The sequence below is a fragment of the Nasonia vitripennis genome, chromosome 4 (assembly GCF_009193385.2).
Source record: "Nasonia vitripennis strain AsymCx chromosome 4, Nvit_psr_1.1, whole genome shotgun sequence".
In the NCBI taxonomy this organism is placed as follows: Eukaryota; Metazoa; Arthropoda; class Insecta; order Hymenoptera; family Pteromalidae; genus Nasonia; species Nasonia vitripennis.
This window is the reverse complement of record NC_045760.1, coordinates 8,006,522-8,478,683: the sequence shown is the minus strand read 5'-3', so window position 1 is coordinate 8,478,683 and position 472,162 is coordinate 8,006,522. Positions and strand designations below refer to the sequence as shown.

General features: G+C 41.6%; 35 protein-coding genes, 4 long non-coding RNA genes and 1 pseudogene across 110 annotated transcripts; 18 read left to right on the top strand and 22 right to left on the bottom strand.

The window, feature by feature from the left end:
- Positions 1–22,829: 22,829 nt before the first annotated feature.
- Positions 22,830–24,287, bottom strand: LOC103316179 (speckle-type POZ protein B). Its single transcript, XM_031929899.1, has 2 exons — positions 24,201–24,287; positions 22,830–24,116 (listed from the first exon to the last, which is right to left on the bottom strand). The coding sequence occupies exon 2, from the start codon at positions 23,436–23,438 to the stop codon at positions 22,938–22,940; it is 501 nt and encodes a 166-aa protein (XP_031785759.1). The 5' UTR covers positions 23,439–24,116; positions 24,201–24,287; the 3' UTR covers positions 22,830–22,937.
- LOC103316180 lies at positions 24,101–73,561 on the top strand. Of its 3 annotated transcripts, XR_004227589.1 has the most exons (6): positions 24,101–24,176; positions 24,291–24,326; positions 24,423–24,643; positions 39,334–39,439; positions 53,469–53,637; positions 73,452–73,561. It is a non-coding gene; the product is annotated as an uncharacterized LOC103316180 (long non-coding RNA). The 3 variants fall into 3 exon arrangements; XR_004227588.1 differs by lacking the exon at positions 24,101–24,176 and having other exon boundaries at positions 24,189–24,326; XR_004227590.1 differs by lacking the exons at positions 24,101–24,176; positions 53,469–53,637 and having other exon boundaries at positions 24,189–24,326.
- On the bottom strand, positions 41,850–130,321 carry LOC100117840 (neuropeptide F receptor). Of its 9 annotated transcripts, none has more exons than XM_031929897.1 (4): positions 124,848–125,544; positions 118,559–119,547; positions 55,077–55,112; positions 41,850–42,722 (listed from the first exon to the last, which is right to left on the bottom strand). In XM_031929897.1, the coding sequence occupies exons 2-4, from the start codon at positions 119,504–119,506 to the stop codon at positions 42,615–42,617; spliced, it is 1,092 nt and encodes a 363-aa protein (XP_031785757.1). In that variant the 5' UTR covers positions 119,507–119,547; positions 124,848–125,544; the 3' UTR covers positions 41,850–42,614. The 9 variants fall into 9 exon arrangements, with proteins under 9 accessions (XP_031785757.1, XP_032455004.1, XP_032455005.1 ...); XM_032599113.1 differs by having other exon boundaries at positions 125,207–125,542; XM_016985086.3 differs by lacking the exons at positions 41,850–42,722; positions 55,077–55,112 and adding exons at positions 113,778–115,557; positions 124,387–124,533 and having other exon boundaries at positions 125,207–125,542.
- LOC100679059 (ankyrin-3) lies at positions 104,759–109,027 on the top strand. Of its 3 annotated transcripts, none has more exons than XM_008208474.4 (2): positions 104,759–105,080; positions 105,728–109,027. In XM_008208474.4, the coding sequence occupies exon 2, from the start codon at positions 105,745–105,747 to the stop codon at positions 108,085–108,087; it is 2,343 nt and encodes a 780-aa protein (XP_008206696.1). In that variant the 5' UTR covers positions 104,759–105,080; positions 105,728–105,744; the 3' UTR covers positions 108,088–109,027. The 3 variants fall into 3 exon arrangements, with proteins under 3 accessions (XP_008206696.1, XP_003426422.1, XP_032455002.1); XM_003426374.4 differs by lacking the exon at positions 104,759–105,080 and adding an exon at positions 105,361–105,491; XM_032599111.1 differs by lacking the exon at positions 104,759–105,080 and adding an exon at positions 105,386–105,500.
- Positions 130,322–132,346: 2,025 nt separating the features above from the next.
- On the bottom strand, positions 132,347–136,142 carry LOC100115670 (autophagy-related protein 101). Of its 5 annotated transcripts, none has more exons than XM_031929660.2 (3): positions 135,754–136,142; positions 135,450–135,609; positions 132,347–134,778 (listed from the first exon to the last, which is right to left on the bottom strand). In XM_031929660.2, exon 3 carries the CDS (start codon positions 134,764–134,766, stop codon positions 134,110–134,112), a length of 657 nt encoding a protein of 218 aa, XP_031785520.1. In that variant the 5' UTR covers positions 134,767–134,778; positions 135,450–135,609; positions 135,754–136,142; the 3' UTR covers positions 132,347–134,109. The 5 variants fall into 5 exon arrangements, with proteins under 5 accessions (XP_031785520.1, XP_031785519.1, XP_031785521.1 ...); XM_031929659.2 differs by having other exon boundaries at positions 135,445–135,609; positions 135,754–136,141; XM_031929661.2 differs by having other exon boundaries at positions 132,347–134,775; positions 135,445–135,609; positions 135,754–135,924.
- Positions 136,143–136,990: 848 nt separating this feature from the next.
- LOC100117806 (kinesin 6) lies at positions 136,991–141,499 on the top strand. Its single transcript, XM_001601895.6, has 11 exons — positions 136,991–137,486; positions 137,792–138,367; positions 138,445–138,621; positions 138,698–138,896; positions 139,001–139,339; positions 139,422–139,526; positions 139,597–139,682; positions 139,762–139,892; positions 139,980–140,188; positions 140,271–140,816; positions 140,946–141,499. Exons 1-11 carry the CDS (start codon positions 137,476–137,478, stop codon positions 141,141–141,143), a joined length of 2,577 nt encoding a protein of 858 aa, XP_001601945.2. The 5' UTR covers positions 136,991–137,475; the 3' UTR covers positions 141,144–141,499.
- A 1,016-nt stretch (positions 141,500–142,515) lies between these two features.
- LOC107981043 lies at positions 142,516–143,352 on the top strand. The gene is made up of 2 exons (XR_001729128.3): positions 142,516–143,118; positions 143,258–143,352. It is a non-coding gene; the product is annotated as an uncharacterized LOC107981043 (long non-coding RNA).
- Positions 143,353–144,793: 1,441 nt separating this feature from the next.
- Positions 144,794–147,282, bottom strand: LOC100117765 (aldose 1-epimerase-like). 3 transcript variants are annotated; one of them, XM_031929657.2, is made up of 8 exons: positions 147,112–147,282; positions 146,812–147,045; positions 146,441–146,736; positions 145,748–145,978; positions 145,509–145,673; positions 145,339–145,439; positions 144,995–145,265; positions 144,794–144,930 (listed from the first exon to the last, which is right to left on the bottom strand). In XM_031929657.2, the coding sequence occupies exons 1-8, from the start codon at positions 147,182–147,184 to the stop codon at positions 144,838–144,840; spliced, it is 1,464 nt and encodes a 487-aa protein (XP_031785517.1). In that variant the 5' UTR covers positions 147,185–147,282; the 3' UTR covers positions 144,794–144,837. The 3 variants fall into 3 exon arrangements, with proteins under 3 accessions (XP_031785517.1, XP_016840574.1, XP_032455001.1); XM_016985085.3 differs by having other exon boundaries at positions 146,591–146,736; XM_032599110.1 differs by having other exon boundaries at positions 147,152–147,251.
- A 349-nt stretch (positions 147,283–147,631) lies between these two features.
- LOC100117604 (mitogen-activated protein kinase kinase kinase 11) lies at positions 147,632–182,114 on the bottom strand. 10 transcript variants are annotated; one of them, XM_032599108.1, is made up of 19 exons: positions 181,836–182,114; positions 181,608–181,669; positions 180,756–180,921; positions 180,464–180,648; positions 179,862–180,090; positions 179,565–179,782; positions 179,143–179,483; positions 178,888–179,068; positions 178,662–178,810; positions 178,432–178,604; positions 178,253–178,273; positions 177,515–177,758; positions 177,273–177,392; positions 175,696–175,989; positions 168,822–169,329; positions 153,963–154,298; positions 153,568–153,790; positions 153,109–153,361; positions 147,632–152,935 (listed from the first exon to the last, which is right to left on the bottom strand). In XM_032599108.1, exons 4-19 carry the CDS (start codon positions 180,613–180,615, stop codon positions 152,694–152,696), a joined length of 3,684 nt encoding a protein of 1,227 aa, XP_032454999.1. In that variant the 5' UTR covers positions 180,616–180,648; positions 180,756–180,921; positions 181,608–181,669; positions 181,836–182,114; the 3' UTR covers positions 147,632–152,693. The 10 variants fall into 10 exon arrangements, with proteins under 10 accessions (XP_032454999.1, XP_031785508.1, XP_031785513.1 ...); XM_031929648.2 differs by having other exon boundaries at positions 180,425–180,648; positions 181,836–182,113; XM_031929653.2 differs by having other exon boundaries at positions 181,608–182,114.
- On the top strand, positions 155,181–158,352 carry CYP4AB9 (cytochrome P450 4AB9). The gene is made up of 12 exons (NM_001172464.1): positions 155,181–155,529; positions 155,659–155,768; positions 155,919–156,009; positions 156,181–156,366; positions 156,442–156,538; positions 156,633–156,735; positions 156,825–156,915; positions 156,990–157,096; positions 157,178–157,246; positions 157,319–157,487; positions 157,565–157,744; positions 157,827–158,352. Exons 1-12 carry the CDS (start codon positions 155,373–155,375, stop codon positions 157,994–157,996), a joined length of 1,530 nt encoding a protein of 509 aa, NP_001165935.1. The 5' UTR covers positions 155,181–155,372; the 3' UTR covers positions 157,997–158,352.
- On the top strand, positions 161,306–162,600 carry LOC100678933 (probable cytochrome P450 4ac1). Its single transcript, XM_031929656.1, has 5 exons — positions 161,306–161,475; positions 161,547–161,615; positions 161,691–161,859; positions 161,941–162,120; positions 162,187–162,600. The coding sequence occupies exons 1-5, from the start codon at positions 161,389–161,391 to the stop codon at positions 162,348–162,350; spliced, it is 669 nt and encodes a 222-aa protein (XP_031785516.1). The 5' UTR covers positions 161,306–161,388; the 3' UTR covers positions 162,351–162,600.
- LOC100117647 (cytochrome P450 4C1) lies at positions 166,075–168,730 on the top strand. The gene is made up of 11 exons (XM_001601772.5): positions 166,075–166,458; positions 166,560–166,669; positions 166,758–167,034; positions 167,106–167,202; positions 167,327–167,429; positions 167,491–167,584; positions 167,681–167,787; positions 167,866–167,934; positions 168,018–168,186; positions 168,259–168,438; positions 168,506–168,730. Exons 1-11 carry the CDS (start codon positions 166,305–166,307, stop codon positions 168,670–168,672), a joined length of 1,527 nt encoding a protein of 508 aa, XP_001601822.2. The 5' UTR covers positions 166,075–166,304; the 3' UTR covers positions 168,673–168,730.
- Positions 182,115–182,709: 595 nt separating the features above from the next.
- On the top strand, positions 182,710–186,786 carry LOC103316178 (ankyrin-1). Of its 2 annotated transcripts, none has more exons than XM_008208463.4 (3): positions 182,710–183,174; positions 183,260–184,373; positions 184,443–186,786. In XM_008208463.4, exons 2-3 carry the CDS (start codon positions 183,260–183,262, stop codon positions 186,404–186,406), a joined length of 3,078 nt encoding a protein of 1,025 aa, XP_008206685.1. In that variant the 5' UTR covers positions 182,710–183,174; the 3' UTR covers positions 186,407–186,786. The 2 variants fall into 2 exon arrangements, with proteins under 2 accessions (XP_008206685.1, XP_008206684.1); XM_008208462.4 differs by having other exon boundaries at positions 183,250–184,373.
- A 1,090-nt stretch (positions 186,787–187,876) lies between these two features.
- LOC100117526 (pecanex-like protein 3) lies at positions 187,877–199,418 on the top strand. Of its 5 annotated transcripts, none has more exons than XM_008208461.4 (26): positions 187,877–187,993; positions 188,262–188,524; positions 189,044–189,290; positions 189,357–189,563; positions 189,858–190,135; positions 190,209–190,352; positions 190,439–190,632; positions 190,714–190,976; positions 191,169–191,240; positions 191,744–192,128; positions 192,215–192,518; positions 192,594–192,957; positions 193,233–193,651; positions 193,731–194,140; positions 194,215–194,637; positions 194,724–195,286; positions 195,371–195,938; positions 196,025–196,411; positions 196,507–196,870; positions 196,944–197,088; positions 197,166–197,424; positions 197,526–197,655; positions 197,727–197,950; positions 198,022–198,134; positions 198,220–198,497; positions 198,660–199,418. In XM_008208461.4, exons 2-26 carry the CDS (start codon positions 188,372–188,374, stop codon positions 198,939–198,941), a joined length of 7,176 nt encoding a protein of 2,391 aa, XP_008206683.1. In that variant the 5' UTR covers positions 187,877–187,993; positions 188,262–188,371; the 3' UTR covers positions 198,942–199,418. The 5 variants fall into 5 exon arrangements, with proteins under 5 accessions (XP_008206683.1, XP_008206682.1, XP_031785684.1 ...); XM_008208460.4 differs by having other exon boundaries at positions 189,819–190,135; XM_031929824.2 differs by having other exon boundaries at positions 189,357–189,635.
- Positions 199,419–203,156: 3,738 nt separating this feature from the next.
- On the bottom strand, positions 203,157–205,463 carry LOC103316177 (thioredoxin, mitochondrial). Its single transcript, XM_008208457.4, has 3 exons — positions 205,330–205,463; positions 204,833–205,037; positions 203,157–204,437 (listed from the first exon to the last, which is right to left on the bottom strand). The coding sequence occupies exon 3, from the start codon at positions 204,177–204,179 to the stop codon at positions 203,751–203,753; it is 429 nt and encodes a 142-aa protein (XP_008206679.1). The 5' UTR covers positions 204,180–204,437; positions 204,833–205,037; positions 205,330–205,463; the 3' UTR covers positions 203,157–203,750.
- Positions 205,464–211,060: 5,597 nt separating this feature from the next.
- On the top strand, positions 211,061–223,736 carry LOC103316175. Its single transcript, XM_031929822.1, has 6 exons — positions 211,061–211,262; positions 215,610–215,727; positions 215,849–215,934; positions 216,010–216,114; positions 219,445–219,934; positions 220,008–223,736. Exons 1-6 carry the CDS (start codon positions 211,238–211,240, stop codon positions 223,573–223,575), a joined length of 4,392 nt encoding a protein of 1,463 aa, XP_031785682.1. The 5' UTR covers positions 211,061–211,237; the 3' UTR covers positions 223,576–223,736.
- Positions 223,737–223,890: 154 nt separating this feature from the next.
- Positions 223,891–246,897, top strand: LOC100117374 (dynein heavy chain 10, axonemal). 2 transcript variants are annotated; one of them, XM_031929821.1, is made up of 60 exons: positions 223,891–224,187; positions 224,340–224,418; positions 224,493–224,640; positions 225,065–225,352; positions 225,430–225,488; positions 225,564–225,941; positions 226,011–226,234; positions 226,306–226,462; positions 226,537–226,800; positions 226,905–227,095; positions 227,173–227,341; positions 227,414–227,840; positions 227,908–228,201; positions 228,263–228,415; positions 228,524–228,780; positions 228,859–229,008; positions 229,099–229,362; positions 229,438–229,625; positions 229,699–229,978; positions 230,043–230,287; positions 230,346–230,592; positions 230,687–230,959; positions 231,038–231,468; positions 232,211–232,424; positions 232,506–232,803; positions 232,868–233,259; positions 233,333–233,470; positions 233,543–233,733; positions 233,807–233,982; positions 234,056–234,309; positions 234,388–235,335; positions 235,399–235,653; positions 235,732–236,292; positions 238,746–239,010; positions 239,079–239,293; positions 239,365–239,553; positions 239,630–239,821; positions 239,884–240,129; positions 240,197–240,402; positions 240,483–240,678; positions 240,862–241,059; positions 241,144–241,475; positions 241,547–241,841; positions 241,911–242,125; positions 242,209–242,454; positions 242,524–242,804; positions 242,880–243,034; positions 243,107–243,490; positions 243,551–243,922; positions 243,990–244,328; positions 244,391–244,592; positions 244,656–244,798; positions 244,871–245,032; positions 245,099–245,402; positions 245,510–245,527; positions 245,664–245,875; positions 245,942–246,109; positions 246,195–246,374; positions 246,437–246,583; positions 246,664–246,897. In XM_031929821.1, exons 1-60 carry the CDS (start codon positions 224,069–224,071, stop codon positions 246,808–246,810), a joined length of 14,721 nt encoding a protein of 4,906 aa, XP_031785681.1. In that variant the 5' UTR covers positions 223,891–224,068; the 3' UTR covers positions 246,811–246,897. The 2 variants fall into 2 exon arrangements, with proteins under 2 accessions (XP_031785681.1, XP_008206677.1); XM_008208455.3 differs by lacking the exon at positions 245,510–245,527 and having other exon boundaries at positions 223,892–224,187.
- On the bottom strand, positions 236,809–238,345 carry Or47 (odorant receptor 47). Its single transcript, NM_001190565.1, has 6 exons — positions 238,034–238,345; positions 237,547–237,950; positions 237,372–237,471; positions 237,195–237,299; positions 236,949–237,107; positions 236,809–236,871 (listed from the first exon to the last, which is right to left on the bottom strand). Exons 1-6 carry the CDS (start codon positions 238,343–238,345, stop codon positions 236,809–236,811), a joined length of 1,143 nt encoding a protein of 380 aa, NP_001177494.1.
- Positions 246,898–246,904: 7 nt separating the features above from the next.
- On the bottom strand, positions 246,905–247,575 carry LOC107981063. The gene is made up of 3 exons (XM_016985280.2): positions 247,369–247,575; positions 247,111–247,302; positions 246,905–247,036 (listed from the first exon to the last, which is right to left on the bottom strand). Exons 1-3 carry the CDS (start codon positions 247,447–247,449, stop codon positions 247,007–247,009), a joined length of 303 nt encoding a protein of 100 aa, XP_016840769.1. The 5' UTR covers positions 247,450–247,575; the 3' UTR covers positions 246,905–247,006.
- Positions 247,576–248,148: 573 nt separating this feature from the next.
- LOC107981032 lies at positions 248,149–248,803 on the bottom strand. Its single transcript, XR_001729113.2, has 3 exons — positions 248,379–248,803; positions 248,250–248,315; positions 248,149–248,165 (listed from the first exon to the last, which is right to left on the bottom strand). It is a non-coding gene; the product is annotated as an uncharacterized LOC107981032 (long non-coding RNA).
- A 195-nt stretch (positions 248,804–248,998) lies between these two features.
- LOC100301999 (venom protein H) lies at positions 248,999–249,744 on the bottom strand. Of its 2 annotated transcripts, XM_008208391.3 has the most exons (3): positions 249,615–249,744; positions 249,227–249,427; positions 248,999–249,121 (listed from the first exon to the last, which is right to left on the bottom strand). In XM_008208391.3, the coding sequence occupies exons 1-3, from the start codon at positions 249,687–249,689 to the stop codon at positions 249,092–249,094; spliced, it is 306 nt and encodes a 101-aa protein (XP_008206613.1). In that variant the 5' UTR covers positions 249,690–249,744; the 3' UTR covers positions 248,999–249,091.
- Positions 249,745–250,542: 798 nt separating this feature from the next.
- On the bottom strand, positions 250,543–252,386 carry LOC100679170. Its single transcript, XM_003426416.3, has 5 exons — positions 252,357–252,386; positions 251,224–251,340; positions 251,104–251,142; positions 250,837–251,016; positions 250,543–250,749 (listed from the first exon to the last, which is right to left on the bottom strand). Exons 1-5 carry the CDS (start codon positions 252,369–252,371, stop codon positions 250,648–250,650), a joined length of 453 nt encoding a protein of 150 aa, XP_003426464.3. The 5' UTR covers positions 252,372–252,386; the 3' UTR covers positions 250,543–250,647.
- On the top strand, positions 251,282–252,725 carry LOC116417182. Its single transcript, XR_004227477.1, has 2 exons — positions 251,282–251,394; positions 252,425–252,725. It is a non-coding gene; the product is annotated as an uncharacterized LOC116417182 (long non-coding RNA).
- A 91-nt stretch (positions 252,726–252,816) lies between these two features.
- On the top strand, positions 252,817–253,647 carry LOC107981045 (annotated as a pseudogene).
- Positions 253,648–254,431: 784 nt separating this feature from the next.
- Positions 254,432–261,658, top strand: LOC100117258 (E3 ubiquitin-protein ligase ZNRF1). 4 transcript variants are annotated; one of them, XM_032599106.1, is made up of 6 exons: positions 255,581–256,273; positions 256,340–256,409; positions 256,563–256,973; positions 258,246–258,341; positions 259,390–259,495; positions 260,158–261,658. In XM_032599106.1, the coding sequence occupies exons 3-6, from the start codon at positions 256,598–256,600 to the stop codon at positions 260,213–260,215; spliced, it is 636 nt and encodes a 211-aa protein (XP_032454997.1). In that variant the 5' UTR covers positions 255,581–256,273; positions 256,340–256,409; positions 256,563–256,597; the 3' UTR covers positions 260,216–261,658. The 4 variants fall into 4 exon arrangements, with proteins under 4 accessions (XP_001601552.2, XP_032454997.1, XP_016840592.1 ...); XM_008208451.3 differs by lacking the exon at positions 256,340–256,409 and having other exon boundaries at positions 255,583–256,037; positions 256,164–256,273; XM_001601502.6 differs by lacking the exons at positions 255,581–256,273; positions 256,340–256,409 and adding an exon at positions 254,432–255,348.
- Positions 261,659–265,981: 4,323 nt separating this feature from the next.
- Positions 265,982–267,638, top strand: LOC100115583 (diphosphoinositol polyphosphate phosphohydrolase 1). Of its 3 annotated transcripts, none has more exons than XM_008208450.3 (3): positions 265,982–266,815; positions 266,906–267,061; positions 267,150–267,638. In XM_008208450.3, the coding sequence occupies exons 1-3, from the start codon at positions 266,717–266,719 to the stop codon at positions 267,447–267,449; spliced, it is 555 nt and encodes a 184-aa protein (XP_008206672.1). In that variant the 5' UTR covers positions 265,982–266,716; the 3' UTR covers positions 267,450–267,638. The 3 variants fall into 3 exon arrangements, with proteins under 3 accessions (XP_008206672.1, XP_008206671.1, XP_008206670.1); XM_008208449.3 differs by having other exon boundaries at positions 267,147–267,638; XM_008208448.3 differs by having other exon boundaries at positions 267,132–267,638.
- A 535-nt stretch (positions 267,639–268,173) lies between these two features.
- On the top strand, positions 268,174–270,386 carry LOC100117224 (glutamate-rich WD repeat-containing protein 1). 2 transcript variants are annotated; one of them, XM_031929200.2, is made up of 4 exons: positions 268,174–268,410; positions 268,678–269,174; positions 269,249–269,656; positions 269,771–270,386. In XM_031929200.2, the coding sequence occupies exons 2-4, from the start codon at positions 268,681–268,683 to the stop codon at positions 270,258–270,260; spliced, it is 1,392 nt and encodes a 463-aa protein (XP_031785060.1). In that variant the 5' UTR covers positions 268,174–268,410; positions 268,678–268,680; the 3' UTR covers positions 270,261–270,386. The 2 variants fall into 2 exon arrangements, with proteins under 2 accessions (XP_031785060.1, XP_001601526.1); XM_001601476.5 differs by having other exon boundaries at positions 268,179–268,353.
- Positions 269,698–273,717, bottom strand: LOC100286828 (PMS2 postmeiotic segregation increased 2). 2 transcript variants are annotated; one of them, XM_008208446.3, is made up of 6 exons: positions 273,596–273,717; positions 273,184–273,508; positions 272,941–273,100; positions 271,307–272,877; positions 270,981–271,230; positions 269,698–270,916 (listed from the first exon to the last, which is right to left on the bottom strand). In XM_008208446.3, the coding sequence occupies exons 2-6, from the start codon at positions 273,268–273,270 to the stop codon at positions 270,591–270,593; spliced, it is 2,394 nt and encodes a 797-aa protein (XP_008206668.1). In that variant the 5' UTR covers positions 273,271–273,508; positions 273,596–273,717; the 3' UTR covers positions 269,698–270,590. The 2 variants fall into 2 exon arrangements, with proteins under 2 accessions (XP_008206668.1, XP_008206669.1); XM_008208447.4 differs by having other exon boundaries at positions 273,643–273,666.
- Positions 273,718–273,879: 162 nt separating this feature from the next.
- LOC103316174 (ankyrin repeat, SAM and basic leucine zipper domain-containing protein 1) lies at positions 273,880–275,936 on the bottom strand. Its single transcript, XM_016985101.3, has one exon. The coding sequence runs from the start codon at positions 275,716–275,718 to the stop codon at positions 274,171–274,173; it is 1,548 nt and encodes a 515-aa protein (XP_016840590.1). The 5' UTR covers positions 275,719–275,936; the 3' UTR covers positions 273,880–274,170.
- Positions 275,937–275,965: 29 nt separating this feature from the next.
- On the top strand, positions 275,966–278,708 carry LOC100117147 (solute carrier family 25 member 45). Of its 7 annotated transcripts, none has more exons than XM_001601419.6 (7): positions 275,966–276,108; positions 276,184–276,255; positions 276,329–276,444; positions 276,633–276,879; positions 276,965–277,082; positions 277,161–277,279; positions 277,361–278,146. In XM_001601419.6, the coding sequence occupies exons 2-7, from the start codon at positions 276,216–276,218 to the stop codon at positions 277,624–277,626; spliced, it is 906 nt and encodes a 301-aa protein (XP_001601469.2). In that variant the 5' UTR covers positions 275,966–276,108; positions 276,184–276,215; the 3' UTR covers positions 277,627–278,146. The 7 variants fall into 7 exon arrangements, with proteins under 7 accessions (XP_001601469.2, XP_008206665.1, XP_008206663.1 ...); XM_008208443.4 differs by having other exon boundaries at positions 275,976–276,108; positions 276,633–276,900; positions 277,342–278,708; XM_008208441.4 differs by having other exon boundaries at positions 275,976–276,108; positions 276,633–276,900; positions 277,019–277,082; positions 277,361–278,208.
- Positions 277,761–327,163, bottom strand: LOC100117108 (serine/threonine-protein phosphatase 2A 56 kDa regulatory subunit epsilon isoform). 10 transcript variants are annotated; one of them, XM_032599101.1, is made up of 11 exons: positions 325,819–327,163; positions 325,048–325,368; positions 290,003–290,479; positions 284,254–284,450; positions 282,937–283,131; positions 282,734–282,864; positions 282,528–282,645; positions 282,094–282,369; positions 281,786–282,015; positions 281,553–281,701; positions 278,712–279,763 (listed from the first exon to the last, which is right to left on the bottom strand). In XM_032599101.1, the coding sequence occupies exons 3-10, from the start codon at positions 290,022–290,024 to the stop codon at positions 281,557–281,559; spliced, it is 1,314 nt and encodes a 437-aa protein (XP_032454992.1). In that variant the 5' UTR covers positions 290,025–290,479; positions 325,048–325,368; positions 325,819–327,163; the 3' UTR covers positions 278,712–279,763; positions 281,553–281,556. The 10 variants fall into 10 exon arrangements, with proteins under 10 accessions (XP_031785055.1, XP_031785057.1, XP_032454992.1 ...); XM_031929197.2 differs by lacking the exons at positions 325,048–325,368; positions 325,819–327,163 and adding an exon at positions 313,865–314,279 and having other exon boundaries at positions 278,549–279,763; XM_032599099.1 differs by having other exon boundaries at positions 325,048–327,163.
- Positions 327,164–328,751: 1,588 nt separating this feature from the next.
- LOC100117073 (integrin alpha-PS2) lies at positions 328,752–335,879 on the bottom strand. 2 transcript variants are annotated; one of them, XM_031929194.1, is made up of 2 exons: positions 335,579–335,879; positions 328,752–333,812 (listed from the first exon to the last, which is right to left on the bottom strand). In XM_031929194.1, the coding sequence occupies exon 2, from the start codon at positions 333,474–333,476 to the stop codon at positions 330,156–330,158; it is 3,321 nt and encodes a 1,106-aa protein (XP_031785054.1). In that variant the 5' UTR covers positions 333,477–333,812; positions 335,579–335,879; the 3' UTR covers positions 328,752–330,155. The 2 variants fall into 2 exon arrangements, with proteins under 2 accessions (XP_031785054.1, XP_008206653.1); XM_008208431.3 differs by having other exon boundaries at positions 335,584–335,879.
- A 77-nt stretch (positions 335,880–335,956) lies between these two features.
- LOC100117028 (JNK1/MAPK8-associated membrane protein) lies at positions 335,957–338,143 on the top strand. 2 transcript variants are annotated; one of them, XM_016985305.2, is made up of 6 exons: positions 336,051–336,298; positions 336,430–336,750; positions 336,853–337,373; positions 337,449–337,618; positions 337,690–337,766; positions 337,849–338,143. In XM_016985305.2, exons 3-6 carry the CDS (start codon positions 336,928–336,930, stop codon positions 338,062–338,064), a joined length of 909 nt encoding a protein of 302 aa, XP_016840794.1. In that variant the 5' UTR covers positions 336,051–336,298; positions 336,430–336,750; positions 336,853–336,927; the 3' UTR covers positions 338,065–338,143. The 2 variants fall into 2 exon arrangements, with proteins under 2 accessions (XP_008206649.1, XP_016840794.1); XM_008208427.4 differs by having other exon boundaries at positions 335,957–336,750.
- A 50-nt stretch (positions 338,144–338,193) lies between these two features.
- LOC100116993 (alpha-glucosidase) lies at positions 338,194–342,214 on the bottom strand. 2 transcript variants are annotated; one of them, XM_003426409.5, is made up of 11 exons: positions 342,008–342,214; positions 341,373–341,737; positions 340,574–340,952; positions 340,123–340,370; positions 339,921–340,046; positions 339,602–339,831; positions 339,343–339,526; positions 339,039–339,268; positions 338,740–338,745; positions 338,489–338,638; positions 338,214–338,409 (listed from the first exon to the last, which is right to left on the bottom strand). In XM_003426409.5, exons 2-11 carry the CDS (start codon positions 341,667–341,669, stop codon positions 338,334–338,336), a joined length of 1,926 nt encoding a protein of 641 aa, XP_003426457.1. In that variant the 5' UTR covers positions 341,670–341,737; positions 342,008–342,214; the 3' UTR covers positions 338,214–338,333. The 2 variants fall into 2 exon arrangements, with proteins under 2 accessions (XP_001601349.2, XP_003426457.1); XM_001601299.6 differs by lacking the exon at positions 338,740–338,745 and having other exon boundaries at positions 338,194–338,409.
- Positions 342,215–343,493: 1,279 nt separating this feature from the next.
- LOC100116917 (alpha-glucosidase) lies at positions 343,494–349,911 on the bottom strand. 8 transcript variants are annotated; one of them, XR_004344861.1, is made up of 13 exons: positions 349,781–349,891; positions 348,905–349,395; positions 348,236–348,447; positions 347,949–348,128; positions 347,719–347,873; positions 347,498–347,632; positions 347,167–347,420; positions 346,896–347,091; positions 346,366–346,820; positions 346,143–346,280; positions 345,907–346,067; positions 344,447–345,828; positions 343,494–344,286 (listed from the first exon to the last, which is right to left on the bottom strand). XR_004344861.1 is itself a non-coding variant. In XM_032599096.1 (11 exons), the coding sequence occupies exons 2-11, from the start codon at positions 349,221–349,223 to the stop codon at positions 345,626–345,628; spliced, it is 2,196 nt and encodes a 731-aa protein (XP_032454987.1). In that variant the 5' UTR covers positions 349,224–349,275; positions 349,781–349,911; the 3' UTR covers positions 343,494–345,625. The 8 variants fall into 8 exon arrangements, 2 of the variants coding, with proteins under 2 accessions (XP_032454987.1, XP_031784367.1); XR_004344862.1 differs by having other exon boundaries at positions 348,905–349,275; positions 349,781–349,883; XR_004227400.2 differs by lacking the exon at positions 348,236–348,447 and having other exon boundaries at positions 348,905–349,275; positions 349,781–349,911.
- A 12,439-nt stretch (positions 349,912–362,350) lies between these two features.
- Positions 362,351–458,451, bottom strand: LOC100115543 (sodium/calcium exchanger 2). Of its 6 annotated transcripts, none has more exons than XM_016985245.2 (9): positions 456,392–458,451; positions 455,134–455,406; positions 424,488–424,579; positions 393,785–394,003; positions 389,868–390,080; positions 374,740–374,898; positions 367,690–367,861; positions 363,885–364,356; positions 362,351–363,521 (listed from the first exon to the last, which is right to left on the bottom strand). In XM_016985245.2, exons 1-8 carry the CDS (start codon positions 457,741–457,743, stop codon positions 364,152–364,154), a joined length of 2,685 nt encoding a protein of 894 aa, XP_016840734.1. In that variant the 5' UTR covers positions 457,744–458,451; the 3' UTR covers positions 362,351–363,521; positions 363,885–364,151. The 6 variants fall into 6 exon arrangements, with proteins under 6 accessions (XP_016840734.1, XP_016840735.1, XP_016840736.1 ...); XM_016985246.2 differs by having other exon boundaries at positions 389,868–390,053; XM_016985247.2 differs by having other exon boundaries at positions 393,785–393,976.
- Positions 458,452–459,658: 1,207 nt separating this feature from the next.
- On the bottom strand, positions 459,659–461,783 carry LOC107981059 (protein artichoke-like). The gene has a single exon (XM_016985250.3). It carries the CDS (start codon positions 461,712–461,714, stop codon positions 460,338–460,340), a length of 1,377 nt encoding a protein of 458 aa, XP_016840739.1. The 5' UTR covers positions 461,715–461,783; the 3' UTR covers positions 459,659–460,337.
- Positions 461,703–463,849, bottom strand: LOC100678642 (insulin-like growth factor-binding protein complex acid labile subunit). The gene is made up of 2 exons (XM_016985249.3): positions 463,740–463,849; positions 461,703–463,646 (listed from the first exon to the last, which is right to left on the bottom strand). Exon 2 carries the CDS (start codon positions 463,633–463,635, stop codon positions 462,094–462,096), a length of 1,542 nt encoding a protein of 513 aa, XP_016840738.1. The 5' UTR covers positions 463,636–463,646; positions 463,740–463,849; the 3' UTR covers positions 461,703–462,093.
- Positions 463,740–467,322, bottom strand: LOC116417292 (leucine-rich repeats and immunoglobulin-like domains protein 3). Its single transcript, XM_031929905.2, has 2 exons — positions 466,906–467,322; positions 463,740–466,736 (listed from the first exon to the last, which is right to left on the bottom strand). Exon 2 carries the CDS (start codon positions 466,723–466,725, stop codon positions 465,247–465,249), a length of 1,479 nt encoding a protein of 492 aa, XP_031785765.1. The 5' UTR covers positions 466,726–466,736; positions 466,906–467,322; the 3' UTR covers positions 463,740–465,246.
- Positions 467,323–467,469: 147 nt separating this feature from the next.
- Positions 467,470–471,474, bottom strand: LOC100678536 (protein artichoke). Its single transcript, XM_003426405.4, has 3 exons — positions 471,342–471,474; positions 469,770–471,203; positions 467,470–469,183 (listed from the first exon to the last, which is right to left on the bottom strand). Exons 2-3 carry the CDS (start codon positions 471,187–471,189, stop codon positions 467,727–467,729), a joined length of 2,877 nt encoding a protein of 958 aa, XP_003426453.2. The 5' UTR covers positions 471,190–471,203; positions 471,342–471,474; the 3' UTR covers positions 467,470–467,726.
- Between the last annotated feature and the right edge of the window lie 688 nt (positions 471,475–472,162).

The window sequence follows — 472,162 nt, the reverse complement described above, 5'->3', positions numbered from 1 at the left end:
TGTGTACACCTTACGCGCTCGTCCTCGTAAAATGAAAATCAGCAGAGGTCCTCGAAGCTGCCGATCGATTTCGCGACATGGTATGGGAGGTGTATGTGTAATTGATCCGCGAGACGACCCGATGTTGTGCCGTAACGTGGAAAAAAGTCGCGTTTCGTATAGTTATCGCGTGTTTACCACATGCCGCGGTGCTTGTAGTTATCGGCTGCTTTTGACGGGTTGGAATAATAGAATTTTGATTCGAATTCAGAGCTTGAATATCGTGTTCTGTACGGAGATGAATTGTGTAATAGTCACGTTGTTGGAAACTAAATAAATTGATGTAATGTTGTCAGCAGAACTTTGAGAGAGACTATAACCAGAAATTTCCAAAATTGCAGTTGCTGTTTTTACTGTTAAAATCTTTAAAAAAATATCGTTCAACGAATCGCGCGCAATCTTTCGAAAACTTCGCTATGAAAACAGAAGCGAATAGAAAAACTTCAATGTTCGCTCTCGACAGGAAAAAAAAGTATAATCATCGCCCTTAAAACGAGTAAAATAGCGCGCTGCGTATATATACTTCATAAAAAGTTGCGAGCGCGTGCGCGAACAAGCGTTAAAGTGGTTTAAGAGTGCTCCACACTTATGCTAGAAGTTCGAATTTTTAGCAGCGCCCCCACGTTACGTCTGAATAACCATTAATAATTTAAACAAACTTAAAGGTTGAAAAGTGGGTATTAGTGATTTTCAGCAAGTGTAGTGTGTATCAAGGAATATTACAAAATTAAGTTTATTAGGTAAAAGTTTAAATTCACATTTTATTCCGTCGGACAAATTTTAAGAAGCAGTGGCCATTTTGCTAACTACAATTTGACTTTTTCCGACGATATAAGCCGTTATTATTTAAATTTAATTGCTTAATTTTTTTTTCAAACATTCCTTAATACTTATTGCAAGTGCTGAAACTCGATTTATGATGATAAAGTTAGTCAATTAATTATAATAAACAAAAAACGTTTTCTTCGCTAGGTGGCGGGTCACTCAAGGTGTGGAGCACTCTTAAGGCTCGAAAACAGCGGGAGCACTATGCGCAGCTGTGGAAATAATCAGTTTTAGAAACTTCTGGTAGCGTAATCTTGGACGAGAATGGCTGGCTTTATGATTGACATAATTTTACGAACTATTATTTCGCCGGCCGAGAATCTTCCGGTGCTTTGAATATTTTACGGTTTTATGCCGTTTCGGGCTCATCGCGCGTAAGTACGCACTTTTGCGCGCAAAAATTTTCACTGCTTTCAGCAGACACTCGCGCACGGATATGGCCGAGGGCAACGCAATTTTCATTTTTTTTTGTCGAGATGAAATATACTTTCCTGAAAAATAGCATTATTTGGTTATCTTTGTATGTAAATTACAATAGATTTACATGATTAATAGAATTCAAGTAGTTGTGCAAAAAGGATGGGAGAAATTTTACGCATTCCCGACAATCTATATTTTTGCAGAATATTTTAAGCATCTTTTTTATTTCATATTTGAGTATATCCAAAAAATTGAATTCAAATACTCGAAGCACCGGTCCACTCAATCTATTAATGTGTACAACCGTCAGCTCGATCTTTGTTTTCTCGCGCGAATTTTATCCTCTTATGCTCGTCGAGCTTCAGTGGGACGATTCGTTTAATGAAATTTAACGAATCTTATAAACGATCGATTAATTTCTAAATCCAAGCAAGAGTCTCGAGAATTTTTATGACACAGCAGACTCAAGCGCCGAAGTGTTTCGAGCTTGTATGCACTTAGGGACTATCGAGATACCCTCGAGGATTATAAACGTCTGTCTAATCCAAAGCTCGGCGCTGTAGGACAAGCCGAGCTTGAGCTTCGAATTTCCAAAAATACAATAGTTCAAACCTTCTGTCGATCTTGCTGCTCGCGCACAAACAAAGCCTCGTCGCTTTGATAAACACTGTCCCGCAGGTGTAGCGATATATAGATATAAATGGACAGAACAGGGTGTCCGGATTGTTGTCGACTGATATTTGCACTGGTTCGGTTCGACCATTGTTTGACTCGATTGACAGGGATCGTTACTGTACGTTTCCGCGAATTTTTCGCGCTGTTTATTGTTCGCAAAAGAGCTGCTATTTCAAGAAAACTTACGGAGTTTCGTATTTTGCGGCTTTAGGCGAGTGACTACGTAGAAGCTGCAGAGCTTTATCCTGGATTTTATTACATTCCCCGTTAAATCCGACGCACGAGCTTGATAATACAAAAATTAATGAGGTTTTTCGGTTTTACATATTGATCCAAAGCTTTTCTAATGGCAGATCTAAGAAATAAAACGAACGCGCCAATTGGTTCCGAGCTATTTAACTGAAAAAGTTTCTCCTTTCGTTTGCAAGTTCTGATGGACGCGAGAGTCGAACTTTGAAGAGAATTCTTTGGAAAAAATGGGTATACCTCCTCGCTTTTCAAAAATCTGTCATGCACATAAATTTTTCGAAAAAATATTCCAAGCACCTTCATTATCGCAGCGCGAAATAAAAGACTCGCGGCGAGGTATACGCGTATAACAAGTCATCCCCTTTAAACTGGGCTAAAACAACTCACTCACTCTCTCTCTCTCTCTCTCTCTCTCTCTCTCTCTCTCTCTCTCTCTCTCTCTCTCTCTCCTAAACAGCCTCGAAAAGCTCTGCCTGGAAGGCTGCACCCATACACGGCTACTTACGCAAACATACATGTATGTATGTGCGTATTATACAGAAAGGAAAGAGTGTGCAGCCTCGCTGTATACACTTCGTATAGTCGAAGCTGTCGATTCCGCATACAGAAGCTTGGATAAAATTAATGTCCGGGATATTTCACAGAAAACTGCGAAATTCCTGAAGAGGGAGTGCATAGAGGAAAGGTGTCGGAATCCTCGATTTTTCTCGCGCGAGCGAGCGAGAGAGAGAGAGAGAGAGAGAGAGAGAGAGAGAGAGAGAGAGAGTTTATTTGCTCCTGACGGGAAGAGGCTGCCTATATATACCGTAGCCGATAATTCCGGCGGACGTGCATAAAAGTGACGCGCGGTGAGCTGGTCTTATATTGGCAGCGGGAATATCGTCTCGTTTTCTGCGGGATTATTGCATTTCGCGAGGGTCGATGCGCGATATTTGATTATTGGCCGGCTAGTTCACCTCGTTCTCTTCTCGACGAGTCAACAAGTATCGAAGAGAAAATTTTTCTTCTATATTTTCCTCATATAATTCAGTATAAATTAACGTAGTCGAAACTCCGAAGAAAATAACGTCAAAACTCCATCGTACATCGCTTAGCACAAGGATACCTCAACAGCTTCCCGCAGCGTTCGAAGCTGAGAGATTAAATAAGCCATCTCCCAAAACGCTTCTTGCTATCTCCCGAGCACCGCAGTCGCAATGCGGTCTTGAAGCGACGCTCCGATCTCTCGAGCGTTTGTAATGCATACCTACTGGCGGAAACCGAGCGGCGATACGATCTGCGGCCCGCATTTCTCTGCCTATAGTATGCACACCGGTGTGTGCATATCGCCTGAGAGTTGCGGCTTTGTACAGTACGCGCGCGGGATGAAAAATGATGTTTTCTTTGTTTGTGTGGACGTGAACTGGATAGATGGGACCGATCAATTTTACGATTTTGATGACTTTAAGTCGCATCTATAGCTACCAGTATAACGTTTGGCTATTAAAGTGGGCGATCACTGCGTTATATAGTATATCCTACATGGAAACTTATCGCACTGATGATAAATTATGTTCCGATCGCGGCATCATATCTCTGGGGTAATTATTCATTCGGAATAAAGTCCAAATATCATGGAGATTACAATTGGAAATTTTCAAATTTCAGTCTAATCCAAAAGATAACACTGACGCTCCAATTTACATGCAATCGAAAGGTCTCGTCTCGAGTCTCGACTTTTTCCCTCTATTTGCGATGCTAACGACCGAATTAGTCGTGTATTATTATTCCTGCACTTAATTATTCCTGCACTTCATGTGGCAGAGAGAACGACGTCGAGGACCATTAACGAACTCTCCTAACTGACTACATTATGTCGCTTAAGCTTAATTATTCGACTACTCAATGCGACAAGGTTACTCCCGATCAAATAATATTTGCAAAGTGTGCAACGTCAAGCATTAAAACTAGAACTTTATAGTAAAGATCCTGGCGCCACCTTAGACCATCTTCCCTGAAAAAGCTCTTCCATGATTAATCAAACGCGCGTCATCTACTATATATGACCAACCTATTCTCGAGCCGGACACACTGTGGCGCATATAACACGCAAGCGTACGTCGGGAGTGTACTATACAAGCTTCCGTACGTACTATAGCCGGAGCCGCAATCGAATCACGCTCGAATAGCGTCAGCGTCGCCTCGGTTCGCTCCAATTGCGACCTAGAGCGCTCTGTCTTTAATAAAGGTCTCGGGCGCGTTTGCTCTTTGCTCGCTCGGCGTTTGGCGAGTGAGCAAGCGATCGCCTCTAAACCGAGGACCACTCGACTGGATTATGAAGCCGAGACGGAGATATTCGGGATACAGACTCGGAGAGAAGAAGCTTTTGCTGTTGAAATGGCGTATACTGTGATTGTGTAAGAATTTTATATAAATTAAAAAACTTTTACATTAAGGAACAAGTTTTTAATTAGAATAATTGCTCCTGGCACCACAGCCTCAGGGTAAAAGAAAATCGACTGTCCATTCACACGCGCGGTGAGCTACTGACTCGCAAGCTCTAAGACGCTGTCGCGCACAGATTTCATTCAGCGAAGCGCTGCTTCATGTACATCCGCGTGTGCATCGCCCCGACAATGTTGACTTCCACGTCGTCATCCGTCTCGACTCCAGTAGAGACCTGATTCCGAAAGACGTTGCCGGTGTGTGTAAGCGGATGATCCTCGGCACCCACGAGATAGCTAGGCCGGGGGTTACACGTGCAAGCTCGCGAGAAAACTAATTTCGCTGATTAAAATTCAGATTGAGCCGCCGTCGGATACATTCACGCTCGATCGAGTATATGCCGCGCGACGGCTGTGAATGCCGGCTTGATTGCCGCGTGTGTGCGTCTGAGGATTCAAAAGTGTCCTTTGTCGGTTTTTCACCTATTCGTTTTTCCTGGGATTTGAATTTTTGGTTTTGGTTTAGGTGTGTACATTAGTTTAGATCATACAGTTTTATAGGTGCGTAATGAGACAAAACGATTTAGCGTTAAACGCGCGAATTAATTAAGTTCACACATCGCGCAGCGTCTCGTCGTTATATGGAACTTCTCAAACGCGATTCACGACGATACGTGTACTCGTGGCAAACGAAGTTGCTCGCGATTCTATAAACGAGCTTGAATTTATACCAGCCGACACAGTTTATTTAATTAAACTTATAATCAGCTTAGCCCTCGCTAAGCTCCACCGCTATTGCGTCCGAAATTCTCAAATCGTTATACTCGGTTAAAAAGTTATTCGCGCATATTTGGCGCCGAGAATGAGTTATGCTGACTTTGTGTTTCGTTAACGCGCGGGAAAAATTGAATTTCCCGCCGATGTATCGAGTATCAAACGCTGGCGAGATTCGATTTTGGACAGTTGTTATGTACGATCCGAGTCTGATGTCATACTCGTCGTGAATTTTCCGCCCTTAGGAGGCGTCGCGATATAAGGTGTGACGCCGCAGTGCGGATGACACAAAGGGCTTTGATTTGGATACGTAGTACAATGGAATTTTGTACATCCCAATTTTATATCTTTCTTGGGAAAATCAACGGATAGGAATTACTCGATCCTCCTCTCTGATCTTGGAAAAAAATATCGACAACTCATCATGCAAAATTCATGCCCTATACACAGGTTCGTTATTTCACCGAGATTGACGTCGGAACTGCTTTAAAAAACGACGAGCAGAAATGGAAACGTCCATCACGGAGCGAATTATTCTGTCGAGAGAAGACATACATATTTTTCTCTCTCGAAAATACCCTTTGTCGCGATGAAACCGTATAATAATAGGCCGCGTATTTTGAAAATGCAACTCTCCCGCGTGTCCTTTGTGTAAACAAGCTTGTGAAAATCATAAAATATAATATGTAATCACATTACCGCGCGAATTTTCGTACAACAGCTGGTCTATCGACAGGGAAAATTCGCTTCCCAACAGAAGCTTCGCATAGTGGATGCGATTAATCGCGCTAACTAAGGGTATAGCTCGCAGCGATGGAGGAGTTTCAAAATGTTGCGTTCGGGAGCACCGTGATGTACGCACTCGGTGATTTTCGGTAATAATTATTTTTCGGAAACAGCTGTGCGCGCAGTGTAGCGCGTAATTTGAAGCGAAATTTCGCTAAAAGACCGCGGACACGTGTGCAACCTTCGGGTAGTTTTATAAATATGCTGATGAGGAGAAGCTGGGATGGGTATTGTAATACATTGTAATTAGTCGCTATGGTCTGTCATTTTTACCCCTTTGATCCTCGAGCGTTCGAGCTTTGTTGTCTCCCCGCGCGTTGCCGTCGACCCTCGAAGCAAGTACTTTGAGGCGCACCTTCTCGTTCCGCCGACTGTAAACGCTTGTATATGCAGTGTATAATAGGTACGAGTCTCGTTAGCAGCCGTGTGTACGCCGTGTTCTTTTATAATTGCAAGCTCTCGGCTCTTTGATATACTAGCGGGGAGAGTCGAGTTTTCGAGAAACTTATTATTGCGAGAATAAAGAGTCATATTTTATACCCCTTTCTTTCGCAATTATACTTTTGTCGCACAGACAGCGCCGATTCGATTCCGCAGTGAGCCACTTCCTGTTGCAGCCGCACATCCTCTCTCTCTCTCTCTCTCTCTTTCTCTCTCTCTCTCTCTCTCTCTCTCTCTCTCCCAGTCTCTCTGCTATACTCCATACCTATAATATACAACCAAGTGCGCGCACAAAGTCAATTTCCGCCCGATGGTCGTCGCCGCGTGAGAAACACAGCAGCGCAGCTCTTCCATCCTCGGGACGACTATTCTCGGATACACGCGAGGAGTTGGATTTATCTTATGTGCAACACGAGATTCTTCTCTCGTGTTTTCTTTTCCGAAGATATATTATAGGCGATGTAAATTGCGCGCGTGTCTCTGAAAGTAGAGCCCTGAGTCTTATTGTTGCTCCGTGCAGACGATGTTTAAAGGGGCATATGCAATTTTGACGGGGAGTAAGTGGAGGTACGTTTGCAACTATTTTGATACCAAACGATCCCTTTGCTTCCGATAAGTGCGACGCGTCGTGTAATCAATAGTTGGATATAACTTTCCTTAAAAAGAGCAGATGTTGATAAAATTTTCCCACACAGACTCTGATAAATAAATCGTTCGGGAAAATTAAGGGAACTATTCAAAAAGAGTTGCCGAGCCAGATGGATTCCACATAGGCACATGACGGAGCGGCAAAGGTCGCGAGTAGCACCTTGAAACGAGGATTTCATACGGAATCAGCGATTTCCAAGGGAAGCCGAGCGAAATAAATAGAGAGACGGAGGCTTGATGCGTCAATAAGAGGGTCGGCCATTTCAAGGGAAGAAGCTAGTACAGCAGACGAGCCGCGCGAAATTGAAAAAACGCCGGCTATTTGCTTGATTGAAATCCGCGGAGTGTTCGCCAGGTTTAACCCCTATTCCGAGGAGAGGTTATTTTTTTTGTTCTGTTGCGGCACGATCGACGCGAATCGTTTTGATTTTAATTTGCGAAAAGCGAGCGCGTGCGACTGATATGGATTCAGGAAAATTGATAGTTTTGATACGATTGGGATCGAAGTGTTTCATACCGTGTAAATGAATGACGAAAAAGGATATGTATTTATAGCGACGGCTGTTTTTCTGGACTTGATGTATAATTCATCTTACCATCAGAACTTGATACATATTACGCCTCCTCGCGGTTCTCGCATGAAAATAGAAAATAAAGAAATCACCCGATAGCCGTATAGCTAATGGAATGTAAAGTTCAAACCGAGGAGCTGAGAATCAACCCACGCCGGCGTTATTCAATTTAATGTATAAACGCATTTTTTGCCGCTCTCGGATATGCACAGGAATAATGTCATTTTTAATTTTTTTTCCAGAAATATCAGGGCGGAACGTTCTCGAGATCGCAAGCTTTTTTATTACGCGAGGGTTTCCAATGATGAGAGTATCGCATTGAAACTGATATACACAGACGGAAAATTATTCCGAGTATATGGATGATTGAAATTTCTATTTCGATCGCGAATGCCTTTTACTTTTACAATCATATTATACCGAAACGAGATATAGTTCTCGCATAATAGAAAAATAATCCCCACAACATCACCTATAACGCTCCCATCGCAGTTGTAAAACTTTTGACGACGTAGCCCTGTACAACATACCCTTGCCGCACTCGAACTTCGATTGCTCAAACTTTTACGAAGCAGCTCAACCTGGAGAGAGTCTATTTACCTACTCGTGTGTAATAATAATTCGTCTTTGTATATCATGATCACAAATGTACACACATATGACCGAGTCGCGAAGCGAACGATACGCACGAGGACCCCAAAACTGCGAAACCGATGGTAATCAGCGAATTTATACGCGACCGCGCGTCAATTTGACTAAGCGCCGCCGCACGCGTTTAACCCAGAATTTGCATGTTTCCAAGCGAGTCCCATCAGCGAGCGAGAATCGTTAATCTTCGCCGGCTTTTTATCGCCGCTCCTAGACGCGCGCCGAGAGGGCTCTAATTAGCTAATAGCCCGGGAATCTTCGCTGCGCAAAAAAGTCTCGCTTCGAGAAACAATACACACGCGCATATACATGTAGCTATATATATATAAGTTGAATTAACCTTCTTTAAAATCACCGCTGCGTCGCAGATGTATTTGCATATACCTGCATTATAGAGGCGAGGGCGAGGAGGAAGCTGTTTATACCGGATGATTTATGTCGCGTCGTTAGCAGCGCGCATAGACGTCGTCCCGTTCGTCCGGAATTGTCCTTGCACTTCGCTCTCCCTCCGCATTAATACGCGAAGATCTATGTGTATGTGGGTTCGTATAGAGGAGTGTCGCAATGCATACATGGGTCGATCCGTGTCAAGCGCGGAGAGAAGAGAACGTATGAAGGGTCGAATCTCGAAAGTTTGTAAACAGCGGTTGTTCGGGAGGCGGACGTTTTTTTCTGTCGATGCGGGTCAAGATGACGACGCGCGAGGATTTCGAGGTGAAGGTGTTATTTTTTTCTTCATTGTTGTCGCTCGAGAGGTTTAGAATGTGTGGAAAATCGATCTTGAATATTCGGCACTGTACAAGCTGCGACTTCGCGTAGGTATACTTTTTCGATAAGCGTCGGTGCGCCGTCCGACCGTACTCGGGCATTTCCACTGAAAACATACTGGAACCTAAACAAACGCTGCTATTAAAAACGTCGAGTCGCCGTTTTTAAATTTCTATCTCATGAAAAATTCACAACTCATCCACTGACATATTCTACGCTTCCAGCATAAAACTTTTCGACATCGGCTTCCGCGACGTCCGGCGAAATCAAAGGTCTGTCTTCCTCTACACTCGTGCACATCTAAAAACCAAGAATTCTACTTATTCCATTCATTTTCCTTGTTATTAGCCGAACTTCACGTGCGATTTCCGATCTTTCATGCTGAGTGCAAGGACAAGCTGGCAAGTTAAAAAGCGAAATCGAACGAGGAACCGTAACGATTCGTTTCATTGAGGTGTACGAGTGACTCTTGTTGTTAACCATTGATTTATACGCGTGGGTATGCGTTTTTATCGTTACGATCGCGCGGGAATAAATCGACGCGAGAGTAGGGGAGGCGCGTTCTTGTGTGCGGAGTGTGACTGCGGTTTAATTTACGCGGCGTGAATTTTTCCTCTGCGACTGTAGGAGTTCCTGTATGTGCACAAAAACCGCTATAAATAATTTCTGCGGCCCTGGCTCGAGGTGAAAATTGATAGCGGCTGTGTGCGCTGCATGTGTGTGCGAATGCCGGCGGCCGAACAAACCCGAGCTTTATCTACTTGCGTTTGTGGTCTAGCTCTCATTTTAAAAATTGAAATATGGCGCGAATTTTATTTATTCTATGAAAGCTGCGATCGATCGATTAAAAAAATATCACGTAACTTCATCTCAGGCGTAAAATCGGCTCTCGAACGACGAGCCCATGAAAAGTCCTCCGCACGTGGTCAATATTCGGAGGCGCGCCTCCTCTATGTTCGATGTATAAGCCGTGAGCAATTTTCGGAACTAGACGCGGTGGGCACCGTGCTTTTCCTTAATTAAAAATATATAGCCGGCGGCCCTTCCTTTTAACGCCGGAGCCTTATTCACGAGCGCGTCGTACATTTTGCTGCGTGAAAAGTTCGCCGAGAGTGGAGTAAGAGCAGAGATGCGGGAATGAAGATTCCAAGAGGTCGGATTATTGGCCTGGCAAGAAGTTTCATTTTATTTATGGCCGAGGGGATTAGTGCCCTTCGCTTTTTGAGTGCCGCTTCATTTGGCGAATTGGTCTTTATTGATCGTGCGTAAAGTTGAAGCTTTACAGTTTTTCTCGAGTAATTGGAAGCTGTTCGGCGCTACTTTTCTTTTATTTACGCTTATAAAATCGATAACATAAATCACATTACAACTAGTTAAACAAACAACCCTATAAAAGCGATATTTCGAATTTTCACCGTTGATTTATGTTTCAAAACGGGTACATGCCGGCTACGCGGATGCATTGAAGCGTATCCGGATTAAATTACTCCCCTTCCGTCGTAAAACTTTACAGCCTTTTTCGACGTTTCGTCTGGTTTTACACACATTTCTCGTCGCCAATAAACCCCCGCCTTCGCGGCATTAATTCGAATATGACCGTATAAGTTCCAATGTGTCGGGGGCTGCCTTCAACGGAAGTAATAGTTTTTCCGGCTCGTATAAGCGCAGTTCGATAAATTCCCATATAGACACATTCGCCTACTCCCTAAGTGGATTCTATTCGTCGCCTCGTATACATAGCTATACAAGTATAGATGATGAGGCAGTCGGCGAATTTACACCTCCTTTGCGATGCGAAATTAAAAGAAAAAGTCGATTTCGGCAAGTCCTAAATTCATTTCTGAAACGAGAAGGGGATCTCATCCCCGCCTCTTTTTCATCAATTTCGCTAGCGAATTTCCTTTTTACGCGACGAGCTTTTAAGCAGCCGGAGAATTTTCCGCCAAAATTTAAAATTCAAATGGCCCGCGCTAATGAAGTGCTGTATGTGTGCGCAGCGGCGGAATACACGTTGTCGCGAGCTCAAAGGATTATTTGCGGTGGCGCAATATATTGAAAAAAGAAGTTATTTAAATTTGAAAAGTTCCTGTTCTCGGAGCTTCTGCGACTGGAAAGAGTAATTCAAATCCCTAACATTTTTCAATGGAAAGTATCCTATGTCGGATTTTCTTTTTAGAACGCGATCGATGATACTCGATTGCGAGCGACGAAGCGCGGAATGAAACGCTCGAGAGCGAAGCTTTTTGCATAATTGTGAATCTTTTTCCAGTGAAATCGAGAAAATTATACTCGGCAATTTCAATAGGACACTAGTGCGTGTTTTTCAAATGAATTACCAGTGAAGTTATGCGAAGAATCATTGCGTAACTTTCGAAACCGGTCGAAGAGCTTATTTTAACCGATTGAATTTTCGAGACTCTCATAAAATGATTTTTTACGAAAATTTAAAAATACACTTCAATTGCTACATCAAAGTGACCTTCTAATTCCTCACCGATCGTAAATTCTCGTCATTCACGCCTGCACCAAGCAAAATACGAACTTTTCAAAAATTCATATTTTTCACGCGCGTCGAACCTATATCCCTTTGACGAAATATTCGACATCGCGGCAAATTCAGCGTCAAAACATCGCCGAGCGCGTTCGGCCATAAAGCTATTGCCTTAAAATTCCAGCAACGCGCGTCCAGGGGCCGTTTACAAAACTCTCTCTCTCTCTCTCTCTCTCTCTCTCTCTCTCTCTCTCTCTCTCTCTTTCTCTCTCTCTCTCGTTCATTATAAACGCCATATATACACGAGCGTGCGGCGACGACGCAGCGCGACAGTCGAGGAATAATTTTCGCCTCGAGAAAATTACGAGGTGACGTGACTGCAGAAAAAGGGGAGCCGTCTATAAGGCAGCTGCGACGCAGGACTGCGCTCGGGGGACTAATTTTTCCGAGTATACACGCGGTGCACCTTTTCTCTCCAAAGGCGTCCGGAACGTGAGTTGTGGAAATGTATCTGTCAGAGCGGTAGATACTGTGAAGCTCGTCAAGCTAATGTCCGTATAGCAAATGGTAAAAATGCGTGGGAGTATACGCGGGGAATGAGTTTCTGGGGATATAGAGTATACGTATCGCCGGGGGAATAGTAGTGTGCGTGTATACCTAATAGTGTACGATTTCAGCGGAAACAGGAACAACGAGGATTAAGCAGAAGTGCTGCTTTGAAAAGAAGCTGCTCTTTGAATTCGAATTCAGCCGTCTTTCAATTTTTAATTCGTTCGTTGGACTATAAGTACTCGACGTCAACGAGAAATAATCCTGATGGGAGATACGCTGTAGTCGCAAGAAAGCGTATATGCGCGATCGATCAAAAGCTGCGCCGGACTTTTTGTATTTTTTATCGTGACTGAACGCAAGCCCTCGTGACTTTGTACGTTGCTGACTCGCTAATGCGGCGAGTCCATATTATGCTAATGCTGACTCAAAAATGCTACTGCCAATTAATTCCTCCCGGTTATTTCTCTCTTTAACTGTGCAGCTGCTTTCTTACACGCTTTAAGTAAACATCGTTAAACGAATATCGTAATTTTTTTTCGTGCAAATCGTAAGGCGAAAAGTATACGAAAACTCATTCGAATTCTTAAAGTTTAAGAAGCGAACGCAAACAACGAGTCCGAAGTTTATTCAGAAATGTCGACCGAACCTTATTACGAGTTTGCCGGAAAAGCGCTAAAACTCGCCAAGTCTTAGCAACGCTGCTTTTCTCGCTATTAATCAAGTACCAGAAGCGCTGCGCTTCTGAGAATTTTCCGCGCTAATTGCCGGTTGCACTTTATATATATTTACTGCGACGGTTTGTATAATGCTTGGATATTGATTCTTTTTATCGTCGTCCTTCTCGTAGTGGATTACTTTTTTTTTTGCCTTTTTAATCGAAGAGTCTCGATATCGGGACGAGGTCAAATCCTTTCATTCCTGCTGTTGAGACTCGATGTCAAACACTTTCAGATCTCGATTTCTTTTTCATTTGTGTTTGTATTATTGTTAAAGTACGTCTACGCGCACTTTTGGTACGATATCATTTTGTATAGATATATTAAACGATCTATTCCATTAAAAAGATAACATATCATAAGGAGAACATCTCGAGTCACTACCGCAACAAAAATCCACTTTACATTATTCGCGTGTATAAACAATTCAAAACGAATTGCTTCACTCGGAGTTATCTACGTTTTTTGGCTGCACCGCCAGCAGATCCGTAAATTCGCCATAAAACTCCTGCTACTGTCCCAGCTCCGTATCGTTTTTAACGTACTTTGTTCAAAATCTGACTTTACGAGCACGCCTCTTTCTCTCTTGATTTTTAGCCCGATTTTCACCGTCGTCATTTGCTCCAGACGTTGATTCTCGTTTTGCGCAAATTTTCGCTTGCCGATCGCCCGCTGCGATTCAGCCGCTTTTATGGGGGGAGGATCGATTTTGCACTGGAGCTTTAACGGCGGAGCTTAAATTCGATGTTGATAGCACATTCTTTTGTTCGACCGGATGCGATACACACTTTTATGGCCACTTTTCGTTTGTTTTCATCGAAATTGAGCCAAACGTTCGTATGCGAAAGTTTATGTGAGAATATAATTATTAACATAAATACAAAATGAGCGCAAGCACATCACTATATGATGCATGACGGCAATAATAGCTCCATTAAAAATAACAGTCACCTATTATCCACACGACATCTCGACGCGCGCGAAACCATAAATCAAATCGCGAAATCCGAACAGCCCGAGAGAATGTAAACAGCATCGCTCTGTCTCTGCGTTATCCGCTCCAGAAAATCTCCCGATTAACGAACTTGAGAGAGAGAGAGAGAGAGAGAGAGAGAGAGAGAGAGAGAGAGAGAGAGAGAGAGAGAGAGAGAGAAGCACCGCGGGGGGCGAAAAAAGGCGACGAGAAAACAGCGGAGATGCATCGACTCTGCGTTTGCGCCAATGGTCGGGAAGAAACGCCACGTCTTTATACTGCAAGTCAATCAAAACAATTTTACAAGTACGCAGTTGTTCTGGTAATTGATCGTTAGCGAAATCGTTCAGTCATTTTTCAACAACAGCCTTGCTTACTTTGGAAAATATAAAATGGATTATATACTACTTTTAATTGCTCCAAAACTGTAAATCTCGATTTTCACTTATATAAGCATATTATATTTTATGCAAAAGCATGTGTTGAAAAAAGCTCTATAGCCACATTGCGTGGGAACAAGAAGCGCGAAAGTCTAATCCTCGAGTATTGTTCCGGACGTAACCGAGGACTACTAGGGATAAGAGTAAGTGCGGCGTATTTATTCTTTATTAATAATATATTCTACCTATTAGTAGTTTTAGCGAATGTTTTTCCGTCATTTGGCTCTCATATGCGCGAATCGACAAGGCGATTCGTGGCTTCAAGCCAATACGGTTAGGAGTGATTTTATAATCATTCTTAGACTGCCACGACCCCCTCTAGGAGTTTTACTCCGCGGATTTTAAGGGTCACTTTCAGTGCAGAGAGGCTAAAAGGGCCGATCTGTGACTGCCAGGCCAGAGAGTCGAGTGGCGGGAGGCGTTCGCGTGAACACATGACTGCGTGTGTATAGCTATAGATATAGAGGAGTGCGCGCACTGCTTCGAGTCCCTTCGGTAGTCCTCGGGAAAGCGGGTTGTTTTATTGTTTTAGCGGGCCCGAGTTTTCGGCGGCATTTAATGAGTAGAGCGTCAGTTCTTGGCGACAACTTGTGAGAGAAGGTCACACCAGGACCTGATCGTTAGGAGATTTCAATAAAGTCATAATATCTGATCAACAATGATTTCACAGTTTATTTTTGAACCTTAATGTAGTCTTGTCCCATACAAGTATTCTAGACAGCACTCAGCGTGAGAGAAGCCCTGCATTTTTAATTTAGTCCCGTACCGAGCTTTGCGCGGGGGCTCTAAAGAGCCACGAGGTTATCCGAGCACGGATAAACAAGCGCCGGTTTATACGCGAGACATAATGAAAACACGGCCGTGGGCAAAAATTTACATAGGGATTTCAGGGAGATAGCTTGATGGAAATCTGATATGAGATTAGATTCACAGGAGCTTATTGTTTTAAATATAAGGATACTCTTCGTATTCATGGCTTTTATTTATTTCAGGATATCAACAAATTATTAACTTTGCGTCTGGAGGACTAGACTTGCGACGTAAGTTAATTTTTTCAAATTCAAACCTTCGAATAACAAATGAATTTCCCGCCTTTACGACTTTTTCGCGGCATATCGTCGAGCCGCCTTTGTTCCCGCAAGGACAATCTCTCGTCTCTACGACTGTTTTACTGCTGTCGACTCGCGCGGGCGGTGGCATCAGAACTCGCGCGCATACAATTACATGCGGCGGAAATTAATTACGAGACATTACGCGCGCGCTCTTAATTGCGCAGGAAGTACGAATTTTAGATTTCGCGCCAGACGTGTAAACCTCCCTGCACCGGCGCGTTTATTGCGCTGGCACACACAGAGGCGCAGATTTCGAGTTCCGCGTTGTTTGTATACACAACGGGGTAGCTATCGCAGGACTGTTTTAACTGTGCGCCGACGACGTTAACCCCTCCCCCCCCCCCCGTAGTTTGCGTACAGACACCGCAGTCACAGCATTACCCAATTCAAACCCTATTTATTATTTTCCAGAGCGAAGGGGGCTCGTGAAATTTTTCCTCGTGCTACACACGTAGAGGACAAAGCGGAAAATTCTAAGGGTCCATGAATCGCCCCGGGAGTAAGACTGCGCAGTATATACATCCACGGGAAAATCGTTCTTTACAGTTAAGTGCAACGCGAGAAATCCCTACGCTTCGGGGGTGTGCGTATAAACCTGAGTTATATCGCGAAGTGAAATATAAATAGGAAAGAGGTGGCAATACAAAAGCTCGCGCGCGGTAATGCACAGGATAAATAAAGGCGAAAGCACCGGGGACAAGGAGAGAACGTATGTACAGCGAGCCGCGAGCAATGAGCTGCGGTGGTGTATAGGAAAAAGAGCTGCGCCGTACAAGTGCCGCGATATAGTAGGGAACGAAATAATAAATTAAACGGCTGTTTGGGTACGGCTATACGGTGGACTTGGGATTAAACGCATTCAAGCTACCACTACCGCGGCTGGATTCTTTGTTCCTCGTTTGCTTACATTGAAGTTACCCGAGTAGAGCTTTTGAAAAATCTCGTTTTCTAAGCACTCGCGTTCAAACGAAAAACTAACGCTCGGTATTCTCGAAAAGGCGCATCGTTAGCAATTCAAAGATATACGGATCTCAATTGATATACTCACGCGAGGCATTGAAAGCTCCGACAAGCCTGCCGCAAGCTCAATCCGAAGATCGCGTGCATATTGCAGAGCCTCATATACTCAAGAACAATCGACGTTATAGCGCTGCTGCGGAAAACCACCGCGGGCGCAAAGCTCTGCCATTGCACCAGCCCGACCTCGAGATTAAACGCTTCTGGGATAGCAGCGGTGGCATGAAGCTAGAATTTTTAATTTTCTTTGTCTTTGCCATTGTGTCTCTTTGAGCGAGCTCTTTGTTCGCGCGAGCGTGAATATCAAGGGTGGTCAGATACTGGAATTGATGAGTTTGACAAGGGTTTGCAGCGGAGAGAGCTTTCGATCGCGCCTGACCGATCTCGTCTTTTACTACTGCTGAATACGCAGCGCGGACGGTTTTAATGAATCCAATAAGTTTATGAAGGTGTACGCGTTGGTGAGCCTTTGATCGCGCCTGACCGAAATGGACTTTTACTACTGCGTTCGAACGATTTCTCCGTCGGTGAACCCAATAACGATCTACGGTTTAATATGTTTCTGTTTACAATCAAGCGATACAGCTTTATTCGACTCTCTATTATACTTGTCGAATCGAGATCTCGCGAAATTAATCCCCGGCCTTTCTTCCGCCTATTTATTCGCGTTTTCTGCAAGAGTCAAAAGCTCAAGCACATTCCTGCGAAAATTCAGTACAAACTGGAACGAAACGCAGCGTTTGCTCGACTATAAGTTGGCGCGATATAACGCACTTGTTTCGGGAAGGATCGCGACTTTTTGGACTCGCAGCAAGTGCAAAGCTGCTGCTGCTGCGACGGAATCTCGCGCTGGATTTCCAGTTGCGCCAACTTGTTCGTCAGCTCGGGCGCTTGATTGCGAAAAGTTGCGCGCGAAACACCGCCGGATTGAGCGGAGCGCATTGTTAACGAGGAGATTCTCTCTCGAGTGACGGTATTTAGGGGCGCAAGCTGCCGCGACGAAGAAGATGTTGTTGAATTCCGCCAGTTGTGTTTTGACGCGTAAGCGTATTGGTTAATGGATTTTTCGATCTCAAGGTGTGACGTCTTTGCGGGAAGCTGGAATTCAACGGAATTTAGGCTTTTTTGGGTGGAGCTTTGGTGTACAAACACGTGAAAAGTTCATAAATTACGCGACGTAATTCGAAAGTAAATCCGCCCGGTATGTTAATCACCGTAGGGGGAAACGTATACATATATAGGTCCACCTTCAAGAGGCGTGAAACAAATAAGACAGAGAGACAGAATGCGTGCCTCGCCCCCTCTAGGCTCGTAAAATAGAAAAGCGAGGAAAATAATTCCGGAGGAGGAGGCGGCTATATCTCCACCTCGTCTCGAGTGCCCCTAACCACATCCCAGGGATACCGTATTTTCTTTTAGGTCTCTGCTCATTCTTGCTTGTTAATGAACGACGATGTAGTGCGACCACACTGGTTCGATATTTGCTTTTGTGTTTTGTTTTACTTACTGCGCCTTCTTTTCGAAAACTTTCAGTTAAAACGTTGCCAGCGCCGAAGTAATCGATCGATTATGTACAGACAGCTCTGATTTATGTCCGATCCATTTTGTCGATATCGGCTTCTTGAAACTATCGCCGCGCGAGCGGTAAACCTTTCAATTCTCTCGACCAATCAATTATCACACCCTACGGCAAACTCATCCACATAGCCTGCGCAGAGAAGAACACATTCATTTCTAATGAGCCAAGACAAACGACTGCATCAGGATCCATTAAATCTTCAGGTCGCTCCTCTAAACACCGAAAATCGAGTCCAGCTCAGCAAAACAGTTCTCGTGTCTCCCCATTAATCCTTATCACGATCCATAAAAGCTCCACTATACTTTTGTCGCAGCCTCTGTACGAGGTCATTCCGCGACTCTACATATAGATACATCCCCAGCCTACGCTCGTTCTTTATCAAGATTAGCTCGTCGTCGGCTGGTATCTACGGGATTTCGGTCAGCGAGTCTCGCGACGATCGTTGCACGACGTCGCGGTCATCTGGAGGCTGTTGCGCTCTCGTCGATCTCGGGGCGATCCTATACTATGTAGCCGAAGCATAAAGTTCGGGGACCGGTTTTATTTTTTCGAGATCACTGAGGCTCGATGGCACAGATCAGTTTGGCTCTCGTTCATCGTTACAGTTTGCATTATTAAGAGTATAGGATCTGTTTCTCTTTTATTGCAGCTTATGGATGATAAGATTCTGGACTTTTTTAGGAGAGTAAATTCGAGTTGAGTAGATTAGACGGATACGTTCCAGTTGCCTGCAATTCCAAACAACCCTCGCTTTGTGATCGCATTGTATCGGATGACGGTGTGGTGTCACACATACTTGTGTTTCAAACTAAATTGAATTATTTAGAGAGTATTGGCGTTGAGAAGAATTTAATCTATTTTACACGTGTTAAAAGTTGAAGTACAACATGCAGAGCATTAATCCAATCACGAAGAAAAATAACGGCTTAATCCCTGTTCGCAGATAAGCCTCTATGTTTGACTTTCCTTTTATGGGGCAAAATTGACACTCCCCTATTCGCATTCGTCGATGCGCTCGCGTTTTAAGCCGTTTTTACACAACACGCGCTTCGAAACACACTATAACACGGCGGGTTTTAACGCCGCTCGCGCATGAGGCTTATTTTCGAAATAAACTCGCATTACATATAAATTGAGGCTGATGCGCGGCACGTATACCCAGAACGGGTAATACCCGCATTAAATTCGCGTATAGGTGTATATACGTACACGCGCGTCGAACCAGTTCCTCTCGTGATAAAAATTTATGAAATCGAGCTTTGAGACATTTTAATATCGAAAATGCGCTGATATTTGCCGCTTCGAGATAGGAAATGGTAAATGCGACGTTATGCGGTCTGTAGGTATAACGGCAATGATGATTTGTCGTTAAATATGTCAGGAGTTCGGGTATAGGGTTGAGGAAAAAGGTTGATGCTTTGCCTATAATCACCTTGAGCTTCAAATATCCCTGAAAGCATAAATCAAAGTCCCCAGATGACCTAACGCGTGACATAAGATCTCGCCAATTCAGCAGAGCCACACACGTGGAGAAGTGAACTATATGGCGCACGACTCACCCCTCCCAAAAATCCCGAACAAAAAGCAAACCATCTATAATAATAGTCTTCATCTCCCGCGTAAGAGTATGTATATATATACCTTCTACTCCCAGCGTACACGTGTAGACCGAGTGAAAGCGAAGCAGAACCGGTCAGACGGAATGTTTAACTCAACGGAACAATGGCCAGTCGGCGAACAAAAGAAGAAGGTGAAGAAGAAGAAGAAGTAGTAATAGTAGTCGTCGACGAGCCAGGCTGTAACACGACCCCGGTATAATATCAATTTTTCAGACTTCCGCACAGCCTAATGCGAAGGCGACGCGCCGATGTCGATGCCGTGCGCGCATTATGAAATATATCGCGGCGACGACGCGTAAAAGCTTCCCCCCCCCCCCCTCTATACCTCTTTATACGCTGCGTGGGGGTATGGCTTTATTATATTATTATTGAGGGAGCTGCGGAAAATTACGCGCTGGATTTCCTCGAGTCTAGTGTTATGGTGCAATAGGAGAGAGGAGAGCTTTCGGCGCTGCTCTAATGAAAGGGAAAAGCTGCCGAGCTGCGAGAAAATGTGTAAAAATGCTTTCTTTACGCACGCGCGCTGCGGCTTTGCGAATTTATCGTTCGGCTGCGGAGAAAGTTAGTTTCATGCTCGATATATAGTGCTGATGAACGTTTGAGGATATGCATGAGACTGCGATTAAGCGCAAAACTATATGCCTTCAATTGAAATAAAGCACAATTTTTTTTACTCGAAGGCATTCGCGTCATCAGAGCGGTATCGGCACATTGTCATTCTGGCCAAGTGCGTCGTAACACGCAGCACGTCTAATTTTTCGTAATAAAACTTTATTTTCTCAGAAAAATACCAACCGCGCGCCACACCTTATTACATCGTAAAATATTTTTCCTGTCCGGCTCGTATCCACCGCGAATATTCCGTATATCTGCTCACACGCGCGTCTGCTTCTTATAATACAGAACGGCAGCGATGGACGCGCGGGGAGGACGTATAGATCGATAGCGGCGATATACGGCTTTTCGTGCCCATACGCACACACACACATACACACACGACCAGTCTGCGTGCGATGTATCGGTTTTACTGGCTTTCCTTCGGATTCTTGATCCCTCGTATATAGCTGGAATTTGTTCCAGTACCTGCGGACTGTTGAAGAAGTGCGATTATTCTGCTAAATAACATCGGTAACGAAAGTCAAGTATTATCGAGAGAGCTTTGTTCCGCGATATTTCTTTTGTTATACAGAAGCGAAAAATCGGTTTTTAGCCTTAATCAAGTTTGGACAAACAGTCGTCGGAATGAAAAATAAATAATTCCGCACGAGTTTGCTCTGATGTGTGTTTGAATTAAATCGACGTGACTCGCGATTCGACTGAGACAAGCAATCGAAGGTAGTTGTTTGAAATATAAACGTGATTTAAAATTAATACACAATATCGAAAATCAAAGCGTACACGAACCATTCGTCGAAAACATTTTCGAACTCAGTTAACACGGTCTCGCGCCTCGGAACTAATGAAAATCCACTCAGCAATCAGTTATCCCCAACTGCAGTCCGCGAAACACGAATCGGATTCGGCCGGAGCGAATCGGTCGCGAAATCAGCACTCGTCGAGCCGCTTATGCTCGTCGACGAGTTTGACTTATAAATTATATCCTCGCGAGCGTATATACATGTATATATAGGGGCTTCCAATCAACGTGCAAATGCAAAGAATCAAAGATTCATTAGGGAGAAGCTCTGCTGCGGGATATTTTATTCAACGAGTCGCGGGGACTTCGGATTTTCGAGAGTCGAGGGAAGAATTCGCGGAGACTGGTCGCTCTGTGGTTTTATCGACGGGATTGGGAAATTCTAAAACAAAGTGGAACGAGAGTTGATCGATTTTCGGAATTTCAATTGCTTTGATACGTTTGTTAAAAGATTTTATCGAAAAGCTGGACTAACGTAAACCCGTTTAATTCTGAAACTTGTTTCCACGGGACTACGCAATGTCATGAACGATGAAATTTTGTCCAACGGTGATCTTCTCACTCGTTAATAACGTCTTAGAATCGCAAGCTCTCTGTGAAACTACAAGTATAACTTCGAATTATGAACGTAATTTTCTATGAAACTGATAATGCCTTTTCTGGACATTCTCTCTTTTACCAGGAATGATTGAAGCGTCATATTCGCGCGTTGCTCCTACGAAATTTTCCCAAACTAAATTGCAACAGCTTTAATGATTTTTCAGGAACAGCGAAAATAACTATCGTACCTATAGAATTCCAAATAATAGCCCTTACCTACACTTATACCGTGCGTACAGCGCATTACCATACGAAATTTCACAAAGGCTCAGTCGAGCGTTGATTATGATTGCAGTTGCAATAATATACCCTCCCGCGGAAATTCGAGCATTTCCTCTCATCGCCAGTAGCGTCGATCCCAAAACTCGACAGATTTCCATCAAGCTATTACATACAGTTCAAGCTCTCGTCCGAGACTTTGAAGAAAAATACCTGCACGTCTCGTGCGAACATTTCGCTATGTTTCAGCGAAGAGTCTCTTGAATTAATCATTCTCTCTCTACTCTCTCTCATAAACAGTCATAAAGTACAGCTCTAGAAATTCCGCAAACGAATTTCCCATTGTGTCCGCGCACGGGATATCGACGGCTCGCTAGGAACTTGGTATAACTTGGATTTTTCCCATGAATAGCAATGAAACCTGAAAGTTTTCGCGCGTGCGAAAATTCAGCGCACGGACGATTTGGCGAGCGCGTTATTTGTTGCTTATCGGAAGGACTGTGATTCATCTCGTTTCGGAAGAGAAATAGAGATAAATCTTTCCTTGAGTCTCGAGAGCGCCTGTGTGCGTGTGCTCGCGTGCGGTCTTGCATACTTACACGGCGTGCTTCTCGTGTGCGCGTTGACTTCGAGAGATATCGCGATGCTTTCCTTGCCGATGAGATACCGGTGTGTCGAGTTACTTTTTAGATTGCTTCGCTCAGCTGTGCGATGGCTTTTTTCGTTACACAACGTAGCGTCGTGGAGAACGTGATGTATTGCGAATTATGAAGGAGATGAAAATTGGTTACACACTGCGAAAGACGAAAAAAAATTGATTAGTGCATTTAAGTTTCAATTAATTTTATTATTAATTTTTTTTAAGAACGAACAATCGCACTGTTTGTGACATACTTTTACGAATCTATACATGAATTTTACAAGTACGCAAGACCTACTTTTTCATGCCAACGGCTAGACAAACCTCGTACAGAACGTGCGGTATAGCTGTAAGCAATTTGAAACTAGGTGTTACTACGATACCAGCCGAGTGAGAAGTAATGAACTGTATTACTGTCGCTTTGAATAGGTTCATGTTATATCGATCAGTGATCACAAGACTTTCCACGGCGCTGTCGATGCTCAAATTATCGATCAGCGATTGTCCGCACTTGAGCTTCAGTTCGTCTATCGCGTATTTATCCGCAGCTACTAGAAGTTCGACGGCGATTGCCTGGATATCTTCGACCTCGCCAACGTACATATAACGGAGCAATTTTTCGAAAATATCAGGACGAATATCTTCGATGATCACTTCGTTCAGCAGTTTCTCCTTCATGTCAATCTTGAACATAGCGTCGAACACCGGGCTCTCTTTGGCGAGTATACATTTATGTGCTTTGAACGTTTTGCCGTCGACGAGAAACGACATATCGCAGTATTCCTTGTCGTTCATCAGATTCTCGAGCTTTCTAATTTTCAATAATTGTTGTGTCACAGATGCACACGCAAATTTACATCGGTTTGGTCCGACTTTCTCTTCATATTCTGATTTGTCTCACGTTTAGGCGAGTCCATATCTACTTTGAATTTAATTATCAATTGGTCATTAGTTAAAATTTTGTTAGCCTCATCCATGATGATGCTTTGTTTTACAAATTTTTTGCAAACATGATGGTGAGAAGGATAATTGCGATACCAAAATTCATTTTCTATAACAAATGAACATTGGGCGATTTTTTCATCGTTCTGGTTTATAATACTAACATAAGACTAACACTTGCAGTAGCTGCCCTTGCCCTTCTCATTATATCGCAATTATAAATGCCAATAGAATAATAATCCCTGCTCATTTCATTATATCCTTCAGGGTACAAACAAATTTTTCACTTGTAATTTTTACTGTTTGTTGAAAATTCAACTGATTCCAAATAGTTGCCAACACTCATGTTCATAAGAAAAGATCTTGAAATCTCCCACTTGTAGGTTTGTTTTATGATCTTAACTCTACCAACATCGGGCGTTACGGCCATTTTGAAAAATTACACGTGTTCGAATATCGCTCGAAACCGCACTGACTGTTTCCGAATAGTATATACAAGTACTTATACACAACGAAGAAGTATAGGCATATCTGTAAAAAAAAAACAAACGAAGACGATTAGATTTGTTCTACACGATACGTTTCGTTGTCGTAAGTATTTTATTCAAGTTTTACCTTATTGCCTACTAATCCGACAGGGCAACTATGACACACTGCTTAGATCGCCTTTGTTCCCGAAGTAAATGTATAGGTATATCTTTCTAGCAAACAACGGTGCAACACTCCAAGGCTGAATGGATCGTATGTTTGTGCAGGCTGCAGATGCCTTTGTTTATCGTCGCAGCGAGATCTTCGCAACTTATGGTCGAACTAATCTTGTGCTCGAACTTATTGCAGTGGATAATCAGACACTTTTCAAGAAAAGATTATGATCCGGCTTTGACAGCTCGATTTATACTGTGGCACGTTTTAACCTGCAGCGCTGTAAGCTTCTATATCTGCGCACGAGACGATGTAACTGTCAAACGTGTATAAACAAGCCGACCTAACCTAACATGACGCGGCCGCCAATCGCCATGGCCGACTATGATGGCCATTCTGCGCACGAATTACGAAAGGTAAAGGATAAAACTGCTCTTTTTATAAATATACATAATTCTTATTTTACGTTTCATATTTTCACCACCTATTCTTTTCATTACGATTTCAATGAAGCGTAATCGTTCGTGCAATAGCTTCGATATCACATATCCTCGAAGGGTTTCGACAAATCACCAAGATCAATGAAACACATACGCACCAAACCAATGAAATTCCCATCAATCCTTAATACAACAAATCCTTTTTCACAAAACCAATAAAATTCCCATCACCGGCGCAGCACAGAAGCAGCGAATCCTTTTCCATCGCTTCAAAAACTCATCGATTCCCCAAAACGTATATATATATATATATATATATATACACACACACACACACACACACACACACACACACACACACACACACACACACACACACGGCAAAGCTTATCTCACCGAGAAAATCTCGCGTCGCGCAGTTCCGATTCAATTGCAATGACTTCTGGAATTACGATCGGGGTGGGTGTAAAAAGGCCAAGGAGATAAGAGGCCAATCGTAAAAGGATAATCTCCGGCGCAGCTCTCAGCTCTTCCCCCGCTAATTTTGCATAATGGAGAGAGAGGGAGAGGCCGAAGCTATACTCGCGTCGCTTCGTTATTTTCCCGGCGCGAGCTGTGCCGACGACGTATTTATCGAGGGCCGAGAGTTAGCTTTTGTGAAGATGGCGAGAGGAAAGCTTTTCGGGCTATATACAGTGTATAGGTGTCCTTTGTGAGATGGGATTATTTATGTCGTTGTGAGTTGAGAGGAGGACGCGCGGAACGCTGGGATTCGAATATGGAGAGGGCCACCTTTTCGATGCGACGATGATATAGAATTTGGATACGGTATATGACGGTTGGAATTCACGCGTGATGCGAGGTATATAAATCTCGCTTTAATGCGTCGATGATGTGCGGGATATCCTTTATCGAAAGGAAGTGTGTGTGTGTGTAGATCATTCGAGATGTTTTTCTTAATATTCGTGCAGCCCTTGAATCCTTCGCGTTCATTAGGTATCGTACTCTCGAGCAATCATCGAACTAAGTGCCCTTAGCCTGAAGTAGGAAATCTCTTTCGGGCATCGTTAATGAGCTCCTTCAGGTATGTCTGCCGTTTGATATAGACCGACGGTCCTTTCGCTTGTTTGAAATTGTACTGTTCGTAAATTTATAAATCCGTGTATTATAGCTCCATAAATTTTTAATTCATCCCAAAATATTATTCTCTGCTCGTTCGCATATTAAACCTGTATCGTTTCATAACGCACTCGCAGTTATACTATCGTCCGCCCTGCTTTAATATCCACATCATTAACATTTTGATCATCAGCTTTTATTGCGCTACACTAAAATTCAGACCAAATGTCAGCCGCACTCGTTGCGCGCTCTCGTCATCGGCTATTGAATCTCGGCTTAAAAATAAACCAGCACGAGCCTTTCTCTTTTTCCCCCCGCAGCTCTCTCACCCAGCTCAGGTTAGAAATGACTCCCTTTCCTCTTTCTCTCTCTCTCTCTCTCTCTCTCTCTCTCTCTCTCTCTATCTCCTCTGAGGCAACAATAGCCCCGGACAATGCAATGTCTTTGAAAAAAGGCGCAGCCCCACTTGGCCGGCATCAAAGGCCAAATAAAACGAAGGTAGTGCGCGGGGTAGGTACGGTACACGTGTTCGGCGAGAAGCCGGACGAGTGCGCGCAATACATACAGAGAGAGCACTTCTCCCTCTTTCTCCTTCTCTGGGTGTAAGGGAGGAACGTCGATGCTGTGGCCGATTTGCCACGCGGCGCAACACTGGCTTTACGACGTCCCTAAGTGCAGCGTAGCCTCGACGTTCGTTGCAGAGACTCGAACTCTACTGTGCGGGGCTGATGTATGTATTCGTGGGTCAGAGAGTAGCTTGGCTAGAGATGCCTGTGTGTATAGATATACGAATCGCGAGTTTGAACGTGAGCTGCGCCGGGGAGGTATATATACTGTAGATATTCCGGCGGTGTAGGTGGCCAGGAGAGCGTGACTATTGTTGCTACGTGGTTCCCGGCATTATGGTTATTACAGGGCGGAAGGACGTATACGACGAGGGATTTTTCGAGGGGCTGAGAGGGGGTAATGAGGCTGGATCAGAGCTTTTGACTGGCTTTCTGTAGATGAGAGCGACGCAGCTATTATTGTATTCAGTGGATAATGTACGACTGTATTATGTTATTAATATTGAACCACGATTCGGATACATTCAAATTTATTGCATAGGACGTAAAATTGTATAAATTCTCGATGCACGCAAGTAGTACAAGTGTAGGTGTGTAGCACCTGATGTAGCGCAGTAACTCCAAAACATGCAAATTTCATGCTAATCCTTATGCACTCGTGTGTATAATAGAGAATTATATTATCGCGAACGAAATTAGCTGAACCGGAGCTAAATCCGATAAATGGACTCTTGAACTCGTATGTGTATACACAGCATGTAAATAACATAAATTCGGCTGATCTGGAGGAACGAGAACGAAGTTGAAATTTATACAATGCATTTGAAGGTGCGCTAAATTTTAATCCAGCCTTAAAAGCTCCGTGCTTGCAAATTCTCGTTCCAAAATCAGCTCTTAAAATATATCATCGAGAGAGTATCATAAATAAAGGAAAAAACTTCCCAGCACTGCAGACACCTCCACTTCAAAAACGTTATCCTACACGACTTGACAGTTGAAGCGCGCATCTCTATACCTATACATACATATCGCCACAGATCATCGTCGTCAACCGCATACACTCGTCTCTTGCCAACAGCACGAGCGACGTCACGTCCATAGCCGACACGTAGCGGCTAATGGAAGTCGGACACTGTATATAACCCAGAGGGGCGATTGTGAGCCCGAGACTCTCTATTTGCGCGCGCCAGCTCGCGTCCTCGAGAGCGACAGAGAGAAAGTGGACCAAGTCCGCGCAGAACTGGGGATTTTCTTCGCCCTATACTGTTTTCCGGGATCGTCGTCGTCGTCCCGCTCGTGTCGAGAGGGTTATTGTGTAATGTGGAATTTGTCATGATGATCATTTCCGGGATTGCCGTGAGCCATGAGGTTTCGAGTTGGCGAATGAGCGCCCGAGTGGTGCAATTATGGGAGATAAGAGCGGTGAGCTTTCTTTTTAATGGAGAAAAAATGTATGTATAGTTGGTCCTACACAGGTACCTACTGTACAGGTAACCATTCGGCTATTCATTCGACCGTCTGCCGAGCTCGAGACAAGTCTAGTCTCTCTCGCCCTCTCAACTCCAGTTATTAAATAAAGCTAGATTCTAAGTTATTCGCTACGAGTTATTTTATTCGCTACCTTGGGTTACTACACAAAATATATATGTATATATTTTTTGTAACTATTACATCAATAACGCAGCTGTCGCTATAAACGGGGGCGAAATATGATTTCGCCTATGGCTTTATCGTACGACAATGATGACGTCGATGATAACGTCGAAGCCGATGACAACGACGACGGGAATATATAATGATAATGACCGAACTTAATGAAGGCGTTAACGACTATGTCGCGGATGCCATAGTAACTATCAATAATCAACCACTTTGGCTATATTATTTAACATCGCTCTATACACGTGCGTGTTTTGAAAATTCATTTTTGATTTGAATAACTGATGCGTGTGCAGCGCGTAGAGTCGAGCGGCAGGAAATTCAAATTATTTTAGGGCAGCGAATTTGAAATTCAATTTTCCCTCTCTCTCTCTCTCTCTCTCTCTCTCTCTCTCTCTCTCTCTCTCATCTACTCGACGAGGCGAGCTCTCTGGGCTCGAAATAAGCCAGAGATCCATCTCTTAAGTCACGAAAACGCGAGGCAATAAATAAAGGACCGAGAGCGAGTGAAAAAATCCCGCCGTTAAAAGCTTTGAATATAAACAAATCTGGCATTCGATAATCGCTTCACTTCGGGCTACGTCTACAATGAAATTCCATCCCCTAAATAGCTCAGCCCAATACAGCTCGTACATCTTCATTTTCAGGCTACACTGATGAGCTTTCGTATAAATTGCTCGTTATTTATTTTCCTTCTCTGCAATCAAGGATCTCTCGATAATATAGTTTCTTCTGTTCTTCTTTTTCAACGCAAGAATATTCAATTCATCAAACTCACATTATCGAACGCTGATCGCGCGTATATATTTATGCATATTTTAATAAACTAAAGTCCGAATGAAAATAAATTATTCAACAAATGTAGGTCAGTAACGGAAGAGCTAGTACGCCTAGGGAAACAGGCCAAAGAAACGCACTGTAGACACATAAAGCTCGACCCACCCACCCCCCGGCTCTGCCGAGAGTACACACACACACACACACACACGCATATATATATATATATATATATATATATATATATATATATATATATATATACTACGGTGCACACGTCCTCGTCGTAAAAAACGACGAATGTCGATAAAAGCCGCCCGAGGCGAGGATCTTCGCGCAGCTGCAGTAGCGGGACACTTCTCGCCGCAAGATAAACGCAATCAGCGATCAGCCGAAGAGAGAGAAAAAAGTATATATAGCTACTAGCCTCTAAACGAGCCTTTAACGAGGTCGCGCGGGTTAATGAGATTCGTGCGTCGATGCGCAAGGTTACTCGTAACGAGGATTCGTTGAGCGAGAACCGAGCTATACTGTTTAATTTCGCGAATATATGCAAATTTCTGTTTTCTTTTCGTTGCGCGCTCGCATATGGTTGCAGTATAGGCGAGTCGAAATCAACAGACTGAATTTTCCCCGCGAGTGTTTATTCATAAACCTCGGTAGGGATGAGCCGGGCCGGAGAAATGAAATGTTTTATTAAAATTTTTTCCTGATATGCGCTGAATCTCTCTGCACAGCGCGCCAGTATAGTGCGGGACGTGTCTCTGATGCAAGTCTCATCAACATTGATGGTACATCGTCATACACGTAACGAAGCATAACTCGAACACAAAATTTATAGGTCCTCTGACGGAACTTTTTGTTCGGCTTCCATAATTAATCCCAACAGAGTCACCCGCAAGTATCCAGTGCATTAATCACATTAGCCTCGCGTCCCCTTCGTCGAAATTTCAATGTGCACTATCCTTAAAAGCCCACGCATATCTCCCGTCACCGCGCCAAAAACTTGCTTAGAAACTTCGAAACAGCCGGGATAAGTTTCGCTTGAAAAATTCACGCGAAATCGTCAACCGAATCGACTGTTTCTTGGAATAATCAAAGCGCTCGCGTGCCAGCCGAAATCTTCCGGAATCGTCAGCACGGACTATAAACAGTGCGAAAATCAAGTCTCTACTCGGAGGAAGAAAAAAAAAGCACGTATAGAAGTTGCGCAGTACACCCACGTCAACGTCTCTGTCCTTACGTCTCGCGGGGAGTGCGCGGCGGGAAACTCGCAAGCTCCGCGGAAACAAAAAGTCCCGTCGCTCCCCCGCCCTTCTCGGACGCCTGCTGAAATCTAATTTATACGGAGAGCTGCTGGTGCTCGTGTATAGCTATATAGGTATAGAAGTATGGGTTGAGAAAATGGCGATGGCGTCAGCTGTGCGTAGGCTCGTCACTTTCTTCGATGTTGAAGTAATTTCTCTGCCTGCGCGCAACTCCGTCTATAGATATGTCAACGTAAGTATAGGTGTAAAGTGTATAAGGCTATGTACGTCGGGATTAATTTTGAAAAGACGTCAAACGGAGGCACTTTTATTTACGGCGTGTACGTCGGGGCTGATTCAGTTCTCTCGTCAATCGCAGTCTTACCTACATTTTTTTAGAACCTGATGCTTATAAAAGAATTTTAAATTGTCAGCGAAAATTATCCTTTTCACAACTTGAAGATCACAATTCCAAGCTAACATTCCCGATGTCAAGCGAGCCCCAAGATAAACGCAGAACGAAATCCTCTCTCATCGCGCCGAGTTTAAAGGGGATAAACTCCTAAGTCCTAGTGCAGCGGCGATCGACTATATATAGCACTATAGTATAGCGCCATATAGCTTCGAGCTAATGAGCGTTAAATAGCTCGATCGACGCGCTAACTTCGTATTTCCCGCTCGCCTACCTAAAAGGATTACAATTTATACTCGCCCCCCCCCCCCCGTCGATTCTTTCATCCCGTGTACGTCTTTTTTCTTCGCGCTCTTCCATACGCCCTTCGTCACGATCGTCTCTTTTTATTCGCCCGACGCTAAAAGCCGCGTGATCTTATTTACCTGGAAATTTAATCCTCTCCGCAAATGCGCTTCTTTGACAGAGGCTACAGAGAGACGAGTGGAATCGTCGAGTCGAGTCTGCGACGTCGGGATTTCGACAGGCGACGTGTCTTACAGTTGAGATCGATCGGGTAATCTTGCGGATTGCCGGTTCGTGTTATGATGAATAAAGAATTAGAATATTTTTATGTTATAAATAAGACATTTTTGAGACACTTAGTGCGAATACATCACACCCACTGCATTTGCTAAACAGCTTCTTGTTTTCGAGTTTGTATTTTATGCGCTGCGCAAAAAGTTTTCCAGGCTCCTCTGAAATTTACACTTAGAAAGCTTGCTATCTAGCGCGAAATTTATTAGCCTCATTGTACACAGGGTTGTTGAGATTACGCGGGGTAGTTTTATCTATTACGCCGTAATTAAAATTCGCTTTAATTATGCGACACTGCTTATATTTGTGATTTTCGCTTTGAAAACGTGAAAGGGCGCGCTTTCTTCTTTGAAACGCGAAGATGTTTCTCGAGCTCTTTATGCCTTCGTGTGCTTCCAAGTGTGCAGTGCTTTGCAGCCTCTGAGGAGTAAAACGTCTGAAGATTATTTTCCTCTCTGGTTTTTTTTTATGCAATTAAAAATGTACGATCTTTATCTCGAATTTATTTTTCTTAACTATTAATCTCTTTGTTTATGCACGAACTGGCCGACACTTACGAGGTGATTGATTTGCGTATCAATAATTCCGGATGCAAATGCGCATTTATTAATCAACATTCATCAGGCTGGATCTGATTAAAACTGCAAACCGCACATCTATTACCCTAAATCGTGCGCCCATATTAATTATAGGTTTACCGAGTCGCATCGACATTGGTGGCGAATTAGTCTGCTTTAAAACGTCGGAGCGAATCAATAATTCAGCGACAGCCCTTCAAATCAATCGATTCGCGTCAAAGCTGACCCCCCCGGCGCTCTAGTAACTTTCTAGTATTGAATCAGCGTGAATTAGTTAATAAATTTCGAGTGTCGCGGACAAACTTTGCGACTCTTCGCCGCGTCATCAATTTCGGATTCGATTGGCTGTAAATAATTCCTGTCTGGTTCTCGTGGAGTTAAATCAATTGACGATTAATTGTAGCGCTTAATTGATTTCGGGGCGATCTTTTGTGCAAATTTTGACGCATGTCGATCACCGATAAATACTTGGAAAAAAACCTCATCCTTCTTACACAGTTATGCCCACATTTCAAAATGACGAGCAGAGTTCTGAAGGCGTTAAACTTCAAAAATTTAATATCGTTTGTCCGTGTCGTGTTACCCTAAGCCGGGGAAGTTTCCTTTTCGCTTTAAACTCGGCAAGTAGCATCTTTCATGTTCTCAAGGATTTGCGTGGCATTTAACCAAATACACTTTTCGCGAGGGTGCACGAGGAGACGACGTGAAAACTTCGTCTCCACGATTCTCGAGAGGCGTGTACAAGTAAGAAAGGTGTTGATTTCAAAGTTGCTCTAGAAAACGGATGTTATTAAATTCTCATCTTATATCTGCGATGTGAAGTATTCGTTTATTGCTATATTGTGTGGACATAGTGATTGCAATAGGTAACACGCAATGATTATCTCTCGCTATTTATCGAATGATTTTCGTCAATGATCTACTTTCGATTGCAATCAAAATTTAATGTAATTGTATAAAATATTGAAATTCTTTCATTAACGTTAATTATAAAAAGAATGTTATAATTGTTCAGCGTTAATATACTTTGTGAAAAATCCAATCAAACCTTTATAAAGAATTTCGCGGTAAAAAATAAAGTATTAAAATATGAATTTCATCATCGAGTACATTTTTCGCGTGCAGCACGTATTAAACAACAAATTAACGTTTCTCGAAAAAATAACGCACCTCACGCCGAAATTCCAAAGCCACTCACGTACATAGCTTGAAAGGCAACAATTCGAAAACTCTCGCGCTAAAAATGCTCGGCATCGTCTAGCTGCTGGCTCTGGAGAAAAAGCAGCGGAACTTAAATTACAGCCAAAATTTGATTATTTCTTGTGCCACGGCGGAGAAGGAGGAAAATAAAAAGAAACACATCGGGCGTCATGCGGAAAAGCATATCAGCTATGAAGACATCCGAGAGCGGCGCAATGTAACTGGGCAAGAGCCACCGCAGGATAAGTCAGGGCTGATGCCGCATCAGGGCTAGATTTTGGCGGGTGAGCAGAGGAAGATGGAGAAATGGACGGAATTTCGAGACGGATGACTGCTGTTGCGTCACATTAGGCGATGATTGATTTATGGCTTTTTATTGTTATGCTATATCTATAGGTTTCCGCATCAATTGCGTTTTTACTGTGCGTTTGTAGGAGAAACATAGATAAGATAATCATCATTTTTCTTACAACAGATCATCAATGAATCAGAATTGTACTTTACATATACTTATGTTAATATAGTGCACTAGTTATTTTATATTTTTTTAATTAATGGACAAAAAGAAAAGTTTAACATGTTCCGTGAGCTGTTCTTTAAATTGTTGAGAAAAATGCAAGAATCTTAAAAATGTACTTTCTTGAAAAACTCGGTTACACAGAGAATATTCCCAGAACTATTTAAATGGGTGACATTACCTTAGGACTGCCGGAGACGGACTTTCTTTGACTCTTCAATTGTGCTCGACGTTTTTGAGAAAGTTATGGAAGCATTCCTGATGTGAACAAAGCAAATACTTTTTGCTTTAAGTTTATTTACGTATACTAATAAATTAATAGGTTTAATCATGATTACGCTTTTAAAATTTGAATTAAAAATCATACAATATAGTTTTCGCATAAAAACAAGTTGTAGTATTATACTTAATACAACATGTATACAGTCCGTACCATGCGATACATCGGATTAAGTTAATTATAGAAGTGCTTGCACATAGTATGTGTAAAGTCCATTAGCCCTTATCCTTGCAATACGCTATATAATATTGAGTATAGATTAAGTGATGCCCGCCAACACGTTGAGGCTTTCGATAATTCGCAAGCATTCTCAAACAACCGAAAGGACATCGTTATATGTATAGGCTCCGAAATAATCATAATAATAAACAACAATTATTCTCATATCTTGTTTCCGTTTTAATGGACGTCTTGCGCGTACATTCCGTTTATTCGTCACATCAATTTGATGTTTGGTGGGCCATGGAAAATAACGTTTAGTTTGTACAGGTGAATTAACGCTCATAAATATCGGAGAGGGAGGAAACAAAGACAAGGAAAAGGGAGATCGTCGAGGAAGTGAAAAGTAGAGCGATGGAAACGGTTTGGTTAACGAGGCCAAAATAGGCGCTGTTTTACGGTAATGGTGCGGCCGGAAATTTCCCCCGGTTAGGCGTGTATCGGTCTATAAAGGGAAAATTAACTTTCCCATTGTTGCACACTTGGCTTTCATTAACGAAATCGCGAACACTGAGAATTCTATAAGTAAAGAGGAAAATAACGCAACATAAGCGTTGCGTTAAAAGGAATTGATCGAGTTGGAATTAACGTTTATACCAACAGCACTTCATTCCAGCGCGCGCGAAGCTCTTTTTTTTATTTAAAAGCGAATTCTTACAGCTAAAGCTATCAATCAAGCCTCCAGTGCGACGCACGTTTTTATTTCGCTATGTCGCAGGTTGATTGCCCGCTTCTCTAGTGAATGAAAGACGGACGACGAATGAGATAAGAGAGACTTAAATTATTCAATTAATTTGCCCTGGACGCGCTATCGAGGTATCAATGAGTTTGAACATTTTAGTTAAATCTTTGTCTTGTTTAGGAATCGTTATTATTTTTAGAATAAATTTTATCAAATTAAGTATCAATTTTTAAAAAGCCAGTCGTATATTTTGTATTTAATATTTACGCCTGAAAGTTTTTATGTACGCGTGCATTATATTTAAATTCAAATCATTAAAATATTTCAAAATGTCAGTTTGAACCATTAGCCTCCAAGTACACCATTATTTTTTCTCGCTGTTTCATTCTCTTTAGCATAAAAAGGATGATTGCACAATATATATATATATATATATATATATATATATATATATATATATATATATATATATATATATATATAAATTTCGTAGGATTTTTTTGTGAAACTCCATGAGGGTTGAATGTATTAGCATAAGACGAACATAAATTAAATTTAAAATAAAAGAATTTTCGCGCTGACTTGCTAAAGGTATGGAAATGTTTTGACGGATTATTCGCTACTTCTGGGGTGAAAAGTAGAACAGTGCATTTGTAACGTTCATTAACAGCTTTACAGCTTGATCCGTCAGTATACTTATGCAGGTATACGTGTGTTTGGAAAAAAGCAACGACTCATCCGTACGGCGAAAGCCCATCCGCGCACGCGCTTTGTATCATATCGTGTTCTCACTTGAAGAGGGATCGTCGAGAAAGCCCGCGACGAAGGTAGAGGATTTAGACAATAGCCGCACTCTAGCCAGTAGCGTAAGTGTCAGCTTCGTGAATTTCATTGCAAAGTTCATTCCAAAGTTCAGGCTAGCTCGTGGCAGTCTTCCGCCTTGCTTGACAGTAGATTTTCCAGTGGGACGTTTGTATGTTTACGCACATATTGCATAAACCGTCCACTTCTGTTTATAATATATATTGGAAAACCTTCGGAAAACGAACCGACGAGATCTCAATATTCAGAGAATCCTTCGATCAAGGCTCTCTGTTCTAACTAGTTGAAAAAAGAAAAATATTCTTAGTACTTTTGCAACTCGAGTACACTCCAGACCATTTCATTCATTAAAGAAACGAAAATGAACCACGCACAGTTTTTGCAAAAAGACCTATGTGCTTCACCTACGTAAAAGCGCATCATTCAAATGATCCGCCGCATAATTCTCGAAAATCCGTCGCATTACTTAAGCAGTTCACGCGTAGCCGCTTTTCCCTCCTCCAAACGATTCTCCCTCGTCTCGAGATGGAAACTCGGTAATACCTGTCCGAGCTTCGACGGTGACAATAAAAGCCGCACCTAATGAAATAATAAAGAGTAGCATCAATCAGAGGAATCCGAGAGCAAGCGCGTATGCCCAGAACAACAAAAACAAAAAGAAAATAAAGTTGGGGGAAGAGAGAGCTTCAAGTTAACTCAGAGACCGGGACAATGTCGGCTCCCTTTATTAAGAGGGGACGAAGGTTCGGGCCTTCGTTATACTGTAACGCGTATACACACATATACAGGTATACCTATATATACGTGCTTTCGGCAAACTAATTGCGGGAGATAAAATAAATGGGAGACGTGTGTTCGGGTAATCGCAATGTATCGAGCAGCAGCTGTCGATTTCACGCCCTTGACTTCGACCAACGGACTTTTTTGCGGAGGGTGTGTGTGTGTTTGTGTGAGAGAGATTTGCCTCGGGGGTGATCGAGGTCTGGAACTTCGAGACTTGGACGACAACGGTGGTGGAAAGCCTGTTGGCTTTTGCACACCTTTTCGTAGATTTTTCCTCGAGTATGAAGTATAGGTAAAAATGTGCTTTTAAAATTTGACGAAAAATTCCAAAAGCAATAGTTTACCGCGTTCGAACGTCCGCGGGCAAGCAAAAACTCGCCTCTGATGCAGGGACCAGAAAAAAGCTCCTAACTCGCCGGCGAAAAACCGCAGACTCTCGGCGCGGAAACACCTCATTATGATCCAGCCAACCAAATCCTTCACATCCTCTCCGCCTGAAATCTCGACTGCATCGCCAGCACCTCCTCCTCCTTCTCTCTCGGAGAGTCTAAAAAAGACAGAATATTTGAATTCCTCGAGGTCCGAGTCAGCAGAGAAACAGAGAAGCGGATTAAAGCTAGACGACTATGACTCTGTCCAGTTTTCGGCCGATTATTCGCGTCATTTGGCCGGAATTTACTCGTATGCGTGGCCTTTTATACTTCCTGCCGCAAGAATACAGCTTATTCTTGGGGTGTATTAAGTATATCAACACATAGATTTCTAAAAGCTGCGCGTAACTAACATCGATACTCTCGATCTTCTCTGCGAACGATCTGCGACTCTGATTCTGTTTTCCAACTTTTATTGCTACCGCCGCTCTCAATACACGCGCGTGGAGAGTTGTTCGTTCGAGTGGAAGGAGCTTTTTAAACTACTCTTTTTTTCTAATTTAGCCTACGCGTAATTTTTTTTTCCGATTTATCGAGGATCCGGATCGACGAATCAATAAGCAGTTTTTATACAGCGCGTGCGCAATGTTACAAGCGCTGAATATCTCCCGCAAGTAGCGCTTCTCGTACGATCCGAGTAAACAAACGCGTAAAAGCATCGAGATTGCGAAAGCGCAGGTACGCGTAACAGTGAAAATTCGTGTAAAAGTTCGCCCGGCGAATACGACATTTTCATAACGCACTCACGCCCCTGCGCGCAATGAAAATTCTTTTACGCTGCCTTAAGTGCCTAAAGAAGATTTTTCCTCGGGGCGTTTCGCTTCTTATTTCACACACACACACCCACACACACACACACACACACGCACACGAAGAGCGAAAGGTTAATAAAAATTACGCGAGAGCTTAAAATTGCAAAGCAGGAAGTTTTCCGGTGGTGCGTATATGAATAAAGATATGTAATGTAGTCGAGCGAGAGAGAGATTATACGGCTATAATCAAACCGCATCGTGAGTCAGCGTTGAAACTTTTGTTTCGCTTCGCCTGCAACATAGTAATCAATTTATTTGCTGAGCATTTAAAGTTAATGTACTGATTTCATACGTAAACGAACACCCAACTAGTATAGAAAGGTTGCAATAGATATACTGCATTTAAGCGCTGTTTAAGAACATTAAGTAGAAAAGGTCGCGATACTGCCAAGCGTATTTACAGAGTAACGATTTCTCACCGCTGAGACTTGTTTATCGACACTCGCGAATAGCAAAACTTTCAAGTATTCCATACATCGTCTTTGCTTTTTCCAACAGATAAGATCTTTTTCTACTAGTTCAAAGAAAGTTATTATATCGCCGCAGTTGCAATAAGCTCGAGTAGTGAATGATATTTACGCGTGTCATTTTCCGATTGATTTCATCGGTGCAAGCTCGCTCTTCCAGAAAAAGTTAATCTCGAGTTGGATGAGAATACCGGCAAGGATTGCGCAATTCTCGCGACGCAAGAAGTAAGTAACTACGATTATTCATTGCATATAGTTACAAAGTATCCATTACACGTGGAATAATATCGACGAGTGTTACGGTCTCGAGCATTGCCAAAAAGATGCTTGTTCGGTTACTGGGTTTAGCCTAAAATAAAAAGAAAAATGAATCGTATGCATTCACGTTGTTTTGGAATGCGAATTTGGCTGCGTGCACGACAATCATGGATAGTTCGGGGCCGCTTTTCCACTTCCTCGATCAAAGATCGGAAATAGAAGGGCACGTGGCGAGGAAACAAAAGGTTTTCTCGCGGACGGAAAGCCGCGATTCAATTGTCAAGGGAGCGAACTACGGTTGCCAGGCAAGCGGATGCACAAAAACAAAATTGTTTAGAAAAAAAAAGACAGGGTTGCTGGACAGCGGCGGGATGGCTCGAGTCAGTCGAGTGCCAAGCTTGAGCGAAAAAGCACTTACTTGTATAACATTCATTATTATTGATCTTCCTCAATAAAGTTGTATTTCCTTATCAGTCTCGATTAATTATCTCGTGCGCATTGCTCGATTTGTGAGCTACAACGAGGAAGAAGTTAAATAAGAAATTGTATAATAAAAAAATTACGTCGACGGTATATCATAGCTCCAACCCCTGAATAATCAATCGTTTGAATCTTGCGGCCAAGCGTCGGCAGTACACCGCGCCGATAAATAAATCCCTCAAAAATCCAAACAGCACGCAGCCACTGAACCCTTTATGGAGACGCATGGACCGCATGAATCTCTCCGACTCCTTTATTTTTGCCCTCACGCACTTTAGCCCGCACACATATATTCCGTGCCTAATCTGCCTAATTCATCCTGATCTCGGCGCTTCTCGTAGAAGGGCGATAACGCGAGGGACAGCTCGGATAATAAATCGTTCGAGCTACGTGAATGGGACAAGAGGCTTTAAAGTGATCTCTATGTCTGTACAGGGTGGGATTAAAAATGAAAGTTTGAGCGATCGGAGGATGAGCTCGTAGAGATGCCGCGTATAACACGTGTCGATATTTCGCGTGCATACTGTAAGTCCCATGGCAGTGGCTCCGACCATTTTGTGACGCGGGAACGAATTCCAAGAAGCATATTGCATTGGCTATTACGTTTCCGATGAAATATTGAAATTCCACAAATTGTTCAAACCTATACCAAGTGCTATTGTCGCGTGTATACCTGGAATTCGAAATTGCGTCAATCGGATTAATCTCAACAATCCGCAAATTATTCTCTGGCGAACTAATATCGCGTATCTCGCTAATATTGCGACATTCATTTTCACAGAAACGAAATCAAAATAACTTCCTACATGCAACAGCGCACTTGACGTACATCATTTCCGCATAAACGGCTCTTCGACCTTCGCAGAAAAGGCCAGTCGGAAATATAAGTGAGTATATATAGCTGTATAGATATATAGATAAATATATCGCGCGCGAGACCGGCGTGTGATAAATTCGACGCGAGGGTATAATTCTTCTCGTAGTTTGTCCCGCTCAAACATTCAATAAAAATGCAAATGCACGAGGGAAAGAGAAGCTTTTATGAATTCCAGTCAATAATCCCTCTCGTTCCGCGCCTTTTTCGCCTCTGCGTGCCTGTAAATCAATAATCATTCTCGAGCCACTTCAATTCTTCATCCCCTTCGCGGTTGAGCTGCTAATCGAGGATCTGCCTGTAGTAACGGACTTTGAGGTATTTATCGAAAATGTAGTTTCGCTGCGATTTTTCAAAATTACACCCACCCTCGGAGGTCGGAGGAAAAAAGTCTCTCGCGTACATAATTCGACGTCGTAAATCACTCGTCAATTCCGCTGCAGCGTGAAAAAGGAAAGCAGTAGAGATGTGAGGTCGAGTGAAAAATTACCGGCTCTTTATTGCGTCGCCGCGGGCTGACAAGTCGGCTGTATATAGCGCAGGGCCTGCTCTGGTTCGCCTGGCTAGCGTCATAAGACACGACACTCGGAGAGGAGAGAGCTCGCGCATAGCAATGCGACGAGGCTGTCCGTCTACGCGGACGTGTGTATCGCTGCTCTCTGCGACGGTCGATGGATGTTCTTGAGATTGTGTTGTTGCAGGTATTGTTGTTACCGGAGCAAAGAAGGGTTGTGTATACATGGGGGAAGAATGGGTTTAAAAATTTCGATCTTATTTTGAAAACAGTTTTTACGTTCTCTGTACGCAATGCCAGCTGAAAATTAAAAAAAAAAAAAAACAATAGAACCATGCGTTCTACGAAATAACAAGGCTGGATTCGACAAACTGTCGAACTCGAAACTCAAAAGCAAACTGCAACTTTCGCGCACGCTCACGACTCAGCCTTCGCCAGAAACTACCTACTGCAGCGATAAAATCCTCCGAAAAAAAAGAAAAAAATAGAGAATATCACCAGCTTCGTCAATTCCAGTCGACGCTAACACACACATAATCAGCGGGTGCATCGCAGAACATAGGGTCGCTTGGCTGCGAGATGTCAAGCCCAGCGCGTCGAGCAGTCGATCAGGCGAGGCTTGTGCAACGTTATCGCGTCAAATCCCAAATCCCCGAACGTGTGGCCTGCTTTACTCTCGCGGCACAGGATCCTGCACGCCAAGGTGAATATACGCACGAAGCTTGCCGCGCGCGAGCGTGAATTGAATTCAATTTGCCGGTTTGCGCGAGTCGAATTTTCACGGATGGACTGGGAATATCGCTGGGCGTGATGAGGATTCGGGGCAGCTAGGGCTCATTTTCGCTGATGTGATTATTATCGCTCGAGGTAATAGCTCTGGCGTTGAAATTTAACTATGGATGATTATTATTATCAATTATTAAAGTAGTACCTTGAGTTTGCTTGAAAAAAGTCTGATGGTTTCTTAAAATGCTGGAAAGCTGCGTGTACAGCGACAGTCGAGAGAGGCCGACGGGAAATCGCAGAACGAGGAAACGAAGCGTCGATGGTAGAGAGCGATGTACCCGTGTACGTCTATACACGCGCACGAGGGTTGACAGAAGAATCGCGCGCACGGCACTGTGCTCGTCATCGAGAGCCAGCTGGAGTTACACCCGAGCTTGGCGACCGGCGTATTTTTTCCCGAAAACGTTTGCGAGAAGTTTTTCCGCTTCTGGAATGCTACCTTACACAGTTTTTTCCGTAAAGTATCATTTCCGCACCGGGGCCATTAGGTTCAGATCTAAAGAAACGAAAAGGAACTCGTGTATACGACAGCGAAACATCAGCTCCGAGTACAAGCTTTGTCCCCGTGAACTCCTTCGACGGCTCGATAGCGGCTAAATTTCCAGCACGCACGAGCATCACATATCGTCGAGCACTACTACTCTGATACCCGCAGGCGACTCTCCTCCGCGTCTCGAAAGCACAGAGAGACACATGTACGTTACAGGGGACAAACGCGAGAACCCAGTGCTCAAAAGCTGGGAATGGCAATAAGACATCCCGTCGCTCTCGACTCCCTGTACGATTTTGGAATTTAGAGAAGAGGCATCAGCAGAAGCGTTACGTTACCGAAAGATTAATGGACTGGAGCCGCGTCGGGATGATTATTGCCGGTTCGCTGGGCTTTGCGGTGAGTCGGCTGCGCGGAGTATTTAATTGTCAAGAATAGCTGTGCGTTTTTTGAGTTATGCAAGTGTTTTTGAATCAACGATGTATTTCGGCTTGAACATTTTTTTACGTACTTTTGATGCAGTCGACTCGGCGAACTAATGATGGACTGTTCTGCTGAAAAGTGAAATCTTTAGTCTACGTTGGGACGTGTCTGAATATTGAATGCGAAGTGGAAATGAATGAAAACGTGGCATTATTAGACAACAATATAGTGTTTATTTCTTTACATGTAAACGAGTAGCTGTATAATAGTCTCTTATCCTAAAACATTCACAGTGAATTTCCCGTTGTAAAATTCATTGTTATACGTATTAGAAGTCACGTCATGTAATCAAGTGGACAGTTCAAACGATCATCGAATTGGTAAATCATCAAGATACATACACAATCTGTCATTGTCCCGATAATCTTCAGAAGTATATACTTTCTCGTAAAAAATAGTACCTCGAAGTTCTACAACTGCGCAGTGTCAAAACGTACTACATATTTACACGTATCCAACACCTTATCTAAATCTAAAAAGTCCTTCATCAACACTTGATCCTCAGTTAAAAATTGTTACATTAATCGAACCTCGATAATCAATTTCGAGAAGCCATAAACCTTATACGAATACGAATCACCGAAGTCCCGATAAAAAAATGACACACAATGCAGTCCCGCCCCCCGCGTAATTTGCACCTAACGTAAGACTTACGCAACACGAAGTATTGTGCCTCTTCGCCAATCACCCGTTACGATTCTGCGGATAAAAAAAGCCTTGATAAAAATCATACTCACGCCTAGTATGGTCTCACTCTGAATATAACTACCGCGTACGTATTATATGAAAAAGTGTCCTCGAAGTCTTCTTATTCTCGACAAAAGAAAATCCACACCTGTCACTTCTTACGTATATCTTAAGTATAGAGTATTAGGTTTACAGCAGAGCACCCCGAGGCGTGAGCCTATCGGTCGCTCAATGCTCGGTACAGCACACGTTGCCCCCGACAACCTCGTGCTCCCCTCGACTCGACGAGGCGCGGGGTAGTAGTCTGCGCAGAGGAGATGCCACCAGAAGGTTCACCTGCAACAGCGAGAATGGAGAATCGGATTAGAGACTCGAGAAATTCATTACGCCTTGTTACATTGTATAATTAACTCCTTCATATTCGGTAAACTAAATGGACTATAGTACAACGTTATAACGTAGACGCCCAGTATATAAATATTCTCTAACGCAACAATGTATTCTGTTATACGACTCCATAACGGTTTTATGTGCATCGCGTCGCATCAAGTAAACCTGCGCAGTACTATAACTTCCGTACTTTGTCATATGCGCCCAACAGCATCGCTTGGGTACTCCATAACAACGTCTAATATCATTTACTATGGACTAATCGCTCAACGCGCTCAGAATCGCGGTTGAAAATAAGAATTTTCCTTATTCGCGTAACATCTCGTGAAAACGTTCAAGCTCCTTCAAAATACTAAAACCAGCCGTCACTCGAGCACATCGCATCGATAGCCACGGCCGTCGGTGAAGGAAAAAGAAAAAAAATTCTGATGGATAGACAGAAAAAGGAAAACGCACAGAAGTCTGCGGGCTCGACTCCATAAATAAATCATCCGGCAGCATCAAGCCTGAGGAAAAGGGCCGGCGAAGCGGTAAATATATTCATGAGTCGAGTGGCTCTCTGGCGGTCAAAGGCTCTGCTTGTGGGGGGTCTGGTAAAAAAAAATCGCGGATCAAGCAATAAATGAACGGCGGAAGGATAAAACGCTCGCGGGTGTCCAAGCTGAATAAAGATCGCGGGCAAGCATTGTCAGGGGCCCATTATTGGTGCGTTATTTATGACGCGGATTTGATGGACAGGTTTTTTGAAGCTTTGAAGTTTGCAAGTTTCAGAAACGAAATTGTTAGTGTTTGATTGGACGAAGAATCTAATAATATATTTATTAAGGATTATAAGACGGGCTGATACGGGGTAAAAGCTCGACTCGAGCGCCGGCTAGTTTCTTACTATCGCTTTAGGTCAGCGACAGGTTCCGGCTGCGCTCTCGCCTTTACGACATCGTCCGGCGCTTCTTTACGCGCCATAAACGCAACTCAAACTCACTCGCTGTTAACCCGGTTTACGGATATGGCGTAAACAAAATTAGTTAATTCAAAACAGCCGCGCGCGCGTCATATGCGATAAAACAAAATTGGGCCGTTATGCCTCTCGAGTGGCCGGTGCTTCTCTCGTCTAGAGGATACAACATTCGATGCATAAATGAAAAATATAATTTTCTGCGGAAAAAGTTCCAACCTCGGACTTGGGAATTCAATTAATCGAAAACTTTCCGTCGGGTCATCAGCAAACAGAGAGCCTCATTTCTACGGCGAGGTATCTCTCGTATCGAGGAGAAAGAAAATTGGATCCCACGGCAGAATACTCAGTGCACAATCGTCTTTGAGACTGCGTCCCGAAATCGATCGATCTCCAAGCACCCCACACAGCCTATCCTACGCCTATATATACATTATATCCCCTCCCAGCTTCGATCCGCGCGCGTCTCCGCGTGAATTCCGCGACAGGCGCGGCATGTCCCACTGAATAGCTAATCAAGGAAGCGTTTGCCAACCGGAAGCTCTTCCGCTCGCATCGATCCTCAGAGCCTCTCTTTTCTACTACGTATAGACGTATATATATATAAACGTCGGCGTGAAACGGAATGGAAATTATGCGGTCGCGATACTTCGAGGGGACAAAGAGCGCGTGCCGGAGCTGCGCTCGAGCGCAAAAGTACCGCCGGCTTTTGCGGGAGAACTCGACAGTCCTCTCTGTACTGTACATATACATACAGCAAGCCGCGAACATCTTCGGCCCGATTCGACACTGCTGCTGCGGTCGGAAGGTATAGAGGCTGCGGTGAGACTCCGTCGTTGATGGAAAGAAGCTCGTGGAAGGGATGTAGACCCGATTTTAGGGATGCTTAGGCTTCCAGAGACTGTGTAATCTCAGGTGTTCCGCCGTCTCGAAGGAGTTGATTAACGAAGTGGATTCCATTTGGACTTTTTGTAAAATATATACGGTTTCGATTATTTTACAGCCGAAACAGTACCAATACTTCGCAAACTCCGATAACAGCCAATTTGCGCAAGGTCTCTCGGAAACGCATCGATCGTTCGAAGATGAGAATTTCTAAAAAATAGTTCTCAGCGTTATATACAGCGCGCGTTAAAAGTAGGTTTTATGGGCCATTCCATTTAGATGAGATTTTAAAAAATATTTTTCGATCATTTTATACGACGGGGTGTCCGCTCGTAAAACTAAATCAATCACGAAGTACTTCAAAAGTTTATTCCCAGGCCACTAGTCGTCGTGTGTATGAGACTGAAATTAACAATTTTCTCGCCGGGCGATCTCTGAGATAAAAATTAGTTCCCCCGAGTTTCGCGTGCGCGGAACTTCGATATAGTGAACGCACGGCGGACCTTTGTATCGACTCTTTCCAAGGAGAGCTGCGCTCGGGCGCAAGAGTATTATTGCGTATAATTAAATAAGTTACAGCCGAAGCAAACTTTGGCCTATATACTTGACGAAACTTTGAGATTTGATCTCGTTAATTTTTGCACGCGTCGCTTTGATCGCATCAGGATCGTTCATTCGTTGCGCTTATTATTCTTGGTTATAATCGCTCGATCGTTAGGATAACATCGTGATCCCTTCCTTCAATTACAATCCCATCTCCGCCGGTATCTCAGCTCTATTCCATCCGCGATTATAGCAGCGTCATTTATTCTTCGCGGGAAAAACAAAAGTCAGCTCTGAGCGAGAGATCGAGCCAAAAAGAAGCGAGATCGACGGTGAAAGAAAAGGAAAAGAAAAAGAAAAATTTCCGCACAAAGAGCAGGGAAAGCCATTTTCTTATAAAAGGTCGAAAAAGACGGAGGGATAGCTTCTATGTACTCCCCGTCGTTTTTAGGCTCGACTAGCTTCTTCTTCTTCTTCTTCCGTCGCCTTCTGTCAATGCTCTTCCCTTTCGGGCGAGGAGAGAAGATTGTTTTCGGAGGCCAGATTCCTCGATACGTTTTATTAGCTCGGCGGCGATCGTATTGACTCTCGGAAAGGTTACTTTTTTTCGACTACTGCGATTTTCCAACAATAATGATGTAGATGTATCTATCCTATCTTTATAGTTTTTAGCAATAACGATTACTCTTCGATGTGTATGTATTTCAGTCTAAAACCGATAAAACAATCTTCGGGCGTAGGGTATAAATCACGCCGAAAGCTTCCGGAAAATCAATGCCATTATCGTGATACCATCCGCCGCATAGCGCACGAGAAATAGACAATACACCTACAGTGTTTTGTGCGCGACACTGCGCTGTCGCACGGAAACGCAATCGGTCTTCCTGTGTCTTTTGCTCCGTGGCCTTCGCTCGTACTGTATATGATGTGGTCTTATTCGAGCTACGTCTGTCCTTGCGGTCTATCTTATGAGGGCGTAGTATAAATAGATAGAAGATTCAATATCTATTATATAGTTTAATTAAAAGTATACTGGCGCAACACTGTTCCTTCTACAGAATTAGTTCTGACATAATTTCAGTAGACAATGTCCGAGTCGAGTCAGACGCGGACAATTGAACGTAGAATTGAAATTGGACGGTCTGCGTCTCGGCTCATTTATATGCGATAATGAAGTTTCGGAATATCTGAATGGAAATCTCATCTATGCCGAGCGACAAGCCATTGGATAATGTGCTCAAGGGTTAATCTCTGCTACTACCCGAAACACTGGTTCTATATGCCTGATTCGCCATTGACTCGACGGTCAATACAGTCTTTGAAAGCATTATGCGCGAGTTATAATGCCGTCGAATCGAGTTTATGTTTAATTAATCGCTTACACTATAATACAGTGAATATGATAATCATCGATAAAAGTCTGCAATCGAGATTCGTTCTTCGAAATCACTGAGCACCAAAGGAATCATCAACGGGAGAAAAAGTCATCCATTATGCGTTCCTACTCTCGTTCGCTATTATGCACATGTGCACAAAGCCAATCACAGGGAAATAATCGCTCTCGAACCAACTGTATGCCTTCACATTTGATCGACGCTTCGCATAATAAATACATCACGCAAATTGCACGCGCCGATGCATCAAAAGCGCATTTAATTAAAAGCTCGAAGCTGCGGTGTATACGTGTACACAAAAGAATTTAATTAGAAGCTATCGCGTTCGCGCGATATTCCACGGCTTCTCGCTTCGAATTCAAAGAAGGGCTGCGTGTAACATTCGCGAAGTTCACCTCGGAACGGATTTCTGCGTGTGATACGCCGGAATTTTTTCTCTCGAAATAGAAGAACAATCAGCTCATACGCCACGAGCTACACTCCGCATCCGATTCTCTCAGTTTTTCTCTATATCTCCAAACTCCCACGACTCGCCCGCGCGACTTTTTCCGCGCGCGCGATAATTTGGTTTTCTTCCTTTTCCTCGCCGGTTCACATGTGCGTCTATCGCAACTCCAACGCGTTCTCTCGTGACAATATACACAGAGAAGGCAGCTTTTCTCGTTTTCGAACAGCGCGAGTCCCGGAATTTCCTTTCGAGCGTTGTACAATATATAATTGAACCGAAAGTACAACAAAGACTCTCGTCCGTCTCTTCGTTCATTCGAGAGCTTTGTCCTCGCGTGGATTATTGAAAAACACCGGAGCGAGATGCGCGAGGAATTCGAGGACCTTTCTTTTAGTTCGCACGCGCTTCTCTCTTGAAAAATACACTCGGAGTTGCTTTGCGCGCGTGGTAGCGGCACACGGTGAAGCCATGCGTGATTCTGTTTGAAAATAAAACGTTGTCCGACTGCAGCGCTTTAATATCGGGTATATTTTTGACAAATATTTTCTGCAAGGTCATCGTTATTACATTCCCGGTGCATGTTTGTAAGCCGAGTTTTTCGCGCTGCGGGGGTTTTTCGATCGCAGCGGGAAAAACAATGAGCCGCAGGTATATTGTTTTCAACGAATCGCTTGAGTTTCGAGGCGAATTTTGCGCTCAATAGATTGCCTGTTTGATAGCGGCAGAAAAGTTTTGGAAATTCCGAAAACCCAGTATACGATGCATATTAGGGTTTCAGCCTCTGCCGACTGAAAAAAACGCCAACGCGATATATTTTTTGCGGGAATCCGAGACGAAAAACGCTTTTAGCGCGGAGAACAATCGAACGGCGATGGAAAAACAATCGCGAATGAAAATCCAAGGATCGGGTATCTCCCAATTCAGAATCATCTCCTTTCTGTCTCTGAGGCAGCGATTTATCAATCGGCATACACCGAGTCACGCGGTACATCCTCCCGCGGAGAAAAAAAGGGAAAGCCGAGTCCTCCGCGTCCCAGAACAATACATCCTCTTCGCTCTCGGAGTGTCGACATGTAAAACACGCCGAGATCGCTATACACTGTAATAAACACACACACACACACACACGCACACACACAGAGACGCTGAAGAGGGAGGAAGAAAAAAGCCATCGGTATCCGAGCCACGTGCCCGCAGAAACGCTTGGCCATTCATCATTTAACCTTGGACTTCTCTCTTTCTCGAGGGCCTTGATTTATGCCGCGCGGTGTACACGCCCGAATTAGCTCCGGCGCCGCTGTAAACGCTCGCTTATTCGCGGGGGTGGATGTGCCGCCCAATTACGGCGTCGTTTTGATTTATCTCGATGAGCCGGGTGTAGCTACGGGAGTTGAAATTGTTATGGATTATCGATGGGGTATAGCGGACGAACGATTCATTTATAGGAGATGAAAGGCATTTTCGCGCCCGGTGAGAAGTATTTAACAGGGTATTGCCATTGATTTGGCGTGAAATTAATTTCGCAGAGTTAATAGCGTACTTGCACCACGAGGGTGTAATATATGTAAATTTTAAAAAGTATATATACGTTATTTCGAAAATACACAGATGAATTCTTTTATCGATTTGACGAATGCACGTGTCGAGTTCCCATACGAAAAGAAATCTCTTATTAACCGTGTATTTATTAACGCATATTTTACCAAAGGGAATCGCAACAACTTTCTTTAATCACTTCAGGAAAAAACGTATCCAAACACGATCAGATCTACGAAGGAGTATCGAACATAAGTATTGCAATGTTGGCATATCTGAACTGTGAGCTTCGTTTCCTGGAAGTGAAGTCAGAGCCTTCAAAGCCAGTTTAAAGAGAATATTGTTGATTTTGGCCGGCGCGCTATAGAGAAACATTTCAAGCAAGAATCGATTTCTACGGGCAAACACCTATATTGATGAACTGTTAACGCTCTACGGAACCGAAAAAATTGCTGCGCGCTCGTTTCTTATAACTTTGCTCAATACTGCTCCGCCACTGTTCGACGCGGAAAAAGTACACGAAGGAAAAATTCATAACTCCTCTGATTATCCTAGTCGCGCTTTCTATAAATACATCGACGACTTCCTCGACGAAAGAGCGAGAAATAGGATCGCGCATTTAAAAGTTTGGATTGTTCGCTTTCATACCCGCATCCTACGCTTCGTCACGAGCTCCGACATAGCTTATTAACTTCGGAAACAGAATTTCCAATTCCAAATACGGGCAATCCACCTATCGAACCTTTGTCAAATCATCCCGACGATAAGGTCTGAAAATAGCGAAGCTGCGCTCCCTTTCCGAGAACCGATGCAAATCCGGTCTGTGCACGGAGGAATGAAGGTCCGGATGATGCATCGGCTTGATATTGCGCGGCGCGCGCGACCTCGGACTTTGGCACATATCCCTCGGGAATCGAGGCTTCGATCGCGCGTCAAAAATGTTCAGCGAGATATTGCCGACTGTCGCTGCTCCTGAATTAACGCGATTCCCATATTCGGGGGAAAATTGTGACGGAGATTTGCCAACGAGAGCCGAGTCCAATATCTTTCGGGATTGATGCGATTTTCGTCATGTGGAAATGCTTTTTATTGAATTTTTTCTTTCTGGGATGCCGATGGATTATTCGATAGATGCGGCAAATTGTAACTTTTTTACTAATTCATTCTTCTCAATAAACCACGTCGATTGAAAATTCAAGAGATATCTTTTCATATGCCATTATTATACAGCATCAAGATTACCAAGACTCGAGCAATTCTTTCTTCTTCAGCATTTTCAGATCTCCCGCGATGCATAAATTACGTATATAGCTATATAAGCGACGGTCAGTAGGCCACTTAAAAATCCCGCTGCTCCACGAGAGCCGCCGCGAGGCGAATGCAGAAGTCCTTGGACTGCGATAAAAAGTCAATAGTATAGAAAGGACCGTATCTCTCCGATGCCGACTGGCCATCGATTTCAACATCTCTCCGGGATCAAACGATACTATATTGCGTCGCAGGATTAAAGGGAACGGGACGATAGTCGTACGAAAAAATATCAAATCTTCCCTTCAAAATTTAATAACCCTCAGTATTGCGAAAAGATCGGCCGCAATGCATCCAATATCAGTCGGAATCCACTAATAATTAGTTCGCGTAAGTCGGATTCCGGAAGACGCCTACAGCATGTAATGCGCGTTCGTGCATCAAGCTCAGCCGAGATATCCCCTCAGACAGGCATTCAATTAGTGGATTTCCAAGTTTAATGAGCTGCCTTTAATACATATACATATACTAAAGATTTTAATGGGTGTCGACATATTTTTGAATCTCATTATGGTCCGGGTATAACAGAGACAGAGACGCCGGCTGGAGTTAACTTGTTGCCGCTTCGTGATAGTACATATACCGTTACCAGTATAGTTCGATGCGTAAGTTGGGAGAAGAGCCATTTTAGCAGAAAACTTGGAAATTGGCTTAGACGGGGCGAAGCTTTGCGGAAAAATCAAGTTTGGAACTTTGCTCGCGACTAGTTTTTCTCAAGTGCGTTCACTTTGCGTCTGGCTCATTATGTAGATTATCTTGCGGAGGATCGAGAGGGGATGTATCGGCATAGGCGAGAGTAAAGATTTTCATACCAGCATTTAGTGCGCAAAAAGAAGAATATCTTCGATTCAAAAAACCTTATCTCGCACTCCATTATCATATACGAAAGTCCACGAATCGCGCGCGGGAGCGACAATGGTGATAATGGAAAGGACGCGTATATCCTTTTTAAACTCGCTCTCAAATAGACGGAAGAAGAAGAAGAAGAAGAAAAAAAGCTCTCGTCCTTGAGAACCAATAAAGATACTCGCCGCGACGCTCACGGTCTGTGTGGTCGCGCACAATGACGTCGTTTCCGCAGCCGCGACGTGTCGAGTTATGCGCGTCGAGGTCGCCTATGTGGATAAAGAAGTCGGTTATGGCGCTTCTGCGTCTTTTTTTCGTTTCACTCGCGGTTATAATGCGACGCTGTCGCGAGTTTCCGTTTGGTTTAAAAGTCGTTTCTCGATTATCCGTCGGTTGATTGAATGTTGGAACGTAATGATTTCGATGTGCGAAAGTTCGCTTCTTACGGAGTTTTTTCCGTAAACTTTCGAGACCAACGAGTTCGAGGAAAAGTTTAATTTCCAAGAGATCTCGATAGAACGATTTATTCAAGCTTCTCTCTCTCTCTCTCTCTCTCTCTCTCTCTCTCTCTCTCTCTCTCTCTAGCAGTAAGTTATAATGGGATAGCCAGTTCTCTCATTGCGAAAACGCTCGTTATAAAGTGTACGTAACACGCTAAGAATTTTAATCATGACAAATCTTTCGATCCCACAATGAATTTCCAAACTCGACGTTCATCCTCTGCATCCATACTTCGTCGAGTTCCATCTTCGAACCGACAACTATATCTGTAAGTACGTGTATGCGAGACTGTTTTAATCAAATCTCGAAGGCAATACAGCCTGGAACACGGGGCGAAATAGACACGCGGCCAATTTTACCTTGCAATTCAAGCGCGTAATAGTCGCATGTAAATCGCGACGCAGAGTAAATTCTGAACTATAGGACAGAGGCCTTAGTCTAACGTTCTCGTCTCTCTCTCTCTCTCTCTCTCTCTCTCTCTCTCTCTCTCTCTCTCTCTCTCTCCTCTCCTCTCTCTCTCCTCCTCTCTCTCTCTCTCTCTCCTCTCTCTCTCTCTCTCCTCTCTTCTCTCTCTCTCTTCTCTCTCTCTTCTCTCTCTCTCTCTCTCTCCTCTCTCTCTCTCTCTCTCTCTCTCCTCTCTTCTCTCTCTCTTCTCTCTCTCTTCTCTCTCTCTTTCTCTTTTTTTTCTCTCTCTCTCTCTCTCTCTCTCTCTCTCTCTCTCTCTCTCTCTCTCTCTCTCTCTCTAGCGTTGAAGGGAGATGAAGTTTTGGCAATGTTACGCTGACGCGGCGTTCGAACTGCGGCGCGAAATTGAGTGAAGCAAGACGCGTCGATGCGCGAAAGATGACGACTGGAAATAGGTTGCAGTGTCTAATTTTAAGCTGGCAGTAAATGTATTTTCGCTGCTTAGGAGGCCAGAATTATACTGACTTGAATGTTTGCTGTCTTGCTGCTGTGCCAGATAAAAAAACGTATAGGTATCGCGCGTTGCGATAAAGTCATATCTGGAAAAATGTATATTCATCCGAAGTATCTTCAGATAAGTCGTTTCGTTAAAATGCATCCCAATCCTAGAAAACCACCCTCTCAAAGCTCGAACGATTTGAATGCGCGACAATTTCAAAAGAGCCTCTCTCCACATTGTTCTCATTATATATGGCTACTAATTTTTCATCTGAAATCCTCGATTGTTTCCCGAGCCTCCTCGTCGATTCAATAAAGCTCCTTTCACGTGAAACTTCGACTCTCCCTCTGGCGTCGGAATAATTTTGGAAACGAGCGTACAGCCTCGCGACGACGAATGCACGCAACTATTCTCGGAAGTTCGTTCGACCACGCGATTCCGGCTCGGATTCTTTGAATAGTTGAGCGGCGCGCGTGTTGACGAGTAGTTGATGCTTCGTTGAAAAGCCGACGATTGGATATGGAAAGAGGTTTTGAAGTACGTGATTTAGGTGCCGAGATGAAACTCGACGATTACTCGCAGCAGCGCTTAAAAGAGAGGGTGTACATAGCGTATATATTTTCGTTGCATCACGCGTTCGAGAATTCAATGATTCATTTGTATAGCTTCGGAGAAATTCAAGCGCATGATCAATGGAATTTCCAGCAGTTGTTAATTATGTCATGCCAATTATCAGGGATTACTCGCAGCGGCGATGAATTTGCTCAGATCAAACACAAAGGGATTTAATGAGAGAGAAATTCAGTAAAATCAACGGTCATTTCCAGTGTACTTTACACTCGTTATTACGATAAATCCTCTGGATTATATTTTACGCTAAAAAAATTCAAATATACAATCAGGCCCTCTGTTCAAAAACAAACTATCTCATCCCACGGCTAATGAATCCAAAGCTCACTATAACTAAATCTCAACCTCGATCCTCCTCTCCCCTCTGAAAATCCATTACTCTCGAGCGTAGATCCCCGAAGGAAGAAAATCACAAGCGCGCGACAGGCGCATGCAGTCGTCCAAGATTAAAGAGTCTTCGGCAGCAGCAGCGGCGCAATTAATATCAATCGAACGACTATTACGCTCGAGCGTATATATACCGATCATTAAGACGCTCCCATTTTGCATTTCCATCGGAGGTTATCGGATGCTCGACTCCCGCGTGTGCGAGAAGGCCATCCGTCTCTATACGCGTGTGCCTATATATACACACAAACACACACACACACATATATATATATATATATATATATATATATATATATATATATATATATATATATATATATATATATATATAGCCATTCGCACACGAGTATAGGAGGCGCAGTTACGTATCCGGAGAATCATGCACGTGGCTAATGCATCGGAATCTCCGCGTGTGGCAAATTGACTGCGCTAATTCGATGGTTTTCGAACACGTTGTCGCCTGCTACGTACAGACCGGCTGTTTGTTCCTGTCTCCGTCGCGCTGACGCAAGGGATACCAGGTAATTAATGAACTTCTCTACTACTGCAAGCTTTCATTTCATTGAGAGTTATTATATTGGTTTAAGCGCAGTATATAGCTGCTGCTTTTTTTGCAAAATCGCATGCACGTATTTTTAACTCGGTACATTTCAAATGAATTTCGTATCCGAAGCTGGCTTGCGGATGGAAACTGTCCAGCATCAGCGGCGGTAGAAAAAGTATTAGTGGCAGATTTCACAGAATTTTCTCAGTTATCAAACTAACATTTTTCATTAAGCTCCAGCGCATCGAGCGGCGGTTATAACCGCTCACATATAATGTACTAGAACGTCAATTTTTTTTCTCTACATACATACATTCGAACGAAAACTGAACACAGGGAACGAGGATTACGGCCTCGAAGTTAAACTGACATTCCGGCTCGCGACTCTGCGGATGAAACTGTCACGACACCTTTATTGCCGTTATCAGAGGGGGGAATCCCCCGCATGTGTGTGTGTGTGTGTGTGTATAATGTATATACATATAGGCGTAGTGCGTGGGAGTGAATTTCGGGGCGCAACATTGAGTATTGCGCGAATTAGACGTTATTGAATTTCCACGGCGCCGCTGCTAATTTCGTTGCTATAATTTTGGGGACGATGCGGCTGCTGCTGCTCGTCTGGCTGTTATCGGGCGTCAGATTTAAAGTGGCCGAGCTCTCAATATGGCGCACGGGACAGGATTGCCGGTTATCGGGTTTCCGGCCAATGCAGTTGAGTTTAGCTCGATGATTTTGGGCTTGCTAGAGAGGCTCTCAGTCGAATTATAAATGTTTGGTCAATGCCTGATGCTCATCATAGTTGAGCGAATACATTCTTTTTTCTCAGGTACTTAAAGTAAGCGAAACGGCTTAAGTAACTCCAAGTTAACAAGTTAATAAGTAAAACTGTGAAATGAGCAAAACGAGTAGCAAGAACGTCATGTATAAGTTTCCACCGCAGTAGCCACTGAATACGTATGGTCAGACGTAGCATGACGTTGCATAATTACAATCAGTATACCCGCTGGATTTTACGTCGTTTTAACCGTCGCACGAGTATACTCATTACGCAATGAAGACTATTAGAACATTCAAAGTGCGTAAACGCGAAATCCCTAAATCAGCTCTCTGTTTGAATACACACACACACACAAAGCTTTATAATTAGTATGATTTGCAGTGAGGGATTCATATAGGTGGGTGTAATTGCGCCTGAATCACTGAACAAATGGATAAGCGCGCGCATTTTGAATGGATTAATGAAGCAGTATAAGTACGGCAATTTAGCTGTACGCGAGCTAATTCAATACTCGCAATCCGCGAGTTTAACTAAACGCTAGGGAAGGGGCCGAATCGCAAAATACGACCATTTATTAAGCGTGATTTATTAGCTAAGCGTTTTGAAGCGAAAATTTCAGCTGTAGTTGTTGTACCCACCAAAAAGCGAAGTCGATTACGGAAACTTGAATGCATCTGCAAAAAAAAAGTAAATAGTCCATCGTTTATACTTTATTCCAATGAGATGATAAACAGATACGTTTTACATATTTATCGACGGTATAATGTAAACATTCACGGAAAATCGTTCTTTGATCTGCTGCAGACTCGTTTCGCTCGGATTTAATCCAGGTTTGATATACGAGAAGAAGATCATTATGTGCAATTTGAGGATCTTCAATTCATACGTTGATACGGAGGTAATGCGATGGGACATCAAAGCGATGAAGAAAAGGACGCTCACTGTAACTCCTCTACTTTCTTCCTCTTTGTTTAGCGCTTCCATTATGACTTTCCCTCTCGGCTCCGGCTACATCAATAATACATGAGTTTGGTTGAAAGACATGTTTCGCTCTGTATATTAAATTTGAAGAACAAAGATTTGCGGATTTTTCTCACGCTTCGTGTGCATTGGATTCAGCGCTTTCTGATCTCCGCTTTCTCGTATATGGAAAAGTATAATTTTTGTATAAAATGTTTCTACTAAATTTTCAACATTGAGCCAGCTCAACGAAAGCTATTAATCTCTCCAAACTCAAACCCCCTGTTACAATGCCGCTACCCTAAGCGGGTCTTGGGCGTTGTCGTCCAGATCGGACGGGTGGGTGCCTATCACCACTACACAGCGCGTCCTTAGGTTGCGGATAGAGGAACAGCCCCTGAGAAAGAGGTTAGCTGCGAATAAATTGAATAAGCAGTCGCGGACAGCCGATAGGATCAGGCGTGGGTGTGATGAGCCCACACTGTCGAACGCATTCATCTAGAAACACTACGAAGCACCACAACAACAAAAACACTTCACATTATCTCTTATCTCTCAATCTATCTCTTTCATCATACATTACAAAAATGGGCAAAAATCCTGCTGCCGAGGAGGATGCGGGAGCGATGACAACTGCCCCGAAAGGGGATGTGTAGAATGATTCGTCACCTGGTCTTACGCGGTAACGATGCCAGCGAAGGCGCGCTGCCTTGCAGGGGGGCGTTAGGATGCGAGAATGAAACCGTAGTGTGTCTGACGACGAATTGACACTGTCCTCGTCAAAGTCGGAAAGCTCTCATACTTAGTTCTAGAGAGGTATGGGGGTTATCACCTCTAGAACGGTGGACTCACCTGCGATCGGAACAGGATCCGAAGCGCGCGGGTTTAACATAACATCATGGCTCAAAAAAATCAAATCCGAACCAAAAGGGACTTAAGGGTCGGAACTTGGAATGTTCGCAGTCTATACAGAGCAGGTGCGTTTAAAGAACTCGTAAAGGAAGCTGATAGGTACAATCTAGATTTGGTAGCAATACGGGAATCGCGGTGGCAAGATAGTGGAGTACTAGCATCGGGTAACTTCACGTACCTGTATGGGGCCGGGAGTGGGGGATCTCTAGGCACCGGATTTCTCGTAAGCAAAAGCATCATACATTCGGTTAAAAGTTTCAAATCCGTCAATGATAGGCTCTCGTACATCATTATCGAAGGTGAATGGTATAGATATGTATTTATTAATGTACACTGTCCTACGGAGGACAAAGAAGAAGAAGCTAAGGATCTCTATTACGAAACTTTAGAGCAGGTAATCGACCAGTTCGCGTCTTACGACACAAGAATAGTATTAGGCGATTTCAATGCTAAAATAGGTAGGGAGGAAATGTTTAGGCCTACTATAGGGAAGGAAAGCCTGCACGAAGCCAGCAATGATAACGGCATTAGGGTCATAAATTTCGCGGCGAGAAAAGATCTTATAATCAAAACTACGTGTTTTAAGCACAAGAACATACACAAGGCAACGTGGACATCGCCGGACGGGGCCACACAGAACCAAATTGATCATTTCCTCATTGAAAAAAGACGTCATACTAATGTTCTTGACATAAGGGCTTACAGAGGGGCAGATAGCGACTCGGACCACTTCCTAGTAGTAGCCAAATTAAGAGCTAGACTAGTAACGAATCAAAATAGTAAACGAGCAAACAAGGTAGAAAGCTTCGATATTGAGAAACTACGAGATAGAACAGAGCGAATTAGGTACCAGATAGAAATTAATAACAGGTTTCAGGCACTTGAAGAAGCAAACACATCGCCGGAGGGGAATGACGAACCGAATAGCTTATGGGGGGACATAGAAAAAACGGTAAAAGAGGCCGCGGACAAAGTACTGGGTAAAAAGAAAAAGCCAAAGAGCAAACCATGGTTTGACGAAGAGTGCGAACTCTGGTTTGAAAGGCGCAAAAAGGCTAAATTAGATAGCTTACAAAATAGAAGCGATAGGACCGTCGAAGAGTATTCTAACGTAAGGAAACAGACGAGCGCGATCTACAGAAATAAGAAGCGGGAGTATCAAAAGAATCTTATTAGGAGAATAGAAACTAACAGTAAGGAAAATAACCCCCGCGAAATGTACAGAGGGATTAACGCCATCAGAAAGGGTTTTAGGAGTAGAGCGCAATTGATGAAGGACGAAAACGGGGACCTCGTAACAAATGACAACGAATTACTGTCGCTGTGGAAAAATGATTTCGATAAATTATTAAACGTGCACGAAAATAGCGAAGAATTAGGGGACGAAATTCACACTGCTGAACCCCACGTGGAGGAACCGAGCTACCAAGAAGTAGAGGCCGCGATTAAAAGACTAAAAAACAACAAAGCCGCGGGAAATGACTCTATACCAGCTGAGTTACAAAAATATGGGGGCGTCGAGCTCACTTTCAAAATCTATAAACTAGTATGTGCCATCTGGAAAAATGAAACAATACCCGAAAATTGGAAGGAATCTATCATTATGCCGATTTTTAAAAAGGGGGATAAGACAGACTGCAATAACTATAGGGGTATCTCACTTTTAGCAACGTGCTATAAAGTTCTGTCAAACGTAATACAAGCTAGACTCACTCCATTCGCGGAAGATATAGTAGGAGATTATCAGTGCGGATTTCGGCGCAACAGATCGACGAGCGATCAAATGTTTACCATAAGACAGTTGTTAGAGAAAAAGTGGGAATTTTGCGAAACCATACACCAACTATTTATAGATTTTAAAAAGCGTACGACTCTATTAAGCGAAGCAAAATGTATCAAATTCTAGTACTTCTCGGTGTACCGAAAAAACTCGTGAGATTAATTCAAATATGTCTGAACGGAAGCACGGGAAAGGTCCGAGTAGGCAGTAATGTATGAGAACCCTTCATGATACGCGATGGTTTAAAACAAGGGGATGGGCTCTCTACGGTGCTGTTCAGCTTAACGTTAGAGTATGCCGTTAGAAAAATGCAGGTTAGCCAGCTGGGCGCAACGCTTAATGGAACAACGCAGATACTAGGCTACGCAGATGATTTGGATATACTGGGGGATTGTAGGGAAACGGTAGCAAGAAACGCGGAAATCCTCATAAAAGCGGTGGAGTATACAGGATTAGAAGTGAGTGAATCAAAAACAAAGTACATGATTGTGGATAAGCTAGGCATCTGCAGAGGGGAGGAAGATCTCAGAGTTGAGAATTTTACTTTTGAAAAGGTTAGCGAATTCAGGTATCTGGGTACGACCATAAATGATAGAAACGAGATTAATGTCGAAATAAATAAGAGACTTCATTCGGGTAATGCTTGCTTCTACGCCGTAAGTAATTTACTTAAGTCGAGGCTGTTGTCTAAAAACGTTAAAATAAGAATATACAGGACAATAATATTGCCGGTGGTTCTGTACGGGTGCGAAACGTGGGCTCTCACTAAGCAGGCGGACAACCGTTTTAGGGTATTTGAAAATAAAGTCTTGCGAAAAATATACGGGCCGAAGAAAGATGAGGAAACCGAGGAATGGAGGAGACTACATAATGATGAGTTACAGAATCTGTACGCGTCACCAAATATTAACAGAATAATAAAATCGCGCAGATTGGGATGGGCAGGACACGTAGCGAGAATGGGAGACGACCGTACGGCAGCGCGTGTCATGAAGGGCAGGCCGATGGTAACGCGACCTCTAGGTAGACCTAGACGTAGATGGGAGGACAACGTAAAAGCGGATCTAGTAGAAATAGAACGGGTGGGTGTCGATCGGAGAGGTGCGTCTTGGGTGGGGTTGACACAAGATAGGGCAGCGTGGAAGGCTTGCGTAGATGTGGCAATGAACTTTCGAGTTCCAAATGCCACGTAAAAAAAAAAATTCAAACCCCAATGACGAAAGAATGTAAGAATTAATGAAAAGGATTCTCCGTACATAATTACTCGCAGGATAACCGGAAAAAAGAATCTCATCATCTGATCAAAGTCCCTGGTAGAAATTGGCCGATTTAAAATGGTGAAAAAGCTAAGAACTTGGTAGTTTTCTTTGTCAATTCTTGTTACAAAATGTAACGCTTTTTATCCTAGTTCTTTGGCAGTTCTTAGATCGAGCTATTTTTGAAAAGTAATGCCCAAGATAGTTGGTCAAATGACAACGTTTACTTGGCTCGGTTGGCTAAGGCGCGCGGCTATCCTTGTGCAGAGCTCGGGTTCGAGTCCCCGGTCGCACGAAATTTTTCGGATGATTTTTCGCATGCAAATCATTATTCTATATACTTTCATTAAAAAAAAAAGCTCAAATACAAGCATGCTAGTAATGATTTTCCAATTTTAACCTCGAATCGACATTAACCACGTGCACCTGAGTCGTATTATTTCACCAACTTTCTTCGGAAGAAAATATTTAAGAATACTCAATCTAAAAACTGCCAAAGAACTAGGATAAAAAGCGTTACATCTTGTAACAAAAACTGACAAAGAAAACTACCAAGTTCTGAGATTGACAACCTCAGAACTTCCAAATAACTTGGATACCGTTTCTACCAGGGGTGCAATCGTCATGCCAACGAAAATCCCGCGAGCCTAAGAAAAATTAATCAATCCTCGCCAATTAACCTCGCGAAAAGAGCTCCCATCACGCGCGATTCGTCTCTTTCTCCCACAAAACGACGACAAGATCAGCTCGCGGGGACAACAAACCCTCGGTCTATTCTTTGCTCGTCAGCCTTCCCTATACAGCATATACCCCCATGCATAACCGACTCATTAATCACTCTACCTTCCTCGCTCGCATTCATAATCATATTTCCGGCGGCGATTCAATGGCCTCTCTCTCCCCCCCTCTCTCTCTCTCTCTCTTCCCCGCCCTCCGCGCGCGATTATTATATACCGCGTGCACGAGCGGCACTTTATGTAATTGCGCAAACTGCCATACACAGGAGAATTTCCATATCGGTCGCATTCTTTACACGCAAACCGTACACACGCGTGAATTCTCACGAGTCAGAGCGAGAGTCATTTTATTTCCACCCAACGCTGCATCCATTTTTAAATGTGTAATATCGAACCGTAAAACTTTTTCACGCCGCTGCTGCTGGTGCACCCGCGTAAATATCGATCAAGGGCTGGTGAGAGTGCAGTACCAACGAGTATGCTCGTGTGGTACACACACACAGCTGTAATTGCGTTTCGGAGATCGGCGACGATTGCGACTCGCGCGCGAGGAAAAAGGCTGTCACGAAAGCCGCGTCAACCTTGAGATTGACCTTTGAGGGGGTTATAAGAAACGAGGTGAAAGTAATTCGAAAGTGGACGCCGAGGGCTCTGAACATTGATTTCGGACAGAAGCGAAATAGATTAACGCTTAATCTCGATCGACTGCTGCTGCTGCCGATGCTCAATATAGATCGAGAGGAGTCGGGTATTTATAGCCCGAGCACAGTTGATGAGATTAGCCCATTTAATTAGCAGCCTCTCTGCAGATGCACTTTTTTCCTGGCTTTGCGAAACAAGATTGCATTTGTTCTATAGGTATACAGTCCTCTTCATTTGTTCGAACGTGGAGTTTATTGGAGCTTTCGATTCTTCTTCTTCCAACTGATTTATGAGAAAATCCAAAAAGTCGCAAATTTTCTCAACTAACAGAAGATTTCGAAGAATTTGCACGTTTCACCATCAACAAAGCGAGTCTCCAGCGAGATGGGAGAACAATTTTTTCATTGTTTCCACGCGAACGACGCATGCATGTGTCACACGCGCAATTGCCCTGCAGTCGAAAAATACATCCCCCGTAATGCGGGCAGCGTGTCAATCCACTCAACCCCATCAATCCTTGATCCCGTAGCGCGTCAGCGAAAGACCTCCCGAGAGAAATCGCGTCGGACCTTTCCTCGATCAGTTTTACACGTCAGCTCGGTATAGGCATTGCCTGATATGTGCGCGAACAGAAGTCATTAAGTGCACGCGCGCGAGCTTTTATAAGAGTGCATAAAAAAGCGCACAATTTTCGGCGGCGCGGACTGGCTAATGCGGATACAGATTGGAGTTGGATCGTTGCCGGTTATGTAAAAGGGGGGGAGACGTATCTCAGACTGAGATACGTAATTGACGCGCTTACAGGGCTATCTGGATCGAGCTTAGATCCGGTTAGATATGCGCGCGGCTGTGACTATGTAATTGTGTGGGACTGGGATGGAGTTGAGAGACTTTCTCCTTGACCCAATAAGAATCGCTGATATTTCTTCTTTTTGGTTTAATATTTTAACGAAACATTCGATTAATTGTCACAAGTATTACTAATTTTTTTAATGTGGCTTTCAAATCAAATTAATGTTTGATTCTGAACCCAAAGCGACTTTCAGCGTGATTAGATTTCTACGACAATTTATTTTCATGAAAGAATGAGAGACGCGTGAGTCTCTTCTTTCTCGAGATTGCTATGAACTCCGAGACGCGTATTCGAATGCATTCATATACGATTCAAGTTTGTTATACGAGCTTTCGAGAGTCGTAAGCCTTCGATAATGCGAATCGCTCGTGTGCGATTGTATATTTTGCAAATTGGATTGTTATTCTTTTTTTTTTAATTCTCTGCGTCGCAAGGTTACAAGGAAAAGCGGTTTTCCGATGTATTCCTGGCACGCATAGGTATGATATGCAACCGACGAGGATTATAGCCTATTATTCTGTTGCGACAATCTTTCGGCTTTGCAGATGTTTCTATTATAAAATTATGTTATACACGCGCTGATGATTTACTGTGCAATTGTAGCTGATAACGTTGAAGTATTGAGAGTATTAGTTCTCTGAATTTATTAAATCCGTAAAAAACTTTCATATGCTGAAATGCGAGGTATGTCGAGTAGCGCTTAACCTATCTAATACTTCAAAGAGATATTATCGATGCGAATAAACAGAATATTACGTAATGATACGAGAAAAGTTCGTCATCATAGCCACTTTCCTACAGCTAAATTATCCCTTTACGATTTCCCTCGATCTACCAGCGTACGAAGATTCCGTGCACGAGTACGAAGCTCTAAAATAAAGAACCGGGACTTTACATTTACAAACGAGCATCAGCCGCGCAATTTAATCGACCAGTATGTCGCACGAAAGTTCATTTGCTCGCCAGGGAAAAAAAGCTGTCGCGACGATAAAAATCGGTTATATCCACGGGTATATAGCATATACTTATTTAGCGCCGCAATACCGCGTTATGTTTCGAGGAGTTTATCTATCCAGGACGCGCTGGCCTATCGGCTGGAAAATAGAATTACTATAGCTGAAGAGATCGTGAGCCGACAAGTGCGCTGTTAAATTCGTTTGAGAAACGATGCTCGGTTGAAGTCGGAGATAAGCTTTGAAACTTGAATTTTTCTCGACGATTGGCTGGCTCTTTTCACAAAGTATTTTCGAACGTTCTTTCTTTCAGGAGACGACGGACGGGTGAAATATGAGTTGTCCACTGAGAAATAGTCGGAGTCATGATTATATGAGAGTATTCGGCTGTTCAGAGAGAGAGAGAGAGAGAGAGAGAGAGAGAGAGAGAGAGAGAGAGAGAGAGAGAGAGAGAGAGAGAGAGAGAGAGAGAGAGAGAGAGAGAGAGAGAGAGAGAGAGAGAGAGAGAGAGAGAGAGAGAGAGAGAGAGAGAGAGAGAGAGAGAGAGAGAGAGAGAGAGAGAGAGGGGAGTGTAAGGTATAACGAGGTGTTGTATTTCGAGATGATTATAATCGTGACTGTTATTAAGTTCTTCATCGCTTTAATTCGACTATTTCTGGACTTCGAGAAATAAGTTGACAAAACAAGCTGAATATATTCAATTCAGGTGAATAGACCTCGCTGTTAGAAGTTATACACAAAATGTAATCGATATGGTTCGAAATTACCGATCGCAGTTGTACTTCAATTAAATATCGTTAAAGAAATAGCGAAGCCGTGCATAGGAAAACGTATTTGTAGCTGCTAATTGTGAGTTACTGCAGCGATTCGCGAGGAAAACGTAAAATACTCCCATTAGTTTCTAATTAAACTGTCGACTACTATAAGTTAATGTATTAACAATCGAAACTTCAAATTTCCGTTTGAAGCGGAATGCTTTCACGCTAACGAACTATCACTGAGAGAAAAGAATCCTTGTCGCAAAGGATTCGCGACTTAACCACAGCTTATTTTTCATGTATTTGTTGCAAACGAAAATTTCTTCATAGTAAGAGAAGAATTCTTAACTATTAAGGATTTAGGAATTTAATTAGTAAAAACTTATCGACCGAGTGCAGCAACAGCGCGACTCGTCGGCACGCGAGTACGCAAGGCGTCGAAACGTGTCGGCTGCAATCGGAGACCCGTACATGCGTTTATACTATTTCACGCGTGATATGCTTTTTTTACGTACCTGGAAGAAAGCATATTGATGCACAACATTTAAAATATCGTAGGGCTTGTTCGATGAAGTCGAAGATTCTGTATGCATAAATACTTTTGTGATAGTTTCATGCACACAGAAAAGCGGGGTTATGTGTAAGGTTATATTCGTATGATACCTATCGTGCTATCATTCGAATATATTTTGCAACAGCAAATAATCTTTCAACATCGAATAGTCTTAGAGCGATACTAAATGATAATAAGAAGTGAAAACAAATAATTATAAAGTGCTAGTGATTTTACGTCGATGGAAAGCAAGTTACGAAAATTCAAAAATCTGAAAACCTAACTGTTAAGACGCTTGGATTTCTCCATATTTTAATCCAATTTTCTTAACAGTTAAGAATTCTTCTTTGCGCCAAGGATTCTTTTCTCTCAGTGTATAGTTTTGCCAAAATTCAAAATGACCTGTGTCAGAGTCCTCCGGAAATTCTCCTCAACATTAACAATACACGAAATTGTTTCACATTAGATCTCTCATGTTCATAGCAAAAAGAAAAAAATTGAAAATCATCATCATTTTCATACACTACAGCCTACAATCGCCAACTTTCTAACAAGCCACAATTAAAAACGCTGCAGCCACACAACAATCAACGTCCCTTTCAATCTCGTCCATTATCAAGTCCTCCCATCCCCATAGCAAAGTCGACCGCAATCTTCCAGAGCGAAGATCGTCGATGCTTCTCTGCATCAGCATCAATAAGCCGATCTGACAACATACACCGGTGCACCGCGCGCGAGCATCCCTCCCATCTCATCTCTCCCGGACCACTTTGCATCTAGCGATAAGTTATTCCGCGAAGTGCGCGCTACTAGCACGTGATAGGAAAAGCGAGAGCCATGCGCGAATCGCGTCTGTTTATCAAGCGAGCGGGCCCTGCTGGCGCAACGCTACACACTCTCTGTCCGTTACAATGCGCTACTCTCTCTCTCTCTCTCTCTCTCTCTCTCTCTCTCTCTCTCTCTCTCTCTCTCGCTCTCCCCGTATACATGTATAGCATCGAGGGCCTGCATATAATGCGATTATGCTGCTGCTTGCGGAACATGACGAGCTATCGGTATACGTGTTACGGTTATGAGCTAGAAACGGATTCGAGGATTCAATGCCGCTGGGGAAGCTTTATTGAGTGTGTATTGCATCCATGTGAATGGTTCGTTATGAAAGTTTGCCCGGGCAAGCGCTGAATAAAGCTCAGGCGAGAGTTTCCGTTGCTTTTGTTTCTCATTTCTCGTTCTTTTTTTTACAGCGGAAATGTTAATGACGTATTAAGTATCTATTCAACTTTATTTTACAGAGAGTTGAATAACATTCAAAGCAATGTAAACGTCAAAACATCCACCCCCATCGGCATCATTACAGACAGCCCTAACGAGCTGTGCCACGCAATAAGACAAGCAGCTGTTTTCTCTCAGGTGCGCTGCATTTCTCAGCTCCCGAAAATGAGACCTTAATTAATAACAGCCTTGCGAAAAACTCAGCTCGCTGCAGCTCCAAATCAACGCTTTGAAATACTGGCTCTCCACGTCGCGCGCTTAATTCCTGGCTTTTAATCCTCGACGCTAGTAAAATTTCCCGCGAGAATTCGTGGCCAGTGCAGACTAAGTAATTGCCCGAAATTCCCTGTGAGTTCTTTTTCCGAAGTTCGCCGTCTAGTCGCGAGAGCTTTGCCGTCTGATGCGAAGTGTTGAGAAAATAACGGGGCCGAGCTTGCTCGTTGCAGTGCTGCGCTTGAAAGTTCGCGCGGCTCTGTATTTTTCTTCTCGTCTGTCGTTGAGTTTGATGCTTTGACGTAGTTTCACATCGGTCGATATATATTAGCTCTGATTTTTGCTAGATTAATGTTTGAAATAAAGCAAACGATTATCGGTATTATCGCATAATTATTTTTGTGGTGAGTCAGTATATCCAAGCAGCAAATATAATGTTCCATCCCAAGTTGCTCACTCGGTTTTCAGTTTACAACCGCAGACTCACTTGACGGTCCAGTAAAGCGTGAGTTTATTCCAGACTCGATTCTCCGACGCCGTTAGACCGCGAAATTAACTGCGCACATTCCAAGAACGTGATTCACGAGATCCGCGCTAAAAAGCTGCGGTCGTTTCTTTATTTATATGCATCTTCGTAAAGAGACGTAAAGAGGCTGGACTGCTTTTCGTAGCTAATGCTGTATCAAAGCTTAAACAAATACACCTGACAAATTATTACATCTAAAATTCCATAATAACTATAGAAACGATCAAATTCCACCTGGAGCAAAGCAATTATATTCGTCGATCCAGAAAACGACTGCTAGACCATTTTACGATTGGATTATATGCAAGCTCTTCTAAGTTTAATCGTACCCCGTATTAAAATAAATTATTCTACGACTGTCACCTGCAATCGTAATAACAAGCGTAATAGCGCCCGGGTACATATCTAAGACATTCGTCATTTTGGAACCTACCAACGTTTACACTCACGCAAATTCCTGTCTTACTCTAGTATGGTTCCTAGAATTCCATAGCTAATCGAATAAAGGAAGTACATGATTGTGGATAAGCTAGGCATCTGCAGAGGGGAGGAAGATCTCAGAGTTGGGAATTTTACTTTTGAAAAGGTTAGCGAATTCAGGTATCTGGGTACGACCATAAATGATAGAAACGAGATTAATGTCGAAATAAATAAGAGACTCCATTCGGGTAATGCTTGCTTCTACGCCGTGAGTAATTTACTTAAGTCAAGGCTGTTGTCTAAAAACGTTAAAATAAGAATATACAGGACAATAATACTGCCGGTGGTTCTGTACGGGTGCGAAACGTAGGCTCTCACTAAGCAGGCGGACAACCGTTTTAGGGTATTTGAAAATAAAGTCTTGCGAAAAATATACGGGCCGAAGAAAGATGAGAAAACCGGGGAATGGAGGAGACTACACAATAATGAGTTACACAATCTGTACGCGTCACCAAATATTAACAGAATAATAAAATCGCGCAGATTGGGATGGGCAGGGCACGTAGCGAGAATGGGAGACGACCGTACGGCAGCGCGTGTCATGAAGGGCAGGCCGATGGTAACGCGACCTCTAGGTAGACCTAGACGTAGATGGGAGGACAACGTAAAAGCGGATCTAGTAGAAATAGGACGGGTGGGTGTCGATCGGAGAGGTGCATCTTGGGTGGGGTTGACACAAGATAGGGCAGCGTGGAAGGCTTGCGTAGATGAGGCGATGAACTTTCGAGTTCCAAATGCCATGTAAAAAAAAATCGAATAAAGGAACGAAGGAAAAATTCGTTTCGCGTTTTAAAGCAGAAAGTTTCATCAGATATTGGACGAACGCTAGGAATACCTGATGTTAATTTGAGGAATTGAGCTTTTCAAAATGCAAAGCTGGCTTTGTCAAAGGCTGCGTTACGATGTAAACTTATACTCGAATAGTATTGACATGTAAAGCACCGAGTGGATTCATTTCAGGGAAATTCTTCGAATACCTATGCCGATTCGTTGCCAGTTCTGAAGCATACCTCGTATTTTCTCACGAAATTCGTAATATTTTACGAAATCAAAGATATCTTCGCAACGAAAGATTTAGTTCTAGATACTCAAAAAACTGTCCCTATTATTAGCGAATGCAACGCCAAGTAGCCCATATAGATAGTCCAACAGTAGCAAAACCAATCGGATCTTAGCGCGCGTTGGATAGGAATTAGCTATCGCATGCCAGTTTTATATTAGATTCTGCCGCCGCGCGGGTGCTATAAAGTCCATTACGAGAGAGAGCTACAGCCCGACGATTAGCGCATGTTACATGTTAGCCATTGGCGATAATGCGATCGATCGTGGTCACGTGTACCCTTGAGCTCTCAAACCGCGATCGGCAAGGTGCACCCGAGAAATCGGTAATCGAGGTACTGCTGATGGGCTTCTGGTGCTTGGACATAATATATAGAAGCGACTGCGACTGGAGATTAGTAATTCGCTGTTCCATCAGACTCGCGAAGCGTAGGACGTTTAAATTATTCAAACTAAGGTTACGATTGACGAGGCGAATAGGAGAAACTACTGTTCATCGATAGCGCGAAAATTAAACTTGGAATCTTCATGGATTATATAGGTTTGGTTAAATTCTGTTCTACGAGGTGAGATAATTAGAGACGACCGCGGAGTTTGTGGTAGATGTTTCCGTTGATAAATCGCTTACAGCGAATTATTCGTAATTCGGAGATAGCGCATACATGGTAATATCAAGAAATTTATCGAGCCCTTGTATGGACATCGTCTGCATTACCATATAAAGTCAATTCTCATAATTTCATCTACTTTCACCATCATCATTCACCTCAACGTTAAGCTTATCTAACGGTCGAGCACAAACTTCCAAACAAGCCCGCATTTGATCCGATAGCGATAAAGTGTCTCGAATTAACGATAGAAATTAACATCTCTTAGCACATTCCTCTCAGCAAAGCGTCCCCCTTTTGAGCACACAGAAGCCCAATTAATTTAATCTTGATCTCAGTTGCACGCAAGCCGTCACACAACACATGTTTCCGCACAGTCCCCCCACGTGTTTTTTATTCGACGCTTAGTCACGTGACATAGCCACAATTTCGTGTGACTATAGCCTCTCTTGCATACCTCCTCCGCGTCTCCGGTTCTTCTTCTGCAAGTGCCAAGAACAGGAAGCGCTCGTACAAGGTACACGCGACGATGCTGTCGCTTTCCTGTGGGACGTGTAGAATAGCTGGGCGAATGTAGAGGTTAGGATTCGCCAAGTTCACAGCGACCAACTTGCTGCGTGGTGGTGTAGTTCGGGGATTTGGCCTCTAGTTCTCTCTCTCTCTCTCTCTCTCTCTCTCTCTCTCTCTCTCTCTCTCTCGCTGTACTGGCGAACAGCGGAGAAAGAGGAAGAGGCGCGATGTAGTAGAATGATGAGACAGTAGCACAGGAGTATAGCGTGCATTGCAAATATTTTACGAGCATGTGTTGTGTGTGCGCACCGGAGTGCAATCACAGCTGCGGTGCGCCGGCTGTATGGTTCATGGCTTTTACGGTGCTTTCTTTTGCAAACGCTTTCGTAGCTATAGTATTTAGACGTAATAATATGACTTATTTGGAAGAGGTTGAGTTCCTTTCTTGTCAGACTTGTCGTAATTGAAGAGTGTTGAAAAGCATAAAAAAATCAAGCACCAATAGCTCCTGACAGATTTGTCGATTTCTGCCATCGACTATCAATCAAGACTGACCTTAATCACTGTAATACCAAGGCAAAGGAGCTTTCATTACAGATAATCTTCTTCGCGTTGGTTGAGATAACGATTCCTATCATACGATCTATGAACTCTATAGAACCCTCTGCGGACGGCCCATTCTTATACGCGATAAAATTTAACAACGAACAACCGTCAACAAAAAAAATGCCTCCCGTAAAATCGTGTCGAGATAACGACCTAGCGCCCAAACAAACAAACCCAACTGGATATACACAAGGTGCTCCCAATCTCCGAGCGGATCAAGCGAGGTAACGGCGACATAAACGCGCTCGATAAATTTTTGCTACCCACGCACGTAATTCAACCTCTCGGCTCTCAATTAGATACTATACCGCAGCACCAACTACTCTAATCGCTTTCCGTCTTTGCGAGGTAAGCAACAGCATTGGCAGCGGGTGTGTGTGTGCGTGTATATATATATATATATATAATATAAGCCCGTCGTGAAGGGGTCGAAGGTAACGAGCCGGAAGTCCCCTTTAATTAATAAGAATGAACCGTGAGTCTCTCTCTCTCTCTCTCTCTCTCTCTCTCTCTCTCTCTCTCTCTCTCTCTCGTCCTTTGAGCTGCTGCGTCGAGCGGATAAGTAGAAAGATATCAGCCGCAAGATCCAAAACCGACGAAGGCAGGTATATACTACTGGTTGACTGAAGCGATGTGGGAATACGACGACCGCAGTAAGACGCAGCTTTGGGGGCTGTGCAGCTGCTGCAGTTCAGATAGAATTCTCGCAGTCGACCTACTGGGACTTGAAGTGTATACGACAAGGACTTACGACGACGCTGTGTGTGCACGTCCTGTTCAATTGCGACGATTTTGTGTAGCGTGTGTGCAGTATCCTACCTTTCGTATAGTACGAAGTATCATGTCGCTGAATTCATAATCGCAAGCATCCCACTTACCATAAAATACCTCTACATCCTAGTAGCATAAAGTATTCCGTCAAGGAATAAAAATCGCGCTAATCCGCGCGCAAGCGAGCATTTTCTTCAGCTCTTTCGCTGAGAAAAGTCAGAAACAAGAAACCTCGGCTAAGTCGCAGCCGGCGCGCGCGATATTTATGACCCGCGAAATTAACAAACAGGAATTAAGTGTCCCTCGTCCCGCTCATCCTGTCCTTCTCTCGCTTATACCGGCCGAGCCCCTCATAAATATGATCGCGCAAAAAGCTCCCGGCCGTAGTCGCGGGAGGACAAACGAGCGTAAAAACTCGCGACTGCGAAATCAGCGCGGAAGAGAAAAATGAAGGCGACGAGTAAGGTCTCCGCACAGACGGAGAACGAGCTAAGCCAGGAGGGGATGCCGGGAAAAAGGCGCTTGTGTGCTAAAGACGGGGAGTTACGGCCGGAGATTAAGAGAAAGGATCTCGAGGAGAGAAAAGAAGTTGTTATTGTTGTTATTGTGGCTGGTAACAAATTCGCCGCAATTCCCTCTCTGGGAGCCGCACAAGGGGCCGATTTGGGAAGCGATTATCGTTTTGACGCGCTAGCATCATTCGCTCGTCTTTCGTGGAAAGTTTTTTGTATGGAGAATGCGACAATTTTGTTTTTAATTCTTTGAAGGGGAGCTTCGTGGCAGATAGAGAAGATCCGTTCGGATGTTTATCCGACATTCGTAGGCAACGGAAAAAAGCGGAGCTTTCCGCTTCAATGCTCTTCAAAGGACGATAACGACGAAAACTATGAGTCCCCGTCGTGGGAAAAAAACGAAAGCCGAAGAAATAGTGGAAAATGGAGAAAAAAGTAAAGGGCACCGCAATAAAGCTCCTCGGGAGCTTGCGCTGACTGTCCCACTCGACTTGCGCCATAGGGTGTCTCTATATGCATATGTTAAGGATTATAGGAGCAGAGTAAAATGTAAAATAGACGCAGTGTAGTTATAATAGAGTTTATTGTAGTTACAAGAGAGATGACCTCAACAAAGCACTCTCCACCTCTTAGTCTAACATACTCGAGGGCTTCCGAAAATATCACCCATATATATCGAGGGCCAGACTAGAACTGCCTATCGTGTCGCTTGATGCTCGCGCCGAGCCTATCGTCCAAAAAAACATTCATGTTTACATATCTATACACACCTTCATATATACATTATACATACTCGCTTAAGCGCTTGCGCCAGTCGTCGAATATTCTAGATACAATGTCGAGGAATTTTCCTTAACAGCATACAGTGTATATATAGCTATGACATCACGCGAAGTGCCTGAACAATGCCGACGTTTTTATCCCCTGGCGTTTCATTATGTATCTCTCCTTTTTCCTTTTCCGAGGGAACAATTAAAAATACGATGGTCGCGCGATCTTCGAGAGAAGAGATTATTCCTCGGAGTAAAGCCGATCCTATTGCAGCGAGGTATGGATTCAATAGATGTTTTTTTCTCTTCATGGGCGAGAGCTCTGTTTTTCTTGCGTCTGAAGGACGGTGCAATGTATACTCAGTTAAATGACGCGTCGTTATCAAGCGCCGAGGAATTGTTAAACTTTTGATTGGGTATTGATTTTTATATTAGAGAACGATTGTGCTCCTTGTAAGGTGTTTCATTAATACAATAAATAAACAAAAAAAAAACACCTTTTGTTTTCTATACTCAGGGTTTTATTTTGTTTTTCGCAACAAAATAAACCCCTAAGAGCCCCGACAATAACATCCCCCTGATAAAAATGAACAGCCTCGGCTCTCTGCGTGCCGGTCGTCGTAAAATTTTCATCGAAGTCTTTTCGAGCTTTCAGAAATATGAAAGCACACGTCTGGACACGTCGAGTCATTCGCATTCCACGAATTCTTTTCGTCTCGTAAATATCGGTGTATACGTCGACGCGAATGGGAAGACCTCTTCCAACGAATCATTTAGTTGTATGAATTTCGAGGGTGAACGGCCTACGTCCTCTATACTGATGTGTCTTTCTCATTTTTGCGAGAAATGGAATGTGCTTATTATATTGCGTCATATACAGCGCTCAAGAAAGTTGCTTCGAATGCAATTTCCTAAAGTTATAGCTACGAGACTTTTATGGAAGAGTATTCAGCTCGTCGAGTTTTCAAAATTTTTTACCTACTCGTTGACGGCAGATTTCTACTTGCATTCTCTTGACCAAATTACTTTAAATTTTCTCATCGACCTATATATAAAAATAGTGGTATAGACTTATTTTTCGGAAACGTCGACACTGCTAAAATACCGGACAAGTATTATCCTCAAAGCAAACAAAATCTCGACAGCTCGAAATTTCGAAAGCTTCGGCGAAGCTCTCACACGAAAAAACATGCATAATGCATATGCTTCGGCGTGGAAAACAGAAAAATTTGCATGTCCTCCATTTTGCACTCTTTTAACGCGCACTTTATTAACACGAACATCCCGAGAGTAAAGTCATCGCGACATTGCCGTCGTCAGCCTCGCGACAAATGAGACTTGCTCCGTTGACAGAGATTTTTTGCCCTCTCCTGCGAACTTCCGCGATTTTATTTGGCCTTTGCCTTGATTCTTTGCGCTTTCGCTCGTGTAAATTGTTGAGCAGAGGGTTTACTCCGCAAAGGGATGTTGTTAGGTCGTCCGACTGAGCAAATATTCTGTCAACGTTCTTTTCTACATCTTATTTTATTCCTTTGACGTTTCAATCGCATAGTTTCGCTCGCAAGCTCTGTTTTCAGCAGCAGCGTCGTGAACCATCAATACTAAAGCGAAAAATTACGCTACAAAACCGAGAGCAAAAAAGAGCAGCGAACATCGAGCCGCGATTAAGCATCGCAATGAAAGGAAATCAACGGCGACTTTTCTGCCTCCATTATACACGAGGCCTTGCGCATCCCCGGTAAAAAAACGGGCTAATTATCGCGTACCTCCGAGAGAGCCACGCCGGTATTAAAATGTCAAATGTAATTAGCGCGGAGGGATAGCGCGAGCGGGCAAAAAACCGACCTGCGACTTTTATGCTTCGTTGTGTTTTGTCTCTCTTTCTCGACCCGAGTTTCTCCGTACGTGTTTTTGCCGAGGGAAAAGTTTGCCCTGTGTTACAAGTCGGACGACGATGAGGAGAGATTGTTTGGGAATGGGTTCATTGGGATTTGCTCGTGATTTGCTGTTGTGTTTTGGCTTGGACGAAGTTTATATTGATACCTCTGCCGTATACCCGTGGGACTGGAAGGGTTTGTCGTGGCGCTTATACGCCGTATCGTGAAACGTCGTCGCACGAGAGACAAGATAAATGTATATAACTTGTTTGGTGCTGGTGGAAAGGTTTTTTGATTATAATGAAGCGATTGACAGAAATTTCCTTTTTCTTTGCAAATTTCATCGCTTTTCACGATATAACGTTCACACGAAATTTTTATAGTAGCACATGTTTCGTTTTTCAGCTATAAGCCGTATCCCGATACGCAGAAAAGCGACACCGGGAATCAGAGCCAGGTGCCCGGCTGCTCCGAATCGTCGCAGTAAAAAGAGAGGAGAAAAGCGTCGCTGCCAATTTTACCTGGCCTCGAAAAGCAAATCTCCTTCACCCGGCGTTGAAACGGCTTATAAGCGAATTTCGCGCGACTCTAGACAGCTGTATCGCATAGTGAATCGAATCGGTGCAAAAAAGACCGACTAGAAGAGAGATGAAAAATTTCCGTTAATTTTTGTTGCCGACGAGAGTATTCGCTCTATACGGCCGACTCCCGTATAGCTGAAAGCCGGTATACATATAGAGCTTTTACAAGTACTTTTTCGTAAGCACCTACACATGAAAGTAAAAAGTTCATTTGAATCGTTTTGCAAATTCTTCGTTAGCCGTATTATACGATTTCAGGAAGACAGAGCAGAGAGTTCATATGGGTTAGTAAGTTATATTTAAAACGACAGAGCGACGCTACACTGCGCTTGTTTGTGCTGAGCAAGAGAAAAACGCGCGGCTCAAGTTTTCGCGTAGATTTCATTTGGCCGTTTACACGACGCGGAACACGACGTGTAAACGCTTACAGGAGACACACTGCTGGAAGCTAACTGAGAAAAACGAGGAATTTAGTTTCTCGTAAAAAAGTTTATAAAATATTGAATTTTCGGGCGTTAAATCGCGATAAAGAAAAATAAGACAAACTGGTGAATTAACCCTTTTTTTGATCGTGTACCTCGATTGAAAAGCGCACACGCTGCGGGAAAAATAGAGAAAATGCCCCGGGGCGGGGTAAGCGCAGTCTAGTCGAAACGAGTTTTTGGCATATACCAATACACGAGCTAGGATGATTGATTTCTATGGGCTCGATTTGTTTGGACATCGAAACGACTCTCGGGGCACTCTTTATTGCGCTTTGCTTCGCGGCTCTCGTTCGGGAATCACGCCGCGCTAAAAAACGCTTCGACGAGCCGATAAACGATATATCCGTACACGTATACCTGGTATATTGTTATAATTTTCAAATTTTCATTTGCTTTGACGCACGAGATAAATATACTCATCAGACGAACAAGAGAGAGCTTTACACGAGAAAAATTTTCCCGAGTTTAACGACGAGAATTTTTCCGAACAGTTTATATACGAGGCGACACATACTGGAGATGTGAAAAAAGTCCGCCATTATCGCGCGGTCGTAAACTTTTAAATTAGAGCTTGCACAACTGTAATGCCCCACACACACTATCCATTAAAAACGCGGCCCTGCTACATTGTCCTGCTTTGTTATTATGAACCTGACGTATTGCCGCGCTAAATATACAGGCGTGCGCGTGTTTTTATTTATTTTTTGCGACACGAGCGTTCAAAATTTATCGCGTACAGCGCATGCGAGCGGATATGGTGTTATTCGACAAATCGTATTTTTTTTTTAAAGTGGCATTTGGAACTCGAAAGTTCATCGCCTCATCCACGCAAGCCTTCCACGCTGTCCTGTCTTGTGTCAACCCCACCCAAGATGCACCCCTCCGATCGACACCCATCCGTCCTATTTCTAATAGATCCGCTTTTACGTTGTCCTCCCATCTGCGCCTAGGTCTACCTAGAGGTCGCGTTACCATCGGCCTGCCCTTCATGTCACGCGCTGCCGTACGGTCGTCTCCCATTCTCGCTACGTGCCCTGCCCACCCCAATCTGCGTGATTTTATTATTCTGTTAATATTTGGTGACGAGTACAGATTCTGTAACTCATCATTGTGTAGTCTCCTCCATTCCCCGGTTTCCTCATCTTTCTTCGGCCCGTATATTTTTGGCAAGACTTTATTTTCAAATATCCTATAACGGTTGTCCGCCTGCTTAGTGAGAGCCTGTAGTTTCCCGCCCAGAGATGTATATTCTTATTTTAACGTTTATAAACAACAGCCTCGAATTAAATAAATTACTCACGGCGTAGAAGCAAGCATACCCGAATGTAGTCTCTTGTTTATTTCGACATTAATCACGTTTCTATCATTTATGGTCGTACCCAGATACCTGAATTCGCTAACCTTTTCAAAAGTGAAATTCCCAACTCTGAGATCTCCCTCCCCTCTGCAGATGCCTAGTTTATCCACAATCATGTACTTTGTTTTTGATTCACTCACTTCTAACCCTGTATACTCCGCCGCTTTTATGGGGATTGCCGCGTTTCTTGCTACCGTTTCCCTACAATCCCCCAGTATATCCAAATCATCTGTGTAGCCTAGTATCTACGTTGTTCCATTAAGCGTGCGCCCAGCTGGCTAACCTGCATTTTTCTAAAGACATACTCTAACGTTAAGTTGAACAGCACCGTAGAGAGCCCATCCCCTTGTTTTAAACCATCGCGTATCGTGAAGGGTTCTGATACATTACCGCCTACTCGGACCTTTCCCGTGCTTCCGTTCAGACATATTTGAATCAATCTCACGAGTTTTTTTGGAAAACTTACACCGATAAGTACGAGAATTTGATACATTTTGCTACGCTTAATAGAATCGTACGCTTTTCTAAAATCTATAAATAGTTGGTGTATGGTTTCGCAAAATTCCCACCTTTTCTCTAACTGTCTTATGGTAAACATTTGATCGCTCGTCGATCTGTTGTACCGAAATCCGCACTGATAATCTCCTACTATATCTTTCGGAAATGGAGTGAGTCTAGCTTGTATTACGTGTGACAGAACTTTTGCAAGCACGTTGCTAAAAGTGAGATACCCCTATAATTATTGCAGCAGTCTGTGTTATCCCCCTTTTTAAAAATCGGTATAATGATAGATTTCTTCCAATTTTCGGATATTGTTTCATTTTTCCAGATTTAGTTTTATTATATTATTTTATTTTCCTAGTTTATAGATTTTAAAAGTAAGCTCGACGCCCCCATATTTGAGTAACTCAGCTGGTATAGAGTCATTTCCCGCTGCTTTGTTGTTTTTTAGTTTTTTAATCGCGGCTTCCACTTCTTGGTATCTCGGTTCCTCCACGTGGAGTTCAGCAGTGTGAATTTCGTCACCAAATTCTTCGCTATTTTCGTGCACGTTTAATAATTTATCGAAATAGTTTTTCCACAGCGACAGTAATTCGTTGTCATTTGTTACGAGGTCCCCGTTTTCGTCCTTCATCAATTGCGCTCTACTCTTAAAACCCTTTCTGATGGCGTTAATCCCTCTGTACATTTCGCGGGGGTTATTTTCCTTGACTGTTTGTTTCTATTCTCCTAATAAGATTCTTTTGATACTCCCGCTTCTTATTTCTGTATATCGCACCCGCCTGTTTCCTTACGTTCCCTGTTGAAAATATATACCTGGATATCCAGGTGGATTTTCGATATGGATAATCTATATGGATTCATGTGGATTCCATGTGGATATTCCATATGGATATCCACATGGATATCCGTCTAGTTTTTTAAAAAGTCAAGACATTTAAAAAATGTGTATGCGCTTGTTATGTATAGTTCATCTAATCATTAGATGGAAGTACGATCCGGATGATAACACCTAATCTGGGGTTGTGAGATCCAAAATATTCACTTTTTAATTATTTTATAGAAATTAAAATTTTTGTAATGCTGAAAAAATTAAGAGCTTTTTCCTTTAAATTATAATGAAGAGTAGAACACGCGTGTAAACTATTATAACAGGGCTAATTATTTTCAAAAAGCTGTAAAACCGCGCAAAATTCTTCCAAAGTCAGCGTCTTTGTCGCCTCTGCGTTCGACGTAAACTGCAGCGCAAGAGAGTATAACGTACGAGAGAAAACCTCAAAAGCGGCAAGTCGCTGAAAGAAGTGAAGTGGTATACCTGCTCGCATATGCACCAGGCTGAAAAGCGTAAAGCGATCGCATATAGGGTCCAGTAGCAAACAGCTGACGATGACTCAGGCTGTTTACGCTTTCGTGGGCGGCTTTCTCTGCGTTGGTATGTCCAGGCTGTATAAGGATAACGCTTACCTTACTTTAATACGTTTTAGGGGATTGGAAGGAAAATGTTTGAACGGCCGTTGATTTACTCCGTTGTAAAGGTATTAGGAAACTGGTTGGTTCAACAATTTATCCACTTAGTTTTGTTAATTTGTATTTTTTAGACGTTACAGAAATAGCTTATTAAATTGTAAGCTACGTGTTTGCCGTAGAAAGTATTTCAAAATAAATTGCGAAGTCCGAGGGAGCTGTAACCGCTTCGGGCGCATCTTAAACCGTGGACACGCAAGCAATAAACGTAGCACAGATGGCCGCGAAAACAACAGCGATGTGCCACAAACTGACGTGAGAAAATAAAATCATAGATCCACCTGCGGTAATACCGGAGAAGTTAAGCCGAAAGTTATTGCGACTGTTGGACGATTGATGAAATTGCAAGGCTTTACGCTTCATTTTTCCAGTGATTCGTTAAATATTTTCAAAATTAAAAATACTGACCTCAGATACTAAACTTAATGATAATTCAAGTTTAATAAATCTCACACGAAATAAGAAATACGAAGCTCCAATATGTCAAGGAAAGCCCGGAAAAATTTGTTAATACTTTTGGAGGAAGCAGCCGCGAAACTTTTCTCTTCGAGCTTAACGAGCACGTAATTAAAAAGATGAAAGTCACCGCGCATACCAATGAGCGCACAAACAAGATTAGCCTGGCGTTGACAGTTTGAAAATTTCGCTGATTATTATTATATCCGTTTGCGTCGAGTTTAATAAAGTTTTCGAGTCAACTGCGTGACAACTCGTATAACTACGTTGATTCCATAAATAAGTGTTCCAAAAAAAAGGTCGAATGTTTCATGGATTCGGTTTATCGAATGGTAGATGACGGCCGAGCGATGTCATCTTTTTTTTTCATTCGTATTCCCTGGCAAAAATGACGCGAGTATACGCGCGAGTGATAAATATGAAAGATAATCTTGATGGATATCATTGTTGAAGAAGGTATGTTATTTATGGGGAAATGTAAATCTCAGCGAGCAGTAAGGCTTGAGTTACGTTTGCGAAGATTTAATGCATTCGCGCGTGCGTAAGAGATACGTGTGTGTGTGTGTGTGTGTGTGTGTGTGTGTGCCGCGGAGAGAAAAAATTACGACCTCCGCCGGTGGAAAGAAAGCTCAAGGATCGGATCTTTTCCCAAGACGCGCAGCTCTTATTTATAATTGAAAAATGAAAAGCATATAACGCTGAAGAGTTATAATCTTTCAGCAACGAAACCACTGTTTCTATTTGCTTTCGCTAGTGTCATATCGTAATTTTATCGACCGGCAAAAAATAAGCGGCAGCTTCCCCGAGAAAAAAGGACAGAGCCAAGCTGCTCGGAAAAAAGGCGCATCGGGGAAGCTTCGAGGAGTCTCAGAGATAAGGGTCGACTGTTGCGAAAGTTCGCGCGCGGCGTATAACGAAGGCCGCGAGACACTCGACTCTGCAAGCTCTAGAGCTTTTCCCGCTCGGACCCACCTCGAAGACCTGAGTAAACGAGAAGCTTGCGGAGCTGCGGCTAAATTATTTTTCTGTTTTTTACATCGTCTAATCTCTCGACTAGTGTGGGATTTTTCGAAAATTTGACAGTTATAACGGAATTGATCATTCATAAATTCTATTATAAAAAGATTATTCTTAAAAGTTATGAATTTTTCTGAAGAACTTGCAATCGTGAAAACGAGATTCAGCTCACACCGCGGCAGCGCAATAATTCGAGAAACGAGTGCTGACTTTAATCTCCGTAAAAAGTGCGCTGGCGAGCGAGAACCAGTCAAGTTGTTTGCCAAATGTCTCGCCGCGAAACGTCGCGTTGCATGACAAAGCGAGTGCGCTTTCGCTTACTTAGGCGAACTTGTCGAGGACGTGATTTTTCGCTGATTAGAGTCGCGACTCCTTTTACCTTGAATTATTTTCCTGTAGTTAGCTCTGATCTCTAATTTTCACATTTTTCGCGTACATTTTTGAAATTCACTCTGCACTCGTGCTTTGTATAATTAAATTCTGACTGGATCGCAATTTAATAAACTGCTTTCTGCAGTTGAAACTCAATAAGCTTTATCGACACAGCATACAAATTTCTAGTACACAACGCGTACTTATAGGTGGCAATCGATGAATTCATTGGATATTTTAAAAGTGCACGCAATACACAAGGAAGGGCAAATAATTCCGTGATAAACTCGTAGCACGTTCTCGAGCGACTTTTTCTTTTATTTTTAGACCGCGCGCGCACGACAGAATTCTCTCGCGTCGAAAATAAGAAGTTTAACGAATTCCGCTGATAGATTGTGAAATCAATCTTAGTCAGGTCAGACCGCCGCGTATAGAAAGTGATACGGGAAAGCTTCTCCTCGTGTGTACGTGTATAGGTACATCGTCGAAAAGATAAACTCGAAAAAGAGACGCGAGTAAGTTGGCTCAGCGTAAAAGCGAAAGAAATTTATTCAGTCGTGCGATCAGCGGCTTATTGCATAAAATGTATAAGCGCACTCGTGCGATACGATGAAAAGTGAGAAAATGAACGTATTTACTTTGCATCAGAAGCTCGCCGAGCGAATAAAATCCCTTTGGCCCGAGCTTTTTTCGTTTCGATACATATAGGTACGAAATAATAGGTTTATGCGGTTGTACGTCCCCGGAGGATTCTATTGACGGATGAAATTTAATTTGGTAAGGTATAAATAAAGTAGGAGATCCCTGGACGGCAATAATTTCTCGAATTGATGTATAGGTATGCGCTTACTCGAATTTGGCGAAAGGCTGCGCACGAGATATTACAATTGTCCTTACTACGGTGAAATTGAATATGGAAACGAAAATGTCTCGATTTCGTCCGCAGCGACTCGATTCGTGAAAAATATGATTTCAATATAACGACATTCGTTATTAAAATTAATTAAACTCGACTCGCGTTCATCAATTTAACGAACCTGAAACGAATACAAATCGCCTTCGATTTAATTTCACCACCACCGAGTACAGCGTCATATACAAAAAAGTATTAACCGAATATAATATTATACGCGCGAACGATAAAATTAAAACGATCAGTCTATATCCTCCAAAATTTTTATCTCCAGCCTCCCGAAACGACGTCTCATCTAGTTTCCATCCTATAACGACGGTATTCGGCACCTCGACCGAAAAAATAATATCTCGAGCCTCTAAAGCATCCTTTCCTCTCGGCCAAACTTTTATCACGCTCCATAAAGCCAGAAACGAGCGCCGGCGGGGCGCTGCAGAGAAGAAAAAAAACCGAGTGCAAAATAAAAACCGGCGCTGTTATCCGCAGGCTGTCTATGGGTACACACCTACGAGCCTCCGCGAAATCGAATACACGTGATTTATACGTCGGTCGCGGCGTGAAAAAAGCTGTGCTTTTGTTGTTACTTCAGCTCTTTGCTGATGGAAAATTTTGCGTTTCGCGTTTAGATTAGGCTCGCTCGATAAGCGCGAATTCAATTTCTTTATTTTAATGAAAATTATGAAATACGACGACGTGTCTCTTTCACAGGCTGCAAAGGAGTCCTCGTCGGGGAATATTTAGGAGGCGGTATATTTTTTTTAAATTGGAACTTCTTACGGTGCCAAGCACGAGGTTGTAAGCGGTTTCAACCTAGTCGTATACTTACGTGCCATGAAATCGCGGAGCCGGGGATGACTATTAATCGAGCTCTTACCTGAAACAAAAAGATCGTTACGAAATTTAGATATATGCGCCGGCTAAAACTCGTGAATAATCACCTGGCGAATTCATCAGGTTCGCATAAATCCTAATAAAGCCCGACAAGAGGCTATTATTTACGCTCTCCTCTCTGAATCGCTGCGAAAACTAAGTGCGCTGAAGTTCGGCGTAATAACTTCAAGTTTGAGCTAATTATTGTGTCTATATAGCCACGGAGAAAGGCAATGCATTAGCCACGAGTTTATAATTAAAATAAATCCATCGTTCACGTGTATTTCGCAACCCTCGCGATCATTTCTCGAGAAATCCCCGAGCATTTTTGCATCGTGATCGCTCCTTGCTCCAAAATCGAATTCGTCGCGCAACTTTCTCGCCAATGCTTTCATACATATATCCAGGCGTCCGTCGAAAGGTCGGAAATAGCCGTCGGCTCTGTTATTTGGAAAATTTCGTTCTATCTCTCTCTCCGCACACGACGATCCCCTATACTTTTTTTGTCACCGAAAGTCGCTTCGAGTGAATTACGAAGGTTTCGGAGCTTCAGGGCTGAGATTTCCTCCCACCGCAGGTGCAGCTGATGGGGAGCCGTTGTGGGATCGAAGTGCCAAGTTCGCTCTGAATGGCGATTGCGTAATATGTTCGGGAGATTTGTCGTGAAGTATGCATAAATTCTGAGTACTCAAGTTATTGAAAGCTGTTTTTTATAAATAATAATAATATACTTTAATATATTTTCTTCTATTAATTAATAAAACTTCATATATAGGAACTCGGCAAATATTCAAATAGAACAAGCTCTGCGTTGGACCGGAGCCGAAGTCATAAATTACGAGCACAATTTCCAGATTGTTTACCCATCTGCACGCGCTGACCTATTTACTCGTGGTAAAGAATCACTGATTTTTTTTTCGAGCGGTGTATACAGTAGCTGATATACTTACGTTGCGAAAATTTAAGCGCACAACAGCAATTAGAGCTCAATTAAAATTAATTGCAACTGCCATTGAAGAACGTTTAACATAATTTCTTCAAAGTGGGTATACACCTCAAACTTGTAAAATATGTTTAAACCGAAAATTTCATCCACGAAAACAGAATAACATCACGCAGAATTATACATCTAATCTACTTTCCATCGTACATCCCTCCATCAGCGTTCGGAGCTTAAGCACTCTCCACGCGAAAAATCAGTCCATGTTCACGCTCCGTATGCGTACGCGCTGCTGGCGCGTAGCTTTCTCTCTCTCTCTCTCTCTCTCTCTCTCTCTCTCTCTCTCTCTCTCTCTCTCTATCTCTCTCTCTCTCGCTCTCGAAAACTCCGTTCCGTAAAATCGATGTAATGAAAGGCCCTCGAAAAACGTCCTTTACGTTCTCTCGTTTCTTCCGCTGTAGCAGTCGATAAATTTCATCTTTCGCGCCGATGGCCGACGAGATGTGCGCCGTGTGGATGAAAGTGAACGACGGCCGATCGATTTTGAGCTTTTTTTCAAACGTAGAAACGAATTCCAAAATTGCAGCTGCGGGTTTAATTGCGGGATAATTGGGTCTTTACGCGGCTCATTGTTGCTGATGCCGACTCGAGAGCAACAAGTTGCCGGGGAGAGAGAACAATAAATAGAGTTCATGTAATTGATGCGGAAATTAAAAGAGAGAAAAATATAACGACTGCGTTTTGTTTCGCGAAATAATGTGCTTTGTCACAGTGCTGCGGGTGACGGAGTGTGCGTTTCAACGGTTGCTTCACATTCATTATCTCTGTTAATTATGGCTCGGTCGTAATTACACCTGCGCCAAGTTGAAATAATCGACGTGGAAAGAGTATTTTCAAACGTGTACAATTATACTAGCGTTGTATCAAACGACTCTAATCATATTGACCGCGATAAATAAAGATGATAATAATCCCCGCTGATCGAAAACTCATCTCAAAATAATGAGTATAGTCACATTACGTTGCCCGTAGTTATCATAATCCCTCTCATATAATCGATACATACTCCACGAGTGCGTATCCGAATCCGATCGATACAGCAATGCACAATAATAATACACCAACGAGAATTTCATCTCTCGACAGCTAGCATATATCCGTATGAACTTTGATTAAAACTTTTCCCGCGCGATAAGGATAAGTCTAAGTATACACGTATACTCGTGCGCTCTATAGCTCACTTTCAATTTCCATCTCTTCATCCCTGTGCAGCATCGGGGGCTCCCCCCCCCCCCCCCCGGCCTACGGCCTTATCTCTTTTTACTTTTCCATTCTATTTGCCGGCTTCCTCCGATAAAACTTTCCGTCTGTGTAACGAACGCCGAAGAAAAAGTCCGCGGGGATATCGACGCTTCAGCTGAAAAGAAAGCCTGGAGGATAATCGGCGAAACCGGATCAAAAGAGGGCCGGGGATATATCCTCCTCGGGTTTTAAACTTTTTCGCTACATACACATCGGAAGCAGATAGAACTATGCTCCGGAGCGTATACAGCGCGTAAACAATGGCAGTTCAACAAACTAGTAAGTGTTATGGGTGAGCTTCCGACTGCGTACGTAAGAGCTTATACGAGCTCGTACAAGCAAAACGGGACGAGGAGATTCAAGCAAAACAGCTGCCGGACACGCCATCAAGTCTATTTTTTTTATGGTGCAAGCCGATACGGGTGAGCTTGTAAAGCTCTGTTGTTTACGAAAGCTCGTGTTGTTAACGACGAAGAAGCTTATTATTGCCAGAGTTGAAACAAGTGTGCGTGTGTGTGAGGGAAATAATGGGCATTATATTCTATTTTTGAACGTAAACTGATCGACGGAGATCTTTTCGGAAAGACAAAGGAGAAGGCTTTTGTGTAAGAGGCTTGTGTTATTCGGGGAAAGAAATGCAATATTCCCCGTCGCGATAACGAACGAAACGCGACTCCGTTAGAAAATATCAATGTCGCATTCTTCTATACGACGTTTGACAAATTTTGAAGCGGCTCGTACTCTTTAACATCGCGAAATGAGAAAAGAACAATTCCTCCTTTATCTTTCCGACATAAAATTCCAAAGGCAAAGCTGGTCTCTCAAATTGACCTCCTGCATAAGGATATGAAAGCATCTTTTGAGACGGTCATCTAGCAAGAGCTCGGAGCTGGCAAGCTTTCCGCCCCTTTATTTTTCGCAAATGATCGAAACGCAAAACATTTCCATGCGCATACGTATCCTCGCACGGCCGAATGAATACGGGCGAAGATACTTACGCAAGCTCATATCGAGCGTTTATATTTATGCAGCTGAAATACACTGGCGCGCGGCAATAGATAACTCAAACGGCTCGTCTTTATACGCGAGGCAAAGTTTTTGAGCGAGAGCTTGCAAGTGAACCGGATAAATACTCGGGGTGTATAGCAGAAGCGCTTTGTGAGTGTGGGAGTTCGGCGTATGTAAAATCGCGCGTCTGTGAGCTTTGCTTTCGTGAAGTTTGCAATTTGCCCTGCAAGCTCTCGCCTCGTATGGCTGTTGCTAAAGGTGATGCGTATAGCTTTTCGAAGAATTCCTTTATCAGTGATCGGGAATGATTTATGATCGCGTGTAGGCGATGTTGAATATTTTTAATTTTCCGTCAAACGTGCTTGCGTCATTTTACGTGCATTTCAGATTTTTCAAAGCGGAATTTCAATTCGATGCAATTAACGAGCGAAGCTATACACTTCCACATAAAATTTTTAACGAAGAGTAATCAACGCCTCCGTCCATGCTTGATCATCGGGATTCGTCCCCTTGAAAATCACAATACACCCAAAGTAACTTTCATCAGTCTTCCCCGGTAAATAAACTCGAGAAGGCTCCAGTCGTAAGCCCTTACCCCGAACAGCGAATCATAATTACCGCGGGACACGTATCCCGCATAAATAATTGCGATAAAGCTCGACTATTCGACTCTCTACTCAGCTCGGAATTAAACTTTTTAATTATACCGCTCGCGCACACGCGGCGTATATATAAATGCGTAATCATCACTCGCAGGGGAGAATCTTCGCACGAGAAGAGATCCCCACAATCATTCCAATCGCGGGAGCTCAGTGTCTCTGCTCGTCTACTAACACTTTTAACGAGGCGGCCTCGAGGCGGGCGAGCCTTTGAGAATGCGCCGATTCGACCCCCCGCGTGGCCTTATCGAAGCTCTTTTTTTTTGCTCAGGGTTTCATTTGGATGGATCTCATCAGGATGAGAATCGCTGTGGGTACCGAATTCGTATGCAAATTGACATCGGATCTGATTGAAGCTGATGGAAAATTAGCGCATCTAAAATCGGAACGCGTTAATAATTTTGTGATTTTTTTCTCTCGTGTAATATAATTATCTGCCATATAGCACCCCCAGGAACACAGCAACGTCCTGAAACATCAGTTTTTCCAGAAGAGAAAAAAACGATCAAATAAACCAGCGATAAACTCCGAGAGGCAGTTAATTCTGGAAACACTCGAATGCCGCATTGACATATCGTGAGAGCTCTTTTTGAACTTAATCACGTGAATCATAAAGCCCGGCTATATAACACTCTGACAGCCTGATTCCAGCAATAAACTACTTTTTATACGAAACTATACATAATATACACATACGCGCGCAGTCATAATCTTCCGAGAAGCAATTTTTATTTTCCTACCGGTCGATTTGACCGCGGGAATGTCGACGTGTATATGAATACACACACACACGCGCAGATATATAGCTATATATAAATGTATATAAGGCCGCGTTCATTCTCTCCCCCCTCGACTTCGCACAAGAGGGAGGAGATTATACGGGTCACGCGCTTGCTATTATCGCCAAACTTTGGATTTCCCGCCCTTTTTCATCCGAGTGTTTTTAATTTAGCTGCGATCCGTTGTGGCAAGAAGTTTTTGCTGCGCGTTATCTCAAAATGTATACGAATAAGATAACACTACGCGACAGTATAACGTTTGTCTTCGTTGAACTCGCTTCGTTTCATTGCTAATTTTGAGTTTTATTTCTTTACGGGGTGAGAGCTTTACGATGGGGGACTTGTTACTACTTTGACTGAGGTTTGATCGAGTTTCGCGCGGTTTAAGGTTGATAACTGCCCGTGGGGTGTTTAATGTAGTTCTTCAATTCGAAACTTTTTGAGCACGTGTGATAAAGGATCTAATGAAGCTTTGTTGTATAAAGCTCTGAAAACTGGTCGACGAACTGCTTATCCAAACAGAATTACGTCGATTGTCCCGACAACAATAACGCGAAGTATACTCATCAAACTTGGCTGTAGATCCCTTTGCATTTGAATCCCGTCGGGAACCATTTAACTTGAACTGTGACATCATATGGTATTCAAGAGCATATAGAGAGACGCAATAACATCACCAAAACAACTTGGACCACACTCGGACCTCGTTTGATCATCCCCGGAACGAGAATAGGCGTGAACTTTTGCATTTATATGGATTATGCGATATCCTTGATTACGCCGAGACGGAGCTTTTTAGATGGGCTTATATGAGAAATATAAATTCTCGATGGTCGTCGGGTTCGAGTCGATTGGAAGCTGCTGATTGCGAGGGGCGAAATCGAGAAGGCGCTGATTCCAAATTCGAGTGTGTTTGAGCAGGAGCTGTGGAATCTGTCCCAGTGATTTCACTGCGCGTTTGCAGTTATGGATCCGATGTTTTTACGACTTGGAAATGCACAGAACGCGTTTGTTATAATCAATATACCAATGCGCAATTACCGAATCACGACAAAAAAATACCGTATGTATATAATAGAACCACGTGCCCTGAAAAACAACTCCAGAAGTAAACAATCAACAGGCCAACAGAGCCGACTCATTACCCTCCCACGCGCGAGCTCGGGAAACTGATAAAATTCTCTGGGGTCTTTCCAAAAGTCGTTTATTTACTCGCGGGGAATCAAAAGATACAGAGAAATGGAAGAAAGAGAGGAAGCAAAGGACGCGAGAGTAGAATGATAAGGCGAAAAATATATAGGCAAAGAGGCGAGAGCGTCGTCGAGGACAAAGACAAAGGTATTGAGAGTAAACTCAATTCCGACGCGCCGAGGACAATCTGGCCCCCGCCGACGTGTCCGCCGCCGCCTTCGACGATCCGCAAAAGTGGCTCTCCCGATCTCTGCCTCCGGCTTTTCAAACGACGCTCACCTTTTCTATCGACAAAGTTCGAGCCGGCAAGAGAACCGAGACAGGAACACACGTGGGATGTCTTCAGGTTGGAGCAAATGTAGTCCTTTTGTCGGGCACTTCAACCACCAAATGACTGCTTCGATGAAAATATCTCCGTTGGATCTAGATTTTATAAAAAAAAAAGTTTGCATACGAGTAATGAAATTTTTACGAGTAGTTTTACACACATCTCTGAGCCCTTCACACTGTAATTACGAGCTTTTGTGCAAAGCTTAGAAAAACGAGATATAATAATAAGCGATATTCCAGGAATATAATTATACGCAAGACCAGAAGCAGCGCTGCGGAGCGAAGGCGAAAAACAAAAAACTTCCTTTATCATGGCCGCTCTATTATCATGCGCACTTCTCGTTATTTCCCATTATTATTTATACAAAGGCATTTTTGCTGCACGTGAGATTTCTATTCTGGCGAGAACAAGCCCTAATGAAGCGTTGGAAGTGAAAATTACTAATTTACCGGGGACTGCAATTTCTTTGCCTTTTTAATTAAAATCCGTAAGTCTATTTTCGCTACAATTTAAATCAATTTAAATCTCCCCCTCTCCCTCGACACTGTATATACGTTCGACAGCTTCGTTTAATCAGAACTCAATTAAGAAACAAATTACTTTATCTGTGGATTAATTTCATGCACACAACTCATCGATGAAGTTTGCTTCATTATCGAATTTCGAGGTGCAAATACATGCGAAATTTTCATTGTATTTATCTTTCATTTGCAGCGAGCTTTGTAGATTATATTCAAATTTAACACCGAACTGAGATAAGAATTCGGAAGAGAAATAAACAGACTACTTCTCGTAGCTGATGTAAATCCTAAAAAAGCAGCATCCCATAATGAACCGAAACTTCCAATTCCTCAATTAAAACTTTCCCCACTCGACGACGCATCTATATAAGCTGGATGAAAAAAAAAAAACGATTTCCGCTCATAAAAGTGAACGTATTCACGGAAGATTTTTTTTACGACGTCCACTCCGAGTAAAGCATGTTCTCCAGTGAGGATTTTTCTAAACCGCGCATCGTCGCCCGCAAAAAAAGTAGAGGAGTCCCAAATAAGTTAAAAATTCAATGAGAAAACGTCATACCGTACTCGCCAATTCCTTCAGTAGTCCTCCTCGTCGGCAAGAGTAACTCGGACTCTTTTTCAAAGCTTTTTTTCTCTGTACTTGCACACAGACTCGACTCGCCAATTGTCCATGTCACCACTATACCTCCGGATATAATTAAAGGAGAAGACGTGCGCTATACTCAGAGAAGCGTATATTTTTACGCCTCGCGGATGTATACTTTCTATATAGGCCGAGAATTTATTACATTAGAATATATAGAATGTATAACGCGAGCTCTCTCTCTCTCTCTCTCTCTCTCTCTCTCTCTCTCTCTCTCTCTCTCTCTCTCTCTCTTGCTATATAAGTTTTACGCAGCGATCGCAGCGATATAGACTGCCGGCGCTGCGCCGCCGCCACGGGGAAGACGATAAAGTTTTAGCACGCGTCTGCACTTGCCGAGCGGATTTAGAGCTTATTATTGGGGTCTTAGAGGCTCTCGAGGAATAACTCGCGCTAGAGCGTTTTCCCTCTTATGTATTTTCATCGATTTTTCTCGCCCTTATATACCGTAGCTGCGATTAACTCGGCCGAGCTTCGGCAACGAGATCTGCAGCGGCGAGAAGGAGAGAGAGAGAGAGAGGCTTTACAATGTCGTTTAGGGAGATCTGTGGATGGACGGCCGAGTGTATCGAAATTTGATTGAGCGCCCCTTATACGCGCCGTATCTTTTAGTCGACTTTATGAGACGTAAAGCGAGCGAACGGAGCTGAGGAGAGCCATCGCGAAGCGATCGGCAGTTTTATATTGGAATTTTTATTGAAATCATCGTCGTTTGTTACGATAGCATTTTGATTTGCTTGCTGTATTTCGCGATTTGAGAATCTCACGATCAAACACTAACAGTATAGTCGCCGCAAAATTAGTTTGCCCTGCGACGTCACTTCTCTCTCGATACGAAAAAAGGAACAATACCTCCCTCGAGTCCTCTTCCTTTCAGTGAGCGAACGGGTTGAAACGTCGCGGAGCACATTTTCCGAAAGGAGAGAGGAAAAAAAGAAGAATCCGCAGTCAGGGGTATAAGCATTTCTTTGGCTTTCCGACTTCGCGTCGCAGCGAAGCGAAATAACGTTTCACGACGACGCCGCGACGACGAAGACCGAAAAAAAGGCGAGTGCAAGGAAATAATAGAGAGGGAAAAACAATTTCCGTCCTCGTGGCCGGAAAAATACGTGTATATTTGATGGGTTTACAACGGGATATTCGAAGAAATCACGAAACAATTGCAAAACCATCAAAACAAAGTACGCAAAGTAGAAGAGGGTATAGCGCGAAAAGGCGCAAGCTCACTCGAATAAGAAAGCATAAAGAAGCAGCAAGGTTGAGTCCGCAAAGAAGGACGTTTTTCCTACTTGTGCATCTCTTAAACGCTATGCATATATAACGAAGTTACAAAGCTTTTTCTCTCCCGCTCAGCTGGCGCGGAATGATCCGCGCACAAGAGTGTCTCATTATGGCTTTTGTGAAATCAGTATACGCAAGCAGCAAAGTGTCTCCTACAGTTGTGAATCCAAAAAAATACTCGTGGCTTTTTTCCTCGGATCTCCCTTTAACGATTCCGCGACAGGGAGTCTACCTTCAGAGGTCAGCAGCAGCAGAAGCTGTGTATACCTTTGTATGTCGCATTCGTTTCAGTTCCAAGTCCTGTAACGACGATCATTCCCTTTGAAGTTGGCTTCCTTCCCGGCAAAAGTCGCTCTTGTACGCGGTAGCTGTGTTACTATTATCGTGTGCTGGGCCCAGACGTTTCCATTATTTTATAGCAGACGCCGGGGAAAGAGAGAAGGTGGACTACGTGAGATAGAGAAAGAGATTGTTAATTGAAGTTCGGGGGGAAGGGGAGATTATGAGCTGCTATACGGGAGAGAAAAAGCCTTGGAGAGAAATACGCGAGGGAATCAATGCACTCGTTGGGGGGTTTGGACGTTTGCAAGTAGGTGCTGGATTCGGTTATTGTGAGCTAGCTGTGGTATCGATTGGTTTTCGTGGCGAGAGAAGTGCATAATATACGGTTGTTTGAAAACATCGGAAGCTTTCTAGTTCGACGCACTCGACGCTTGGCTTTATTTATGGGACTGATGGAGTGGCGGAACGAAACCTGATGTTACTACTGAATTTTGAAAGAGAAACGGACTTTATGCTTTTGACGACTCGCTCGATTTTACGTATACATTACTGACTCTTGGTGTTTTACATTGATTGTAGATTGGGTCCAATCTATTGTCATGGTACACACTACGAGTAAAGCCTTGATGCATTTCACTTGCACTCATGTTCCACCTTCTGATCCAGTTGATCAAAGCTCAAAAGCCAGAGTACAACGAAGAGTATCCTCTGAACTGTCAGCTCGATCCTCTTATTTTAATCTCTCACCTCGCTCACGTCCTCTCCCATTTCTCTGTACACCTCTCTATACACACACACACACACACACACACACACACGCCAGCAAATTTTTATCCCATACAAGCAAGGGTATATATTGCGTATGAATGCACGTGCACATACCCCTACCTGAACATACATCGCATCGAAATCATCGTAATTGTTATTTGCACAATTGGGGGATCCCACAGTGTGTCGTAGTAGCGATTGAATGTGGCGTAAATTCGGGTGCTAACTGCGCCGTGTAAAAAAGAACCATTTAAGTCACACGTATCGTAATGTACTATTTTAGCAGTTATTCTCAGACGTTTCATTTGCCTCGTACAAATACGAGCCTTTTTTTATTCGACTTTTGCTTTTCCGAGTAGCGGATGTAAGTCACGGTGTTGCTTTAATGAAAAGGGATCGTTACATTTCTTGTCGTATACATTTTTTGATCCGCCGTACATTCATTACGGAAATTCGATGCGCAACGAAATATATACACGAGTGATACTGAAAAATACTGAAAAAATATTACAATGTTTTTTCTTTCTTTTTATAATTAAAATACTTCACGAATTTGAGGAAAAATGTTGAATTCTGAAATGTAATCACGTTCCCGTCATAATTTGCAATCGCGGGCAATATTGTGTTATACGACCGAAATCACGTCTATGGTTTCAATTTAATTTGTATTTCGTCTTTCACGAAGTGCGCGTTGAAAGACGCTTCGAAATTGAAAAGCGTCGTTTGATTACACCCGAGTCAATCAACCCTCGACGATGAGTTCATAATCTGATACAGGCATTCTCATTTTCAAAGTGATTCAAAGTCACCATTTATCGGCTGATATAATAAAATTAATTTACGGCCCTCTTTTAATGAAGCACCTCGAAAGCCGAGCAACCAATTAATGCCTCCGCTCACAAACACTCTTTCTGCGATGTGATTTCTATACTAAAAGCCTTTCAGAGTACAAACATGATTGCGCTTTGAGATGTAACAAGTTCTCCACGCAGCTTTGAAACAAACAATTGAAAAAAAAAGTTATGAAGCCGCACCGTTTGTTTGACCTTCTAATAAACTATACACTTTATCAGAAAACAATGACGATGTATTGAGAAACTTCGCCTTCAGACATAAAGTAGTTCAATACAAAACCATACTATTTTGAGTCGCTCTGCTTTGAACCCAGTTCCATAATCAGTCAAGATTACAGCCAGCAGATAAAAAAAATCCAAACACAGATAGGCACAATTCGAACCCTGCGAACCGCGAACACGGGATCGCATCTTTTTCCCTCTAATCGATCGGCAAACCCGCATCGATGCAAAGCGAGCGTATAGCATCGGCTTCATTCGACGATTTTCGCGATTACGCTTTCATTTCCGCGGAGGAGTCGTCGCCAGATGGACACACAGAGGCATTAAAGCCATCGGGTCGAGATATAGTAGTCGAGAGTACGTAGCCGCTGTAGAATCGCGTGTATATAACCGACGGGAGAGTCAAAGGCCGAGCTCCGGAACGAAATGACGCGTGGCCGTCCGAGCGGATTAAGACTGGGCTTTATAGGACCGAAGAGCCTCGAGTGTGTACACGTCCTGTTTTGCCTAACGGATGAACTGCTGCTGCTTCGCTACGGTAACTGAAAATGACACTAGTGCGTATGAGGGTCAAGGTGTGAGACTGAGGTTTGTTTTAGGGGTTTGAATTTGCGGTCGGCTTTGTTTGCGAGTATAATTGTTCTACGAGGGTCATTAAGTTATTTCGTTCTGATCTTTTAAAGGTAGTTTCCCAGAATTCATTAGAATACAAACGCAAAACCAATTTTGTAAACGTCATATTTCCCGTTGAGCACGTTAAGAAGATGATAGCGGTGTAGAAAATATTATTCTGAAAACGTGTATTCATTTCATGCAAAAAATTCTTTTCATATTGCGAACGTCGAGGCTCCCCGGATTTTTCAATTAGAAATTAATTGAAAACTACGTGAAAATTCAACAAACGCTCTAAAACCATAAGAAGGAAAGAGATAAGCCCATATAAAGCACCGGCAAATCCGTCTTGATTATCCAAAAGGATCCTCTATATAAAAACGCTCGGAATAATAATCGTAATAATTCAAAGCCCTGATTGATGCACCCCTCCGAGAGCCCCTTGCATTTCAAAACTCCAGCGACTAACCCCAGCAGATCAAGGCGACAGCCCTTCGAGTGCGATAACATTAGAAATTACATTCATAATATAATAGAGCGCGAAAAACAGGGACTTTCTTCTATAATGCAGCAGCGAATTAAGAGCTCGTATTTCTGCTCTCGAAAATTCTTCTCCTCAACCTGTCTCTCTCGAGGGGGCGCATAATAAATGAATCCAAATCTCTGTCTCTTGATCCGACGCCTTTGTCTCTGGGTAATCGGAGGAGTTTTCTCTTAATCTCGAGCTAATCTCGATTCGCGCGCGCGTCCGTCTTCGGAGTGAATAAGTCTCGAGAGTAGTTTAAGGTTTCGCTCTGGCTTGTGTAAAAGTATCAGTGATATTTTTCTTCGGTTGGAAACAGATAACAATCCAGTTTTTTTTCCGTTGTATAAACGAGTTTTCTTTCGAAAGAGCTACTGCAAGAAGACGCGTAGAACGTCCTATTCAAAGCAGGATTATTAAGAAAGTTCCGTGATTCAGGAGACGTTGTTTTATGCAATTTCATTAAAGTTTTTACATCGAAAAAATAAAAGATCGTTATTTCGTTCTCCGAATCAATCATCGCGTTATTGTCCGTAACAATTTATTCGCATTGGGAGTCGTTGAAGGCATCGTCCTACACACGAGGAAATCGATTTTATCGAACGCGCCCGAGAAGTTGGCCTGAGACGCGCGTGTTGTTGAATTTTACGACGCGTAAACTTTTCTTGTTTATCACACGCCCTTGTCGCGGGGGGGGGGGGGGGGTTAATGCTCGACAGCTGCCGCACGACGCGGTACGACGGTTAATTTGGCCCCAACTTTCGCAGCTCTCCCGCTTCTCTCAATTATACTTTTTTCTTTTCTGTTGTGCCGCTGTGTTGCTGCTTTGGCTTCGGGAGTAGAAACATTTTTTTAAGTGTATTCTTTTGTAAAGCCCGTCTCTTTCTGAGCTACACTGAGAGAAATAGTGCGTAAATTTTACTATATGTTCATGATAATTTACTGGAAAGTTTGGTAATCTCGTCACAGACTGACAAAACTGACCTTTTTACTAGATTTATATCAATTTTTACTAAACTTCCATATAAAATTTACCATACTCAATAGGAAAAATTAACAGAAACTATAGTGAAAATCGCCAATGTATGAATTTTTACCTGACAGTATAGTAATTTTTAATAGAACGTATAGTACTTTTCATCTGAAAATCGGAACTGATGCGTATTGACGCGTTATGCACATGCGCGTTTAGCAAACATGGCTGTTTTGTGTGCTGCCGCTAGGGGGTGCACGGAAAATAAAACCCGCAAGCGGTAAGAAGTTAGCTCAGTTAGTATATAAGTCCGTTTAGCAACCCTGTTGTAACAATTGCGAGCGTATAAGCATATGTACTGCGAATTGCGAATATGTATAATAATTAAGCGTTTAGTTGTAGGAAATTTATCTAGGTTAGTTTAATGTCTCTAAAAATCAACTGCGGCGAGTGAATCGATAATGTTCTCTAAAATGAAGTGCGTTAGAAGAAGTAACCTTCCATAACCATAAAAATTTAGAGCCATATAATAATTGAAAATAATTTTTCCACTATGTGCATTTTTATATTTAATTTAGTCAGGGTAAAAATTACTACTCAGTATAGTAAAATTTATAGTTTTATAAAATTTACTATACAGTTTAGTAAAAATTACTAGACTGTCAGTCTGTGAGTGGATTACCAAACTTTTTATTAAAATTTCCTATCCAGTATAGTAAAATTTACTATAAATTTCTCTCAGTGTATGTATAGAATTTCCGGCGAGAAGTTTTTTATTCGATATGCCCCCGACGCGTGTTTCTACTTTGCTGATGCAATTTTTGCGCGATATGTTTGTGTATAATATACCGAGAATATTAATTTGTTCAGCATAAGAAAAAGATGCATAAAATATTCTCGTTATTTTCTTACGTTCCAATAAAAAAGTATGTTTATGAAACATCCTTTTACCCCTTCATACCGACTATATTTAAACGCATCAATGAAAAAGGTCGGGCAATTTATCGAACTACAGCTACAGGAAGAGAATAGAGTCAATTGGCATCGCTGTACTCGATAGTCCAATTGTTGAATTACTTTAGCGAACATGCAGTATAAATGGCGTTACAGCGAGATTACCTTTCAGGACATATAATGAAACCTAATCAATCTACCATTCAATTTTCTTCTTTATACGCGCTTCCACGCGCTTCTATATTGGTTCGTCCTGACTTTTTTCCCATCTCTTTTATACATTCTAACTGGATTCCGCAAATACTCCTTATTCGTTCTCATCCCGCACTATTTTATTTAATTTTTTTCGCGGAGCAGATGCGGATGGGCTTATTTGCGTATAAATAGAAACGTCGACAAAAATACGCGAAACTTTCCGCCCAGTTTCTCGCGGAATTGCCATATTGAATTATTGCTCCGATGATTTATTCTTCTAATTACACTGTTGTCAGTGCAGACAGATGACTGATTTGTTCAAAATTAACACCTGTCATTGCTCGTAAATTCGATCGAGTCAAAACGGACGAGCATACGTAATTATACCGTCGCAGCGCTGAATGACCTACTTATACTTTTCATACCGTCCAAACTCTGCAGTCTGGTACGATGTACGAAAAATTCATCAAGATGTTACCTAAGACACGTACGGTGTGTCTCCGTAAGACTTTCAATTTCTCACTCTTTCGCCCGCGCACATCCTTTAATCCTGTCGTCGCCGACTATACACAAGCCCGCAGCCAACTCGTCCGTATTATTGTCTTTACGAGAGGGAGAGAGAGAGAGAGAGAGCTCGTTAACGTTATCGGCCGTACGGCTGGCCTAAGTGTAATCTTCTCGTAAATGACCAGTCGTTTGCCCTCGACACTCGCTACGGAAGATTATACCGCGAGGAAGTGTGTCAGTTGACCGATCTCGCGAGATCGGCTAACTTCGGGGACACACATTCCACTAAGTCTCGCACTTCGTGTTTGCTTTGCCCGAGTGTGAGCAGATTTCCATTGGGGGCTTGAATCCTGGAGTATCGAGTTCGTATGAATATCGGAACGTTTGCTTGAAGTTTTAGCTTTCGAAATGTGCAGCAATGTTAGTTTATGCGATGTATAGATATGCAATGTTAAAGTGACCCTCTCGCCCTCTCGTTAAATGCCCTTTGGAGAGATGTGAAAGAACGAGAGGTACACTGAATTGCGGCAGTTCACTTTTATCTCGAGATGAAAGTACGGATAATTTTCTACTCTTGCGAATTGGGTATTTGTGTTTGGGTGTAGCGGTCGGCAGAGACAATTAGGGAAATGTACCTTGTTAAAAGATAGGATCGTGTAAGTGGCATACCGGTTAAGTTTTATTGTGCTAGGGAGAACGAAAAATCTTGCTGTTTTATTTTCCATTCACTGCAGTTTGTTTGAGCTAAGTGGAATTTCACGATTATGCATAATAAGAGAAGGAATTACAATTACCGTCGCGAAAGGCGATTCTGTTCCCGCAATAGTTCATCCAAATACTTCGAAAAAATGTTATCCTCCCCATTGAATATCCCAAGACATGCATACCGGTATCCCGTACGGCATGTAGCAACATGTATACCTCCTGCATAACCATCCTCCCACCTTTTGTCGGTCCGATAAGGGCCGCGGCGCAAAGTTGTAAATACCGCGGAACGACGACGAGCGCAACGCTTCTTTATGCCCTCGTCGTTTCCTCCCTTTATACTTCCTTGCGCCGGCGTCGCATCGCGCACGTATTTATATGCAGGCGACTGTCGATTTTACGAGCTCGCGTACATACCGATTTTTTCCTTTTCGTCTCTCTTTCCCTTTCCCTCGCAAGCGCGCGCGGTAATGCTCGCTTTTATTTTACGAGCCTTTATATGGAGGGGTTGATGAAAAATTGATTGGCCGCGAGCGCGAGGGAGGTAATGGATTTGTATTAATTTTATCGTCGGGCTGATATTAAGAGATTATTCATTGGGAGTGTGTGTGTGTGTGTGTGTGTGTGTGTGTCGTAAGGTGATTTTTATGGCAAAGGTCGTTGCGCAAGAAACTTTGGCTTTTGTCGACGATGTGATCGACTTGGTGAATTAAATCTAGGTAAATTTTCGAGAGTTGAAAGTAGAGCGAAGTGTTTTAAAGATTCTTGTGTTTTAGAAATTTAGTGCAGTCGATGTGAAGGTATCGTGTACCAGGAATATTTATTTTGGAACTTATTGCGAGACTCGAAGAAAGTTTTACAAATGAAGTAGAGTGGGAAACTTTTTTTTGGTTTGTTAATGAAAATGTACGAGGAACTTTCATCGTGAAATTTAATTTTTTTCTAGTGCTATTATTACGTCTTCGAAAGATTTAAAAAGTAGCTTCGCTTGTCTTCTTTTCCAAGCTCATGTTTTGAAGATTACAAAATTTTGTATGGTATTATAATACATCAAGGACATTTTGAAACGGCAAACGTCAACGAAAATACGATTAATAACTTGAATGCCGTATCGTATACAAAAAAAAAACCCGATGTACTCCTTCATTAGCTTTAAGGAAATCAATCACAATACTAAAGATTAGTTGTGCCAATAAACATTTCATACGTCGCAGTCAATCATCCGGATTACTTCAGCCAACACAAAACAAATGAACCATCCTTAAAAGAGCACGAGAGAGCCACAAATATTAGAAAACCAAATAGCCATCAATATATATATTCACTGGTGGCTTTCAACAAACATTTGCTCTGAAAATTGCAGCGGAGCAAGACGTGCTAGCAATAATATTTACGTACATACGGACAGAACTCACGACAGGCAAAGTAAACGCACGTCTTCTTCTTCTTCTTCTTTTTCTTCTTCTTCTTCTCCAATATAGCTATTACGATCGACGGCCAAATGCAACACCCGCGCTCGACAAGTAATGAGGCATACAGGCCATTATGTAAGCGGCTTCTCCCTCGAGGTGTACTGGAAAAGCTGTGGTCTTGTAAGCGATTAGCCACGCCAGAGCTCGCGAAAGGTCGAGACATTGGCTTGTACGTCGTCGAATAAGTTGTATTGCTTGCGGCAGACATGGAAAAGATAGCTGTATAATATGGGTTATTTTTAAGCTCTGGCGATTGATGCTATTCACCGGAATAATATCTTTATCGAAGAAGAAACAATGATTACATAATTGAAATTATTTTATAAATTTAGATCAATTAGTAGTACACCAGAAAAAATTAAAAGTAATCAAGGCAATTCTTTCTCTCTGAGCACCTCACATCCCGAAACATCGAAGTATAGAGATGACCAGACTCATCTTTCCGGAAACAATGCGTTATCACCTTATTTATCAAACCAACCCAACGCACAAAAGCTCCTCCGAATCCATCTAAGCACTTTCCAGGTTATCGCGGCTTTCCTCGTCATCCCCTCGTCCTTTATCGTTCGTTCCTCGAAAAAAATAAAAAGAGTGTATACGCGTCGAATAAAATAAGCACAGAGTGTTATCGTCACCCCGATCCGCGTGTGCCCTATCTAATCTCTCTCTCTCTCTCTCTCTCTCTCTCTCTCTTTCTCTCTCTCTCTCTCTCTCCCTCTCTCTCTCTCTCTCTCTCTCTCTCTCTCTCGAATGAGAAAGGGGCCAGCTTATATTCCGGTAGCGAAATGCATTTGCTGTCTTATCTCGAGATACACCGAGTGCGCGACGTTGCTGATATTCGCTTGTTTTACATATTTCAAGCTTTGGGCTATTGCAAAGTCTCACCTCTGGAAAATTCGAAATGGTATTGCATTCTTGAATATCCTACGGCAACACACTCTGTCAGACTCTAACGGAACATTAATAAATCTCGAGAACTTCAAGCACCAGAATTGTACAGGGCAATTAAAACTTACAAAACTGAGAGATTCGAGTGGCAATTCTTAACGAACCAGCATAAATCACTTCTCGCTTTCTTTAAACACACAGCACGAACTTTCACGCAGCGATAAAATAAAGGGACGCATGTCCCGCATATCTGAAAATTCGTATCTCATTCGGAAATGTCCAAGTCAAACAGAAGAAAGTAATTATAGCTGAGAAAGCCAAACCAGCTAATAGTCCTGTCTCGCGAATTCAATCCAAGTTAAGGACAATCGGAAAATCCAATTTTTCTAATTTCATAGGGTATATCGTTGTAATAATAACCCTCTTGTGGTGACTTTAGTCAAGGAAAGTTGCTGAGCTTTGGTGTATCTTTCGTGATTGGCAGATTCGATGGTCACCGTTGGATATTAGTTTCTCAATTTGGAGAGTTATTAATCGATTATCGATCGAATCGAATCGAGACAGTTTGCAGAACAGTATTGCAGCTTCGACTTTGCATTGAAAAAAATAGTTCTGATATTTTTGCAGCGTATTTTGAAATAGTTTAGTCTAGAAAAAGAAAAATCAAGTGCGGCAAACGTTTAAAATCAATATTGATATAGATGTCGAAAAATTGTTTCGAGCTATAAATACAGAAAGCTACGCTTATTTATTCAAAGAGATAAAAGTGACTGCCGGGAATTTTAAAAACTGAAATAAACAAAAATTTGTACACTTATAAATATTACGAACATATCGATAAACTACTATTTAATTTTTACTTTAAAATACAGAGAATACGTCGATACAATGCAGTTCCTCTCTCGCGAGTGTTTGACTTGGTTGTATCCTCGATATACATATTATAAGACGAGAGTACAAGAACAAGAGCATGAGCCAGGAAGAAGCGCAGATTAGATATATAGCTTCATAAACTCTGCGCCTCGCTGTTTTAGTCCCCAAGATAAACATGTTTGCGCTGCGACTATAATATAGAAGATTCCTTTAGTTCTCGCCCTCTCGCTTTTTGCAATTGAAAACATCACCAATAAAGCGAAACATAATAATAATTATGTGGAGATTTATGATTAAATCACTTTAAAATTCTTTTTGATTATGAATAAAATAAATAAAACCTTTTAATATCAATAAACATTATCAAAATTTACTTCTCGGCTTGAAATTAACTTTGATATTTATAAGCAGCATATAAACCTTATAATAAATGCATATCAATTTACAGGCTACTATTAAAATTATTCAAGCCAACGTTACAAACGTTTAGGAGCTAACTATTATATAAGCTTTGACCATTTTCGTTGAATACTGTGGCTGCTCCGATAAAAACCCTTTCGATTTCCCCCATTAAAGTTTAGGAGAGCCGAATGATTACAAAACTACAGTAAACAAAAATCCGTGCGTCGAAAAAAAAGTTGCACCTGGAACCAAGAGCAATTGATTTGCGAAAATGTCCACTCTATACTCGTGTGACCATTCGTTTAAGGACTTTAATGAGTTCGAGATAGTGTTGTCGGAACAGCGCTTTAAAATCCACTTGCTTTCGTTTGACTTATCTTGTTTTCACATAGCTACAACTTTTTTGAATATTGGTCGCATGAACAATATAATAAAGTCATCATTTTGCAAAGCAACTAATTTTTAGTTTAATTTTTTAAGCGAATTTCGGCGAGCTCAATCGTGCATGCTCTGATGGGTTTTGTAAGCTTCTTATAGTATTATGTAGCTATGTGGTAATTACAAAATCATATAGGTAGAGAATGTGTATAAAATTAATGTAAATTACAAGATTCAATAATATAAGCTATTTTTATGACCGGGTAAGGGCCGTGAATAACAACACGTTATTTATTAAAGCTAAACTCAAACTCTAACCCTCTTTATTGTAATCGTACACGTCTCAGCTTATCAGCTGTCAATATCAAACTGAACATAAACAACATTCGCTCGGTCACAACACTATGTATTAAAATGACAGTTTTAATCTATACATTTAAATTGGTGAACTAATTTGTAACAGAGTCATGAAACATGTTTGGAAATTTCGCGTATGTATAACTTATATCGTATGTCGCAAGACATCAAAGCAGAGCAATTTCCCACACTGAAAAAAAACACAGTCGTTTCTGCTGTAAAGTCCGGTAGTTTTAACCGTTCTGCCACCGTAACGACTGTTCAGTAAGAACAACGGTGTGCCACTGGTAGTTTTGGCGAGTCGCGACTCGTAAAATTGGTCGCTTACGCAGGACACCAGCAAAAACGACCAAACTGATTCTTTAAAACTGCTGAACTCTACGGTAATCTTGGCGAGTCTTCGTACAATGACGGATTACTGGTGCGAGTTAAAATGGTTGTGTTTTTTTTTCAGTGTAAGCTGGCCTATCGTGTGCACACAGTGTGCAAGTCATAAAATGAACAATTTTCGAAATTTCTATCAGCTCTCCCCCCCCCCCCCCCCGCCCCTTCCCCAAAGCCCTCAAAGGGAAGCTTTCCAATAAAAACTACTCGAAAGGGCACTGACGAGTTTGTCCTCTGGCTTATTGCGGACTCATACGAAATGCTCATGTTAATTTCCAATATATAGTACGTACACAGCCTCACTTTGTGAATAGAAAACCAAAGGAACTGTCGTGTTCCTCTCCCGTCGATATTTCAACAATTTTATTTTCCAACAGACCCATCTTTTTCAAAATAAAAATCTCAACTGTACGCTTATAGTCAAAATATTTGTAATTGATATAACATCGTTATAAAAAGTCCTTCGCCGCTTTGGCATTATACGCCTGAAAGACGAAGCATAAAACCCGACTAATCAAGGGTCAACAAAGGCGACGTGGATAAAAAAAGAGAAGAGAGGTGTAGAAGGGTAGAAGAAAAACATCACTTTTGTCGCGTATGCATTGTAGTCGCGGCCATAACCATTACCGGTCTCCCGCGCGCGCGCTTTACATAATCTTTTACCTGAACGACGTTTATCGAGTTCAGCCGAGTGTAAAGGCTATCTTGTTTGTGACGACCGATCGATACCGGCGATTTAAATCGTTGTATACAAGAATACATAAATATACATATTTATGCACTACACGCGCTTATGCACACGTTAATTCTGAAATATGTTTATCTACGAGAGAGCTTCGTTTAAATTTGGCTTGAACTGTATTCAATGTATTATAATATATACAATTGCATTTCCTTTATTATGAAGGAGAGAGACATTTTACCAAAATTAATTTACGTCGTCATCAACGCGAACAATATTTTCATTAATATTGTAGGTACAGGTGCTTCGCTTAAATTGTTCTTCTAAAATGTGCTAATTACTGTCATCGTGGGCAGAGGCAAAATTTCCTTATTAACGCGCTATTTGTTAAACTGCAGACACAACGATGGATTTTAATTGGAAAGTGTTTCTCATCAAATTTAATAATATAGGCTCATTAAATTGTTATCGATAAAAACTTTTTAATCACTTTAACGACAATTAGCAGAGGTACTATGTTCATATTATGTATTAATTATAAAACAACGTATCCCGGTTGAAAATAATTAGGTGAATTTAGTATATGATATTGTTACATAATTTTATTACATGTTTTTATTATATGATTTTTTAGTCCCAAATATTCATGTAATAAAATCATATACTAAAATCATTTATAGTAAAAATATATAACAATATGATTTATGAGGGAAATGTCACATATACATATAGCATTACAAGATAAAAGGTAGACAAAATGAATATTTTATAATGACTATTGTACACATGTTTTTCAAATATTTACAGTTTTAATAGCTATATATCATCTTGAGAAATATTTACAACTCTTTTTAAAGATAAACAATCTATTATCTCATCTGATCTCATCTGACCAAGTGCGTGAATTAACTAAGTTCTGCAGCAGAAAAAATTTTAAGTTTCACGGAAGAAGAAATTCTCAGCATTTACAACATTACATATTACATATTCTTTCGTAGTGATTTCGACAACTATAAATTGTTGTATCCGAATGAAGCGATCGTCGTCAGTTGTTGCGATTGAATTATTCGACCTAAGCCTCGATCTCCTGCTGAGCGTGTAGAGGTATCCTTCTTTAATAATTTTAAAAAATAATAAACTATCAACATATAACTGTAGTTGTTGGATCCACGTGCTTTTTGTTCTTTTATGCCATCGTAAATATCTCGCGTTTGGCAATTTTAACGTTCCTTCAGACTCAACAAAACAACATAATACACACCCTATTGATAAATCTCAGGTAAAATCTCACATGAGATCTCACGTGAAATCTCACCTGAGATCTCATGACAAAATCTCATCTGACCAAGTGCATGAATTATCTAAGTCCCTCAGCTGAAAAAAAGGCTAAGTTCCGTGAAACTTAAAATTTTTTCAGCTGCAGAACTTAGTTAATTCACGCACTTGGTCAGATGAGATCAGATGAGGTAATAGATTGTGTATCTGTAAAAAGAGTTGTAAATATTTCTCAAGATGATACAGCATTAAAACTGATAGAATTAAACAAATATGTATTTCTGTGAATGCAAATAATTGTACATATTTATCAGTTGGGCCTAATTTATATTATTATTAAAATATGGTAAATATTTAAAAAACATGTGTACAATATTCATTATAAAATATTCTATCATATTGTCTATCTTTTATCTTGTAATGCTATATGTATATGTGACATTTCCCTCATAAATCATATTGTTATATATTTCTACTATACATGATTTTAGTATATGATTTTATTACTGTTGAATATTTGCAAGAAATTTTTTAATAGAGGCGTCCAAAATAAAGTGTATATTTATTAAATAAAAATATAAGTTATAAGAACGCGACAGTTGAGAGCATAATAACTGTTCGTGTTCGGTGTCGGAATTAGACTGAAGACTGTCCTCCGCTGAGGGCATTACAATACCTCGGAGACGCGGTTTTTATTATACTTACGGCTGATCGCGGGAGGGACGCTGCTGATATCCGCAGGTATGCGATGCGACGACGCGGTCGAAGCGTAGGCGGACGGCGACGGACTCATCATTAATGGCCCCTGCCGCCTAACTGGACATCATAAAGGGCACGCGCTCAGCGAAGCGCGCGTCCCTTTTTTTAATCCCTAATGACCGTGTTTGTCGCACGTATGTTTCCTAGCTATAAACGCTCCGCGTCTCCGAGAGTCTTGTCATAAAAGAGCAGATGCGCTGCCGAATTCGGCGACGAACTCGGTGCAGCGTCTGCGCTATGGGGTTTTCCCAGCTATAGTAAAATAAAACTATCCTAGAGCTACGCATATTTCTAAATTAAAAGCTATGCCAGATTTTAATAAAAACCCAACAATTACATGAATATTTGGGACTAAAAAATCATATAATAAAAACATGTAATAAAATTATGTAACAATATCATATACTAAATTCACCTAATAATTTTCAACCGGGATAATACTTTTCTAAAATGTTTTCAGGTAAACTACAAAAATTACCGCAAATAATAAATAAATACCGCATTCGTAAATAGCCAAAGAAGTATCCTATAGCAAATTCGTACAACCATTCTACCAACGAATATAGACTTGGTATAGAAGGACGGTCAGTATTGGCGCCGGGGTCCCATTTTGAAATACACGTAGAGCCTATACTACACTATAGCTGTCGCCCACGACTGCATAGGAGAGACCTATAACACACTATACCCGTCCCCCAAGTTTTCGTCCCTTCAATTTAACCTGTGACCGTTTTTCTATACCAAGTCTATATTCGTTGGTTCTACCAACACAAACTATACCTTATCTCTTTCGCTCTCTCTCCCTCTCTCTCTCTCTCTCTCTTTTAACATCGCACCGCTACAAACACCCCTATATATCTGTAGATATATTCAGCCTCGTACAGCGACTCCGAAACGCACCACGCATGCGCGAGTCATCATCGTCGAGTCTCCGCGACAGTCGCGCTAGTCTCTCGACCGCTGCCGGATCTCCATTTTTGTTGTGGAGTCGAGAGACATATACTTCTAATTTCTCCTCGCGAAGAACGATCATTTCACTCGTGTCGCCTTTCGCTACCACACCTGGTTAAGTGCAGTTAACTCGATCAACTGATTATCGGAGCTGCGGTGTGTGTGCGCTTGGAAAAAAACGATGGATCAATGACACGATAGAGATACATGTCAGCCGCGAACTCCTCGTTCTTCGCATCGGTGTAGAGAATTTATTCAAGAGACTCGCGAGGAGATCAGCATCAGAGGTGAGTTTCTTGACATTCGCTGTTAAGTATCGGTTTGACGAATTCGAGTGAGAGTGAACGCGATTCTGTACAGGACATGCACATACATGTGAGCGAGTATAGGTATCTAACTTATCGACCAAGCCGTATTATAACAAAACAAATTTTCGTCTGCATCAGTCGCGAATATCTATCGGATAGCAGTCGTGGGGATGCAAAAATCGATTTTTGTTAATTCGGTGACATAATGTTAAAAATTTAATTTAGCCTTGTTTTGCGTCAGTCGAGATTACGCCAACGCGGTGCCTGTTTTGCTAAGAAGTCGCTCGTAACGATGTTGTCGCTATGTTTGTATTTCTGGGTCGCAGTTTGCTCGCAGTCGTGAATGTATCGTTATTTGTAAATATCGGAAAATTGAATTTCGAAGTTTAAGTGAGTGATGTACGATTTTCGCTGAATACTTTTATTTTTCCCGCGTATTCAAATGATAATTGTATATCGATACACGTGAACTAAACAGCCAATTAGTGCACGTCGTTTTATTACCCTCGCTGCGCTCGGGCGCTAATACACGCCGTACAATAATCGTGTATTTAGGTCACACGTATCGTATACCATTAAAACGAAAAAAAATAATGAAAAAATCTCCAAACCCTTTTCTGTTGCAGCTGCGCAGCTGAAAATAATGCTGTTCCAGTGCAGCAAGAACATCGATGACATCCTAGAAGCGATTCGCAAAGGCGAAAAGAAGACCATACAGGCATGTGTCTCTCTCAATACCCTACCCCCGGAAAGAGAGTGGAAAGGCGGCTACAAGGTCTTGAACGTAGCGCTCGCCTACAAGGAGTACGAGATCGCCTCTATCCTCCTTAACAAGGTGACCAGTGTAAACAATGAGACTGGACGACCGGAGCGTACGCCCCTCCATTACGCGGCTACCGACAACCGTACCGACTTGATTCAACAACTGATCGAGAAGGGGGCCGACGTGAACGCCATCGACGAACACGACATGTCACCTTTACACTACGCTGTCATTCTCGACAATTTTGAAACTGTTGCTCTTCTGATGGACAACGGGGCAAGCGCCGATAACGTTACCGATCTCATGTTCCGCTTCACGCCGTACCAGCACGCCTGCAGGGCCACCAAGTCCCAGATCCTCGAGTGTTTTCTCGACCACGGCAGCAACGTCAACGACGTGTTCGAATTGCCCGACAATCTGATCTGTCCGAAACGTTCGACGCCCCTGCACATGGCGATTACACAGAAGAACCTCGAGACCATTAACCTCTTGCTCGATCGCGACGCCGACGTCAATCACGTGAACGAGAGCAAGGAGAGTTCCTTGCACCTGGCATGTCGCGAGGACAGCGCCGAGGTGGTGAAAATGCTGATCGAGCACAAGGCCAAGATCAACGTCAAGACGAAGGACAACATCACGCCACTGCACATCGCGGTGAGAAACGGTAACATCGAAATAGTCGAGTATCTGTTGATCTGTGGAGCTGCGACGGACTGCCAGAACAAGCAAGGCAAGATCCCGCTGCAGCTGGCGGTGGAGCAGCGTCACGTGCAAATCGTCGACCGTCTTTTGGAACGAGACCCAACCGCGGACTCGGTGAACAACAGGAAGGCCTTCAAGAAAGCCCTGCTGGAATACGGGCTCCGCAGCGACATCTACAAGTGCTTCGTCAGAAGGGGCTTCGTGCCGACGCCGGCGGAGATCAGCGAGGTGGCGTTCGCTGCTGTGACGAAGGGCTACTTCCACATCGTCGAGAGTCTGCTGGAAATGAAATGCGAAGACAATCTGCTACTATTCGCAGCTAGAAATGACATAGGCGACACTCTGTTGCACAGTGCTACGAAGACCCGGCAGCACGACATCGTAAGACTGCTGATAAGCAGAAAGGCTGACGTCCACGCGATCAACAATGAGGGCAACACGCCGATCATCTGCGCGATTGAGAACAACGATGAGCACATCGTCAAGACATTTCTCACCGAAGGTGTCGAGGCAGCACGCAGTTTTCCGCTGCTCTTGCACACTGTCATACAGACCAAGCGGGATAAATCGAGAAGACTTCTGGAACTGATACTGCAGCAGAGCGCTGCTGACGTGGACCAACGCGACGACGAGCTGGAAGGCTCGACCGCTCTTCACCTTGTCTGTAGGGAAGCCATGAAGTGCGACGTCGAGCTGGCTGACCTCTTGCTGCGCAAAGGTGCAAACGTCAACGCGGCAACTAACCAAGGTACCACTGCTCTACACATGGCGGCATCACGCAAGGACGGCGAATCCATGCTTCGGACGCTTCTCCGTTTCGATCCACAGCTCGACCTTCGCGACCACTGCGGCAACACACCTCTTCATCTGGCCTGCAGCAACGCCTGTACGAAGATTGTCGGCGTTCTGCTGGATGCAGGCGCCAGTATCAACGTCAAGGATAATCTAGGGAAGACGCCAGTTGACGTGGCAATCGGCGTCAGCCAAAGTCTGCCGCCAAGACAAGATGCTAACGATGAGGCAGCGAACATGCATGCGGCTGATGTAAACGAATCCGTCAAGTTGCTGCAGGAACACGTTATCAAACTGGACGTGGCAAAGCTTCGACTGAGTCAACAGAATTGGCGTCAGGTAATGGCTCAGTACGAGAACTACAGAATCATGTGCGAAAATGAACTAGTCGAGCTAAAGAACTACGAGATCAACAGCTACGTCAGCCTGCACGACGTCCTCATGGGTAACGCGAAGAAGATCGTTCGGTACACCCGCGAGGAAAATGCCAAGAGTAGCCTCGAACTGATGCTGTACACTCGCAAGTACCCTATCTACGGGAACATGATTGACAATATGAAGAAGGTGGTGATGCGAGAGTACGTGGTGCTCAAGGCCAAGGAAGCTATCAACTCGCTGACGGGATACGGTTTGCCGGACGCCTGCACCGAGAACATATTCGAGTACCTGAGGGTCAAGGATATGAGAAATCTTACCTTGGCCTCGACCATGCACCTCGACAGCGCCTAGGGAATATTCAGTCTGTTCGCGAGAAGATGACAGGACAACAACGGGATCAGAGAGTTCGCAAACGCCGAGGAGTTTATACTGTACTTCCTGCAGAACTGATGACAAGATAGATATTTTGAACAAGGAGTTAATTTTTAACACTGATGACGCGTGTACATAAGGCTGAGCGAGAGGTGTGATTTTCATGTACTTTATCGATCCCCTGGTAGCAGCGTTCCCGAGAAAGTACCTGAAAGCTACCGAGAGTTTTCAAATCTAGCAGGTTTCCAGAGTAGAATCTAGATGAAAACCGCGATAAATCAGAAATGATTTCTGGAAGAAATCTCGGTAGAATTTTTCTCCACTATTATTTGTTCATATAACCTTACTTTTCACACCAATGATCCTGCTCTGCATTATCATTATTTGAAAATATTCATAAATTGATGAATATATATACCCTATAAATTCATCTATAATGTTTTTTGAAGGGGAAACATGATTTTTAAGGTGACATTAATAGTGAAAACCTAACCCTACACATGCATGCTCTCATACATGACGGTGTGTACAGCATTGTGTACTAACTGACTTTGTATTGTACATGGATGACACTTTTTACACAGTAATTGTACTCGAATAATACAAAGTCAGTTAGTACACAATGCTTGTACATACTGTCATATATGGCAGTCATATATGACAGTATGCATGTGTAGGGTTAGATTTTCACTCTTAATGGGCACTTTTTGAAAATCATATTTTCCCTTCAAAATCATTCTAGATGAATTAATAGGCTAAATATTCATCATTCAACATTGACTGAAACTGTGAAAACTGTAGTTCTGTCTGCTATGCTATTCTGCTGTAGAACATAGCAGACAGCCTCTACAATACGCGTCATATCCTTCTAGTATGCCTGTGCCTGGCCTGAACCGTACGCGCATGCGCAAAAAATTAAGAGAACTTCTGCTACTCGTATTTCAGCGTAGAAACTACGCATATTTCTCGACGGATTCTGGGTTGCATTTCTACCGAGTCGCTAGGGAACGGGCCAGAACTTATCGGCCATTTGCTACCAGGGTGACGTAGCGCTGTTATGATCTTTTCCCCTTTTTAAATCATTTTTGAGACTGAATTTACTTTTTCGACAGCTTTTTTGATCTTCATCGGAGCATAATAATTAGGGTATAGTTATAGAATAATGATAATTACTATTGCTATTATAGTTATACAATTCTAGTAGAGAATTACACTGAGACGAAAGTCAACGTCCTTTTAATATCATGCCGCTCTTATTTGCAATAATCAACTGAATTAACTATACTGAATTGTACATTGATGATTCTTATGATACTACTTTACACCTTTGTGTATGATATTATGAATTATGAATATATATTTATATATGATACGAGATACCAAATCTTCACATCACAATAAAAATTTTAATGAAATCTCAGATGTAACAAATTTTACATTATAAACTGCTTATTAAATACATCTTAATAAATATTTAAAGCGAATAATTTATTTTCCCTCGTATACCTATCCAGAATCTCATTACCCATAGTTTGACCTTATTCCTTTTTAAAGTGAAATTCTATCTCTGCTTACGCCGAAGAAAAGAAAAAAAGTCTAAATTTTTCACCGCGTCGCTATATAACTTCATTAATTTATGACGTAAAACGAAAGAAGCTAAGCGAATAATACTGCAAAATTGTTAGGTATTTTTCGCAACCACTTCAGGCTCTAATCTATTAAACGAAGCACAAGCAATTTGAGTCCATTTTTTTCTTCTCTCCCCATCCATCTCTCTTCCGCGTGAATTTTTTAACCAACGAACTTTGAGTTTTACGCGTCGCCGTCGAACAAAGTCATAGGGAACAAAAAAAAAACGCGAAAAAAGCTCTCGGGAGGAATGTCATAAAAGCTGCGGCACTTCCATTCCGAGATATAAGTTACTCTACACAGTGCCGCGAGCTATTCTGGAACTGCCAACGCGCGTACATATGCGTTTCTCTTTTTGCGCATACATGTGTGTAGTTATCGACGCTTTTATGGCTCCGCTTGTATAAGAGACTTTTTGCTCGTCCGTTTCGTTCGACTTTCGGATCCGTACAATTTTTCATTTTTTACTACCCTCCACAACTTGACTCGTCCTTTGTATGGCATAGTTCTTGACTTTTTAGGTTCCAGAGATTTGCTAATACGTATGGATACGAAAAGAAGCAATTTTTTCATGCTTGCGATAGTTGTAAACCGATTTCTTCCCATTTTCTGAATTATCTTATAATGCACGATTTTAATATGTTTTATTTTAATAATAAGCTGTTATCAGTTTATTAATAAAAAAAAAACAGCAAAAAGTTCCAATATCGGATTTTAGTTCCAAAATTTCCCGCCGAGATTAACAACGAAATCCTCCATCAGGTCAGTAGATTAATCAAGCAGTACGAGTTGATGGAGCCCATTCGTATATGTCGAAAAAAAAACACAAAACTGGCATTAGCGTTTTTCGGAGAGATCCGAGTGCATAAAACAAAACGGACGCTTTACTTTCTCAAGCTATCAATCTAGCAGCGTGCATCGTCGCATCGAGTTATTCTTCGGCAGCTCTATGATAAAATAATTCAGTCGGACAAAGTTATAACGATTCATCGTTCGACTCTGTAAGCGTCGCATTTTCACGAGGCCAGAAACTCTACGAAAGAAAGAATAAACGATTCATGTATCCCTATTTCAAAGCTCACGACCCGTGAAATCGGTTGAAACTGGATCGACACTCGGCTCTTTGTTTGGCGATTCGAGCGACACTTTGTTCGCCGTTTAGCAGCTCCTGAATATATCCGAAGCAAAACTTGCCGGCTGAGCTCGACTAACATCATAATTGCATTTCCAGATTCCGGCGAGCTTTTCTGTTGCTTTTTTTCTGAGTAGTATAAGTTTTCCTATTGGCGGAGTTGAATTATGCGGTAATCGAACTTTCGTATACGCTTGATTCTCGCAATGTTCGATCGTGCGCTTTCATTTCGAATTGTCGAGCGTGAAAGAGCTCGAAAGCCTTTAATATTTATGAAATATAATACTTGAGCCCGTACCTCTGGCTGATTTTATGCTATGAAATAATGCGTGATTTTTAATTAAATATTCCAAATATTCGGTTAAATTATGCCCGAATTTTCCAGCAGTCGTATCAATCGCGGAATAACTTCGAAACGGGTTTAATCATGCATTTTATCATTGTATAACGATAAGCAAAAAGCTAATTTTAGACAGAATAAAAATAAACTACTATAATTAGACATCTTACGTTAACAAGCCGCAGTATTCCGTTCAAAGGATCAATAGCAATTAAATGCACCAAAGTCCCGGCTAATGAGGTCAACAGTCTCGAGAAACGTCAGTCGAGAGTCCGGCACCATCGCAAAAAAAAACGAAGTTTCGGGGCGAGAAGAGAAAGAGAAAAAAAGGGACGAAATCGAGGCCAACCCGACAAATACAGCCCCATTCGACAATACTCTTTGTCTCGGATACGGCCCCTTAATTACGCGGCGCGTCAGGTGCACTATAATAGTCTTGATTGCGCTTAATCGAGCCGATCGCCGCTTTCTCGCGCTATATCCCTAGTTTTTCGCGACGGACTGACGCGTTAATTAGGCAAGGTTTTTGTCGAATATAATTGCATCAGAACATTGGAGGACGATATAACTGCGAAGAGTATTTTTAAACGATTTTATCATTCATAACGAGGTGTTTGCGCGAATATATGCGATAAACTTGTTTTGAAAAGAGAACACACAGATAATACTGATATAAGTTTTCCTGGCAGCCACAATCCATATAATTTTCATGGCTTTTCATCCTACGCACAAACGATAATTGCGAAATTTACGACGACACTCCATTCGACTCTTGCTCATCTATATATATATAGAGCTAAGTGTGTGTATTTATTACACTGCATATATACAGGAGGAAATGTATATGATTAAGGGGGGGGGGCAGTCTATAAGCGGAGAATTTACGACTTGCATTGTTTCCTTTGCATTTATAACGTCGCGATGATGATATAACTCCTCAGAATTAATAAGCAATTGTGCCTTTTAATTGAGACACACATTATCCGAATCGAATATACATAATAAATTCAACTATAAAAGAGCACCGAAACAATTCAATTATCCCGTAATCCAGCAATGTACCCCCAGCGGGAGATAAGGCACCTTATATAGACGTTATAACACTATACCGACTCTGCATCGAACTTGATACACGCGGGGAGGAAATCGGGTCATAAACAAATAAAAGCCTGCATCATATCGCGAAGCTGCACGAAATTTGCCGCCTCGCGTTCGCGATACATATCCCCTCGACAATAGGAAAGACACGTGCGCACACTGCCGCACAGCAGCTCCACCGAAGCGTAACGAGACTCGCGGACGGGAAGTAATTCGCGAAAGCTCCTTCCCAGACATGAACCCGCCGACGTACGTATGTGTGTGTGTGTGTGTGTCTATATATATATACTGCAGCCCCGTATCGAGTATGAGACACGCCTCGTTCGCGTATTAGATTTTCTTCGTCGCTCGCGCACGCTATCGAGATCATCTTTTTCTCTGAGCTGTGCGCGCGGAGGACATTCTGCTGATCGTGCGAAGCTTATACATTTTGTACTCGGCGGAGTTTAACTTTGTTTCATAGTTGAGATGATTCTCGGCGGATTATTTTTCGTCTGGACGATAATATTCGAGAGATTTTTCGACGAGTCATTCTTTTTTTTTTTAAATAATTTTCGAAACTAACAACAAAAAATACATAAAAAGCAAACGATAAATCGAACGTTTACAAAAGCGAAGAATAAAGAAAAATCGTGCACGACCTTATGTTGCAGTATTGAAATATTTACCAAACATTTTATATCGACACGGCTATGTACGAACAACACCGATACACCGAATTAATGAAATCGAAATGTTCCATCGCGCTCAGAGTCTTGGCATGTATCTATATATATCTAGACAAACATAAAATTTGAATTCAAAACTACAGACACCGCGCGGAACGAATTCATTCCTGCTCTTCGCTTCTTTTCGCCTTGGCTGCGCGTAATGCTTATATATATATACATATATATATATATACACTTATGAGATTTACAGCGGTAGCTTCTGACGTAGCATAGATTTTCCCGTGTAATAATACACACGAGATAAGCCACTGAGTATGTGATTTTTCTCGAAAATCTACGCACGGATGGAAAATCGGATGCGATAGTACTGAGAAAATGAGTATATGCAACATAAATAAAGATCTACTGTACAAGCTCATGCAGCACTACTATGTATATATATATATATATATATATATATATATATATATATATATATATATATATATATGTGTGTGTGTGTGTGCGTGTGTGTGTATACTTTGCTGTATAGTATAGTGTGATGCACAATAAATACCTTAGTGCGCCGGTGGAATTGAAAAACCCCGTGTATTTGCGATAAGACACGAGGGAGGCTTCTTGCAGACATGGTGCAGTATCATACATCAGCGTTATATAGTTGAGAATGAATAAAGTCATTTTCGCGTTGAGTAAGTTTATAAAATAGTTTTATTGTTATCTTTCGTCTCTTCACCACAAACATACCTCGTCTCATAAAAAACCTTTTTTGTTATTTTTTGATGGAAGTATAAAAAACATGCCTTGTTTATACATTGATATATAGGTGTAGTGTGTGTCTACATCGATTACAATCATGTTTTCTGTTCGGTCCCGCACAACGAAAACGTTCATCTTAATAAAAAAAAGTCAACTTTGTTATAACGTTGCACAAACGCCGATATACAAAGACATCTATTATATTATGTATACGCGTTACATCGCAAGATCTGATCAACGAGTCCTTATTATGGCGTAGACATTTTCTTCACAGCTATACGTCGTTTTTCCATGATAACATATATTATGCACTATACGTCTAACTTACATAACAAGAGGTTATATATTACTTGTATAGACCTTTTCGTTATATCTTGTATCATATATATAAAACCTTTTTTCATAATGCGCGTCGTCGTTTGTAACAAATTTCGTAAATATGCGTGAACAGTTTTCGGCTAGTATATAATTATAATATATGCATCAACGAAAAATGTATATTCGCACTATCTATATAATCCATCACATATTCACATACACTCGCACGTGTGTTCCTTAAAATATAAATGATCCAACAGCCAAGTATATATATTCTTATATCATATATTATTTACTCTATATAATAATAATTAATAATATGCGCGTCTCTACTTCAATAAACGAAGCTTTGTCGTCTCAAAAAATCAGATTCGTTGCACCGTCAAAGTAAACAATACTAAAAATCACTTAACCAAGCCACGAGCAAACGTATATAACTTTGTAAAAAAAGTAAAAAAATCATCTTGAATGCACACTAAGTATAATTAATTATGTTCCTCGGCTGATTTCGACAGGGCTCAGGTTCAAAAATCGCCGAGGGAAATCATCGTCAAGCAAAGCACGAAAGCAACGCTCATCGCCAGCTCGTTAAAAACAACGAAAAGAGACAGGCTTCCCGATATACAAAAGACTGCGATTACGTATATGCGTATAGTGTAGATTTGGCAGAGGCCGATTCTTGACAATTAGTGATCGTGATGCGTCAGTGTCGCAGTAGTGGCCGAGAAAAATTTCGCTGTGTGCATTATACTTATATATACTGATACGTACGGCCAACAAACGCATTTCAGTGGCCCGCACTGACCGACGGTAAACATCACTTATATATTATTTATGCTCTAGCACTATATATCAAGTTATTGTATTTACACTATGAATAGACGGATAAAAAATTTTTACAATATAATAGTAATGAATGTTTAGGTTCTTTGAAACTACTGCATGTTTGGAGAGCGATTGCTCCCAGAAAAAAAAATAACGCGACATATATTTGCCGTCACTCGAGGAGAAAGCTGTGCGCTTAAATGTTCATTGCCGAAAAAAAACTTTTATACATCTATTGTACGCTTTACGATTAACTCACTCACTTCATACTATCTCACAATTTATTGTACGTAAAAAAAGACTATTATAGATAGTTCATAGCATGAGCTCAAAACTGCTTCTCCAATAAAAACAAATAAAAGAAAGTGCACAACCACCTCTCCAAATCATCAAGAGACACTCACCGAGCAACGCAACGACCGTATCGCTCAAAGTTCAGACTGGTCCACCGGTTTACCATCGTCGTTGTCGCTACCGTTGTCTCAGTCGAGGTCCTTGGTGATGTTGGTGGTAGGCTCGAGCGAGATCATCTCGCAGCCGGAATACTGCTTGGCCATCTGGCTGGGCAGTAAGCTCTCCTGGACGGTCTGCTCGTTGCCGTTGCAGGTGCGCAGCTCGCTCCGGCCGCCCAGTCGAGCTGGACCGTCGCACTCGGATCCGCGGCTGAAGCACGGCAGCACCTTTCGACAACACATACAATGCACCATATGCAGCCAACCTTTTTAATTTAGTGGAGACTTTTTTGTTTATCCTATAATTTCGATCATCTTTCAAACGCAGGGGGTATAATGCGTGATTTTGAAAAAGAAAAGGATTATTTCGAGACGGTGTGATCGCGATAACGAGTATTGGACCAAACGCTTTTCACTGTTTTTTCTGTGACGAGTTCACGGCCTTTTGAAGCGAACGTATATCTACGCCAATCATGCTCATGAGTTTTTCACAGCTATTGCGCACTTCTAAAAGCTTTTCAGAACGCATACAAAAACGAGGGTTTTATAAATAGCTTTTGCTGCGATGCAACGTGTCAAAGTTCTTGTACCGAATAGTTATTCCGATTGATCTTGCGCGTTCGTTATATTCTATTCTTTCTCGTGTTAATCGCGCGCCCCTTGACTCTGACTATCCTATATCCATACTTGGAGTTTCAGTATTTTATTTTCGACGTGGCCATATCGATTGTGCGTGTAGTGCATGGAGATATAAATTAACTGGAAAAAATAAGCTACGCCGACATTTATGGTGCATAATTCAAACGTATAATATAAATCAGCGAATCAGCGATAAAAAGAATCACGTATAAATAAATCAGAAATTAATCGGCTTTACGCGAAATCAATAAATACACGATATAGAAGAGTATAGAAAAGAAAAGAATAGAGCTGTTATTAGCATAAAAGCCATAAAATTAGGATTTGAATGTATTTGTTGCGTGAGCGATCCCTATATTATACTACACGACACGAAAACATTTTCAAGTATAATTTTTTTTTCCATGTTAAACAGGGCCAGAATAGGCTTATCCGCACAGTAGGAACGCTTTACTTCCGTCAGCCTCTGTCGCTGTTCTTGAAACGTCTAAAGCTGAGCGAACTTAAATTATTTCTCCTTAAAATATTCTAGACATCAAGATAGCTGTAACAACACATCCATAAGCAGCAGCTATATATACAGCTTGTTCCGTTTCACGTGTTCACCTCACATAAAAAAAGAATATAGTAAAAATAAAAAACACGGCGACCTGTATAGATCGCTTAAATTTTCTCGATTATATTCATAACGCACAGTCAACATTACACTCAGCCATGCACATGAACACCTGTTGCTCTCTCGGCAAATGTTCCATGAAGCTGAAGCTTAAAAATATCTCGCACCGCGAAAGCGTTTAGCTAAACGATAATCGCGGAGAATCTATAATAATATGCACATGTATCTGAAAATAGTTTTCCCATATCCTATCGTTTCCTGCAGCATCGCATCGACTACTCCCCGCGTATACTCGAAATTCGGCGCACACCTGTCGAAGCAGCTCCTCAGCTGTGTTATATCGATCCACTGTAGACGAGCCCCCGGCAGATTGTGTAATTAATCGCGCACACGCTGCCCCCGCAGCTAATCGGCCCATTAACGTTCCCGGAGGCGCTGGCGGGGGAAAAAAATTCGCCCCGATGCCTATCTCTCGAATAATTCAATGAATCGAGTATTGAGTTGGCCGCGAGGGGGGTGAAGAGGATGAAAAAGAAAGGCTGGAGATCGTTACTGGGTCAAGTGCTCATTTCTTATATTCTTGCGAAAATTAAATATTCGTCTGGAAAAAAAAGTATTCCATGAAGAAACTAGAATTTCCATCCATCATTCACAGTCCTCGTCTATACATACGTATAACGAACAGGCATCAGCCTGCACCACCTACGCCAAAAAGTTAAACTAGACGAATAGACCGGTTAATACACCGCATCAACTATGCAAGAGTCCACACCCTTCCGAAAAAGCTACTCGCACACGCCTCTCGCTCTATATCCACACACAGCGATGAGAAAAGAAGCGGCGAACCTATATATATATATATATATATATATATATATATATACACATACCACGCATTCAATCTCTCGCGCGCCGCGCGGGCAAATAAATCAAAATAAAGCACACAAATTAAGCTCGGCGAAGCGCAAGGGAAGCTATACGCGCAGCGTCGAGGGAAAGAAACGAGAGAAAGGGACGAGTATACACACAGAGCAGCAGCTCTCGGAATTGATCGACGATGGACGTGCGCGCGCGACCTGTTTGCGGCCAGCTTATACCTTGGCTGCACCCCCACGTCAATCCCTGGAGAATCGCGCTAACGAACGTTTGATTGTAGCCGGCGTCAGTCGGCCAAAAATTGACCGGAAAATAATTGAAGGGACACGATATTGATGTAATTTTTTCGCCTCCGATCTATGCGTGCGTGGCACAGATTCTTCTTCGCGAGGCTGAAAGAGACCTGCGCGATGATTGCTTCCGAAGATTCGACCTGCATCAGAGGGATGACCCAATTGATGCTTGAAAATAATACAGTCCGGCGGTAGAGATGAAATTCTCATTTGCAATTCGCGCACGTGCGGTTCGCATATATTCCATCTCTGATTTCGTACATATATGACCGACGACGAGCTATCGCGTCCAGCGTTTATCCGGGGTATGCATTTTCGCTTTTCAGCGGAGGAATCGCTCACGAATAATCAGGAATTATTAAAACTTGCTGCAGCAGTCGTTAGTCCGAAGTTTCGAAGCCTATAAGCCGGGTGCGGTGAAAATTTTTTCAATAAACACTCTTTATTATACCCGAAGCTCTCCTCATTACACTTAATAACAAGAGTTTTAATGAAGAGCCGCTTTGCCGAATTAAAAGTACTCCGGAACTTTAAGCGGGGCGTTTTCAATTTCGAAGCCAGCGATGCGATGTATAGCTATGTGGAGCGTATAAATTTGCACACTGTGCACCGAGTTGTTGTAAGGGAAGAGAGAATCTCGATGGGTTTTGATTACCGATCGTTTTGATTAAAAGTCTCATCGCAATTTCGACGCACCGATAGTATCGCACTCGAATCGCAATTAGCTTCGAACCGTCAATCTCGCACAAGCGATTCGATTATCTGTGTATGCGTGCGAGATCGTCGCCGCAGAGTTGTCACGTACCTGTTTGAATTCCTTCCTGAAGTTCTCGTTCAGCCAGGCGTAGAGGAAGGGGTTGTAACAGGTGCTGCTCATGGCCAGGCAGTGGGCCATGAAGAAGAGCACCTTGTAGTAGCTCCAGTCCTGGGCCGGCTGGTAGAAGTCCTCGACCATGTTGACGATGTTGAGCGGCAGCCAGCTGACCCCGAATATCGCGACCATCGCGATCAGCATCCGGTTGGTCCTCTTCTTTCTCTCCCGGTCGGCTTCCTCCCTCCTGCTGGTCTTGCTGCCGGGCTTCATCTTCGCCCGGTCGTTCAGCCTGATGCTCACGCAGATGTAGCAGAAGGCTATGACGATGAACGGCACGACGAACTGCAGTACCGAAGTCAACAGGCTGAAGGTCCTGCGGAACTGCTCGTCTGGCCAGTTTTCCTCGCAGTAGCGGATCTTCCCGGCCGACTGGAACTGCATGTAGAGACCGTAGGGCAGGGTCAGGAGCAACGCCACGATCCAGATGGTCACGATGATGGAGAGGCACACGCCGATCTTCATCCTGGGTCTGAACGGGTAGAGAATCACCAGGAACCGGTCAACCGCGATACCTGTCAGCGTCAACGTGCTGATGTAGATGCTTACGCCCTGAGCGTAAGGGACCAGGTGGCACAGACTATCGCCGAAGACCCACCTCTCCAGGAAGGTGTAGGAGGGCGTGAAGGGAACACCCAGAGCGCAGAGGAGGATGTCGCTGAGGGCCAGGTTGGTAATGAAGAGGTTCGTGACCGTCTGCATCTGGCGATTGCGCGCGACCACGAAGCAGACCAGGGCGTTGCCGAAGAGGCCCAGGAGGAAGATGCTCACGTAGAAGGTGATGATGACCACGCGGACGGCCAGGTTCGAGGTGATGAAGTCGTTGGCCGGCTCCAGCACGCTCGCGTTCTGCGAGTGGTTCAACGCCTGGGAACTCGACATTCTGAGAAGACACTCTGGCCTGCGGACTGTGCGAATCGTTACTGGAACAGAAGAGGTCGTTGATTTCGGTGAGTAAACATCTGTTATGCATCGGAGCTGAACCAATAATTAATTAATTTGTTATTTTTACTATGAGAAGCAAAAAGCAATAACCGGAACGTTCCGGGAATCTATGGTGCAGCGCTCGAAGAATTTCAAATGCTCTGAAAATTCACGCAAACCTTCTGCATGAGCGCAATCGAAAGACGTTCAGAGATTCTCCGAATACCGAGTACCTATTCGCCTGCGAAAGCAAACATCGCACTTTTTCGTGTCTGGGAAAAAAAAAATTCAAAGCGTTTCCTCTCAGTATATCCGCTAAAGAGTGCAATAAGAAGCGCGTGCAATTTTTTCCTGAAAAGATCAAAATTCTCGCAGCTTTCATTTGAATATTTCAACCTTTGAAAAGCTTAACGCTCTGTTTTTCGTTCTTTTCTCTGCTCTGCCATGTTTCGGTACTCGCCGGAAATCATCATGTGTATACATTCTCCTTATACAACGGCTACTATTGTACTTATACAAAAAGCAAGCGCGTATTTTTGGAGGATCCAGGAGGTAACATCAACTAAAACTCGACATCGGTAACGATTTCAACGATCTTTTCCTCTATAATAACCTCCGTATAACGAAAACACGGAATAATCAAGAAACACCGGAAGATTTCGGCTGAACGATCGCGTTCTAATTATACTCGCCTATACTGCTCTGCAGCTGCAGAAACTATGCGTGAAATAACATGAATGTTAACGGGACTATTTACTGTATGCTATCATAACCTTGGCACTTTGTGTTTGAAAAATACTCGGAGAGAGCTGGGAGATCGTCTAAAAATATAAATGATATTAGTTTTATGGATTTTTTTCCGGCCACTTCTGTCAACGCTCGTCGTAACTCTTCTACGCTAACTATATTCGGTCGTTGATTGAATGGATTTTTGGATGCGATAAAATCGTTTTTAGCTTCGTACGAGCTATTGTATTATTTATGATGGCAATAGCTATACTTTGAGGAACAGGATGGCGATTCGTTTATACTTCATCGCGAGCGATAAATTGAACGAACGTGTTCTTATATACATTGCGAGCACCTCAGCGGCGGTATTAAAAAAATTTTGGAAGTCGCATCGGCCTCGCGCGCTGATATCGAAATAAATCCACCGATAATGGCCGCAACTTCGAAAGTCACTTTATCTCGATGTTAAAGCAGTAGTGTCTATAGTTACAAGGAAAGCTCTTTAATTTAACTTTGAAAATGAGCCCATTATTTTAGAAACTTCGGAATCCGATCTCCCGGCGAGCACTAATCCAACTTAATTCTCATTCAAGATAAGAATTGTAAATATTATGCATGGATGTCATTAACCGCGAGAGCGAATTGAGCGTTATGATAACGTTGATTTGATGAACTTTTGCATCGATGATTCGAATCACGAAACTATGCCATCAATTTTATTTCAAAATAAATCAGCAGACTCGGGAAATACAAACATTACAGCATGACAAATACACAATTAATAACCGAGTTTCATTGGGAACCCGCATAATTTCCGAATAAATTCTAAACTCTATCAAAACGGCTCCGCAAGCGCCCACTTAGCATAGAATGATCCGACACGATTTCCCCGGAAACGCAATAAATTCGTGATACAGCAAGCAGCCATCCTCATCAATCATCCCTCTTGTAAACTCGATCGCGCGCAGATGCGAAAAAAAGAGTAATGTCATGTAGGAACACTTTTTTCTCCCTCGGCTCAATAATCAATTTCGCGTTAAATAACGTATTCCGTAATTATACATACCGTGGAAAGAAGAGAAAAAATAACCATTAATGGTCAGAATATACAAAGGCAGCCGCGGATTTACTCCTGAAAGAGACTCCGGATGTGGCTTGCGTCTTTTTTTTCCATCGGGGGACAAACGCACGAGATGATCGACTTTATCCGCGCTGGAGCTCAAAGCTGATAAAAGGTGTTTGCGCGATCGAGTCGGGAAGGGAAATGAAAAACCCGATTAGAAGTTACCCGAAGGGAGGGATGCGTTACACGCCTGTTTGCTTTGTTTTTGTATACTCGATGATCGATCTTTCCCCGATGAGTCTATATTTCTCGAAGCGCGCTTACTTCGTAATCGAGAATCATTGTGTTCGTATAATACACACACGGAAGCCGATGGTATTCGATTAAAAATCAAGTGTTACGACTCGGAATGTAAATCGAAACGACAAATTGAATCGTAAAGCTGAAATCGTTGTTGGCCCGGGTAAATGAAACGCGCGAATAAATGCGCGCAGCCCGTGATAATGTCGAAAAAGACAATGGGCGATATATTTTTTTCGCGGAAAGTCCGGTGTAGCGTGAAATTTAATTGAAAATCGATTTCGCAATCCTATACGCGTTATTGCGCGGCAGTGCCTACGCTACATCATTTCGAAAGGTCAGATGCGCGCGAAGTGTAAATAAACATGTTTTTTTCCAAACGCCGGAGGGAAACTCAATACATCCGAGGATATCGCTTACGGCTTATTGCGAAAAAGAGCCAATGTCAAGGGTATATTTTCTTAATTGCCGCTGGTTTCGCAAAATTGAAAAAAAAAATAATCCTGTTTACCATCTACCTAAAAGACTTTCTCATAGGAAACTTTCAATCGACTTCGATGCATTTCATATTCTAGAATAAGATGCCGAGGCAGAAAAAAAACAAAGATATACCGCGCGGAGACCAAGTCAAACAAGAAGCGATGAAATTTCCAGCGCCGCACTCGTGGAAACGCTCGTCTTCATTTGCGATGCACTTCGCCGTCGCGGGACAATCGCAGCCGCGAAATGAATAAATTACTTTATGGATGGACGAGGGAAAGGAGGTGAGCAAGTTGAAAAGTGCTGATGATGCGACTAGACGGATTGAACTTGCCGCGCTCTGAAAATTTCATCTTGCCTTTATGGGAATTACATATAAAAGCTCTACCTCATCAGTCATCTGTGTATATCGGCGAATGCTCCTTTGCGCTCTTTCTCTCTCACTCGCTCTCCTTTTAGAGAGATGAAAATTTTATCGGCTGTGTCGAGGCGAGAATCTTTTCGAGCGATGAATAATGTGCGGAGCCTTGCTTTGTGCTGCAGTCGAAATATAGGTTTTTATCTCGGGTTCACGGGTCAAAGATATGCAGATTGAAACGGTTTTTTCGTGCTTGACGAGTAAGCCGAGTTGACTCATTGATGATTTCGACGACGATTGATAGTCTAAAACTTGAGCCATAATTTTTATTGCCTCACGATCGCTATTACTTTCCTCATCAAGCTCATCAAGCTGTAAATCTCCAATTCGTAATGCACCGCGATAATTTTATATTTCTCGGGAATCGATGAATTTTTATCGTGTAGTCGCGAATATTTATGGACGAACTTTTACACTCCGCGCTAATTTCCTCTCGTTACAAGCCTATATCGTCGCTTTTTCCAAAGACGAATGCGAAAAACCCGCTCGGAGCGAAATCGCCAGCTCCGACTATGGCAGTGATAGTGGCCACCTGTTGAGAGACGAAGAGCAGCCTGAATTTTGCGCTCGCCCGCAAGAACGTGCTCGGCTTCGGTGACTTTATGTGACTTTATAATGGCTGTTTCGAGAAGAAAAAAAGTCACGACGGCCGCGATAACCTAAGCACACGCGATACTTCTCTGTTCGACGCTTTCAGATGACAGAAGAGACGTTCTTATCTCGCTTCTTCGAATACCATCGGTCCGAGGGGAAAGTCCGATCTTCGATGCGTCCATATGTTTGCGGAATGTTTGTTTCATTAATAAAAAAAGTCACGGAGCCAATGTCGGGCTTTTCCTGGAAGAAGAATCGAGAAACGCAAAAAGGTAAAGTATAGTACAACTATGGACGAATGACCAGAAGATAGTGGTTGTTGGGTTATTATTCTAAGCTGCGTTTGCTTTTACCCCAGATTTCAGAGGACGCGAGAGTGTAATGGACGAGGGTTGTAGAGGCTTATGCGGAGAGAGTGTGTTTCGAAGACTTGGAAAAATTCCGCGGAGCTAAAAGCCTCCGCGTTTTTGTAAGATACACAGAGAGATTTTTGTGTACTCTAGATAAGCCGTTTATTGGCATTGACACGCTGTTATTCTAATCAATACGAATTTTCACGTGAATCATCGGCAGCTCTCCGAACTGAAAATCCATCGTGGTTTATTGTAAAGCGCGCGAAATTCGTTGTTGAAAATCGAACGCAATGCGCGGAAAATTTAGTTAGCTAATTAATATATTTTTTTCATTGATAACCGAATATACATCGACTCTCGTATTATAGGACACTCCTATTCAATTTTCAATCATTATAATCAGGACGTAATTAGATTTCCAGTGACCGAATTACACGATGCATAATATTGTTCATTACAGCAGGTATGCCTATTCATTTTCGTTACAACGACGGTATGCGTATCAACACGATTCGCTAATACATAATCAAACTTCGTTTGTTTCAGGCATCCTTTCGCGCTATCGAAAGAGCTTTTGTTATGCAAGCTCATTACGCGGCAATCATTGCCGCACACATTCCGGGATCAACGGAAACCAATACAGATTCAGCCGCGAGCACTACTATCGCGTCCTCTCAAGTGCAGGATATAGCTATTACACGTATACACAATAGCATAGAGGATGTAACACACACAGCTATCAAAATATTTCCAGTAGTCGGCGAAGAAACTCTTATCCAGAGGCTCACAAATTTTCCCTCGTGCTATAATACTTCGACTGGGAGAAAATTACGAAATGAATATAAAGTGTGCGTTTCCGACGATATAAAGTATTGAAAGCTGTGTATACGTGATAGTATACCTCGTGTAAACTTCTTCCCCACGTACGTCGACGCGTCAAAAGTTTTTCAATGGAGAAGAATTCGAGGCTGTCTGGCATTATTTATCCGAGACGCTGTTCTGGATGTAACTCCGAAAAGTGAAACGTCGAAAGTCGAGACCGACAGCGCTGAAAAAAGACGAACAGAGGGTTTGAAAGTTTCAAATCCGAGTTGTGCGACCGCTCTATATACAGTTCTGAAAACTCGCTCGGTTTTTCGAGGTGAAAATTATATTCGCGAGATATCGTAGTATAGAAAATCCGTCAGCATCCGTAGCGTATAACAGTCGCGCGGAAAATTACGCTAAATCCGGCGTGAAATACGGCGTAAGTACTGGCGTTATTATACCGAGGGAATAACAGATGAGCACGCGAGAGAGATAGTTGGGAAAAAAAGTTTTATGGCGTCGTTGTGCTCGTCGTTCTGTAGGAAGAGAGATTACCTTTATTCAACTATTATCATACATAATATCAGCGTAAATTCAAGACGCGCGTGTTTCATCCTCGAAATGTATGTTGTACGCAGCTTTTCTCGAGCGACGCACACGCTCTGCTGTGCTTTCGAGCTAAAGTTTGACGTACACTTTATTTACAGCCAACTATACGAGTAGCAACGTACGTGGCTGCTCAGACGCGCGAACTTGTATCACTTTTGTTCGATGTATCGACACTTTGACGATCGAGCTGGAAGCTTATAGCTTTTTGGATAAAAATAAATAAATAAATAACCCAGACACACAGCTACACCCCACTGTAAGCTCTAACAGTAACACTTGCACAGTCTTGAGAAAAAGCAACTTACAGGCGCCGCTCGGAGTCTATAAAACGAGTCCTATCCGGCTTCTGCTAGTGCAACTCCTCGGGCGCCGGATCCTGGCATATCACACATTCCTCGCGACGATCAGCCTCGAATCATCGATCGGCGATCGATCGCGCGGCCCCTTCTTCAGTTGCATCTTTGCCAGCTTTGCTTCTTCTTTCCTCCTCCAGCTGATGTACCGTATAATTATGAAATTCTGCTTTTCCTATCGAGGTCTCACGACGTCGTACACGCGGAATCGGAGTAGAGCGAGATCTCGGTCTCGGCTGCGACGCGCCGATCTCTCAGAACGCGACTGAGGCGGCGGAGGACCGCCGCCGGATATATCGCGTGGAAAATCGCGGCTGCGGCGACGGCGGCGGCGAGAAAGCGGCGCACGCGCCATACGCATCGCCGGGTATCGCTGCGATGTTATATAGCTGGAGGTGTGAGCTTTTACCCTGCGAGCTTTTGTTTTCTTATTCTGTGTGTAAGTCTGTATACAGGTATAGGCGTTGGGCTGATTTCCAAGGGCTTTTGGATATAAGTGTATTTTTTGTTTGAAAAATTCGTTGCAATGAAGGGGCGATAAATAACACTGAATTGATTTTACAGTAATAAAATCCGCTAAATATAACTTGATTGACAGAAACGTATAGTTTATCGTTCGACCATCTGGCGGGAGAGATGAAAGGCGTATGATTAACCGAACCCCCCGAGCTCTAAAATCTAATTCCCGAATATCATCGATTTCGGCGTAACGCTGCGATTGACAATTGCAGCTCTCGCGGCGTATGTTTGATGTTATTCCGATAAATTCAATCATAAACTTACACGATCGCGGCTACGCGAAAAGTCGATAATTTAAGTGGTCTCACCGAGCTGGAAAATAGATATATATAGCGGCAATCCAAAATAAAAAGCAACACCTACAACTCTCCCGTTATTTTCGAAGATATGTTGCAATTTACTCGATATAATATTATGTACACACAGATAATAAAACCAACACGGCGCGGAGTAGCCCTTGCGATGAATTAAAAGTTTATTTTTACAACCTTCCTTCGGTATTTCCCAATCGGCCTTTTTTCGATCCGGGCTCCATAAATTTTCGGAAAATTCATCGACGAGCCAATTTTCAAGCCGCTTTTATAACACTTACATACACTCGTTTGCCGGTCTAAAAGTAGCCGCGTCAGTAGCGCGCGAACTTTCGTCGCTGCGAACAAAACCAGAGACACAAGCATCGCAGCGCGGCGGCAGTCAAGCTCGTGCGAGAAGTTGACATTTTTCGTCAAGGTAAACAAAGCCGGTTCCGCTTAAGAGTCACGTCAGTAAAACGAGAGCGTTTCCTTTCAACCCCTTTAAGCAACGTGTTTTTCAAATTCAGGAGTCGGAGAGAGAGCTCGAGAAACGAGTACTTTTTCGCTTATTAAGAATTTACGAAATTCGAAGAGCTAATTTATAAGCTGTATCTTTATCAAATGTGGCTTCTGCGAAAGTATCTTTTAGAGCTTTTCCACACTTTTTCAATGATATTGATGAAAATTGCACAACGTTAATTCTCGATTAAAACGGCCCACACGCGCAGTCTACAATGACAGCCACCCATAAATGCGCGTCAATATGGCACATAAAAAATTCAACAGTTTTCCATCGCCCCATAATACTTCAAGAGCAATACACTTATAAATATAATGTTAGCTTTTCGAATGCGTATATACTTCTTTCTCCGCATGCGTTCGTGTTTAGAAAGGCATCATTGTTATTGCACTCGATGTTTGCATAAAAACGGGGCCGTTCAATAGCACAACCAACACGACCTACTAAAGCGAGCTATACGCGTGTACGTGTAACTGTATATACATAATACATGCATATACATACTACAGCATTTTCTTGTACGCGTTCTCTCCTGTGTATATTTCTAAAAATCAGTAGAGCCCATTAGCGCATTTCTTCGTAACGCATAGTTCGTAGTCAATAGCACACAACAATGAATTTGCGCGAATACACAATTCATCCGAAAAATACGGTGGCTGATAAACCTAAGTGCGCATAAAACACAGGCTGCGTAAGAAATATGCCATTTCCAGAAGAACATTATTGTATTCGAAATGGTATACGAAGTTATATCGCGCGCGACTTTTCTCTCATATTTATCGTTACAATTTGCGCGATTCGTATGGCTTTGCGCTTCGCGCCTGCAGTGTCCGCCTATTTAAATTTCAATATTTCTTTCTGAAGAAACTAGAGAGAAAGCAAGGGGGGCGGAGCTACACGCAGAAGACTTATTCTGAATTATTGCCCTTTTAGCGTTCTTTCGAGCGCAGTTTTTACTTCCATGTTCAAACTGCGCAGGGATGTGCATTGTACTTCTTGAAAATGGCTTTTCTTATTTCTGTATGTGTCTACTCTGCAGCGTCAAAATGGTAGTTGTTCGAATTTCTTGAGAAAAGTTGCGGCTTAAGTATGAACAATTTTCTCAAACTAAAAAGTTTTTTGGATAACGTCGAATTTCAAAACAAAAACAAGGAAAAATGCTCACTCTCTCTCTCTCTCTCCTCCCCCCCCCCTTATATTATAATCCGCGTAAGTGAAAAACGGGGAAATTATGCGCGCTGTGGTAACATTCTAAAGGGTCATCCGCAGATTGATGCTCGAAACATGGAGCCGTAGTGTAGAGGGTTGGTGTCTTTCTTTCTCGACTTTTATTATATATGTATATAGCGCGCGGCATAAGTATGAGAGCTCGTCAAGCATGTGGGACTAATATACGAGCTTGGGAACGTTGAGAATTTTGCATTTAGGGCTGCTCGGACGAGCGCAAAAATGCCCACGACGCAGAGTCCTTTGAACGAACTTTAGTTCAGTCCACAAAATAGTGTGTGTGTGTGTGTGTGTGTGTGTGTGTGTGTGTGTCGTATCCTTTGTGTGGTTGTATACGTATGCTTTGTGCGCGGGATCGCTTTTGCTGTCGCTATCGCGAAGTATCTCGTATATTTTATACAAGAGAAATAATAATATTGAAACCATGAGTCATGAGTACATAAGTGAAGTGAAGTATATAACTCTCGGTTTAATTGAAATTCATTCATACGCTGTACTAAATCATTCAATCGCCATCCCGCGAGCGAGCGAATAATAACATATACAGTTGCGAAACCGGGAGAGCTCGCCCACGCACAATATTACGCCTAAAGCAGCAAACATGACTTTTGTACAAATACACTCCCTTGCAGATCCAACCGGTCGATTGTCTTTCAATCCGCGCGGAAGGAAAAACATTTTCACTCGCTCTCGCGCGCTGTTTACAGTGTTCCGAGAGAGCTACTGTATATATTATACCTCCGGCGAATCGCGGTGAAAACAGACGGACATACTTCGAGATCGGTATATTATAGTGTATAATCGTTGCGTTGCAGAATTCGAAGTTGATATATAATAAATGAACTTCTCTCTACTATCGTTTCATCGCCGCGTAAATTAATTTTTGAAAGTATTAGATATATATAACACGATGATAGCCGACAACCGACGTAAGCCATGACTGGATACTCTGCAAAGCTGCTATTGTTTCGCTCTTCCCCCTACTGCTGTATACTCTCTGTATAAATAGAAATTCCTTTTTCTCTAATGCGGATTCCTACGGCGAGAGAGCAGTACCTACTTCCAATATACGACGCCGCATCGCGCGCGTCATTGTTAAGAATTTTATCAAACCCCGTGAGAGAGCCAAGCGCGCGTGTTTTCATCAGTTTCCTCCTATATACACACTGTATACGTGTGTGTGTGTGTATATATATATATAGCAGTTTGCTCTCGAGGAGCGAGCCTAAAAATAAAAGATTTGAAATGATCGGATTTCTCCCGCGCTGTCACTGAATGACGTGTTCTCTGCTGCTGCGAGAAAATCGAGCCGGAAAGCTCAAAGTATAATGCGTTTTATGTGCGTGTGTGTGCGTGTGTGTGTGTGTGTGTGTGTGTGTTTGTGTTTGTGTACCGGAAGGATTTTACAACTAGAAAATAGGCTTTGTTGTATATATAAGCTTGTTTATAGTACGTTTATTTTTGTAAAACTACTGTAATATTCTCTTTGCGGAAAACTCTCGTCCTCGAGAAGCTTCACCGACGTTATAATCCCCCGATTTTCCTCTATAATATGTAAATAATACCTCCTACATGCATACCTAACATGCTCCTGATAAACACGGACTGTTACAAAGATCATCGCGAATAACACATGTAGCCAACGGATCGTAGCGCCCAGGGACGCAACAGATTATACTTAGGTGCTCTCCTATAATATAACGCAAAATTGTGTGTGCGCCGAGACGCTCATATCAACTATACATATATAGTCACTATACCATATATCGGCTTATAGTAGTACATCCGCGTGTCAATTATTAGAGATGAGCAATGCGCGTAACGCAAAAGTATACGCCGATTCCTTATGCGATTCTCTTTGCTTTGCAGGGAGAGCCTTGTCGAGGCTGAATCACAAAAGGAAGAAGCTGATTGTACGATAGTACGATTGTAGAAAGAGAAAGAAAGGGAAAAAAGTACTGAGAATTCACGGAATCCGATTCTTTTCTATAATTTTCTTCTTTTACCGCCTCCCCCATTACCTTGCAGAGATCGAAGATACAGCGGTCTACTCGCGCGGAATCAAACGTCGTTTAAAACTCGCGCGGACGAGTTTTAAGCTCTTTGTGAGGAAATGCATATCATCGCTTGTTCCGTTATTTATACGTATTTGCAATGAGATTGCTATAATTTGAACTTTGGAATAATACAAATTCGTTTGAATGATTTTACTCACATTACAAATTTATTGCAGATGCTCTTTCCCAATCTCTATCTCCGTACAACGAACTATAATATATAACTAACCGATTGATCACTATCATACAAACGCGCACACACGTCAGAATGTAAATGGGCAAAATCCAAAACAGTCAATAACACTTTGTAGCTCTAAAAGTCTGCGAAAGCTCGCCACTTATCCAGCACAACCATACAACAGTCCAGCACACGTCTGCGCCAGAGCGGATGACGCGGTTCGGGCACAAGGGAGATCGACGGCTTTAAAATTAGAAAACTAAGTCAGTGGCCGTGAGTGTTTTCGTATTCCCTCGACGCGGCGGCGCGCGGTATAGCGGCAACGGCGCAGCTATATGCATAACATACACGCACACACTCACACACGCGATCCGATCTTTGCGCGCACGTGGACTTGAATTATTTCCCCGTATAAATCTATGTTCTACGGATATAATACATCTGTGACGCGATCGCTAGGATTCAATAGAGGCGTTTTGCTATTCGTTGTTGGAGATATTGCGTGGAATGTTTTTAGAAAGTGTGCAGTACACACACACGCCGGAAAGTAAAGCCTGATTTTTCTTCTTTTAATATATATTTGGTTTGTAATTTGTTTGTGGCCGAAATGCTTGACAAATTTAATTTTTTATTCTCAGCGAAGCTAGTTGTAGAAATTATTTCTCAAACGTGACGTTGTTTGATACTTAGTCAATTTTTTTTTAATTAACTGAATTAACTAAGGCAAATTTCCATGATCGTACAGGTTGTAATTATGGCAGGATGAAAATATCGTAATTCTATGTCCACGTGTAAAATGAGTGCGAAGGTACTTTTCAAGGCCGAAGATTGTGTGCAAAGCTAAATCCTTGAATGGTCGCAGAGCGCGAGTGATTGGAAAATTGAGATTCGCGCGCCGTCAAATTTTCATTCGAACAGTCTGCGATGTATTCGTGTTCGCAAATCAGTGGATATAATGTATCTACGGACTGAAATTGCGCAATGACGCAGTAAAATAATCTTGAATTAATGGAATTTTCGTTAATTTACATGAAAAGCTGATTTATAATATGATTCGTTATAAATTATTGTGTACACTTACCTCATTCTCCTCGATCACGTATACATTTATGGATTATTAATCAACCGACGTGCTTTTGGTTATAGGAATCATGCCAAGGATTATTAAAAGAATATATAATAACAAATGGAAGGGGTTACAAATTGTGAAAACTTAATTAGACAACGACAAAATGCACCATTTTATATGTGGTGTTTGGTTAAACATCACGCATTTATTGAATTAAAAATCGTAAAAAAGAAAACAGAACCATGGACAAATAATCTAATAGACTATTAACGAAACAAAAAAAAATACAATTTTAACTAAGAATAGTAGGAAAAACGTATAGTAATAAGTTTAAACATAGGAATATATCTAATTTTTCTCTTTCTGCACTGCGAAAATTTAATATTGTGTATGTGTGTGACTTTAGATCCTTAATATTCGTTTTAAACTTGGAGATTGTTTGAGATCTACTAGTTAAAGTTATTTGTGTCACGTGCGAAAACACGCTTATGGATCGATATTGCAATAAAAACCACAAAAATGGCCCACGATAAAAAAAAATTGACTAATATATAGTAGCTGCAAGGCAAACTTATAGAGTCGCACGCCAACGAAATTTGTTAATCTATTAACAAAAAAGAACATTTGCGCTGCATTCACATTTATAAGAACCTCACCCATTGTTTTTTTTTTTTTTTTATAAAATACAGCAGTTTATTAATAATAGTGAATCATTTATCCATTCGCAGATTCATAATTCTCAGCTTAAATATACATTTATCATATCCTCACTCCATGTCTTACTGTTTATTTATATATATACGACTTCAATCCGAAGTTTTCGCCGAGTTTCCCTTATATCGTAAAGGACATTTGCTTCGTTTATTTCCGCTTGTTTCATAAATTCATATTTATATATATATTTATATCTGTGTGACTTATTTTCAATATATAATATTTAATCTTTTTCACATGATCGTAGATGAATGAAGTCTGTAGCTATATTACAATCTATTTTTCAAACTTTTTACAAATATGTGTCACGTTCATGCTAGTGGTCTTTATTTTGATGGTAAAACGTAACAAAGAATCTAATCGATTGATCCTTTGCCAATTATATATATATATATATATATATATATATATATATATATATATATATATATATATATATATATATATATATATATAATATATATATATATATATATATATATATATATATATATATATATATATATATATATATATATATATATATATCCCTATCGCATCGTTACTAAGAATTCATTACATAGTCGACAAACTGTTTAATTTAACTAATGAAATCTCTCTTTACGTTTAATTGAACTCGTTGAAAAGTAATAGTTTACTGGAAAATCGTATAAACATCGTAAATTGGTGCATGACTCATGTGAGGTGCGCATTGGCATTATTTATGACTTACGTGTACCAAAGAATTATGAACGTTCGAATTTTGCATCTAAACTGTAAGTATCAAGATAAATTCATTTCAACTTTCAACAAATTTTCAACTCTCTACCTACTACGTACAAAATATAATCGTTCTAACTTCATGCAGAAATAAAATAGAATTTTTTACATTATCATAAGTAAGCTAGCATTTTAAGAACATTAAATTATTTGTAAACTTAGCTTTTACCTACTCTAAGTACATAATATCAACTCGAAATCTTCCTAAGGTCTGATTTAGGTTTCATTAGTTAAATTAAACCCTAGCTCAATGTAAAGTGCGAGGGAAGGTTTCTAAAATTGCCACAAGGCACAAGCCTACTTACAAAAAAAAACGATGTTAACTAACAAGAAAAGACTACTCATATACTTTGTGTATCATTGATGCGTCACGATGCACAAAAATCGCTTATCTCTTGTTTAGAAATTATATGTAATAGTGTATATGTAAAAGTCTCGGTATATCTTGATCGACGAGAGTTGCATATCCGCCAAATAAATAATAATTACACTATGGTACTTATATGTGTGTGTGTATGTGTATGTGTATATATATATATATATATATATATATATATATATATATATATATAAACTCTTGTTCATATAGTCTTTTTCGTATATATACCCGTTTGCAAACTGTCACTATGAGAACCGATTACCGCTGCACTCGCGGACGTTTTCTTAGAGCGAATCACACGCGAACACGCCTTCGTTTTTCTTTCTTTGCATCTTGCATTTATATATTGATCCTGCCATGCAATTCTTCATCTTCTCTTACCTCTTCATCGTTTCCTAGGTATAGGAGAACTTAATTTTACCATTTGTACTATACATTCAACGAATATGCATCGGCGAAGAACATTATAGCTGCTACGTAAGAAACTGCCGTTTAATGACTTAATCTCCATTCGAACTTGCTGGAATCGCCGACGTCGGGCTTTAGACCATTTACACGAGCAATTTGATTGCGAGCTCTGATTATGCTAGTTGAAATCGAAACGCTACTTTTTGTTCTTAAGAGGATGTGCAAATATTTGACCGAGCTATTTTAAAATCTTTAAATTTTTTGTACAGACGTGTCTAATTACTACACAGCGAAAGCCTAGTTTTCAATCTTGCCATTAGAATGTTGTAAATATTACACAGGATCAGCAGATTTTTTTAAAACTGTGATATAACGCGCATTTGAATGTCAAGTGGATCTACTTTTCTATGCAACTCGGTCGGTAAAGTGACATTTCCACATCGCCTTAATAGGCTCTTTGAACATCACCGAGTACCTGTATTATTGATATCTCGGTTATTGCAATTACTTAGCAAAAATGACTTTTGCAAAATTATAAGATAAATTTTAAACATTAAGTAGAAATAAAAATCTAACAAAATGCTCGTAGTGTTTCACTTCTAATCATAGCCAGTACAATTTGAGTCAATAAAATTAAAAAAAAAATTGTTTGAGACAATTTTACCTTGTAAAAAATAAAGAGCCGCTCCAAAAAAACTACATAACCAAGAGCCTTGCGGACGTGCATCGCGACTATATGGACAGAGTCTCTTTAATGAGCTTCTTCATAGTGTTGCCCATGGTGGTGACAGATGGCCCAGAGGTTGTAAAGTTCAGCTTGAATAGATACGGCTGAATATCGGGATACGACGTATCGAAGATCAAATCAAGCTCGGCTTGATTCGGCATCTTAGGCAGGTAGTCGTGTCGGTTCATTACCTCCGTGATGTAGAGAATCTTGTCGGTGAGAAGGTCACCGACCTTCTCGCGGCAGATCTGTCTCTCGTGTTCCGTGGCGAGTTTGATGAGCTCGAGCCTGACGGTCCAAACCTCCCAGGGTATGCATTCGGTGGCGAAGGGCCAGCGATTCTTCTTCTTTTGGAAGAACTCGAGGGATATCTGTCCGGAACCGGGGCTGCCGTTCGAGCGCAGCGCCTCTGAGAAGCCCGAGATCTCGCGCTTCAGTGTCTGGTCGAGGTGGGCCGACGAGCAGCAGACATAGGTGAAATCGATGAAGTCGCAGTCGACGTCCTGGTAGCCAACCGTTCCGACTGAATAGCTGCCCTCCTGCTTGTATTTGAACTTGCCAAGACTTCGGTGGAAGAGCACGCTGTGGAAGATGCTCGCCACTGCCTCATCGACTTGGCGACCCTCCATGCTCAGCTCAAACAGCTGCGTGCGTGCGTTCATGATGACGGACTTCTAAAATATGCGAAATGTACATGAGTTCTTTGTATTCCCAGAAGGATAAAGAAATTTTTCGAGATTTACTTTACTCTACTTTGATATGTCTCTTTTTAAAATTAAGATGATTCCTTAATAGCAGTGTTAACAATAAAAATGAATTTGACCACTTGACAGTGTAATCGTTAAAAAACACTGCAGATGTTACAATCTCTTACTATATTCGTATACCCAATGTGCAATAACAATTTCAAGCTCTATTTATTTTTATCACACATTTGTGAAATAAGCCATGACGAAATGTGAACTTGTATGACTTTTAAAAGAGCTTCAAAAGAACCTTTGTCTAGCTAAATTTTAGAACCAGCTTTAAATAATACAAACTACATTATCCACTAGAACTTACAAATTTACAAGTAAAACTTTGACTCTGCACGATTGTCACGTACCTGTGAATATAGTCTGAGATATCTTTCACGTAAATGCAAAACCTATGTACAACAATGAAAGAAATTGCTACAACGGCAACAACGAAAGCACTGTACAGATGAATTTGACTGTCACCTCGAGTGAGCCTGATCGAACAACCTCGATGAAAAGTAAACACAGTTGGACGGTCAGTGCCTTATATGCACTGCATGCACAAGGACAACGACCAACAAGCCTTGACTCATCGCTTCTTACCTAACCTCAAATCAGTGCGTCTCTGGCGAAGAAACAATGCATGCCAAGTCTATCGACGGAAGCACATTAGTCATCCTTGTTCCAGTGCATCAGCTCCAGTGTCGACCTTTGCGCAGGTTCTCTCTCAAAATCAACAACTCCAGTTCGCTCTCCGTCTCTAGACGACTGTGGAAAAAAGCAGACAACCTAGTCAGCATCAAAACACATGCATATTTTACTCTGCACGCTGCTACTATATTGCTGACTATTTACGTAACTATTATAACCCCCAAACGTCAGAAAATTTCTTTCAACTCCCGACGCGCTTACCTCGGAAAAGCGCAGCGTGTATCGATGCGTATATCTATCTTCTCTAAGCCTTGGCGTCTTCCTCGTTGTTTTCCATGGCGGAGTTTAAGAGTATTAAAGGGACGACGCCAACAACTATACTACTCGCACTTCCGTGTCCTCGTTCTGCGCGACGACGCTGCGTTTGTAAATGCACTCTCTTGGCGTTGTTATTATTATGGTCGTGGCGACTGCTGACGAGTGACGAGCTGTCTCGCAGCAGCGCGACGTCGCATTCTCTTTCTCTCTCTTTTTCGAGAAGACTGTCTACTACTGTACACTCTAGTCTGGGGTATATATAGTATTGGTGCTGACGATGCGCTCGGTATAAACAGGAGCAGCTGGTGTGTTCGCCTACAGTCTACACTACTGCTGAGCTGATGCGCATGACGCTGTGAGCACGCGCCGTTTTACCCCCACCCAAGCCACATCGGCGTGACCAATTTTTGCTCTCTATACCTATATACATATAGTTATTATAGGATGACGATGAAGCAGTGCATTCTGCGCATGTGCTTTTCGTTGTTATTATTGCACTATTTCGGTAGGCTACGTAACTACCGCCGACAGCGCCAATTTTTGCGGACAAATTTGGCAAAACTAAAGTCCTAAACAAACTTTTTTTGACAAATACAAAAAAATAATATAACTTTAAAGTAACAAATTATTTGATATGTAACGTAATAACCAAAATAAAGGAGATTCATACAAAATTTTGCTTAAAATCATAGAAATATTAATTGTAGGACCCTTGTTTTGTCACGTCTAGATGGCATTTGCGTTGCGCGCCCAGAGGTAGTTACGTAGCGTATAGTAGGCCCTTTCGCGTGTTTTCTTCTTGTTTCTGTTAATTCCAATGGAGTTTGAGCTGACTGAATTTTATATATAAGTTAAAAAATAAAATGACCAAAAATAACTGGGCATTTTTATTTTAAATTTTGTGATTCAGGCAGCGCATAATGTATAATTTTGAAATAGGTACGTCATTCGCAGTCTGTAAGTCTTTATCGCGTTTTAGAAATAATTGGAGCAACTACGATTGTCGATCGAAAAGTATTCGAAAAACTGGAGCAACAAAAACACATTAATTCTAGAACGTTATACGACGCGCAGACAACTAAAACTAAGAAATAACAAAATGAGTCAAGATAATTCTATCAAATCTCTGTCGCCTCTCTTATCGAGTGTTATATTGAATTCGCTGTTTCAACTTTTTCAGAGGAAATTATATGAATAAATCTACAGTGTTTACGTTAAAAAAAAACAATATCAACTTTATAGCATAAAATTGGTGATGACTTAATGTTTACAATTCCTAAAGCATGGTAAAAGAAATAATCATCGTCTTTTAATAAAATACAACAAAATTACAAAATAACAGTTTAAAATTCGCGGCTAAAGCGCCATCTACAAAAAAAAATGTCGCTTCAATCAACGACGCGATTGGTGATTGGTCGGTCATTCCTATAACGTACGTCTGTAACGTTCAAATTTCGAACAGTCCGCCGGCGTTGTGTCGCGAGTGTCGCGACTGCAGCAGCGTTATGGGATATGTCAACAACTTTCTACACCAGATCGAGGCATGATGGCGAGTGTCCGTTAAAACTGTGCTGAAAAGTCGTGTGTTTTCGGGAACGGATCCTGGAATCAGTGCCGTGAGCAGCATTTTCTGATAGCCGAGAGTTCAGACCAAAATCCAGGAAAATGAAGTCTGCGTAAGTTTCTTTCGCTGGTATAGCGTGATTAACCTACTTGTAATTTTTGGCGCTCAAAAGGAGACGCCTCCACTTGTTGCTAATATTAAAGCTGATCCTTTTTCATGATTTTATCCATTAATGTTCTGGATATTACTACTTTTCGTGTAATTTTATTTTCTAGATATTATTTTAGTTTGGTTATAATGTTTTAGCTCAATTTTTCATTCAATTCCTTAGCTTTTCATAGGCTTAGTTTATTTAGGCTTCTATAAATATTCTTACTATTTTTCTTTTTTTCTGACATGATGAAATTATTTTTAAAGACGCAAGCAAGCACCTTCATCGGCACGCAAGCCGCCTCGACCAAAGCACAGCAACAACATGGCATCAAGAGACCCAGTGCAAGTATTTTGTCGACTGAGGCCCATGCAGTTTCCCAGTGATATATCGTGCATGAAGATCTTGTCGGATACAACCATTGTCATAACACCACCAGAATCTGCTATGAACTTCAGGAATGGAGCTCAGAAGGAAATTCAGACTACCTTCACTCGTGTGTTCACAGAAAATATTTCTCAGAGGGAAGTTTTCCAAGTAGTTTCTTTACCTCTAGTGGAAAATTTGATACATGGGAAGAATGGTTTGTTGTTCACTTATGGTGTGACAGGCAGTGGAAAGACATTTACTATGACAGGAGAGCCAAATGACAGTGGTGTTATGCCAAGATGCTTGGATGTGATTTTCAACAGTATATCTAATTACCAAGCTAAAAAATTTATCTTTAAGCCTGACAAACTTAATGGTTTTGATGTACAAAGTGATACTGATGCTATGCTTGATAGACAGAATGAGCTTCATGCTGGTATCACGACGCCACGTAATCCAAAGACACCTAGGGCGTGAGTATTATAAATTGAATATTTAATCAAGTTCTTAGATAGTACAACTTAAGTTAATGTGAATTATTATTTTCTAGTCGAAAAACAGTAGCAGAAAGCGATAGTGATAGTAACCCAATAATCACCAGAGAAGTAGATGACTCCAGAACAGTTTCTGTTGATCCAGACTATGTGTATGCTGTTTTTGTCACTTATGTGGAAATTTACAATAACAGTGTTTATGATCTTCTTGAAGAAGATGAAGTTAGAGCAAAGTAAGCATCATTGTCTTATTAACTTTGTTTATCAAATAGTTCTTGTCCTTGTAACATATGCTTTTTTTTGTTATAGAACTCTACAAAGTAAGATTATTCGTGAAGACGGAAATAAAAATATGTACGTACATGCCGTCACTGAAATAGAAGTAAAAAGTTCAGATGAAGCTTTTGAAGTTTTTCAACGTGGACAACGCAGACGACGTGTCGCTCACACGGCTCTTAATGCAGAATCTAGTAGATCTCATAGTGTTTTTACTATACGTCTTGTGCAGGTAAAAATCAATATGCTTCAGATAAACAACATGAAACCAATTACTGTTTCATACTTTCGATTTTTTAATGTTATGAATGAAAATTGAAATTCGATTCTTAATAGGCACCACTAGACAGCGAGGGTGAATCCGTGATTCAAGACAAGCGAGTTGTATGCGTGAGCCAGCTATCACTGGTTGACTTGGCAGGCAGTGAGCGCACGAACCGCACGAAGAACACAGGCCAACGTCTGCGTGAGGCAGGCAACATCAACAACTCTCTCATGACACTACGATCCTGTATGGAGACACTCCGGGAGAACCAGAACCAGGGCACAAACAAAATGGTGCCTTACCGGGATTCCAAACTCACGCATTTGTTCAAGAATTATTTTGATGGAGAGGGACAGGTTCGGATGATAGTTTGCGTTAATCCACGAGCTGATGACTACGACGAAACTATTGTAAGTGATGATTCTTTTATATTTTACACTGTATTTTAATAATACTATATGTGGTAACCATTTAAAATTTTTCTGAATACAGCAAGTGATGAAATTCGCCGAGATGACCCAAGAAGTGCAGGTGGCTAGGCCTACTGTGACAAAATTGGATCTTGGTTTCACGCCCGGTAGACGGCAGGCCAACAAGGTAAGCGTCAACGAAACAAAATGATAGAAAAGATAGAATAGAGGAGTTTTGAATTTTCATTTGGTTTCAGATTTTCAAAGAAGCTCGGAGCAGATTGGAAAAAGAAGGCCGTACAGAAGCTGCAGATTTGGAAGTCGATATTGGTTTAGTTTACAGGCAAGTACTTGTAGAGAAATAAGAACATTGTCAAACTATTCTCAGTTGTTTTTACAATAATATAATTTACTTTATTCAGCCTTGGCGGACCATTCCCAGAACTGGAAATCACAAGCCCACACAACGATCAAATAATCGTAACTTTGATGAACTTTTTGGAGCAGAGAATAAATAAAAGGAATTTACTGCGCGCTGATCTAGAACAGAAACGTAAGTTCTTATAACAGTCTTAAATCATCCGATTGAAAGTGCAAATATTTCAATTGCTTTACTTAGAAATTTTTACATCTTTTTCAGAAAACGACTTTAGAAAAATGTTGTTAAACATGGAACAAGAAAATATGAATCTCAAAGTTGAAAACGCAACTTTAAAGGCCTCTGGGGCACAGCAAAAGAAAAAGGTATCTGCATTAGAAGGTCATTTGTGTAAAACAGAAGCTCAAATCGATAGTTTATTACGAAAACTCAACACAGCAAATGATACTATTAGAACTCTTCAACAAGAGGTACTTAAAAAATTAATGTATTATTAAGATGTATTAAATTTACTGGTATCGACACTAGATACTTACTTAAACCAATTTTTAGTTAAAAGATCGAGACTTGGCGTTGAATCAGCGAATGATCGACAAACAGAGAGTGAAACAGAAGTACACATCCAAAATGCAACACGAAACCGATAAAATGAATCGGGAACTTGAAATGAAACTGAAAGCTCAGCGCGAACATCTTCAGAATCAAATGAAGGATAAAGAGGACAAACTTCGTCTTGTCAAACAAATTCTTGTAGACGACAATGGCACTATTCCTGTGCTAAAAGACTCGGACGATGACGCAGGCCAGCAGCAACAGATGGTCACAAAGACACCAGGTCGACCGGATATGCGATCGCGCAGGGATCGTGTAGGAGTCTCAAATCCTCGCTACAGGCGTTCTCAAAGTGCTGACCGATGGGTCGACCATAGACCTGAAAATCTTGCGCCTCTTGGAACAGTTTTACAACCACTTATGAGGCGACGAAGAAGTATCACAAAACTTACAAGCCCTAAGGAGATAACCGATGGAGCTTCGAGATATTGCCTTACGGCGCAGAATCAAGACTCCGAGGGTGAACTTGAAACAAAGCTTTACAAAGTGAGTGTAAATTGCTTCTGAAAATTTATTTGGTTTCATGTTTACTTTGGTTATTTAAAATAAATGACGAAATCAAAGATATATTTTGTTAAATTGTAAGTTTAACGAAATTTTTTTTAATTTCCAAAGGCTGACATACTGCCGACCAGTGGTGGTGGAGCCCAGGTCGTATTTAATGACATTGAGTGTCTCAAGCAGATGTCGCCCACCGGTCAGCGCAAGCGAAGCTGTCCGCCACCTGATAAACCAGATGGTAATCATGTCAGCGCGAATTATATAAATCACTGCGCGAATCAAGAGATGACATCCAAAAGACCTAGAAAATGATCGGTAAATCATCGTAGTATGTACCAAAATGACGCATTTTGAATATTTATTGATTGAAATTGCACTCGAAGGGAGTGAATATTTATATATACTTTTTTCCACCAAGTAATTTTTGAATTACGAAAATTACTCACTTAGGACTGTAGTATTATTTTAATTTATACGATACGTATATAGTTTAATAATGAGGAAGAAGTATGAATTAACAACGTTTGAATTTAATTTTTATCCTCAGGACATATTTTAAATTTGTAATAAAGTATGTATTTACACACGTATTTTATGATCTGAGAAATGTTGAAATATAGTTTTTATACATTATTGAGGTACTTAATTGTTATATATCCTATATGAAATGAAATTAATGGTAAGGTATTATGAAATAATGACTACAGAATTAATACTTGCAATAAACTTTATTCTAAATCGTATGTGAGCTTATGATTTTTACGTCTAAAATAATCCTTATTTATTTGTAGTACGTTATAAAAAAAATTGTATTTTTACATGTGTGCGACTTTCAAATTTAATGTATCAAATTTACAGTTTTTATAATCATTAAGCTTATAACAAATAATTTTAAAGCTACGTCATTAGTTCTTAATTTTTTCGAAGTGCAGCAACATGTGAGTCGTTTTTAATAGATCATATAAAAATATCACAATAGCGACACATGATGTTCAGGTACATCATTGTTTTGAACAGTATTTTAGTTGTCATTTGCTTGAATACTTTGTATATTTTTACAAAATCCATCTAAAATAGTCTAGGCACCATTTTTAACTGCTAACCGTTTGCTTATTCTTCAGTTAATAGTATTTTTCATGAAATATTATGTCATTTGACTGGCAGAGTTTGAATACTATCAAAAACGTCAGTCTTACATTTTGAAAAAAAAAAAAATTAATACATTAACAAGAGGACGTGAAAAATAGCGATAGCATAATCTAGAATATATATATATATATATATATATATAACTGCTTTACTTAACTACTAAGGAAGTTAGATAGACTCTAGAATATATGTTTCAATAGAGTATGCAGCTATATAAACAGTGATGAATTTCTTAAAATGACTTATTACTTATACATACATTTACAAAAGATTAATTTTAATTGATTCAGATCCTCTTTAAAAATTTGCAATATACGGCAGCTTAGTTTTCAGTTCTGGCAAGCAAACAATTTTCAATTTTTTTGAAGTTTTTGAAAATGCCAACGTCTTGCAATATTTCATTCAACAACCGCATTAAAAATAAATTTAAAAAATAAATAAATTTCTAACATTTGACAGTTATTATAAAAAATCGTATATCATGCATAATCAACTGATGTTACTGTCATCTGCAAAGTTAATTTAGAATTGAATCACAACCTCGCGTTAATCCAGTTAAATAACAGTTCTCTCAATCATTCTTTCACACTCAAAATAGTAACACTTAAGATCCTTTAATCAGCAGCAGAAGTGCGGCTTCTCATCAATGCCGTGCGCGATACTCTGGTTTACCAGGACTTCTTCACTCAGCGGCACAGCCGAATGGCTCAGTCCCGAGCTATTGGAATCGTAGACTTTTAAGCTCGTGAGCAGATCCCTATCACCGTTAGAGAGCTTCACTAAGCCAAGTGCCGCTGTAAGAAAGGCTTGGTCTACGCCTTCATCAGTCAGGGCTGAGATCTCGTGATAAGTAGCACCTATAGATTCAGCATATTTTCGACACTCCTCTGAGTCGACCTTGCGCTTCTCGCTAAGATCGACCTTGTTGCCAACGAGAATCAAAACCATGGGCTCCTCGACGTTGCGCTGGAGCTCTGTTACCCACGACTTGATCGCCGTAAAGCTGTTGTACTGCGTTATGTCAAAGACCAGAAATGCTGCATTCGCGTTTCTGTAGTACATCGGCGCCATCGACCGAAATCGCTCTTGACCCGCTGTGTCCCACACCTAAAAGGAAATTGATCTTTTATCGGCATAGGTGTGTGTTGATTCTTTATCATTTTTAAGAATAAGATTTGATGAAATCGATTGCGCCTAATGACGTCAATTCGCACGTCAATGTTTTGATCATGATAAAGAAAATATGTCTCAAGTTATTTTTAACATGTTTTGTGCAGATAAGAATCAATAATGATTTCAACATCAGGTAATGGCTTCATAAACTTTTAAGTATACTGCAATCCATTAGTTGCATCAATGAATTTGTTATTGTGAGTATTGAAATTGATTTACTGAACAAAAGTGAGTGCTCTTACTTGAAATTTGATTCTGACATCTTCCAAATTTATTTTACAGGTAAAAAATGAAGCACCGATTGTTGGATTGTTTTGATGATTGAAGGCATTATTTATATATCTATTAATCAGGCTAGTCTTCCCAACACCTGTAAAAAGAAAATCATTATTATATGACTACATTATGTAAATCACAATTCCAAATATTTATAATAATCCACAAAGTCAAGTATTATTTTTATTACATAAAAGACTTGCTTACTTATGGCCAGCGAATGCGCACTCAATAATCAAATTTCATAAAAAACGAAGGTTGATTAATTAATCAGTCAAGATTACTGTTATATAAATAGTCTTAGTGCATGCATACTCCCAACTCCAAGATAACAGCTTACGAAAGTTAGGAAACTTTCATTTGCATTTAATAACAATTCATTCTCTCTATTACATAAAAGCATCTCTATATATTACAAAGCTAAGGCAATGTTTATCAGTCAGTGATACGAGACTGCGTTCTTCCTTTTGCATCCCTAAGTCCAGTGATTACTCATGAATAATTTAAAAATAGTCAAAGGATTCCCCGACATTCCAACGATATTACATTTGATACATACGAGTCAGCATAGAAGTGATAAGCACATGCATATATGATAACTTTTTGAATTGAAAGGAACCATGTCAACAAAATCATACTAGAAATTAGTAATAAACATCATAATTCAGTGTCAAATACGATCGAAGAAATTTCATTTAACATTTATTACATAATTATTCAAACCAAAACGATTTTCCACTTCAACCCAACAATGCGACCTCTAAGTACTGAAAAGCATGAAGAAGCACATGTCTTTCTGCAATAAACGTATGATCTCATTCTATAGTCACCTCACAAAGCAGCTCGGACTTACAGAAAGTCGTGACTAATAAGTAAATAACGACGATAAAACCAGTGCGAATAACAACAAACGAATTGCGCTTCTGCACGTTACATTCAAAAGTGTACACATAGAGACGTAATCTTACCTTGAGAACCGAGAAGAACGACTTTTCCCTCGACGGTTTTCATCGTCGTCTGTGTTAAACCACATCGAGCGAGAGGATAAACACCGAGTATTATCTGCGACTGTCGCCTCCTGCTTTCTTAGAGAGTATATAAGATAGGCGATTGTTATGTTTGTTCTTTTTTCGAGTTTCGCTTTTCGGATCTCTATTGCTGTGCACGACGAGCTCCAACAATGAGCGGCGACATTGTACTGCGTGTGTTGACTGTTATTATGTTGTATGTTCGCGATTTTTTCTTCGATGATCGCGCGTCGCTCGCTCAATAAGGCAGATTTCGCAGTGTCGATCAGTGATTTTTCGCTTATCGAATTGTGACGATTCGGGAGAGATGGCGTTGCAGTGATTTCGTAGTGGCGGTTGATTTTGAAACGATTACGGTATATTATTTGAAATGGTCGATATTACAAAGAATCGCAGAGCTGGACTCCGAATTTGTAAATCAGATCGTGATAGTAGACTTGACCGGGACGTAGAATGGGACATGGAAACTTTGCCTGTAATGATACATTTTTAGGCAAATTATAAGTTACAAATGATATAACGTGTATATATACTTACGACGTTCACAGCGTTAGGATAATTCTGTGGTTGCAGTCCAAACGCGCAGAATCTCTTGTATTCGGCTCCGGCCTTTCCTGGCAGGAACTGCAGCTTGTTCTTCTCCGAAACGTGACTTTCGGCATTACTACTTTCAGTTTCACAGTCGCAAGGATCAGCACAATCGACGACTTGATCGTCGCAGGGAAAGATAGTGGCCGGAGTGTAAGGTGGCAATCTACTGGCTGTGTAGAATTGTACGCCTGGTTGATCGGAATAGATCTCGAGAAACCTGGATTATAACAGTTTTGGTATAGCATTTAAAAATAATATTTTACTAAAATCGTTTGAGAATGGTTCAATGCCTTCCAGTTTTTGGGTGCAGGGCTCTAGCGACGAAAGAAACTTCCGGTTGCGAGTTTCGAAGAACGCAGAAGTTATGATCGAAGCCTTTGCCCAATGTAGCCTAACATGGAATGAATATTATTGTATCCGTGAATATGACATACACTAATCAAGCAAATTGTTGATTTACCTTGTCTACAGATTCACCTATCGTTTTTGCTATCCTAAGATCCATAGTCGTACCGCCAACACCTCGTATTGCACCCGTTGGAACCGGATCTTCGAATTCGGAGACAGTCCAGCGATCGCAGTTTAACGTGATCTTATGAGACCTCAACTCCTCTTCACCCGCGTCCTTCAAATATTCGACTCAATCTTAATTTTAATGTACTTTAATTAAAATTCTCTAAATATTTAAATGTCGCATACGTGTCCAGCAAGATTGAAGAGAGAACCATGCGACAGGTTGACAAGCGTTGGTTTCGACGTGCTCGCGCGAATACCGATCGTCAACCGATTGTCATCCGTCAGTTTGAACTTGGCCGTGACCAAAACCGCTCCAGGATAACCCTCGTCTCCATCGGCGCTCAAATAGCTCATTATCACAGAACAACCGTCCTCCAGGTGCGATTCCCAGATTCGACGACCAAATCCGTTCGTCTGAGGAAAAGAAATCAGATTGCTTGATTCGATCTTTTAACTCGATGGCTCAAGATGATGGGTCTCTTTAAAAAAAAGCGAAATTTTTGCGATCGAACTTTCCTCGTAATTAGAGCGAATCAGATAGGCTGCATTTTTACACCCCAAGCAGAATAATTAAAGTAGATCATTTCGACGCGTTAAAGAGAGACCACAAACCTCCTTGAACTTTCTTATCTCAATTGGTCGATTCATGCGAAAAAAAACTTGGAAAACGCGTGGAACTCGAGTTTCCTCCTTGTGGTTACTTAACAATCAATCGGATTTCTCGCGCGATCGTGAATTTTTTCGAAACTATATTTGCGTTCTGACACGCACTTTTACAAACATGCTAATAACGTCCCGCACATATTGCGTGTGCGTAGCTTATATAATATACCCAGCTTAAACGATTCCTTACAAGCTCGAGACAAGGAAAATTACTTGGCAGTTAATTAGTTGCTGCTTCGACGAGCTGGACAAAAAATGTTCGTTCTTTTTTGCGGCGAATATAGGCTTGCTATGAAAATTAAGAGCCACCGAGTCAAAGTGCGGATCGATATGCGCGGACGAAATTTCTTTTTGTTCCCTTACTCCGCCATGCAAGTGATGTCTGTCCATCTCGTTTCTCGTCAAGAAATAATCAGTATCCTTTATCTTGAAAGACCCGTCCATAATTCGGTTTGCGCATCGGCCGAGGATACATCCGATGTAAGAATTGAGACTTGGATCTAAGTAACCTAAACAAAAATTAAATGTGCGTTCAGAGAAATATTATTATAAAATCGAATTTTCCGAAGTTAATATCAACTAACTCTCGAGATCGTCGAAGCCAAGAACGACATCGGCTGTATCTCCGTACTTATCAGGACACTTGATTGACACGATCGTCGCCCCCCAGGTTATGACCTTGACCTCCATCCGATTAGCGTTGCACATCGTGTAGGACTTGATCTTGATTGACTCGTTCTCTTTGCCCGTACTATGGTCGCCTTCACCGCAGGACGACAGGACGGATTCGACATTTTCTAACTCGTCGTTGGGATTGTCTTCGAGATCGTATTTCAAAAATGATAATGATTTATAATTTTTAGATGGCCTCGAGATTTTCATACCTGCGCAAACTTCGCCAAAAATGCCTTCGACTATGCTTACGTTGTTGCACTTGCAATTTCGACTAGTCGTCATGTCCTTTACTCTTGACTGTATTTACTTATTATCCGATGACTTGTTGGTTAGATGGTTTTATTTTTATAATTGCAGCATAGGTATAATAAATTGACAGGCGATAGTTGTATGTTTGATCTAAAATTATACCAGTTAATGTGATTATTATAGATGAGCTGTATAGTAATTAATGACCAACGACAGTTTCATGCGTTATTTGAAATTGTTTATTAATAACCGGTAGCCTACAAGTCGCTATGTAATATTACAATTAATTGTTATATATACTATTTATAATTTTTTGTTTTTATAATTATTATTTTTTATTTATACTTTAATGTACAATACTTGGAAAAATACACGAATTTTCAGTGCAGGTCAGACAGCGAATTACACTTTCCGCTTTTTTTTCATATATTTCGCTTTTCTCTAAACGCGTGTACTATATATAATCAAACGTCGATAAAATGTCTATGCTGCTGTCCATGTATAGCTAAACAAGAAACCAAAGACTTGGAGTTATCGTCTTTACAAACATGCATTTCTCTCTCGCGTCTATTTTAGTCGATTGAAAGTTCTGTTTAGTCTCTGTCACACTTTAGTTTTTTCACATACTATTGATATAAGTTCAAAGGTTCGGGAAAACACTTTCTCGTAAATCCTAGTATGGGTGTGAGTTAATATTCATACAAAGACAAGACAAATATACAGATTTTTTGCGTTTTAAAAAATTCCCGTTTGAACTACCAAAAACATAGATTATTATAGCAATGCTTGCATCTCAAATTATAAAAAATTTCACATAATCATATATTTGACACGTTCTCGTATTCGTTATAAATTGAATAATCATGCTTTTTCACCTGACTCGAAGTAAGACACTGACATATTCCTGCATTGTATTCTACATTTTCACTTAACTCATCGTCTTCACTTTTATTAAATCTCTCAAATGTTTCATTAATAAGGCGAACATACCAAAGCAGTCACGTTTTTCCTCAGAGTACACGTATATATGCAGAGAACACATTGCATTATTTTTCTTTTTCAGCAGCTTATACGATATAAATAAATACAACATCCTAAAGCCCTAATGAGTCGTTAAAATTTATTTCCTTTGCCTCTTCTTTTATTATCTTTTTTTTTATTTTTTTCTCTCTCCATTATACTTATACTCGTTTGCTTATACACATTTATACGTCTCTCTTTCTCTTTCTAAAAGGATCATGCTTGGTACGAAAGATCCATTCACATTTATATGCTTGAGGATCCTACGGTTTTACTTGCTATAATATTTATAGAACTATTTTTTCACCATTCATATCATGTATATACTGAGCAGATTTTGTTTTTCTTTTTTTTTTGCGACTGAAGTTCTAAATATGTTGGGTATCGGCACGGAAAATTTTTAGTTTCAATGAAACTATAATATTGTTCTAATCGTATGATCGTTGACTAAAAATTGTAGAAAAAATTGAAAATTACGAAATTTATGGGTAAACTTTCATGTTTATCTTCACATTTTCTTAGTTTCAACTTTACGTTATATTCGGTAGTGTGATAGTAAAGTTTCGTCATTTGTAATTAATATGATTTGCAACTATTAATATTATACAATCGATACGCCCGTCGATGCTTTGTCAATAATTTTTAAATACGTGCATCTCTTTTTAATGTTCAGGAAATTATACTTTACCGATATAATTAATCAATTTGAATTCTAATAAGATGTTTAAAGATAAATTGAGTCTATATTTAGCTTCATAATTGATAAGAAATTATCAACATAAAATTCATCGCTAACGCTTCTTAAATTTGAAAAATCGCATTTATCTAAAAGAAAAACAGCCCGAACTTCCTTACGTACATAGCAGGGCTTATCTCGATTTTTAAAATTTTTTACAATTTAATATTGCCGATAACTTGCTAAGTATGTCATCTTATCCTCTTCATTACTCAATAAACCGCATTTGTATATCGCATTTACAAAAAGAAATCCTTTAACCGTAGCTTAATTATCGAATTTTTTCATCGGGCTCCAATAACGCAATAATTAATCATCTTGGTCGTGTTGTATTGTACGAGATTTACAAATCGTGATTAGCGTATCCAAGGCTGATATGAGTCAGCTTTATTAATTTTTTATTTAATCTTTTTCTCGTCGCCCTGACTATATACGCACAATTGTATAATTCATAATATACTTCGTTACGTATAATGCCAACGTATAAATAATCACCGCATTGATATTTTTTATTTATCTTTTATTTAGAAATATATACGTTAATGTAAACGGTCAAAGTTTGAAATTATATATAATCATATATACTTTATTTTGTAATAAAAACTCCCGATGGTGGTCGATCTCTTTTGCGCATATCATTTGAGTATACCTTTTCCATTAATAATTGTTATATTTAGAGTAAACACTTCATACTAAAACCCGAGTTATATCGTATATGTTGATGATTTAATTAGTTGAACGTATTAAAATGCGAAGTATATAACATGTATATATAATTATACATAATTTTATGTAAAAAATTAAAAGAAATGCATGATGTACGAATTGAAAGACTCGTCGAACTGAATTAATGAAAAGTTACACTTAATCTATTAATCAAACGTATGTTGTTTGCAATGCAATAAAAAAAAATAAATATAGCTTAGACTAGCACTGTTGGCGACTGCGCGCTATATTACACGGAATCAATCGATCAATCAATTAATTACAGCTGCCGAGTATTCACTCGCAAAATTATAATATAATATTATTATCAACAATTCGTTATATAATTGCTAATATATTTATGCATCTAATTTTATTATGCATACCCTACAAATTAAAATGAAAAGTACTTTTCACGAATCGTCTTGGAAGCATTTTTTTTTAAATTATCTTATTTACTCCGCCTCTTTTTCTGCTTTATTTCTCTTATTCTCTCGCGTCACTCAACGTTTTTAAGTACGTGTTTATTAGCACCGCAGTTTCTCTTCCATTTCATCAGGGACCAGGAGAAGCAAGTCTTGTAAAACCTTCCTTACTTTATGCTTTGGAAACGAGTTCGAATGAGTTAGTCGTCGAGACCATTAGTCTCAGACCCGCTTCTCCATCCTGCTCGAACGTTTACAAAATTATTCGCATTACACAATCCTTATGTTATCCGGGAGAAAAGCTATCAAACAAGAAAATACGTCTTTGGCATCGATTGTATTCACATTTGTTGTCGAAAAATAATCTGAAGTTAAATTATAGGCAAGACTTTCAAACAAACAAAGAATTTTTAGTATAACAATTTAGAATTTCATGACAGTATTTTTTATTGAGGATAGCTTTTTTCGCAGTCGCTGGCTTAGAGAGTAAATTACAATTAATCGACTTAATTTCGAATTAAATCATAACAAATAAGCTTTGTCAACTAACCGTACAATTTATTCGCGTATTTCGTACGATCTTTATCACGTATAATAATCAATTACCTAAGCGCAAATGCGATGTATATACGCTCGTCTTAATAATGCGATCGATATATAATCATATAAAATGACAAAAAATTGCATATATGCCAATATAAATTCTATATTTTTCAGAAGTTTCAAACATTTGCTTGATTTGAATATATAATTGTTAATACTTATAGATCATTATAAATTAATTTTTATAATTGTTTTAATTTTTATTGCAATAATAATATTCATCATTGTTTGTATTCTAATATTAATAATTTTTCATTTCATATATTTTTATTGCACTATAATTAATCGAAATAAAAACTAATAATAGTATATTTCTAATTTTAATCATTTAATCGCATCCTATATAATAATTATATTATTGTTTCTCCCCACTGAGTATCTTAAAAATCTTAAATATCATTAAAATTATTGAATATCATTCACAAGTAAACATTCTATAAAGAAAACTGCTTGAAACCTCTGAAAAGACTGACTGGCTTCCAGAATAGTCATAACTTTCATATTATATACACGCGATTTCGCGATGTAGCCTACAATACTGATGATAGCAGAAATCCAGATTTGAATCTGCAAATACATTTCTTTGTCGGTAAGCTATAAGAATTAAATGAAACTCAGGTATATGACACAAATAAAGTGTAATTTATAATGAGCTGAATTTAAAAAGTTGATGAAAACGTTTAACGTTATCAAGACAAACAATTACATGGACGTTCGGCAAAACGTTATACTAGGGAAACATGCTCAACTATACAGTATGAGTAACGGAAACACAGACTAAGGGTCGTGATAAAAGTATAAAACGTATTCAGTAAAAAAAGTTTTTGATTCGTTAAATAATAAAAACAAGTACGCATCGTTGTGCGACTACATTTTGATTGTTTTCTAAATGCACGAAGCAAAATCATAAATATACCTAAGGATTCCGTAAATACGTGTATATGGCAAATTGGAGGAATGTGAGGACTCGACGATATTTCTACGCTTCGATCAAATCGGGATCTTCGCTTTATAACGTGTGTATTTACAAATACCGATTTCTATATGCGTCACTAAAGTGATAACTGTCAAACTGCTCTCAGTACTTAGCTATACTAATAAAACCATGAGCATACACGCAATCCATACTTCAATATTGTATATCAACTTTTCTTCCGGATTGTACTAAATACTGATTGAGAAAGAACTCGCCGTCTTGATGAAAACATGATCGGCGCATGCACGATTCACACAAAAGAACAGTCACCGCGGGACCTGCAAAACAATGTACAAAGTCTCTATCTCTATCATATAGGGTTTTGAAAAACATTTCGCAAATCTGATACTTTTCCACCAAGCCAAAGCGCGCTCGCATTTAAATATTTTAAACTTCGCAGCGTCTTCAATTATTCGCTGTACAATGCACATTTTAAATATATTACAATAAAAAAAAAGTACGCGTTCGCGTTCTGTCCGAATTCGAAGCAATAAAAATTTCTCGACAAGATTCGAGAGCAATTCTTTCCACGGGGGAATGTCGTCTGTTCCTCTCGGGCATAGTGCGCGAGCAAACGTCACCACAAGTCAATTCACTCGATTCGGAATGTAACGGATGCAAAAGGGAGAAAACAGTCCATCGATGCCTAAAGCTCGTAGTCGTCGCTTGGATTGCCAATAAAATTCACTTTGATTACAATGGGAATAATGCGCCTGCCGCGTCGCAATATTCAAAACATTAAGAGCTAGGCAATATGCTCATATAACTTTGTGAACTAAAAATCCTCGCAATAAAGCAAGTTTTTCCGGAGCATATACTAACCATTATATACTGGAATGTTATGAATCGTTGCGTTCCTCGCTAGGATTCGGGTCGTGTGATTAAAATGAGTCTAGTCCGCGATGGCTTAATTCGACGCGTTCAAATCCATCGCAGAAGGCAGTGAGTTTGCAGAGTGCTCGATAGAACGTGAATAGCGCATTAAACTCTCCGCACCTCCACGTCCCCTCGAAGCAAGAAAATCTCGCGACGAATCGCACGTCATCAGCGTATAACATCGTCTTAGATCAGCCAGTGCTATGATAAGAACTCGCGTTCTAGTTCGGTGATGCTGGGTTTACGATTCCGGCTGATACGACGACTGCCCTGAAGCGGGCTCGTGATCTCCGGCGTCTGGGGATGAGGTACGAAGACTTCTCGGTCGAAGGTTACCGGGGAAAAGCGCACTCGGCCCAACGAAATCTGACTGTCCTTTGCTGATACGTAACTCGAATCCTCCGAGGTTAGCGAATCCGGGGGCGTTGGGTTTGTTGGTGTACCTGTGCATAGGAACATTTTGCTTGAGCTTCTGATCGAAACTCGATTTCACCGACTGAGTCGATCACACTATGTATGTTATTTGTATTTTTATAGTAGAAGTATTCGCAAAAACATTCTTTTCTTAAAATACAAAAGTATAATTTTAAACAATATAACCGCTAATATGACTCACCAGAGCCGGAATTGTTTTTACTGGTGCTTTTATTCGGCGAGCTGTAGGCGTAGTTGGATCTCTTAAGACTCGAACGCAGTCTCGAGACGACTTCCAGATTGCTCGGTCGGTCAGCCGAATTTGGATTTGAATCTTGGGAATTTTGGCGCGTCAGATACTGCATGCCGTAATCGTGATTGACCAAACTGCCGCTTCCGTAACTTCCCGTTAAGCCGGGCATCACAGCTGCGTTTGAGTGTGTACGATAATACCCCTGAATAAGCGGAACATTTGCGTTGAGTATATATTTTTTTCCGGTTTGTCTGGCGTATATAAGCTATCAATCACATGGATTTTTATAGACTCGATATCGCTATTTTAGCTTCGACATCGTTTCGCTATTCATCTACGCTGCTTTTACGCTGTGTTGTCATCAAAATAATTAATTGTCAATAAGCAACATAAAATACTACTATTTACCAAGGAATGACCGGGCGAGTAAAGCGACGAATAGTCTCCTTCGTCTTCGAGCCGAAAGGTAGGATTGATATTGCTCTGGGACGAGGTGCTGGTGCTGGAGACGTTCGACGAGGTTCGATGGTGTGTGTACGGTGGAAAACGATTCACCACACGAGCCGGACTATTCACGCTACTTGGATTGTCATAGGCGTGAGGAAACTCCGTACACTCGAGCATTCGATCACTGAAAAAAAAACGTCGAGCTTATACTCGCTAGACTATAATTCAACAAGTAATATTTTTAAAAGATTCACTATATTGTGATTTCTTGACGATAATGTATTTTTTGAAATGATAGCGATTGTATATGTTTGATGAATCCATCAAAATCGAGTATTCATCAAAACTATACTCACTGATAATCGACTGGCGGTAAGTAAGCCGATTCGACAGGCCTAAAGTACTCGTCGGCGGTGAGCATAGAGTAAACAGGTGGTCCAAAATCGGGTAACGGAGCCCTGTAAGCCGGTGGCATTCGCTCGATCCTGGGCATCTCGGGCGAGTAGGCATCCTCGCTGTTGCTTGTCACTGAGTTCTTACGCCTGGGCGAAGGTGTCGGTACGTTGGAACCACCGCCGCCAACGACGGATGCAATGTGTTGCGGTGAATCCGTGAAACGCAAAGGCTTATCCACCAGAAGACCCGAGGCTGGTAACACCGACGGAATGCCGCCCATACTGCTGAGAAACGGCCTATGAGATAAAAGAAAATATTTAAAATCTAGGTCATTTGTTGTTCAAATAATGGTAATCAGTTTTGCTCGTTTTATTTTGTCTCTGAATTTAAATATTATTCTTATGGATTATACACAATAAACTAGCATTTTTATTGCCGCGAATCAATAAATCTTCATGAAATCTATATACTTGGTATGCAAATAATTGACGCCTTGTTATGCAAGCGCACATGATCCACTGAATATTTGAATTCTGTAATATCATTATGCGTGATAGAAAAATACAAACGCATCGAATGTAAAAAACTCCACTTGTTTAAAGTAGAACAAAAAATAACAGATCGACTGTGTGTTTTTTTTTTTTAAAACGCAGCAATTCCGTCTGTTCATTTTATACATGCATTAAGAATAAAATAGAATTTTTTAATGTAATACATGATAATTGAAGAAACAAAAGATTTACACCCAAAGGCAAACATTTAGAAATCATTTTAAGAAGCCACACGTTTCTTAAGGCATTAAGAGGTTATTTTAAAAAAAAGGAGCGGATAATCAGTTAACATGGTATTCGTCATAGTTAACATTTATTATGCAACAAGAAATCTTGACAATGACCTAGAGCTATTACTTACTAGAGCTATAAAATAAATGAAATTGATCGTATTGTTATCGGTCATTTTTAACCAACAAAGAAACGAAGATAAGCAAGTTCTTAATAGTGCAATACAGTACTATCTATAATGAAATTCTGATATAAATCGGTAAAAACGTCCTTCAACTTTTTTACAATTGCGTAACGCTAGCCGATTATTGTGAAAAAAGATATTATCTAAGTTGACTCGTGCAAGAAGGAGCTAGTCACATTTTAACTAAAACAGTTTGAAACAAATTATCTAAGTCAGTTTATCGTTGGATTTTGTTGGGGTATTAACAAACTGTTTATAACGGGATTAAGTGTTTCAATGAGTATTTGATCGAATGCTTCAATTTAATTGCCATATCACATTCTAATGAATCAAAGTGCGTAAACATCGTGGAATCAAACAAATACGAACCCTTACGTAAATTAATAATTTACTCAAGGTACAATATGATACGGATTTTTGTGTTACTATTGCTGTTGACTTTGATTGCTTGTCACATATTCACGCGTTACACCAGAAAAGGGAGGCTTCTAAATATTATACCAGGACCAGCTCCGCTTCCAATTATTGGTAACTTGCTTCAGTTTGCTGTGACATCTGCACGTAAGTTTGTATCACTTTGTATCAACATAGTTTGAAGATTGGTTTAAGAATAGATTAAGTTGATAAGAACAAAAAGATTATTATAATTACAAAATCTATAATCTTTGATATTTGTTTAAACTTGTATAGATGACTTGTGGAAAATTGCGCGTAAATATTCTACTGATTATTATCCAATCACAAGATTTTGGACTACCGGTTTATGTGTAGTGAGCGTTCGTCATCCAGATGATCTAGAGGTGAATAATACAAAACAATGTATAATATGTTTGTAACTATGATTTCACTCTTGCGTGGCCCTTTCGCATTCTCGCCATGTGCGCAAACGTTACAAATGAAAAAGAATTTTCAGAGTACATCAAAATTTAGTAATTTTAATTTTTTATTAGATACTATTAAACAGTCAAAAAACCATAACTAAAGGTTATATTTACAATTATCTCCATTCCTGGTTGAAAAGTGGACTGCTGACAAGTACAGGTTTGTTAAAAATAAATCATTAATATGTTTCCGCATTTAACTGAAACGTAGTGTGTAAATTAAATATGCGCGCATAATCAATTAAATCAATTATATTATAAGATATCAGATTTTTCTCTTAAAAAATAATGCTCATATAAGTAATAGTAAACATAATAATATATCTTTAAGGAGATAAATGGCGTCAAAGAAGAAAATTGTTAACACCAGCTTTTCATTTCAACATTTTAAAAGAGTATTTGGGTCCGATGAACGAAGAAGGGTTAAGATGCGTTGATGATCTTAAAAACGATGGTGAAAGTACAATAAAAGATCTCGTGGAGTTTCTCTCAGAATCTACATTAAATGTTATATGTGGTACAGTCCAATACTTGATTGATTTTCTGTAATTAATATAAGGTATATGATTATACTAGCTAATATTTTTTACAGAATCAACAATGGGAGTTTCATTAAATCGTATTGAAACGGGATTAACAACGAGATATAAGAAAGCAATCCATGAAATGGGATACATTGTTTCTTTCAGGTGATGTTCATGACCTTAAGAAGTTAGATTATAATCATAATTTATTACATAAATGTATACTTTATGTTATTTTTATATTTATTCGAAAAATCAGGCTTTGCCGGCCGTATATATTTGATTGGATTATGAACCTTCCATGGAAATTTGGAAACTTACAACGAAAGTCTCTAAAAATACTTCATCATTTTACTAATAAAGTAAGTTTTTGCAATATTTATTGAATTTGCCACATGGGTTTACATTAATTTACTTTTCAATATAATAATTCTATATATGATGAGTTTAGTTTATTCAAGAAAAGAAGATATTTAATGAAGAATCTAAAGGAAACTATTCAGATGTTACACAACATTCTGAAGACAATGGTGAGCATTCAGGTAAGACATTTGAAACACAACCGAAATAATAATATGGTGTAATAAAATTATATTACATCTAAAAATATTTACAGGATCTAAAAAAAGATTAGCTTTCTTAGATCTTTTATTAACAGCGAAGAAAAACAATATGATTGACGATGAAGGTATTCAAGAAGAGGTTGATACATTTACATTTGAAGTAAATACCCCATATAATATAGTGTTCTGTCTGAATATTTTTTATTTAGTGTAATTAACTAAAACATGATCACTTAAATAGGGGCATGACACTACCGCAATGGCTTTGACTTTTACTTTGATGCTACTTGCTGAAAATAAAGAAGCACAGGTATACTTAAAAGTTTTTTCGAAAGCATTAGTCTTGTGATAAGCCAAAAATTAAAATTAAATTGTATTGCAGGAAAAAGCAAGAGCCGAAGCAAAAGAAGTATTAGACTGCAGTCACGGAAAATTGGATGTGTCAGATGTTCAAAAATTGAATTATTTAGATCGGTGCATTAAAGAATCTTTGAGATTATATCCTCCCGTCTCCACTATTATGCGATACTCAGCAGATGAACTACAATTAAGTAAATAATTCTTCTAAGAAACGATAATAAATTTTGTTGTTAAAAGCATGTATTAAAACTACCTATGATCTTTTTAGAAAACGCATTGGTGCCCGCTGATACACATATAGTAGTGAATTTCTTTGACACACATAGAGATCCAAATTTTTGGCCAGAACCTAATAAATTTGATCCTGACAGATTTCTTCCTGAAAGAAGCGTTGGCCGACATCCATACGCTTTCGTCCCTTTCAGCGCAGGATCTCGGAATTGTATCGGTAAATATAAGTTTTGAAATTCAAATTTGATTCAACATTTGAGTTTACAATGCATGGAGGTCGTAATAATTTATTTCCACAGGTCAGAAATTTGCCATGATGGAAATGAAGATATTAATTGCTCGAATTTTATACGACTTTCGCTTAGAACCAACTGAACATCTTGCTGATGGATACGCGGATATTCCTTTGCTTGCAGATATTGTGATTCGACCACTTAATAAAATCTTCACGCGATTTATCAAATTATAAAAAAAATGTCATCACACATATAGGTTAGGTAGGCCAAATCTGCAAATAGGTAACTTGATACTGTCAAAAGATAGTTTTTCGTCACTTTATGTAATTATTTAATAAATTGTATTAATTATCTATTTAACATTTATACTGCATAATACTGTAATTAGAAAATACTTTGTATTATTATATAATGCGTCAATGACAGTGTAATTATTATATAGTGTATAGTACGAATTTGCTGATGTGGATACCGTAATATTTGCATGAATTGTAATGAATTCAGTAAAATGTGTTCGTGTGTATGTAGTGTGCATACAAATATTGTTATTGTAACCTGATGGAAGATATTAAATTATTTTTAAAAATCTTTTGTGCAAATCATTTGTAATACATTTTTTTATAGCACTGCGTGACATGAATCCGCATTTATGTCACGCCTATCCGTGGCATAAGTAGCGTGCTAACCTCGCGGTGCAAAAAAGGACTGCTAATGCCACGGATAGGCGTGACAGTGAATTTATGCTAATTAGTGTTATAAAATATCATACGATACACGCGTCATAAGTCGATCTTCATGGCAAGGCGTTAACCGCACTCGCTACGCTTAACGCCGCCTTATGCCACTAGTATTGTAATGTACTATCCTATTATTATTTTTTTTTTTTCAATTTTGATAAAATATACAGGTGTTACGCGAGCATAGGCAGCATTCGTGAAAAACTCTTTGGTGGTGAGAAGTTGAAATTAAACTATAAGATTTGAAACACCAATTGTCTTGCTTGTGGACCGTGATAACTTAGACCATGTAATATATGAATTCTTAACGATGTAAATATGCGGATTTAAAAAATAAAAATGTTTGTAAGTTTTATCCAACACTCCAAAGATTCATCAAATTTTAACGGAGCCTTTTTAAAGTAATATATACTGACACAATATTTTAGAAAGTTGATTAAATCTTTACACGATTTATTAAATTATGAAGAAAATAATAGAGAAAATTTTAATTTTGATCTTAACAACTTTTTTATAATGATATTATTATTTCATTAATAATTTTAATGCACAACATGTTTTTAAAATTGAGACATACATTTTTTAGAAAATAATCCAAATGAGTTTTAGACAGTGTGTCTGAACTAGATTACAACTTCTTCAAATCTTCTATAATTATGTTCTTGCTTTCACCTACGTCGAAAAGCATTTTAACGGCCTTGAAATGTTTTCGCTGATTGCTCCTCTCGACTAAGACGACAGTTAAAAAATGTCAAGTTGTCTTTTGTTTTGGTTGTACTAATGCAAATGCTGTTATACAAATATTTTTCTGTAATTCATTTGAATACCAATATTTATAAGAATTATTTAGATACGTAATGTTACACATAAATTGTATAATAAGTTAGTAAATAATTAGTCGCTAAAATTGTTTCTCTGTGGTACCTAAAACTTTATTAGTTAAAATGGTTCTAATAATGAGTTTGACAACGATAGAATTTATTTAACACTATTAACAGAAATGCCATTTGTAAATTTGAGCTTTTTACTATTTATGTAATTCATAAAAATTCGAATGCAAATTAGACTTTCCCAGAGATGAGGCTGAGATGAAGGCTACTATAAAAACAAAGTAGCGGGATTTTGCAGGCTCAGTTGTTTTGTAGTTACTTCGAGGATTACATCAACAAGCTTTTAAGGCCAATACGAAATTGAATTATTTATCAATAATAAAGATTAACGTGTGCCTTACGTTATTCAAATAGTTTTTAAATAAACTATGGTGATGTATTTACTGTTTATACTTTTCTTGGGCCCATTGTTATTTCACATTATAACTAGAACCAATAGAAGAGCCCGAATTTTGAAAAAAATTCCTGGGTTAAAACCTTATCCATTTGTGGGAAATTTGTTAACATTCAACGTTAACTGCCTAAGTAATACATTTGAAATGCACAATCATCAGAAGCTCGTAATAGTAAGATCAATAAAATTATGCCTTATATATTTTTGAATTTTAGATAAATTTTGGGAATTGGGTCGCCAATTTTCAAATGAATACTACCCGATAACACGATTTTGGCTATTTAAAACTGCAGTGATCAGTGTTCGACACCCAGATGATTTAGAGGTAATTATAAAAAGTATACATGCAGTATTACAAACTGTTTTATTGTGCATCAATAAATATAAACTGATCCGAGTATCGTTTGTTAACTTTATATAGATTATTTTCACGAGTCAAAAATTCATTGATAAAGGTTATATATACGATTACCTTCACCCATGGCTTAAAACGGGTTTACTAACTAGTACAAGTAATAAAAAACATGCATTTTTAAAAAAAACGTTTGACTTTTCCGCATGATTTAAATACCTAACGAGATTTTTCATCCAGCTAATAAATGGCGGCAGAGAAGAAAAATTTTGACACCAGCTTTCCACTTTAGTATTTTAAAAAAATATCTTGAAAATATGAATGAAGAAGGTAAAAAAATTGTAAATGAACTCAAAAATGAAGGTCAGATAATTGAAAAAAGTTTAATGCCATTTTGTTCAAGCTGCACCTTGAATATTATTTGCGGTAAATAATTCATTGATTAAAAACTTTAATATCCTTATATTACGATAATGCTACTTTAAATAAAGCTTTATTTTCAGAATCAGCCCTAGGAGTTTCTTTAGATTCCTTAGATGGCAAAATAGTTAACAAGTATAAAAATGCAGTTCACGATATAGGAAATGTTGTTCTTTATAGGCAAATATAATATCACAATATAATTTTTGTTTGCCATAATTTCTATTATAAATTGTGCTATTGTTTTAAAATTTAGAATGCCCAGGCCATTTTTGACCAACTGGATGATGAATTTTGTTTGGAAAATGGGCAGTGTTCAGAGAAATGCTGTTCGAGTTCTTCATAGGTTTACTGATGAGGTATTGTATAATATACGTATGTAGATAATGCTCCAAGGGAGTAAAAGAGGAAGCCAGTCCATAGCATGAGTTTATTGCCACTTCAGCCGAAGGCGAGGGTGTCAAACACGTGATTTGTGGTGGCCTTCTTTTTCCCGTGGCACAGACTCTATTATTTACCACATCAAGCATAGAATGTGCACTTTAGCGCTCGCTAGAATGGGCTAAAGTACGAACTTTATGCGAAAAGAAAATGTATTAAACTTTAATTGTATGTGTGATTCATTTTTAACAGATAATAAAGGAAAGAAAGACCTATCACAAAAGAATGAATAATAAATATTTAAAGGAATACGCGGACAATATTAAACAGAATAGATCTTATGAAAAGGATATAAGTATTAATATGAAACTTTTCCCTTTATTGTCGTTAATCGAGACAACTTTCTTTATTCCTTTTTTTGTGATTTTCAGATCAAAAAAAGAAGTATGCTATGCTTGATTTATTATTAGCCGCTGAGTATAATGGCCTTATAGACTACAATGGCATAAAAGAAGAAGTCGATACATTTACTTTCGAAGTGAGTAAAATGAAATTTAATTTTAATCAAATGAATGTCTGATTCAGATTATTATTAAGGGTTTATTACAGGCCCATGACACAACTGGTATGGCTATGGCATTTGCATTAATGCTACTAGCTGAAAATCATGAAGCGCAAGTAATGTTAAATATATTATATATGTGTAGCAAAAAACTGCTTTTTAAAAATAACTACAAAATTTGTTTTTTTTAGAATAAAGCTAGAGTCGAAATAATTGAAGTACTTGATAGACATAATGGAGAAATGGAATTGACAAATCTTCAAGAAATGAATTATTTGGATAGATGTATAAAAGAGGCCCTTAGACTTTTTCCTCCTGTCGCAACGGTAATGCGATATACTGCAGAAGAAGTACAACTAAGTACAATCAGATTTTATTTAGTATAATATTTATTATAAAATCTTATTGTTATAAATTTCACTAAAATGACTTTTTTTTAAGAAAATGCACTAGTTCCTGCTGATTCACATATCATGATACACCTGTATGATACGCATAGGGATCCTAACTTTTGGGCAGAACCTGAAAAGTTTGATCCTGATAGATTTCTTCCTGAAAGGAGTATTAATCGGCATCCTTTCGCATATTTGCCTTTTAGTGCAGGACCTCGTAATTGTATTGGTAATAAATAGCAAACAATTATTTTGAAATGTATACCTAACCGTATATTAATTTTTATATTTTCAGGACAAAAATTTGCAATGATAGAGCTGAAGTCATTAATTAGTTTGATTCTATATGATTTTTATCTTGAGCCCATCGATCGTCTAGACGATATGAAATTAATTGCAGACATCATTTTACGCCCACTGAATCCAATACGCATTAAATTAATAAGAATAAAAAAGTGAAGAAATTTTGTTTTATCAAAATATTTCGAGAAAAATTTATTATCTGAAAACTTTAGTATTATAAAATCAAAATTGCGATTTACTAATATGAAGTATCTTCTGCTTTTAAAAATAAAATATGTTATATACAGTATGCCCTAAACACTCTGCGTTTATCCCTGGATATGGATATCCTATGAATGATACAAGAAGAGGAGAGTTTACGATATTATGTATAATTTAAAAAATATATAATAAAATTTGTTTCATTTAAATTGTATCACAGAATAATTCATGAAATATTCTGGTACATGTTAACTGTATTAATATTTTTTGCAACACTGCACCTGCACGGAAAGTATACATTCTCTTCAATAGTAATATTAAAACAATCACATTTAAACCGTTTATTGTTTTCAAAGTACATTCACCATGGGCAATATTATTACCTGTCATTCAGATGACTAGTATAATTATATTCAACTTGAAATTGGCGCTTATAAATAACGCTTTCAGATGCGTATCCTTACATTATTCATGTAAGTTATAATGAATAAATCATAAGGTTGCTTACCTTCTATTAAGTCCTAAATACTCAAGTCTACTTAGCTTTTTGCATACAAAAAAATCACCGGCAAAGAAGGAAATAAGTAACCCGATTGCAGCTTTTTATTTTTTTGTAAATTATACTTTAATGTGGCAGGCGAAAAAAGAAGATTATCCATGTTGGATCTTTTGTTAGCCGCTCAACAAAATTGATTAATAGACGATGATGGGATCAAAGAAGAAGTAGATACATTTTTCTTTGAAGTAAGTGTATGGATGATGTTAAAACGATTACTACAGAATAAAAAAGATCATCCCTTATTGTGATATTTTAACAGGGACACGATACAACTGGAATGGCTATGACATATTTATTAATCTTACTCGCGGAAAATAAAGAAGCTCAGGTAAAAAATATTGGAATAACCCGTCTAGATAATATTTACTCTCTAAATCTGAAAGAGTGAAAAATCACTCATTTCGAGTCAAAATTTAGTCACTCTTTGCAAAAGAGCAGGACCTCGAAATTGTATTGGTAATTATGCATTTCGCATACGCATCATCACACTACTTGAAGAAGACACGAGAGCTAATAGGTGACTAATCTTTATCCTCAAAACTTTTTTGAGAGATGTTTTCTTTACAAATCTAAAATATTTTTAAGAGCAATGTTCCATGAGATTCAGTAACCGAGTTGTATATACATATATTACGTTAAGGACGTTTATAGATATACTCTGCATATAACAATAATCAAACAAGGAACCCTGGTAAAAAATTGAGCAGCGAAACTAGTGAGCAGACTAGTGACTGGCCAGTGCTACTGGCCAGTACGAAGTACATGTCACTGGCTAAGAACTACCAAGTATAATTTATACAAATCTATTATACGAATAAACAGGTATAATAAGAGCAATCAAAACATATTTAATAACGATAATTATTTTTAATTAAAAATCTACTTAAATCTACCGTTTACTCAAATAATTGTGATAATTTTTCAAATGTACGTGTTAAAGAGGCAAAAAGTAACAATCTAACCTAGTATGCTACTAGGTACAGGCTGTCTGCTCATATCTTACTTAACTCATATAGCAGCACAATCAGTACCTGACCATACACACATACATATAAGAGTATATACCACATATAGTATTCAGGTTGTATATGTTGTCTGCTATGCTATACAGCAGAATGACAGATAACACCACACACAGTTCTCACATTCTCAGTCAATGTTAAAAATGATATGGTATACACTGACTCAATCATTGTTGATTAAGTGTAAATTATAAAAATGTGTCATCTATGTGCCCAAAGTCACCAATGATGAGGTCTGAAAGTGAATTGCACAGATTTTTATCTCATCAGTATGCGAGCCAGTTACTGTGAATGTCCAAATCTGTCATTATCATGCTAAATTCATGATATTAAAGTTGGATGTCTGTTCTGTTATGTGAAGACTTGTAAATTATTTAAAAACTGACTGCCATGTCAGTTTTTACTTAACCATCTTGGTTCGGCTTTTGATCTTGAACCCTATGGCTTTGGTGGCAAAATATACAGGTGGGTCTATATACATGAAAGACGAATTCATATCAGCTAGAATGAATTTAACTAAATATATTATTTCAACATGCCAATACAAATTAAGATGCAAATTTGTAGTCCTCCAGGTATGATAGTTTACAAATGAGAGCAAAATCAAATTTTTATTGGTTTCGATTACTTGTTTCACAGTTTTAATTTTGCTCTTATTTGAAAACTATCATACCTAGAGCATTGAAATTTTGCAACTTAATTTGTATTGACATGTTCAAACAGTATATTGAGTTGAATTCATTCTAGCTGATATGAATTCGACTTTCATGTATGAGCCCACCTGTATTTTTTGACGCCGAAGCGATAAGATTCAAGGTGAAAAGCCGAACCAAGACTGTTAAGTGAAAACTGAGATGACAGGCTGTTTCTAAATAATTTAACAAGTCTTATTGCAAAAGAACAGACATCGAACTTCAATATCATGGATTTAGCATGATAATGATAGTACTTGGATATTGACAGAAACTGGCTCGTATACTGATGAGGTTGAAATATCTGTTCAAACCTCATCATTGGTGACTGAGCACATCGATGACACTTTTTACACAGTACTTGCACTTACACAACACAAAGTCAGTCAGTACCGCATACTTGTACATTTCCAATGCTAAAAATAGTAAGAAACGCACAATTGTCATTAGTTATAATTTCAAGTCTGATTCCCCAGTCCTTGGCCAGTGACTGTGTCAAAAATCTAACGAAATAGGCACAGCGACTGGCGAGTCACTGCTGAACGCACTGGCCAGTTCAATCTGAACTGGGCAGTGACTGCTAATAAACTGTTGAACATTTCTACCAGGGAAATATGTAAATTATAAAGCTCGCAGTACAGAAATCACAAAGATATCTTAATTCTGTATCAAAAGAAGCTCTCAAAAATGTTGAGGCAGTTTGATGCATAGAGGCGTTGGTGTTCTCTTGTGAGGTAATAAAAATGAATATAAATTCATAGCATTCGCAAAAGTTTGATTGCTCAGCTACTTTATGACTTTTAGTTAGATCCCGTTGATCGATTAGCTGATATGTGAAACATAGCTGATATAGTAATACGCACACTAAAGCCATTTCGCATAAAACTAACTAAAATTAATAAAGATTAGAAATTAAGTTGAAACTAACCAAAGAAGACTAATAAAATAGTTTACGTGACAAACAAACTATTACAGTAAATATTTCTAAGTGTGTTTTATAATAAGAATTAAATGTGATATAATGATATTTCAATATATGCGATATCTGTACAGAGCGGCCTATTAATATAATTATAATAATCTTATAAATCCAAATTTATGAGCTGAAGATTGAGACCTCTTCTTGTAATCATATGCAAGTGGTGCGGCATATCTTATCAATTCATTGATTTACTGTGGAGTTACATCAACATTACACAACTGTTTATAATTAGGAAACTTTAATTCTTTTATTTTAATAATAAGTCCAACAATTAATTTCAATAAAATTATATTTGATTTTAAAAAATCGTATGATTTTAAGAGCCGTTTCTATGTGTAATGTAATCAAATACTCGCATCAATTTAAAACATGAAGCGATAAGCCCTAGATAGTTATAATGCATTCTTGCAAACCGAAAGTGATTAGGCACTTAGCAACTAGTTCGAAGAAAAATTATTATCGGATTTGAGAACAAATGCTAGTACAGTTTGCATTAGATCGCACGCACGTGAACATCTTTCGCATTCTATCATTCTAATGTGTTATTATTATTCAATATTATTAAATTATTATCAATATTATATAACAAATATAGCAAAAGCTTAGTTCAGTTTATTAAAAGTCACAGTGAATTGTATATATTATATTATAATCATGATATTCTATTTATCCTCTTTGCTTTTGGTTTTATGTATCTTTCATATAATTACTCGATATAATCGAAGAGGAAGATTGTTAAGTAAAATACCAGGCCCAACAGCTTATCCCATAGTAGGTAATCTGTTGATGTTTAACATGAGTAGCATGCGTAAGTATTTTTTAAATTTTATATTTCGACTTTGCTCTAAATTGTCCTGGATACAATAACAAACAAAATTTTAGTTAAAATGTTTTTGCTTGTTGTTCCAGATGATTTTTGGCAATTAGGTAGATTAACTATGAAAAAGTATTATCCAATTACAAGATTTTGGGGCCTTCATAGTGCGTTAATCTCCGTTGGTCATCCTGAAGATTTAGAGGTGAGAAATGCGATGGACTGTATTATTACATTATCAGATAAGAACTTATTAAGAAAGCATACAGAATGTATTTTTATTAAGTACATAGATTTTACTGAGCAGCCAAAAAGTCATTGAAAAAGGTTATGTGTATTGGTATCTGCAACCTTGGTTGCGAACTGGATTATTGACAAGCACAGATGACAAATGGCGCCAAAGGCGAAAAATTTTAACACCAGCATTTCATTTTAGTATTCTGCAAAAATACTTTGATATCACGAGTGAACAAGGAGAAAGATTTATCGAAGATTTGAAAGCAGAAGGCGACGAAACCATCAAGAGTTTAATGCCGTTATGTTCAAACTATACTTTAAATATTATCTGCGGTAAATATTAATACAATAATACATTTCATGCAAATTAGACTAATTAGCATTTTTCTAATAACTGTCAACAGAATCAATACTAGGTGTTGTATTGAATAAAATGAATGATCAAGAAGTAAAAAAATATAAGCAAGCTATTCTTGATGTAGGGTCTGTAGTGCTGTACAGGTAAATTAAATTGATTTTAATATATATATATATATATATATATATATATATATATATATATATATATATATATATAAATGAACAATTATAAAAATGAATATGACTAATATTGATTAATCCACAGAACCGTGCGACCATTCATAGCAAATTGGATGTTGCCTTTCGTGTGGAAAATTGGGCATATGCAAAGAAACGCGTTGAAAATTTTGCATGATTTTACTGACAAGGTAATAATAATTTTAAAAGCATAATTTCAAAACAAATTTTAAATTATCTTTGCTATAAAAGGTTTTAAAAGAAAGAAGAAAATACCATGAAAGCACTGGATACAGATACTTGAATGACGAGTACACTGGCGAAGTAAAATATGATTTGGGCATAGGTAAAAATAACTATTTTACCAGTACAGGATCATATACAAATAATGTCCTCCAGCAATCGAATTCGTAACAACTTATTGACAATAAATTAACTGTAGGTCGTAAAAGAAGATTAGCTATGCTAGATCTTCTACTTGCAGCTGAGAAAAATGGTTTAATTCAAGAAGATGGAATAAAAGAGGAAGTTGATACTTTTACTTTTGAGGTAAATATTTAATTATTAAAAGTATTGTATTGAACTATTTTTAAATTTACTATACTGGAATATGTAAAAATAATTTAGGGTCATGATACGTCATCCATGGCAATGACGTTTACACTAATGTTACTTGCCGAGAATAAAGAAGCACAGGTGAATATTTAACTCGCTATTATTTACTACACTCGTGACTTTAGATGCGTTAAGAAATTCACTTTGAAATATAATTTCTTAAGGATCTAGCTAGAGTGGAAGTAATTCGTGTATTAGACAAAAGTGGAGGTAAAATTGGAGTAACGGAGATTCAAGAATTACATTATCTCGAAAGGTGTCTGAAAGAATCGTTTCGCCTTTACCCACCTGTAGCAACCTTGATGAGATATGTTTCAGAGGAACTTGAATTAAGTGAGAGAACCAAAACCGATATTTTGGTTTAGTTCACGTACAAGTACAAAAAAAAATATTTTTTTGTTCCAGAGAATGCAACTGTACCGGCAGATTCACATGTTATGATTCATTTTTGGGACACTCATAGGGATGTCAATTTCTGGCCAGAACCCGACAAATTTGATCCTGACAGATTTCTACCAGAAAATGCAAAAAATCGACATCCTTATGCTTATGTACCCTTTAGTGCAGGACCTCGCAATTGTATCGGTAATTCAAATTACGCTTTTTTTCGCTAATAAATGTAAAATAGGGATTATAATTTTGCTTGTTATAGGTCAAAAATTTGCAATAATGGAGCTCAAGTCATTAATTGCTCGCATTTTGTATGATTTTTACTTAGAACCAGTTGATCGAACAACTGATATGAGATTGATTGCAGACATTATATTGCGACCATTAGATCCAGTTCATTTGAAGTTTATCAAAATAAATAAATGTTAATATTTACTGTAATTTTATACCTGACATATATCAGATTAAAGTTTAATGCTCAACACAATTTTGATATTTAACTATTAATTTATACAAATCAATTCTAAAACGATCAAAACTTATATACAAATAATTTATGTGAAAAAAGTCAAACTGACCTGTAATGCCTCGCCGGTCCGTGATAGGTATTGTGCGCGTAGCCACTGCTAGAGCTAAATTCGTATTCAGGTCCTAGGTATCCCGAATTCCTGTTGGATCCAGAGTCCCCGGTACCACCAGCTCCTTGCATCATCCACCATCTGGTAGGCTCATCCTCATGAAATTGGGCTATTCTAGGCGGTTGAAGTCGTGGATGAATCTGTGAGACATTCGACTGTCGCACATCAAAATCCATTGTTATGCTGGCCAGCATCGCGCCGATGTTGCAGATGACCAGCTCGATTATGCTCAGCTTTGGCTTTTTCACGTCACCGTTGTATAGCGTGGGCATTTGCATTGGCATCTGCATGATGTAGGTCCCTGTCAGGCCCGGCTTAACAGGATAATCCACTTGGGAAGTGAGCGAGGCACTGTTGTTACTTGAAGTTGTGGTTGACGCCCAGTCTGCAATGTTGACGCTGCCACCGCCACCGCCCGTCAATTGGTCACTCGCCAACAACGTGTAATCTGTGTGGATTTGGTTTTCATTCATCAGTTTTTAATTTCTTCGTACAACTATACTGGCTCTTTAGTTCTCCTTTCACAAAAATACATCATAAATGGCATTATTTTTTCTTTGACTATAAAATTCATCGAATCGTGTCATATAGTATATACTTTTTAAAACAAACATTTTTAATCTTTTCATCCATTTTTTATGACATGAAATTTTCAAGTTCTTATAGTGGCTCATAAAAATGAATATTATTTTAAAATGCAAAGAATCACAATTCTGTAATACGATTTCACCGTTTTAAAAACTCTCAAATAAGAGTATAATATTTTATTTTCCATTGTTTAATGTCCGTGCCTAATCTTAGTTTACCTTACCTTTTTTAGCGACAATTTGATGACTCTGGCACTTTGTAATTGTATTCGCAATCACACTATTCGAATAAATACTAAATCTATATCAATTACATGTAATATATGTATGTATGCATATAGACGCATGCGACATTCATCGAAAATGCTCGATATGTAACAAGAGAGACAGGGAAAAGAAATGTTATAAGTAGGGACGTTTTTAACGGCACAATCTCGACATAAGACAAAAGGAAAGAACTAGTTATTATATTTTGGTGGAGACGTTTTTCCGCATTATATGACTCATTTTGAAAAATTGTGTTAATCGTGGTTAAGAAACATATGATTTTTAAAAGCATTAGCTGATGTACCGACTGTGTTTTTCACACGAAAAATATGACAAAAATGCCGTTAATTAAAAAAACTTAAAAAAAAAAACAAATCAAAATTCTATAATTAAATATATTGCTGTTAACTATTGAACTATAAATATTTAACTTATTAAACAAAAATTTATCAAACGTGCGAAGAACACGTGATTAGCTTAATTTCAAATTGCGTGCATTTTTATTGTATACAAGGGTTTCAATATGAAGCATGCAGCATAAATAGTATAATAAAAATATATAAAGCTGTTACAGTAAGCATCATAGCAGATAGATTAGCAACTACAAAATCGTACATATATATATATATATATATATATATATATATATATATATATATATATATATATAATATTTATAACATACTGGAGGTGGGATAAATATAAAGGATTGCGGAACAAAAAAATGGAAACGAATGTTTTTGGATACTACGGATAAAACATGCTGGGAAATTTTTACGCTCAATGCTCATCTCCTTTTATTTCATTCATCATATTAATAAAAGTTTTAGTAATTTACACTGGCTAGTTGTTATCTTTAAATGCCAATGCTAATCAGTCAAATATATTTTTTTTAGTAAAATAAATGTTAGATCACAACAATGAAATAAATTCGATTATTTGCGCGATAAGCCGAGCGTAAAAATGAAAATAAAAGTAATCCAAAAAACAAAAAATAATTCGTATCCAACTCAAAAAATGATTTTTATTGAAAAATTTGTTTACTATTTCTAAATACAGTTGTGTGTGTATGTGCATATAGCAGTGGTGTAAAATAAAAACGATGACTCTACATAATACATAATTACTTTTGCATAAAAAAAAACATAGAGTAAGAAAATCTATTTTTCAGTGCTTGTTTCTTGACTGCACTTGCAGAATGTAATATAATGTAGAATGAGAACACTTCATGTACTATATTTTTTTACGTTTTAACGTTATTTCTTAGTAAGAAAACAATATTTTGGTTTTTAGACTCTTTCAGAGCAATACTTCGCGAATGGAAAAATGCACATTTACATAATATTGTTTGCTTTTTTCCTTGACAAATTTATAAATAATTTTTTATATGGTTTTTTATCAGAACATTTTTTTATATCCGGCGGGTTGAAAATTAGCATTGCTTTTTGTTAGAATGTTATGTATAATTGGACTTTTAACTGGAAAAAATAATAAAAGAACCAACACCAGATAGACCGCACTTGCATTTGACGTTATCATAATTATTATTATATTAATAATATTATTATTATCACTATGATTATAATTATTAATATTATTATGATTATTATAAATATCATTATTGTTACTATAATTATAAATATAATATAATAAATGATGTTATTATAACTGAATTGTTCAATTCTATTTTAGAAAGCATCTCGGTGGATGCAATAAAGATATAACTGATGAGAAAACTATTGATTTTATTTTATCAATTTGCTCGCAGAATCGAAAATAATAGTATAAAAAAGAAAATAAACGGGGCAAGTTTACAAATCTTGGATAATCATTTTTTATATTTTACTCATACTTAAAAAATGGTGATTGAAGACTAATGTATGTATATTCAATATTTAATAAATTAATCATAAAAATATTCTAATAAAATAGGGTATGTAAAAAATTGGAACAAAAAAAATTTATCAAAATTACGATAACATGTATAATATGCATACGTTGAAAAATCATAATATAGAGCTACCTAATTTTAATGCATGCAAACGTTTCAATACTTAAAAAATGATTATTTGACATGTGACTTGTCTATAAAAACCGAAGATATAGGAAAAAGTAGAGACAGAAGGCAGTAGCCGGTTTCCCGCTGTCAGAAATTGCAGCAGCCGTTACGTCCCGTGTGCTTTCCATAATCGTATCAATCGCGACAAAAGAACTTACATAAATCAAAAAGTAGTGTAATGGTCCCTCACCGAAAAATTTGTCTAAGAGCATGGAAAGTCTACATACACAGTAGAGAAAAGGGAGAGAAAACAGATATATAATTTCATGGGCTTTTTATATGTTTAGACGCACTATAGATTATCAAGAATCCTCATTGTAGGCTCGAATTTAACCCGAGGTAAAACGTACACGTATGCAAACGTACGATGACTAAATAAAAGAATCAGATGAACAGCAATACAAATAAAATATTCAACTAGAGCCAGATATTCAACTGGCTATATGCTAAAAACGTGTCCACCTATTGTGCGTTCTTTGAGGGATCGATTTTCATATCGACAACGCAGGTTTTACGTTGATTTAAAAATCTAACATTCACATTAAATGGTAATTTTACATTCCAATATTTTTTTCGAAACATAATGGCTGATTTATTTTAATCATTGATTGTCAATTAGTTAAAAAAAATTATTATTGCCAATTATTCAAGTGGTACGCCTAAAGCGTAAATCACGTATAAAAAAATCAACTTATTTTGATTTAAACTTGTATATATGCGTAAATTTATGAAGATAACGGCAAGGATTTGTAAATTAAAATTTGTCGCAGGACCCGTTGATTCGAATGTGGACTTAGGGAAGATAGGCAAAAATAAATCACACTTTCCTTCCACGTCGAACATGCATTAATACTAATTTAAAGAGCAGAAAAGACACCTCTGATCATATTATTTGTCTATCAGCCGAAATATACAGTAAAAATAGTTTTTATTTTTGTAAAAACATTTGAAATTTGTATTGGATTTAAATTTCATACGAATTTTCATTAATTTCATACGAAGTGGGTAATTTAAATGGGAACGATCCGAGGTATCTCATAATAGTACATTACGATACTAGTGGCATAAGTTGTACTTTACTGCACGGCGTGTATTAAAGCCGTGCCATGAAGATCGACTTATGACGCGTGTATCGAACGATATTCTATAGCACTCACTAGCATAAATCCGCTTTCACGGGTGAACTGTGACATTAGCAGTTCATTTTCGTACCGTGAGGTTAGCAGATATGCAGATATGCACGATGCAATAAAGGACTGCTTATGGCACGGATAGGCGTGACATAAATGCGGATTTTTGCCACCCAGTACTATAAAAAGTATGTACTGCTGAATTTTGAGTTATGATAATAACGAACTAATGCCACTTAAACGTAAAGTATATCTTATGAAACGAACGAAAAGTATGTGCTACTGCTTAATTTTAATTATGACTTACAGGGAACGTGGATGTTCTCCTTGGAAAGGCCTGCGATGAATAAAAAAGCGTTTGCTTACAAAGTAACTTGTAGACACGTTGCAGTCATTTTTTAAACGATTTCGTTCTTACATTCTAAAGGAGTCCGGAGTAATTTATTGCAAGAACATTCTTGGATAGTGCCGTCACAAAATCCTTCATTATGTTTTATAACAAACATAAGAGATATGTGCTTATATGCGTTTATGTTGGAATTTGTATAAAGAACTTACTTTTAGTACATTACGATACTAGTGGAATAAGTCGCACTTTACGGCACGGCGTGTATCTATAAAATATCGTATAGTACGATATTTTATAGAACTGACTAGAATAAATCCTCTGTCACGCTTATCCGTGGAATAAGTAGCCCTTTTTTGCAGCGTGAAGTTAGCGATTATCACGATGCAAAAAAGGGCTACTTATTCCACGGATAAGCGTGACATAAGTGAGGATTTATTCCACGCAGTGCTATACAAATACAGTTATATTAGTACTTTTTAATTTTCTTATCTACGGGTTCATATTATTTTGTGTTACGATCATTTATAACTTTTATTAAATGGCTTTTTGTACTAATTATTTTTTACTTTTTTTTTTATTCGCGTCAATCGCTAATTTAGACACTAACCGACCGATTCGTAAGTACAATTAACTTATGTATGAAACTTTTCATTTAATTACAATATGTATTATACGATGCATACAGAAAAATTTCATTATGCATTTATCTTATAAATCATATAAAAAGAATCTTCCAGAACAAATTATTCCAGCATCCTTGAACTGATAGCCTCGCACGAAAATTGTAATAAGCTTATACACCCAAGTTTTTATGTATCTACCAATCTTATTTAGCCAATCTCTATGAAAGCTTTTATTTTCAATTATTAAAATTACATTTACTTGTAAACCTTTTTATTCGATAACGTATAATTGCACTTGCGAAACATAAAAATCAAGGTTATATAATTAACAAATTTAATATCACATTAGTGTACGAATTATAAAATTTTCATAAAGATAGCTAAAGAAGGTCTTGACTAATCTATGCTAAACAATAAGAAGCAAGACTTTTGGATATAAACTAGTCTAATCGTAGTAGCTTAACCATAAAGCTAATGTTGCAGACTGTTCATTTACATTTGGCAAATTCATGAATTTTCAATTGTAAAAATTATACGAGCGCGATAGAATGATCGATATTTTGTACGCTTCAGCAACTACGCAGCTTAAATATTAATTTGGAATGTGAAATAGAGTAACGTTAAATTTAAGTGAACAGTCTAGCACATCAACAAATATCAGCAGCGTCCAACAGTCACTGTTTTTCCGAAGGCCGTTCAGCGCAGCCATCGTGAAAACAGAGCCAAAGCCTGGAGGCAGCCTCAATTCTTCTTTGCCGTGCCGCTACAGTTTTTACGGAAGAACTTTTTGGCCACGTGAATCTTGGGCTTAGCGAATGAGCATATGGTCGTGAGATTATGATTGTTCGTTCCGTCGGTACTTCGCTTCAACCCGATGATCCTCGTGTCGTCGGCGCTCCGTGTTATTCGCGTGCCGTTCGTGCCGTTTCTCGCGCTGCTATCGTTATCCTCGATCAGGTCCTCGGTTTCGTCGTCGCTCCCGAAACCCGGCTCGTTGTCACTGAAGTTACTACTATTGTTACAGCCCTCGCTGGCCTTGTTGTGAAAGTCTAGCTCCTGAAGCAGCTTCAGGTTGATTCGCGACCTGAGCGAGGTCGAGCTGCTGTCGTCGTTCGACTGCTCGGACTCGAGGTTGCACAACTCGGACTCGAGGTTCTCGAAGTCGATGCCCTCGCGCGAGTTCGCCGCCAGAAAGCTCGGCGTGCTCGACGTCGTGGTCTGTTGCTTGTCGAACCTCGGCAGTGATACGCTGTCCTGGAGCACGCTGTACTCGACTTTGACGCTGCCAGCGCTGCCGCCGCTCTTGTCGTCCAACGCGTCCCTACTACCCCACGCTTTGACCCTACTAAAGACCCTCAGAGGACTCTTGGAGAGCCGCGACTTGTGGGCGACCGAGTTCTCGGGACTGGACTCGAGGCCGTCGGAGTCGTTGATCTTAATCGTGACGTTGGCCGAGTTCTTGCGCTCGTTGTTGAGAGAGCTTTTGCGCGAGCCCGAGGGCGAGCGGAAGAAGTCAGCCAACGAGGTCAACCTCGATTCCGAGCTGTCCCTTCGCTTGCCGCTAGCGCTACTGTTACTGACTACGTAGGACGAGTCCTTGGACTTGCTGCGCTCGCGCCTCTTGGTCTTACGCACGCAGCCGACGACGAAGCTCGACGACGAGGAGTCGTCCTCCTCGTCGTCCCGATTGCAGTAGTCGTCTGCGTGCCTGTCGACCGAGCTTGGCGCGGTAGCCGGTGCGTCAACGAGATCGTTCGCCGAGGAGTAAAGCTTTCTCGCGTCGCTCTTGCGGACGTTACCTATTTCCTGGAGCAGTGGCGTGCAGTGCTGCTGCTGATGATGGTGAGGGTGCTGTCCGGCTGCTGTGCTGGCCGCGGCCGCGACCAGTAGGGCCGTCCGGAGCGGCGCCTTTTCGAGATCGGGCGCGGAGCGCGACCAGCGCTTGCCGTCGACGACGGTGGCGTTGGCGCTACCGATGCCCGGACAAACCGCGGGCGAGCTCGGCGAGCAGGCGGACGAGATAATGGCGCCGCGCTCACGCTGATGGAGTGTCGAGGGGCCCCAGGTCTTACCCTTAACGCCGTCAGCCGGTACTACTCGTTCAGTCAGCAGGCCACACAATTTGTCCCGAGAGCGAGTTGCGAGTTTTGTCGGAGTTTGGGTTGGTGGTGGCAGGTGATAGTAGAAGAGCGAGGAGAGACAGTGTGTGTGTTTGTTGCAACCGGAACAAAAGAGAACAGAAAACAAAACAAAACGACACTGGACTACTGTTTGCTACTTTCTTGGTGCTGCTAATATATAATATGTATAAGTTGAATGATCGTGGGTCATAAGTTAAGTTACGGAAAAAAATATATGATTTCTAGAGAAACAGGTGGAGACTAAGTGGCTTGCTTAGTGATGCGATCGCTTTGTTGGCTTTCTGGTGAATTGCGAATTGTTCTGCAAGTAGTGTTGCGGTCGCGACTAAGTACTGGTTAAAAGATCATTTTGGCCAGGCGTTTTGCTATTTCTTTCGACTCGTACTAATTAATCGGTTCTCTTCAGAGATCGGAACAATATTAAATAAAAGAAAAAGGATTTATCTTTTTCGAAAAAAATAACGTGACAAACTACAAAGTAATCAAAGGATGACAAAAATAAACTATAACTAATATTTATAACACTACAGAAAAAATCACTTTATTGTACACGGACTCTACAAACACAATTAAGATAACTAAACTATTGACGAAATAAATCAAATGGAAAAGACAAATGCTTGTTAAAAAAAAAATAAATAAAAAAATAAAATTAAATTAAAAATAGAATATAATTAAAGTAAAATTATGTATAGTAAAATTTAACATTTTTTTCAAACTGCCATTTTTTATATGCGTGATTAAAAGAACTACTTGCAAAACACTCACATGAAAAATAAAATAAAAAAATTTGATGTATGAAAGAACATTATTCGATAATATATATAACCATATCAAAAAAGACAATAAACAAATATTGAATTTTTCACACCATGCCACTGAAATTATAGCTAATAAACAAAAAATATTTATATAACTGATACGAGTCACTATCAAATTTAATCACATCTACTAAGCACGAACAATACTGCCGTTCAATAATATAATAAAACAATATAACTTGGTAAAACTTTGAAAGATTGCAATCGAAGAGATAGAAAGAATACTTTACTCTGCCCTCATCCGTGATGTAGTCACTAACTGTGACAGCATGGATTTCTTTTCATCTAATAATAATTTTAGCACAGATTGTGACTCTCACTTCATACGGCAAAATAGAATGTCTCGAATCTTCGTGTGGTAATATAATTACGATAGAAAAAAAAGTCAAATTGCATTGTTTTTTGTTTGCTTACAGGCTATCGCTCGCAGACGTGGAATGCTCGGCGAGTTAGGCGGGCTGTTGGACCGCGAGGGATTTCGACTCTTCACTCGATCAGGGGCAGTGTTCTGTACAGTTATCGTATGCCTAAAATCTGGAAAATAAATTTGTCATGCTGTTAATACACGAGTCACTAAATATTTACTTTATAATTTCATTTGCATCTTTTTTATAAAAACCCTTTTAGATTTCTATTTACAATGTGGCATTGCTTACCTGAAGGCGCACTGATTTTATTGCCAAGTTTATTCGACCTAAGTTTTGACTTCTTGAACTTCCCGCGCCTTGCGTTAGGTGTAGGTGTGTTGCTTTGTTGCTGGGTTATCATAACAGCAAGTTCGCGTTCAAGAAGATCTATTTCCCTTGCTGCCAACTCCTTCTCACGTTGCCGCAGACTTTCCTCAACCTGCCTCTGCTGCACTTGGGCCTTCGACAGTTCTTCTTCTCTACAGCGCAGTTCCTGAGAAAGGTTTTTCACTGACTTAAGGTATTCAATACGAACAATACGGATAGCTAATCTACAGTTTGCTCAACCACGTATACTGATATCGGAATTAATTATTGTTTTTATTATTATGCCAACAAATTATTCTCAGAATAATATGAAACTTACTACTTTATAACTAGATCCGATATTTGCTTGCGGCTGTTTTTTTAATGAAAATTAATGTTGCAAATCAATCACTAAAAATTGCAAAAAAAATGATGAAAAATTGGTGACACTTACAAAATTGAGAAAGACTAAATTCTAAAACTATTTAAAACATGTTAACTTATTGTCAAGTACATAACTAATAATATTTCAAAATTACTTCCCATGCAAACTGAATTTGAAAATTGCACAATTAAACGGGTAAAGGATAAAATAAAAATGTGTATTGCAAGTGTTACACTGAAGGAAAAACAAATCTGATACTTTGTCACTCAATACCATGAAATATGCCCATCTCTTACCTCTTCGAGTGATCGGCATGCCTTTGTTTTCGCATTTAAAAAAATGACAATTATTACAATTTGTTCAAATTTTTACATTTTAAAATATATTTTAAGTTTGTACCCCTTTCTAATTTATAGGCAAGGATGTCGAATTAATTTCACCAGTTAACTTTACAATATAACAGAACAACGTATACCTTCTCTTTCATGCGCAATCCGTGAAGTACTTGTTCGATTTCCAGTCTCCAGTCCTCCTGCATCGTGTGAAAAGATTCATGAGGTGTCGCCGCAAATGCGCTTCTCACTTCATCTAAGGCGACGAGAATCTCTGCGAAACCTGGCCTTTGATGACTATCGGAAAGCCAACATGCTGCAAGTTTCAAAATAGTTATAATCGGATAGATATTCATTATTTAGTAAAACTTACCTTCCATGAGGCATCTCCATGGTTGAGGGCAAGTCGATGGAATCGGTAATGTTAATTTGTTTACAGCTACGCCGTACGCTACGGCCAACGCGTCAATCCCCTTGTATGGCGTTTCCCCAGTCAACAGTTCCCACAGGAGAACTCCGTAACTGTTGATAGATTATCGTTTTGAAGAATGTTTACAAGCGCTTTTAACATTTCAGAAAGTAATTATTTTCAAACTCACCTCCAAACGTCACTGGCCTTGCTGAATGTACTCTTTTTAATGACTTCTGGTGCCATCCAGGCGTAGGTTCCGGCGGCTGACATACGAGTCGTTTTGTACACTTCTCTCGCCAGACCAAAGTCCGTGATTTTCAAAGTTTTGTACTGAAAATCGTCGTTTTCGATCGGTTCGCTCAGCAACACTAATCAAACAAAAATTATCGTAAGAAAATTCACACACTTTCACTTCCTAAATAATTCAATTCGTACAACTAACCATTAGAGCTCTTGAGATCCCTATGTATCAAACTGATGGGTGCTTTATTGTGCAGGTAGTCCATGCCACGGGCAATTTGAATGGCCCAATCAACAAGAACATCAGGCCTAATTTTGCGACCACTGAGTACCCTGTTGAGGCTACCACCTCTAGCGTATTCCATTACCAGGCACATGTTCGGCATCTTTAGACAGACACCTTCCAGCTGCACGATATTTTCATGCTTCAACAGCCAGAAGAGCTTTGCCTCCTGGCGCACATTTTGCAGCGTCGCGCTCGGCTCCTCGTCTGGATCCTGTCGCGCCGCCTTCACTGCTACTTCCTTTTTGTTCCAGAAACCTCTGTGAAAGAGTAATTTTTCGTTACTTATGTAATTTCTCTTTTCGGTGATTTGATAAAATAGAGCCATTCATTTTACTCACCGATAGACTTTACCAAATCCACCCACACCAATGACCTCCTCAAGAGTCAGTTCTTCAAAGTCGATCTCGACTGGCTGTACCTGCTCTATCACCGATGATACCCTGTCGATCGTTTCCGCCTCGGCAACGAAATTTGCCGGAAAAATGCCCACTTTACCTCTGATCTTACCCGTCCACCAGCCTTCATCCCCCGATATTTTTGAATCTTTCGACAACACCTATTTTCGAGGAAAATAGATAATTATAATGATGGGCAATAAAAAATAGACAAATATAAAAACAAAGTTGAGTACATACCTCCACAGTTTCTCCTCTCTGCAACGACAGCTCGTCCTCGCCCTGAGCAACATAGTCGTAGAGCGCGGTGAAGAGTGTCGAACTGTCGTGCCTCGACTGTGATGAAAGCGTTCCATGTGAGGGACTAGTCTGCTGCGATAACGTTCGTGCGGTACCGCCACTGTGAGTGTCGGACACGCTGCTGTCCGACATGTTGCTCGACGTTCTCGTGTAGCAGTAGTTTTGTCCACTGAAAGTTTGAGTCAAAGATAGTGTTAATTATTGCAGATGCACTACATAGCACCTTATCCTGCTGAGCAAAAGCTGATTTCTTTAATTTTACGTAACGATGCAAATGCGTGCGTTTTCTCGAATAGCGTGACTTACAGAAATCAAGGGTGACAGAAGCATTACAAGACTGTGCGATATCGTTGTATAAAATTAAAAAATAGTGTCATTGTTTTGCTCATGATGGTGGGAGCTGAAAAATCCTGCTGTTGGATTTTGGTAGTTGTAACTTTGAGAATAAAATAAAAATGCAAACAGCAGAATTTTTAATGAAAAAAAGCATCTAATCTATTCACCCAGTGGACTGATTGTTTGTTCTGCTTGTGTGCTGGTACCTTGGCGAGAAATTGCCTGCATTGGAAGAGTTTGACTGTGTCGAGCCATTCTCTGAATATAATAGTAAGCGCTCGCTCCGAAGACGAGCATCTGGTTGTCCAGGGTCCATCAAGATAGGCAAGCCTCTCGCTGATAGCCCAGCTGGAGGCATATGGCTAACACACGTATTGAACACGTATTGAACCTGATGGTAAAGGAATTTCATTGTTTTGTGTTTTGGCTTTACATACAAGATATGAACACTTTAGCCCAGTTAAGCAGTGTAAAATTTTAGTTTAGTTTGTGACTTACCTGAGAAGACAACCTGTTCAAAACCTCAAAAACACTCCACTTTTGACAACCTTTCGACTAAGAGTCAAAAGAGAATTCATCCTTTGCATGGTCCCTTGATATTTTTAAATTGAAAATCTCTCAGAACATGCTGATTTTCTCTGGTGCTGACATATAAAGCAACCACCTGAAAGTCAGAATTTACAAAATAAAATAGGCATTTATTTGTCATTCCCAGTCTTGTGAAGTGTTCAAAGGTTAGAAAAATTAAATGTATGAAATTTTCACAAAATTTATCAGTTATTGTCACTAATGGATTAACAAATAAGTTATTTTAAAAATAAAGTATGTCCCAAGAACATTGTATGTACATACTTTGAACAGGATTAAACAAATGTACAAGCTGACAAGTAATTACAAAAATAAGACATATTTTTACTTGATAAACTACCTTTTTACAAAATTTTAGCTGAACATACTGAGAATATTATCAAGAGTTTGTAAAATGAATCAATGTATAAACTCTGAGATAAATGTTCTTTAAGCGTGTCAAGTGCATCTACATTATTAATTCATTGAATCAGGTAACAGTGCATTCTCAAAGTTAATGTAGCTGATCATACAAAATCTCCTTTGAATATGATTGATTCAACAACGAACAAGCCTGGGATCATGGCAAAAAGTTCCAGTAACCTGTTTCCGGCAAGTCTGCACTTTGCTTACAGTCCTAAACACCCGCAGTCCATTCACCAGACCCCAGCCTCACTCGTACCAGGCACAACACCAGAGTCCACATCACCACCAAGTGAATACCTTTACCTATAAGTCCTGGCTATAGGTACCACTCTAAGCCCAACCACATCCCAGACTCACCCAGGTACGGCGAGTACTCCCGGGGCGCCGCTGTCTTGCTCCGTGTCGAGCCTCATCCTGGACTATCGGATGGCCATCGGTATAAGTATATTTATTTACTTATTTATTTACACGCTCGCGGGAGAGGCTCTTGCTCTCTTTCTCTCTCTCTTTCTCACTCGCGAAAGACAGAGACGGAAGGTATGTGCAGTGAGAGAGAGAGAGAGAGGAGTCGTGTCGATCACGTACGCATGACGGAGAGAAGACGTCTCGGGCAGCAGGTCTGGTCTCGCTTGAAGATGTCGATTGGGTCGTTCCTGGGCGAAGGTGTTGATGGGCTACACGAGAGACGGCGACGACTACCCAGCGGAGCCGAGATCGAGTTTTTTCGGGTAGTGTGACCCGGGGGCGCAAACACTAGAGCCGAGAGCGACGTGCGCTGGTGTGTGCTACTCTACGCCGAGGAGGGGCGACTGCAGCGCCGAGAGAGAATTGGATTTTCCATTGCAGTGTGGGTGGCGCGAGGCGCGGTTCTTTCGATTATCTCTCTGATGTTTCGTGGAATTTGGCGATTTCGCATAGGAGTTTGAATTCGATGATTTTTTTTTTCTTCAATTTTTCGCATCGGTACGTTCTCTCGAGATCTTATTTTAGCAGTATAATCGAGCGTGTAATCTATAGAAAGTTAGAAGAAATAGATGTATTTGATGGTTCGATATTATTGATCGGTTATCGATTTCTAAAATATAGGTAAAAGTAATTATTGCAAATAAAGACATGTTGTAAGTTATTGAAGCTTCAAACTTTCAATTGAACTTCTTAACTTATTTGTCTTTTCAATATTAAAATTTTTTCGATATTCTCATCAAATGTTTAATATCGAATTTTGTATTTTATATTACAACTATATTAAATCCTATGAGAAGAAGTTGCAAAAATCGTTGCTATAATTTGAAATCTTGTGATCCAAAGTAGATAATACAGTTTACAGCAATAATAACAGAGAGAATTAAGAAAAGCGTGATTGACAACAATCAAATCGATTGTTAATAAACTGTACAATTAAATCAATTGACCAGCAAGTTTTGGTAGCCCTGAACAAACAAGAACTGCTGCCAACGTAACCCCATGCACTACTTCTTGTGAAACCACTATTCCACAGACCATCATGTGAATTGTGAACAGATCAGACCTCGACAGCAGCTGAAGAGAGACAGATCGAAAAATAAACAAAGATGGAGAAGATCAGTTTTTACGTTTGCCTGGAAATAAATGAGAGAAAGTAAATAATGAGTGACATTTCTGCTGGTTTTGCAACATCTTTATCGTAACCACTCGCCCGATTTGGCCTGGAATTCGTTTCTCGAGTATCGTGGTTAAATAATGCGGTCGCGCACACTGTAAACACACGTCTCACGTGAATTATAAACAATGGATTAGATGTGGAAATGCAGAGAAAAATCATGTAAATGGCTTGGCGATTGATACAGATACATTAGCGCCAGGAGCTGTCATTTCGGACATCTTTGTGAAGATGTATCAGCTGGGCTCTTTGGCGAATGAAGTTTCAATTCAAAAGTTATTTTAGGTATGTTCTATATTTATTTCCTGTTTATTTGTAACTGATCAGTGAAGTCAATTTTTTGTTTGATCGATGCATCAGTATTTTTCAGATGAATTTCTTTAGTAATATGGGTCAAGATGAGTCTGTTATTGCAGCACCAAACCAAAATTACACAGATAATATGGAACCTTGGGTGAAATTTTACGAAGATGATGGTGATCTATTACTAGCCCAAGCAGCTTCTTATAGTAGTTATCAAGACTTTGAGAATGCATATTATAAGGAGTACCAGAGTACACCTTTGCATCATGCCATCAAGAGTTCTAAAACTGAGATTGTTAGAAAATTATTGCTCAAAGGTACGGATATCAACAATCTTGACTATATGTCTTATACACCTCTGTATTACTCCATTACTGCGGACAGTGAGGAGATAGTAAAACTGCTATTAGATTATGGTGCTGCTGCTAAAGGCAGCTTTGTGGAAAATGACAACGAAGTGTCATACTTTGAGCGAGTCTGCCAATCGTGCAATTGGAAGATTGTTAAATTATTTCTTAATTATGGTTGCAATGCTAATGAAGTATTCATCAATGATCCTTGGAGCTATCCAAAGTACTGCAGGCCTCTCCACATAGCAGTGATTTTTAAGCGCCTGGAGACAATCAAAATATTGCTCAACTACCATGCAGATGTCAATGATATAAATCATAATGGCGAATCTCCTCTTTACTTAGCATGTGCAAGGAACTATGTAGAAGCAGTTGAGTTGCTCTTGAACAAAAATGCTTTGGTTAATGTATATGCTAAGGACAACACCACTCCACTTTATCAAGGTATCAAATGTGGGAACAACAAGATTGTTGAACTTCTTTTGTCTAATGGAGCTTATATAGAAAACGAAAATATAGATACAGTTATGAATATCTGTGATCCATTGCACGTTGCTATTTCAAGGGGGTACTTGAAAATACTTGAAGATCTCTTGAGCCATGGTCTGAATGTTAATATGAAGTATGGCGTGTCGAAGAACGAAAAGGATCCTGCATTTTTACATACTGCAGTTGAGAATGAACAAATTGAAATTGTTGATTTACTTTTAAAGTACAATGCAGAAGTCAATATCAAAGATGGACTAGGGAGAACACCCTTACATATTGCTGCAGCTAATGAGAGTGAAGTAATGATTGAGTTACTTTTACAGTATGATCCATATCTCAAAGGTACAGTAGAGTTTAAATATAGTTTGATCTCGAAATAATTCAATATTTTATAAACTTCAAAATGTTCAGTTTCACCAGAGTATTCTACACTGAATGCTGTTGACAAGGAAGGCACGACTCCATTTCACATGGCTTGCAAAGGACGAAGCAATGACTGTGTGCAATATCTCCTTGAATGCGGTGCGGACATAAATGCGGAAAACTACAGAGGAGAAACATCGCTGTACTTTGCCTGCGAAGTCGGCGATTTAAGCATAGTACAGTTGCTAATAATGAACAAGGTATCAATTAACGTTTGCACAGAAGACGAGCTCACGCCGTTGCATATAGCCGTCAAAAACGGCCACGACAGGATAGTCGAACTGCTCCTAATCAATGAAGCTGTCACTGTATGCCTTGACAAAAATGGAAAGATTCCACTTGAATTCGCCGTCGACAGCTGGGACATGAAAAACATTGAACTCCTGCTGCAATATAATCCAGATGTCAACAACGAATGCTACAGAAAAGTTTTCCTATCTGTGCTACGTACTCACAAAACATTCGGTTTAGAAACAATTGAGTGCTTCTTTAAATATGGCTACATAATGACTCTGGAGGACAAGGCCAACTACGCGATACTATTTGATTGTGTAGTGAATGGCTACATCAACATTGTTGAAGACTTGCTTAACGAAGGTGCCAACAAGGATGCACATATGAAGGGCGAAACGTTGCTGCACAGCGCGACTAAGCACCGTCACTGTGAAATTATCGAGATGTTGATCAGTAGGAAAGCAAACGTTCACGCAAAAGATGCATTCGGCAAGATCCCAATCTTCTACGCAATTGAAAGCAACGACAAAACCATCGTCGAGTTGTTTCTTAACAACGGCGTCGATGTCAGGGCATACCCAGAGCTGCTGCACTATGTCATCATCAAGTGCAGCAACAACTGTATGGATATGATCGACATTTTGTTAAAACACGGAGCTGATATCAACTATTGCGACAAGCATGGAGTGAATGCATTGCATCTGATAATTCAGTTCCTGTGCAAGGACATCAGGGCTGAGCAGTACAGCTTAACGAAGCTACATGACTACATTGTCACCGATACGATCGTCGAGACAGTAGAATATCTGCTCGAGCGTGGAGTGAACGTGAATGCGATGACTAAATTCGGCTGGACAGCGCTGCATATGGCTATAGTTCTGGACGATAACCTGGAGAAACTCATTGAGACGCTTCTTAAGTACGACGCGGATGTGGACTGTAAAAATGAGTTGGGCAACACACCGCTGCATCTGTCTTGTCAGAAAGGAAACTTCGCGGTCATTGCGATACTTCTTAATTTCGGAGCTGATGTTAATATCGAAGACGCATCCGGTCGAACACCTTTGGATTCTGTGTTCGAAATCAAGTACGATTATCAGAAACAAGCGGAAGAGATATATACGGCAATCTTCATCAATAACTTCGGCGATCTAATCAGTTCGTACTACACGACCAGGACCTACATAAACTTTTGCAACGAGGCCGTCACCATATTCCAAAATCACATTATCAAGATGCGAACTGCCAGGCTGTATCTCAGTCCTAAAAACGTCAAGTATTTGGATGACAAGCAGAAGCTTTTCCAGGAGAAGTGCCAGTCGGAAGTTTGTAGTATCAAGGAGTTAAAGATCAACAACTACGTGACTGTCTACGACGTCTTGGTGAAGGATGTCACCGAAGTTGCAAGGTACACCAAAAACGAAAACATTCAGATGATCTGCGAAATCTTGGATAACCCGTTGAGATTCCCGATCTACGGATCTATGATAGTCAATCGATTGAGGAAGGCTGTGAGGAGAGAGACATTCTTGGATAAAGCCAAGGAATCGCTGAATATTCTGAGCCAATACGGGCTGCCAGACAGTTGCACCGAGAACGTTATTATTTATCTGTCAAACGAAGACTTGAAGAACTTGTGTAATATTCTTGTGAAAAGCGATTCCAAGTCGAATTCTGCTGAGCAGGACGGCTCCGCGAAAGTTTTACTTAATCTCTGAACATATGGCTCTGATGAATTTTTTATCAAATGGTCGTTCAGGCGATTTTCGTTTTAAAATTAGAGTTTATGAAGGTTTAGTAAATCAAGTCAATAATGAGAATGCGATTCGATCCCGATATTAATTGAACTTTGATTTGCTTTATTTTACATAATGTCGATCGTGAAAATCTAATATATAGAGTCGATTTTTGAGTTGTTTGGTTTGTTTTTAATATCGAGAAGTATGGTACTATCGACGAACCCTAATCAACGATATATCATTTGAGATATTTATTTTTACAATATTTGTAAAAAGAATATATGTATAGCGTTGTTAAGAGGAAATTTTGAATACTTACAATTAATAAAGGCACATAGTATTTGTGGTTGCAAATATATTTTATTACATTATTGTTGGCTGTTAAATGATCCACGAATGTCAATGCTAAATTCGACATTGCTATATTCTATACTTAGAGGATAGTTCAACAAAGTAATTTTAGTATAGTTTACCTATATTGTACATAAATACTAATAATATTTTTTGTATTCACCCAACATCTGCATAGCGTTTTACAATTCATTTGAGAATTTAAACAGATATTTATTTTACATATTAAGATTTTATTATATAATTTAGACACGTGCTTGTAAAAAATTAAAAAAAAATCATTTTTATGAAAATTCGTATTCTAATTGAATAATTTTTTCCCCAAGTTTTTCTTATCACTTTCCACTATATACGTATATAGGTGTGCGATTTTTCAGAACACTTTTCAATAATGTTACAATAACAAGTGACTTATCATCGTTGTTTTTTGTTTTTATTATCGAATTTCAAAGTACCTATACTATAGATTCATATACGTCGCGTCTACAAAACAATTTAAATCTCGCGCTGAAACCCAAAAAAATTTGATATACCTCCATCTCCAGGCGGTTCCGCGCAGCTGGATTCGGAGCACCATCGCAGTAATCCAGATCATTCAGTGACGAGAGCCAGGGCAAGTGTAAATGCAATGCATGCACCAGCACATACCCACGAAACCAAATCACCTACTATTCAGCATGTATATACACACGACTACACCACTAAACGGCAAGAACCGACCAAGTAGAACCCGAGAAACAGCCAACCAGAGAATATAAGCAACTGTGTGTACACATACACCTATACATACATTTCAGTATACGTTCAGAGATCGCAAGAGAAAAAGCGAGACGGAGAGCATGGCTGCGATCCATTGATTGATGTCACGGCGCGCCAGACTCGCTGATAATAATATTATCATCGCGTATACGTCGTCGCGAAGAGATGCGACTCTGCTGCTACTGGGACGATCAAGTTTTGCAGCGACGAGCCTCCGCGCGAACTTGAAAGATATAACATCGTTGGCGAGGTACACAAGAAGAGCTGCTTCGACTTATATACTCCTTCATCTGTGTGTGTCCTTTTCTCTCCTCCTCGACACCTTTTGTGCTACTGCTGATCTTCTTCGAGGCGCTGCTGAGGACTTGTATGCACTGCTGATGCTCCTGGCTACGATGGACCGTCGCTTTCCTCCCGAGGAGTTCGAATGATAGGCGATTGACACTCGCGAGAGAGGTGCGATACTTACATTTCTTCTTTTCTCTATATTTTAACTTTTTTTTGGTTTTTCACTTGCCTGCATGTGAGTTTGTGGGAAATAACAAGTGGATACACATTTGATATCTTGCTTTCTGGAATGACAGATGCTTTTGCAGAAGAGTTTGTGCACCATTATTTTTGAAGTAGCTCACTGCTGAAATTAACAGTTGGATTGAGTCAAATACAATCAGATCAGTATTTGTGGTTAGCTTTTGCGTTGAATGGGTCTATTCTGAATTTTTAGAGGCTGTCAAACAGAAGTGCAAGGTCTTGTTTACCTAGACAGAAGGTGCGTGCATGTACACGCGGGACACAACAATGGGAACATGGTGAGAAGGGAACGCAGGAACTGGCATGGGTTCGCAAACGCTGGAGATCCTGCGCCAGGGCGTCTGGGCAAGTCTCACAGGAGGCTGGTTCTACGACCCCCATCTGGATATTTTTTCCAACACATTTCACCTTTATGTTTGGCTCTTTCTACTCTGCTTGCCGTTTACCATCTACCTGGTGAGTTTTCTCTGATCTAGCTTGATTGAATACTGATTTTATGACAATTTTTTTAATGTTCGGAGAATAATAATCATGCTGTTTTATTACTGTCAAAATCCTTTAAGGATTTATGTTACTACCTTGTTTTTGCTTATGTTTTTCTATGATAATCATTGAAATTATCCAAGAGTAATTATTATACTTCAAGTTTACTACATTTTCACCATGAATTAATTGATTCTTGAAATTATTTGTTCTTTAGTTTATGGTACTACATTATTATGTTGTACTGATTATTCAAAAATTTCAATTAAGAAAAAAGCAAATGATCATTCAAATATTCCTCTGATTCAACCCTAACAGAATGTATTAATCAAAGTACAAACATTATTATTTGAAAAAATCCTGACTCATAAAATGACTCATACAATTATCAATCTTATTGAAGTAGCTTAAACATATTCTAAGATAAATATCAATTAAAGCTGTGGTATTAAATATTCTTCTTTGTTAATGTAAATATATTTTCAATTTTAGTACTTTCCACCAACACTTTACGTGTGGCTGGCATACTGTTCGACGATTGTTGCTCTTTTTGGTACAATTAAATGCATTAACCATGCACTTCACTGTGTCTATGATACCACGGAGTGCTTGGAGGAGCCCAATCAGAACATCAGCCAACAGAAACTGGAGAGTGAGAAAAAAAGGGACAGCCGGACCAAGCGGAGAGAGCAACCACAGGATCAAGATTTTCTTGGTATCGAACTACAGGTTTTAAATGGTTGGTTGAGCATTTTTTTCTTTAAACTCATTTTTATTTACCGTTATTAACTTAGGAATTTTTCAGGGAGACCAGATATTCCGCTAGTAGAGTGTTCATCGCGCAACTCTTATATAGAACCCAACACACAGAATGCCGACGCGGACAGTATAACATCTGATTATACGAGAGATAAGCCAAACTCGACAATAGATTTAAAAGTTGAAATACATCGAAAAAATAGTTCCGAGAGTTCTGAGGAGGCCGCTCAACTAAACAAGCCGATTGTCACGGGTATATATGTATATGAAGCTGAATTAGTATCAGAGCAAGATCATGAACAGCATTATATTAATAGAATTTATGGTATTTATATAATAATCCACATAAATTTATTTGTGTTAGCTAGAGTAGTGAGAACGTTGGTATTTAAAAATACACAGACTAAAACTTTTTGTTGAATTACTTACTTTTATTATTTTGGTCTTGCTTGAGTACGCATTCAAATAAGCTGTTTTGTACCAATGAAACGTATAATTTTAATGTTAGAACGAAGACCGATATCACCAAAATATTTGGCCCCATCAGGAAGAGGCCAATCCATGTCGAGGAAGTTCTGCAGGCATGCGTCGGAGGACTCGAGAACGCGCTACTCGAAATCGAACAATCTCGGGAAGACGGGTTCGGAGAGTCAAATCAAGCAGACCAGCTCTATGGAATTGGAGACATCGACCGATAGATTCTGGAAGTATATGGAGGCGCACGTGTTAAACGACCAGCCGCAAAGTCTAGAGATCATCTCCATCATTTCGAAGAAGGAAGATGCAGATAAAAACAAGATTCCATCGCATCCACAATCTCTCGAGGTAAGTTGCAAAAATAGTTCCAGATTAATACTCACCAATGAATTGCTTTAGAATGATATTTTGTTATTTGCAGGTGATATCTAAAATGCCGCACCAGCAACTCGTTCATCCGCAGAGTCTTGAAACTATTAGAGCATTTAGTAAAATAGCCGATCAAACCGACGACAATAATCTACCCCTGCATCCTCAAAGTTTAGAAACAATCAATTCAAAAAAGGTTTGCAATCTATTCGTTTAAAATATTTCTGCACAGCTGTCGGTAGAAATAAAAATAATTTTAAAACACTAATATTTATTTTTCAGTCCTTGCCGCAAAACACTTTGAAACGCAATCGATTACAGTTGCTGCCACATCTCAGTTGCGGCTCGGAAATCGGACATCCGATAGCTGAACAGAGCGATGAACAAATTCCTACGGAAAACTCTGGACGATATAATCTTCAAGATTCCTATAGCCCACTACTCACACGTAAAGATAACGACGATAGATTTTTAAGGTTTGTAAAATCATTTGTCAGATTTATTTACCACTTAGTTTGAATTAAAGAAATGCAAAGTGAATTTACGTTATTTCACAGGTACATTGTAGATACGACGGTAGACAACGACTCGGCAAACTCGCGCGATGCCCTTTTGGAAGAGCCGAAGCCTGTGACGAAAAGGAGATTCAGCAATACTAGTCAGAGCAGTTGGGACTTGTCCGATGGAGAAAGGCGCAAGGAAAAAAGGAAAGAAAAGTCGAAACACCAGCAACAGTCCGATGATCCAATAAATTCGGGAAGCATCGTTGGAATTGATTGGCTTTTTGAGAACGGAGAGGGAGAACCGTGGACTAACAAAAGTAAGACTATTTAGCGGTTTAATCGACAGGGATACAAAACTGACGCATTATTATAAAAAATATAAAGACATTACTTTGAAAATTATTATTGATGTTGTACAAGCTTTGTATCTAAGTTAAAAACCATAAATGATCAAATGTATATAAGACAAAAGATGGATGTAAGTAAACGTTTTGAATTAATGCTGCCAGTTTTATGGACTTCGCAGAAATCTGACGATGATACAGACGCGTCCGATAGTATACAGACAGCTAGTACAGATTGTAAGTTTGTAGTTTACCTCAAAATAATCCTACATAGTTAAAATGAATGATGTTAAACAATTACCTGTACATTCCATTAAAATCACCGCTTAAAAAGTGTCTAAAGTACATTCGTCTTTCTGCCAAGTAGTGAATGAATAAGTAAATTAGAAAATATATAACTCCCAACCTTTAATGTATAAATAGAACAAGAAAACTATAGAAAAGTTTTTATTTATATATTAGAATACATTTAAATCCACTTACAATGTTAAGCAGTTGAAACTGTGTATTTATAATATCCTATATCCTGTATCTTCTGAAATCAAATCAATATAAATACTCAAAACTTATTTGTTAAATACACCGTACCTTATCGTATAGTATTTAACGACCCAGAGTGAAATGCACGCGCACCTCATGAAACAGATCAACCACACTGTGTCTCTCTCTCTATATATACATTAAAAAACTTTTTCTTTTAGTTCATTACCTATTAATTTATAAACTCATCTTATCAACAGATCTGCCAAGCAAAGAACCAGACTCGGGTTCCTCATCGACGACGACCCTGAGCCTGGAGAACGAGGTGAAACGCAAATTGCTGCCTAGTCAGTCAGAAGTGGACAGCAAACGTCAACAAGGTGCCATTCCGAAACAAAGTCGCGCCCGGCTGAACAACAGCAGTAATAGTGCAAGCAACAGCGTTGAAGCTGTGGTTGCAAGTTCGTCCTCGGCTGCTGCTGCATCAGCCGGTGTAAGTGGTAGTACGGATCAAGTAATCGCCGCAGTGGACGAAGTCCAGGTGGTTCCAGCACCTAGACCCACCAAAAAAAGACTGAGCACTGCCACAAGGGAACGACGGGAACGAATGCACAACGGGGCCGCGGCCAGTGCCAGTAATGTTCAGTATGTAATTTTCATTAATATATTATTAATTACGATATAAGTTAAACATTTTTACGTGATTAAGATATGAATTTAATTACTCATAGAAATCACAATGAGATCAGCAATAGTGTGAGTGCTAGATTCGTTCCAAGCAACGCCGGTGTCGGTGGCGGCTCCAACAACGAATTGAGCACGTTGCTACCAAGTCCAGCGCCGCCTTTACTAGCTGCATTACTAAACCAATCAGGTAGACCTGCAGCAGATCTGCCTAGTCAGTCCAGTACGATGGCGGATTTGCGACAGACTCGTGGACCTTACGACATAAGGGGATCTCGGTCTCGATACAAAAAAATGCACAGATCAAAGGGTACGAGACGAAAGCAACGGAATATCAATCCTGCTCATGCGGTTAGTATTGCAGATGTCCAGTTTTTATTGTAAATAAAATTAAAAGATGAAAGTAATATTTAAATTTGTCTTCAGGATCAGGACTTTACGACGTTGACACGCTTTCTTTATCACATAACTGCGAACCCAGAGACGCCAGAGGACTCGGTGCATTACTTTCGTGACGATGGTGGCCGTTGGTTGGCCTACACTTTTGATGATAAAGCTGTTGCTGCCTCTGGTGGAACTATGCCAGCTATACCAGCTATTGCCGCGGGTGCTGCAGCAACGACTCCAGCGCGAGTTATGCCCGAACCGAGTGAGGGTCGTTCTCAATTGCTCAACACACTATTGCGACAACACCTTAATCAGAACCTGCATTATGATGGAAACTATGACCTGCCGGATGTGCCCGATCTTTCAAGCAACAGCTACAGCAGTCTGTCTCTCAATTCAGCAGGTACGTTGATTTGCTTGCTGCTTACATACATTCTGATTATACTTTAAACAAGATCGGAAATAAATTTAACAATGGGTAATATCTTAGTTGAAAAGATTGATATAACTTATTAATCTATTATTAGTGTAAGTTTTTGAATTTAGATTTTTTATTAACGTTAATTCTAACGCGATGAAATGAGAATGAAAACAATTCGGAAATTAAAGATCGCGTTTAAAGAAGTGGCCTCGTAGTACTGGCAATGTAAAGATACAGAGTACGCCTGACACCCGCAGGTTTAACAGTGGTAATCGACACACCTCCTGCATTGACTCCTCCAGTTCTTTCCTCACCTGTCAACATCAACAACAATAACACCAGCTCGAGCAACAACAACAACACAAGTAATAGTGGAGCCGGTAGCAGTAATGGAAGCGGTGCTATGGGTGGCCAGTCAAAATTATTGCCAGGTCCACTGCCATCAGCAACGATGAGTTCGTCGAACGTCACTGCTTCGAATCAGGCTGTCGTTGCCTCAACTAGTGGTGGTGCTGGCACTTCATCAGAGGGGAATAATCCACACAATTCTCAGAGAATGCCCTACCGTCAGCTAATAACTGATTCTATAGCTGATAGAAATCGAAGATTGCAGAGTTTGCTGGGAAATTTAGAATCTGCAAACGCCGCTAACTGTGGTCCTGTTGATGGAAATCAAGTAAGATTTTTATATTCATTGTTATGTCTTCAACCTTACAAACTATGCAGTTAATCATTCCTTAAACATAAATTTATAGATGCCTGTGATGTCTTTACCAATGAACCAAGAAAACTTTACTTGGAATCGTTTTATTAACGAGTTCATTGGTTTTGACGAGCCGAGTCATATGAAAACCAAACCTACGCGTCACTACTACAAGTGGAAAATCGGTCGGTTACCCCATGTCAAGGTGCGATTTGATCGACTGTCTTTACTTGCTCTCCTCGACAGGAACCTCACGGTAGTGGAGACGATAATCTCAACGATGCTGGCAGTAGCAGTCGCGGGTTTAGGTCTACTCATACTGCATCAGGGATTCTACAGAGATATTTTCGCATTTATCTTCTGCTTCGTTACCGCTGGTTGTCAATACTCGTTGCTTAAGTCTGTGCAGCCTGATGCTGCGTCCCCCACGCATGGGTTTAATCGGATTGTCGTTTTTTCTCGGTATGTACCATTGTTTCATAATAACTTAACTATATTTGGTTAGAACAATTGAGTAAAGTAGTTTTTAATTGCAGGCCAATCTACTACATTCTCTGCACAAGTATAATCCTCATCCTTGAGTCATCCTTGAAAAACTTTAAGAACTCGGAGTTTCGGGTCTACGGTATGCAGATTCTCGACTACAACGTCATCGTTCAGACACGCAATGTCCTCCTCATCTTTTTACTCTGTTTTCCTATCGTTTTCTCACTCGGCCTCTTCCCTCAGATCAATACCTTCCTCATGTATCTCTGCGAACACACGGATATTCACTTATTCGGCGGTAATGCCACCACCAGTCTAGTCTCATCTATATACTGCCTTTTTCGGAGTGTCATAACCGTCGTCACGCTATACGGATTTGCTTACGGCGCACTGATGGAACCTAAATCGTCACAGCATATACTATTTTCAATATTTGCTGGTTTGCTGGTTGCCATCTCTTACCATCTCAGCAGGTATATTGTATTTTATTTTTATGTGTAATATTTGTTTACTTTTTATTTCATTTTTCTATATATGTTTTACCCTTTTGACGTTTCAGATCGTCGTCTGATCCAAGCGTAATTTGGGACATAGTAAAAACGAACCTTTGGCCACCCGAAGTATACCTTGAAGAAAAACAAGTCAAGGTCATTGAAAATACTTCCAGGCGTGATAACTCAAATTCCCAAGCAGCGTCTGCTGCAACTAGCACTGCTGCTGGCGCCGCTGCATCTTTATCTGCACCTAAAAACCCTAACACACCTGCTAAGCCACCAAAAACTAAGTCTCATTCGAAGAAAAAGGATATGAAAATTGTAGTTGGTGAGCAGGCGTCGGATTCAGAGCTCTTTGATCCTCTGCCTAAAAAATTAAGGTCTACTGTGAAAGCGAGACTCAAAAACGACATCATCGCATGCTCGGTCATCGGGATCCTCTCTTTCGCTATACACTCATCAACAGTCTTCACGGCTCTACAGCCAGAGATCAATCCCGTTCTTTGGTCGTTTACGGGTATATTAGGCCTGTTGTTGCACTACATAATGCCACAACTTAGAAAGCAGCTGCCCTGGTTATGTCTGGCCCGGCCTGTTCTGCGTAGCTTTGAACATTCGCAATTTGAAGGTGATTAATTTTTACAATTCAGCATTAAATTTATAATTATTGTTTCTCATAATAATAAAATTTGTTTTCCATCCGATAAAACAGTTCGCAAACCAGTGAAGATAATGTGGTTTGAAAAGATCTACGTCTACCTATGCTTTGTCGAACGCAACATCTTGTACCCTCTTGTATTCTTAGGCGCACTCACCGAATCTTCTACCAAAATTTCATCGAAGTTTGGTCCGAGCGTTGGAGCTCTCATAATCGTCGTCTGCGGTCTTAAGTCTTTACGCTCTGCATATTCAGACTCATCGACGCGCTATCTCGTCCTCGTTTTTGCGGTGCTGCTCTTTCGGATGGACTTCCGCGAGTACAGTGAGACTTTCCTGCTTGACTACTTCGTTACGGCGATTATCTTCGCCAAGGTGCACGAACTACTGCTCAAAATCCGATTCATCGTCACTTACATCGCGCCCTGGCAGATTACCTGGGGAAGTGCCTTTCATGCATTTGCACAACCCTTCTCGGTGCCTCATTCGGCTATGCTGTTTCTTCAAGCGGGTATATCGGCAATCTTAAGTACACCATTGAATCCGTTACTGGGAAGTGCTATTTTCATCAGTTCTTACGTCAGGCCAGTCAAGTTCTGGGAGAGAGATTACAAGACAAGAAGGTATGATCACAATTTTATTAAATAACTCCTGCAATAGAATTAATTAAATAATATATCTATGTTGACTATTTAAATATTTTCAACAGAGTGGATCATTCGAACACACGGATGTCGTTACATCTTGAGCGCAATCTCGGCGCTGATGACAACAATTTAAATTCAATTTTTTACGAGCAGTTAACACGTTCGCTGCAGCACAGTTTATACGGCGATTTGGCCCTTGGTAGGTGGGGTACCGTCGAACAAGGTGACTGTTTTCTTTTGGCTTCGGATTACCTCAACTGTTTAGTCCACGTCGTCCAGCTGGGTAATGGCCTCGTCACCTTTCAACTTAGGGGTCTTGAATTTAGGGGCACCTATTGTCAGCAACGCGAGGTTGAAGCTATTTCCGAAGGTATAGAGGATAACGACAATTGTTGCTGTTGCGAAATGGGACACTTCTCGCATATACTCAGCGTTAATGCAGCATTTAGGTAAGACCAAATTTTATATCACGAGAAAAGTTAGCGCCATTGTTTTTTTTTTTTTTTTTTTTTTTTATTAATTCATACTCTATTTAATATTCCAGTCAACGATGGTTAGCTTGGGAAGTTGCAAGTGCGAAATATGTTCTGGAAGGTTATTCTATATCAGACAATTCAGCGGGCTCGATGCTTCAAGTCTTCGACTTTAGAAAGGTTTTAGTAACTTACTACGTTAAGAGCATTATTTTCTACGCGGTCAAGTCTTCAAAGCTAAAGCAGTGGTTGGAGAATCAAGAGATCGTGGACGCATTAAAACAAACGTTAGAGAAAAATTTCGTAGATTTGGATCCAGTTTTCAACATGAATATTGATGAAGATTTTGACTTTCGAGCAAGCGGTATTACGAGAAGTAGTTTTTGTAACGTTTACTTAGATTGGATTCAGTTTTGTGCGACAAAACAAGATAAGGTAATTTTTAGTTTTGAATTTGAAAGTGTTCTTTAAAACATAATTTAATAAAACAATAAATTTCCTATTGCAGATGTTGGAGAGATCTCGAGACTCGTGCCTTGTATCACTCTGTTTAGCTCTTAGTCTACTGGGAAGACGTGTACTCGGAGCGGCTTCTCACAATACAGTATCGAGCGTTGAATTTTTTCTGTACGGCTTACATGCTCTTTTCAAAGGCAAGTCTTCTGCGCGTTTCTAATAAGAATACAGTGTCATGTAAAATGATGATTCGAAAATTTCTTTTCTTGTTTAGGTGACTTCCGTATAACGTCTGTTCGTGACGAGTGGGTTCTGCATGACGTCGATCTGCTTCGTAGTGTCGTAGCAAAGGGCGTACGAATGGCCCTAAAACTCCATCAAGACCATTTTACGAGTCCTGACACCTATGAGGTGGCATCGGCTCTGTATGAGGCTATCGACAGTCACGATCGGAATCTTGTCATTAGTCACGAAGCCGATCCACTTTGGAGAAATGCTATCTTAAGTGGTGCTCCAAGCCTTTTGGCTCTTAGGTACAAGACAATTTATTTACACAAGGCGTAACGGTCATGCTCTCTTTGATGTACAATATTGCAATCATTTCTGAATATTAAAGCAACGTTTTTAATTGTAGGCATGTTTTGGATGATGGTATAGATGAATACAAGGTTATAATGCTCAACAAGCGCTTTTTAAGCTTTCGGGTGATAAAAATGAATCGCGAGTGTGTTCGTGGTCTCTGGGCTGGTCAGCAACAGGAATTGGTATGTTAAATAATAATTCGTTAATTGAAGGTTGCCATACAAATATTGATAATGTAATAATTGATTATCAGGTTTATCTTCGGAATCGAAATCCGGAGCGAGGTTCTATACAGAATGCAAAACAAGCCCTGCGCAATATTATAAATAGTTCTTGCGATCAGCCTATCGGTTATCCGATCTACGTATCACCGCTCACAACCAGCTACGCTGAAACAAACGAGCAGCTCTGTTCTGTGATCGGTGGCCCACTCAGTCTCAGCGCAATAAAAAATAACGTTCTAAAACTCTGGAGGAGGTGCGTGATACAATTTGAATTTATAGTTAATCATCGTAGTTCTAGAGCTAATAACTTCTCCATTCTAATAGGGTGAGAAGAAGATGTGGACAAGGATGCTCTTCGGGTGGAACGGGCTCGCACGACGACGGCGGATTTAGTAACGACGGTGTTTATGCCATGACGACCTACAATATACACTCAGGTTAACATGATTTTCATACTTTATATTCTTAATTATTCATAAGCATACAAGTTTATAACAATCAATTAATCAATAACTTACACAGGCTATAATCAATCAGGCCACAATACATCCGGTTCGCAATCTATGGAATCGGGCTGTCAGATAGGCGGTTCAACGGGTCGCGGCTCGCTCTGCCGCGCGAACACAAGCTCAGTCGGTGGCAACTGTCGAGGATCGCTCGCCTCGATGGGAAAGCCAACTAGCTCAACGCTAGCCAGTCTCGCTGGTCTTCTTAGCAGCGGCGACATCAAGACTGAGTCCAAGAGTGAAACGAGTTTTAGCGCCAAACTTGAAAAGGAAGAGGTTTTGCAAAGAGTTCGCGTGAGTATTATCAACCATAACAAATAATTTTCAAATATTCAGTTAGACTGTGATTCTACTGAAGAGCAATAGATATTTACTTTCAAGATTAGAAACGAATCAGACATCTACGAGTAAGGCAGTGTTTGTACAAACAATTACAACAGTCTTCTTTTCTCACAGATAATGGACCCGAATCATGTGTATGATGCAATAAACCTGGGCCGGCGTATCGATGTGATCTGGCCAGATGAGAAGATGCGCCAGATGGGTGGCCGCTCAGGCTGGCTACATTGGGTACCAGAGCGTGGTATGGAAGGTTGTGTCGTTCACCGCTGGTCACCGAACCATCGCGATCCCAATCGGCGTTCCCACGTCGACAAGGTGATACTGCTCGTAAGAATTGACGATAAGTACGTACCGATTGCCGAACAAGGTGTGCGAGACCTCGGTGCCGAGGTCTAGTGTCCATATAGCTAGCGTAAATTTGTTTGAGCTGTTATGTATGCATGTGTAAATGCGAATAGAAGGATAATATGCGTGTCATGTGACGTTGCAATTGTTTGTAGTGGATCCGTTTTCTTATATTAGTATTATTATCATTATTACTGTTGTGATTTTTTCTTATTTTTTTTTTGAAGTTTCTAGGCGGAATAAGTTATTGTTATTATTATTGAAATCGAAAGTTTTTAAATTGATATCAAGATGTAGGTATATCTCAATCATTGAACAACTTTGCGTGACAACGGATCCATCACTAGACATTATTTTTTAAAGTCTATGGTGATAGTTATTGCCTAATTATTTTTTATTTAATTTTATTTTTTAATCTGAGAAGCAGTTTTTCTGATTCTTAAGTTTATCTGTAATAAGTATATACTTGAAGAGGCGTGGAAGTTATAAAAATTTCCCTACTGAATTGAATCGCAGTTGTGTTGAATATGAGTAAATAACTATGTTACTAGTTGTCTTAATTCTTAAATGAATCTTGGATTTGATTCAATTGTTTAATTCAGCGTTGAGTCTAATTTTTTGTTAAAACTGTTTGTGAATATGACTTACACATTCTTCTAAGATCAATTTTGTAAAGCTTTAAGATTTATTACTTATTATCGATAATGAAAGACAGATGCTTTTATCAGATGAAACACATAATTACAAAATAGATAAAATTTAAATCATTAAAAAAAAAATAAAAAATGAAAATTTGAATTGCATATATAAGTTAATCGTTTAGTATTAGTAATTCATGAGCGTTTGAGAAAGCGTTTTTTCTTGCCACGATCGACATTGCAAGCACCATAATCTTGTATTATATGCATAGTGTAACATATAATTCCTATTAGCAATGACTATCGTGGACTTGACAAACAATGAAAGAAAACCAACAGACATTTAATCCTACGGGCATTGGTTGCTTATATTCTTTCAAAGAATCAACGTCACAGCAACGAATGACATCAGTGTAATATTGTAAATAATTTATATATTCGCGATTTTCTATACTTTTGTTACTTTTTTAAAGGACTTAATAATGCTATCAATCTGTAGATAGAACACAATATTATAAGGATAAAAGCTACACGCGGTTTAAACACTGTTCAAGAACACTGTATAATATATGATAGTGAAAAATTGCAGCAAGACATATCGGTGCTTTTTAAAATGAAAAAACTCGTTTTCTGCGTCTAAAGTGGAATTGGTTGTACAGATGCTAGATAAAGTTAAAGCGTAAAAGTACACAAGCGATACTTAAAACTTCTATTTTCGCGAAAGAGCGTAGGACTAATACTTACGTTTTGTCTCCCTCGACGCACACAGAAAACTTACGAATCGTCATTCACAACTTGGAAACACTAACTTTTAAACTACCTAGCTGTTAAAATTAATAGTTTTATTTTTAATCAATATTCGCATCAGATGCTGTTACACATTCTTATTTTAAATCCCTTCTTTTGATATCCACAAATACAAGAAAATTGATTCATCCTCAGTAGAGCAAGTAAAAATATGAATTCAAACACCGATTTATTAATTATTTATCTGTTGAAATATTACGAACATTGCGCATATCTAATATCTCATCTGCTGAACTAATTATAGCCTATTGTGAAAAGTGAACAATTAACTTTGCTAAGCATCTGCTACAATTATTTTATAAAGCAGATAAAAGTAAGGAGTACGCAGTGATTTTTTGTAAATATGGCGAAAAAAGAGAAAGAAAGAGTCAGAATAGGTTTTGCTGTGAAGAAAATCCCAAATGTCGATATAATCAATTGCTTTCTACTGCAGAGTAAATTGTCATCTTTGTACTGAACAAAAACAAACAAGTATATATCCTTCGATCTACGAGAGTGTAAACATTTAAGAGAGCATACATAAAACTGCAACACAGCCAGCGGTAAGTCACATCATGGCCTTATACGACGGTGTATGTAAAAGACACCTGACTGATAAAACAGAATATATATTATTATTATTATATACTAGCTAGTCTTTTAACTGCTGACACACACGTACTTGTTACTGCTCGCTGCCAAGAGAACAGTAAAGTCTGACTCGCTGGGAGGATAAATGAAAAGAAGTTAAATTTGTCTCATCTTGTCTAAGAAAGCCTAATGCTCGCGTCATATCTGGTGATTGGCTCTGCTCTTTTTTTATCTATGAGGCTAGTTATATAATTTGAGTATATTTGAGTATACAAAATTATCGCAGTTTACGTTATAAACAAAAATACATAATTTAAAAGAATCTGTAAGTAAAGACCTATGAAGAAAATTATGTATAATTTATACTGTGTACAGTTATATGTGAAATCCGACGTTGTGATATATAAATATATATGTAGGCAATCATATATAATTATATATGAATTATCTTTTAAAAATTTATTAGCAGTTGATACGCGATAAAGTTGAATCGAAATTCTATGAAAACTTTTCTATTGTACCATGTACAATTAATTACATACAGTTGTGTCTGTTTACATGAAAAAGAAAAATCTATGATAATCCTATATATGATTATTTATATATATATATATATATATATATATATATATATATATATATATATATATATATATATATATGTGTGTGCTAATATGTAATCTATGTGCTATTACATATAAATAATTCATATATAATTATACATAATTTATTAGGTGCTTTCGATTTTGTACTTAAACCAGCTTTCCTAGTAAACCTTTAATATTTGACTGAGTACTGTAGCTGTATAATTTACTAAAAAGAACAGTAACTTATGAGTTTCGTTAATAAAATTTTCAATTAAAAATGAAAGATACACTTGATAAAAATAAAATCTAACTATCAAGATATAATTCAAATAGCACAAGTAATAACAAAAATAACAAAAAAGAAATAATCCGTTTTTATCAATTTTTGTGAAAAATGTAATTTTTCACGTTTTAAGATACACTTTTGAAAATCTCAACTTTTATAAATCAACGAATTAAAGAGGTATCGATTTAAAAGATTACATAGATTATTCTTGAATTACCTACCAATGAAAGAGATCGAAACAATTTTTAAGATTACATTCAAAAATCAAATCAGAATTTATATGCATATATTTAGTATCTTGATTACTAATTGAGTAAGTTGATCACTCTTAAAAAACTCAAAACTATAGAAGTCACCTGCTGATGTTTTTGTGCCAACGATCGAAACGGTACTATAATATCGTTCTAATGCCGTGAGAGAAAGGAAAAGTGTTTATAATCACTACTATGATTGCTGTTGATAAAATCGAGGTTTAGTTTTAAGTTCAAGTTCAGGATGAACTCTCGTCTGAAAACGCAATTGAAAATTTATTGAAGAGATTATACAAGTATATTATGCAAGACTTGATTTTAAAGTAATGCAAAGCTGGACTCATTTTTTCAGCTCGACTTTGCAATACTTATTGCAAAGTCTTTATTTGCAGTGGTGATAAAATGATGTGCATAAAGATAAGCCAGAACCTTTGGATTATAGATTTCCTTTAAGTGTGCAAACAAGCTTTTTTTTTAAAAGCGATTAATTAATTATATCCCTAGTTTTAAGTAGACAAATTTTACTATCAATTTTATTTTCTTAATTCATTAATTACTAAGTTTTCAAAAAGTGTAGTTTGTATTAACTTTTAAATACTGCATTTACAAAAAGTTTTTAGATGTAATTTTAAATTTAACATGGGTTTTTTAAAGTATTTCTGTCAACCTTTTCACTGCCACTTATTTTGAATTTTCTCAATGTTAATCTTTTTTTTTATAATATATATTTTTTTTAGTAAATATATTTGCTAAGTTGCTAAGTATAGTGCAATATGTTTTAAATGAAAATCAAAAGTTTTGATTTAAAAAATCGTTTATCAAACTTGAATCGATAAAATAAAGGTTCTGGTGAGTTTAGTGAGTGAAAAAATCAGCAGGATAGTATCGAAATCATTGTGAAGGAAACATGATACGCAAGTCCTTCGATTTAGTCACGCGTGACAACGACGTGTATTATTGTAACTTGTATAAAATAATATACTTAAGGTAATAATCAATTTTGTAATTACATACGTTATGTATCATTGCAAATAGCGCGATAGTATATTAACCAGAGAAATCTATCAAAGGGTTAACTATAAAAGTTACTATTATGAAAAATATTGATGATAAATAAAGACACGTTACTTTTTTACAAAAAAAAATTTTATTTCTCTACCATACGTATCCTCGTACATTGCATTAAATCGTTTATTCAATTTGATGCTTTAAGTCTTCGTTATTTATGTGTAATAAAGGCATTGGAGCATCATTTACTATGCATGTGTGCATTTTTTTGAAAAACATACTTGATCACTAGACATAATAAATTATGAAGTATACGTTTCTATTTAAGAAACGTATAGGTATTAACGATAAAATAAAAACGTTAAAAAGAATACACAAACAGGAAGTGTTATCAAACTGCGGAATGAAAAGATATTCCAAGTGCAAAATTGTTAATCAATTTATGCAGGTCATGATTTTTCAAGAGGCAAAACTTAAAACACTAAGTTTAACATGTGAAAATGCCCTTTTCCTAAAAACACGCGCACGTAACACTCATCCTTTACTATAGGCAATGTTGAGATACAATAAGCGATCATTTTTAAATTTAATTTCTAAATCTCTAGATTTAGCTGATATTAAAAAAGAATTTTAAAAAAATATTTTAGTTTTCATTAGGTGTTTTCTTTATCTAATTGGTCATCATTTCCCAATATTGCTGACATATATTTACATCACTGAGTTGCAGTATCTGCTTTGCCAGGTGGATGTTGACCACCAGTTAGTTTTTTTATCAAGTTATCAATCATATTTGCATCAACTAGGCCAATAAATTTATCTACTACTAGGCCATTGGATACAGCTATAACTGCAGGTACTGCTTTCACTTCAAATGTATGGACTAATTCAGGATTATCTTCCACATTGACTATAGCAAGATTTAACTCATTCATAGGCCCAATGAGTTCCTCCAATTTTGGAGTGAGAATTTTACATGGATCACACCACTCTGCATGGAAGTTGACTATGACTGGTACTGAACTATTCATAACTTTGTCGACAAACTCAGTGTTGTCATTTATCTGAAATTTTTTGTGCCTTTGACTCAGCAAGGTAATATTTCTTGTTGACAATCTTATCAAGTTTCTCACAGTGGACAGCATTTTGATAGTTTAAGTTTTGGCCTCTATTGTCAATTTATCTTCTATAAGGCAATTTAAATAGCTAATGTATCTCAAGTATAAACTTTTTCAAGGCTTCGAGTATGTTTGTAAAAGTATTTACAGCACCCAATTTCTAACTCTTTGAGGTCTAGCCACATCCATAAGTGCAAACTTAACGTAACCTACGAATCCAATCACAGATGAAGCTGCTAATAGAATAAGAAGTATCATACGCCAAATGAAGAAATGGTCGTAAGGCTGAAAAGAAACAAATAAATGCGTTATTTTCACTTCAATGATAATGATCATAATAATAATTCAATTAAATTGGGACACATTACTATACACTAGAGAACTTTTACAATTCTGTACACAGTTAAAACGTATGCATAAATTTGTTTAAAAATATTCATGAGCCACAAGCATGATCTCTGTATGCAATTAACCTACTGAGTTTATGACAGATAAAAATAAAATCTCAGAACATTCTTTATTTTTCAAGAAGAATCAAGGTTTCTCGGTACCAAGTTATCAAATTGTTGGTGTTTTTGAAATAAATACGTTTGCTTCCTGATCTTATCAGTTCAAATGACAAAACTCCAAGCCATCCCAGACACTGTTTACCACATATTCTGTTATCACATTATTCATACCTTATTCTCTTGAACAACAGAGTGCTGAGGAGCTCGAGGTACAGAAATCAGTATAACAGTGATGATAGCGGCCACAGCCAAGGCAACAGCTCCGATCCTCCTTTCTATCCTGAGCGAGACCAGAAAAATCAGGCCAGCGGATATCCACAGCGTTAGTATAACAAAAAGTCCCAGACCCACTCCGAAAATGTGGCTGGTCATCCCCCTGTAATCGATATATAAGCCTCGTTATCTCTATACGGTTACATCGATCATCAAGAGTCGCTATATTTGAGATTGAATTCTAAACTCCCTCCAGATCCCTGCGTGTGTATATTTCCACACGGAAATGCATGTATACTTATATATCGCGTGTTAATTTTAGCTTCTAGTGTGAACGACGGGAGGATGCATATCGGTGCCTTGGACTGACTCGAAAGAGTTCGAGAGAGACAGTGCATTTTTCGGATCGAGCTGCGGGTAGGATAGAGCGTTACGTAATTAATCGGCGGGCTCACCTTCAGTTTTGAAGAAAACACAATGCAAATTTCCGAATTTCCGGGGGGACTTAACCTAGTCAGCTGTAACCATGATAACAATTGCACGCATAACTGATGCATACTATATACATACAATATATATGCGACGTTCCGACAGCGCGCAGGTGGCCAGCAGCTGATGTGTGTTTGTTGAGAATAGGGGGCGCTAGTACTGTGGCGCATAATTTTGAAACCTATATTTGTTTTACGATTACTTTCAACGAAAGTATAATTTTACTTACAAGTACACGCGGTTTTCCGGTCGACCGATTTCAACATATGGTTCGCAGAACGAAAGTCTAAAATTAAATTACATTTCAGTCATCGGTCGCGACTAGCTCTCGTTAAACTATTTGCTATTCAACTGCAGTCGGAACGAAAATATTGCATTACCGACTCGACTCTTATTTTCAAGCGTCTGCATTCGTTTTCTCAGGTGGAAGTGAAAGTCAAGTGCATCGATATAAATATTTTGTTCTGATACATTTCCTTGTGTTAGAGGTGTACATGCGTCTATGTATCTCTCGGCTCTATCCCTAATTCAGTGAAACAATCGTAAAAAGTTATATAGGATATTCTGCAGTAGAATATGCATTATAGTGACGATTTCTGCATCTGGCATAGGCTCATCGCTTCGAGTAAACGTTACGAGTATACGACGTATATTAAACCTCTTCCGAGTGTAATACGCGTTTTTCACTATAATACATGCATACTGCGCAAGTTTTCCCACGGCGGTTAACAATCGCGCATGTGAGAGTTAAGGGTGAAGATGCAACGAGTAGAGCAGCCCAAATTGGCACACACACACACACACACACACATCGATATAATAAATTCACGGACGTCGCATCGCAATGCACTTGTCCATTATTATATATTATTATTATTATACCCAGCAGCGCAGCATGACCCCCGGCGTCATGCGTAATTTCGCCGCATTATTGAACTTAGAAAGTCCAGCGGAGCGCTCATTCAATAACGAATCCGTACACGCGTGTACAATATAACGTATATGTCGTATGTATAAAGAGCAAAGCGAGACATGCAACGCTCGTCGATTTACGAGCGACTATATTTACGGACTTTACTGCCGCGCGAGAAGGAAATCATATCCCGTTCGCTCGAGGCGGAATATCATTGGATCTCTCTCGGCTCTATTTTCAGCGAGGCGACAGGCAGCTGTACAAGCCGCTCGCGCTTTGCATTTTATTTACGACCGACTACTTTTTTCTTTTTCCATCTCCATCAGCCGATATGAGATTCAAATTCGAACCCGGAATCCGCTGCATCGCGATCAGTTTGTTTTATACATAAAATCGCCGAGATGGTTATTAATTTATACATCAAGTCATAATCATCCCTCGTCGAAAGACTAATTTCGCAATCGCGCTCATTGCGGTGAAAACTTTTCGAAAAGTCCTATCTCGCAGTCGTATACACAGCGGCGAACGTAAAATGAATAATTCATCCTTCGGATGTCGAAAGCGAATACTCCCCCGATATATCGGCGCTTTGCTCGTCGGCGAAATCGTCGCGGCGATGTACATCTCGCGCGCGCGGGGAGAAGAAAAATAAAAGAGTTAAACAATGGGATAGAGGAGAGGCCCTGAACGCGGTGAGGTCCTCCCGTGTAATGACCCACTGACCATCTACTTACTCTATCGCGTCTCTCGAGCGATATCTCTCTCTCTCTCTCTCTCTCTCTCTCTCTCTCTCTCTCTCTATCCGCGTTATAGTAGAAGGTATATAGTATACTGTGAACTATACCGTGAAAGGTGGATCTTGAGGTAGTGGTGGAGGGGAGACGCGGCGGGTTTACCTGAGCGGGGAGAAAAAGTCCCGGCGGTCGTGGCCTCGGCTCTGACGTGACAATTAAGGTGTACTTATGCCTTTGGAAGGCTGGCACGCAGGTGGCGGGGTGTGTTCGGATCAAGATGTTGCATTGCGTTTGGAGCTATTGTGCAGGCTCTTGCTTTGATTTTCGATTTGAACCTTATATATTATGCAGTACAGAGTATTTTTTAATTAGTAGATGATTTGTATTTGAATCGTTTTAGTGAACTTTGACTCATTGTGGTGTAGCGATTGTCCACGAAGTTATATATAGCATTGTTTGCAAATTTCAAGAGCAAAATTTAATCGTCACTGAAATCACATCGGTATGAAGCTCATCATCATTTTGTACGAAATCGTGAATGATTCATCTTCTTCATTTTCGTATAAGTGTCCCGTTAATTTCATGTTTATTCGATCGATACCTCAGAGCGGCTGTCGTCAGGAGTATTGTTCAATCCAGAAAGACGTCTTCATCCGTAGAATTTCGTCGTATATACGTAATACCAAATCCAGAAACAACGCGCCGAGCGAATCGCTTCCATTCATTTTAGATATAGATAGTCTCTACATCGTTTTAGTACAGATTTATTACACAAGACGCGAGATCGATCAAGGTAATTGATCAATTACGTTCATCGGATTACAGAGGAAAAAAATTAAATATCATTTCGAACGAGAAAGTGTATAGGCTTGTAATGAGATAATGATACACGAGGCAAATTGCTTAGTTCTCTTTTTTTCGGTCTCTAAACTCTTCTTATATAGTAGCTGTGTTTAGGCGAATCGTCGAATGTTGACGCACGATTATTAAGACATATGATCACGTTGCGCGAAGATCTAATTAAGATTAAGACACAAAAAGTGCGGTGATATCATAAGGCGCGTTACGCGGCGTGATACAAATATTTTGATCCCCGATTACTTAACGATTGATTTCGGATGAGCTTAGATATTTATACCACATGTTTGCTAACATTTTGTTTTTATTTATTCATAATATTATGTAATTGTTTTAAATGCAATACACAGTGCGTGTTATCCAAACGAATTCGTAACTTGTCAAATACCAAACATCCCACCTACATCATAAATCGCCTATCCACTCGAAGAAAAGGGGGAAAACTCCACTCCATCACTCGCGAGCTATCAAACAGTCAAAACGCGGCTTCTCTCGAAAATTTTCAAATTACCCACTCACGACATCGTGTGTACGCCCATATACACAAGACAATTAAGCGGTACCTCGACCTCTCATGCACGTGCGCCATTATATCCTTTATACACATGCATATTCACGTCTCTATACCGCGCACACACTTGCGCGCATTTGCATGCAAACGCCGCGCGACAATGATGCAGTGGTACAGTTGGTTTTTTTTTAATTCTTGCTCACACGTGCGGTAGCGGTATCAAAGAGGCTAAAGAGAGAGAGAGAGAGAGAGAAGAGTTTCAAGGCGGTACAATGTGGGAAAGAGAGATGCACGATATATCTGTTGCATTGTGCAAGTTAGGCGAAAGCTGCGCTACTGCTGATGCTGCTGCAACTGTGTGTAATAGTGCTGGAGTAGGAAGAGGTTGGACTTGGACGTTTATCGGCTTGGGCGAAAATAATAATCGATGTTCGATCTGGAAGATATTGGGAAATTTTGATATATACTATTAGTGAAGCGATGCATGATGGAATGTAGATATTGCACATGTAGATGTTCGAAGAAAGAAGAAAAATAAAGTGAAGCGCACTGGCTATTATCACATGGGCGAACGCATAAAGAAAGAAAAATTTTGTGTAATAAGAGCCAACGCAGCCAAAAGCCTTAAAACCTCTCACACACAGCGTAAGTCTGAGACTATATACAACGGCCGACACGCGATGTATAAAACACGTAAACTCGCTAATCTACTTTATAACAATTCCCTACTTTCTTTTTTTCTCCAACCGAATTCATTGTTTGACGCAACTATTCGGCTGTAATTAAACCGCGATTAGCTTGGTCTTCGGGGATTTACGTCGAGAGATCGATTCGGGACGATCGGAGTGTCGCGAGCTATTCATTTTAATGAGGCTTGTTTTTTCGAGGCTGTCGCATTGAGTTCCTCGTTGATTAACCAGATTCTACGGTTTTCGGTATAAAAGAGTGTCGATGAGGGAATAGGTATTTCTTTAAACGTGTGATGGGTAAAGCCATTTTTGGCGCGTTGCAGCATCGCAAGAGAATCCACACGTGTTGTTTAGCTTCAATAAGCCAGATCTTTACATTCTCCTTACCCATCGATTATCTATATGCTAAATACTGGAAAGCAATGATATTCTGTAAGATTCCGGGTGAATCAATTGTACACGTGGGAAAGGTTCGCCGCGCGAAATTGTTCGTTTAACAAATTGACCAATTACATGCATAAAAGTGCGTATCTTCACCTTTTTCGAGAAGATTAATAATTCGCATCTTTCTGCTGCACGAAAATAAGAGATAGAAAGTTTTCGACGCGACAGTATCTTCTTTGTGTGGCGCGAGTATTATTCCGAGAGCGGCAAAACGCATTTTCAAATGAAACGCTGAATTGAATGTATAATTTGTGTAGTTGGAAAACGCGTTTTGTGAATTGTTGGGTTCACACGCGGGCAAATATTTGTTTTCTAAAAAGAACCTGATATTAATATAAAATAAACGTTTTTAAATTATATGTGTACGAGTACTCGACAGGCCTGCAATGATGAATGAAATTGAAAGAAATATCACTGGCTTACCCAACTCGGACTTTATCTACTTACGCACGAACATTTTATTTTTGATGATACTCTCTAGCTACTACGTGACGATTCCTTTCTTTATTCAGGCATAATATAAGAGGAATACGATGTCCAAAACGGTAGATTTTAAAAAAATTCCCAATTTATAATCAAGGATAATAAGTATCAAGTCAGTATATTAATCAACCATAAACTCGTAAAAAATTTCCTTGATTAAGTTAGCTCACAATAAATATGTGTGTGACAGAAGATCCTTCGCCGTATTAATACTTTCGAAAATATGACGATTTAATTTTCAGTCGAGAATAATGATAGCCATATCGTCATATCGTGCAATATTTCGGACGGCGCGAAGCATAATACGAAAATCTGATGCAAGGATTAGTTAAGCGACTTATTAAAAATCGATAATCTATAGGTAATGCAAGCGTAAAAGTTTCGATGCTGTGTATCACGAATGTAAGTACTCTGATACGTCTATATATATATATATATATATATATATATATATATATATATATATATTCGAATAATTTCTCACCTTTTACCGCGCGTGCCTAAGAGGTATATCTTACGGAGATGTCGAGGTCGTTAACAATTTCTTTTTTTTACAACAATGTGATATCTTCAATACTTCAGTATATCTTCTCCAAATCGCACTTTTAGTAAAATAATCACCACGTAAAATCTTCTTATCACAATAATTCTTCAACGTTATAGCTTTGTTTACAAATACCAGCGACGGGAACAATAGCCTGCAACGTAATCCACCAATCTTTTCATCCAAAATATCTAAAAATAACCCGTGAAGATTCGACGTCCTCTATATCAATCCGCAGTCTATACTCTCTCCCATAAAGCCGGAAAAAAGCCTTCGAGAATAACAACCATACATTATGCAAGCCAATTAGTCAGCTCTGACTAATGTCAACCGCGCAGACACACGCAAAAAGAGTTTTTGATGGGCCCATTATCGATCCCCTCTTTCTCTATATTTCCATCGTTGACGCGTCAATATTATAATAGGATCCCCCCCCCCCCCCTCACTCGATGTCGATAATCCCGAAAATTCGGCGAAGCCTCTTGTGCATTAGAGCAGATAGAAAGGACGCCGATGTCGTGTGTCGGGGTAGGGGCAAGTGCCGGGCAGAGAAGCGAAGATATCTCGCGAGTCGAGTCGCGCGCGGCAGAAGAGAAGAGAGTGAGTGTGCGCGCGGAAGTTACAAGTTGTGCAGGACGAGCTATACCGAGAGTAGGTGTGTGTGGAACTTTAACCGATGAACTGAGACGACCCGCAACATGCGGATTTTACCGGGAGTTTTGAGTGAGTTTTCGATTTTTCTTTTTTTTAACTTTGGCTTTTGCTGTGCGATGGTTTTTCTACTTTTTTTGAAATTTTTGAAACGTGCAATAACTTTTTGCAAAATTTAACTCTTTAAACTAAAACGTCTAGACGCAGGCATAATTGAAATGGAAAACTGAGGTGACATACATTAACATCGCTTAATTTTAACATCCTTGTTTTTGACACTCCCTATAAAAAAAACGTTAAATATTCAAGCAGCGCACACGTGTGGATCGTCAAAATAATTAATCATCTCGTCGTCGTATCAAATTACCCTACATGAAAGCCAGTAATTCGCCAGCAACTTTTACTAAAACCATCCTAAACGCGGTGTATAATGAGAAAGAGTATAAACTGCATAAGTAGACACTGAGCGAACATAGTCAGACGTTCCCGACGTACAAACATCATCGAAGAAATATTTGCCGATTTCGAGTATAATCGGATTATTAATAAATCCATTATAAATTCGCTTTTCCTCATCGAGCGTCGATGCGGGCAAAAGCCCCGGCGATCGTAACCACGATCATCAACAGCAAATCCGACTGCATTTTCGAGAATTTCAATTTACGAGACAGTACACGTCGTTTATTAATCACAACGATAACGGTATTCCAGAATTGACGAACCGCATCCTCCAATTTTACAATCACCATAAACCCGCGGCGCTATTAATCGACCTCCGTATAATAAAACGTCCATATCCCGGGAACAAAACAAACAATCGCCGAGAGAAAAATTGAATTTCTCATCGAGCAGTTTTCTCAAAAACTCTCCAGCAGCCAGCAGCATCAGCAACAACAAAAAAAGAAACATAACTGGGTACACAGAGTATATATAATACCCACAAGAACGAAAGTGAAATAACTTTCGCGCTCTGCAGTGATTCATTTCTTTCGGCGCTCGCGCGCTGCGTTTTCTAGCAATTACCCGCCGCACGGCGCAGCATCTCCAGCGGTACATTATACGCAGAGGTCTAAACTCGTCCATAAAGTTCGCGAGCGAACCCCATAACACGCCCCGTGAGTATAGGAATGCGTAATGGGCAGCGCGAGTGTTTTCTCGTATATAACGGGCGAGAAAGTACGAAAAAATAGATGGTTGTAACGGTTAAGCGAGAGAGTTGCTCCTTTGTATTATTTTTTTTTTTTTTTTGCTTTTGATTGAGGGCTGAGAGGCTGGACGTATAAAGGGGTTAGTTGGAATAGAGGAGAAATTTTTCCTCGCGGAGATCTGGATCGCGATTGCGCGTGACTTTTTAATTCGGACTAGGAAGATAGGATCTTCGTGGTAATTCGTGTAATGTAGTAGTGCAGCTGATTCGTCATTTTTGCGAGCAAACTCGGGTAATTTTTAAAAGAGCTTAGAACCATAAAATATTGCGATGATAAAACGCAGCATTGTAATTTTAAGTTATAGAGAAATAAGCTCAGTTTCTTTTATGCGTTTTTAAGAGATTGCGTGAAAGTATTGACAGTTTAATATCTACTTGACGACGTGACGATTTCCACCAAGTACAACCAAGACAATTAATTCGTTCTAGTTATACGCTTTTCAAATTTTTCGACAGATATCTTTTCATTTCTTCTTTGCAGTGTAGAAACGTCATCGGTTATGCATACTTCTACGCCTCCAAAAAAGGTAACGGCGGTGCATTCAAATGACAAAATTTAAGTTCCCAAATGATACACTTAAAAATTGTACAATTCACTAGACTGCGTTATTGCGTAACGGAACAAACAACAGCCACACGCAAAATACTCGAAAACGGCCGAAACGCGGGTCAGCCAAGTGTACTTTAAAAAACACTCAAGAGGTGGAATTAGATGGTAAAAATGTATCTACCGTGACGTAACGTTCTTAAAAATTATTTATTTTGCTTTCATAATGCATCCAGCCTCTAATGCAACATTATCATAAATTTGAAGATTTATGAATCCAAGAAAGCTTCGCTGATGGTTATAAATTTATTATATTCGTATCCAATCCAATTGCCAAATAAAATCTGTTGAAACAACAAAGTGATGCCAAGCCTAATGAGCCAAACAAACGTTGCTTCTTTCAAAATCGATTAAGATAATCGTAAATCAATATTTACAAAATATCCTTTAATTTACTACTTATCCATTCAAATCGATCCGATACTCTTATCGAATCTCAGATCTGCACGAAATTACAAAATTCATCGAACGATCTTTCTGCAGCCTTCGGCATATCCTCGCAGCCCTCAAAGTCAGATCCAGTAGGAATAAAACCGTTAAATCCTGTGGCATAAAAACCGGGCATATAACGATCGCATTATCCTCCCGTTCTCAACCGCGCGCAGCCGCACGTGAAAGTCTCTCTAATAAATACCCCAAGCGTTTAAACCTGCAACAACCTGAAGAACCCAACGCAGATATTTTAATGCATACGTCCGACGATAAAGCATCGACGAAATATAATATCCTCGAAAACAGAGCAAACAACGCGGCGAGACCGCCTCGGGTAAAAAAGTCGCGGATGCAACTTCCGAGACGTGGCGCAACCTCAGACACATCTCGGACTTTCTCACGTAAGGAAGACTATGCGAAGACGAATTAACTGTTTTTAATCAAAAGCCGTAAGCGCGCAGGAGAAAACGTAATCTAATTCGAGGCGAACGTGTGCAGTGCATGTATGTATATCGATCTTGATTTAATAATCGTAATTTGCTCGCTGTTACGTCAGGAGAGCGAGTATGTGTGTGTGTTTTGGTGCAGCTCGCGACCGAGTTATGCGGCAAACGCTCGGGATTAAACGTTTGTGGGAAGCTTGGATGTCGGAAGGGAAGTCGTATTATACGCGCGCGCACGCGATGTGTAGGAAAAGTTTGCGAAATGGGGATTTTAGAGGATATTAAATTCTTTATATGGCATTGTTTGCATGGTGATGGGATTGTAAGAGTGTTGGTTTTAGAGGTGTAGGAAAATGTTTTATTATTTAAAATTATATTATTTTATAGCTATATGAGAGCAGATGCGGCCGATAGATTTATTTGCGGAATTCGTTAAATTGTTTTGCTATACATACTTTGTTGTGAAAGTTCCATGTCTATTTAATCCTACTTTTTAGTGGACTAATTTAGCTGTAAAGATACAAGGCGATAAAAACAAACACAGAAAGATTGTATCATTTACAAATTTTATACTTACCCGCATCGCGTCACGTTTTCCATCAGAAGCGTCGCGCCGCGGCAGAGGTGAGCCGAGGCCATATCGAAATCGCGATTAATAATGCAAAACCAGCGCGCGAGCACGTTTCGAAAGGCGTATCGTCGTCGCGACGCCTGCTGTGCCATCTCGATATGTTAATTTCAAGGGAAATCACTAGACAGGAGAGTCACTGCAATTCGTTCGACGTCACTCTCGGATGCACATCTGAAACACAAATATTGTTGTCATCATTATTCTTCATACATCCTAGATTATAATATGCATGTGCGCTGAGAAAGTAATTCTTAAAATTCGCATTGCCTCGTAAACATTCACCGCACGCGTTCGCGTATACACATGTAAACCGGCACTTAAAAATCCATAATCGCAAAGGGGCGCACGTACACGGCTTTAACGTCGAATTTTTAACGCGTCTTCTGTGTAATCATCGAAAAGTTCAGGATAAAAATCGAGCTTTTCGCATAGGGGGCTATAATGAACGACGAGCAGGAATTTCACCAAGCTTCGCTACTTTTTTCTCCGCCATAATCACGGCCCGCGTGCGCTGTACACGGCGCCCAATCCGATAATGAGTAGGTGAGATGCCGCTTTTGGAGTCGAGCGCGCGCGTGCTGCGTAAAGATGCAAATTTGAATTTAACTACTTGATGAAAGTCGATATGCGGCGTTGGCTGCGAATTGTTGAGGTTTTTTTTTTTAAAGTTAGTGTGTGTGTGTGTGTGTGTGTGAATTATTTGTTTATTTGAAGATTCGATTGTTGGGAAATTTAACTATTAGATTGCCGAGAACAACAGCGGACTGTATACTCGTCATCAGGTTCTATATAGTCAGGTCATTAAAAACTTTGACCGCAAACCGCATGTGCTGCATCATAACGCGTGAAAGTCTCTCGCGCAAGTGCAATGGACTGTGTGTATATAGTGTCTAGCTTTGATGATACACGATAACGATACCACTTGTTTTCTGATCAGCTTCTTTATTTTGTAAATTACCCAAAACCCAGACAAATTTTTTATCATCAAATTTTCACTTTTATTCATGTAGAAGCATATACATATAATATAAGAAATTGATTTCTACGGCAAATCAAGTCAAAAAATCTTCATCCTCCTCTTGCTTCTTTCTGTTATCAGTTTTCTCAGCGACGACGCTTTGCTGCTGCGCATCTCTCGGCCTCTCATTTGAATACGACGATCATGAGCTGAGGCCGAGACTACTCTCAAGGCGAGCCATCGACGGTACGAGGGGCAGGTTCGTGTATATCTAAATATATATCTTATCGGAGACGAAAAAGACCTGCATTTTTTGTAGTAAAGGTATAAGCTTACGTCGCTAATGAGACTCGTTCGCTTTGTGCTTTTGCCGTCCACAGAAAACACTTTAATCCAAAGGAGGACAACTTCTTCGACGATTATGGATTCGAAAAAGGACAGTATCACGGAGAGAAGGAAAACGCGGGTAAGGCAGGGTTTTGATCTATTTTGACAGGCGATTGTGTTGAGTTGAAGCACATTATGATGAGTATTTTCACAGGATACGACGATCTCAAGAGTAACGTGCCCGGCGAACCTGGAATCGACTATCCGGCTTTCGTGAGGATTCCAAGGACGACCTTCTCGTGCATCGGTCGGGATCGAGGTAATGACTTTTTGATAGTGATTACAGTTTTTTCTTTTTCTTCATTGAAATAGGGCATTAATTATTTTTAAATTTGTCGAAAAACGTTGGATATTTTCGTAATCGATTTTTTTGTACCGCACGAAAACGTAAGTGTAATGTAATACCTCTCATTGCGAGAACAGAATACGAAAATTTCGTGTGCAAACTAACAAATTCCTTATGGTACCGGCTAAACGCAGCAGACAAGGAAAAAAAAGAGGAAATCGGCACTCGGCAAAAGTTGCGTATAAATTGCCGCGTGTCATCTTAACTCTAAAGATCTTAATATCCGCGTTTGTCATCGTGGTTCCGAAGAAAAAAATTTCACTCGTGCCGCAACAGGCATATAATATTCCACAGACGACAATATCACGATGACTCATGTATATACATGTTGGAACCGGCGAATTGTGGAATCCGGAGGTTCTAAAATTATACGAAGACGATCAAATCTTTTTCCTTTTTGACTCATCTCGCGATCACATAGCGTCATTGACTTTCCTAATCGATGAATGACATACCGATCGTTTGTTTTGATAGGAGAATTTTTTCCTGTTATTATCGCTTATAGAATTATTTTTACGTAAAAGCACGTTACCTATTCTTCTCTTCCGTTCAACTCGTACATTATGTATCCCGTCTTAAATCTACGGTAATGGCAATGAGCTAATAGATAGCGTTTAAGCGAGAACAGCGTGTCACGGTAGCGCAGGTTCACTATCGATTATGCATATAACTTTTTGGTTGAAACTGATAGCTATGATAGATTGGTGCAGCAGCTCGCGGCGAACTAGGCGGTATAATCATCGCGGCCTTTAGCTCGGAAAAGAGAAAAGCCGCTTATTATCGTCAATTAGGCAAGTGAGTTGAGTGGCATTATAATGGGTCCGTTAAAAGTAATGGAAAAAAATGAAAGGCGCTTAGTCACTGTATTGGCTGGAAGATGTATTCTATTTTGTATATAAATATTCAAATTTCACACGAATATAGATCTTCACACTATAGAATAATAAGAACACAAATTAATCCAACGGTTTGTCCATCCGCGGATGCATAACAATGCGGAAGTTAATAATCATACGTAAGCGTGAAATTGACTGTCTCAAAAGTCCATATAGCAAGCTTTTTTCGCATCTCATTAAATGATTTAATCATTCATTCAACTCGAGTGTACACCTATTACGAACACACTGTTGATATTTTAATTTTCATCCGTAACGGAAGAGACGCTAAATTGCCGTGCACAGAATGTATACACAGAGTTATCATATGCATATAAGGTGTATAACTGTATACGTCATTTTCGTAGGAATACCGTAAGCGGATTACGTGTGTATATTGTACACAGAGTGTTTTTTTTGCGCTCGTGAAATTCTTCGAAGTGAAAGCGCCGCTACAACGTCGTAGCGTCTATTATTTTAAACAAGAAAAGAACGTTAATTAGAGTCCGCGCGACATTTGCATAAATTTTCAGCTCTATTTTTGCGCAATTATTGCAGTGTTACGCGCAGCTGTATTAGTTATAAGATGATTATATTGTTATGAAAATAGTAAATTTTCATTGATCGTAATTCTACAAATGCACAAAGGAATCTCTGAATTCGACTCATGACTAACCACAATCGTACCGGATCCACCTTCCACCTCCAATATCCAAAAGAAATCTCCGAAGCCCATCGCCCCACATCCTTCCTCCCACACGAATACCACCGAAAATCTTTCGCAAACCAGAAAATCACCCACGTATCCTCAGAACCGAGTATACTAAGAACAGAAGATCCACGAAAAGTTCGCGCCGAAAAATCGATGTCAAGGATCCCGGACCTTTTCCTCGATCGCTAGACACGCAACGATTATTCCCGCTTTCGCAACGGCTCGCGCGCAATGCATCTTCTCTTTTTCTCGTTAGTCGTGGGTTGGTAATGAGGCGGGCGCGTATACACTCGGGACCTTTTTGAATTTATCGCCGTCCAGGTGTCACCGGCTTTTTCTTTCTTTGTTTCAGCATAGGTATTTACAAGTCTTAGCTTGGGATGTCGGTCGTAAATATTAAAGTGTCGGTTGTCGTACTGCGTTGATTGTATTTTTGGAAGTCGTTTGTGGACGGTTGATTATAGTAATCGGCTGCAGAGGGGACTTTTAGATACTTTTTATGGTGTTTGTACGCGAAGAGATGCGCTTTTTGTAGAGATTCGTTCAGGCTGAATTGATAGTTTGGTTCATGCAAAGAGTGCGTTTTGTTGGTTAAATAAATTTTAGCGTGTCGACGTCGGCGAAAAAGTCGGAAATATGATTTATCGGGCTCTTTAGTATCGTTATTCAAGCGGTTAAATAGGAAATTCCTTATTTAAATGTGCTAATTATATGATCATAACTATTGTAAACACGAAGTTACGTTCCAGCGTTAAGCATATACGAAAAAAAACACCTCTAAAAAAAGTCTTCACTTTTTATGGAGAACTTAACTGCACCGATATATTTATACCGACCAAATTATGCAAATCCACGAACAGAAATACCTGCTAATAATATTCGCACAAGCGATGACCGACGTCGATAATTCGGGAAAAAATACTCAGGCGGCCGCTTTTGTATGACATCTTTCCCAGAGTCAGGGGCTCGGCTCCTCGCGCCTATTATGCTCAATCCCTTTTTGCGGCTGTGATTGAATGATCCGGGCTTGGTTTTGATCGACGATAAACCTCATCTTTTCTTGGCAACTGTCAAACCTAAACTTGTCTATTATATTATTTTTGCGGTTTTTTTCGCCTCGGCGTGCATCGTGACGCAGATGACTTTCGATTGATTGCGCGGCTCTGCGAGGCAGATATTAATTGAATTATAGTCTTTTATTGTCGCTCTTACCCAGTCCTGATGGAGACTTTCAGATGCATTAATATATACGTAGAGGATTTCAATGCTTTAGGTGCTGTCACGATTTGTTTTTCTCTCGTATTTTATTGCCGCTAAACGAGCACTTGTTATTTACCTTTACCTAGTTCTTTGAAGTATTCCATGTCGAGAGAGTATTGATGCGTTCAAGAATCAATCAATGCTGTAGATTCTATTTTACAGGTTTTAACAACTGTGAAAGTTTGAAATATAAGCATTTAACGATTGTTTTTACATATTCAGATTAGTAAGAATAGCTATCGAATAAAGTTCTTGTATGACAATAAGAATATAGGTGATTCGTGCTATTAAACTTGAACTTCCATTATAGTACATTAGTAACAAACACAACAAATTTAAAAACCACTCAATTTTGTTTAGTAAGCAATGTTTAAAGTAAAATTTTTCTTATTTCAGGTTACTATGCGGACGAGGAAGCTGGTTGCCAGGTCTTCCACGTCTGCGACGAAGGTCTGGTCTCGACATTCCTGTGTCCAGTGGGTTCGCTCTTCAGTCAACGTCTACTAACCTGCGACTGGTGGAGCAAAGTGTCCTGCTCCAAGAGTCGCGAGTTCTACAGTCTTCAGCAACATGCAGAGGATGTACCTCTCACCGAGCAGCATGTGTTTCGTCACGCACTTCCAGATCATAAAGAGGCAGTCGAAGTTGTTAAGGATCAAGAGAAGGAGCAGAATCAGGTGAAGGAGACGCCTATCATCGTGAGCGTCAAGAAAAACGAGAATCAGCTGGAAAAGAGCCATAAACAGAAGCACAAAGGTGAACATGTTAGGGGACAGGCTCATCCGAGAAATCCATTCCTCGAGGTACAGAACGAGAACTCGCCGGTTATTAGGATCAAGCCTGTTGTCGAGGAGGACAGAAGATCGAGGGTTAGAGGACAGTCAAGGTACGTTGAAACGCCATGCACATGATAAAGTATTGTACTGCATAATGTATAAACGTTAATCTGTGAATTTTAGAACGAACACTGTCAACGTTCAAACTCATCATCGAAGAAGACTAAACCCGGAAGTCTCGTCTACAGAGCTTCCAAGCGTAACGAAGACGACGATTGGTATCGTCAACGAAGAGGTCTCTTTCTCGTCACCAGTTGCTGAAAATGATCACTTTTCTGTAACAACCACGACTTTGCAGAATGAAGATAATACCAGTGAAGATGTTCCAGCTGATTTGACTGTCACGAAGAAAGAACTGGGTGATGATGTAACTGAATCGACAGAGCCAACTGATGTTGGCAATCATAACTCTGCCCTTGAGTATGATGATATGGAGGGTAAGGAAAGTATTGGACTAGCGACTTCTCATGCTGAGAGGAAACTTGAGGAAGAAGAGAATAACGCAGGAACGACCGAAAGTAGTGTGAATGAAGTAACGACTTTAGAATCTGTTGACAGTACGACTTCTGTTATCATAGAGAAAGTCGAATCAACAACGCAAGTAGATGAAGCTATTCAGGCAAAGGAAAGCATTGGTTTGGTGCATTCCAAAATCCAAGAGAAACTTCAATTGTACGGGCAGGAGAAAGCGAGTGTCAATGATGACTCACAGAACAACGCTGAGGCAAAGACTGAAGAATCTGTAAACTCAGTTGATGATGTTAAGGAAACAACTCAGCAGTACCAAACCGAAGCGTTGACGGAGTTACCAACAAATACACAAACTTCGACGGAAGCTACCACTTCTTACACTTTCCCTGATGTGGATAATACAGAGGCAGTGCCTACCAGAAGAACGCAGCAAGTTCGCAAGATGTCTGGTTTCCGCATCAACGTGGCAGAAAAAAGGACCACGGAAGCGACGACTTTACCGTATGACGAGATCAGCTCTTCGGATTATGAAGAGCTGTTGAATTCCTCCGATACTTCTTTCACTTCGACTATTTTACCCGTTACGGTCACCACTGAGGAACCAACGACGATAATGTCGAACAATGTCAGAAGAATATCGGATACGGTTGAAGAAAGCAATGCTCCGTTCGGAGTAATGTTGCCACTGAACGGTAGCAGCGAGTTTCCGGTAACTATAAATGATCAGAGACCGATAGGCGTCAACCTATTGGGTCAACTGATTTCCCAACACGAGAGTCAACCGATCGATTTGACAAATCTCGAAATTGTCAGGTCAGATGAACCAAAACAACCGCAGCCTCAAAATCAAGATGTCAGTGCTTCCGTACCGAATGTTAGAACTTATCAGCATTTCAGAAGTCATCCGGTACAGCAAAGTAATCAACAAGATTATAGAAATTATGAGCAACAGCCTGTGATAGCTACGACTTTCAGAAATTATCAGGAACAGTACGTGCCTACAACCGCTCGAGTGACTCAACAGGATTACAATGATTACCAAAATAATCAAGAAGTACAGACCAATTACAGAAGTAATAACAATCAAGAGTTCATAACTCAACAGATCGTACCTACTACCACCGAGGTTGTACCCCAACAAAATTTTGGAAACTATCAGAATCAACAAGACAAAACTTCAGATTTCAATAATTATGAAGATAACGACGGATCTCGAGATTTCACAACTACTACAGTAGCTCCTCAACCAACTTCTAGAAACTACCCGAGTCGTGGAAATGCGCAACAGAACTCTAGGAATAACCAAGCTAATCGCAACGGACGCGGAAACTATAGACATCCAAGAATCCAAAATTATGACAGTACTGCTGTCAGGAATCATTTTCCCGATCCAGTATTGTCCGTTAACTATAATACTTATCAGAGTCAACCTCAAGCACCTGCAACGTTAAACAATTATCAAAATCAACCTCAAGAATCTCCAAAGTACAATACTTTCCAAAACCAACCCGAAGAACATTCGAACATTGATACTTATCAGAATCAACCAGAAGACGCAACTAAATATAACAATTTCCAACTCCATCCACAAATTCATATCAATATAGATTCTCATCAAAATCAGCCTGAACAACCAAAATGGAACAATCAACGTAATCAGCCTGAAAATTTACAGAATTATGTTAACTACCAAACGCACCATTACCCAGAAAATTTCCCTGACTACCAACAAAATTATAATTATCAATCTCAACCAACTACTGAGATTCCTCAGATCCGCCAGAAGCCGCAATCAAACTTTGGTAACTCTCGACCCGTCAATTATCAAGTACAAACTACAACAGCTCCCCAAGTCCATCACAGACCACAGCAGAATATTGATAACTCTCCAAACTATGCGGCTCAGCAGAATACGAAGAATTTTCAGAGTACTAGAAATCAACAGCCCACGGTAAACACTCAGAACTACGATTACCCAAATTACGACAGCGCTGAAGACATTGCCGAGAATACAAACTTCGGTGAATTCGGTGTTCGGATTTCTGCGAAGAATCCAAGTGATAATATTTTGACAGTGAATGCGAAAAGGCCAAAAATTACAGAAAACTCTAATGACGCTCACACGATAAATGCAGGACTGCAAGGAAAAGCTGCAAATTTCCTCTGGGCCATGAGTCAACTGGCTAAAACCGATCGTTTACCTAGACCTTTCACTCAGAACAAGAATAATGGAGAAGATAGTTTTAGTAGACATCGAAACACGCATTATCGTAATAATGTCCCCGATGACAAACCTAGACAGAACGTCAACAACTTCAGGTCAGTTTCTACGAATGTTAACAATTATAACGCCGATTACAACGACAATCATCAGTACGTAAACGTAGATGACTTTGCGGCTCCTCGTTTTGAAAATCCGCAGTCTAATTCTCAGAAAAATAATCAACAAAGACAAGAGAGAATCTTAAACAAAGCATCACCTGCACCTGAGAGTCCCGTTATACCAATCTTACTGAATGCACCGGAACCGCAGCCCAACCCATACAACATCGAGAACATTCCAGAGGTGAACACAGTACCCTTTGACAGAAACTCGCAATTCGTTCAGGTATCGGCACCCGATCTAAGCCAGTACAACGTAGAAAGTACCAGCGTCCCCAGCAGTAACGATCAGATCCTGAGGGATCCACAACCTCAGTCGGTCGACTACAGTGACTACCAAGAGAACACACCAATACCAGATTTTCAAAATCAGCCTCAACCACAACCCATCGACTTTAACTACCAACCCACTACACAACAATCGATACAAGACGTCCGAGTACCTCAAAGAAATGTCGAGATAGTACAAGACACTCAGGACTTCAGGCCAACCGTCCCACCGACCACCAAAGAAATCTTCAATGTAAACGAAGATCAGAGGCACTCGAACTTCAACTCGACGCAAAAGCCGGCTACCAGCGTTGAAACCGAGTTCATACCTTCGCTCAGTTTTGATTTCGGCAGCGACGAGGGCAGGAAGGAGTATTTCGAGGCTCTGGAAAAAGGCCTTGTACCTAACGATAGCAACGCGAGAAGGATCGACGGAGATGTTAGTTCTTCAGATAGAGCGACCGTAGCTGTAGAGAAGATGGAAGAGGAACAAGTGCAGGAGACGACGACTAGTGATATTATGGACAATTTTACAGATACCGGGGTGGTAATGAGTGGAATGGAGTGATGATGATTATTTAGTTTCTCATTGAACCTGTAAAATATGTATTTAGACTTAAATTTTATTTTATTAATTAATATTAATATAATAATATTATTTACGTACACTTAAGTGTATAAGCTAAAGGCTTGCGAACGGACCGACGAGATAATTTTTTATACTTTGTAAATTATAAGAAATAAAATTGTACAAAAAAAAAATTATTTTTATTGCTTCCAACAATAATTTCTAATTATAAATACTAGATTACAAATTTAGATTTATTAATTATTGCTACTTACAATTACCATCTATAAAATATATTTTTATGATAGAAGTAAGATATACATACCTATGCTTATCGATCTGTTGAGTGCACCGGACGCTATGAACCCGGGCAGCGTGTTTGGAACCATAGAAACGCACGGGTGTGTAACCTTTGTTTAGTCTAACGCATCAAGAGCTCGGTAACCTTATCGCAATATGTAGGATTTTGCTTTTAGTAGTTTTAGATAGTAAAATGTCCGAAGTAACGGAAAATGACGATGTTTCGACGACGGCGAGTAACCCTAATGGCAGCGTGGAAGCTGAAAGCGAAAAAACGTTCAAATTATCGCCTTTGGCGACTATGGATTGTCGGTATAAATCAATGTTTATTTTTGGTATTAAATCTATCTTAATCAATTATTTACAATATTTTTAATGATAAAACGAATATGTACTTGATATTTTTGTAAGAATAAAAATTATTGCTACTGAATAGCTATTGGATTTTTTTGTATGTGTATTAGAATTCTCTGGATACGTGATAAAATAATGAAGTTTCTGGGCCTTGGTAATACGCAGATTGTATTCAACGATCTTATGAATGTATGGTATTGTTTTATTTTACGCATGAATCATTTAAGTGGAACACTGTGTAAGTAATATGAAATTCCATATAGAACAATAATCGTTATAATGAAGAGAAATTATTGAATTTCTTGAATACGGACACTTACGAAGTGGCTGATCTTGAGTATAAGCAAATATTCTTTTATAAGACATACCGAGATGAGATTGTTCAAGAAGAAGTCTCAATTTGGGAAGAAGGTAATCTGAATCACTCGCTACTTTTATCATTGTTTTTTCTAGAACAGGATTTAATTAAATCTAAAAAAAGACATTTCGTTTACAAGCAAATATAGAATAACAATTTTTTATTGTGAATTTATAAATATTGTTATCAGGACGTGCAAAAATAGCAGCAATGGGATCTTTCGCAGCTCAGGTTAAATCTCAAAGATTAGTTAAAAGTGCTCCAGATGGTAAAATTTATTTGTTTAAAATGATCAGCACTCATTGCACATCCTCGAATAAACCTGCGCACTATCACATATAGCAAAAAGTTCATTGCATGATACTACAATTAGTTTTAGTACGAGTATTGTAGTTTTCTCGAGAGCACTTAGAAAATACATAGTTAAATGTATGGCGACGCCTATTTTTAACAATGCGTTATACCTTCTTAAACTAGACAAAAGAAAAGCAAAGGGCAAAGTAGCGAAGAAGCCGAAAAAGTCGAAAAAACCTGTGAAAGGCAAGCTGGAACGTACGGATTCGCTTCGCACGGACGACACTGCAGCTGCGGTGGATAGTGCGATCGAGTCGTCGACAGCCCTGCGATCGAATCAATCAACGGGTGGTGAGAGCGACGAGGGAGGAGAAGAAGATGAGGCTGACTACGATGACGATGATCTCAACGACGAAGTCTTCGCTCTGCTGGTCAAGGAGAAGAGCCAACCGGCGTTGCACACCACATCGTGTAGGCAATATAATATCATCAAGTGCGATTTCAAATTTAAAAATGTAAAAAAATTTCTTACCTTTTTAAAATTTTAGACGCATCAGAAAGCTTCGTACCGCCTCCTGGAGAAGAAGAAAACTACATATTGACAAGGGTACGAGCTCTATAAACAATCGAAACGTCCAAGACCTATAGTTTATGATCTATAATAAAATATACCCACTCTCAGAAAGTGGTTGACCGAGTGGTCCAGATCCCGGTGCTTCACTGCTTCTTCGGTGAGATAGACGGTTCCTCCCCCGAGCTCCAGAACCAGCGTTTGATCTACATCCTGCGCAGCAACGACGCGTCCATTCCCAGCTTCGACTCTCGCGCCGAGTGTTGGTCCGAGATGCCCCGTCACGTCGTTTGCGGCTCGTTGCAGGCCCAGTTTCTTCCTGCCATGGCCCAGATCCTCAAACAGGTCTTTCTACCTCTGGCCGAAAAACAGTTCAGAGGACCAGAGGCAGCACAAGACAGGGCTGTCAGAGATGCCCTGACATCCATGATGGAGACGCCTGGGATTGAGAGGGCTGCTGAGACGCTTTCCGATCTGACAAAGTCCCAGGTATATTGAAGTGTATACTCTTGTTAATGTATATTGTTATTTTAACGAGGGTTCCGAACAAATTTTCAGGGCACAGCGTTCATGCCTCCATCCAACATCCGCAGAGTGTCACTGATGGTGGAAAGGCTGAGAAGTGAAGACGAACACTCTGAGGCGTCGAAAGTTTCTGGAGACGGAGTCTCGCAGTCCAGAACCGGAAGTAGAAGGTCCACAGAGCAGCCGAAGAAATATATCGAACCTAGTAAAGCCGAATTTTTGGACTATCTGTCGAAACTCATCGAATCCGTGGAATGGTGATTTGAAAATGTTTATGATTGTATAAGCAACGAGAAGTTTAGGTAAAAATACCGAAGGATTTTTTAAGGACTTTGGATCACGTCGAAGGTGACACTCTACTGACGATTCCTGACGTCTTTGAAAACTTGGAAGCAGGTGTAACAGATGCCGATCTCGCGAAGAATACGAGAATAATCGAACAGCTCGAGGAAATCGTCTTGTCGTGGGAAAAGCACATCAAGAGGGTTTGATTACACACTGTTTTATTTTAAAATAGATAAAAAATCGAAGACAATATCTTGACAAACAATCGTTTTAGGTCTTGGAATCCTATGCCAACAAGTCACCACAAGGTAAAGGACCACTTGCCGAGTACTCGTATTGGCACGATAGAGAGTCCGGTTTATCGCTGCTGGTCGAACAGCTGAGGTCGCCCGCGATAGCTCGCATTCATGCGATTCTAAAAACGGCCCATTCGGCTATTGGTTCGGGATTCGATTACTTCGCTCACGAGCTGAACGACTGCTACGAAGAGGCTAAGGAGAACAACAAATTTTTGTCGACGGTACTGAGATATTTCAAGGTCAGTAGGTGAACAAACTCAGTGATGAATGATTTAAAGTTTATTGATTTTATATGTGTAGATAATTAACGAATTTTTAATATTGAAAATCATGCATTGTATAGATAGTGGCAGAAAGCGACTCGTTCGAGGGAATATCGAAGTTGATGCCGTCAATGTATGAACACTTGAAAATGATCTGGATTTTGTCCAAGTATTACTCAACAGAAGAGCGGATGGTTTCGTTACTCGAACGGATATCTTGGCAATTGCGCCAGAACGTCATGAAAAATTTAGCCATAAAACCACTGTTCGAGTAAGTACTCAAATTACAGTGAACTGCAACTTTTTTGTGAAGAAAATTAATGATTCTCTTACTGTATACCGTGATAGTGAACCCTTAGAGACAGTTTTGGAGAAAACTAACGCAGCTCACAAGATGCTTAAACTGTGGAAAACTGCGTATCTCAATACGCGCAATAACATCGAATTGTCGGGAAAAGGCGCTCGCTGGGAATTCGAACAGAGAAGGCTCTTCAAAGATACCGATTATCTAGCTGCTGTGAGATTCTCGATCGAAGAATTTTTTTAAATTAAAATTTTTCTATTACATTTTATGATTTTTATCACCCAGGTAAGCGCAGACCTGCACGAGATAGCCGGTGTCCTTCGGGACTTCTACAACATCTTCGGTGAAGAGCTAAAATCCATCGTAGACGACCCGGCACGAATCGACAGCATAATCGATCGAGTAGGTCAGCTTCTCATTCCTATTCGCGCCGCTGAGAACGACGCTTTCAACGAGTACAATCGCGAGAGTTGGGAGGCGACGATGTCGTGGTTTCGAGGCGAAGTCGAGCGTCTGGAGAACGAGGCGAAGGTTTTCATAGACGAGTGTTTCAATGCTCTGATAAGGGCCGAAGACGCACTGGCTATGCTCATGAAGTTCAGGGCCATGAAGACCAGAGAAGCTGTACATGAGAGACTCGCCATGAAGTTCGACGTTATCATGCAGCAGTTCAGTAAAGAGATCGACGAGGTCGAGGGTATTTTCAATAGGGGTGAGTTTGGTTCTCCAAAACGTGCTTTTTATTACAATAATTTAAAAATTTTTCAAACTATTTATAGGTAAACGAAATCCGCCGCTTCTGCGCTATCATCCACCGATAGCCGGTGCGATTTACTGGGAACGTCAGCTTTTCCATCGACTGAAGGGTCCGATCCTTGTCTTCCAAGAAATCGAGGAGCTCCGCGACAGCGAACTCAGGGCTTTTACTTTCGAGCAATACGTCGCTGTGGCTAAGCAAATGAAGGCTTACGAAGATGCCAAATTCGAGGACTTTGGACAAAAAGCTCTTAGTTTACTTCAGGGGACTATGAGGCGGAATGTGCTGACGGTGCAACCTTACGAGAGAAAAACTGGTGAGAGAGTATTACTGTCGATTGCGCGTGAAAATTAAAGTCATTTCGAAAAATATATCAGTCGATACGCGAGGCACGCAATCGAAAATGCTGAAAATCACTATGCTGAAGAAAATCGGAAGTGGCGATTATATCTCGACTACTGGGACGCCTATGACGACTTCTCGCGGTGACGAGCGAATCAGTTATTTGATGCCCAATAAACCCAGTTTCGGTAAACTCCTTTCGTCTCCTTTTCCAAAAGTCCGATGCTTACCTTCATCGTATTTAAAAAATAATACTTTTGATCTTAATTATATAATAATAATTATTGTATACCTAGATGCTAGGTTGTCTATAAATCCGAGTTTGAAAACGATCGCCACCTTGAAAAGTGTTAAGACGCAGTATCGATCTGACAGAAAGTCTGAAGTCACACGTACCTCAAAAACTAGACCGTCATCTGGATCTACGATTACGGAGAAACTACAGCAGCAAATTCTCAAGAACACCGAGCTCATGCGAGGTGCTATTTTGCTGGAAAATCAAATCAAGTTGACTGTGAATTTCGATAGAAAAGTGTTTGACATAATAAGAGAGGTATGATATTGAACAGTTGTCTTCTCAAATTTCAAACAAGTATGGATATTAAGTATTGAAAATTAAAAATTTTTTAAGGCTGAATTATTGGAGCATTTGGGGTTCGAACTGCCAGCAGTCATACGTGAAGTTGGTATCCAGAAGGACAGACTACACGAAGACAGCGAAGCTGTAGAGAAAATGATCAACCAGTACAACGATATCATTGAGAAGTTCGATGATGCAGATGTAATTCAATAAACACACAAAAGTATAATTTAAAGTTACAATTAATCGGATTCTTTTCTAACATTCTACCGCACGTCTTGCTACACTCAGATATTACTACTGAAGCATACACTCGAAAACGTGGAGAAACACATCCAGCCAGGTGTCACTCGACTCAATTGGTATTCCCTGGGAATCAATGATTACGCTACTGGATGCAGCAAACTTCTGAAGAGTCTAGCTTCCATAGTTGCTCAGGTCAATCACATCAGACGCGATCTAGACTCGCAGATAGATGACGTACTTGGAAGGTACAACCTCTTCGCTACTAACGATGATCCAGAGGCTCCGGGTTACGAATTACGTGGTTGCAAAGTTTGTATCGAATTTTGTCTTAATTTTGCTCATTAAATTAGTATGTTTATAAAATCAAAAAAGGAAATTTTGCAGGAATTCTTTTTAGAAGTCGAAAGCAAAAGGACAGAGCTTGTGAGTGCGATGCTGAAATGTTACCAATCCACAAGTCCTATGTTGGTGAAGCTGGAAAGTCTCGTTGAGGGAACTTCAACTGGCAAAAGTCCAGCGATGCTATTGTATTACGAGCGCTATGAGCAAACCATTTTTACGGCATTCATAACGTGAGTGCAAGTACATGATTGATTAAACGTATAATTGTTGATATTTACTTCACCTGTGAAAATCTTTACCCAGATGTTTCGTACGAAATTTGGAGCACTTGAAACAGCTTCTAGTATCCAGCAAACCTCTTTTTCAAGTGAACGCTGCTTTGTTCGCCTCGGAGGTGGTGCTCAAACCGTCGGCGGGTGAGATTTACACAATCATTCTACAAGACGTCAAGGACCTCATGGAGAGACTTCGAGTTTTTCCGCGATGGATGGTGCGCACTTGTCTCGAATGTCAGCCGCTGAAGGACGAGTCCGCGACGGATTTTGTGATTTTCAGCTTCTTCGAAGATATCATGAGCGTTCAAGTGAAATGTCAATTTTTATTTTACTAAGATGAATAGAACGAATTTTTCATTTGAAATTTTCCAGATAATAAACGAGCTGATTTTCGCTGTGCAAGAAACATCGCATCGATTGTCTCAGGATTGCTGGCGATACCTTCACAAATGGAAACAATACAGCAATCTGTGGTCACTCGATAAGACTCAAGTCTGCGAAAAATTCGCAGCTTCCAATCCCACCCTCCAGCAGTACGATGAGAAATTCGGCTTCTACGACTCCATCATTGAAGAAATCGACGAGATGACGGATCACTTCGACGTTTCTAGCATAAGGTACAGTATCAAATTTCGTTGAAATAAATCAAGAATTTATACTCTTTAAATATTCAAGGATCAACCTTCAACCTCTACTCAACGGCATTAAGGATAACGCGCGAGAATGGAAGCAGGTGTTGGGCAACTTTCTTCTGACCGACACGGCGAAGGCGATGACCGATCTGAAAGACACGATTGAGAGGTTCCGAGGAGAGGTGGAACTGGTCATCAGTGGCTTGGAACGTTTTAAAATCGTGATGCAGTGCATCAGCGACATCAAGCGCATGGCTATCCAGGCGGAGGTCGAATACTTGCAGTATCAGGTCGGTTGATTTTTACTTTTGGCTATAGGTATATCAACTGTATCCATTCTCGTATCAATACAGATTAAAAGAATTGTTGTTTCTTCTTTGTCAGGAAACTTTCAGAATACTCAGAGCTCACAAAGTGGAATATCCTGCGGGCGACGAAGAAACCGCACACAAGTTGCAACAGGACTGGGAATCTTTGTATCTTGGAGCACTTTACAGATCGAATAGTCTCGAGAGTACAAAAGATCAGTTTTGCGATATGACCACTAAAGAAATCGAGGAATTTGGTCGCGAGGTTGCCGAATTTATAGAGAAATTCCAAAGCGAGGGACCAGGAAGCTACGGTGAAGATTTGGACACTGGAATGAAAAAAATGGATGTAAGTTACAATCGAAACTTTCATAGTGTTAAACTTATCCTATGAAAAAGAATGTACTTTAACCATTGTCCAAAACAGGAATACGGCCAGCAAATTTCTGAACTTGAACAAAAACTCTACGACCTAACAAACGCCGAGCTACTCTTCGACCTGCCTCCAGCAGACTACTCGAGCTTCTACTCCGTCGAGCGGGACTTCGAGGCGATGGGCGAATTGTTTAAGCTATACAAGAGCCAGAAGACAGCAAGAGATACCTGGGCCAAGACCCTATGGGTCGACCTAAACCCTCAACAGCTGATCGACGGGATGGATGCATTTTTGAAGGAGTTTCGCAGGATGCCAAAGGCTGTCAGGAGCCTACAAGTTGGCCGTGCTTTGGAGGCCAATATGAAGAGCTTCAAAAATTCAGTGCCGCTGTTCGTTGAATTGAAGAACGAGGCTATGAGAGAGAGACATTGGAAGGAGCTGATGGACCGAACTGGAAAGCATTTTGACATGTCGTCAGACAGGTCTGGTGATTAAACGAAAGACTGGGACGGTTTTAGATCGAGGTGTAAATAGTATGATATGGCGGTGTACAGTGATTAGGAATAGCAAGTGTTTTATTAAGTGCAGGACAAATAATTTTAGAATAGGTGTCAAGTGATTTCTAAGCGTTCAGCAATCTTATTTTGTTCTTCTTCGCATTATATCGTCAAGCTGGAGCAATCAATCTTTGTTCAATCGATCATTAAAATGTACAATTTTACTAAACAGCTAAAAATGCTAAAAATTGGTTTATTCCTGACAGTCATTTGATTTTATTTAAACTATAGAAGTTCGTGTAGATAAACTTTTCTGCGTTAGAATTAATTATAAATAAAATTAAGTGACTCAAAAAGATTTTTTACAAGCTGTTTAATAAAATTGATCATTTAAAAATCAACTTTCACAATAACGATATTGTTCTACTGCATATTCTATAAATGAAAAGTTACTACAGTTACAGTTAGAATGACATTTGCAAACAGTGAAAACTTACAATCATAATAAGATTCGCTAAAATGCGAGACAGACATTGAACTGAAACAACATGCACAAAGTGATTAAATATACTTATCTGTGATACACGCATTATACGTCATAATAATGGAGGGGTAAGCTTACAACTATAGAATATTAAGTAGATTCTCAATAACGATCGGCATTTTTTATACTAGAAATTGGCAAAACTAGTACATAAAATAGACGTCTGTGTTTATTTATAAAAAGGTTCACACTCGAGAACATGTTCGCCATGGACCTGGCACGCTACCAGGACATCGCCGAGTCGATCGTGAACAACGCGAGTCGCGAACTAGCTATAGAACGCGGTGTCCAGGAAGTAGCGCAAATCTGGTCCACCATGGAATTCAAACTGCTTCGACATACGAAAGTTGGCGAGGATCGCGGCTTTGTGCTTGGCAGCGTTGATGAACTAACTCAGGTACATTTTGAAAAGTACATAGTATATTATAGTCTTCCCTTAAAATAATTTGCTTATGCTACATGATGAATTGAAATTTAGATTCTCGAAGACAACGCCCTGAATCTTCAAAGCATGTCAGCCTCCCAATTCGTCGGTCCCTTCCTGAGCGTCGTTCAAAAATGGGAAAAAGCTATGCGCACAATTGCTGATGTCGTCGAAGCTTGGCTAGAACTTCAGCGACGTTGGATGTACCTAGAGGGAATCTTCGTCGGTGGGGACATTAGAGCACAACTACCCGACGAAGCTAAGCGGTTCGACGATGTGGATAAGAGCTTTCGTAGAATCATGGTTGATACTGCTAAAAAGCCGAATGTTTTGGAATGCTGCTCTATACCGGGTGAGTTGTTCGTATAAAATCTGTATAATCGCTGATTTCTTACAAATTTATCCTACCGCCACAGGTCGTAAAGAAGAATTCGAAGGGTTGATCATGGCTCTCGAGAAGTGTCAGAAATCCTTGAGCGAATATCTAAAGAGCAAACGTGCCGTGTTCCCACGTTTCTCCTTTATCAGCGACGATGAGTTGCTCGGCATTTTGGGAAGCTCCGAACCGAGTGTTATTCAAGAACACGTAGGCAAGATGTTCGATAACCTGAGTAAATTCAGACTTGGACCTGATAGTCAGGAGCGAATAGTCGCCAGTGCGCTAATCTCGACTGAAGGCGAAGTCATGGAATTCAGGAATCCGGTGGTAGCAGAAGGTAACATCGAGGACTGGTTGGTCCAGGCACTGGATGAGATGAGACGATCCAATAGATATCTCACCAAGAAAGCTGTATACGATTATGGAACCGTGAGTTGTTAAGCTATTTCATGTTCTTTTGGCCATTTAAAACGGATAAAAAAATTAATAATGGATGGCATAGATGAGCAAACCGAGAACCGAATGGATGTTAGATTTTCAAGGCATGATGATTCTGGCGGCTAATCAAATCTGGTGGACCGCTGAGGTTGAGAACGTGTTCAAGAAAATTGCGATGGGGAAGAAACGCGCTATGAAAGAGGTAGGTAATTCATGCACACTTACAATTTAAAACCTAAATCAACGCAGCATTATAACACCTTTCTGGTTTTAGTATCTGCAACAGCTGATTCAGCAGTTGGACGAAGTCGTGAAACTGATGGGGGGAGATACTCTTTCGAACAACGACAGAAAGAAGCTCGATACGGTGTTGACTATCGACGTTCACACGCGAGACATAATCGAAGGATTCGTTCGAGATAGCATCATGGATGCTATGGAGTTCGAATGGGAAAGTCAATTGCGGTAAATACAATGCACTATCTTGGTGTAAAATAGTTTCGTAAACTTCATTAAATACTTGTGCTTCGATCTTTAGATTTTATTGGGTACATGACTTGGACAACGTGTGGATGCATCAGTGCACCGGATCATTCGAGTATGGCTACGAATACATGGGATTAAATGGAAGATTAGTCGTCACTCCTCTGACGGATCGCATTTATCTTACCATAACTCAAGCTCTGTCGATGCATCTTGGTGGAGCTCCGGCTGGTAAAGCATACAATCTCTACTGTGTTACGCGAAAAATATTAAATAATGAAATGATTCGTAACTTACTCGCCAGGACCCGCTGGCACGGGGAAAACCGAGACCACGAAAGATTTAGCAAAAGCTCTAGGTCTTCTGTGTATCGTGACCAATTGTGGTGAAGGTATGGACTACGTAGCTATTGGTAAAACTCTCGGAGGTCTAGCTCAATGCGGTGCTTGGGGGTGTTTCGACGAGTTCAATCGTATCGATGTTTCGGTTCTCTCGGTAATCTCCACTCAATTACAGACCATCAGATCCGCTTTGCAGAGTAAAGCTACTCGTTTCATGGTAAATTATCCATCGTAAACTTCCAAATCATTCAAATTATGAAGTCGAAGTATAAATTGATAATGTAAATATTTTCAGTTTGAAAATCAAGACATCACTCTAGACTCCAAAGTGGGCATTTTTATAACCATGAATCCAGGTTACGCCGGCCGTACCGAACTTCCGGAATCCGTGAAAGCTCTCTTCAGACCCGTGGTCTGCATCGTTCCGGATAACGAGCTCATTTGCCAGATCAAACTATTCAGTGCAGGTTTCCTCACGGCGAAGGTACTGGCTAAAAAAATGACAGTTTTGTACAATCTAGCTCGCGAACAGCTCAGCAAGCAGACTCACTACGACTTTGGCCTTCGAGCTCTCAAGTCCGTACTGAACATGGCTGGGCAACTGAAGAGAACGTCAGGAAATTTACCCGAGGATGTGGTGCTTATGAGAGCGTTGAGAGACATGAATCTGCCGAAGTTTATCTTTGAAGATGTGCCGCTATTTTTGGGTTTGATTAAGGATCTGTTTCCTGGACTGGACTGTCCCAGAGTTAGATATCCTGACTTCAACGATGCAGTCGAGAAGGCACTTAGGGATAAAGGTTACGCCATCATACCTGATCAGGTTGACAAAGTGGTACAGCTGTACGAAGTGATGATGACTCGTCACTCGACGATGATTGTTGGTCCGACTGGCGGTGGTAAGACCGTCGTTATCCAAGCTCTTTGCGACGCTCAGACTCTGCTCGGCAAACCTTCGAAGCTTTACATCTTGAATCCGAAAGCCTGTACCGTCATCGAACTCTACGGTGTTCTGGATCACACTACGAGAGACTGGACCGATGGACTGTTGAGTAACATATTCAGGGAGGTGAACAAACCTCTGGATTCCAATGTAGACGAGAAGAAGTACATACTGTTCGATGGTGATGTTGATGCCTTGTGGATCGAGAACATGAACTCCGTAATGGACGACAATAAATTGCTGACTCTGGCTAATCAGGAGCGAATCAAACTTCAGGATCACTGCAATTTGTTGTTCGAGGTAATAAATCTGTGTCCTCGTATCTGTTAACTAGAGTAACATTTTCTCGTTTAATAATTTAAGGTCGGTGATTTGCAATACGCGTCACCAGCTACGGTATCCAGAGCTGGAATGGTCTACGTCGATCCAAAGAATTTAGGGTATCAACCGTTCATGGATAAATGGATCAACAGTCGAAACAAATCAGAGCAAAGCGTGTTACGCTTTTTATGCGAAAAATATGTTGACACCGGAATCCGTTTCATCATCGACGGTTTGTTAGGTCTTCAGCAAGTCGTACCTCTGAAACTGATAATTCCTCAAACTCGCCTCAACATGGTACAGCTAATTAAACTTCACTTAAAACTATTCTCGAAATCTTGAAGCAACTTATGATCATTTTATAAATCACATTAGGTCACACAACTCTGCGTCACCATAGACGCCCTCTATCCAAAACCAGCAGTCGACGAGTATCTTCGCGATGAAGATCGGATCCTCACTGACGAAGAAGAAACTCTTCTCATCGAGAAAACGCTGATCCGCGACGAAACACTCGAGGCAGTGTACCTACAAGCTTGTTACTGTTCACTGGGCGCAGCTGTCACCTCGGAATCTCGCAAAGAATTCGATGACTTCATGAAGAAAACCTCTGGCCTGATGATGGTTGAAGACTCGGCTGAGAAGCCTGCGACCACTCGGTACATGCCGACCCTCTTCCCTCAGCTTTACGATTACCTTCTGGACGTGGATAAGAGGATCTGGGTTCCCTGGAAGTGGATGGTGTCGAAGTATGTTCACGAGAGGGGAAGACACTTTGGGGAAATTCTCGTGCCTACAGTGGACACGATCAGGGCAACTTGGTTCGTCGAGCTGATGAACGAGGCCAAGAAGCCTATGGTCCTGGTTGGAGATACTGGAACTTCCAAGAGCGCTATTATTATGGATTTTCTGAGGAACCTGGATGCGGATAAGTTCGTAAGTATTTTCGTTTAATAATTAATGATTAAAATTTTTCTTATTTTTTTATTGTCTTATAGTTGAGCATACATTTTACAAAAATTCTGCAATCATATAATATACAAAGAGCAGTATAAAGAAAGTATAAGTAATCGAACATGCTAAACACGAAACGTTTCTCATGTTCTACTTTAATTTACAAAATTCGTTTGTTTACATATCTTAGATTATAAAAATATTTCGTATGTTTATCAGTCTCACGTGTTTTTCATTCAAACTCATGAAAAATATTGATATTCTTTGTGTGATGAGAATCGCCGTTCATTAGGCGCAAGTAGGTCAAGCTTTATATCCAGTGGGATTATGACCTCTGCTTCATTTCATTTACTTCCGTAGACAATTATAGCTTTATAATACAACTCGACAACAGCGCAGTTTCCTCACTATAAATGAGCAGCCGTTGTTTTTTTATAATTTTAGCTTTTTTCTTATAAGCAACACAAGTGTCTTGAATGCAATTTTCTGTAACATTGATTACCTCAGAGTTTTTATGATAGCTCGTAAAGTCATTGTATACGAAAACACTCGATACAAAAACTGAGGAAAAAATAAAATGATCAATTTAATTATGTTTATTGCATAAGTATATAAATGTATCGTATTTTCATGCTTACATTTGCTAAAAACTTCATGTTCAAATCATCTGTAATGCCACACACTCTTATACCAAGAGATTTCTGACACCTGCAAATAACGAAGGCTTTGGCAACCATCACGCTGTGCGATTGATTGTACCATAAAGATGAGTACACAAAGTATCCTAAATCTAATCCCTGAAATTTCGTACGACAATAAATTTTCATTTTTCCTTCATTGAAATACTTGATGATAAAATACACGATTCAAACAGAAATATTTACCGAACTTATTAAATCTTGAGAACAGGCTGCATATATGTAAACTCGGAATAAACCGATTCCAAATAATAAACTGACTTGAAATCGCATCCCCCACGAAAGATTTAGCTGAAAAATTTTAATTAAATAATTATTTGTCAAAGCATTGGTGTACGTATTACGAAATTGCAGCATACTCACGGCAAATAATTGTAATCCTTCGCACATAATGTAAATGGCAATGCTGATCAACATTTTTAATACCATATATTTCTTTATGCAGTAAACTTCTTTAATGTACCTAGAAAGCACAAATACTTAATTAATTTGCCATCATCGTTAGTTGAAAAACTATATAATCATTGAACGCGCATACCAAATGATGTCCTGATGTGTGCGAATGCATTTCACCAAATCGGGGTAATCCTTGACTTTTTTAAAGTCGTTTTGCAAAAGCTCGAGCCTTATACTGGTCACGAAAATCATAAACATCATCATAGCGTCCATAATGATAACAACTGCAGCATAAAATGTGCAGAGCAACTGATTGCCGTAGACGCAAATCCAAACTACCGGAGACTTGATATCGAAGGGATAATATGCGTAAATTGGAGGTTTATTCTCGATAAACGCCTGCACCAAGTAGGTCAATAAGATCAGTGCGTAGGCGATAGTGATAATTCCAAATATGATCTGCGCTTTCCTTACGTATTTGTACACCACTGGGTAGACTTTGTCGTCGGCTACCGATACGTAATCGTAAGCCATTGTTAACAGTGTCTAAATTATTCGAAGCAAACTTTTTATCGAAATATTTAAGCATCAAGTTACTGAAATCGAATAGAAGAAAAAACAAAACTTACTTTTAAACGGGCTGCCTGTCTCCTCGACAAAACCATGATAGCCAAAATCTCGAAAACAATAGTCAGCTGCGTGACCGATGTAAGTACTGATGCCAAATTGTGCCTTTTTTTGTAGATACTCCACAGCGATGGTATTACCAGCAGCCAGAAGTTGACGTGAAAAAATCTATAGACCATTTCCTGCAGAAACGCATAATACCATCTCTTCCCTGCACTCTTCAACGGCCAAATCGCCAAAGCGACTCCTATCACTTTCATCATAAAAACGTTCATCATGATATCTTTGATAGAGCCCATTCTCCAACTTGACATGACTATATTCTTGATAGTCCACTTTTTTAAATCCGAATTTCGCATAGTCCCTGTGCTCTTAACTGTCGCGCGAAACAGCGACTTCACGTGTACCTTTCTTCTACATGTTCGAACGTATGAAGAAAAGTAGAAATCCATCGTTTTCTGTTTTGTATACTAGAACACGACGTTAATCTAATATAATAGACGCATTAGTTCACGGACTGCGATAATGGGATTCTATCGAAGTGCGCAGGTATAGACAAGGGTCAATCGGCTATTGGTAATTCCAAAGCGGAATTTCGTGCACGTGTCACATCGTCAACGATTAGCGTTGAATCGCGATTAAGCATGTCACAGCGGGGGTCACTGATACACAGCGAACGTAAACATATTATTATCGAATGCAATTCAAATTTAGAACCACCTGCCCATCAACTTTTCCTCACGAACGACGTCACTGGACGTTCAGCGAAACATCGAGTCGGTTGTGGAAAAACGTACGAAGAATGTTTATGGACCAGCCCCGGGAAAGCGTCTGATCGTTTTCATCGACGACATGAACATGCCGATGGTCGATACTTACGGAACGCAACAACCGATTGCGCTGCTGAAGCTACTCCTCGAAAGGGGCGGGTTCTACGATCGTGGAAAGGATTTGAATTGGAAGAACGTTAGAGACATAAGTGAGTTTTTTTATGTTTCTTATCGTGGACGTACATATGATTTGGTAATAAATTGGTCGTGTGTTTAGGTTTTCTAGCAGCAATGGGAAAATCGGGTGGCGGGAGACACGACGTGGATCCGCGTTTCGTTTCTATGTTCTCGGTTTACAACGTGACGTTTCCAGCTGACGATACTCTTCACTACATTTACAAGAGTATCTTGTCGGGGCATTTGGAGATCTTCTTAGATCCTATTCAAGCATTAGTCGATGAGATAATTAAGATCACTCTGGAGCTCTATAAGGTATCCTAAAGTTTCTGACTTTGAATTAGAGAAGTTTGCTTTAATTACTCTATTACTTTATTGTCACGAAGCTCATTATCACTGAATTGCCACCGACGCCGTCGAAATTCCATTACATCTTCAACATGCGAGATCTGTCGCGAGTGACCGCCGGCTTGTTGCAAAGTGACCCGAGCCACTTTAAAACAGATCAGCAATTCGTGCGACTGTGGAGAAACGAATTCACGAGAGTCTTTTGCGATAGGCTTATCTCCAAATCGGTAATAATCGATATTATGAAGTTTTTCGCAATATATAAATGAGATGATAACATTAACAACTGCATTTCCTAATCAGGATCAAGACATCGTGCAGGGCCACGTCGAAGAAAAAATCAAAAGCTCGTGGGATCTTGAGCCGGACACAACGAGCTATGCTTTGCGAAATCCCCTGCTCTTTGGAGATTTCCGCAATGCCTGCAGCGAAGATGAAGTGCGTTTGTACGAGGACCTGCTTGACTACGAAGCGGTTTACAATCTCTTCATGGAGGTATGCATGCTTTGTTTTTAATAAAATGTTTTAGGAAATCGGCTAAATAGAATGACTTTTAGATCCTCGAAGAGCACAACGAACGTCGCGGCAAGCTAAGCATGGTTCTCTTCAACGATGCACTGGAACACCTGACTAGAGTACACCGAACACTTCGTATGCAACGTGGTCACGCATTAGTTGTTGGTGTGGGAGGCAGTGGTAGACGATCAACCGTAAGACTCGCAGCTTTCGCTGCCGATTGCGAGCTTTTTGAAATTGCTCTCACCAGGGGATACGACGAAATGGCCTTCCGAGAAGATATCAAGGTATTTTATCGATCAATATATGTATAATATAGGTATAATAAAACTATTTAATATACTATTTCATCAGAAACTGTTGATGGTCGTCGGAGTCGAGAACACCAAAACCGTATTCCTGTTCACCGACGAACAAGTGGTGGACGAAAGCTTTCTAGAAATAGTCAACAATCTCCTGACGACTGGCGTTGTCTCGGCACTTTTCACGGACGAAGAAAAGGACGGCATCGTCGGGGCTTGCAGAAACGCTGCCAAGGATGCCAATTTCGGCGTGACAAAGTACATAACATCTTTTTTCCGAAACAATTTTCAAAGCACCTGTAACACTCGATTAATGAACGCTATTTTTCGAACGACAGAGAGAACGTTTGGGCGTACTTCGTGAAACGCAGCACGGAGAACCTTCGCATCGCGCTGTCGATGAGTCCATCGGGCGACATTCTTCGTGGACGTTGTCGAAACTATCCAGGTCTAGTCAACTGTACGACGATCGACTGGATCTTCCCTTGGCCGGAACAGGCGTTACTAGCCGTCGCCAATGTCACCCTCAGAGACGTAAGCCTTGTTAGCATTAGGATGATCAAATAGTAGAGTAGGCGTCGGCTAAACGGCTGCACGTGACATTATCATTACCCGAAATTGAAGCTATTTGTGTATAAAGTATAGGGGAAATAATATCGTAGCGTCTATCGAATTATCTTTCATTTTTTCTAATCGATGATAATTTATTTTCTGTAGAACGTCCACATTCCTGAGAACCACAGGGACGCGGTGGTTCGCCACGCAGTTCACGTGCACATGTCGGTGAACCGGTATACGAGCGATTTTCTTGCTAAGCTGCGTCGGCCTAATTACGTCACGCCAAGGCATTACCTCGACGCTCTCGAGACGTACGTCAACCTGTTGTCGGAAAGACGTCAGTACATCGAAGCTCAGGTACTTCCCAATTATAACATATGCGATATAAAAAAAAAATCGCAACTCATACACGCTACTTACTTTCTTTCGCTCGCGAAACAGTGTCAGCGTCTATCCGGTGGTCTGTCCCGCATAGCCGAGGCATCGGCGAATCTAGACAAACTGAACGCAGTCCTAGCCGTTCAGCGACTGAAGGTCAAGAGTCAAACGCAAGAATGCGAGGCGCTTCTGGCGACGATCGGCGAGAGCACCTCGATCGCTGTTGCGAAAAAGTCCCTCGGCGAGGAGAAGCGCAAGGAGATCGAGGACAGAAATAAAATTATCGCTAAGGAGTCGAGCGAGGCTAGAGAAGCTCTGGCGGAAGCTCAACCGGCCCTCGATGGGGCCAGAAAGGCGTTGGGAGATTTGGATAAGTCCGATATTACGGAGATAAGGTGAGCGTAATTTTCACTTTTTTCACAATGTTGTAAAATGTTGTAAAAATGATTTATAAAAAATCGGACAGATCATTCGCAACGCCACCAGAACCGGTACAGGTAGTCTGCGAGTGCGTCGCAATAATCCGAGGACTGAAGGAGATATCATGGAAGAGTGCGAAAGGAATGATGAGCGATCCGAATTTCCTGCGCGTACTCCAGGAGATGAACTGCGACGAGATAACGCTGAAGCAACAGCAGATGGTCAAGGCTCATCTGAAGAAGTCCAACAAAATGGAACAAATGAAGACCATCAGCACAGCTGGATACGGCTTGTACAAGTTCGTTCTGGCGGTTTTGGACTATTGCACCGTTTTCCGTGAAGTAAGTCTAATCTTCTGTAATCTCACAGGTGTTACATTGATTACAGTTAATTTACGTGGTATGATACAGGTGAAGCCAAAAATCGACAGAGTCCAGGAGTTGGAGGCTGAATCGGAAAAGGCGCGAAAGGCTCTGGACAAGGAAGAGCGCGAGCTTGAAAAGGTGGAGAAACAGCTGCAGGAGCTGAACGCAAAGTACGAAAAGGCTATGACGGAAAGACAAAGCTTGCAAGAAGAGACAGATCTGCTGCAAAGGAGACTCGTCGCGGCTGACAAGCTGATCGGGTAAAGCTACTGTATCTTTAATTTCTTATCTATCTAGGTTCGGACAATTTAAAATGTCTAAAGGCTGATTTTCACGTGGCCAGCGGTCTGTCTTCGGAGAACGAACGCTGGAAGATGGAATTGGAGGCGCTGAAAAACGAGCTTGGGAAAACAGTCGGCAATTGTCTTCTGTCCTCCGGCTTTCTGGCCTACAACGGCCCGTTCACGTACGAATTTCGAACTGAAATGCTCTACAACGATTGGCTGCAGAGTGTCTTGGAAAAGGGGATTCCCCTGTCTCAGCCGTTCAAGATAGAAAGTCAACTCAGTAATGACGTTGAAATTAGCGGGTATGTAACTTGAGTATTTATGTGCATCATTTTGTTGTAGTTATATCATTATTTTCCTTATTGTTGCAGATGGAATTCAGAGGGACTACCCCCGGACGAATTATCGGTTCAAAATGCCATTCTGACGGTCAGAGCGTCGCGATTTCCACTGTGCATAGATCCGCAACAGCAAGCACTCAAGTGGATCAAGAAACGGGAAGAGAAAGCCAATTTGAAAATGCTCACCTTCAACGATTCGGACTTCATCAAGCAGGTGGAAATCGCTATTAAATACGGATTTCCAGTGCTGTTCCAAGATGTCGACTACGTCGATCCAGTGCTGGACAACGTGATCATGAAGAACGTTCAGAGTTAGTACTGAAAATCTTGTTCACCCGATTCACTGATAAAGCTCGATGTATCTTAAAAACTGCAATCAATTTCAGCTGTTTCCGGACGTTCTTTCATAATGCTCGGAGACAAGGAAGTTGATTACGATCCCAAATTCCGTTTGTACCTGATGACGAAACACTCCAATCCAATTCTGAATCCAGCGATTTACGCAAAAGCCACAGTCATCAACTACATGGTCACCACAACCGTAAGTATCTGAAAAATCTACTCCAACGATTGATTATTACCGAAAAATTTAATAACGAATCTGCGCATACAGGGTCTAGAAGAACAGCTACTGTCTGTAGTGGTCCGTACCGAAAGACCGGACGTCGAGGAACAACGCGAAGCTCTGATAACCGAGACGAGTGCACACAAAGCACTGTTGCAGCAGTTAGAGGACAACCTGCTGCGCGAGATTGCCAGCAACCAGGGAAACATGCTCGACAACATCGACCTGATTGAGACCCTGGAAAGCGCCAAGTCCAGTGCTCACGAGGTCTCAACAAAGCTGAAAGAAGCCGTTATCACCGCCAAACAGATCGACGGCTTGCGAGAAGATTATAGGCCAGCCGCTAAGAGAGGAGCTATCCTGTTCTTCGTGTTGGCTGACATGGCTATCGTGAATTCCATGTATCAGTACTCTTTAAGCAGCTATCTCGAGGTAAGCATTTAAGCTAAAAAGGTTGAGAGTCGTGATAAATCATTCTTATCGTTGTAACAGGTGTTTGTGCAATCGTTAAAAAAAGCTTTGCCAGACGCCCAACTGCCCAGACGTCTCATAAAAGTCGTGAGAACCTTGACGAGAAGCGTCTACGATTACGGCTGTACGGGGATCTTCGAGCGACACAAGCTTCTGTTTTCCTTCCAAATCTGCACAAGAATCGAGCTGGATCAGGGCAAAATCAATCAAGCCCAATTGGACTTTTTCATCAAAGGCAACGTCTCGTTAGAGAGATCCAGTAGAATCAATCCTACAGACGGCTGGTTACCAGTTGCCGGTTGGGAGGATATCCTAAAATTAGCTGCCGATTTCCCAGATAAGTTGGGTAACTTACCGAACGAGTTGGAGACTCGTGATTCGGAGTGGAAAAAGGTACCCATTAATTTTTCAAAGAGCATCATCAGCTAACTCAATTGACGACGATATTCTTCTGAACTAGTGGTTCGACCTGGACAGTCCAGAATCGGTCGACCCTCCATGCGACTACTCATCCCAACTCACAGCCTTCGAACGTCTGATGCTACTCCGCTGTTTCCGTGTGGATCGAGTTTACCGAGCAGTGGTCATCTACATCAGCCAAACGATGGGCGAAGAGTACATAACACCACCGAGTGTCGGACTCGATGCCGTATATGAACAGAGTACCCCGACGATGCCGGTCGTCTTCGTGCTAAGTCCGGGTTCCGATCCTACGAGTGAATTAATCAAATTGGCCGAGAGACATGGTTCTGGAGCTGGCAAATTCAGACACCTGTCGTTGGGCCAGGGTCAAGAAAAGGTGAATATTAGAATAGGAATTTGGATAATTTTGCAGGCTTTTACTATTGCAATGCTTCACAGGCGGCGCTAGAGTTGCTGGAGAACGCGGTTACCAGAGGGCAGTGGCTCATGCTGCAAAACTGTCATTTACTACTCAGTTTTACGAGAGAGTTGGAAAAAACATTGGAAAATATTGGAATGCCACATCCAGATTTCAGACTGTGGTTAACTACCGATCCTAATCCCAATTTTCCTATTGGAATTTTACAACAGTCACTCAAAGGTGCGTTTATCGTAAATTTAATAGTGTATAAATCTAATGCTGATAATTTGATTCGTATCACAGTCGTGACCGAGCCCCCTAATGGACTAAAGTTAAATCTCAAAAACACCTACTTCAAAATGGCAGATCAAGTCTTGGAATGTTGCGAGCATCCGGCTTACAAAGATCTCGTTTACGTTCTGGCCTTTTATCATGCCGTTGTCCAAGTAATTATTCTGGAACCTACTTTCGCAAACGATTCGAGAAAATTCTTCTGACCTTTACGGTGTATTTTGCAGGAAAGAAGGAAGTACGACAAAATCGGTTGGAACATAAACTACGATTTCAACGAATCGGATTTCAATGTCTGTACCACAATACTGGATACTTACCTTACCAAAAATCTGAGTTTTAAAGAAAGCAGGATCCCTTGGAACAGTTTGAAATATTTGATAGGAGAAGTGAGTGATCACAACCTTTCTTTCTGATTTTTTAACAAAAAATCACGAAATACTGCGTAATTTCAGGTAATGTACGGTGGCCGAGTGATCGACAACTACGACCGTCGTGTTTCGAAGGTTTACATGGACGAGTACTTTGGCGACTTTCTCTTCGACACTTTCCAGCCGTACCATTTCTATCAAGATGAGCAGGTCGACTACGTCGTGCCAGAATCTGATGATCGTGCATCGTACTTGAAGTTCATAGAAGCACTTCCTTTGGTGAATTCACCCGAAGTCTTTGGTTTACACCCCAATGCGGAGATAGGGTACTTCAGTCAGGCGACCAAAGAGATGTGGTCTCATTTGGTCCAGCTTCAACCACAGACCGGTACGATATTTTTAATTAATTTACGATATAATAGAAAATGGCATTTTTATTTTTATTTATTTTCAAATGATATAAATAGGACATTATAAACGTAATAACTGTTTCAGTGCGCTTAAGCAAAATAAGTAAGTTTCATTGTATTTTTTCTATTCGTTGTAGAGGGTAGACAGTAGTTATAGTTATTGTTATTGTACGTTGTTGTAGTTGTTTTATTATTGTTCAAGCGTCAAAATAAGTAACCCAATATTGATCCCCACACAGTTGTCGGTAGTACCGGAATAAGCCGAGAAGAGTTCATCGACAACGTAGCCAAAGAAATTTTAGGAAAAATCCCGGACGAGTACGATATGGTGAAGATCAAGAGAAACTTCGGATTATCTGTGTCGCCTACTACCATCGTCCTCTTTCAAGAGCTTGAAAGATTCAACAAACTGATTAGAAAAATGACGACAACTTTGCTACAGTTAAGAAAGGTACTCTAGAATTAATTTTGGAATGTTATTTTACACTTCTTTAATGATATTTCTTCTTCGCACTAGGCGATTGCCGGTGAAATAGGTATGGACGGAGTGCTTGAAAGCATCGCAAACTCTTTGTACAATGGAACACTACCAACAGAGTGGGCTAGACTGGCCCCGGATACGCGGAAAAATTTGGCTGGTTGGATGGAACACTTCGAGAAACGAATAGCTCAATACACTAGTTGGGTGAGTCCCATATACCTACCTGGTCCCAAGTTCACCAACATTATAAACGAAAGTTTCTAATGATAAATAAATGTTTATATTCTAGTCTGGCTGCAACGAGCCAGTTGTAATTTGGCTCTCAGGTTTGCACAGCCCAGAAACCTATCTAGCTGCTCTGGTGCAGATGGCCTGTCGAAAAAATAATTGGCCCCTTGACAGATCGGTCATGTATACCGCGGTTTCGCGGTACGTCAAGGCTGATGAAGTTGAAGAACGACCCGAAGAGGTATCGACATTTTTGTGAAATCTGAAGCTGAACATTTTCATCCAACTTATATCTTCAAATAGGGTTGCTATGTACAAGGGCTGTACATTGAAGGCGCTCGCTGGGACGTAGAGGCGAATTGCCTCAAGCGATCGCATCCAAAAGTATTGATCGAAGAACTGCCGATTCTCACTGTGATACCAATTGAAGCGCATCGGCTGAAACTTCTGGTAATAATTTTGAAAACATTCGCTATTATTTAATGATAAAAAGTTAATGGTTTTTTATAATATTTTCAATTCGTTTTTAGAATACAATAAAAACTCCAGTGTACACGACCTCGAATCGACGAAACGCTATGGGCATCGGTTTAGTATTCGAAGCTGATTTAGGTACCAAAGAACACGCATCACATTGGATTTTACAAGGCGTTTCCCTTATTCTTAATACCGACTAAGCGATGCAGTTTTAAACAAGTTTGTACAGTGTTTATTCATTTGATTGTAAGTTGTATAACTTAAAAAAATAAATAGTTTTTAATAAAGCGCAGATAAATGATTCACAAAATAAAATATTTAATTTATTTGCAATTTTTTAAACGTATGAATTGCTGCGGTGGGACAAAAAATCCATGTTTTATCAGCACTTGTGACTCATCGACACAATTTCGAAGACAAAAATGACTAAAAATAAGTTACGCAAGTTATACAATTTTTATAAAAGTTTGCTTTTATTAAAATTGTATAAAATTCCTTACCTGGCATAACCATACTAGTGTACCAAATGGGGATAAGGTGCAGAGTTGATCCACTGCATTTTTGCAACTTTTATGGGTATGCGTGTGAACATCTGAACAAAATGCCGATTGATTGAAGTTAGCACTCGAAATATGCTTTTTGTATACAGGCTTCAAAAACTTATTGCAAGAGCCGTATACAATTCCATGAAACTAAAGAAAACAAAAATGAAATTAATCATGAAATTAATTGGAGATAATAATTATTTTTCTTTGTACCGTAGTGTTGAATCTCAATATTGCTGGAAAAATAATTCTCACAATTAAGAAGAAAATGCATAACGAAATTTTAATCTTCATTATCGCTGCGGGTGTATAATGATTTAAACTTTGATTTAACGTTATATAATCTTACAATAAACGCAGTTAATTTAAAATTTTGTAGATGTTAATATGGCAAAGCGTGGAATACTAAAGCATAATACGTGAACTATTGCGATTAAAAGCTAACTATATATAGGCATATTTTTATATTCGTTTTTATCATTTTTTATTACGTCTTAAAATTTATATTTTTACTGTGTGATTGTTATGCAACTACTGCTTATTTCTACTACGTAGATTCTATAATTATGCCATAATACTAATATTTCGTACTGCGTGGATTCTATAATTTTTAAAAAGTTCAATAATATATAGAAAATATGAAATGCAATTAATATTATTAAAAAATGACTTTATTCCTACAACTGATAATCTCATGCATTCTAATTTTTGCGCATTTTATTATGTTAATATCATATTGATTTTTAGTCACAAATCCATCCTGAAATGTAATTTAATAACGAATTAAATATTAAGATGGGTTATTACTTACTCTTTGTAATGGCAAATCATTTTACCTTATTTAAAAATTATTAACCTTGCAAAAAACTCTTAAAAATTTAAGTTAATTTAACTCCTTGAGTAAGAGCTGCACAAAATTTGGGTGGATCGAAGTTACCACTGTTCAAGCTCATGTTTTTGAACACTGGTTCAAGATTTTTTTCACATTTTTCATGCACGAATGTTTCAAGCTATAAAGTTTAAAAATGAAAATTGTAATCTACGATATTTATTTGTACTGTTAGTTTATCATACTAGACAAGAATCATACTTACCTATGGGATTAATTCAGGTTGTTTTTCTTCGTACAAAACTTCTCTTTGGACTCGACGGTTATTAATCTAAAAAGAAATTAGTTGCTCTGAAATTGTTCAAAAGCTGGAATGTTAATAGGGTATACTTACAGCAAAAATGTGATATATGTTAAGTAACAAAAATAATGTTTATGACGATACAAGAATGAACAAAATTCATTTTGATTCTTCTAGTCGTAATTTCCAAGAATTTCCAAGAATGCCATATGCGTCTTCGAATGCAACTCATGTGACTTATACTTTTATTGCATAATCACGAAAGTACTTGAGCACTTCGTGACTGAAAAAAAATAGCTAATAAGGTGAGACTGTGAGTTCTGGCTTGCCGCGCGCGCATCGTCGTTTTGACGGCGCAACATATCGCAAACTAACTAAAACTGTTTGTCAACAAAATTGGCTAAACTTTTCACCGTTAAAACTATAACTCTTTCAAAACTAAAAATTCTACATCCTTTTCTAACAAAATAACTCCAAAGTAAACTACTTTTGACATGGTCGTCACCCGGATGCTACTGTTATGATTAAAAACTGATTAAAAACCTTTAATGCATGAAAAACAACTTGAGAAACCATTTAATTAAAAATATATATATATATATATATATATATATATATATATATATATATATATATATATATATATTCATAATAAATCTTGATCGCTGCGTCTGTCAGGATATTTCAGTATGGCAAAATAATATCAAAATACATTTTTCACAGGATATAAAAATTTTTATTTTACTTGATTTAGTACAAAATATTTCTAATTATTAAATCACATATTATACGTATCATTCAATCTTCTACTTGCAAACCCAATCAGCCAAATACTCCTAAAATATAAGCATATGCAATGAAAAGTATAAAAGCAGTTTCGATAAAATTAAAACCCCGCGCTAGTGTAGTACACCTTGAAAATAGATCGTCATTTTACTTACTTCACAGACAAATTTAAGCCATTTCCAGGGAGCTTTCTTGCATATGTCATTTATGGGCTTCTTGCAAGCTTTATGGACTCCCTTTTTTAATTGTGTGCAGAATTTTGCATAATTAAAATTGTCACCTTCTTTTACATTTTCCAACATTTGGAAAATAGGAGCCAATTTTGATTCACATGCTTCAACGGTATGCGATTCAAGCTAAAAAATACGCAGTATAAATTAAAATAAATATAAAATTTTCTTTCATGCGTAAGCAAAAAAAATAAAAAGCTTTTTTCAAATTTATAAATGGATCACTGACATTTTTTAAATTAGATTAACTAAATTTTTATTCTTGACAAGCGCTAATAAATTCATGCAAAGTTTTACAACGAAATATATTTACCGAAGGTTCCGCTGACACTCGATTTGCCGCTAGCAAAACGGTTGCGAGTAATAGTGTGGCAATGCAGGCCTTCATGTTTGCTGTGTTGCTTGATTTACTTCACTACTAACGAAAAACTGAGGGTATATATGAACCCGTAGGACTTTAAAAATAGATAACAGACACTTCCTAGATGCAAATCGTCACGATTGTGGCGTTATAGTGACTTAAAAAAAAATTTATTCGGGCAATAATTTTCGAACTTTCAAGGTCGTCAATCACGTTCGTTGATAACACGTGTACCGAAAGTGTGCTCTCCATAAAATTGATATTTTTATAGTTTTTTCATGGCTGCTATGAAAACTTGTGATATTATGATAAAATGCAATTGAGAAATGTAAATTTTTTCCTTAAAGCCTATGTAGGCCGTTAGATTAACTAGAAAACGTGCAAAGAATGCCCAATAAGTGAACCCCAAGAAATACGCGAATTAGAGCCTCTCCTCTCTCTTTTTCGCCCTCTTCCAGCCTATGTAGGCTAGATTAACTAGAACACGTGCAAAGATACCGAGAATGCCCGATAAGTCAGTCTCAGTGTAAATATTATCCTCGCTTTCAGTTTTTACAAAGATTAGGATATTGCCGAAAAGGCATATTTCAAATTTTATTGTCATCGCCTATTTGCTTCTTAAGAATATTATAAATCCATCCACGTGAACTCATAATTCTATTCATGTGATACCTCAATCCACAGGATCTGGATTAATGAATACCCTCAGGCAAAACTAGCACTGTATATATGACAATATAACATTATTTATTTTGCGTTATTTAGTACTTGTAATAGAATCGAATTGATTGCATCTCATGAAAAGTTTTTTAAATATCCAAATTTATACTTATAATCAGGAAAGCACAGGTTCACATAGAGCAAGAAAAAATAGATTATGTTTGGTTTTTGAGGTAATATTTTATTTTATTTTGTATCAAAGGTATATATAAGATTATCATTACAAAATACACAATATAATAGTTATTCTAGTACTACGGTATAGCTATGCCTTTAGCTCAGCCAGTGGTGCTTTCGTCTCAGTGGACACAGATTCAGTGGTCGTTTTGCCGCTGAACGTCAGGCAGACGTTTTCCTCCAACCATTTCTATAATGGATAATCAAGGAAAGGTTCTATAGTTGTTTATAAAATAATTAATGAAATAAGTCATATCAACTTGAATTTGTACAGTACCAGACACTTCTTGCGTTTCTTACTCTTCTCTTTGAAGAATTTACAGACGATGTCGACCGCCTTCTGGCAAATCCGATGGACCTTGTCCACGACTTTTTTGCTGACGTGCTTGCAGAAGTCTTTGTGCGACGTGGCGCTCGTCATCGTGCTGTTGCAGAACTCTCCTACTTGCTTTCCTAGCTGTAGAAGACAATTTTTTTAATATAAAAAACATTTACGGATATGATTGATTTGTTCGTAAAGGTACTATGTGATCTTGTGACTTACCCCCGGATCGGGTTCTGCGAAGGGATCGGCATACGGCGTCTGAAGAAAGACGAAACCAATTTTAAATCAACAAAAAGGAAAAGTGAGAAAAAATGTTAAGTTTGAAAAAATTGATCTTACAGCTCTGGCATACTCGAGGTAAGCCAAAAAGCAGAAAATTGCGCTGAGGTAGAGGACTCTCATTTTTCTCGTCTGACTGTTAGTTTCTTCGCTACTCAATGTTCTCCAGAAAATATCCTGTATTTTAAACATAAGCCCGATGCCGGACGTCGTCACGAAGAGATATTAAAAGTGAGTTACGATGTCTCAATGAATCGGTAAATCGTGAGTTCCCGAAAGTCGTTAATGCGTTAATATTTTCTTTTACGACTTCAAATGCACTCGAAACCTTGCGTCCTAACTTTTGCACTTTTGGCATTGTTATTAATTTTGGTATACAAATTCGACACGTGTTTTTGGCGGAAAGAAATTTAATATTTTCATTTGTTTTACTATGCTCATATAAAAATGTTCCGCTCGACTTTAATCTAGCGTTATGGAGTTTCGAAAAACGTTTTTCCCACGTGGCTCGAAATTTTCTTTTGAAGTTTCAAATTTCTTTACTTTCCTCGGCTATAAGTTTGGGTACAAATCCCATATTGCGTAAATCACAAATTTTGCATGGATAAAATACTTTTTCATTTTCGAAGCATCAGTAAAATGTCAGTGCCCAACGCCATCTAGAAGGCAAGACACAGAACATGATGGTGTCAGATATAGAACGTGATCTACAGAGACACAGAGAGTAGATCCGATACCCGGTAAATCGGACTCATCGCAATACATCGTCGAGAGTTTTCAACTAAATGATAAAATATAAAATATAAAGACTGTATTAAATTGTGCTCTATCATATTTCGCTGATATTTATAGGATGTTAGCACTATGAATTGCATTATGCAATGCCTGAAATATTATAAGCTTATACTATAAGTTCAAATGTCTCAAATAAGTATAATACAGGTTTGAAAATTGCGATAATTGAAAAACTATATAGGGCCCATGATTAAGTAGCTCTTCGCCCTTGCGCTTTAACAAAATAAAATATCGATTTTGCGTTTTCGATAAAAACTATTTTCAATCAAAGAAGTAGATGTAAGAAATGCTAATTTAAATTCTGCTCAACCCGTCGGACGATACTCAGGTATTTCGTGAAAAACACGTTATATAAATATCATTCCGGCCTTCCATGAAGTTGCTAATAACACACAGACCTTACGTAATCCCATATATGAATCGAGCACCACTGTGCATATGCCTTTTTCACTCTCTCAACCATTAGTCTGTTTCTAAGGATTCCTTCGACTCACTGCATCGGGACAGAGGACGACTTCAAAGGAACATACACAGCAAAGTGGATCATGTCGACTTTCTCGGTTCTGCAAAGCAATGAGGTTTTCCGGCATTTCGCCTGGTGGTCCCCCCCGGCTATGTCGGTGAAAATGATGTGTCGCGATACCGCTCATCGCGCGTCAGCGATTTAGTAAGCTGGTCCGTTTGACAACATCATTATTTTGCGCGCATATAGTTTTACGTTAACAGAAAAAAAAAAAAAATAAATAAAAAATAACAATAATTTTCAAGCAAAAACAAAGAGCCTCGTTCATGATTTTTTTAATTGTTATAATATAGCTAGTATCCTTTAATTCCTTCGAAAACATCAGCAACGTCACTCTTACAAACTAATACAATGTATATCAAGTCACAAAATTGTTCCAACTGTAGCTCACTACACAGGTATATGGACGATATGAAATATACCAAAGTGTTCGTGGGCAAGAACTCGAACATCCTGCCGTGGTTCATCTGTATCAGCGTCTACCTGACGACTTCGCCATCAATCACCTAAACTTGCCATCAAGCTCATTCGAGCTTTCGGGCTTTGTCGTATCGCCCACACCATCGTCTACGCGGTTGTGCCTCTTCCACAACCGACCAGGGCTATTGTCTACTTTGCCGGATACTTTGTCGATGCGCTTATTGTGCTTCGCTTGCGGTATTGTTTGTACTTTTCATGAGAAGCTTTCTAGGAGCATTAATATTGTGTTCGTTTGGGAATTGTATACTTTATGGGGGATACAATTATGTAAGCATAGGTATAAAGAATTTTTTTTACTAATTGCTTGTTATCGTGGGCACTTATTATATAAGTTGTGTTACGATTGTGTTGGGTCCATGACCGATTTGTGATCTAAAGTGATGAGGATATACTTTAATACGCGTCACGTTCTATTATATAGGATCTATAGCTATGCATTGTAAAAACTGAACATTTGCATTTAAAACATTCATAAGAATGAAACCGTGTATAAAAATTGCAATTAAAAAATATGCGCATTGACCTTGAGCGACGCTAATGGAAAATCACTCAATGGAAATTCGAAAAAAGTGCCTTGCGTTCTACATTCATTGTTTCAGATAATAATATCTGCTTGTAAATCATACGTAACCCTATATTGTTATCATGCGCAACATGCATGATAAATTTGTTACGTATTCAATTTTTTTGACTGATAATTAAGAATGTAATGTATTTTATATTTTTTTCATACAGTCAATGTCATCCATTGTATAAAAAAAAATTTTCAGATGGAGATTGATATTGTATTTTTAGGTAATTAATACCTATATCCATACTGCATTTTTATTATCTTTAGATTCTTCAGTTGCCGGATATAAAGTCCCAGTATAAAGTTTTTGAAGAAATATATTCTTGATATTGAGAAGCCAATACTTATGATATATGACGGCCAATAAATATTTTTATTGCAGAAGCGGTAAGTCTGCGTAAATATTATTGAGCCGGCGTCATAAATATAACAGTATTATTGTTCTTCTCTGCACAGACGGAAGTGGTTGGAGTTTAATCGCGGTTTACAGTAAAATCATTCCAGCTGTAAAACGCGGCGCTTCAATATATAGCAGCGCTTACCCGTTCATATCACTCCATTTAAATTATAAACTTCGTTTATACACTCTCAAATCCTCCATGAATTATTCTATGTAGCTACTAATTACATAAAAAGTTACTTTCCATTTCATACCACAATGCGTAACGCTTCATTAGTACACAAGCTCCGAAACACACAGCCGCAGTCGGTGACATTGTTCTAGATATGTTTTTAATTAGACACACAACCAAGTATATAGTTATGCGTGTATACTTACGTTTACGTACCCGAGAGCCTCATGAAGTCCGACAACAATATTCTCGCACCTTCCCGCGCGAACGATGGCGCCCTCTGTCGTTGGCTTCACTAACCAAATTTAAATCCACCTTAATCGTCGATCCGTCGACCGTCGCCGCGTCGCGTCGCGTCTCTCTTGCAGCTTTTTTCGTCATCATAAAGTATCGCTTATACGCGCACGAGGAATCGGTGCGCAGTAGCGCAAAATTAGTCGTTCGATGCACCGCCCCCTCCTACAATATAGATTATAGAGAAAGAGTAAAACTTGGCGGATCAAAACAAGCGAACATAAAGCTTCCTCCCTCGCCGACAGCTCTCTCGCGGAACGAGACTTTGCACGCAGCTGCAATCTGCATCAGCTATACAATATGACATGGTGTATATAGGTACAACTGCACATACAGCAGACAGCAGCAACGTAGCGATGTAGAGCGAGTGAGAGGGAGCTCAAGTCAGCTGCAGTCTGCACCAGCAGCACGCACACACCGCGGGCGAGACACACGACGTTGGTGTCTACTTACACCTCCGCGAGTACATTCTGCGGCTCAACGCACGACGTACGGACTTTCCACTCGTGCTTCTACTTATCGCGCGCGCGCGCGCGCGCGTATAGGTATCGCCAAGATGTCGGGGGATGTTTTGCGGGACGTGCAGCAGCGGCCGCTGTTATATTACGCGCTTCGTCACTAACGTGCGATGAGCTGCTGTTGTTGCTGCCTCTCGATGCCGCCGCGGCGAGTCCTAATTTCGAAATCATCATCCGCCGCCTCCTCCTCGTCACGGCCTAAACTCTAAAGCCAGCTGTTATTCTACGTCACTGCGCCGCTATACATGCGCTGCCTATAGTAGTGCGACTTGTTATTGCCAGCCGGAATAAGAGAGAAAAAAAGAGTTCTGCCCGCAACCAACTGCGTTGATAATCCTACTGCCCTTCGATCGCCGCTGCTGCCGTCGTCGCCGCCGCTGCTGCTGATCATCAGTGTGCGTCGATTCTGCCGCGAAAAACATCGTTATCGCTGTACGTATGTGTATATAAGTAACGTATAAGTATATAGGTGTTCATCATCATCGTCATCATACGCTCTCCGTGTGTGCTTTCGCGGAATTTTTGCGCTCTGTTTCTTTCTCTGTAGCTCCGCCTGCACCAGCAACTACTAGTATGTGTATCTGTCTTTCTCTCAACTCTCTTTTCTCTCTCGCTCTCTCTCTCTCTCTCTCTCTCTCTCCCTCTCTACTCAGCCGCGCACGGACCTGAGCATTATATATATACTTCTTCTCTACTTCTCTCTCTCTCTCTCTCTCTCTCTCTCACTCCCGCTGCTCGCGGAGTTCGGCAGTTTGCAAGACAAAGAGGCATCAGGCGGAGGTGCGGGTATCCTCGGGAGCGACGAAGAAGAAAAGTGCAAGAAGATCAAGTCCAGAGTCTCGAGCTGCGAAGAGATACACAGCAGCAGCAGCAGCAGTAGAATAGGAAGAGCTGTGAGTGCCTGTGTTTGCGCCAGTGTTACAGCCGTGCGTGTGTGTCTCTCTTCTCGACATCAACGCGCACCGGAGGTAGAGAGAGAGAGAGAGAGAGAGAGAGAGAGAGAAGAAAAAACGTCTTCGTCGCGAACACCGAAACAACGTCGACGCTCTCTTGCCGCGCGCGCTGTTATATAGCAGCCAAGACGGAGTAAGAGGGAGAGAGATAGAGAGACTGAAAGCAAAGTGCGTATACAGCACACACATTTCGACTGCCAGCCTTTTCCGCGAGATTCGCACCAAGAGACGGCTATTCTCGGTCGTCTCCTCTCCTCTCTCTCTCTCTCTCTCTCTCTCTCTCTCTCTCTCTAGCCTGTTCGACGTCGTTGTCCTCGTCGGCATCAGTGCTTGCGATCACATAGCTAAGCCCGGAGTCTCCGCCGTGAAAATAAACATTGACTCGAACCGTCGTCTTTAAAAAGGTTAGAAGATCCTTTTTTCCCTGCTTTTTTTCAAGCTTCAATCACTCTCCTCGCTTTTTTCTGCAGTTCTTCTCAGAGTTAACGATGCACCTGCTCCTGCGCACCTTTCTGCTGGCTTACTTTGCCTGTCATAAGTGTACGCTGAGCTCTTGTTTCTTCTTCTCCAAAATACAGTGCTCTGAAAAGAATTAGTCTATTTATAGATGCTCGCCCAAGAGATTTCTGCTACTGACTCTGCAGCAGCTTTGGACAATCAGTCGTAACATTGTTTTTGCCTTCTGTGTTCCAGAGAGCTTTGAGTGGTATTTGAGTTTGGAAGAAGGAATGGGTGCAAAAACCAGCACCATCACACAGAATGCTGGTGGCAATGGCCAATCTTCCACAGGAGCAAATGAGACGACGATGCAAGGTTTTTCCACACTCCGCTCCTTACCAGGCGGTGTCAGTATGCTCCAGCATCAGCACCAACAGGCTAATCAGTCACAGTCCTCTAGGGTATCAGGAGACAGTAGGCAGAGAGCAAGATCTTTGAGTTCTGTGCCTGATATATCAGCAGAGCAAGGTGCTCTTGCCTCTGCGGTAGGAGTAGGCGTGGGTCAGGTGCTCGGACTACCTCAGCTAGATGCAGACGATTTAGACGAAGAAAGCAGTAGAGTTTACGCCGCACACAGCTTGCCTTCTCATATTTGGTCTCTAAATGGTGAGTGAAAATATCACAGTGAGAAAAAATGAATCAAGTTCTACCCATCAGTGCTAAAAAGAAAAAAAAAGAAAAAAGCAAGTTGATCCAGAGCCCGGTTTAAAAGACCTCCGCGTTCTTATTACTATCGAAAGTAATCGACGAAAAAAGTACGTCGGGACGAAAGAAACGAAATCAGCATGTGTAAAGGCTCTTTCCTTTGTGTTCCGTTTTTTTTTAAACTCTCTCATGAAAGTGTCTGCTACATTCGAAGGCATTGAGTCGTGTCGCAACGGAATTTCCGCGTCGATCGCGGTTCATGTGTGTAAATACCGGGGCCCGTGCGCGCTCCTTCGGAAAAAACCGTCAATCGGGATTTTTCTGGAGCGACTCGTGCGCGTATAATATTATGAATCGCGCGAGGCGTGACGGTACCACTTTTGTGATGAACCTAACCTATACCGAGCGCGCTCATCATTCGAATATATATATATATATATATATATATACTGCTTGAACGGTGTGTCAGAGGGAGAGGGGGGGAAGGTTGAGGTTATGTCCGCGAATTGACCAAGTGCGCTGGAGGAGAGAATCGGTGCGCGCAGAAGTTGTATACATAAGTATAGCCGTCGGACGTCAGACGCGAGAGGATGATGAGGACGCAGGAGAAAGTGGTGGACGGTGGTGCTGCTGTCGTCACAGCACCACTATATACCGCACGGAGAGAATAACAGGGGAAAATAATGTCACGGGTGGAAGCGCGCACGAGTATAGGGCATTTGTTTTGGCGCGCGTTGCTCGGGTAGTTGGCCTGGTAACCGGCGACCGCGTGCAATCGATGGATAATCTACCCCCCGAGTGCCGAAGCCAAATGAGAATCTAGTGGACTTCACATGGTGCATCAACTCTGACAGCTCCGCAAGCGGGATTACTATAACGGCCCGTTCGCCGACACCGTCGCGATTTTCGCTCGTGTAAATTCGCGATCGCTTCCGAGTGTCTATATAACTGCAGCAGTCCGTCGGCAATGTCAGCGAGACTGTTGATTTTCGCCTGAGTGTCGTGCGATGGCTCGCGTTTGTAGATTTAGCCGATTTTACTATGGGAGTAATAGTGAGCTCGTGCTTGCATGACTCCGAAACCGAAGTTGTACCCGCGCACGCGGTCCGGCGAGTTTTTTACGGTATACTTTCGCTGATACGAATAAACATTTTATATATCTGATGCATGTACCATCATTTCGCACGACTTCTATAACTGTCAACTCATGTTTTTCTTTACTCCCTGTTTAAGGTTTAAAGTGCCCAGTTTGTTCCAAATTTATTCTACCGGATGACATAGAATGTCACCTTGTTATGTGTTTAACCAAACCACGTCTTAGTTACAATGGTAAGCGATTTCTTTTATTTCACGCTTCTTTTTTATTCGTACAGTTTAAGCTTCTTACGCGTACGGAATCAAAAGTATAATGTTTTTAATTTAAAAGTGTTGAGCATAATATTTTTCGGATGAATAATGGGGACGACGATTAAATAATTTGTTTTCCAAACCGAAAAGTCGATATAAACGATCGTGTATTATAGACGAGACCGACAAAGCTATTATAATTAGTTAGACAGCTGCAAGCGGGAAACCGGTACTACTTAAAAATACCGGACTCTCGTATACTAAATACAAATAGACATTTTTTCAAGGTGCGGTTTTACTGGAAATCAATTTCTTTCACTAAACTTTGACCTTTTTGTTTGTTGTTAGTATATGTTTCTCTACATTTTTATTGCATTTTGAGCGCGTGAGTTTTGCATACGGAAATATATCTTTTAAATAACGCGGGTAAGGCAAAAGTTTATATTAACACACGTTCTGAACTGCAAAATCAATAATTAAATTTTGATGATGTTTTGAGTCTAGAACTGTCATATTTTACAAATTAGTTTCGTCCATGAAACGAACTCAAATAATAATCGTTATGTATAAAATAATATCAACGATGTGTGTATACGATGCTATACTGATCGCCTATTACATAATTTATTTAATTACAATCTCAGATAAATATCAAATAATTTACAAGATCTTGTGGATTAAGTAGTGACCAACAAGTAAGATTAAGCTACAGTGGCGCAATATGATACCAATAAGACGAAATTCATTCATACATATTTGCAACAACTCAACGTTTAATATTTTTTTATGTATTTAAAAATAAATTTTTTTTATCACGTTTTTTTGCATTCTATATAAACTAAGACGCAAATCACAATTATAATGAGATATTCATTAATCTTGTTTACGTTTATGAATTATAATATTTGTTGATTGTAAAATCGTCATACAAGTATATACTCTAGTTCTGTATGGTGATATTCTGTATGAATTATCGTTTTTTATTTCTAAATTTAAAGGAAGGTCTTACACCAAATATTTTTTCTTGCAGAAGATGTACTCGCGGATGAAAAGGGAGAATGTGTAATTTGCTTGGAAGATCTTCAAGTCGGCGACGTGATAGCACGTTTGCCTTGCCTCTGCATATACCACAAAAAGTAAGCTGTTAATTATACATATGGAAAATTCGATGTATGAATTCAATCGGCATGTATATATTTATGATATTTTTTGATGGAACGCATTCGCGATTCTCTGCTATAATAATTCACAACGTCTCGATCAAATGTAATTGGCGATAATATTATTTTTTATTGAAATATCTCAATACTTGTACACGAATATATAAATACATATCATTCATATTCTGAAGAACTTTATTCTGAAGATAACGAATTTCATAACAATTAGATACATGAGATACTTTGATAATCTAACTAACAATCTATTGCATGAATTGGCATAATCCTCTTCGTTAATTACTAAAAAATTGTAAACGAGCATTAAAAATGTATTCGGTCGTTTTATAGCCTCCGCGTTTTCAGTTTATCATTTTATAGGTAAATATAGGTTTGAGGTTTCGATTTTTCGCTGTGTAATATGAATTCGATTTTTCCATTCGTGTACATTTGCATTCATTTTTAACCTTCCTTGTTGTCAAGTTGTATACTCACTGACTTTCCTAATGGGTATAGATCAATGATGCAATAATGATTCGGAAATATCAAGTTTCACGTGAATTGATTTATTTTATTACGCCGTACATTACGAATAAAATAAGAATCGTACGGTACTATAATTCATTGATTGTCTGTTTTAGTTGCATCGATAAGTGGTTCCAAGTAAATCGCAGTTGCCCCGAACACCCCGGCGATTGATGTGAGCTTGAAGCTTGGGAAAGCAGTGAGACACTAAAATGATTTGTCGTGAGGCCCGATCGACGTTTGCAGCAGTTCTTGCCGCAGCGTTGTCATCGTCCATAGGACTGGGAGTGAACACGGGGAACACGAGGCAGAGGTTATGGAAAACAAGCTAGTCAAGGTGGCCGCTAGTCCGCGATGTGCTGATTTCGTGCATACGACGTGAGTGCGACTTTGGTCGTCGCATTTTCGGCCGACGCAGAGCGCGATTGAACCGAAATAAACACAAGAGGACAGATACCTACGAATTTGAACCCTCTAACTCTTCTACTCATAAGTCTAAGGGACATTAAAAAAATCGCCATAAGATTCAACGATACAATGCTATTACCTATACGTATCTATGATTAACTACTCTCTTACCGCTGTCGCTTTAACAAAAATGAAACAAAAAGACACATTCTCAATTGTAACATATTTATAATGAAAAACAAATCTGATTTAGTTTTAAATTTTATGAATGAATTAAATTCAGCGCTCTAAGCGAAACGGCGAATATTATTATTATTACTATTAAGATTATTATCATTTATTATTAATAATATTATTATTATTGCGATCATTGTTACATTATTATATATTATTACATTCTTTTATTTTGTGACGAAAAAAGAGGGATCAGGACGAAGCTTAAACGAATGGACCTTGCATAGTAAGCAGGTGAGCTCTGTACATTAGTATAAGTTAGTTATTGTACTTTTAATGATTTTACTACCAAGACGATGTATCGTTTTTTGTTGTCTGTTGGGGCATGTGTACTAGAAAGGATATTTTTGATACTTTCATAAAAGGGGGAGTCGGAATGCAAGAGATTCGAGGACAGATGCGGTGTTGCTGCTACGACAAACACTAAAAGTTTCTCCGTTGGACTTTTCTTTTTTCGAGCAACAATGCGTTGTCGTTTTTATCTTTTATTTTGTTTCGACCGCTTGTAAAAATTCAACAGAAACAATGCTAATTAACGCAAAAAAAACAAGCATGAGCGCAAAACCATATTTCCCCTTTTCTTCTTGAATGAAAATCATGATGAGATTGTTAAAAAAAAATGATGTGTATATATAATAAAGTTTAGAAACATTATTAAAAAAATAAAGGAAAAAGATTAAAAAAATATAATAATATGAGACACATTTTTACTTTATTCATAAATGCCGATTAAATCGATGTGCATATTACTCTATGCAGACTTTCGTTCTAAGCGAATCAATCATTGTTTTAAAAGTGCGTCGAATTGCATTCAAGCGCACCCAATATAAGTGCTTAGTGCGTCTTAACGATTCATCGACGATCCTCGACCTTACCAATAGCCGATGAAAAAGTTTATTAATTTTACATGAGAAAAGTTGGATGCCATGTGCGATTATTGTACAAAAATTAATAAATTTTGTCGTTTATAAATAATGAGTCCAAAATTGTTTACCACTTAAATAATTAGTGTAGCCTACAAACTATGTAATATCGTGTATGCACGTCTGGCATCGAACCAGTCGCACATGCACTTAATTTTATCAGAGTGTCGGCTCGTGAGTTTTTGACAGACTGACGGCTCTCGCTCGAGACGTAAACCCCACGTTTTTACGATTGACGTCACCGATCAATCCATGAATGTGTGGGTTTGCCCGTAAGCTTTGTGCTTTTGTGTCACAATATATTAGTCTCGTCCATCGTTCGCAAACGTATGTCCTATCCGTACTCTAAAAACCAGGAATACCTATGTATAATGTATAGCACAGTTTCTCCCCTTCATATACGGATTAGAGTGGATGGGTTATTTTTTGTCGAGTCGTCTATTTTGGTTGACCACATAGTGGCCCAACCAGGCACACGACTATTGTGACAAACACACATCGAGAAAAACTTTGACTTTGATGATGAGATGTTCATGTTTACAGTTAAAATCTGTCCAAAAACATCTCATTTTCGTTATAACGTTTCAGATCACCGCTCTGTTGGATCTTACGAATCTTTTTTTAAAATTTAAAAAGTATTTCCTTATAGATTTTTTTAGACCAAATGATGTAATGAACTAATTTTTCATTTCCTGTTCTTTGTACAAGTAGCTAACAAATGTACAAACTCGATTCAATTTCAAATATTCAATATCATTTTAATTCTTAATAGATGCTCGATAACAAAAAAATCAATTTTTATCTTATGTTGGACACAATGAAAAAAACTATATGGGTGTACGCTGGGCACCAATTTCAATTTTCCATTCCGGTATTTAAAAATACTATAACATTACAGCAACAACGGCAATAATAAACATCAGCCATACTTTCAAGCTCTGATTTGCACGGCACTTACAGCTTACTGCGTCGGCAAACTTTCGATCCGTTTTTACATATAGATACCAACATATTGTTGCTTACACTGATAAATAAAACATAAACTCGAATGTACGTCTGTGAAATCTGAAATGCGCGATAGGATATGCGTCGTACAATGTTGCAAGTACAACACAAAATAATGCAGTGTATAATCTTTAATATACATATAGTTATGCTGGCACAAGCTGCAAACATTCAGTTTGAAGACCAGATGTTGTCAAGAGACAAATAAGAAATGGTTGAGAACCTTTGTTGCCGGGATACTGCTGACTGCAGGTAAAGAGTCGAAGGTAGCTTTTGCCGAGAAAAGCCGTCCGAAAAGCTAAAGGATTCAGAGATTGTCGGACGAGCGCACGCACGCAGCACAAGCTATAGGTGTGTGTGTGTGTGTGTGTGTGTGCTCGCGCGCGTGGTGCGTGGGTGTGTATATATATATATATATATATATATATATATATGTGTGTGTGTGTGTGTTCACCTATCAGCAGCGCTATTTCTGACCGCGCGCTAATCCGTGTTATTACGGTTTTATAACAGTCAGTATTTAAGAACTAAAAATGTAGAATTTAAATTAATAAAAAAATTCGTTTGTTGAATCAACTGAGCTTTTAAAAATAAATATTTCAAAATTTGAATGAAAAAAATCCGATGATTTTTACAGTTTCAAATATTACAAAACATAATGCAGTCTTTAATGTATAATCTACTTATCTATTAATATAATATGCGTATTATTATTTTTAGTGATTATGCAAGTAATATTACAATTCACAAGGTTTTCAGGATTTTCAACGTAATACTTTTACTGCTGCTAATGTCTAAAACAACATTTCAAGTTTTTAAAATATTTATAAATAGGATTTATAGTTAAAAAATTTTTTAAAATGTGTGCTTCCTATTCAGATATTTTTTATTATGCAAATAAGTATAAGTATTCAATATATACATACAATATTTCGATGGTCCAAACATATTTCGTAAAAATTAAACATTAATAATATTTTTTAGTTTTATATTGCTAAAAGATAATGTCCTCGTAGCTTTATATTTGAAATCGTTGTTATGTTCTCTTGTTTTTGCATAAATTTTGACTAGATATACCTTAGAGCTTCTATTTTATGTTCATAGCAATTTCTGACAAAATGAATTTTACTTATTTTGCAGTTAACTATAGCGGAGCCGATAAAAATTACTATGGAGCAGTCTTATATGGATGTAGAGCAGTTTGGAGCAGTTTGGAGCAGTTTGAAATATTGTTTATTTAAAAAGATATGGCTGTATCAAAATTAAGATAATTTATTTTTTTTCCCAAATCTTTATTGATTTTTCATTAGAAATATAAGGTGGAGCAGTTTAATCTGGCGATGTTTTTGGATAGAGCTAATTAAAATACATCGGTCAGTATTTTTATTATTACAAAAAATATACTTTTGTAGGCTGGGGTAGGGGGGGTCGCCTAACCGTCTATTGTTTACACGCACTGAACGTCGGTCAATCGGTTAGCGTAGGGCTACCAACCTAAACTACTAACCGAAATTTCATTTCCGAACATACTCCATCTCTGTCGCGACTCTCACACTAGGCCCGACGCGCGAATTTCAAACGCACATCATAAAAGCGTCGAAACTCGAAAACTCGGGAAGCCCTAGAGAACCGTAGAATGTATGATTATCACTCGTCTCTCAGGAGGCTATAGAACAGTAAAAGCGTGAAACGGAGAAAAGCATAAGCAGCCATAAAACAGAGACCCAAGCCGAGGACTAATGACGGTCTGGGGAAATCCCAACGGCGCGGAGAGGGCAGCAGCACAGCCGAGCCAGGTCAACGAGCGCGTTCGCCGCCGGCTTTGCGACGGACCTTTCCACCACTTCAGCCATCCACGCGCACCCTCCTCCACACTGTAAAAACTTTTTTCGTAATATTACTAACCCAGTAGCAAACCAAACGGTCCTACGCCCAGCACAGTAAATTTACAACGGTATATAGTAATTTTACTATTTTGCGCGCTGTAATTTTACAACGGCGGTAGTATTTTCACACTGAACGCGAGAATCTGACCCCTGTAAAATTACTACGCTAAGAGTAGTAAACTAATCCGACCTACGCTGGGCGAAGCAATTTTACAACAAGGATAGTAAAATTGCTAGATTTTTGTAATTTTACGTAGCTGATCGTAGTAAAACTGCTATATCGAAGGGTTGGAACCTCATGTAATTTTACTACATTTTAGTGATTTAAAAAAATCATTTTTTACAGTGCAGGGCCTCAAAACACCATCGAGGAGGGAGAACGAGAGAACATCACGACGCGTTCCAATCCACATCATATTTTTGTAACCTACAGTCGAATAAACGCAAGACCTAGTACATCTTTCCAAGTCCTGCTTACTGTCAATTCAGTTTGTTTCCATTACCGAATAGAATCCTTCTAAGATCAATTTCTTTCTTTTCCACAACTTGAGCTCGGTCGACAAGTATAGTCAATTTGAATTGCGCGCGCGAATCACGCTACCATTTTGGCCAAACAAACGCACTGGGTTATCACAAGTGCAAGGAGAAAGAGCAGACCGGCACTTGTACAGCAGAAGCAGCCCCGAGGGAGAAAGAGAGATAGAAGAGGATTTATACATATATAGATATACAGGCAGTGGAGAATTCGAGATTTGCAGACCTGACGAGGGAGGAGTATAGGGAAAAGAGAGGGGGTGGCGGTGGGGGAGGGTATATTAGACGGAGAGCCGCCCGGCACGGCAAATTTTTTCGTTACATTGGCTCTCTCAGCTATACGCACACAGTCGCACAAATTCCAACGGCAAGACAACGACGGCAGAGGCAGCAGTACACTGAGAGACTTTCGGTGTAGCTGCTACTCCTCAAAGTCTTGTAGTGCCTCAAAACGTGGTAGTAGGCGCTACTCTTGCAATCGGAGTAACAGCTACTCCGATCAGCGCAGCCCGTGCGCCGAGTCGGTATTCCAGCAGCGCCACCCCGTCGGTATAACAGCTGTCTGTAGAATCGGAACGACCGTTACTCTCTACTCCGCGCCAATTTGCCTGACGCCGCTGGCTTTCCGAGCACGTTCACAATTGGATTTCATACTGTGTTTTTTATTGTTGTTGCGCTGTTTAATGCATATTACTGTATAGAAAAATGGAGGACTTTTTTGGAAAAGCTGGAGAACTTCATAGCGACTAACGCGCGCTAAAGCGTGAGACGTAGCGCCCCGAATTCGCTCCGACAATCGGAGTAGCCACTACTCCGATGTGTCGGAGTAGAGAGAGCGCGTGCAATATGAGTAGGATTAGTTCATTTTCGGGACACGGGCTACGCCAAACGTACGGCGCTTCCGTCGCCGCTGTTACGGCAAATCAGCTGCACCGAAAGTCTCTCAGTGTAGTCGACCAGCGTTGTAGCAGAGAAGCAGCATAGTTATGTGTGTATAGGCCACAATACGACGCTACGCATTAGCGGGAGAGAAAGAGAGAGAGAGAGGGAGAGAGAAGAGACAGCAGGCGTCATACGGCTGAGTGTGCGCAAAAAGACGTCTGGCATGGTAGAAGCTGTGTATGTGTTCGCTTAAAGGCCAGTCGCGACGGCCGATTGCCGACTTGCAGCTGCAGATAGGGAAAAAGAGAAACACGCACATCATCGAGAGTCCAATCCCAAGCCGTGCGCGACGACTTTACTGTAGAGTGCCGAGAGTTGGGGCGCCGTCCGCTGCTTTTTGAGGTTAAGCGGGAGCTGATCACGAGATTCACGAGTTGCACTGGCTCGCCAACTAAGGAGCCGAAGAGGAGAAAGAGAAGTACAGAAGAGAGGAAGAATATATAGGATCAGAAAGGAGAGCGAGAAGCGCTCGCCGTGAGTACGCCTTTGCGCGCGTGAGGCCCAAAGGCCGCCTGCGCTTTCAGGGGGGGACCGTGCTTAAGGCTGCAGGAGGAGTTTAGTGACTAGCTAGTTTTCCTGGTGCGCGTCGATGAACATGTTGGTTGCTGCGAACTTGAGCGGGACAGTGCGGGAGCGAGGCCCGGTCACGCTGGCCGTTTGACGAACATTTACGCGGCTCCGCGCGATCGGGAATGCTCTGGTGCCTCCGGTTTCTCTGCTAACACCGTTACCCTCGTCGAAAAATGGTCAAGGAGAAGCCGAATTCCATTCGCATCTATGACTCCGAGGGCTACAGGCGCAGGGCAGCCTGCATCTGCGTTAAGAACGACCTCGAGGACGAGGTGAGCGAGCTTTCCTTAACCTTGCAACCTTGAACCCCTAATCTCTCTCTCGCTTTTCTGACTATTAAAATTTCAATTTGATCCTTATAGGTACTGCTGGTTACCTCCAGCCGAAGACCCGACAGCTGGATTGTCCCCGGCGGAGGGGTAGAACCAGAGGAGGAACCTGCGGTGACAGCGCTACGCGAGGTTCGAGAGGAGGCTGGAGTGCTTGGACAGTTGGGCAGGTGCCTTGGTATTTTCGAGGTATTTTTCACTTTAATTATCTCTTTCTTTATTTTTGTTTCTTCTGAATTTTCTAATTATTCTAATCCAGCATACTGTTGTTCAGCAGAATGTCGAACACAAACACAGAACCCAAGTTTGGGTCATGCGAGTAACCGAGGAGTTACCAGAATGGGAGGACTCGCGCTCCATTGGTCGCAAGCGCAAGTGGTTCTCTATACCAGAGGCTCTGCTTCAACTCGCTCAGCACAAACCTGTCCAGCGCTCTTACCTGCACAGCCTCCACAATACCAATCCTCGTCGCAACAACTCCAGCATGCCTCTGGCGCAGTATCCTCTCAGTCCGATGGCGCCGATCCAGCTGGTCAACAACTCTGGAAGCAGTCCTCATTTTAACAAGCACAGCTAATAATCCAAGTATCATCAATTCGTGTTTGGCGAGCGAGTATCTCCATCCAATCCTGACACCTGTCTCTCCCACCTGTCCTTTGTGAGGATTACGATAATTATTACTGCTGTATTTTATACATATAACTATATTAATTATGCTAATTATTATTAATATGAATTGCTAATAAACTGGTCCACACAGGAGCAATTTTCTAAGTCGTTATTTGGAGCTCCCCAAGTTACTGTTCTCATTATATTGATATGTGCATTGTGTATAGCTTCACGTATTCAGCATAATGATGTAGATTTAGTCCGCTAGAGCATTATTTTCAATATGTGTAAAGGCATTTCGTAAACTCCGTTGTTTTTTGTTCATCAGGGAATAATTATGGTCGATTACGCAATCGAAATGCATCGCCATCGCATGAAAAGTGTTTACTACAATTATTTCCAGAAAAGATAGCGGGAGCACGCATGTGTACGTGCGCACGATCACATGACGGCATGAAAAATCGAGACATGTGTTTAATCGCTATTTGTCTCATTCTACAAACTCTCCTTGATGTTGTCTTTGCAATCGCATAAATTATCGACTCCCAAGTCGTTTTTGTCCATTCATCATACTGTGTGGGCGCACATTAAAATACCCCCTAATAGCCTATTATCGGTACACGGTCAATAATTGGGACATTCACCTTACCCACCGGGCCGGCAGCAGTATCATATAGTATGAGAGAGCTCGTCATATTGTCGCATGTCGCGCGCTGTCTTTGCTCCACTAACTACTGGCTACTGCGCATGCGTCGCACTCACACCACGTACCACGTGTGTACGAAAACACCGACGACGTGACCGCCGAATATATTGTCAAGAAGCTATAGTCGAATATTGATAATCTATTCTTTGTCGAGTACCTTTAAGTAGTAAGTTTTTATTTATCCGATGATTATTTTTGTCCATAGTGATTTTAATAGTTTAAGGTAATTATGGATTGACAGCTGTAAGCGTAGAGTTGCGCAGTCGAATTTGAGGTTATAAGCATGTTTCATGCTTATTTATTTGAAGTATTTATTTAGTTTATTTATTGTATGTCGATACATTTTAACTTCACATCGGACGAGATAATTCCATTGAATGAAGTCTTTTTTATTAATGAAATTGCATTGTTAACACGCACATACAAGATTAAAAATGTTAATTTGTAAAATGTTAATAATGATTAAACAGTCATTTTCTTAATGTATTAGAACATGTCAGAAGAAATGGAGCCAATGGAAGATAATCAGAATGAGGAGATGGAAGATGACAGCGAAGAAGAAAGCAGTGAAGAGGACGATAGCATGGACGAAGAAGAAAACGAAGCTGAAGATACAGAGCCAAAAAAAGTTTTTCTACCAGGAAATACAATGGAAACTGGAGAAGAATTAGTAGTTGATGAATCAGCTTATCGAATTTTACATCAGGCACAAACAGGGGCACCATGTTTAAGTTTTGACATAATTAAAGATGCACTTGGAGACTCAAGAGAATCATATCCACTAACAATGTATCTGCTGGCTGGTACCCAGGCTCCTAGAGCTCATGTAAATAATTTGCTTGTTATGAAAATGTCAAATCTGCATGGAACAAAAGTAAAAGAAGATTCTGATGAAGAATCTAGTGATTCAGAAGATGAAGATAATACAAAATCTCCTGTAATGAATGTTGCTTCAATGAAGCATCAAGGATGTATTAACAGAGTCAGGTAAGTTGAATATTTATCTGAGAAAAATGTTATATATTCTTCCTAATAAATTTTAATGCTCATTTTTAATTTAGGTGTACTCAAATGGGTGACACAACAGTTGCAGCAAGTTGGAGTGAATTAGGGCGTGTTAGTTTGTGGGATTTAAATGAACAATTGAAAGCTTTGGAAAATCCTAGTTTATTATCCGCGTATAAAAAGAAATGTGAAAAGTCTGAAAATGCAGTTAAGCCCATTTTCACTTTTAAAGGTCACTTGAGTGAAGGATATGGTTTAGACTGGTGTCCTACAGAGACTGGTACATTAGCTTCTGGAGACTGCAAAGGCAACATACATATTTGGCGATATGCCGATTCTGGAGGAAATCCATCTTGGAATGTTGATCAAAGACCATACAGCTCTCATGCACCACACAGTGTTGAAGATCTCCAATGGTCTCCAAATGAAAGACATGTATTAGCATCTTGTTCTGTTGATAAAAGGTATTATAATATTCTAGTAATAAATAAAAGTCTTATTTTTATTTTTTATAAAAATTAATACTTTATTTAAAAATGAATAAAGTTAATACATTTTCGTGTTTAAAAATATTTCAGTATAAAAATATGGGATACTAGAGCAAGTCCACAGTCGGCTTGTATGTTAACAGCTACAGATGCTCATTCAGCAGACGTAAATGTCATATCTTGGAACAAAAAAGAAACGCAATTTCTTGTATCTGGTGGTGATGACGGAGCGATCCGTGTCTGGGATTTACGTCAATTCAACGCTGATGGAGCCTCACCTGTGGCAACATTTAAGCAGCACACAGCTCCTGTGACAACAGTTGAATGGCATCCTCAAGAAGCAACAGTGTTTGCTTCTGGCGGAGCTGATGATCAGATAACTCAGTGGGATTTATCTGTAGAAGCAGATCAATCAGAAGAAAAAGAAGATGAAGATGTTGCAAAGCTGCCGCCTCAACTGCTTTTTATCCACCAAGGACAAACTGATGTAAAAGAACTGCACTGGCATCCCCAATGTCCTGGTACAGTTGTATCTACTGCACTTTCAGGATTCAATATTTTTAGGACTATTAGTGTTTAATATTTTTTGTACGTTAAAATAAATGTAATGAATTAATGTTACATTAATTATTATTCAGATGATTTACTATAGATGTATAGATACTTTAAAGTTTTTATGAATAAACTCTAGACTATTTTGTATAAATGATTTAAATTTCAAAGTCGACCTTCTGAATTAATGTTAACCTTTTGTACAAATGGCCGTAGGTAAAAAATGTATAAACAGTAATTAGCTAAAAATAGTTGTTTTCTAATAATTGTTTATAAAATAGTAGTAAACTTGATTTACAATGTATACATTTTATGTACATTTTAAAATCAGCAGTATGTAAAATTGTTAAAGTATTTTCTATTGGTACAAAAGGTTCAATGACAACAAGTGTCGTAAAGTCGGTCTTCCATGAGGACAATTCCAAGGATTTTTCATTTGGCTCATTTGCTTTAATAATCGTTGCATATCGGTAAAATTCAAAGCTTTTCCTATCATGACTGCGCTGCGGCACGCTCTGGACGCTAGCATTTGTCGTACTCTAGTAGGTCGAGGAATAATTGTACTGGTTCCATCATCACCACCTTCTCGTATAATAAAAATTAGCTCTTCTATATCTTCTAGATCAAACTGCCAACCATAACTAACAGGCATGCCTGTGAGTTCTACTCTGTTACCAGGATCCCCTAATAATTGATTTCAATATATTAAAAATTCTTATTTCAAGTAATAAAACAAATAAAATAATACCTTCATCTTTTATACGAAACGTAAAACCATTCTCTTCAAATATACGTTGATTCTCCATAAGAATAGTTTCATTCAAAACGGAAAAGTTTAATTTTTTGGGGAGTATCAATTTTTGAGTTTTTAGCTTTGTCTCATTAGATAACTTTTCAAAACGATATTTTTCATCGCTAGCATGCTGGTCAACAATAAAAATATCACTATCCAGACTTGTCAATATAAATCCTAAATTGAACTGACCTATAATCTGCATCTGCAATATATACGCATATGAATATATTTAGATAAAGTATGTTTAGTACATTTTGTTTTATAACAACCATATCAACCTTTTCAAATGATTCTTTTGTCAGTTCTCTCTGAAGTTCTTTTTCAATGTCTGAACTTTTAGCATCTAGTTTAGCTCTGTATTTTATCCCACCCTCTTTTTTATTCTTTGATTTTTCAATACTCTCATAAAATGAATTTTTAATAATTTGTAAATTCGTATGCCAGTCTGGATTTGGAAGTTTTCTTTTAACAATAACAAATTCATTCTCAAAAGTTTCTTGATCTTCTTCATTACCAGCATGTATTTCTTCATATTCATCTTCCTGACCATGATGATCTATTTCTATTTTATAGGCTTTATTATTTTCATTTTTTGAATGCATTTGATTTTTTCCTATTAACTCACTTTCTTGATATTTTTCATTACTAACATTGATTTTTTCACAGTGATTAGCATTTATTTTAACTTCGCATGTTTCATTTTTTTCATTTTCCAAATAATTTTCTTTTATTGTTTTAAAAACGTCCTTTATTAAAATATCTTTGTTAACTGCAGAAGTTTCTGCTTTTGATTTACTTGAATTATTTAATTTACTTAATTTATCTGATTTGCTTAATTTAGCTTTGATATCTTCCATTATAGAAACAGGTTTTTGCTTTTCACTATTATTACTAATTCTAATAGTCTGTTTTTTTGATGGTGGGCTGTTTTCTGGAGAATCCGATATATTACGTTTATAAGATTTGAAATTTAATTCTTCCAAGGTTTTTACAGTAAATGATCCTTGCATATTACTCCATGTTCTTTCAAAATTTGATTTTATAGTTGCAAGAAGTATTTGTTCTTGAGTAAACAGTATTGTTCTTTTATCTGGTGTTACATTGACATCAGCACAACTTTGTTTTAATTTTATATCCAAGTATACGAATGGATATTGTTTGTTATTATACTTATGATATATATGATTTATAAGTCTGCTAATTTTTGCAGGATCACAAGGTCTACCATTGACATAAAAAAATTGCCTATCTGGAGAGGATCGTCCTAATGTGTGACTACAACTGCTTACAAAGCAGTGCCATGAAAAATTTATTGAAATATCATTTGGCAAATTATATTCTTGTAGAATCTCTTCACTCGGCGATTGCAATTCAATTTCAATTAAATTCTCTTTACCTTTTCGTCCAAAAACAGCAGTAATATTATCTAACACGTTTATGGATCCATGTGTTGAAACTACAACACTACCAGGTTTATTTCCTACTGTGTTAGTGCAAGTAATTTTCACACCTGTAGAAACTAAGCAATAACTGTACAAAATCTGTATCATTTTAGTATATTCTTTTTTTATATTTTTTTCAAATTCTTTGGATCTAACAGGTAAATTTTTAAAAATATTACTGACATTAACTGTTGTGCCTTGATTCCTTGCACACTCTTGTTTCTGTGTTAAAATGCCATTTTTATTAAATTGTAAATCAAAAGCATACTGAGAAGTTGAGTGTCTGGTAATAATGTTCATATTGGATAATGAACAAAGTGAACTTAAGGCTTCACCACGAAAGCCAAATGTTTCAACTTGTAACAAGTCAGAAAAATCTTTTAGTTTGGATGTATGATGTTTTAAACCTAAACAAAGTAATTTTTATTTAAAAACTTGATTTAATTGCTTTTAACAATACTAGTACTTACCAAGCCCTTCAAAATCTTTTTCCAAAACTCCACTACCATTGTCAATTACTGTTATACAAGTTTTCCCATAATCAATCAATTTGACTTCTACAGATGTAGCACCACTGTCTAAACTATTTTCTACTAGTTCCTTGACTGCTACAGCAAGGTCAACCACTACCTTTAAATAAATCCATTATTCTAAATTTATAACTAATTGATGATATAGTGATCTTCAAAGATGATATTCTCATCAAAGCATACCTGTCCCGAACATATACGATGAACTGCTTCTTTACTTATTGCTGAGATTTTCTTTGATTCTTCTGCTGTTGCTGAAGGTTCATCCATTTTAAAAGTTTAGTCTTGTTATCATTTATATTTAGGCATAAAAGTTGTACAAATGGACTAAGCGCGCGCAATCGTGCGCGTTAGGACTTCCATACAGTATAGCCGATCAATTATGAATAGAAGGTATAATAATGTATTCAAAGCCTTTCCTCAGCTCGTCCATGCTTGAAGCTCCATGTCGGTATTCATTGTGAGTGGTCTTTTATAAATAAAATTGATACATAATTACTGCAGTAACCTTAAAAAAAAAAAACAAACAATAAAATGTCTCTTTCCACAAAAGCAGTTCCGCTAATTTTTAATGAGAACAGCAGTACTCATTTACATTCTTAACTTATGGATTATTTGACAAAGTATCTGATTATAACTAACTGCATTTAGCAATTTGAAGGGAAGCCGGCTTGTAAACAAAACAACATTCGAATCTGTATATAGATATATATATACGCATTGATGCACACATTATATAGATACACATGTGCGTATTACCAACTGTTGATAAAAAAAGGCCTATTCCAATAACAACAATATAGCATGAATAAAACAAAAAATGAAAGATATTAATGTTAGGTATGTACATTTTAATTAAAAGTATAGGTAAAAAAGTAATAGAATTTCAGAATTAATTTTTTATTGTATTTAATGCTCTTTTTACAAGATAGTTACAAAAGAAATATTTTTTTACAAAAGGAAACTAAAATGCGTATTTTGGATTTGTGCTGCATTCTTTCATTCTAGCAAAAATCCATTTTTGCTTAAAGATAACCATTAGTACAGCTTACGCGTATCTAATGAATTATAAAAATATCTTTTGGAAGAACACTATTTCAACAGTACTTAGATCAATTTTAGCACATAATATCACAAATTTTTATAATTAGTATGTATGTATATGCTTTTTCATGAAAGCGAGTTTTTTTTCGCAAAAGGACTTATCTTATACAATGTTTCATAGAATATATTATACAAAGAAAAATTAAAAATGTTCTTCCAACTTTTAGAATTTGTATTATCCTTATTCCACAATTTCTTCATACTTTTCATTCTGAACAAATAAATCCCCGCTATGGTGGTGATGACTGTTATGAGTATCCATTTATGATTACTTTTTTTCTTTTTTTTCTCAATATGGATTGGTAGTGATATGTCAGATGACAAATAATTTACTGCTTTTGCAAGATTATCCAGTCGATTTGTTGCATCTTTAATTCGAAGTGCTGTGGCTTGTAGGTTTTTTATTTCATTTTCTATTCTTTCCTTGTCTTCATGTGTAATATTTGTATCTTCTAATTCTTCAAGAGAATTTAGGTAATTTTTTGAAAAATACACACTACTTGACATTACAGTTAATTGTTTATTTATGTTTCCTAAGATTTGTATTGCATTAAAGGTTGAAAATGGTTGTGACTCATCAATAGTCATAGGATTGGTATTCCACTCATGCTTATGAAACCTAAACAGTTCATCAACAAATTTTGTTCTGTGAACACTTATATCGATTCCTAAGTTTTCCAAATCCTCTTCTTTTAATCTTAAAAATCTTTTTAGATCGATACCTCTAAAACAATTTTTGTAACTTTCAAGTCCCATGCCATATAATATACTCAATACATCATTGTCTATGACTTCCATATCCATATCATTTCCAGATGAAAACATGTCTGTCCAACAAGATACGCAATTTGTTTGTAATTTTTCTTGTTCTTCTTCATCATGATTAACATTGATTAAAGGAAGCAAGTCTTCAAATCCTTTAATTTGAGCTATATCATAAGCCATAAGTCCTCTATAATTAATCCAATTAATATCAGCTCCTTTTTCAATAAGAAGTTCTACAACATCATATCTGTTAACAGATGCAGCATAAAATAAGGCAGTACACTGCTCACTGTCTGCAAAGTTTATGTTATCAACATATTGCAATAACTCTTCTATAAAATCTATTTCTTGCATTTTACAAGCAAGCATCAAAGGAGTTTCTTTGAGTTTGTTTGCTGCATTAACATAAGCCTCTGCCTCAATGAGGTATGTCAAGCACGTTATGCGTTTGAGAGGTGTACCTCTAGTCGAGCTACATAATGCCATCAAAGGTGTATAACCATCTTGATGTAAATTTGGATCTGCTCCTGAATTCAGTAAAAACTGAACAATATGAGACTGAGCATACGATGCAGCATATAATAGCAATGACCAGCCAGTGAGTAAAAACTCATTCACACCATGGCCGCACTCCAAGAATTCTTCGATTATTTCCAAATTACCCTTCATGCAAGCTTCGACAATAATTTGATGCTTTGTTTTATTATTCACATCTTGTCGATCAAAACTATTGATAAAACCATCATTAAAACTTGCTGTATCAAATTCAGATACTTCGTCAATTTCAAAAAATTCGTCGTGATTGTTATCGCCGTAGCTATTAAGATTACTTTTCCCGTTGAATGCCATTTTATCTTTGGTTTGTTTAACTTCAACTATTTTAGGCTACAAACTATTATAAGAATTTGTTTGTTAATGATTTCATTCATAGAAGAAGAGCTTATTAGTGTTTACATATTTCTGCGCTTTTTGGTTAAGAGATGCCCCTCTGCGCAGGTTGGATTACAAATTTGCATACCTAGAGTCAGAAGCGAGTTATCAGGTAGTGCGCAAGCGCAGCGGCCATCGTGTTCGTTTGTCACGTGATTTTTAGTTTAATTTTTCAGAAAAGACGATATATACGATCTGTCAGTTTGTTTTGTTGTTGTTTTGATTTTATAATTGAAGTATTTTTATATGTTTTGGTTATGATGCTTTGCAATCTGCGAGTTTTCGATTATTTATTTTCACCATAAAGATGTGAGTTGGAAAATAACGAAAATGTTTCAATAAGTGTAACCGGATTAATATATTTTGCAAAATTAATGTTTATAGATTTAATGGATAGTTGGCAATGATGATTCCATATGGAAAATTTTCGTCACTTCATAGCAGGATGGGGCGCTGGTATTTTTAATTTTTGATTGCAACAAACGATTGAGGCAAACGTTATTAAAAGATTGTAATCTCATATTTGCAGGTATTTTTGGTGTACTAATAGGTCACCCCATGGATACGATCAAAACTCACCAACAGATGTGTAATCATAAATTATCAACGAAAGACGCCGTGAAACTGATAATAAAGAGAGATGGAGTAATGTTATTTCTTATCTTACAAAATTCATTATCTATATTAGTATCAGCAAAAGCACTTTTATTTATTATATTCTACGATTGCGAGTTTTAAAATAGGAATGATCAAACGACAAACAAATATAAACACGTTATTATAATAAAGGATGAATCGCAATCGTCAAATTTACAATTCTATTGAGCTTTCAGAAACTAGGATTATACAAAGGAATGCTATTTCCTTTGGTATGCTCGGGTTGTTTAAATTCCATCTATTTTGGCGTCTACGACATTTTCTTGAGACATCTCCAATCCCTGCGTGGCAACAGCAAAGTCCTTCCGACCAATACTGGCTGGCTGCAAGATCTTTTTATAGCTGGAATAATCGGGGGCACGGCCCAAGCTTTGATAACATGCCCAAGCGAACTAATCAAAATAAAGATGCAAGTGGGAAAAGGTATAGCGGATAATGACAAAGGTACTATTTATTTATGCTTTGAAGAACTTTTTCAGTTGAATTTGGTTCATTTTCTTCTCGAAAGGACTGTGCAAAAGCAAAGTTACAAGGAGAAATTTAAGCACGTTTCGAGTTTTAGTGGATATTTATAGGCAGAATGGAATCAGAGGCTTTTTCGTTGGATTTGTACCAACAGTTTGGAGGTTTGGACCGATTCTTTTTATCAACGAAAATTCTCCACTGAAAACGTAAAACGGCAATAATTACAATTATTGAAACAGAGATGCACTTGGTGGCGGAGCTTACATTTTATCTTACCAATGCACGCGACATTACATGCACGGCGAACTAAATCCGTCGCCTGGATTGTTTGAAACGCTAGTAGCTGGTGGATTAGCTGGTAATTATCGCGGCATCGTTGCATGTAACATCTATATGATACTTTTGCGAAAGCAATCTCAGTAAGGATTTCGATGATTAGGTATCGTTTCGTGGATTCCCGTGACACCGTTCGACACTATCAAATCTAGAATGCAAGCGGATGATTTTCGAAATCCAACGTACAAAGGCATGATTGATTGCAGTATGATTCTGTACAGACATGCCAGCTATCATGGATTTTTCAAAGGCTTTTGCATGATTACCGTCCGGTCTATACCGGTGAATGTGTCGATCATATATGGCTACGAACTTATCCTGTGGCTTTGCAAGCACTTTGACAAGTCGGCCAATATGAAACGCGCGTGAATATCAACAAATATACGTATGCGTTACTTACCGTGTTCGTACGATGAAAAATAAAATGTCGTTGATTAACATAAAGAGATAATGATTTTGTATTGGTTCATATAAGCTCTATGGAACAAACATATCCTACAGCATTGAATTCCACTGTGTTTATTTTAAATCTTTTGTACAGCGAGCTCTGCGAATTCACTTACGAACATTAAAACTAATGGTAAATGATAAAAATATATATAGTAAATGTAAAACATTTCTTTCTGGCTTCATCATCTAGCTTTAATTCGTATTTGTACGCAAATAAGCGATGTGAAAAGAAATCACAGAGTAAGAAGTAACGAAACACCTATTTACGCGTATCCCATTCGCAGTATAGACTGATTTTTGTTTCCTACATTTACGGGATGTTACATCATTTACAAACCATAACGATCGACGTAAAGACCGTATACTAAGTTTCTCTCACGGGGAGCAGGCCGAGAAAGCAGTGCCAAAGTCAAAGACGATAAAAGAAAAAAACAGAAAAAGAACGTCATACGCCAAGTTAATTATTTTATTTTTTTAGTTTTTTCTTTCTCGTCGATGAAAGAGACTTATTTACTCATTATTATTATTATTATTATTATTATTCTTTTTTTAATTTTGCGAATGACCTTTCGGTCAACGACTATTCGTGATAACGTGAGCAAATAATCACTTCTGTTTATTCCCATCTATTTATTATTAATATTATTATTCATTCATTCATTATTCGCTATTACTATCATTATTATGCATTGGTAAGAAATGTTTAAAAACGATCCCACGTACACTTTTATGGTGGCCGGTGGGAGCACAGCTCCGAATAAATCTTATGCATTGTATCTCTATTATTTATTATATTTATAAGCAACCATGGATATTTTGGTACAATTGAATTTTTATTGTATATATTTGTCCCTCGCTTCTTTTATTCTTCTTTTTTTTATTTAAAAAACAACATATACTTTTTACGTTTATCTTTCTCTCGCTATCGTTCGCTCTCACTCTCTCTCTCTCTCTCTCTCTCTCTCTCTCTCTCTCTCTCTCTCGCTCACTCTCTTTTTTTTGTAATCTTTTCAATGGATTCAATCTTATTCATTAATGTTATTTATGCACTCGCATATTCCTACGATTCTTCATTCTTGAAAAAAGTATGCTCTTCGATTTGCGGGCATGCAGTCAGCGCATTGTTAGTATCGGTAGCACATAGGTATCATTTTTTTTTAATCATCTTCATCATCTTCATCATTATGTCACTAATGTGTGTCACCACAGTTTCGAGTGTATCGATTGTGTAAATGTGTGCTTATGTTGTCTCGGTGTATACGTGAGGTTCTTCTGTATTCATCGATATTACTATACTTAATAATATATTGTATTATGTATATATTTACCTAATTTATTATGTTTTGTTATAGTTATCAATTATCGTTATCATTAATACGAATATATGATACATTTCAAACAACGCCCCTGCCGGCTAGGGTCGGAGGCGAGGATCGCTGCAAAAATGGGCGAGTCGAGTCAGAGATTTACACGTGTCTCCGATGGCCATACAGTGCTCCTTAAGGTAGCAAAGCACTGTAAACAGCTTTGTATAGTCGAAAATAATAGAGAATATCATGTAATGACAAGTTACATGTGTATATATATCTCTGGTCGAGCCTATTTTTATTATATTTCCTCGATCGTCTCCTCCGAACAAGCACAGCTAACCATAATTAAAGAAGGGACTAACATTCTTGTATTATGTGCTGACACTGAGTACACCATACAACTTAAATCATTGCTGACAAAAGAATAAAAATTAATATACACAATAAAACCATTAGAAATCATCGATCATTATGGCGTTTTTAAGAATGAAACCCGAATATATAATCTGCTCCTCTTTGTATCTCTGCACGCTTGTTTTTCTTCGTCCTTCTCTTGACTGGTCGCCTTTCAGGCGCAGTTAACAAAAGAGTTATGTTATACGTCAAGAATTGCCACCATTAGACATTTTTTTTTTGTTTCCACTAACAACGATAATTTCTTTTGCTTTTTTTCTTTGCTTTTAGTGTATGGACAACCGACGTAAACTAAGGACTAACAGTTGGGCAGCGTGGTAGTGAGTTTCCACCTGTAAGTACAATCGCATTATATAGATTGCAATTACCTCCTCAACTTTATAGGTGAGACATAAGTAAATCTTTTACATTAAACTCTTTATCGTGCTGAACTCAAACAATAGCAAAGTCGTACAGTTAAACAATATCAAATTATGATATAGCTATGTCTCACATTAAGGTGGCTTAAATAATTGGTGCTTATTTTAAATGCTTGTTTATGCGTCAGAGATTTTCTAAGGTTGGTAGTGCTTTAATGAAATTTAATTATCTTGTAAAAAAACCAATACGTAAGTAATGGACGCATCCACCGACGTTTTATATAAGTCATTTTACACGAATTAGTTAAATGTTGATACAAAGATATTAGTTTAAAAAATGAAATAAATTTCAGCATTTAACATAAATAATAATACATGAATTTCCAAACAAAAAATGTGAAATTAAATAACATAGCTACTTTTAATTATAGACATCATGTAGATTTATTTTCCTTATTTTACTTATATATATACATAACATTAAATTTTTACCTAAATTATTTCAAAAAGCATTAATTAACTTTGTTACATAGATAGATATAAATCATAATAATTGTATTAAATGTTACAGTTTAATCTTAACATTTGTACAATATTTATTCTAGTAATAGTAATTAAAAAAAAAACAGTGCCTTAAAAATTGTTTGACAAATCTTTTACAAACTTAAGGTAATGATAAATTTGGTTCTTTTTCGCTTGTTATGTAATTTTTTTTCTATATTTTTTTTAATGTAACCATCTTATTGATAGCGAATTGAATAACAATTTATTGTTGCACATGAAACATAATTTATGTTTATATTACAAGTGATTTTGTGTTGTAAATATTAACCCTTAACAGGATATACTAAAATATGAATGCAAATATAAATGCTTTAATAAAACATTGAGAACCCGGATAAAACGACGATTATGATGTAAAAAGTAATGCAGCGTTTTTCTTCGACTTTACTGTTAATTTTTGTTGCATGATAAATATAAAATCATTGTATCTATTACGCTATCGTTTTTGTAAGGTACAAATTCTTATAAAAATTCATGTAAAAGTATGATATATTTTACTACTAATATTGCGTTTGAAACAATATTGTTCATGTAATCAAAGATAAATTTCCCGTGGCTTTCTAAAAATGACAACGTAATACGACAATGCAATTAGATGTAACCACGTAATGATTTTCTTACTTTTATGTTTATTAACAACTTTTCATATCCAATTAAAGGTTAATAAGAAAAATAATATAAACATTGTTAATTTCCTTAATAAACTATCATTAAAGCAGAATAATTTTATATTTTATGGTTTTAAAAAGAAAATTGTAAGTACACCTTATCAAACCAGTGATTGAAATAGTTTCAATTGAATCATGAAATTGAGAATACATAAATAATTTTCCATTCAAAAAAAAAAAAAAATGCCTAAAAATGTTTGCACTAAACTTTGTCTCGATCGTAAAAACAGTTTAAGAAACATATGACGTAAAAAAGTAATTTACTTTAAAAATTTGATGCTACATATTTTTCACTTGAATCATTTAAAGTAACTACTTATGTTATAAATGTCAATGATTCAATTAAATAATTTATTTTCATTATTATTATTACTAGCTAATGATTAGCCATTTTCAATATATCTACACTACCATATATATCCAAATTTATTAATTGCAGCACTTCAAATATATTTAAGAAACTCAGGGGTTCGAACGAAAAAATTTTTTTCCGGATGTGCATTTAACGCTTAGTAAAGTAAGAAATTTACCAGCTCAGGGGCGGGCACGCGTCGCAGGTGCAGTAGAGGCAGGAACTGGAGTGTTTGTTGGCGGTGCTATAAGAGCTTGGCGCCGTTCCATCTCCAGTTCGTTCAGTCTCTTCCACAGTTCCTCCCTCTCCTTTTCTCTCTTCTTTTCTCTGTAAGAGCAACAATTAATCAATAGTTATTGCACATACAACAGTCGTGTCAATGTTGATTCTCAATTGAAATAAAATACGCACTTTTGCCTTTCAGACTTATAACTGGCAGTAAGTTCATCAAAGAGCTTGCTGTTCATTTCCATAAATGTTTTGAGAACGTTGTAAACAAGCGCCACAATCGTCTGATTCCAATGCTCCTTGCTTATTCTATACAGTGCCGGAAACATTATTCCCATTATTATATGATTATTCTCCTCGATTAGTGACATTATGTACTCGTTATTCCAGAGGTATAGTGCTCTCTCAGCGACCTGAAATAATCATCGTGAATTGGATTAAACTTGGTCAGTTATCAATCTTTCCACAGGGATCAATCAATTGAAACAAACCTGGAAGTGCGGAGACGAAACGCATCGCGCGATTTGCCTGAATAAAGGTTCTTGGATTTTAACAAATTGGCTAGGGTCTACGACATCCAAAATCTCTTCAACTTCACCCAGGAACATGACTTCTTTCTGGCTGCATGTCTTAGGCCAGAACTTCAGGAGTCCCCGTACGACAGGTTCCGTCAGAGTAGCATCTTTCTCAAGGAATTGTACCACACAATAAGCTAATTGCGCGTGATACAACGACAAGCACTTAACTTTATGCAGTGGTAGCAGCACCTGGAGAATAGAAATTATGAATATGTGTGTTTTAAGCAGGTATACCATATTTTAGTCTAATCAGATAAGGGAAATATAATGTGGCTATTGTTCTTTGTATAAATTGATAAGGCATCAGGCGCAGTATTGATTGATGATCACACTGCACGAAAATTTACCTTGACCAAAAACTGCTTGTGTTCAACTTTAAGGGGTAGGGCAAAGCCATTAATAATGCTGCCCAAAATTTCCAGAAGTTCTCCGACCCCGTTAAAGTGTTCCGTCTCGTACACAAACCTGATGAATAATGAAAGCGGTATATTATAGAAAGTTGTGACGTTATAAATTGCAGAACGCAATGCAGAAGACAGGGAGCGTGAATTACCTGAGGAAGATGTTGTTGATTTGTTTGCGTATAAAGGCTCGAAGGCCAAGGAACTTCCCGTAGATACGATGTAAGACAGTTTTTAAAAAGTCTCTCTCCCTAGGATCCTCTGAGTCGAATAAGTCCAACAACTGAAAGTCAAATTCGAAATTAGATATGGTGTACAAACAATTCCAGTTTGTAAAACTTTTCAAAGCACATACCTGTAAAACAAATTTTTGGTCGATAACCCGTTTGCCGATATTCTGCTGGAAGTCCGAGGACTCGAGAAAACGAAGAAAGAACTCGTAAACCAGCTGGAGGTGGGGCCAGCTCGCCTCCAGGGTCGGATCGTCCTCCTCGGGATCGAAGTCTGGATTTTCACTAGGTGGCAACGTGCGAAATAAGTTCGCCGAAATCTGCAAGGAAAAATTGCATTCTTCGTTAGTACCTACATCATCGAATAAATCAATGATGCAACATCATCATCAGCTGCAGTATAATGAACCGTGATTCAGATGCGCAGCTATTACACAATATCTTATCTTATCGGCAAAGGTCATTGGCCTTCATTTGATGAATTGATTTGCACAAATAAATGAAAGCAAACACAGCGAGGCTTCTACCCGCGGACAAACGTGACTCCGAGTGGATTTCTTTGGAAAAGTGATACCGTTGAGTGCGAGGTCTAGAGCTTCGGTGTCGATACACTACGAACGCGTGCCAAAAAAAAAAAAAATTATACGAAGAGGACTGCGCAGGTATGTATACATGTATACGTTCGAAAAAAGCCGCGAGGAAAAATACGATTATTCGAGGACGTCCTCGACACACATCATCAGTCATTCGAGTGTCGGAAAGATACTAGAGGAAGAGAGTACAAATCCGGAAAGGAGAACTCGTTTGTACACTTGCATAAACAGACTTTGTATTCACAGAAACTTTTCCGTATAGCGAAGGATATTCTCGCGATTTTTTTTCGACGATATCGCACGGTTATTTGAGGTCGTTCTGTACTCTTATACGGGCAAATCACAAACAGAAAAACGCAAAGGGAGAATGAAATAAGCAGGAGTACGTATACGCGGCTGAACTTCGGGAAATTGAAAATCCGCGACGCGAGAAAATTTCGACCTCGCGGATGCCAAAAGTTTCGCGATGATTACCAAACTTTTATTATTTCCAGAGTCTCTGAAGGTCGCGCGAACTTATCGTATAATGTGGTTACCCGGAACCCTGTCTATGAAACGCTGATTCTCGAAGAGATCGAGAGAAACGTGCATAATAATAAACAAAAGGCTGCGTAAGATCAGGTACATAATGTATAATTGTATTTATTACAGTGCGTTCGAGACACCAGTACAATTTCTTTTGTCCGTTGCACTGCGCGCATACAGTTGTGACTTTAATTGAATTTAGGTCTGACCTACTTTGCATATAGCTGTGCTCGGTCACAATATTACGCTATAGGCGATAGTGAACAGTGTGAACAAAAAAAAAAAATAAAATAAAATAAAATAAAGGCGTTGTAATATACTGACCATCTTGATGATTTCGGGGTAGACCGGTTCGGTAAGGACCCCTCGGCCCGTGGTAATGTACTCGACGAGCTCATTGAGGGTGCTGCGCTTCATTTCCTTGCCTTTGAGATCCGCGACCGGATCGAGGAAATCGAAAGCCACGCAGCATTGTCGCAGCTTCCGGATGAACAGCTCCTCCTGCTCCGAGGGCGGGACATCTGCTTGAGAGAAAACAATTATGAGATTCTATTATGTGGTCGATGCTTATGGATCTTTACAATAGTTTGTTTCTCTATTTTTCTTTGTTCTTTTATTTTATCAGCGCGAATTCGATACGTGTATGATGCATATGTACAAAGTTGCGAGACGGCTCGAGGCCGCATAGATAAGTATATTTATGTGCGTCAGAAGGTTCGAAGAGCCGTCCGACTGCATCAGTCGAGCAGCGGAGCTTTTCGCAACCGTATATTGGTGATCAACGGTTTTTCAAGTTTATCTCTTGCATTATTGCAGATATCTTTTTTTTTACTTTATACTGCGAGTGATGATGGCGAGTTAAGGCGTATACATGTAGAGAGCGTTTGTGTGAGGTATGGAGGCGAGGTACTTTGAACTTGACTGTATATTTCTTTAGCTGATATATGGTTCACTCTTTATCTTACTTTTCTTTAAAGACTTTTGATTAAGAATAGTTATGTCAAATTTCAATGATACTCTGGCGATGGATTTATGATTCAAGTTTGAAATTGCACGAGAATGAAGGTGAGAGTGTGATATATGAGTCCAGAAAATAAATGTAGAAAATAGCCAGTCATTGGTCACACTGAAAAAGTCCAACATTTACATGTCCACAAAACAAACATCTTAGACGATTAGAACTGCGTTTTCTTGAATGAACTGGCGTAGAAAGAAAAATATGTATAATATGCAAGCATGTTAGATATCACAATATACGCATAGCTCTTCAATCTACTGCACGTTATATACGACGTAACTAACGGTAATGATACTCAACAACATGAACAAAAAAAAATTTGATGCAAAAGAGTGTCTCGAGTAGTGGCACGACACTCGCGAGCTTTAAAACGCAAACATTGAGAAAATACATATATAGTATATATACCTTATTTGCTCGTAAAAATATTAATCAAAGTATCCTTAATTAACCTACACACCTTATGTACTGCTCGACTAATTCAATATACGAGTAAGCCTTTCAGCCACTTATGATACACATATCAACGTAAAAACTTTAATCAAGCATCACATCATCTCATAACGATCGTTCCACATAGACATCAGCGTATATATTATAATAGACAAGTTATCGACCCTGAAATTTCATCGCGACACCTGCTTCGAATATACGACGGCATTACCATCGCGCGTTATACGACCGCAAAATTAAAAACATTAGAGTGTCATCGCGTCATCGCATTCCAGGCACAATGAAAGCTCCCTCCCCGGATCGATAGTCCAGACGTCGCGCGCGCCAAGTGTACAAGTATTTAGACGGCTATTCGCATTGTCGCGTATACACCCGCACGTATAACGGAGGTATAAGCTCGCGCGCCGTTACGTAAGAATACTTTATAAGGTTTAGGCGACCGCATCAGCTGTAGGATAGACGAAGAAACGCGCGGCGCGTTACGCAATGCGCGGCGAGTAGTAGGAGGAAAAGTGTACGCGAGAGAAAGAGAGGGAGCGAGCCGTTGTTTCTTTTTTTAGAGGTTTTGAGAAAGAGGGGCGCCAATTAACGTCTTAGGGAGGCTCTCGGGCGGAAATTGCGCGCCCGCTTTTTTCGGGAATTAGCCGAGCTTTTTGACTTTCCGCGCAAGTCGAGAGCTTTTTATTTATAACCGCGCGCGCGCGCTTTCAGGAAAACCGGGACACGAAGCTCGCGCGACACGCTGTATACACGTTTGTATATACGAACACATTCAGGCGCAGCGCTGAATTGAAACTCGATTATACGCGAGGCGCAAAGAAATATTATACGGTCAGTCGAGAGAGCGTTGCTCGTTTTAATCGAAATCGAAGCTTCGCGTTTCTCCGAGAGAACTTTGACGCGATTCACTTGGCAGCTTGTATAAAAGGGCCGCTTCCCTTTTGCACAGCTGCACCGATGCGAGGCAGCGAGGAAAAACAAGGTATCGCGCGTATCGGAACGCGTTCTTTCTCTCACTCTCGCCTTATCGATATTCCAGACAGATATCCGTGCTCTCTTCTCTCGTTTCCGTTAATTTAGCTCTCCGTTTCTCTCGTAAACGAGCTTTCAAACAGTGTACCATCGCGCGCAAAATCCTCTTAGACACGCGAGACTACTTGTTATACCTTCATCGTCGAGCATGTGTAGCGTGGAAGCCAGCGAAAGAATGAAATATATTTATAAGCGCGATGCGTTATACTCGACTTCTCCTCTTCTTTCCCGACGATACACTGGCGTAGCTTCTCGTTCGCTCAGGTTGTCTATGGAAAAACATCGCGTATACTGTTTACGCCACGCAACAAACGAAACTAACACGATTACAAGCGTCTCTCATCGGAACTCGCACTGAGAAAAGTAGATATTAAAATTTACTACATATGCAGGGAAAATTACTATATTATATAGTAACGGACGGTTATACTTGCTTTGTATTAAATTTTACTATCTCAGATAGTAATTTCTATACTGAAATGAAATTTTTAAGAATTTTATTTTTTTTGCTGGCCAATTTTACGCGCTTATTCGAATATGATTATTATTATTATTATTGATATTTAATGTTGTTAAGTGAAAGAAATAAAGGAAAGAAAGAAATTTTTCTGCGGCTACGGGAATCGAACCTGGACCTCTGGAATGGGAGTCGAGCGCGCTGACCACTTACCCAAACAGTACTGTTATGTACTAAATTTCAAATCTGATATATTAATCACATTTACTCATGAGTTAATATTAATAATAAATTGACCAAAATTAATAAATAATAGCAGCGAATGATATTTTATCACTTAATAATATCAGATAAACAAAAAATTATAGATTTTGGTCTCTGATTACTGCATAAATCAACTTTATAACCTCAAGTTCTGGCACACGGAGAAATTCTTAAAATAATTCTTACTATATAATGTAGTAATTTCTAGTAAACACGTAACAAATTTTAATATAAGTCTAACATTTTTTACTATGAATATAGAAAAAATCGTCATTGAGCGAGTATGACCTGCCGTTACTATCTAATATAGTAATTTTTCCCACATATGTAGTAAATTTTAATATATAGTTCTCTCAGTGCGTTGACAGCGCCGTTGGAAAGCTCGAGCGAGCTTTAAAGCACGCTCATCTGCGGTGATCATCCCGAGTACTGACACAGGCGTAGTGAAAAAAAAAACGAGGAAGAGAAGAGCCGCACTGGAATTTCTCCTACCACCAACATATCGTCGAGGGATATTAAGAGTATTATGGACACGTGTACGGATGTGTGTACGTACACGCGCGAGGCACGAAGTCGTAGGGCTGCTAAGCTCCGAATAATCATCCCGCGCGCGGTGCACTTTTGACCAGATCAGCGTGGACCTTCGCTTAACCGACGATTAAGATTGAATGTATACAGACTCGACTTTATGTATCTACGACTACCCTGTCTTTCTCTCTTGCTCTCTTTTATTCGATTCTGAAGAACGTCAATTTTGCTGTCTTCTGTTCCGGGTATGCTATGTAACTTCGTCTCGACGAGCGCCTCTTTTTAGTTTCGCCGCGACGACCGCGTCTGCTCTTGCCCTACATCCAGCCGCTGGGGTTACAAAATTAAGGTTAAATACGAGACGACCTGTAATGGAATTGCGCAGAGCTGATACTGTACCGAGAGGATTCTCGAAAAATCGATGTCTAGCTCTGACATATTTCGAGATTTGTCAGTTCGAAAATCTCGTCATTTGTAATTCTAGTCACGATGAGAGCCTCAAAGGTTGTATCAGCAGTCCAATTGTTGGAGAAGCTTCCGCGAAAATCGCGAATCGATGCGATGGTCGTGCAAGGGACGTCTATTATAGCTGCCGAGCGCGACATTAATTGATTATTAGAGCCCCCGCCGCGCGAGTTCGCGACGCCGGCCCTCGTTATTCCCGTATAGCACTTCGTGATCGATTTGTGTGCATTTTGCGCGCGCGAGCGCGGCTTTCCGCGAAAATGCGTACGTACTAATGATTCGCTGCTGCTGCTATACTGCTGTTTGCTGTGTGGCGTCGTGATTTGCTGATGCGAGATTTTTTTTCTTATTCATATACAGTTATAATAATAAGTTTTGATTAATTGTTCTTAAATTTAATTTTTTGGTTAGATGAAAGTCGTGGTTTTAATGATAAAAAAGAGCGGAAGCAGCTTTTTGTTAGAGAGAGAGAGAGAGAGAGAGAGAGAGAGAGAGAGAGAGAGAGAGAGAGAGAGAGAGAGAGAAAGAGAAGGAGAGAAACAGCACGCAAACCAAACAGTATTTATTCTATGCTTTTATGACAAAATGACAAACAGTTAATGCTAACAGACACTAACACGTACTACCAAAGCACAGGAGAGAAAAATTAGTGCACACCAGATATAAACAGACTAATTTTTGTCTCTAAATTTGTGTAGAGTCTGCTTCTAAAATTCGCGTGATTTGAAAGGTCAATAATTTTTTTTGTATGCAAACAAATTTATGGAGTCCACTGTTCGCTGTACATATATAGGTACGTCTGTGGTTGTAATCTCGATAATGTTATATAGAAGTGAAACTGGTTTTAGGCAGTTTTTCTCGTTCGCTAAATAACAGCTACTCGCGGCGCACACTTGTGCGGCTAAGGGGCGATTTTTTTTTGCTTATAATCCACGAACGCAAGTCGTTCGACGAATGCTTGAGTGGTGTTTGTTGTGTTATTCAAAAATTTTGGTTATTGTAAAAATATTGTACGATCACTCGTACAAAATGGTAAGAAAACTTCAAACAATGTCATGCTTTCGTAACAATTAGCTATATAATGTCGTTAGTATTATAGGATAATCGTTATATACCCAATATTTTAACAGTAAGTATACGCAGTTACACGTTGCTAAAAAACAGTCAAAGGAGATTCATTGGGAAGGCCAAATTCATGTCTCCCTACTATTGTTGCATCATCTCGGGCACATCGCTTTTTCATTGAAACTTTTCAAATCTACCGGACGGCAAATCGATATTCGTATAAACTTCATGCTTTGAAATGACAATCTACCTTTCAAGTGGAGAATTACAAGGCTATCAATTTACGGGAGATATCCTAGGCATTCCACGTGATAGTGCAACAATGTTAACTAAGGCACACTTCAACAGCGATAATAATAATATATTATTCTTTGCACGATGCAAATAATAAGAGTTACACAGTGATTCTCAAACCATGAAAATTCGTGAGCAGTATAGTAAGTAGTAGTAATAGTAATAGTGGTGGTAGTTAAATAGTAGTAGGTAAGTAGAGTATAATGCTTATATATGAACATTAAAAAAAAACAACGTACACACGCCATAATTCCAATCAGTATTTATGAATTATAACAAATGAAGAGAAAAAGTAGTAATAATAGTAGTATTAAGGTGTAGCATGTAAAGTATGAAAGAAAAAAAATCAATTAATAATAGTAAAAGATACAGCATATAATGGGAATTAGAGTAGTAATACAAAAAACCATAGAAAGAAAAAAAAAGAAAGAAAAAATAGAAACAAAGAAAATAGAAGAATTGCTATAGTGTTTGATAAAAGGAAGGAGAAAATTTACCCATCATCTTTGGCTCGATCATATATTTGCCTGTTCATGTACCGCTCTGGGTAACTCTCGGTAGGTAGCGATTCGAGAGAGACGAGGACGAAGCCGAGGACGACGACGACGAAGACCGGGAAGAAGGTAGACGACGACGAAGACGACACGAGGCGAGCTTTGAAGTAGGCGGCTCGAGGAAGAGGCTGCCCTTTTAGCTCCCTAGGCTGCTTGTGTGTCGCGTTGGCAGTCTGTCTCTGTTTATCTCTATCCCTCGCTCTTTCTCTCTATCTCGGAGTGAAGCGCGCGCGTACGCGGCTGCACGAGATCGCTCGGAACGAGAGAGACAAGACACGGGGGGCCTCTCTATCTCTCCCTTTTTCTCTCGCTCTCAATTCTTTCTCTTGCGTTTTCGCTTCTTTATCCTTGGACACCGGACGCCCGCTCTCTCTCTCTCGGATGACCAACACCGAAATTGGGCTAATTATCGAGTACCACCTACGAAAGAGAGAATAAAGGCTTCGATGACAATTCTATTTGTCAAAACACACACGAGAGAGTCTGGGCTCAGCAGCAGGCCAATATATACGGCTGTTATATTGTTATTATCATATTATTATTATCACTATTTTCTTTTTCTATTCTCTTGTAAAACTCTATATCAATATTTGTCATTTCTTAGCTTCTGCTTTACAGTTCATCATCATTTTGCACAAATTGATCTGAGAGACTGATGTAGTTTTATGGCACGCGACATTGCTCGTTGGTTACTTCATAAGCGTATGTTAAAGGAAAAGATTTGATTGTACAACATAATTCAGTGTGAGCTAAAGCTCAGATAGAAAATCATTCGGTTCGATAATCGGCCATCAGACATACTCGTACGAAACCAAATGGTTTTCTATCGGAAAACAGCATTTTCAATAATTAAAAAAAAAAGTGTTATCGAACAACAGCATTGTTCAGGCTTAATATAGTGTGTAAAAAAATGTAGGTGAATTTTTCAATGTTTATTTTTAAGAAATGTTGAGTGTATAAAAGAGACTGGTGATTAGGGTCCGTGTAAAAGCATGTAGAAAGGTGCAGCGTCATTCGTTATATTATAATCAATACAGCACCAGCATCAGAGGCGTCGAGAACGCGTGACACCTTTGAAACAATATATAGAATTGTACGAGTGGTCACTCGGAATACTTGGATTCAATTAATCAAGTATTCACACTGTCGAGTTCACTTTCGAATTGGCGCCCGCTGCCAATGTATTTGTCTGCGATTTCCCTCCCCATTGCCAGCTCGGCCAAGTGGAATTTCGATTTTCCCTCTTGAATGTGTGTCCATAGCACACGGTCGAAATACCACTGCTACGGGCGGCGTCGTGTGAGTAAGAAACTTGTGCGTTTATTTTAGCGAAAGTCATTGAGATCGGCGCTCGCGCGGGAACGAAATCTGAATTGATTAATGGGCTAATTAATTGAAAAATTGCTGACGTCCTGCGCGAGATCGGGAGGAGTCGGTGTGTATAAATCTCCGTGCTATATTATTCCGCTGCATAATATAAAATGCCCCGCCAGAATTTATTGGTATATCGATATAACGATTTTCTTTTGCTTCGTAAAAATTAAAACAAAGTGCTGATGCTACGATATCGTCATAATACGCTAATATTCAATTAATTTATTCTGCGGAAAATAAAAGCGATTCTTGACATCCTGTCTAGAAATAAGTCGAGCCAGATCTCAGTCATCCACTATAAGAACCCTTTCAATTGAAGATACTTGAAGAACTTCCTGAATCGCATTCCGTCACCATTGCGTCAGAGCTTCACTGGACTAGGGATAAACAAAGGTAAAACGACGTACATCAACTCTTCCCAGATGCGAGAACGACGCTATTACTCAATTAATCGTGCTAAAATTACTAGCGCAAACATCTCGGCGCCTCGCATCGTTGAAGTAAAAGGTCTTCGCTGCAGCGTCGCGGCACACACACATGCGAGAGCTGTGCTAATTGGCCGAGTGAAATGAAATAGCTATTATGCGCGCGAAGGAATGCAATAAAGCGAGGAAGCTTATGACGGCGATGGTGATGGTCGGCATTGAAGGGCCTTGATTCTTTTCTCCGTCTCGCTCGCTTGCGCTCCTTTTACGTACCTCACGCGCAATCGCGCGGAGAACCGGTTGTCGCTACTGCTGCTCCATTTTAATCTTCGCTGCAGCCGCGAGAGTGACGGAGAAGGAAACGTACAAGCGAGAAGCGCGAAAAGTGATGCAACGTCTGGGCGATGCATCGGTATATATAAGAAGGAGCTGTCGACGTATACGAGGATATAGTGAAAGATAAGGCGAGAGCTTGGATTATCGAGACTGCATAAATATGTGAAAACGACGACGGCGGCATGCAGGTTCTTGCGATCGAGTAACGGGTTTTTGGCAGAGATATACATGTCTCTATAAACAAGATGTAATTAATTGCAAACTTTTGCAACGAATATCGTGATAGAAATTAATTAATAAGGTTTTTTTCATTGCCCTCCTCCTTCCACACTCAACTCATTAAGAGCGGATATAAGCACTGGCTATTATATCGCCTCTCTTTTATTGTGTTCCTACGCTATTTTAATCGAAGCTCTCTACGCGACGTGTTCAAGTGCTCCTTGAATCGACTCGGGCCGATGATGCGGCGCTCGTATGAAAATAGAAAAATTTGTCGCGCTTTGTATTAATACAAAGCCGAGAAGCATCGGATAATAATTTTCATCGTAGGATACATACGAGAGCGAGTAAAAATAGCGACTCGCCTCCAGAGGATGTGAGGTGCGATACAACACGACTGCCATGTCTAGTGGTACAACCGAGAGATCATGTATATATTTACACATTCCCCTTGAAAATTTTATGCAAAATAGATCTGAATCATACATTAAAGAGAAGAAGAGTAAGAAAAAAGCATGCTTGACACACTGATATATAATATAAACAATGACAGGACAAGATCATAGATATAAATTTTGAAGCATTCTTCGGGTATTCATACACAATAAAGACGGTAGCATTTAATGGTTGATCGTTGGTGGGGGGAGGACAGAAGCGTAAAAGCGTATAAAAATCATAAGTAAACGCTATAGAGCCTAGTATTTTTTCTCCTTCATCGCATATGACCATATAAAAAGAAAAAAATGGAAGATCTCTCGGAATAAAAGCGATACAATGTTTAGCGTCCACCCCCTCTCTTCTCTCAATTCAACCAATTAAATCAACTCGATTGTATTTAATGGCAGAGCGCACAACGGCTCATTATCATTTTTTTGCTCGCCCGACGCTTGGCGAATAATGAAATTATCCTTGTTCTCCGGAGGCGAGCGAGAGAGAGAGAGAGAGAGAGAGAGAGAGAGAGAGAGAGAGAGAGAGAGAACACGTCACAAAAAGACAAGATTGAATAAAACTCAAGCTCGTTTTAACAACACAGCTTTATTCGTTGTAAAATCTATCGAGTATACTTTGAGATTTTCGAAAAAAAAATCTCTATTCGCGCGATCAGCTGACGGTTATTGAACCGCTGTCGCTTCGATGAGTCGGCTAAATCAGCGCAAAGTGGCCGTTTAAAAAGTTCAATGACGATTAAATCTCTGTCCGTTAGCAGAGCCAACTTTTTTCTTCTCTTCGAAGGCCATTTCACACTTGGGCGAACGATCCAGTTCTATAACACGACGCATCTCGTTCTCTCGGAAAGTTTTTACGCGCGGCGATTACATGGCATACGAATTCACTGCACCTGCACCGAAACATCCTCTCCTCAAAGCAACTAGTCAGATTGCATCGGTTAACCCGTGCAGATTTCGGAGTAAATACACTTGCTCCTTCGTCACGAATTGGCGCAGAGGAGTCTCTCCGCAGCAGAGGTCGGATCGACAATCCCAGCTATATAACACCAGGCGGCTGAATCCATGAATAACGAACACCCTCGTAACCTTTCAACTTCGAGGCAGCGCCCAGGTTATACGAGAGGCTTCGAGAGCGAGATTGCCGAGGCGCCTTTAATGCGATTTTGCTGCAAAAGACGCTTTTGCGAATTATAATCTTGGAAAATTCAGAGTTCTCGAGCGAAGTATATAGTCTAAACTGGAGATTTTTTTGCCGAGATCGAACGCGCGCGGCGCATTAACCCAGAAAGCTTCCATTGTCCTGAGCTATATACGTCATAATGCACTATACGTACATAAAACCAATTCGCTCTCCTCGAATAGCGCGGCATCAGGGGCAAGCTCACAGGGTCGTTATGCCGAATAACGTGGTAAAAGACACGCCAGCGCTGTGATGGCACATAAGAAAGAGCCGAGTGTGTTACATCACGCGACCCCGAGCAGAATGAACCGCAAGCTGCGCAAGAAGAATGAGAGCAAAGTTTGCGCGCGCCATTGACGTGCGGCCGAAGAAGGCGCATCTCCTCGCGATTGGCCATCGCACCGAGACTCGACGAGCTTCGAAAATATACTTTTGAAGATTTCGAAGAGATTCGTAAAAAGTTCGAGGAATTTTCAGCCGCAATTAAAAGCGCATCAATGAGTTGCGGGCGAGTCAACGTGAAAACGTTGTAGCCCTGTTATAAATACGAATGTTATGCTCGGGCACGTATAGCCACGGACTCTTGGGAAATCCGCGGTGCATCGGCGCTTACATATTTATTACGCTAATATACCGCGAGAGCTGGCGCATTAAAACTTTTCCCTTTTATGAATAACATGCATGTGCGAGCGCGCGCTTTTTACTATCATTATTACTCGCGCATAATGGTGATGCGCGCTTGGAAATTTTCCGCTATTGCGATAAGTACAACGAAAGCTCATCGTCGATGAGAATGTCTTTTATTTTTAAACTTCGTTTGCGAGCTTCTGCAGTACTTTTTTCTAAGTTACTTTTAATAAGAAACTAGCTCGAATCGCCACGTGAGGCAAGACATTGTTCCGCTGAACGATAAGACGGCCGAGATTCCAGCAAACTTACTCATAGCAGCTATATGACGTTACCATCAACAAGTTCATATTTTTCAACTTTTCGAAACTTCGTATCGAAGCATCTTACTAAATTTACGGTGGCCACTTATTCATCTATATACTTTACGATCCAATAACACTTCCCAAATTCATAATAGAGTGTCTACAAAACAGAGCAGACGACGCCCCCCCCCCCAGCGAGCTCGCGATAAATAAACGTCGGAGAAAGCGAGTCTGCGGGTAAAATCAGATCAGCTCCTCTCGAAGGGGTTGAATCTGCGCAGCATCTTCTCCTCCAACAGCCAGAACCAATATCACGCGCGACTTGAGCTCAGACGGACCTCTCTCCTCCGAATAGTGTATGTAAATATATATGTATACGTACAACGGAAAAGAAATTTCGTCACAAATGAGGGATGCGATCGCGCAAAATCGAATATATAAGGAAGAGCTATTTGATAAAACGTCATCGAACCAGAGTTTGCCAAGCGTTTATTTATTCTCTGTTGACCCGGTATGGAAATTGGATTTTTTCACAGGGGGCGGAATAGCCCGTAAATCACGATAATTAATCGAGGTTATACAGAGCTGATGCGCTCGTGCTTACAGAGTGGAATCGCGATTACCCGCCGGAGGGAAATTTTCGGATGGTGTGTTTTTCGTGTAATAAGTACACCTATAATGAACCAACCTCGTTACCGCGCGCGAGCTAATTACCGCGAATTTTGAAATCGAAAATTCAGCGAATTTTCATATCGATACCAGACCATCACTTTATGCGCAGTAAAAAAAAGACCCGCCTACGGTTTTCATTGTGATGCGTCGGAGCAGCTTCCTCTTCCAAAGTTTGGAATCGCCGAGGCGTGCCGTGATCGTATGAGTGTAGCATCGGGAAAGGGTCAAATTCGAGAGAGATCGCGAACGTATATTCGCAGTCGATTGATGCGATTCACTGACCGGAACTGATAATGCTACTCTGGTATAGAAGCGCGTATATTCGAATTCCGAAGAAGACAAAGATGTCGCGTGCTACGATTCTGTTTTCTCCGTGTCACTTCTTGACCTACAGCTGACTCGCGAAAGAAAAAGAGAGAGAGAGAGAGAGAGAGAGAGAGAGAGAGAGAGAGAGAGAGAGAGAGAGAGAGAGAGAGAGCAAAAAACGCCGCACGGAATCGATTAACCATTTACGCGTGCAGCCGAAGAAAAAGAATCGAGCAATCGAAGCTAGGCGGAAAAATCTAGAGCCACTCGCGGCGCATTTTAATTGCCTGCGGAATTATTATTATAGGGGGAGAGCGAAGCGTGCTGCTGCACTCGCGACGACGCGATTATCGGGGAAAAGCGAGAGAAAAGAGAGGAAGGCCTCGCCTCCTGACTCTTCGTCACTCGCTTTTCTAGGCCTTTTTCATCTCTGCATTTCTCTCTCTTTTTTTGGATTTTCCTACAACTTTTTTTCCCCGCGATGCAAATACCGCGGCGAGGCTTCATTTTTTCAAGCGGTTATGCAGTGGTTCATCGATGAGCTTATAATTAGTGCAGACTGTTATTCGCGTGTATGTAATAATTATTTCAGCGTCGCACTTTTGCATTCTTTTTTCTCTCTCTCTCTTTCTGTCATTCTTCGTCGCTGATTGTGTCTGTTTTATCCCTCCTTTCTACTCTCTCGCAGCGAAAAAAAAGAAAAACACTTGCTTCTCTGTCTGCTAATTGCCTTGTCACGAGTCGCAGGGCGCGACGGCAGATGAGATGCGTGCAGCCGCCGCCGGCGATTGTCTTTCGCGTATGTGCGACGCGCTCGGAAGAATCGCGCACAATGGCCTAATTGTTTGGTCGAATCTGGAAACGCCTGAGCTACTATACTCGATGAAAAGCTTTAGGAGATATTCATATGATTATTATATTTGAAGTTCGAAGAAGACTTCAAAATTTTGTGATCCCACAAGCGCGGAGCTCGATGAACGAGGCGATGGCGACGTTCGAACTTTCCCAGCCCGAAGTTTATTAATAATCTAATATAAATAAATCTCCGCGCAGTTTGGACGTTATATACGCCGCTTCATCAGTCGTCATCTGCCTGCGTAAGGCTAAAACACACAAATATAATAATAGTCATCCCGGCGCGATCTTATAAGAAGAAATGAAAGAATCATTATCGTTTCCTCGTATGACAATGACGAATAGATGCGTCCAATAAAGAACAGCAGTTGGACGTATAGTCCGAGAAAAATTTCATTGACGTTCTACAAGCGGCTGCGCGGCTCTCAATCACGCGCCAAATTAGGAGGATTTTCGGCAGCCGTCTGGCTTGAGTTGGCACAAGTTCGCCGCGCGTTTATGACGAGCAGTTGTTGGCCCGAGATTCTTTCGATCTGGCGACCACTGCATACTCTTCGCTTGTGTGTATACACACACACACACACACACACTCACGCGCGCGGATACAAAGGCAGACATAAGCGTATAAGAGAAAGAGAGAGAAGATTTCATAGGATACACAGAGCCGAGCTGACGCAACCGGGGACAACTTGCCGATTCATACTCTCTTTCTTCTCTCCGTGCGCCGCCGAACGAGTTATAAATAATTGGGCGCGCCAGGAGGAAGCCGATAATTTTAAGCGACGATGCTTTACAAATCCACGCACCATGCCGCCGGCATATAGAAAAAGTTGAATCAAGTTTTAGCTTGATAGAGATTTATTCTCGCTGCTCTTTTGATAGTGATTTGCGACAGCTTGAGCAAAAGTATGTGAAACAGCAAAAAAAATAAGGCAAAAGAGAGCTTTTTTTCAAGAATTTCAAGAGCATACATGGGCAGTTTTATACACCGCGCGTGGAAAGTCTGCGGGCTATATCCTGCGGTGCAGCAACTTTTTAAAGTGCAAAGTCATGCAAACTCGGAGCTGTAACTCGATTAGGTATCGAGCGCGCGCGCGAGCAGTAACGAGGAATGCGCGCGTTTTCTCGCGCTGATGAACTTGCGCAAGCTCCGGTAATTAACCCGCGCGCGAATAAGAAAATGCGAAAAGTCGCTTCTACTTTAATTGCGCGCGCGGAGCTTGATTCGCTCGATCGTGTATACCGTGGGTTGAAAAGAAAAAAAATTAGAGCTCATTTTGCGCTGGCGTTATCACACGCACGGGCGATTTTTAAACTCTCTTTTTTTAGATCGCGATTAAGAGCTTTTATATACATCGTCGTTTCGCGAAAACGCGCGCGACGTTTATATAGGTCACGTGCGTTTCATTCAAAGTATATACGTACGCCTTGTTATGTGTCGAGATAGAAAGCGGCTTATATTATATTCTCTGGGATGCGACGAAAAACCGCAAAGTTTTGAACAATAGCTTCGAATCGAGTTACGCAACGCGCACACGGGCTTGAAAAGCAAATATTAGCCGCTTTCGTTCCGATTGGTTTTTCGCCCGGTGTGCGATCATCTCTCCTTCTCTATACTTCGGTTACGAAATGTATAGCACACACAGAGTGATACCGCCGCGCCTTTGTTTGCTATAAAGAGAGAATATTCACTTTGCTCGATAAAGTTGCGGAGCGACGATCGCATTGGCAAATAAAAATCGAACCCGATTGGCCCACCCCGCCGCGCGAGTTTCGTAAGCGCACTTTCCGAGTGCTTATCTACACCGTATATTCAAAGTAGGGTGTCCGTATATGACTCTATATTATAGGTTCGATCGATGTGTTCGCTCTCGGGATCTCGATGTGATGTACACATCTATCTCGTCGCTGCGTTCGGGAAGTTGCGAAGGAACTTTGCAACGCCCAGGTGCGCGGACATTTATATGTAGGTCGCGCGGAGAGAATGATACAAAATATAGTAAATTACTGTGCGCGATACCGAGCTTTTTACCCACTATGAATGAAAAGAGTTAAATTTCCGTACACACACGCGTGCACAGAAGCCAAGAGTCAAGTGTGGCGTGTACTCGTGCATAATTGTTTTAAAATTCGCTCCGCGCAAAAAACGACAGCTTAATTAAAAATAATTTATCCTCCGGAAAAAAGCTCGCTCCCGCACACCTCGATGAAAATTAAACGCGGCTCATTATGCGGCACATACAGCGAAATTTGCTACACGCGTCGCGGCAATAAAAGAGGGTAAGAGAAAGCTGATGCTGCGACAGCAGAGCAACAAGAAATCGATCCACACCCCTTAAGCCAGCCATCCGCACGATTGGATATCCGCGACCGGATGATTCTCGCGGTCGCGCTCTAATTGACCGACCGGATGGAGCTTGAAAAAAAAGAAGCTGCGCATCATCCCCTTCTTCCACACACACACACACACACACGCGCGCGCGCGCACGCACGCACGCACGCACACACACACACACAGGAGGCCGACTTTTCATTCATAACGACGAGGGATTCGAGCACGGCGGCAGAGCAATAGCTGAAACGAGATGTGTGTCTACGTGTATACGTTCTCTCTCGCTCTCTCTCTCTCTCTCTCTCTCTCTCTCTCTCTCTCTCTCTCTCTCTCTCTCTCTCTCTCTCTACATCTTTGCCGGCGCACTTTCTCTCTCGGCGCGTATTGATTTACCGCGCTGCCGCGGCGCGCGCGTGCGGCGACGACGGCCTCTCTTGCTCTCTCTCTCTCTCTCTCTCTCTCTCTCTCTCGCTCTCTCTCTCTCTCTCTCTCTCTCTCTCTCTCTCTCTCTCTCTCTCCCTTGCTGACATCAATTTTTAATTTACCCGGAGAGCCAAAGGTATGCCGTCGCCGTCGCCGCCGACGCCCCGGGGAAAATTAATTTTGTCTCATTTATGCTGTATACATAGTACGTGTGTGCGTATGTGTATATGTTATGAACTGCCGGAAAATCGTCGCGGGGAGAGAGAGAGTTTATGTTGTTTGTTTTATCCCGATTCGATTTTCCAAGTAAAGTTTGAACGAGCTTTTTAGCGAGAGCTGTTGGGAAATGAGGTTAACGTATTGTTTTTTGTTGGAGTATGGAAGAGAGCTTGGATTATTATTTTATCGATCCCCTACAGCGATGCTGACGCGATGTATAGTTTGTTTTTTATCGGAGGATATGCGGTCGGCGAGAGAGAGAAACAACAGTTTGAAATAGTGGAAAATGGGATATTTGATATCGGATTGTGTCATTTCATATAGGAGCAAAGTCGGCGTTTTTGATTTGAAAAAAAAATTATTTACCTGCATACAACGCAAATTAAATTTGACATTCAGCTGAAGGGGTAATCGACACGCGATGAAAAGAGTTATAACACTTTCATGCAGGCCGTGTTGCTGATTCCATAAAAAAATTGCTGCGCAATATCGGACGGCTGCTGTCCCTTTTTACGAGCCATAAAGCCGCGCAGGAAATATGCAAATACTTTCAAGAACTATATACTACATACGTATACACTCGATTTTTTCGACGAAGCGTTACGTTACAGGCGTTAAAAGCTCGAGCATAAAAGATGATCCTCAAAATCAATTGAATTCGAGGGATACATACAGGCGGCAGATTATAGCTTGTTTTCCTCTCGCGTGACCGGACAACGATATCTCTCGTGTCATGTCACATGTGACTCGGGGGCAAGTGTAACCATCGCACATCATGAACGTGTTCCGCGAAGTTCGCGAGAGTCGATTAAAAGCCTGCACTTTGGCGTGATTTCTTCTTCCTGTAGCCGGTCTTTTATGGACATTTTTCACAGGAGTGATCGATCAATTGATCGGACGTGTCGTGAGAACTTCTCTCTGGAAAGAAGCTTCTATACATACATATTCCGCGAACGTGTGACAATATCGGGTTTCAATTGAAACACACGCCGAGAGTCCGAAATCAAAAGCAGTCGGGCTGCTGGACTAATTGAAACCCCTATAGGTCAGGAAATACACGTGAAAGAGAGACGGTGGATCAAAGAGGCAATTATATTTCTCATCCCTCGATGAATTTCACCGCTTGGCACCGAAAGTCATCCGAATTCAAGTCTCTGCAGAGACATGCAGCGATACAGGTGTACGGAATCGTCAAACCACGCCTTGTTCTCGCATAGAAGCTTCGAACGTTGTCGGCGCATGAAAATATAATGAAAACCACGACGCCTGCTTGAGAGAGAAAAAGCTTCCGCGCATCCACTCCACCTGCAAATGCGTCGTTTCGCCCTTGCGGCAGTGTGTGTAGACGAGTGAGTGCGCTTTTTTCGAAAAAAGCTCCTTTCGTCACATCGTTATTTTTCGAGGTACCTACGAATCCTGTGACGTGTTGTGAGTTTTCTACACCGGAGAAAAACAATGTGCTCTTGCAGTCCGTTATGCGCTGTTATCAGAGACAACGGAGAGGTACAAGCGTGAGTGCAGAATTTCGAGCTTTCGAGAGAAGAATTAGATCCGAATGTTTGTACGTAGCTGCAGTCGAGGTGCGTCACTCGCGTGGAATGTCGCTTGAGATGAAAATTAAAATGTTAGTCGTCGGCGAATATTAGTCATCTGAAGTATATACAGTCGGTGCACCAGTTGCCGGGACGCTGCGGAAATAGTTTCGCTGACTAATATTCGACGACGTATACTCGCGAGCGGAAACGAAAGCTCTATAAATTGGTTCTCAAAAACGAGAAATAACCCCTTGTCTGTACGGTGTATAAAAAGAGAATATCTTTCGTATCGACGACGCGCGATAAAGAGATAGAAGAGCTTATATAAATAGAATCCCATCCCAGGACGAAAATAGCCACGTTATCTCGACGTGGGTTACACCGGCAATTGTCGCGCGCCATGCGCTCGATTTTTGTTCGGAGATTAATGACTGATTGCGCTTGGGGATTCGTTTTGAGTCGCTCTTTTAATCCTCGGATTGTCGAAAGAATTGGAAGTCGAATTCGAGATTGGATTGTCCGAAGAACGTAAATGTGCAGGACTAAACATATGATAATAGCACTAGGTAAATATTCAGAGAGTGTCTCGCCATACTCGACTTGTTCTACTTGACGAACACGAGCTTTTCACTCTGCGGCCGATGTGCTGAAGCCGTGATACGGTTTTCAGAATCGAGATAAAGGTCGTTTGTTTTCAAAAAGCTGACGTCAAAAGTTAATTTTACATCGCGAATCGGATAATCATTCGCTACGTGTACAGAGTAGCTCCAAGCTGTCGTTCGGTAATAATCAAATATTATATCAGCGCGCGATGAAGGACGCGTGTCGAGTGTGTTATTTGTATTGACAAAAGCGCGGCATCTGAAATGTCACACGCGACTCTCGCTAACTGGTTCAATAATTCAAATAATATTGGAAACTCGTGTGCCGTATCTATCGATCGGGAGAAAAAAACGCTTGACGTTTGATTTAAATTCTAATAAAATGAAGATTTATTTTTAATAGAATGAATTTTACTTTGCTCTCGAGTATCATTGCGTGTAAAACACACGGATTTCTGCGAGATCGCGTGGAAAAAAGTACATCTTCCGTTCAATTCTTAACTCGATTGTCTCGATTAACGTTCCCGGGATTGCTCAATCGTCGCGACAAAAAAAAAGAAGAATTTATAACGCGTGTAGAACACGTCACGGCTAGTAAAACTGCTACGATATAAAATATCCAAGTGTTTACCGTATCGGCTGCAGTACTTCTTGCTCCGTTCACAACTATACTTCGGTGAATGAAAGAGCAACAGCATGTAGATATAATAAGCGTATCTGTATATAAAAATTCGTTCAATTCAATCAAACCTAGTATAAGTCGCGCTGGCGAACGACATCACACACATGGCACGTATTTCCCGCTCGCGAGCAACTCTTAATTGTCAAAGCGTGTCACGAGCTTCTTTCACGACTCACTGCGCGACTCGCAGCTGCCACCGTTTTCACCTCTTCGATACTATACGTTATATTTTACGCGAGTCTGTGCACAAACTTCTCGCAGTCCCTCAACTCGAATCAAAGCATCTCAAGTGCGTATACATACGCAATTACACACGTACAAGAGGGAAGGGACTGTTATGGATGTGAGTAGCCCCAGTGACACGACCTCAAGAAACTAACTTGCAGGGGCACGCCAAGCTTGCGGCATCGCCGCGCGAATTGAATTATGCAAAACTCTCGCGGCTACTGCTGCTGCTGTGTGACATCATCGCGTGCATGCGTTGACCCGTGGCTTTCTAGTTTCTGCGGCAACAACACAGCTGCAGCAACCATGGATCAGGAAAGTATTTACCTATAAGCTCTTGGGAGAAGATGGAGAAACTATGCGCCTAGAGAGAGAGAGGAAGATCCAACTAGACGAGACGTTCTCTGTACGGGAATTTGGACTTTCTTTTATTAAATCCGAGAACTCGGCCAAAAGATATTGCTCGAGCGTGTATGTATTTTTTTTTGGCTTGAGCTGTGGAACGTGTTTGTCGTTTCTGCTTGTGACATTGCTCAATTGTTAATAAAAGTGATCGATGTACCAGGAAAGTTTAATTAAAAAAAAAGTGGAGTTACATGCTAGTATTGAACTGTGTGGGTTTAGTGGAGAATCACATTGTTTGAGCTCTAGTGTGTTGATATCGGATGCTAAATGTTTTCCAGATAATTTGGTTCCTACGAACGGCTAGTCTAGATTAATCGATTCAGCTGGTATCCATCGGAGCAAATTGATTTCATACTAATGCGAAGCGTGAATCGCAGCATTAATTTCATGCCTAACCTAAATCATCGCGTTTCATTGGTTGTTTTGCGCGTACCGTAAACCGAGATCCTCTTGCGCGATAAATACAAGTATAAGCAAAACAAACGGTATACAAAAGGATTCAAAAAGTTTTCTACGGAAAATTGCTTTCTCGCGAAGCACCCGACGTATAGAACAAGACGCGCGCGCTTGAATGAAAGAAGCATTTGAAACCATATCGCCTGGCGACCAATACAACGCCGCCTCTCTCTTTCTCTCTCTCTCTCTCTCTCTCTCTCTCTCTCTCTCTCTCTCTCTCGACAAAGAATAAAGCGAGAAAATAGGGGAAAAAAGGTGCAGCGACACGCCGCTTCTTGGAATAATAATTCCCGACCGGCACTTGAGCGGCTGCCGCTGCAACAGAGTTAAATTCGTTTCCGCGATACTCGTAAACAATGAGCACAGTACATACACACGCTTTTCTCTGCTTTGACTCAAAGGCAGTTTTAATTGAAAAGAAGAAAGGAAAAGACGCCAAGAGAAAAATAGCGCCAGATTCGAAAGCATCGACGAACAAAGGAGAGCTTGCAACGGTTAGGCACTCGTTACGGAGACACGGGACAAATGCGACGTATAGACTGGTCGAAGCGACGTTAAAGTGATTCCAGCCCCTGTACATGATGCGAATCGCTATACTGTTGCAGAGGAGCTTTTTATGGCTGAGGCGACACTACACGCTCTTTTTGCGCGAAATTACTGCAATAGGGAGGTTGTATGGTGAAACGTGACTGGAATACAGTTTGATGAAAAAAGTGTCTACTAAATATTTTTTTGTCCTTCAATCTGAATTGCTGATTTACCGCCGACAGTTTGTTTGAAAATTATTGTGATTTCGTTTTGTGAACGAGGAAGTTAAACACAATGAATTGCTACGTGTTCCAATCAACACTGTCAATAAGGTAAATAAATCGAGCACAACCTTCGGTACAAATCTGTTTTAATATTTGACGCGCAATCACGAGAATTTCCCGTTCAAACACACGTCATATGGCACATCTCTCGCTCTCTCTCTCTCTCTCTCTCTCTCTCTCTCTCTCTCTCTCTCTCTCTCTCTCACACACACACACACACACACGAGCGAAATACAAAAGCGAAATGTAGGTCAGTCTGCTTAATAAAGTCTTGGCGAAAAAATGGTTGAAATCGATGTCAAATGAAGAGTGAATGCTACACAAACGAGCGACTGCTATGTATGCGGAAGAAACGGAGGGAACTTAATTCCAGAGCTTTTTTTCATCTCTTGGATCTCCGTTATTGCTAACGGAGTTTTGGTCGTTGCTATGTTGTCAGATAGACTCTTAAACAATGAAAAAGCATATATTTTCCGTCGAAGCAAAAGTTCGTGAAAGTTTACTTGGGACATGTATATCTATCCAAGCTCTCAAATATAACAAACCGGACTCGGACAAGTCGCCACGACATTATCCTATTACGTGCTGCACACTCCTATTGTCGCACTTTGGACTGCATAAGCCTTCGATTGCCTCGATGTTTTTCCCTTCGCCAAGTTTTAGAATAAACCTTTGCATTCAAACATCTGGCCATCGATGCACTCCCTGAGAAACGTCCGTTATTTTCACTCGTTATTAAACTTTCTTTAGCTTATAGCGATAGTACTTTTATTGTTCACTTTTGTTTATACACTCCTAGACATCAGGAATCTTTAAGAAAGAAAAATATGGAAAGAAAGAAGCTTTACTCTTGGAAAAGATTAACAATGCTTTTAGAAGCATCCGCGTCTCTTTTCTCCAGCATGAAAGATCGCCTGTCAAAAGAATTTTTCAAAAAAGTGCTCATCGCCCAGATCTGCGTTCACTTTTAGGTTTCAGAACGCAACAGCTGCTTTGGCTGTAAAACGCTCGTAACTTAAAGTAGTAATGGGTGCGCGTAACTCGCCACATGAGCGCGTGGTCAGTAATTATTTAAGCAGTTAAATGGGCGCCTCGCGTGGATAAATTAAACAGGGTCATATGACTACTACGTTTTGCTAAGAAAAAAAAAATAATAATCAGAGGATATAATAATAATTCAGCCGACAAAACAAGAAGAAGTCTCCACGATCAGCATGTCGGAGCAAAAAGAAGACAAGAAGACAATAGCATCAGCGGAGCAGACACTTCTCTCCTACGAGAAAGATCATCTCTCGCGGAAAATTAAAATGTCCGCGAGAATCAACTTGGCCGCAGCCGTCAGACAAATTGACTTATCGCGCGCAGCGGCGTCTCTAATTTCTCCCCGAACGCATAAAAAAGAAAGAAGAGGACGAGCTGAAGGAAGAAGAGACAGAAGGCGCGACCGGAAGAGGGAAAAAAAGCGGCGCGAGAGAAATACGCCTCGGTGTAGCTTGAATTCGAAGGGATATAGTATATACGTCGGTGCGCGCACACTCGTGGCAAAGGAAAGTACACACGGAAGCTGCTACTGAGCGCGAGAGACACAGAATGAAACGGACGAGAGAATAGAGCGCGCGCACATGCACACCCGTCGCTGGATGGAGCTTCGCCGGATGTCGAGAAAGATATCTATAAAGAGGAAGCTTGGTTACTCGGGTATTAAAGGCAAACGAGGAGCTGTAGTAGTAATAGTAGTGGGGGTGGTAGTAGAGGAGGAGGGGAGAAAGAAAGAACGCGCGGGAAAAATAAAGGAAGAAGAAGAAGAAGAAGCAGAGAAGAAGCTGGGAATTCAGAAGGCAGCAGCAATGCGAGAGATAGAGAGAGAGAGAGAGAGAGAGAGAGAGAGAGAGAGAGAGAGAATGAACGGGCGGTCGCTTGCGCGCATGGCAAGAGAGAGTATAGTATGGAGAGAAAGAGGAAAGGAGAGAGAGAGAGAGGGAGGGGGGGTACATTCTAGGCGGGCGGTCGCCGGCATTCTGGATCAATACTCCCACCCAGCGGAGCTGCTGCTACAGCGCCGGCATTGCTTCTCTCACTCTCTCTCTCTCTCTCTCTCTCTCTCTCTCTCTCTCTCTCTCTCTCTCTCTCTGCGGGGTTTCAGAGAGAGAGAGAGAGAGAGAGAGAGAGAGAGAGATCCCAAGTGCGCGCGGTGTTCAAGGAATTAAGGGGACTCGCGGCCTACAGAGAGTCTATATACGCTTGCACACACACACACACACACATGCATCAGCTCCTCAATGTGTATTGAAATATTATTTTCTCCCTACACTCGAGCGGCGAAATCCCTCGCGACCTTTTTCGCATCCTCTGCTTTTTACTTTCCTCTGTCTCTCTCTCTCTCTCTCTCTCTCTCTCTCTCTCTCTCTCTCTCTCTCTCCTCTCTGAAGAGTGTCTGATCTGATGCTGCTGCTGTGTGACGTCGAAGAGAGAGAGAGAGAGAGCCAGCTGCCGGCTGACTGTGTCGCGCACTCGTACTACTTATCTCGCCATTTCGGCGCGAGGGGCATTGAATTTTTGAGATTATTTCGCCGGCGCGGATTATGTATTTTTTATACGCTTCGTAAATGAGCTTTTGAGAGATGGCTGCTCCTCTCTCTCTCGCGCGCTTTTTGCGGGATTGTTAAGCTACAGCTACGAATTTTTTTTGTTTGTTGTTAGTGCGTTCGTTCTGGGCATTATAATGAGCTTTTAATCTAACTTGCACATTTTCTCGAGATTTTTCTCGCCGCGCTCTGTGCGTGTCATCGTTAGGCGAGAGAGAAAACGTATATATGCTCGCAATTTAATCAGAATTTGTAATTCAAAGCAAGGATTACCCGCAAGAATTTATGGCGAGCATATGAATAAAGCTAATTAATTAAGGAGCATTCAAAATATACACAGAAGCCCCTAAAAATGACGTTTTAATCCACGATTAACCGTCGGGTTTAACTTAATTACGGATGAAAGGTCTGTGAAAAAGCGATCGGTAATGGAACGCTTTTAGCATAACTACAAAGGATTAAAGCATCGCGCGCGCAGCGCCATGTGGAATTCATGAAAAAAATATTATTCGTCCCAATATATAAGATCCTCAAAAAATAAGTCACGAGTAGGTACAAGGAGGAAAAGAAAGAGTCCGTCGATGTCGGAAAGAAACTTACTCCAGCGGGCGTAACTCGCGAAGACGTCGAACCCAACCACGTCTGTTCTATTTTCTCTGATATACAACGTATACGACTCAAGCATGTATATTCTATATACTGATTTCTTAATCCTCTTAGTATAGTTGAAAATTCCCGAGTTATTTTTCAAAGTTGCTGTATATAAAGTTACCTCTTACTTGTTTCCTGCGAATTGTCGACGACGAATTTTTCAAGAAATGTTGAGCGGATTATCGGCGCACTGCCGCTATATATGCAGTTTGCGAAAACTTCGTTTCAAGAAAAACGCGTTCGAGTTCCAATATCGTGTTTTACTGCGTAGGGTGAATTTTTCCGCTCGGTATGTCGCAAAATTGTTTTTTTTTTCTTATACAGCTATCTCATCCACGAAGATGCGGTCAAAATAGATTCGCTTCGACGCAGGATGGTGAAGAGCTTTTTTAAAAATCAATTAATTTAAAAAATATATTCAATCTTTTTTACTTTGCTAATACACTGCCGAGCAGAGTTCCACTCTTTGAATTCAAAGTTGCAAAGGGTCAACGAACCAATAATGAAGCCAACTCTTGAATGCGAAAAGTTCTACTCCGGAGGACTAATTATTACCCCGAAGTGGAAGAAGAAGAAAAATTCGAAGAGGAAGAAGAAGAGTATTGAAACTACTCCCGGAAATTTCCATTCATATAGTCGCGCGCGATTCAAGATTCAAAACCTCGGTCAATTCATTTCGAATCACACTTTCCCACGCGATTGTTAAGCACTCCTCGCGCGCACAAAAACGCATGCCGGAAAAGCCTTTGAAGTGATAATAGCTGTACACAGCATCGCAATTATGTGAAGCAATTGTTCATCTACACCCATTTGAGAATATAATCCGATGCGTCGTCGCCCGACGCTGGAGAATAACAACTGTCTGCGCGCGCCGCGGCAGTAATGAGAATTTCGCTGCGATCCTCAAAGGATTAAGTCTTGAGAGAGAGAGAGAGAGAGAGAGAGAGAGAGAGAGAGAGAGAGAGAGAGAGACAAAGACAATTCCGATCCAGCCTCTTTAAAGCCATTCAGCTTCGCTGCTGCGTCAGAACTTGGCAGCGCCTCCTGGGCTATCTACGAAAATGACTCGCCCGAATAGCGTGTAATTCATAGGCGCAAAAGATCGAAGCAATAACACCGAGCCGGAATAGCGTTCAATTTCGAATAACGTATACAAGGAATTGCATTTTTCATACAGCCGTATATAGATGTCTTCGATCAGATCATACAGATGTATACACGAGAATTCAATTTAGCCGCTGTACTGCCGCATCGACGACTGCAGCCACGATCCATCGCAGCAGCTGATGTGCGTAATAAACCATCGGATGACGTTTAACGACACGTGACACCAACAGCTGCGTATAGCGCGACAATTTTTGGCGTGTCTACGTTACAACACTGCTCTGCACTAGGTGCAATTCTCCGGCGGACGATGCATATTCATTTATGCTTATATCATCAGCCTGCAGGTTTCCCTCGCGGTTTTCCCAAGCAACGTACGCAGATTACTATCGGCCGCATTAGCATAACTCGGCGACAAACTATTGCTTCTGCTGCGACTATTACTCCCTGAACTTCATCCCCCACTGCGACATATGCGGTATAATTCGGAGTATACACTCTCGAGCGATATCTCGCTTCTATAAACTATCGACTCGTATACACACGAGTCATGAGCGACAGTACGAATGACGACGAATACGTTGTCGAGGACGTTGCGTAAGCCTCGTATGCCGTCGCTTGCGCACTCGTTGATGCAGATGCGCATGTGTCTCTGTGTGCATGTGTGTATAGACGAAGCCAACGGGTCGTGGCATCAATTGTGTCCGCCAGCGCGTCATCGGCGTTTAATCGAACCGATGAATATACAGCCGTGTGCGTTAAACGAACGGCGGCAAAAGCTTACCAACTGCCTCTGTGTGTGTATGTGTGTGTGTGTGTACACGAGAAGGACAATGCCGACGCTCACATTGGCTCTGTTGAGACGCACGTGCGTCTGTTATACACAACACTACAAGAGTTTCCCCTAATATAACAACTGGCTGTAACAAAAAATAATATAACGGCAAAACTCGATTCCCGCACGCGCATTTAGTTTCGTTTGCAAGGTTGCGCGGTAATTTTCGATCCGAAACTGTCTCTATCGCGCTAGCGTCGCTGCTGCTTATACAAATGCATGCACGCGCTTGCCACAGGTAACGTGGAAGTAACCGCGCGTCAGCGCACATATACACACGTGTGGGGGTGGGTGTACACGCACCCACGTGCGCAAGAGTTGCCCAACTGTATTGTTCCTCTGTTCTCGCCCTCTGTATACCTATATGTACGTATGTGTCTACGTCGAGAGGAGCCACAATTTATGTAGAGCCTCTCGCATACTCTAGTCCGTGTAGTTTTGCGCCCCGTTAGTTTCCCGTGTCTGCGTGCGTTATATACACACATACGTGAACACTTGATGTCCGATCGCCGGCGTTGCTCTCCGCGTGAATGTATAACTTTAGCTACTTTATATATGTTTTATATCTAGCGTATTTATTTTTCTTTTCCCGATATAGCCGTCAAAGTTTTCCCGTTTGTTTAAAAGTTGTACGTTAGGTGCATGTAATACTGGGTAAAAGTTGTAATCCGTGAATTTATATACCGATCTACGTACTGTGTAGCTTCTTGCAGCGAATTACAAAATTTTGTAATTTTCCTACCTTCGAAATGAAGACTTTCAATTTCCGGAGACTACTTCTGATGAATAAATATATTCTGTGGAAATGAGCGAGGTGTGTACAAACACGAGTGGAATATGAAGATTCCCTCAAAATGAAATCGAATAGCTACATCATCTGGGTGAACTTTGAGAAGGAAACTATAATACCACCTCTGCAGATCCTTTGACGATCAATCGAAGGATAATTGCGCACAGGACTGCGATATTCGACGATGACGGATTTATTATATTATTACCCTCTGACGCAAGTGTGCGGCTTTTTATAAACTATCGAAAAATTAACAATAAACCGTTACGGATATACAACGTGACGACTGCGGCAAGAAAGCACGAAGCAACGTTTTCCGATAATTTTTTTGTCGTTTTATGTACACTGAAGAGACTTTGAGTTCGCACACGAATCAAAGACAATGTATGCGAGTATACAGAGCGACGTTAAATATAGAGCATTACAATGTTATAAATATGCATCGTGCTTGTCAATGCTTGTACAAATTATGGCTGTACACGGGGGAAACGGGTTAAATAAACGTTCGATTGAATATTTATACACACGCGCGGATATAGAGTTTGAGAGAAATACGTCTCTATTCGTTCGTGAAATCTTTCGTATATAACACAAAGTTGGATATCTAATTTAGTATGCAAACGTTCGCCTACCTAATAATACTGACTTTATACGCATTTTGAGCAAGTTGAATAGGCGGTGCTTTTTTCGCTTGAATAAATGGGTAACGTAGCGAAATCAAACTCAGCGTTAGAACATTGTTTTAACACAATGGAGTCCGGCACGCTGCAGTGTATTTTACTTCTTCATAATTTGACTTCTTCTTTCTACCGAATATAAAATTAAACTTCTCGCAATTAGGACTTTTAATAAACTCCCCTTTTAACATAGTACATACGCTGATGTGATCCAACTACGGCCAAACCACTGTATTCTACGTACTAAGCCAAAGCGTATTTTTATCCGACTCTAAGGGGGGTTAAAGTATACACAGAGCATACGAATTACATGCTTCGGGAAAGAGATAGCGCAGTGTGCTACATCCAAACGTTCAATTTCAACGAAGGCAAAATCGAAGTGCACAACCGCAGAGGTCAAGGTTGGCTGGTGTCTTTTTTTTATCTCCTCTTTCCGGTCTACGTAAACACACACTTTTTTGGGCAAAATACTGGGAGCGAACGAAGGGAATCGATTCTTTAGGCAAGAAATGACTAAAAGATCGAGCATTAAACGCCGAGTAAAATGAACGAAGATATGCAGTCCGAGATGAAAAGGGAACGAGTGAGAAAAATTTTAAAAATAAGCTCTTTTAGCAGCAGAGCTTGCAGATAGCCAGCTAAGACGTTTGAGTGTGCAGCAGATAAGCTGCAGGGAGTAACTAAACAAAGATGAGGCACGAGAGACAGAATAAGATGGGGGAGGCGACGCAGCAGGCAAAAAGGAAAAAAAAACAAAGAGATGCGCGGGGGATGAACGGAAAAGCGAAAGAGACAAGAGAGGGGAGTACAGCAGCTTGAAGAATGAAAGAGGGACGCAGTTTGTTTAGTGTGTGTGTGTGGGTGTGTGCACGCGCGCGTGTGTGTCGAGGCAGCTCGTGTGAAATTAGGACGGGGGAGAGAGAGAGAGAGCGAAGAGGGAGAAAAAAAGAAGAGAAACGATGACAATCAATGGTCCTCCTCTGTTGGTCGTGGGGAGGGGGTAGCTGCTGTTGCTGCTGCATCATGGTACAGCACTATACCAGCAGAAGAGAAGACGCGCGCGCGCGCACAAGTCGGGAAGCCTTGTCGTCGACAACGACGTCGATGCCCGGAGGAGTATTCCGCGCACCACTATCATCTCTCTCGCGCTACGCTACTTTGTCTCGGGGTTTTGATTTCGCGCGTTACGCCAAACTGCCTTAAAGTAGGTGGCTTTTTTTACCACAGTGTCGTACTTGTTTTGCATACCTGCACTTACCAGAGTACGCTAGCAGCTGTCGGTCCGTAGACGTCAGAGAGGATAAGCGCGCATTTCGAATGCTTCTTTCTCTCCTCCGTTTTATTACGGAGCTAAGAGAGGACATTACACGCCCTTTGCAGTGTCGTTTGACGCTGTTTGAACGTCGAGTAAATTCGAGCTTCGAGATACCCGAAGACTCGTTTTGGATCGATAGAGGATAAATGCTTATTCTTTTCTTCGTATGCTCTCCTCTTTGCATCTCGACAAACATATACATCACATCCGTCGCGTAGTCGCAGGTAATCCTTCCAGCCTATATATAGCCAAGGCGTAACCATAGCTAGATTAACGTGTTTTAATCGCTCGGGAGCTAAGTTGAGACACTAAAGTTTCGCGCTCGCGGAACTGCTACGCGCGCTTTAAGCTACTCGAGTTTAGCAAGCCTTGTTAACATGAAAAATTAACGTTCCACATCGCGAGGCGGAGAGTTTCCCACTGCCTTAACGCTGTTGCAGTCAAGATTGTGGATGCAGGGCAAAATTTCACGAGCTTTGTATTAGAATAAAACTCGAAACTCAAGTCTCGATCGATAAGCAAGCCTCCTAGCTTTTGCAAAAGCATAACAGCAACAAAATCCCTCGTCTCGTATTCTCTCAAAGAACTCACACTACATGCGCGAGTCGTCGACCAAATCCGACGAAAAGCAGAGTGACCCAAAGAGGAGGTGAGCTACGTACACCCTCTAGAAAAGCTCTAGCCTCTTATACAAGAGTATATCTGGAAAGAGAGAACAGCGTCCGGATAAGCCAAGGCTCTGTGTAATAGACCAACGCAAATCAAAAATCCACGAGATTATACGCATCACAGAGAAATCATCGCGGGGTGTGATTCAAACGGAAAAAGCTTATGATTGTACATCATGGGTTATATTCGAATTCGGTATTTGGTTTACCGACAAAGCAAAGCGTGCAAGTTCGGATCAAATCGAACGAAACAAAAGCTTGCGCGAACATACATACACACGTATAGTATGCATTCGCATCATTCTCGAAATAAAACGCGCAGATTACGGGGTATGTGTAGCAACAAACGCTTCATTATTATAATACCCTGCGCATAAATGAATGTAACCGAGATGCAGAAGAATGTAGAGGGCAGAGGTGGGGAACGTCCTTGTCGCGGCTAAGAAAACTTCCTGCTTCCCGCGCGCGGCGCTACATACAGCGTCCGATAAAGCTTTATCAAAACGGGACGACCAGTTGTAATGCTTGTATATGTATATTCGTGTTTTTGTTACTCGCTTAATCGTCGACGCAGCGCTTTTAGCTCGCGTTTTATTGTTTTTTTCCGATCCGATATAGCAATTTTATTATTCGTATCAAATCGTTTGTTGACATTACGCTGTATGCATATTGTTGACACCTGCGTACGTTATCAAACAGTCATTATTATACTTTGACCGATGGGAATCATCAACAACGCACCATTAGCAACGTTCAAACAAAGAAATCTCCATCATCGCGCAATCAAATACGACACGCAGAAGAGACATCAGCAACAGCAGCCGCACGATTGAAGAACCTATGTCAACAATGGCATATATGTAACTTCGCGTCCACTCGGGTAACAGCAGCGGCACACACGCGTCGAGCGAATTATCATTACGCTTCGCTGAAACTATACACCATCAGCCTCGAAACACTCGACTAAACCCATCGATGTATGCACATGCAAACAATCGATCGATTCCAATAATCCTGTATAATATTATAAGGCGATGATACGCGAACACACACACACACACACACACACACACAGATAGAGAGAGCAAAAGCAAAGCTTCGCGCGCGGATGGCAACTGTTGCGCTCCGGGGATTTTACAATCGCTCAACAGCAGCAGCACTGCGACGGTCGCATCATTGCCCTTAGTCGTCATCGCCAGCGGCAACGACGCTCTCTGTGCGTGCTTGATATTGACAATGACCGAGTCAATCAATGCACGAGCGCTCTCTGCAGCTGCGATGCAAGGATTTTCAATCGGCGCTGTGTGTATGCGCGCCGAAGCTTTTTCTTTCTATCTGGACGAGCTTCTGTTGTTGTTGTTCTTCTTCTTGGACGCGGCTCTCGAGTGAGAGCTTGCAGTGCGTTTTTTCGTTTGTTTTCGAAGAGTCAATCTTTGTGATTTTTTAATCGGACGAGGCTTTACTGTATAGTTTGGAATGGAAATAAAAACGTTTATTCGGAGGAAACCTTGAACCCTGAGGCCGAAAAAAGCGTTGCGGAGTGCGAGACTTATATCGAGGTTGGATTATGTAAAATTGCGAGACGCCGTCGAATCAATCGATCAAAAATCGATCGTAAACCTTGATCGCAAGGAAAAAGAGAATGATCACACCTAAAGCGACGAAAGCAGTGCGCGGGAAATCCATTGTATAACGTCGTCAAATATTTCACTCAATTTGACAGAACGTCAAAATCCGACTCTCCGGCGCATAGCTCGACTAATTGCCGACAAAGCCGATAGCATCGATTAATTGCGGATTTATAACCGAATTCGGCTATAGCAGCGAGCACATGCGCCGCCCGGTCCCACTTTATACTGCAGAACATCACGTTGACCGCAGTGTGGACCTACGTGACGCCCTTTAGCAAAATTTGTTTTTTTCCTTTCTCGATATTCTCGCGAATTTTCGGACGAGACAGAGAGAACGAGGTCCAACGCACCGACGCGTCTATCCGACTACTATATGTGTGCATAATACGTGTACACACAACGCGGTAAACGCGAAAAGTTTCCCCGTCGGTTTCGCGTCATGCCTCGCTTCTCTATATAACACACACATGTATTTCGTATACACACATCGGCGCGCGTGTGACGCGCGGCCGAATGCAAATCGCTCTCTGACCGACATTTCGGCGCTGAGAGATTACGTCGTGTTATATACTTTCCGCGGAATGGCATCGAGCATTTTTCGGAATAGCATCAAGAGTATAACGTTAATGGATTATTAGATGGATATATGTAAGATGTGTTATAGAAATAGATATGCCGATGATTGGCACGTGTGCGCAAAGCCCGGTACGATAATTTTCCAACGCTCTTATCGCTCGTGTATACTTATCAGCGAGAGAGTAGAATCGGATTCGAACATCGTGCTGCGGAGAGCAGAATACAATCACGAGGTAAATAACGAACCGACATTTGCGCGTTCAGGTGTACCTATATATGTTATATACACAGAGCGACAAAGGTACAGGATTTTTGAGAGCGAGAATATCGTCGTTATCGTCGCTGATGTGGCTTTGTTCGGCGTCGCTTCTTATTTTTTCCACTCTCATCGTGCTATTTTGATAATCGTAGTAGACTGGTTAATTTTAGACCGTCTTCGCTGCTGCAGGCTGCCAGTGAAATTTAGCGCAGGAATTTTAAAAATTTTAATTGCGCCCGCCGTGACGTACATCGTACGCGTTTGCCACGATTAATGGATTTTTTAATTTCGGCTAGCTTACGCGACGTCGGGGGAAAATCACCGGAAACCACACGATTGGACGAAACCAAGAAATAGTCAACCAAACGAAGTTTTTCGAACCGAAAGAAAAACCTTGAAAATCTCAGCGGATTCGAGTGGGGGAAAAAGCACTCGGTAACGAAAAACCTAACCTCAAAATAGCCCAGCCATCAGCCTCGTTTAATCTCTCTCTCCGAACACGTCCACCTCTACCAGTCCCAGACAAGAAAGAGACGACGTGCGAAACAAGTATACGAAAGGCTCCCCTCATATAATATAGATTCTCGAAAAATCTACACGTGTACGCAGAGAAGCCTCACCTCGATCCCGAGAGCGAAATGGCGGCGAGCACGTGTTGGCAGATCGAAGGGACGGATACTCCGAGAAAAGAATCTATAGGCAGATACATGCGCGAGAGAGGAGAGAAGAAACGTTGGATTGTGCGAAGGAGACGAGAGAGACAGAGAGAGAGAGAGAGAGAGAGAGGAGCGCGTGCCCATTTATTGGCAGAGGTGAACGACACATGGTGCGCGGCGGGCATGTTATACACACACACACACACACATATGTGCGCAAGCGTAAGCAGCGCAAAGTGCCGAGGAGAGAGACTCGACTCCTCTCTCTCTCTCTCTCTCTCTCTCTCTCTCTCTCTCTCTCTCTCTCTCTCTCTCTCTCTCTCTCTCCGTGGCTCTGTCGCTGTATACCTACTATGCAAGAAGAAGTGAGAGACTAGAAACGCGAGAGAGAATCTATACGTACACACGACGACCGCCACAGTCGTCGTCACTGGTTTTATGGGTCACCGGTCGTGATTTTAGGCTGTCCGTGTGCGCTTAGTGGGTCGTCTTCCGACGCTAGTTTCGGGGGAATGATAGATCTCTCGGATGTGGTGGTAATGCGCTTGGAAGATGACGAGAGAAAACTGCGCGGATGTCAAGTTTAAAGATGTACATTGTTTGCGTAATTTCATGTTACACTTATGCTGGTATGACTAGGCTAAAACGAGAAGTTGAAAAAAAAGTCGACGCGCCCAATAAACCCACTTTCTAAGTAAAGATATCCTTCTCGAATATATAACCGAGAAAGAGAGAGACTACGGCAGCAGCACCCACATTTCTCGTCCGAATTCGCAGCCTCTTACTCTTTCTTCTTTCATCTTTCTGTCCTCTAACGCACGCCGTTGCCGCTGCTGCACACATATACGCACAATAACTTCGAAACGGTTCTCTCTCCTGTCTCTCTACCACCGATGCGTGTCTAGCGCAAAGGAAGCGAAAATAAATTCCTGCCGCATTCAATTGTGCAATTGAAGCGAGGGTTGAGCACATCGCCGACTATATGTTTGATAAATAATTTCACCAGTGAGCACTTTCATCGCGATTGGACAACGCATTTTTAATTTCAATGTTGCGGAGAGATTATTAATTTTCCTGAATAAGGAAATAAGCTGTTCGTCAAGTCGGCTTCGTGCGCTTTCGACCTCTCGGGAGAGACTGTCCCGAAGGGATCTGACGGCGAAGGGATCGAAGAGAGGTGGTTTTTTTTCTTTGATTTTGGTATTGTGTGCGTGTGTGTCTGTGTGCGTGTGTGTGTGTGTGTGTAGTAGTGGGCTGTTTGCACAGTTTTGTTTGAGTACACGGGTTCCAGGCACAACTTCTACACAACTGCATTCCATCAGCGATTAATAGTGCTTTATCTAATCTCGTATGTGTATCTGCATAGCGAGATAAGAAGGGAAATTAAAATAGATATTGTTTTGATAGAATTCTCCGTTGAAGCCAGTCGAACATGGGACTAATTGATTTTGTTTGTTGCAGGAATCGTTCACCCGAATCCAGTGTAAACTGGTTATCACAATGATACTGTATATCCACGACAAGTGAACTCAACGACAGATAGCTGCATACAAGCGTAAGAGTTTTAGAAGAGAGAACAGAAACTTTTAATCTCGAGCACGAAGAATTCGTACGGGAAATGGTTCGTTCCCGCTCTTTATCGAGAGGAATCAGCCGACGTCGACGAGTTGCTTTACGTCACACCAGAACGATATGATGATATCACACTTCACAATAGACCCGAAGATAAAGCATCGGCGGGGCTAGCAGTCTTTCTTTATTATACACGTTACATAGCGCACTGAACCTCGCATTTACTATATCGCGAAAATCAGAGCTGAAAAATCAACATTGACGAACTCGCAAACTTACGTACAGAAAACGAAACAAAAAAAAATGTTTGTCAAAAGAAAAAGAAGCAGCTCGGCACACACGACTACCGGCGTGTTTTCGCAAGCGCTCGCGCTCACGCCTCCTATTTCTCGTGCTTTACTTCTTCTTCTTCTTCTTCTCTGCTGCAGAGAGTTATCTGGTTCTCTGCTTTGTCGCGCTAGCCGAACTTTTCATCGGATTTAGATCGCATCGAGTCGGCGGCGGCGATGTTACGTAAAAGCGTCGCAGCTCTGCAGGTGTATTCCTGCGCAGAGAAAGAGCCGAGCGCGTACTTCGCGTTCCATTCGACGTCATTTTGTAAAACGGTCAATTTGCCGACTTGGCAGAGCCGCTGACCTTTTTCAATGCGCGCTCGCGAAGAGAGCTACTGCTACTTCTTCGATCGGACACTCGGCTCTCGGCACGGCTACTCTACTTTATGCTGTCGAGTGAGAAATTTTTTTTTGGATTACGTTATTACCGTTTTCATACGGTGGAAAAAAAACTCTCATTGAGGATGAGGATTTGAAATCGGTTTATGTAGCGAACTGTTAACGGATTAATCTTTTTTGTATAATCAGGAAATAATACGATGAAAAATTGACTCAATGTTTTGAATGCGATGACGCAAGGCAAGTGTATACTCTTCGTTCTAGGCTTTCTAATGATTCTTATTTGTTGCACTTTTCCGTACACTTAAAAAATAATTTGTTTATTTTTAAACGCTTTGGCATCGGCGTCGAGCATTATGCAATGCACTCGAATTCTTAAACTGTTCCAACTATTATTTTTCTACTTCGTCGAGCGATTCACGCACACATGAGTATATATGATAGAGAGGGAGAGGTTAGGTTAGTCTCACGAATGGCGTCACTGGGCTTCTATTATTGTAAGCTAGACTTATTATTTTTTGATTTTTCCCAACCTAATGCCTAGCACTTGGACGTATATATAGTCACTGCATACACACACAAGCATACGACTTCGCTTCGATATATTTCAACAACGAAAGTTATGAATTAATGGATGCATGCGTAGATGGCCGATTCAACTGATTAACACCCGTAAGCCAATGACGTCGTATATCAACTCGACTCGGCTATTCTCTGGGCCATTGCCCTTTAGATCATAATCAATTGATAGATCCTTTTTCTAATATTAAACGCAACTTTGTGTTTTTTTTGCTCGTTCAGGCGGTCTTACGCAAGCGGCGCACGTGTTTTATGCATCGGATCCGACTTCTTGCCATAGAACTTCACGCGTAAACATATACGCACACGTGCTCACGCGTCCCCTTTAGTTTTCATTTCCGCAGGACTGTACGAGGTATTTCCGAACGTCCAAGAAAGCTCTGTTATTCCGAGCCATTATCAAGAATTTTCAAATTTTCTTGGAGGCAGATAATAACAACGACGATTCCACATATACCCGTCAAATATCCATCGCCATCACTCTCGTGAGTTCTTCCCTGCAGCGCAGCTAATCAATGGCCGGGAATTAAATCGCCGCTATAGTAGAGGGGTTCGAGACATTTTTTTGGCACGCCGCGCACGAGGCGGAATAATTTTCCGCGTACGTATTCGCGTGCTTTAGACTTCCGGTGAGGAAACGTTGCCAGTTTCGTCGGCAACGCGCACTACCTCGTAATCGTAAACAAACGCTGCACGAGTAACAAGCGTCTGCAACGCCGCCACGCCACGCGCATCTGCTCATACGTTTCGCCTGCTGCTCGGCGATTAGCGACTTTGTAAAAGCGGCTCCTTTAATGGCTGGAGCAAATGACTTGCAGTGTACATTTTATTTTAGTCAGGCTGCACGTTGGTATAGCGAATTTTGGTGTTTAGCGTTTTTTTCCCGTAACCGCCCACCTTTTGCCGAGTTGCGCTAGTGCTTTTGGACAAAGGATTCAGTCCAGCGAGTGCGATATTTTTTCAGCCGCGGTTTTGCTTCGGCTGTTATTCCTTGAACGAAACGACGTTGTCGGATCGATCCTCGCTATATTTTAGTTAGAAATCGAAAGATCGATTCGATCATCAGTATTCAGCTCTAAAAGAGACTCATCATTTATAAATTATTCATCCGCGAGTTTTTTGAGAGACGAGCGAGATCGTCGATACAGCTGCGGAACGAAAGTACTGGACAAACGAATAAGTTTTAATGGGTACACAGCTATATCTAGAAAGCCCAAGGCGTTTCTTGAAAATATTTTTTAGAAAAACTGCGTTAATTATTAAGTAATGATGACTTTCAATAGAGGATAAAGGAATGAAGAATGATCGAACCTGCAACGACATAACTTTTCGGTGCTTCGGTCTACCAACTCAAAGGACGATTATAAATTTAGCGCGAATATCTCACCGCACATAAAACTTAAATCATAGCGAAGGTGAATTTCCTTTTTTATGCATCCCCAGCTTCCACTTCCACACGACGCGTCATTCAGTATCTCGAGTCTTGCGTATCTAACGCTCGCGAGGCTAGCCGATTTGCATTGAAGATGCAAGCACTTTGCACGCGTGCATGAGTCCGAAATAAAACTCTTTTTTGCTCCCCGCGCACACTCAGAGCGAAGAAGTTATGGAAAGAAAGTGTGCGTAAAAAAGTAAAAACCTCAAGAAAAACTTCAACTCGTCGGCTCAGCCAAGAGGAAAGCCGAGATACATAGTCGCACTCAACGACACCATTAGGAGCACATCTCCTCTATCTCAAACTCGAAAAAAAAAAAACATACACAACAAGATTCCTCGTCACACATAGCGATGCTGCTATTAATAATCTCATGAATAAGACGTTAGTTCTATGTATCGACAGATGTACACAGCTCCCGCGTCAACAAAAACCGGCTCGCGGAAAGCACAGCACGCGCCGCGTGCCAATATCTTAAGCGTATAACCTCCCAAAAACGGCTCGTCAGACGCGTGTGCACAGCGTCGCTATATATTGATTCTCGGGAGAGTCGGTTTGATTCATAAAGAGAGAACGCGCGTGTATACGCGTCAACAGCTGTCTTATACATATATTTAGCCCAGAGTTGCTTTCGATAGTCCGATAAATAATTTTTCCTCGTCCCCCTGCACGGCGGCTTCCTGATGTCTTGAAAATAAACTTTTGGCCCGTGAGGCGCCTGATAATTTAAACGTTCGCGGGAAGAAGAATCGTCGAGTTAACTTCTTCAGGCATTCTTTGCAAGAAACGACGAGAGGCATAATTAATGAATGAACTAATTAAAGAAGAATGGCTTCTCTTTCTTTCGGCGGTAAATCGCGAAGCACATTTACACCAATATCGATACATTTTTGGAACAACGTTAGGCTTATCGTCGCCTCGGAATTTCGCGTTATATGCAAATCAGCTCGAAAGAGCTTGGCATTATTCGTTTGCGCAGCGAATTTTTTTATCTCGCGTTGTGCGCGTGTCGGAATTTCTTCACGTATTTCAGTCAATTTTTTTCGGTACGGTTGTCAACGTCACCGGAGAGATGATGAGAAAAATGAAATAATATCAAAACGCGATGAAATTATCGAGATGAACATATACATCGTGTGTTACAAAACGCCTCGATCGACTCTCGAAAAACCGTTACACGCATGCACTCTATATAGAGATCGATTCCGGCTAAAGACGACTCTCGAAGTTTTCAGAATTAAGAGAGAAAAAACGCGCGTCGCATTCGCGCCATAGACTTTCATTTTTCCCCGATACGATCGCGCGCACACGAAAACAGGAGAGAAAAGCTAAAAGCGGCGGGCGGGCCGTATAGGTATAAGAAGGAAGTGTCGCTGACCCGTATAGCCACGCGACTTTCGTGCGCTGCGATCGATCGTGTGTCCCGTATATACACACACACACACACACATATATATATATACACGTGATACAACGACATCCACTATAGCCTGCGCGCACACGTCGATGTGTAAGTAAGTGCGAGAGTCTGATGATGCAGAAGTTGCACCGAGTGCACGGCCACGTGGCGATCCTGCTTTTCGCATGTATTAAGTGCGACGAAACATGATTCAAGTGATATTTTTCGAATTAAAACCCCCTGAGCATAAATTTTACGCGCGGCTAATTTGCATATATACAGGGGTTGCTTAGGTCATATCTCTCAAGGCGGTACATTCGGTGGGTTATTCCTCGCTTCGTTATTCGTCGAGCTTTTTTAACCATCGTATACGCCTGTCGAAGGTCAACTGGAGATGGAAAACATCGGAGCGAGCGCGTAATTGATTTTTCATCGATATTTAACACAGGGTGGCCGTCGACGGCTAGATTGAATTTCAAAATCGTCTCTCTCTCTCTCTCTCTCTCTCTCTCTCTCTCTCTCTCTCTCTCTCTCTCTCTCTCTCTCTCTGCAAACGACACCGATCGAAGAACAGACATATCGAGAGTTCGAATGCGGAGCAGACGACAAATGTAAACCATGCATATGGGCGCAGGTACACGCATATCTCTACACGTCTGCTGCGTTATATATGTACATCTAGGTATTATTCGCGTTACGGAAGATTTCTTCTTGCAGCGCCGCAGCGCGCCGCAAATGTTATCTTAATGCGCCGTAATCTTGACGAACGGCTTAAACTTTTGACGCTCGAGTGCAAAAGATACCTGCGCGTACGAGCTACTACCGCGAGAGATCGATGCGAAGATTAATTATCGATTCTCCGTCGATAAGCGTATGCGTCCCCCTCCAGGCTCCTCTCTTTTTTCCTCTCTTATACACAGCTATACATCGGCAGCGAGAAAAACTACTAGCAAAGAGGCAAAGAGAGCGGGAGAACAATTAAATGTGAAAAGTGGAAGAAAAGTTCCAAAGATCCGAGGCCAATTACGTGTGCTTGTGCAGAACGCTTTCCCGCCCTCGAGCACACGAGAGAGAGAGAGATAGAGAGAGAGAGAGAGAACCGTGTGCTGCAGTGTTCTCTTTGCCCTCTCCCTCTCTCTCTCTCTCTCTCTCTCTCTCTCTCTCTCTCTCTCTCTCTCTCTCTCTCTCTGGAATCGAGGTGCAAAAATATGTGTCGGAGAGCAAGTTGTCGGAAAGTGACAGTATAGGCTTGTTTATAAATAAATCGTGAGGGGATATTTTTGAGCTCGACCTTGACGGCTAATTTTGACAGAATATGTGTGTCTATGTATGTGTATATGTATACAAGCGCGTGTGTGAATTCGTAGAACAAACGCTGCTGCTGCAGTCCGCATAGCAGCAGATTTATTAGGAAGTCGATTGCGAGTTCAGTGTCGCAGACTTATATTCGTGAAAATCGTTTATATATATATATATATATATGTGTGTGTGTGTGCTTTGAAAAACGCGCTCGGCTTGAACGTGTGGGAGTGAGCGACGATATGCTCCTTCATTATTAAAGCTATATTTAATGCACAAGTTCCAATGACCTTGACGCGTATAAATATCAATTTTGTGCAATGTCAAAGAGCCGTACATAATTAAATGATTGTAAAAATACGAGGTGAGTGTAATAATAACAATAATGATGATGGTAATGATGATAAAAAAGAAATACCGCACTTTTTACACTCAAGCAGAAGTCAACAGTTTCATTCGCGAAGCCTCAGAACTGCCAATTATGTAAGAACTGTAGTAGCCTAAAAGTATATATCCTGTCGGTGTGTGGAGGGGCAAGAAAAAAAGAACACGTTTGTTTAGCAAAATTATATACTGTCTTGATAGTCCAAAATTAGAAAGTGTCATTAAAAAATCATTCGAGTGTAGCCTTATGGAAAAAATCACACGTATAGTGTAAGAGAGCGTACAAATAAAGTTTTTAAATCACTATAGGTTTATATATTTCGTGACGAAAGAGTTTCAGGCAATTAATAAAGCTCAATTATACGAGTCTACAAGAAGTGTAATAATGATTCGACTTGATTTGCCAAAGCTCAGAATTCTATTGTTCTTGCTTGGTCGAAACAATAGTTTCATCTGTTGGATCATTCAAGGATGCAGACTAAGCGAAAACTACTTGTTGCATAATTGAAATGCTGCAGAGTGCTTTATTTGGATATAGGTACATGAAAAAAAAAATTGTTTAGACGATCACATGTGTATCACACTTATATTTTGAAGCAAAAAAATTTAGTTATATCGAAATTGTCATTGAATTGACAAGATTGTTGTTTTTTCTTTTCAATTTAATGAAAGGCCAAACTTTTTGTTACTTTCAAAATCATTTTCGAATAGAGCATTTCAAACTTGTTATAATCATAAATCTTTGAAAATAGGTGAAATTTTAGAGAAAAAATTGTTTGTAATTCAATTTTATTCGATTACTTTACTGAACTTGTGCGACTGAAACTTGAAAATTTGTTATACACGACAAGTCTCAAAGAATGGGATGCTCCAGTTCCCATTGTGAAGTTGTAAAGTTTGCGCAGTGTAATAAAAAATCAATATGTTCAAAATGTTGAAAAAACAGAAAGCAAAACAAAGTTGAACCTCAAACTAATGTTTCATTGTAAAACAATATCTTGCATATTTGTAAATTGATAAAAATGTTCATGCAGTCAGATAATATAGGTTATGCTAGTTAAAAAGCAAAATATCTTTGGTAATTTTCTCATAATGACAATTTTTCTGTTGATATCATTGTACGTTGAACATTAGGTTAGGTCTTGGAATACTTCCTACACAGATCAAATTGACTCTACAAGTGATTGAGTGTAATTTTCAGACTAGCTCAATATATCTTTGTCTCTAGCATAAAGTTACAAGCTGCATATCATGATTTTAGTTGAGAGAACGCGTGATAAAGTTGTATATACATCATCTAGAATACTGCATACTCGGCGCGACAATGTGCCTTCTAAATTTCATAACTAGCTTTCTATAAAGGGCCCTGCTGCCCATAAGTATAAATAATAATAATAATAATAAATCAATAATTATGCAAGTAAATGGTACACATAGTGATGTTAAGCCAATGGATTACTGACCTTTAAGCTGGGGAAGTTGCTGCAGCTCGACGTCCTGCGAGTTGCGGTAGCGAGATGAGCCCTGTGACTTTTTGGACTTCTTCTTGAGGGAACGCTTGGCAAAAGGATCTATCCGATCCACAAACGTCGTCGATGACATGGTGGACTCTCGAACAGAGGCACTGTGGGCACTGGATGGGTAGCCTTTTTGTACGACACTGTGCTCGGGTGCCTCTCCTACTTTTGGGCTGTGTTAGCTAAAGACGACTGGGTCCATCCCTGGAGTAGATGGTGACTCCGACTACTGTCTGGGGTTTGCTTAGCAAGCCGCAGAACTTGACACTGTACACTCACAGGTATGAAAAGAAAACCAGAAGCACTTGTACAACATACAACGGACACTTGTTAAGCCCCTAACAACGATACACTACTAAAGACTCTTGGCAACACTGAGACTGAGAGAGAGAGTTTTAACCTCTCTGCTGCTGCTGCTGCGGCTCTACTCTACGTTTACATACTCTCGCGGCTCTGCGTGCAATGTACGCTTATAGAAAAGATCTGCTTCGACCGCACTCTCTCTCTCTCTCTCTCCTTCGGCCCGCAAACGAGACGAGACGGGCACGGCGGAATAAGCGTTACAAAAAGCTGGGAAAAAAGAGGCGTTGTCGCGACTGGCGTCGAGGACTCGGCCGCGTCGTTCTGGAGTCTCGAGGTCTCTTACGCTGTTCTCTCTCTCTCACTCTCTTTCTCTCTCTCTCTCTCTCTCTCTCTCTCTCTCACTCGCTCACTCACCGGGTCGTGCAGCAAGCAGTCCCACACGCGGCGGTGCTGACGCGGAGAGAAGAGACGAAGCTGCGGAGATCGCAGCCCAGGAGTAGACTCTCTTTCTCTCTCTCTCTCTTTCTCGCTTGCGCGCGAGCCACGCGATGCTTCTCCGGTCGTTCGGCCTCCGCTGGCGAGCAGTTCTCTCTCTCTCTCTCTCTCCCCCTGTGCTGCCGAGTGCGCGCGCGTACACGCAACACACGGGCGGTCCCCGGCGTGATTCTCAGCAATACGCTCGCGCGCTCTCTCTCTCTCTCTCTCTCTCTCTTTCTCGGCGGAAGCTTTGTGTGCGTGCGCGTATATCTTCGCTGCTGGCGCGGCGCTCTCTTCTCTCTTTTTTTACTTTTCGGAGCCCCCTTGGCTCTCTTTCGGAGCAGGGCGACGCTGCTTACACACGCGCGCACTGCACACACACACGCAGCGAGAGACTCGGGCCGGGCGGCGATCACTTCCTCCTCCTCCTCCTCCTCCTCCTCCCACGACTATACTCGTCGACGAGGGCTGCGCGTCCTTCTACGATTTCCAAGTTCCGCGCGCACGTGTCCTTTTTCTTTCTCTCCCTCGACTGGCCGCCTGCTTATATATTTTTTCTTCTTCCTCGGCCCGCGATGATTCGGCCCTGCACAGCAGAGCACGTAGGTAGATATCGGCTGCGCTGCGTGTGTGTGCTGCTCGCGAGCCGCGAGAGAGTCGAAAAGAGTGCGCTGCACGCTGCCAGAGGGAGCGCGCGTGCTGCTATATACACGACTCGTCGTCGTCGGCCGCTCTCCTGCACCTTTTTTCCCTTTCTCACTCGCTGCTGCTCTCGGCTCTACCGTGTTTTTTCTCGCCTCAACGTTGAAAAAGCTCCGCGAAGCAGTCGATTACTTAGCTCCCGTGTCCGTCGTCGAGCCGCCGCCACCGCCGCTGCTGCTGCTGCTTGTCCGCTTTTTAACGGCGCACGACAACCGCCATCAGCTGCGAGTAGTAATGGCGAGCGCCAGCTCGTCTCATGTTTTTTTAGACACTGTACTTATTTTGTATGTGTATACGGCACAGTGTCAGAGCCCGGGGACGACTGCGCTCGCGGACGATGCTCTCCGGACTGTCGTGACGCACTACTGAGTAGACTGTTAACCAGCACGACCGTTCGCGCAATCGAGTATATACACGATCTTGCTCTCGGGCTTGCAGCCGAGACTATCTACTGCTGGGCAGAAGAGCGAACTGCTGCTCAGCTTCGCGCACTCACTCGCACGCATATATATATATATATATATACAGCTATATATATGTACGCTTTATACGCGGCGCAGTGGTAGTAGTGATGGCATGTGGACGATGCGCGGCGACTACGTCGACGAAGACGAGAAGCTCGCTTCGCTCTACTCTCTCTCTCTCTCTCTCTCTCTCTCTCTCTCTCTCTCTCTCTCTCTCTCTCCCTGTCTCGCTCTGATAGTGTGTATAGCTGTATCCCTTTCTCGCTCTTCTGCTTTTAGCGCGACGACGGCGGTGTAGAGGCGCCGCCGGAAGGCAGCCTGCGATGATCAGCGCGGCTCTTGCGACATCGTTCGTCTATACGAAGCCGTCGTCACTTTCCCAAGCTTTGTCGAACTTTTCCCTCGGTGCTTTCAGCAGTATAGCGTTAAAACCTTGCTGCGCGACGAGGAGCTTCCGGGCTGCGCGGGCGCGCTGACGGCAACGACTATGCACGGTATCCCTCTTGGTTAGGATGGCTGCGCACGAATATATATTGCAGTGCACGTCAGTATATACCTATATGTGCACAAGTGAGTATTTCGGGTTTTCCTCGTCGGTATATGTATAATATGTGCGCGCGAGCGCCGCCTGCGCTAGCTCTCGACCTCTCGCTTCCTCTTCCGTTCCTGTGTAAGCTTATATACATATAACAACGTCGTGGCTTTTTCTCGGTTTTTAACCCCCCATTTTTGTCTCTCTCTCTCTCTCTCTCTCTCTCTCTCTCTCTCTCCCTCTCTCTCTCTCTCTTTCTTTCCTCTACTCGCTGCAACTCCAAGCTCAGCCGTGGTTACGTATGTAGGTGGTGCCACCGTACGTGGCCAAGTCTCAGTTGGGCTTTAAAATGCGCCGAGCTTTTCATTTGAATCTTTTCAGATACGTTAGAATAGCTGATGGAGGGAGGGTTGAGTTTGGATAGCGCGTCGCTCTCTTCACTTTATTGGGAAAATGCAAGGGTTATATAGCTATATGTACGATATAGTGTACGATGTACGCGCGTGATGTCGTTGGATATCCGTGTGTGTCTGTATCGTTGTGGATTAAACTGTCAGGTGTTGACGCAGCGAATCGAAATAGGCGCTGCGATTATGTTCTAAAACAGTGACCTTGCCGTTTACCGGCGGATTTTCTTATCTTCGATTTACAAAACTTTATCACATATTGCGGTATAAAAAGTCTATGTTTTTTCAGCATTTTTGAAAATAATACTCAATGGCTCAGAAGCTCTACCCAACTTTTTTAAATCTTTGATTTTTCAATGAAACTTTGTAAAAATTAATTGAACGATGCGATGCCAGAGCAATCTGTAGGAGAAAATCAAATACGCGCCCCTTTCGTACAATAGCTTGACCCACTGCAGGTAATGTCGCGTGCTACCTTACTTCAGACATACAGACATTCGCAAAACGATAGCAGAGAGAACTTTTGGCGAGATGCCAATGAAGCGGAAGAACATACAGACTAATCTAGTTCAGACGAAAAAAAACTCAACTCATACGTCTCGTCTCCCTACATGTATAAATATATATAGAGAGGCGACGACGATATGGCAACAAATGAAACACAATCGCCCAAGCGTTAGGAAAATTTCTTTCTTAATATAACTGTTACAAAAAAAAGAATTAAGTATAATCGAAGAAAATAAAGTAGTGCGAAGAATGGGCGAATTTTGGTTAAATGAGGATTCTTTATTCTTTATTATTAACACTAGAATTTTTACATAAAAAATATAAGAAAAACTATGGATTAATTAGTCTTAGTTTGAAGGCTGATCGACGATCATTTCGTGTGATGTTTCGTAATGAACTTTCGTGCTAGGACCGACACTCAGTCTTAGCATAACTTATTCTAATTTTTTAAACATTCATATCTTAAAATCTTAGGCGACATGAGTATAGACTTTTTTTGTTCAAAACACATCGGAATATTTGTAAATTTATATAACTCTGCAATATATAGATCAACATCTTTATATTTTTTCATCTCATTAAACGGCATACATATAGCGATTGCACAATTAATTTTGGTTCGGTTGCGTATATGTATAAATTGTATATGTATAATTGCAATAAAAACTATTTCATTGTATGAAATCGTAGATATGTTACAAATTATTCTCTTGTGCGTTATTACCACACAGTTCGAGGCGAATGTGGAATATTAATATTTCTGGTCAATATTAATAAAAACATTCTAGAATTAACGCCCTATACGCAGTTTTATACGGATAAACTACGCATAATAATCATATAAATATTAACAGAATGAAAAATATAAATTTTTTGTATAAATAAAAATCGAAGAAAACGCATTAATTCTGAGTATTTATAGTATGTATAGTATGTATAGTATGTATAGTATGTATATATAAATATTACTTTCGATTCATTAGTCAACGTAAGAGATTCAGAAATTAATGCTTTACACATTAATATCATTAATTAGCTTTATTATTACTGCAATCAAACGCCAACATAACGGATATGTTTGTTAGAGTAGTATAAGATCGTTTAAATCCTCGTGAATGAGATTAGCAAGGTAGATGTAATAACAGTGGCGCCATTATCGAATACAATATACTATACAATGCGCGTCTATGTGCTCCTGAAGAATTAATACTTCTATCTCGCACAGATAAAAAGATGGCAGTAGTTAGCAGCTCTTATCTTTAGTTAACTGTGCGCGTTAAAGATTTCCTCCGTAAAACTTTGTATATATAAGGCGGAGGACGTAAGGCCATGTGTTCTCGCGGCTGCGTAAATAAATACAGCCCTACGACTACATATTCCAAGAGAAAACATGCAGCTGCAATCGGTGAAGAGTAGGTTAAAAATTTTAATTTTAGGCACTTCTGTTTGGACGAATATTCTTCTCGATTCTTCAGCTTCACGTTTTCTCTTGATTGCTGCGTGTACATCAGCGATTGAAACTATAAATACTTAGAAGTTCGTATTCGTTTTGATTATCAATACTATCTTGAAATTCGTTTGTTTCTTTTTTTCGTTCTCTTTGTAGAAGTAATTAGAAAAGTAAAAAATCTCTTTTTTTACTCAATTACCAATTACGGATACCTATCTGTTGAGCGGCTGTCTTTCCGGCGCCGCGGAAGGTCGGTTCCTCTTGAAGAATCCACACTTGTAGAGTAAAAATGCAAGCAGCAACAAAATCGTCATTCCCGCGCAAGCCGACAGTACCACGATCCAGAGAGGAATCATGTCGGAGGTGTTGAGATTCTTCAGAGGCTCAATGACAGTCTTGATCTCGTAATCGCTGAAGACTTTTTTTATCGGCTCGCCGATGTACGGCTGCGCTGTGACGTTACCGATCAATTTCGTGGAGATTGTTAGCTTCTCGTTGGTCGTGATTTTCTTCAGAGTCTTCATGTTGATGAGGAATTTAGCCGACAGCGTGACTTCCTCGTCTCTTTCCAGAGGTCCGACTTCGCAGGTCCACTCGACGCACAGCGCAGTAGCGCAGAGATTCTCGTTCACTGGTCCGCTGCCGACCAGACTCTTCTTGCTATCGGATGGCAATTCGTTGCTCACCTGTCGCCTGTACCTGATATTCATCGGCTGACGATCGTCGAACAAAGCCTCGTTGAGATACTCCAACTCCCTCTCGCCGGCATTTCGCGTTTTACGAGGCTCCTTGTAGATGAGCTCGTAGTTGGCGTTGGCGGTCGGACAGATGAATTTCGTTTTATCCGAAACCACGGGCTGTTCGATGAGGTGCAGCAGAACCTCTCCGGCGTTGGTCTCGGCGACCCAGACGAGCGTCGTGTTGAGTTTCAAGACGGGCGAAGGTCCGTTGTTACGGATGGTGTAGTTGTGCGTGACGACCGGTCCAGAGCTGGGATCGGTCATCAATTTTTCTATGTCTACGTTAGCGTAATCGGCTGAGTTCAAGTCGACTTCGTGTGGTTTACTTTGGCCCTCGATCAACAAGTCGTTTTCGATCCAAATGGGCAACGCGACGTTGAAGTAATTGTCGTTCGTGGTGGTGCTGTGCTCGGGATTCGTTGAGTTGACGCTCATGTTCAATTCGAATTGCGGCTTCATGCCGTGGAACATCGTCGGGCGTAGTCTTACGCTGAATTTGACGATTCTTCCTTTGGATAAGGGATTGCCCAAATCGCAGATAAGGGTGTTGTTGTTCGATTCGTCCGGCTGTTTGCAATCGACGTTCTTGTCGGAGGTCTCCGCGGGAAACTCAAGTTTGCTGTACTCCACGCCTGGCGGCAGCGGCATGTAAAATCTTGACTCGAAAGCGTCCTCCGCGCTGTTGTATATACTCACGTGGAGCACGAGTTCCTCGGTCGAGCCCATGAGATACCTCTCGACGCTCTTCACCACGTGGATCGTCAAGTCTGGTATACAAACGTCGGCGTCTTTGCAGTTCTTCTGTATCCTCAGAGAATCGCGCTTCTTTATGTTTTTCGGACCCAAAACTGCCCTGAGTCCCTTGTTAGCTATACGCGTCGGAGGTACTTTAGTGTTTCTCTCGTCGTTCAGAAGTTCGATGTGCATCTCCGCATCGAGCGGCGTCAACTTGTCCTTCAAATCTTTCATCACGTATACGCTGTACTGATTACACCAAAACTCGTCCTTCGTCAAAGTGATGGTGATATTCTTGACGCTCGTCGAATCGTGGAAGAGGATACGCGGATCCATCTTTTTCTTGTCGTCCAACGTGATGCTGATTTTGAACGTGTACTGGCGCGACACGCTGTTACCGCTGTAAAAGCAACATACCTTCAGGAGCGGACAGACCGTGGCGATGCTCTCGTTGAACAGGCAGATTTTAGCGTCCAAGTCGACGGATTCCGTGTCGAAGTTGATTTCGGAAAAGACCTCGATGACCGGTCGAGATCTGAAGAAAACAGCCGCGTCGGATTCGTAAGCGCCAACTATAAGATCAGGATACCCGTTGCCGTCCAAGTCGCGGCCACCGCTGACGGACCAGCCGAAGGTGTGCATGACTGGATCCATATTCTCCGAGTATATGACTTGAGAGTACTTCTCCTCGACTCCGTCCTTCGAACCGTGGTAGATGTAAACCGCGCCTCTGTTGGCCGGGCCACCGTAGGGCTCGCCAACGACGAAGTCTCCGTAGCCGTCGCGATCGATGTCGCCCAGGCTCGATACCGAAAGACCGAACTGTCCCCTGTTGCTGTCTCCGTTTCTAAAATCAAACTTCTGGAAGGGCGTGGTACCGCCTCCCTGATAGAAAACGTATATCCTTCCGGTTTCAATCTTGATACCGGCTAACTCGGGCTGAGTGAAGAACGGCGCGGTGACTATGAGATCGTCCTTGTCGTCGCCGTCGATGTCATTGACGGCCAGTGCATAGCCGAAGTAAGCGCCCATCTGTTCGCCGGTGATGTTCTGATGGTTGAACAGCGTAGAGGTGAAGAGCAAGACTTTGCCGTGCAAATCGGCACCACGAGGTACTCCGACGGCTACACCGCTATCTTCGTCACCACGGAAAGCGCCGACCGCGACGGAATAGCCGAGATAGTTGTTATCTTCCCAGGCCGGACCTTCCTTCGTCGACAAGAGACCGAGCCGTTCGTAAGAGGAGCTGCTTTCCTTGCCGTTGATTATCTCCTTGGACGGCACGAACGGCAGCTTGACGTTGCTCGGGGCAGTGAAGAGCTGTCCCTGCCAGTACCAACTACCCGGTGCACCGATGAACAGCCGATTGCCATCCTTGGTGATGGCGGCGCCTATGCCCGCTTGACACATGCCCTGCCGATGATGACCGGAGAACTCGCTGTTGCGACAGGGCGAGAACTCGAGGTTTGGTTGCGCCGTACGGCTCGCGCTGTTGAATTCTTCGGTCGGCTTGTGGGCCAGCCAACAGGAGCCGAGTACATCCTTGTGGTCGCCGACGGACTGGTTGGCCTTGTTGTAGCCGAACCAGCGGTACCTGGGCGCACAGGCCAACAGCGGGCCACCGTCGGTCTCGGAGGCCGAGAGCGTCGCACCGAGCCACTGGAGAGTCTTGTTGTCGATCTGCTGGGTATCGTGGATCTGTTTCGACATTATGAAGTTGTGACCCCTGTTGTAATCGAAGACCACGTAGCTGCAAGCGTTGTCCTGCGCTATATCGCAGTAGAACACTGCTCCGCCTTTCCCGATATCGCTGTGGTTCGTCCTACTCGGCGGGGCGTTGGTCGACGGTGCCATCGGAGCGCCGACGATAACGTGACCGCGGCCCGTCGAGTCGCGGTAGCCAGCTACCGCGTACCCGAACATCGAGCCCTTCGTCACTACGTTCTCGTACTTGGCATAGTGTACCGTTTCCACGTTGAACGACAACACATGGTTTTCGTTGCAGAGGAGCAACGCTAAGAATAATAAAGATGCGACGACTACGCCGTGGTTCCACATGATTCACTGTTTTCTCTTCTGCTGCTATGTAAATAGAGCGTCGAAATGTACAGTATTCTAAATGCTAAGGTAAATGCTTGAAAATTATTGAACGTTCGACGAAATTAACTAGATATTCATAGCACTAATGGCATATTTACTCCGTTTTGCGTTTATCACCGGACGACTAAGTGATAAAATTTAAGCATGGCGTTCAGTCGAGTGCATCGAAACGTTGCTCTCTGTCTGTCTCTCTTGCCTTCGAGCGTGTTCGCTTTATCCCCGGGGGTCCTTTTGATCTTGGGCGCACTATTGGCGAGTGTTCAGCTTTTACATCTTCGTTGCTCGTTGAAAAATCTGAAAAATAAGTCAACCTTTCAGTCATCGATCCACAAAAAACTTGCAGTCAAAAGGTTCAATTTATACTACTACATCACGCTCTCTCGCATTGTATCTTTTTTCCTTGTTAAAAAAAGCGTTAAAATTATTTATACGACAGCGAAGGCAAAGATTAACTCGAACGCGCGATAAAAATCCAATGAAAAAAAATTGATCGGCTTTTAACGCTTATTGGACGCGCGTGAGACGGAACGAGCTACTATTGACTGTAAGAACGAACCACACCTATAAATTTCATCGAAACCCCTGTTACATAGCTTCCTATACATTCTCTTCGGCGCGTCCGATGCACAGCACACACGTGCGCGCGCGAGGCCCTGATCTGTCCTTATGCGTATTGACCGACTCTCCGTTACGTATACACGTATACATGAATGCGCGACGTCGAAAGTTTTCTTTTCTGCATCTCGGGGGCATCGGTTAAAATAAAGTCAGGAGTGAGAGAGAACACGATACAGCGGTATAGGTATACCTTGTATCTATATACATTTGTCGGAAGTTTATGACTCTGTGGCAGAAGCTTAGTCACCGGTAGTCATCGGCGAAACTTCGACAAAATTAGTAGCCGACGATGACGTACTGTTCATTCATGAGGATGAGGAGCAGGTTGGAAAACGAAATTTAGGCGCGCGTCGATCGCGTGGGTTCGTATCGATTTTTTAGGAAAAAAAAAGGTCGCGCCTAGTAGTGCAGCGCGTGTGCAACGGAAACTTGTTATTAAATTATCCTCTATGATTAGTATCGATTTCTCGAACGTGATGGTGGTGTTTTTACTCTCCACGCCTATGAGTTGTTGTTTTTTTATTTCGACGCCAGTTGTTTCGTGATTGTAGTCGCGTATGTAAATCTTAATTAAAGGATATATGCACGTTTCATAATGGCTCGCGCGGAGTAACAGCGTTAGCTAGACTCTGTTTTAAAAATAAATCGAAATTAGTCATGGCGAACGTGAGTTTTGAGCTCGTGACACAGATTTCTATATAATCTACGAGTTAAATTTCCGCATAGAAGTAGGAAAGGCGAACGTCTTATTTTAAAAGAAAACGTTTTTTAAAAACGTATAAGAGATTAGGTATGTGTTGCAATTAATCAAAATTCCGCGCTAACTTTCACTTTTCATTGACAATTCCGAAATTCAAAAGGTAAAAATCGACCGTTGTTTATGCACTACACCCAACGAAAACAACCATATTTGGCAACAAATCCCGAGCTTTTTTTCCAGCGCACGACTCACGTTATGCAGTCTTCTTCGATCGCCGAGCGAAATCAGAGAAATATGCCTCTCGGCGCACACGGCCCACCGTCGCGGAGACACGCGAAAACAAAATCAAAGAAAGTTTTGAGAGAAACCATAGGCCCATCGCGAGAGTGAGTCACGAAACTTCTTAAAAATAGCCCGCGCGCATTTTCTTATACATGTTTATAACCAAACGGACGATTCCTTCAATTAACGTCGTGTCTCTGCGTCGCGCACTTGAATCAAACCCTATCAGGCACGAATCGAATATTACATTCCACTCGTATACGACGACTGAAATAAGTACTCCCCGCGAACATAAAAAAACAACGCACACTTATCACACGAGTTTTAAAACTTCAGTCACGTAGTGCAGTCCATCGAAACGCAAGACGCAACCCTTATATGAGCTATATGAGTACACTCGGCGAAGTTTAATACTTGTACAGGAGGGAAAGCCAAAAGGTTATAAAGCTAAATCAGTAACCTCACCGACACTCGTAGATTCTTCCCGAGCACACACTCCGCACCCGCACGAAAAATCCTTCACTCGTTTTTTTGCTCTCCTCGCCCTCTTGTCCGCAGGGAGTGTGCGTATGTGTGCGTTGACAAGTCGAGAGTCGAAACGCGAATCTAGACTTGTCTTAAAATGGACTTTCTCGGGCTTGAGCGGCAGAGGTGCTGCTGTCTCGCGCCCACGCTCGTGCCTAAAAATAGCGATGCGAGGAGAGAGCTCGGCTAACTTCGGCCGGAGCGCCGGTTGGTGGACGTATGGTCCAGCGGCTGCCGAGAAAGCACGATCGCGTATGGCCGGCATACGGCGCACAGATGTTCGAGCACCGCCGCGGGGCAGCACCGTCTGGACGACTACTGTTGACAGTTGAACGCTTTCGCGCATTTTATTTCGAACGGTTATATGGCTTCGAGGAATTTTCCTATTATGACGCGTTGATGCGAGAATTGCGGGCTGCGATTGTACTTGGGCGGGAAAATGAGTTTTGGATGGGAAGTTTTGATGATATATGGTTGGGCGGGACACCTCGGTTCTCGTGATTTAAGTATATTGCGAAGGTGAAAATGGAACGGTGATGGAATTGTTTATATTGAATTTTAACGACTTTTCTTTGCTGTGCAAATAGTTGTAAAGTCATCGTTAGTACGTTAATGTTTTTATTGCTCATTTTTATCGAATCATCACTACATCGTGGTAAATTTTCTTTGCGAAAGCAATATTTCGAATTTCAATTTTGCAAGATTAACTAATTATATGCTGACGAGTATCTCATTTGAGATAGCGACATCATTAGATTTTAAGTACTTATATCGAATTCGCTTCAGTTTTGCAATGCATATGCACAGATTACGAATAGAAAAATAAACGCCAGATGATTGGCCGAAAAGGAGGCAAAGGGCAAAGGCGTTTTCTGCTGGTTTTGGCATGAAAATCACATCTGGTGGTAGCTTCGAACGATCATCTGTTTGACATATTTGACGCTCGCGTGTTTGGTAAAACAATCGTGGGATGATGCTTTCCGTAGCTAATAAAGTTATCTTTAACTTGGAAGAGCTTTAAAAGTGAATCATGAATACGCTCGAATGAGATTTCTGTAAACATAACCTACAAACATGTGAAATATACAGCAAATTGTTGTAAATAAGGTGACATATTTTTGTTTTTTTTTTCATAATAACATTACCTTGGTTGTCTTTTTTTCAATCGCTTATATCGCGTGATTTGCGAATGTCTATGTTCTTTTGCAGCTAGCTGGAGATACTTTGTGGGCGTGATAAAAAAACAAATATGCGCTGGAGGTGACTAAGGATTATTCAAACAGAATGAATAACCTGGTCAGATGTCCTGGTTTGTACTGTGGACGTGAACTACTGCCAGATGGGAACTGGACGGAGTGTGGGGCTTGTCCCCGGGGGTTCAGGACAAACATGTCCTCTGCATGCGTTTCCTGCGAGGATGTGCCTACATTCTATGATTGGCTGTACCTTGGCTTCATGGCACTCCTCGCACTTGTTCTTCACTGGTTCTGCATTGACATGGTGGCAATGAGAAGAAGCATTCCAAAAGAGGTCATAGTATTGCATTTATCAGCTCTGTTTGAAATACTTGCGGCATCTCTGATCACTTTACAATTGACGCATCCAGTTGGATCCTTTAGTATAAAATCATGTAAAGCACGTAAGCTATCAGATTGGTATACATTACTACATAATCCTAGTCCCAATTATGAGACTACGTTGCACTGTACACAAGAGGCTGTATATCCTTTGTGAGTATTTATTAAAACTGTGTTCTTTAATTGATTGTTCAAACTAAATTATTATTTGTTCTCTACTCTTTGCAGATATACAATGGTGTTTGTTTTTTATGCCTTTGCTGTAGTATTAATGCTGATTGTTCGACCTTTGATAGCAAAAAAATTTCTGCCAAAGAAAGGAAAATTCTCTATCTATGCTGCTCTTTATTTTTTTCCAATACTAGCTCTACTACATGCCATTGGCAGTGGACTGATTTGTAAGTACTAACTGGATGGTATTTTTGTGTCTTTTCTGTAACCATTTCTCAAAGCAATTTTTATTTTGCAGACTATTCTTTTCCGTACATTACGATTATTTTATCAGTCCTTTCAAATGCAGCACATTTTGCCTTTAAATTGAACCAGGTAAGAAAAATCAGTGTAAAGTATGCACATATAGTTATTATTGTTTATGCAATCCAAATATAATTTCTATAATTTCTTTCAGACTATGAAATCATTACTTCTGAGTTCAATTTCGGATATCAAAAATGTTGTTGTAATTTTGGGACATTGGTTGTTACATGGTTATGGTGTAATAGCCATTGCCACTTTACGAGGTTCAAGTATACATCCAGCTATGTTAGCCTTGGTGCCACTGCCAGCATTGTTCTACATTCTTACTGCTAGGTTCACAGATCCTCATAAACTTCATACTGAATAATGATAAAATCAAGTTTATCTTTGTGTAAACTATGTACAAAGTTGTTTAGGTTAAATTAATAAATTTTTTTTTATGCAAATAAAAATTTTTTATTTAAAATGGGACAAATAAAAAAAATTACTTTAAGTATAAAGTAAAAAAAGTACACATTTTTTTAATCAGTATTTTTTAATGCGTATTTAACTCTATTATTTAATTTAAATGAAGCTTTATTGAACACACACGTAAATGCAAATCAAGCCTCAACCTTGCCTTTCCTCCAATATAACTTATTCCTTCTTTGGAGCAAAAGTCACAACCAATGTGCTCTTTGGAGATATTGGCACATTATTTGATATTACTTTCCTGAAAATTCGTAAAGATACATTTAATAAAATTAAATTTCAGAATATATGACTGTTCATTTTTATATCTTATCACTTACTTAAGAACATCCAGATTTTCTACATAATTGGGGCTGCGTGCGTGAACACTAACTTCTTCAGGTACATATTTTACAGAAGTTAAATCCATTGTGGTATTTTGTGAAGCGCTGTTGTAGGCCACCAAATATCCTGGAGTACCACTCTTGATCCTATTAATAATACGAATTTTAATTATAATAGAACATCTTATAGGTTGGTGAAAAAACGCTTGTGAGAAAGCTCTTAAGGTTATGTTAGTACACCAACTCACCAATTTCTGAACCCAGAAAAGATGAAGCATGAAACATTATAAATTAATGTTTGGTTTATTAGTTAGTTTGAGGATAATATTATGATTGTTTAATCTCAAATACACCAACAGAAAAGAATAAATGAGGAAGATTCGGATATTTTAAACTGTTTGAGAAATAAGTTAGTAAACATAGTGTTAATATAGAAAAAGCAACCATCACCAGTATGTATATAAAATAATGAACAAAATAAAATAAAATTTGCATTTATACCAATTAAACAGTAAAAAATTTTAATACAAATATTTTGATTGCTTACCGCGTGTACACGAAAACTGTGCCATTATTCAAAACGTAAGTTTTAGTATCGCCATAGAGGAACGGCTTACTCTTACGAGTTTCTGCAAGTATGGCAAATGCGTCTTTGGCAGAAATGGTGTCGTTTAACTTTAATATTGGAGTAGCAGGAAGTAGCATCGTCATTAAAGTTAAACTGTCTGCAATTTCTGCATGGATACGTTTTCTCAGGCTGGTTTCTTTGCCATTGAACTAAAAGATGATTAAAAAATTTGATTAAAAATTGAAAACATTCTTATGTATAATAGAAAGATAAAGATGCTTACATCGATACCGGGCCAAGAAGCAAAAGCCAAAACTGTTGAAATACTCTGGTTTAAGGCAGAAGCTGTGACAGTTGGATCTATATTTGCCAAGAAATTAATGCTTTGGGGAAGATCAACTAAAGTCTTCTGTTGGTTGTACATTTGCAAAACATCAGGTCCAATGTCGTCGCTTAGCGCAAACAAGCTGTCATAAAAAGAATGAAAAGAATACGATTAAATTATTGAAGTCTTAGAATAGGTCAATCTTGTGTATACATACCCATCTCCATTAGTGTAATTTGAAACAACGTCACGCCACTTTCTCAATACAACAGCGTTCTGAGGATGGTCTCTTGTGTGGATGTGAAGAAGTGATTGATATGTCCCTGATTCCGCTGGATAAGATGAGCTATGAGAATCATTGGCCAAGCTAGGGTCTTCAACTAAGTAACGTGTATTGGCGAGTCTGAAGCCTTTAACGCTTAATTTCAACCAGTGCTTGAGAATGTCCTATTATAAAGAATAACATACACAGTTAATCATTTGAACAGTGCAAAGAGTTTTAAGTGAACCAAAAGTTTTTTTTATCGTGAATGTACCGAAAATTCGTTGACTACAGCTGGGTTAGTGTAATTAAGATCAGGCTGACTTTCATTAAATTGATGAAGATAAAATTGCTGTCTTTCTTCATTAAATTTCCATGCAGAGCCTCCATTCAAGCTGACCTGCAGAACAGATAATTTGATATTTAATAAATAATGACGTTCAATAATTTAAAGGCGTGATTCAAAAAATATTTACCCAGTTATTTGGTGGAAGAAGAGTTCTACTTTCAGGATCTACTTTTCCATCAGCCCATACATAGTATGATGTATAAGGTTCCTCTTTTTTAATAGATTTCAAGAACCACGGGTGCTGGTCAGATGAATGATTTGGATCCAACTCCAAGATAACGTTTTGGTCGTTTGCCTTTGCTTTTTCCACAAATTTCGTAAAGTCACTGAATAGACCAACTTTTTGGCTGAGATCTTTGTAGTCCTCGGTGTGGCCTGAAAATACATTAGCATAAACCAAAAGTTGAAAAATAACTTTAATGTTTCACGCGTTTTAATATTGCTTGACGCCTTATCTATAAATTTCATTCATTTATGCACGAACCCAGTGAACAGGTAAGCATACACGAATGAATGCGTGATAACCAGCTTATTGTAATGTTTACTCTGTCAAGCGTGATAATTTATGAGCTACTAACCAGGTGCAGTTTCCTTGATGATTGACGACAAAGAAATAGCTTTGACGTGCTGTTCTTTGAGAATATCAAGGTAAGACTCCAAGCCACTCAAGTCTTTTGTGGCAGAGTCAGATGGATCCAACCTAACTATAGGACTTTCTTCCCACCACTTTTTGGGTGGTGGTGGCGAGCATTTTGGCGCCATTACAATAATAGCAATAGCCCCGGCCAACATGGCAGCCCAGAGGACCCAGAATGCCACAAAGAGGAACCATCTTAGTCTGATCCAGAACGGGTCGTTGGCGTATTTCATCAGCTCTGCTTTGCCCATGCCTGACAAAGACTGTTTAACTGTCTCGATATCGATCTTGGCATCTCCATTTTCAGGAATGAATTTGACCTAAAGTAAGATAAAATCAGCATCAGTACGATATTCACACTGAATAATATTATTGTCAATGCAAGATTGGCCAAGCCACATTAGAAAACAAGAGTCTTTTGCGACAAGGCAAGAAATGCATGATGCAATAGGAAGAGCTTATTATCATCTCCGCAGGCTCCCCCTATCCGTTCTTCAGACTCACGCGAGCTCAATGATAAAATTACTAAAGATTACACTCTCACAAGAACTACTGAATGGACAAGCCAGTATCAGAATTAAGATTCCCAAGCCGTCCCATCATGAATCTCTAATGGGGCAGAACGCTCTCCGATAAACTTTCCACTCAAGCGACTCAGGCACACAGAAAATCCGTTGGATAATCGATCAACAGGCGATAAACGCAAGCCGAAAACGAGGTCAAAGCAAGAGAGAACCCACCTCAGAGGCATCCTTGCTGGGCACGACGGACAGCTTGACATCATCCTTGAGCATCCGCTCCTGCGCCCCATCGTCGTGCTCGGGGTCGGTGCCGTTCTGCTTGCCCATGGCTGCTTTATTAGGCTGCTCCTTCTCCTCGGCGTTATTCCTGGCCTGCCAGTTCACGTCCTCGTCCGGCAGCTGCTTGTACGTCGGCTGTACTAAGTCGGTCGGCGCTACGCTGCCGTTGCCAGTGTTCGCTGTTGCTGCCTCGGCAGCGCTATCTGAATCTAGCTTACTCCCACTCTTCGACTCCATGTTAGCCTCTCTCTCGCTCGCGCTCGTGGGTTTCAGGGTCGGACTTACGCAATCGTCGCCGAGGAAACCTGTTTGAGAGCGCAAATCAGAGATATGTAGAGTTGGTCTGTGTGTGTATATATATATATATATATACACATATATAAATGAGCGCGTCGCGTTCGAAAGGGTTGCTAGTAGTCCGAAACGGAGCGCGCGCGCCCGCGATGATTTCCGGGCGCGGCGTGTGCATTTTCTCTCTTAGACTTTCCCATCAACGCGTCTTCTATATCTCTAACGTACTTTCTCCGTATTTCGAATAAATCGCTATTGTACCAATAATTGAAATTGTAACTCACCTTCTCGAGGGTATAAGATGAGAGAGGAAAGGTCGAGGTTGTTCGGGGCGAGGCTCCAGTCACGAGACTGCTGCAGCTGCACCGAAATTCGATGATGGCCACTACTACCTACCTACTGGAATTTTTACACACAGGGGTGCCAGTAGTGGCGGCGTTGCTCTCGTTTTCTTTCTTCTTGGTGTCCCATTCGAGCGGAACACCAGTAGCGAGACGAGAGCATGCGCGCACATAATATATCGATAGAGACACGAAGGCAGTAGTATCGATTTTCGTGCCGAAAATATGGTAATTTGAATTCGTTTTGGATTTTTGGAACGGGGATTGGTTTTTTTATGGGTTCTCGAGATATGGTTCATTGGTTCGCGGAGGAGAATCGAAAATCATTCGAGAATGTTGAGAAATAATTGCGGTTGGGCGAGTACAACGGAAATTCGTTGAGGATGTTCGAAAGAGTTTTCGTTTTTTCGTATATCGCAAAAAAACGAAAATGGAAAATGTTTTACGAATGTATGAATAAGAGCGATAAGGTCTAGAGAAAAGAATTTAATTTACATCAATAATTCAGTCGCCGCGAGTTTTTAAATGCAGCCAAGCGTATCGAGCGGAGAAGCATGAATATTAAAGATTTTAAAAAGAATAAAATTATACACTATTTATGAAATACAGTCTCGGTAACTATTTCCCGCGTTCGTGACATTAGTAATCCTGTAGTAATTAAATGCGACAGTAATTTTGCAGTAAAAATGTAGAGCGATGTCTAAAGCGATAGTCAGCGAAAAAAAAGTCGATGGAAAAAACTCGAATTGACATTTATCGAAATGCGTGTCAAACTCTCATTCAAAAATTTCGATTTAAATTATTTTGAAATTTAAATTACTTGAAAAAATACTCTTATTTTAATAATAATATATTATATTGTAAAATTAAATTTTACAAAAATTATTAGAAAAAAATGAATGCATCAATTTTTGGTCTTTTTATTTTGAGGCTGGCACGTGTTCCTATCTACTTCTTCGCGAAATCTTCCTTCGAACAAACCGATCATAGGTAGATCCCAAGATAAAAGAATTCCGTTATAGGTCAGCGCTCTATAGCTGTTTACGAGCGAGACAGAATTTGCTTTCCATTCGGCTCAGGTACAAGTGCGTGAGTCATCGCAGCTACTATACGGCTTTTTTATCGGCCATAAAATTCGAGATAAAAGTGTCGAACGAAGCTCGAGATGTAATTTGCATATTGTAACTTGAAAGGTTTAAGACAATAGTTTTTAATTCTTCATCTCTGCCGATATGATAAACGATGGATATCAAAGTACGATAAGAGATTTTGCAGTGTAATTGAAAAGATATTAGGTATCAGATTCGATCGATCATAACAGCATACTTATCTGTCGCGCGAAAACAATGCTTTCGGGTTTTTACGATATATTAGTAATTGTTATTAACCGAGTAGGCGAATTCAAGGGATAAAACAACAACAACAAATATCTAAGTCCTTTACATGAGACATCTCATTTATTGATAAGCACATCGCAAATTTATTTGCTTTAACAATGATCAAGCGCCTTAAACAAAATACTTTTCAGCTGAGATTTGTTTTACATAAAATATAAAATCACAGGCCGATAGCTGATCGTAATAGATCAATTATCTTTTTAGATTAGATATATATGCGAAAACGTGTAATTTGCGATACACGCCTTGCATTTTTAAAAGTTCGCAGTGTAGTAATTACTCTAATATATATATATTGTTACAGTACCGCATATAGTATAAACACGCTTATAACTTAAAAAAAGAAAAACCTTAACACATAGCTATACATATACATGAAGATTTCGTTATGGATATATAAAAAAAGCCTCTAAACGTCTAAACGTCGCGACCCTAAAGTTACAAATCCAGTACGTTATAGACTCGCCTGACTTAGGCACTTATATACTGTAAGCTTCTTTTTCACAACAGTCTTTCGATAGCCATCGCCAGCATCTCCGGTAAAATTCCTGATACGACACTGCGGCTGTATTTGTCTGTACATTATCAGCTATCGCACTCTCCTCCAAGAGCGGTTTTATCAGAGTTGAAAACAAAGATTTGCTCTGAAAGGCATAGCCAGCTGGGCCTCTTGATAATCTCAGCACGTCGAGGGAAAGATGTAGACGAATATCGACAGGAATAGTACGACGAGGAAAGCAAGCCAGAAGCTCCAGAATAAAAACAATCGGATCTTCATCCAAAGCGGATCGGCCGTGTAGTATTCCAAATCTTCTCTGGTCAGCTCTGGAACAGATAATTTGACGCTTTCGATGAGTGACGGAACTATACGATTAGACCTCGGAGATTTCTAGAGATTTTTAGAGCGAAAGTACTTTGGAGAAGTATAGAAGGATTTCAGCCGCATGCCTACTTTCGAAGTGTACACCCTACTAGCGGTACTCACCTCGCGTGATGTACTTCTCGGGGATGTTGATCCTCATGGCCTCGCTGACGGGGTTCGTCAGGAGGTAGGTGGTCTCCTTCGGTACCATTTTTCTCCTCACATTCCTCTTGCAACTAACTCCCGATGACGTCCAGCAGCCTTGACGTTGACTCCGCGACGATCGACACCTGTCCACGGTGATCCACATGCGCACAAGATCGATTTCGCTCCGCACAACACAAACGCTATACGTGGCCGCTATTGCGGATAACGTGTACTACCGGTACAATAATAATAATAACAATAATAAGCTCGTATTGTCGCTTCGCGCGCTCGCGTTGGACAAAACTTTCCTTCCGCTCCGGTGTGTCCGGCTATTGTAGGTGTTATGACTCTGCATACAAGCAGCTCGCGACTCGATGCTACTAGACTGACAGGCAGCGAGTGTTTCAACAAGATAATGGATCGGCTTACCGGGTATATATAAAATGTCGCGCTTGCTCGCGCAGGGCATAATAACTATCGTTGTTTTCTATCTGTCTTTATCTCTCGCCTTGTTCAAGACAACACTGGAGCGGGAGAGAGGATATACAAGGGAAGCCGGAATTCGAGAGTTATTTTGGTTACTGGCCTTATCGAGGAGCTATATACATACATTATATTTACCCTCTTCGTAACAATATTCGCGCGGGAGATATGATTGTTGCGTTACATGTTTGTAAGTTTAGCCGAGGAATATCTAACTTACGTCATTGAGTCGCTTTCGCCGTGATATGTTATTAAATCTATCTTTAGACTCTTACCGCCTACTACAAGCTTATTCTTTTTGTTTCGAGTAAGTGTACATTTGAATCGTTGTTCGACGAGCGCTTTAGCTTGGTTGACTAGAACAAACAAAGAAATTCCTCTTTCTAAGAGCTCGAACGCTTCTTTCCTAATCTTTCGCACTCGGTGATCAGTCGCATTGAGAAATAAGTCGGGGGTCTTAAGTTTGTCAGATAATTCACCGTGAAAGAACGTCTGCGTTTATTATGAAAGAAACATGTATATGTGTATATACACGTTTGCTGAAGAGACACTTGGCCGAGGCTTTTATTAGACTTTTATGTAAAGTAATTTGAAAATAAACCAAAGGTGACGATTATCGAAATCGTACCGTTAAGTGACAATTTTGTACAAACTTCACAGATTGATGGACTTTTATAATGTTCGAAGGAGTAGTAACAACGCGAGATGAATGATCATGAAAAATTCAAGCGTTTCTCGTCTATTTGCCGAGCTGGGAGCGGGAGCTTCTGTTGTGGTTGCAGGCACTACTTCATTGGGTTCTTCTGTTGAACTGGTGGTGGCGATTTTCGAATCATCTTCTTCTTTAGAATCAGATTCATCATCGTTTGAATCATCTGATTGAAAAAATTGATGAAATTTAGGATGATTCCGATACGCATTTTTACTCACGAATAGAAAGCAATATTCTTTACCATCGTCGTTGTCGTTGTCATCGTCATCGTCGTCGTCGTCGTCGTCTTCTTCGTGTGGAATTCCCGAAAAGTCATCTCTGTCACAAAGTACAGCCGCTGCATTAGCATGCAGGATGAATAAATCATTTTCTATGTCATCGTCATCATCCTCGTCATTTTCCCTGCAACGAAAATAAGTTTGTAATAAGGATTTCAAGGAAAAAGTTACCAAGATAAATATTTATGTTGATGCTTACTTCTCGACGTTTGCATTACTTGAATCCACCATAACTTGCAAATCTTCTTCCAGGTCTGGATACAGAGCGGTTAAATTAACCATTTGCTTTGTGTCTGCAAAATTGATGATTACCAAGCAAGTGTCATTTTCCAGAGACCTAAATTTAAAAAGCGCATAAGTTTAATATTTATAACTTTGATAAAATTTATATTCATAAGGGGATGCGTGTTGAAGATACGCACCTTTTCAAAATAAGAACATTGTCGTCGTTTACTGCATCAAGATCGTAATCTCCCCTAGTAAAAATTGGATTTTCCCTGAGAAGGGCTAATTTTTTAAAAGCCATCAAATTGCTATCATGATCTTCCAACTGTCTCTTCACATTAATTCGAACATAGTTAGGATTAACAGGAAGGAATGTAGAATCGTTTGTGGAAAATCCACCTGATATGGAGTTATCCCATTGCATAGGTGTCCTGACTGGATCTCTAGAGTAATCGTCATAATTTTCTTCCGATTTGTCGAGAGCTCTGATATCAATAGTATCGTCCCATGTGACATTCGTATCTAACATTCCTATTTCCTCACCATAATATATTACAGCTTGTCCAGGCAGTAATAATGTGAGCATGTAAAGCCCATCCATAACGTCAGAATCAAGTCTAGAAGAAGCTCTTGAATAATCTTGATTTGATAACTGAAATGGGTTCATAGTTTATAGTTACTTTGTAAATTGTGTAATAGCTATTTTAACAAGGATTCAACTATTTACCATCCAATTAGTGTCAGCACCTTCTGGTAAACGTTCCATCCAATCCTCAATCAAGTCTTTCACATCTCCAGCATCACTGGTTTCATTCAATCCAGTAACAAGGACTAAGCTCAATGGTGCAATACCAGGATGAGTTTCATTTCCATAATAAGACCATACCTCATCATCATCGTCGTCTACTTCAGCAATCAATAACCTTTACCAAATAAAAGGAGATTAAGTATTAGTAAAAAAAAGTAGTCACGTTATCTCAATGAATAAAAATATATACTTTGGCTCAGCATTGTGCTCTTTGACCCATTCTTCAATGTGCTCACGGAATCTGACAAGTAGATCAGAGTTTTCTGGTAAACCTATGGTGTGGGACACCTCATCATTGTCACTATCCTCATCATCGTCTGTTTCATCACTAGTATCTTCTTCTGATGATGATTCATTGAGTAAATCTTCATTTTCAAAAAGATATGATGCTCCGCAAATGCAGAATCCATCTACTTCTTTATCCAACCAGAAGTCAAATATATTCTGTAAATTAATGAGAATCATATTACTAACTAAATCCAAATAAGAAAGTAAGTAATCATGTAAAAAGACTCTCTTACAAGGATTTCCTGAACAACATCTTCATTTCGCAAGTTCAGGTCCGGTGCTGTATGATGGAATTGGTGATAGTACCACATTCTTTTATCCTTGTTCCATGTCCACGCTGAGCCTTCCTCCTCACTGTAGGCATTTTTCTATTTCAAAACGTTTAGTTTTATTTTAAAAACAGTTGAATATTTTTTGATTTGTTGCAAAAAGAGAAAATATAAAGGTAATTTACCCAGTTAGTAGGTGGTACCAAAGTGTTGCCCACAATTTTTCCATCAGCCCAAACATAATAGTCATCATAGGGCTCTACATCCTTGGCAGAATTCAAGAACCACTCGTGCTGGTCACTAGACTGATTTGGAACAACATCCAGAATGATTTTCAAAGCTATGAGACATAGAGAAATATAAGTAAAAACTCTTTGATTTATTGTGAGGAATTTATGACGCATAGATAATTTACCTCTTTTGTGAGCTTCGTGTATCAGTTCATAAAAATCATTAAAATCTCCATAAATAGGATCTATGTCAGTGTGGTTCAAGACATCGTATCCAGCATCGATCATTGGAGATGAGTAAATTGGGCTCAATCTGATAGTATCCACGCCAATTTCCACGAAATAGTCCAAGCGATGGATGATGCCTGATTTGAAAAGAAAAACACGCATGTTCTAGTGACAATATCTTTGATAAGGGTTTTCGCGAAATCCTAACAATCTAAATGCAGAATGAAGCGTGAAATTTGTTTACCTTTCCATGTTAGGTGATTTTTCTGTTACGTGTGACCTCATTTAGTAGTTTAATAGCGGTTGTAAAAGTTTCGGAAAATTGCAGCAATTAGTAAACAGTCAAGAACTCGAGAACTCGGTCTAGGCGAGGTTATGGTGCTTGCTTGATCAGCTGATTTGCGCCAATTCCAAATTCGACAGTTGGTCACATTGCACGTTTGAATGTTGGTATTACTGAGTGGTAATTGTACATTTTTTAAAATAAATATATACAACTGAGTAAATCGTTGTAATGAATAGGCAAAATAATGTAATTAGTTAGTTTAAATGCCCCATGCTTGCGTCTAAGTAGACTTGTCTGTGTTCGACTTGTACGCCCTTGCACGCAGTATATCCTGCATTTTCTCACGTATCTTAGCGCATATAGTTATACAAACAAACAAACATGAGTAATCTCAATGACAGTCTAAATTAGACATCTAATTAGTATATATAAACATGCACCCACCCAATACGCAATAACAGATTGTTTTTTGCATTTTTCGAATAGCACAATCCGTATTACGTTCCCCGACTATTATTGTACACACAATATCCCCCAAACTATTAATAGAACCACAGACCCGATTATTTTTAGCTACTCGCAATAACAATAAATCGTCACTTCGATATTCCCCAAAAAGGCTCTCACCTTGCAGATCTCCCTCTCCGTCCCCATTGCTATCCTGGAAGGCTCTCGGCCAGACTTGGTAAATAAGCGTATCCTCCCTCCAGTCGGCGTCGTCCTCGTCATCGTCGTCATCCTCCTCGCTGCTCCCGTCACCGCTGCCACTTCCACTTCCACTACCGCTACCCTCGTCTTCGTCAATCTCCTCCGGCGTCACCGGCGTCACAGCAGACGACGCGTCCTCGTCCTCAGCGTCGTCTGCTCCAACAGCCGCTGCGGTGACGCCCGTCACTACCAGCAGCAGAGCTGCGAGGAGCAAGACGAGCTTGCGAGACGTCGTCATCTCGCAGCTGATTATGGTCTACTTTAACTCTGTGTCCGACGATCTGCGGCTCCTACGAAGTACGATCGGAGTTTGGCAGCTATACTCTGTGTCGAGACGATAATGAACGCGACCTTGCGCCGCTATACGAGCTATAGCGAGAGTTTTCGGGGATACAGGTGTAATGTAGATACTGGTTCGAAGCGGACAGAGCGACGTTAAAGTTGTGTTAGTAATGTCGAAAAATAAGGATGCGCGTGTTTAGCTTCGAAAATAAGTAAACGTTTCAAAACGCGCATAGGTATATAACAAAGCCGGGGCTTTCGAAAGAATTGGAAGACCGAGAGCTATTTTCGAGAATTTTGCACTTATCCAATAATAAAACTACTACCTATAGAATCTTCTTAATATATGAATCCAACACACAATATAACGAAAATAACACAGCTACGGAGGATAAACGAATAAGTGGAAAAAAAGAGGAAACACAATAGCTCGCACGACGTTTAAATAGTCCATATAGTAGAATCTTCGCAAAGCTTCACGCACACACAGACACACTCTTGACAAAGGGCTACCTGCAGGGCCGCGTGCGTCGACGAGAAAAAAGTCGGCAGCTCCGTCGGGCGATCCCTCGGGCTCTCAACTGCCAGAGATGAATATTAGGCCGCTCCACTACCTACTTCGCAGCAGCAGCATCACAGGCAGATGCGCCGGGGCGAATCTCGTCTATTTTTGCGGGCCAAAAGATGAGAGAGAGAGAGAGAGAGAGAGAGAGAGAGAGAGAGAGAGAGAGAGAGTCGTCGGGCGTATCTATACCGTCTCGCGCAACCAGGTGCAAGCGGCGGATTAAAAATAATAACAGTCGATTTTCGCGGGGGCTTTTCGACATTGCATGTAGGAGCAGAGTGCTTTTATTCAACTGTTATCATAATGATGTAATTATTTTTTTCCCAATGAATTCTCTGAACCGCGAGGAAACGGCGTGTAATTATTCTTGGCAGAGAGACAGCTCGTTGTTTTTCTTTTTGTTTTGCTCGAAGATGTAGTGGACGGAAAAAAATATAAACACGCGTTTATTTTAGTTACGCGAGTTTTTCTAGCGCGTGAATAGCGAACGCTCGAGCTTTTGAAGTGGAAGCTCGTGAAGGAGTATTTTTTGTTAATTTCGCAGAGAGGAAAATGTGTCGCGTGTGCATTATATATAATACATTGAAGTTGGATTTTGTTCGAAAGCGATTCGCGTGGGCTTTTGTTTAAAATTAATAAAAAGTTTTGGCTTTTGAAAGATTAACGCGAACAACGTTAGCTTTGACGACGTGAATTTTCGTGGAAAATTTTAGAGACATAACAGTAGAGGATACCCGGATATTATATTGTGCTTTAAATAAATTAGAGACGATTTAGAAAGTCGAGTCGACTGGCTGATTTATGCTCGCAGTGATAAATAATCGTATTGTTCTCTCTATTTTCGTTTTCGGAAAAATATGCACCAACGCGATACTGAAATACTTTCATCTGCTCGCAAGCTCTTCAACCGCGCGAGAATAGAGCAACACTTTCTCTCACTTTTGACAGCAGCGAAAGCTCTCGCGACTATACCGATTTGGCAATAGTATAATCATATATAGCTACTTTTCAAAACCGCACATTTCGAGTTTAGACAGTGAATCTACATACCCGAGTACGTTAGTTTTTTTTTCCGAATAAACCCAAAGTATGAGCGATAACGACAGCTCCCTTTGGGCTTTTCGCTTGTATTAATACCCTTCAAGCCCGTCATGGTAAAGTTTCGCCGCCTCGTTGCTTCCCGCAACAGTCGTGGCAAAGTTATTAATGAGAATCGGCAAGGGGCTCATCAGGCTCGACTCAGCCCTTTAACGAGCGAGTACACTCAGTTTGCCATAAATAATATCATCAATTCATCCTACCTCGGCTTCAACGCTTGACATACTTACCTTAAGTTAGCATGATAAACAAAGTCGATATATATATATATGTGTGTGTGTGTGTGTGTGTGTGTGTGTGTGTGTGTGTGTGTGTAGTGGAGCGGGGAAAGAGTAAGGAATCAAGCGTGTAAACAACATTTAGTGTGTGTTTATTATTATCATTATTTTTTACACTTTCGATTCAGTTACAATCAGTTTGACGCTCTATCGCACGTAGTCGATGTGCTCTCGTCGCTCGAATTTCCGAGTAATTTTTTTTTCTGTTTCTGAATACACTTGCTATATACATATACTTCCCCGCTTGTGCGCTGCGTCTGTTCTTTTACTTCGTTTGACGTTCGATTGAGAATCGCTAGTTTAGCAGAGATTTAATAGCAGGTGTGTGTGTGTGTGTGTGTGTATAGCTTCGCAGATTTTCAAAATCGACCGGGAAATTCGAGCGAGACAGCAGACATCGGTGTTACACTGCACATTCTCATAATGTGGATTCGCTGTAGGTTCGTTTAGTGACTCGGCATCGACATATTTTCAAATCCTTCATACCAGAACGCTTCATTTGCCACTGCACTTTTGCTTTCAATTTTCAATTTAACCTTCGATTTCATTGCTCGCAATAATTAACCGATCGTCTTATATACTCGAATACGCGAAACACATATAAGCCAAAGCGAAAATGCAATAGAACAATTGAAGCGTTTAACAGCGAATCGTTTTAGCCCTATACGAAGACGCCCATCCCTCACAACGTAGTAGTATTCCAGATAATCCCTTATATTACTGCACGTCGATGCAATTGTGGCGCAAATTGATTTTCATCCCTTGAATTCATATCTATCGCCCGCGCCTCTATTATAATATAATCGATTCATCTTAAAACGCAATTCAATATAACAGTATAATAATAAATAAATAAATATATATATATATATATATATATATATATATATATATTTATGCATGTATATGTATATTTATATAGTTAGTGATCTGTACAATAGGAATTACATATCGAAGACGGAAGATGAAATGCATCTGGACACGCTGATTATTTTAGTTGTTTTTTTTATTTTTGCTTTTACAACATAATTATGCATTTTATTTTTATTTTTATATATTGTATTATAATGTCTTGTTTTGCTCTTCAAAAAGGAAACCGAAACTCGCTGGAAGTAGGTATTCGTAGTGTCGATCTACGCAGTTTTTATCCTTTGAAATATATACTCATTTTATACGCTATAATAGTTTTTGCAACGCAAACGTACATGTCGACTAACGTTACAAGTATTTTTATAAAAAAATGTTGATGAACCATAGTTGGAGAAAGTCTTATGTAACGCCTAGGTTCTCTTCTACCTATGTATATATATTTCCCCGACAAATCTGCATATGTATATAAGTACAACTGTCCTGCTCTGATATCGTATAATACGATAACGAATACATAATATAACGTTTGCTCGGTATTAAAAATTACGTCTATACACTCAGGGATATAGCAATCATATATATGGCTATATCGTTGATTATTCCATATGAATGTATTAGGTACAAGCGTCGCGAGAACACTAATGAATATGATACCTAAGAGAAACAAATCGGTGAGTAGCATTCTTCCAGCGTTTCTTTTCCTATGCATACTCGCATATACAGTTTGTCGCAAGCCTATTTTTTATAGAACAGACATATCAGCTCTGCGCACATTTCGTTCTTCGCATCAACAACGCAAGTATATATGCGATAATATATTATATGATTTAGGTAACTCGCGAGATTCGTTGTATTATAGATATAATGAGCGCGTATAATATAATTTGCGTTATTGAAGTAGTCGGTGTATAACAAAAGTTTATTTATCCTCTTGCATAAATATATAAAGTGCATCTCTCTGTACAGACATGTAGAATGTATAATATCGTTGCCCGGTGCATATTATACTATCATGGGCTATTGCGTCGGTGAAATGAAAAATTATCATCGTCCCTTTTTTGCAAAAATAAATCCTCTCTTCTTGTCTCTCTAGTATTGATTGTCCTTCCCAAAAACATTATATAGTCAGGCGTTTCGTACAACAACAAAATTTACTTTATTATTAACATAATACGTATAATATTTGCGAGACGACGCGACGAGTGAACGCTAAAACGCATTGTTATATCCGGCGTAGCTCGTAAGGAGGTCTCGTTCTATACTTATGTATAAGCGCGTACATCTATAAAGATACACTGCACCGACGCAACTGCCGACGAGACTACTTTATGCGAAATTCTGAAGGACGGATCGGCAGGAAAGGGGAGGAGCGCGATGAAAATAATGGAAACTTGCCGAGAGTAATAGAGGTAAGAGGTGTGTGTGTGTGTGTGTGTATAGATAGTGAGCGAGAGAGAGAGAGAGAGAGAGAGAGAGGGAAAGAGAAAAAGGAGGAAATTTACATGTCGTTAGCGCCCGTGAGAGCTTTCGAGAAGATAGTAGCTCTTCCGTTGGTTTCATTCTTATGCTATGATTATTTTTTTATCATTATCTTCGTTTCATTATAGTTGATGCACCATATTATATATATATACTCTTTATCGAAATCCCGTTCACTTTTCTCCGAGCTTTTTTGACATGTATCTCAACGTGATGAGTCAACAAATCCAATATATGTCCGAGGAAATTATTCCGTTTATTAAATATTTTGCTACTCGAAGCACCAAGCTGAATTATGTTGCAACGAAAGTTCGTGTAAGCCAGTTTGATTTACAAGCTTTGAAATATAGAACGTAAGCACAGAATACTGCTTCAACATTATTTTCGACGGTTTTTATTTTCAGAAAGAGGATAATATTCGCGGACACAAAAGTATACTAATTTAAAGGGATAAAAATATACGCCTCGTACATACTCTTTCTTTATTAATAGTTTAGCTCTTTCTTGTTTCTCATGCTTCGTCGTAAACATATCTACAGTGTAATGGTTATACACGAACTCTGCAAAGTAACTTGGCGAAATGTATAGGTCTAATTTCTACAATCATTACAGTATACAAACAATTTCGTAAAATTTATGCTCGTCTCAAATTTTCATGATAATATAATTAATTTATGATTTCATAACGTATATGTATGTATGCTGCACATAATGATTGAGCGTTTACAACCATAAATATATAATATTTTTCTTATATATAATGATAGATCCATTCGACGATAAAATACAAAATCATCAACATTGCATAAATATATATTCAACCATCGTTTTATTATTATTCTGTATTTTCAAGTAAAGTTTATTGCTGCTGCACTTGTATAACATGTAATCATCTCTCAATATATAACGTACCTATTAATTTGCGAATATTACACGGGCGTAATACAATAATATATTATATATACGTAACAAGTCGATAGAAGACGATTATTTACAGAAAAGTGAGAGCAACGCGTAGTAATTGTAAAACATGTATATCAGATATAACTATATTCATATAATGTCGCAACGTATGTGTGTGTAATGTATGTTTTTGTCGTCTTGGACAGAATTTCAAATTTTTCCTCTTTTACTCTTTTCGTGTCAGATGCAGAAAAATTTCATATCTACTTGATGATAAACAACAACAATTCCTTTTATATATATATATATATATATATATATATATATATATATATATATATAATATATATATATATATATATATATATATATATATATATATAATATATATATATATATATATATATATATATATATATATATATATATATATATATATATATATATATATTATATATATATATATATATATATATATATACACAAGTACAATAGTAGTAGTTCCTTATTCTGTTTATTCGTTATACACTCATCTACGTATAGGTTTAACGTCGACCCCTTGTATTTTTTTCATCCACAATCACGAGAGATATTCTGCAGCTATCTTATATTAATAATATCGTTTAATTTCATCATCTTTCCATATCAGTTTGCCTTTTTACGATATAAATCGTGTTTTCCTTTTTATCTATTACACTGGAACTCTCTAGATCCACTTATAATTTATTATTTAGTACGTATGTATATAGAGTATATCATATATATTTCGTTTTTTTCCTCTGTTGTTTATTTATATAATAATCATATAAGTATTGTATGTCATTGTGTTTGTTTTTTAGGACAAGATTAAGGAAACGTACCTAAGGAACACACGTATATATTATAATTCATACATTTCGCGTCTCAATGTGTAACGTACAAATCGCAATCGTGCACACATCTACATTGATACGTCAAACCATCGCCAGAATCATGCGCCGATCCCTAGCTGTCGATGCATATAATTATATATATATAATGCTTTTATTCTCTTCCCGTAACTCAATACCCGTTACTTACACTCAAGCTGCCCGACTCGAAGTGTATAATTTATCTTTCTGAATAAGGGATCTGATCTAAAGTTGTATAGGATTAGTTTTTTCGTTAATTCATTATCAATTAATCATTGTATAATATAGCTTTTGTTTGGTATATTAAATAGCGAGCGCGTAGATAAGCGTTCGGGGGGTAAAATCGATATAGAAATAGTGAATACGTGGTATAAGAGTATGTATATTTGTAGATATAGCTTTTTTTAGTTTGGTATAGTCGTTATATTCATAGATGCACGTCGAACGTGCAACGAAAGAAAAGATCGATGGCCAGCCCCGGATATTTCGTTTTTAAGGATTATTCAGAGGAGAATAGATCGAAAGACTGTCGTGTGTTCGATTAGAAAATCCGAAACAAGCTTATGCAGAAAGATGCATTTTTTAACTCTTTTTTTTGTCCATTTTCAACGAATTATATCTCTGCGGATAATATAATTATATATAAATCCTAAACAACATCGATTCAGGACAATATTCATCAATAATCTCTACGCAGTTTAAAAAAGTTCTTCTCTCTGTAATAATATATGATTCGTATATTTGTAATATCTTTAAGAAAAGTTGTTGTCAAGCACTTCAACGTTTGAACGCATAATTTTTTTTTTTACAATTTTGTCATTTTTCTGTTGAATTACGATGTTGCTCTTTCGGTAAACGTTTTAACGTTATACACATGCCAACATGATACATATATTATCAAGTAGGATATTACGATATTTTTTGATATTTTTCAGCGCGAATACAGCTTAGAGCTTGAAACTTTGTTTAGGTCGAACTCGCACTACTTTATTATTATTATTATTTTTTTTTTAATTTTTCATGCACAGGTGTAACACGACACACGCATAACGAGAAAACAACTCGTTCCAGTATCTTATACTTGGTAAAAGACAAAAAAAGAATCGTGTGTAATTTGGTCCAAATCGCGACTGCTTTCAACTACGATTGGTCGTCAATACGTATATAAGTTAATAAATCGAATTTCGGATAATGGATAAATTGGAGTATCGAAGAAGATTCGAATAATGTATACAAGCAACAAATTATATAGACACATCATATACGTCGTATTTTCAGTCGTCAAAAACTCTATCAGTATTTTGCTCCTAAAGTGTGTTCTGCGGCTTAATAAATTTTTCCCGACTACTAGGTCACTGCCACGGTAAAAAATCTCAACGTTTTATAATGTTTAATCTATATTACGCGACCTATGTATACCTATACGCCGCAGTCGGTGCACTCTCGCTTTCTTTCTCGTTTCGGAAAACATATGCCGCGTGTGTGTGTGTGTTAAATTTAATTTGAAAGACACGCATTTGTTCAGAGACATAACGTGTATTGTTTGTGCAGCTTGAAGCGAAAAGACGAATTAATCGAGGCTGCGGTACCGGCTGCGGTTTGTATTTAAACTGCGTGTGTCTTTTCCTGATAAATTGTAATTATTGCTTTGTCGTGAACTTGGACAATCACTCGTTGAGTTAATCGATCATTTGATGTATTATTATATTCTCTGCGTCGACGCGATCGTATTTTTTTATTTTATTTTTTATTTTGTTAAGTTATATAGCTTAGCAGCAGTTTCGTTATTGTTATGAATTATGTTTAGCCGTTCACGGATAATCATTTAGTTAAATTTAATGAAATATTTTCAGCTTGCAATCGTGCGCAGAGCGCGATAATCATTCGAATAAATTCCTCGGCGAGAGGGATGCATGAATTTTCGCGGAAAATCCCACATAAAGCGAGCATTTTCATTGAACGCTGTATCGCGAAAAAGTCTTGTGTTTTTCTTTATTTTTCGTCTTCATCGCTTTTTCCGCGCTCCGCGCTCTTTTTGGCATCGAAAAGTTTTTAATCCCCCTCCGGCGTGTGTGTACAGGCTAAAAACCGCTATTGCACTGCAAACTTATCTTTATCTACTGTATGTACGTAACACACGTATACGTGTTATATAACGCGAAAATCATACAGAGACTTTGTAAACGCGGCCGAGCGATACTCGACGATCGCCGAGTATCGCAGACTATGAAACTTTACGATTTAGTGTTCCTCGTCAACCTAAACGTGTCCTAGCGCGTTTTTTGTTTCTTTAACGCAAACCTGGTTACAAAAGAAACTGATTTTTTATTTTTATTCTGCTAAACGTGCCCCGCACGTCCTTGGTCCGTTTATTTTTTAATCCTTCGTTGAAACACCCGCACGATGGTGTTGTAATCATACTTTGGTATGTAGTTAGAAGCTTCTGTCTTTTGATAAAGAAGAAGAAGTAGAAGAAGTAGGGGCGAACTGGGGCTGACCACGAGAAAACGGGGAGTCGACAGTCAAGTGTCTCTTTATATCGTCGAAATATTACTAGGAAATTTGGTAACTTGGTATATCAAACGAACGCACGATACAAGAGATGAAAAAAGTTTCGAGAGAAAGACTACTTCTGGATGTAAGTTTCGGAGATATCAAAGTTGAGCTCGAGTCTTACACGAATAGATCGAAATAAAAGAATAGAATCTTCGATTAGCTTTAATAATCAGATAGGATCGCAGTACATAGACGTAATGTGTAATTTGTTTTTCTTCAAATTTGGCACTCGCGCTTTCGACGAGGCCTGAGATCATTATTGTGACGATTCGAAGTATAGGAAGATTGGCAAAGGATTATTCTTATCGTTATGTCTATACAGTCACATTTTTTTATCTACACGCGATTTTTTTCACTTTCTGCATTTGTTCCTCGAGCTATCTACATCGACGCTACTCTATAAAGTAGGTATTTAATGGACTAGGCATGTATAATATTGGAACGTTTCGGACGATGTACAATTGAATTACGATAAGTAAAATAATCTTCTTTTCTCAACGAGAACGCATAGCTGGTACACGTAGAAGATTTGAACATTGAGCCCGATTTTTGGTAGAGTCGAAACGTGGTCATATCAAAAGTCACCATATAAAAGTTAACGAAAAGGCCCGACTAAATGTATAGCTATTGAAAAATTTAGAAGTTTCACTTTCGACTAGTATAATAATAATATATGTATATCATATACAGGTAAACATCGTTTACATCGACTAGATCAATACTTTTTTGTTTTTTTTACGCCAATATAACTACACAGTAGAAACCAGTGTACGCTACTATAGCTCAATACTTTTATGTTTCACCTTTCGCCCCCTACCTCATCTCCAGTATACACAAATAAACTTCATGCATTTTGTTGGCTGCATCGTAGTTGCAAATCATAGCGTCTTTTACTATTATTATTACATTTTTTTTAAACACCGTCACATGCAGATGATCTACGACATCGTGTGTTATAGTCTCGTTACCATTACACGCGCTTCCGCGTTTTTTTGCGACACAGCGAAAACATTTTGTCCAGTAGTGGGCTAAAAATATATCGTTAATCGATCGTGAACATTGAATAAAGAACAGTTTTTTTCTCTACCGTAATTAGACTTTACATCTCGTTTACACTCGCCTGTTAATCATCGTATTCTTTTAGCATGTTTATAATATATACTCGTATCTACATATGATAACATTTACCGCGAGAGATGTATGTATATCAGAGACGAGGCCAAAGTGTATACCTTCGAACCGACTCTTCGATAGAAACGTTGGCGCACTACTTTCTCTGTGACGTTTGCGTTGACGCGACGACTCGGTCGAAAGCTCGGCTCGAAAGCTCGGCTCGAAAGCTCGGCCCTCTCAGATCATCCCCCTTTCGCCTATTATATCACACTTTCGACAGTGAATTAGTTTTACTCGTTATCCATTTATATTTATATGTATATAGTGCAGTAATAATTAAGTATTGTTCTCCCGCAAGTTCAGGCCTGATGGGTCGTATTTCGATTCTACTTGAGTTTGAACAGCTCCGCTTTGTGTTTATCATTTTTTTTCACCTGGCATGTATCGTCGATTTATTGGCTGCTTCCGCTGTTCGTCGCGTTACAAAGAAATAAAGAGATGATACAACACACAAATACGTGTGTATGAGAAATCGCGCGTTTCCGGGGCATTTTCGTCGACGACCATTGTAACATTGTAACGCTGCGTCTCGCCGTTTGTTTTGAGGTAGCGCTTTTGATTATCGATCAATCATAACTGTGTGTATTCTTGGTGCTGCACGGAAAATCATATTATGCTCGATCGTTTTATGTACGCATACAGTTCTATGTACTCGATGATACGTTAATTCCGTTCGGGCTATATATTTTCATCTATCGTATATACACTTGCAAGTTACGTAGGATTTGTCATTTTGTTTGTTAATTCCGACAAGGCGCATATAGTAGATCAACAACGAAAACCCCAGAAGGAAGGCGCGACCGTTTGTTTTATACGGATTATCACTTCAGCGCTTTGCTATCGAGTGTTTTTTTTCTCGTTTTATTTATTTAGTTTTTTGTTTAACACTTTTTTTTCGTCTAACATTTAAATCAGTATATCCCGCCACATTGATCCTTCGACAGTTCGTTTATCAAAAGTATCCGAAACTCGCCGCCGCAACGAACGCTGTACATACACGTTTAACATTGCTTTGCTTCGAAATTCAAGTGGAGCCGACGATCGAATCCGAAGAGCTTGAAAATTTCAAATCGCACCTACATGCGCTTCGGCGAGGATAATTCAAAAGGTTAATTCCACAACTAATTGAAGCTCGATCAAAGCCGAGCAAATAATTACCCGGCGCCGAGAGGGAGTTTTCGCGCTGTTTATTCAAACGTTTTAGGCGGGAAAAACGAGCGAGAGGAGCTGAAATGATTGTTTGCCCTCGCCTACAGGACCGCGACCGAGTTTTTCCAGAGACGAGGCGAACTTTTCAAGTCGCGTGGAGAGAAATGTTTCATGAAAACGGGCTTATAGAGAGAGAGAGAGAGAGGGGGAGAGAGAGAGAGAGAGAGAGAGAGAGAGAGCTGGAGCCAGCGTAGATACACATGGCACAGAGGGAAATCATTATACAGCGATTTCGTGGAAAGGTACACAGAGCGAGACGCTGTTTTCCCGGGATTATTTTTCAAGGATGACGAATACTGCAGAGCTTTCGTTAATAACAGTTGGAGGAAAGTAATTTTATCAATTTGGAAGAAACTGCCGATCTCATTAATCAGCGCTCGAGTAGGATAGCCTCGTTTATCTCCTTGAGTAGCGGTCTCTCTCTCTCTCTCTCTCTCTCTCTCTCTCTCTCTCTCTCTCTCTCTCTCTCTCTCTCTCTCTCAGGGTGAAAAGATAACCACGTAATTTTTAACGGTCGAACTAGGCTAAAGCCCGAGTCTTATAAGATCGCCGGAGAGCGAAAGTCTCAAGAAGAGGCTCTCATATAAGCGTCGCGTTAGGTCTTTACCGGAAATCCGGGTCATCGGTCAGATGACCGCTTGGGATTTTCCTAAGACTCTGACGGCTCGGTCTTATCTTTGTCGAGTAGAATTAACCTCTTATACATGCTATTTTTCTTCACATTTTGTTATACATACGATTTTTTATGTGTTCCGTAAAAATCGGCGCGCGATAAGATCAAAGTGACAAAGTTTTTCGCCCTTCGGATACGACGACCAATTCGAAATCGGACGAGAGTGAGAGAAATCGAGGGAAAAAATTCTAACTTGCAGGAATGGGAACCGCTGAAAAGTCGATTTCGAAAATGAACGGAGAATCGTCGGGCAATTAGACGAGCTATCTCCAGAGTCCTCCTTAATTGAAACGGATTTTATCGCGCACCCTCGAGTAACACTTGATTAAACTCCGGATTAATAAACACAAATTACGAGTGCGCGAACATTATGATTTGCGAAAGCAAGTGAGAATCAACGCGCGTCGACGAGAAAAAAGTGCAACGACACGTGTGCGTGAGCGCAGCAATTTTGCCGTGGGGGGATCGATAGTGCGAAACGACCAAGCGTGCAATGACGGGCTATTTGTTGCTGCGGACGTGAAAAAAGCCCGCCGCGAGACATTTTTGACGCTCTGTCGATCTCCACGCTGATAACTTCGTTCTGAAGCATCAGCACTGAAAGTTAACGCTTCGTGGACATAAATGAGAGTTCGCCGATGTTGTTGGATCATTTGTCGAGATGGATGACTCGAAAATAAAAATTTTGGCGAAGCGTGCTATGTTACTAGATTGAAAAAAAGTTGCTTGATCTAGCGAATCGAATTTGTCGTTATGTACCTCAGTGTGGAGAACGCAACGCTTACGAAAATTCCTCTTCCTGACTTTTTTTCCAGACCGCGCTGTGTACGTTTGCAAATTTTTCACAAAACGAACTTGTTTCGCGTCGTCTTTTTTTGCAGCTGCAGCGCGCCGTGATGAAACTGCGCGATTCGTTGTATACGTTATATGAATGTGCAGTGCACACAGACGAGCGCACTTGATTTTATTTCTCTTTTTAAGGAGGACTCTAGAGTTATCGTCGTTTTTCTTTGAGTGCGCATCTGTGTACAATGTGTCTGTGCTTTTCGCTGCCTTCGGAAGCTGTAGAGAGAGAATCGATTATCGAATTTACGATGCGTTTGCTGCGTCTCCTTTGTCCAAGGATGCACGAATCCACTTTGAATGATTGTTTCCGCGCGCTGTTCTATTGCTTTTTATATTTTTACACTGGCTGGCTTCGAGTCGTATTGTTTGAAATTTTTATGCTCGTTCGTAACGTCTGTTAAATGTCACGGTCGTATGTTAGAGGGTTGTTATATCGCTCGCTCCGAGTGCTGTGGTTAGTAGTGCCGTTTTTTAAAAGATTTGTTTTGCCCTCTTTTTAACAAGTTTTAGTTGATGATTAGAGATTGTAATTAATCGTAAGAATAATATATTGATTGTTTTTATTGTGAATTAATATGAACACATTAAAGGTATTACATTAAGTTGGATTAAATTATTAAGTTTGAAATGCAATCTAATTTAGAGTTTTCTTTTTACTTCAATTACAACTTGCAACTTGGTCACTCAATCGCATATTATAATCGCTAACAATTTTGATTCACAAAACATTATAATCAGGTTCTCATTATGATTTTCAATCGTCCCCCTTTGGTGCAAGATGTTTAAACATGTCACAGATATATACTGATAAAATCGTACAGTTAACATAATTTCGGACTACATCGCAAACTAATGGCAGAACCAGCGTGCGAAGGAACCGGCCTAAAAGAATTACTCCTGGGATAATAAAAACGACGGTATACGATCTTTCGATAAAAAATCGCAATTAAAAATAATTAAGTACTGTCGCAGTAAACATTAAGTAACTAGTGTAAAGAGCTCATCAACGAAAACAATACCAAAGCATTCATCTACGTCCTAAGTCCAAGTAATAATCTTTAAGCGTCGAGTTCCTCCGCTACGCCTGATTCGTCCATCCGAATGTATACGACGGTTTTCGTACACTATACACAGTTAAAATAGGTCATTGTGTTTTATACAAAATTATACAGTTCATTATATATCGAATCTCCGATGGGAGGGAACAGCGATGTGGTTTATCGCGCTAATAAAATATTGCACATCGTTATTACATAGAAACCGGTACCAATCATCGTCACCCCCATGTCCTCTCTGCTCCATCAAACTTTCTTTTAACTAAATATCCTAACTTATGTATACATATATTTTTTTGCTTATATCTCATCCTTAGAATTTAAACTCGTTAATAATCTCAATAACATAACGTCCGGATTCGCTCGTCGACTGTGCCCAGGCTCGAGCTTCGTTCGCAGTAGTTCATCATTTTTTTTCTACATTAAGGCAGATCCCGTAATTTTGTTTTCTTATTTCACTTATATGGTTGCTCCGTAGGTTGCGCATATTTTACTTCCATCATACGCACTCGTTGATTCGCTCACAGCATGCACGTCTTCTCACTCAATATAATATTACTTAAGTTTTTTATCTCTTTTAACGTTAACTTAAGTACCGTCAGACCCTCGTTATACCTCGACCGCACTGAATTGTCCGTAAAAATGCTCACTTTGCTGATCTGCAACAAAAAAACAGTTCCACAATGATCAATCGACTCGCAGTAGAAATCGCAGTACCGACTCGATATGTGCACACATACTATACGTCACGCGATCTCACCGACTAAGTAGTATCGATCGAGCTATGTCAGCCGCGACTCGCTTGCGTCATCGGCGTCCACAATTAAGACGCTTTTTTTTCGCGAGCAGATGTTGCAAAAACAGAGTCGGTTCGCGGGCAGATCAATGCACTATTATTACCCAGACACTGGCGTCCACGTGAAAAACCCGGACCGCGCTGATAAAAATTTCAATCCTACTCGACCGATCGCTCCAACAATAGCCTACCGAGATTAATAAAATACGACTGGACTGATACTCACCGAAAGAACTGCTCGTCGAGCTCACGTGTAATCGAACCAATAATTCATATACACGCGTGTCGGTGTATATATAGATATCCTGATGAGAGGGAGAGAGAGAGAGAGAGAGAGAGAGAGAGAGAGAGAGAGAGAGAGAGAGAGAGAAAGAGAGAGGGAAAGAGCTGGGCGGCGATGATAGCGAGAGTAGATAGGCCTGAACATGTATGTCTATATGTATATGTAGGTGTGAGTATATAGACGTATGACGGTGAGTCGATGCTTCGTGGCTTAGAAGCCCTGGATGACTTCGTAGGCCTCGAGGGTCGACATTATCAGGTAGAACAGCCAGAGCGAGAAGAGGAATACGGAAGTGACGACCTTAGGGACGAAGGGTCCGCCAAGCTCGCCTCCGATCGCCTTCGATCGCCTCACCATCAGCACCACGATCACCAGGCACGCCTCCGTGCAGAACAGCGTCACCGAAAAGGCCAGGCTGAAAGGAGAAATTGAAAAGCATGACGTTAAATTCATAAAAAATAATGGGTATATAGATAGGCATTACACCCTGGAATAAATTGAGTTTTTAATAAATCTCGTTTCATCAAGGCTAAAATACTCTTTCTCTCAGCCGGTTTTATTAAAGCTCGCTCCCGCGGATATAAATTCCACCGCGGGCTTTCCGAAATTCACGACGTCACCCCCCGCCGCCGCTACTATCACACGGCTTCGTTTCCGCCGAGTCGACGAAATTGATAAAGGCCGACGCCATCTGGCCGGGGCCCTCACGTTGCAACGATAACTCGCTTTTCTTCCCTATATCTGCGCTGCATTCTTCCGCGGCGGCGGAATTCAAATTCCGAGTCAGCCTAGCTCGGCGAATAATAATATCCAGCTCTCCGGTGCGGCATCCGCGAGCGCGAGCTTTCTCTGAAAGACGTGTGTACGTGCGTGCGGGAGAGTTTCCTTCCGTCTTTTATCGCATTATTATTTTTGAACTTGGCGCGGATATGAAAAGTTCATCGGGAACTTCGTCGCCGCGCGGCGTAAGTGTATTTAGCAGTGGGACGAGGCTCATCCGAAAAATGTCGATGCATATCGTCTTAGTTGTAGTTGCAAACTCGCGAAATTTACACAGCGCGCGAGTGCAAGGATCAGCGATTCTCCGCGCGTGCTTGCGACGCAAAGTTTTGACGCGACGAGTTACGAATTGCTCCCAGATGCTTTCGCTGAGAGAGAAAGAGAAAAAGGTAAGGGTGTGTGTGACGAGTCGGAGGTTCTCTTATGGAAGAGAACTGGAGCGTCGGGGCCAAGGCAAACGCGCGTCTTGGTTTATTAATTAGAAGGCACAGGTTTATAGAGCTTTCGCCGTTGATAGGCCGCCAAAAACACCGGCTCGACTTTCTACAAATCGGAATCCGATATTAACGAGCCTTTCCGCTCGGCCACATATCGGGTTAATTCGAAAATTTCACGCTCCAATTAACTCCCCTCTTTACTCCGGCGGTGTATCAAATTCGATTGGAGGCAGCGTCAGTTTTTAAAAGCTCGCGATAAATCCGAATTAAAACCCGATCAAACCGAGGCGTTCAATCCGGCCCGAGCGTGTCGCGCTCGAATATTCCATGTCAACGCACTCTCGCGTGTTTGCGCCAGCTGTACGATAGTCGCGCATGCATTTATGCGTGGGGGGGGGGGGGGGGGTTTGAGGAGTCGAAGGCGCCGAGGCTCGTGAAAAAAATGGCGGAATCTACGGGAATCTCGCGATAAGCCGGGAATCGATATTCGTTTGAGAGTGCTTTTTCGAAAGGTACATACTCTCGACGCTTTTTTAGAGTCCTGTGACTATGTTATTTTCAGTAATTAAAAAACTATATTCACTGAGATCTCCTCTTGCCTTCTCTCGAAAACCACTAGCGCGTGAAATACCGCGGAGCTTTAACGTGAAATTACCCTTTAACGACGGCCTCTCTCTCCTCTCTGAGGAAGCCCATAACGCGGATTCGTCTTTCGAAAGACGCGCCGAAGATGGAAAACACCTTGGGCTCGTAGACTACTATACTTCCAGAGATAGAGAGAGAGAGAGAGCGAGAGATAGCGAGCGACTGGAGTAATTTCCGGCTCTAGTGCAGCCCGACGCGCGTCTATGCAGACTCTGGCGCAGGAAATTAAGAAATTAAACGACTCTCGCGCGAGCTCTCTCTTTCTCTCTCTCTCTCTCTCTCTCTCTCTCTCTCTCTCTCTCTCGTTACTTTTATGACGCGAAATTTCCCCTTATTCTCAATTTCCGCGCGCTCGAAAGAGGGATATCTCGCTGTACTTTATATTTCTCTTCGAACGACTGAAATGCTGTGTGTGCGTACAATCGAAATATTTTATCGTTTATTTTTCTAGCCGCCATATGCGCCGATTCTAGAATAACGCGAAACCGGAAACTATAGCACGAGCTGATTGTTTGGGCGAACGAAAATCAAAATAAAAGCTGAAACGCGAGCTTCCGTGGATCCGGCAATTGGCCTTTGTGGATATACGCACAGTTCGCGAGTTTACACTGTAGGAGCTGCCGGAACTCCGAGTACTGACCGAATCTCTCTGAGAGAGTAATAAAGTGTAAAAATAGAGGGAGAAACTTTTGAGAAGCCGTAATGGGGAACTCGCGGCATCGATGAATGAATTTTCGAGAGCGGCACTTTCGCGCTTCGTCAACGAGTTCTGATTAGGCTATAGATCAAACTTTTTCAATCGAGTGAAAAGTGACTATACTCAATTTTCGTTTCGATCGCGTAGAGACATGTGCATAAACCGATTTTTCCCCGGCCAGAAATTTCCATACCGATACACGAACTAAAAGCATTCTCCTCGCGGCAGCAATTTTCCCTACTAAAAGCAAAGCAGACAAGGCGTAACGTGTTTTGCTCTCCGCGGCTTTCAAGTCTTCAATAATTAGGCTAGAGTTACGCCGCTGTATATGGCGCGACTCCCGCATTATTGATAGATTCTGCAGCGGCAGCTGCTCCTAGCCGTTGTTGTTCGTAAAACTGTGCCGATGTCTCGCTTTTGACTAAGTGGTCGCTTGCATTGTTCAAGAATACAGCCCTTTGTGTGTACATAGGTGTGTTTTTCACTCTGTGCGGTTGGGACGATACAGGGTTTTCACGCAAGGAAACGGAATAGCCGATATATCGGCCGAATCCGCGGTAAACCGGAGAAGAAAATTGATCGACTGCAGGCCTCGGGCTAAGGCCGCAGTGCATACTTTTCCGTCGAGGGTGAAGAACCAGACGCTGTATCTTCGGCAGGCGGGAACAGTTTGCCGTAAACAAGATCGCGGATATCGAGGTCGACGCTGCTGGCTTCGCGGAAAACTTACGAGCTTGCGAGCTTGCGCTCAGTTTGAATTTGCGTCGCGTGAATACACGTTTGCAAAGGAAAAACTGATCTTTGAATCAGCGGATAATCCAGGAGGGATATTCAGCTGGAAGATGCGCGATCTTTTCGAGCTATCATACGAAAAATTGAAAGAGTTTTCAGAAACTTCAAGCGGCCAATCAAACGTTTACACAGCCGGAGAGGAGCTGGCTAATTAAGCAAATTGGATTCCTCGAATTTTTCCCATCTGAAAAGTTTCTCCCCTTCGATGAAATTCCGTTTTGCAGAAATTAAGCTCGATTCTTCCGCCGCGACTCACTGAGGTCACGCCTCGATTTTTAAATAGATCAATATATATATATATATATATATATATATATATATATATATATGTGTGTGTGTGTGTGTGTGTGTGTGTGTGTATATAAATTAGAGACTATGCAATAAGTTAATTACTCACTTGCCGGGCTCGACTTTGAACTCTGTGCCGTTGAAGGCGTGGTAGATGGCGGCGATGCTCCACGCGATGCCGATTCCCAGGAAGACATTTACCGCGTTACTTCCGGTCACGTTGCCGACGCTCGCATCCGCGTACTTGTCCTGGCAAGCGGCCACCTTGCTCGCGAACGTGTCTGCAATAAATCGTTCGCAATCAGCTGTGAGCTCTGGTCGTTGCACACATTTCGCTATCGCGTCCTCTTTTTCCGGTGGCTGCCCTTTCGCCGTCCTCGTCTATTGATACGTTTTTTGCCTCGACGATAATATTTCGTGTACGCAACGATTCTGTCGTTGCCGAGCGAATTGCGCTATACTCGCTGAAACGGAGAGCGTAGGGCTAATCACGTGATTTCGTACAATCTGCGTTGCTGATTACGCGCTCGGCCGCACAGAAAAGAGCGAGTCGATGTGTGTGATGGGAGCATTTGTCTCCTGGTGTACGTTTACCCGTCGATTTTGTGCACATGCGTTTATTATCCAGCTTATCATAGAGCGCTTTACTTAACCACTTTCGGAAAAAAAATCTCTTCTCGCCCTATATGCCTCCGAAACGACGCGCGCAACCCTCCCAGCGATTTCGTCCCAGAAGCATCGTGTCAGTCGGCCTTGTGCATCGGCAGAGTACCGACGGACGTTATACACGGATAAACCGTCGCTTGGGACGAGTCGCTCCGCGTCCGATACGCCAGTTTATGTACCTATACCATTCCGGCCGACGGGAGTAAGAGAGAGAGAGAGAGAGAGAGAGGGACGGAAAACCGACGCGATTAACCTCGTTTTCGCTCGGTGCCCCTGCTTTTTTTGCTCGCGCCCGCACTTGTCCGGATCAATCGCTATACCTGGAACGAGCTTCGTTCGTCGCTGGAATTGGCGTTATTGCACATGCGATTGAATTTTTTTCCTCTTCTGCACACACCTATACAGGCGCGAATACGTTTTTGGCAGGAGCTCTGCTAACGTATTGATTTTTCAGATTTAGTTTAGTCTCGACGCTGCAGTTTTATAATATGACTCGAGATATAGTATCAAATTTCTCGGAGAAAACATTTCATCCCCTGCATACAGAAAAAAACTCACGCACCTGCTCGCCTCATATCCCGGCGACTCAACAATAAGTATAACTCAAGCTCGCTGGCAATCGGAAAACTCCTTCGCTCTAATCCCCTCGACATCCACATCCACACACACGTGCTCCGAGAGCCTAACCTCTTTGCATATATTATACGTATACGCGCGAGCTAAGAGAAAGATAGATAGATAGATAGAGAGAGAGAGAGAGAGAGAGAGAGAGAGAGAGAGAGAGAGAGAGAGAGAGAGAGAGAAAGAGAGAGAGAGAGAGAGAGAGAGCCGCAGATTTAGGTACAGGTATCGGTTTTCGGTTTCAAAAGCCGCTTACCCCTCGGGGGTCCGGATTACCGCAAAGGAGTCCGGTGCACGGGGCTCTCTCGCTGTGCCGATAGTTTATTGAAAAGAAACGGAGGCGACGCAATAGCTCGACGTGACGAGCAGACGTTTCGTTTTCTTCTTCCCTCTTTTGGGAGTTTTTGGGAGTCGGATTTTTGGAGGAGGAATTTGCTATATGGTATAAGTTAGATGCGTTGGTTGGATTCGTTGGTAAATTATAAGCGTCGACTGCAGTGATTCGCAACTATACGAAGTCAATGGCAAAAGAAACGATCGTAAATTTCGAAATCAAACGAAACGAGTTAAAGGTCCAACCCCGAATTTCTCAGATTTATACCGGGGAAATGATCTATATCGAAAAGAATGAGTGTCTGGAACCGGGTCAAAAGGACAATTTATCGGCCCCTTTTGAGTATAACGCGTATCTTTTCAGCTAGAAATTGTTCACAAAGGAAGCCTTTTACCGAATCGTTTTCCAGTTTTCCATGACTACGTGTTCGATTCCATTATTCTCTGCGTAGAAGCGCTGTCGTTCTCGGAACAAAAATAAAGAACGCAAACGAAAAAATTTCACTACCACAGAATCTCACGGTACACCGATTTCCCTCCATCCACACGCAGCACTTTCTAAATGAAAAACATCCCAAACCGACACATAACGCAAAGCATAAGCAAATCTGTTACATCAACGCTCCGTTATTTTTCTCTCTATCTGACTTAAAAAATGATCTATAAAACCACGCCCAGAAATCCGCTCGAAAATTCAAACCTCCCTATGCTCAGCCATTATAGCCAGTAGTGCCTTCCTCTCTCTCTCTCTCTCTCTCTCTCTCTCTCTCTCTCTCTCTCTCTCTCACTCACTCCCTCCCGCCATTCCGTACACCCGCGGGGGTCTGAAAAGTGCAGCAGCACCGCATACCATAGTTCCGCTCCCCGGAGCTTTCCCAAAACGCGTTGCTTATATATAGTATATACGGCGCAACGCGCGAAAATTCCTAGAGAGAGAGAGGGAGAGAGAGGGAAGATAAGGGATCCCCGGCGTGATTCACACAACTCGCGAGGATTAAGCCAGCGGAGCAACTTTTGTCTGCAGCAGCTCGAGAGCCGCATAAATATTTATACACACAGACAACGAGACGCGAGACGCGCGTACAGAGTTTCGCGAGTTTTATACGAGAGAGAGAGAGAGAGAGAGAGAGAGAGAGAGAGAGAGAGAGAGAGAGAGAGAGAGAGAGAGAGAGAGAGAGAGAGATGAGATGCTGCCATTGTCCGTCAAGCTCGTGGATCTCGTTGTACATTGTTTCAACTCAGGGTACTACACGCGAGGATGTTTCTTAAAATTAAAAGTTATATTATACGTACTAGGGGGTTTCATATACGTTGATCGGATACGACGCGCGCAGCTCGACGAGATTTTTCAGAAAAGGCAGATCGCGTCTCGTAAGCTCGTACAATATAGCGCGGCAATTTTTTACCGATCTATATACATTGCACTGCGCAACGTGCTCGTATTCTGCATACCAAATTCCATGGTAATACCGCGGCGCAGACGAAATTAATGATGCCTGCAGCCTTCTGAAGGCAAGAAAATGCGAAACGCGCTGCTACCTACACCGCGCGGGAGAAAAATGACGCTGGAAATTGGAAATTTTCGAAAAATTCGCGATCTTCCAAAATCCATTACTACTATGTATAACTCCATCTCTATATCTGACGGTGCAGGGAGCCTAATTAATTCACGGGCATTAGAGAGCTAGTTGCGTGCATTAGTAACGAGCCTCGGCGCCGAATGAGCCGTATATTTACGAGGGATTTCAATAACTGGAAATGGGAAAGTCTGGTATTATACGTATGTGATATACCTCGAAAGCGAGAATCGACGAGTGCAGGCGTTTTCGTTAATCGCTCGAACGCGAGGTATACACAGTGCATATAGTATATATTTTTTTATCGTAAGCTGGTCGATTAATCAAATCGCTATATAATTAATCGAAAAGAGGTCAGTGTTTGCTGCGTCTTGTTCACGGGATGAATGATAGCAGCTAATGAATGTAGAGCTCAAATCGATCGTGAATAATGGAAATAGTTGAACCCGCCCGAAATCTCTAGCGTCGCGTTGTGTCATTCCCACGTGCACTTCCGGATAATTAACTGCTCGCGAATCGTTATATCGTCGCGTTTGGTATTATCGAAAAGAAGATAGCAAAGCGACTTTATGACGATTTTATCGCGGAAAATTTTGATTCGTGTTGTGTGGAGGATAGTAGAAGCGTTTTTGATATTTATTCGTACTACAGGCGCGGGGGCATTTGAGATTCTGAGTGACAATGCTTTTACAGCCGCGTGGACGTCGTAAATACATTTATGCATCGCGAGAAGCTACGGGGGGGGGGGGGGGAAGATTTATGCGAGTGCGCGGAATTTTTTACTTTTCGAAATAAAACTTTGTTGGTATAGCGCGTGTATACCGACACTTTTCCCTTACGCTGTATAATCGTGTGTGTGGGTATCGATTTTCACAAAATCTTTTGAATTTTCAAAACTAGCGTGAATTACCGTATTTTAAATTTATTAACGACGAAGTATAGGGATTCCGGCTCTTTTGTTCCAGCCTGATTATACGTCGAGCAATAAATTGAATATAACAACAATGAAGCTCGTCGTTAGTTTTGCGACCGAAAATTCCGATTCGCGCTTCAACTCGCAAATTATTCATAACAAGCGAATCTCTAGAAAAAAGAGCGAGATAAGTTTTTCCGTTTACACGGCACATCTCTATGTCCTAAAGTGAGCCGACCTACATAACTTCTCTCGGTCCACCTCCTCAAATTCGTTACAGACTCGCCTTCTCGCGACTATAGCCAGCTGAATATTTATGCGCATCGAAAAGTCGCGAGGTTGCTTAATATTTTCCGGTCCGTAAAAGCATCGCCCTCGGCTGGGATACGGATACTTATATACATTATTCACAACTATCTGTGTGTGAGGTCTTCTTGGCTGCTACAACCACTGCTTCGCGCAAAATTAAATCGCATCGAATTGACCTGGTTCTATACACTCTCGATTAAAGCGCGAGAGAGAATTTTTCAATTATGCGTAGGCGCTGCAGTCTATTTCACCAAAGCGGGTAAATAATATCTTTTATAGCACAGTGTGGCTAAAATCCGCTGTTAAGTCACGCCTATCTGTGACTAAAGTAGTCCTTTTTTGCAGCGTGTTTATCACACTCGCTACGCTCATGCGCTAACCTCACGGTGCAAATAAGGACTACTATAGTTACGAATAGGTGAGACTTGCGGACTTTAGCAGTCTGCGCTATAAAATTTTATACGATACTCTTGACTTAAATGGTTCTTTTTTACACGGCGCTTAGCGCCCTCCGTACGCTCGGGTGCTAACTGCGCCGTGTAAAAAAGAACCATTTAAGTCACACGTATCGTAATGTACTATTGTTGATCTAGGAATAATGGAAAAGCTTCGTGTATTGTTTGCCAAACGTGTACTGCGTATCTGGTATATCCGCTGTTGACAATTAAAAACATGACTATGTATATAGAAGCAATTGCTGTGTGGAAATGAAAAGTTTTAGGATCAAGTCATGCATTTATGGAGCGTCGAAAATATTCAGATGCAGTTTGAATAAAGTTTGTTCACGCGCAGTTTCCTATAAATGGTTTTAGAAGCGACCTGTTTTCCGAATGTTTATCGACATACGCTTGTGCACATCGAGCATTTTTAATTACAACATTGCGTCCTGATGAAAGAATAAAGCTCGATGCATCGCGAAATGAAATTTTCCGCCCGAGAGCAGTCGATTAAAATCAACGTCTTTCACTAATCCCACAGAAGCACGTTCATATATATACGTATGCACACACACAGCTTTTTACACCGCGCGTCGGACGCTTTAACTGTCGCGGCTGCTGCCGAGCCCGTGAATTTCCGGCTGTTAATTATGTTCGGCAAAAGTCGTATAACGATCAGCCGTGGGCATAAATCCGCGGCCGATAAAATCGCAATATAGCAGGAAATCGATGTGTCGTATAAACGCGCGGCGGTAGTCCTGCTTCGAGAACCGCAGCTAGCCGAGCACACGTATGTGTGTACGTCACTCTCGCGGTATATGCAGTACACATAGGAAATGCGACCGGAAAATATATTAAATAGTTGCTCGCATACGATGCCCAACCCCTTTGCGAGATACTAACTACATAACAACGTTTATTTAATTAAATTGTAACGATAACACGTGCTCCGCTCGCCTATCAGAACTTTATATTCAAAGCGTAAACACACCGAATCGAAAAAACTCATCTTCCTCGCTCTCCCATCAACACGCCTCGAAACGCGCGCAGCAGGAAATTGAATCTCCCGCGCGAGGCGGAAGACGTTTTATTATTTTTCTCCCGACGCCCCGGGATGATCCCCTCCCCAGCGTATTCGTCGCGACCTTGACCTCCTCTCCCTCTCGTAGTCTGCCGCTTAATTTATTAACCCCTTAACCCGGTTCTCGCCGCGGGTTCGTACCGGATTCGTACACTACACGTTCCCGTGGCTCGACTAAAAAGCGGAGAACCGTCCTATGGATGCACGAGCAGCGAGAGACACCTCCGCCGATAACACGCCGGCGCAGACCATTCAGCCTGCTCACTTTGCCCCATTGTTTCCGAAACAATGCGCGAATATAATCAATTATCAGCGCCCAGCTCTCTCTTCCTCTACGACGTCCCTTTTCTTCATTGTGCGCCAGCTGGCGAGATCTTTTTATATGTGGGCTCATATTGTCGCGGAATCGATCGCCGGAAGATGATGATAGACGGGGAGGTATGAATTCATTTTTTTTTCTATAATATCTACTCGCACGTATTATATGCTTGTATAAGCTTGGCGGAAGCTCTCGCGGGAGATAATCATACGTTAAACTGGCTAAAAGCTGCCGATTGCTTTTTCTCTAAAGCCCACTGGTAGAACAGCGAGAGTAAAGCGCAGTGGCACAATATTATCGCCTCCGCGCGCGTTTAAAACTTCCCGAGCACTAGGATTCCATTGAATTCTATGCCACTGCAGGAGCTTAGAAACTCGAACTCCATCGACGATTATTTATTCAAAAACAGAGACGCTTTAGCCCGTATAATTAAAGAGCGCTTATGCTTCGACGACGTTTTAATCGAGTGTATACCTATATACAGTGTCGTCGAGTTTACCGACCTCGAACTCCTTTGATATCGTACACCCCCAACACAGCTCCAGCGCTTAAAAATTCTTTTTCCGCGTCTCATGCACGCTCCCCGCGAATCGCGCACAAAATCCAAAGGGCGAGTGGAGCGTGTCTGTCGGTACTCGGCATCGATCTACTTGTACGTACACGCACTGTTATACACGTATAATCGCGAAACATATAAGCCGCGCCGCTCGTACTGCATGTGTATTTAGGCCGATGCCTTCGACCATCGCGCATACAGAGACGAGGGCGATCGCGGCATTAAGCCCAAGGTTATACTCGCGAGAGGGTGCATAAACCTCGAAATACATCTGCGCGTCTGTTTGAGAACAAAGCGAGAGAAAGTACATGTAGAGAGATAATGAGAGAATATGCGTATATACTCACCGGGGATGCTGGTGCCAAGCGCGACGAACATAATGGCCGTGACGGAGTCCTTGATGCCCAGCGTGCAGCCGAAATAGGAGGCGACGTCGCCGATCACGGCCGTCACCACGCCGATGCCGAAGATGCTGACGACGAAGCAGAGGTAGCCCCCGGCGATGTCTGTAACACATAAGCGCAGACGCGTCTTCGCTTAATCGTCGGCTGATACATCGATTTGCGCGAGATGCTTAGCTATATGCATGGATATAGTGCAGCTGCGGGGGGACCACTTGACACGCGCCCGCCGGTGCTCCTACGGAGATTACACACGAGTGCCATTCACTCGTTGGGCTATAATGCTCCGGTAAACACTCGGCGTTACTATCATATCTTCTGGTCAACTGTAGCGAAACTATATCCGCTGTGAGTTTCTCAACAGATACTTTATGACACCGTATATTTATTCCCAAAGTTAATCGCTACCGGCATCATCGGCGGCTCCGACCTTCAAAACCCAAGCGTCGTTAGATCCAAGTCTCTCTCGCGGGACCTTGAGCGCGAGAACTTTCGAAAAAAAACGCACGTAGCGTGACTCACGCTCTCTATAATCGCCATAATCGTATGCCCGAGAGACCTTTCTTCGCTTTTCGTGTGTGCATAATCGAGGAAAACGTGATATCGATTCGTCCTAGAAAAAAATTATAAATAAACGCGCATTAAGATACGTATCGCCTATACTTTTTTGCTTTCAAAATATAACAAAAAAAAAAAGAAATCAGTCTTTGTCTCGTCGGGAGGATGATCCGCGACGGGGTGAATTTTTCCATGAATTATAATCCGAAACTTTTCTATACACGCAGCGAAACACACGAGCAGAAAAATGGCTTCCTTCAAGTGTCTTCTTCCTCTGATCGTCTGCGTGCTGTTGGCGCTGATTTAGAGATATTATTAGAGAACGAAATTAAATCAAAGCTGTACACGTTCACTGCGAGAGCATAACGATAACGCTATATCGATTCTGTCCGACACGCGGTGTTCGGAAACCCCTTGGGCCCACTGACCAGCTCGATGAGCAGCAGCAGCCCTAGCGCTCACTCGGAGAGCAGCTCCATCTCCCTGGGCGGCAGCATCGGTATCCCTGTCATCGGACCGCTAGCCTCTCTCGGATACACCTCCAGCCACGCTCAAGCTCACGCCCAGACCGTCACCCAGGGTTGATTCGCATTTTAAATCTGTTGTTCTTATTTTTCTATTCCTATTTAATTTTACCGATGGTGATGGAATTAACAGTTCTATTCGTGACAACCCCTTTACCCTCTGACGCTTATGCCCATTGCGATCGTTCCCTAATCCTCGACCAAAAACTCTCTCTCTCTCTCTCTCTCTCTCTCTCTCTCTCTCTCTCTCTCTCTCTCTCTCTTGCCTACGAAACTTCGCGCGCGCCATTGTATCGATTTTCCTGGAAATAACCACATCGCGCGCACATTCGTCAGCAGCAGCGCAACTCCATTACGGCAAATCACGGTCCCATTAGAATAATACGCAATTATGCGAGTCTGCCTACGCTTAATTCGCTGTGCCATTATACCGGCCCCTGCGACTTAATCATAATATCCGCCCACCGGAAATACAACGGCTGAAAGCAACACTCTCCGTGGGGGCGTTTTTAATTCGAAAAAATGAAAGCCACCGCCCGACTCGTAAGGCGGTCATGGAAAAGAAATTGGAGCGACAACGAAAATAGATGCAAATGCCACCGCTGCAGCTAATGCATAATTATTGTACTTCATGTTCCGGAGCTCGTTATAACTCAAACTTTGCTCGTTTCTTCTGAAATGTATTCGATTCTCGCTGCGTATACACGGAAGATGTTTTTTCTTCGCCGTCCGCACGTCAGGTCGAACCTAATCGACCTAGTCCGAACCCCTCGGAAACGCACCGCATATTTACGTGTATAAAAACCCTTCGCAAATCCCGCGATAAATCATTCCAGCGTCGACGACAATGCAATCGAAGCATCGATACGGACACGTACGATAGAAAAAAAAAACGCGTGATTGATTAACCCCCATTAACATATTCTCGATCCTTATACACGTCAGCAGGCGTTCGGGGTGGGATAATACGAATAATCGAGGAAACGCAGAAAGCTCTGATGGCGAGAAGAGCGAATTCGGCGCACAGATGAGCAGCGGTATAGGTGCTCCCTCTATCTTCGTTCGGAGATAACGAACTGGTATTTTTTTCCCCTCTTTTTGTTCGCCTCCGCCATGAGACGACTGAGCTACACACTACTCTTGGCTTCGGCCTCGTTAGTTCGCGCAAATTATCGTAAATACGATACACAGCGCGACGATGGGACGAAGCCCTACTAATTCTTATGGCATTGCTGTACTTTTAGTGGCTCTCGAGAGCTCTCCGCTTCACCCCTGCTTCGAGTGACGCGACGAAACGCTTATGCTTGGGGCTCTCTCCGAGAGGCCTGTGTGTTTACCCCCTCGTATCTAGATGTGTGTGTATAAGATTGGTTTTTTCTACTGGTCGCCGTTGGATTGACTTGCAAATGATATGTTGATTCTCGTCGAGAGACGTATCGATGGTGTGTGTGCTTGATGAGGGTGCAAAAGTGCTGTTGCATCAAGGTAACATTAATAATGCCCCGACCTTTCGCCGGATTTACATATAAGCGTTCGAGTCGTTCTCTATATCCAACGTGTTATGTATTTGTCGTGTAGATACGTCTTATCTCGACTCGCGGCGGGTAAAATTCGCTTACAGCCAGTTGACGTCGTACGGTCGAGCGAGTTGAATTCGTTACGTACAAGTGAATTAGCAGCCGAAGATCTCGCTTTAAATTAACTCGATCATCGTGACTGACTGCGCTCTCCAATTAAAATAACGCCGACTAGATTGGAGAGCACTTCTCGTCTATTTACTTGATTTTAATCGTACCTAAGCTCATTATATATAACTATATAGGGTATAACGCGTATTTCATAGCTGATATTTCCACAAAAGCAGAATATTCCAAACAATACGCTATAATAACAAAACAAAACAGCAATATCGACACTTCTCACTTGTTATTTCGATCTCGTTCAAACCGTACAATACCGACAACAATGGACAGCGGGAATTTCGAAGCCCTACGGCGCTGTAATAACGTCCATGAAAAGGAAACTCTATACCGGAGGTCCATCGAACAATGTCGCGTTAAAACACATCCCGCGCGATGCCGGATTCAATTAGAATCGCTATTCGTAAACTGTATAACACATTATAGTATATTCTAAATAACTATATCGCAAGAGGGTGATCCGTGTAGATCCGCATCGAGACTGTTGGTACAGAGAGCGCATAGGCGAGCAGTGTCTCGAGGGCCTCCCCGGTGCGCGGCAGTGTCGGGGCTTTGTGAGCATTGGATTCGCGCTTCGTTAATCACCGAGCTTGAGGAGGATTTACTGTGCGCGCTGCTTCCTCAGACGCCCCGTTAATTGGGAGAGATAGATACAGAGAGTCGAGAGAGAGAGAGAGAGAGAGAGAGAGAGAGAGAGAGAGAGAGAGAGAGAGAGAGAGAGAGAGAGAGAGAAGAGGAAAGAAAAATCGGATGCACTGCGGCGGCGACTCTGATTCGGTGTAACCCTTTACAGCGGTTCGGTAGTCAGATAGTTACACTGTCTGACTTGGTTTGGTAAACTAGACACCCTGTTTAATCTCCCTAAGGGCTAAAAGTAACTCGATATCATCGATCGAAATTCGTTCATCAATGTACGAGTAAGATCAGCAACTAATTCAGCAAAAGCATAGTCGAGTCTAACGACATCCCCGCCGGTGCGACTTGGAAGCGAGATAGTCGTGTATAAGCATACGCAAAGTACAGAGGGGGGCAGGTGTAGGGTTACGGGCCGGCAGATTATTTCAGCGACTGCTTCTCTCCCGCCTGGAGCGAGAAGCCTCGGCAGTGCAATTCGCGACGACACTCGTCGTTGTTGTTTCTTCTCGCTCGTCGGCGACGCGCCGGAGGGTAATTAGCTTTAGCGTTTTAGAAACGGGATAGAGAGCCCGATGCCGAGCTCCGGAAGGTATACGAGACGTCGTTTCACGCCGCGTTACGCCTTGGTATCGATCTATATACATCGAGAGAAATACCCCGGAACGCGGTATAAGCGAAGCCCTAGGTGAAATTTAACGTCCTATCCCGCGAATATCGAAGCGAACAATCGAGCGCATAGAACGAGCGTACAAGGGCTCGCGCGCGTTCGCGGCTCTCAAATCCTCGGCTCGCTTTGGTAATTTACGATTCGCATTGTCAATTCTGCATATATGGGCTGCTCTGCGCACACACCACACACACTCGATGTTAATTAAACGGACACGAGAGCTGGTCCGCGACGCACAAAACTCTATGACATAGCCGAGATTTCTAGGATGTGCGTATACGCTGCGGACAAAATATAAGCTTTTGCGCCTGTCACCGCACGCTGCAAAGCTCGCGGATGTATCGACGAACGTTCCGGCAGTGATTGGTGGCCGCTGTGTATAGTGTACTCTCTTTGTTTTCGGATTTGCGCCTCTGTTTTGAAATCCGCGAGTTATTTGCAGTACACAGGCTGATTGGCAGGCGATCGAAGCGGAAATTCGCAGAAGATTTTTCCTCCCGTATTTATACATCGCGATCGACGTCTCTGAAAATATCTGCAAATATTTTGCTCGCATTATATCGAATATCCGCCGCTGGAAAACACGAGAGTCGAATTTCCGGCCGTCAAACAAAGCCGGATACTGAAAACGTCGATTTTTCTTACACGCGTTGCACGTAAACACAACCAACGCGGTATTAATTTGACTCAAAAATCAAAACGCGGCATCGCAGCTAAACAATGCATAACCGCGCGGCCATAAACACTTTGTTCGCGCTCAGTTCTGTGGATACTATATACTCGGGTCAGGTGAGGGGGGAGTTTAAATACAGCCGCAGAACAACTGGCGCTCTCACGCGCCTGAGTAAACAGAACACAATTTGCGGTCTGACGCCGAGACAATAATTACCGCGCGTTAAATTGGTTAAATTGAGAAAAAAGCGACGATGAGGACGGTTATCATATGAGTAAGCGAGATCGGATTATAGAGAAACTGCGGACGTATATAACGAGGTGTGGATCGAGGCGTGCCAAGTGTCCACATCGCGCACAGACAGACGCGCATATATAGCTATATAATCATTAACGAGCCAGCAGGCATCGCGATAATCATGATAATCACATTTACTCGGCCCCTGCATGTGTGTGTGGGTGTTTGTCCGGCGGCTGGTCTGACAAGGACGCGCTCTATACGAAGACGTACGGAACACCCGAGAGCAGGATTGCCGATTATCGAAGGGACGCTGTCGAACGACGGAGATGTACGTTTGACGTTGGTTTATACGCCTTTTTTCAGCCATTAAGAGCCTAGCTATGAATAATATAATATCCGAATTCGAAACTGCACTTATTCTCACCTGTGCAGATACGCTTTGATTAAAGTCGAGCGATTCGGTATTCACGGAACGTAAACGTAAGTAGGGTCGTAAAAGCACGCCCCCTTAATTGTCGAAAGCGCCGACGGCTCTTTCTCCGCTAGCTATCAGCCTGCACGCGTCGATACTCCCGATCAATCGCGCGCTCTCGGAGAAATTTACGAGTCCGGAAGAGCTGATGTAAAAAATTTAGAGTCGTCCCGCGAATCGAGATCGGAATCACCAATCAGCGAGAAAGTCATTGTCTATATGTGTTGTGGAGACGTGTGTTGTGTGTGTTGTGTGTGTGTGTGTGTGTGTGTGTGTATAGATCGTTCGTCGAAACGATTTTTCTCGAGGACGTGTCGTCGTCGGGATGATGAAGGAGGGGGCGGGGGGTGTTTGCGAAGCGTCTTTTGAATGCTGGGGTGCGTGTTTGATCGGGGAAGAATCGCTTGATCTCCCTAATATTCCTGCCAAACGTACACCGCAAAACATTCAGTATAGCTGCTATACTCCTTCGATTTTATCATATCAGCTCTCGTGCCGGAAATTCCACAGCCGTAAATCCTACGGGAAAAGTACTCGCTGACTCTCTCGAGAGTCTGCTTCCGCGATACCATCGCCTTTTCAACTTTCAGCGTAACCAGATTCGTATCATCGCGAGTCTCGGACGCTATCTCGAAACGACGCGTAATTCCATCAGCAAAGCGTTGATGCACGAAATATCAGATGTTCCGCGCAGCCTTTCTGCAGTTTCGAGATTCCTATTTTCTCCTCTTCTTCTTCTTCTTCTTTTCTTATTTCTGATGAATTAAACACACGACTCTATCCATCCCTCTCTCAAATGACATTTGTCCGCAGCCGCGCGCGGTTATTTCTCCTTTTCACGCGCTTCCTTTCATTTGTCTTCCTTTATGCGCAACGTCCATCCCTCCCTTCCTTTTTGTCTCGCGGTAGCAGCGGCGTGAAATCGGGAAAACGAGTTTATGAATGCGTTCGCAGCGAGATTTTTTATTTCATCGGGGGGGGATCTTCATTACACTCGCTCGATGTTTTAATAACTTTGGCTTCGTCGTTCTCCATCGCGGCGATCGGGCGCTTGGAAAGAATTTCTATCGTTATTGCGTAAAGCTTCTCGTTTCTATAGGCGATGAATAAGGAACTGTTTACTTTATACCCTCGGGGATCTACGGCGCGTCGCGCAATTTCCATTGTAAGTACTTTGCGTCGTCCGTCGCTCGCCGGGATAATCCAGAAGCTGTAAAATCGAACGACTCCGTCATCAAAACTAAGATCTCTCCATCGCCGGATCGCGTTTCAGTATTGAGGAAGCACCAGTAGAGAGAAAAAGAAGAAAAACAGACAGCAGCTGCTTGTCTCGATCCACCTCGCTATTCGTTTGTTATTCCAAGCAGCTGTGCCGTAGTGTATACGATATCATCTCGTTAATGAGCCGTCGATACTCGTAATCTCGGCGAGAATTGGTGTACGCATTCTATTTTTACCTACATACATCTCGCTTTCCATTTGCCTGAAAAAGTGGCCGGCTTCCCTCCCCGCAAAGTGCTGCTATCCTCCGAAAGTGAGAAATAGAAGCTCGCGCTGCAAGTGGTTCCGGGGAACAAGCTTTCCGAGCCAATAAATCAGCCGAAAAGGGCTTCCCTCTTCTTCTCTTTCTTCTTCTTCTTAGCACAGCGCGCCGGGACATTCGAGAGCTTCGCCGAAAATCGATAGCGTATGGTCCAATCGCGCGACGAGAGAGCTTTGTGTGCGATAACGAGTTCTCCGCGGATTAGGCCTGTAAACACGAAACATCCGGCTGGAGAGAGAGGGAGAAGCCTCTCGGCTGACTTTTCGAGGAGTTGTACGTGTGTGTGTGTGTGTGTGTGTGTGTGTGTCTGTGGCAAGACGTCGATTGCAGCTCGAATGATATTATCTTACTTTGTATAGAGAGAGGGTCGAGGGAGAAGTTCGAGTGCGCCTTGACTATGCAGATTTCGGAGAAGATCCCTGCGCGTCCTATTATTAGTATTATTATTATCATCGTTATTTTCGAATGCAGGCCTCGCAATCGATAGCCAATCAAGTTCTGAGAATAGTGCACGTGCGTGTATCTATACAGCTATGCACTGGGGCTCAGCTGCATTATCTTATAGACCCTATCGGAGATGAATAAACCATACGCTTATAGCTTTTATTCTCGAAAGCTCGATCCGCAATATTTTAAACCGTCCGGCGGCAACAAAATCAAATCACCTCGTAAACTACCGAAATTCCAGTAAATTTCCAGAGAACGAGCTTCCCTCGAAAAAGGCCTTCAGCGGCGTTACATGATCGTGCGCGCATTGTAATCCCTCGCTGCAATTAGCAAGTTTAGCGCCGATTAAAAGCTCGTTCACAATTTTTGACTCTCGAGCCGTATTACAAGGTATCGCAATGCGCGCACGTTACATACACGTCATGCGATGATCGCGATGCAGCGAGAGCGCGGTCACCGTACAATACACGCTAGACTGTTTACAGCCGATTAATTATGCAAGCTATATTTCCGCGCGACTCGAATTCATACGCTTGTTTAAAGGTGCTGCAGAGCTAGTTTGGATTATGGTATCCGTCAGTTTCGACAATTAAGCGCATCAGGAGATCATCTCTCGCAAATCACTTTTTCATCCATAATTCAACGCGCCAGACAGCGCAGCTCGTCTTCCGTCGTGTCGCGGTTGATGCGCTTGTATATCGCGCAGAAAACGATAAATAGCATCAGTGTTTGTGTGTACAGCGGAGCTTGCGAGACAAATGCCACATGACCCAATTTCGCAAGAAACGCGCGTGCATGACGCGGCCTGATTCACGAGGACGGTCCATCGGCGCACTTCCGCTCGCGCGTTACGCTCCGTCGGACGTCTCTCTCCTCTCTCTCGCATTGTGCGAATCTCTCTCTGCTCTGCGGCTTTTTGGATTTATACGCGCCTTTGCGGAGTCGAGTTTTTATCTGCTGGTCTTACGCTTCGCTGAGGACGTTTTACCGACTACTGGCTCACGAGGGCTCTCTATGCGCTGCGGCTGACTCTCTGTTATTAAGCTGCAGTTTGTGCGCGGGGGATTATCGTGCGCGACTGCTTTGTATAATGTAAAGGTTTTGGCGATTGTGTCTTTTTTTGTATAGAGGGTGGAAGTAATGCTTTTATACGTCTACAGGATTGAACAGAGATTCTGCGACTGCGATAACTTCTCGCAGTCTGCAATCACGCGTGATTAGTTATCGCCCGCGTACAGAACTATCCGAAGGGGATGAAAATGGAGCGAGAGGACAAGACGAGGTAGAGAAGTTCTCTCTCTTCCTCTCCGGACTTCTCAGCATTTATCGGGCGAGCTTCTGCAGTTTCAGCAGACTTTTGCTCCCGTCTATAGTCAGCTCGTCGCGTCGCGCATACCGAAACAACACACACGCGACCCTTTTGCTCCCCCTCGCCGGACTATCTTGACAAATAAGACTCCTGATGAAATTTTTCAGCTGTATTTGTCTCGCCGGGAAAAAAGTCAGCTAAAGTATACGTTTTTTTTTTTTTTTTTTTTGTTGAGCGAGAAAACTTCAGGGAAAGAAAAAAGAAACTACTCTATGAATATACTTCACCTGTGCGCACAATATATATCCCGCGCGCTGTTTTTGCATCTCCGTAATCATCCACCCCCGGCGTTTCTAAAACTACCCAACAATTTCGCGATGACCCCGCCGGTTTTTTTCTTTTTTACTCTCCTCGACGCGCTGCTGGAATTTTCATTTTTACCCACTCCCCTCTGCCCACTAAAGCGCCAGGGACGACCAAGACAATGCGCGGCCCTCTTAAGCTTTCGAAACGGTTCTATCTCTCTCTCTCTTTTTCTCTGCGTATACAGCTGCGAGGATTGAAAAATACGAGTCTCCTTTTATCGCTCTTTCCTGCCATACATTTCAAGCTTGCCGGAAGAGTTTGGAGGGAGGGGATGAAAAATTCGAGACGCGACTGTGACGGATGACGGTGATCAGGCCGTGAGCCAGTGTATACCATACAATGCTCGGGCCGAACTGACAAACGAGCGACGGCCGAGGACGATTTTAACGCGGGTATAAAAGTTTTCAGCGCCACGAGCGAGAGACGTCTTACTTACATCCGCATTATGCATAACGTATTCGCGCTCGTTAAGCTTGTCCTTGACTCACGAATACCGTCGGCGGCTAAGCTCGCTCTAAAAGAACGCATTATCATCATCGCCGTCGTCGCATCTCAGCTGGAAAGTGCCAGGGCCAAGTAGAAGAGCAGCAGCACATCAGAAAAGAAAAGCAGCTATGCGTGCGCGCAAGAAGAATATCTCATTGTCGAGGACGCAATTAGCCGGTATGTTTACAGCCGGAGCGGTATTGTCCGCGCGTTGAAAGGCGCGCGGTGCCATTTTTCTTATACTCTCTCACTCGGCGCCTGTATACGTATGCGATAATAAGCGCGAGAGGAATCTTCTTTCCCTCGCGGTGCATATCGTCGAGTGTGTGCATGACAAAAGGCGCGGCAAGGACGCCTTACATTTATTTTTTCCTCCCTCGCATTCCGCGGTTCCGCTGAAGAAGATGCGCGACGATCAATGTGGCCTTGAACCTTTGAGAGCCGTATTTTTTTTTACTCTTCTTTCGTTTCTCGCTATTCCAGCCGGTGCGATCGACATGTAGGTGGTATTCGAGCTTGCGGACTTGCGACTGCGTTGGCTTTGAGGGCTATAAATTGGGCCGTGAAGAAATTTTGCTGGAATGGAAGTGGCATTGAAGTTTTTTCTTCTTCTATCGAGAGAATTCGATTTATCCCGAGCGTAAACGTAATTAAAGGGCGTAATGTATATCGTATGAAAATGCAAACACACTTTTTAGTTTGCTAGCGCCGCGGGACAATAATAATTCTGAGCGAGAGAGAGAGAGAGAGAGAGAGAGAGAGAGAGAGAGAGAGAGCCCATTATCGCGATAAAACGGCGTCGACGAAAGCTTACCTTGAAAGCTCGTCTCAGCGCAGCAGGGCGCGGGGTATAAAAATGACACATTTCCACGCCGAGCAAAAAGCTCTTCAGAAATACACACTCGCTCGCGCGCGCGGGGGCGAGGTCCAAACAAAAAGGCTGCAACTGAAAAAAGAGCTGAACCTATTTTTGCGAAGCGCCGCCGGATCCTGATGTGCGATGCGGGCATTAATGCACGTTAAGCGAGAGCTTGCGGTGAATGAGACACTCCGGGTAAAGCAGGGAGCTAAAGCTCCGAGTGAATGCCGAGGCCGTGATAATATGATACGTGTATACGTGTACTTTCTGACACGGATATTCTCTTCGCGTTTTGCTCGGATACCTACGCAATTTTCGTGTCTTTTTTCCCTTAACTCAAAGCTCGCCAATTTCAATTTCGCCCTCGTGCAATCCAAGCCGGTATACGCCGTCATAATTCCCCACCCTATGACTACTCTCTCACTCCAGTTTTACACACGGGCTATATGCGTTTTCGCTTTATACGCGTCCCGAGGTTATAAAGCATTCCGGCCATCGCTTATCGCACGAATGGGTACGCGCGTTTACGTGTCTCGAGCGACGCGACCCTCGCGTGCAATTTGCTCCCGCCGGCAACTGCTGCATTAGGAATTCAATTCGTTCGTGCTCACGGCTAACGTATAAGGACCCGAAGCTCCGGCTCGTTTGCATGCTGACGTTTTCTATATACGAGTGAATCGTTGAATGTAATAGTTTATGAAACGTTATTATTGTTTATTTAAGAAGAAAGAAATTTCACTGATGAAATACACAACGCGGCGCAGAGATCGGAATCGAGTAAAACTCCTGATCAAGCGGCGTAATTGAAAGCGCGCGACTTCGATCCGCTGCGTAAAATGCAAAACAAAGGGGTGCACGAGTCGCAAACTCCGAAATCGAATCTCTCCGGCAGAGAGAGAGAGAGAGAGAGAGAGAGAGAGAGAGAGAGAGAGAGAGAGAGAGAGAGAGAAGGCTACTACTCCACTAATGCTCTCTTCTCTCGGACGTTCCCGGAAAGATAAGTTTCTCGAGGGTACACACAAGGGGTTCTCACGTACTCGCGTAGAGAGGCAGGCGATTGCGAGTCTCGACCTTTTTTTTTTTGAAGCACGCTACGCTCGTCCTCCCTTTCCCCCAAAGAGTATCGGCTGCACACAATGGGATTCTCCGCACATCCGCGATAGGCTTGCCGTAAAAGGATTTAGCGTACCGCCTATACGTGCGCGCATGAATCGAGTGTTGATTTCCCGAGCTTTTTTCGAGCTTTACGATCGCGCAGCTTTACTTACCCGATAGTCTTATTCGGCTACTTTAACGAATCTTGGATATGCGATTAAGTCGAAGGCGTGCGCGTTTGTCGAGGGATCGAGATTTCGAGGTGCATTGTTATGCGTCGAGCGTTTTGGCGACGCTTGTGGAAATTCGTTGCTACGCGAACGCGCGTGCTTTGACGATCAAGGGGATACGCAATTGGACGCTTACTCGTCCGACGCGTAATTCGATACCATTGCTGTCATATATTCGTTATAGCGTAATACGAGGGCAGTCGGACCGCAGCACGACTCTTACTACTCGCGGAGAAAGAAATAATAATAAACATAGCTCGTCCCTCCCCTGTCATCATAGTCGCGGCAACGCTGACAGTAGCCCTAATCAGAGACTGACTCCATCACTGCCGTGCAATCCAGGTGGCCAGGCAATCGTCGCGACACACTACAGAGGCCGGGCTGGAGCTCGGCTAATAACCAGCTCTGTGCGGTTGCGGGAATTGCACTCGGAAATTTCATACCGTGCGACGACGCACCAGCTCTCTCGCGATCCGATTACGCAGATATGCCAGACGCGCGACTGACCTCGACTACGCGCCCGACCGCGAGAGCAGATATTCTCCGGACGTTCTTTGCATTGGCGCGCGCTTGTTTTTTTATATACTGGCTGCGACTGTTGGTCTGGAATTCTCGAGGTATTCGAGAGGTGGTTTATTGATTGGACCTTGTATAATTGCTAAAGAGATATCATCGAAAAATATCGGAGACATTTCTCGGCTGTGCACAATAGAGAGGTGTATAATACACCGGACCTTCAAGTAAAATATCTCGGATATATGGGTCTCGAGGATTCTGCAGCAATAAAAAGGATATGAAGGCCGTCGCTGCTGCTGCAACCGAGTGTAAAAAGAGCCACTCGCGCCTTGCCTCTTCTCCACTGTACTCTCTTTTTCTCCCTTTTTCCGTTCCTCGTTTTCCAGCTGCGGATCGCTTTTCCAATCCGCGATACACCCCTTTTTCCGCCAAAACTATCGCACGCCTCGACGATTCGCTCGGTTACATCGTGCGTCTTCATTATAAACTGTACTATTTTTTCTCGAAAATTTCCGCTGCAACTTTATTTCTGCCATCGCGGAAGGATTCGAAAAATGCGCGTACAGCGCTTCGGATTTGAATGCAATTTTTTTCTCGAATACAGGAAAAGGCGATATCGGAAAAAGCCGACAGAGATGATTTATATTTTCGCGATCCATTGTAGCCTGATTTACGCAGTGTCAAATAGAAGTATCGATTCCTACAGAATACTGCAATCAGCTCCTAGATGATTTTCTCGTAAACGAAAACAAACGAAAATCACGTAGCCTTTACAAAACCGTTACATCGCGGCTCGTCGGCAAAATTCTCGCCTGTTTGCGTCGAACTAACGGGCAAACAAAAGCCGACACTCGATGTAACGCACACACACACTCTCGGTTGAAAAAGCTATCGGGCTCCGCATCGCTTCATCGACTGCTGCTGCGCGGGGCAGCTCCGGCAATTATCGCAATAACCCGTTGCGCCGTTTCCGCCAAACGCATCCAACCGAGCTATCTCACGAATCAGCGGTTTACGCGTGTGTACCTGCGGCGTTGCACCGGCCTTGTTTGCCGAGATAAGGTAAAGCAATTAGAGGACACGGCTTTCTGATAAAACTTTCGTGGCGAATAGTTTGCTTCACGTGTACGTGTTATACGCAAGCTGCTCGATTATTTGGACGGGGAGATGAATTCGCTCTCGGATTGAAGCAACGAGATGGTGGAGTTTCAATTATACTGAGTAGGGAAAGAAGCACGTTTCCGTGTGTAATCGAACGGTGATAACGAGTTTCGCACGGTGTATTTAAAATCGATGTCTCCATTCCGTCCACTTCTCCGTGCACGGAATACCCCTATAGGAGCGATCAATCAGGATTAAATCTATGGTCCATAAAAGCTTCCTCGTCGCCCACATCTTCCGGGCTCCGCGAGTACAGTTATCGGAGCCTCAATTGACCGCCTTTCATACCGCGGGCCTCTTTAGCCCTCCGCGCACGTATACCTCGGCTCGTTCTCGAGAGACTATGGGGAGTCGCTGTTATTGCGTGTCGAGAGCATGATTTTCAGTAGACACGCGGACGGTCATTCTATAGAGGTGTATATGTGCAGCGGCGCGAAATGGGAAGTTATCGCGCGCGAGCTTCGGCCTTGTGTGTGTGTTAAGCGTGAATTATTGGACAGTTCTGGCAGTGACAATGAGTCCCGGGGATTTTCGGAAAATTAAAGCATCGACTCTACACGATCTACCTTTTCTGTTCGGTTTTTTGGGTCAGCTGCGCGTGACAATAGCTGCCCGGGTATAATCAATTGGCGAACGAGGACGGATATCGCGAAACGATCGCCGCGTTGTCGGTGGTATAAAGCAAAAAATTCTGCCTTTCATGAATATTCAATCCTCGTATATCGTAATATTCTTTTTGATCGACCTAATAAAGGCCGTGATTCAAGTTCATTACCGCGAGCGAACTGGCAGAGTCGAGATACACACACACACACAGGAGCTTTTACGAGGTTGATAACTTTTTACTGTGCTCGTAAACACGGCCCGCCGAGATTATGAAATTTAAAGGAGAAATTTTTATCGCGCGGCAGGGGATAAGCCAGCGCAGACGCACCTTTCCTATATACTTATGACGCAAGTTCCCATTAGCCTTGCCCTAGAGGAAAGCTTTAAAAGCTCTGGTGTAGACGAGATGATTCGCGTGACGGGGCTGAATACCGTCAACGAGTAGACCGCACACTCGTGTAGTGCGTTGATTAGTGGGGCAGGAGGAGGAATCACTCTCAAAGGGCCGCGTGCGCTTATGACGGGGAGTAATATCAATTCGAAGACGCAAGGTTGTAAAATTCACAAAGTCGCGTTTAAATATACCGCTCGATCGTGCCTGCGCAGAGGCGAAGTGGAGTAAGCCAGACACTGGATTAGGCGGGCATTTTGTATTCATGGAAAATATCATAGAATTTTTCCCTTCTGAATATTTACTTTTCGTTAAATTCAGAAACGCACTTTTTCGATGTTAATTTTACCAATCGTATAGAATACGACGTTGAAATCCTCAACCAAACCCATAAATTACTGTCGACGCTGCTGTGCGTATAAAGCTCGAAACGCGCACGAACCCGGAAAATCCATCCCCCGAGCAATCAAGGGAAGCCATGCATCAAAACGAGCGGAAGAAGCTGGTCCGCCTGCGCAAAAAGCAGGGGATATCTCGCCCCCGATTGAGCGATCGCATGCGATATAATAGTAGCAGAGAAATAAGAGACACTTACCGGTGGGCGGAACGAAGGCGAAGAGCACCTTCCAGAAGATGGTGAGGCAGTGCATGAGATAGTCACCGGCCGACGGTGTGGAGGGCACCCTGGCGGTTCCGTCCCCGGACTCATCGCCGTCCTCGTCGTCGTCGCCGCCGCTGACGGTCAGAGCTTCCGTGAACTGCTCCTTCCACGAGCTCGTGCCTGTCGACAGAACAGTCCGGGATCCGCCTACGTTAGTCGGGCGCAGCCTGCTAATGAATCGCGCTTTGTGCTGAGCGGAGCGCATCCGTTCGCTACGTACATACATAGGTATATAGCGTACTCGGCGAATGCGCTCTACTGCAGATTAATCCTCCTGTCGAGATAACTTGCTGTGGCGATCTGTATGTGTATGTGTGGTATTAGTTTGGAGAAATTAGAAAAGTTTCGCTGTGAATCATCGCCTACTGGCCCGGGAGTATAACTTTCGAACGCTGCGAGTTAGACGTATCAGCCGAAATATCGCAGACGTGGACGCGATGCTACTTCACTCGCGGCTAACACGCGTAGATTTTCTCCGAGGCCCTGAACTCTCTACATCTACAAATCAGCGCTGTATAGGGAGAGACTCTGTCTGCGCGCGCAAGGGATTATTTTGCGCGAATGAATTAATTGGCTTGCGCCTCGCGCACATAGGCGGTAATTGACAGAGACGTAGAGCCTTGTCGCTACGCTGCTGCAGGCTCAGCTGTGCAAAACTAACGCGACGCGACTACGGAGAGACGACAGGCCGCCGAGTGTATATTACTATCTAGCCGACAATGTGCAGCAGCTCCTTCTTACCAGTTTGTTATACGATGACGATGTTCCCCTCCATTGCGCGGGGGATTAAAATTTAAAATGCTAATTATACGCGCTGACGTGTAATTATACCGCCTTTAGTTTTATTTATTACACAGTAATTTTCCCGTTAATTAGCGCGGGCGCGTACGGCATTTTTCTGAATTATAAGTATTTATGCGCGTTACGCTATACATATACACGGGGTATTTATATTTCCGCGAAGAATTTTCGCGCATTTTATGGCATAATACGGGCACATTCGAACATACTTCATAAAAGCGAGTATATAATAAATTCTCCGTATTTAAAACTCCGTATACGCGCGTAATAACGAACGAAGTGCATTTTCTGATTATACTCGAACGCCTCGACCTCGTCTTTTTTCATTCTCTCTCGTTGAAAGTCAAAACACGCGCATGAGCGTAATAAGTCCTCATCAGCGAAAGATTAAATTTCAAGGCCGCGCGCGACAAGGCTCTCTCTCTCTCTCTCTCTCTCTCTCTCTCTCTCTCTCTCTCTCTCTCTCTCTCTCTCTCTCTCTCTCTCCTTGTAATGTAGTCCTGCCGAAAGCGATCCAATATTCCAAGTGCATCATCGTCGTGCAGCTCCTCTCGCGTCGGATGAATTCTCTCCCTCGTCTGAGAATACAAATTACATGCATTACCCGTGAGACGGCGGCCGTCCCCGCCCTCTATTTCTCTCTCTCTCTCTCGGATATTCCGTATGCATCGACGAGATCTTTCAGGGCTGCAAGTTCTTCCGCTTCTTGCGGCGGCTCTGGGATTTATCAGCGGGACCGGAGATAGATGAGCCGTTTGATATGGATAGGAGAGGACGTTTATTTTCTGCGATGTCCGTGTCTTCGATATTTATTGGTAATGGCGATTGTTTGCTGAGTTTCTTTTTTTGTGCTGCGCGATGAGATTGAATATTAGTCGCGCCATAACATTTGTTGGTTAATTAATTCATGTACGGGGATTAAAGTAACGAATTGGTTTCCAATGATAGCCACAATATTACAATTAGAATTCACATTACGCGGATTGATTTAGAACAGCGAGTGATATTCAGCGCTACGATTTCATGGTTTTTGAACTCTCATTTGAATAACGATCGTAAACTTCCATTTTTATCGGCCATTATAAAAAATACTTTTTTATGTCTCGAATAATAATTTCATGAACCGAGTTGAATTTCCATATAGATATATAGCCTCATGCGCGCAGGATAAGGAACGCCGTAAGAAAATTCAACGGAAAATAAGACCTATACGTAAATATCGTGCCCAAGGCGATCGTCGATATAACCGTCCCTCCGAATCACCGTTTTTAGCTATAATACAAACGTATTAGAGAAAAGATTTGGTCTAGACGCTTCGAGGCGACAAACCACGTGACACTTTTACGCTATGATAGCTGACGACGCCGTAACAACGTGTCTGGCATCGAGTCTTTATCGGACAAAGGGAGCCAGCAGGCCTCCCGCCGCGATCTGCCGCTCTGATTAAGCGCGCCGGCTTTGACTCCTTCATTCAGTTCGAAACTTGGCTTGATCACCTCTATCTCTACGCTACGATTTATGAGACAATTTCGTAATTGTAATAATACTATTTTTTTTTTTTTGTTCGACTCTTTTGTCAGCCACCCTATTTTACTTTACTTTATGTACCTTGAATAATGAAACGTAAGCCCATAAAGAAATCGGAGAATCCTATTGAAAAAATATTCACGAGCTTTGTGTACGCGAGCCGATGAGTAACGAGACATCAAAGTGAAATACGAACCGTTGTATCAGTTTTGTTCGCGGCCCACTGTGTGCGAAATGCAAAAGAATGTTAAAAACACACACACACACACACACACGACTAGCAGGTGTACACGTAATTCCCAGATCGACCTTGTTCACTCTCTGATATACACTGATAAAGCTCTGTTCGACCGCAAGCGCAAGTTTACACGTGTGGCGCGAAGCTTTACGGAATTTTTCACACACACACACACACACACACACACACACACATAAAACGCGATTAGCAAATCCCTCGACCGAATTTCGAAGCCTGCGAACTACTCGCAACGCAGAGGCTGAAAATTAGTTCCGTTCGAAAGCTCCGGCCGCGCGCAGGAGTTGGAGTCGACAAAAACGTGGAATCCGTGAGCTTTCAACCCCCCCGAGAGTATTTTTCAGCAGCGCGTTAAAAAGCATATCCGACGGTGGCGTGGATCGATTCTCGCCCTCTGAATTTATTCCTCTTCGTCATCCCCGGAGCGGCGTTTAACATCCCCCTGCCCACCTTTTAAACCACTGTCATTAATTTCCAGTTTCTCTCCGCGGCGGACCTATCGATTAATATCGCGACGAATCCATTTCCCCCGTTTAAGCTCTCCGATCGTCATCATTATCATCATCATCATCATCATCGTCAGCAGCGTTTTGCCGAAGTGAAAAGCAGTAGTTCTGCCGCCGGTTTTATCGGAACAGCACTACTGCTGAAAGGCACAAAAGAGCAGTCGCCCTCGTAAAGCGGCGCAAAACGGATGGCGGAGAGCTGAAGCTGCGGCCGCGATAAAGACGCGCTCGCGGAAATCGCTTCCGCTAATCAAGCGCCGGCTGATACGTGGTTGTACTGGCCTGGACTAATCTGGATTGCGTATGTGTGGTTGCCGTGAATTCTTTTTTCTAGTTCGAGAATTTTCATACATTATAACGCGCGAGAGGCACGATAAAACGAAGGGGATCATGAGCGATAAATTAGAGAACTTATTATGGTACAGCCTGATGCACGGCACGGTGTATCTGGAACTGCCAATGTTCCCATACGTCATTTTAATTTACTTTTTCTTCTGCTCCCTCATGCAGCACGCTCTCCTCCTCCGCTCTCGAGCCTCCGCGAGTAATAAAGCTATCGAAGAGGAGAAAGTTATGGGGATAGCTCTTCCCAGCGTCCGAGGAAACTTTCCTAATATATACCTACCTCCATCTTCAGTTTTAACTATGAAGAGGGGGGGAGGCCAACTCGAATGTAGGTCAAGATAGAGTATGTGTATACGAGTGTCTGTATGTCTGAGTGTAGTCATAAGGCGCGATAAAAAATGACGCAAGAGACTCACCCAAAATGATGGACGCGTTGGCTCTCTGAACGAGCTTGTCGACGGTGTTCTTGAACTCCTTGGACTCCTTGATCCTGACCTGGGCCCGGAATATCTCCCCGAGTTTGGGCCTGCCCAGCAGCGCCATCTTCTCCTCCTCGGTGCGCTCCTCCGGCGCCTTTATCTCCGCAGCGGCCGCCAGGCCTGCCTCCGCTAGAAACACACGGAACGGTTTGTTGCCTGATTAGTCGTGGGGTATAGAGCTTGCGTTCCTTCGGTCACACGAATTCCGGCGCACGGTCAGCGGTTTCGGTATTGTATATGCGAAAAATACGCGATTTCCAAGCCGGTCACACTTCGATACTTTAACTCGTAAGCTCGAAGCGGAGGAAAAAAATGGTTGCAAGAATCGCCGTTCGGAATTCCCAAAAGCTCCGCACAGTGCGCTATACTCGTAATTGAGCCCTCGGCATCGCGCGATTAATCGAGGACGTGACTCGAGTGCGTCGCGAAGTCGTCGTAAAAATGTGAAGCAAAAGCTGACTCTTGAGAGCTGTATACGTAGCTCTCGCGCTTCTCCATGAATAATGTACCGCGGCTGACCGTGCGCCGGTTCGTACTACTCGCCGAGTGAGTATTGTATATGATGTGTGTGGTATTATATGCATATATATAATATGGCGTGAGATGGTTGGATTATTATCGATGTTTTGTTTTTTCGTTATTATTTGCTCTGAGAAGAAGCTCTGTAATGCGCGTCTCTGCTGCGCTGGAACTAGGTTTGCTATAGCTTATGATCTTGATACACTATGTAAATAGCTCTGTTTTTATTTGGTGATCGAAAACAGTACACCCTACTTAGCGATATACAGTACTACTTGAAGCGTTTTGTATACGATCATCGAGTACACCTAAGTCGTTCAGTATAACACATCGCATATGTAACGTAAGCTAGATGAGTCGAGGAGCTGACTAAGCATTAGTATATTACAATATAATCACAAAGTCTATATTTTAATTTCGATTCTGCAGCTCGTGTATGTGTGTATTGCAATACATAAACGTCCGAACAACCGCATAAACTCGAAGCGATAAACACATCCATACAGGAGCGCGTTGAATTCGCAAAATGATCGATAATGTATCGGGTACAGAATTAGATGCTGGCGGCCATACGAGCCGTATTTCTGTTAATGCGGCACAGCGTGTATGTAAAAGCTTTCGACTCGTGCATTTTACACAGCGGAATAAGGCTGTAAGCATCGAGTTTGTATACACCGCGTCTCTCGCCAGTTAACGTTAAATTTTAATGAAGAAAGCTGCAGTTGTGTGAATTAGAGGCGCAGCGAAGTGTTCAAGGAAAAACCTAAAGTCTCGAGTACTACTTCAGCGTAAATATAAAATGTTTAATACTCCGCGAGAGAAGCACTGCCTTCGCTAAAAGCTCTTACACTCGCTCTCGCTTACATCCTCGCTTACATCCGCTCGCCGAGTACATCCCAAGAGTTTCATCGCCATGGCTACTCTTCACTATAATGTATACCAATTATGCATTTCAAAAACACACAGCCACGTCTTCCCTTATCTCAAGCTCCCGATCGCAGTGGCAAACGAACATAGCATCAGCATCAAGTGAGCCGCGAAGCGTCGTCGTTGATTGCCCGTGGAAGTTGCTTTATTAACGCCGCTGCACTACTCTGTTGCTGCGCTCGGCGTCAGGCTCGTTTGCGCTTTGATAATGGCTTAGCTCGACGATCTCTCCCCGCTGATTATTCTACTTTCCCTCGGAGAACTCCTGTCTGCCAGTACAGTGCACCGATGCGTGTGCGAATGTGTGTACCTCGTCTCTCTCTCTCTCTCTCTCTCTCTCTCTCTCTCTCTCTCTCTCACTGTGGTACCAGTTGCGTTGTTCTCGTTAGTTTCCCATTATCGAAAGGGCGCGGGAGCTGTGCGTGCGCAGCGTTATCGCGCTGACGGAACGGCGAATTATTTGCTGCTGCTGTTGAATCGCGTTTCCCTCACTCTAGTTTTTGTAGTTGGAAGGATTTTCTCTTTTACAATGTTTTATTCGAATTCTCATAAACTGCATGTTATACGACGATCAGTGAAAAATCCCGTCCTCCGAGTTAATTTTCAAAGCGAGCCCCATCGCCGAAATCAAAACCACAGCCGAAGGGAGGCCGAGACTCGAGAGAGGCTTCTTGCTGCATCATTTATGAATGGCGGCAGCAGAGAGAAAGCTCCGTATTCCCCAGCGACGTCTCGCTGTTTGTCAATGAACTCTCTCTCTTTCTCCTTCTCTCCTCACATATACAACGTTTCCCTCTTAGGCCGACGATCGGCCCGTAATAAAGAGCTACGCCTCTATACTCCAGATTATTATTGCTGATGGGGATTTTCGGTGGGGGAGATGCAGCTTCTTTATCGTTTCTCCGATCGAAAGCGTTTTACGCGTATACGCCGGGCGAGTGAATAAGTTAAGCTGTTGCCGGGGATGACCCAATTATCGGCGCCCCGCGAGGCAACTACAGATATGTTTGTTTCGTTTGAAATTTTAATGAGACCTGACTGCGCGAGCCGTCGTGCTGGTTCTATGTACGCGTTTCGCTATTATATTCGTGTCGGGTATTTATATATGAACGATTGCGTAGAAGTATGAAAATTAATGAACGCAAGCGCGGGCAATTTTGTTTTCCTTTATTAGACTGATGTGTGATATTTTATTTATTCAATTATGTTGGCGGCGTGCACGATGATTGGAATTCGTGGAATATTTATTATACAAGGCGATTGGAGTGGCTTTTAAAAGTTGATGGTAATGAAGCGCAGGTTTTTAATATCTCGATGAGTCGAACAAGTCATCGATATTTTAAAAACGCTTTTTTACCATCAACTACTAGGTGCAATTTTCAGCAGCCCTTCATTATATTCCTTTGACGTACCGCCGTCACTTTATAAGCGCGTCTCTCCGTCGTAAAGCAAAGATATACCCGCGGCGCATTACGACAAGTGCGCCGAGTTTATGTGAAGCCATAAATATCGCTGTTGCTGCTGCTTCTGCATGCCGAGCGTATAAGTCGGACACGAGATACGCAGGCAGCTCACATACCGAGGAGAAAGGGAAGAGGAAAATAATCGTCGCTGTGTCTGTGTGGATACACAGAGGATATAGAGCTAGAATAGAGCTAGACAAACGACGCGTGGCGGGAAGAGGGAAACGGCGCTGAGGCTGAGGAATGTCTCGCGTTTTCGTTGCCGGTCTTATCTCTTGTATGTCTGGTGTCGCGGCTCGCCGCATTTAAATGCATATTCGCATACGACTAAGTGACACGTTGTGGCGGCGAGTGCATTGTTTTAATAGCCGAGAAAAGCACTGAGTTCCGAGTGCTCATAAGATAATGACATTTCGAAAAACAACTGAATAGGAGGGTGTATTCATGAGTGATCAAATTTGAGTAACTTATACGTAATTTGAATAATAGAATGCAATAGACGGCGCGGCGGTACCTGGCGCGCCTCTCGTCTGAGAGCTGCTTTAGCTCGCAGCGATTATCTTATAGACTCGAAGCGAGAAATAGAGAAAGCTTTAACAAGTTTTTAACGCAGCTGCGGTATATAAGGCTCGGGCTAGGTCAAAGATTCTTCGACGCGAGTTCGATACGTGTCGGTTATACGCGGCGGCGACGATGTCGAAAAAAAGTTATTTTTCGCGCTCCCTAAGCGACCACGGAAGATGGGAATTGGAACAATCGCGTACAAAGAATACGCGAACCCTCTTTTCTTCCATACACACGTATACTATAATGTAGGCCGAAAAGCGGAGCAAGATGTGTGACAATGCCCTTAACCTAAAATCTTAATGCACATTATATATATATATATATATATATATATATATATATATATATATATATATATATTGCAGGCGGTATACTCTCGATACCGAAGCCTCACGACGACGCGCGAATCGCTATAGAACGATATGAAGGCGAAAATCAATGCGGCCCAATAGAGCCAAGGTAAAATCTTGGCAATGAAAGAGGAGAGAGATGCGACAATACGCGCGTAATGTGCTTGACCTCACTAGTATACAAAGTTTGACTCGAGAGAGAGAGAGAGAGAGAGAGAGAGAGAGAGACAGAGAGAGAGAGACAGAGAGGCTGCACTTGTCGTTATTGTCGCAGATATTGTGCACACAAGGAAAGGGTCGAGGGTCCTCGCTGGGCTGCGAGTTCGAAGCCGCGCTATTTTTAAGAGCAGTAGGCTCTCTGGCTTGGCAGCTCGGTTTATAAATAGAATTTTTTCGATATGCCGCTCGCTTTTCGCGGATGAAATCGAATACATAATCGGTCGCTCTCCAGATTAAAATTCTCACATACGTATCGTCATCATCTCCGAATCGAAAAAACGCGATGATTAAAAGCTCACCCACAGCCTCGAGCCCCGCGCCTTAATCTTCACGCAGCCCGAGATCGAGCTGAGGAAAAAAGAAGAGCAGCAGCAGCCTGAAATGGCAGCCGTAAAAACGAGGCGGCGGCGTTTCTTCGTCTCTTGTCAGTCGTCGTCGGCGGCGCAAAGTATATACAGCAAAAGCGAGGGAAAAAGAGAGTAGTAGCGCGCGCGGAGGGAAAATTAGCGGCGAACGGAATCGATCGTCGCTGCTGCTACTGCAGTCAAGGGGTCGTCGCGCCGCGCCCGCAAAAGTACAAGAAACGTTTCACTGCGAAATCGATAGCGCTTTTCTCTCCTCTCATATACGGGGCTGCGGCTTCTCTGTCGTTTATTCGAAGCTGCTGTGTGATATTTTTTCCGCGAACATCAAGAGAGAGAGAGAGAGAGAGAGAGAGAGAGAGAGAGAGAAGAAAGTCGATTGTTCGAGTTCTGGCAAGGCCTCGAGCGCGACTTTCGAGTGTCTCTCTCTCTCTCTCTCTCTCTCTCTCTCTCAGTTTCGACATTGTCTCGACTATACGCGCTATACTGGCACGGCCGCGCCTTTCGAGTTTTCACAACATTCCGCCACTGCCAAGAGCCACAACTGCAGCTTGCCAATGCAATATAGGCGCGACGGCGGTCGTACGCGTATATTTTTCGCCCGTCTCGTCTTTCTCCTATACATAGCTATTCTCTATACTTTGGCTAATCATTCGTCGGCGCGGCTAAGTTGCTTGGTTCGCGAAATCCCTCGTCCGCATATTACACCCAAGGCTGTAATATAAAATAACAAGGCTATACACGCGCGGCTCTTGCGATCAACCGATCGTAATTCAGCCACGGAAATTAACCCTCCTCATCCGGCGCTCGCAATCTTCTCGAGCAACCTGGCCGTTGAGAGAGTGAGAGAGAGAGAGAGAGAGAGAGAGAGAGAGAGAGAGAGACTGAGAGAGCTGTGCTATACCTATATAGACGCGCGCTGCAGCGCTTTATGCTGCTTGGCGCAATTATTCGAGAGAATGTCGAGCGCGCGTAGGAGTGGAAAACTGCAGCGGAAGGTGCAAGTGCGAATTATCTCACGTAGCGTATGTGCAGTGCAGGGAGAGCATAGTGCGTCACGCGTGCAGGTAATTTACTCGGAAGAGTGCGGGTGAGTATTTTTAAAAATCGTGGCGCCTGAATAGCTGAATTCGCGACGATACTTGAAATATTTCGTCAATCAATTTGGCCAAGCTGTTAGCAGCTCTTCCGAGAGTGTCTCGTCGATAGCAGCCGGAAGAAAATTGGCATCGGTTCAAGAGCCGAATGGGCACGACGCTGCATGTTTATCCGCGACAGTCGATATACACTCGCGAAAACTCATCACTTCCGAGCTTTAAAGCTCGAAATCAAAACGCATCAACATCGCGGATTCTCGTACCTCGACAATTTCATGTAAATCTCGCGAAACGTAGCCCCTGCAGCTTGACACGTCCCAGCTGTGCCCGTATTACCGTCAGTCTTGTCACATTTCGTTGCGCGACGACGACGACTGAAAGCATATCAGCTCGCGTGGTTTCGGGGCTTTCTGAATATTTCACTCAGCCGGGCGGCAACTGAAACGACAACGACAGGTTTACTGGAGCAATGAAGATGGGAGCGCGATGTTGTCTCGTTAATTTCGTGAATATTCAGAGAGCGACGGGCGCTTTACGAAAATCGATGCATTCTCGTAATAATACGCGCGACTATATTCGAATTAGATCCGTTCGTCAATTCGTTGGACAAGTCGCGATTCTCCTGACTCTATATGTACAGCGGAATAAACTTTAACTTGCGAGCGACAGGAGGAAAAGTTCGCTGAGGCCATGCACCTATCGGAGAATCGATCAAGTAATGCACAGAGTATATGGCGCTATTTCTTCCGGAGCTGTGGGGCGTATGAAAATACCAGAGACGGAGAAATTATGATGGAAGGCGCGAGACAGGAGATTTTTGAATTTCTCGAGCGAGAACGATGTGATTTTCCGACGCTTGCATAAACGTGATTTCGTAGCTTTGACGTACCTTATTGTGAACATGAGAACGTCTCGAGTAATGGAAATTCGCGGAATAGAAGCTCGAGCGTAGACCGAATGAGAAAAATATCTTCTCTCGAAAAAATCGGGGGAACAACGTCGACAGGGCAAAAACTAATGGATATTCTGATTTTACGCCAAGTCAAAAAGAAGTTCAGGGATGAAGTGACACGAGAGATTTCCGTGTCGGTAGATCCGCCCGGTGTGTACTCAGACGCGATAACGACTATGGAGGGTGAGGGGGAGGACTCGCCTTTTTTAACAAATCGTCGTTGAAAATCGGAGCGCGTGCCTGCACTTTTCGACGAGACGGCATTGAAGAATAAAACGCTGCAAAACCGACTTCCTCGCTTAATTTTAACGAGCGATTTAATAAACGGCTATAAGCTTGCTCAAAGGTCGCGTAATTAGTAGAATTTCGCAAGCAGTCACTTTAGAGGCAATAAAAAGTCAAAGCATTAAAAAAACAATTTTAGCCGCGCACGAACCGGCTTCGCGTGTAATGCCCGGTTTTTTTAATCATCGACTAAACTTATCGATCGCGGCTACAAGTTTCTCCTATACTACTACTACTGCTACTCGCTTAGAGCAACAAATTGCGCGCCTTTAAAACACACAAACAAGCCGAATGAAAATTTCATTACCGCACACGCCTTAATTGAATGAGAAAAGTTTTCGCACTTGCGGCAACTCTCTTCCCAAAAGAAAGAAGAGTCTCGAGCTGCGCATCAGCTCGAAAATAGCGAATCGTAAGCTACTCGAAACTCAAAGCTCCGCCGGCGTGGATTCAAAAAGCGAAACTTTTTAAAAATTCCCTCCACCCTAAATCTCCCTAAAAACAAGCGCGAAACTTTGCGTCGCGTCGTTTAATGTCGGGAGAAAGAGAGAAAAAAAAGAACAGCGCAAACGCGTGTAATCTATTTACGAAAGTAGGCGCCGTCGTGGTTGAGATTCAAGTTGAACCGAGCAAGGCTAGTCTCGCGCTATAAGTAGATTAGTCGACGCGAATGAGCTCTTTTGTGTATTTAACTCTGTTATCGCCACGAGCTTGGTCCGCATCTCGACAATAATCCCGAAACGTCTGATTAACCGCACGCGTCTCTGGCGAACCACAGCTAATTCGCCGCTAATTAAGCCTGCAGCCCGAGGAAAATTGGCTGTCTAGCTGCATGAAAACGCTTACCAAGGAATTTCCGCATAAAGTCGAGCTTTTTTCTCGATGTACATCGCGGCCGGCCGAGTGATCGATGGTGACGGGAACAGATGTGGCGGCAGGATGCTGAGCTTGCATTTTTTCTCTCTCTTTCCCGCAGAGGATGAGAAAGAAATGGAAAGTGACGCGCCAAGGGTGCTTTAAAAAAGAACGTCGACGGATTGATTTATACCTTCTGCCGACTGGAAGATTTTTTTTTCATTTTGTTCGGTGAGAATATAGCCGTTTTATAAGCTCCCTTCCATTTCGGTGAAGCTGCGAGCACGTATTACACACGGCTGGCGAGTATTGCTGCGCCGGAAAAACACTCGAGCAAATGCTGCTGCTGCCGGCAGCGGTGTCGACGCGTATAAAGGATAATGAAGCGACGTAAATATCGAGAGAAATAGAAAACGAAGCCGAGAACAAGAAGATGCAAGCTACCGACGCGGGAAATTGCGAAAAGCAAATTCGCCTCGCTCTTTCACACACTTCGCGCGAAATAGCAGAAGCTTTTCTCTCGCCGTCGTAAAAGGGGGATAGAGGCACGTCCCGCGTCCATCGACGCGATTGCCCGAGTAGCCGTTTCTTATACTCCCTCGACGTTTTCTCTCTTTTTTTTTTTGTTGCGCAGTATGTGCGCGCCAGTGTCTCCGAGAGTTTTTGCAACCCTTTTTACCCCCTGCCTGTCTGCCAGAGCCGAGCTCGTTTTTATTTACGACGCCCGCGATGTACTTTCTCACGCGAGATTAGGATACATCGGAAATCGATAGCTTCGATGAGCCTCTCTATCTCTCTCTCTCTCTGAATTTTCCGGGGAAATTCTCGGGGCCGCTGGGATATAACTCTCTGCAGCAGCGTTTCTGGGAATTATGAAAATTGAAGCGATACGTTATATGGGAAACGCGAAAAACAGCGCGCGCGAGTTAAGTAATTGCTGCAATTTAATTGGATATAGATTCGCTGCGAAGTGTGTATACGTGTGTAAGAGAGCAGTGTAGCAGTGTCGCGGAGATTTATACGCCGCTCGTTGCCGAAAGTTCGCAAGTTATAAACAATGTTCGTTTCGCGTTTTACAATAAGCGCGTGGGCGGACAATTAAAATTTGGAAAACCCTTAACGCGTGTGTCCGAGTGATGCATGCGTGGGATGTACTTGGCGGTATGTAGCCGTGACCTTTCGACAACAAAAGCCGAGGCTTTCGCTTCGCGTGATTAAAATTGATGCGATCGTTACTTTCGAATGTGCGTGTGCACATGCTCGTCCTCTCATTGCACTTTAGCTTTCATTAAAACGAATTTAAGAGAGCCGGCCCGGAAGCGAGGCTCGAGCCAAACTCGGAAATGCAGCCAGCGACAGAGTCCATGAGCGCATTATATACCTATATAGTACACGCAGAGAAAATGGGAGCCAAAGTGCTCCACCGAGAGAGAGAGAGAGAGAGAGAGAGAGAGAGAGAGAGAGAGAGAGAGAAAACGGAAATAGACGTCTCTCTCTCTCTCTCTGGCTTACAGAAAAATTCAGCCGTTTTGTTTGCGAAGTAACTATACCTTCTTCGTTTTTCTCGTCGCGTCGAACTAATTTTTAGAAGTAGACACGAGGAAAAAGTTTGCTCGAACGAAGCAGACTGATCAAACGGAGAAAACAAAGCAGTATGTATACAAGCTACTGCAGCGAGCGTTATTGATCTCGACTGGAAATTCAATTGCGAGAGCCCGACTGATTGAATTTTCGTGTGCTCGGCGCGACGGTCGCTAATTACACGCTCCGGACGAGCCACGTGAAATAATTCCAACGACGCAATCAAATAAATACTTCCTTCCGCGAAAAAACGTTTGCTTCGAATCCATAGCCGCGCGTGGATGTTGACCGAGGCGTACACGATGTTTGTCACGTGAGATTGAATTTTTGCAATCAGAGTTTTTTAATCCGAACGGATTAAAAAATCGCGTGTTACATAGTTTCATCCAGAAAGTATAACGAGCCAGTCGCGAAGGAATAACGAGTTTAATCAATCAATTAACCTCTTCCCTCTCTCCCGACGCTCGATCCACGTCATCTTCTTTCGTTCCTCGCCGGCAGCTTCCTCTCTTTATTTTGCGAGCCGCGCTTTCTATCCATCTGACATTTATTCCGACGGTCATCCTGCTCTTCTATAATCTTAACCCTCTACTACCCTTTTTTCTCTCTATATGCGTTTACCCTCCTATATACTGTCGAATGCACTGCGTTTCAACGAAGTAGTTCTTTTCCCGCTGAGTCATATCATCTGTTTATCTCGATACACTACCTGCTCGGTCTGTCGTATTTTCGAGAAAAAAAGCTCCGTACACGCCGAAATCCATAACGGAAAGTCTCGTAAAACACGCCTCGATCCCTTGACGCGTTCCGCGTCGTCCTCGCAAAAAATTCCGATCTTATCGACATTCCCGTAGCGATACGAGCCAGGATCTCCCGGCCTTTGAGGAGAAAAAACGATGGCGTTAAGTATAAGGCTCTATATATGGGGAATTCTACGGGGAAAATGCCATTTTCTGGTTGGAGAAACCGAAAAAAACAAATGTTGGGGCACATTCCCGCAACTTTTTTTTTCTTATTGTACATGTTTAGAACCATGCAAAACCACGTTCCAACATCGAAAAAGTGCCTTGTGACAATGTTTTCTAGGCCCTTCAAATTCGTCGAAAAATAGCCATTGTTCAAGGGCATGTACCTACAGAATTAAGGCACAAACAGAAAATGTTTTACGGTAGGATTTCTAAGTCAAGAAATTTGTATCTTTTTTCATGATTTTTACGCATTTTCAATTGTGAGTAACTTTTGACCAAGTCAAGCATTTTTAACGCATTTTTTTTTAATTCAAGCTCTTTTCCCGATCTTTCATTCTGTTTGTGCCCTTATGGATTTGTGTACTTGCCCTTGAACAATGGCTATTTTTCGACGAATTTGAAGGGCCTAGAAAACAGTGTCACAAGGCACTTTTTCGACGTTGGAACGTGGTTGTGCATGGTTCTAAACATGTACAATAAGAAAAAAAAGTTGCGGGAGTGTGCCCCAACATTTGTTTTTTTCGGTTTATCCAACCAGAAAATGGCATTTTTCCCGTAGAATTCCCCATATACGGCCCGGCCGAAAATATATAACCCGATCCCTCGTCGACGTCGGAAGAAAAGTCGTTAGCTCGCTCGTTTCCGGAACGACGGGCGTGTAGACGAGCGAGGCTGACTGGAGGGAGATAATCTCTTTGGGAAAATTGTCCTTCGGGAAGGGTTGATTTGCCTGATGGATCGCCGATGCTGCTGCAATCAAACTTCACATTAGTGACGAGAGGGTAGGAGCTTTTTTGAGTTGAAAATCTAGTGATGGAATCTGCAACGATAATCCTCTTGATTATCGCATACAGGTATGCAGGAAAGTTCGTCGCTGATAGGTTCGATGCAGCGAAAATTAACGATCGATAATCCGAGCTTTAAAATTGTGTCTCGCGAAAAGAACTCAATTCACACAGCAACGATTATATAATACAGAGCAAAACTCAATTGTTTGGCGAGCAAACTCGCGTGTTTTATTCAGTGCAAAGAGCGCACCCGCATGTTCCTTTTCTTTCGAGTTGACAGCGCGAACAGGCAACTTTTTCCTACGCTCGCGCGACTTTTAATCAACCTACGCCGCGCGCGTAGTCTCGGTTATAATTAAAAATTCTCCCGGAGTAGTAATGAGAGGGAAAATGGCTTCACATTACCCTTCCTTGAAAACGTACTACATACGCGGGTATATCTCAGCTCCGAAATCTCGGAGGCCATTCGACGACGAGAGAAATTCCCCGGCGAGAAAGGCTTTAGCTCGTCTTTAACGCCGGCAGCTCGCAACCCGATATATTAGTGTCTGCGGAGTCGCGCAGGTGTGTGTGTGTAAGTACACACGTACGCGCGGCCACCGAAGCAGTTCGCGGTCAGCCGACGATGCGCGCGACATATCCGACCGATCGATAATTAATCTCTCCTCGCGGTTAATCAATCTTTGTCGCAAGGCAACGCTTTCGTTCTCTCTCACCGCAAGCCACGTGTATAGTTATATACACAGCTGCTGTATCGGCAATCGAATTTTTTCTCTCACCGTCTGTGTATATAGACATACGAGGGAGGTCCGAAGCGCGCGCGCGAGAACAGCGATTCAATCAGCGCGCTCTTTTTTGTGTATAGTGGGAGAGAGAGAGAAAGTTGATTGATTCCACGAAAGCGATTATACGCGCGGAGACCTTCTGCTTTTCGAAATGCTTTTTTCGCGCTCGAGGTCGCGGATCTCTTTCTTTTAAATTTGAAAAATTGTCCTTGAACTCTTTCGGACCACGAGAATCGCAATCTCTATTCAAAATCCACGCGACGACTCAAGGCAGACTGAGAGTATAGCCATCGACAATAAGGAGCGCCAGGAGCTCTCGCTATCTCCCTCAGCCGGTCGTCGCAGACAGCCGCAAGATGGATGGCTGTGGAATATAGCCGTGAAGTAGGAACGGACAGACAGAGTGTATTACAGCGACTCTATGCGAAAATCGCTCTCGCGAGCTAGCTGATAACGGCAGCACGTCTGCTTCTGCAGTTGAAGTTCCGAGCCGATTACGCGTCTAAGCGCTAAACTAGAGATTAGTCGGGGATTAAATTTCCAGTAGGGAAAGAGCTGGGGGAGCAGTAGTTGCGCGAGTTAGCGACTGTGACAGGCTTAGGATACGTCTCCTACAGTAGTACGATATGCGCTGATGTAAGCGTCTTTTAGTACGGTAAGTCTTGGAGATAATTTCAAAGCGTGCAATGTTTGGTATATTGGAAATTTAAACTTTCGGTGGTATGAGGAATCGGATGAGTTTAAAAAAAATTGCATTGAAAAGCTGGCGTAGAAAATTCGAATGAATTCGGTTGGAAGTAAAACCCCGCTCTCGGTTGTCACGCGTCCAGAGCCTTTATAATCCCGGGCTTTATACACTCTGTCAATCTGATAGAGTTATCAAGTCAGCTTACGCACAACCCTTTTTTCTACTAAATTCTCTACGCGAATCGATAGGCACAATCTAACGAATGAAAAAAATCCGCTGCCAATTCATTGGCACGTAGCTTCCTCCAACTAAATTTATAAGTCCAATAAATAGAATATTGTTTTAATATATCTATATATCTGCTTGCTAATGTATGAGGCGATTTTTGATACACAATTTAATAAAAGTTTTGGATAGTTCATTGTCCAAAAGTTTGCAGACCCCTCTGTTTTCTTATTATAGAATAAGAACACTGTCGTCAATTTTTTTTCACAGAAATTCACGCATGTTTACATGTGTTCCTAACCAACCTAACCATCAAAACAGCAGGTTATTCATTAGATAGGTCGCTCGCGCAATTTTCAAGAAAACGATTTTCACATTTTAGCTCTTTAGTTGAAAACCGCTTGATGGAATCGTTTAAAATTTTAACAGCAGATAGCTTTTTTTATAGTGAATCACCAAATAAAATTTTGAAGCATTTGACTACATTGTTTTGAGATATAAGAAATCAAAAAATGTTCAAAAAAAAAATTGAAACCTTGATATCTTACGAACCATAGGGGTTTGAAAGCTGTGCAATAAACTTATCCAAAACACATAAAATATCTACTTTTTCCCGAAATCTCAAGTGCAATAAGGCCTTTTTGCGTCCGTAATCGAGGCACAAAAAAAACTCTTTTTTTCAGTTTTCGATTTATTACGTTTATTAAAATAAGTAGTCAAATCACTTGAAATTTTAATGGGGTATAGTTTGACACATGACCCATTGACATAATTTTATTCTCTTTCAAATGCATTATAGTTGAATTGTTTGTAACAATGGGATGATTGAAAAAAACGCAAAAAATGTCCATAAAATATATATTTAAGAAATTAAAAAATAACTGTTTTTTCCCGAATTCAGAATCCAAAAATATATACGCATGTCAAATTTTATTAATATTGACAAAGTAGTTCCAGAAATGTTACGGTATACATACACACACACATCCACACACACACACGCATCCATACGGACATTTTCCAAAAACACTTGATTTGAACTTCTAACACACTAAAAAGTATTTTGTAGAAGTTTTGAAGAAACTCAAAATTTTACTATTAGAAAGCTTCCTCTAGGAGGAAGCAATTCAAGCTATATCCTATAAAGTAAGTATCATTAACAATAATCGTGATACACCTTCACTGCACTTAATCCGCCGAGGCAGCAGACGATTAAAACTCCTGAAAAATAACAAACGATTCTCTCTCCACCGTTGGCACCTCGTTCATCTCCCAACGACGTTGAAAAAGGAGGATAGAATTTTTCGCCAACTCGCTTATTGTTTCCCGCGCGGCGTTCACAGCCCCCGCAGAGACTTTTCAGCGCCTTCGCTCTTTCAGCGTGAAGCGTTCAATTCCTCGCACCTTTGATCCTTTCTCTTTGCCGCCTCGCTCTTTCTATACACGGAGGTTTCCACAGCGCTCAGCGGATGCGGTCACGCGAAAACTCGAAATTGCTTCCTGAACTCTTGCCAACCGAACAATGCGCCGGTGGAGGATGGAAAAGAAGCGCGGAAGAGAGGATAGAAAAATATATACACATATAATGCCCAAGAGGCTGCGAGGCGACGGCAGAGTGATTACGTAAATCAGAATCCGGATCCGGTGCTGAGGGGAGAGTGGAAAATTGCGACTTCCTCAATTAACTCGGTTCCGAGACGACAGTTGGAAGCTGGAGGTGTGTCTATATAGGATGGGCTGTGTACATCGATGGCATCGGAGACATGCTCGAAGAAGGTCAAGTACAATGGGCGTCCCGCCGCCGGCTGCTAGTGCCTTCCCTATTGATTTTTCTTTAGGCCACTTTTGGAGCCACCGCCACACCTCTCCTCTTTTTCGCGAGATTTCGCAGTCGAGTTGGCGATATTCCGATTGAAAAATAACTGTAGCCAATCAAGCACGATTATTAATCGCGGGACACGGGACAGCACCGGTTCGATAACAGAAAATCAACTACCTCTCGATTAACCAAACAATTCCCTGCACCACGCATCATTAAACGTCCCTCCTGCAGCCCTGCCCCTCGCAACAACCAAACCAACATGGATACCCATTACACCCTTTCGGGCAAGTCTCCCTTCATAAGCCAAACATCAATTAGGCCTTCTTCCAAACCACTCCCCGCAGCCGCAGTGTCTGAATTATCAATCAAAGCGGACTCGTTCAATTAATCCGTTTAATTGAAAGCCATCAAGCCGACTAATAATTACACGATGTCTGGCTCGTACTGTATGTATTCGGCTAACTTTTTTCCGCCCCGTCGACACGATGTTGCGAAAGCGGTGTTTTAACGGCTCTGCGCCAACTTTTCATATGTACGAAATCTGTAGGGAACGGTTTTTGCGTCACTGCTGGTGATTTTTTGGAAAGTAGCTGGAAACCGGGAGGCTTTATGCGAGGAAAAAAGGCTGCTACCGACAGAATGAGGAAAATGCGGGTATGTAAGGTTGGATTGAAGATGCGGTGTGCTCTCAAGGCTTCGGGGTAAATGTATTATGTGCGCGGAGAGCGAGTCGGATGGAGATTTTTGCTTTGAGTGGTGATATCGTTTTTCGAATTTCTCGGGGAGTGGCTGAATTCGAGGAATGCTGTTTGTGCTTAACTTTGGAGTTTTTGAAACATTTCGAGCTTGGCTTGGTTCTACCGTAGCAGGTAAGATTATACCAAACAACGAAAATGATGTTTATAGTCAACAAATCTGTTCCCGGCGCGATGCTCAGTTTGCTTTAGCGAATGGTGAGAGCCAGATCTCAAACAGCCGATTCACACGCGTATTCAGATGACACAAAGCTGCATTGCGAACTAGACACTGTACACCTTAGATCAATTGCCCATGCTCGCGTCATTTGATTACAGTGTCCGTTTCCGACAGTTTCCTCTCGCCCACGCCAGTAAACAATTTCACGACACACACACACACACTCGCCCATTACAAAAGTATCGCAGAGAGTCTTCTCCGAAAACACTACTTTACACACGGCTGCCCTGTCATCGAGCTCGTTTACGTGTGCGCCCTTGGGCCCAATTGTTGCAGCAGTAGCTACGCCAACAGTTTGGGCGTTTCGCTTTGCTCCGGCTAACTTTAATAAGGAAAGCTGCGCGACGTGTTATTACGGTGAGGGCCGTTCTTATACCGCTGTGCTACTCACACGCGGCACACGTGCTACCATCAGCCGCGTATGTGTGCAGCACTTGTATACACGAGATCGTAAATGCGAGAGCGTGTGTGAGCTGGAGCAGTTTGTTCTGCTTTCTTTCTCGAGCACGCTGTGCTTTTCATTTCGTTAATTAGACTCGGACAGCCAGTGCCGGATGTAAAGCGCCTAATTTGTACAAATTGGACGAACGAAGCGGCTGCCGCGTACTTTTGGGGGGAATTAAAACCGATGTTTTCGTTTGATTATTCCGCTTGTATCGCTCAGGAGATCGGGGACGAAGAAAGTGGCACGTGCGTTGATCATTATTTTGCTACATAGGGTGAGCGCAGGGCTTTTGATATTATCCGCGCTGTGTATAGTTGGGGGTGGATTCAAAGGGCCTAATTCAAATTCAAATTTGGTCTCGAAACTTTGCGACGCGGCGCTGTATTCAAATTCGAAACGGGGTTAGTTAACAGACTGCACATTGTAGGAGCAATTTGTTGTTGCTGCAAAGCGAAATTTAATAAACACGTTCAACAAAAGCAAACAACTCCTTCGATAGCCGCGTTTTTTTCTTCTTAAATAAACCGAACGAAAAACTGGAATAGCCGCAACTCGCAATTAAGACATACCGTACGCGCGTCTGACTATACGTGACCTGTTCCACTTCGCAGTCGAACTAATTGGTTTTTGTGCGCGACGCTATTTTGAATAATCGATCAGTTTTATTGTTGACGTACGCCTATCACCTATCCAAACTCCCAACCTCGACTCTCGCTGCCGAGAGAGAAAGAGAGAGAGAGAGAAAAGAAAACAATCGCGACCCGCGAGTGTAGTGCGCCCTACATAGTAAAAGGAAAAATCTCGGCGGAAGCAAAGAAGACCGCTCCGACCGACAACCGCATCGCATCGTGCAGTAAGTCGTCCCGTCGCCAAGAAGCAAGAAGCGCGAGCCACGCAGCAAAACAACAACGCCAACAAACCGACGTACGCATAAGGTATATAGGTATAACCAGGCGAGTCCACAAGTCGTCTCTTTACCGGGGACATTTACCGGCGAGGGAGCACAGCTGCGCGTGCCGAGAATATTTCAGCCTCTCTCGAGGGACCGCCGGCTGCTCCTGCGCTGCTATACTCGCGCGCGGACAATTGCTTGACTGCTGCCGCTGCGGTTTCGACTGCGGAGCGCCGGGACTTTTGCAAAAGTGCGAGTCTCTCTCTCTCTCTCTCTCTCTCTCTCTCTCTCTCTCTCTCTCTCTCTCTCTCTCTCTCTCTCTTCGCTATATGGTCTCCGATGCAGCGAGGAAAGCTGCAGATCATCGTCGTCGTTACAACTTGGGGTAAGTATACTTGAGAGCGTTATGGGACTGTTGTCTTGTTTTCGAGGAGATACGCGTCGATAGGTGATGTGGAAGCGTGATTTTTTAGCGTTTGTAATAATAATAATTCCCCTACACCCTCGAATAAAATAATAACGAAAACCCCAAAGCGGCGAAAAGTGTAAGTGGCCTCGTAAATAACATTTTTTCCAGTCAATCCTTTCAAGCGTTCATTCCATCGGTTAACAGAGCCCATCATCGCCGACCGAACCAATTCCGCGAAAAGTCTTTAACTAGACGTCTCAAAACCTCTCTTTCGTACATAAGCGTCTTGCTTCTTAACGACTGGTGGCACTCGAGTCAAAATCCTCTTACCCCTTGCTGTTGGAAACCGCACGCGCCACCCACCATCGAAAACTCGATAAAAGCCAATCCGACGAGATCTCGCGCTCGACACGCGAAATCCATCTTTTCAGCCGACTTCCAGCGCTCGCATTATCATTTTAATTAAAAAAAGTCAGGGGTTTATAACGACGCGCCGTTTCGAGGCTGAGCTCGCGGAAGTCGGCTTTTTGTTGCCTTGTTGCCGCTCGCTGTTCTCCTTTTTCCGCTGAGGAGGAGAGGTGCGCGCACGTGTCTTAGAATGTAAATGCGCTACGTGACGTGCTTAGAATCGACGTTGCTGGATTTATCGCACGCGTGCATGGCTGCGGGATTCCCCTCGCTTCTTTTTTTTCACCGCGTGGGTAGCCGATTTAATGATGGTTTATTCCGGGGAGGCATGTTGTAATTTTCGTTCTCTCCGTACGGACGATATTTCATTGTGTTGTTACACGGTATAGTGGGGCAATTGTAATGCGGTTACAATGCACTAGTTCAGCGCTAGAAGTTGAGCTCGCGAAGTTACATCGCAGTCGTTTTACTCGTTACAACAATTACAGTCACTCGTCTCCGCTTTACTTCGCGACAATGTACTGCCCAGCTGTAGCAGTAAGTGGATTCAATTATTTAAATCGTTAAATACACAAATAAAGTCCGGGGCTCGAAACGCCGATTAAAGCAACATCTCTCTCTTTCTCCGAGCTCTTAAAATTCCATCTTGTCAAAACAATTTTACTCGAAGCGTTATAGCGCGGGCCATTTCCTCCGGCGGCAGTAAAACGCACAATGCCACAACGTAAACCGTCTCTCGTATAAGCCTGCCCCCTTCCCCGTGCGTCGTTTCAAAAATTCCGACAAAATGGAGAGGCAATAGCAAGCCTCCTTAAAAATGCAAGCACTCAGTCGGTATAAACAAGTTTCGCGAGAAATTCGTCGCGTGGCTCGCGTGGAGCAGCGAATTTTTTCCCCCGTCGTGATAAAGAGCTTCTTCGTGCATATGGCCGACTACTCGTGGCTTTGCGTTTTACGAGCTCGTCGACGCGCTTGTGTTTCTCGAAAGCTTTCCTTTTTCCCAGGCTGTGTTTAGTGCAGCTACCGCTGCACAAAGATGGAGATGAACTTTTTCGATCCCGGCAGTTCGAGGAAGTTTCTTCGGAGATAGATCAGCGAGAGAGTGTGAGAGAGAGAGAAAGGGGGGAGAGGTGGAATAATTGAAAGCGCTCGCGAGAGTGGAGGAAAAGGATGAATAGACGGAGCGGTGGGAAAGTAGCGGAAATGGACTGCGAGAGAAAGAGAGAGGAAGATCGAGCACGCGATAAAGGGGTGTATTGAAGAACGAGCGAGAAACTAAAAATGAGGGGAAGAGAGAGAGGGAGAGATTTGAAAAGGGCTAAATCTCGAACGCTTTAATGGAGAATTCAAAATTCCATAGAAATCACTCGATCTTCTTTTTTCAAAAGAGAGAATTTTTCACGAAGAAACGAACGAATATACGAGAATCGTTATCGCGAATCGCGAACTTGCTTATCTCTCAGACAATGCCAGAGAACAGAGCGCGCCGGAAGATTAGATATGTGAAAGGAATGAGGTACATAAAAGCAATTTGGTGTCTTGAGGTGAGTACTTTAGTTAAGAAGGCCACTAGCTATAGTCTTTTAGGTGACAGTGCGAAATTGATCCGCCTCTTGACTCTCTCGAGTCTCCCGCTTCCAGCAACGATACTATTTTTTTTCTTTTTGGGTCTCGGAAGCGTTCGCGCTTTCTCGCCTCGTTCTCTTAATTATTATTCTCTGGGATGTATAGAGCGGGAGTATTATCAGGAGAAGTGCGAAGTAGGTACAGTCGTAGCGAAGTTTTAAGATGTAAAATAACGTCGTCACGTTGTAAAAGAAATAGCCAATATTCGCGAATCGGAATCTCGTTCAATGTTTCGAACGGACGCTCGTTATCAATCTCCATTAGAGAACTAAGAGGGAACTGTTACATTTAATCGGACCACAGAGTTCGTCCGATCGTAATGGTACTCACACTACTGGCTTTGCTCAATGGAAGGGGGGATACCACACCGGAGATCGGCTGACCTCAAATGCTCTAACTTTCCTTCTATAGCTATTGGAGCGGCCGGACTTTTCTAACTCGATGTATCGCTCTGTTGTTCTCCCCCGCAGTTTAACCTAAACGGAAGTTAAGTTAGGCGTTGCCACGTGTCTTCGATGTAAGCATTGATTAAGCATTCCGAGATAACTTTGGATTATCAAAAGCGATATCGAACGAGTGTAAAAGTGGAATCGTAAGGCACTTAAGAAGATTGCTGAAATAAAAATTAATATCCCAGCGCAGGAGTAGGAGCGGTGAATCATATTCGAGAATACTAAAAGCCACGGGAGGGATAGGCATATAAAATAGCGCATACTAAAATAGCGCTAAATCTCAGGAAGCGAGGGATATACAGAGTCTGAACGACAGGCGAAATCAGCATATTCCAGGGCTCCGCACTTCCATTAACAGAGTCTTATCTTACTTCCAGGTTAGCCGAAGATATCCCGGCAGCTGAAACAGTGGGCAAGAAAGCGCAAGAGAGAGAAATAACTTGCGAAATTCATGGCTCGACAAGTCGATGGATGAGAAAAACTCGACAGAAGACTACTTTTCGAAAGAACCGCGAGAGTTGGAAATCTCTGTACTCCGCGGCGAGCAGTGTCTTGTTTCTCGCGATTATATTCAGCAGCTTTGACGCGTGTCAGACACTCGGGTATTCCGTCACTTTATCGAGATGCATTAAAAATCACCGTTTTAATGTTTTAATCATCGACTGTTCGTATAAACAACCTTATCGTGATGGTATGCGTCAGTTCGTCCGCAAAATCATTTTGTCGTGTTGGATTAATTATTTACGATTTTGCAGTGCATCTGTTTGTTGAGTGATTCGCAATGATCAATTATTAATATGATAATCTTATCGACGGTGATAAAAGTATTGAAAAAAAATCGATCATTCCTTATGTTTATTCATGCGCGTTATCTCGTTATAAAACCGCGTATTTTACTCCTCGCGTATGAAAAACGTGGTTATCGTCTACGTGAAAATGTTGAATTTTTACAAAAGATATTCCCGTCAAAACAACTAGAGCGTTCATTATATAGAGAAGATGCCGACGTCTTATCGAAATCGCTGCGTTGCGTGCAAGTGCAATCTTGACGACGTTCGCGATTGTGTAGATGCATATCTGAGATAGATAGCGAGAGCGAAGAGTCATCGCCCGTGTGTCACTCGCGTGATTTCCATTTAGTTGATGTTATCAAATGGAGGTACACACACAGAAACAAAAGCCAGGTAAATGTAAATCTGGAAAACTTCCAGACAAGGTAAAGAGCTTAAATTAAGTACGCGCGAAATTCCGAGTAGCCTTTTAAGCCACTTAAATCTTTCTAGGTCTCTCCCAAGTTTTATCGATAGCCATTTTTTTCGCGATATTTTCAAGGAACAGCTCTGAACTTTGCTATTCTTACGGCATTACGTATACAACTTCTCGTCGGTGAAAATTTCCACCCCAGTTGCCAACAACCCAATCATTTTTAGAGGGAACTCGAAGCGTCACATCGGCTTCGACTCCCCTAAGCAAATACGCATCGTAATGGCATGATAAAATGCGCAATATTTCTCTTTTTTCACGTCTCTATTATCCAATGCCATACAAATCCCCCCAGGAGTATAGGCAAACTTCTTCTGGGTCGAAAACTCTCGCGATGTTCCGAACGAAATTAATTCGACCCGATATACATAACAGTGGTGTACACATAATATGCATTAAACGCCACTTGGCCCCTGATTCTGACCTACATTCCGATCATCACTTCCTCTTACGCACGGATGCACACATGTACGAACACAGTGATAGCATTTTACGCGGATATAAACTCTTTGCCACACGCGAATGCATTAATCGCGAATGCTTGCGTCGTTCGATGAATTTTCCCGTGTGCCATTTGTTTATGCGAACCAAAGTGCGACATAAATAAAGTACCGTCGAGATTTCTCCCGCGGGCTGTCATCGCCGGGATTCGCATCAATTTCGAAAAGCTCGTCGCCCATCGACTTTTCTTCTCTCTGTGCAGTATTTGAAATTGCGCAAATTTTAAAAATATCGTTGAAAAAATTGGTTATCCCAGCGGTGACTAAAAAAAACTCTCACTAAAGCGCAGTGTCAATCAGACGCAAAGTGACTTTATCAACGGAAGCGCGCCCGCGCGTGCCTATATTATAGAGCGTATGTATATAGGTCAGCGGCAGAAGTCGCGCCTTCGATATTAATTCCGTAATCGTTGAGTGCGCGCTTACGTACATTTTTACGATCGAACACCGCTTATCGCTCGCGCCCATCGCTCTGATGGCGTTTTCACGCGCCACGAGGCGCCCCCTCGAGCGTTTTCCCTTTTCGATTGACCGTGTCTTTTTCCCTGCTCTCTGACTTTGAGCTCTTTCGAGGCTTTTATCGCGCGCTCTTATATACTGTGTATTCAGAGAGTATAAAAAGGGTGAATCGAAATTACTTTCGAACCTTTGAAGTTTGCTGTAAATTTTGAATATACACGGCTCTAAAAAGTACACATCGCTCACGACCGAACTTCCCGGTCTATATACATGGTCACGCATCATCTACGGCCTATACTACTACTAATTCACTTAGACGCTACAGCCGGGAATGAGCAGGCGTGCGCGCGAGGATCAACGCCGCTGGCCATATGTAGAAAGTGTCCCTCTCGGGATCGGCCCACGATGACGACGCGCAAAGGGATATCACACAAACACAGGGCGGGACTTTCGTCAGAGTTTATTACCCGGCTAATGCGAGGCACGATATCGTTTGTCAATCAATCAAACGCGGCTCTGTCGACTGGATTACACTCGATGTTTTCTCTAGTGCGACCTTCTCCACGTGATGTTTGCTTTGGGAGCGCGCGCGCGTGTGCTTTGTTTGTTATAGAATACAGCAATAGGCTATAGAGGCGTGATTTGAATTTTGGGGGTGAGGGATATGCAACGGTGTATTTTTTTTAATTCTCCTCTTTTTAATGCGTGAAATGTACGGAGCATTATTACCACTTAGAGTACTTCTACTCCTCTGTTCTGCTTCTCGCGAGCATTAATTAAGCTTTTTGCATACTATATGCGCGGGGAAATTGAAATGTATGCATTCACGCGAAGGCCAAGCGAAAATGGGATTAGACAACGTATCTTTAATTGCGCCATTGCGAGGATTATCATTTATCGCTATTATTATATATAATTCGTGTATCCGTTATCATTAGGGATAAATTGGAATGAATTCGAACTGATAAATTTCATCTCGCTGAAAGCTCATAATTAATACGCCAGAGGGGCGAAATTTCACCGTGGCGCGGTATTCACTTATCACGCAGGGACACGTGCAGTTTATCGATAAGAGGGGACGTAAAAAACGTGCTCTTTACACGTCGGACATCGGTTATTGGCCAACGAGCTCTCTTTTTTCGCCTGTCCAGCAAATTTTACGTTATGAATTTCGCTTGAATTATTCGCTCATGCACACACACACCCTACTATACGTTTTAACATAAAAAAACCATCATTCATCCCTGGCGACACTTGATCGATGAAAAAAATACAAATTTCCATAATCCCCGCGCAAGTACAACAACGCGACAAACTCTCGCGAAAGTGAGAAACGAATGAAATATTCACCGGCGACAACAATACCTCGTCATTAGCTTGGCATCCGTGGGTCTGTGACCCCGAAGGCGCGACATCGTATGTGCGCAGCCAATGCGTTCCTCTCGCTCGTACACGTTATCCGCGATCGCCGTTTGAATATTGATGCGGCGAGCTTGCACAGACGGTGCAGGGGTTCTTTATCGTGCCGCCGTCAATTCGAAACTGACGTATCCAGGCCATAGACGCAGACGTTGCTACTTCTCAGCGGCAGATGTGCTAAGAAGCCTTTTTTTATTATTTATTTTCGCTCCGCGCGGAAGGGTCTCCGAAAAGTTTCGCCGTCCATTGTTCGCCCTCTCTCTTGCCTGGTCCTTTCCTTTATGGCTCCTTTTGTCGAGCATAACCGGCGTATATCATTATTTTCCCAGCCGCGCGCGCTTGTAATTCCAGCTCGTTTTTCCCGCCCGCGCTTCTCTTCTTCTCGAGGAGAAATTTTTCCTCTTTCGCTGTTACATAGCTGTTTTTGAAAGGGCTGCCTTTTTCACGCGCGCGCTAAAAATTACATTTATCGGCGGCCGAGTGTAATTATAGTCGTCACTCGCGTCTCTCCCTCTCTCACGCGATAAAAAAGTATAGAGCACTAGATTTCAATTCCCCGTTTCCGATGCTGTACAGCGGAAGTTTTCGAAAGAGGTTGACGTGCGATCGATACGCTCCTTTCCTGCTCCTCTGGTATACTGAATGCTTCTTCTCTCGGCCAGATGTATTTTTATTTTAATACATACTCGTCCACCCACGAGCGGCGGACACGTGCGCCAGATATGCGAGATCGAAGTTTTGACGTTTTTCCATAGGTATGAAACGTCGGCCGCATTAACGGAGAGGCAAAACAAAATGCGTCGCACACACAGATTTTAACGAACGCGATTCCGCTGAATGAATCGTCGCGACAAAAGCGAAAAGCTCCCGTATGCGCAGAGAGTCGTGCAGATTCCCGCGACTGATTCATGCCGTTTGCTGCTCCGCATAGTCCATCGATCAGCTCAACGGATTCCCGGAAACACAGGGTGAGAGGACGCGCTCTCGATTTTTCTTTCACATAATCGATTCCGCTGCACAGCTGGGCTGAAACGGTTTGGCTGATACTATACTTATATCGGAATGTGAAACTCGCAGAGAAGTCGAAAAACTACAAAAAGCAAAGGTATAGCAACATCTCGGTCTTTCTTCCCTAAGTATAGCTACTAGTATAGCAGCGCATCTCCCGAGTTACGCCTTATCTCACGCGCAGCGGCGAACTTTCCGTTCGCCCCATTCTCCCTGAGAGAAAAGAACAATTAGTTCGTCCGGGATCGAGGCAAAGCCGCGCCCGTTTACACCTGCAGCTCTATATAGACACACGTATACGCGTTCCCTGATGCTATAGCTATATGGATCTTATAACTTTGTAACTCTCTCTCTCTCTCTCTCTCTCTCTCTCTCTCTCTCTCTCTCTGCTCGAGTTTGTCGCGCTCGCAAGTTTCGACAGACCACAGGACGACGACGACGACGACTGATGAGTATGTAAGTTAGCCGACGATGATAAGTTTTTCCCCCCGACGAGTTTGCGATTAAATTTGTTCGGTAAAAAAAAGAAAGATTCATCGCGTGTGTACAATGCAGCTATAGCGTGCAATTTAAATCGTAATACACGAGCGTCGCGGTGCATAGCTACGCCCACGTTTTTCATTTCGTTCGAATTACGAGTACGCGCGCTGCGTGGACGCGTCGTTATTCAGCCTCGCGTTTATCATTAATCCACGACAACATCAGTGTTTTTACATTTCGTTATAATATTTTAGCGAGGAAATAATTCCCTTTCTCCATAATAATTCCGTTAACCGAAGACAGCTCCTCGTAAAGCTCAACGGCGAGCTTAACGGCGCCCGATCGACTGCTGGGATGGATGCGACGCGAGTTTTACGCTCGCCATCAATTACGAAGTAGGCGTGAAAATTACGAGACCGCTCTCATAGTCCACGGACACGCGCGCGTCGATAAAGCATCGACGCGCGCTCGCTCCGTTTCAATTTCAGCATCCGGCGGCCTCTTCGATATAGGAGGAAGCTCGAGGGGCGCGAAAAACCAATCGCTTCCGGCCTTAGATACATACACACAGGAGAGAGAGAGAGAGAGAGAGAGAGAGAGAGAGAGAAATTACGCGTACAGGTGTGTATAGAGGCACATACGCGCTTTATGACGTCCAGATTGCGCGGCGACAAGGCGATAAACTCGCCGATAAGAGATATTCGAGTGTGCGAATGCATTGTGAGAAACCAAAGGTATACACCTATATGCATGTTTTTGCTTTTGTCGGCGTTCGTTTCTATTCTCGTCTCAGTCGGTAAGTGTATGAGGATAGCGCGTGTATCTTCGCGCATTGAATGGAAGAGCCTCGGCTAATGGATATTGGACATCAAACAGAGGAAGCGCGTTTCTTCACGGTTGACAAAGAGGAGAAAGAGAGAAATAAAGTTTCGCGCGCTATTAGACGTCGGAGTGCAGCAGCCTCCGCTAATGCTTTCGGAGACCGCGAGAGTGAATGGCAAATAAAGCGAATCGATGAGCGATAACGAGAGGATCTTATTTCTGCAATGCTGGCGTCCGACTATGAGCGTCTGCTACTACTAGCTGTGTATGTTCGCAGTGTGCCATCAACGCGATTATAATTACAGCCGCGTTACTCTGCAGAAAATGTATATCGAGATGAGAAAAGAGAGCGAAGCTGATGCGCGGAAAGATAACCGAAAAAAGGGACGCGGAGGAAACGAAAGTGTCCGTTACTACTGGATACGCTTCCCTCGCGCGCGCAAAGGAATAGAGGAAACTCTCGCTCAGTCAGCTCGACATTCACACCTATACACACAGAGACTCTTTCTCACACTCGAAGACAGAAAGGCAACGGCGAAGAAAAGAAGAAAGCCGAGGGGCGACGACGCTGCCGTATAGCAGCGTATGCAGCTCAGCAGTCTCTCTATACATCTAGGCGAGTCCCTCTCACCTTTTGCCCCGACGCCCGCGGCTTGATTTTTCTCCCCGCGGCCCTCTTCAAAAGCCTAACGACGTTTCCTCTCTCTCTCTCTCTCTCTCTCTCTCTCTCTCTCTCTCTCTCTCTCTCTCTCTCTCGTCAAACATCTCCCGCGCGCGCGATCCTTTCACTCGCTCCCACACTTCTTCTGCTTCATCTTCTAGCTCTCTATCTTTCCGTCCGTGGCTAGATTGGCAAGGGGAAACCTCGTTTCGCCGGCTATTTACTCGAGCGCACTTTTCGCGCGGCGGGTAATTTCGTCGCCTCTTTTTTTCTTACTCCTCGCATTGTACCGGCGTCCGAACGACTCGCACAAATTCCTCGATAAGATCTATGCGCGATGATTTTCTTCTTCTATGCTTGAAATCGAAGAAAGAGCCAAACATTTGCGGCGAGCAACAAAAGCGATAGCTCCGCTTATCTACCGTTTCGTCCGAAACCGCGAAAACCGCACAAAGCAGTCGACTCACCTGCCAATACTCGTGCGGCGTGTATAGTATAGCTTCCCATTTACCCGCAAACGAGGCAAAAGAGACGAGAAAGCAACGCGCACAGTATCTCGGCAGCGTACCTACACTCGTCAATATTTGACCCGAGAGTCGAAGAAGGAGCCTGCCGTGGAAGAGCCGGAAAACGTAAACAGCCAGCCATGGGAGAGGAAAAGCTGTGTGTGAGTGTGTGCTTTTGGATTATCCCGAGGAATACTCTCTCTTTCCCTCCCGGAGAGAAGCTTTCTCTCTGCGGCTGCGCAGCTTGCATATGCATGAAAGCTTCGGCACGTGCTGTGCGCAGGAGGGAAAAGAGAGCTATGCAAATCGAGGGGAATGCACAAGCTATAATGCGGTTTTTCTCCGAGTATACTATGTATACACCGTGGAAACTTAGGTCGATGCAGAGAGCTTCGGGGAGTATAGGAGATGAAGCGATCCCGATGGAAAGTCGACGTGTATTTTGCGGTCGCATTGACGAAGGTGATGAATTCGTTGATATGGTTGACTATTTATGCTGAGTGACTAATTTCAAGAGAAAATCCTTCGAGTAGAACAAGTACGAATATTAATCCGTTCCTTTGAGTGACAAGAACGCGCGAGTTACTGAGCCAATCTCTCGGATGGTTCAGATGCACGCCGCATGTACGCGATATTAATTGGACGTCCTTATAATCCAATACGTTTGTGTCACAGAAATTCAACTGTCGGTGTAACTTGATAACGTGGTCGCTGTGTTTAACAGGTTGCAAAATGTATTTTGCAATATGTCCTGTTTCAATTCTGAACTGTTTTAGCGAGAGTAAATATATTTCTATCAATCATTTTTTAGATTTCACGTCGACGTCTGCAGTCAAGGTTCTAAAATTTAGGGTGACGAGGCAAACACCCACGTGATTTTGGAACATCCATGAACGAAAAGTGCTTCCATATTTAGTCTTCACAATTCACTTTGGTTTTCCAAGGGTAACAATTATGTTGATTGTGCTTTACACATAAATGCAGGTTAGAGGGGTGAACGTACACCGGAAACGTTTAACTTCGATGTGCACTTTTTGGTAGTACTGATTTGACCCTTGTTGTACAGTAAATTAACACAGTTTATACTAAACGCTTGGCACTAAAAAATATCCTTATACTAATAAAAATATATTTCAATAGTGTGTGTTTATCTAAGTGCACTTGTACAATAAATCGATAAATTCTACTCTTCGTGGGTGTACAGTTGATCAACACACTTTCGCGCTTACAGGACATTATCATTACGTTTTCTAATCGCGTCTTAATCTCGATGTAGCACTACGTAATTATACGGGAATTTGGAAAACTCATTTGTGAATGGATGATTCGTAGCTGCTTTTCTAGTACTAACTAACAGCCAACACACAAAAACTATCACACTCACTTAATCAATGGATGTTTCATTGCCACTACGTGCTCTTATCTTATCACACTAGATGTGCTCTAGAATTTATTGCTGTACACATATATATGTATGTACACGTGTTCACGAACACAGTGAATATGCTGCTAATTTGCATGGATGAAAGTGTTTTTCGGTTTTTTTCGGATGCCAACTAACTTCAAACAGATTGCTTATTTTTAGTGAGGGGAGTATAATATAACAGCTATTAGTCTAAAACTCTATTTGCAGAACGTTTTGTTTACTCGCTTTGGAAAAATTGCATATGTTTTTTTTTTTTTTGGTAAAAATGCACTCAAAATTATTTATTGACTCGAGTTGTGAAAAAAAGTAAAGAATAAAAACAGCTCTTTTATTGCATGTATAAGCTACTGGTAATAAAGTGGAGAAAAAAGACAAATCACAGCCACAAACTGCACCTCTAAAAAAACACGCACGGTAAGGTCTGTTTCGCGATGACAAAGAGAGTATCTGCGACTCGCGTGAGTCGCGTCAATTAGGAAAAAGTCGAGTCTGCTCGTATTTGCGATTAGTAGCGTGTACATGTCATTGGATTAGCATCTGATTAATAATTGCAAATACAGGCTAGTAAATATCTCTACGCTCGCTTATAAAAACTGCAAGTTTCAATAATAAAAAAAATACATGATGCGCTAGGTATATCAACAAGTATTATACAGTAGTAATAATTAAAAAATGGGTGTTACAAAAGCAGCAACTTGTGTTGATAATTTATATTTTCCGTCTCCTCCAACTAAGCGCCCAACCAAGTGGACGCTCGCGTGAATGATAACACTTACGGACAATCATCATCATCGTCACCGCCACAGCCGCAGAGGTCCAGAGGTTGACCATCATCGCAGTAGCGGCAGATCACGCAATTTTTGAATTCGGGCAAACCGAAAAATACAATTTCGCCATATGAAATATGACGCTGCGATTAAATAATGTACAGAAGCTTGTCTTTTCTTTTTTTCTTCAAGAAATATATCATTCAAGACAGTAAGAGGCTAATTATCAAACATTCGTTCTACGTCTTTGGTGCAAGCTCGATCGATCATAATCACGGCTTTCTTTTTAATTCGATTAAACCGGCGGTAAAAAAAAAGCAGACACCATAGTAACGAGAGGCGCTTTATGAACAAAGTTATCGCTAAATTAACCCAACGACAAACGATTAAAATGTCCCTTTTCCATTCACCCCTCGAGACTATAGAAGCCTCGCGCCGAGAGACAATTCAAAGAGAGACTGCGATGCGCATATTACTACCCCAGCCGAGTTTCCTATCAAAGCGGGTCACGACGATTAAAGGAGCGAGAACGACGGCAAATTTCCTTTCTATCTCTTTTTTTCCCCTCAGCCACATATATAACGAACTTAACGAAAGGTTCCATTGAATACCCCTCCGCGTGCTTTGATAGCGCTCGACGACTCATCCCTCCCCGACTAATTACTACTGATTCGTGCCAGCCGCCGCTTTTCCTCCGTTTCAATGCACCTAGTCGGCCTGAAAAAAACGCTTTGACTTTCTTCGCAAAAAGGACTCGACGTTGTATAAGTAACTGCGTAGCTTATCTCCAGCGCTGATAAGGATACGCGACAATATGGTTAAGTCAACAATGTAATAGCTTCGAGGCGGCGCGCGCGACTTCCCTTTGTTTTCTCAGTAGGCCGCTTTGATCTCTCGAGTGAGTCGCTGCTACGCGTCGCGATTCTCATCGCGCTCGGCTGGGCCCGCGAGGAGCCCATTGAAAAATTTTCGTTCTGCCCGGGGAATCCGCCCGGGAGCCGTATACACCGCTGCGCGCGGGGCTAGAGTACAGTTGACTGACGAGCGCCCTCGTGATATGTCACGCGGAGAAAGGACTCTCGAGAGGGCTCCATCCCTGCAATTCATACGGGAGAGTTAACGGTTTTTTGAATTTACTCGCGCCATTGCCGGGGGTGTAAATAATACGCGCGCACGAAGAAAGCTATACTTTGTCGTGGCTGGCGACGTAAGGGTGAATCGATGACAGAAGCAGGCACTCGTCTTGCGTGGGTATTGTAATCGTGGCTATGCTTAATTGCCCGAGAATACAATTATGGGAGTCTCAATAATGAAGCTGTCTCTCGGCGCGCGCTGTACTCGAGGACTTCTTGTATAGAGAAGACGGGACCGCGTAATCGACTGCCGCCGACTCTTTTCAATCGGGACAATCGTAAACTCGATTACCCTGATAATGCTCTTCGCGCGGCTCTCATAATTTTGTAAAGAACCTCTCGATTGTGCCATTGCGAGCCTTTATGCGCACTCGAAGAAAGAACGAATGTTTGTTGCGTAACTGTCGCCTGCTATTCAGTGCAATTTGAAAAATAAATAAAATAAGTGAACAGATACAGTTTGCTCTTTTCATTTCTTTGCTCGAATTTTCCTACGGATAATTTATAATTTGCATAGTAGAACAGGGCAGACTCACCTCCTTGCAGCTGTGGCTCGCCGAGTTCGACGTAAAACAGCGCGTCCTTCTCGTAAGAGTCCTCCTCAATTATCGTCAGGTTTATCGTTTTCCTGCAACAAAGGGAAGAACAAAGCAAACTTTAAAATTGAAAATCGCTAAATTCTTCGATTGCAAATAAACCGAAGCTAGTTCATCGACAGCACACGATAACAGAAACTTCATTCCCCGGCCCAGCGATTTAAGGAAAACACGCGCTCCCAAAATTTCCGCTCATCCCGAACTTTCCGAAACAACTCGGGCCGTTAAATGCAGAAAGTACACATAGCGCAGCGGCGGGAGTGCCGCGAAATGACCCAAGCAGCAGCCGCGCCGTTGAAGTTGAAGAAGAAGAAGAAGAAGAAGAAGATCGGAAAACGAGGCGGCCAGCCGAAGAGTTGGCTCTCTCGGTATCGAGGAGAAAATACTGCATTATTACTTTCGAAGACAAACTTTCGGCTCTTAATCCTCCATTGCGACCCGCGGCTGCAGAGAGTCAATAGCATCGATCATCTGTGAAGCCTTGGGCTTCGCTTTTTCATACGAAAATGTAAAAACGATGTAGCTAAAGTGGTATTGTGAGCGAAGATGATGTGTGGTTCGGACAATGATTTGTTTGCTTGCAAGTCGCCCATTGTAACGTGCGCCAATAATTAGATCAAGAAGCGGTGTGGGCATTCAGATGCATCACAAGGGACGAGAGCGACCTTCGTCCTCAATTCCAGACACGAAGACAGAGAGATCGTATACCTATGGTCTGGGATGAACACGGATAATCTAATTATTCTCCAGGAGCCGAGTGGCAGTGGTCGCAATGGTCGAACAAGGGGCACAAAGGTACGCTTTCTACACCGCGGGGATTGATTTAATTGCTTTGATTGATTGCCCAATTCCAGCATTGCCAATCGCATGGATATCCAGTTACGTTAATTTTTTAAAGTTTCTCGATCTTCGATTCCGATTGAAAGTCCAGAACTAACAACAAAAAACCATCCAGCTGGCAAATTAACCTCCGAAGACTCGACCCAATCTCTTCGTGTATCCTTTTCGTTTTACCGATAGAATTACAGCGAGATCGAGGCAGTAGCCCAGGAAAAATACTATCGGAATCTCTTGCTCTTCTATATACACATATACTTTGCCCCCACGCCTTAAAGCCGGACATCAGGAAGTCCGATACATACACGCTTTCGTTTCTCCGAGGTACTAAAACTAGCGCCTTTGGACGAGTTTCCTTCGTCTCCTGCAGGCTTTTTCGAGCTCGAGTCCAGGTGCTGCTGGATCGAGGGGATTCAATTTTCTTCTTTTACACACGTGTGCGGGTATGTGGGTGAGTATAAGTATATGGATGAGGGAGAACGGTCCTGCCGAGATAAAACGTATACACTACTCTTCCGAGGTCTGGGAAGGAGTCGGTAAAACTTTAGTGCATTTGAATGTAAGTGCTCGGTCATAAATGAAATTCGTGATTTTTATGTATACACGCGTAAAAGTTTTCTCTTGTTTGTCCTCTGAGAACAAGCGATTTGAAGGGAGACCCGATAACGCGTGCTTTGTAAAGGAAATAATTGACAAAAATCGATGTAGCTTTAATAAAGAAAAATAATTACCTCGATGACAACAATTTATTTCTAGCATAAGCAGAGCGCGGTTCACTATACCCTCGCACAGCCTACTGATCCCCTTCCGCGTCCAGAAGCGATATGATTCGCCAAGCGGCTTCCCGAGGTCAAGGCCTGTGCTCGCAAGCTTACGGAATATCGGCCTTGCAAGCGCCTCGAGCAATTTTCCATCCGCCGACGATTCGCGAGCACGCCAATTTCAGCCTACAGGCCTACTTACTTTACTCTCTCTCTCTCTCTCTCTCTCTCTCTCTCTCTCTCTCTCTCTCTCTCTCTCTCCCTCCGTTTTCTTCGTTCCAAGAGCCAAGAGGTTTTCCCCTTTTCAGCCTCCGGCTGTGTGATCTGTGACTTTGAGCAGCTTTGGCCAAGATTTTCTTTTACCGCTGCACGACTGGACTTTTTGAATGCGACGCAGAGAGAGAGAGAGAGAGAGAGAGAGAGAGAGAGAGACAGAGCTGTGCGACGTTGTTTAAAGTGCACATAGCTCGCTGCGTGGGGGAAGGATTTTACGGGCAATAACAGCGAGAATTATGAGCAATGTCGGACTGAAGGTGGAGGAGGGTATTTTATACAATGGTGCAGCGGCGTATCTGGAGCGTGTGCGCGTTCAAGTTTGTCGTGTTTCGTCGTTCGCTTTCGCGCACGTAATGGATATGCACCGCCTGCTTTGTGAAAGGGAAAATTCGGCTAACGTTTTAAGAAAGAGATTTTATTATGAATGAATCGTAAATTGATGCGTTATAAAGAGGGTGTACGATATTATTTACACTGCATTCGGATGCGAAAATTAATTTAAACGATCGCGCGGCTTCGTCGGATGAAAATTTGATCGTCTTTATATCGATAATATATCATATGTCAAAATAAATACGACTGTTTTGTAACGCGACGTTTAAATATATATGGCACACGGCCAACGATGCAGTCCCTGTCAACGAGCCTGGACTACGGTCGACAAATACATTGCATTAACAAAGTGAATTTGTTACACGTGCTTTTCGAGTAATTGAAATGGGGCACGAAGTACAGCGCGACGGATTATCGCATTTTCACATGTGAATTTACACGATTTTAGTGAATCATATACATTTATGTCATCTATACATCCGAATAAAGCGGGAGAAATTTGATTTGCTTTTTGCAAAAAAAAACGCGTTTTAGAGAATCATTCAATGATTGAAATACTATGATTGCACCGCTGTATACGGTATAACGCAGATTAGATTTCTTTGTGTCTATCCGTGACTTCATATGCTTCAATGCCAATCGATTTCGTCTTTTAATTCGATGCCCCTATACACATTCTCATTAATCTTAAATTCAATTTCAACGAATATCTCGTATTTCAGCGTAAATATTTGTCTACATACGCGTAAATTTCTCGCGTTCCTTTTGAAAAACGCATCGCGCATCGTAACTGCTCGACGCTTAAGCGGCTTACACATCCCCGACGCGCAGTCATCCATTATTTTGGTCAAGTTCAGAGAGGCGCTTTTACGCGCGCGGAAGCTTTATGCTCTACGGTATCCAGTTAACTTCGGCGTTGGGTAAATTTTTCCCCTGTGGTCCCTCGCGCGTATACACTACGTTCACGACTTACATTCACGCTACGGGGCTCCCTCGACTCTCCGCTGCTGCTGCAGTAGCTCGCGTTTTTTGTGCTTTTCCAGAAAATGACCGAGCGAATTTCGACTTTGAATGACACGTAACTCGTATAATATCCAGCTAGAGAATAAACGAAACTGCTCAGTGCCCTTCCAAATCTGATAAATTTTAAAAAGAGCTCGAAAATTTGCTCTCAGGGAGCATAGCTCGAATCGTAATGCCATTTCATATCTCTCTCCCTCTCTCTCTCTCTCTCTCTCTCTCTCTCTCTCTCTCTCTCTCTCTCTCTCTCTCTCTTATTCTGGGAAGAAATCCTGGCTGTCATAAAGCAAACATTTGCTCTTTCGGAGAGAAACGGAGATAGTTGAAAGTCTGAATATAAAATTTTCGCCCGAATCGAATGCGTAATTACTTTGGTAAATTCCCAGAGCAAACGATCCAGCGCTTTAGGCGAAAGATAAATTTTATCATTTTCCGTGACTGGAATTAATAAGTGGGATTTTCACCGAGTCGCAAATGCGATACGTTTTTTTGCAATCATCATAAATCACCGAGCAAACGTTATGAAAAGGGCTTCATCACACTTACTCAGTAGCATTTGATTCGGGGCAATCCATTATACAAGCAAAGAGATTTAAAAATTTAATTCTTGATGCACGAGCTGTCAAAATAGCGCCGCGGCGACAGTACTTTACGAGCTAATCTCATTTCAGTTACATTTCACGCCCCGAGTATACAGCGGCCTGTTCATAAAACTCACAAAGTATAGCATCAGTGAGCTCATCATGCGACGCAATAAAGCCGATAAAGCGGTGCTCTACGCGAAAAAGGCTATTCGGTTATTTCAAATGTACAGAGTGGACGCGCGTATACTTTCGGCGTAATATTACCGAAGGAAATTCAAGTCCTAATGCGTATTTTCGTATCATTTCATATTTCACATTGAATGGAATCTCGAGCAAAAGCCGCTAGCGAAAGCCAAAGAAATACCGCCCACAGAAGGAAACTACAAAAAGAAAACGGCGGAGGTGGGGAAAAAGTCGCGCGCCGGAGAAGAAGAAAATGTGCCGCGTCCTCGACCCCAGATTTTGAACATGCTTCGCGTATAGTGTGACAGAGCGAGGCTTTAAAAAGCTTAAACAGCGCTCAGACACACTCGCGACGTCTGTAGGAGCGCTAGCTCTCGAAATTTCACGTTCGCGTGCAGCTCGCGTAGGCTTTGTGCTAACAATTCCCAGTCGATGATAATGAAAGCCGGTATGCCGGCTATGCGACAGTTCGAGAGTAAAAAATTCCTTGATTTTCTCTCTCGTGGTCTGGGACTTTATGCCGAGCGCGCGTGTGTGCGCAGTGTGTATCAGAGGTTGACTTTGTAGACGTTATATTTTTTCCCTTTAAATTCAGAGCTTGTAATTAAGATATCGTGCTGCTGCAGAGTTTTTGTTTGAGGTTGCGCGCGTTGTAAGAAAAAAATAATTCCGACTCTTCGTTCTGAAGGGTGGAAGCGGTATTTTTTAATTTCAAAGTCTCTCCAGTATACTTTTCTCCTTCCTTGACATTAACAAGCACACTACGTTCACTTAACTCTAATGACATTTCAGAGTAGCAACTTTTCTAATGGAAATCTCGAGGTATGAACATATGCGAAGGACTTTAAAAATTCCAGGAGATTAAAAATCTCAAAGTCAACCAGCTCGAATCCCTCCGGCCATGAGTATAGAAATCCGTTCATGGTGTATAGCCAATTTTTCCAAGGTGAAAAACCTCTCCCAAAAGCACACACACAGACGAGGGGGGCAGCTCTCGCACTTACGAAAAGTCAATACCTTGCAAACTTTACGCGCGACCTTTCCGAATATCGATCTAAGCCAGGACGGCGGCGAGTCAAAAGGAAAATATTCGCGTGTGATTTTCGATCGGAAAGGAAAACACCTTTTATAACTAAGGGTTTATATAGCGCGAGCCGTATGTATATGCATATAAGCTCGCGGCGCACGCGATATCGGTTAGGACCCCGAGGGTTCGAGCTTATTTACGCCCCCGTCCGCGTGTAACTGACAGGTTAAGTGTACACTTGACACATTTTCAGACGACCTGCGCTGCATTCGAATGTGTATTACGATGTGCAGCGCTCGTGAGAATCGGTTCGAAAATTTTTGGATATGTATGATATACTTATTGCAATGAACTTTTTTCAATGAAAAAGAAAGCATCAACGAAAATTAATGCCCAGATTTATCTGAAGATCCGGCATAATATTTGCCGCTTGGGATAAGCATCGGAGTATGTATAGGCGCGTACACACTCGGACCAAAAGTGGGTAATACGTGCGCTCGCGTCCGGATGTATCTCCCGCGCGCGAAGATAAAGAGGCAAGTTTCACGGAATTATACGGGCGCGCACTTGACATTTGCGCGAGTTGCAAAGTTCGGGACGAGTTTCTTGAGAGAGCGAGATCACGAGAGCTACAGGGCCGACAGCTTCGAATGCACTTAAGTGAAATTGAAGTGCGCGCGTCCAGATAGCGCCGGAACTTTGCTCTCTTATCCCCATACGTATATCTATACACACGTGCACGTTTTCGATGTGAAACGTTGACTTGTGTGATCCTATATACAGGTATACATATACGACTTCGACGTCTCTAACGAAGCGAAGTTAATAGCCGAAGCTGAGGTACATAAAAATTAAAAAAATAATAAGGCCGCTCTTTTCCCCGCCCTCGTTAAACGCATCAGCTCTCTCGCGTCTGCCTCTTTGTGGACTTTTCCACTTTAATGCGAGCGTGGGAGAGAGAGAGAAAGAGCCCGGAGTATAGGTATATAGGAGAGCGAGCAAGCAATGCAATAATTATATGCATTATGGCACTTGTACTCAAACGCTCGACGGCGACGGAAGATGACTTTGTTCTCCCTACTATATATAATCTACGGTAGCAGCAGCCGCCGCATTTATGCACCTGCTGCGTTATATATAATGCCTTTGTCATTACATAAACTTCGAGAGAGAGAGAGAGAGATTTAGATTTTTAGATTTATTAGATTTATTTGGCGTACAATATGTTGTACGATAAATTGTATACAGCAGGAAATAGTAGTACAGCAAAAATGTGTATTGTGATAGTATGATACTGTGAAGATGGGTTAAGCGAGAGTGTGTGAGTGTGTGCGTTTGCGTGAATGTGTACAAGCGATTCAAGTGTTTGTATTTTCAAGCTCAAGAAAGTGCTCTTTAGCTAGTCTCTTGAAACCTGAGACAGATGTAGTGTTACGAATGTGAGATGGTAGGTTGTTCCATAGGTATGAGGCGCTGATATGAAACGAGTTCCTCAGCGTCTCCGTCGCGAATATCGGAATATCCAGAGGTATCACCTCCCCCCTAACAGGCCGAAGTGTCACGCGGAAGTCAAAGTATGCCAGTACGTATGATGGTACGGCTGTGTTAAACATTTTTCTTAGGAAACAAGCAGTGAAATATTTCCTGCGCCCGGCAGTGGTTAACCACTGCAACTTCCGCCTGTATGGGGAGATGTGCTCATCTCTTCTTACACCATAGATGTACCGAATTCCTGTATTCACGAGCCTCTGAAGTTTTAGGTCGAGTTCCTGCGTCAGGTCACAGTATACGAGAGAACAATAGTCTATAAGAGGAAACAGGAGGACCTGCACTAAGTGCTTGCGCAACCTGAGATTGGTGCTTTTCCTGAAAAAGTAAAGCCTATACATTAGCGTGTGAGCACGCTTACACACTTGTGTAATATGCTCCCTCCACGTAAGCTTAGAGTCGAGCACCAATCCCAGATTACGCACGGAAGATTCAAAGCTGACCTGGGCACCCCCTATGTTAATGAAAGTGTTAGCTGTTGAGGGTAATGCGTTTATGTAGTAGGGAGAGCCCAGGACAATTGCTTTAGTTTTAGCAACATTAAGTTTTAGCTTATTCTGTGCAGCCCAACCAGTAATCCTCTCAGCATTGGCACTCATCTTGTTTGATAAAGAATCGAGCTCTTCGAGGTGGCATTGACTGTAAATTTGCAAGTCATCCGCGTAGATGAGATGGAAAACATCGGTATCAAGGCAGAAACCGATGTCATTGATGTACAATGCAAACAGCAGGGGGCCCAGAACGGACCCCTGCGGGACGCCGATGTTGAGACACCGAGGAGAAGAACGTTCGTTATTGTCACCAACGACGGCCTGCTCTCTACCAGAGAGGTAGGAGGCAAACCAGCGGATGACTTGCTTTGAGAAGCCAAAGGTGGATAGCTTTCTCAGGAGCCTGACGTGACACACAGTGTCAAACGCCTTGCTAAAGTCAAAGAGAAGGAGTAGCGTTACTTTCTTTTTGTTTATCCCAGCTCTGGCATCATCAGTTAGCTTAATTAGGCCAGACCGAGTGCTGTGACCAGTGCGGAAGCCTGTTTGAAGGTTATCTAGTAATAGCCTTGATTCAAGGTATTCTGAGACTTGCCTGTGCACTAGCCACTCCAGAGCCTTGGAAAGAAAGCAGAAAAGTGAAATCGGACGGTAATCAGTCAGGGCTGTTGGTGAACTGACTTTGTTAAGTGCGCGCACAAGTGACATTTTCCAGGCAGATGGGAAGCAGGGTTCGCTAAGGGACAGGTTGAAAATATAACTTAGTGAGGGAGCAAGAACCGGCAATGTTTTTGAGATGAGAGAGAGAGAGAGAGAGAGGGAAACTTCTCTTTTATGGAGAGCTTTTCGTTTGTTATTATGCTTAACTGATTTTTCGTCATTGTATTCTAAAACGAGTTCTTTCTGAGAATCGAGTAAGCTCTATGTACTGAATTATTCAGATGCGCTCATTAGTTATTAAAAAGCCGGAGCTTTTTTTTAAAACGTATGATCAATCAAAGCGCGCGCATAAACCCCTAGAACGTTGACTCTTTTTATACAGTTCATACGATTCCATGTTCAAGGTTAGGTAAAGAGTGCGCGACCTTCGCTGCAAACTCGCGCTTTTATCGCACATGTATACATGCTCCAGCATGTTACATAAATGTCAAGATTAAAGAAACTCGTATACGATTTTCGTTTGGGTCGATACTGCTCTCTCTATGCCGGTTTGACACACGTACGTCCGTAATAATTTTGTTTTTAACATGAATTATATAATGCGATTGTGGATCATCAATTTTTGACGATTACAGCCGCGTTGAATAAATCGAGCTTTAAATATTACTCGCGGCCATAACGAATGTTCGTCGCCGTTACATGCTAACGCGTCGTCGTCGTCATCGGTTGTTTGCTATCAAAACAAGCAAAATAACGTTTCTCTCCACACGCCGACATTTTGTGTCCAAATGATTGTTATTCTTCGAACGAGGCGCACGATTCACTTCTTCTCTAGATTCGGAGCGGATTAAAATAGATTAGAATAGCCCGTGCAACCGCGACTCAATAATCTTCCGAATTTGTTTCTCGTGCTCTACTATATCAAAAGCTCTCATCCACGCGCATAGATGCCGTTGCAGAAAAAAATTGAAAAAAATTATGTAAAACAAGCTAGCAAACAGCTTCTCGCTGCATCATGACCCTGCGTCTACTTATAAATTCACATCTACGTTAAATAAAAAAATAATCATCGCGGAATGTAACACGCCGTGCCGAGTCTAATAAGCCAGAAAATCCCGGAAGGTTCTTCTAGCACACGCAGCTGCCAAAAGAAGCCGACGCCCCGCGTCTCGCGTAGAGACCGAGTGCAGCGGATAACAGTTCGACAACACCGCACGTGTTGGGTCCAAAAATTCATCCACAATCCCGTGGTGCAGATGCAGTCGCCGAGGCCGTCACGCGAACCAAAATAAACGTCTCTCGTGGCTAAAGTAAACGCAAAGTCGCGCGCGTTTTCGGCAAGAGAAAGAGGGCGGGGGGGGGGGGGGAGAATGAATAGCCTTCAAAACTATGCAGCGCGTGTATATAAGCTACTCCCGATGTGTTGCCTCTGGTGTTTACGACCTCGGCTGCTGCTGGTCTAGTTTTAAAGAGGCTCCGAGGCTTGATTGTGTGTCTAGGTGCTGCTGCACACGCGCGCAGCCTTTCTCTCTGTTTTATATACTTTGTATAGAGCGTCGGCGTCGCACGCGTTTCACGTGTTTTTCACGCTTCCGAGAGCCTCGAGTGGAAGAGAGTATATAAAGCGTGAAACGCGTGCTCTGCAGTATAAGAGTATACCTCGTTTGCGGGATACTGTGATAATAAGTTTATACGCGCTTTTCGGCCGTTGTGTAATTTTGCGCCGTGGTCTTTCGCGAGTTAATTCTCTGAGCTTTCGGCATTCCTTTTTTCGTGCAGGATTATGAACCATGACTGCGTCGCATCAATATTAAAACGCGAGACTCAATTTCCAGATTAAAGCCATTAATCTTCCGCGTAGAACAGCGTATCAAGCCGAAAAGTGCAAATAAGATAATTAATTAACGCTCCGCGTGCCGAACGACGGTATGACTGCGAAATGCACACGTCAGCGCCGCCGTTGATGCGAGGGAAGGTATACGCACATAGATCTTCGTTATAGCGGAGGCTATAGGAATCGCGTAGCGAGTTTAATCTCCTTTGTTATATTTCCTTCGGTTATACCGTGTTTACGAATGAACGATATAGTCTATACACACGTATAGTATTGTTACCCATTCACACACGACCGATTAAAATTAATCTCGCCGCGTTCCGATCTCTCCCCGTTAACAACGAACGATTTTCACGTTTATACAGCAGGGGGAAAATCACGAAACGGCGCCGTTAAATCTTTCTCCGCGTCGCTTTCGACTCTCCGAGAGAGTGCGTTCGTAAACTATTTTAGTGCCTCATTGACGAGTCGTTGGGCGGATTTTAAAATAGTTCGATTTTATCGCGCTCTCTCTCTATATACTTTTTTCTCGCCTTATACACGCACGATCACGTCGGAGTGTATACAGTATAGGTGTAATAAAGTTTTATTGGCTCACGAACTCTGGGCCGCTTGGAAATTATTCTGATAACGAAATAAAAGTTGCGCTTTGTGGCGAAATGTCCTGTCCTCCAAAAATACCAGCCCCGCATGAACTTTGGCAATATAAAAAGTTGTCGCGTATACGGCGCGAATTTTAAATCAAATTTTTCTCTTCCCTTCGAATATCCACTAGGTTGTATACATGTATATTCCTAGTGATATGCGAGCGCGACTCTTCCAAAAATCGAAAAAATCATTTTCATCCGATCTCGTTACATCCAGAGTCCACATCGTTCCAGGGGGTAAACCACGATCGGACTTTGTATTAACGAGAGCGAGCTGCAGGCGCCAAAAAAAAGCAAGAAAAGCAGCGCAACAGCAGCAGAGAGCTATATCCCGCTGGCTCTCGGTATATACTTTACGCACAGCCGGTGCAGTAGCAGCAGCAGCGACGGTAGCGGCGGCTTGTTCGCTTGGCTCTCGGAGGTAAATGTCGCGTGATCGCTTTCATATTTATAGCGTCGCGACGCCTTGTCGTTATCGTTGCTTTTTCGAGAGAGAGAGAGAGAGAGAGAGAGAGAGAGAGAGAGAGAGAGAGAGAGAGAGAAGAGAAAGAGATCGACGCGCCTGTAATAATCTTTTCCATCAGCTGCAACTTCGTTAAGCTCGTATATGGAAATAAATAACGCATATAGGGGTCGTTTCTTTTTATCGTTAATATACGCGAAAGAGACGAGTGGTTTGCTTTTTACGCGTGAAATTGCTTCTTTGGAAATTTCGGTTAAAAGTATTCGAGGAATTTCCAATATAAGCTAAGCCCGCGCGTCGCGTGAAAGCTCGTTTCATCCATATGCACGCGCGAGCGGCGACTGAATGGAATACCAGAACACGACGTCTCCGCGATGGAAAACAATTTTTCATGTAACGCGCCGTGCAAGAAAAAAAATTCGATAATGGAATGCATTCGCGAAGAGAAGTAGCTCTCGCAAAGTAAAATTCTCTTCTTTTTACATCTCCTGCACATTCCATTATGCGAATTTCAATCGTTAGCAGGCACGCGTGTGCACAGGCATTTACATTGCGAGAAAGAGCTCATATATAGAAATAAACGCCAATGGCGAGTCGCGTTCGTATACATATATATGTGTCGATTCAGACACCGACGTGTGTACACTCTGGCGCGCGGCTACACTTAAACTATATGTCGTGTGTGCTCAACACACACTCATTCATATATACATTAGGGCGTTCGTTGCTCGAGCGAAACGCTCTGCACACGCGATTAGGAGTATAGCTTGTTTGAGAATCGTTTCCGCCTGCTCCGGTCGTTTGAGTTTCGAAAACCTGATTGAATTTTCCATAACCGAGCTCTAAGCTCGCAGGGATTCTCAACGGCGTCTGCCCATCAGGGTCAAGCTTGCGTTGCACATCCGATGGCTTCGAGCGAGAGAGCGAGGGCCGCGATCGATTTGACGTGCGTAGAAACTTAAATGGATGCTCTAATACTATTTATAAACTAAACTCGCCCTCGCGCGCTCGAGATCCAGAGGTTCTCAGCTCGACCTGACGCCCTATGCGCCGGGCTCTGTGAACCGATGACGGCGATGATGACGATGACGATGGTGACTGTTCGGTGCTGCTGGATTATGGATATACCTATAAGTATACCGGAGGGAGAGGGATACTACTGGTGACGTGGTAGCGGCCGCAGGGTTGCGCAAGAGATGTCTCGCCTATATACTCTGTATCCATACGACGGAGCTCGTTTCGTAAGAGAAGAGAGTGCTTGACGAAACGCTGCTTTGATCTTCTTGCGCCGCTGATGCTCTTTGGGGGAGGGAAAGAGTTAGTCGAGTTTAATGGATTGTTCGTTGCTTTTTATGATTGACGGCCTTTTTATGAAAAGGGCTATTTCGAGTATAGGACGCGTGCGCCCCCGCGAGAGCGGTCGTTTCGACACTAGTCCGAAATGGGTTAATAGCTTTTTCCGCGATCGAGCGCTGAAACGACGTTACGAGACAGAGGCAGCTTTTCAGTGAAGACGTAATCAATTGTCAAAATATCCAAGCCTTAATCTGTCCGCTTCAGATTCCGTGCAGCGGGCACGAGGCAAGGACGGCGAAAGCGTGTTTCGTCGGCTTAGTAACGGCATACTTCAAGGATTTTTCGCAAACTATACGATTTAGCTGATATGAGCTCATAATATCATACAGTACAAAGCCAAAGGAGAGAGGAAAAAGAAATTTCTTACGTCATCTGGCGGAAAAGGTAGTACGACCGCATGAAATATTCAATCGCGGACGTCGGTGGCTTTCGGAAATTTCATCAGCGCGAAATCACTATTGCCAGCCCCGACCGCCGAAAGCCCCATTCACAAAATTTCTCCGGACTAGGGCGTGTACGCGTAGGCGCTGAAATACGAGGCAGTCCCTTCATGAAACATGCATAGCCCCGGGCGTCGAGAGAGCGCGACGACGAAAGCGCAGCTATAGGCCGAAAAAAAAGCTCGCGCGCATCGTGTGTGTGTGTGTGTGTGTGTGTGTGTGTGTGTGTGCTCTAAACTCATTGACGTGTGCATATAACGTCTCTTGTTCCTCTTTCTCTACTCTTATACCTGACGACTATCCGCGAGAATTGCAAATTTCGAGTCTCCCCGGAGCAATAAAGGAAGAAAAGGCGCTCGCGTGCCAGCCATTGGGATATCAAGCTTTATGACTCGGATGAAGAGTAGGCCGGGAAAGAGAAAAGGCTCGTATACGCGAGATAAAAGTTGGAAGGTAGACGATATTTATTCGGCGAGCTCGTCTCTGTGTGCTACGTATGAGAATACAAGGAAAAAGTGTTTTTATAGGAAGAAACTTTGCTTTGACTGTCTCGAAAGACCTCCGCTGAGAGATGACTTTGCTACACGACTTATAGGGGGGCGCCTGTATCAGCGAGCAATTTTCCTTGAAATATGTGTAAGTGCGGGAATAGCCCCGGTGTTTTGTGCTATAGGGAACTTTTTTCTTTTTTAAAAAGCTCGGGGATTTGCCGAGTAAACAGTAGAAGTTGAGCTGAAATGAAAAATATAAAGCGCCGGTGGGCAAAAATGAAACAATAAAAAAAACTATGAAAGAGCAGAAGCAGAGTGTAAATCTGTAAAACTCGTTTGAAATATAAAAACGAAAAAGGGGCACCCGCTCTTTTTGAGCTTGCGTGTGTAATGCTCGCGAAAGAGAGGTAATTACAATGTTCTTTTTCAGCGACTCTACTCGAGATTAACAAATCCACTGTTATAATATTCAATTTAAGCTAGGATTTTCGCTCGACACTCGCGTAATATCCGAAGCAGCTTAGAAAGTTGTAACAATCCCGAATGAAATGATAACGCGAATTCTCTGATAATACTCGCTGCGCCTTTGTGTAGAATATTTGATGAGCTTCTAAACGATTCCGAAGTTGAGTGAAAAAAAAGGGAACTTGTTCTCCAACTGCAGAACTAAAGTAGCAGGAAACTATACACCGAGAACGCAATCAACTAATCCGACTCTCTCCGTCTATAAGGAGAACGAACGGAAAAGAGGAAAATGGAGCTTTGGCGCAAGGGTTAACGCTTTGGCGGCGATTGTTGCTGCATATAGAATGGAAAAGTGGCGCGTATATGCTTGCATGTAGGCGGACGATCGATGCGCAAGCTGCTCGAATTCGCATGTGAAGTAATAGTCGCGCGGCTATATGTATACGTATACACACAGCAGCCGACTCGTATATTCGCGTGCTGGCAATCGTTCTCCCAATCTCGAAATTCATTGCTCTATTACAATTATTATAGTGAGCTTGCTTTTGGCTTCCTGACTGCTCCATATCTTCTCTTCTCTGCTTCCTCTTTTTTTTTCAAGCTAAGAGCGATGAAAATTCTGGGTCACGGTATACGTTGGCTACTAGCGTTTCCTTTTTCGCCGGCCTAGCGTGAGACTGACCAATGTGCAAAAACGCTGGGGGATAAATTTCACGGGGATAAGTGAAACAATTATCGCGAGCGTGCTCGGCTCTTTCTTTTTGCCGGCCGCCGCGAAGGCTTTAAAAAGCTCTGCGACTCTATTCAAGATATCGCGAGGGCTCAACGTTAAAGCTCCGTAAATTAATGAATGCGAAGCAAAACTTTTCCACCGGCCATCTCGCACTCGCGAAGCCGCGATATTTATCCAACGTTAATTAGAACAGCTCGAAAACTCCTTCGAGCGAACTTGCGCGAAATGCGCAAAGACCTCGTTAAAACATCAAGTTCAGCCACGCGATTAATCACACACACACACACACACACACACACAAATGCACAAACAATCAGCCAAGTACACAGAGCTTTAACGGTCCTGTAAACTAGGCAATAAGGAGCTTGCGACTGCGCGCAACTCTCGCTCTCTCCGAGATACCTATGAGTAATAAGCAAGCAAAGCGCGCACGCAAACGGGCGTCTTTGCATCGGGGGGCTAAACACTCGTCTTCCCCTAACTCATCGAGATCCGATTATACCGACATGTACACTTGAGAATTTGTATTACTATTATAGGTGCTCGAGAGCCTCGGCACAGACGGAAGAAGCCACTATTACACGATACCTTCTCAACCACTTGTATGATAACAAAGGGCTCTCGCGTATAAGGTTCTGCGCAGAGGCTGCGTTAGAATTCGATTAAGGAAAGGAGTAACTCGCTCTCGACTTAAATTTGGCAAAAATGCGCCCGACGCTTAAGCTGCTCCGCTTAAATAATGCCCGATTTTCCTGGCTTTAATTTACGACGACGCCCGACCACAGAATCCAGCCGGGAGAACAGCACTGGGTATACATGGTCCGCCGTCACCGCGACGGAGTGAGCCCTTTTCGCAGAGAAAGGCAATCCCCTCCTTTTACTCTTTGATTCGTGAGGATTTTTTCTGGCTCGGTGAGCTGGATGAATCATTGATTCGCCGAGAGCAGGGATAATGAGAAAGCTCCTTTTGATGTACGATTTCGCGTTCGAGAAAATAATAATTAATTAACATTCTCAGAATATTTCAAATTAGACGGACCCGCTGTAGACGCACTTCTCTAATACAGCCTTAAATAATAATTACGAGCTTTTCTCTCGCGCAGGAGGATCCCCATTCATTAGAGCGAATTATTCACCATCATCGCCCCTGGAAACCTGAAAGTATTGTAAGAGGGCGGCGCGGAGCGCGAAAAAAGAATCCGGAATGAGAAAAATGGGATATGCGAGAGGAGACAATGAGAAATACGGTAATCCGAGGAGGAAAGAAAGGAGGAAAGAAAAAGAAAACAAGCACGAGATAGATGAGAGAGGAGTGCTGCTGGTGGTGGTAGTAGTAGTAGTAGCAGGGGGCTTGAAAGAGAAAAGGGAAGCTCATTCGAAATGACACTTGGAAACCAAGACGACGACCCCGGCGCCGCATTGACTTTTAGATCCGGCCGTCCCCCTCCGACGACTTTAATTATCACGCTGCAAAGTTCTCCCGCTCAATCTGTCTTCCACTCTCTCCCCCCCCCCCTCTCTCTCTCTCTCTCTCTCTCTCTCCCTCTCGTGAAGATATCCATATATCTATACGTATGCACGCGCAGTCGCTCTTTATTTCCTTCATTTCTCCCTTTTTTATACGCGCGGGCTTTTGCAACACTCTGGCGTTTTTGTTTCTCGCTTTCCTCGGCGCTGCTCATTGCCGCGTGCGCTGTACAGAGAGCTTTGCATGCTGAATAGGCATTCGAACTCTCCGGGACAATTTCGCCGACGAGTAATGCCTCCCTTCGCGCGAGCTAAGGCGGAAATAAACTTGGATTTCTCCTGATCCTCGCCTCTCGTCGAGTGGATGGCTATTGTCGTGCGAGTAAGCAATTTTATTGCCATACCCTTGTGGTCATCTAGAGGACGACGTATTGGATGCGAAAATGTATGCTTCTCAACTCACCTGCAACAGAGAGAAAGAAAAATCACGATTAGAAATATCGCACTCACCAACGATGAGAATTATTCCCCTATACTGTATACGCGTCTCGTCGAGGGCAAACACAAGGCTTTCATCTCGTTTAAATCTATCAACAGCCAGACGTCTCAATGAAACTCGATACGCACGCACTCGATACCCGAGGGGGGCAAAGCTATCGTCGTCGTCGTCGTCACACGAGCAGCTTTTATTCATCGAATAACTCTTGTCGCTCGGGCGAGAAAAAAGCCGCCCACTCTTTCTCTACACAGAATTATAAAGGAACCGTCGCTCACTTCCTGCGAATAATCGGTTGTCGATACTCCCATCGGACACAATACCGGTTATTGTGAGCAGCAGTAGCTTTGAGCCCTCTGAACTGTTATAACTAGGCTCGATCTACGTCGCTGGCTGACTGTCGCAAAAAAAGGTAGAGTCAGTCTGTGAAAAAGGACGAAAGTATTAGCTATGGCTCATTTTTTGTCGGCGCTTCTCGCTTTTGTAAACGACGATGCTGCTGCTGCCGCCGCAGTGAGAGCCGATTCTATTTCCTTTATCTGTTTTTGATCGCTTCCGGATATTAATTTTCCGCGAACCAGAGAGAGAGAGAGAGCGCTGCTTTTGTCGAGTTGGCAAGCGCGAGTGAAAGAGCTTTTTCAATGCGCGCATTTTATTTACGCCTCGACTATATACAGCCGGGTGTGATAATATTTCGAAGGGCTGCTTGGAAATTCGATCGGTCTCGCCTGTGTTTCTGGCTGATGCTGAGGGATGAGCATTTTATAAACGTACTCTCTCGTGTGTGCGATCATTCTAAATAAAAGCATCCGACGAAAGCATCGCGGTACCATTAAAGTTAAATTTATCCTCGAACGACGATTTCCTCGTCAGCGCAACTCAAAGCTCGAGGCGATGCATCTTTTTTAACGTCAAGACGGATGCTTGCGCTCGCCTCGAGAAAGCGCGCATCTCTCCTCCTCCTCCTCTCGACAAACGCGACGCAGCCGCAGATTAACCCCATTCCGAGCATCCGTAACTCAACGCCTCGCATCGAACGCAATTTACACACACACACACACACTATAATCTAGCCTCGGACGATTCTCTCACACGCAGTAGCGAGAGAAAGTCCATGTACGCGCGCCGACAACAACACAACAGCGACGCCGCAGCCAGATTAGAGCGAACAAAGTGAGGGCCAGAGGATCGCGCGGTGTATGCAGGGCCAGTAGTCGGAGAACAATACGGTGCGAGAGAGAGAGAGAGAGAGAGAGAGAGAGAGAGAGAGAGGGGGAGAGAGAGAGATACCTAGCCGCATTAATTATGCTAATGAGCAGTCGATAAGCGCAGGCTCCCCCCCGAGAGGTAATACCGACGCGCGAAGCGAGTGCATGCAGAGGTGGTGCTCGGGGTGTGGATCGTTAGGAGGAGAGCTTTTTTGTTTCTCGCCTGCAGCCGCGTCGATCGGCCGCCGGTGATTTATAGCTGCGCGCTCGAGCCGGCGGCGTTTATGTAAGGACACTTTATGTGACTTGGTTTTTGCGAAATTGAATTATAGGCAACGCGAGCTTTTTCTCTGCGCTTCCGGTCTCTGACAAGAGTAGAGTCTATCGTAAGCGTTACGCGAGATCGACGTATATCTTATTTATTCGAATCGATCGGTTCGAGCTTTATTACACTCGTGCTTTGAAACCGAACGTATCGAATTTAACGATAGCCGCGAAAATACAGCCGCGAATTTACCCTCCGCGGAAAGCCACAATTATAGAGAAGCTCGAAAGTATAACGGCGAGCGCCTGAGAAAACAGTCGTAATCTAGCGGTTTCATCGCGTTTATCGAAAGAGAAAACGATTTTATCGGGATAAACCGATTTTGTATCTATAAACAAGCGGCGAACGCGAGAGAAACATCGTAAATTGGGAGGCAAGCTGCGAATCAGAGTTCGGAACGTTCGTATACAGCATTTGCTGCAGCCGAGTGCACACGTCGTTATATTATCGACGGCAGATGGCCTCATAACCTTCGCTGTCAAACTTTCCAATTCGCCGGAGTGGGAGAACATTTTTCCCGAGGGGTATCGGTATACTACTGTACTCTGTTGGGATGTATGCTTTCTGCGAGTTGTAGGTCGATGTTAATAGATTTGCTAAGCGATTTGAAGTTTTGAAGTTACAGCTGAGCCTTCACTTCGCCGCAAATATTGAAATCGGTGCGCAAGCTAATCTATAGACAGGCGTGTACAAGGAAAGTTCCTTCTTCACGTATAACCATGAAATATCATCGTGCGGATGGTGCTGAGCCGAGAGAAGTGGTTCGCTTAGGTACACCTTGTAACTTACAGCAACAAACTAGTGCAAATTGCCTTACACGAAGTAAATTTATCTCTTGGATTCTCTGTGCAAACGGAGAGAAATTCGGGCTGTTTTGCCAATGCAAATATTATACTGATGGAAAAAAAACGAACACACTTGCGAGAAAGCCTTTCGATCGGCAGCCTTTGAAGGAAGCGAAATCAAATGAGAAAAATATTTCGCATTCCGTCGAAGCGATGCAATCACGCGATCGATCAATTTATACAGAGAAGTCGAAAGCTTTCGATGAAAGTAATTCAGAAGACGCTGGGAATCGGAGCGTGTGTATACATATACGATATATATATAACCTGTGCGCTGGCACCTGTGTACAGCGCATACTCGCGAGGCGAGAACCCGATAAATATGCGCATATAATATGCACGTGTGTGTGTGCAGTGGATGTGTGAAGGACTGCCGGGAAAATCAACAACTTTACTAGAATAGGAAGGAGATGAGGCGACAAATACATTGACAATGCGCCAGAAAGTGTGGAACTCCGCGGGGGAGAGAGAACAAAGGCCTTCGAAACTACCAAGATCCTGAGAGACATAGACGCTATTATGTCGATCCGTTCAGAGCTGGTTTAAACTCTCCTGCGGTATATACAAGAAACGCGTATGATGATATTCGAACTCGAGGTATGTCGGCAAGACGCTTATTTACATACGTCGTTTGTCATTACATAAAAATATCTTATGTATACACACATCGTTGATTCGTACATTATCCGCGTGCAAAACCAACGTTGAATGAATCGCATATATGCAGCAAATATATACCTAAGCTTTCGTCCTCGGAATCCTCGAGACGTCTCCTATAGGCTATATCCGTATCTCCCTCGGGTATGACTTTCCCGACGTATACCTTCTTCTTCGATTCGCTCTCGAGAGCTGCGGCGTATAATCGGCTGCGCGACAGCTTATGTTGATGCTCTCGCTGATTTATACCCCGACGTCATTTTTCATACCCCTATAGCACTCGCGGAAAAACTCGGCTGTTTGTGCGTATGCGCGGATATGCGGAGGAATCCAGGGCTGAGGTTGCGTTTTATATACATACTTTCGATGAATTTTAATGGGAGAGCTTTCGGTGCGCACGTATCGCGAGAATTTTTTTTGTTTTCGAACGTGACTTCGAAGTAGGCAACTTTTCCCGGGAGAGAAAAACGCGTCGGGAAATACGAGTGAAGTTATCGAAGTATCATGGCGACGTAAATCAAAATTTGCATTTTCTCTTTGCTACTGCGATACACAAGCCGCGATATAGCTGTACAGTAGGGAATCGGACGTTTCGCGATTTACAGCTGCATACTATACAGGCTTTCTCTTATCGCGCGTCGAAAAAGCCGTTTCCTTCCGAAATCATACTTATGCAAATGCATACATCCATATACCATTCCCGATAAGAGAAGATTACAGGAAAAAAATGTCATCCCCAGATAGTCGAATTTTCGCTGATAAACTCTCTAAATTTGAAAGAGTGTTAATTTTGACTCGAAATGAGTCATTTTTCACTCTTTCAGATTTAGAGAGAATATCGCGCCCAAGAAAAGACAGCCCATAAATTGTAAAAAAAGGTAACTTTGAGAACTCCCGGATTAAACTCAACTTCAGAAAATTCCCACACACCCCCTCCCGCAGACACCTCCGAAGAAACGCAGGGTATAATACCGCGCGCAGAGCGTTGGACTTCGCGGGAAGATTAAATCTTGCGCCGCTGCATACACCGCCGCCGAGAGCACGTTTGATTTATCGCAGCCTTTGGCGATATGTATGTATGTATGTTTGTGTGTGTGCGTGTGTGTGCGGGGGAGAGAGAATTTATCGGAGCAGCGAATTTATTCGGCGAAGCCCGAAATTATGTTGGCTTCTCTCTGATGTGCGTCTGGCTTTCTGGTTATCGGATTCCCGTCGGCTCGCGGATTTAATGCGAGGATACACACACGCGCGCATAATGCGGAAGAGCCCCGAGGATATTGCGTGTCTCGCGCGCGCGGATGTTTGCTCGCAAGAGAGAGAGAGAGAGAGAGAGAGAGAGAGAGAGAGAGAGAGAGACTCGATGAGGTCATTCCTGCGGTCGGGGGATGCTGTGTGTGTGTGTGTGTGTGGGTGAGTGGACTACTGGTTGGCTTTATTTGTTCGAGATGCCCGAAGGCCTGCACCGCGGCGTATAGTGTTATGGAAAGACATTTTTTTTATATTATTTGAGTCTGCGCGTAGGCGGTGCGCGCGGCTGATCGTTGATTTACAAGCGAGCTCTTAGGCGCGAAGTAAATACTCGCTGATTTGCATAGCCGTTAACGTGTTTCCGAAGCTCGTGTAGGAATAATTTACAATAACACCTGAAACCTTAGCTGTGAAGCGCTACTGCTTTACGAGCGAGCAGCGCGAGATTCCCGTAGTGCAAAATTAACTTTTGACATTTTACGAGGCGCTATATTAGAGTTTCATCTTCGTACCGGCGACGCCGCCGCCGTAGGAAAATTCAGAATTCATAAGAGCGGCACTGCTTTATTAAGTTTTTTCATGGGCAAAGGAGAGAGGCTTTTTTCGAGAGAAGGAGACGATAAAATCAGTCTTTACTTTGCTATATACCGAGGCTCTTAAAGGATTTTACTTTATATAGACTGAGAGAAAAGAATCCTTGTCGCGAAGGATTCGCGACTTAACCACAGCTTATTTTTCATGTATTTGTTGCAAACGAAAATTTCTTCATAGTAAGAGAAGAATTCTTAACTATTAAAGATTTAGGAATTTTTGAGCGAATGTGGCGCACTGTCGGTAAAAACTTATCGACCGAGTGCAGCAACAGAGCGACTCGTCGGCACGCGACTACGCGAGGCGTCGAAACGTGTCGGCTGCAATCGGAGACCCGTACCTGCGTTTATACTATTTCACGCGTGATATGCTTTTTTACGTACCTGGAAGAAAACATATTGATGCACGACATTTAAAATATCGTAGGGCTTGTTCGATGAAGTCGAAGATTCTGTATGCATAAATGCTTTTGTGATAGTTTCATGCACACAGAAAGGCGGGGTTATGTGTAAGGTTATATTCGTAGGATACCTATCGTGCTATCATTCGAATATATTTTGCAAAAGCAAAGAATCTTTCAACATCGAATAGTCTCAGAGCGATACTAAATGATAATAAGAAGTGAAAACAAGTAATTATAAAGTGCTAGTGATTTTACGTCGATGGAAAGAAAGTTACGAAAATTCAAAAATCTGAAAACCTAACTGTTAGGACGCGTGAATTTCTCCATATTTTAATCCAATTTTCTTAATAGTTAAGAATTCTTCTTTGTGTCAAGGATTCTTTTCTCTCAGTGTACCCTTCGTAGGATGTTGCGTTATCGAAGCTTAAGAGATGAGATTCGAGATTCAATTTTCATCGCGTACGAATGAGTGCACGAGTATAGATATCGCGTTACGCGATCGTGTGTCATATTATGAGCAACGCGCGCGATGACTATATACGGGATCACCTCATATAATTAACGCAAACTCAACGACACTATTATAACGTAGTAAAAAAGTACCATTTTATTTCCATAATGCGTTTCCTTACTGAACGCTGATTCAATGATGACATAACGCAACGATACCTCACGCTATCCGTCATGCAACTTATCGATTTCGCAACCGTAGAAATATTCAATTGCTTCATTCGCATATCGTTATATCTACGCAGTATTCAAGAATCTGACGAAGCCTCATTAACAAAATACCCACACGCCCATATGAGCCGTCGAACAACGTCACCGCCGTGAATATCCACTTCGAAAAGAGCAAGACGTCCGAGTCGACTGAGGCCGGTTCCTAACTCCAAAGTCGCTATATATACGATTTAAACGAGATTCCGACGGAGAGAAGGCCGGAGTCAGTCAGACAGGCAAAGTTCCCCATATATATACGGCAGAGGAAGTTCCGAGGAATCCGGATCGAATGCGCTCTCACTGTATGAGAGGCACAACGTCGGCGCGTATTTTACACTCTTGTCTAAGTGTTATCTCGTGCTCGTGCGTGGCTTGCTAGTTTCGCGGAATTTTCGAATTTAGGAGCTTTACTGACGGCAGAGAGAGCTGCGAGAGTAATTTAATATATCCGGAGTAGCGGCGGTCGGCTCGACTGTTTGAATTGGCGATGCGAGTGGTTTGGAGCGCTTGCGGTATTTTTATTCCGTTTTCGAATTTCCCGCTGTTTGTGTTGTCTTCCACGTTGATGGGATGTCGACGAGATTTGCGTGAAATTGGTTTTAGTCGACGTTATTATATTGAGCCGATAAGTTGTATTATAGAGTACGCTATATTGGAAACTAAAGCCGTTTAATTCGTCGTTAAATTAACTGTATAATCGATACTTTGTTGCATTACAACGGGTATATCGACCAGAATTTTCTAGCTAATTATACGACGTCGTGAAATTGATAATATTCGACGAGCCATCGAACACGCTTCGTAACGCAAATATAGCTATTGTATACGTGAATTTTCAAGCGCGAGCTTTTATACATTTTTTCTTTCTTCTCTTCGGGGAAAATAAAATAAAGACTTGTTATACGAGAAGTTTTGGAATTCAAAATTTAAAAAAGTTGCCCGATGCGAGTCGAGAAGCTTGAAACTGAAAGTGTATAGGCTAAGTCGTAAAAAGAAACTCTATTATAGGAGGCGAGAGAGAGTTGGATAGTAAATTAGCGAAGGGGTTTTAAATTTACACACAATAATTGGCCACTCATCATAACGCCTCTTTACGAGCGTTTATTCTGAAACCGTTATATACAGCAACGTTAAAGTTTTTTTTTAACAAGCGGAGCTCGTTAAAACAATTAACGAGGCGACGATATATTTTTCTTCGAAGAATTTTTTTTACGACCACATCTCGATATCCGCCATTCATCACCAGCCGTTTAACTTTTGATGGCTACTTTTTCCTTTTTATAAATCTCCTATTCTCGCGGAATTTAACAGAGCTGGAAAAGTATGTAGCCGATCTACTTGTACAACGAAGTAACAAAGCTGCGATTCGATTTCACTGGGCAAAAGCTCCTTTTATTCCATCAACTTACTCGCTAACAAGGCTTAACCGTGTCAGAGGCGTCGAGAAAACTCGAAAAGATTCTCAAGAGATAGTTCGAGGGGAAAAAATCGCGACAAAGTTCGGGGAAAGCGCGCTGTCCCCCCTAGTGAAAACACACTCGGTTAAGTTTTCTCCTCGGTGGCTAGCAGCACGCGCGATGTTTTTATAATTACTCGTAAGAGGAAAATTCGCAAGTTTCAAAACTGTCGCGAAAGTTCCCGGAGCGACTTTTCTCTTTCTTGCGCGCACGCAAAGTCAAAGCGGAAAAAGAGCGAAGAAATTAACATGTAATAATGGGACGCCTCGTTTTTGTAACCTCTGCGAATGGTCTGAAAAATGTAATTATACGAGAGACCTCGAGTCTTTGTACAGCCTGTCCATTATCATCAGCTTGTATTCTTTGAATTCGCGATCTACGAAAGTAGGTCAAAGAATACAGCTTTTTATCCAAACGAAAGCTCGAAAAATTGTCAAAAACAACAACAACACTCGCCGTTGTCGAGAACCACACTTTGCGCTCGGGCGCGAATTTCGCAGCGCAACTTTCCGCCGCCGTGTACAACCTGTACTCGGCACAACCCGCAGCCAGACGTCGAAACTTTTGCCCGTACAAAAAAAAAAAAAAAAAAAAAGAGAAAGACATGGCCGAGCTACTCGACTCGTGTATCTACATCTCTGTTTTCCCAAACGTGTTTTTCGTGCAAAGCTACGTGGGGAAAAAGGGAGAGAAAAAAGTTCTCGGCGCTGGAGCATATAATCGCCGAGACGACGAGTAAGTAATGTTCGAGACAGCGAGCAATCTCTCTCGACGGAAATGATGTAGGTACAGCGTCTAGTGACGTACATTGGGATTACGCTTATTATTATCTAATCTGTCTCCCGATTCCTACTACCTACTCGACCGCGGATTATTCGCCTGGATTGTGATAACGCATTTTGATTGACGGAAAGGTATTATTAAGAAAACCATTCTAATTACGCGCTTTGTTTTTCAGCTCCGGAATGGCAGTAGTGCACACGAGCGTCACAGCGAGCAATTTGTTAAATCCAACACCTTCGTGTTCTCCCACTGGTATACTATCTAATCTGAAGTGAGCCATCTATGCACTGAAACAAAATGCGACCTCGACTACACAACGGCACTTCTGTCCCCTTCTAGCATAACTGCGTGATGCAATAACTTCCGCAGGCCGTTTTGGAAAATAAAAAATAATTCTGTTTTCCGTTCGCCTTACGATTTCAAAATCGCATTCGACTGGCGGCTGGACGACTGCTTTAACGAGACTCTCGAAATGACGCTTGTCGGCAAATTCAAGCGAAATAGAAACAACTGTATTATCTATGCTTTTAACTTTATCGCAGATCCGACTAGAAAACGAGATACATTTGCGAAAGCTTTTAGTCGCGCTACGCGCGGCAGCAGCAAAGCTTCTCCTGAGTTAACAGCTGTGGGTTTAAATCGCGACCCGCATTCCTCTCGTGCGTTATACCTTTGTTAGAAAAAAAACAACCGGAAACTTAAAACTGCTTCATCTCCAAATCTTGCTCCAATATCGCACTGGCAGTGCGACAATTGCGCGAACCAATTAGCGCATCCGGATAGACGGCAATTATTTCGAAGCCATATCCGCGCAAGCACCGCACCAACGCCGCCGCGGATAATTGAATACGCGGGCCGAGCTATCTATTAATAACTTCTATTAACTGCCACTTAAGTACACGTGAGCTGAATTTTTCAGAAAACGAGCTTCCGCTCAATTAGTCGGCGTCATCATCCCTGTGCGGCAACTGCATCGAGCAAATTCAATTTGTCATTAAAACAAGCCCCCGCGACGCTGATCCCTGCGGTAACAAGACCACACATATATAGAGCCTAAGTGAGCGAAAATTAATTTCCCTTAGCGTCAGCCTACGCGGAATTTCGGAGACGGCGAGAGAAGCGCTGACGGAATTAACGCGCAATAAGCTATTCCGGAGTAATTGCTATTAGTCTGCATTTGACGCTCGGTCTAATAGTCGTTCTATTATCTCGGCGCTGAATGATTGAGCGCGTATTATGCAGTCTGCGCTAATTCATCGGGGGAGAAAGCGCCTAAAAACTCGAGCAAATATCGCGCGCGGGGGAGGAAAAAAAGCGAGCCAAGGTACTCGCGGCGTTGCTGCTGCTTTGTGTGTGTATGTAAGCTGGCGGGTCCGAGGTATAACGCACCCCAGGGGCTTCCCGCCCCCGATTGTCCCACTTACAGCTCGTGTGTTTCCTTATCCGGCGGAGTCTTTTGCCACTCTCACTCACTCTCTGCTGCAGTGATGCCATGCGCAGTCGACGTCTTTTTTTTCCCCTCGAACGCGAGAGACGACGCATCATCTCTTCTCCCCGCAGTCTCTCTGTCTCTGTCTGTCTCTCTCTCTCTCTCTCTCTCTCTCTCTCTCTCTCTCTCTCTCTCTCTCTCTCTCTCTCTCTCTCTCTCTCTCTCTCTCTCTCTCTCTCTCTCTCTCTCTCTCTCTCTCTCTACGGCGGCACCTGCTGGTCACTGAATCGTGACGACTCTGAGCCCTCTGGCGCTGCATTCTTAATCTTAATCTAGTTTTAATCTAGTCAGACTCGCCCCTTAGGCCGTAAAAATTCTTCCAGCATTACGTATTTTTAGATTTCAAACGTGCAATACAGATAGGTCTATGACCAAACCTTAAATGTACAGCGTAATATTAGAAAAGTTTTATGTGATAATTAAATATGACGAAATGTGATTTTATGTGATTTTATGTGACGGTATTTTTATATATTTTATTTTCTCTTGTTAGACTGTATGCGACACAGTCTTTGTGATATATATTGTATTATTTTTTGCTTTTAGCAAATAAAGACCTCTCTCTCTCTCTCTCTCTCTCTCTCTCTCTCTCTCTCTCTCTCTCTCTTGGAGCTTTGTTTTTACGAGGATTGGAAAGAAGGAGTCGTATAAAATTTTACAACCGCGCGCGCGACCGACAGGTGTAGCCGATATACCGTAATTCTAACGCGCTTCTTTTTCAGCGCGCGGGAAAGAGCTGGATTATTCGCGAAGTAGGTATAGGATTGTACTTCAGATGCATGCGGTGAGGCAAAGAGCTGTCTCTAGAGAGAGAGAACGATCCCGAGACCTTTGGCAGCGTTCCTCGAATCTGCTTCGACTCGTATACCGCCATACGTTGTGTTTTTCTCCGAGACGGTTATTTATACATGCGAGCGGATCGATGCGTGCATTTGAATAGAATTTCAGTTTAACGATTTTGAGCAAGCCAATATACGCCGCCGTGCGCGAGCAAACAAGCCAGAGGCCCTCTGCGGCAGCAATCCCTCTTTCTATTATATATATATTATAGAGCAGATTCGATTCATATATATATATATATATATATATATATATATATAACGGCGGCGTATCATCGTGGCGGCCAGGAGTCATTTGTCTCTCCTGCCCGGTGTACAGGAGCATCTGCCGCGCGCTGTCAGTGGCGGCCGAAAAGCCAGAGCGAAATTCGGGCACGTCTATACCTCGTGCGCGAGATAAAGAGAGAGGAACGAGGAGAGGAGATAAGGCAGACGTCAGGGATGAGGGAAGATTTACTCAGACGTAAACAAGTATAAGCAGAGGCTGAAGCTGCGAGAGACAAAGAGGCTGACGTGTTTTCTGTTCGGGACATGAGAAGACGGGGCGGAGATTTTAATTGTTTTCATTCAAATGCCGCGAGTTGCCTCTTGCGAGATTTCATCTCTCGAGTATACTTTCAAGAGATATACTCCATGAGTTTCGGCGCATGGGAAGTGATTGTTGCGAAGAGGAAACAGTTCTCCAAGTAACGAAAATAGACAGTCAGCGCGTTAATTGAATCGCGAAAGTTTTCCTTCTCTAAAAACTGTAACGGCTACTTACTCGCTGCGCGATGAGATGAGTCAGAGGTTAATAGAATGCCAGAAAGAGAGAAAAATTCCTCGGACCGAAATTCTGAAGTGTATACTATACGGCACAAAGCAGCTCTCTCTCTCTCTCTCTCTCTCTCTCTCTCTCTCTCTCTCTCACTCGCCCACAAAAGTGGAATAGCTAGTTGGCGCGCGTATAGCCCAGACACGCGAGTCTAAAAGCGCGTCGTCGAGCGACCACGAGAGAAGCATCTCTCGCGAGCCCCTGGCCCGATTTCCGAGCGATAACGCGCGGGAAACGTCAGTCCCGTTGCCAAGAAAATTTCGCTCGTTCTTCTATTAAATTCGTCGCGTGCTACCGCGCGCTCATTACGATATCGCGCGTCGACGCGAGAAGCTCCGTGTGCGTTTGATAACCTCGTTCTCGGGCTGGGATTGTGCCTTCTGGAATCGTTGGCCTGTACACTATACGTTTTCCCCGTGTTTCGTCACGAGGTTACAAAAGTGTGTTAGGATTTGCGTGATTTCGTACGGGTATTTTTAGAAGTCCGCCGTTTCGCCGCCTCTAGGCTGATTACGTTCGCCTGTTACTACTTGGGGCTATTATGCTATCTTCATCGCTCGAGGGAACGACGTGTAACGTAATTCGAAAATATAAAGAGCGTGCGTCTACACCGAGGCGAAATTTGATCCATCGCTCGGCGAACTGCGTTCGATCTGTAATAACTTTCCACGTCGCGTTTTTTCTCCTCCTCCACGTGTACAACAACTTCACTTCGCCGAGTCATTTATATTTCAGCAAACACTTTAATCGATGCTCTGCTTCTGTGAAGAAAAGAAAAAAAGTCGATACAACCGAAGCCGTCAAAAATATCCACTTCCCGGCTCGTTACTTGCAACTGACAATTAGCGCTTATTCCCTCGTCGACGCGTCTTGTGCCGTCTCACCCCGCCAATTACTCAAGCTCCGGAGCGCACGCGGGTATAGAAGCTCGCTGGAAATTCCGGCGTATCACGACAGCGTAACAACTTTTATGTAACACGCGAACGATTTTCGCGTTTTTCGTACCTATTAATAGGGACTAAAGTGACTCTTTTTTGACCGGCGGGCAATAATGGCCTTTATTGCCTGCTAAAAAGTCTTTATTGCCCGCAAATTTTTTTTTTGTAATTTAAAAAAAAAGTTGATTTTCATAAATTTGCATTATTTATTTATTTTATATAATGTTTGAACAGGACAAGAGCACGGTTGCCGTGTCAAAAAATAGTCACATCAGTCCCTCTTAACACGTACGAAAAAACGCGAAAATACGTCCGCGCGTTACATAAAATATGGTGTGCACCAAGGGCTAAGTGGGCTTTTTGGCTTCGTGGATTTTGCAGTTCTCGTCTGCGGCTCGTAAACGCCCTCGCCTTCGGCTCGGGCTAACTCGCCTTGACTCGTACTGCAAAATCCACACTCGGCCTAAAAAAGCCCACTTTACGCCCTTGGTACACAATATACTATTAAATCCATCCCTCGGCGATTCCTACACGAAAGCAATTTTACACAACCCTCGAATGCTAAGCGATATTCCTCGTCGTCTTTCTTCGTGCCCAAGATCTCTCGCATAATCCATAATGTAAGGCGACGCGGTTTTCTCGTGTGCACTAAAACTCGATTCTCTATTATTAACGCTGTGGCTTGCATAATTCAGGGCGAATGAGAAATCCGAATCTCTGGCCTACTTAGTCGTATTCGCCATAAGATTGTACGTTTATTTGCGCTCAAAAAAATACGAATCTCGCGCATTCGTAAACGCGAGATGGAGCCAGAACAACAGCTATGGGAAACCTCGATAAATAATGCAATCAACAAATCAAAACACAAAAGACCGGGTGTATAGAGAGTTTCTAGAGCCTGCGGTGGGCCGATAAGGATCAAGCTCTTGCAGCGGAAACGAGTGGCGCGCGCGCCGTCATCGATCGGATTACAAATGACGCGGGGGCACGTCACTCGGGCGCATGCTAATGCCTTTAAGCTCGCCTCTAATCCGGAAACTCGTAAGAAAGACCAGGAATGCAGAGAGAGAGAGAGAGAGAGAGAGAGAGAGAGAGCTTTGCTAGCTGACCCTTTCTTCGAAGCTATACTCGCCGTCGCTTATTTACGGATGGAGACGTCCAGGGGATGAATGAATATTAATGAGGGGGGATAATTCAAGGCGGCTGATGCGATTTTTGAGGAGATAGAGACCGTAGCGCATTACGCGCGGAAAGCTGATGGAGAGTGCGTTGCCTGATGTCGCGTTAATTATCCACGCTGAAACGCGAGAGAATAATCTAGACGCCTGGAATTCTCGGAGCATCGATTGCATTTTTTTCCAACACAACAAAAGATGCGCAGACGAGAAAGCCGCATGAATATTGATGAAAAGTGGAAAAAAAACGATCGTCAACTCACACCTGTACCGCAAAGATAGGGAGAAAAGGAAAAGGAACCTCGTGAATATTTACGAGTGGCCGCAGGACTTTGATTTATTCCTCTCTCTCTCTCTCTCTCTCTCTCTCTCTCTCTCTCTCTCTCTCTCTCTCTCTCAGTCGTAATAAACCGCTTCGGCGTCGACGAGATTTTTCATTAAGCCGCGCGAACGGAGAGTATCATAAGTAAGTAAGTAAGCATCGGGAGTCACTCCCACTCGCAATTCCCGGGAGTCATTCGTTCCTAATTACGCGGAAGATCATTAATCTCGGTTATATCTTCGGCTGAACCGTACGGAGAGCGCGTTTAATTTCAGCGCTACGAGGAGCTAGTACCTGTAGGCATGCGTTATATATATATATATCGCCGGCTCAATTAGCCCTGGATCTGGAGAAGTGTAATACGCGGTGGTTGGCTCTAACGTCGAGATCACGTTTTTGCGGGATGCATTTAAATTCGCTGTTGAATTATAATTTGTTCGCAATTTGCGCATTATTTATTCCACAGCGAATAGCGAGTAGGTCGTTAAAACGAGCGGTGGTGCAATATATAAATAAATCAAATCTCCTGCGCGTATAGGGCGAGAGCCGTTGTAATCTCGCGCTCGTCTAATTACGGCGACTCATTACAGCGGGATTACACGTATTGCTGTATACGCGGGCGCGCTATAAATCGACCGGCCGATATGCGCATACACTCACTCTGTCTGGTTATCCTCGAAGGTGAGGCTGCCCTCGTTGTGTAGATACTGCTTGCCAGGCTTGGCGGTGCCCTCGACGGTCCGATAGGGTATGACTACTCGTCCCCTGGCGCCACTGTAGCGGATCACCCGTAGCGGGAACTGGCCGATGCTCTCGATCAACTCGATGTCGCGCTCCGGGAAGCCGAAGATGCCGCTGTGGTCGTCGTCCAGGATCATCACCGTCGCCAGACTCGGCGACGCCAGCATCGCCGGTTGCGAACAGTTTGTGAGTCTGTGAATCATCGACAGGTGTTACTTTGGTGTTATATGTTATATAAAAAAGAAATGTTAAAATTTTCATTCATGCTCGCTTTTATTTCATTCTCGTGTTGAGTGAACTCAGTGAAGGTTGTTGTGTACACCAGTGTTTGGACGTGTTTACGCGAGAGACGAAGGTTATGTTGGACGTGTATTGCTGGCATCGTATTTTGCAGAGGAAACACAACACGCTTAGTTTGCACGACTACTTTCACCCGAAAACAGACGACTTGGTTAGAACAGTCGCGTTGTCTGCTCTTTTCTGAGACTTGAACAGTTCAAGTGTAGATTGAAATTGTTCAAAAATACTGAAAACTGACGGACTTCATACACATCCGCGAGAAGTAATTAAACCGTTACCGATAGCTAATTATCATCCGCCTCTCTAGCAGTCCTCGAGGCCCACACAGCCACAATACATCCGTAATGCGAATTCATAACGAGAGAACGAGGTCATTTCCTGCTCCCGTATCGTTCTCTTTCTGCGGCACTTCGTCGCGGACGTAAACACGCACGCAGAGCGCGACTCTCTCTCTCTCTCTCTCTACTCTCGTGCAACGAGCAATTTCAGGATTCAAATTTCCCGCTCTAACGAGATGATTCGCGCGAAAAGCCAGTGGACGGCCGCCTCGAGTGTTCGGTAATGATTTCCCAGTCGACCTGCTTAAGGCCTGTTCTTACATGTACGACAGAGAGCAGCAAAGGCCTTGTCTCGATCGACGCCGCTCGTTATGGACACGAGAGGGAAAAATTAAGCGAAACGAGCGCGACCCTTATCGCCTTCCACTCGCGCGTTCGCTTATCTCGGGACTGCGATCGCCGAGGACTCACGGATCGCGGCGGCCCGCGGCCTGCGTCGATAGAAAGCTGCGCGCGTAATGAGAATTGCCAGGTGATCGGTAGGTATGCCGTGACACATCCATAGCTGACCCGTCTCGCGCGGCCTCTCGCAGACTCACCTCACGTAAAAGTGCTCGTCCTCCTCGAAGAGCTCGTCGTCGATGACGGAGAGCTTGATGGTCTTCCTGGTCTCGCCGGGCTCGAACCTGAGCGTGCCCTTGACGCTGACGTAGTCGGAGCCGGCCTCGGCGGTGCCGTCCTCCGTGCAGTAGTCGACGGTGCAGGGCTTGTTGAGGTCGCCGCCGGTCCTGGTGACGCCGACCTCGAAGCTGCCGACGTTCTCCATGACGGTGTAGTGGCCGGGCTCGAAGTAGACCCTCGTCGCGTTGATGTTCTCGATGTCGATGCTCTCGGCCTCGGCCCGCTGCAGCTCGGCCTTGACCTCGCTCAGGTCGCTCTGGGCGCGCTCGCTGATCTTGCGGCTGAGGTTGCCCGCGCCCACCATCTTGCGCGTCGCCTGGACCCGGTAGAACGCCCGGGACTTGGGGCCCTTGCCCAGCACCTCCTCGTGCGCCATCACCTCGAGCTGCTCGAGCGAGAGCTGGGGGTACTTCTTGCGCAGCTCCTTGAGCGTCTTGATGTAGTCGCGCCGGGTCTGCTCGAACTCGCGCGACTCCGCGCTGTCGGCGTCGACGTACTTGTCGAGCATGCCGTTCGACTGCTCGTGCTGGGTCTTGATCTCGAGCTCGACGCCGCCGTCCGAGTCGCCGGCCTCCGTCTCGACGATCACGCCGCGCTTGTTCATGCGGTAGCCCTTGTGCAGGTACTTGTAGATGAGGAGCCGCCGGTCGGCCACGTAGGCCGTCAGCACCGTGGCCGGGAAGAAGCTGAAGGTGAGCAGGCCCTCCCAGACCTCGAGCACGCCGGGGCTCGTCACCGCGAGGATGATGTAGAGCCAGACGTAGGCGAAGATGCTCCAGGTCGCGGTGACGAAGAAGACGCGCAGGTGCTTGATCTTGCGGTTCTCGCCGTTCGGGATGACGAAGACGCAGAGGGCGATGATGACGAAGAGGTTGTAGGCCGCCGAGCCGACGATCGTGCCCGGGCCGAGCTCGCCCGCATTGAAGTTCTTCGCGTAGATCTCGATGATGGAGAGGAGGATCTCGGGCGCGCTGCTGCCCAGCGCCATGAGGGTCAGGTTGGCCACCGTCTCGTTCCACACGCGCACGACGATGATCTGCGGCTCCTTGCCCTGGCGGCGCACCACCAGCTCCTTCTCCTTCGAGGTGATCACCTCGATCGCGGCCATGAAGCGGTCCGAGATTATCGAGACGCCGATGAAGAGGTAGAGCAGCACCAGGAAGTAGATGATGCCGCGGAAGACGATGTCGAAGAGCTCGAGGTTGTCCAGGGGATACCAGATCGGTATCATCAGCCCCGGCTCGCAGCGCGCCGTGTAGTTGCCCGACATCCTGCCGCCGCTTCTTCCTCCCCCCTCTGCTTAGACGTCGCCTCGCGCGCAGCACTCTTCTCGGAAGCCGCCTTTCCCCTGTTCCGCCGCGGCCGCTCGGATTCTCGGAAGAGTCGGCGCGGGAATTCTAGTGCTGCTGCAGCGGGCTGCTAGTGCTCTCGAGGCCCCGCGGCCAGCTTCGCGCTCGGTTCGTGCCGCCTCTGCGCGCATCGGCTTCCATCCGCTGGCTCTGGTCCGCAGGAGCAGCTCGTCACTCGCGCACTGATCGCTGATCGCGCACGCACTCGTAATTTATGCGGGCAGCTGACGCGGCTGCACCATCACCTCGGGGGACGGGCACAGAGTGCGGGAGAGACAGTGGACACAGAGAGAGAGAGAGAGAGAGAGTGAGAGACAGAGAGACAGAGAGAGAGAGAGAGAGAGAGAGAGAGAGGAAGCGGTGTCCGCGGCGACAGGCTACATCTGCGGTCCTACCGTCTGAGCGGTGACCCGGTGCAGCAGCCGAGGGCTCCGTCGCGGCGGCCGCTCGCGAGCGCTGCTCCCCGCATGCCGAGCTCCTCGCGCGGCTCGCACGGTGTCGGACAACGAAGAGCACAATCAACAATAACAACAACAACGGCGGCGGCGAGCGTAGAGGCGCGAGCGCAGCGGCAGCGACGTGAGAGCAGCCAACGATCGGAGCCGCGTTCGAGCGAGCACTGAGCTAGCCGCGCCAGAGAAGCCCCGTCGCTCTCTCTCTCCCCCCCTCCCTCCCACCCTCTCCTTCCTATGTAATACGTATTCCCGCGCGCGCGCGCGAGCGAGAGAGAGAGAGAGATAGGTGTGCGTCTCTCTAGTTTGTGGGGCGTCGAGGCGTCCCTGCGCAGACGGAGATGGACGGATAGCGCTACCTTGCGCGTATACCTAATACGCGAGGGTGGAAGATCGCCGAAAAAGACGCGCGCGGAGGAGCGCTCGCACGACGCCGGGAGAGAGAGAGAGAGAGAGATGAATGGGCTCCCTGCAGATGTACATACGCGGGATGAAAAATGACGAAGACAGCCAGTGCATTTTCACGGAGGACTGCGAGCTGTCGAATCGACGTTCGGGAAGATCGGAGGTGAGCTTTTTATTGTTACACAGAGATAGCGTATAGAGCGATTGGAGGTGATGGAAACAATGGGAAAGAGAGAGGCGGCGAGGTACGTTATCCGTATAGTGCAAGGGTGGGGGCGCATGCGCGGGAGGGCTTGTTTTCACCGGTCGCGGCGGCGGGCGTAGCTCGAACATCAGTGTGCAGCACGAGGCTACGCTATGCGCAGAGGAAGCGCACCGGGTAGACTACTCCTTCTGCCGGGCCTTGGAACGCGGCCAGAAATCGATTTCAAGGGCGCGTCCCGGATGCACTCTGCTGGTCTTTCAAATATACTTCGCGGGCATTCGCGGCTGTATTTGCCTCTGATGCGTGCTTTTTTTTTGGCGTTGGAATATACTTATATGCATGCGTGCGTGGTTGTCTTGCCGCACTCGACTTCTACTACTTGCTCGCTTTTGTTTTCTTTTTTTATAGCTTGAAGTTGTAAATTGCGTTAATTTTTACGATCATGTGCATTTTTCGATTCAGGGTAATTAACTCTGATGGACGTATAAAAAATGTGCATATAGCTTTTACGGATGCTTGGTCGGTAATAAGCGGATTTTGTGAAAACTGATGAAACTTGGCAGAGTATCGATCAAGCGTTTCGTAAGCATACACTCACTTACCATTGCGTCGTATCCGACGACTAAATTCATCTTTCTGGCGGAAGATCGCGCTAGTGGTGATCATCGTTTGAAGGTCCTTTTTAAAAATTTTTTTAATTTCTATCATTTTTTTTTAAACAGGGGAACAATAACGAGTGCACATATATTGACGGATTAAATTACAATAACATTGTGAGATTATTTTTATTGATTTATTTCGTGATTTCATGAACATTATATTCACAATTTTATCGTATACATACGTGCGAAGCCAGTTTATACATATTTATACATACAAATTACCTACACCGCGTTAATATAACAACATTGTATTCAAATAATATTACATTTTGAAAACGAGATGATCTTTCAACTGTTTAAAGGCGCTTAGTTTAAAACTCGTTATCATATTGTTTTGCAAGTCCAAAAGTTCCTTTCTTCCATTCTGATCCCCCTTTATAAACGCAATACGCTGACAAGTGAATACCTACACTTGTAATTATCAGCTTCCCGAGAGATAGCTTAATATAGAATATCTATTCTTAAAATGAGAGTTATTGTTTCTCTTCAAATCAAAAAAGTAATCGAGAGGATATTACAATCTCATATAAAATAAAATAAAAAAAAACGTTTGTATAACTATTACAAATGTATATTTACTGGAGTTTATAATTCGCAAGACAAACCCAATGTTTTCTCCTAGCGGTAGCTTTATAAAAGTTGAAAATACAATTTATTATTATACAAATTCGTGTGCAAATGTAAATTTTGTTAATAATAAATTAATTTTGTTAATAACAAATAAGTTTGAAATTAGTTGAGCGATGATTTAGAAAAAAAATGTCACACTTAATTTAGCTTGCATTGATATTTTACAAATCTAGAATTATATTATCATTAGGGAGTTTCTTTATAGAGTCAACTTTCACCCGCGAAATCAAATTATGTTTAAGAACTAGCAGTTCCAATGATCTAGCCTCTTTAATAGATAGATCATCTAAATTCTGAATTTTATTATAACTTAAGTGAAGCTGTCGAAGAGCTTTCTGTGTATCCCACGATGGTAAAGATGTTATAAGGTTATTGCTTAGGTCAATTTTTTCCAAAGACGGTAAATTATTAAATAATGTTGCTGAAATTTTCGTTAGTTTGTTATCGCGCATTGAAAGATATTGAAGCTTAGGCATGTGCGCGAATGATTCCAAATATTGAAGCAGTTTTTTTGATTTCATCCCGTTCAACAACAAAGTCGTCAAGTTTCGTAAGCCTTCAAAATTTGGCATGTTATACAATGTATTACTACTTAAATTTAGGCTTGTTAATGTAGGTAAATAATCGAATGTACCGTTTGCTATTCGTTTGAACAAATTATTTGAAATGTCAAGTTCTAATAAGCTAGTCATAAATCTGAAAGCGTTCTCGTCAATCGCCTTTACAGAGCAGTTCGAGATAAATAGAGATTTCAAATATTGCATATTCTCTAAACAAAATGTATCAGGGTAGCACATGGTACTAGTAAGTCTTACAAATCGATTGTGATTTAAGTTTAATTCCTCAACCGTGTTCAAATTTTCAGTTATAACGTGATCTAGTTCTATGTTTTCCAATACTAGGCGTTTCACACTGGACGATGTATTTCTCAACAAAAAGTTTACAGATGCAAGTGATAATTTATTTTCTGATAAATCGAGCTGCTTCAACTTGGGAAGGTAATGCCAAAAATTGTTTGATACATGTTGCAAGGAAACGTTTCGCAGTGAAAGATACTCTAAATCCGTATAAATATCAGAAACGTAAAGTTTGTTATTTTCTAAATAACTTGTTTTTTCATCAATCACTTCACTTGCACTACCTGCATTTTCAGACGATTGCTTGTCTGTGTAGGAATTATAATAACCATTGTGATCCAACATGAAAACTTTTAAACTTGATTCTCCGCCGTATGAAAAAAATTTGTTCAGTGGCAGCCGATTTCTTGATAAATCCAAATACTCCATATAAGGATACTGATTAAATATCTTTTCTTTAAAATCTTCAATTTCATTGTTTTGTAGATTCAGGCTTCGTACACATTGAGCATTTGTGAAATTCACACTCAAACGTCTGAGACCCGTATCTGATAAGTCTATGGTTATATCACAACTATTCAAATTTTCGTTTTTGTACGCGACAACATTTACCCGAGCGTTGATTGTTAAAAAATGTGTGAAAAATAATGCCACGCACTGGAGAAAGTGTAGCGAATGCATTTTTTCGTTTATTCAAAGACCAACTTATAATTCCCATAAGAACGATGCACACAGTTCGAACATGCAGACACAATTGAAGAGATTCTGTGACAATTACGCTTTTATATACTGTCTGTGATTTCCTCATTAGAATAATGCGCAATTTGCTTATTTATATAAGTCGAAAGATACCAGGTATCAATAGTTGGCAATATTAACTTATAAAAAGTTTTAATCTCTGTATCCAAAGTTCAGCTCTCACCCACTGATAATATGGTTTAAAAAAAAGAATAACAAAAAGTAGGATGGATGTAACTTCTTTTTACTAAAACAAATTACGGGCAATAAATATCTTAAATACCTAAAATTAATGTACACAATAAATTAAGTAACGTCTCGCTCATTTCTTGCCATAATTAAAAGAATGTCTTTTGCTTTTAATCTTGGTCTGCTGCGTCGAAGTGTAGTTGAACTTGTAATTAACAACTCCGGGCGTGTATATTTTAGGCGGCATCGCGTAAGGCGAGCCAACGCTGCACGTTAATTTGCAGCTCTCCAGGTGAATTTGCGCAAACGGACAGTATTGCTGGATCTCCGCCTTGACGCGCTCGTCGAGCATGTTGTTTTGCAAATAAACTTGCGTCAGCGACGTCGACACGACGAGCGACAGCTGGTAAATGTTCGCGAACCTGTTTCTCCTGAGATCGAGGTGACTCAGTTTCCGCAAGCTCTGCATCCAGCCGACGGGCAGAACGTCGAGCTGATTGTTCGAGAGATCGAGTTCCGCGAGCTCGATGAGATCGGTGAAGCTGTTTTCCTCGATGATCCTTATGTTGTTGCCGCTGAGCTGGAGATTTTGCAGTTTCTGACACCATACTCCACTGAAAGCTCCCCACCTTATCTCGGCCAGTCTATTGTTGCGTAACGAGAGCGACTTGAGATTCCAGTTGCCGTTTAAATTCGGCACGCTCGTCAAGAGGTTGTTATCCAAGCGGAGTTGCACAAGATTCCGTAGCGAGGTGAAGGTCGACGGGTTAATCGTCTCGATCATGTTGCCCGACAAGTTCAAGCTCGTGAGGCTGAAAGAGTCGCGGAAGGCGCAAGCTTCGATGCGGGTGATTTTGTTCTCGGAGAGTGAGAGCGTCTCGAGCCTCGTGGTACCGAGGAGCTTGATCGAGGACCTGTCGCAGTTCCTGTAGCAGATCGACTGGATGGTGTTACCGTCGGCTTTGAGAGTCCTGAGGTTTTGTATTATGGCAGTGCTGATGCTGGAGATGCGGTTGCGCTCGATGTAGAGGTGAGTCAGAGACGAGGGAACGTCGCGGATGAAGGCGCAGTTGTCGATCTCGTTGTCGGACAGGTACAGGGACACGAGGCTGGGGAAGGACATCCTCAGCGAGAAGTTCAGCCGTTGAATGTGGTTCTTACGGATGAAGAGATGCTGCAGATGGGGGAAACAGCCGGCCTTGCTTATTTCCCTGTAGAGGCTGTCACCTGGCAGTTGGTTTTCCTCGATGACTAGGGTTTCCAGCATTTGGAGGCAACTGCCGTAGTTGAAGAAGTCGCAGAATGCTAGCCTGTTCTTGGACAAGTCCAAATACTGCATATTTGGCACGCCGTCGAAGGAGCCAGGCGATACGCGGAAGATGCCGTTTTCTCGAAGGTTGATCGTCACGACATTCTTACTCTCTATGAAGCCTGGGTATGGATTGGGTGCCACTGGAAGGCCCAGTTTCGGCAGGTTCAAAATGTATCCTTTGTTGTTGTTGAAGTACTGGTGAAATTCCGACGTGTAATTCGACTCGTAATTGGAGTTGTACTCGTAGCTTATAGAGTTCTGTACGTTTCGCAGTGGAAATTGAATGGGACCTTCCGGAGGTAAGTCGAAAATTAGAGCGCTGGCTATGCCGATGCACAGCATCAAACTGATGAGTCGAAACATCTTGTTTTATTCTGCAAAAAAAATTAATATTTTCTATCGTTAATTTGCTGCATGGATTTGTTTACAAACGAAAAATTAAATAGTTATTTAATATTTAAACTTACGTTTCGCATGCACAAAATCGTTGGCTCTTATCGAATGAAATAAAAAAGACTAGAATGTATGCTATAAGATGCTTGACCCACGGATTCTGTGCCCGAACTGTGACAAAAACTTATTGTGGACAACTTATATATAAGGTTTCAGGGACAAATTTCTTAACCGTTAGATTTTCCCATATGCGTCAGTCTCGGCGTCAGTTCAATTTGATTAAATTTGGGTTTTCAAGAACAAGTGTCTTGACGAAACGATTCGTTCCGGGCATTATGCTATCAATGCGATATAACGTTGGCACAATCAAGGCCGAAAGTATATAAAAAATTATCTGAAGATCGAATTGGTTTTTTTCACTACGCCAATTAAGACGATAATTATTAAATAATTATGACGTATCGGTTGCTCCCAGAAAAATGTGGGTATCATTCATATTTTATATGTTATTCTTCTATTTGCGTCAGAAATTTCGTTTTAATCGATTTTCGTAGAAAGAAACGAAGTCGCGTATGGCATCCGATACAAAACATCTAATTTTTGATACTGAAAGGTTAAGGTGCATAAAGGTCACGATCACGCTTTATTTAATTTCTAAGAAATTTGTAAAATTCTATGAGAAGCAATTATCAGCGACGAAGTTGCTTATTTCGCTTTCTTCTACAAATATTCTGACATTCTAAAGGGCATCCCTCCTCCAAAATCATGATCTTGGGTGTTGACACGTGCGGACGCACTTAGCTTATTGACAGAATTACTCAGTTACGTAAACGCGTGCTTCAGAAGTAAGGAAAACACCTCTACTTAAAAATATCCATTTTTTATTATAATCGGCTCTTCTTATTGGACACAATGAAATTTTTCTCTCAGTCATGCGCATCTTTCGTTAATTTCATTGGCGAATGAGCGAATGATGTAAAAATTCAAACGCATTGGACCAATGGCATTTCAACTCGATAACATACGAATGCATAAGTCGGGGAACCCCCGACTTTGTTATGTGCAAAATCTCGTTGCCAAGCACACAGGCGACATCTGCTAAAATCGTGACGGCAAACGCGAGAAGTATCATTTATTCCTCTTTACCGTTTTGGCGATTGCATCGAAGTAAGGCATCATTTAAATGTATTCATACGGAAGACTCGAAGTCAAAGTCAAAGTCTTTTAATATGCGCATACAGCGCGATAAATGAATATCTGCGAAAATGCCGCATTTGATGATTGAAACGCATCAAACTACACTGTAGGACGCAAGTACTTACTCAGCTCGATACATATAGCACAGTGTTTCATCATTTTGTAAGTAGTTACAAATCATTTTACAATAAAATAGTCTAAATTAGTCACAAGGAGAAAATGGATAAGTATTAAAAATAAAAATTTATTTTTATACAAACATACAATACAATCTTACAGTATAAACTTACAAATATACATACAATAAATAAATAACTCATTCAGCCATCGAAATCAGCAAGCAGCATCGTTACGAGACGCAAAAAAAAACACATGGCAATAAGATTATTCATTATTGACCCATCTCATGTAAGTTTCGTTTCTCGACTTAGCCTCGAGATCGTCGCATCTGGCGTAGCATTCGGAGCGTCTGCGCGTTTTATCGCTGCAGTCGTGGTGCAAGTTTATCGCGACGTTCGGCGAGAGTTTCGATACGACCGTACCGCTGATATGAGTGACCGGATTATTCTGCAAGTGTATCGTGTTGAGGAACGGCGCGCCTCCGAGGTTCATCTGCTCCAGACACTTGAATCTGTTGCCCCGCACGTCTAGGGTACGCAGGTTCCACTGCCACTTGAGCCAGTCGCTAGGTATGAAGTCCAGTCCGTTGTCGGACAGGTCGAGCTCCTGGAGGTTCTCCATTTCCTCGAGAGAACCGGCCTCGATGCTGCCGATCCTGTTGCCGCCAAGACGAAGACACCTGAGCAATTTCAGGCCTCGGAAGTTCTCGCGCCTAATCTCCTGGAGCTTGTTGCGCCTCAGCGACAAGCTAGTCAGCTTTAGGTTGTTGCACAGGTTGGGCACGTGCCTCAGGTGGTTGTCGTCAAGGTTTAGCTCCTGCAGCGATGCCAAACGCTCAAAGGTCTCGCGCTTCACATCCTCCAGGTTGTTCTGAGCGAGGTTCAAGGTCAGGAGACCCGAGGCGTCCTGGAAGGCGCAGCTCTCGATCTCCGAGATCCTGTTGTCGGATAAGGTCAAGGTGGACAGCTTGTGCACGCCCTCGAGTCGGAGGGAGGTGGTGTCGCAGTTGCGGTAGCAGACGGAGCGGATGATGTTGCCGTCGAGACGTAGAGCCTCCAGGTCCCTCATGATCTTGCAGTCCAGTCCGCTGATGAGGTTGTGCTCGAGGTAGAGGTGGGTCAAGGTGGGAGGCAAGTCGTGGATGAAGTTGCTGGTGTCGATCTCGTTGTCGGAGAGAAAGAGGTGGGTGAGCACGGGGAAAGATCGCCGCAGCGAGAAGTTCAAGCCGCGTATGGAGTTCTTGCGCAAGTAGAGATAACGCAAGGCCGGAAAGCAGTCGGCCTTGCCGATGACCCTGTCGATGTTGTCGATGGGTGGCCGGTTATCCTCGATGATAAGCGTGACCAAGCCCGGATGGGACGTGCCGAAGTTGAAAAAGTCGCAGAACTGAATGCGGTTCCGCGACAAGTCGAGGTAGCTGAGACTGGGCAGCTTATCGAAGGAACCCGGTATCACCTGGTAGATCTCGTTGGAGGCGAGGTTGACGCAGCTGACCATTGGGCTCTCGATAAAGCCGGGATAAGGGTTCGGCGGCGACGGCATTCCTAGATTCGGAAGATTCAGCACGACTCGTCGGTCAGACACCTGTCCGCATTTGCCGACCGTCAGGTTGCGCTCCAAGAAGGTGTCCAAGTTTATCGACTGATGAACGTCTCGAAGCGGGAAGTGGATGGCTCCTGGCTCGAAGTAGTGGTGCGCCGAGGAAAAATCGAGGAGAAGCACGAGGAAGATCCACGCCGCCATCGTGTCGTAATCTGCGAACGTTGTTTAATCAATTATTGAAAGGAAATCACATTTTTTGGAATTGCCCAGAGGTTGCCGTTATGAATGCATTTCAATGAGGAGTCTGTTATTTTTGCAATGAACTTGGCGGCTATTGTTGTAGAAATAAATTGTTGTGCTTGAGGAAAATTACAGACTTACGAGTTTATTTGACGTTGGTCTCCTTGGGCGATCACACAAGAAATGCAGTTGTCTATTTATTTCGAGGCTTTTATGTATTATAGACGAGGAATGTTTTGTTTTCTGCATAAACATCTGATACGGATTTTTATTGGAAATTAAGCCACGAAAGTAGCAAGGCTGTCTGTAGCTCAGGAGTGAAGGACGTGTCAGAGCATTATTGACGAATTCATTCATAACTGCGCGCGTGATACTACGCTGATAGAAGTTGAAATTATAAAGCAAATGCCAAATTTTATTTTTCATGAAAAGCTTACAAATGAAAAGTAATGATTTCGTTAATACACACATTTTTTGCAATCATTGTAAACTTTTATCAAAGTTCTTTCAAAAAAATAATGAATTATAGATAAATCTGATGGTTATAAATAAAACATTCACTGTGACTTTGACCTAAAAATCATTCGATACGATATCAAATTAGACACCATCACCGCTTGGGTTATCGGAGATCATGGCTGTAGCACAACGCAGCATAGTTTGCGTCGCATTGAATTCGTTATTTAACAAACGAATACATAATAATTATCATTCATATTTATAATATTTATTCATTTAGCGTACAATATTTTATCACCTTATGCAGAATGCATCATGTTCCGCACAAATAAGAAGTACATTTCGCAAAAAATATAAAGATGCAGTTTACGATGATAATGAGTAACAATGACCTATATTACAGGAATCGATGATACAATAAAATTATCGCGGCTATCCACAGCATAACATTAGACGAGAAAGCTAAACATCGCTGTCACACGCGTTACTTCATATACGTTTACTCAGAGAACGTCGCTTATTTCATTGATTTCATCACAATCACACTTGCACACATCAGCGCTCGCCGCCATTCGCTTCGACTGATCGTCGAACAATACAAGCGTGACGTTCGGAATATTTCTAAATCCGCTGTAGAGAAAACCAGCGTGAATCTCGCTGATGGAATTATTTTGCAAATAAACGTGCTGCAGTTTCCCGTAACTTCTCATGCCGATGAGTTTCAAGTCGACCAATCGTTTGATCCGATTTCCGTTGATGTGCAAGTGCTTCAAATTCGTCAGATCCCACAGCCAGCCGTTTGGAAAACTCGTCAGTCGGTTGTTCGAAAGATCGAGAACCTCGAGCACATTCAATTTCGCGAACGCGCCGGCCTCCACGCTACCGATCTTATTGTTGCTCAAGTCAATGATCCTCAATCTGAGGAGATCGGCAAAAGACTCGTTTTTCACGGCTTCCAGTAAATTATCGGCAAGAGACACGTACTCCAGGACTTGGGAACTGTAAAAGTCCGGCATTTCGCTGAGAAGGTTCCCCTTCAGCGAGAGATTGCGCAACGAGGGCGTTCTCTCGAAGGTGTTCTTTCTGATGCTGTCGATCCGATTGTGCGACAGATCGAGATCGAGGAGATCGTCGCAGTCGTCGAAGGAATCGGGTTCGACGCTGGTCAGCGAATTGTTTGCGAGGAACAATCGGAGCAGTCCGGAGGCCCCTTCGAGGACGAGAGCCGACGAGTCCCGACATTTTCTGCAGAGTCGCGAAATCTGATTACCGTCGAGCAGCAGTTCCTTTACCGATCCCAAACTGCTGGCGTTCAAACTCGTGAGGCTGTTGTTCGCGAGATCGAGAATCTCTAGATTGGGAGGCGCGTTGAGGAGGAAAGTTAACTCCGAATCCGCGAGATTGTTCGACGACAGGTAGAGATGCGTTAATCTCGGCGCGAAGCTGAGCGACGACACGTCTGTGAGACCGAGGCCGCGGAGGTGCAACTGCAGCAGACGGGGAAATCGGTTGGCGAAAGCGAGAGTCGTGTTCTCGGCTGCGGGAGGAAACGCGTTATCGTCGAGGATGAGGATTCTGAGGTGCGCGTGAGGGTCGAGCTGAGCAAAACTCGCGACGTCCAGCTTGTTCCGAGCGAGATTGAGGTAGAGCAGATTGGGCATGAGTCGGAAGGCGTTGGCCGAGACGTTGGCGATTTCGTTGTCCTCGAGGCTGAGGCAGGTGACGTTTGGACTGTTGGCGAAATCCGAGTCGATGTGCTGCAGGCCGACGTTGCGAAGATTCAGCGATAAGCTGCCGTGCATGTCTTCGCACTTGACGCCGCTCGCCACGTGCGACTGACCTTTTGGAATCTCGGGCGCGGTCACGAACACTGGATTGTTGTAGGCATTTCCGATGTGTCCCGTGCAAAGCAGCACGAAAATTGGCAGCGTTGAGAGATACATGCTTTCTTTTAAGGATTCTGAAATAATTCATCTAGATGTAAACCGATTTGTTAAAATATACTAGTAGACCAATCGTTTAGTGAATTCGCGTGTATGAAAATTACCAAAGAATCATTAACTTAGTTATTATTAGATAGAATAGAATATAGAGAATAGAAGATGAGGATCTCAGCAGGATTCGGTCTCGATTTTACATTTGTACAGAAAGAAACAGCTACATACCTTACTGCTAGTTTGGTAACGTCGCCTCGATCAAGAACGAACTTTAGACTGGCAATTCGGGTGAAAAGAAGCCGCTCATATACCTGAATCCACCTGCATTTGATGGTCTGGCATTTATTTTAAAATGCGGAATAAGCTTCATAACGACGATTTAGCAAGTTTTATAATTCTTCTTTTAAATTACTCAAACTCGCGAAACTTACTTTCAAATTTATCGGGATTGACAAAAGAACATTTTTAATTAATTTTAAAACTAAAAGCAAGTACAAAAATATTAATGTAAATGAGTAATTCATAATAATAGAATAGACGTTTTTTTGTGCATACTGAATGACATTTATTGTCGATTTTGTTTACAAAGTATGTGCGCAGAAAATTAACCATAATGATTACGAGAATATTTATTTTCATCTTTTGTACAAGTTTCAATAAATTCAAACGTTTCATCGAAACTGAGGGTTATATTTTCTGGTACACTGAGCATCGCTTGCCCGTGCATTATTTTTATTTGATTAGATAAATATACATTTTTTAATACTGAGAATTCACTCAAGGCTAGGTTACCAAGTTCTTTAAAATGGTTTCCTGTAAGATCCAACTCTTCTAAACTAAGCAGCGGTAACATCCAATCACTGGGCAATGCAGATAATTTATTGTTGGAAAGTGTAAGTAACTTTAATTCTTCCAAACCTAAAAAACCTTCCGGGTCGATATAAGATATTTCATTATCGTGCAAATACAATGATTTTAATTCAGGCATTTTAGCGAAATTTCCACCCACGATACTTTTAATTTTATTACAATTCAACTGTACTGTTTCCAACTGTGTCATGTTACTGATTGGTGGAAACATTGTGATGATATTTTTTTCCAAAATCAAAGATTCTAAATGGCTCAGTTTATCAAATGTACCACTTTGTATGATTTCTATGTCATTATTCGAAAGATTAAGAAATCGCAAATTTCGCATGCTGTCGAGGGCATTTGCATCGATAAATCTTATATCATTGTTGGATAAATCCAAGTCCATAAGCGAAGGAATGTTAACAAACGTAGAATACGATATTTCGCGTATGCTATTCGACGCTACAGATAAATACTCTAAACTCGATAAATTTTCAAGATGTATTTCTTGCAGTGAATTTCCGTCGTGATAATGTTCTGCAATGAAAAGTCGTTTCAAATTTGGCAAATATTTCAGTGTTATCGAGTCTAACTCATGACCTGACAGATCTAAATACTCTAAAGTTTTTGGAAGCCACTCAAAATTATTATGTGAGAATCTGTTTCCTGATAAATATAAATGTGTTAACGAAGGTAATGCGTTCTCAGAATGGACTTCAATATTTATTAGATAATCAATATTTTTTAGAAACAGTTTTCGAATTCTAGGATACACTCCTCTTATCTGTAGAGCATAATTACTGCAAGAGGCCCCATTCAATACAAGTATTTCTAATTCGTCTAAGGCATTAAAAAATACATCATTTATGTCAAAACGATTATTAGATAATTCTAGATATTTTAAGTTTGGTAAATTATCAAACGCTCTATATCCTACGCTTTGAATTCCGTTAGCTTGAAAATTTAAACATTTTATCAGTGGGCTTGACAAAAATCCGTCCTTAATTTCAGCTATTCTTAAGTTCTCGAAATCAATTTCCAAACTGGAATTGGCACACAGAATATCACGCTCGGTATTTTCTTCCTTAGATTCAAATACAACAGTAGACTCTGCTTGATTTGTTCCGGGATAAGCTAATAGCGCTGCTACTACCAGAAGAACTGTTGCGGGGCTCATGACTATTGGCTTTTCTATTTAAAGCAAACAATATAATTTTATTGATTGTTTTATGAATATAATGATAATTAAACATCACGCATGCAATTATTGTGAACAAAAAATTTCTTTGAAAATGATTATATGACTTTCAAAAATGAATAAGAACTTACTTGGTGCAACGCAAAGCTCTGACTCGACTTCTATAATTCTACTGCCCACTGCGGTTACCCTGATGCTACGATCGATCTCTTATATAGACAGGATAGAGAACTGATAACTCCTGCATATAAAGATATTCTTTGTGCGAAATGTGAAGCTTCAGCACTTATACTTATCAATCTATATAAAGAACCTCTGTACATAATTTTTGAGAAATATATATGTACAAATGTATCGTGATATGTGAATCTATATTGGTTCCATGTACGATATAATAAATATTCATATTATTTTTTGACTTCTTATTTCTGTATTTGGCTTTAAAAATTCCATCGTTCGGTTTTGCACATCTGCAAATTCAGCAACAGAACATGTCATTTCTACAATAGTAAATCTTTAAGCTAAATTTATACTAGAAGAAAATTGATTTTTTTTAATATTAATCACCGAACAAATTTTAACCAAATTAATAAAATGATTCAAAGAATAATAATTAGCAATTTCATTTATCCCATATTTGCTTGTAAAGCTTTTTCACTTACATTTGAATTCTTCCGCTTAATTTGGCCATCTATTGGCGAAATGCTGTACTCTCGCAGTATTACCGTTTAAAAAAATATGCAGTTATTATTTGCGTTATTAAATTAGAGCCGAACGTACTACGTTTATCGGCATTAAATACAATTTGCAGCGATGTCAAGCGTTATACAAGTTAAAAATGGACGTTATGAGAGTTTCTCTAACTGGATCGAAACATATACATAAAGAAAGGTGCAGTCGTTTATGTAAACTGATGCATATAGACCAATAAGTTTGTTTTTACCTTTTATTA

Bases quoted from the DNA above. Each gene is read 5' to 3' on its own strand.
- LOC103316178 (XM_008208462.4), top strand. From the start codon at position 183,146: ATGAAGTTTCAATTCAAAAGTTATTTTAG. The intron at 183,175-183,249 runs GTATGTTCTATA...TCGATGCATCAG, and splicing joins CAATTCAAAAGTTATTTTAG to TATTTTTCAGATGAATTTCT. The intron at 184,374-184,442 runs GTACAGTAGAGT...CAAAATGTTCAG, and splicing joins GTATGATCCATATCTCAAAG to TTTCACCAGAGTATTCTACA.
- LOC100117224 (XM_031929200.2), top strand. From the start codon at position 268,681: ATGTCAGAAGAAATGGAGCCAATGGAAGATAATCAGAATGAGGAGATG. The intron at 269,175-269,248 runs GTAAGTTGAATA...TTTTTAATTTAG, and splicing joins GGATGTATTAACAGAGTCAG to GTGTACTCAAATGGGTGACA. The intron at 269,657-269,770 runs GTATTATAATAT...AAAATATTTCAG, and splicing joins TCTTGTTCTGTTGATAAAAG to TATAAAAATATGGGATACTA.
- LOC100117647 (XM_001601772.5), top strand. From the start codon at position 166,305: ATGATATTCTATTTATCCTCTTTGCTTTTGGTTTTATGTATCTTTCAT. The intron at 166,459-166,559 runs GTAAGTATTTTT...TTGTTGTTCCAG, and splicing joins GTTTAACATGAGTAGCATGC to ATGATTTTTGGCAATTAGGT. The intron at 168,187-168,258 runs GTGAGAGAACCA...TTTTTGTTCCAG, and splicing joins TTCAGAGGAACTTGAATTAA to AGAATGCAACTGTACCGGCA.
- LOC100115670 (XM_031929660.2), bottom strand. From the start codon at position 134,766: ATGAACGCACGCACGCAGCTGTTTGAGCTGAGCATGGAGGGTCGCCAA.
- LOC100117108 (XM_032599097.1), bottom strand. From the start codon at position 325,186: ATGTCATCGACGACGTTTGTGGATCGGATAGATCCTTTTGCCAAGCGT. The intron at 282,646-282,733 runs GTAATTCACGCT...ATTATTCATCAG, and splicing joins ATCAACAACATCTTCCTCAG to GTTTGTGTACGAGACGGAAC. The intron at 282,016-282,093 runs GTTTGTTTCAAT...TGATTATTTCAG, and splicing joins TTTCGTCTCCGCACTTCCAG to GTCGCTGAGAGAGCACTATA.
- LOC100678933 (XM_031929656.1), top strand. From the start codon at position 161,389: ATGCTTGATTTATTATTAGCCGCTGAGTATAATGGCCTTATAGACTAC. The intron at 161,476-161,546 runs GTGAGTAAAATG...GGTTTATTACAG, and splicing joins TCGATACATTTACTTTCGAA to GCCCATGACACAACTGGTAT. The intron at 161,860-161,940 runs GTACAATCAGAT...CTTTTTTTTAAG, and splicing joins TGCAGAAGAAGTACAACTAA to AAAATGCACTAGTTCCTGCT.
- LOC100115583 (XM_008208448.3), top strand. From the start codon at position 266,717: ATGGTCAAGGAGAAGCCGAATTCCATTCGCATCTATGACTCCGAGGGC. The intron at 266,816-266,905 runs GTGAGCGAGCTT...TGATCCTTATAG, and splicing joins AGAACGACCTCGAGGACGAG to GTACTGCTGGTTACCTCCAG. The intron at 267,062-267,131 runs GTATTTTTCACT...ATTCTAATCCAG, and splicing joins GGTGCCTTGGTATTTTCGAG to CATACTGTTGTTCAGCAGAA.
- LOC100116993 (XM_003426409.5), bottom strand. From the start codon at position 341,669: ATGGAGTCGAAGAGTGGGAGTAAGCTAGATTCAGATAGCGCTGCCGAG. The intron at 340,371-340,573 runs GTTAGTAGCTCA...ATGTATTTTCAG, and splicing joins CATCAAGGAAACTGCACCTG to GCCACACCGAGGACTACAAA. The intron at 339,832-339,920 runs GTACATTCACGA...TCTTTATAATAG, and splicing joins CTGTAGTCAACGAATTTTCG to GACATTCTCAAGCACTGGTT.
- LOC100286828 (XM_008208446.3), bottom strand. From the start codon at position 273,270: ATGGATGAACCTTCAGCAACAGCAGAAGAATCAAAGAAAATCTCAGCA. The intron at 271,231-271,306 runs GTTGATATGGTT...TATATATTGCAG, and splicing joins CAAAAGAATCATTTGAAAAG to ATGCAGATTATAGGTCAGTT. The intron at 270,917-270,980 runs GTATTATTTTAT...ATCAATTATTAG, and splicing joins GTTTCGTATAAAAGATGAAG to GGGATCCTGGTAACAGAGTA.
- LOC100117073 (XM_031929194.1), bottom strand. From the start codon at position 333,476: ATGTGGAACCACGGCGTAGTCGTCGCATCTTTATTATTCTTAGCGTTG.
- LOC100117604 (XM_031929647.2), bottom strand. From the start codon at position 180,615: ATGCCTCCAGCTGGGCTATCAGCGAGAGGCTTGCCTATCTTGATGGAC. The intron at 177,393-177,514 runs GTAAGCAATGCC...TTTATTTTCCAG, and splicing joins TAAAATCAGTGCGCCTTCAG to ATTTTAGGCATACGATAACT. The intron at 152,936-153,108 runs GTGAGTCATATT...TCCTATGCACAG, and splicing joins TAAAAACAATTCCGGCTCTG to GTACACCAACAAACCCAACG.
- LOC100117526 (XM_008208459.4), top strand. From the start codon at position 188,372: ATGGGTTCGCAAACGCTGGAGATCCTGCGCCAGGGCGTCTGGGCAAGT. The intron at 192,958-193,232 runs GTACGTTGATTT...TGACACCCGCAG, and splicing joins TCTGTCTCTCAATTCAGCAG to GTTTAACAGTGGTAATCGAC. The intron at 197,951-198,021 runs GTGCGTGATACA...CCATTCTAATAG, and splicing joins GTTCTAAAACTCTGGAGGAG to GGTGAGAAGAAGATGTGGAC.
- LOC107981063 (XM_016985280.2), bottom strand. From the start codon at position 247,449: ATGAAGATTAAAATTTCGTTATGCATTTTCTTCTTAATTGTGAGAATT. The intron at 247,303-247,368 runs GTACAAAGAAAA...TGTTTTCTTTAG, and splicing joins TATTGAGATTCAACACTACG to TTTCATGGAATTGTATACGG. The intron at 247,037-247,110 runs GTAAGGAATTTT...ACTTATTTTTAG, and splicing joins CACTAGTATGGTTATGCCAG to TCATTTTTGTCTTCGAAATT.
- LOC103316174 (XM_016985101.3), bottom strand. From the start codon at position 275,718: ATGGCATTCAACGGGAAAAGTAATCTTAATAGCTACGGCGATAACAAT.
- LOC100117147 (XM_008208440.4), top strand. From the start codon at position 276,216: ATGGAAAATTTTCGTCACTTCATAGCAGGATGGGGCGCTG. The intron at 276,445-276,632 runs GTAATGTTATTT...TTGAGCTTTCAG, and splicing joins TGATAATAAAGAGAGATGGA to AAACTAGGATTATACAAAGG. The intron at 277,083-277,160 runs GTTTGGACCGAT...TTATTGAAACAG, and splicing joins TTTGTACCAACAGTTTGGAG to AGATGCACTTGGTGGCGGAG.
- LOC100678642 (XM_016985249.3), bottom strand. From the start codon at position 463,635: ATGTTTCGACTCATCAGTTTGATGCTGTGCATCGGCATAGCCAGCGCT.
- CYP4AB9 (NM_001172464.1), top strand. From the start codon at position 155,373: ATGATACGGATTTTTGTGTTACTATTGCTGTTGACTTTGATTGCTTGT. The intron at 155,530-155,658 runs GTAAGTTTGTAT...AAACTTGTATAG, and splicing joins GTTTGCTGTGACATCTGCAC to ATGACTTGTGGAAAATTGCG. The intron at 156,736-156,824 runs GTAAGTTTTTGC...TGATGAGTTTAG, and splicing joins TTCATCATTTTACTAATAAA to TTTATTCAAGAAAAGAAGAT.
- LOC100679059 (XM_008208474.4), top strand. From the start codon at position 105,745: ATGCTGTTCCAGTGCAGCAAGAACATCGATGACATCCTAGAAGCGATT.
- LOC100117840 (XM_008208476.4), bottom strand. From the start codon at position 119,506: ATGTCGAGTTCCCAGGCGTTGAACCACTCGCAGAACGCGAGCGTGCTG. The intron at 115,558-118,558 runs GTACGTGACAAC...TGTTGTCGAAAG, and splicing joins TCAGGAAGGAATTCAAACAG to GTGCTGCCGTGCTTCAGCCG.
- LOC100117028 (XM_008208427.4), top strand. From the start codon at position 336,928: ATGAATAACCTGGTCAGATGTCCTGGTTTGTACTGTGGACGTGAACTA. The intron at 337,374-337,448 runs GTGAGTATTTAT...TACTCTTTGCAG, and splicing joins CAAGAGGCTGTATATCCTTT to ATATACAATGGTGTTTGTTT. The intron at 337,767-337,848 runs GTAAGAAAAATC...AATTTCTTTCAG, and splicing joins TTGCCTTTAAATTGAACCAG to ACTATGAAATCATTACTTCT.
- LOC100301999 (XM_008208391.3), bottom strand. From the start codon at position 249,689: ATGAAGGCCTGCATTGCCACACTATTACTCGCAACCGTTTTGCTAGCG. The intron at 249,428-249,614 runs GTAAATATATTT...CGTATTTTTTAG, and splicing joins GAGTGTCAGCGGAACCTTCG to CTTGAATCGCATACCGTTGA. The intron at 249,122-249,226 runs GTAAGTAAAATG...CTTATATTTTAG, and splicing joins GGCTTAAATTTGTCTGTGAA to GAGTATTTGGCTGATTGGGT.
- LOC100117374 (XM_031929821.1), top strand. From the start codon at position 224,069: ATGTCCGAAGTAACGGAAAATGACGATGTTTCGACGACGGCGAGTAAC. The intron at 231,469-232,210 runs GTCTGGTGATTA...ATTTATAAAAAG, and splicing joins TTTGACATGTCGTCAGACAG to GTTCACACTCGAGAACATGT. The intron at 246,584-246,663 runs GTAATAATTTTG...ATTCGTTTTTAG, and splicing joins CGCATCGGCTGAAACTTCTG to AATACAATAAAAACTCCAGT.
- Or47 (NM_001190565.1), bottom strand. From the start codon at position 238,345: ATGTCAAGTTGGAGAATGGGCTCTATCAAAGATATCATGATGAACGTT. The intron at 237,300-237,371 runs GTGAGTATGCTG...AAAATTTTTCAG, and splicing joins AAGGATTACAATTATTTGCC to CTAAATCTTTCGTGGGGGAT. The intron at 237,108-237,194 runs GTAAATATTTCT...ACGAAATTTCAG, and splicing joins CTCAAGATTTAATAAGTTCG to GGATTAGATTTAGGATACTT.
- LOC100117806 (XM_001601895.6), top strand. The intron at 138,368-138,444 runs GTGAGTATTATA...ATTATTTTCTAG, and splicing joins AATCCAAAGACACCTAGGGC to TCGAAAAACAGTAGCAGAAA. The intron at 139,893-139,979 runs GTAAGTTCTTAT...CATCTTTTTCAG, and splicing joins CGCTGATCTAGAACAGAAAC to AAAACGACTTTAGAAAAATG.
- LOC103316175 (XM_031929822.1), top strand. From the start codon at position 211,238: ATGCGGATTTTACCGGGAGTTTTGA. The intron at 215,728-215,848 runs GTTCGTGTATAT...TGCCGTCCACAG, and splicing joins ATCGACGGTACGAGGGGCAG to AAAACACTTTAATCCAAAGG. The intron at 219,935-220,007 runs GTACGTTGAAAC...TGTGAATTTTAG, and splicing joins AGGGTTAGAGGACAGTCAAG to AACGAACACTGTCAACGTTC.
- LOC103316177 (XM_008208457.4), bottom strand. From the start codon at position 204,179: ATGCTGTCCACTGTGAGAAACTTGATAAGATTGTCAACAAGAAATATT.
- LOC100115543 (XM_016985245.2), bottom strand. From the start codon at position 457,743: ATGTCGGGCAACTACACGGCGCGCTGCGAGCCGGGGCTGATGATACCG. The intron at 394,004-424,487 runs GTGAGTCTGCCC...ACGACTAATCAG, and splicing joins CGAGCCACAGCTGCAAGGAG to GCAACAAACCGTTCCGTGTG. The intron at 390,081-393,784 runs GTGAGTCTCTTG...CGACTAACGTAG, and splicing joins CAACGCGTCCATCATTTTGG to GCGGATCCCGGACTGTTCTG.
- LOC100117258 (XM_001601502.6), top strand. From the start codon at position 256,598: ATGGGTGCAAAAACCAGCACCATCACACAGAATGCTGGTGGCAATGGC. The intron at 256,974-258,245 runs GTGAGTGAAAAT...TCCCTGTTTAAG, and splicing joins TCATATTTGGTCTCTAAATG to GTTTAAAGTGCCCAGTTTGT. The intron at 258,342-259,389 runs GTAAGCGATTTC...TTTTTCTTGCAG, and splicing joins ACCACGTCTTAGTTACAATG to AAGATGTACTCGCGGATGAA.
- LOC100116917 (XM_032599096.1), bottom strand. From the start codon at position 349,223: ATGACGACGTCTCGCAAGCTCGTCTTGCTCCTCGCAGCTCTGCTGCTG. The intron at 347,633-347,718 runs GTAAATTACCTT...GTTTTGAAATAG, and splicing joins TGGTACCACCTACTAACTGG to AAAAATGCCTACAGTGAGGA. The intron at 346,068-346,142 runs GTAAGCATCAAC...TTTTCGTTGCAG, and splicing joins AGTAATGCAAACGTCGAGAA to GGAAAATGACGAGGATGATG.
- LOC100117765 (XM_031929657.2), bottom strand. From the start codon at position 147,184: ATGACGACTAGTCGAAATTGCAAGTGCAACAACGTAAGCATAGTCGAA. The intron at 145,674-145,747 runs GTATGCGACATT...GAATATTTGAAG, and splicing joins TCTTCAATCTTGCTGGACAC to GACGCGGGTGAAGAGGAGTT. The intron at 145,266-145,338 runs GCATTGAACCAT...GTTATAATCCAG, and splicing joins CTGCACCCAAAAACTGGAAG to GTTTCTCGAGATCTATTCCG.
- LOC100678536 (XM_003426405.4), bottom strand. From the start codon at position 471,189: ATGAGCCCCGCAACAGTTCTTCTGGTAGTAGCAGCGCTATTAGCTTAT. The intron at 469,184-469,769 runs GTTAATTTTCTG...GAATTATTTCAG, and splicing joins ATATTCTCGTAATCATTATG to AATCCTTAAAAGAAAGCATG.
- LOC100679170 (XM_003426416.3), bottom strand. The intron at 251,017-251,103 runs GTAAGTCACAAG...TGTCTTCTACAG, and splicing joins TCGCAGAACCCGATCCGGGG to CTAGGAAAGCAAGTAGGAGA. The intron at 250,750-250,836 runs GTACTGTACAAA...TATCCATTATAG, and splicing joins AGAAACGCAAGAAGTGTCTG to AAATGGTTGGAGGAAAACGT.
- LOC107981059 (XM_016985250.3), bottom strand. From the start codon at position 461,714: ATGCATTCGCTACACTTTCTCCAGTGCGTGGCATTATTTTTCACACAT.
- LOC103316179 (XM_031929899.1), bottom strand. From the start codon at position 23,438: ATGAACGACAAGGAATACTGCGATATGTCGTTTCTCGTCGACGGCAAA.
- LOC116417292 (XM_031929905.2), bottom strand. From the start codon at position 466,725: ATGGCGGCGTGGATCTTCCTCGTGCTTCTCCTCGATTTTTCCTCGGCG.